The following is a 541,636-nucleotide window of genomic DNA, read 5'->3' on the forward strand; positions in this document are numbered from 1 at the left end:
GCATTGCTGTGGCTGTGGTGGAGGCTGGAAGCTCCAGCTCCAGTTCGACTCCTACCCTGCGAATTTCTGTAGGCCGTGCATATGGCTCTAAAAAGACCAAAAAAAAAAAAAAAGTTTGTTTCAAAATAATGATGAAATGAGATAGTGCAGAGAGGGCCTGTGAGTCCTTTACCCGATTTGCCCCGCGCCTACGTCTTTCCTAACTATCCTACAGTATCAAACTCAGGAAATTTATACCATGCGTGCAGCAGCTCCTGCTGTGGCGCACTGGGTTAATGACCTGGCTGGTCTCTGAGCGGGTGCCATCCCCAGCCTGGTGCCGTGGGTTAAGGATCCAGCATTGCTTCCATTGGGGTGTAGCTCACGGCTCCAGCTTGGATTCCATCTCCGGCCCAGGAGTTTCCACCCGCCCTGGGGGCCATGGAAAAAGAAATCACATGAAATAAAATAGATAAATAAAACTAAATAGTGTCTATTTCTAAGTCCTTTTAGCACGTGTCTGAAGTCACAAGCAGTCGCTTCTCGTGTCCAGGGTTTTCCCCTCCATGGCAGCCCCAGCGGTCCTAACGTCGGGACTGGAAGGCTGCAGGGAGAAACAAGGCATGGTTTCACGTGGCCTGTCGCTCTGAGCGCCACAGAGAAGTCTCGCGCCATCTCGCCCGGGGCCATGAATGATCCGTTTGTCTGGCTCCGTCCACCTGTTCGGGACCGAGTTGCCCTGTCTGTTATCAGATCAGCTGTGACAGCGTTGCAGAGCTTGTGCTCAAGGGACCCCTGTTCTGCTGAATAAGTGTCCGAAGGTGCAGGCGCTGTGGCGCGGGCAGTGGGGACTTGCCAGGGGGGAGACCGGCAGGGCTGCCTTTAAGCAAGAAGGGGAACGTTCTCCCCTTGGTATGGAAAGAGACGAGGTGTGTGCTGACGTGGCTGAGACCTAAGGTAAGAAGGACCCTTTCAAGTGAGCTTCAGTGGACGTACAATGTTGCAGGTTTCGGGGTACCTGGGAGTGATCCACGATTTTTACAGGTTATACTGCACTTACAGTTATTATAAAATACTGGTTATATTCCTGTGCTGTACAATATATCCTTTACAGCTGATGTATTTTATACATAGCAGGTTGTATCTCTTAACGCCCTACCCTTCCCTCTTCTCACTAGTTTCTCCTTTGTATCTATCAGTCCCCCCCTTTATTTTTTTTGCTTTTTAGGGCTGCACCTGTGGCCTATGGAGGTTCCCAGGCTAGGGGTTGAATCAGAGCTACACCTGACAGCCTACACCACAGACCCAGCAATGCAGGATCCAAGCCACATCTGCGACCTACCCCACAGTTCGCAGCAACGCCGGATTGTTAACCCACTGAGCGAGGCCAGGGATGGAACTCTCCATCTCATTGTTCCTAGTCGGATTCGCCTCCGCTGAGCCACGACGGGCACTCCTCCTGTTGAATTTTATGTCATCTTGATGTGAGCACTTTTTCAGACACACGGTTTGCAAATATGTTCTCCTGCTGTGTAGCTTTACCTCTTCATCCTCTTAACAGTCTCGAATAAAGTAAATCTGGGTTGCCCTCCCCTTCCTCACAAGTCTGGGCCCTGTGCTGCTCGTGTCAAGTCTGCAAGGAGCTCTTGGATAAGGTTGTTTTTGTTTTGCTGATTTTTTTTTTGGCTTTTTAGGATCGCAGCATATGGATGTTCCCAGGCTAGGGGATGGATTGGCACGACAGCTGCTGGCCTGTGCCATAGCCACAGCAATGCCACCCCCAAGCTGCGTCTGTGACCGACACCGCAGCTCATGCCAACGCTGGATCCTTAACCCACTGAGCGAGGCCAGGGATCGAACCCACAACCTCATGGTTCCTGGTCGGGTGCCTTTCTGCTGCGCCCCCACAGGAACCCCTCTTGGATAAGTTTTGCCCAGTTTCTTGGTTGTTTATCTGGGAAGGTTAAGTCCAGTCTGTCATCCGCCTGGAAGAGGATGCCTGCTTTGTATCTTTAACACACTTTTACATGGCAACACAGGAAGTGATAACAGTGGCGTTTCAAGTTCCTTTTTTTTTTTTTTTTTTTTAAAGTATTGCTGACTAGGGAAGAAAGAGAGGCAGAGGCAGAGGCAGCCTGATGGCAGGGATGACAGAGCGGATGGGGCTCCAGCTGTCTGTCCACCTCCCTGCTCCCGCCCTCCCTGGAGAAATCAGAGCTGTGAGGCGGCTGTGACCCTCGCTCAGGCAGGTTCCTTGTCCCCCTCGGGCAGAGTCAGTGGGTCTCTTCTCTGCCACCCCCCCACCCCACCCAAGGATTTGTCTCTCCTTCTCCCCTCTCTGTGACACTTCCCCCAGAGGGTCAGCTCGGCCTGGGAGTGGACGAGCTGGTCCCGGGGAATGTGGGGGAGAACGACGGCCATGGATGGTGTGTCTGGAGAGCCCAATACCTGGAGGAAGGCAGAGGACGAGTGAGCAGGGCTCAAAGTGGACACGAGAAGAGCTCAGAGAGGTCGAGCGACTTATTCAGGGCTGCCCAGCACATTCACTTCGCATACCTCTGCGTGCCTTTGTGGCAGAATCAACCAACTGGTTTGCCGTCCTCGTTTGCCCCTGACCCGTGTGCCTCTTCTAATGGGTTAGCACCCGCCCCCCCACATGTGGTCACGTGGGGAGCATAGCAGCCGTGGGCCAGGGAGTATTTCAGCCTCCTCACCCCGTATTGGCTGCAGCTGCATCTCCCCCTCCCTCTACAGTCGCAGGAAGAGGTGGCAGAGCAACAGGCAGAGAGAAGAAAGGTGTTGGTCCCTGAGAGTGGAGCCGCTAGGAAGCTCTTCACAGAACAGATGGTCTGAGTGGCGGAGGAGGGGCCCTGGGGTGACAGGGCCTTCCTTTCCTTGAGGTTCATCGGAGAAAGGACCTGGGTGAGCCGATGGCTTCCCACCCGCCCCGCCCCACCCAAGGCTCTAGAATGAGAGACTCTGGGGGTTCCCTGAAGGCTTAGCAGGGAAGGATCCGGTGTTGTCTCTGCTGTGGCTCAGGTCACTGCTGTGGCCTCGGCTCAGTCCCTGGCCCAGGAACTTCCACATGCTGTGTGCGTGGCCAAAAAGTAAATAAAATCAGAGATTTTTAGGAGGAGCAGGAGGTGGTCTAGAAGGGAAGGAGCAGGACGCCCATTCTCCTGGAAGGGCTCTGCTTCCTGCGCTGCAGGGCTGGCCGGGCCGGGGAGGGACACGTAGAGGCCCCAGGTGGCTCTGGCCAGGCTGGGAGTGGAGAGGGCTGTGCTGGGAAAGGCAGTCCCATGTGCTGACACAGCCTGGTGGGGCACCGAGGGGGGCACGGGGAGACGGGCATCACAAAGCCCAGCAGGGTGGTGGGAGGGTGCAGAATGGACACGGCTGAACACCCCCGGGCCCAAGGTCACGGCTGCCAGGGACATGTGCAGAAGTGGGCACAGGCCCCTCACCCACCCACGCCCGGGCAGCGCGGAACCCTTGGACTTAGACCCAGCGCCCGGAGCAGTGGAGGAGGCTGCGGCTGACTGAGGCCCAGCTCCAAACCCTCAGCGAGGCGAGCCTTAACCTGAAGTCGGCATCAAACAAAGCTAAGGCCATGTCTCTGCCCCCGTGTTTGCCGTCGGAGATCCTCCCACACCGCCCAACCCCAACATCATCAGATGGCACTTCCTCCGCCCCCGACAATGGAGCGCCAGGCTCCAGGGCGGCTGCGGCGTTTCCACCCAGGGCCGTGCAGCCGGCCGGGCTCCTGAGACACGCCCGACTTGGAATCCGGTCTCCATCCCAGCAGCTGTGACTGTGGGTTGTCTGAGTCGCCACATCTTCATCTGTAAGTGAACCTAGTGATACATCTTCTTGGGGAAACAGGACTTAAAACACAACCTCCTGGGAGTTCCCTTCATGGCTCAGTGCTTAACGACCCCAACCAGGATCCGTGAGAATGAGAGTTTGATCCCTGGCCTTGTTCAGTGGGTCGAGGATCCGGCGTTGCCGTGAGCTGTGGTGTAGACATGGCTTAGATCCCGCGTTGCTGTGGCTGTGGTATAGGCTGGCGGCTGCAGCTGCAATTGGACTCCTGTGCTGCCAGTGCAACCCTAAAAAGCAAAAAAAAAAAAAAAAAAAAACACCTCCTCCCAGCCCAGAAACTCCACCAAGGTAACAAAGAAAACTCTAAACTAGAATGTGACATGCATCACAGGCCATCCCTTATGAGACGGCAAAGACAGAAACGAGGAGTTCCCTGGTGGCTCAGCGAGTTAAGAATCCAGCCTTGACACTGCTGTGGCTTGGGTCACTGCTGTGGGAAAAGTTTGATCCCTGGCCCAGGAACTTCCTCCTGCCTCAGCTCAGGGGCAGCCTAAAACCCAGCAAGGAAAGCAGCCCTTACACAGCCACGCACATTCTCCTTTAACACAGGCTCTCCCCCCCTTTTTTTCCTCCCCGATTTTTGGCTACCTCGTGGCATATGGAGTTCCCAGGCCAGCGATCAGACACCAGCCACAGCTGCAGCAACATTGGATCGTTTTACCCACTGTGCCGGGCTGGGGATCGAACTCACGTCCTAGTGCTGCCGCGATGCCACCAATCCCACTGTGTCACAGCGGGATCTCCTTCACACGGGCTCGTGAGATACATAAAAACTAAGAGGACTCACCTGGTACCATTCATCACACATGTAATTCATCCTAATTTTACCTGATGAGTGGGGAGGTTATCTGTGAGATGATCAGAGTGTTGCAGGAGAACAGGTGAGAAGGAGGATGCTCAGGTCCCAGACCTTGGGCGAGTTCCTGGGTCGGGCCGCCCAGTGAGGTTCCTTGGCGGGAAAGAATTCAAGGGCGAGTCACAGTGAAGTGAGAGAAGGTGAGGCTGGCCCGGGGTTGTGTGGTTGTTAGTTCTTATGGGCTGGGTAACTATTTGGGGGACGGGGCAGGGATTTCCAGGAATTGGGCTCCTGCCCACTTTTTGTGGTTAGCCTCAGACCTGCTAGGGCACCTGTGGGTGTCATTTAGCGAATGTATTACAGTGAGCGTATGATGAGGCTCAGGTGTACTGGTGGGCCAACTCTCTGCCACCTTGGGCTTAACTGGCTTTCATCAATTTTGTTGTATCCTTAAAGGCTGTGTCATTATTATTATTATTGTTATTGCCACACTCTTGCCAGGGATCGAATCAGCTACACCACAGCTGTGGCGAAGCTGGATCCTTAAGTGACTGCACCGCAGTGGGAACTCCCTGTGTCTTTCTTTTTCTTTTTTTTTTTTTTGGTCTTTTTTTTAGGGCTGCACCCTTGGTACTTGGAGGTTCCCAGGCTAGGGGTTGAATTGGCGCTGTAGCCACTGGTCTACACCACAGCCACAACAATGCCAGATCCAAGCCGTATCTACGACCTACACCACAGCTCACAGCAAAGCCAGATCCCTGACCCACTGAGTAAGGCCAGGGATCGAACCTGTGTCCTCATGGATCCTAGTCATGTTCGTTCACTGCTGAGCCACAACGGGAACTCCCAGCCCCTTATTTTAAGTCTGTGCTTGTCCTTACAACCTGCCACTTGCTGTTCTAAATTCAAGGTTGGGGGCAGAGACTATTTCAGCAGCTGTAAGGACTGCTGCAGAATCTTGCAGTTGGAGAGAGACTGGGCTCAACTCTGAATATAGCAGGGGCGGTGGGATTTATAGCCAAGGAGCAGAGTGGGGTTGGCGGATGGAAAAATTACTAATAGGAAACATCAGGGGTCAGGGAGTCCTGGCTAAATCAACCAGGCCAGGGTGATTAGACACCCCTGAGCCTGGTAGAGGATAAGGCATCCGATCAGATAGGGAGAATAGCTTTCAACTGACTTAGCAGGATTCTTGCTAAAATCCAACAACACGGACAACAGAGGAGTCCAAAGGCAGGATCCTGTCAGTGAGAGAAGCTTTGTCCGCTCTTTCCCTATACAGCCCACCTGCGGTTTTATTGTCTTAACAGTGGCTGACATTGATTGAGCTTATTATATTTCAGGCACAGTATAAAACATTTTATTTATTATTATTATTTTGGGTCCGGCCCGGCATGTGGAAGTTCCTGGGCCAGGGATGGAATCTGAGCCACAGCAGTGACAATGCCGGGTCCGTAACCCACTTGGCTACCAGGGAACGCCATCCCTGAGCATTTTAGATATGTCTCTGAATCCTCTTAAACCGCCCTGCCAGATAGATATAATCGGCTCCAACTCAAAAATGAGAAATATGACAGTCACAAAGTGAAATGACAGGTCTAACATTCTGTGTGTTGCAGGGCAATAAAGTCGGCTTTGGAACCCACGTTTGACTTATTTAAATGACCACTGAGCTAACCTGTACGTAGGACAATGCAAAAGTTAAGTACAAGCAACAGAACTCAGCCCCAAGCCTGCGTCTTCCCGGAAACGCCCGCCCCCTGGCCTGCAGCCCCAGCCGCCGGCCCCAGGTCCTCTGGCCCAGGTGAGCAGGTGCGCCACCAGGCAGCGCTGGACGGAGTCCAGCCCGCCCACCGCCCCGCAGCAGCCAGTAGTGCGAGCGCCTCCGGGGGCGGGCTCTCCCGTTCCGTGCTCTGATTGGACGCCCCGGGGGCGGGGCTCGCCGAAACACGCGTCCTGATTGGCGCCCCCCGGGCGGGGCCGGGCCGGAGTGGTGCGCGCCAGGTTCGGGTCCTGGCCTCGCGCGCGGGTCACGTGGCGGCGAGCGCTGGGCGGCGGGTCCGGACTCCCGCGTCGCCCACAGGACCTAGCGGTGCGGTGTCCCGGGCTGTGCCTCCCTGTGGCTCCGAGAAGTGGGATCGGGTGAGTGCGGAGCGCCTTGCTGGCGCCTGGGAGCGCAGCCCTGGTCCCCGCCGGTGCAGGCGGGCGGCCGCGTTCCTCGCTGAGCATTTTGGGTTTCCGTGCGGGGAGTCACTTCGTTACAGCGTCCTCACGGCCGAGCTGCGGTCGAGCGCTGTCCTGAAGCCCATTTCGCAGACGAGGAAGGTGAGGCCCAGAGAGGGGAGCACACCCTGCGGGACCGGGCCTCCGCTGTCCCTCACCCTGGCCTTGGAGACAGGCGTTAGCCGGGGTTCTCGGCCTGGGGCCCTGTGCGTCGAGGTCCGGGAAGCGGAGCGACCCTTGGCTAGCTGAGGCCAGCGCATACGTGTGCCTCAGTCAGGCAAGGTTGGCGGACTGGATCCACCAGTTCAGGTTCTTACGGACTAATAACTATGTTACTTGAAGGAACATGCACTGGAGGTGGGCGATTGTGCTTTTTTGGGTCCAGTGTTACGGGAAAGGAAGGGTTTTGGAAGGAAAGTTAAACCTGAGTTCAAATTATGGCTCTCACAGTTACATGACCACTTAGCTTCTGAGCCTGGTTCCTGCTCCACAAAGTAGGGAAGAACCAGATCTGTGTGTGAGACAAACGACAGTTCCCTCAGGAGACTCCTGGCCGTTCCCGCTTGTGTCATGAGATACCTGAAATAGTCAGACTCATAGGAACTAGAATGGTTGTTCCCCGAGGCTGGAAGAGAGGGGATGGAGTGTGTTTACTGGACAGGGTTTCAGTCTGGGGAGATGAGGACGCTCGGGGGGTGGGGTGGTGGTGGTTGCACAACAGCGTGAATGTGTCTGATGCACGTATATGAGCTTGTTTTGGTTTCAAGTGAGAGAAATTGACGGTGTTTTCTAGCTAACCTCTGACTTGAAGAATAGATGCTAAGTATGTCTTCCCTAGATACAGCAGTATCTAAAAATTATGATCTTAAAAAAAAAAAAAAGACAGTTTCAGGATTGGCGTCTTACCTGCCAGCTATCCAGGCATCCCCAAGCCCTGTCAGGCCAATGCAGAAATTAACCAACACTTTCAGGATCTTTGCCTCCCTCCCTCCCTTCCTTTCTTTTTCCCCTCTTTTTAGGGCCGCATCCTCTGCCAAGTCTGCAACCTACACCACGGTTCACAGCAACGCCAGATCCTTAACCCACTGAGCGAGGCCAGGGATCGAACCTGTGTCCTCATGGCTGCTAGTCAGATTCATTTCCCCTGCGTCACGACAGGAACTCCATCTTTGCCCTTCTAACTGTAATTTAGAATGCCCCAGGACCTAATAGGTTATATCTGTAATAGATATCATTGGTTTTATTGACACAAGTCAAAGAATCTTGCAGTCTTTGTTTGAGTAAAGAATTCAGACTACTTTGGGGTTTTATAAGAAAGCTTAAGTGTAACTGAAGTTGGGTATGGATTTGACAAGGTTGTGGACTAAGCACTCCATCCGAGGTGACTTGATCTGAGTGGTGACTGGATCCAGGGTAGAAAGGGTCGCAGCTAGCATAGGAGGGGCAGCCGGCCACACAGACAGCCCTCGCCCCGGGGTAAGAAGGGACTGACTCAGAGTTGGCATCCTAGGTAAGGAAGAGGTTTGCAGTGGGGACAAAGAGTGGCAGGTGGTTGGGCTGAGTGAGAACCCAGGTGGGGGCAGACTTGGGTTTTTCCTGAGCAGAGGGCCTCTCAGCCTGTGGATCTGCTATCGCGGGGGCGGGGGCGCGGTGGGGAGAAGGTCCAGATGGACTTCAGTTATTTGGTGGTTGAGAAAGAGCTGCTGCGTGTTGCTTGTCACCTTTGGATCCTTTTTAACCTTGAACAGTCAGTATTTAAAAGAAGCTTTTGTTTGGAGATTCCAGGACCAGAGGGCTGGTTTTATCTCTTGTGCTTTTTCTGTGGTGTGCCACCTGCCGAGGGCACATGTGAAGCCGTTTTTCAGTTCGGGGAAGCCACGGGCAGGGTGCCCAAACCACATTCACGTCTCTCCTCCCCCAGCAGAATGTGGACGAGGCTGCGGCACAGTGGCCGGTGCTGTTCCCGCCGCAGGAGCATTCGTGGCCCTGAAGCGCCAGCAGTCACTGCTGCTCTGTGTTTTGCTGGAGGGGCCTGTTTCTAATCCAGTTGTGCTGTGTTAGGGCAGCAGCCACCGCAGTTCCCGTCGGGGCTCAGCGGTTAACAACCCCGACTAGCATCCATGAGGACTCGGGTTTGATCCCTGGCCTTGCTCAGTGGGTTAAGGACCCGGAGTTGCCATGAGCTGTGGGGTAGGTCCCAGACACGGCTCGGATCCTGCGTTGCTGTGGCTGCGGTGGAGACCGGTGGCTGCAACTCCAATTGACCCCTAGCCTGGGAACCTCCATATGCCTCAGGTGCGGCCCTAAAAAGACAGAAAAAAAAAAAAAAAATAGCAGCCGCTTGGAAAGCTCCAGCTAGGAGTTTCCCCGTCGAAGGTGACTGGCGGCTCCTTTTCACTGGCTCTCCGGAGAGTAAGGAGGACAGCTCAGGTCTGGGACCAGCAGGCCGTGCTGCTTAACGGACAGATCGTCTAGCACGTTGTGCCGCACGTGCCCGTCCAGGGACTGCGAGCCTCCTGCTGCTTCCCCTTCCCTCTCTTGACCGCCACGCAGGGCACTTCCCCCCACCAGCTGCCGGGTTCCCTCCCCCAGCAATCCTGTGACACCGGCTGGGTGCCCTACAATCCAGTTGTGATGCGAAGCAGAGTTATTGCTAGTGTCCAGTCCCACCAGACAGCTCCCCAGCTTCAGATGCCAGTATGGGGTCCCCGGGTGACCCACCGCTTCTGTCTGACCTGGCTACAAATCCGAGGTCCCCAGGACCCCCTTCTTGGCTTCGAGCCTCCGCTGCAGCAGCTCCCAGAGCTCAGGGGGACACTTAGGTTTATTAAAGGAGGTGACAGAGGACACAGACGAGCTGCCAGGTGGGGGGCAGGGCAAGGTCTGGGGGGCTTCTGTTGGGGTTGGGGTGCATCACCCAGTGTGGAATAGTCCCCGTGCTGCTGGGACTGTGTGGGGGCCCCTCAGAGAGGCACGAGGGGTCATTAGCTGCAGTTCCAGCCCCCCCACAAGGATCGGGGGAGGGTGTGGCGTGCGAAAACCCCAAGCTTCTTCTCAGGCCTGGCCTCTCTGGTGACCAGCCCCCACCTGCGAGCCCTGGCGTTGCCTCGTTGGAGTAAGAGGCACTGCCACCACCCAGGAAGTCACGGGGTCTTAGGGCAGAGACCCTCGGCCTGGGTGTCTGGGCGAGCCCGGCCCCAGCTCTTGCCCGCGTGGCACCGCCCTCCTTAGCCATCTGCCCGGAGCGCTTGCCCTGATTCCTGCTCGTCCCCCAGGAGCCCCACGGAGGCCCCGCCTGCTGGTCGCCCCTGGGTCCCCATGGGGGAGGGCCTGGAAAAGCCCCCCTCGAGGGAGCACATCTGCGATGGAAACTTAGCCAGTTCGTGGAAAGTACTGAAGAGCTGCCGGTTGTCGGTTTGAGGCGGTCCGGTGCTGGAACCGTCTGAGCTCGGACTCCTCTGTGGAAACGGTTTTGAGAAACATGCATGGAGTTCCCAGTGTGGCTCAGTGGGTGAAGCACCGGACTCATCTCTGCGAGGATGCGGGTTTGATCCCTAGCCTCACTCAGTGGGTTGAGGATCTGGTGTGGCCGCCAGCCGTGGCGTGGGTTGCAGATCCAGCTCCGATTCAACCCCTGGCCCGGGACTTCCATATGCCGCAGGTGTGGCCACAAAAAGAAAAAAACCCCACCTTTCGAGGCCACCACACTCTAGAGATGACAGACGTGTGCCTCCGGCTGGGGGCCTCGTGTGTTGGGGGTCCGAGTCCATGCAGCCCTCAGCTAAGCTGCTTCTCTTCTGAGCCTCGTTTTCATAACTTGGAAAATGGGAAGCGTCAGACACAAGCCAGCAGGTCGCTGTTTCCCTGGCGAATGGTAGCTCCCCCGTGCCTGTGCCAGCTACCGTGGACCTTAGAGTGACCCTGAGCCCTTGCCTTCGAGGAGCCTGGCTGGGCTGGGGAGCGGGGGCGCCGGGCTCCCCGAGGCTGGGGCGAGGGGCCCGTTGTCCTGACGCGCAGGGAGCCAGCAGGCCGTCCCACGGGTGTTCCTGCAGCGGAGCCCTGGGCCTCCAAGCGGTTCCGAGGGCAAGGCCCACAGCGAGTGACCTGGCGCTGCGGGAACGGACAGGTGGCCGCGCGCGGTGACTGAGTTTAACGTCGGACGTTTTCCCGTTGCTAGGCGACACAGAAGCGGTGTGATGGCGACTCCCGCCGGCGGGGCCCCCTGGGACGCTGACCTGTGGTCCTCACATGGCAAGATGCTGGTGCAGCCCCTGAAGGACAGTGACCTGGAGGTGAGGCTGCGGGGCTTCTCGGGTGTTCTGAGGCTCTGCTTCTCATCGCAAAGCAGCCGTTCTCAGGCCAGCCTTGTGGGCAGGGGTGAGGGGCTGACCAAGCGGCTGCGAGTCCTTCGAGGGTGAACTTAAATGTCTGAGCTTTGCAAAGTGCACGGCACTGAGCCCGCGGCGCCGGGAGAGGGGGAGGGGCTGGGGTCCCCGAAATCTGACCCTCTCCTCACCCTTCCGAGGAGTGTTTCCAGAAGCTCTTTTTTATTCATGTATTTTTATAACAACTTTATGCCTGAGAGAAGGGAATACAAGCAACCCATTTGAAGTACACAGTTCAGGGGTTTTTCATGTCCTCCCAAGCGCTTCTAGAACATTTCAGTCCTTCCAACATGAAACCTCAAACCCATCAGCAGTCACTCCCGCCCATCCCCCAAACTCTCAGCTCTAGGCAACCAGCGGTCCATTTTCTGTTTCTGAATTTGTCCAAGCGTCTTGTATTGTAAGGACGAGGAGCAAGGAGCAAGGTTCAGGAAGGGAAACTTGGTGAGAGGAAGGGATGAAAGTAACTAGATGGTGTGGAGTTAAAATCCGGCGGGATCCAGGTTTTTGCTTTGTTTTGTTTTGGTCTGTTTGCCTTTTCGAGGGCCGCTTCTGCAGCATATGGAGGTTCCCAGGCCAGGGGTCTAATCGGAGCGGTAGCCACCAGCCTCCACCACAGCCACGGCCACGCCAGATCCGAGCCGCATCTGCGACCCACACCACAGCTCACGGCAAGGCCGGATCTTTAACCCACTGAGCGAGGCCAGGGATCGAACCCACAACCCCACGGTTCCTAGTCGGATTCGTGAACCACTGCGCCACGACGGGAACTCCAGGATCCAGGTTTTAAAGGTCGTCCTTCTCTTAGGTGGTTCTGTTGTTCTTAATTCATGCTCTGAGTTCCTTCCCAGATGCTAAAATCCTTGAGAGAGGCCTCCTCCGGCCCTTGGGCGCCGTGGGCGCCCGCTCTGCTCGGCTGCTGAGGACGGATCGGGACTCGGCAGCAGCGTCTCTTCTCTTTGCTCGGTCGTCGCTCGAATCTGAGCTCGTGCGAGGCGAAAACCTTGGGGCTGCTCAGCGCCTGTGTTCCGCTCATCAGGTTTACAATATCATCAAGAAGGAGAGCCACCGGCAGCGGGTGGGGCTGGAGCTCATTGCCTCGGAGAACTTCGCCAGCCGAGCTGTCCTGGAGGCCCTGGGCTCCTGCTTGAATAACAAGTACTCCGAGGGGTACCCAGGCCAGAGGTGCGTGAAGGGGGTGCAGGGCCGCCTCTGACGTCGTGGAGGGAGGCGCTGAATCGGAGTCTAAAATGCGGGGATTTCAGAAAGCAGCCGGGTTCTCGGTCTCCGGACCTTCTGTCTGCGGCCGTGCTGTCGACGGCAGACAGGGGGTGAGAGCCACCGGCCGTCCACTGACGGGCGAAGGGATGAACAAGCTGCTCCCTGCAGCAGAAGGTCCTCGGGCCTCGAAGAAGAAGGCAGAAGGCAGTCCTGACGGAGGCGCCAGGGGCCCTAGGCCACACGAACGGAACTCTCCGGAAAGACTAACACTCTGATTCCAGTTCTTCGAGGTCCCTGGAGTCAGCAAAACGGAAAGGAGAGTTGGGGGAGGGGAGTTGTTCAGTGGAGACAAGAGTTTCTGTTTTCTTCTTCTTTCCCGTTCTTTTTTCTTCTTCTTCTCTTTTTAGAGCCAAACCTGCGGCACATGGAGGTTCCCAGGCCAGGGATTGAATCGGAGCTACAGCCACTGGCCTACACCGCAGCCCCAGCAGTGCGGGAGCCGAGCCACGTCTTCGACCTACACCACAGCTCACGGCCGCGCTGGGTCCTTAACCCACTGAGCGAGGCCAGGGGTGGAACCTGCATCCTTATGGATCCTGCTCAGGTTTGTTACCACGGAGCCACAGTGGGAAGTCCGAGGTTCAGTTTTGCAAGATGCAAGTTAAGTTCTGGAGATCAGTTAGGCAGCAGTGAGAACGCACTCGTCAATGTAACATCGCAGAACTGTGGGCTTAAAGATGGCAAAGATGGCAGCTGTTACGTTTGCTGCCTTCAAAAAATACATACACACCTAACTTAAAATGTTAAAAGCTTTTTGTGACCACAAGGCCTCGGCGTTAAAAATATTTCTTCTGGATTGGGATAAATTTTGACTATTAAACAAAAATTAAAGTTTTATTAGAAATGCAAAAAAAGGAGTTCCCGTTGTGGCGCAGTGGTTAACGAGTCCGACCGGAACCATGAGGTTGCAGGTTCGATCCCTGGCCTCGCTCAGTGGGTGAAGGATCCAGTGTTGCTGTGAGCTGTGGTGTGGGTCGCAGATGCAGGTCAGATCCCGGGTTGCTGTGGCTGTGGCACAGGCCGGCGGCTACAGCTCCAATTAGATCCCTAGCCTGGGAACCTCCGTATGCCGCAGAAGCGGCCCAAGAAATGGCAAAAAAAACAAACAAACAAAAAAAAGAAATGCAAAAAAAAGCCCCAGCAACTCTCTTGCCCCTTCCCCAGCCCCTGGCAAGCACCATTGCACCCCTGTCCCTGTGAACTGACCGCTGAGCACCTTATAGGAAGGGGTCACTGCGTGGCTTGCCTCACTGGTGCAGTGGCCATGCCCTCACGGTCCATCCATGGAGCAGAGCAGATGGGGCGGTCCAGCCCCGCGGCTCCCCCAGGGTCAAAGTTTACCTTGGTCCCACCTGGAGCTCGCCTCCGTCCTAAGCGCAGGGTCGGGCTGGCGGCCCACGTGTGCTGCCTCCTGCAGGTACTACGGCGGGACCGAGTTCATTGACGAGCTGGAGCTCCTCTGCCAGAGGCGAGCGCTGGAGGTCTACGGCCTGGACCCCCAGTGCTGGGGCGTCAACGTCCAGCCCTACTCAGGTAACCCACGATGGGCTCTGCGCGGAGCCCCCGGGGCGACTGCCCTTAGCGATAGCTTAAGCAGCAGGGCCAAGCTCCTCCTGCATCACCTGGGCTGCCCACCCACCTCCCGGCAGCCCCGTCCCTGAATGCCCTCTCCAGTTACTCAAGGGGTCTGCTGTGGGGGCAGCTGGGGGCTAGGCCTGCTCTGGCCACTCCTGGTCAACGGCCTCATGGGCAGAGCAGTGGCGCCTCCTCTGGTCTGCCCGCCCCAGGCTCCCCTGCAAACTTCGCGGTGTACACCGCCCTGGTGGAACCCCACGGCCGCATCATGGGCCTGGACCTGCCCGATGGGGGCCACCTGACCCATGGGTTCATGACGGAGAAGAAGAAAATCTCGGCCACGTCCATCTTCTTCGAGTCCATGCCCTACAAGGTAAGCACGCGCCCACAGCCCTGCAGCACACGTGGGGGACCTCAGTGCTGGCACCCCCAGGACCAGCAGTTTGGTTCCTGGGGTGGCTCAGGAAGCATCCCCTTCACTGTCCGCCCCCCCCCCCGACCTGGGGACCCTCAGGGACGCAGCTCTAGGGGCTGAGCTGAGGGAGATGGATGGGGAGGCAGCTGCCCAGGAGTTTCCGCTGCAGCAGGGGGCTGGCTGGTCTAGACCGAGCAGCCCTGCCCGGGACCCCGCAGGCCAGCAGCTGCCGCCCTGGCTCGGGCCGGAATGCCAGCAGCCCCGCCATCTGCGCACAGCTGTCAGAGCCAGCGCTGCCCGGCCACCTCGCCTGTCATAGTGGCTGTTGGGTGAGCAGCTGGCGTCTGCGCCCCACTTCCTGCACAGCCCTGTCCTCAGCCAGTGTCAACCCACGGCCAGCAGGGACTGGCCCTCGTCATCATAGACAGTTTGGTCAGAAACGCGTGGAGGATCCGTGGGCTCATGGAGACGGCTTCCCCCATAGAGACGACGGCCGTCCTAGCTGGTGGTGCCCTCGTGCACGGGGTGCGTCGGCTTCGTGCCCAGGAACCGTCTCCTGGGTGGTTCTTGTCACGCATCCCACGGGCCCTGGCCGCCATGCAGCTTTACCCTCTACCCCTGGCGGTATTTCAGACACATAGTTTTTTCTTTTAAGAAAATCCAGCCAGCGTTCCCTCTGGGCATCCCTCTGTTGCATGCCCTGTTCTGAGGCTCTGTCGCCATCCTGGTTGCCACGATGTGCTCTGTGTGCAAGTGACCGCTAGTTTCTTTCCCTGGGACGCCTGGGCGTTTCCAGGCGCAGGTACCCCCAGTGGCCAGTGCTGACCTTGACGGTGGGGTCTGCACAGGACACTCGTTTCCCAAGGCTCTATCTGTGCCCTTGGCACACAGAAGCCGCTTTTCTAGTTGCTTTCACTGCGGCGAGGACGGCGGCGGAGGAGCCACTGGCTTGCGTCTGGCCGCAGCGAGGCCGGCTGCCTTGGGCGTTTCGCTCCGTGCCCGTGTTACCAAAGAGCGCCCCCGGCGTTAGCGAGCCGGGAGGAGCTGGACCGTCTGTTTTCGGGGCGGGTGGAGCCCCGCTTTGTGGGCCGCTGGCCAAATTCGGGTGGGGACGGGGCTGTGGAAGCCGCCTGAGCCGCCCTCTGCCCGGCCTTGCCAGGTGGACCCGGACACGGGCTACATCGACTACGACCGGCTGGCGGAGAACGCTCGCCTCTTCCACCCGAAGCTGATCATCGCAGGTGGGCGGCTGGGCGGGAGGCAGGCCCCGGGCCTCTTGCAGACCAGGACGGGACCCTGTCCCCGCCCATCCTCGCGCCCTGCGGGTCCAGACGAGCCCCCGTTGGTCCCTGTGGTCCAGTCCGCAAGCTCTGGACGTGGCGACCCCTGACTGGGTGGGGGTGGGAACAGCCGGGGGGGGGGCCGCTCCCCGCGGACCTGACTCTGTCGCCTCGGCCGGCCCAGGGACCAGCTGCTACTCCCGGAACCTGGACTACGCCCGGCTGCGCAGGATCGCCGACGACAACGGGGCCTACCTCATGGCCGACATGGCGCACATCAGCGGGCTGGTGGCGGCCGGCGTGGTGCCCTCCCCCTTCGAGCACTGCCACGTGGTGTCCACCACCACGCACAAGACGCTGCGGGGCTGCCGAGCCGGCATGATCTTCTACCGGAAGGGTGCGCGGGGCCCGACGGGTCCCTCTGCTCAGGGCTCCCGCTGGGGGGAGGGAGACTCCCCCACGGGCCCGCAGGAGGGGCGGCCACAGGCTTCAGGGGAGGGAGCGCCCGGAACCCTCAACACCGCTGTCGGGTCCTGGGGAAGGGGAACGTGCTGGCGGCCAGCGTCCTGTGGCTCAACTCCCCCTGGCGAGGGGCAGGCGCGGGGGTGACGGGGGCCTCGGGGGGCAGCGTCGTCTCGGTGAGCTTAACTGCAGCATGTTTCTCCCCAGGAAAGACTCACCGTAGTCGAGCCGTAGGTGCTGATGGATAAAGCAGCTTGTCCTCTGAGAGGCGTGTCCCAGTCCTGGAGCCCGTGTGGCTGTCCCGTTGGGATGCGCATTTCTCTCTGCCCGCTGCCGGGCACCTGCGCCCCCCTGGGCTCCTGTGAGGCCCTCCCTCACACCTTTGCACCTGCTTGGGACACGACTGTTTTCCCGGCTCTGTGTCGGTGATGTGTGTTTGACCAGGCCAGCCGGGGCTGTCCTGGCACTGTGGGATGTGCTGTGTGATCCCGGGCTGGTTGTGCGGCCTCTCTGTTCCTCATTTCCTCCCCTCCAGAGCAGGGACCATGGTAACTGCCCCCATCCCTTTGGGCGGCTGCTGTGAGGGCGGAACGAATGCCCTCGGGACGTGCCCAGAGCAGCCCTTGGCATTGCTCTCACCCAAAAGTTAGGGATCAGCTTGGCTCAGAAAGGAGGCCTCTTCCCGGATTCTGGCCAGATGAGCCTCGCCCTCTGCGAGGGCGCCCCCTTGGAAGGCTGCTCTCTGGGGCACTCCCCTGAGGAAGGACGCCCCCTATCTGTGACACTCCTTTCATCCCCTCCGGGGTGGCCCCCCACCCCTGCCCAGGAGCAGGCACCCTCTCTGGTCCTCAGCGCCCTGGCCTCCGTCTCGCCTCTTGGCCTGGAGGCCAGGCTGCGTCTGAGACCAGGTTCCCAACGCTGTTTCTTCCGTGATCCAGGAGTGCGCAGCGTGGACCCCAAGACGGGCAGAGAGACGCGGTACAACCTGGAGTCACTCATCAACTCCGCTGTGTTCCCAGGGCTGCAGGGGGGCCCCCACAACCACGCCATTGCCGGTAACCAGAGCCCGCCCAGCCCTGAGCCCTGGGGTTCCCGCACGGTTGGGTGGCTCCCCCCAGGACCGACTCCCCCACCCCCGCTTGTCCGTCCCCCCTTGTGTGCGCTGGGCCTTCCCCGATGTCGGGAGGGAGAAGGCGAGCAGTGCGTAGTATCCGCGGGTGCAGGGGGACGGCCACTTCACTGAGTCAGCCCAGGCCCTGTGTCAGGCCCCCTGAGAAACCATGGGGGAAGGGGCTTGACGACAGACAAAGCCACAGCCAAGGAGTGTATGTGAGCAGGGCGGTGGGCTCCCCTGCCCCTCACCTCCTCGGGGGGGGGGGGGTGCACCTGCGTCTGACCCTTAGCCTTGACGGTGAGGCTGCGCTCACGGGTGGAGCCTAAAAAGGCAGTGAAATCCGTCTTCCTGGCAACAGCTCTGCGGAGCGACCTCACCAGCAGGAAACCTTGTGCCAGGCAGGGGGGGTACCTCAGAAGAGAGGGCGTCTGGAGGGTTGGCTGGGTCACTGTGGGGTTAAAACGGGTCGTCTTGGGAGGCATGGGCCGCCCCCCTGGGTGACGCTGAGAGGCCAGAAGGCTGAGGGGAGGCCAGCGTTTCTCTGATCCTGGTCTGTCCCTGACACCTGTCTCTCCCTGGCAGGGGTCGCGGTGGCTCTGAAGCAGGCCATGACCCCGGAGTTCAGAGTCTACCAGTGCCAGGTGGTGGCCAACTGCAGAGCCCTGGCCAGGACCTTGATGGGGCTGGGCTACAAGGTAGTCACAGGTAGGACAGGCCCGGCCCGGGAGGATTGTCCCGTCCCATCGGGAGTGGCGGGGCCCCGGCCCCTCGTGTGCTCGAGGCATCCTCAGCAGAGCCACAGATGTGTCACAGTTGCCATCCCCGCGGGAGACCCCCGGTCCTCCAGGCAGTTTTCTGCAAGGAGCCCGAGGCTCCCAGAGGGGCCGGGCACCGGCCGTCACACTGCTGGGGGCTGGCGGGGGGCAGAGGGGGGCCTTGGCCTCGCCATCCCGGGGCGTCCGCACCCAGCCGCGTGTTCCTGGTCAGCACGCTTGTCCTCTCTGGCTGCCAGCAGGGCTGCCTGGCCGCGTCTCTGTGGTGGCCTGCGAACACGTGCCCGCTGCCCTTCTCGGGTCCCAGGCGCCCCCAACCCTCAGCAGTCCTGCGTCCACCTCTGCCCCGCTTTGTGCCACCTCTTTTGTGTGCTTCCTCTACGTCCTCCACATCTTCGGCAAGAAAGCCCCAGGTGGACCGGGGCCTCCATGGTCACAAACCAGTTTCTCGGGTCCACAGGCGCTGCCCAGCTCTGACCCGTGGGTGGCCGGGGCCTGTGTCTCTGACCAGCTCCGGGCGATGCTGGTCTGGGGAGCAGGCGCGCATCGCGGACGCAGGCCAGCTCCCTCTGGCTCTGGGCATCCGGCCTGCTCCTCCGACCGCCCCCGTTCCTGAGCTCCCAGGCTGGTCCCCCCAACAGGTCCTCTCTGCTCTGAGCAGGCGGCGGGGCAGGCGATGGCAGATCCCCGCCTCGTGCCTGGCTCTGGCCCAGGTGCTTCATGCCCTCCTCCAAACCTCGAGATGGCCTTGCCAATTACTGGTCTCCTGTGGGCGGCTGAGCTTCCCAAAGGTGCCACTGCCTGCCTGAGGCCGCGTGGCCGCTGAGGGGGCCCTGGGTCCAGAGCAGGACCGGGGACGGGAGGTGCGATGTGCAGGCCACGTCTGCGCTCCAGCAACACGGCGGCTGCCCCGTGGCCGGCCAGAGGGCGCCCACTGCCTGCTTCTCCAACGCCTCCTTAGACGCAGCCACAGAGACCGATTCAGGACACATGGGACACCCCAAATGGTGCCGTTATCCCAGCAGGCCTCCAGGTGCTGCCCGGCACCTGGCGCTTTGGGACAAAGACTTGGGCGCCCGGGCCGGCCCCTCCCTCAGCCCCTCCACAGGCCCAGGGCCCTTCTCAGACCACTCGGAGGCCCCGGGGCAGGTGGTCTCGAGCAAGTGACGAAAGCCTTGCAGGCACATGGGGTCCCCTCCCCCACCCCTCTGCTCGGCCCCGGGGCGCCTTCTGCGGCCTCACACCGCCCTGTTCCAGGTGGCTCTGACAACCACCTGATCCTCGTGGACCTCCGATCCAAAGGCACGGATGGCGGCAGGGCCGAGAAGGTGCTGGAAGCCTGTAACATTGCCTGCAACAAGAACACCTGCCCAGGTGCGTGTCTTCTGGTTTCGTTTTTTTTTTTTGGCCGCCCCGAGGCACACGGAGTTCCCGGGCCAGGGATCAGATCTGAGGCACAGTCTCGACCTAAGCTGCGCCAGGTTCTCAACCCACTGTGCCAGGCCAGGGATGGAACCTGTGTCCCCCTAGTCCCAAGACGCCATCGGTCCTGCTGTGCCACAGCGGGAGCTCCCAGGTGAGCGCAGGTCCTCTGCTAACCCCGCTCCTCCTGGCTCACCGTGACTTGGCTCTGAGGACGGCCACCAGAGACGCGCTGTGCTGGCCGGGCCCAGGCCGGGGCTCCGACCAGGACGAGAGGGAGAGCGAGGCCAGGGCCTGAGACGGGGGCGATGCACCTCAAACCCAGACAGATGCCGGCCTCCCTTTGGGCCAAGGACCGTGTCTCAGAGGGGACTCCCGTACTGTTTAAAGTCGAGCGGCCGTGACGCCCCCGGCCCCCGCACCCCTGCTTCTAGCTCCAGCCTGAGACCAGCTGTCCCCTCCGGCCAGTGTCTGCGGTTCTGCTCCCCTGGCCCACGTGTCCCTGTCCAGTGCAGGGCGCTCCGTGCTGAGACGTGTGGCCCAGGGTCAGAGCCTGTCTCTCTCAAAGGTGACAAGAGCGCCCTGCGGCCCAGTGGACTGCGACTGGGGACCCCGGCACTGACGTCCCGAGGACTCTTGGAAGAAGATTTCCAAGAAGTCGCCCGCTTTATTCACAGAGGTGAGGGCAGACGCGGGGCTGGCCGGGCTGACCAAGGGGTTAGGAGGCAGGCGGGCCCCCCTTGGTGGTGGGCGTGGGCCGAGCTGGGAGCATGCGGGGCAGCGGCGGCAGCGACACTCACCTGTCTCTTGCCGGCGCAGGGATAGAGCTGACCCTGCAGATCCAGGACGCCGTGGGTGCGAAGGCCACCCTGAAGGAGTTCACGGAGACGCTGGCGGGGGCCGGGGAGCACCAGCAGGCCGTGGCGGCGCTCAGGGCGGAGGTGGAGAGCTTCGCCGCCCTCTTCCCGCTGCCCGGCCTGCCCGACTTCTAGGCGCGCCCGCCAGCCCTTGGCCCCAGCCCAGCCCGATGGCTTCCCTGTGCCTCCCAGGGGCGTCTCTCTGGACTTCGCTACGTTGCCTTCCTCACAAGCTAACATCTGTTAGAAGCTCAGTGTCAGTAATTCTGGGACAAGCTACTAAGGAGTTTAAGCTTGAACCTCAGTGTCTCACAGCTACACATATAGTTATTCCGCAAAAATAAACTACGATTTCACCATTTAGCCATTATTTTCTCCGTTGGTGTAGGGCAGGGCTACGAGGAAGATGCCAATTTTCCTCTCTGCTCTTAAAAGTCCTTGGGCTTAAGATAGGAAACACCCAAGTCTGGAGTCCCCGCTGTGGCTCAGTGGTAATGAGCCCAACTAGTACCCATGCGGACGCAGGTTCGATCCCTGGCCTCGCTCAGTTGATTAAGGATCCGACATTGCCATGAGCTGTGGCGAAGGTCGCAGGCGCGGCTGTGGCTGTGGCTGGCAGCTGCATTTCTGATTTTACCTCCAGCCTGGGAACTTTCATATCCCTCAGGCGCAGCCCTAAAAAGGCAAAAAAAAAAAAAAAAAAGCAAAAGGAGCATCCAAGGCGGGAGTTCCTCTGTGGCTCAGCAGGTTGGGGACCCAGTATCATTCCTGCAGCAGCTCGGGTTCCATCCCTGGCCCAGGTACTTAGGTGCAGCCAAAAAGAGAAGAAAAAGAGACCTGAGTTCTGGCCATTGTGCTCTGCTCCCTGGCGGGACACCCGCCCTAGGAGGACGGCTGCTGCCGAGGGGAGTGTCCGACGCTCCTGCGGCGCTCCCGTCAGAGCTGCAAGTTAGACACGTCTGTTCAGGTGCCGCCCAGCTCCGTGGGCTCCGACTCGCGGCACCCGGGGACCTGGTCCCCCCCCCCCACCCGGGGCAGAGGAGCGCCTACCTCCCCCCCCCCCGCCCCGTCATCAGGAAACCAGATGCCACCTTCCCACGGACGCTTTATTTTTCACAAATCGCAAGTGCAAAACATAGATGACCATTTTTAATGAGCACAGTCAAATTTTTAACCACGGATCTACAAGAATGATAGCTTTAAAAATACAACCAATTTTTATATTTCAAAAATATCTCAACTGAAATAAATTAATTTTTTAAAAAGTACGCTTCTCATACTATTTGTCTGGCATGACTCTGGTTAAACTTGGGGCGGCCCCACCGGGAGACAGCTGGCCTGGTGGGACCCCACACACACGACAGGGGACGTGCAGTGACACAACGGCTTTTCACAAAAGGATGCTTGGCCCCTCACACTCCGCTGCTCCGTGTAGCCTCCACGGCGGCAGCTGTCATGGGCAGTCCTTGTGCTGCTTGGCCTCACACTCAGGGCCTCGGCTCTCCCCAGGGAGACAAAGGGGCACCCCCCAAGCCACATCGCAGCCTGCAGCCACCACCCTGCCTCGCTGCTTCCCGCTGAACAGGTGAGGCCAGATCCGGTCGGGTCGGTGCTCACGGGGGTGGGGGAACCAGCGCGGCCCCTGGGCTCCAAGCTTGGCTGAGACTGGTCTTGCTTCCGACCAGCGGCGGGTGTGCTGCTTTCCTCTTCTGCAGGCTGATAACAGCATCTCTGACTCCAGTGGGATCCGTTTCTATCACAGTATGAGGGAGAAGCCAGGAAGCGAGCTGGTTTGCCTCAAAGCAGGAACCAAGGCACTTTCTTGAGCCTCTGGGGAGATGGGAGGTGACACCTGACGCTGGCTTGGGGACGGATGGATCCCCATCGGCGAGGGCTCCCGCCTGCGCAGATGAGGTGGCGGTGGCAGCAGCGTCGTGGACACGTGGAGAAGCTGATGGGCCAGGCGCCGTCAGGCCGGGGAGGTGGGTGCGTGCATCCGGCACTGGCGGGAGCGCGTGCAGGACCCTCAGCAGCCCTGGCGCTCGGGCTGGACTCTGCGGGCCTTCCTACAGTTTTTGAGATAGGATTTGTTACTTGTTTGGGGGTGAAATCTGTCATCCCTTGCACACAGAGCTGATGTCCTCTTTTAAGAAGCCGAGGGCTGGGTGGGCCACTTCCGCCACCGCAGCGACCACAGCAAGACCGTCTTTCAGACCCAGATTCCACCGAGGAGCAAGCTCCCCGGAGCCACTGGTGCCCTAAAAGGCACAGTGTCCACACAGGCTGCGAGCCTGGGCCGTGCTTCTTAACCCGGGCGGCCTGAACAAAGCGGGGCGGGAAAGGGACTGGAAGTGGAGTTCCGACAAGCCCCAGGTTCGGTGGCCGGGCCTTGGAACCGTCACAGGCCCCGATAGTCTGCTCCTCAGAGCATCTCTCAGAGTTTAGACTCCTGCTGACCTATCGCCAGGGGTTCACCCTCAAGAGCCCTTGAAGGAGAAACACGCTCGGCGTGAAGCAACCCTTCGAAGCCGCCACGCTGCAGTCAGATTTTAACCAAAAATTTTTTTTTTTTTGTCTTTTTGCTATTTCTTTGGGCCGCTCCCGCGGCATATGGAGATTCCCAGGCTAGGGGTCGAATCGGAGCTGTAGCCGCCGGCCTACGCCAGAGCCACAGCAACGCGGGATCCGAGCCGCGTCTGCAACCTACACCACAGCTCACAGCAACGCCGGATCCTTCACCCACTGAGCAAGGCCAGGGACCGAACCCGCAACCCCATGGTTCCCAGTCGGATTCGTTAACCACTGCGCCACGACGGGAACTCCTGGCCAGGATTTAAACACTGGAGTCCAACCGCCAGTCAGTGGAGCCAACTCCACTTCTTAGTGAAGCAGCAGCTCGGGGGAGGGCTCCCCGCGCCCCCTGGGGCCGCTGGCTCACACCCGCCAGGCTCTCCTGACCTCCCAAGGCGCGGCTTCCACAGAAAGGACTCCTGCTTCTAGAGGCCAGCAGGACTGACCGCGGCTCCTCCAGCGTCCCAGGGGACGGGCCATCTGCACCGTCGGTGGTGGAGCCAGTGGCCGCTTCCCACCAGTCATGTGAGCCCCAAGGAGCACTCTTCCCTTGGGAGGTTTAATGTCCCCAGCTCACGTCCCTGAGGCCCAAGGAGACGGCTCTGAACCAGCTACCGAGAAGGACACGCGGGGAGGCGGGGAGGGTAGCCCTCCCGCCAGCGCTGCTGCAGCTGGACGCAGGCAACAGCATGGGTCCCAAGAGCCAAGGCAGCACCACGGCCACGAGGGGCCCTGCCACGGAGTCCAGAGAACCACAGCCGGACAGGAAGCCTGGGCAGGATGGGACAGCGGGTCAGGACCGCGAAGCCCCCGGTCTCAGCCATGGGACCTGACGACTTGGAACACGGCCCCAGCGGACACAGACACACCCGCTCGGGAGCACCCGCTGTGGCTGCCTCGGGTCTGTCTCACCACGATTTGGGGAACGAATGGAAAAGCAGAAATACCAAGAGTTCTCCCTACTCGGGGAAAAAAACAGCTTAAGAAAAAAGGTGTGAAATCTTCGAGGCTGCAAGAAACCATGCCTCTCCGGGCCAGTGGTGACTCGTCAAGGGCCTCAGGGGTCCCGGTGGGTGGAGGGGACCTGGGGACGGAACGAGGTGCACGGAGCCCCACCCCGGCCGCCCCGGCCCAGGACACCCAGCGAGGTAGTGAAGTGCAAAGGTCTGCTGTGGGCGAGGGGACCGGGGGACTCAGTTGGATCCAGCACGTCTGCAGGCCTCCCCAGGACAGTGTAACCTGCCCGCAGCACAGCTGGTGGACGGGGCCCGGAGCCTGCTGGCTCTTCTCGCCGCACAGTGGGAAGCCGGTGACACAGGGGCCCCGTCTCCTGGGCTTCTACCCCAGAGCAGTTCCGACGACAGGGGACCAGTGCCTCCTGTCAGTCACTCCTGCTGATCCCGGGAGCAACTTCCCAGGGCCCGCCACAGGCGCCTCCGTGCCCGGAGAGGAGGTGAGGATGGGACAGGGCTCCGCATGCTTCCCGCGGCCGGGGGCCGGGCTGTGCTGTCTCCAGGGACAGTGGCTCCGTGAGGCAGAGTAAAAGGGCCTCGGCTGGGCCTGAATGAGGCAATGCATGGGCCGTGCTGCTTTCCAGCAAACACTCCAGGTAACGGCTGCTCCCGTTGACTTTGCTGCGTGCCTGAGAGTTTGGAGGCGCGGCCCGAGGCTGGTGTGGTCCTTGCACGCGGGCGCCCTCCGTTCCCTCCCGGCACCCAGAGGCCTTCCTCTGGCCTGGCCCCAGCCCTTGGGAAGCCCGACGGGGGCCTGAGCTGTTACTGAACTTCCAGACGCCTCCAGAGGGCCAGCCCTGCCCCCACCCTCGCCCGCAGGCCCCTGGAACACCTGCCACCGCGGTTCGCTTCCCGTCGTCGATGCCAGCAGTCTAAACGGCTCAGGGGCCCGCACGGCCATCCCCTCCCCCCCATCACAGGTCGTGGTCTCCGTGGCCAGGACTGACCTCAGATCTTGTACAGAAAGCTGGGGACGTAGTCGAACCTGAGCGCAGGCTGGCTGGTGCCGGAGGGCTCCCGCGTGTAGTGCAGCCTCAGCAGCTCGGCCAGGTGCCGGACCACCTTGGCGTCTTCATTCACCAGCCCCAGGTTAAACTGCAAGAAGCTGGCCTGGCGGCTGGCGGCCTGCTCTATGGCCTCCCTGTCGTGGGCGGGCAGGTGCAGGTGGTGGCAGAAGGCGAAGAGGAAGGCCTTGGCGCACAGCTGCGTGAGCAGGCTCTGCACGTGCAGGTAGTAGGTGCCGCCCCGCCTGATGTGGGTGCGGTGGTCCGCCAGCCGTGGCAGCAGGGCGCCCCTGTACAGGGGGCAGCGCAGCGTCTTCCGGTCCAGGTCCAGGATGCTCGTGTAGCGGCTGTAGCGGCTCAGGGCGTGGAGGGTGCCGGCGCCGGCAGGGGACGCCACCCTGAAACACACAGGCCGAGGTCAGCAGGTGGGGGGGTGACAGCTGGGGCTGGAGGGAGGGCGGCCCTTGTGGGGCGCAGCACGGCTGACGGACCCCCGCCCCCGGGCCGGGCACAGTGCTGGCACTTTACAGCCCTCGGGAAACACCTGGCAAACGACTGTCCAGTGACGCAATGCTCTTACCTCCCCAGGAGGGAAGGAGGGCACTGCCCGGGTGCCCACCGCCAGGGAGCCGGCCCCCGCAACGGGGGTCCTGTCCACAGTGCACCTTGGGCAGGTGCCAGGCCTGAGCTGGTGCGAAGGCTGCCCCCCTCGCCATCGGGCACTTTCTAAGGAGGCTCAGGGGAAGCCAATGGGAAGGGCAAGACATCCTGAGCCTGGTCCTGGATAAGTCGACTCACACCCACGAACTGACCAACGTGTGTTTTCTTTCTCTTTTTAAAATCTTTTCTAGGGTCGCACCCACAGCGTAAGGAGGGTCCCAGGCTAAGGATCTAATCGGAGCTGTAGCCACCGGCCTACGCCACAGCCACAGCCACGCCAGATCCGAGCCTCATCTACGACCTACACCCCAGCTCACGGCAACGCCGGATCCTTAACCCCCTGAGCGAGGCCAGGGACCGAACCCGCAACCTCATGGTTCCCGGTCAGATTCGTTAACCACTGAGCCGTGACGGGAACTCAGGACGTGTGTTTTCGATTCTCCGCCTTTTGAGGTGAAAAAGTCTAACGTTGAGGGTTGGGCAAGGGGTGTGAGCGGAGGAGGGAGGCGTGTGTCCTTCCATCCAGGACAGCAGCCAAACACAGGCCCGCCACGCAAAGGCTAGTAACCCCCTGGCAGGAAGGACCAAGTCCGGGAGGACCCGAGTGTTGGCACCTGGGCCCCTCGTCCACATCCAGCGCCCAGACGAGGGCTGCGGCCCGCAGGCCAGACAGGCAGCACGTGAAAGGCCCCAAAGAATCCGCTCAGCACACGTGGGGGATGAACAAGAAAGCTTCCGGAAGGACGAGGAATGAGACGGGGGTGGGGGCAGGGGCAGGACGGTGGCCTCTCCCGGCACGGCCACCGCCGCCGCCCCTCACCTCGGTCACTGACACGGTGGTGCGACCCGGAGAATCAGCAGCAGCCTGAGGGCTCCAGGTCCGTCCACACCAGGCTGACTCAATCAGGATCTCTGCGGACGGGGCCCAGGAACCCGTGATTTAAAAGGAAGCTCCCAGACAATTCTGCCACAGGGGGAGCAGGGCAGGGCTGGCCACCCCTCAGGAACTAGAGCCCCTCCTGGGACAGGCGGCCAGAGGCGGGGAGGCCTGGCCCAAAGCGACGCTGCAGTCGGCCCCGCCCCCGGCCGGCAGCCAGGCCTCCTGATGCTGGGCCCAGCACATCGGCCTGGGAACCTCCCTGGGGAGCGGCCCCTGACGCCTCACCTCTAACCGGCCAGGGCCCGTCCCTGTCCCTGCCCCCTGTAACCCGTTACCTCTGCAGGCCGATCAGCTTCCACTTCTGAAAATCCGTGATGTGCAGAGGAGAGGAGACCCAGTGCTTCACAGGTTTGGCACAGCGGCCGTAGTTGGGGACAAAGATGGACAGCGCTGTCACAAGCTTCCTGACTGTGGCTTCGTCCTCCCCCAGGACCACGAGCGTCCTCCCGCTGAGCAGGGAGTAGATGGCTGGGTGGGCAAAGGGGTACTGGCGGATGAACTTTAAGGCATTCTGGCCAGCCCTCTTCTTATGCCTCTCGGAAGACGGGCCGGTGGCATGAGCCGAGGGAGTCCTGTCCGAGCTGGCGGAGGCCACGCTGCTCACGTAGCTGGTGGCATCAGAGCAGTCGTCCAGGCTGGTCTTGCTGCCATCCCGGCTGGCCAGCAGGTGGCTCGGGTCCAGCTCGTAAGCCGGGAAGCCTTCGGAGCTGTTGTCTTGGGAGGAAGGGCTGGCGTTTTCCACCGCAAAGTCCACGTGAAAGCTCTGGTCCTTCTGCCTGTAGCGCTGCGGCGGGACGCTCACCACCTCGTCCTCGTCGGACAGCGCGGAGACGGGTGTGGAGAGTGGCACCTGCAGCCCGCCGCTCTCCTTCCCGATGCAGCAGGCGTCTGTCTGTAACAGCGTGTCTTCCGAGCTGCCCTCCTCGGCCTCTCCCAGCTCCGGCGGGCTGGCGCCTGCCTGGAAGCGGATGGCTCCCTCGCCGTCGTCTGCACACGACTCTTCTTCGTTAATGGCACTTGGGTAGCTGGCCTTAAAGTCGTCGGGGATGAGGGCCTCCGAGGGGCAGGTGCTCAGGACTTCAATGCTGTCCTCGCTGATGGTCCTATGGCTGACCGCCTTGCTCCGGACCACCCGGGGGCTCAAGGGCACCGTGAGGCTGGCCTGGCTGTCAGACGTGGACAGCACAGAGCCGGGCTTCTCCGCGCCCAGGACCTCAATGCTCTCCCCGCTGCTGACGCTCCCTTTCATGTCCAGATCCAGGTAGTCCAAGTTCTCCTGGGGGTCAAAACTGCTCGATTCTGCCGCCTCCGCCTCCCTGTACTCCTCCGCGAGCTCCTGCTCCATCTTGATCAGCACAGACTCCACGCTGGACCTGTAGGAGCCCACGGTAACTAACACTTGAGGAACGGGACACTCTTCCAGAGCCCTGGAGGGCGGCCTGTCCTGACTGGGCTTCGGGGGGGTGCTCTCCTGCTCCTCTACTGCCCTGCCATCGACCTCCACGAAGTCTTCAAAGAGGAAGTTTGTGATGCGCTGCTGCTTCAGGAGCGCTCTGTCGATCTGGCTGGTCAGGAGGTAGCAGAGGTCTCCTCTGAACATGTGCTCGACGTGGCTGAGCTGAGCCAGGGTCTGGGTGAAGTATTCGGTGTCACAGAGCTCTTCCAGGGTCTTCAGCTTCTTGTCAAAACACTTGGTAGACTTTGCTTTGATGAGTTTCGGGGTGTAGGCGGGTCTGCAGGCGAAATGGTTTGCGTCGGCGGGCTCGTCAGGGTCAGAGGGAGTGGCTGCCTGGCTGGGCTGACCCTGGGTGTGCCCCGTCTCCCCAGGACTCGAATCGGAGCCCTTCAACTTCCGACGAGGGTACGAGCGGATCTGCTCCAGCAGGTCTTGGTGCTCAATGATGGACTTCTCCACGCTGGCCAGCTCGTTGGCTTTCTCAATGGCCTGCGATGAGTAAAAGCCTTTGTCGTTGGCTTTCTTCTGGACCTCCGTCTCGGTGTGCAGCACGGTCCGGGTGTAATCCAAGTCTTTCAGTTTTTTTTCAAGTTCCCCAGCAAATGCCTTCCTGTTACCTGTTTTCAAGCACTCTGAAGCTTTGGAAAACTCAGCTGAAAGCTCCTGGAACTGCTGCATGATCTTGTGCTGGTCGGCTGAGATGTAAGCCATGCAGAAGGGCCGCACAAAGCCACGGGCCTCCAGGTCATACAGGGTAAGGTGGTGCACATAGGCAAAGGCTCCCTCCTTGGAGTCTCCCAGCACGACCTTGGAGTCCTCTACGAAGTTCAGCTTGGGGTAGGCAGAACCAGGGGGGTGGCCCACGAAGGAGGCCTGGTAATCCACAGACATGATCCGCAACGAGAAGTAATTGAGATCAAAAGTACCAAAAACTTTGCTGTCATTGGGGATGGTCAGTAAGGGCTGGGGTCCCACCTGTTCAGAGAACTCGGAAATAAGGATGAAGTCTCGAGAGAACTTGGCCCCGGACAGTCTGGACCATGGATTGGCTCCTTGGCTGGCGAAGGGGTAGAGGGGCACCGAGTACTCCTCGGGTAGGGCTGGCTCATTGTAAGGCTCCTCCTCGTACTCGTCCTCTCTGGTGAAGGCCACCACGTCAGGGGCGCTGATCATATTTCCAGATGTATGGCGAGAACATTGAAAGGAAGTGGGAGACAATGCGGGAGTAGCCAACGCGTGGAAGCCAGGCCTCTGGAAGAGGAAGTAAAGTCCCTGCGGTCTTCTTTGCGCCCTCAGGGGTCCGAGGCTGCCTGTCACACACCTGAAGCCTCGAACGCCTGCAGCCCTTCAGAGCTGTGGCTCCTCGAGGGCCCTCGGAGGCCTCATGAACTCCGCGGGTCGGGAAGACCCAGGGGGACGGCTGCTCTTCTCCTCCGGCGACGGCGGCCGGCGCAGGGCACCTGCAGCGAGGTCACGGGCGCTCCCAAGAACCCAACCGCGATGGCAGCGCCCCCCGCCCGGAACGGGTGCCCGACGCGGGGCTACAGGCAGCCGCACGGACCAGCCCAGCGTGGCGGCCCCTACGGCCCGAGGGTAGAAACCGTCGCGGCTCTTCGGACACCACAACCCGGAGCAAACGACCGCGGCGCCGCCATCTTGGCGTCACATGACTCTCGGCGTCGCGCGCCGCGTGACCCGGAAGCGTGCGCGTCGACTTCCGCTGTGCCGAGCGGCGTCTCCCGAGGGCGGAGCGGAAAGGGAGGGAAGAGAGGGTTGCGGCAGGGACGCCGCCGCGCGCGCGCGGCAGCCTGGGACTTGTATTGAGCGGCGCGGCGCGGTGGCGCCCGCGGAAGCGCCCGAGAAGGCGGGAGGAAGCCGGCTGCGGGCTGCGCGCGGGGCGGCGGGGCGGCGCGAAGCCAGGTCTCGGGGCTGGGCCCGCAGCATGCGCGCGGCCTGGGAATGAACTTCGCGGCCGGCCGCCGCGCGCTCCGCTGGCTGCCGCGGCCTGGGACCCGGCCGCTGACCCGCGCCGCCATGGAGGTGGCCCTCCGGGGCGCGCGGAAGATCCTCTGTGTGGCCGAGAAGAACGACGCTGCCAAGGGCATCGCCGACCTGCTGGCCGGCGGCCGCGTGCGGCGGGTGAGGAGGCCCGGGGCGGGAGGGACGGGGACGTGCGCCGCTGCTCCCGCCGGCGGCCCCCCGACCGGCGTGCGGAAAGGGCCTTAGCGTCTCAGCCGTTTGCTTGGAAACCGCGGGCCCGCCTTGCGCGGCGGCGGGCGCGGGGCTCGTCTGGCCCTCGGAGCCGCCCGGGCAGGTCTGGAGCCTCACGTTCTGAGGCTCGGTCTGGTCGGGAACGCTGGCCGGCCTCCCGCGACGTGCTCTCGAGCCCAGGACCCCTCCGCTCACCCGCCCTCAGCGTCCGGGGGTCGGAGGCGGCGTCGGCAGGAATTCGGGGAGACGGCTGCTGGGGCACAGAGGAGAGGGCCGGTGGGAAAGATTTGGGAAGGAGGTGGCACGGAGAGCTGTTCGGGACAGTGTCTCAGTAGCACAGGTGCATCCTGAAAAGCACCTTTTCTGGATGTTTCCGAGAGCACGGAGTGGAAGTCCCCAGCTCTTTTTACTTGGAAACCCCGGGGCTGTCAGGCCTGTGTCGCCAGGGTGTGGACTGTGAGAACAGGAGCCGAGGTTGTGCGGGTCCCGGCTGAGAGCGTCGCCTCTTTTCCGGAGCTGAGAATCTTGGCCAACTTGACGGTGTTCTGGGCTGCTTGAGACGGGCCCACCTGCACAGAGCTGAAGTCTGTATCCTTCAGGGAACCTTTTCCTCCCATTCGTCCCCCAGCCTGGGTGAGGGCAGCTCATGAGAAGCTGTCTCGAGGTTCCAGGAAGGCAGCGACAACGGCAGAGAGAGCAGAGAGAGGGCGCGGTGTGCGGGTTGCTTCTCCGAACGCCTGCCACCCGGCCCTGGACTCCAAGCTCCGGGCGAGAGGGCTGTGGCTGCTTGGTCAAGTTGCTGGGTTCCCAGTGCCTGGCACCTGTCTGGAACACAAGAGACTCTCAGGAGATACTTGCTGGAGGAACATCTGGGCTCAGTCTTGAAAGTTTTAGCCGGCAGTGGAGCGGGCCTGTTCAAAAGCTGAGACGTTGGGGGTGTGGGTTGCTGGTTGGAGGAGCCAGGGAACACAGCCAGAGGGGTGCGTCTTGAGATGAGAGCGCCGCGGTTGCTGTGTGAGGGCACGCAGTTCGGCCACGTCTCCTACGTTCCCCAGGTCGTGCATCCGTCACGCTAGTGAGTCCCCGGTTTCTCACCCCGGAGGAAACCCCACCCCACTCCTCCCAGCTGCTGGCAGTTACTTGTCTGCTTTCTGTCCCCAGAAATTTGTCTCTTCTGGGTATTTCATATACAAAAAAGTTTGCGCAACACCTGGCCTCTTGTGTTGGGCTTCTTTCACTTGGCATTTTTGGAATCCGTTTACCCTGCGGCGTGTGTTAGCGCGTCACTCCCGCCCGGGAGATGGATCCGCCGTGTTTATCAGTGGGCGGGTGAGCGGGGTGGTTTTGGCTGTTGGGAGTGGAGCTGCTGTAAACAAACATGCGCAAGTTCTCCTTTGAAAACCTGTTTTCAGTTCTTTGGGGGACATTCCCAGGAGCCGCTTGTTGGGTCACAAGTTAACTCTACGTTTAACTTTTGAGGAAGTGCCAGACTTTTCCACGGTGGCCAAAACACTGCACACTCTGTCAGTGTTCCAGTTTCTCCACATTTCGTCAACACTTTCTTCCCCTCTTTCTTTTTTTCTTTCTGTTTGTGTCTGTGTGTGTGTGTCTTTGTAGGGCCGAACCCTCGGCATGTGGAAGTTCCCAGGTTAGGGGTCAAATCAGAGCCATAGCCGCCAGCTTACACCACAGCCATAGCAATTCGGGATCCGAGCCGCGTCTTCTTCGACCTACACTACAGTTCATGGCAACGCCGGATCCTTAACCCACTGGGCAAGGCCAGGGATCGAACCCGCGTCCTCATGGTTCCTAGTCGGGTTTGTTAACCACTGAGCCACGACAGGAACTCCGTTTTGTTTTTTTTCTTGGTCTCGGCCTGCAGGGGCTTATTGCCTGTGGATCTTGGCTCTCAGACCAGGCGTTGAACCTGGGGTGGAAGTGCCGAGTCCTCACCACTAGACCCTCTCCTTTTCTTTAATTTTCACCATTCTCATATGTGTGAGATATTCGTCATGGTTTTAATTTGCACTTCCCAAATGCTAATGACACTGAGCATCTTTTCATGCGCACGTTGGCCGCTGTGGCTCCATCTGCTTTGGAGACGTGTCTGTCCTTGTCTTTCGCCCATGTTTGAATTGCCTTTTTGTTGTTGAGCTGTAGGAGTTCTTTATCTGTTCAGGATACTAGGTTCTTGTTAGATACTTAACTTGCAGATACTCTCATTCATTCTGTGGGTTGTCTTTGGCTGCAGTGTGGGGAAGTTCCTGGGCCAGGGATCGAACTCAAGCCACAGCAATGACCATGCTGAGTCCTTAACCGCTAGGCCACCAGGGAACTCGTGTCTTCACTTTCTTGATGGTGTTCTTTGACGAAGCCGGCTTATCTGTTTTTCCTTCGTTCGTTGATGGTACTTGCATTGTCTAAGAAACCATTGCCAAACCACGAAGGCCGTGAGGAGCTGTTCCTGTGTTTCCTTCTTTAGAGTTTAAGCTCTTCTATTTAGGTCGTTGATCCATTTTGAGTTACTTTTCTATGTGGTATAAAGTGGGCATTGACCACTGTTCTTTTACACGTGGACGTGCAGTTTTGCCCAGCACCATTGGTTGAAAAGACTGTCCTTTTCCCGCCATGTGGCTGTGGCGTCCTTGTCAAAATTCACTTGGCCGTGGATGTTTCTTTCGGGAGTGTCTCTTCTGTCCCTTCTTCTGTATGTCTGTGCTCGCGCCGGTGCCACGCTTTTTCATTACTGTAGGTTGGGGGTAGGTCTTGAAACTGGGCAGCATGAGTCCTACTTTGTGCTTCTCTTTCACGATGTTTTTTGGTGACTCGAGGCCCTTGCTGTTCCCTACGAACGTGCCGTCTTAATACCGAGTTCTCGAATCTGCGAACGTGGCTTGTCTCTGCATTGGTTGAGGCTTCTGTGATGTTCTCTAAGCGTGTGCTGTGGTTTTCGGGGTGCTTTTGGGTGTCGGGGATGGAATTGTTTTCTCACTGTCCTTTCACGTTGTTCATGGCATTGGTTTGGGGCTGTGGTCTCGTGCCCTGCAGCTTTGCTGGCTTTGTTTATTGACACTGATCGTTTCATTGTGGCTTCTTTAGGGTTGTCTCTCTAAGGTCGTGTTGACTACACATAGTTCTGCTTCTTCCTTTACAATTTGAATGTCTTGTGTTTCGTTTTCCTGTCCAGCTACTCTGGCTAGAACTTCTAGTAATTTGGGGTAACAGTGGCAAAAACAGGCATTCTTGTTTCATTCTGATCTTAGAGGAAGAGCTTTCAGTCCTGCACTGTTGAGCAGGCTGGTGTGTGTGGGTTTTCTGTAAATGCCGCACTTCACTTTATCAGGAAGGGTGTTGCATTGTTATCAAATGCTTTTTCTGCGTTCCTTGAGCAGAGCGGTGTGGGTGTCGGGGGGGGGGGGTGCTGGGGTCGTGTTTGTGTTTTATTAGGTGATTGGGGCACAGAGGACTTGACGGGTGAAGGGCTAGCGTCGGGGAGGCAGCTGTCGGGGTGCTCCCTGTGGGGTCGCAGGGAGCCAAGAGGGAGGAAGCGCAGATGAGAGCAGTCAGAGAGGTCAGAGTTCACCGTGCTTTCACGCAGTTTGGTCCTTCTTCCTGAAACGACGGCCATCTTTCCCCTTTCCTCCTGAGGAACTCCTACCTTTTAAAAGAAAACCGGAAGAGACAGCTGAAAAGCAACCTGCTCTGGGAAGTCTTTCCTCGGCGCCTGTGGCCCGGCCTTCTCTGTTTGCTGATGCGTCTGAGTCGCGGGGGGTGCTGGCGGTTGTCGTGGGTCGCGTTCTCGGTGGCTGGGCCCTCTCTCCCATGGTGTGTCACTCCCCAAGACAGCGACAGGTCTGTTCCTTTATTGACCTCATGCAGCCTGCCTCGGATGGCGTGGTCCCTGCCTTTGTGGGCCTTAAATTCTGCCGGGGGAGCGAAGTCCTCCGCACGCCCAGCTCGTGGGGGACTCAGACGCCGGGCCTTGCAGCTTTGTGACGGCAGGACCTAGCGATGGCTGTGAGCCACACGGCAAGCTGTACTTTCTTTGTTTTTCTTTTTTTTTTCTTTTTTTCTAGGGCCGCACCTGCGGCATATGGAGATTCCCAGGCGAGGGGTCGAATCGGAGCTGTAGCCACCAGCCTACACCACAGCCACAGCCACGCCAGATCCGAGCCTCGTCTGCGACCTACCCCACAGCTCAGAGCCATGCCACTGAGCAAGGCCAGGGCTCGAACCCGCAGCTTCATGGCTCCTAGTCGCATTCATTAAACACTGAACCATGACAGGAACTCCAAGCTGTACTTTCTGATGGCACTTAGACGTCTGTTTGGAAAAGGCTTTCAAACGGATATCCTGATCTGTATACATCTGAGAGAAATTCGCCAAAAGGTGCACATTTTTTCCTTCGCAGTGGTGACTGTTGCCGGCAGTTCACGTAAACCATCCCCCCCACCCGCCCCCAGCGACCACTGCTAATTGAGGAGCGCTCCAGAGGACCTCTCTGCGGCCGCCCGCTTTTTTCATGGCTCTGTTTTGGTGTCAGAAGGCGAGGTCTCGAGCCCCGTAGGTGCCACAGTAGCCGCGTGCTCCATCCCTGCCCAAGCCGGGACTACCCTGGGTCTTGTTTTCGTTTCCATGACGTGGGTGGCCCTGCTGGAGAGATCACAGAAGCGACGTCCGCGGTCTGTCTGCTAGATGTTCGACTTCTCGGCTCCAAAACTGCTGTAATTTGGGAGCAACGCGTTGCCCTGCGCAGCCCCCGGAGGTGGAGGCCCGCGCCGCTGAGTGCGGGCCCCAGCCGGGGAGGCGGGCTCTCCGTGCCGGGAAAACGCTCGACCTCCCCGAGACCGACCTCTGGTGGCAGAGGCTGCCAGGGAGAGCCCCGGACCCGGCTCGCACATGTGCGGTGAGGTCCCTGCCGGGAGCGGGTCAGAACCGCAGCTCCAGACGGTTCCCAGGCGACCACCGAGGTGCGCCTCGGGAGCCTCGGGGCTGGAAGGAGAGGCTGGGAGCCAGACCCGGCCTGGTTGCAGCCAGAGTCCTTGGACCGGTCCTGGGTCAAGTCCACGCGACTGTTCGGGGTGGCTTCGGAGCTTTTTTAAGAAGAGGTGGAGGGGTTCCCATTGTGACTCAGTGGTAACGAACCCGACTAGGATCCGTGAGGAGGCGGGTAAGGATCCGGCATCGCACAGGCGGCAGTGGAGGTCGCAGATGTGGTTGGGGTCCTGTGTGGCCGTGGCTGTGGCTGTGGCCAGCAGCTGTCGTTCTTATTTGACCCCTAGCCTGGGAACCTCCATATGCCACAGGCAGGCCTAGAACAAGCCAAAAAAACGGGGTGGGGGGTAGAAGCACCATCGATTGGACGTTTCTCTTCTCGGGTACCAAAGGCTTAGCGAGCAGTTGGAGTTTGGGCTGAGGTTCTTTTCTTGGCAGCACTCGATCTGGGAACTCTGGAGTATCCGGTACTGAAACCAGAGCCTCCTTTAAATGTGCGTTTTCTCTGAAAAGACAGTGTCCCGCACAGGAAACCTGATCTTCTCTACCAGGTCCTTGGCCCTCGGAGGGTCCCCAGGTCCCACTTGGCCTGTGTCTTCTGTGCCGTGTTGGGGAAGCTTCACGAAGGATACCTCGAGGTTCCCAGGGGTGAGCAGCTGGCCTGGTACCGCCAGTGTCTTGGTGCAGCTCTGTGGCCGGAAGTGTGCAGGGAACGGGGAAAACTGGCGAGAGATGAGTGTCCTCCTCCCTGCGGCAGTTTGTCCTGTGGCCTCGGACAAGCCCGTTCTCAGCTGTGCACAGCTGTCACGTGGTCACCTGCCAGCAGGGAAACTCTGTGGGCTCCCCCAGAACATTCGAGGGACCACTTCATCAACGGTCTTAGTAATTCAGGAGGCGCCGTGCGGTTTTCATACCCCTGCTTATCAGGGTTTTGCTGGACCTCTGTGTGTGGAATCCTCTGCTTTGGGGTGATGTGTGTGGAATCCTCTGCTTTGGGGTGATGTGTGTATTTTCTTTACTTTTGTTCTGTCTTACAGAGGGAAGGACTTTCTAGATTCAACAAGATCTATGAATTTGATTACCATCTGCTGGGTCAGGTAGGTGCTGGAGTGTTTCTGTCATAGCTGAAGTGACTTTTCAGAGCCATGTGCCGTTTTGGTGGTCATTCCTTGGGTTTTAAGTTGTGGCTGTAAGAAGAGCAGCTGCTTACTACAAGCCCTCCTTAATTATTTAAGCCAGAAGAACCAGCTGGGTCGTTGTACAACATGTATCTTTTAGGAAGAGCTATTGTTACAGCAAAGGAAAGATGGCGTTTCCGCTGTGGCTCAGCGCTAACGAACCCGACTAGCATCCATGAGGACTTGGGTTTGATCCCTGGCCTCGCTCAGTGGGTGGTGGATCCGGTGTTGCTGTGAGCCGTGGTGTGGGTCGCAGACGCGGCTTGGGTCCCGCGTTGCTGTGACTGTGGTCAGGCCGGCAGCTACAGCTCCAATTCGACCCCTCGCCTGGGGACTTCCTTATGCTGAGGGTGCGGCCCGAAAAAAGAGAAAAAGAAAAGAAAAAGAAAAATTATTGTTATGACCGGTGGTCACTTTACGCTTTATAAGGAAGTCCCTTTTTTTTACTGAGACGTAGTCCTGATCTCAACTCTGTAACAAGGAAGACGCTGACACGCAGTGGTTCACGGTTAAAGTTCACACGAGCAACACGAGCACCGTGATTGTGTCACTGGGGCTTTTGGCTTTGAAGAGCTGTATTTGTTTGCTTCTTCCCAATCAGCTGGGTTGTTCTGGTTTGTTGTATTTTCTTCTTGGCCACACTCAGAGCATGTGGAAGTTCCTGGGGCAGGGCTTGAACTCTGTGCCGCAGTGGTGACCTGGGCCGCTGCAGTGACAACACTGGACCCTTAACCCGCTGCACCGTGGCAGAACTCCTATTTTTCTGTTTTTTTTTTGTTTTTTGTCTTTTGTCTTTTTTGTTGTTGTTGTTGCTATTTCTTGGGCCGCTCCCGCGGTATATGGAGGTTCCCAGGCCAGGGGTTGAATCGGAGCTGTAGCCACCGGCCTACGCCAGAGCCACAGCAACGCGGGATCCGAGCCGAGTCTGCAACCTACACCACAGCTCACGGCAACACCGGATCGTTAACCCACTGAGCAAGGGCAGGGACCGAACCTGCAACCTCATGGTTCCTAGTCGGATTCGTGAACCACTGCGCCACGACGGGAACTCCTAAAAGACTTTTTCAAGAGCGATTTTAGGTTCATAGAAAAATCGAGAGGGGAGCTCCCGTTGTGGCTCAGTGGTAATGGACCCAACTAGCATCCACGAGGATGCAGGTTTGATCCCTGGCCCCACGCAGTGGGTTAAGGATCCAGTGTTGCCTTGAGCTGTGGCGTAAGTCACAGATGTGGCTCAGATCTGACGTTGCTGTGACTGCGGTGGAGGCCGGCAGCTGCAGCTCCGATTCGACCCCCTAGCCTGGGAACCTCCATGTGCCACAGCTGTGGCCCTAGGAAGAAACTGAGAGGAAGGTACCGGTATTTCTAGCCTATCCCACCCCTACGCGTGCACGGCTGCCCCTTAGCAGCCGCCGCCAGCAGCTGGTGTGTTTGGTGGGAGGGAGGAACCTCGGGCCGTCATCTTCCCCGGAGCCACGAGCTTCCGCTGTGGCTTTGGACGCACGTACCACGGCGTCGTGCTCCCGTCATTGCAACGCGCCGAGCGTTGCCACCGCACTCAGAACCCTGTGTGCTCCGCCTGCCTCCACTCACCCAGCCACCCCCTGCTTTTCCTGGGGTGGAAGGTCCCCCTTTTCTCTGAACGATTGGGCGAAATTGAGGTGCTTCGAGACTGACTGGGATTTGTTGTCTCTCAGGACGTTACTATGATAATGACGTCGGTTTCGGGACACTTGCTGGCTCACGATTTCCAGATGCAGTTTCGCAAATGGTCAGTACAGGTCCTGGGGGCGGTGGTGTCTCGGGAGGCTGGGGCTGTGGGTGTTCCTGAGCGACTTAGAGCAGTCGGTGACGGCCTCCTTGCTCTCGTGAGGGGTCTCCCCACACCCCGGGCGGCGTGCAAACAGGAATTTCTCCCGGTGATGAAGGCTGGACGTGGGAGGACAGAGCACCTGCCCGGTCCCCTGAGGGCCTTTTCCGGGCTGTAGGCCACTGCTCTCCGCGTGTCCTCAGGTGGGGAGGGTCTAGGGAGCTGGCTGGGTCCCCCCAAGGGCACGAATCCCCTTCAAGAGGCTCCACCCTCACGACCTAGTCTGGGGGGGCCTCTGACACCGTCACGTTGCTGTCAGGATTCCGAACCAGAGACTGCAGCAGTGACCTAGGCTAACTGCTTCCTTGCGAGTCTTCACCACGTGGTTAGAATAAACAGTCGCTTCAGGTGTGTCCCCAAATGCCCAGACCTTTCTCAGGCCACCACCGTAGCTTGTTGCAGGTGTGCAGGGAGGTCCCGGCGTCCCCCCTTAGCAGCTGTCGTTGATCGTCCTGGGCGTGCATTGTGCCTTGCTTGGAACACCCCAGCGCCTCCACGGGGGACATGGTGGGGACAGGTCCGTGAGGGCCCTGGAGCCGCTTTCTCCCGTTAAAACGGAGGACTTTGCATCAGGTGCCGCAGGAGGATTTTTTGTGTTTTCATTTCTTTTCCAGGCAGAGCTGCAATCCTCTGGTGCTCTTTGAAGCAGACATTGAAAAGTACTGCCCAGAGAATTTTGTGGACATCAAGGTAGGATCTTTTGCAGTTATGTGGCGCTGGCGTGGAACAGCCCCCACATAATCAAACCCCGTGATTGCTGGGTTTTGAATGCATTGGGATGGAGGGATGAGGTTTTCCACCAAGTACCACAACTTAAAGGATTCCCACCTGCTGTATAAGTGAGGCTGTTTAAGTGGATTGGGGAGTTCCCGTCGTGGCGCAGTGGTTCACGAATCCGACTAGGAACCATGAGGTTGCTGGTTCGGTCCCTGCCCTTGCTCAGTGGGTTAAGGATCCGGTGTTGCCGTGAGCTGTGGTGTAGGTCGCAGATGCAGCTTGGATCCCACGTTGCTGTGGCTCTGGCGTAGGCCGGTGGCTACAGCTCCGATTCGACCCCTAGTCTGGGAACCTCCATATGCCCCGGAGCGGCCCAAAGAAATAGCAAAGAGACAAATAAATAAATAAATAAGTGAATTGGCTCAGGGACTGAGTGGCCCTTGGTCTGAGGAGGAGCCGCTCGCCGAAGCCCCGGGAAGGAGTGCTGTGAGCTGCTCGGTCCCCCCGCCCCGGGTGAGGGTGCGGGCCGTGGGCCCCGTCCCTCGCTCACTGCCAGAGCGGGGCTGAACCCCGGCGGCGCTGTGGGCAGCTTCCTCCGTGCCTCCCTCTCGGGCTGGCGGCGTCCAGGCCCGCAGGAGCAGTGGGGCAGACCTGGGCAGAGCCATCGAGTGACCCTCTCCTCTCTCCCCCGCCCCGCTGGGCGCCAGAAAACTCTGGAGCGAGAGGTGCGGCAGTGCCAGGCCCTGGTGATTTGGACCGACTGTGACAGAGAAGGTGAAAACATCGGGTTCGAGATCATCCACGTGTGCCGGGCTGGTGAGCGTCCGCGGCGGGGGGCGGCGGGGCGTGGCGGGGCGCGGCGGGGGCGGTCCTGCTGGCTGCACGTGCGAGGCGCGGTGCCTGAGGCCCCCCCCACCCCCGCTCCCCCATTGTATGTCGAGGAGTTCCTGTTGTGGCTCAGTAGCAAGGAACCCAGCTGATGTCCATGAGGCTGCGGGGTCGATCCCTGGCCTCGCTCACTGCGTTAGGGATCCAGCATCGCCCTGAGCTCTGGTGCAGGTCACAGTTGCTGCTCGGATCTGGCGTGGCGGTGGCGGTGGCTGGGCCGGTAGCAGTAGCTCCCACTCGACCCCTGGTCTGGGAACGTCCATGTGCCCCGAGTACAGCCCCGAAAGAGAAAAAAAATGTCGCGTGTTCACGAGGAATGTGGACAGCATGTGTAAGGTGCAGAGACGAATTCCAGAATGTTCTGTGCAGTCTTGGTTTTTAGTGTTCTGTATTTGTGCGATGCCTTTCATTAATAAAATGTTGAGGAGTTCCCGTCGTGGCGCAGTGGTTAACGAATCCGACTAGGAACCATGAGGGTGCGGGTTCGGTCCCTGCCCTTGCTCAGTGGGTTAACGATCCGGTGTTGCCGTGAGCTGTGGTGTAGGTTGCAGACGCGGCTCGGATCCCGCATTGCTGTGGCTCTGGCGTAGGCCGGTGGCTACAGCTCCGATTCGACCCCTAGCCTGGGAACCTCCATATGCCGCGGGAGCGGCCCAAGAAATAGCAAAAAGACAAAAAAAATAAATAAGTAAAAGTAAAAAATAAAATGTTGAAATGCGCGTGATGACTTCTGGGACTTGGCGGGCGTGCAGCCTCCCAGACTGCAGAGAGTGCAGGTCGCCTTGCGCTCCAGCTGTTGCGCTCGCAGCTGCAGTGATGCCGTCTTCCAGGCACGGTGCAGCCCCGGATTGATTCCCACAACGGGGCAGCCCCCGGACCTTCCTGTCAGCGACATCATCCTTTCCGCTGACGGTCTGAGCGCTGGTGAGGGTGGGGTCTCCAAGGGCCGCAGAGAGGCTCCAGCTCGGGCGAAGCTGCTCTCCGCCGTGGCTGCGGACGGCTCGGCCCTGTCGTCGCTTCCAGGGTTCCCTCTGAGGCCGCCTGTGGCTGATGGAAGCGAAGCAGCTTCTCGAACGGGTCCGTCCCTCGTTGCGTGCGGCCCGGGGGTGGGGGAGCTGACTGCCCTTGGACCCGCCGCCTCTCTTTCCGCAGTGAAGCCCGACCTGCCGGTGCTGCGAGCCCGTTTCTCCGAGATCACCTCCCGGGCCGTCCAGGCGGCCTGTGAGAACCTCACGGAGCCTGACCAGCGAGTGAGCGACGCCGTGGACGTGAGGCAGGAGCTGGACCTGCGCATCGGTGAGGGGCAGTGGGCTGGCGGGGCGCGAGGGCTGGGGCGTGGACCGTGTCGCTGGGTGTGACCGCACTGCCCGCCCCCCTCCCAGGAGCCGCCTTCACCAGGTTCCAGACGCTGCGGCTGCAGAAGGTCTTTCCCGAGGTGCTGGCAGAGCAGCTCGTCAGCTACGGCAGCTGCCAGTTCCCGACGCTGGGGTTCGTGGTGGAGAGGTTCAAAGCCATTCAGGCCTTTGTGCCCGAGGTCTTCCACAAGATCCGAGGTGAGGCGGCCCTCTGCGCAGGGCGTGGGGGCCGGGGCATCCCGGGGGCTGATTCAGAGGGCGGCTTGAGTCTCGCTGGCTCTCGGCCCCTCGTGGAGGGGGGGGGGCCCCCCGGGTCGCAGTCACTGGCTCTGACCCTGCCGGACTTCCTCGTCCCCCCGCAGTGACACACGACCACAGGGACGGCGTGGTGGAGTTCAGCTGGAAGCGGCACCGTCTCTTTAGCCACACGGCTTGTCTCGTCCTCTACCAGCTGTGCATGGAGGTAGGAGGGCTCGGGGCCCACCCCCCGAGTCCGCAGCCTCGCCCTCGCTGGCGGCGGGGGGGACCCGTCCCGTCTCTGAACTGAGCTTTCAGTTTCATCATAGCTCGTCCCTTGGGCACCAGTCAGACTAGAGCCCCAGGAAAACAGCACTGAAAACGGGGAAGAAAGGCCTCTAGGACTTCAGGCAAAACCAGAAACGCTAGGAAACGTGTAGCTAAGATCCTGCCAGAGCAGCAGCACACGCAGCCCACCGGAGGTGGAGAAGGGCCCGCCAGGCTCTTCTAGACCCGGGCGGGCTCGGAGCTGGAGGGAGGCTAGACTCCTTCTCCCGCTGGGCAGATGTCGGCTCCGGCCACGTGGACGACTTCCTGCAGCGGCTGTGTCTGGAAAGGAGGCTGAGGGAGCCGAGGGGCGGGGGCGGGGTGGGCCTGCTCAAGGGCAGGGGGGCGCAGAAGGGCGCCCCAGCTGACCTGGCAGAGCCCAGCAGGAGGTGGCCACGGAAGGACGAAGGCCTTCGGCCACAGGCCAGCATCTGGTTTCCCCGCAGGCGGCCTGCTTTGCGGTGCTGGTCCGTTACTTTGCATGTCGCAGCCTGTTTGACGCAGGGCTGTGCACGGCGGGTCCTGACGCACTCAAAGGTGTGTCGTTAGGAGCCCTGGCGGGTCCACTGTGGATCTAGGGGTGGGCATTGAGCGCCTGCTCCATGCTGTGCACTGTGTGTTCTGTCTCATCTGCCCCAGGTCGGGGGTGGGGGGGGCGACCCATTTTACAGGTGGGGACGCTGGAGACGGTGGCGTGCAGAGTGAGCACAGACACACCGGAGCTCGTGGGGGGCCTCTGGGGAGGCACCCTGTCTCCCCCGCTCTGCCCTGTAACCTGGAGGGCCACACAGCCTGCCTGTTGGTGACCCTGCAGGAGCTGTCTGTCCTGGAACCAGGCCCGCCCTTCGTGTCCTTTGCTGGGATGCGGTGCAGGAGGCCGTGGCTGGGGGACACCTGGAGCTCCGGGCCGGGGCTCCGTCCCCAGGCTGCTCGTGGGGGGAGATGAGGGTTCTGGTGGATAAACCCCTCCGTGAGGACATCACCTAAGCTGAGTCCCGTCCAAGATGTGAGGCGCTTGGTCTTTTTTCTTTCGCTTTCTAGGGGTCCACCTGCAGCCCATGGAGGTTCCCAGGCTAGGGGTCCAATGAGAGCTACTGCTGCCGGCCTCCACCACAGCCACAGCAATGCAGGATCTGAGCACATCTGCGACCTGCACCACAGCTCACAGCCACGCCGGATCCTTAACCCACTAAGGGAGGCCAGGGATTGAACCCACAACCTCATGGTTCCTCGTCTGATTCATTTCTACTGTGCCATGATGGGAACTCCTGAGGCTGGTCTTAAGATTAGGGTTCTTCAGTTGTATTATGTAACTTCTGTTTCTAACCCTGTATTATTGGATTTAAAACGAAAAATCAGGAGCTCCCATTGTAGCTCAGTGGTAACAAACCCAACTACTATCCATGAGAACTCGGGTTCAATCCTTGGCTTTGCTCAGTGGGTTAAGAATCCGGTGTTGGGAGTTCCCGTCGTGGCGCAGTGGTTCACGAATCCGACTAGGAACCATGAGGTTGCAGGTTCGGTCCCTGCCCTTGCTCAGTGGGTTAATGATCCGGCATTGCCGTGAGCTGTGGTGTAGGTTGCAGACGCGGCTCGGATCCCGCGTTGCTGTGGCTCTGGCGTAGGCCGGTGGCTACAGCTCCGATTCGACCCCTAACCTGGGAACCTCCGTATGCCGCGGGAGTGGCCCAAGAAACAGCAACAACAACAAAAAAGACAAAAGACAAAAAAAAAGAATCTGGTGTTGCCCTGAGCTGTGGTGTAGGTCGCAGATGTGGCTCAGATCCTACATTGCTGTGGCTGTGGTGTAGGCTGGCAGCTCCAGCCCTGATTTCACCCATAGCCTGGGAACCTCCATATGCCACAAGTACGGCCCTGAAATAAATAAACGAATGAATGAAAAAACAAACAAAGCTGTGACAGTGAGCAGGTGTAGGTGGGAAACCACACTCAAGGGGCGCCTGGCTCCAGACAAGGAGCTTTGGGGCTTTTGTGAACTCGCTTTGAGCGGGAAGGCAGCACTGGCGTCCAACACCCACCGGGCTCGAGGCCGTCACCCTGGGTGGGAGCAGGGCCTCTGGGGCGGTGCTGGGCGCAGGGCCCCTGCAGGCCATGTCGGGGGCGGTTGCAAGCAAGCCGGGGAGGTGCTCCAGCAGGTCCCAGCGGCGCCTGCGTGTTTGGCTTTTCCAGGACCCCAGGGCGACCGTGGTGGAGGTCAGGTCCAAGGCAAGGAGCAAGTGGAGGCCTCAGGCTTTGGACACTGTGGTACGTTCGGGGCCGCGAGGCCGGGGCTGACGTCGTGGTTGGGACTGGCTTTCCGGGTGTCAGGAGGCGTCACTTCTCAGTGCGACACGAGAACGCTCTTGGGAAAGAGAGATGCCGAAGCCCAGGCTGCTGGCCTCTTAGTTACCTCACGACTTGGGGAAATGCGGAGACAAAGCAGCCGTCACTTGCTGTCCTTAGGTCATTGCTGATGGGGTGGGTGGCTCCCCGGGGTTCTTGTTTTTACAGCATTATAATTGGAATGGCTGGTTCTTCCCACCCAGGCATCTCTTTAAAATGTTTTTGTTAGAGGTCCCCTCGTGGTTCAGGGGTTAACAATCTGACCAGGAACCATGGGGTTTCGGGTTCGATCCCTGGCCTCGCTCAGTGGGTTAAGGATCCGATGTTGCCGTGAGCTGGGGTGTAGGTCACAGACGTGGCTCGGATCGGGTGTTGCTGTGACTGGTGTAGGCCGGCAGCTACAGCTCTGATTTGACCCCTAGCCTGGGAACCTCCACATGCCGCGGCAGCGGGCCAAGAAATGGCAAAAAGACAAAAAAAAAAAGTTTTTGTGTAATTTACATAAATATCACTTAAACAGCCACGATGTGAGCCTCCCCTAGAACAGGGCTGCTCAAATTTTTTGACCCCGAGAGGAGCCACCCCTGGGACACAAGTCTGAGTAAGCCATGTTGGGGGTGCCCTTTCCCGTCTCCACCTGGCAGGGAAATTCGGGGTACTTTGGGGCCCAGTTCCAGAGGATGAAGTGCCAAACGTGCAGGGTGTCCCAGGGTTCGCGTGGTGTTCCCCGAGCAAGTTCCCAGGCGGCCGGGTTACAGATGCACGCCCGCAGCCTCGGTCCCGGCCGCCTCTGCCGGGGGCCCTCGTGCCCAGGGCCCAGGAATCTGGCCGCTCCCCGGCTGATTCCTGTCCTGCGCAGCAGAGTCTGAAGACCCCCGGGCTGGGGGCTGGCCCTGCCTGCAGGCCCAGAAACCCTTCTTCAGCTCAGCCTGTCGCAAGGATGTGTGACAGTGGCTGGAGGGCCGGGGCCGACGCTCTGACGATGAGGCGTGTGGCCGCCGCGCCTCTGGCTGTGCCCTCACCCGCCCGCCACATGCCAACAGGAGCTGGAGAAGCTGGCCTCGCGGAAGTTGAGAATAAACGCCAGGGAAACCATGAGGATCGCGGAGAAGCTCTACACTCAAGGGTGCGTGTCCGTCCCCGTTTGGGGACAGGCCTCGCCGCGACTTCCTTGAGGCGAGATGGTTTAGAAGGCGAGCCGGGGAGACACAGCATCTGAGGGCCCCCGGAGTCGCGGGGTGGAAGGCTGGGGATAAACCGTCCTGCGGGCGCCCCGGCAGCGGCTGCCGTGTCCTGGGAGAGCCCACGCCTGCGCAGCCGCCGAGGCCCTTGGCTGCACCCGGAAGCCCACCTGACCCGGCCCGCCACCCGTCCCTCAGCAGAGCAGACCTTACGTCGCGTGTTGGCCTCGACTCCTCTTCTCGGACGCGGACAAGCCGTGTCACAGTCCCTTAACCTTCTAAGAGGGGAGCCCGCAGATCCCCTCTGGACCCTCAGCGGGCAGGGCCTGGGGTCCTGCCACCCTTAGGGGCTGTCGCTGCCGGCAGACCCTCCCGCCTCGGGTCACGGGCACCCGTGTCGTCCAGGGACCGCATGGTCCTCACTGGCTGGAGCAGCCGCCACGCGCCAGAGCTGGCTGTCGAGCGCGTGAGATCTGGGTTGTCAGGGTTGAGAAGTGCAGCGCCTGTGACCGTCCGCCAGTTTCGAAGGCCTGTGGGAGAGGGAGGACGCCGGGGTCCCAGTGCTCCGCTGAGCGCCGCGCGTGGGGTCCACGGCGCAGCCTGGCGGCGTCGCTCTTCCTCTGCTCTAAGGAAAGGGCGGGACTCACCCTGGGGCCCTGCCCCGTGCTGCCTGCGCTCGTCCCCGACCCCAGGGCGTGTCCCTGCTGCCCACGGGGGAGCCCCACCGCAGGGCGTTCGCCGTGTGGGTCTCGGTGGGTCACCGGGCTGCTGTGGGTGGCACCGTGTTCTCCGGCCAGTTGAGCCGTTTCTCGACCAGTTTCGCCATTTTCTGTTCCGTGCGTTTGGCTCATTTTAGGTACATCAGTTATCCGAGGACGGAAACAAACATCTTCCCCAAAGGCTTGAACCTGACGGCCCTGGTGGAGCAGCAGACCTCAGACCCGCGCTGGGGGGCCTTTGCCCGGAGCATCCTAGAGCAGGGCGGCCCCACCCCACGCAACGGGAACCAGTCCGACCAAGCCCACCCCCCGATCCACCCCACCAAGTACACTGACAGCCTGCAGGTTGGTTTCCCAGCCGTGCTGCCCGCTGGCCCCCGCAGGGAGCTGCCGGGTCTGAAGTGGGTTTGGACCCTCCGTGGGCATTTTGGGCCTAAGAGATTTTGAGGTGCGCCCTCCCCTTGGGAAAAGAGGCGTCTGGGTAAGGACTTGCTCTCCCACGAGCTCAGCCTGGCCTCCCTGGAGACTGCACGGCGGGCTCTGCCCCCCCCCCGCCCCCCGAGCCCCCGACCCTCCACACGCCTCCCAAAGTACAGGAGGAGGCTGTCGGGAAGGAAACAGTTGTCTGCAGTCCACCGGCTCCTGCCGAGACCCTCAGCTTTCAGTTAAACCTTAGCGGTAAATAGGTTTCTGAACGCATCTTTCCACGTGAGCATTTCCCCATGTGCTAAAATATTTTAAAGCCTGGTATTGAATGATTGCATAGATGGACTGTAATTTATTTTGCCAAATCTGGTTTTGAAAGATTAAGTTGTTTCCAGCTCATTGATACGTAACGTACTAGGGGGGTCTCACATTGAATACGTGGTACTGTTCGTGTGGCTCCGTTTCCTCTGAAGACGCTTTCAGCGAGTTCCCGTTGTGGCTCAGCGGTCAACAAACCTGACTGGCATCCATGAGGTTGCAGGTTCGATCCCTGGCCTCGCTTCGTGGGTTAAGGATCTGGCGTGGCCGTGAGCTGTGGTGGAGGTCACAGACCCAGCTTGGATCCCGCGTTGCTGTGGCTCTGGCGTAGGCCGGCGGCTACAGCTCCGATTGGACCCCTAGCCTGGGACCCTCCATATGCTGTGGGTGCGGCCGTAAAAAGAAAGAAACAAACAAATAAAACACTCTTAGAAAGAGAGTCACTGGACGTGAGCCTCCACCCCTCAGCGGTTTTGACAGACGGAGCCGCCGGAGCTCCTCGGTCACCACATCCGTGGAAAGTCACTGGGAGCCCCGTGCCGCGGGCTTGGTCTGAGGCTGCCGCCCGCGTCCTCGCCCTGCATCTCTAGCGTGAGGGGTGTCTCGGTGGCCTCTGAGCTCTCAGCCCGCCTTCTGCTTAGACGGGGTCACGTCAGGACTCCCTTCACAGGCGTGAGGGCAGGTGGCCCTGCCGGTCTTTGCCTGGTCGCAGCTGGGAAGGCCGTCAGCCCGCGCCGTGAGCAGCAGAGGGTCCCCGACGACCGCCAGGCCGAGCTGCCGGCGGCGCCGAGGCCCTGGCGGGGCGTCCAGGGGCTCAGGCGCCTCTTCTCTGGCAGGGGGACGAGCAGCGGCTCTACGAGCTCATCGTGCGCCACTTCCTGGCCTGCTGCTCGCGGGACGCGCAGGGCCAGGAGACCACCGTGGAGATAGACATCGCGCAGGAGCGCTTCGTGGCCCATGGCCTGGTGATTCTGGCCCGGAACTACCTGGACGTGTACCCCTACGACCACTGGAGCGACAAGGTGAGGCGCCGCAGGGCCCTGGGCCGGGGCGGGGGCCGGGCGGGCTCTGACCGACGTCGGCTGCCCCCCCCCCCCCCGCAGATCCTCCCCAGCTACGAGCGAGGCTCCCGCTTTCAGCCCAGCACCGTGGAGATGGTGGACGGGGAGACCAGCCCGCCGCAGCTGCTCACCGAGGCCGACCTCATCGCCCTCATGGAGAAGCACGGCATCGGTCAGTGGCTTGTCGGCGTGGGGCCTGGCGGCTCTGGCGCCTTCCCCGCAGCCGTGACGCGGGCGCTGGGTTCTCCCCCCCCCCCCCCCGCCCTGCCCCGGAGCTGCAGGGAGGCTTGGAGCAGTTGGGAGCTCGGGCAGGGTGAGAGCCTGTGAGAGGAAAAGCACGGTCCAGGTCGCCCGGTCCCTCCTGCCCCGAGCCACTGCCCTGCGGCGTCCCCGCGTGGGCTCCGTGCCTCCTGCCCCTCGGGGTCTCAGCGGGGCCGCCCTGCCCAGGTCCTGTCCAGAGACGCGTATTTCGGGCCCACACGGGATGTGCTGTTCGTCGTGTTCTCAGGAGAGTCTCAACATTGTGCACGGCAGGGGTTCACACACCCTTTGCAGCACCAGGGCGCCTGGCGGCCAGAGCCCTCGCTCCCCGGGCACAGCGGCTGGGCTTTGAGGGCGGCCCGTCTCTGTCGCTCAGGCCTGCCTCGCTCACCTCTCGGCACGTGCCAGGCCCTGTGGAGTCTGCTTCCTGCTCTTCGCCCTGGGCGGCCACGCGCCCTTGTCGAAGCGTTTCCCTGATGGGTTACGAGTCAGAAGTCGGGGTTGAGGAGTTTCTGCTGGGGCCCAGGGGTCATGAATCCGACTTGACCTCAGGGGCTCAGGTTGCTGCGGAGATGCAGTCTCTCACCTGAGAGCTTCTGTGCTTTGGGTGTGGCCCTAAAAAGACCAAAGAAAGGAAAAAGGAATGGGGTTAAAAAAAACAACCGGGCCAGGAGTTCCCGTCGTGGCGCAGTGGTTAACAAATCTGGCTAGGAACCGTGAGGTTGTGGGTTCGATCCCTGTCCTTGCTCAGTGGGTTAAGGATCCGGCATTGCCGTGAGCTGTGGTGTAGCTTGCAGACGTGGCTTGGATCCCGCATTGCTGTGGCTGTGGTGTAGGCCGGTGGCTACAGCTCCGATTCAACCCCTAGCCTGGGAACCTCCATATGCCGCCAGAGAGGCCCTAGAAAAGGCAAAAAGACCAAAAAAAAAAAAAAAAAGAAAAAGAAAAAAAAACCAGGCCAGCATTGTTTTGCCCCTAAATCCTGTGGCCCAAGCGTCACAAGTGGGACTCGTGACTGAGGTGCCCCCGCCAGTGTCCACCACAGCTCTAGGGTCGCCCCTGGCGCTCTGTCCGTCCCTTCAGGGGTTCGTCCAGCAGGAGGAACAAACCGCGCCAGCACGTTAGACGTGGCAGGAGGGCGTCTGCAGGGACGGCAGACTCCCCGGGGGCTGGGGAGTCCAGCGGAGGAGGGGCCGCTGAGTGACGCGGGGGCCCGCAGGTACCGACGCCACGCATGCCGAGCACATCGAGACCATCAAGGCCCGGATGTACGTCGGCCTCACGCCGGACAAGCGCTTTCTCCCCGGGCACCTGGGCATGGGGCTCGTGGAAGGTGAGGAGGCGGGCCGGCCGGGGGAGGGGGGTGCCGGGCCCCCCCCGCGGGCTCGTCCAGGCCGCAGCGGACGCGCTCTGCCCGCAGGCTACGACGCCATGGGCTACGAGATGTCCAAGCCTGACCTGCGGGCCGAGCTGGAGGCCGACCTGAAGCTCATCTGCGAGGGGAAGAAGGACAAGCTGCTGGTCCTGCGGCAGCAGGTGCAGAAGTACAAGCAGGTCTTCGTCGAGGCCGTGGCCAAGGCCGAGAAGTGAGTGCGGGCCCGCCGCCCCCGCCCCGCCGGGCGCTCCTGGGGCCACGCCTGGATGCCAGCCCCCTGGGTGCTTCTCGGGCCCCGGTGCCCACGGGCGGGCGGGCGGGCTGCGGCTCCGCACCCGAGTGGGCTGCTCCTTGGCACGGAGCCGTCCGTCTAGGAACAGTAACGAGAGACCCGGCCCAGTCGTTCTGGGCCATCGGCTCTGGAAGCCGTTCTCTTCGTTACAGTTCTGCCTGCACCAGCCGGTGTGGAGTGTGGGGACACCCGGGTGCTGGCGCGTGACCTTCGTCCTCTGCAGATTTGGAGGTGGCCGGAGCACACAGCCTGTGTGTGGTCCGTTAGAAATAACACGTGTTCTGCCCTGAGCCAGTTTCGAAGAGCAGTGCATGCGCTTGTGTAAACTTGAATCCAGGCAGACTCTCTGGAGCGTGTGTGGTTTTATCCGACGTGGGGCTGCTGACAGCGCAGAAGGGCCTGCCCGTGCTGGGTCGCTGCCGGGTCAGAGGCGCAGGGCTGCTCAGCCAGCACGGCTCCCCGTCGTGCCCGGGGCCGGCTGCTCCCCACGTGTTGACACGCGTGATGTGTGCATGTCCGTGTGTTCAAGACACTGTGTTCTTCCTTCAGGTTGGACGAGGCCCTGTCCCAGTACTTCGGGGCAGGGGCAGAGGTGGCCCAGCCGGAAGCCCTCTACCCAGCCGTGTCAGAGCCCATCAGGAAGTGCCCGCAGTGCGGCAAGGACATGGTCCTCAAGACCAAGAAGGGCGGCGGGTCAGTGCCCACTGTGCCCCCCCAGTCCCGCACCACACAAGGCTGGGCACTGCGGGGTGGTTCTCCAAGGCAGGCCTGCTGTCACCACCCCTGGCTCAGGTCTGGGTGACGTAGCGGTGGCCTTGGAGGCGTGAGGCGCTGTGGGAGTCCCGAGGTGGCGGGGGAGCCGTGCCCCCAGGGATAGATGTCACTCACCCAGAGTGGAGGGGGCGCAGACCTCACTGGTGGCACACACAGGCTGTGTGCCCTGAAGCGGCTTACAGACCCACGCTGAGCCCGAGATTCTCAGCAGCGTGGGAGCCTCAGAGTATCTAGGCTGGCACAGGCCTGGGCCCCTCTGTGGTCAGGGCAGTGCTGGTGGCTTGGTTGCTTGGTAAGAAGAGAGCGGGGGAGTTCCCTGGTGGCCTAGCAGCTAAAGACTGGTAGGTAGTGTCACTGCTGTAGCTTGGGTTGCTCCTGAGGCTCAGGTTTGATCCCTGGCCTGGGAACTCTTGCCCGCCGCGGGCCCGGCCAACAGAAAAGCAGAGTCCGCAGTAACCTTTTGTTCAGGGAGGTGGGAAACAATTGCAGGTTAGTTTTCCTGTCGCTTGGTGGCTGTGGCTGTGTCCTCCAGGGACACGAGTGTCTCCTAGGGTCAGCTGGAGAGAAGGTGCCTGGCCAGACAGCGACCTCTCCCGTGAGTCTCACGGTCCAGGGGCTCTTGCCTGACCCAGGCCCCTGCTCCCCAGGTTCTTCCTTAGCTGCACGGGGTTCCCGGAATGCCGGTCAGCCGTGTGGTTCCCCAACACGGTGCTGGAGGCCAGCAGGGACGGGAGCGTGTGTCCAGTGTGCCAGCCGCACCCTGTTTACAGGTGAGCTTCCCCGGGCACCCTGGTTCCTCGGCCCCGGCATCCTTCACCTCCCGTCCCTGCCTTTGTCCACCTGAAAGCCAGCCCCCGCCTGTCCTGCCTTCCCTCTCTCTGCCGGGCGGCTGCTCTGGAGGCCGAGGAAGGTGCCCCTCCCCGCCCCCTCCCGAAAGCCCGGAGCCCACGTGGCCTGGTCCGCCTGGTCCTCCGGCTGTGCTCCCGGGGCCCCGTACGCACTCAGGTATCGTCAACGAGCCCAGAGAGCTTCATCGTGGGTCGTGTTTATGGAGACTTAACCATGTTCTGAATCAGACCGCAGGCGTCTTTTAAGACGTCTGTTTATAGGGAACACGTCGCACACGAAGGCAAGCATGTTCTTAGGATGGGTTGTGCCTACTTCCAAAGCAAAAAAACCCGAGAAGACTCTGCCTCCTGTTTCTGCCAGTCTGACACCAGGCTTGACAGGAGGCGTTAGGAGTCTTGGCTCGACACCTGCAGTCGGTCTGCCGGGCTCGCTGGGTGTTGGAGGCTTTGGAAAGCTCCAGGCCTGCGCACGGGACAGTGAGCGCGGAGCAGAGTGCTTCTCGCTGTTCCCACGCAGCTTGCCTCATGCTGCGAGGCCCTCAGCCACACAGATCGGCGGGGACTGCTCCTGGGCTCCCTCTGTGGACGATGACGGGTCTCAGGAGCTCGCATGGGGTCTCCTGGGCAAGGGGCTGGGCTGGACCCGACGCTCCAGACGAGGGAGCCGACGTGCGCCCAGCAGGTGACATACTCCCCCCCCCCCCCGCGGCCTCACCAGGTTGAAGTTGAAGTTGAAGCGCGGCAGCCTCCCCCCCACCATGCCCCTGGAGTTCGTTGGCTGCGTCGGCGGATGTGATGAGACCCTGCGGGAGGTCTTGGACCTGAGGTTTTCCCGAGGGCCCCCCGGGCCTTCCCAGCCCGCCCACCAGCCCTCTGGCTACCTGCAGGCCAGCCAGGCCCTGAACAGGATGGACAGCCGTCAGCACGGCCACCCCCGGCCTCCTGACACCAGGCAGGCCAGGCCCTCGAAGGCGCTGGCCGGCGGCCTGCCCCCACCCGCAGCGGACGAGCAAGGCAACTCGGTGACCTGCAACTGCGGCCAGGAGGCCCTGCTGCTCACCGTGCGGAAGGAGGGCCCCAACCAGGGCCGCCAGTTCTACAAGTGTGGCGGCGGTGGCTGCAGCTTCTTCCTGTGGGCCGACAGCAGCCGCCCAGCAGAAGGGGCGTCGCCTCCCTCGGCGTCCAGACCCCTGGGACGCCCGCCGGGCTCGGGGAACCCCCCCGGTGGGTCTGGCAGCCCCGGTGATGCCAGCAGTGGCAGCGCGTCCTGCCTGTGCAGCCAGCCTGCGGTCACGCGCACTGTGCAGAAGGACGGGCCCAACAAGGGGCGCCAGTTCCACACGTGCGCCAAGCCCAGGGAGCAGCAGTGCGGCTTCTTCCAGTGGGTAGACGAGAACGTGGCCCCAGGTGAGAGTACGCAGGGCCTGCCACTTGTGCAGGAGCAGGGGCGGTGGGACGGGGGGCGCTGGCTGCCTTGCTCCTCATGCCCAACTGTCACGGTCCGTGAGGTCACGGCGGCTTTGCCGCGGGCCCTTTGTGAACCTGGAGCCTCGTTCTGCAAGATCAGGCCCTGCCCTCGCGTCTGGGCCTGCCTGCAGTGCGCAGCCTGGGTCCCGTGCCCCTCAAATGGGCATGGGAACCGCCCGGACGCAGGGCTAACGTAGAGGATGTCCCGCGGTCACCTGCCCGCTCCGGGCACCGCAGAAGCCTGCTTGCCTCTCTTGAGGGTGACCAAAAGGCCTGACGGGAGCTTTGCTGTGGGACGGAGCTGGTTCAAGGCCCAGCCGTGTGACCTTGAACCGCCCGCACCCCCTGGAGCAGCTTCTCATCCGTTTCCTCAGTAGGCAGGGCGCCTGCCTGCCTGTTTCTCAGGCTCCTGTTTACTTAGACTTGCTGGGATTCTGGCACCCGTGTGCCCGCGCCGCACGCGGGAGGAACTGGGGCTGGGGCTGGGGAGGTGCGTGTGTGGGCTCATCCCGCAAGCATCAGGGCCTCATGGGCTCCCCCGGGGGATGGGCCCGCTGGCCGTTGGGTAACAGGGCGGTCTGCACTGCGAGGCCTGTGTAAGGACTGGAAGGATCCAGGGCTCAGGCTTCCTGCGTGGAGGGTGGAGCAGATGCAGGTCACGGCCTGCTGCTCTTGCCGCCTCCGCACACGCTCAGGCAGCTGCTTGCTTTGTCCCCACCTGCGCCTGTGAAGTGACACTGTGCCCCCTCACCAGGGCCAGTGGTGGGACCAGCGGGGCCTGGGGTTCTGCCTGGAGCGGCCGCCTGAGGCAGGGGGGCGGGCCTGCCTTCTACGCTCAGCTCCCCGCCCTCTTCCCGCAGGGACTTTTGGAGGCCCCCCCTGGCCAGGAGGCAGCGGAGGAAGGCAGGGTCCCGAGCCCAGAAGCAAAAGAGCCCGGGCTGGGTCCTCGGACAGCGGGTCCGCGGCCAAGAAACCTCGGAAGTGCAGCCTCTGCCACCAGCCTGGACACACCCGTCCCTTCTGTCCTCAGAACAGATGAGGACGGATGCAGTCGAGAGGGCCCCTCCCCCGCTGCTCGTCTCGGGACACACGTTTCTCTGGGGCCAGAGGGTCCATCGCTGCCCCGGAGGCTTCAAGGAAAGTGGCAGCTCTTGGAGTCTGGCCTGTGTGTAGGCGTCCGGATCCAGACCGCTCTCGAGTAGGCCACCTCTGTCGGACCGTGGCTCTCTGTCTGGGGCTCAGGAACAGCCACGGCCGCTGCTGAGAAGCTGTGGAAGTGGCCCTGCACCGATCCTACGGTGGCAGTGGTGTTAGTGCATTGGCAGGAGTCGGGGGCCCTGCAGCTGAGCCTCTAGCGCAGGCCCTGGACTGCGCTGGAAAGGGTGGGAGGCCAGGGAGTGGCTCCTGTTCTGAAGCGGTGTCTGTAGAAAGCGCTTTTCTTTATCCAGAAGCTGCTGCAGCCGGGCCCGCCCACAGCTCACGTGCCTTAATAAAGATCGCTGCTCCGGACCCTGGTGGCGGATGGCGTGGCATCTGGCGGATGCTGGCGGGAGGGATGGGTACAGACGCCAGCGCCAGCCTCATCCCTTCCTCCCAGCCCCCGTGAGCTGGCCCACCCAGCCCCACACTGTCTGCCGAGGTTGCCACACGTCTCATCTGGCGTCGCAGGAACCCCCAGGGTCGACGGAGAGCTGTGCGGGCTGCTCCGTGGTTTAGTGGGCAAGCGGGCATGGGCTGTGAGTGGCCCAGCATCGCGTTGCTCATGGAGGCGAGAGAACTGTCCTCAGCCCTCGGGACTCCTGGCTGGACGGCAGGATGCTGGAAGTGTGGGGGCGTCGGGTCCATGGCTGTGGCCGTGGCCCTGCCACCCGGTGGCCTGCTCTCTGCGGTTCTACCTGTTCTGAACGCTGCATGTAAAGGGGCCACGCTGCCCGTGTCTGCCTCTCTCCCTGAGCGTTGCGTCTTCCGAGTCACCCTCGTGCCTTGTTCTGGCTGAGCTCGTGCCCCTGTGTGGGTGGCCCTGCTGTGTCACAGTTTGTCAGCTGGCGGACCCCTGGGTCCTTTCCACCTGCTGGCTCTTGGGAGCAGTGTTGCTCTAAACCTTTGTGTTCAGGGATTTGGTGGTGGCGGTGGTGGTGATTCTTGGGCATCTGCCGCCAGGGGCGGAGGCGCTGGGTCGCTGTGATTCTGCATTTGCCCTTTCGAGGACCCACTAAGCCGTTTTCCACCACAGCCGCGCCATCGTGCGTCCTCCCCTGCGGTCTGTGAGGGCCCCTGCGTCTCCACGTCCTCGCAAGCACTTGCTCTCCCGCTTAGCTCGTGGCCATCCTCGGGGTGTGAGGCCGTGGCTCGCGGCTCTGCGTTTTCCTAGCCACCACCCACGGCAGGCATCGTTTCAGTGCTTGCCGGGCCTTTCGTGCCTCTTTCGAGAAATGCCTTTTCAGTCCTTCGCCTGGTTCCAGTGGGCTGTTGGTGCTTTTGTGTTGAGTTGTCGGATGCTAGCACGTTCGTGGATCTCCGTCTACCCAGGCCAGCAGCGTTCGGAGTAGTGAGAACTTGATCCCTGCCCTGCAGACCAGACTGTGCAGCGACTAGGAGAGCCCGTCTGGCCCCCACGCGCCCCTGGGCACCGCCCAGCTTCCCTGCCAGGTGGCGCCCAACCCCCGTGGGAAGCCGGAGGCGAAGGCAGCCCCTGTCCACCCCCCCCCCCCCCGGGAAAGGGGGCCCTGCTGACTCTGAGTGCCAGGCCTGCTGTGCCCGCGTCAGATGCCGGCTGTCAGGACACTGAGCAGGGGCCCACGCTGCCCTTGGGGTGAACCAGCCGTCTCCCTTCAGGCCTTCAGACTCGGGGGTCCTTGCAGGGTCTGAGCTCAGCTGGCGGCAGGAGGGGCTGTAACGCCTGGCAGCCGTTTCTGCAGAGGGCAGTGTTCGTGTGGTGGGGGAAGGGATGCTGGGTCAGTCTGGAAAGTTCGCTGGCTGTCAACACACAGGCATGTGAGCCTGAGGCCTCGGGGCGCTGACCTGCTGTCTCAGGAAATGGGCAGCATCACAGAGGACCTGTGCTGGCCTTGGGGACACCCTGGGATCCTGTCACCCCAGTTCCAGTGTCCTGTCCTTGATAAACTAAGTGCAACCAAACCCTGATAATGCTGGACTTTTTCAAAAGACTGTATTTTTCTGATTATAAGAGAAAAATGTACTTAGGGAAAATGCCAGAGTTCCCATTGTAGCACAGTGAGAACCAATCTGACTAGTATCCATGAGGATTCGGATTCAATCCCTGGCCTCGCTTAGTGGGTTAAGGATGCCGTGAGCTGTGGTGTAGGTCGCAAACATGGCTCGGACCCCACGTTGCTGTTGCTGTGGCTGTGGTGTAGGCTGGCAACTGCAGCCCCAATTCAACCTCTAGCCTGGGAACCTCCATATGCCGCGGGTGTAGCCCTAAAAAGCAAAAAAAAGACAGAAAACGCTAATGAGCGAGATATCTGCAACCTGGCAGGGTGAAGAAGCCCGCTGGTTTCCAGGTGGGCAGTGGCTCTGGCACTTGACCCAGGGACTCCTGGTCCCCAGAGGAGGCGCTTGAGGGCCCCCCAGGCTGGGGGGGGAAGGGACCTTTATGGGCCCAAAAGTCAGTAAGTGTCTGCCTCGCGGGTCTTGTTGGGGTCAGTTCTCGAGGCAGGTTTTGGCCCATTGAGGCCTCGGCACCAGGTGGCTCCTCAGCTGACCCTGAACAAACTCCGCCTTTTCATGCCTCCCAGCAGACGGGGCCCTGCCTGGAGGTGAACGTGGCACACGCAGCACCTACTCAAAGTAACACACCTCCCCCAGGGCGGGGGCTGCCCGGGTGCTCCGAGGGCTTCTCCCCACCCTCCCAGCCGAGGCCCCGCGCTTTGGGGCTGGGTGCCAGCCTGCTGACCACGGCCCCACCAGATTTGGGTCCTTGGCCTGAGCCACGTGCAGGCCCCGCCTGCTGTCCCAGCCTCTGATGAGCCAGCTCACACACAGACTTCCCTGGGGGCTACTGCTCTTCTCTGAGAGCACAGCCTGAAGCCACCGCCACGCAGCACATGCAGGCCCCAGGGGGTGGCGTGCCCAGCTCTGTGCCAGACACCAGCCTGTCGTGAAGTCACCAGGAGCACCTCGTTTCTCCCTTTTAGTTCGTCCTGGCTTTTCCTGTGGTTTTGGCCGTGGTGTGCAGTGGCTTGAGGTGGGATCTCAGTTCCCAGACTAGGGATGGAGCCCAGGCTGCAGCGGTGAAGCCACTGAGTCCTAACCACTGGGCCACCAGGGAGCTCCCTGTCCTGGCTTTTTCTCACTGAAGTGAGGTGAGAGGAGCAGACCTGCAAAGCACGAGGCTGCAGAGGGTACACGTGTGAGGTCGGGTCATCCAGGAGGGCCCCTGACCCCACTGGTGTCCCAACTGCTCCCCGGAGGCGTCCAGCCAGCGCTCCACCAGTTGGTGCCCAAGACCCCAAAGTGCTTGGCCTTGGTCGGATGCAGGCCTGTAGGGGAGCTGGGCGAGATGCTAAGTCTGTGGTGACAAGGAAGTGAGCCACAGCCATGGCTCCCATGGGGACAGAGACGCACTGGCCTCCCTGTCTCCACAAGGTGGGGAGCTGGCCCTCCCTCTGCAGTGACGGGCCTGGCCCAAGGGCTCCCGGGCGGCCCCCCTCCCGGGAAGCTCCAGGGCTCCGGCGTCGGATGGTAAACAAAGTCCTGCCTAGTGGGTTCCCGTCGACTCTGTCCAGCATCTCGTGGCGCTCTCCCTCCCCGCCACCTACTTTCCCATCAAGGCCACCACTTCGGTTTGGTCCCAAGCCCCTCTGGCCGGGCTCAAAAACCTGCATGTCAGGCCAGCGTGAGCCCCACAGACATGGGCTTCTCCTTTATTCTCCTTCAGTCCTTGAGGCAGAGAGCTTTGCTTCAGCAGGAAGGAGACCAGAGACAGGTGAGACCCCCTCCCCAGCCCCGCCAGTTTCAGGAGGGCACAGCTGGTGCAGGCACCCCAGGAGCTGGGTGCAGCGGCAGCCAGAGGACACCCTCGGCTCTGGGCCAGGCGGGCGCCACAGAGGACCTCGGCTCCCCCAGTGAGGACAGGGTTCTCCTGGGGCCTCCACTCACCCGGCTGGCGGGGAACAGGAAACAGCCTCTCCTGAAGCGTGAACTGGGCCCCACTCCAGGCTAGAGCCAGACGAGCAGAGCGGGCACGGCGTTGAAAACGCTGGCCTTTAAGTCAGCGGAGAGCTGTGTGCCACAGGTGACTCCAGCCACCGGGAGTGAAACAGACACAGTGGCCACAGCCCAGCAGCTTTGCGATGCCCACAGCTGGCACTAAAGAAATTGCGACTCACTCTTGGGACAGGAAAGCCGAGCAGCCTCGCCCCTAGAGGGACAGCAAGAGCCCGGCTCTGTCTGTAACTCGCTGCTTGTGACTGGGGGTCGGGGCGGCCCCGGGCCGAAGAGCCAAGTGCGAGTGCAGGCGGCCCAGGGCTCCAGCGCTGTCGCCCAGCCCGTGCCAACCCGCACCCTCGTGTTCTGGCTCAAGCAAGAGAAAGGGGCTCTCCAAGCACCAGGGGCAGCGTGCGAGGCTCACCCGCGTGAGGGGCCGCCGCTGCCGCCCGCCTAGAGCAGCTGTTCAGGGGCCTGCAGCCCACGGAAGAGCGCGCAGCCCAGGTCATCAATGTCCTCGTCCCGCAGGCCACCCAGGAGGTCCACGCGGTGGTTGAAATGGCAGGGCAGACTGGCCCGCTCCAGGCTGCCGATGAGAGACTCCAGGGCCTGCAGGAAGCGCTCCCCCAGGGCCGCCTCGGCCCAGTCGGCCGCCTCCTCCCCAAGGCGCAGGACCACCTGGGTCAGGTGGCTGCGGCCCAGCCGCCCCAGCACCGGGTGGCGGTGGCAGACACCGCAGAGCAGCAGCAGCAGCCTCCGGCGGGTCCCAGCATCGCCCTCATCCAGGGCCCGCAGCCTGGCGGCCTCTGCAGAATACAAGTCCTGCAGCCAGAGGTTCCCTGCCAGCCCCTCCAAGGGCCAGGCCAGCAGGAGGCGATCTCCAGCCGGGGCGCCGGCGACAGCCAGGAGCACAGCCACGGTGAGCTCCAGACGCTCGTGCTGGACCTCGAGCAGCAGCTCCTCCGAGGCCACGCGTGGCCGGATCAGACACCCGAGGAGGCTGCCGATGGCCGGCCAGTTGACGGAGGCGGTCAGGGCCTTGCGGAGCAGCTCCAGCAGGACGCGGGAGGAGAGGTAGCCGCCCACCAGGAAGCGGTCCCATGGGCTACTCCCGCGAGGGCGGAACTCAAGCTGAGTTCTGCGCACGGCCCAGCAGCGAGGGTCCTGAGCCACGGTGTCCTCACCGGGCACCAGGCTCCACAGGCCCGGCTCCAGTGCCAAGGGCACCAGGAGACGCACGGGGTCGGTGGCTCCTGCCTGCAGCCCATCGTAGAGCGGCCCGCCAGGCACCAGTGCCCCAAAGGGCAGCTCTGGGAACTTGTTCCGCAAGTAGGCCTGCAGCTCCAGGGCAATATCACCGGCCAGCTGCTTGGCCAGAGCCACGTGAGCCACCGGGACGGTCACGTAGTCCCGCTCGAATGCCAGCAGCTTCTCCTGGAACGTCAGGCACAAGGATGGCGCTGGGGAGCTGAGCTGAGGCGCCTTCTGGGGATCTGCGCCTGCGGGCACCTCTGCAGAGTGAAGGGGCGGGGGGGTGTCAGTGGGACCCTGCCCAGCCAGCAGCTGACTCTGCGAAGGCCCCGGGCCTTGCTCCCCTCGCCTGGGATGGGACCTCCTGAGAAAGCACTGCGCTCGGGCTCTCGTGCACAGCGAGCTCGGTGACAAATTCCCCAAGGTCCCCAGCACCCTGAGGCTAACTAAAACAGCTTCACACAGGGTGGGACACGGGCCTGGTGCTCAGCTTCCCCATCAGAGGGCCCCCACTGTCGCAACGCTGCCACCTCGCTCCAGCGCCACCCCTGGGGTCCCCACGTCCTGATGGCTGGAGCCTCAGTTCCCCCAGGAGGAGGAAGGGCAGAGAAACACGTCACTAAAATTCAGGGAGCCCAAGGCCTGGAGGGAGCCAGAACCCTCGTGGGTCATACGGTGAGTCAGTGGCAGAGCCTGGGCTGCATCTCCAGAACACGACCACCAGATAAGGGGCCCGCCCAGGTCACATGGGAGGGGTCAGCTCACCTGGGGCAGAGGGTGAGGGGGCCCGGAGTGGCACCGACTGGCTGAGGGCGGCGGGTGGGGGCCGACGCTGGAGGCATGGCGTGGCCTTGAGCAGGCTCAGCTCCTTCCAGCTCTCCTCCAGGCACGTGGTGTCCCCCTTGGCAGCATCCTCATCCTGAGGGCTGGTGGCCCTGTCGATGAGCTGCAGGCAGAGTGACACGGATGAGGGCATCTGAAGCCCAGGCAGCCGCAGCAGAGCCAAGGGCAAAGCGATCCAGGCTGGTGGGGCAGAGGCAGGTGTAGCCTCGGGCACTCCCACCACCCCTGGCCCACTCTGGCCAGCCCCACCGTACCCGCTTCACAGCCAGCGTGGCAATGCCCAGCACGGCAGCCCCGCCCACACCCAGCACCAGGCGGGCATTGGCCAGGAGAAAGTCCACAGCGCTGCCCAGCGCCTCGCCGTCACGCCGCTTGCCCCGATTCTGGGAGAACTCTGCCATGGTGGGTCCACCTGTAAGAGAGCCAGGGCACAGTGACTGCTCAGCTGGGGGGGGGCATGGCCAGCCTGTCAGCAGGACAGCAGGGTGACATCATGCCAGGGCCACTGAGTCAGGGGGCTTCCTGAGAACTTCTGAGAATGGGGCCACTTGCGGGGTTTCTTGGGAGGCCTCCCTGCCCAAGTGCCCCACCCAAACCTGCAAACAACCAGCCCCCCGGGTCTCAGAGGGAAGGCCCCGAGGCCCAGGGCAGGGCAGGGCAGGGAGGCCACATCCATCCCACCCGCAGGACCCCCGACGTCGCCAGAGACCATGAATGAGGTGGGTCTCGCTGCCACCACCCACCCCCACTTCGCAGAGAATCAGGTGGCTGACCCACATGGTGAGTGCAAAGCCTCTAGACCCTCACCCTCCCCACGGTCAGGTCCCAGGGGTGGCCTCGTCCTGGTTCCTGACCAGGGCTGGCAAAGCTGGAGGAAACCAAGGCCCAGAGAAGGCTACAGCTTGGGGTCCTAGCAGCCTGCCCTGAACCCCTCTCAGACCTTTGGGGTCACCTCGGTGAAACTCAGGGGGCCTCAGCTATAACCCCCCCACCCCGCCAGTCTCAGCAGGGCAGACCCCAGAGGCAGAACTGTCGAGTCTGAGAAAGCGAGGTCGCTGCCCCGGGGGTGGGGGGCAGGAGCTACCTGCAACAGGTATGTGCCAGAGGAGGTTAAAGGCCCCACTGTGAGGGCAGCTAGCAAGGTGACTCAAGACTCCAAGCAGGGCTGGACAGGGGCCTCCCGGGTTTGGGACAATGCTGGGTTGGGAGGCCTGGGCTGCTGGGAGGCCAAGCCATGGAAGGTAGCTGCGGATCCGAGGCCCTGCGTTTGCTCATCTGCAAAGTGGTGCAGGTGCGCTAGGAAGGGTTTAAAGTAAGTGGCCTGGAAGGGCTGAGCTGGGGTGGGACCAAGTGAAGAGGGTGTGACCAAGGGACAAGCCCAGGACACCAGTCAGATGGCCCGGCACGACAGCTAAGGACGCCTGAGCAGATGACTCTGAGCTCAGAGCCAACTCAACTCCAAGGACTCTGGCCGCCCTGCTTTGGGCGGGTGCCCGGCCCAGCTGCCAGGTAGGGCCTGCAGCCCCACACCCACGCCTCGCTCCCAAGCTAAAAATAGGAAAGACGGCCGGGGTTGACCCAGCATGGCCCTTGGAAGGCTTCCTCGTCGGAGATCAGTACTGCCACCGCCCCCCTGCCTGACCTGGGTCACCGCCCAGCTCCTGAAGGGGTTGCGCACACCCCAACCAGCGAAGGGGAGAGGGCGCAGCCGGGCCTCCCCTCCTCCTCCAAGCCCCGGCTGGCGTGGGCACCGAGGCCCTGGGGACGCCAGGATGGACCCAGGATAGGACCCATCCAGAACAGGACCCGAGCTCGGAGGCCAGCCCCAGCCCTTCACCAGTGGCCCTTTCCCGGCCGGAGAGCGCACCCAGGGAGGCCACGCCCCCACGCTCTGGCCGTACCTGCGTCGCGGCTTCGGCACACCTGCCGGCGGACACAGGGGGCCTGCTCGGGCCGCGCACCCCGGGGCCGTCCGGGAGTGGAACGTGAAAGACCCGGGAACCGAACGCCGAGGCCCGGGGGGCGGGCGCGTGTCCGGCGAGCAGACCGGCAGGCTCTGGCTCCAATCGGAGCGCTCGAAGCCTGCGCCCACGTGCCGCCCTGAGGCGCGCTCAGCCAATGGCGACCGCGCGCTCCTCGGGGCGGGGCTTCCCGGCGCGCTGCTTCTTAAAGGCACAGGGCCGCGCTCCCAACGGCGACGGGGGAGAAGGCGAGCTTCCCCCTAGCTGGCACGCACCCTGCGGGTCTCTGCGTCTCTATGGTCTGCTGCTGCCTTTCTCGTGAAGGGCACAGCGGCCTTGTCGCCTACTGGGGCTGCCATGTGCCAGCCAGGGGACGCCTCCCTCGGGGGACGAATGAGAATGTAACTGCACTCGGAGTCGCCTCCAAGCGCGGGCGCCGCGCCCCAGGGAGCGCTTCACGGGAGGCAGGCCCGCGGCTCTGGCTGAGGACCCTAGCATCCAACTCCCGCTGCCCCGTGCGCCCGGGCCTGGGTCCCGAGCCACCGGGGACCCGGGAGCCGGCAAGCGCCGGCTGTTGAGCCTCGGGCGCCCAGGCCGAGTCCGGAGCAGAGGGACCCGTCGGCGGCGGCGGCGGCGGCGGCGGCGGCGGCGGCGGCAGGCCGAGGGGCGGGGCCGACGCCCTGCCCGCCCCCGCGGCGCCCCGCCCAGCGCCGCCGGCCGCCCGCGCCCGCGCCCCGCAGCCTGCCGAGCTGCGCCGCCATGGAGGCCACCGGGGTGCTGCCGTTCGTGCGCGGCGTGGACCTCAGCGGCAACGACTTCAAGGTGAGCCTCCGGGCGGCGGCCAGGCCTCCCCCAGCCCGCCCCTCCGCTTCCTGCGCGCCCCGGACCCGCGGACCAGCTCGCTGGGCCTGGGCCCCGTCCCGAGCCGACCGCCGCGCCTCCGTCCCGCGCCCGCGGCGGGCACCCAGGCAGAGCGCCGCGGGCGCCCGCGGAGAGCCCCCACCGGGCTCCGTCCGGGCGCCGGGCCCCACCCAGCCGGCCGGGGTCGGGAGCTTGTGCCCCCGCCTCCCCAGCCCTCCCTCCCCGCCCCTGTGAGGTCACACGCCCGAGCGGAGCCCTGACTCACGGCCGCGCCGCCGTCACTGCCCTGCCCCCTCCTGCCACCCCCATCCTGTGTGGTCTTGGGCAAGTCACTTCCCTTCTCCGAGCCTCGCTTTCTCATTCGAGGAAGGCACTTGAGATTAGTCTCCGAAGGCAGGGATTCGTTTTCGTGGCGAGTGCGTCTGGCAGGTGTGCGAGACCCAGGCGGCAGTTGTTTGAGCAGCTGCTGAACTGAATAACCTGGGCCTCAAGGACCAGGCATTGGGGATGAGGGAGGCTGTTTTGGAGACCGGGAACCAGGCGGGCAGGGCTGGGCACCGGAGAGGAGGCGGGGCAGCAGCAGAGGCGAGAGTCGGCCTGGCTCCAAGAGGGTCATCCCCTCGGCAGGATGGGCCAGTGGGCAGACTCCGGCTGGGGTCGGTGTAGTGTCAGTCCGGGTGTGCAGGGCCCAGCGGCCCAGGCTTTGGCTGGGACCCCGGGGTCGGGCCAGGGCTGAGGAGGCAGGCTTTTCTTCCTGCCTTGTTGCCTGTGTGCACCCTTGACCCTGTGCCCAGGCAGCCACACCACTTATCCTCTGCCCCCTGTCCACCATCCTGTCTGGGGGTCCCCACATGTCCTGCACAGAGTGGGAGAGTCTGAGTCACCAGCTGGGAGTTGTAGCCATAGGGGGAAGGGGACACCAGCCAAGGGCAGTGAAGGCACACGCTGCCTAGGCCCCATGCCACAGGGGTGGGGGTACTGAGTGGGCATTTGGTTGTGGGAAGAGCTGTGAATGAGTGAACCAACCAACGGGGCTGAGGCTGGGCGGCTGGCAGGGGCTGGGGAGCTGTGTGCCGACGGCAGGGTGGGAGCACAGGTGGGACCTTGGAGAAGCTGAGGGGTACCCCTAACCCAGGTGCCACAGCAGGTTCGGGATGCCGGGCAAAGGCATGGAGCCCATTTAACCACGTAGTTGGGTGTGGCTGTGTCATCTGGAACAAGGCTTCCTGGGGCTTGAGGTTTCAACAAGAGAGACGGGTCTCAGGGCAGCAGGCGTCTTGGATGTTAATTGGTGGTCGTGACACTTTTCATCCAGTGGCGGGGGTTTTATGGATCCTGTGGGTGGGAAATTAAAGCACAGGGTGGCAAAGTGACGTGTCCAGGGTCACACAACCAGTCAGAGATGACTCTTGCTCCGCAAGAGCCCCCCATGGGCAGTGGAGGCCACAGGGGGTGGTAGAGCAGGGGCACCCCGTTTCCGGACCAGCGTCATCATGACGTACCGCCTAGGGTGGCTACTTCCCTGAGAATGTCAAGGCCATGACCAGTCTGCGATGGCTGAAGCTCAACCGCACTGGCCTGTGCTACCTGCCGGAGGAGTTGGCCGCCCTGCAGAAGCTGGTAGGAATCTCTGGGCCAGCAGGGAGGGTCCCTGCGGGTGGGGCTGGCCGGGCGGGCAGAGCCTGGGCGGACGACGCAGAGGATGCTGACGGCCACAGGCAGAGCTAGTGGGGAGGGAGTGAGCATCCCGTCCCCGGAGGAGTGCAAGAAGAGTCTGGGTCTGGGAGGGAGGGAGGCTGCGGCGTGGACTGGGCCCCTGTGGCCATGGGGGGGGGAGGTCTTGGGGCAGGGAGGGACACAGGGACAGCCCTGCACCCCCTGCTAAACCTCTGCTCCCCTGTCCCTGCCCAGGAGCACCTGTCAGTAAGCCACAACAACCTGACCACGCTTCACTGGGGATCTGTCTAGCCTGCCGTCGCTGCGGGTGAGTGCTGCCCAGGGGCGGGGGTGAGGGCAGGACCAGCGCCTCTGTCCACCCCGCGTCAGGCTCAGGGACCCCCTCCTAAAGTGGGGGAAAGGAGGCTTCCTTGGGTTAAGTAACCCGTGAGGGAAAAGGTAAAAATTCAAAATGCCACCTGTTGTAAACAACTAGCGTAACAGCTGATGCTGGTTAAGCCCCTTGCCACCCCTCCCGGAAGGGCTCTTTCACACAATCCCCGCGCGCAGCGAGTTCACAGCTGAGGATGCTTGGCCGTGGAGGCAGGTCCCTGGCCCAGAATCAGCCCTGCCGGGCAGCGGGAGAGCTGGGCAGGCTGGGGGTTGGGCTGGGAGGGGAGGTGCTCATGATGGCTCAAGGGTCATCCCTGTCCAAGACTGGCCCCTGCGCTGCTCGTAACCTGGGCTGTCCCGGTTCGCGGCTGCGTTCTGTCTTTTCTCGGCTAGGTGGCCTTGGACAGGTCCCTGCCGCTTTTCGAGGTGGTCTAGTGGTGACTGCTATGAGTGGCCCCGCATGGGCTTTAGGGCGGAGCGGGCAGCAGCGGTGGCCGCTCTTACTCCTCCTGTCACTTGAGTCCTGGTCCCCCCCGTTCAGCCATCCTGCACTGACCTCACATCTGAAGCGTGAGGCGGTTGCAGGTCTGAGAGGAGAGGAAAGCAGACGTGCTCCCAGGCTGCACTCTGACCTGGTTTGGGTCGAGTCCTCCTGTTTGGTACCAGAAGCCCCGATTCAGAGCTGCATCCCTCTCTTGCTCTTTGGAGTTGGGACGAAGAGGGGCTTTTCCATCAGCAAAGTTTCCTGAGGTGCCCTGTGCTGGGCTCTGGGGTACATTTGGGTTGGGTTTTGAGGTGTGAATAGGAGCTTATTGGTGGGCTAGGAAGGGCTCGCCAAGCCTGGGAGTGGGAGCAAAGGCCAGCCTGGGCCAGCCCTCAGGCCTGGCCTCCGGAGCCTCCTGAGAAGCTGTCCCTCTGTGGTCTCTGCTTCTCCTGAGAGTGGCAGCCAGGAAGCATGGACTCTCATGGTTTATCCCCAGGCCATCGTGGCTCGAGCCAACAGCCTGAAGAATTCTGGAGTCCCTGACGACATCTTCAAGCTGGATGATCTCTCAGTCCTGGTCAGTGGTTACCCACCACCAGGCCCTTGTGCCAGCCTGCCATTCAGTCCCCAACTGCCACTGTGGTTCCGGGGGCCACTCGCCTCCTCTTAGTGGATGGACGAACTCGAGACTTACAGCAGGCACTGCCTTGCCCAAGGTCCCTTGGGGAGCCAGTTGGCTCCCCTGGGCCCCTTCCTCCCAGGGCCTCCCTTTGGCCCTGAAACCCCCTCCCGGCTCCCCTCTTGGTGCCCATCCTGGTCCTCGAGCTGGCAGAGGCCTGGCGGGTGGGGCCAGCCCTGACACCCCTGACCCAGCCTCACCCCGACCCAGGACCTGAGCTACAACCAGCTGACGGAGTGCCCGCGCGAGCTGGAGAATGCCAAGAACATGCTGGTGCTGAACCTCAGCCACAACAGGTGCGGGGCGGGCGGGCAGGGCCGGGGATGGCGCGGCGGTCCCGGAGGCGGGCGTGTGGCCCTGACCCAGCAGCCCTCCTGCCCGCAGCATTGAGAGCATCCCCAACCAGCTCTTCATCAACCTGACGGACCTGCTGTACCTGGACCTCGGCGAGAACCGCCTGGAGAGCCTGCCCCCGCAGATGCGACGCCTGGTGCACCTGCAGACGCTTGTGCTCAACGGCAACCCGCTGCTGCACGCCCAGCTCCGGTGGGCGCCCGCCCGGCCTCCCCCCCCACCCCCGAGCCTCCTTCCTAGGCGTCCCGGCCCCCTGGCCTCCTGTCCGGCCCGGGGCCGCCCTTGGCCTCATCCCTCAGGCCCGCTCGGTCCCGGCCCTGGCCTGACGCCCGGTCTCCCCACAGGCAGCTCCCGGCCCTGATGGCCCTGCAGACCCTGCACCTGCGGAACACGCAGCGCACCCAGAGCAACCTGCCCACCAGCCTGGAGGGCCTGAGCAACCTCGCAGGTTGGCCGTCCCTGGGGGACCTTCTCGGCCCCTCTTCTTGACAGAGGAAGGGAGCCGCCTGCTCCTCTGAGCGCCTCCAGAGGGAAGAGGGTGCGCCTGTGTCCCCCCGGCCACTCTCGGGACCCCTAGTGGCACTGGCCTACACAGACGAAGCCTGCTGGGAGACCCTGAGGGTCAGAGGGCTTAAGTCACTGGCCCGAGGCCCCAGAGCGTGGAGGTCGGGGAGCAAGCCCACTGCCTGGGCCCGGCTGATGCCCCCCGCCCTGCACCCCAGATGTGGACCTGTCCTGCAACGACCTGACGCGGGTGCCTGAGTGCCTGTACACCCTCCCCAGCCTGCGCCGCCTCAACCTCAGCAGCAACCAGATCACGGAGCTGTCCCTGTGCATCGATCAGTGGGTGCACGTGGAGACCTTGAACCTGTCCCGCAACCAGCTGACCTCACTGCCCGTGCGTTGGGGACCGGCAGGGAGGGGGGGGCCCGCGGGCTGCCGCTCCCGCCCCTGACCCGGCCCCTGCCTGCGCCCTCTGCAGTCGGCCGTCTGCAAGCTGACCAAGCTCAAGAGGTTGTACCTGAACTCCAACAAGCTGGACTTCGACGGGCTGCCCTCGGGCATCGGCAAGCTGGCCAGCCTGGAGGAGTTTATGGCCGCCAGCAACAACCTGGAGCTGATCCCCGAGAGCCTGTGCAGGTGCTGGGGCAAGGCCGGGCGGGGGGGCAGCACGGAAACCCCAGGGTCCCAGCCGGGGCCCCCCAGATCAGGCTCCCCGGAGCACCCCTGGAGGGCACCCCGGTAGGCACAAGGCCAGAGCGCCCCCAGCACTTGGGACACGGTGCCACCTCCCATCCTGGAGCTCCCAGTGTCCACTAGCTTGGTCCCTGGCAGCTGCCAAGCCGACACGAGGGTGGGTGTGTTTCCGACACCCTCTCGTGCGTATCCCCGGCCTTGGGTCCTCAGACGGCCCCTCGGGACAGGGCTGCCCTGTGGGCGTCGCAGAACCTCCTGGTCACCGAGCCGCGTTCTCCCAGGTGCACGAAGCTGAGGAAGCTCGTCCTGAACAAGAACCGGCTGGTGACCCTCCCAGAGGCCGTCCACTTCCTGACGGAGATCGAGGTCGGGCGGGCAGCCGCCCCTGGGTGGGGGGTGGCGCGCTGCGGGCAGACCCTCGGGAGAGACAGGAGCGGCATCTTGGGGGCGGCCACAGAGGCTCCCGAGGGGTGGCAGTGCCAGGGAGGGGGCCGCATCCTGTGTCCACATCACGCTCGGCAGCACCACCTACCTCACGAGCTACCCGCGAGGTCGCCCTTGCCAGCCGGGGAAGCCCGCACCCGGGAGGGCCGTCGCGGAGCCAGCTGAGAGCTGAGCCCCGTGGCCCTGGTGGCGGCAAAGAGCAAGAAATGGGGCTGCTGCGGCCGGGAGGAAGGACTCGGGCTCAGCACCCGCTCCGCTCGCCCCACGAGGCAGGTCCTGGACGTGCGGGAGAACCCCAGCCTGGTCATGCCCCCCAAGCCCGCCGACCGCGCCGCCGAGTGGTACAACATTGACTTCTCGCTGCAAAACCAGCTGCGGCTGGCAGGCGCCTCCCCCGCCACGGTGGCCGCGGCAGCGGCGGGTGAGCCTGGGGAGGGGGCGGCTCCTCTCCGGGCCTCAGCCCCGACCTGTGCCTCGGGCGGGGCGGCCCGGGTGGCGGGGCATGGGGTCCCCCGCCCCCCCGTGTGCGGCTGGGAGCCCCCGGGGCCGGGCCCAGCCAGGTTCAGCCGTCTGCCCCGCCCTTCAGCAGGGAGTGGGCCCAAGGACCCCCTGGCCCGCAAGATGCGGCTGCGGCGGCGCAAGGACTCGGCGCAGGACGACCAGGCCAAGCAGGTGCTGAAGGGCATGTCGGACGTGGCCCAGGAGAAGAACAGGAAGCAGGAGGTGAGCGGGCGCCCGGGCAGGAGCAGCGGCGCAAAGGCCCTGAGCCGGGCCGCGGGGGGCCAGCCCGAGGGGGGCCCCCCAGTCAAGCCCGCTCTCTCTGTGCCCGCGAGCCCAGGAGGGCGCGGACGCCCGGGCGCCCGGGGCCAAGGTGCGGCGCTGGGACCAGGGCCTGGAGAAGCCGCGCCTCGACTACTCCGAGTTCTTCACGGAGGACGTGGGCCAGCTGCCCGGCCTGACCATCTGGCAGATCGAGAACTTCGTGCCCGTGCTGGTGGAGGAAGCCCTCCACGGCAAGTTCTACGAGGCCGACTGCTACATCGTGCTCAAGGTGCGGCTGCGGGGCGCCCGCCATCACTGCTCCCGGCCGTGTCCTCGGGGCGGTGGGAGGGGAGGGCTCTGCCGAGGCGGCGGGCGGAGACGGCCCAGCAGAGGCGGGCCGGCGGGTGGGCAGGGGAGCCTGGAGCCCGAGGGCCGGCGCCCGCTGACCCGGCTGCGCCCTGGCCTCCAGACCTTCCTGGACGACAGCGGGTCTCTGAGCTGGGCCATCTACTACTGGATCGGCGGGGAGGCCACGCTCGACAAGAAGGCTTGCTCTGCCATCCACGCCGTCAACCTGCGCAACTACCTGGGCGCCGAGTGCCGCACTGTGCGGGAGGAGATGGGGGACGAGAGCGAGGAGTTCCTGCAGGTGCAACGGGCGCGCTCGGGCTGCGTCCCGGCGGGGTGGCGAGCCGAGCAGAGAGGGCGAGGTCGGGCCCGGGAGACGGGCCAGTGGAGGCGAGGCCTGGGGCGGGCGGAAGGAGGGGCGGAGGACGAGGCGGCAGGCGAGCTGGGGCGCGGGAAGCCGAGTGGGCGGCGGGGGGGGCGGGGGGGGGGTACCGAGGGCGTGGGGCCGGGGCAGAGCCCGAGTCCAGTGAGCTGCGTCATGAGAGGTGCTGGCCTGCCCGTCTCCTGGTGCCGTATAGGCGTCTACACGACGCAAGACTCGAGGGAGGTGTCCCCCAAGCTGCCCCTTTTCCATGAAGCTGCTGGCTCCTGGCCCCGACACACACTCATCTGAATCGGCTGTGTCCTTGCTCACGAGCCCACTGGAGACACAGGTCTTCACGTGGTTTTGAAGATCATGGACTTGCAGCCTCTGCCTCCCTGGTCCACAGCTCTGCCCCTCCCGACGGGTGGTATCTGGGGGGGCAGGAACAGCTCAGTGACGCTGCCCCCGCCCCTGCCCAGGTGTTTGACAGCGACATCTCGTACGTGGAGGGCGGAACAGCCAGTGGCTTCTACACCGTGGAGGACACGCACTACGTCACCAGGTGAGGGGCCCGGGAGGGGGTGGCAGCGACCTGGACTCTGCTGGGAAGGGTGGGGGTTGGGTGCTGGGGTAAATCCACCCCGCGTGGCCCCTGCCAAGCCCCTCCTGCACTGGCCCCCAGGATGTACCGCGTGTACGGGAAAAAGAACATCAAGTTGGAGCCTGTGCCTCTCAAGGGGGCCTCCCTGGACCCAAGGTGAGCCCCATGGTGCAGGGTGGGCCCCAGGGAGAAGGGAGAGCCCCATGGTGCAGGGTGGGCCCCAGGGAGAAGGGAGAGCCCCATGGTGCAGGGTGGGCCCCAGGGAGAAGGGAGAGCCCCATGGTGCAGGGTGGGCTCCAGGGAGCAGGGAGAGCCCCATGGAGCAGGGAGAGCCCCGTGGTGCAGGGTGGGCCCCAGGGAGAAGGGAGAGCCCCATGGTGCAGGGTGGGCCCCAGGGAGAAGGGAGAGCCCCATGGTGCAGGGTGGGCCCCAGGGAGAAGGGAGAGCCCCATGGTGCAGGGTGGGCTCCAGGGAGCAGGGAGAGCCCCATGGAGCAGGGAGAGCCCCGTGGTGCAGGGTGGCCCCAGGGAGAAGGGAGAGCCCCGTGGTGCAGGGTGGGCCCCAGGGAGAAGGGAGAGCCCCATGGAGCAGGGTGGGCCCCATGGTGCAGGGTCGGCCCCGTGGTGCAGGGTAGGCCCCATGGTGCAGGGTCACCCCCATGGAGACGGGAGAGCCCCGTGGTGCAGGGTGGGCCCCAGGGAGAAGGGAGAGCCCCATGGAGCAGGGAGAGCCCCATGGGAAGGGAGAGCCCCATGGAGCAGGGTGGGCCCTTGACCCTGAGCCATTTCCCCATCAGTGGAGGACAGGATTAGGCTCTAGAGAAAGGCCTTCCAGCCCCTGTTGCGTAGCCCTTGGGGGCAGTCGTTGCCCATGACCCGTCACAGCCTCTCTCGTCCTCCCTGCGCAGGTTTGTTTTCCTCCTGGACCGAGGGCTGGACATCGACGTGTGGCGGGGGGCCCAGGCCACGCTGAGTAGCACTACCAAGGCCAGGTAACAGGACTGCACCCTGCCCACGTGCCGTGGGTCTTTTGTGGAAGGAAGGTTGTCACCTGGGAACAAGGGACGGGCCTCTCTGAGGCTTTGCACCCGCCCTCAGGCTCTTTGCAGAGAAAATCAACAAGAACGAGAGGAAAGGGAAGGCAGAGATCTCGCTGCTGGTCCAAGGCCAGGAACCCCCAGAGTTTTGGGAGGTGCTGGGTGGGGAACCGGCCGAGATCAAGAAGCACGTGCCTGACGACTTCTGGCCCCCCCAGCCCAAGCTGTATAAGGTGAGCTGCGGCCTGGTTGGCCTGACTTCACCGGCGGTCAGGTCCGGCTGGGGGACGGGCCTTACCCTGCTGGAGGCTGTGGGCTCCCTCTGGACTTTGGTGGGGAGAGGGTGCCACCTTCTGGGCAGGAGAGAGCCTGGGCAAAGGTCTGAGTGGGACCTTGGCAACTGGCGTTTCCAGGAGGGCGGGCTTGGAGAGGGAGGCCGAGAAGTGCCTGGGCGCCAGGTGTGAGGAGCTGGCCTTCAGCCTGGGTGACGGGAAGGTGGGGTCGTTGGAGCGAGAAGACAGGCTGGGGAATTGGGACCCGGGAGGGAGGGCAGGGAAGGCACCGCGGAAGAGCCCTTCCACCAATCGGATGCGCCGAAAAGGACCTTGGGTGGAGGGCGGAGACCCGTCCCGAGAGGAGCAGGCAGCGGACCTGAGCGCACAGCACGGGCCGGGCCGGGCCTGGACTGAACCAGGGCTGCTGTGGGTGAGGCTCATGTTCCCCAGACCTGCCCTGCTTAAGCCCACCTCTCGTCCCTGCCAGGTGGGCCTGGGCCTGGGCTACTTGGAGCTGCCACAGATCAACTACAAGCTCTCTGTGGAACATAAGACGCGGCCCAAGGTGGAGCTGATGCCCAGGATGCGGCTGGTGAGATGCACAGGGAGGAGGGCGCGGGCTGGGGTCCCTCCTCCATGGCGAGCCCTGGCCTTGACCTCCCCCCCTCGCGGCCCCACAGCTGCAGAGCCTGCTGGACACGCGCTGTGTGTACATCCTGGACTGTTGGTCCGACGTGTTCATCTGGCTCGGCCGCAAGTCCCCACGCCTGGTGCGCGCCGCTGCCCTCAAGCTGGGCCAGGAGCTGTGCGGGATGCTGCACCGGCCACGCCACGCCACGGTCAGCCGCAGCCTCGAGGGCACAGAGGCGCAGGTGCGCATGCGGGCGCCCTCCTCCCGGGATCCTGGGGCGGTGGCTCTGCCTCACCGGATGGCCACTGGGGCCCCAGCCCGCAGCCTCTGTGACCTGCTCCCTAGAGGCCCCCCCCCCCCCCCCCCCCCCCCCCCCGTCTCCCAGGCCACGCCCCCATGTACCGCACCGCCCACTCCTGGGCCCCGCCTCCCTGCGCCACGCCCCCGTGGCTAGGCCACGCCCTCCTTCCCCGGCCTCGTCTCCACCCCCACTCCAGCTGTGCCTCCTCAGGTGTTCAAGGCCAAGTTCAAGAACTGGGACGATGTGTTGACCGTGGACTACACACGCAACGCAGAGGCCGTGCTGCAGGGCCCAGGGCTCGCGGGGAAGGTGAAGCGCGACGCCGAGAAGAAAGACCAGATGAAGGCCGACCTCACGGCGCTCTTCCTGCCGCGGCAGCCGCCCATGGCTCTGGCCGAGGTGGGCGCGGACCTGTGGCACAGGGTGGGCGCCGACGCGGGGCCCCATCGTGGGAGGGCTGGGCCTGCCGTGACACGCGGGGGTCGCACGCAGGCCGAGCAGCTGATGGAGGAGTGGAACGAGGACCTCGACGGCATGGAGGGCTTCGTGCTCGAGGGCAAGAAGTTCGCCCGGCTGCCCGAGGAGGAGTTCGGCCACTTCTACACGCAGGACTGCTACGTCTTCCTCTGCAGGTGCCCCACCAGCGCCCTCGCCTGGCCCTCCCCCGGTGCCGCGGGCCGCCCAGCCCTGCCCAACACCCTCTCTGACCCCGCAGGTACTGGGTCCCCGTGGAGTACGAGGAGGAGGAGGAGAGGAAAGAGGAGAACGAGGACGAGAAGGCCGGGGCTGAGGGCGAGGACGGCGAGGCGGCGGCGGCCAAGCAGCCGGAGGAGGACTTCCAGTGCGTCGTGTACTTCTGGCAGGGCCGCGAAGCCTCCACCATGGGCTGGCTCACTTTCACCTTCAGCCTGCAGAAGAAGTTCGAGAGTCTCTTCCCGGGCAAGCTGGAGGTGGGTGCCCACCGCACTCCCGGGTGGGGACTCCGGCCGGGCGCGGGGCGGGGCCCCGGGAGCCGCTGCTGCCCCCCCCCCCGACGCTCCCACGCCGCCGCAGGTGGTGCGCATGACGCAGCAGCAGGAGAACCCCAAGTTCCTGTCCCACTTCAAGAGGAAGTTCGTCATCCACAGGGGCAGGAGGAGGGCGGCCCAGGGCGCCCCGCAGCCCAGCCTGTACCAGATTCGCACCAACGGCAGCGCCCTCTGCACCAGGTGCCCGGCTGCAGGGCGGGGCGGGGCGGGCGCCCAGGGCCTGGCCGCCTGCTGACCGCCCTCTCCCCGCCTCAGGTGCATCCAGATCAACACCGACTCCGGCCTCCTCAACTCCGAGTTCTGCTTCATCCTCAAGGTGGGGTCTGGCGTGGCCGGGACCGTGGAGGGGGCGGGTGCCGGCCGGCCTGACCGGAGCCCCTGCGCCCTCCCAGGTTCCCTTCGAGAGCGAGGACAACCAGGGCATCGTGTATGCCTGGGTGGGCCGGGCGTCAGACCCGGACGAGGCCAAGCTGGCCGAGGACATCCTCAACAGCATGTTCGAGGCCTCCTACAGCAAGCAGGTGCCCGGGACGGCCGGCCAGCGGGTGGGCGGGCGGCGGGCGGGCGGGCGAGGGTAGCGGGGCCGGGGCCGACCAGCCCTTTCCCAGGTCATCAACGAGGGCGAGGAGCCAGAGAACTTCTTCTGGGTGGGCATCGGGGCACAGAAGCCCTACGACGACGACGCAGAGTACATGAAGCACACGCGGCTCTTCCGGTGAGGCTGCCCTGTGCCCGCCCCCTCGCCCCCTCGCGTGCCTGCCGCTCGCCATGACCCGTGGCCTCTCCCTGCCCCTTGACCCCCCCCAGGTGCTCCAACGAGAAGGGCTACTTCGCGGTGACGGAGAAGTGCTCAGACTTTTGCCAGGATGACCTGGCGGATGATGACATCATGCTCTTGGACAACGGCCAAGAGGTGAGACCCCCGCCAACCCCCGAAGGAGTCCCGAGGCCCCGAGACAGGGGTGTTCCTGAGCCCCCACGGGCCACCTCCCTGCTGTCCCCACAGGTCTACATGTGGGTGGGGACCCAGACGAGCCAGGTGGAGATCAAGCTGAGTCTGAAGGCCTGCCAGGTGAGCGGGGAGGGGCTGGGGCTGGGCCAGGGGTGAGGGGGGGCCCCGAGGCTGTGGGGGCTCACCTGCCCGCCCCCCCTGCCGCCAGGTGTACATCCAGCACCTGCGCTCCAAGGAGCACGAGCGTCCCCGCCGCCTGCGCCTCGTGCGCAAGGGCAACGAGCAGCACGCCTTCACCCGCTGCTTCCACGCCTGGAGCACCTTCCGCAAGGCCCTGGCCTAGGGGGGCCGCCCGCTTCCCCCATCGAGACCCCAGCCCTCCGCGGAGGGAGAGGAAGGGCCGGCCGGTCAGGGCCCTGCGGCCGCGGAGGCGTAGGCGGGTCGGCCCAGGTCTGCAGCGTGAGCTCTCTGCCTGGGATAAAGCAGTGAAATCTCCCTCTAAGAGATATTAAATGCTTTTATTTTCCATATTAAAAATCAGTATTTTTAATATTAAAACCACTAATTTTAACAAAAGGCCAAAAAAAACCCAGGGTACAATCTACAGGGAAACCCATCCTGACCACCCCTCCCCCACTGAAACACACACACACACACACACACCCCCACACACACACCCCTACCCCTGCACCGGGCTGGGCCCCAGTCCTGGGGACCCAGTGGAACGCTCCGTCTCTCATACACACGCACGTGCATACACACACTTGCACAGGCTGGGGGGGAGGGGGCAGCTGGCCCAGGAGCAAGTACCAAAATAGTTTTAGAAATGACTGCAGCGCCCAGCACAGGCATTAGAAAAATACTCTGCAAGAGAGGGGGGGTGGGGGCGGGGGCGCTGCCCTCCCGAGTCGCCGCCACCTGCAGGAAGGGCCGGTCTGAATGGCCCTGAAGCTCAGGCCAGGCTGGGCAGGTCCTGCCGGAACCCAAGGTTGCAGGTGCAGGTCTGGAAGGCCCGGGGTCCCGGCCTCCAGCGCTGAGCAGCGCAGGGGGTGGGTGGCCTGGCGGCCCTGGCCGTCCTGGTGGAGGAAGGGGAGGGTCACAGGAGCCGCCCACACAGGACGAGGCCCTGGGGGCGCCCGGGAGCAGACAGGCTGGGCAAGGGGGCCCGTCAGCCTCGGGCAGTGCCCAAAGCAGAGCCTGGGTGCAGTTGCCCGGGGCCAAACACGCCTGATCCCAAGCTGCTGCCACCCCCCCCACCACCACCAGGGTGGCTGGCTGGCCTCATTCCAGACACCAGCCGTGACACCTGGGGGTGACAGGCAGGCCCTGACCTAACACCGAGCTGTGAGAACCGGTCTCTGCGGGTTCCTGAAGTCCCCACCAGGACCGTCCCAGGAGGCCGCCAGGCCAGGCAGCACCACCACCACGGCCTGCCGGGGTGGCAGGGGCAGACGCGGGCAGGGCGGGTACCTGCAGCACTTCACTTGATCAGGATGGCGCAGGCCCGAGCCTCGTCTTCCGACAGGTTCCGCAGATTCTTCTCGGACTCCTCCGGAGAGCTGGGGGCGGGGGCAGTGAGCAGAGGGTCCGGGGGCCGCCCTCCTGGCTCCTCCCGGCCGCCGGGGGTGGAAGGTTGGCTGAAGGGTGGGGGAGGGAGGCTGGGGAGTGGCGACAGCCCTGCCCTGGACCCAGCCGCCCGCCTCACCCCAGAAAATCCTTCACGTCCTCCACCGTGACGTCCCCCGTCGTGTCCAACGTGGTGTCGGCGCTGGTGGCCGAGTCGACAGACGTGGGCGAGAGCGCGGCCTCGGGCGGCTCGGGGGTGTCTGCAGGGAGGACGTCATCAGGGCCCCGGGGCGCCCACCACACCTGGGGACCTGGCTCCAAGCGCGGCCCGCGGCGGAACACGACACTGACCCGCGGGCCGACCCCGGCCCGGCCCTGCTGGCCCGCGTCTCCCCAGCCTCCCGCAGAGGCCAGCCGAGGCCGCTGCCGCCCCCGATGCTCGCCCACAGCCCTCACCAGCTCCCTTGCTTCGCGCGGGGTCGGGGCTCCCGTCACAGCTCTGGGGGGCCAGGACGAGGCCCGGGGTCCCGTTGGCCTGGTTCAGCTTGGGTGACTCTCGGAGCCTGTGGCTGCAGAGACAGGACCGCTGGGGACGCGGGCGGGCGTCTCCCGGCTGGAGGACCAGACGCCACCGTCCCCTTCATTCCCGAGCCCTGGGACCAGGGGGAGGTGGCACTAGGGAAAGCCGACCAGTTCGGCTGAATCGGGGGGTGGGGACGAGCCGAGCGGAGCCTCGCCAGGGCCAGGGGCGTACCCTTCCACGTACCTGGCAGGCGTGGCATCGCGGGGCCGGCTGATATCCAGAGAGCAGAGCGGCTCGGTGACGTTGCGGGCGCTCAGGGAGAAGCGCTCAAACTCCGACGGGGAAATGAGGTAAAACCCTGGGCGGCGGAGAGGGGAGCAGAGGGCGCGGTGAGGGGCCACGAGGACCACAGGGTCCCCGGCCTGCCCAGCCCGGCCCGGCCCGGGAGCCGCCGCCTCACCCTGGCCGTGGCGTGTGAAGACGCAAGAGGCGATGCCGCTGATGTCCTCCTTGCGGATGCAGGAGTAGTGCACCTGGGGCCGCAGGCCGGGCACAGAGAACACGTGCACGTCGCCCAGGTTGGTCAGGCAGGCCAGGCAGGTCTCCGCGTAGTCCTCGCAGGCGGCGCTGGCGAACGTGACCAAGGCCACCTTGCGTACGCGGCAGCCCTCGTGGGCCGTCAGCTTGAACTTGGTCTTGGCGCTCACCTTGGGCAGCGTGAACACCTGGAGACAGGTGGTGGCCACTGAGCAGGGCCCGGGCCCAGCCCCGCCACCTCCTCAGCCAGGGCACCGCCCGCCCCGAGCTGCCACCCCAACTAGAGCAGGCTTCCCCGCCCCGAAACCTCCCAGGCCGCTCCATCCAGGGCAGAGCCCATCCCGCTGGGCGGCAGAGCCCATCCCGCTGGGCAGCAGGGTCCAGGGTCCAGGGTCCCCAACCCTGCGAGTTCCTGCCCGACAGCCCAGGGGAACGGTCAAGGAGCCTGGGCGGGGGGGTGGGGGGGGCACGGGAGCTCCCCAGGGCGCCTCAGCAAGAAGGGGTGGAGCCGGGAGCCTGGAAGGGTCGCCCTGCGACTCACCTTGAACTGCTCCTCGGATGCGATGAGCACGGCGTGGCCGCCCTGCATGTCGGGCGCCTGTGCCAGGTCCCGCGAGGCCTCATAGGGCTCCGGCAGCGGGCGGCCGCGTCCGTCCAGCACGGCAATGGCCACCACGGGGGCCCGGTGCATCAGCTGCACCTCCTTGCCCAGCACGGCCTCCACTGCCCGCTCGGGCCGCTTCTCGGTGCCCGCTGCTGCCGTTGGCACCTCCAGCGCGTAGGCGAACACGGAGCCCGAGTTGGTGCCCGCCCACATGGTGGGGCCATGGTGGGCCGCTGCGGGCGACAGGCTGGTGAGAGGGGCATGCCTCCTCTCCCCTCCCCTCCCCTCCCAATGCCCCAGGACCCTGGACTGGCTCCCTCCCACCCACCACCCCTGGTGACCTTGGCCAGCCCTCCTCAGGGGCAGGGGTGACCTCTAAGGCACCTCTGGGAGACGCCCAGGGGCCCTCAAACTGGACCTCGACCTCAGACCTGCTCCGCCGCCCAGCAACGCAGCCATTGCAGGGCCCAACCCGCCACCCCAACACGGGTTCCACTGCACCTGGACCAGCCCCCGCAGCAGGTGCGCTCCAACCAGGGGGCACCCCCCCACCCCCGCATCAGGGCTCCCACCACTTGGGGTCAGAGCAGCTCAGTGCGAGGCGGCCGGCGCCCGTGACCCCCCAGGGCCTGGCCCCCATCCAGCCCTGGCCGTCTCTCCGCCCTGCCCGCCTCAGCCTTGGTGCTACCGCCCTGCGCTCTCCCCTCAGGCCTAAGGCCCACCTGAGCGGCTCGCCGCCCCTCCCCACTGGCCGGGGGCAGGGGGGGCTGTTGTGCAGGCAGCAGTAAGGACACGGGCCCACCCCCTCTCCCACCCAGCCGGCACCCCCGCCGCCCCTCCCCGGCCTCACCGTCTCGGAGGAAGGTGTCGGCGAAGTACAGGCAGCGCACGACGCCCGAGAGGGAGTCGTCGGCCGAGCGGGGCTCGATACGGCGCTGCACGGGCGTCACCTCCACGTCGTGGGGGCCGGCCTGCTCCGCCAGCTGTGCGTTGGCCTCCTGCAACTGGAGGGGCATGAGGCCCAGAGCGCGGCCTTGCCGCCGCCGCCCCCTCCTGGCGCCCGGCCGCCCGGCCCACCTTGCTGCCCGCGGCAACGGCGCGCTTCTTGCCCGAGACCCGGCTCTTGCGGATGCGCCGGAAGGACTGGCGCAGCGACTTCTTGAGCGACTTCACCCGGGACAACGGCCCCTCCATGGCCAGAGAGTCACTGGGGTGCAGGGTGCACCTGGGGGCCGGACGGGGCGACCGTGAGGGCGGCCCGGGCCCCTCCTGCCTCACCTCCCGCAGGCGTGCAAGTGCCCCCCGCCCGCCCGCCTGCACGCACCTGGCCAGCACGGGGCTCAAGCGCCGGTAGTCGAACAGGCCAAAGCCGTGACTGGTGCCGAAGGCCACCAGGCCCCACTCGGCGTGGAGCGTGACGGCCGTGACGGCGGCCGGTGGCAGGCACTGCACCAGCACGCGGGGCTGGAAGCCGGCCGGCCAGGGCAGCGGCCCCGCACGGGGGATCAGCCGCTCGTGGCCCTTCCACGTGAAGCCCTCGCGGTCCTGGAGGAGGTCCACGCTGGCCACACCGACCGCCTGCTCCGATGGCACGTCGCTTAACTCCAGCACTAGCACCTGAGCCCAGAGCCAGGGTGGCATAAGCGGGCAGCTTGGAGGGAGACCGAGTCCACGAAGCCCCTGCCAGAGTGGTCCTGGGACAGGCTCCACTGAATGCGCACTTGCTGACCGGCCACTGAATACCAGGGCCCTCACTGGGCGACAGGGAGAGCCAGCCGCCACCACCCCACCCAGGGTCCCCCTAACACCTGTGCTCCCGCCCCTGCCCCAACCCTCCCAGGGTCCCCAGAGCCATCAGGCCCCCCCCCCCCGGCTCAGGCCCTCCCCCCTGGGGACGCCCTACCTGGCCTGCTGTGCCAGCCACCGCCATCTGGGCCGTGTATTTACAGAGCGCCACCTTCTGCACGCCGAGCCGGGGATCGTCGCTGTAGGGGTCGAAGCAGCCCACCTATGGGGTGGGAAGGCGTGGTGACACAGGGCAGCACCCGAACCAGGCTCCCCGGTGCCAGGGGAGGGGCCCACCTTGCGGAAGGGCGGCCAGTCGTCCTCGGCGGCCTGGGCCAGGCTGTCGGCGTGCTCACAGTCCGTCTGGAAGAGGCCGGCTGTACTCAGCCTGTAGAGGGGCCGCAGGGCCACGCCGGAGGCGTCCCAGAACCGCACAGTGCCATCCTCGTGGCTGCAGGGAGGGCGGGGTCAGGCCCACCCCGGGCCCCTGTGCCCCCTCCACCCGCCTGTCTGGTGACCACTGGCAGGGGACCAGGCGGGCGCCTGCGCCAAATGCTGACAGCCTCCTGCTGCATCCGGCCGACAGCAGGCGCCCACTGCAGGCCGGGCCACAGCGCCTGGGCCCTTCCCCACACATGGGGTGGGAAGGCGGGGGGACCAGCCAGCACAGGGAGCAGCGGTGCAAGTGACCCACGGGGACATCCAGAAAAGCTGACCAGGTCAGGCAGTCAGCAGAGGGAGCCCGGGGGCGGTGGGGGAGGGGGAGACGCACAGCGCAGCCTCGGGGGGTGGGGGGGGGGACGACTCAGCAGCAGAGCCCAGGCCAGGGCCGCTGGGCGGTGCTGGGAGCCCAGAGCCAGGACTGGCTGGGACACCTCCAGAGGCTCTGAAAGCCACGCTTAGGAGCTCTCAAACTCTTAGCCGGGAGGGGACATGGGCGTCAGAGGCCCGAGGGTCCTGCACAGGCAAACGGCAGGGGCCAGGCAGGAAGCTGGGGCCTGAGTCACCAAGCACGTCAGCGCCCGCCGGGCCCAGGCCGGGCTCCCCAGCACCTGCCCTGGGCAGCCTGGCGGGGGCCAGCCCAGATTTTCCGGTCCCAGGGCAAGCGGAGTGGGTGGAGCCCGGTTTCAGGCCAGAAGGAGGACCGGGCCTTAAACCAGAGTCTAGGGAGGCTTCTCCCGGCCGCGCCCGTGGGAAGCGGCGACCTGTGCCACCAGAAGCCGGGCCTGACTCAGCGGGCAGGTCGGCACCCGCCAGGCCCGGAAAGGGCCCTCCTGCACCTGCGGGGGCTGCACCAGGCCCTGCTCACCCACATACGCACGCACAGACGCCCTTCGTGACCGGGCCGGGCCAGGGGACACGCGCTCGCCTACCCGGTCAGCAGCAGCCCTCGCTGCGACGGCTCCTGGGCCAGGTTGCGGCCCCCGGTGATAGGCCAGCTCTGAGAGGAGGAGACGGAGACGCACGTGAAAGGGCGGGACGCACGTCTACCCCTCGCCCCGGACATAGCACCCCGGGGCTCAGAGTCGTACACCTGCCCATCCCTGCCTCCCCGCGGCGGGGGGCGCCCTCCCCTGGGACACCCTCCCTCCCCAGGGCCTGCAGAGGGGACGCCCAGGCACACACCGAGACGGCGGAGGCCGGCTGGGGGCTCTGCTGCTCGCCGGCGCTCACCAGGCGGGCCCAGAGCTTAGCGGGGACGTTGGCGACGTGGGCCGAGCAGGTGATGGCGGACGAGTGCAGAGGGGCCAGGTAGGGGGCGGGCACGGCCGGCCAGCCGGGCGTCTGCAGGTCCAGCACCACCAGCTCCTCCTCCAGCAGCACGGCCAGGGCCTGCGGCTCGTCGAAATCTGCGGGACCGGGGCAGGGGGCGGGGGGTAAGCTGGGCCCCGGCCGCGCGGGCGCAGGCGGGAGGGCAGCTACGCACCGTCCTCGGGCCGCGCGCTGTGCACCGTGAAGAAGTCGATGACGCGGGAGGTGAAGTCCAGCGTGACCAGGCTCGCGGCCTGCAGCACGCTCACGCAGTGGCGGTCGCCGTAGCTGGCGCGGGGCATGCCGCCGCTGAAGACGACAAGGGGCTCGCTGCTCGGGGCAGGGCGGCCGCGTGAGCCACTCGCCTCCGGGCCCCGGGAGAGCCGCCCCACCCGCCGGGCGCCCCACCTACCCAGAGGCACAGTTCCGCCAGAGGATCTTGTTGATGGCTTTGCAGGGGAAGGGGCCTGGGGGGGGGGGACGGGAGACACAGCATCAGGCTCCCCCCCCCAAGCGCCCCCGAAGCCCCCTACCCAGGCCAGGCCGCGTGAGCCGGAGCTCAGGGTCAGCACCGAGCCCCCTCGGGCCTCCCACCCTCACCGTAGGGCGTGGTGGCCGCGGTGGGCTGTGCCGTCGGGGAGCTGCCGGCGTCCACAGACCAGATGGCGTAGCTGCCGTCACTGTGCGAGCTGACGAGTGTGCGGCCGCTGCGCTCCCAGCACACGCTCTCCAGCTGCTGCGGGGGTCGGGGCACGGCGTGAGCACGGCGACCGAGAGCCGAGGCTCCGCGCCGCCTCCGGCCTCAGCCACGCACCTGGTTCCCCAGGAAGACGCGGTCGGCACACCGCGCGGCCTGGTTCCAGACGACCAGCAGGCCGCGGCTGTAGCCAATGACGATCTTGCTGGGGGCCCGCGGGTGACCCTGGAGTGACTCCACAGGGCCCAGCGCCTTCCCGCACCGGTAGTCGTCGGGCACACTGCGGGGAGCCGGGTAAGTGGGAGCAGGGGCACAGCGTGCCCCAGGGAGGTGGGGAGCGGGACGGGCGCTCACCTTCGCAGAACCTCGTCCGGACCAAGGGTCTGCCCCTCAAGCAGCGTCAGGGTGGGAACATCCAAGAAGAAGACACTTCCGCCCTCGGTGCCCAGGGCCGCCACGTCCCCAGCACCCACCAGCAGGACCACTGTGATGCGGGCAAGGCTGGGGGGGCCACTGTGGGGGCCGAGGGGAGGTGCGTGAGGCTGGGAGCCCGGCCACCCGACGAGCAGGGCGCGGAGGGGGCTGGGCCGCTACTGTCAGCTCACGGCGGCCCCTGTGCACTTGCCAGCCAGGCCGACTGTCGAGTGGGCTGGCGCACCGGGCAGGCAGCAGTGGCGGCTGCGGGCACCGCAATTAGCTCGCTCAATTATCCATCAGGACGTCGGCGGGTGGAGAGGGATAAAGATAGGTCCCAAGCCTGGAGCCAGGCCGAGCGCCTCCCACCCGCCAGAGGGGAAGGCGGGGCTCAGTCCCAGGACCAGAGGCTGCAGCACTCCGGCCCCCAGCCCATCGCCATCTCCCTGACCTTGCAGGAGGCCTCTGGGTTGCTCCCCCGCGGAGGCCCGGAGGCCCCAGGAGTCCCCCACCCTGCATTTGGGCTGGACGCTGGGGTGTCACCCAGCACCAGCAGGACAAGTCTCTCACTGAGCCAGACAAGACTTGCGACCTGAAGGTCTCACCCACTCTGGCCACTTCAGCGAGAACAGGCTGGCCAGCAGCAGAGGCCTCTAGTCTGTCCCCAGGGGGCCAAGCCCACTGTCCCCCGGCGCCCCAGTGGTGCCCCAGCACCGACCCTCCCTGCTCACCGGGCGCCCAGCCAGAGCCCCCATCTAACACCGCAAAGTCCACAGAGCACAGGCCCCGGGGGCAGCCTCCTGTCCCCACTGCATCCTTTCGGGCTGCCTCCCACAGCCTCCTCCAGGCTCCCCCCAGGCCCGGTGGCTGTCGCCGGCCAAGTCCTCCCGTACCTGGCACCGTCAAAGCCCGGCCGAGTGGGCGGCTGGAAGCTGAGGGCTTCCTCCAGGTGGGCGCAGCCGTTACGGTGAACGATCTCCCAGAGGTGCAGGCTGCTGTCGTCCAGCAGGGTGAGGAGGCGGCCCTGGTGAGGGAGCAAGGCCAAGACCGGGCTGGACCAGGGCGGGGACGCAGGGACGCGGGGGCCGGGGGGACGCGGGGCCGGGGCACGGGGAGAGGCTCACCTGGCCAGGCAGGAAGTGCATCTGGGTGACCGTGGCCGCGTCTCGGTGCAGGCCTGTGAACTCCACGCCGGGGGCTCCATAGCTGAGGGTTCGGGTCAAGGCCAGGGAGCAGACAGGGGACACCCCACAGGCCCCATCCACTGGGCCTGGCTACCCAGGAGCCCTCCCAGGTCCAGAGGCCTCTGGAAGGAGCCCGACCCGCACTGCCACGCTCAGGGCGGGTGACGCTGCTGTATCAAAGTGGGCCTGCAGCTCAGGGTCTCATGGGCAGGGAAGGGGGCAGGAGGGTCCCAGCTGCCCCTCTTGCAGCTCCAGGCCATCACCAGCAGTGGGCAAGGACACTCACCTCCTTCTGGGGAGGTGGCCACAGCCCTGACCTGGAGCAGGAGTGGCCAGGGAGGCCTGGGGGCGGTGACCTGCTCCAAGTGACAGGCATCAGTGCCAGAGTCCCAGCAACCCCAGGCTTCACAGGGGAGGGCAGGCAGGCCGAGGGGCCCCGGGACGGGGGCCTGGGGAGGGGTCAGTGACGTTGCCCGGAGACAACGCAGGAGCCGTTGCCTGGAGCTGGAGTTGGGAGTCCCTGCAGGAGCCGGAGAGCACAGAGAACGGGACAAAAGCGGGGGCAGGAGCGCTGGGAGGGAAGCAGGGTCGCCAAGGAGACGGGCCAGCCTCAGTTTCCCAGCCCAGGGTAGGGGTCCGGGGGGAGGGGAGGGCCTCACCCCCCGCCCACCAAGGCCGCCTGCCCGCCTGCTCTTTGTGAGCACGAGGAGCCAGCGCACAGAAAGGCCAGACCCCCGGCAGACTCCACTGTGACGGCGAGGAACAGACTGCAGGACCACAGCACGCCTGGGGCAGGGCTGCACCGCTAGAGGCAGGAGCAGCAGGCCAGGAAGGGGGGCTGTGGGCAGGTGGGGGCTTGGGGGCAGGGGGCCAGGCCACCGTGCCCTCCCTGCCCCATTCCCTGCACACCGATGCCCCAGGGCCCGTGGGACAGGAGGAGGCACCCAGGCCCAGCCACGCTCCCTAGTATCCGCAAACTCACAAGCTGCCTGGCCCATGCCCCAGCCCCGAGGTGGGGAGACCCCCGTCCCGCCACGCAGCCACCCACCAGAGCCCAGGCTCTCCACCTGAGGGCTCACCATGGAGGCGGGCGAGGCAGCTCCACGCAGGAAGGGGGCCTCCAGCTGCCGGCCCCCCTCCGCCTGCAGGAAAACGCCCCTTTGTGTGGTTCACAAGGCCCATTGTGTGGAGCCAGCATCCAGGTGGGGGCCGCGCTGCGCTCACCACGCCGAGCCTGGCACTGCCCCCGGCCCCTCGGCTAGACACCCGTGTCTTCACACGGGCACACGGGTGTGCCCAGTCACCAGGGCGAGGCCTGCTGTGGCCCTGGCCCACCCACCACCCTTGCTGGGGACCGAGCGCAGCCAGCCCCCGGCCCAGCCTCTCCAGTCTCAATTGCCGGGACCATGGCAGGGTCGCCTAGGTAACTGGCTGGCTGAACTGCAGCAAGGGGCAGCTGTGGCCACTGCAAGCGCACCCGCACGGTCTCGGGGCAGCAGGACCCGGGCAGCTAGCAGGCCCTCCCCTAGAAGCCAGGCACACAGACACGCTCACAGCGCCACGGCCCCGGCTGCAAAGGATACATCTTGACGGCCCCAGACCTGGTGCCAATGGCCATGATGCGGAGCTCTGGATCGAAGGCCAGGGCGCTGGGCTGGTTGGGGAAGCCATGCTCCACGGTCTGCGGGGGAGGCGAGGGCATGGGCGCAGGCACGGGGCCGCCCGAGGCAGCCTGCAGGCTCTGCCCCTGCCGCACCGTGGGGCTGGAGCCAGGTCCCTGGGCTCCGTGCCTGGGTGTCCCCAACTGAGAAAAGCGCGGTCACACCTCCGGTGGGCAGGGAAGGGCCTGAGCCCCCTGGCTGCAACCACAAGGCCTTCCTCGGCCAAGGCCCCGGCCCCCCAACACTCACGCCCACCCCGCTGTGCGCTCGGCGAGGAAGTATGGGCACAGAAGTGAACCCCGTGCCCATGGGCTCCGCTCCCCAGGCAGACCAGGGAATCCAAGGCGCTGCCCAACACAGGCTCTGCGTACAGGCCAGAGGCCCCTGACCCTCCCCCAAGGGCCGCTCCCCACTCCTAGAGACAAGGAGCTTCCAGCCCAGTCCCCGAAGGCGTCATCAGCACACCCCCCCCCCCCGCCCCCCGACACGGGCTCCCACCTGGAAACTGGGAGGCAGGATTCTCACCCCACCATGGTGGGCATGGTGGGCAGGGGGCTTATGCACTGAGGACTGGCTCCGCAGTGGGTGCACCCCCCACCCCTCCCACCCAAGGAAGCCCTACTCAACCCCGAGGCCTGCCAGGGGGCCCTCCCCAGAAAGCCTGCACCCCTGGGCCCCCAGCCCCTGACCTCTACAGCGAGGTGGGGACACATCTGCTCGCAGTCCTTCACCGCCTCCGCAAGCCCCCTGGGTGGGTCACTGCCCGGTCCAAGCCTCAGCTTCCTTCTGGGCACTAGGGGCCACAAGCCCACCTGAGGACAGTGGCCCACTTGCCGGGGCAGGGATGTGTGGCACTGCCACGCCCACACTGGACCCGGCCGGCCGTGTCTGGCGGCCGCTCCTCCGCTCAGGACCCCCCCGGGGCTCCCAGCTCACTCCCAGTCAAAGCCAAGTCCTGGCCCTCGGGCCCCTCCCTGCCCCACGGCTCACTTGGTGGCCATGCACTCCCAGCCCCCGCATCCGCGGGCCTCTGCCTGGATGCCCTCCACCCAGCGTCCCTGTCGCCCCCCCAACCACGCCCTCACCTGCCTGAGCTCACCCTTGGAGCCACCCCCGAAGCTCGCTGCCTAGTTCCCTCTCTCCTCCCGGCTTCCCACCGTCTTCGCCGGAGTGAGAAGTTGTTAAAGTGGCAAACACGTGGACATGCCACATGCAACGGGGGGCAGGGCCGGGATGTGCACCCAAGTCTGGGTCCCAAGTCCGGGCTCACTCCTGCCCCCCATTCCCTGCTTCCCCGACCCCTCGGGAATCTGGGGCCTATGTTCTTTCTTTTTTGTTTCCTTCTTTAGCCTCCCTGGGGTCCACGGAGCTCCTGGGCCAGTGATCAGAGCCAAGCGGCAGCTGCAACCTTTGCCACAGCTGTGGCAACGCCAGACCCTTAAGCCACGGTGCTGAGCCGGGGCCTGAACCTGCACGCTGGTGCTGCAGAGGCGCTGCCCCTCTGATTGCGCCAAAGCAGGAACTCCTGGAGCCCATCTTCTAGGCATCAGCCGCCACGCCCTCTAGTGACCAAGCCCCCTGCCCAAGATCATGCCCCTCCCACCACTGCTGCCCAGTCAAAATGGGGCCTCACCCTCCTTAGCAGGGAGACCGCAGCTTCTGCCAACCAGGGGCCCAGCCAGGGGGAGCAAGCCTTCCCCCTCCCCGCAGCTGCCTCAGGTCCCCACTTCACACCCCGCCTCACGTGCCGGAGGAAGTGACACCTTAGCACAACGCCTGCCCAAACGCCATCCCTGTCCACACACCCGCACGGCCACTCAGCAAGGGAAGGGGGCCATCCAGGAGCCCCTGGGCACCAGCCCCCGCTCTGGACCCCTGGACCCTGAAGTCTGAGGGTCCTGGCGCCCGCTTCCACCACCTGGGAAACCCTGCCTGGCCCAGAGACATTCTGCCCCGGCCGCTCCAGGACCAGCCATCCCAGAGCGTCACCTGGACAGGAGTCTCCTCGAAGCTGGCTCAGGACCACAGGAGACCCTCCAAAAGTCCCCGTCCCTCAAGGCTACGTCAAGTCCCACTGACGAGGCCAGGCAAGGACTGAGTGCCTCCGCTTACTCTGACTTGGGGCAGGTGGCCGGCCCTCTCTCAGCCTCAGTTGTCTCACCTGTGTGTTACCAGCCCCAAGAGCCTGGGTAAGGGGCTGGGCGACCAGAGGGCTTGGGTGTAATACCCAGGCCACAAGTCACAGCCCTGGGGGAGTTGGCCACGGGCAGGCCTCTCTCCACCACACACCAGCGCAGGGGAGGCGGGGCCGAAGGCAGCCCCTTTCGGCGGCCCCTCTTGCCCTACCCAGGAAAGAAAGGAAGGAGCGGCCCGGCCCTCCCCCCCCCCTTTGCCTGGGCTCCAGGAGAAGCGGTGGGCCGGCTGGCCCGTGTGACTCGGAGCCCACAGCAGGGAAGACAGGGGCTCTATCTCCGAGCAAGGGAAACTGAGGCCCCACGAGTTGAACTGCACTTGGCTACACGGCCAGGCATCCCCCCCCCGGGAGCCCCCGGCGGGGCAGGGCTGGGGGCAGAGCCCAGGGCGGTGGGGGAAGGGAGGAGAGGAACCGGGAAGGGATTTCCCAGCCCCACCCCCCAGCATCTGCCTCCACTCCGCGCCCCTCCCCACCGGCCTGGGGGCGAAAGCAAAACAAACTGGCCCGAGGGCTAACTAAGCAGGGGCGCCGAGGGGCCCCCAGAGAAAGAGATAGACAGTAAGTGGAGCCGGAGCCAGAGTTGAGAGCCGCCAGGAGACGCACGGAGGCGGAGAGGCCCGCAGGAAGAGGCCGGCGGAGTTCGAGACGCGGAGACAGAATCAGGGGGGCGGAGGGCAGGGATGGAGGGAGGCTGGCGCGCGGTTCAAGCGGAGCCGGGCGGCCCGGCCGGCGTGCGCCCCCTCCCCCGGCCCGACGTGGCTCCGGCCCGGCCCCCACCCCCGGCCCCCACCCCCGGCCCGCCGTCGCACCTTGTGGAAGGCGAAGAGCTCCTGCTTGAGCTTCTCGCGCTGCGGGTCGGCGCCCTGCCTGCGGAACCGAAACTTCATCATCTTGCGCCCGGCCGCCCGCCGCCGCCCGCAGGATGCGCCGCGCGGCCCCGCCGGTCCTGAGGCGCGGGCGGGCGGGCGCCAGGCGCGGGCGCGGCGGGGCGGGGCCTGCCCGGGGGCGGGCCCGCCCGACGGACGCGCTGTCCGGCCAATGGGCGGCGCGCGGCCCGCCCGGCCCGCCCCTGCCGGTCGCCCAGTGGGCGCCCGCGAGCATGCCCACCGCGCGTGCGCCGCGGGAGTGGGGCCTGCCGGGACTCGTAGTCCGTGAGCGGGGCTCCAGCGTGGGCGGCTGGGGAAAAGCCTTGGAAAGGCGAGGCGTCTTCCCCCCGCCCCCGGCTCACTGGAGGCCAGTCTCTTCCTGCGACGAGCAAACAACGCGCACACTCAGGTCATGAGGCATCTCCATCCCCAAAGCCAGGAGAGTTCTGACCGGAGCGAACACAGTGATTGCATAGTCGTATTACGTTTGGCCACTTTCGCAGGACACCCCTTGGCCCATCCCCCAGTGTGCCAGAGCACCGTCCACGCCATGCTCCCGGTCGGCTGGGTGGTTGGGTCGGAAATGCCCTCCTCTGCCCCCAGCCTCTGGGGCACTGCTACACATCCTTCAGGACCCAAAGTAAAAAGCTCTAGTGGCCACACGGAGGATTCTTAGCGCCATCAGCTCAAGAGACAGAGATGCGGTGGAGAAGAGAACCCCTTCCTCAGGAGCTGGCACTTGGGACGCTCCTGAGATGGCATCTCGGCTTCTCCGACGAGCAGGGAGAGCCTCCTCGGCTGTGTAGAGAAAGCTGCACTGCCTCCACTCAGAATGACGATCGGGCTGTTCCCACCCAACGTCCAGGCCTCCTTGTCTCATCTGGACGGTGGCCTGGAGACTGAACCTTTCTTCCCAAGGCTGAGAATAGGCTGCCCGAGGCTCAGGGTCCCAGAAGCTTAGGTGGGGCCTGTAGACCAGGCCCAGAGCCCCCTAGCTGTGTGAAGGGCGGAGTGCCTGGCTTGTGACCCCAGGCAGCTGCCAAGCCATGGGCTTGGCTGCACCCCTCCACCCACGCCAGCCCTGCTCAGCCCTTCCCTGGGGTTGGAGCTGGATCTGGAAGAGGGGCAAGTGGGGAGCAGGGGGGCGAGAGGAGCAAAGATGTTAACAGGGCTCAAGAGTGTCTGCGAGTGGCAGGCGCCATTCAAAACCCTTTCCTGGTTTCAGCTGAGGAAGGCGTCTCAGTGGTTCTGTGAGGAGGAAGCTAAGACAGGTGGGTACAGGCAGCGGGCAGAGCTGGCTGCCCTGAGAGGGGTCAGGCCCCTCGGGCCATGGCCCACTGCACACCCAGCACCGGAGGCCCAGGAAGCTCTTGAGCCCTGGGTTCTGGTCCCTGCCCTGCCCTGCCCCCCCATGGCTGAGCGGCAGGGACTGAGCCCAGGGCCTCCTTTGCCAAACGAAGGCCTCACACAGGGAAGTGTTAGGAAGTTGTTGCTTCGCCTCGACTTTAGCGGCTGTGCAGCCTGGAGCAAGGTCCTTGAGCTCTCTGTGCCTCAGTGTCCTCCTCTGTAAACATGTGGTTGACACCGGTACCTGCCTCCAAGGGTCGCTGTGAAGGTGAAATAAATTAGTCAGTAAATTAGTACTTATAAAGCCCTCAGACCAGGCAGCCAGGAAGTGCCACATTCGAGTCAACTCTTGTGAGTTCTGGCTAATTGCGGCTTGAACTCTGCGCCTCCATCACCCTGGCAAGTCCCTGCCCTTGCTCAGTCTCCATTTCTGTCTTTGAAAGGGGACCAAGGGACCAGGCAGGAAGCAGCCCTGCCTCCCCCACAGCACATCCCCAGCTCACAACCTAGGGGGCCCCGGGCCTGTGATCACCTCGGGCAGCAGGGCCTGCTCGTCGTTCGCAGCAAGGAACGGGCTCAGAGAGCCCAGGCAAGGGCACGAACACGAGGTCTGGGTAATCTCGGGCCCACACCTAGCCTAGAGGTGAGGGGGCAGGAGGGCGCCCGAGTCAGCAGCGCCCTTGGGAAGGGAAAGCCATCTCCACCGTGGCCGCCCAGCCTCAGATCAGCCTCAGGCCAGGGACAGGCTGCTGCGGTCTCTGCATTTCCTGGGTGGGGTGGCCTCCCCCAAGCCCTCCTCCCCCTCTTGGCTACCCCCAGGCCCTAGGCCAGCTCTGAGTGGTGCCCAGTTCTGGCTTCCCGTCCTAAGCTATCCCCTTGCTAGCTGGGTAACCTCAGGCAAGGCACTTGTCCACCTGGGGCCTGTTTCCCCATCTGGAAAATGTAATGAGGACTAAATGGGATGATTGGAAACAGCAGTGGAGCCCAGGACCTGTAGGGCCTGTTTTCCTAGGACTCTGGCTCAGAACTAGCTGCCACACCAGCTGCACCCAAGGCATATGGAGGTTCCGGGACCAGGGGTGGAATCTAAGCGGCTGCTGTGACCTACACCCCAGCAACACCGGATCCTTCTTCACCCACTGTGCCAGGCTGGGGATCAAACCCGCATCGCTACAGAGACAATGTCAGATCATTAACACACTGCACCACAGGGGGAACTCCTGCCCCACCATTCTTCAAACGTACCAGTCAGGTGTCTGTCTCAGGACCTTTGCACCTGCTGTTTCCTTGCTGGGAAGCTTTGCCCCCAGGTTTTCACTTAGCCAAACCCTCCCTCCTTTGGTCTTGTTTTTTTTTTTTTTTTTTGTCTTTTCTAGGGCTGCAGCCGCAGCACATGGAAGTTCCCAGGCTAGCGGTCAAATCGGAGCTATAGCCACTGGCCCACACCACAACCACAGCAACGCGAGATCCGAGCCACGGGTCCAAGCCATGTCTGCGACCTACACCACAGTTCATGGCAATACTATATCCTTAACCCACTGAGTGAGGCCAGGGATCGAAGCCGCAACCTCACGGTTCCTAGTTGGATTCGTTAACCACTGAGCCACGACAGGAACTCCTGGTCTTGACACTCTTGCTCAAGGAAGCATCCCCCCCACCTCAATTCCTGGTGCCTCCCCTCCCCGTTCCGTTCCTCTCCCCCCACTCCCATCCCCGTCTCTCTGACACTTGTGTGCATATTGTTTCCCAGCTTGAGAAAGAGCTCCCCAGGGGCTTGGTTTTTAATGCTGCTCTTCACCCCAGTGCAGGTCAGGCACCCAGTAGGTACTCAGCACATCTAAAAATGACATGAGAGTTCCTGCTGTGGCTCAGTGGGTGAAGGATCCAGTATTGCCACAAGTTGCGGCGTAGCCCAAAGGTGGGGCTCAGATCCAGTGTTGCCATGGCTGTGGCGTAGGCAGCAGCCGCGGCTCCGGTTTGATCCCTGGCCCCGGCAACTTCCATATGCTGTGGGTGTGGCCTTAAAAAAAAGGGAGGGGGGATAATATACGAACTAATTTTAAAAGGTCAAAAGCAAATATGAGAAATGGTTAACACGTGTGGGTGGTAGTACGGCTTCTCTGTTGTTTGAAGTATTTTTCAGTGTGTTTGAAACATTGAAAGCTGTAAAATGCTGGTAATAAGCATCCGCAGTGTTTGGGAGTCCAAGGTCACGGGAAAGGGTGGTTGCTGGATGCGGGGAGGCAGGTGGAGAGCACGGGTGCCTCCCAGCCAGGCTGGCGTGCATCTGGGGGTCCCCAGGGTTGCTGTATCTGTGCTTTATCTGCTTGGATCTGGGCCATGACACTGAAGTAAGTATGGGGACAGCCCACTTTCAGACCGGAAACAGGAGCCAGGGCCTAAGGCCATCTGCAGAAAGGAGGGAAGCAGGGGTGACGGGAAGCCCCACAGGGAGGCAGGGAAGGGCGGCTGGAGGAGTGGGGGAGGCTGGGAGAGCCTGGCCACGGGAGGCGGGCCCAGCCTTGCAGGAGCTGGCCCAGATCCCGGTGAGGCCGCGACCCTCCTCTGCTGCCCACACCACACAAGTAGCTTCTTCCTGGCAGGTCCCAGGATTCCTGGAGTGGAATCTGGGCTGGGGGCAGGGCGGGCAGGCGGCGGGGCTCACACGGGAGCCCTCACCCGGCACATGGCGTGCAAAACGCAGCAGGCTCTCGGGGCGCTTTTCGGGCCCACAGGGGTGAGCAGTGTGCTGGGCCTCGGGGAAACAAAGGCCAGACCCAGCCCGCCCTCCTTTCAGAGGGGGGCACCTGCCCAGGGTGGCAGGGGGCTTTGGACCTCCAGCCCCAGCTCCCTCTCCAGGCGCAGGCGGTCGGCCCTGAGCAAGCCTGGGTCTGAGCCGTGCTTCTCCTGGCTCACAGATCTGGAGATCTGAGTGCACTGCCTCCTGCAGGCGTGTCAGGTTGGAGGCTAGGCAGGTGGGCACTGCCCTAGGCCTGCTGGAAGGTGGGGTTCTGTGCTGCATTCGGCTCTGTGGCTCCAAGTTCTGATCCTGCTCCCTCACCATGAGTCCAGAGAGGGTGGGAGTTAGGACCTGGTCTCTCAGCACCCAGTACTCTGGGCTGTGCAGAGGGAGGGCACTGGCAGCACGAAGGCCCCGGCGAGTTGGGCCAGCAGCGGGGAGCCCAAGTTCTGCCCTCGGGGCCTCCCTCAGTTCCTCACCCAAACCCAGGGAAGGCGGTCCCCTGGCCGCCCTGAGGCACCGTTGCTGGGCCTCTGCTGCCCCACCATGGACGTAGGGGTAAGTGCGCCAAGGAGCACCAGGCACCCAGGCGGAGGACCCAGCCCGGCCCCTCCCCTCCGTTCTGGGCCCCTTCCATACTGGTCGCATTGCACCTGCGGAGTCCCAAGTCTGAACACCTCCTTCTCTGCTCAGAACCCTCCACGGGAAGCCACCTGCAATAGCCAGTTGTCACATTTGCAGAATTTTTGTGAGTCAGCCATTATTAAAAATTAAATTAGGAGTTCCCATCGTGGCGCACTGGTTAACGAATCCGACTAGGAACCATGAGGTTGCGGGTTCGGTCCCTGCCCTTGCTCAGCGGGTTAACGACCCGGCGTTGCCGTGAGCTGTGGTGTAGGTCGCAGACGCGGCTCGGATCCCGCGCTGCTGTGGCTCTGGTGTAGGCCTGTGGCTACAGCTCCGATTCGACCCTTAGCCTGGGAACCTCCCTCCATATGCCGCAGAAACGGCCCAAAGAAATAGCAAAGAAAAAAAAATTAAATTAAAAACAAAGGTCAAGTTCAGAACTAGGCACCTCCTATTTCACTACATTTCACCGTCTGTTCTCCGTAATTCCACAGATTGTGTGGTGGAAACGCTGCACAGCCAGATCAGGCGGAAGGGAGTGTTTACACCGTGGAAACTGGCAACCACCACAAATCAGGCTGGGTTAATTGGTCATTTTCTAGACCAGTGCCATCCAACAGAAACACAATGCAAGCCACACGTGTGGTTTTAAACTCCCTGGTAGCCAGACCTAAAACAGCAGCAGGAAATGGGTACAGTGAAATAGCCTATTTACCCAGGTATGTCCAAAATATCATTTCAATGTAATCAATATAATATTTTCTACATTCTTTTTTTTTATACTAACTTCAAACTCTAGGGTGTATCTTATACCTAAAGGACATTTCAAACCAGCTGTGTTTCAGGTGCAGCTGTCCAGTGGCTGCTCTCCTGGACAGCCCAGGTCTAGACTCAGGAAATCGATGGAGAAAATAACGATGCAGATTAAACTGAAAAGTCGTGTTGAGGCCAAAAGGTTTCAATTCAATGAACATAATTTGTTGGATGATGAGAAGAAGTCAGTGCGATTGTGTCTCAAATTTAACGATAAACTTACTGACGCAAGAGCAGTGTAGTGGGCTCAACAGCGCCCCCCAGTGTAGCCGGTCCTCGGCCCAGGAAGGTAAATAGTTTCACATTTTTAAGTCTTTTCACTCTGCAGGCGTGAGCGGAGATCTTTACACGCGGCGGCCGTGAGGGGTTGGGGAGGGAGAGGCCGTCACGTGACCATGGAGGCAGAGACTGGGGTCGTGGGGCCACCAGCCTGGGCATGTCAGCCACCACCGGGAGCTGGAGAGGGAGCAGGGGCCCGCTGACGCCTCGACTGCAGCCCAGTGAGCAGGATCTGGGGTTTCCCACCTCCAGACTGTGCAAAGATCAAGTTTGGTTGTTTTAAGCCACCAGGTCTGTCGGAGTTTGTTACAGCCGCCCTAAGAAACTAACCCTAGCAGACGGGACGCAACTCCGTTTGCCGTATTTGTGGCTGAGGCACAAACCACAGGGAAGCTGCAGATGCAACAATTCGGCAACACAGTCGATGCAAATCATTCTGCGAGAAACTGGCTAGAGCTCCTCAGTTTTCTGCATTTTATTACTGGGTGTCTGCTGCACGTCTGTCAGCATGGCCTTGTGTGTACGGGACACACACCAGGTAGTCTGGCACCCTCAGGGGAGCTCGGCGGCCCAGCGACCCCGTCTCTTTCCTTAGTGGATGACTCTGACTTTGGGCCTCGTTTTCCCACCACACAACAGGGCTGTAGGGATGGGAAGGGCTGGAGCCAGGCGTGGTGAGAGCACCCCCTGCGTCCAAGACTGGGCTGGGGCAGAGAGGGATGGGACTCCGCACCCGGCCCAAACAGCTGGTGCCCCGCAGGTGGCTGGGGACAGTCAGCTTCAGGAGACCAGATGCGGGCCCCTGGGAGCCTGGGGACGGCTCAGAGGACCGTTCCGCTTCCAGAGATGGGGTGCCACAGAGCCGCCACACAGGTACAGAAACCAGAGCCGAGAGAGACCTCTGGGGCTCAGCAGGTCCTCTAGCCCTCCTGTCCCTCAGTCCGCTCTGGGACACGGAAGAACCAGGGTCTGGCTTTGCTGCAGCTGCCGTAGGGGCCCCCCTGCTCCCCAGCCCTCATCCCATGGCCCCAGAGTCAGGTGACCTTTCCCTCACCTCCAAAGTCTCTGCGGGGCACCCAGGGCCCCGGGCGCCCACCCCTGACTGCAGGCCCGCGAGCCCTGGCCGCTTGCCTGCTTTCAGACTCTCCTCCCTGTTCGGTGGGGGTTCACTGACATGCCAGGCTTCCAGAGCAAAAGAACCTGGCCAAGCAGACTGGTCCTGGGCACGGGAAGTGGGCGAGGGAGACTCCGGACCAAAGCTCTCGACCAGAACCGGGGAGCCGGTCCAGGATCTGGAGGGACCACCATCCCTGGGCCCCGCCCCACCCATCTGCTCCCCCCCGCCGCCCCCGTGTCCCCCAGCCCCCTGGCACGCACCTGGAAACGAGGCCCAGGAGACTTCTGCTCACCAAGCAGCTGCGGTGAGGGCTTGGATGGCGCACAGTGCAAACCCAAGGATTTTTCTAAAGGGCAAAACCACGTGCACGTCTTCTACGAAGGCCTTTGCCCGCACAGCAACCCTTCCACCAGCGCAGCCTCTCCGACCACCCCCGGAAGGGCTTCTGGAACGCAGCAGGGCAAGGTTCTGGCTCCTGTGGGCCCCCAGGGCCCCGGGCACCTGGACCCAATCTTTACCAAGTCCACGTTCCTCGCGGTGAAGAAACGGCAGGGGGGCAAGTCTGCCCTCAGCCCTCTGGGGCCCTGGTGGGCAACGAACTCCCCTCCCAACCCCCATCAGAGTTTCAGGGCAAAACAAAGGGATGAAAGAAGAAGGAAAGGCAAGTCCTCTCTTATGACGGCATCAGACAACTGTTTCAAAATATATTAGATTTGGTTTTTATTGTAGAGCACACATATCAGGGCAAAGTGCTGCACACACAACTACAAATCATTTTTGGGAAAAAAGCTGTAAAAAAAATAAAACTGCAACTGCTTTAGTTACGCAGTCCTGACTTGAGGAATCCACGCTGGCAAAGGAGCTCCGGCCCCCGAGAGGCCTTCTTGGAGGTGGCTGCCCCAGCTTTCTTCTGCAGCCCCCTCTCTAAGACGAGGCCCCTGCATGACGGCAGCCGGGGGACTGGGAGGGCCTCTGGTCTCAGTGGGCCCGGGGCTTGGCCCTGGCTGGCAAGGACATTCCTAATGAACCCAGACCAGCAAAACCTTGCGGCCTTCGAAGATGTGAGCGGGTGGAAACTGCAAATGACTTCACTTGTTTCCTTTCATTTATGTTTCTTAAAGCCCCTTCCCCAGTTCCCACGCCCCTGAGCCAGAGGCGGCACCAACCCAGTCCACAGGCTGCAGGCGGACAGAGGGGTGGCGTCTCCAGGGGGGACGACAGGGAGAAGGCCCCAGCTGGCCGACGGAAGAGAAAGGAAAGGGCAGGGGAAAGCCAGGAGGCCTAAGGAAAAAAATGAAAGCTCAGAACAAAAGAAACAAAACCCCTACCACACACCACAACAATTTTCCATACCCCAAAACCTCCATACTTGGAAGGACACCAGTCCCTCCAGCTAGAAACAACTGCTAAAACTGCCCCAACACGGCAAGCCTAACTGCTCCGCACAATCGCACACGTGTGTTTGAAAGGAGCAACCCAGAGGCGGCTCCTGGCAAGAGGTCAGGACCACTGCAGCCAGCCCCAGAGCAGGCCAGAGCAGGCGCCGGAAGCCCGGGGTCTCGGCCAACAGCAGCTCTGGGGCAGCAGGGCCGGCACTGTTTGGGCCTCTGCCTCGTCACCACTAACAACTTGTGCCGGAGCAGGGGTGTCTGCGTGAGCTGCTGGGGCCTGGAGAGCAGGTGAGTGGTGGGAGGGCCCCTGCAGAGCCAGCAAGACCTCAACCCACAGAGGACGAGGGAGGAGACTCAACTTCATTTACAACACGGAGAAGATTTACATTTAAAGCAAAGTAAGAATTTCCTTAACCAAAACATTTTGCTGCTTTTAAATAAATTCAGCCTGACACAGCCCCAATTGAGAATGGCTGCCCCGCACGCCTCTACTGGCCACTCCAGCACGAGCTTCTGTCCCTACAGAGGCCAAGAGCCTTTCCACCCAGGAGGAACCACAAACCGGAGAACCAGGCCCTGGCCAATTCTGTTCTTCAGCCTGAACAGGCAACAAACAAAGGGAAAAATATACAAGAAGCATTAAAAAAAAAAAAAAAAGAAAGAAAGGAAGAAAAAAAGAAGAAAAAACAAAAAACGAAAAAAATCTCAAAATGAAACGAAAGGAGGGGCAGCTAGTGGATGGAGCCGAGTCCCGGGAGGCCAGGCCTCAGTGCCGCCGCATTTTCACCTTGCGGGCAGGGCTGCCCGCCGCCTCCGAGCAGTCCTCCCCGGGCTCGTAGGACTTGCGCCAGTGGTCCTGGGAGCTGAGGCTGCCCCCTCGCCGGTGCGCAGGCAGCAGCCCCGAGCGCCGGTTCTCCTCCTTGTCCATCTCCAGGATCCGGGGCCTGCGGGGGAAGCAGGCGTTATCAGGGCCAGCCCGGCTCGCCGGTTCGCCACAAGGGGCGGCACTGGCACCGTGTCCCTGGCCACCTGGTGCCAGCAGCCACTCCGCGTCTCTGGGACTACGGGCTTTCCGGCCCCCAGGACACTGCTGGGGCTGTCACGCAGAAGGCGGCCTTCCTATCACAGCCTCGAGGCCCCACCTGGGTCTGCTGCCCTCCTCCCCTGCCCCCCGCTGCCCCCGACACCACCAAACGCTTCCTACCTCAGGGCAGCCCGCACCTCCTGGCCAGACTGGCCTCCCACCTTCTTCCCTATCCTGCTCTCACCTTAAACAGCCTCCTCAGACACGGCCCCCAGCCCCTCTCAAACAGGTCCTGCTGCCCTGCAGCTCCCACGTGACCCTCCTAGCCCTCAGTAGAGCCCACGAGAGCCCTGGTCTGGGTGCCACGAACAAGGGAAGGCTGCGAAGCACTCCCGCTTGGCAGAGTCTCGGCACGATCCCCTCCCCCTGCGAGGCAGGCAGGTGGCCAAGGCTTAGCTGGAAATGCCACCAACCCCGGGGAACCAAGCTCAGGAAAGGTGGGCGACGTCAGGCTCCTAACCACCCACCCCGCCCTGCAGCCAGGCCCTGGCGCTGCTTTGCTGGCCTTTGCCAAGGGACCACAGTCAAGTACCTGTGGGCAGCATCAGGGTCTGCCTTGCGGTGGGACCGCTTGGGTTTCAGCGCGGGGTCCCTGCTGTTTCCCGACAGACGATCCGACGCGTAGCTGGGGGCTACCACGGAGCTGCTCAGGGACTTGGTTTCCAACCGAGGCGCATCTAACCTTGTCCTGCAAAGGAGAACACAGCAGGGGTCACCAGCGGGCCTCTGGGAAGCGGGGGGGGGGGGGGGGGTGTCGCATCGCACCAACTCTCTCTGGCCAGGCCACGTAGGGGCCAGAGGTCTCTGCTCAGCACTTCTGTCCCCGCATGGTTCAACGAGGGGCTGGCCTGGCTGACTTGCCAAGGACTTCTGCTGACCTGCTGCCCCAGGGGAAAAGAGCCCAGGCTCTCTGAGCTGGAAGAAGCAGCCCCTCCTCAGGCCCAGAGAGTCTCCAGGGATGTCTACTGCACCTGCCAGAGGATGGAGAGCCCCGCTGGCGGGCACCAACACACACCCCAGACGCCTCCCCCCTGCCCGATGTGCCAGGCCAGGCTGTGGAAGGGCTGGAAGGGGACAGAGCAAGACCGTCCCTCCTCACACGCAGGGACACTGAGTCTGTGGCAGAGCCAAGAGGAGCACCCGGCAGCTTCTGCTGGTTCCGGGATGCTGACCAAGCCAAAGCCGGAAGGCTTCTGAAAGCAAAGCCACCACCCAGCACCAGAACGCACCACCTAGCAAAGGAAAAACACGCCAGGACGGACGGGAAGAAAGGACGGAGAAGCCGGGCGGCAGGGAGCCTAGAGAAGCGATCCAAGTCCCTGCTGACGTCAGCCCGGGAGGAGGCTGGCCTGGGAAAGCTCTAAGGAGACCCGAGGCTTCTTGTGGACAAGGAGGAGGCAGGCAGTCAGGTCCCTGGCAGTAGGGGCAGGAGAGAGGCCTGGGGTGAGCTGGGAGAAGGCCCAAAAGGTACCTTTCCCATGGGCTGCTCTGGGCACAAAGTAGCAACTGGGTCCCGAGGAAGAAGGTGCCACGGCCAGGCCAGACTCAAAGGACCCCTCAAGAGAACGCTGGAGGCAGCAGGGCAGACACCCAAGAGCTGGCTTGGGTTCTTCTTTGTTTTGTTTTGGGTTTTTTTTTTTGGTATTTTTGCCTTTTCTAGGGCTGCTCCCTCGGCATATGGAGGTTCCCAGGCCAGGGGTCGAATCGGAGCTGTAGCCACCGGCCTACACCAGAGCCACAGCAGCACGGGATCAGAGCCGTGCCCGCAACCTACACCACAGCTCACGGCAACGCCGGATCCTCAAACCACTGAGCAAGGGCAGAGACCGAATCTGCAACCTCATGGTTCCTAGTCGGATTCGTTAACCACTGAGCCACCACGGGAACTCCTTCTTTGTTTTTCTTTGTGTCTTTCTAGGGCCACGCCCGCAGCACACGGAGGTTCCCAGGCTAGGGGTTGAGTCGGAGCTGTAGTTGCGGGCCTACACCACAGCAACGCCAGCTCCAAGCCATGTCTGCGACCTTCACCACAGCTCACGGCAACTCCGGGTCCTTAACCCACTGAGTGAGGCCAGGGATCGCACCTGCATCTTCATGGTTACTAGTCAGGTTCATGACCCCTGAGCCACAATGGGAACCCCTGCTCTGGATTCTTGGGAACGACTGTGTCTGGTCCTCACAGCTCCCCCTTCCCTCTACCGGCCAGGCTTGCCGTGAACAGACAGGAAAACTGGGTCAGTAGGAAGGAAGTCATGTGACCCGGAAGTCCTGGGAAAAAGGTCTGGTCCTGGTGAGAATCCAAGCCTGGCAGGCAGGAGCCATGGCTCTGAACCTGGGCGGGGGTGCTCCTTGGGCGGCCAGCAGGGGGCTCCTTCCCAGCTGGGAACCAGTATCTGACCTCCTCAGGCCCAAACTGGCAACTGCCCCCCCTTTGCTTTGGCCTCTTAGATAGGGAAGCAGAGGGCCTGGCGCATGGGTCTCAGCCTCCACGCTGGCACGGGTTCCAGAAAGCAGGACCCAGCAGCAGAAGGCACATCAGCCCTGATACTGCTTCTCAGAGTCCAGGCCGGTCACCACCCCTGTCCGGGCCTGTTACCCCGCCGAGCAGAGGCCTCTTCCAGTTCTGAGGGTCTAGAGACCCAAGACAAGCCAGCACCCTCAAGGTCAGGATTCGTTCCAGGGGCCCTGGGCAGACCAAGGGTGGAAGCCAGAAGCACTGGAGCCCGTGGACCCCGTGGGCCAGGCCAGGCCTCAGATCCCTGCGCTGAGAGCTCACACCAGACGCGACGTCAGCCAAGAAGCTCCACTCAGGGGCTTCGGGGTCTGAAGCTGCAGGGAGCACTGCCGAGCCAGGTCTACACTAAGAGCCCTCGGGTGCCGGGAGCACACGCCCAGGGCAAAGCCCGTTTGGGCAGCCCCTAGGGGCCCAGGACCATGGCGTGGTTTCCTCAGGTGAGTAGCGGGCGGCCGGAGAAGAGCAGATCTTAGAGGAGGGCCTGGCCCACAGACCTCCGGGGCTGGAAAGCACGAGCATGTCCCGCCACGCGGGCGCGGCTGGGCCCTGTGGGTTGCGCACTGCTGGGGAGACAGGCGGGACCAGCTGAGACGGGAGAGAAGGCCGGGCACATGGACTATAGCTCTGCTCCCCACCCGGGCCGGCCCTCCGGGAAGGGATCTTCAGAGGTGGCGCCACCAGAAACCCAGCCTCCTATACCCACTCTGGGCACGGCAGGGACTCTGGGGCCCGAAACGGCTCCGGACACATCCCCTGGTGCTATGTCTCTCCACGGCTTGGAGGAGCTCCTGCCCACCTCCATGTCCCAAAAGCCGCCGAGCCGCAGAAGCCAGGCCTGAGCCAGGTCCCCAGCCCAGAGCCGCATTTGTTCAGGGCACACCCTCTTACAGGGCAGCCAACTCCCAGGGAGCAGGCCAGGGCTCAGTGGTCAGAGCCCCAAGTATGGAGGCAGGAAGCCGAGTTCTAACAGGAAGGCCCGGGAATGGGCTTCCTCGGGTGGCAAGAGGTAGGAAGATCTTCCGAACGGATCGGAGCCAACACCCAGGGTCACGACAACGAGCCCGGGTATGTCAGGACACCCTCGGGACAAACCAGGGACTGGGCCTAGGTACCAGGAAAGCCAGAACTTAGGGAGATGCCCAAGCACTCCTGTGACACAGTAACACGTGACCTGAGCGGACAGGAGGGAGCGGAAGCTGCTGGGGACACGGGGAACAACGCGACCTAACGGAGACCCAGTCGCTGGCCTCGGGCACAGGGCTGCTACCCCAGGACGGCCCCTGAAAGCCCAGGGGGTTTCTTACGGCAGCAGAGCTGAGAGCTGAGACCAGGGTTTCTGGGCGTCAGGAAACCCGCCGCCAACCACCCTAACACCTGGCTCTCCCCGCAGCAAGCACCCTCGTGCTGCCAAGCCGTCCCGTCCGAGCAAGGAGGCAGACCCGCGTTCCCCTTCACCGAGCAAGCTGAGCTCCAGCCGCTCTAAGCATCAGACGCTGGCACAGCCCAGAGCCCCCTCCCGGCCCCCATCTTCCACCACCCTCCCTCCAACACTGCTTCTCTCCAGCTCGAACCTGCTCTCTCCTCACGCAGCACTTGACAAGGGCAGAAACCTGCTCTGAAGCCTACACTGAGGTGGCAGCCCCCGAGGAGCGAGCCCCCGAGCGCATGGTCCTGGGCTCCAGCAGACCACACCCCCAACTCGGGCCAACCAAACACCAGGCCCCAAGGGGCACCTCTCCAAATCGCCTACCTGGTTGGCAGCACGTCACCCCATACTGCAGGAGGCAGGGCTCTAGGCGCCCACGGGGCCGGGATCACAGGTCCTCAGGGATCCCCCAGCTCAGGCCTTGGTCAGGGCTCACTGTCCTCCAGGACACTAGGCGGCCAGACACCAAGCCAGCTTTCCCACACCTCGGCTCAGGGCTCCCCTTTCCTCCTGCCTCACACACCTCTGCTCACTGTACCCCAACAGAGCACAGCCCCCCTAGTCCCTACCTCTGAGCCACCAAGTCGGAGGGGGTGACGGGAGAACACACAGCACCCTGGAATCTGACCAACTTACAGATGAGAACACAGGGCTCAGGTAACCAACCTGTAGTCCATAAAGGAGGGACAGAGCCAGGGCCGGGCCAGCCCAGGTGCCCAAGCCAGTCACGTCCCCGGGGGTCTCACCGCCTCCTTACCCCTCGGGCAGGCTCTGGACTCACCAGACCGGTCAGGCTGCCAAACGGGCAGGGGGGATGCACGTGGACACACACTCCCTGGATTCACAGGGTGTCGGTGGCGCCGTGTCTCCGGCTGGGCCGGGACCAGGGAAACGGAGAGCGGAGGAACCGGCGCAGGGCACGCGCCCTCTGCTCGGCCGCACTCAGCCTCGGCTGCTCGGCTTCCCCTTTCGGACCCCAGGGGCCCCGGGCCTGAGGGACCAACGAGGCCACTCAGCTCGGCCTCCCAAGGCAACCGCTCCTAAGCAAGACTCCCCAGCACGGACCAGGTCCTCTGATCGGACCCAGCCCCGCCGCGCCTCTCGCCTGCGATCCAGGATGGGCCGCTTCGGGGTCCTCACGCTCCCGGCCTTGGCAAAGAGCAGCTCCTCCAAGCCTGCCCGAGGCCCAGCCCCCGTAACTGCCTCAGGTGGCCCGTCTTCTCTGGAAGCCTTGCCTGACCAGTCCCTGGTGAGGTGCTCGCATCTCTCCTCCCCCAAGGCTGAGGACGAGACGAGGCCACACGCAGCACGTGCCTGGCACCAGCACAGAGCCCAGCACGCACCAGCTTTGCCTAACATCTGGTAAATGAACCTCTAGCTGCTCCTCCCAACTTAGGACCACTGAGAGCCGAGCTCCACTCGGCCAACAGCAAAGAAATGAGCTACTTACGCTGTCTTGAGCCGTCTCACGTGGGTAAACTGCAGAGGCCAACCACGCAGGAACACAAGCCTTACAGGCCGGCGGGATGCAGGTCTGGGGGCCTCCCCAACACCAAGAGACTGGCTGCCTGGCCACCCACCAGAAGGCCCCGAGGGCCCACAAGCCACCTCCTGTGCCAAGTTCTGATCCGGGGCCTCCACCCGCTGCCTTCCCGCCTTCAAGCTTACCATTTCTGCCTGGCCAGCAGTTTCCAGGCCAAGAGCGGTCTCCCCAGCTTGGCCCAACCACCCCCAAAGTTGCTGGGCCCCAGAGGACAGCGCTCTTAGGACAGTGCTCACTGTGCCTGTGCTGCACCTGCATGCAGAGTGCCGACCGATCACCAACCCGGTACCAAGGGAGCACTGGGTCTGCGTGCCTGCCTGGGTGCCTCATGTGCGGCAGACTGCCAGCTCCAGGCCAGGGATCCCTGCCCAGGGAGCCCTCCGAACTAGCCAGGCGAGCTGAGGCAGCTCACTTCCTGCCTGACCCCTTTCCGAACAGGGTGAGCGTGTGGGCAGCACTCTCCCCAGTGCCTGGCACGAGCAGTAAGGAACCCAGCATGGACCGCACACGAGGTCCTTAGAAGGCTGCACATCAGGCAACTGCGGAAAAACAGAACACTCCCCCCCCAACGGCTGCTACAGCCCAGAAGCCGGCCAGCCTCCGGGTTCTCTAACTGGCTGTTTAAAACCAACCACGCTAAGAATCCGGTGTTGCTGCAAGCTGTGGTGTAGGTCACAGACGCGGCTCGGATCCCGCGTTGCTTGGCTGTGGTGCAGGCCAGCAGCTACAGTTCCAACTGGATCCTGAGCCTGGGAACCTCCATGTGCCGCGGGTATGGCCCTAAAAGACAAAAAGACCAAAAAAATAAATAAATAAAACTTTAACCACCCTTTCGAAAAACAGGTCCAGCTTCTCTGCCAGGGGTAGCAACGACTGACAAAGATGATACTGGGCAGCATGCTTTGGGGAGGGGGGGTATCGCTGAAGACCTGACCAACCTCAGCCGCCAGCTCCCCCCACGCCCTGGGAGCAGCCGCCTCGCCACCTAGAACCCTCTCGGCAATCAGCTCTCTACTTGCACAGCAAAGGCAAGAAAGCCCTTCTGCACATGAGGCTCCAGGTTCTTCAACTCAAAGCACCTGCCCTGTGACACACTGAGGCAGGGGCAGGACTCGGTGGCTCCGCTGCGCAAACCGCCCAGGGGCCCCAAGACCCAGCACCAGGAGACCCAAGTTCAAAGCCTCGCTCTGCTGGCTGTGACCTCAGCCTGAGGACTGCACCCTGGGGAGGCTCTCCGAAGGTCACTCCCGGCCTCCCGGCAGGAAACCATGGCACCAGCACATCAAGACTCCGAATCACCCTTGTTCAAAGGAGCCATGTCTTGGTGCACCTGAAAGCGCCTGGCAGCCGCCCACCTATCTCCCCCCCAAGAGGCCCCTAGAAGGACCACCCCAGTGCTGAGCAACCTGAGGTGGTGGCACAGCTCCCGGGCCCGTCCTCAGCAGCCTACACAGACTTTATCCAAACTGAAGAGAAGGGAGTGCTGGCTCCGCCAGATCCCACCCGTCTGGGTGCTGCCTCACCCGAAGACAAGGAGTCCGCCAGGCGCCCACCCAGGCCACGTCCCTGATGTCTGGGCGGCGCCTGAGCCAGGGTACTGCCCCTTTCCTCCAGCCCCAGCCCATCCTCTCCTACCTGGCGCAGCTCCTCATGGGCCTCCGCGGTCCTCCCCCGATGCCTCCTCCAGACCGGCCTTCCTGCTGGGTTCCAGAAGCACAGGGCTCCCCCTGCCCCAATAACAGCAAGTCTATGGGCCGTCCCGGTCTGAAAGGGTGGCGGTGTGCCGAGAGGAATACCGGTGTGCAGACGGTGCTTCCTGCAGGATGGCTCGGGCGACTAACTTTGGGTGTGGATATATGGGTCACTTGGGGGTGGGTGTCAGAGGGGAACGCTCCCAACAGAGGCCGCGCTGCTGCAAGAGCCTGGGACACGAGTCTGCTGGCCACACAAGGAGCTGCAGGTACTTTATTCGTTTAGACTTTTTAAAGCCGCGCTCATAGCACATGGAGGTGCCCAGCCTAGGGGTCAAATCGGAGTTGCAGCTGCTGGCCTACACCACCACAGCCACAGCAATGCCGGGTCCTTAACCCACTGAGCAAGGCCAGGGATTGAACCCTCATCCTCAAGATACCGATCCGGTGCATAACCCCCTGAGCCACGACAGGAACTCCCTGCAGGTACGTAAGGTAAGAGGCGCAGAAGACAACGGGAGACACCGAGAGGAAGCCAGAAGACGAGCAAGGCCCGAGAAGGACCCGGGTTTTATTCTGCCGGCAACAGAGCTGCCTCTGCCTGTGGTTCCCCAGGGCTGGCTCCCTACAGCTGGGCCCCTCACCAGCTCAGCAGCACACGGAGGCTGGGGAGATGCCCGCCCACTCCTCCCCAGTGCCCTTAGTTGTATGTCCCTGGCCGGCTCCTGGGCCCGAAGAACAAAGAGCCCCAGCCGTTCTCCAAGGTGAGAACACTGCCAGCCGCTCAGTTGGCCAAAGAGCTTCCCAGCAGGGCTGGTTAACAGTGAAGACTCCCAGTTCCACCACGGAGCATCCAGGTGTGGGAGCCGCCACTCCAGAGGAAGGGGACAGCCAGAAAAGCAACCTGACACTCCGGCTCGGCCACTTTCATCGGCACCTCCAGGATGCTTTTCCTGGGACGATCTCCCGTGAGAGGCTGGGAGGACCCCTTGGAGCTGCTGCTCTGGCTCATCGCCACCCTGGCTCCCAACCTGGGGGGCGGGGGCGAGGTCTCTGGCTGCAACTAGAGGCACCAAGTACAGTCTGAGAAGAAATGACCAGAGGGAGCTCCACTTTGGGCTCCATCACTTCTGGGCTGTGGGTTCTAGACGGTGTGGGGAACCACAGGAAGAGAAAGCGGCAAGCCAGGTAAAGCCCTTCTCCTCCCAGGTTCTGGAAACATTCTCATGCTAGAGGGGAGAGGCTGCCAGCCACCAAGCTCAGCCACATCTGGTGTTCCCCTATGTGCCCAGTGCTCTGCCCGCACACAGGGCTGTCCCCCAGATCTGGGTCATTCTCATTCTACAGAAAATAAAACCGAGACTCAACATTTTGACTTGGCAAAGTGGCAGAGCCATGCCAAAGAGCCTTCATGACAGTATTATGGAATTCTGGAACTGAAGACCCAAGATGCCAAAGTTACTGACTCAAGTTAAAAAGATGCCAAGTCAGAAAGAAAGGAGGTACGTAAAAAGAGCTCCCAATGGCCAAAGCTGGGACAAAGTGACGCTAAGGCAGACGCCGTGCATCCACACCGCCAGCAAGGGGGACAGCAAACAGTCACCTGAGCAGAAGGAGTCCCAGCATCCCATCCAGGAGGCGACTCCACCCCCGAGGAGGTGGCGCTGACTCCCCACCCCTCCCGCGTGGAGGACAGTGGGGACGGGGACACCCCTGGAGGGAAGCCCGACGAACACACCTGAGCCAGGCGCCCGAGGTCAGCGCCAAGGGGGACGGGCCTGCTCCCTGGCCGAACCCCCACCCAGTGTAACCCTGAGGAGGGCCCCGGCCCCCCACTGAGTCCGGTGCGTCTGAGCGAGAGGAGCTGGGGGGACAGGACAGCGAAACGGCCTGCGGGTGCCGGCCCGGACCCGGACGGAGGGCACAGGGAGAGCTGAGCGGAGGGCGGCCTCTAGTGACCTGCTGCGGGTCAGCCTGTGGCGGACACAGCACGCCCGGCAGGAGGGCAGCACCGGGGGACACGGAGAGCTCCGCGCTCCTCACGGCGTCCCGGGAATCTAAAACTGTTCTAAAAAATAAAGTTTACTGAAATCAAAAAAATAAACAAATAGGAGTTCCCGTCATGGCACAGCAGAAATGAATCTGACTAGGAACCATGAGGTTGCAGGTTTGATCCCTGGCCTTGCTCAGGGGGTTAAGGATCTGGCGTTGCCATGGGTTGTGGTGTAGGTTGCAGATGCGGCTTGGATCCCGCGTTGCCGTGGCTGTGGTGCAGGCAGGCAGCTGTAGCTCTGACTGGACCCCTAGCCTGGGAACCTCCATGTGCTGCAGGTGTGGCCCTAAAAAGACAGAAGACCAAAAATAAATAAATAAAAAACAAATAAAGCCAAGCAAGAGGACATCCATCTTCCTCCAGGCTGGGTCTAGGCACCTGCCCCGCCCTGCTCACTGGCATCTACACGACCCAGGCAAGCAGCTGGCCTCTTAGGACTCCAGCCTCAAGGCAGGATTGTCTTGACCTGGCAGGGGCCTGGCTCAGTCCATTCACTCTGTGGGCAGAAAGGAAGCGCTGGAGAGGCCGGGAGGGGCGACGCTGGCCAGCACGTCCCTGCCTCCCTGGCCAAAGAGGAGGGACCGCGACAAGCCCTGCGCCTGCTGAACACATGGCCTAACCTCCCACCTTCGCCTCCTCTCCTCACCCCCCCGCTCCTCCCAGAAGTGAAAACCCAGGCATTTCCAAAGCAAGCTGCTAAGGCACAATCTAAAAATACTCAGTGAGAAGCACATGTGACAGATCAGAATCAAGGAAGCGGGGTGGGGGGGCCCAGGGTCTGGAAGAGGACTCCCCAAATCTTGTCTCAAGTCTGTGTTCACAGACACTGGGGGTGAGTGCTTCTGCTCAGCCCGCAACTCCTGAAAGAGAACTACTTTTTTTTTTCTTATTTTCTTTTCAGGGCCGTACCCACAGCGTATGCAGTTCCCAGGCTAGGGGTCGAATTGGAACGACAGCTGCCGGCCTCCACCACAGCTCACAGCAACGCCAGATCCTCAACCCACTGAGCAAGGCCAGGGATCGAACCTGCATCCTCATGGATACTAGTCAGGTTCATTAACCACTGAGCCATGACAAGAACTACGAGAATGAATTTTCTGATAAAGAGAAAACAAAACAGCTTTATCCTCACATAATTCCAATCAGAAAGCACGAGGCCTTTAACAGCCTTTTCCTCTCCCAGGCTTCAGGGTGCCAGGCTACCAACAGAGGAGCCCAAGCCTCCATCTCCAGTGGGGCCAGCAGGTGCCAGACGCCAGGGCACTTACTTCCTGAGGATGATGACAGCTCTGCGCTCCTTGATGTCCTGAGGCCGTATGCAGTGAGTGATTTCATCAGCAGCATATCCACTGAAAAGAAATGGAGCACGTGAGCACGGAGGGTGGACCTGCAGCCTGAGCTGGGGGCGGGGGTGGGGATGGGGGTTCAGGGAGGAAACAGACAGAAATAGGGCCCCAGTCCTACAGCCACCCTCAGCCCCATCATTTGGGAGGTTCAAGGATTCACACACAAGGAAATAACATGTTAAGTTCCAGGATGTTTTTGGAGTTCCCGTCGTGGTTCAGCGGTAACAACCCTCACTGGTATCCATGAGGACGCAGGTTCAATCCCTGGCCTCGCTCAGTGGGGTAAGGATCCGGCGTTGCCTCGAGCTGTGGAGTAGGTCGCAGACGCGGCCCAGATCCTGTGTTGCAGTGGCTGTGATGAAGGCCAGCGGGTATAGCTCAGCTTAGAGCCCTAACCTGGGACCGTCCTTGTGCTGTGGGTGTGGCCTTAAAAAAAAAAAGGTCCAGGATGTTTCTGCCCAGAAACCACTCAAGGGGGAATCTGGGATGAGGTAAAGACAGGTCCTAAAACAGAAGCCAAAGCAGGAATCTCCTTGCACAGGGCAGCTGCCCTTTTTCCAAAGGGCCCTCAAGAGGGCACACCCTTAGTGGCTTTGGAGGCAGATGGAGTGACTCAGGCCAGACCCTGGTGAGAAGACAAGACCCTCCCCAACCCCCAGCCCCGGCTGGCAGAGGAGGCCAAGGCAGACGCTGACAGCACTGAGTCACCAAAAGGCTGCAACGTTCAAAAAGAAAATTTATCTACTTGGATAAAAGCTTTCCAAAACCTCATTTTAAGGGATCCAAAATCTTGGAAACAGCTGTGTTTGGAATATTTTAAGAATTTCCATCACATTCAAACACCTATTTATCTTCCTCAAGTTACAGGATTTTTAAAACTGCTCAGACCAATGAATGTGGGAAGACGACTCTTCTCTCCACGGCTAACGTCCTCCCAATTTCAAACTCTGGAAGCCAGCTCAGCCTCCGGAGCCTCTCACATGCCCGCCCCGAGAGCACAGCACCCAGAGGCACTCCAGCCCGAGCCGCCGGAGCCCGGGCAGCTCCGCAGCCAGCGACACTCTCAGTCGCAGGCCTGGGGAAGGGGGCACCTTCTCGGCCTTCTCCTGCTGGGAGTCCCTGACACCCCCCACCCCTGCCCCCGATCTTCTACTCGGCTGCGCAGCTGCGAAGACAGGGAGTGACTGTTAAAAACTTCGAAAGCCTGGGCAGGACTCCTCCAAATGGCCAGGCTACCCCAGTGTGGGCAAGAGCTGGATCCAAGAGCAAGTAAAAAAACAATAAAAAGTCCAAGGGAGAAGCACCTCTGACTCAGAAATCTGACTTGAGGCCATGTGGGGGGAGGAAAAAAGACACTTAATTTAGGGATTTCCCCTCCAAGCTGTTCCTAAACCAGGGTTTTCAATTTTCTCTATAAACACCAGTCCCACATGATCCTACGAATATTCACAGTCAAGTCAATCTATAGAAAGAAAAAACGCCGATATGTATGGGTGTGCTACATACATACGTATATATACACACACATATATATTTTCGAACTGCACCTGCGACATACGTAGGTTCTCGGCTAGAGATCAAATCAGAGCTTCAGCTGCCACAGCCATATGGGATCTGAGCAGCGTCTGTGACCTAAACCACAGCTCACGGCAACGTCAGATCCTTAACCCACTGAGCAAGGACAGGGATCGAACCTGCATCCTCATGGATACTAGTTGGGTTCATTACTGCTGACCATGACAGGAACTCCTAGAAAATGTTGATGAGCTTTTAAGAAAAGCACTCGCACATGTTCCCCGGTGGCTCAGTGAGTTAAGGATCCAGCACTGTCACTGCTGTGGCTCGGGTTCAAGCCCGGACTCGGGAACTTCCATGTGCCGCCAGTGCAGCCCCTCCTTGTTAAAGGACTGAGAGCTACTACAGCAAAAGAACCCGCAAACTTCCTTTAAGCGAGCACTGACTCAAGAACTTTCTTTCAAACAACACCTATTAATACCTGCAGGCCCACACAGAACTGCCATGTAAAGACGGAGGCTCTGAAGAGATCTGGGTCAGAACCCGAGCCCTGACACCTTAGCTGAGTCACGTGCTGCACTGAGCCCTCAGCTCCCCCACCTGTAGGGATGGAGGTAGGTTCCTGGGTGTCCAGTGGTTATGCTCTGTCACTAAGGACATTCCTTTGTGGCGACTAATGGCTAAGATCTGAGAAAAGGGGTGAGTGCGCTCTCTTCTAGGCAGCATCACATTTCTCCGTCTTCATGGCCGGCACCCCAGACAGCAGCAGTGGGCGGCCCCCTACAGGACTGCTGTTAGGTTACCCAGGGTGCCTGGCGCCCTGGGACCACCTGGATCCAGGACACCCTGCCGCAGAGGGCCCCTGGGCCCCCTCCCTGAGCTAAGGGCTCTAGATCTCATCCTATGCCCCTCCTGTCCTTCACATCGGGACAGGCCTGGGCTGCAAGACTGTCCCACACAAACAGAGGACTTTCCCAAAGAGTCCAGTTCCAAAGGCCACCCAAGGCACATTTCTAAGGCCTGGATCTGCACTACTGCTGCAGGCAAGCCTGCCTACCGTCAACAAGTGTCACCAATCTGTTTGACTTGGCCATAGGACCGCCAAGGGCCCTGACTTCCCATCTCCAACGAGGAAGTGCACCCCGTCATGTAGAAGCCAACCCAGACATTGGTCAAATTTTAACTGCCCTCACCTTCCCAAGGCTCGACAAAGAACAAGCCAAGCCAGGTTCCTGCCACCCAGCCCAGGCCTCAGAAGAACTGGGGCAGAGACAGAGCCGCACAGGCCCAGAAGGATGAACACAGCACCCGCTGACTCCCCACCTCAACAGCTCCCTAGCTTTCTAGACCCTCCAGCAGCTGTGCAGAGCCTACCCACCCCTCCTCAGACCACCAGGCTCCAGGGGGAGCAGGAGGTGCATCGTCCAAACTGCAGCACGAAGTGTCCAGCAGAGACCACAGAGGGTTATCTACTGCTAAGGAATCTACCTGCTAATAAGAGAACTGTTCAAAAGTCCCGGTCTGCCAGCTGGAAACTTAATATGCCTGGGGTCCAGCCCTCCCGCTGGCATGAAGACAAGTTCCAGCGCCTCCTGCTCTTTTTGCTCTTCTGTTTTCACAGGGAAGGTAGCAGAGGAAATAGCTCATGCTGGCAGTGGCCTGGACTCAGCCCCTCGAGTCCCCGCGCCGCCCCCTCCCGCAGCAGTGACTAGTATGCCACAGGCATCCAGAGCAAGAGAGGCAGGCTGTCACCCGCTACACCAGGCTTGAGGCGACTCGTGAAGAGTGAACCCTCCCACAGGGAGCTTTGCTCAGCGCCCCTCGGCTGGTTCCCCCCACCCTGCCCGCCCAAGCTTCTCTACGACTGCTGTTCGGCCTCGTGGAAACCGTGTCCTCCCTAAGAGCCTTGCTCATCTCTGCACACGGCGGATGCTACATGAGCCGGGTGCTGAGCTCAACACGTCTACTGCTTTCAAGACTGAGGCTCCACATGTGCACAACAGACGGCAGCCAGTCCTTGCTCGAGGACTAGGTGCCGGAGGACGAGAAGTCCGGAAGACTCTCTAAGGGAGTGTGCAGGGCTGCACACGTCTCCTCCAGGGGACAGCCTTGGGGACAGGACTGTTCAGGCACAGCTCCAGGGCGGCCGCCAGTCCCCATCTACTCTGTGCCCTGCCCAGGGCAGAAGACAGCCAGAGACGGAGGGACTGGCCAAGATCACCAGGGCTGCCTGGTGACAGCCTCCCTCCAGCTGGGGCGACCTGCTCCGGCGGCCTCCCCTCCCCCAGCCTGCCTCCCCACTGCTGGGCCTGCAGGACCTCACTTACGCTTTGAGGGCAGCGGACCAGCCACCTGGGCACAGGGGCGGCACTGTGAGCACAGACTCAAGTTATAACCACAAACCTGAACCTCCTCGAGGACACACGGCCTCCCCCGATGAAAAGTCCTGGGACTTTCTGAACCCGGAAGAAAGAAGGCCGACCAGCTCCAAGGCCCAACTCTGGATACTGCCAGGCATCAACAGAGGCAGCTCACCTCCAGACAGTTCCCCTCAACCTCAAGCCTTCAGCAGTGAGAGGGTCAATGCGGGATAACAACCCTAGGACACCAGCAGCTCCATTCTGCAGAGGCACACCGGGAGTCAATCAGCTCAACCAGCAGCACGAACTCTAACCCAACGCCTGGCTTCAGTGAGGAGCCACACCGGGTTTCGTTTCTTGACTCGTGATGGGAGTGGGGGTGGACGGCGAGACAACGAGGAGCAGGAAGAAAAGCCTGTTTCCAGTGACAAGGCCCAACCTGTCCAGGGCCTCACTGACCTCAGCAAGGACACAGGCACACCTGCCACCCATGGAAGCAGCCCACCAAGACACAGGCACACTTCCAGGGGGCAAGCATCACCCCAGGGAGGGCCGCACACCCCCTGCCCTGCCCGAAACGGTCAGCCAGCCAGCCCCGATGTTCTCATGGCTGCTTATTCTCTGCTTCCTCTGAGCTTCGTGACGAAGACCGCCACTCGCCTTCCCTTCCTTTGCTGCCCTCTGCCTTCTTGTCGGGCCTGGCAGAACTCGAGCCAGCCAACGCCCTCCTGGCCCAGAGCCCCTCCTGAGAATAAGCAGTCTTGACTTCACCCTGAGCTTCTCCCCCTCCCACGGAATCGGAAGATTCCACACAAGAGATGTGGCCCTACGTTCCCAATTACTTTAAGCCAGAAAGCTAAATTTTGCCTTCAACCAGCTGAGCAAGAGCAGCCCCTTGCTCAGGACCAACAGGGGTGCCCGCTCTACCCCATGTCAACTGTTAACTGGAAGTCACAGGCTGTGCAACACAGTCGTGTCCAAAGAGGCGGCTAAGGCCTGGGTCTTTGGGCAAGGGGACGCCACAACCAGACCGTGCAGCAGTGATTAAAAATAGCGACAGACAGGAGTTCCTCTCATGGCTCAGCCAAACTGAACCCGACTACTGTTCATGAGGACGTGGGTTCAATCCCTGGCCTTGCTCAGTGGCTTAAGAACTGGCATTGCCTTGAGCTGCGGTGCAGATCACAGCTACGGCTCAGATCCTGCATTGCTGTGGCTGTGGTGTAGGCTGGCAGCTGCAGCTCCAATGAGACCCCTGGCCTGGAAACATCCACGTGTGACAGGTTCGGCCCCAAAATGCAAAAATAAATGAATGAACAAATAAATACAGCAGCAAGTAAGCAATTAGCCTTGAGATAACTATCCTAATTAATCCAGATGAAATCTGCTTTTATCTGTGGTTCACTATACAAGAAACAAGCGGAGAAATATGGGATGAAGTGATGTGAAAAAGATAAAAGATAGTTATTTCTCTAAAAAACAGCATTGAAAGAGGACCCATCCAGGCCCAACGTGGAAAGGTTACCAAAAAACAGCTGCCAACTGGGTTTGGAAAGAAGTCAACCACTTCCAGAAGGGTCTGTGAGGCCTTGCTCTAAGTGCCCACGTCTGGACACTTCTGAGGCAATGAGTGCCACACACTAAAATCCACGCTGACACCTCTAAATGTAAAAGTGTATTGGAAGTTCCTGTCGTGGCTCAGTGGTTAATGAATCCAACGAGGAACCATGAGGTGGCGGGTTCGATCCCTGGCCTTGCTCAGTGGGTTAAGGATCTGGCGTTGCCGTGAGCTGTGGTGTGTAGGTCACAGACATGGCTCGGATCCCGCGCTGCTGGGTGGCTACAGCTCCGATTTGGCCCCTAGCCTGGGAACCTCCATGTGCCGCGGGAGCAGCCCTAGAAAAGGCAAAAAGCCCCCCCCAAAATTAAATAAATAAACAAAACTGTATTCCTGCCATGTTGCCTTGGACGGGTACAGACACCACCGCCACCGACAGCACAAGTCTGAACTGGAGGACAATTACTAGAACCCCACCCCTTAGCCCCCATCTGTAGGGAACCACTGTTTTCATTGGCCCCTTCTAATCTGCAGCTTCCCAGCTCATCACCTCTGGGCTGGCTGGGATACACACCAGGAAGTGAAAAGAAAGCATCCCCTCTCCCCAGCTGGGGGAGAGCCAAGCAGGGCCTGAGGGGAGGCACCTGCACATCAAGTAAGCAGAGGGCTAAGCCAGCAGGTGCAAGAAGGTTTAAATCAGAGAGGGTGTCCAGTCCCGTCCCCCCGCCCCCCCGAGAGCAGGGACTCTCCGTTTTAGGATGAGCTTACCACCTGGACACATCCGGCAACATCTAGAGACGACTGTGGTTGTCAGAGAAGATGCTACTGGCATTTAGTGCACAGACGTCAGAGATAATATTAAACAGCCCCCAACAAGGAATGAGCCAGGCCCAAATGTTAACAGTACTGCTGCTGAGAAGCTCTGACCCAGAGCTTCACCCTGGCGTGGGGCACCAAAATCCCACTTCAGGTCCAGGTTGGACCCAGGGACTAGCAACGACCTCCATCTGCTTCTAGTCAACATGCACCCCCTAAGGCTGCTTCCTCGCTGCCGCCGCCAAAGCCTCGTGCCCTCGAGCCCTCCACCCACACCTTCTCTGCCTGGCTAATTCCTAGTGGTCTCCCAGTCACCCCACAAGTTCAGCTGACTTCCTCCTGAAAACGACCAAACTCCAGAGTGGATTAACATGTGCCCACGCAGTGTACTCCGGCAGTCACGTTCCCGGGCTGGACCCGTCTGTGGTTTCCACTGGGCTGTGGACTCCGTAAAGAGCTACGTGGAAGGCTCCCCCAGCTCCCTGCCCCTTCCCCAGGGAGACAGCAAGGGAACATCACGCGGTTGTGTGCGAAAGCTCCCATCTCAGAGTCTACCCTGTGCCAGGCTCTCTGTCAGACACCAAATCGCCATGCTCAGTCCTGACAGGCCTTGGAAGTTGGCATCACCCCCATTTACAGATGAACACCCACAAGATCCCAAAGCAAATCAGGGGAGAGCTGGATTCAAAGCCTGGGCCCGCACTTTTCAGGACGTGGCCGAGCCTCCCACACTCCACAGCCAAGTCAGAATCCAGGACGAAGGGACTGGGAAAGCTTAACTTGACTATTTTAAGGTAAAGAAGAAGAGAATTTTCCTGATGATGCAATCCTGTTGTGGATCAGTAACTGAGCTGCAGCTAAAAACTTGAAACTCGGAGTTCCCGTCGTGGCTCGGTGGTTAACGAATCCGACTAGGAACCATGAGGTTGCGGGTTCGGTCCCTGCCCTTGCTCAGTGGGTTAAGGATCCGGCGTTGCCGTGAGCTGTGGTGTAGGTTGCAGACGCGGCTCGGATCCCGCGTTGCTGTGGCTCTGGCGTAGGCCGGTGGCTACAGCTCCGATTGGACCCCTAGCCTGGGAACCTCCATATGCCGCGGGAGCAGCCCAAAGAAATAGCAAAAAAAAAAAAAAAACTCCTCTTCAATACAGGGTGTGCATGCACTGAAGGGAGAGGGACTCTCGAAGTCACCAACTGCCTCCTGTGGTCCCCCCCTTTCACAGGGGGCCACTGCCACATCTCCTGCTGGCAACCCTGAGGACCTGTGATTACGTGGGAGACGAACATCCCTCGGAGAGGCCAAATGGCCCTCGTCTGAGATCCTTTTAACACGGAGAGCCCTTCAATGAAGTCAGACAGCAAACTGCCTTCCACGGCAGGCCACTTGGGAGAGTCTGCCCTGGAAATCCCATTTTAAAGGGATCTGCTAGGACATCTGGAAGCACCGTGTAGAGCTGAGGAGCCGGGAAGCCCAGATGACAACGGGGCCCCCAAGAGCTAAGGGGTCCTCTAACTTTCGATGCTCAAGGAATCCGAAGTACTGCTTCTGCTGCCGCTGACTTGCCCGTGGACTTGCCCATCAGGAGACCTTCCCTATCGCAAGGCTCTGCTGCCATGGGCAAGTACGGAGGCAGCCTCAGCCATTCCACTCAAATGCGAAAGATGTGCCTCGTGATGCTAAGAGGGCTCCAGGGACCCTGCTTCTCTCCATGACCGTGACCGTGACCCATGGCACTGACTGAACTTCAGAGGTTAAGCTGCTCACGACAAAATCTCAGTGGGTCTTGATCCTGTACTAGAATCTGGTGGTCGACCAAGCTGCTCTGAACAGCTGCAGTCTAGATCTCCTAAGAGGTTTGGGGGATTACTGAACTACACGGCTAGATTTACTTGTTTCAGGGCTGGAAGGAGACAGCTTCCAACTAAATGTTCTGCTTCACACAAACAGCAGAGGTGTTCCAGCCGGCAATTCTCTCCGGGGGCCAGGGCCCTGGGCTAATTCGCAGCAGAACCTAGGACTGAAAACAGGCCAGGAGCCTAATTTCTGCTGACACAACTACAAGGCCTAATACCTGGTAAAGAGACAAGCTTGCTTGTTTCACACGGCCCGGATGATAGGGAACACCTTCTTACAAAGGACCAATGGGCGCTCGTGCAGCCAACAGGGGCTGAATTTTAAGTCTGCTCCACTCCACTCCCGGACCAAGGGCTCATCTGCTCAACTTCCCTAGAGTCACTCCCCGGCCAGGAATGGAGAACCTTTAACAATTAAACACTCTCCGGGACCTCGCTCTGTGGGGATCTTTTTCCGTTGAGGAATCCGTGAACACTGTTCTCCGTTAAAGAAACCAGGGAGGACAGACTGGGAAAAGACGTTGGGGTCATAACTGCAACCAGTTTTTTTAAAAAGCAGACTTGAAAATGGGACTCAGAATGGAAAGCGCACTTGCTAAAATCACAAAGGTAAAGAGACTCCTAAAACTAGCCTTCTGGAAAGACGCCCTGAGGGTGGCTGTCGGTCAAGTCCGCGATCTCGTCTAACCCGCCCTCGGGGATAGAGAATTCCAGAGCTGCTTCCCGCTGTCTTCATGCACGTGTTTTAAACGCAGACCCCCTTCCTCCGCCCCCAGAACAGAACGGGTCACAGGCGGAAAACGCGGGCTCCTACCGGCCGCCCCCTCCTCCCAGGCAGGTGGTTACCTGAGCACAGTCACGCTCCCCCTGCGCACGGGCAGGGAAAGCACGGGTTCCGACACCCGGATAGGCTTGAACTGGAACTTGCAGCCGAAGCAGAGCGCGGAGTCGCTGAAGAAGGACACGGACACGATGGGGCGCTCGAAGATGTGGATGGGGTCCACGTGAGACACGATGCAGCCGCCGGGCTGGTAGTCGTTGATGACGGCGCTGTTGACGAAGCCCTCGGGGATGACGCGGTGCTCCACCAGCTTCTGGATCACCAGCTGGTGCACCCACTCGGGGATCTCGTCCACGTCGCCCGGCGGGTAGAGGCGCTCCTGGCCGGGCCCGCGCTTCTGCAGCTGGGCGCCGTACGTGTAGCCCTCGCCGAAGAAGTACTTGTTGCGCAGCGGGGCCCGGTCCACCGTGTGCTCGTTGTACAGGCCCTTCTCGGCGCGGGACACCACCTCGTCGATGCGGGCCTCGATCTTGGCGCACTCGTCCTGGCTGAACAGGCGCATCTGGCGGATGCCGCTCTTCACCTTGCGCGCCTCCTCCTCCTTCTGCAGCTGCTGCTCCTCGAAGTCGCTGCGCTCGGGGTCCGAGTCCTCCTGGTACTTGCGCTTGGCCCCGGGCGCCGCGTAGGGCTCGGCCGCGGCGGCGGCGGCGGCGGCGGCGGCCACGGCGGCGGCGGCGGCGGCCGCGGCCTCTCGGCTGCCGGCCTTGTAGTTGTCCCGGGACGTCATGGACTTGAGCTTCTCACGCAGGTCGGTGTAGCCGCTGGCGGCCGCCATGGCCCCCGCGCCGCTGCTCTAGGGCGCTCCGCGGCGGGCGGGGCGGCCGGGCATGGCTCTGGGGGACGCGCCCGGGCCCCGGGCCGCAGGGGCCGCACCGCCCGGCGGGGGAGTCGAGGGTCAGCGCCCGCGGCCTCAGGGGCGGCGGGTCAGGCGGCGACGACGGGGCTTCCTCCTCCACCTCGTCCGCGTCCCGGGGGGCAGGGGCGCCAGCAAGGCCTCATGCCGCGCGGGGCGGCCGCGGAGGCTCGGCCCGACTCCCGGCCAGACCCTCGGACGCCGGGCCCGGCCCGCACTTTAAAGCGCTCCTCACGACGTCACCGCCGCCCGCCCGCCCGACGTCCGCCAGCGCCGCTCCTCAGCGGGCTGCTCCGCGCGCAGGCGCAGTGCGGCCGGCCACCGCGGCTCCGCGCGCAGCGAGCATGCGCGCGCGTGCGGCTGGGTCAGCGGAGGTGCCGGCGCACGCGCAGACAGGCGCCGCTCGCCGTCCGCCGCCCCTCCCCCACCCACTGAGGGGCTCCGTGAGCACCCCGAGCGGCAGCCTGCCTCCTCTCCGCGCCACCCCGCGGCTGAAGGGCTCCCTCCACAGGGGTGCGCTCACGCCGTCGACGCTGTCGCCACGCTGCGTCACGGCATCGCCCGAATGCCCCAAATCGCCTCAGTCCCCAGCGCGCAATCACCAGGGAACCGCCACAACCCAGGCTGCCCCGTCACCGCCCCTTTGGGGCCTCCACTTTGTCATTGGGCCGCGGGCCACGAGCCGGGCGGGCCCAGACGGCAGCTTCCGAAAGCTGGTTGGCACTCCTGCCTGTCAATCCGGCGGTCGCCTTGGCTACTGCGTCCGTCACCTAATCAGCGGCGGGCGGGCGGGCGGCGAGGACCTCCGAAGGCTGACCAGGTGGCTAAGTGAGTGCCTGAGTGGAGGCCCTACCGGAGGGCAGCCCTCAACGCGCAAGGAGACGCTCAGATTGCGGGGCTCAGAGCCCCGCCCCGCCCCCGCCCCCGCCCCGTCGGCCGCAGACTCCGCCCCCTCGCCGCCGCCCGGCGTGGACGTTGCCCGAGTCACGTCCCGGCGGGGCGGCGCGTGCGCGGCCCTCCGCAGCCGGGGCCCCCAGGACGCCGGGGGAGCCCCGGGACTGGAGCGCTGGCGGCGGCGCTGCCCGGCGCCCAGGCCTTTGTTCAGACCCTTGCGGCCCCGCCTGACCGCCGGGCCTGCACGCGTGGTCGCCCTCGCCCCTCCTGGGCCTTCCGCCCGGGATGCCCGTCCCTCCCGCCCTCTCCTTCACTGTGGCTCTTTGAGGCTCAGCTCACCCCTGTCTAGCAGCCTCCCCAGGTTGGCACTGAGATGCAGCGCTTCTTGGGTTTCCTGGCCTCGCCTCCCTGGCCGCTGTGCTCCCGGCCAGCTGCCTCTGCGCCCTGTCCACCCACCGCCCCCAGCTTGTCGCGGAGCCTGAGCTCCAGCTCCTGCAACCTGGCAGATGGGTGTTTGGGTCTGGACCTCCTGACCGGCTGTAGGACCCTGGGCGCGTGGCTTCCTCACTCGAGCCTCGCTCTTGTGGGTCTGTGAAACGAGAATGACATCAGTGCAGGGCCCACGTGTATGGTGCTCGTGAGGATGAAGTCCCGTTCCTTGAGCAGATGGACCGCTGCCCTCAAGTCTCAGCTTGTTTCCTCGCCCTAAGCTGACAGGCCTTCAAGTCCCGTTGGGAGCTGGGGATTTGGCAAGGACAGGCCAGCAAGGCCTGTGGGAGGGGGATGCCTGGAACCCTGGCCACTGTCCCGAAGCCCCCCACCCAAGGGACCCCCCAAGCAGCAGCAGTAGGTGGCACCGCTGGTGGTGGGGTAGGAGGGCAGCTGCAGGTGGTTAGAAGGTGGCCAGGGGGTCTGGGCCATTCTGTGTGATCGACCCCCCAGCACAGGGGCCCACAGTCTGCACCTTGGGGGTTTGGCTGTGAAGCCTCAGGCCCTTCCGGAGCCCAGTGTCCGTCCACCTCTAAACTGACCTCCAACAGGGGGCATCGGGCCCTGCTCACGCCTCCTGGCACGGAGCTCACTACCTCAGTAATCAGAAAGTCCTCCCAAAGAGCCTGGTAGAGCCCAGTTCGGCTCACACAGGCAAACCTGGGCCCTACCTCCTCCCCAGGGCTCCCCCACCCTGGGGCGCTCCTCCCTGACTCCGACCATTTGCAGCCAGGGACCCTCCTCGCCAAGCCAGCCTGTGTCACAGGCAGCACAGCTCTGGAGCCCCCCTACCTGCATCTGCATCCTAACTGGGCCTGTTAACTGTTAGTTGCTTCACTTCGGTGCCCCTGCTCCCCTCCCGCGTCGTTCTCACCCCGCACCAGGCTGGGAACCCTGGGGCTTGGCGACTCCTGCTCTGGCTCTCCCCATGGCCGCTCAGACTTCCTGTCTTTCTGGGTCGGGGGGGGGACGCAGCAAGGACTGACTCTCCTGTCACCCCTGAGTCTTCCTGCTCTGCCTTTCGGGGGATCCTTACCTCTGGTGGGGTGAGGGTGGGGCTCAGCCTGCTGAAGCTGCCACTGAGGCCACCAGAGCAGCTGTTAAAGCCTGAGTCCTGAAATCCAAAAGCCCCGGGGTCGCGGTTATCCGCTGCTTGTGGACCAGCCTCCCCAAACTCCACCCTCAGTCATCATCCTGCTCGGGAATCTGCAGTAGGAGGGGGTTGGCCTGTCCCATCTGGTTCCACTGGCACCTCGCTCACATGGCCCACGTGCAGTCTGAAACCTGGAAGGCCTCGCCCCGGGGCAGAGGCAGTCAGCAGGGGTAACTTGCTGGGCCCTGCACTCCGGCTCCTCCTCCACTTCCCTCGCCTCCCGGGTCCTCTCAAGGCTGCTTCCAGGGAAGCCAGCCTACAGTGGTGATGGTGGGACAGCCCTGTGCCTACACACAGAGGGATCTTCCTTGACCTCCCCGTCTCAGGAGGATCTGAGGGATCCCCCAGCCCTGCCCCTTGGACCTCCTAACTCTCCCAAGGTACCACCTTCTCCCCTCCCCGCCAGCACCACCAGCATCATGTGCCATAGTTTCCCACTGCCGTTGCCCAGCCTCCCCTCTGGCCTCTCTGCTCTGTGGCCGGAATGACCTTTTCAGAGCACAGTCTGCGCAGATTCCCCCGCACTCCCCCCATCAAAAAACCTTTGAAGACCCTTCATGGCTCCTGGGACGAAATCCTAGATCCTTAGTGTGTCCTGCACGGCCCTACCCAGCCCACCCTGGGTGGCCTCCTCCGTCGCAAGTAGGAATGCCACAGTAACGTCCACGCCAGGGTTCCTGCGCATGCCGTTCCTTCTGTCTGGAATGCTGTTCCCTCCCCCATCACCGAGCTCACTCTTAGTCACAGGTCTTACCCTGGTTTATAGTTATTTAGCTGTGAGCAACTCCCAGTGCCTGGCATTTGCCTAGTACACCATAGGTGCTTCATAAGTACTGAATGCATCAATAAATCCTGCCTCTGACACAGTTGCTCCTGCCAATTGTGCCCCCACATACCTGTCCAGCCGTCCTCTGCTAGGCTTAGGGCTCCTTTCCCTCAATCCCCCACACGCTCCCCAAGGCACCAGCACTTGGCATCAACTTTCATTTCTCCTTTCAAGTGACAAGTATTTTTTATGCACCTACTCTGTTAGGCATTGTCCTAGGCTCTGGGGGATACAGTAGGGAATAAACGCTATTTTCTCTATTTAGAATGTTCCCTCCCCTCCCCTCCATTTATTCCCAGAAAACTCCTCTTCGTCCTTCAAAACCCAACCCCAATGTCTCATCCTCTGAGAAGCCCTTTCCCAGATTGCTCCCTCCCCAGCCACTGACATGAAACATCTCTCTCTCAACTACAGCACTCTCTAAACCTTGCGTGGCCCATCCAGTGACAGGGGCCTGGGGTGGGGGGACAGGGATCTCTGCTGGAAGCTCTGTTCAGTGGTCAACTGGGCCTCCAACTCTGCCTCCTCACTCAAGCTCAACAACTGCATGGAGAGTATGCTGCCAGGCGTACCTTTTATTTGTACAGTAATGACCAAGAGCCATGGATGCAAGCTCAGCGGCAGTGCCAGGGGGCACCCGGGGGAGCACAGGTGAGGAGCTGGGACCTGGGGATGGAGCAGACCTGAACATCAGAGCCAGGCTAGGCTGGTGGTGTGGGCCTTCCCTGCCGCAGCAGGGAGGCAGGGCAGGGCCACCATGGTGGGTGGCAGGAGGCCCCTGGTCAGTCTCCACGAGGCCCCCCTGCTCTCTGCCCAAGTCTGCACGCCGTGATGCCATCCCCGCTCTGGACGGGTCTTCCCAGGTTCCTAGCCCGGCCCGCTGCGCCGGCTGCCTCTCGATTTCCCCTCAGCTGCTGGCCCAGTCACTCCCCTGAGGCCACACAGCAAGCCTCCTGGCAGCGGGGCTGGGTCAGAGCAGCGTGATCTCGCTGGGGGGCAGCGTGAGCCGCTTCTCCCGGGCGCTGAGCAAGTTCTCCACGTGCACGGCCACCACACGACACAGCTCCAGGCCCTGCAGGAGACATGAGCATTACCTGGCGGAGGCCGGGCTCCACCAGGACTAGCGGGGCCCACCTCCCTCCCTCTCTGAGCCCTTTTCCAGGGCCTGCCTTGCAGGGCTGTATTTTGCTACACATAAGCTCTTCAGGTTTAAAAACTATCTGTCCCAGCAATAAATGGTTTCTAACTATGTGTTGCTGTTGAAGCGGAGAGTGAATTATCAGCGAGGAGGGGCAGGTAGGCTCTAGAAAGAGGTGTTTTTTTTTTTTTTCTTTTTAGGGCCGCACCCGAGGCACATGGAGGTTCCCAGGCTAGGGGTCTACGTATAGCTACAGATGCCGGCCTCCACCACAGCCACAGCAACGCGGGATCCTTAACCCACGGAGTGAGGCCGGGGATCGAACCCGCATCCTCATGGATCCTAGTCAGGTTCATTTCCGCTGAGCCACGATGGGAACTCCCAGGAGGTGGTATTTGTGCTGGAACCCGAATAAGGGCAGAGGGATCCTGGTGGTGTCAGGACGTCCCAGGTGGAGGGGACAGTGAGTGCTCAGGTCCGGTGCCAGGAGGAGGCAGGAGAGCAGAGGAGAGGGGTGACCGTGGAGGCCACAGAGGGAGAGGGAGCGGGGGGCAGGGGTGAGAAGGGGTCCTGGGTTGGGGGCCCGAGGGTTGGAGGTGAGAGCAGAGGTTTTGGGTCTCCAAGCGTCAGGCCTGGGGTGGGGGCAAGAGACAGAAATAAGGGGGCTTCTTGGCAGAGCTGGGTTTGAAGCCTCAAGGCCAGAGGGGGTGCTGGGTGAGACAACCAGACGCAGCAAGAGTTAGAGGTCATCCAGGGAGGAGGCTCCAGAAAAGGAGCCCAAGCAGCAGTGGACAGGCAGGTTTGAGGAGGTGGGTTTGCTGTGGTGGGCGCTCAGATGGGGGGTCCTGGGAAGCAGGTTGAGCCGCAGGTAGGGCCTGGGGTGGGGTGGCCACAGGAGCAGGCCCGGGATGCTGTAGGAAGTGGACTGGTCCCCAGCGCAGGCTTTCCAGGGAGCAAGGGGACTGCAGGTGCCCTATTCCAGCCTTGTCCCTCAGAGGCAGGGCTGGGGCAGTGGAGCCCCTCCCTGTTGCAGCTCCACCCAGGCAGGTCCAGACCCCTGGCTCGGGCAGACGCGCGGGCCCAGCCCTGATTTGGCCCCTTCTCTGGACCTCAAACCCCTCTCTCCAATGGGGTGAGAACTCTGGCCCTGCCCCCATCCACAGGGGCGGTGAATGGGGCGGATTGACCTCTTGGCTCTTTTTACTTGGCAGTACCCGAGGCATGTGGAAGTTCCTGGGCCAGGGATCAAACCTGCGCCATGGTTTCGGTCTGCCCCACAGCTGCATCAATCCAGGTCCCTAACCCATTGTGCCAAGGGAATTTCCCTTTTATTTTTATTTTTAATTTTTTTGGCGTTTTTAGGGCCACACCTGCAGCGCATGGAAGTTACCAGACTAGGGGTCCAATCAGAGCTACAGCTGCTGGCCTACACCAGAGCCACAGCAACTCGGGATCCGAGCTGCGTCTGTGACCTACACCACAGCTCACAGCCACACTGGATCACAGCCTCACTGGATCCACTGAGCAAGGCCAGGGATTGAACCCACAACCTCATGGTTCCTAGTCAGATTCATTTCTGCTGCACCACGACGGGAACTCCCAGGAATTTTCTTTTTTAAAAAATTTAAAGAGATTTTTTTAGCCCCCCCTTTTTTTGGGGGGGGTCTTTTCTAGGGCGCTCCTGCAGCACATGGAGATTCCCAGACGGGGTCGAATCGCAGCTGTAGCCACGGGCCTACGCCAGAGCCACAGCAACACGGGATCTGAGCCACGTCTGCCACCTACACCACAGCTCATGGCAGTGCCGGATCCTCAATGCACTGAGCAAGGCCAGGGATCGAACCCACAACCTCATGGTTCCTAGTCGGATTCATTCACCACTGTGCTACGACGGGAACTCCTGGCCCTGATTTTGAAGCAGCAGCCACAGTTGCTGCACCTCTGAGAAGGTGGAGAGGGGGAGTTCCCGTCGTGGTGCAATGGTTAACGAATCCAACTAGGAACCATGAGGTTGTGGGTTCGGTCCCTGCCCTTGCTCAGTGGGTTAACGATCCGGCGTTGCCGTGAGCTGTGGTGTAGGTCGCAGACGTGGCTCGGATCCCGCGTTGCTGTGGCTCTGGCGTAGGCCGGTGGCTACAGCTCCGATTCAACCCCTAGCCTGGGAACCTCCATATGCCGCGGGAGCGGCCCAAGAAATAGCAACAACAACAACAAAAAAGACAAAAGACAAAAAAAAAAAAAAAGGTGGAGAGGGCCCTGGTCTCCCTGTCGCCGGGGAACCTCAGTCCCCACACCCTCAGCCCCAGGCCCCCCCAGTCCATCCTCCAAGCCTCAGCCACAAACCTCCTATGTCCTCCTCTCTCCACCGGAGGGCGCCCCAGATCCAAGGATCCTCACGACCGCCCCTGGCCTGCCTGAGCCGCCCCAGGGCCCCGTCCAACTCCTCGCCGCTCTGCAAAGGACCTGGGCCCTCCCTCTCCCAGGAGCCTCATCCACGTGCCTCTCCAGGGGACCACCCGAATCACGGGCAGTTCTGGGCGGTGCTGGGTTAGTTCTGTCCCCTGCGCTGGGCTGCACGCTCCCTGGGGCACGGCCAGGACCGTGGAGAAGAGCCTGGGGGGCAGGATGAGGGAGTGGGGGCTGTGACCAGCCGGGCTGCCCGGCGGGGCGCACCTGCTCCAGCTGCAGCTGCACGGTGCGCTGGGCCGCCACATCCCCCAGCGCGATCTCCACGTACGGGCAGCTGGAGCTGGCCGTGGGCCGCTGGGTCCGCGTGGACTGGATCTCCTTCAGGGGAAACTGTACCATCAGCTCCTGGGGGGAGGGGGGTGGACGGGCTGTGGTGGGGGGGACCAGTCTCACCCACCCCTACCCCTCCTCTGGGGGTCAGATCAGCAAGAGGCGCAAACACTCGTTCCCTAGGGACTTGCTATGTGACCCAGAGTGAGCCCCTCCACCTCTGGACCTTGCTGCTCACCTGCGAAGTCGACTCGAGTGCCCAGCGTGCCAGGCACTATTCTAAATGTCTGGGGTCCAGGGGTGCCCTGACCTTCAGCTCAAAGGGGCCTCCTCACTGCCCCCCCGCCACGCCACCTGGAGCTTTCTTTCTGGCCCCAGGAACAAAGGCAGAGCACAGGCAGGGAAGGCCAGAGCGAGGCGGGGACCCAGCTTCCCGCCCACAGGATGGAGCATCCCAGAACCAGTGGCACCTGCTTGCTCACACATTCTGGGACCCTGGGGAACAACCCCTCCCGGTCTCACTCTTTCCCTCCAGTGTCCCCACATAAGCCCTGGAGCCCTCCCTTCAGTGCCCCCCCAGTGGGGGGGGGAGGACTCAGAATGGGGGGGGCGGTCCTTTTTGTCGTAGACCCCCGTCCCCACGTCGAAGGCCCCACCCAGCTCCCAGAAGGCGACTGCAGAGCAGGCCTTTGCCGAGGTGCCTGGCTGGAACCAGGGCTCATGCCAAGAGGGGCTGCGGGAGCACGGACCCCAGGGACGTGCACGTGGAGACAGGGCCGGTGAGGACGGCAGGGCGGCTGTCTGCGAGCCCGGAGCCACGACCCTAATCCAGGGCATCCGGCCTCCAGGACCGGGACAAACGAGTCCTGTCGCTGAAGTCCCCGCCCCGCCCCGCAGCCAGGGCCAACGAGGACCACCTTGAGAGTTGAGCGTTTTACCTCCTTTCACCTGAATACCAGCCCCACCTGGCAGGTGAGGACGGGGGAGGGGCCGCGCCCAGAGTCCTGCAGGGGTAAGCGCTGTCTCCTGGGGTGGGGGGGAGGCAGGGCCACGTGAGGCCACTCACGTGGGTCTCCATGCTGAGGAAGCTGAGGCCGTTCTGGTTGACGGCCAGGATGCAGGGGGCCGGCACCGCCACGTTGCTGCAGCTCTGGACGAAGAAGAAGGAGGAGCCGAACAAGGGCGAGGCGCTGAGGAGGCCTGGGGGCGCGAGAGCCGTGGTCAGGGACACCCTCAGCCTGGGCGCCCAGCCCTGGCCGCCTGGGGCCTTCCTCCATCCCCCCACCCAGCCCTCCTCCCCCCAGAGCCCAGATGGGGCCGTGGTGAGAACTTGGGAAGCAACACCATAGACGCCTTTGTACCAGCGAAAGGTGCCTGCATCCCACCCCCCCAGCCAAGCCCCCGCCCCCCCCCGGCTCCTCTCCCCGGTTGGGTTGGCGTCTTTCTCACCCAGGAACTGGGCGCGCGCCTGGTGGGGGCTGAGCGCCTGCGTCTGCGGCCGGTGCTGGCTGACCAGGTCGAGCCACGAGTCGCCGGCCACCGCGCGGTAGAGCTGGGCCGGGATGTACTCCTGAACCTCCCGCCTGGGTGAGGACAGAAACGCCGCCCTGAGCGCAGGCGGGGGCTCTGCCAACCTCCTGGACCACTACGCGCTGGGCGCGGGCCGGGTGCAGGACGGGCGGCGTGCTGGGCACCCAGTGGGCGCTCAATACTGCTGGCCGGTACCCTAGGCTCCCTGTCTGCAGACACGGGAACAGAGGCTCTGAGAAGTTCACGACCCGTCCGAGGTCACACAGTGACTGAGAGAGTGGGGCCGAGGCCTGAACCCCAGGTGGCTTTGTCTCTCATAGCCCCCACCCCTGGGGAGAAGCCCAGGGTGGGAAAACATCAGAGTGGCAAAGCGACCACCAGCGGCTGGCAGAGCAGGGCGGAGAAGGCTGGGCTCCGGGCAGTCCCAGGGCCATCAGCCCCCACCCATCCAGGCCACCCTGACATGTGCTGGCTCCCTCGGGACAGCCCCTGTGCCTCAGGACATCTGAAAATACCAACCACTGCCGGTCTGGCTGTCCTGGGCTGGGGAACGAGGCAGGAGCGGGTTCAAGGAACCCCACCCCGGCAAAGGCCCTCCAGGCAGCATCTTTCCTTCTTCGCACTGCTGGGGTAGGAGCCGGGCACGGGGACCAGCCTCCCAGGCCTAGAGCCCACCTACTAGCCGGGCCACCAACCCTCAGCCCTTCTCTGGGCCTCCGTTCCTCATCTGTGAAATAAAGAGCAGCTGGGAGGAGGAGCTAAGCCAAGGCGCGCAGAGCGCCTGCAAAGAGCTGGGAACTCCTCGACTGTCTTAACCCAGGACTAGGCCCTGCACCCTTCACCTAAAATTATAGCAAGAGACGTTTCCGTTGTGGCTCAGCGGAAACGAAGCCAGCCAGTATCCCTGAGGTTGCAGGTTCGATCCCTGGCCCCGCTCAGTGGGTTAAGGATCCGTCGTTACCATGAGCTGTGGTGTAGGTCATAGATTCGGCTCAGAGCCAGCACTGCTGTGGCTGCGGTGTAGGCCAGCAGCTGCAGCTCCAATGTGACCCCTAGCCTGGGAACCTCCTGTGGCCCTAAAAAAAAAAAAATTATAACATCAAACGAGCTGTAGACGTTGAATCCTCACAGCATAACAGGCCCCAGGGCACACGCTGCCTCGTTCACACCAGGGGTTTGCAAGGTGTGGCCCAGGGTCTGGGAGGTCAAAGCCACCTCTGTGATAACCTGAGCTGTCACGGCCCCCCCCCCGCCTCGTTCCCTCACAAGTGCACGGTGGAGTCTGCCAGTGGCTGCAAGACGTGGCACCCCAGCAGACTGAGAAGCAGGGATGGGCCGCCAGCTGTCGTCTATTAAGGCAGATGGTGCAGAGGTTTGCAAAATGTGAAAGAGGGCCACTCTTCTCACTGGAGTTTTTGGGAAAATAGCTCTTTTTTCACGAATGATTTATATTAACTTGTAATGTTAACTAACATTATTTATACGGTAATTATCACAGAGGCACGTACGTCCACATGCAGTGCCCTTATTTTTAATTACTTAAGAAGTCAATATTTTAAGTTGTTTCTCAGTTCTAATTCTGAAGAACATAAATAGATCCACAGATGTGACCCACAGAAACTGAAGCTCTTTGGGGCCGATTTTTTTTTTTTTTTTTTTTTTGGCCATGCCTGCGACACACAGAAGTTCCAGGCCAGGAATACTAGAGTCCTTTTTTTTTTTTTTTTGGCTTTTTAGGGCCGCACCCAGGACATATGGAGGTTTCCAGGCTAGGGGTCAAATGAAAACTACGGCTGCCGGCCTACACCACAGCCACAGCAATGCGGGATCTGAGCCGCATCTGCAACCTACACCACAGCTCAAGGCAACTCTGGATCCTTAACCCACTGAGCGAGGCCAGGGATCGAACCCGCAACCTCATGGTTCCTAGTTGGATTTGTTTCTGCTGCGCCACGATGGGAACTCCCTGGAGTCTGGGGCTGGAGAGTCTGAGGAGCTTCCACACCTCACGTCTCTGAGAACAGTTTAAATGCTGCCTGGCAAGTGTTTTAAGGAACCCCCCCATCGTTGGAAACACAGAAATGTTGCCAGCACAGAAACGTCCACCCCGATGCAGGTGACATTGAGGTGAACACGTCTGTGTCCAGATCTCTGCGTGGCCGAGTGTATTTCCTGGACCCCGGGGTGTGTGTCCTGAAAGCTTTTTTTTTTTTTTGTCTTTTTGTTGTTGTTGTTGTTGCTATTTCTTGGGCCGCTCCCGCGGCATATGGAGGTTCCCAGGCTAGGGGTTGAATCGGAGTTGTAGCCACCGGCCTACGCCAGGGCCACAGCAACGCGGGATCCGAGCCGCGTCTGCAACCTACACCACAGCTCACGGCAACGCCGGATCCTTAACCCACTGAGCAAGGGCAGGGACCGAACCCACGACCTCATGGTTCCTAGTCGGATTCGTTAACCACTGCGCCACGACGGGAACTCCCCCGAAAGCTTTTTAACACTCAGTTTGCTCTGGGCCATTAGCGGAAGCGGCCTGCTGTGCCAGGAGCGGGGTCTCCGCGCGCACGGCCAGGCCTTCAGAACAGCTTGGCAGCCGGGGTGCTGCCCTGGGCAAGTCAGGGCGGGGGCGGCCGGTGCTCACACGCTGGGCAGGTAGAAGTGGTCCTTGGCCCGGTGCTGCAGTGCCGCCAGCTTGGACACCTGCTGGAGCTGCTGCTCGCTGGGCCGGCCGGGCGGCGCGCTGCTGAAGAGGCCTTTCAGGTAGTCGGGCAGCACCTGCAGGGGGCACGCGGGGGAAGGGCAGCAGGCTGGGGGCACAGACACAAACCCCAAACACTTCCGGCCCCGCTCGCTTCTGGGGGTGGTGGCCTACCACTTCTCTGGGCTTCGGGGAACAATGACAGAGGCACATGAGGGTGACCGGGATGGCTGTGGCCCAGAAGCCACGCGGGAGGCCCCACGGTCCCGGGGGGTGCCGCTGGCCCACAGGCCACAAGAGCCAAGTATCTGTACTCGGGGTCGCCGAAGCTTCGGCCCCAGCTTCAGAGACACACGTGCTCTCTCCGAGCACGTCCATCGGTGTCAGCACAGGAGGGAGAAGCAGATTTGGGCAGCTCCTGATGGGCAGGACCAAGTCTCAAAGCAGTGACAGCAAGACAAAACGGACAGGGCCAGGCCAAGGCTTGGGGCGAGGGCCAGGCCAAGCGCTCAGAGCCGGAGGAAGGAAGTCAGGGCAGCTTCCTGCAGCCGTGCCCAGGGTGACCTCCCTGGGAGGACTCAGATAAGCAGAGCCAGGACCGGCGGTGGCGAGACGGCAAGTGCAAAGCCCTGTGCGTCAGGGAGCGAGGCGGAGGGGAGGGCGCGCTGGCTCGGGGAGGCCAGGCAGGGAGCAGTGGCCTCGGGGCAGCCATGTGAGCGGGGCCTGATCACAGCGGAGGCCCCAAAGGAGTCTGAGCTCACAGCCCTGGGGAGCCCAGGAGATCCCCGGCCTCGGAGTAGCCCCCGGGCTGACCTGGTTGTAGTGCAAGGTCACATAGAGCTCGTTCTCAAACTTGAGCGGCTGATCCCAAAGCAGGCGCCGGAACCACAGCATGTAGCCGCCTTCCACCTGCTCCATCTCCGAGGCCACGTCCAGGATGTAGGCGCGGCGGCTGAGCGGGCACACGTGCTGGCCTGCAGGGAGCCGGGACGGCTGGGTGGGCACACGCTGCAAGCCCCCACCCCATGCCAGGCGCAGGAGAGCACAACTGAGGGATCAGGTGACGCTGGAGACCACAGGTGGCAAGAGCTCCAGCTCCGCGGCAGCCCAGCTGGGCCTGGGGAGGGGCCTAGTTATGCTCAGGGAGCCCGGCCCTCTCCGCGGGCGCCCGGGGCAGGGAGAGGCCAGGAGGACTCAGGTCCTGTGTGCCAGCCACCACCGCCGCCTTTCTGCAGAACTTCAGGGCAGCCCTGCCAGGCCTCTGAGGTGGGCGTGGGGCGGCGGGGCCGTGGCGCTCCTGGGCTGAGACCTGTACAGAGGCTTAGCTCTGTACTGTCGGAACTGCCGTTCTGCCCCCTGCCACGCCTCCCGCACAACTGCACCAAAGAGAGGGGCTGAGGTGCGGTGCCAGAATCCAGACTGCCTGGGTTCAAATCCCGGCTGTGGGACGTCGCCTAAGTCCCTTCACTCTGGCAGGCTGCGTGATGGCCCGGCCTCGGTCACGTCCTAATCCCCCCACCCGAGACTGTGTACCTTCACAGCAAAGGGGACCCTGAGACATGATGGGGCCAAAGGTCCTGGGGCGGGGAGACCATGCTGGGTCACCCACGGGGACCCCAGGTTGTCTCAAGGGCCCTGTGTGGAGGAGGCAGGAGGGTCAAAGAAAGCCACCCTGGGGGGGCTGCCCCGCTGGCCTTGAAGGTGGAGGAGGGGCCATGGGCCAAGGGGTGCGAGCAGCCTCCAGCAGCTGGAAAGGCCAGGAGACTCCCTCCTACAGCCCCCGGAAGGAGCCGCCCCAAGGACGCTCCGACGTCAGCACTGCTGCCTGCAGGACCATAACGTAATAAACGTGTGTCTTTTTAAGGCATGTAGGTGATTTTCTGCGGCACCAACAGGAGGCCTCCCTGGGCCTCGGTCTTCCCATCTGTAAATGGGATTCCCGTTAAAGCAACTTCGGAGATGAAACGCTTTCAGCTGTGCCTGGGCCTGCACACCCGCTCCAGGAATCCCGCTCCGGGGCCATTTCCTCACGGCCTTCCCCTCCCCCCACGCCCTGGCTGGAGGCGGGTGACAGGGCTGAGGTCGCGGTTCAGGCCCAGGCGGCAGGGGACAGCCGGTCAGAGGTGCACGGAACTGACCGGCAGGTGGCAGGAGGCGAAACCCGTCCCTGGTGGGGGGCCACAGGCAGAAGGGGTTTGGCTGCACCGAGAAGGTTCTGGAAAGACCAGGGTGGGCTTTTGCGGCTATCAAGGCGTGAGAGGCAGGAAAACGTTCTTGGCTTGTGGGATCCAGGGGCCGAGTCCTATTGCGGGGAGCGCCTAGAGGCAGGGCCCCCTGAGCGGACCCCAAGGGGCAGAGGGGGGCACTCGAGGCCCCGTCTTTCACGAACCGGCAGCCCAGACACACGCGCACACAACCACACCAAGGAGCACAGACGCAGGGCTGGGAGCCCCGTGCTGAGGTGGGCTCCCTGGGGGGCAGTGGCATCGGAGGTGGGCCTTCCCGGTGGGGTGGGGGGTGGGAGCCCAGCGAGCCTCCTCCCCCGGACACTCACCTCGGTGGGTGACGGCGAAGACGACGTACTCACTGACGGCCTCGGGGCGCGCCAGGGCCATCTCGGCACAGATTTCCTCCACCACGTCCAGGGCCACCTGCGGGGGGGGACGAGCGGGGCTGCGATGGCCCGGCCGACCCCTGTCCCCAGCCCCCGGGGCCAGGGGAGGCCCAAGGCCGCGGGGAGTCGGCCTCAGGCGGGGAGGCTCAGCGTCTGGAGCCTTTCCGACCCAGCTCCCTGAGGCTCGGCCTGCTCCTCAGCGCTGCCGTGTGGGGCAGGCTGCTGGGCGCAGCACCCTCAGCGCCCATGCTGGAGGCGGGGGTCCCTGCCCGCCGGAGAGGCCCCCTCACTCACGGTGCACGTTTTGATTTTGAGATGGCGTTCGAGGCCTCCAGGGAGAAGAAAGAGCTGCCTCTTGGAACTGCGGCCCGCCTGGGACAGGAGGGTGGGACAAGGGAGAGGCCGGGTCCCCTCCACGGGAGGCCCGGCCGGCGGCGGCAGGCTTGCAGGGGCACCTGTGCCGACCGGGCAGGGTCTCTGGGCCAGGCCGCCTCCCTCCGCCCGGCCCCCGGCCCCCACTCACCAGCAAGGCCCGGAGCTCCATGCTGCTGGGGAGCTCCAGCCGGCCGCCGAAGCGCAGCGTTTTCTGCAGGTTCTGCTCACAGGCCTTGGCAATCCCTGCAGAGATGGGAGTCAGGGCCCGGCCCGGGAGGGCAGGGAGCGGGGGCTGCCCTGGCCCCGGCCCCTGAGCCTCTTCAGCGGCTGCGGGGACGGTTCAGAGGGCAGTGATTTACCCCAGCCAGAGCCAGAGTGTGAGAGCTGGATTCAAACCCACACCCCTGTGGCTAAGGGCCTCCCGCCTTGGCTCTCCAGGAGCCCCGGAAATAGCTCTGCTCGGGGGCGCTGTGTGGCTATGGGGGCGCATGCAGCTGTGCCCACCGTCCCACACCCAGCGTCCCGGGGCAGAAGATCCCGTTGCGTCTCCGCATCTCTGGGTTCAGCGATGCCCTGGCCCTGCTCCCGGGAGGCGGGAAGGCAGGCGTCCTGGGTGCATTCTGCTCCCTCCCTGGAGCAGAGTCCATAGACCGCTGAGCCCCAGGGGGATGCAGAGGCAGCGTGGGCTCCCCTGGCCTCTTTCTTAGGGGCCGTTCTGAAGACAAGGCTGGGGGTGAGGTTGAGGAGGGCCCCTTCCTCCAAACGCCAAGGGGAAAAGGCCCAGACCCTGCCACCAGCCGTGGGCGCTGTCGCCCTGGCCCCACTCAAGACCCTGGTTGATTCTCAAAGATCAGGGAAACAGGGCCTGGCCCCCTGCTTCTCGTCTCCCCGCACATGTCACACATCTCCACCTCCAGGCCTTTACTCCCGCCCAGCCCACCTAGAAATCCCTCCCGTGTGCTCACTACCTAGAGCAACGCTTCCTCCGGGAAGCCTTCCCTGATCACATCCTCCCCATTAGATCCCGCCACCCGCTGGGTGGATCCGCTCTGTGGAGCCCCCACAAACGTTTGGCAGGGAGACTGACGTCAGCCGACGTTGCCGGGCGCCTGGGAAGGGCCAGGCCCTCCTGCCGGCTGTCCGGCCAGTCCTCCTGCAGACAAGCCCTTGACCCTGGGTCCCCACTGGCCAGCCCCTCACCCTGGAAGGGCAGGCCCGGGGTCCGGCCCACATCTTGGAGGAAGCGAACGAGGTGCGGCTGGAGGACCTCGGAGCAGCTGTGGTAGGCAGCCACGATGTACAGCAGCCTCCAGCCTCGCTGGCAGCTGTCCCTGCAAGGACACACATGGGGCGCCATTTAGGGGCCACCGCGCTGCCGTGCCCTGCCAGGAGCCTCCCCGGCTCAGGCTACTCCCGTCTTCTAAGGGTGCTCCTCCCCATGCAGGAGGGGTGTCCCATGGGGGACCCAGTTGGGACGGAGGGAAGGAACGGGACGAGGCCCCCGACGTGCACGATGAACAAGCCTTCCCCAGCAGCATCTCTGGAGAGGGTGCTGCTGGGTGAAGGGGGGCCGCACCCTTTGCAGAGGTGGGGGCAGGTGAGGCTGGGTGGTCCCAAACTTCCTGGGGCAAGTGGAAAGGAGGGTGGCCCGGTGGTAACAGGTGCAGCACATGCTTTGGGCCCCTGCTGTGTGCCGGGAGTGTGCGGGCCACAGAGGCACCTTCACTGCCCTGGCTGAGGGTTTCACTCGTGGGAATCACCTGGGCTTCCTTTGGGAAACCACCCACTCCTCCCCAGGTCCCTGCGGTTTGCAGATGGGTAGACCCACGGCTGGGCTAGAATCAGAATAGTGCCGCCCCTGGCCACAGTGATTGGTGTAGAGATGGGCATGGGAGCCAATCAGAATTCAGTCTCCCGGAGTTCCCATCATGGCTCAGGGGAAACGGATTCCAGCATCCACGAGGACGCTGGTTCGATCCCTGGCCTCACTCAGTGGGTTAAGGATCCAGAGTTGCCGTGAGCTGTGGTGTAGGTCGCAGAAGCGGCTCAGATCCCGCGTTGCTGTGGCTCTGGTGTAGGCCAGCAGCTGTAGCTCCGATTAGACCCCTAGCCTGGGAACCTCCATATGCCGTCGGTGTGGCGCCCCCCCCCCAAAAAAAGAAAGAAAGAAAAGGAAAGAATTCAGTCTCCCTCTGGCTGTGGTGATTGGCTAGGGGTTGAGAACATGACCCAGGCCTAGCCAATCCAGGCTCTGTATCCTCGAGTCATGGGGCAGCCAGGCCAATAAGACTGGATTTAGGATTGTTTGCTGCAAGTATTGGGTCAATCTTGCTTTCCATGGGAAACGTCTCCCCAGAGCTCAGTTATGGAATATGCTCCTTGGGAAAGACATCAACACAGAGGATCCTGCCAGACGAGGAAAGGGAAAAACTGCTTCCAAATAACCGCTGGATCCAACTATGCCTGAAGCCAGCCCTTCTGCCAAACTTTTCAGTTCCCGGAACCCTCTTTTGCTTAAACTAGATTAAATTGGGTTTCTGCCACTCGGAACCAAGAACCTGGCCCCATGCGTTATCACTGCGTTTTACAGATGAGGTAACTGAAGCTCAGAGGCCAGAAAAGGATTGCCCCAGACCAAGCAATTTCAGGCGTGCCCTGCCTATTGCGTGAGGAAGAGGATGAGGGAGAGCGAATCGGAGGGGTGGGCGGTGGGGGGCGGGCTGGGAGGTGGGAGGCTGACCCGGCCCCACCTGGAGCATGGACGTGGCAGGGGAGGGGCAGACAGGGGCAAAGGTCCAGCCCACTCACTGCTTGGTGCTGCTGTTGTCTGTGATCTGCTTCACGACTTGGCAGTAACACTCGTCCCGCATGACCTCATGGTCCCTGCACAGCTGGAGGAGAGCAGGCCAGGCCACGGGTCACCCGCCCAGCTCGGAGGTATAGGGTGGGCACTCGGAGACAGGCCTGGTGCCCTTACCAGACCCTCCCCACCCGTGGGGCGCTCTCCTCTTTGGCCCCAAGGTCCTGCGGCTCTGGCTGACAGATGGGGAAGCGGGCCCAGGGCAGAGCTGCAAGGGGCTGGACTGACCTTCAGGAGGGTGCAGAGCACGTCCAGCTCGCTCTGGCCCTTCAGCGGGGCATCGCCCATGAACCGCATCACAGCTGGAGGAGACACCCAGTCCACTCAGGCCACCAGACCCCCAGCTGCCCGCCCACCTCCGGGGACCCCAGGGTTGGGCCCCTCCCGGAGGCTGTGGCCAGGGGTCGGGTCGCGGGGGGGGGGGCTCCTCCTCTCTTTAGGGGCCCCACATCTGAGTTGAGGGAAGGGGTGGTGGTGGGCAGGGGTCGCCATGCAAGGTCCCACCTGGCCGCCGTCCCAACCCCCACACCTAGAAACATGTCCGTGGCCATCTTGTTCAGGCTGCTGTCGCTGAGCTCAATGAGGGAGTCCTGGAGGGGGGTCTGGGGGGAGAGGTGGGGTCAGGAGGGGCAGGGTCTGTGGGGGGGGGGCGGTGTGGGGGGGGAGGGGCAGGGTCTGTGGGGGAGGGGAGGGTCCGTGGGGCGGGGAGGGTCTGTGGGGGGTCTGTGGGGGAGGGGAAGATCTGGGGGAGGGTTAGGGTCTGTGGGGGGGAGGGTCTGTGGGGGAGGGGGAGGGGAGGTCTGTGAGGGGTGGGGTCTGTGGGGCAGGGGAGGGTCTGTGGGGGGGTCTGTGGGGGAGGGGAGGGTCTGGGGGAGGGGCAGGGTCTGTGGGGGAGGGGAGGGTCTGTGGGGCAGGGGAGGGTCTGTGGGGGGTCTGTGGGGGAGGGGAGGGTCTGGGGGAGAGTCAGGGTCTGTGGGGGGGGAGGGTCTGTGGGGGGGAGGGTCTGGGGGAGGGTCAGGGTCTGTGGGGGGGAAGGTCTGTGGGGGAGGGGAGGTCTGTGAGGGGTGGGGTCTGTGGGGCAGGGGAGGGTCTGTGGGGGGGTCTGTGGGGGATTGGAGGGTCTGGGGGAGGGTCAGGGTCTGTGGGGGGGAGGGTCTGGGGGAGGGGAGGGTCTGGGGGAGGGTCAGGGTCTGTGGGGGGGGTCTGGGGGGGAGAGGTGGCGTCAGGAGGGAAGGGCAGGCCCTCGGTGCGGGGGCGGAGCTGGCATCCCTGAAGGGCGGGGTCTGCGAGGTGGGGTGGGGTCAGGAGGGTCTGCCGTGACTCCTGTCTTACAACGGGAGGGTCTACACCCCAAAAAGGCAGCTGGCCAACAATGGGGAGAAGCTGCCTCTAGGGGGAGTAGAGGCCCTCGGGGTGCTGGGTACTGGGGTCCCCTGAAGACAAGGCTGCTCGGCCCTCAGGCCTTGGGGGGGCTCTTGCGCCACCACTTTACAGAGGGGAAAGGGCCTGGGCTGGACACCTTGGTGAAGCAAAGCATGTCCTCCAGGGTTCCCGACTCGCGGCCCTCCTTGGACTTGAGCCTGAGGCCGTCCCTGCAACAGGACGGGGCTGTGACGGTCTCGTCTCCAAGCCCTCCCCACACGGGGGCGGGGCCTGAGCAGAAGGGGCGCAGGCAGGCCCCACCCCCGGGCCCTTCTCACTGCCCGCCCCCTCCCCGCCAGAAGGGGGCCTCCCCGCTCGCTCGGGCAGCTGCAAGAGGTCCCGGAAGGTCCCCACTACTCACTGGGGTCTCCTCTGAGGCTCTCGGAAATACTTCTGGGCAAACTCGAGCATTGCGCACGGTGGGAGAGCCAGGCCGTCCTCCCCACGGTCAGCGGAGCCAGCCCTGACTGGGGGGCCCTGCAAGACCGCGGGGGGGGGCAACCCCGCAGGGTCGGGTCAGGCTGCCCCCCCGGACCCCCGTGGGGCCCCGCCTCCCCAACGGCCTGATCCAGAAGACCTCACCCCTCAGTATTTTGCCTCCCTCCACCCCTGGGCAAGCTTGCAGGCCCAGGCCTGAGTCTGCTCACCTGCCCCGCTGGCCCCGCCCACCTGGCCCCACCTGGCCAAGGTGGACTTTACCTGCTGGCTGGTCACAGCCCTTCTGCTGGACACCCCCCACCACCGCCCACACCTCCAGCCACCTCTGCTCACATTCCCGGGGTCACACGCCTGGCTAGCCCCACCAGGTGGCCGGCTCCCAGGGTGGCATGCCCTTGGCTGACCCTGCTCCCTCAGCCTGGCCTCGCACTCTCACCTCCCTCCGGCGGCCCACCTCCCGTGCAGCAGCGGTTGAGGCCACAGCGGCAGCCACCGCAGCGGCACGGCACCGGCCCGGCTCAGTGGGCAGCTGCAGGAAGTCGGGGGCGGCTGCGGGCTGCACCAGCTCCGAAGGGAAGCGGCCCACGCGCCCGTGGATGGTCCCGAACCTCCAACCTAAGGGACAGGAAGGGCTCTGGGCAGCGGGAGGGCCTCACCGGGGGAGTAAGGGGGCCTCAGGAATAAAGAGTGTGGGCGACGTGCCTCGCAGCCCTTTACAGAAGAGGACACGGGCTCGGGGCGGGGAGGCGGCGCTGAGGAGGGCGCCACACGTGGGGACCTTTGGGCCACAAACAGGGGGACCCTGCTGTCCAGAGAAACCCTGCAGCCCGATATGCGGGCAGGGGGCTGGGCTGCAGCCAGGCCGGACCCTTCCTGGCACCGGAGCTGCTCCGTGGGGGGGGGTCCCCACTCTGGCAGCTGGATGAGGGTCCCGGGGTGCCCACCGAAGTCGGGGCCTCGGCGCCGCAGCTCCTCCAGGTACACGACCTTCTTGCCCACCACGCAGCCGGCGCTGTAGCCTGCGGGGGGGGGGGGGGGGCTCGTGTCAGCCCCGCCGGGAGGCCCCTGCCCCACCTCCCCCGCTGCCGGGCCCGCCCCTCCCCGGGGCGCTGACCCGCTCGCGGGGGCTCCAGGGGCTGCAGGTGGATGATGTCACCCTTGTGGAAAGACAGCAGCGCCGGGTCCTCGGGCAGGAAGTTCCTCACGGCCACCACGAAGTCTGAGTCCTGGGTCAGCAGAGGCCGGCTGAGAGCTGTGGGCCCATCCCCCGCCAGAGCCAGGGCCGCCCGCCCCGGGAGGGGGACAGTGTGAGGGGACAGCCGGGCACAGGCCGGGCCCCTCCACCCGCCACCAAAGCCTCCGCACAGGGGCCGGGTGCTGGGCCTGGGGGAGCGTGGGGCCGGACGGCCACTGCGGTGGGCAACGTGGCCCCTGCAGGAGGTGCCCAGAGGCCTCCGTGGAGGTTCCTGCAGGAGTGGGGGGGGGTGAGGCGGCGCAGCCTGGGCCCAGCCACTGCCACACACGGGCCTTGCGCCCCCCAGGCGGGCCTGGCCGGCACACGCCAGGTGCGGGTGCGGGAGCCCTGCTCGGGCGCTGCTGCGGGCACCCGTGGGCGGGCCCTGACCTTCTTCAGCTCCAGGATGAAGTCGTCCACCAGCGTCTTGACCTGGTGAGCTCGGGCGGAGAAGAGGATGAGCTTCTCGCTGGCCAGGTTGAACTCCAGCATGTTCTGGGAGGGAATGGCCACAAACAGGATGTCCGCCAAGCTGGGGGATGGCCAGGGGGCATGAGGGCAGGACCCAGCGGCCAGGGGTGGCCCTCCGCCGCCCAGCGGGCCCCTCCCCGCCGGCCTGCGGCCCCCTGGGAGCCCACGACGGGCCCCCCCGCCCCCCCACTCAGCCTTCGATTTATTTTTACGACTGTTGATGGACCTCCCAGGTTCTACCGACACGCATCTCTCACTCACTGAGCAAACGCTCCATCTTTCAAAGCAAGGAGGTCTCACCTGGCCGGCAGGCAAGGCCCTGTGCCCTGCTCTTTATCTAGGACAAATGAGCCGCTGGCAGGGAGGGGTCTGGGAACTCAGGAAGGTCTCAGCTGAGGCATTCCCCCCCCCCGCCCCCGTCCCCGATTCTGAGCTGCAGCTGAACTTGGCTGTTCCCAGCAGAGTCCACCCCGCGGCTCAGGGAGCCTGGTGGGGGCAGGGCCCCCGGAGTGGGGGAGGGGGAGGGGGCTCCAGGCGCTCCGCTTCCTGGCTGTGTGACCCCAGACAGGTAAGGTCTCTCTCTGAGCTTGTCCCCCCATCTCTAAGGCGGGCTTGGTTAGAGGGCTTGGCAGGTGCAGGCGTGCCTCTGTAGCCGCAGGGACTGTTTCCGTGGCCCTTAGAGGGCATCAGAGTCCACGGGGCTCGAGTCCCTTGAGTAAGAGGCCTGGTATCTGCATATATGCTCCGCGCGTGCCCTGCATGCTTGAAACCACCTCTGGATGATTTATATCTAATCCAACGTAAACGCGACGTGAATAGTTATAAAACCAACGTGGACGCCGTGCGACTAACTGCCAGTGAGGGGCAAATTCAAGTTTTGCTTTTTGGAACTTTCTGGAATTTTTTTCTGAACATCTTCCATCCAGGGTGGGGAGATCCCGTGGGCATGGGGCCTGCGGATACGAGGGCCGACTGGGCTCAGTCATCGGCTGTGAAAAGAGTCGGCGAGGAAAGCCTGGCGCCCAGCCGAGCCCGGCGTCCGGCCGCCCCGTTCCCGCCCGCTGCCAGTCACCTGTACGAGCGAAGGACCCGCAGCTGCCCGCCGGCCTCGCGGCTGCCCTTGGCCATCCGGAGAAGCTTGATACCCGTGTGGGACACAGCCAGGATCTGCACCCCGGTGCCCACGCTGCCCTGGGGAGGGGATAAGGGGCAGGTGAGGCCCCCCCCCAGCCCCACCCCTCGAGCCCCTGGTGGGCAGGGGGCGGGAGGGGGCCCGCACCGTGGCCGGGAAGAGGCGGGAGAAGTAGACCTCCCAGCTGTCGCGTGCGGTGCTGACCGCGGCCCGCTTCACGCTCTCCGTCACCAGGGGCCGCTGTGTGTCCAGCTGGTTCTGGGCTAAGGGACGCAGGTCGGGTCAGGACCCTCTCCCGGCCCCCTGCCCTCCCGCACTGCAGGGAGGGAGGCGACCCTCCACACAGAGCCATTGCACCATCCTGTCCCCCGTGCCCAATGCTGGGAGACCGACGTCCAAACACAGGTTGGCCGGAGTCACAGCCCGTCAGACAGAGCCCAACGCAGAGGCCGAGGGCAGGCCGGGGGCCCCGGCTGGCTGCCCCTCCCTCCCCACCCCCCAACCCCGTGGTACCAAAGAGGGCTTTCATCTGGAGCCTCTCCTCCTCGGAGATGCGCGGGCAGGCCTCGGAGAGCGTGTCATGCAGGATCTGCGGGGCGAGTGCGCCGTGGGCGGCCCGGGGACACCCCCACTGGGAGCCCAGGCTGGACTGCTCCGGGGGGACTGGGAACGGGGTTGGCTTTTTTTGTCTTTGCACCCGCGGCACAGGGAGGCTCCCAGGCTAGGGCTCAATTCCGGGCTACAGCTGCCGGCCTGCACCACAGCCACAGCAATGTGGGATCTGAGCCGCATCTGCGACCTACACCACAGCTCATGGCAACACCAGATCCTTAAGCCCCTGAGCGAGGCCAGGGATGGAACTCACATCCGCAGGAATAGTCGTCAGATTCGTTACCCCTGTGCCGCGATGGGAACTCCTCAGGGGGTCCCCTCCATGCAGGGTGAGTCATGGGTGCAAATCAGGCCTCCCTCACAAGGACCCTCTCCCTTCTCATCTCCGCCCTCCCCAGCCTGGGTTTCCTCGTCTATTAGATGGGGCTCAGGGTGAACCCCTGGGCCTTGTCCAGCTCAGACCAGCTATGACTCTGGTCGATGGAGATGCGGGCCCCCCGACCCTGTCCTCGGTGAGGCCATAGCAGAACAGCCCCCCTCTTCATGTGGTCGAGGTCCCCGACCCGAGAGTGCAGTGCAGGAGCTGCAGCTGGACAGCCTCTGTGCCCACAGCCTCTGAGACCCTCACCTGGCGGAACAGGAGGTCCAGCTGCACAGGGTGGCTGTAGCTGTCCTTGGGGTAGAACACCTGAGGGGGCAGAGCTCAGCCAGGACCTTCTGGAGGCCCCGCCCCACCCACAGCCCCCCTCACCCCACCCTGGCTCAGCCCTGCCCGGCCCCCTGGGGCCCTCTGCCCCCCCACCCCCCAACCCGGCACCTCCTTCCGCAGGAAGATCCGCCAGGGGGCGTCCTGGTAGCCGTAGAAGTCGGGGTTAAGCAGGCGGTGCAGCTGGGTCTGCACGGGGTCCTTGGCCAGCTCCGGCTCCAGCGACCGTGAGGGCAGCGCTAGGGACGCAGATGGCGGCGGGAGCAGGCTGGGGGAGCGGGCCTCCTCACCCCTGGTGTAGACACACCTGCTCACGCGGGCACACGTGCACATTCACACAGCCCAGCCCTTCATCCCACCCCGAGCCTCGCGTGCGCAGCCCGAGCCCGGGGCTGGGGAGACAAGGCGCCGCCCAGAGCAGAGACCCCGGCAGGTGTGGGCGGAACAGGCAGTTCAGAGAAGACGGAGCTCTCAGTGCTGGGGGCTGCGGTAAAGAAAACTGGGTGACTTAGGAACGTCTCGGGGGCTCCAGTCTGGGTGGCGGGCAGACCTCTCTGTGTGGAGGTGACATTTGCGACGTGAATGATGGATGAGAAAGATCTTCCAGGAAGAGCATTCTAGGCAGAGGGAACAGCCAAGGCAAAGGCCCTGAGGCAGGCGTGAGCTTGGGCCCTGGGCAGGCGAGGAGCAGAGTGGGGGTGGGTGGGGGCTCAGGAGGAGACAAGGCTGGGGACGTGAACGGATCAGGCCATGTCACGGGGGCCACAGTAGGGAGCCCGGAGTTTGTGTCAGGAGCCCCTAGAGCCTTGTGGCAGGGCATCACGTGAGCTATTTATCTGTTAAGATCACTGGGGCTCCCTCTGGGGGGTGGGGAACATAGAGGCTGGGGCTCCAAGCGTGAGGCCAGGAGGCCTGGGCTTGTTTCCCTGGTTCAGTGCTCTTGAGCTGTGTGATCTTGGGCAAGTCACTTCACCTCTCTGTGCCTCTCTTCCCATCTGTAATGTCTACAGGCACAAACGATGCTGCGTTGAAGGGTCTTAGGAGGGTGTGGTGAAGCCAGGCTGGGCCTGGCCCGAAATCAGTGCTGATACAATCACACAAAGATCTACGCAGAGGCCCACGAGACCCCAGAGGTGTGGACACACACGCCACCCTCACACAGACCAAGCGTCAGCTGCGCTCACACACACTTGCTCGGACACGCGCACACCTGCCCTCCCGTCCCCGCCCCCACCTGGCCCTCACCTGGCATGGGCCCTGTGGACGGCCTCACCGTGCTGGTCACTGGCTTCACCAGGGCCACGGCCTCTCTGGGGACCTGTCCCGCCCCAAAGAGAGTGCTCAGGGGCCGCTGCCTCCTGAGGCTCCCCGGGGCCCCGCTTTGCTTCTGTCCCGCCCTGGCCCAGCCAGACCCCGCCCTTCACCTGCGTGCCAGGTGCTGCTGCCGGGTGGCTCATCTGGCCCTGCAGGATCATCAGGGCCTCCTCGTGGGGGTCGGGCCGCTTCACGAACACTCTCCCGCCGTCCTTCCTGGTGGGCTGGACACTGAGTCTCCTCTTCCCAAGCACAGACGCCCACCACAGGGAACTTCCTCCTCCACCCCCGTCGCGAGAGCCCAGAGAGGAGCAGACGCGGGCGCGGGGTCACAGCACCACCCAGAGGGCGGTCTGGGTCCCCCTGTGCCCGAAGGCTCCTCTGGACCAGCTGTGGGCACAGACTCCCTCCCCAAAGGGGGCTGGGGGCGGGCATCCGCCAGGCCAGCAGACGGCACACCGGGGTGCGCAGGCCCGCCAGGAGGCCGCGTGTGCAGGGCGGCTGACCTGAGGGCCTCGGGCCGGGCTCCCCGGGGCGGCTGCTGGTACTGCCTGACAATGTCTTTGATCTGCTGCGTGGGCTGCGGGAAGCGCTCCGAGTTGAGCGTGGAGGACCGGGCCGGCTCTGGGCAGCGCGAGGCTGTGGCAGGCGGGCGGGCGGGCGGGGGCCAGGGTGAGACCACACTCCCAGCCCTGGCCTGGGAAGCCCCCGGCTGGGATGGGGCACTCACTGGTTTCTGGAGAAGCCCAGCCCTGCGCTAGAATGGGGGCAGCCACGGGCTTGGTGGGGGGCCTCAGGGCCTTGGCCGGAGGGGCAGGGGCCAAGGGCTTTGGAGCGCAGCGCAGGAGCACGGGCTTGGCCGGGGGTCCGGTGCCTACGAACTTCGGCAGAGCCTCTGGCGCTAGGGGTTTCTGTGGAGAGCAGGGGTGTGAGGCGGGCTTCCCGGGACCCTTCAGGCTGCTCTCAGGGACACTGGGTCGTCAGGAGGGGCTCGGAGAGGCACAGGGGTGCCCTGGGGGCAGGCTCACCTCTGGGGGCAGGGGCCTGGGGGCGGGACTCAGGGGCTGCTGCTGGAGCGCCATGGCCTGCAGGGTCATCTCGCGGGCCTGGGGAGAGGTGGTGGCAGTGACCAGGCAGGCCTGCCCAGGCTCCCCAGCCGCGGCCCGTCCAGACTCACCAGCAGCATCGCCTGCTTGTGGATGAAGGCTTGCTGCAGAGCCAACGTGGAGGCATCCAGGCCTGGAACTGGAGCAGGGGAGGCGGGGGAGGCGGGGGGGGGGGCATGTCAGGAGGCGCCGATCCTCAGGCGCAGGACATGGGGGTGAGGACACCCTACCGTGTCCCCACCGGCGCCACCCCCCCACACCTGCGGCTGCTCTGTCCTAGGTCCAAAGGAGCCCTGAGAACCATGGGACCCCACCTTGCCCAACCCCGGACCCGACCAGGGCAGCCACTGACTTGGCTTTGGCTCTGGCTCTGGACGTCTCCCCGGGGCGCCTCCGGTGCTGTTTCCGCCACCTCTGCCCGGCTGGCCTCCCCCTTTCATGCGGCAGGCAATGGCTGTTGGCTTCTCCAGGTCCTGGGGCAGCAGGTGGCTCAAGTGAGTGACCGCCTCAAGGCCGTACTCCCAGGCTCCCCAGGCTCCAAGGCAACGGGCACCTGACACCGCCACTGCCCCCGTCCCGGGGCCTCCCGCGGGCCAGCGTCTGATGAGTGCCCTGACTCTGCCACATGGCACCCAGTCGTCCCCCGCACCCTCACGAGCCTCAGCCCCCCCCCCCCCCTCCAGAGGTGTAAACAGAAGCTCACGGGGGCCATGCCCCCCTCAGGGCTGCGTGTCACACCTGGGGAGTTGCTCCCAGGAGTTTCCAGAGTGAGCAAGGGTGACCCAGATGGGACATGCCACCTGGCTGTGAGTGGCTCCTGTGTCCCCCCACCCCCGCATGTGGCCCGGCGTGCACACGCCCCGATGCACCCCTACCGCGTCTCCGCAGGACAGCACGGGGTCAAAGAGGCTGTCCAGGTAGCAGTCCAGTCCCTGGCGGGGCCCAGCCAGCTCTCCAAGGCTGCCCAAGTCTGGACGGGCAGGGACACAGAGCTCAAGTCCTTTCCTCCCGCTGACCACCCCCCCCAGGCCCCCTCCCACCAGACAGCGGCCACTGCTGGTTGACCTTGGCGCGTCGCTGTCCCTCTCTGGGCCTCTGCCTCCCCATCTGTACCGTCCTCATCGTGGCTGCAGTAGCCGTCAGAGTCAGGCACGACAGGCACGTGACCTTGGGGCTGGGGCCGAGCAGGTGTGTCCTCGTCTGAGTCCCAGCTGTTCCCAAATACCCTGTGGGGGCAGAGAGCGCTGAGCGGTTGACCCCCAGAGACCCACGGCCCTCCCAGAAGCCTGGAGGTGGCGCCCTCTCCCTTTAAAGGCAGGATCCTTCGGGGAGCCCGTCCATGAAAACCGGAAGCGTAAGTTCAGTGCTCAGCCCCCCCAGCACGTGGGATGGGGGCCTCGGGCCGGGAGAGGCCTCTGCCTGAGGGCCGGGCGGCACCTACGCTCTGGGGCCTGCCCTGCCGGCCACCGGCCCCTCTGTGCCCACGATGAAGTAGGCCTTCTGTCGCGGGAAGTCCCGGAGCAGCTCGAGGTCCGACACCAGGTCCAGCACGTAGTCGTGGCCGGCCAGCTCTGCCCACTGGACCCCGTTCTTCAGGGCCACCGTCCAGCCCCGCCAGCCGTCGGCCAGCCCCCTGGGGACAGCACGCGGAGGAGTGGGGACGAGGCACAGAGCCAAGAGAGACCGCCTGGGGCGACCCTGGGATGGGAGCCAGACACCACGCACGAGCGGCGTGGACCACGCGGGCGCTGGGGGACCCGGCCTCCCGCCCCTCCCTTCCTCCTCCGGGTGGACAGGGGCGCGCCGGGCGAGGCACTCCAGGAGCCAACCTGTGCCTCAGAATGTCCGCAGCCACCTCCTCCCCCGTGCTCCAAGGGTGCACCGGGCAGGAAAACTGGTCACCTGGGCGGCGGCAGGGGCGGGGCTCAGGCCGGAGAGTCCCCCCCACTCTCGGCCTGGACCCTGAACTTGGACACTGACTGCCCCCCCCGAGGTCCAGCTCCCACAGCCACACGCCAAGCTCGCAGGGCGACCCCCAGCTTCAGAACGCCCCCTGCCCCGCTTCTCCCAGTCCCCGGCTACTGGAACCTGCCGACTCCAGCAGCCCGAGGCCGGGAGAGGGCAGCTCACCGTTGAAGCAGCCCACATCCAGCGCCATCCCGGCCCGCTCCCGGGCTGCTGTCCACTCCAGCTGGGTCGGAGGGAAGGTGCGGGCGGCCGCGGAGCCCTGCTGTCGGGCCTGGCCCATGGCCTGCATGAGGCGATGTTGACACACGGCCTGGAAACCGTTCTGCCCGTGGTCAGACACGAACCTGGCGGGGAGGGATTGGTGCCAGGATGAAGGGGGGCTGAGGCTGGCCAGCGTGGGGGAGACCCAGGCTAGTCCGGGAGGCCCAGGCCAGCCCAGCGGGAGCTCTGAGGTTGGACTGAAAACAATCGGCAGCCTGGAGCTCCAGGGCCAAGCTGGGAGGGTCCGGGCAGCCCAGAGGGTCTCAGGCCAGCAGAGGGTCCAGGCTGGCCCACTAATGCTTCTTGGAGCAGAACCTCACAGCCAGGGTGCAGCCTGCAGCAGGTGTGGGCAAAGGCCTGGCCCGGGGGCACCGTGCCCCTGGCCTGTCACCAGGCAACCCTGGGGGGGCACTGGCCCTCTCTGAGCTGCCTCCAACTTCTCGGCCCCACAGAGATGGCTATGAGGGTTCATCCTGACCCATGAACAGCCAGCCTGGCTCCCTGCCCCCTCCCAGCTGCTGGGGGCCCGGCCAGGGCAGCCACGGAGCAAACCCCAGCAGCTATGGGAGGGTCGCCCACAGTCAGGGAGTGTCCCCCCCACTGGCAGACTCACAGGACTGCCAAGGAGCTGCACCTGCTGCAGGCGGCCTGTGGGGAGCTCACAGCCCCCCCATGAGGTGAGTCCTATTACCACCCCTGACGTGCAGGTCAGGAAAGAGGCTCAGAGAGGGGCAGGCACCTGCCCCAGGCCACACAGCAGCTGAGCTAGGATTCGCACCCAGGGCCTGTCTGAGCGCCTCCCCTTGCAAATCATCCTTGTCTCGCCGCAGGTGACCCCACGTTCACCGCCATCGTCATCTTGAGGTAACAGGACGGAGATGGTGGCTACGCTTGCTGGAGCGCCGGCCACCCGTCTGCTGTTCTCAGCACGTCACACGTGTTAGCACATGAACCCTCATACAGCCTGACGACCCCGTTTGAGGGGTGAGGAAACGGGCTCAGAAAGGCTACAGAACTTGCCCAAGTCACACAGCTCCCAGGAGGTTGAGCTGGGATTTGAACACAGACTGTCCCCGGCTACACACCTCACCAGCCCCTTGACCCAGGCTCGCCAGACTCCCACCCCCGCAGTGAAGCCCTGGGGCCTCCGAGCACAGAGTCCGCCCAGCCCACCGGGTCCCACTCACTTGAGCAGGTACTTGCTGAGGCGCGAGGAAGGGGCGAAGCTGCCGAGACAGGCGGCCAGCAGGAGCCAGCCCCGCTCGGCATTGTGGACGCTGGGGTTGCGCCACACCTGGTTGGCCAGCTGTGCCAGGATCTCGTCCCGCAGCTCGGGTGTTGCCAGCCCTTTCTGAACAATGTAGCTGCCGAAGGTATGGTCCCGGGCCCCGTGCAGCTGCGGGTCGCCCATGAAGCGCAGGATCTGGCCGCAGAGGGATTCTGCTGGGCCTCTGGGAGGGCCGTTCCCGCCAGGTCCCCACCCATTTCCTTCCCATGTCCCCCTGCCCGTATAAAAGCCCCCGTGTTACGATCTAATAGCCAGGGCCTCTGGGAAAAGTCTGCTGTCCTGTTCATAGACCTTCTATGGCTCCCACACAGCCACTCCCGACCCCTGGACTCCAGCAGGCCCCCGGCCTCCGGCTCCATCCTGGCCCAGAGGCTCTTTCAAACATGCACATCCGGCCACTCCCTGCAGAGGGAGCAGCTTCCTTGGCTCCCTGGCCCCTGGATGAAACCCGAGCCCTGGGTCTGCCCTCTGGCCCTTGATCTCCTGAGCCTCCTGGGCCTCTGTTCTGACCACCTCTTCTCTCTGGAGCCCCGGACACCTCCTTCCCCTCCAGCTCAAATGCCCCCTCCTGCGGGAAGCCCTCCTGACCCCTCTCAGGGCTGGCTTAGGGGCCCTGCCTGGACTCCCCAACTTCAGTGCCTCCCTCCGTCCTTGTGGGAGTCACTAGTCAGGTCCGCTCGGCCTCCCCTTTCAGACGGGGACGTCCTGCAGGGGAGGGCCTGGCCCTCCCCTAGGTGCCCTCGAAGCTCCAGGGAGGCTCAGAGGCAGCCTTTATGCCAGGAAGGTGGCCGGGAGAAGAGAGGCCCCCGTCCCCAGGCCCCACGGAAGACTCTCATCCAAGGAAGAGGCTGGCCCATGACTGGGGCTGGTGGAGGGTCCAGAGGCCAGGGCTGGGCAGGTGTGGGCTGGGCGGGCTCGTCGTCTGGCTGCAGGGCCAGGGGCTGTGAACTGGGGGAAGGCAGGCTGGGCGGTCATACCAGCTTGAAGATGCCCACGGCCTCTGCGTGGTACTCCGCGGGCAGCCGTGTGAGAGGCGTCCTCAGGGGCACTGCGAGCATCCCAAAGGCAGGTTCCTGGGGGCACAAGGCGGGTATATGGGGGCAGAGCCAGGCCTGAGGGGCCCTCCGGACCCACCACTCTGGGTCAGGTGGCCACAAGAGTCCGGGGAAACAAGGCCCCCAACACGAAGATGGGGAAACAGGCTCAGAGAGGGGCAGACAGCAGCCAGGCCTGGAGGCAGGAAATCAGAGCAGGAAGGATGCTGGGGAGCAGCTGGGCTGTCTCCAGCCTGATCCGCAGCCACTGCCAAGGCACCAGGGCCTCCCCCGCCACGCAGGCCCCTGGAGCCCCCAGCACCTCATGATCCAGCAACAAAGAGCTCGCAGCTGATGCCAGGAGGCACGGCCAGGAGCCCACCCCAAGCCCGGGACAGTGGCCACTCTCCCTGGTCAGTGCCCACTGGCCAGGGTCCCGGGGCCCATGCAGACCTTACCTTGAAGTGGCACCGGACGAACTTGGCCATGGGGTAGCTGTTGATATCCAAGGGCAGCGTGACCCGGGGCTCAGCCTGAAGCCGGGGAGTCCGCACGGGGGCCACCCGGGGCACCTGGGCCGTCCTGAGGCCTGTGGGTGGAGGAGGCCGTGAGGGGCCGGGCCCCGCCCCCCTGCCCGCACCTCACCGTCCAGGCTCGCGCACCTGCTACTGCTCGCAGGAGCCCGGCCAGCTCTGCAGGGACCTCCAGGTGCCCCACGGCCACCACCTGCCGCTTGCTCAGCTCCTGGGGGGACAGCATGAGGTGAGCAGGTGGGCCTGCCACAGCCCCACCTGCTGGCCTCCCCCCCCACCCCCGCCGTCCCTTGCGGCCACCCAGACCCCCGCACCCACCTCCTGCTCCCGTAGCCGCGCCTCCTCCACCCGGAGCCTCCGCTCAGCTCTCAGCTGCAGGGAGGCAGACGGTCAAGGCGGGTGGGGCGCGGCGGGCAGAGGCGACGGCAGCCCCAGGCGGGACGGGCCTTGCCGAGCACGGCAGCGGGAGGAGCTGGGGGCGGCTGGCCTGTGGCCTGGAGGTGACCGCCCCACCTCACAGGTCAGGGAGCCAGAGGGGCGGCCAGAGAAATAGGGGCGGGGGGGAAGACAGCAGGAGGCAAAGGGCAGAGGGGTGACCCTGGGGGCGTAGCAGCGAGCTTCCTGATGGCCCCTTCTGTGGCCCCACAAAACCTCCAAAAAGGCACGCAGCTCCTCCGGGCTCCGGGTTATGGTTTTCTTTCTGGTGGCCAGTTATGTGACAACGGGCCACGACGGGCACCAAGGGGAGAGCAAAACTGTACCCGGGCTGCTCAGGCCACCTAGTCCTACCCGGGCCCAGTTACTGAAGCCCCTGCTGTGAACCCACGCCCTTCCCGTGGGGCCTCACGTTCACCCTTTCCGCTACAGAGGGCCAAGCTCACACAGCTGGGGAGTGGCCAGCAGGGACTCGAACCCAAGGCCAACAGTCTCCTCCTGAGGGCTAAGTGCCCCTCCCCACCCCTGGTGCCCCTGGACCCAGATGGGGCAGGCCTGGCTCCCGGGAGAAGGGCTGGGGCAGGTCTACACCTTCAGGTGACGCCGGTGGCTTGAGTACGCGTGCACCAGGGCCCGGAACTTCACCAGACGCCGCCTCATCTGCTGATACCGCTGCCTGGGTGGGGAGGAAGGAGGGAGGTGGCAGGGGCTTGCGGGGGAGGGGGGGTCATGGGAGACCAAGGGACAGAGACGCCCACACCTGCCTTGCTGGGTGTCAGTACCCACACCTCACTCCGGGGCCCCTCGCACTAAAGGAAACGAGCTCAGAGAGAGCAGTGACCGGGCCGAGGCCACACAGCAAACTGAGTGGCAGGGCCGGGATGAAACCGCCTGGACCGCGTACCGTCCATCAGGTTGTAGGTATGGCAGATGCAGGGTGGGGCCCCTTTGGCTGGAGGGTCTCCCCGCCACCCGTCGCAAGGGCCAAGGAGGGGAGCGGAGGACGTCCAAAAGCAGAGACACAGAATCGGATCTTCCTCCCTGCAGAGGCCCCCCGCTCTCAGCTTGCATGCCCCTAGGCACAGGGAGCTCCCCACCCAAGTTCAGGCCTGGCCTCCCCTGAGCCTAGCCGTGGGACTCCAAGGAGTCCTGCCCTCTCCGGGCCACACCTGGCCAGGTAGCCGCGGGCCCGACTCTGCAGCAGGATGATCTTGCGGCGCAGGGAGCGGAAACGCCGCTGCACGAAGAAGCCGCGGAGGCAGCGCTGCAGCGTGAGGGCCGCCAGGTCCAGGACGTACCCCCGCATGCTCTCCAGCAGCTGGTGGAGATGTTCCTTAAGGAAGAGCTGAGGACAGGAGGCAAGGGCCGAGGCCGGGAAGGGCAGGTGACTGACCCGGGCCCCTCCCTCTCCGCAGTCCCCGGAGCCAGGACAGGGCAGCCCCTGGAGCCGGCGGAGGAGGGCTGGTTTTGCAGAGGTGGGAGGCCTGACGGTGAACAGGGCAGTGGGAACAGCCTGGGCAAAGGTCTGGAGGTGGGGTCAGTGCCCATTTTCCAACTCCATGGGTGGCCTCCGGGACAGGAGCCTTCCGCCGGGGGTCCAGGGCCAGCGTGGACGGGACTCACCTTGCTGACGCCGACGCGGTACATACTTGGCACGACTGTGCACAGACGGTTCAGCACCGACACACACGTGTCCCCGCTGGCCGGCAGGTTGTGCTGGAGAGCCACCAGACAGCGGTACCTGCAGGGCCCAAACCCAGTGGGGGGCTGGGGGCCCACTCAGTTGCCTGCAAGACCTTGGGGTCACCGCCTCAACCCCCGTCTCCCAGGGGCCCGGGTCCTAGCAGTGTCTCTGCTCTGTGTCTTTTAAACAGAAAAGGCCACTATGCTCAAGCCCAACCTCTGGGGCCAGAAAACGCGAAATACATGGTTTTCAGTAAAACACGACGCTTTACTGCCACCTGCTGGAAACCTCCCATGATGACCACTGAAATTACTTTGGAATCAACACCCGAATAATAAAACTAGGAACAATTTTATGTACAATATCTACTGTGCATAACAGTGGACACATCTGCCGTCCCACGGCCAGCATGTGGTGGTCGAGTGTAGCGCCCAACCTCAGCCACTGTGCATGGCAAGCCCCGTTCACCTGGGTCGTGTCTTCCTGGCGTCGTGGGGGGCGGGGCAGGGGTCTGCGGAGCTCAGGGACCCCAGAGGTACCTGTCGATGAACGCCTGGAAGGGCAGCCGCACCGGAAAGCCCTCCTTGCGGATCCGCACGGTGTCCAGCACCCCCGAATAGCGTAGCTGTGCCATCACCACGTCTGGCTCGAAGAGGCCCGGCTCCTGGGGGAGGGCCCAGAGAGGGAGCCTGCCCACGGGCCCCAACAGTGGGCAGGGCCGATGGGGGTCCAGAGAGGCAAAGCCACTTGCCCAAGGTCACACAGCACACGGGGAGAGGATACGGTGCTTCTAAGGACCTGAGCCGTCACGTACCTTCTTGTGGTTGGGCTTCAGGCACCTCACAAACAAGGGGTTGCACCTGGGCCGCGGAGAGGAGGGCAGTGTGAGGCCCCAGAGAAGCGGGCGCTTGCCGCTGGGGGCCCGAGGGGGGCCAGAGCGGAGACGGGGCCCACGCGCTGCCATGCCCACCTCTCCATCTTCTCCACCAGATCCAGGAGCGACTGCTGGAACTTGGCGGCCACGGTGTGTGCCTTGTAGAGCCGGGTGACAGAACTGCTCTTGCCCAGGCGCTGAGGGGTGGCCTGCAGGGCGTGGCTGGAGAAGAGGTGTGCCACCACCTGGGCAGGGGCAGCAGCAGGCCGGGGCAGCGGGAAACGCGTCCAGACACAGGAGACGGGAGGGCCGGGGGCCCAGAGACAGAAGCGAGGAGCGAGCCGGATGGGAAAAGGGCAGGAATGGAAGCGGTCAGTCTCTGGACCAGAGGGGGCAGCGGAGTGGCCCACCGGACCCCGCCCTCTCTGCGGGCCCCGCCTGTGTCCTCCTGGCTGGCACGCCCCTCAGGTCGGGGTGCTCAGCACTTTCCAGGAGGCCCGCCCATGGCTGGGCTGCTTTCCTTCAGGCTGACTCGGTGCCTGGCCCCAGGGGGCCTGTTACACACCTGGCTTAACCTCGGGCATCGAGCTGGGCAGGGGGAGGTGGCCCGTTGCGCAGAGGGGGACGTGGAGGCCGCGGGGAGGGTGGAGAACCGCTCAGGGGGGGATGGGCTGGGGTGAGCGGAGGCAGCGCGGCAACGGTACCTCCCGCCCCCAGGAGTGGGAGAGGGGCCTGGGGGGCATCCAGAGAGGCGAGGGGAAGCTTGCTCACCCGAGTCCGGCTGCGTACGAACAGGTCCAGCACATCCTGGCGCACCTGGTCGTGGTTCTTGTCCAGGAATTTGTGCACCTGCAGAGGAGGAGGGGCGGGGGCGGCTCAGGCTGGCGGGGAGACAGACCGGGCGCGGGGGGCAGGGGCACGGAGAACGCACCCAAGGGCGCGGCGGCCTGCCTGCTCCCCACCCTCCTCTTTGCGGTGGGGCAGAGGCTCTGGGTCCCATCTGTCCTGGGAGGGACTGGGCCCTCCCCCACTGCGGTTCCTCCCCTCCTCCCCCATCCCCTCACTCCTGGGGGGGGGCACTAGCCCCCGCTTCACGTGGCGGATCCCCGCCTCGGACCCCATCCTCCGTAGAGCACGGGGACTCCGTCCCACTCATTCCACAGACGAGGACAACGAGGCTCAGGTGGGGACGGAGGCTCAGAATCCCGGCCTGAGACACCCCTGAGGGCAGGCGTGTGCTTGAGGGGACAGTGATGTCACGACGGGTGGTAGCCAGGCGTCATCAAATGCGCCCAGCCTGGCCTTCGCACACGCACGCCCCTCTCCCGAAGAGGCGACCGAGGCGCAGACAGGGCCTGGACGAGGAAGGGCGCGTGTGTCCTGCAGCAGGGCCTGCCCTGGGCCTCACCTGGTAGGTGACTTTGCCCGCGTAGTGCTTGATGGTGAACTCGGGCAGTGGCATCTTGGGTTTGGAGTAGAGCGGGTTGGCGCCGTGGTGGTAATGACACTTCTGCAGAAACGTGTGGTCTGTGGCCTGGGGGCAGGCGGGGCCGGTGGGTGGGCAGGGGCCTGGGCACCGTCCCTGCCCTAGTGGCAAATACTCCGGCCCTTTCCGATCCCCAGGGAGCACAGTGGAGAAGGAACAAGTGCCAGCTTCCCCTGGCCGCCCACTGCTCAGGCTGGGACGGCCCAAGGGCACCCCTGCAGATGGGCTGCCTGACCAGCTCCCAGCTGCCTCCCCCACCAGCTGTTTATTTTTTTTAATTTATTTTATTTTTTTGTCTTTTCACCTTTTTCTAGGGCTGCTTCCCGCGGCATAGGGAGGTTCCCAGGCGAAGGGTCTAATTGGAGCTGTAGCTGCCAGCCTACGCCAGGGCCACAGCAACGTGGGATCCAAGCCAGGTTGGTGACCTACACCACAGCTCATGGCAACGCTGGATCCTTAACCCACTGAGCAAGGGCAGGGATTGAACCCGCGACCTCACGGTTCCTAGTCGGATTCGTCAACCACTGAGCCATGACGGGAACTCCCTCCACCAGCTGTTTAGACCCTCTCAAGTCCCACAACCCGGAGCACCCATCCCACCCCTGTGGTTTCCAGTCAGAACCTGAGGTCCAACCCCAAGGTCATCTCCTCCGGGAAGCCTTCTGTGACTTCCCGGGCAGGTGCAGCCCCTCCTCAGGAGCCCCGATCCGGCCCTGATCACCCCAGGTGGGTGTCCTGAGCCCCAGCCCCAGGCCAGAGCGGAGAGGAAGGCCGGCCTTGGCCCTGAGGAGGACGCGAGGTGCAGGGATGCTGCTCAGCTGGACCAGGCTCACCTGGGGGAAGCAGCACTGGTCGTCAAGGATACGCAGGACGCCGTAGGGCTTCAGCGAGATGAGGTTGATGCAGGGCTGGTTGTCGGCGAAGGCCATCTCCCGCCAGTCGATCTGTTCGCGGATGTACTCCTCCTGCGGGCAGCCGGCCTTGGCCTCCTCGCCCTGCCCGGCCCCTCCCGCCCCGTCCCCCAGGCTGACTCCCTCCCCAGGGGCCTGCTCGGGGCACTGCCGCGTGCACGCCCCCGGCACAGGGAGCTCACACCCCAGCAGGGCACCAGGAACCCTCTGTGGGCCCTGCTCCCCCCGTCCCTGGCACAGCCTGCAGAGGGGAGAAGGATCCCCCCGCCCCATGAGGGCTCTTCCAGAACACAGGGCTTCACAGGTGCTGGTCCGCAGCACAGAAGGCCTTTCCTGCCACTGGGTCAGTGGACCACCTCTGACTTGCCCTTAAAGAACCAGCACCACCCATCTGCTTCCCAGGACGGGAGCCGGGCTGAGTGGGCGGCGGCCTCTCACCTGCTCCTCCTGTAGGACAATCTTGTTGAAGAGATACTGCAGGGTCTCGTTTGCATAGTTGATGCACAGCTGCTCGAAGCTGTTGAAGCTCAGGTCCTGCCGGGAGTGGGTGGCGAGGCTGGGCCAGCAGCCCACCTGTGCCGGCCCAGGGCCCTCCCTGCCCCCTCCAGTGTCAGCCGGCGCCCCTGCTGCGCACGGGCGGGCGAGAGCCTGAGGGTCCCAAGCGGCACAGGGAGCGGCTGAAGGCCACTGCCTGGGCTCCAGTGCCGCTCTGCCACTCTCAAACTCTGTGGCCTTGGCAACCCCTCTGAGCCTCACTTGCCCCATCTGCAAAATGGGGATGAGCACAGTGGGGGGGGGGGGGCGGCGGCAGTTGCAGGGTTAAGTGAATGAGTAAACAGAGCGCTTAGAACAGCAGCTGGCAGCCTCAGCCCCCACTGCTGCTCTGATGTTGCCCATTTCTCTTTGTTTCCACACCGTGCACCACCCCGACCCTGCCACATGGCCCCGATGCCATCACCAGTGCTTAGGGAGGAGGCTCAGGACGTCTCCCCCCGTCCAGAAAGCCTTCCCTTTCCCTGCCCAGCTAGGAGTCTTGTCTGGGCTCGCCCAGTGCCAGGCTGCCCGTCAGCTCTGACCACGTGCGTTTGTCACTATCCGTCCCCACCCCTCCCAGTCCCTCTGGGAAGCTCCCCAAGGGCAGGGCCCGGTCCTTTCTGGAGTCCCTGATGTTGCCCACACGGCCTGGCACCTGGGGGCCCCGTGGGCGCTTGCGGGCGAGCAGAGGGGACGACAGGAGACAAGGGAGGTGAGGCCGAGGGAGCCCCGAGCCCCACCTCGAAGCCGTAGATGTCCAGGACAGCGATGGATGGCGCGTCCTGCTGTGGGGACACCAGCGCGTTGACCCTGGCGATGAGCCAGCCGAACAGTAGCGCATACAGGACCTTGGCGATGGCATCCCTGGGCAGAGACGGTGTCGGGGTGGGCATGGGGCGGGGGGCGGGGGCCGGGGACTCGAGCGGAGGGGCGGCCTCACCTTGCGTCCACGGCGCTCTCCACGGTCAGGGGGGTGAAGATCTTCTCCCGCATCGTCTCCTGAGGGGACGTGGGCCCTGAGTGACAGCAGGAGGGCCACCACCTCTAGGAAGTCCCCAGAGGGCCGGCGGGCGGGGGCATGGGCAGGGGAGCTGGGGAGACTGGTCTCAGGCACAGGGTCAGCCTGGGGCAGAACAGGACACCCTCGCTGCCCCTCCTGTCCAGCTTGCTGGTGGGGGGGGACAGAGCCACACGCAGACATGGCACAGTGAGAGCAGCCTTGGGAGAGCAGAAAGGGCGGGGGCTGCGGGAGGTGCTGGCCCAGCCGGGGCTTGGGGACGCCTCCCTGGAGCAGAGGACGCCTGTGCTGGCTCTTGAAGGACAAGCAGGTGTGAAAAAAGGAAGCGCTTTCCAGGCAGCGGGACCACCTGGGCAGAGGCTGGAGACTGGGCACCTCACGCCCTTGGGGTCTGAGGTCACCCGCCTCTGTGCCCTCGCAGGAGAGGGACAGGAAGGGGGTGGGGGAGGGAGGGCCACACAGGAAGAGGCACACGGCAGCGCTTCCCGGGCCGGGGGCTGGCAGGAGGCTTGGCCAGAACCCGGCACCCAGGGACTCACGGTCACTTTGAAGGTGATGGCTTTTTGCAGGCCCTCGGGGGAGACCTGAAGCAGCTCGGCCACAGCCTGGATCTCCCGCGCACTCACCACCGAGGCCACCTCCTGCGCATCTGTCTGCAAAACGGCGACAGCTCTCTGTTACGAGCTAGATAGGCTGACTGTGACACTCGCATTAAAAATCAACAAGCTAGAAGAGTCAGGGAAACTCTGAAATAGAAGAGTAGGGGGGGTGGTTCCCGTCGTGGCGCAGTGGTTCATGAATCCGACTAGGAACCATGAGGTTGCGGGTTCGGTCCCTGCCCTTGCTCAGTGGGTTAACGATCCGGCGTTGCCGTGAGCTGTGGTGTAGGTTGCAGACGCGGCTCGGATCCCACGTTGCTGTGGCTCTGGCATAGGCCGGTGGCTCCAGCTCCGATTCAACCCCTAGCCTGGGAACCTCCATATGCCGCGGGAGCGGCCCAAGAAATAGCAACAACAACAACAACAACAAAAAAAAAGACAAAAAAAAAATCAACAAGCTAGAAGAGTCAGGGAAACTCTGAAATAGAAGAGTAGGGGGGGTGGTTCCCGTCGTGGCGCAGTGGTTAATGAATCCGACGAGGAACCATGAGGTGGCGGGTTCGATCCCTGGCCTTGCTCAGTGGGTTAAGGATCCGGCGTTGCCACGAACTGTGGTGTAGGTCGCAGACGCAGCTCAGATCCCGGGTTGCTGTGGCTCTGGCGTAGGCAGGCGGCTATGGCTCTGATTTGACCCCCTAGCTTGGGAACTTCCATATGCTGTGGGTGCAGCCCTAATAAGACCAAAAAAAAAAAAAAAGTCTGGGTGTTCCCTTGTGGCACACCAGGTTAAGGATCCAGCATTGTCAGTCACTGCAGTGGCTTGTGTGGCTGCTGTGGCGCAGGTTCAATCCCTGGCCCAGGAGCTTTCACATGCTGTAGGTGCTGCAAAAAAAAAAAAAAAAAAAGGAGTTCCTGTTGTGGCGCAGTGGTTAACGAATCCGACTAGGAACCATGAGGTTGCGGGTTCGGTCCCTGCCCTTGCTCAGTGGGTTAAGGATCCGGCGTTGCCGTGAGCTGTGGTGTAGGTTGCAGACGTGGCTCGGATCCCGCGTTGCTGTGGCTCTGGCGTAGGCTGGTGGCTACAGCTCCAATTGGACCCTTAGCCTGGGAACCTCCATATGCCGCGGGAGCGGCCCAAGAAATAGCAAAAAGACAAAAAAAAAAAGTCTGGAATTAGACAACCACACAGGAATTTAGGATGGGGTAAACTTGTATTTTCTCATGCTGAGAGAATGAATGACCTTCTCAAGAAAAAAAAAACAAAACAACAGGATCCCTACCTTTTACTTTGCTAGAATAACTTCCTGATGAACCAGAAACTGAAAAATGTTTCTGTTCTTATGTCTTTATTATTATTTTTGCTTTTTAGGGCCGCACCTGCGGCATATGGAAGTTCCCAGGTTCGGAGTCAAATTGGATCCACAGCTGCCGGCCTACACCACAGCCACAGCCACGCAGGCCCCAAGCCGTGTCTGCAACCTACACCACAGCTCACGGCAACACCAGATCCTTGACCCACTGAGCAAGGGCAGAGATCGAACCCGCATCCTCACGGATACTAGCTGGGTTCATTACTGCTGACCACGACAGGAACTCCTAGAAAATGTTGATGAGTTTTTAAAAAAAGCATTAGCAAGGGTTCCCCGGGGGCTCAGTGAGTTAAGGATCCAGCACTATCCCTCTGAGCGAGGCCAGGGATCAAACCCGAGTCTTCATGGATACTAGCCAGGTTTGTAACCCGCTCAGCCACAAGAAGAACTCCTGAAAATAATTTTTAAAATCTGTGTGGCACCCCCCAAAACCCTGAACATCCAAACACCTGTAAACAAATTCAAAATGTAAATAACTCAGAAGATGTACTTGCAATAGCCGTCAGAGACAGAGAGCTGATTTCCGTAATGTACGAAAAAGACGAAGCCCATGACGCTGCATGAACACAAACGATCCGTGCTTTTGCTTGTGACCTGGGGGTGCTCCAGCCCCTCGGGAAAGACGCCTGCGTCCCCAGGGAGCGGGGCCGTGCGGGCCGGGGCCTCCTCTCACCTCGTACTTCTCAAAGTAGACGTTGCCCAGGTGCAGGATGGAGGCCAGGATGCGGAAGATGCTGTCCTGGTCCTCGGCGCCGAAGCCCAGCACCTCCATGGCAGCCCGCAGCCGGCGGAAGTCGTCCGCGTCGCTCTTGCCCGGGATCTCACAGTTCCCACCCTGGGCCAGGGCAGGGAGGGGTCGGGGACCCTGCTCTCAGCTCCTGTTCCACTCCTGAGCGCTGGGCGGCTGCGATCGGGCGCCCCACGCCAGGCCCGGAGCCGAAGGCTTCGCCCATCCCAGCAGAGCAGGACTGCAAGGCCCCCGTTTGACAGATAATGAAACCAAGGCACGGGGGTGGGGGTGGGGGGGGGAGTGCAGTAGCTCCAGGCTGCTTAGTTCTGCTCTGGGCTCCAGGAAAACAAAGAACCAGATAGTCCCCACCCCCCAACAGCCTGGCTTTCAGATGCCAAAGACATCTGTGCCCTTTGCCATGATGAAACTCGCCCTCCCAAATCTCCATACCTTCGCTGGCCAGGGGGAGGCCACGACCTGGCTCCCTCGGCCTACCTGGCTTGGCACAGCAAGGGACAGGCCAGGGCCCTCCGACACCTGCCAGCACTCACCTGGTTCAGGTAGTAGTAGGTCTCGGCCTCCTGCAGGCTGAAGGCCTGCCGAAGCTGGGCGGGCAGCCCCGCCAGCAGCTCGTAGAAGATGTGATAGTTCCTCTCGTTTTTGGCCTGTGGAGTTGGGGGTGGGTACAGAGGGGAGCTGCCCACCTCGGTGGCCCCAGACACACATACAAGCCCAGATGTGCCCACGATATAAATAAGTCCACACACAGGCCTCAGCTGAGCCGGCGTCTCTGGGATAAGCAAGCTCCAGCCTGGCCCTGGCACGGCGGGGGGTGGGGTGGGGGGAGCCCTGGTGCAGTGGGATGGGATCGGATGGGGCGGGGTGGGGTGCAGCCCTGGCGTGACAGTGGGGAGGGCTCCAGGCAGGACTTAGTTTTGTTTAGAGAAATAAGAGAAAGGTGACCTGCCTCGCATGCATATTGGCTGCACACACCCACACGCACATGCGTCCAGGGACCAGATGTGCAGCGGAGGGCCAGCCCGGGCGGGAGCACAGACTGTGCCAGGCCCTGGGCTAGGCCCTCGGGCACAGTGGGAACAACCAGACAGAAGCCCGAGGCCTCGTGGAGCCCACCTGCCAGCTGGGAGACAGACCCCCAGCAAATCACTGGTGCTGAAAGGCGCTCTGGTGGGAAAGACAGCAGCAGTGGGGGGGGCAGTTCTGGGGGGGGGGACAGCAGCGGCGGGGTGGCAGTTCTCGGGGGGAGGACAGCTTCCCAAGCGGGTGACATTTCGGGGGAGACTCAGAGGAGGCGAGGGGTTTGGCCACATGGGTGTCTGGGGAGGAGAGCTCCAGGCAGAAGGAACAGTCGTGCAAAGGCCCTGGGGCACGACCGCACCTGCTGTGCTTCAGGGACAAGGACAAGCCGCTGCAGGCACTGGGGGGAGGGGAAGGAGACTGGGCCACAAGCTCACACACGGTGCTCGTGAACTGTCTGAGGATTCAGCCAGGCGGCAGGCTCAGCGGGTGTGCACGCCCCGGCCCCCACCGACCCCATCCCCACACTTGGGGACCCGGGGGCCTGCCCACCTGAAACACGATCCTGGATTTCTCCAGCAGGTACTGGGAGGTTATGGCACCAGAGATCGCGCCCCTGCGGGAGTGGAGAGAGCACTCAGTGGGGCAGGGGCTGCGCCCGGGGAACGGAGGGCACCCAGGGCCCTCGGGGGCTCCACCATGGTCACTCACCCTTCCAGAAAGATCTCCACAAACTTCCCAAAGCGGCTGGAGTTGTCGTTCCTAACGGTTTTGGCATTGCCGAACGACTCCAGGAGAGGTGTGGCCTCCAGGATCTGGGCCCCAGAAGGAGATGCAGGGACGGTGGGGATCACGGGGGGTGGGGGAGTCACGGCAGAAGGGGGGGGATCCCCCCATCCCCCACCCACCCTGAGGCTTCCCCTTGGTGCGGAAGGCGGGCTCCCTCAGAACCTCAGGGCCTCCCCATCCCCAGCGCCCCCCTCATGCTGCTCCTCCTGCACCGCACACACGTGCACACCCACACACGCGCTCCCAGTACCTTTATCTTCAGGAGCCGCCAGGACGGAGGAGCAGAGAAAAGCCAGAACAGAACAGTCACCCGCAGGACCCGACAGCTCTCCCCGCAGGACACCAGGGGCCCCAACCCACAGAAGGACAGGCTGAGCCCTCTGGCCCACGGTGGACAGGAGAGACGCCGGATGAGGGCAAAGCCCTGGGCCGCAGTATGGCCCCAGGTATGGGGTCTATTGGGTCCACCTGCCTAAGGGCCGGGGGGGGGGTCCTCTTCCTGCCCCCTTCTTGCTCCCTGGGCTCCTCTGCCACCCTCGTCAGGTCCCTGCCCCCCACCCTGCCCCCCATGGCTCCCACCCCACTCGGGCTCCAGGGCCTCATCTCCTTCTTGGGTCCATTCTGCCCAGTGCGCAGTCCCGACCATGCCCTTGACCCCCAGGCACGCCTGCCTCTGGGGCCCCGGGCTCTTCCTCCGCAGCCCCGGGCTCCGAGCCAAGGTCTCTCCTCATTCTATGCTGCCATGCCGCCCACACAGGGATCCACAGCTGCCAGGGCGTCCAGCGTCCACACAGGACCTGGCCCATGGGAGGCCCTCAAAAAGCACCTGCATTTAGAGCGAAACAGCTGCCAGGGTGCAGCTGATCACAGCTCCCGCTTATTAAGCACCTACTGCACGCCCGGCCCTTTGCCCCAGTTACGTCGTTCTGAACAGTCCCATGAGGTGCTGCTAACGTTGCCTTGTTTACAGAAGAGGAAACAGGCTGGCGAGGTGAGGCAAGGAGCTCAGGGCATCAGCCAGAGCGCGGGCACAGCGGGCGGGCAGGACCTTCTCTGGCCGCATCACCTCCTCGGGTAAACTCTTCGGGGAGGAGCACGGAAGCCCGGTGTCCACGGAAATAATATCTGTTACCTGTGACCGGAGCCCCTTCCACCTACCTGCTCACTCCCCCGTCTCCCTCAGCCCAGAGACACCATGCGCATTAACCAGAGGAGCAGACTGAGGCCCCGAGAGGCATGGGGGCCAGCCCGGGGTTGCTGGGGCAGTCAGCATTACTGGGGTTCGCGGGTACTGCCCCCTGGCATGGATGAGTGGGGAGGGCACAGGCCCCACCCCAGGAACCCTTGTCACGGTCCCAGCCCAGAGGTAGAAACTGTGGCCCAGATCTTGGCCGACTGGGTCCAGTGAGGACACATGGCCAAAACCAGTCCCCCAGAAGGACCCCTGAGACTCCCTGGGCCGATGGGCGGGGCGGGTGGGGCGGGGCTCCATCTTGCTGACCAATGGGAGATGGGTGAGGGTGGGTCCAGACAAGGGGTGTTATTTGCGACCCTGGACCCCGCCCAGCCCGTTAAAGGAGCAGGCAGGAACACCCTCTGGCTCCAGGCTCCCAGACGCAGCGTCTGCCTCCTCCCGGACCCCGCCACCCCTTCACATTGGGAGACTGTGCAGGTCACTGCCCTTCCGGGCCCCAGGTTCCCGGACAGAGTGAACCGAGCCGGTCCTTACAGCGCCTAACCTGAGAGGTCTGACCCCTGCCTGGAGCAAAGGACAGTCCGCTTGGCCTCCCGGAGAACCCGGCTGGGATGGGAGGGGCTGGCAGGCCAACGTGGGCATCAGAAGGGACCTGCCAGGATGCAGCCCCTCCTGAGAGCGAAGCCTGGGCCAACCCACTCCCCACTGAGCCCAGCAGTCCTCACCCCGTGCCCCCAGGGTCACCCACAGAGGTCGCCCTTGGCTGGGACATGGTGGCCACTTCGAACTGTCATGGGAGTCTGAGAGTCAGGTTCCGGAGTCTGAGCTGGGGGGCCTTGGTGTGCAGCCCACCTACCCTGTGGTCCAGGCCCCTGGTGTATCTGCCACCATCTCCACATGGATGCCCAGCAGACACCCCAAGGGCACCCGTGTCTTTGTGCTCTGCCTGTGGCTCAGGTCAGATGCCTGGGGTCACCTTGGCCTGCCCTTCTTACATCCCGGGCTGGTCCCTCAGCTAATCTGAGCAGCACCTGGTCCAGCTGTGCTCACCACCCCCACTGTCGCCCCCTGGTGCGAGCCACTGTCCTCCCTTGCCTGGGCTGCATGCTGCCCCTCTGCTGACCCCAGCACACCAGACCTGCTGGACACCAGGGCCTTGGCACCTGCTCTTCTCCAGACGTCCTCCGGGCCCATGGCGCCACCTGCCTTCTCAGCAGGGCCTACCCTGACCACCACACCTCGGGTCACAGTCCCAAAGGGCCCCACCCCCCGCCGACACTTCCCTACGGCTCACCCCCGTTCACGGACTCCCCCGTCCACCCGTGTGTTAGTGGCCTTTCTGTCTCCCCACGAGGATGAGCCCCATGAGGCGGGAAGCTCCCTACACTACCGTGCTGCTCCGGGAGCCGGGCCTGGCTCGCGGCAGGGCCCTGGGACCCTTTAATGAGGGTTTAATGAGGGCCCTGGGACCCTTTAATTGGGCTGAGAACGTAGGCCCCTCGGCAGACCTCCAACCCTGCAGACACCGGCCCGGCCCTCTCTCAGCCCAGCGTCTCCTGCCCCCAGCCCCCAAGGTTACGGCTCGGGTTCTGCCTCTTTCACGACCTGAGCCATAAGTTTGAAGGCAAGGCCGGGTCGGACAAGCGGAGGGACCCCTCGCCCAAGCGGCCCCTGCTCTGGCGGGCCCTGCAGGGCTGGAACCCAGGGCCTCAGGCGAGGGCCGCGGGAGGGCGCCCAGGAGGGGAGCAGGACGAGCCCCGAGGCCGAGGAGCAGCCCTGGCGCAGCCGCCCCCTCCCGGACGGAGGGCCCCGGGAAGACACAGGCCGTAAGGCACTCACCTGCCGTGTACTGCCCCGCTTCTGGTTCCTGGCGGCCAGGTAGCGAAGGACCAGCTTCGTGGCCTCGGTTTTCCCGGAACCGCTCTCCCCGCTGGCCCGGCAAAGGGCAGAGTGGGTGTCACCCTGTCCCCAGCATCTCCTGCGCTCCCCTGACCCCACCACGACGCAAGAGGACATGGGCAGGCAGGCCGCCCAGAGAGGCCGAGCGACCTCCCAGATGCAGAGCAAGTCTGGCCCCAAGATCCCCCAGACAGCCCCCCTGAGGTCCCCAACCCCTCTGCGGCTCACCTGATGATAATGCACTGGTTCTGTTTGGCATCGAGCATTTTGGCGTAGGCGAGATTCGCAATGGCAAACAGGTGCCTGGAGGAACAAGCCACAGGTGTCCCTGGGCCAGATCATGGCTTTGGGCTCCCAAATCCCCCAGGGGCGGGCAGAGGCTGTCTGTGCCCAGCAGAGCACCCAATCCTGCCCCCCCACCCAGGGAAACGCTCCCTGCGCGGCTCCCGAGTCTGAGCCACAGGGGCCTCCAGCCCCGAGGGGCAGTGACCAGGCTTGGGGAGAGTCGCCCACACCATCCGCCCTGAACATGGCTGGGAGGCCACCAGGGACGTGCCAGGCTCAGACAGGGACCCGAGAGACCCCGGGCGGCCCCTTCCCCAGCCCCAGAGACACTCACGGAGGATTCTCCACCAGGGCTCTCCCGCTGTACTGCTGCACCTGCTCCGGCCCGTAGATTCCGAACATCCGGTACGGGTTCACCGACACCAGGATGCTACCGATGTAGGTCTGCTGGGCACACGGGGCCTCAGGGCCTGTCTGCGGGCTCCCTCCCCACCGAGGGGGCCCCGGTTTTTTTGTTTGTTTTGTTTTTCTTGCTGTGGCTGATGGTGCGGCATGTGGAGGTTTCCAGGCTAGGGGCTGAATCAGAGCTGCAGCTGCTGGCCTGCCCCACAGCCACAGCAATTCAGGATCCAAGCCACCCCTGAAACCTATGCTGGAGCTTGCAGCAATGCCAGGTTCTTAACCCGCTGAGTGAGGTCAGGGATCAAACCCAAGTCCTCTCAGATACTAGCAGGGTCCTTAACCCGCTGAGCCCAAACAGGAACTCCCCGGGGCCCTATTTCATGGGGACAGGTGTCCAGCTGTCTGGCCCTGGCGCCTGCGCCTTGGGAATGTGGACTGCTTGATGGGCCAGCTGCTCTGCCGGTGCTGGCCACTGAACCAGGCTGAGGCTGGGAGTCTGCAGGGGACCAAGGCTCTACAGCCCCAGTCCTGCAGGGCTGGCATGATGGCTGCTCCCCGTTTCCTTTGTCCACAGGGCGGGGTACCAGGAGCTCTGCCTCAGTGACACCAAACCCCCAGTGCGCGGCACCTCGAGAGCCCAGGGTGCTAGGTGGCCCTGCCTCGGCCCCACGGTCCAGGCCCCCTTCCGCCCTCCTGGGATCCAGGTCCATGGCTCCTAGGTGGGGGTGACACACTTCTGGGTTCCCTGTCCCCAGGTCCCTGCCCCTGCACCCCCAAGACTCTTCTGCTGCAGAACTCGGATCTTAGAACCCCACGCTCTAGCATGTTATGCTCAAGTGGCAGAAACCTCAAATCAGAGGCCACAAGTCTGGGGCCAGCAGGAGAAAGCCACGCTTCCCACTGCGGCCCGGGGGGTGGGGGGCAGCCGCCTTCAGATCTGAGCCCAGGGAGGGGCCGGGCCCAAGCCTTACGTAGATAAGGTTCCGCTCAAATCTGGTCTTGAGGTTGGACAGCACGGAGGACTCCTGGAGGTCTCTGGGCGGGCACGGAGAAGGGCAGTTAGGTGCAGGCCTTGCTCAGAAAGGGGTCCCTGACACCACCCATGAGGCCCTGGGCAAGTCACTTCATCTCTGTGCGCCTGTTTCCCCATCTGTCCCACGGGTATGATGACTGAGGTGGCAGATGCTCTCAGGTGGTGGACCAGAGGGCTGTCACCGTGACCAGATGGTGACACTGACCAGCATGGCCCTCATGCCTGGGGCACCAGCAATGGGCCAGCACAGCCCACAGCACCCTGCACATGAGACGCTGAGGCAGAGAGGCTGAGTGTCTGCCCAGGCCCCAGCTGGTAAGGGGTGGGGCGGGGGTCTGGACCCAGCGCCTCCGAGTTACTGGGCTCTGGCGATGCAGCCTGTCCCTCGCTTTGCAGAGAAGAAAAACAGGCTCTGCCAACGTTCCCGCGGGTGGGGGGCAGCCAGGCGGGAGCAGGGGCTCCGGCTGGAGTGGGACGACCCTGAGCGGACCCCTCGCTGACCCTGCCGCCCCCACTCACTCCAGCTGCGTCATGTCCTCCACGCCGTCCTCCCGGTGCTGCTCGCGGAACCGCGTGGGCGGCAGGTTGCGGATGGAGTGCATCTGGAGAGAGAGCCAGGGGTCGGCCGGGTGGAGGGCGGGCGCCGCCACCGGGACCCGCTCCCTTTGGGGAGGAAGGAGCCCTGAGACCCGGCCGGTGGGCCCCGCGGGCCACCTCACCTCGGAACGCAGCCCTCACTCACGGGGACACAGCTGGGCCTCAGGGCCCCTGCCCGCTCCCCAGGTCCTGCCCGGGGGACGTGCCCACGCCCATGGGCTCTGCTCCCCGACCCGCCAGAGGCCCTGTGACCTCACGTCCTCCCCGCCCTGACACCCTCCTGCTTGTGTGACAATGAGGAACATCCACAGCTTGGTGCCTGGGGCCTCCGGAAGGACAGGACTTTCCCGTGTGGTGCCACTCCCTGTGCCCGGGGCAAACGCAGACCCACACGCAACAGCACCCGCAGTCCGGCACCCGCTCACGGGCTCGCCGATGCCCGTGGATGTGCCGCACCCTCCCGGGCACACTCTCCACGGCTGTTTGACAGGTTCTCCTGTGCAGGGACAGCTTGGGCTGTCCCCGCACTTGGGGGGGGGCTCAAGACGAAAGCTCTGATGCCACCTTGGGGCGGTCCGTCTAGGTGTGCACTCACGACCCCACAGACGCCACCTCTGCTTGGGCCTTGGCACACGCGTGACACATTTTCCTTGTTTGGCTGCGTTTGCCCGAGCACGTGTCCCAGGCCTGCGTGTGACCTGCGTGGCCGCGAGCACACGTGTGCACCCCACTTGCCCAGCCTCTCGGATCCAGCCCACACCCCTCCCTGGGCGGTGAGGAAAGGGGCCACCAGCAGGGAGCCCTCGTGCTAAGTAGGACACAGAGTATCATCTAGACGCCCTGGCCTCCCGCCCACCCGTCTGCCCTCTGCGCCAGTGGCGGCGGACCCTGAATAATTCAGCCACTCACGTATTCCAGGGTGAGGAGGGCCCATGCGTCCTTGCCCCTCACCCCCAGGCGCCTGACGCCCCGCTCCCGCAACGCTGCGGCCCACACGGCCCGGGGCACCCGCCGCCGGGGCCAGGGCCCCCCCAGTAGCCAGGCCGCCCCAGTCGCCATTGCCCGGCCCGCTGGCTGCCCGCTCCACGGGGCACCGTCTGCAGAGGCTGAGAAATGCCGCTGGCCCTGCGTGCCCCGCCCACCCCAGGCGTCCCGGGGGAGGCTCCGGTGACACCCTCTCCTCCAAGGGCCACCCAGCACCAGGCTCGCGTTCCACTGCGAGCAGGGCAGCCAGGCACGGGCTTGGCACCCCTCAGACGGCTGCCTGCCCGACGGCCCACAGGGGCCCAGACAGGCTCCTGGCTCAGCCTGGACCCGCCATGTGACCGGAAGTTCGGTTCCTGAGCCCCGCCCCTTCGACGGTCTGGAACCACCGCCCTTAAGCAGGAGCCCCAAAGAAAGAGAGAGGACTCCAGTCTGGGGGGGGGGGGGTCGGGGGAGGGACAGCACGGCCGTGAACGTGGCGGTGGGAGACGGTGGCCAGGCAAGGGCTGCAGTTGTTCAGACTGGATGAGGACAGGGCTGCCTGGAGCTCAGGCTGCGGCGAGACCCCTTCCTGGAGGCGACCTCGGGGGGGCGTTTCTGGCAGGCGTCCCCTTGCTCAGAGCTCCCGAAATGCTGGGAGGCTCCTCTCCCCAAGCTACAGATGGGAAGGCTGAGGCCCACACAGGTAGCAGCTCACCCAGGCCCTGTCTTCCCGGAGGGAACCCCACGCCTTCTCTCTGACCTGTGTCCCCGTACCTTGTTCCAGCAGCCTTCGTGGCCAACCTCTTCCCAGGGGCCCCCGGGGGGCGGGCTGGCAGCTCCGGGGCCCAGGCGGCAGGATGAGGGCTGGGCCAGCACTCGGGGCCTGGGGTGGTAGGCCTCCGCCGGCAGCCAGAGGCAGGACCAGAGCTGACTCCAGGCTCTCGGCTTGGGGCCAGGCTCTGGCTCCCGGGTCAGCTGGTTGGGGGGCTGCAGGGGGGCAGGACAAGCTTTCTGGAGAGAGGTCAGCTTTTGCACGCGAGGCAGAACCACAGCAAAACGCCCGGGGGTTGCTAGGCGCCGTTCGCCTGCCTTGGGCAGGGGCCCTAGGGCCCCAGTGGACGCCAAGGGGGCTGGGGTACCGGGCAGCGTCCCCCAGCGGCGCCACAGTGGCCATGTGGCTCGCCTCTGGTCAGACACAGCCAGTGGGTGGGAGCGGCTGAGCTTCAGTGCTTTCCGCTCTGAGGGGCAATCCTTGGGGGATGGCCGAGTCGGGGGCTCAGGCTCTGCTGGTCGCTGGGGGTCCCCCATGCAGACTTCTTCCGGCTCCTTGGGGCTCGGGCTGGCCGATGTGGTCAGCTGTCCAGGCCCTGGGTCATGGTGTCTACCCAGGAAGACACCAGGAGAGCCACAGGCCGGGTCCTTGGGCTGGGGGGCAGGGGAAGGCACTGGGCCCACATGCTGGAGGAAGGGGTTTGGCGCAACTGAGGGGGGCCTGGAGAAGCCGCGGAGGCTGCTGGGGCCTCCCGGCCAGGGCGAGGGTGGCCGCTGGGTGGGAGTCATGTCCACGTCCCAGCTGGGGGCCAGCGGGGGCACTATCCAGGGTGTCTCTGAGTCCTCGGGCTCACGCCGGCTCTCCGGGGGCTCCGGGGCAGGGGCGGCCACGCACCAGGACGCAGAGCCCGCGGGCAGGGGGAAGGACGGCGGAGGCTGGGGCTTCACGGCCCTGCTGGGGGGCTCGCTGAGACGGCGCCACGTGCGCGGGAGGCGCCAGGGGAGGTTGAGCGAGCGGCGCCTCGGGCTGTGGCCCAGCAGAGGGGGCGACGAGGACGGCCGCGGGGAGCCCAGCGCGGGAGAGCGGGGCGGCCTGGGGCGCCGGGAGGCTCGGAGCGAAGACGGGGGCTCCTGCCCCGAGCGGCGACGGCGGGGCGGCGGCGACAAGGGCGGCTGGAAGGGGCTGGTGCGGAGGGAGGGCTGAGGGGACAGGGGCCCCCGGGGCGAGCGGTAGCCCAGGCCAGGCGGGCTCCTCAGCGAGGGCCAGGGCGACGGCCCCGCGTAGCCGAGGGCCGCCCGCCGCCGACTCGAGCCCCAGGGTCCGGGGAAGGCCAGCAGGTCAGGGGGCCCCTCGGCGCTCACGGGCGGGGGCTCCGCCGAGGCCCACCAGCGGGCCTGGGGCGCGAGGGGCACGTGAGCCGGGGCGGCCCAGGGCGGCGGGTGCCGGCGGAGCGAGCCGTAGGGCGAGGCGGGCGGAGGCAGGCGCGGGCTGGGGCGGGGGGCGCGGGCCGGGGCGGGCGGTGGCCCGGGGGCGCGGGGCGCGACGGGCGGCCGGTGGGAGTTGTTGTTGTTGCGCGCGCGCGCCTGCGCCCTGCGCAGCACGATGGGCGTGCCAGGACGGTCCGGGTCCATGCCCGCCAGCTTGTAGCCGAAGCGCTTGTAGGCCGCTTCCCTGACCGGCGGGCCTCCTGGCCGGGCCGTCTGGCTTCCCCGGAGCCGAGGGATGGGCTCCTTCTCGGAGAGCGTCTTTTTGAGGAACCGTGCCAGCGAGGTGGCCGGGCGCGGCGCGGGGCGGCCAAAGTCCGGGCCGAAGCCCATGCCCCGGGGGGCGCCGAAGGCCGAAAGGGCCCGCTGGAGGCGGCGCTGGCGCGGCGTGAGGAAGCCCCAGAAGGGGCGGCCATAGGGCACCGGGGGCAGCGGCGGCACGTCCTCCTCTTCCTCGTCTTCGTCGGCATCGGCCAAGGGCAGAGGGATGTCCAGGGAGGGCGGCAGGGGCACCTCCAACTTCTCCTTCCCGAACAGCTTCACTTGGGGCCGCGGGAAGAGACGGAACCTGCGGATGAGCGACAGCTTGGACCTGGCGGGCTTGTCCATGCCCTGCTGCTCGAAGAAGGCGGCGCTGGGCAGGCGAAAGGAGGTGCCCTGACGCTCGCCGCCCGCCTCCTCGGGCTCCTCCAGCTCTGCGATGTCATCCATGGGGTGGGCGTATGGGTTGTGGGGCGACAGGATGGGCGGCGGCACCCACGGGTATGCGAAGCCCGACTGCTCTGGCGGCGGCGGAAGATAGGGCCCCTCGGGGGGGTAGATGGCCTGGTCTCCTCCACCATAGACGCCTGCGGCGTAAGGGACATGCTGGGAGGCGCCGTAGGGGGCGCCGTAAGGGACACCGTAGGGCGCCGCGTAGGCATCCAGGGAGGGCGCCGCGTAGGCATCCAGGGAGGGCGCCGCGTAGGCATCCAGGGAGGGCGCCGCGTAGGCATCCAGGCAGGGCGCCGCGTAGGCATCCAGGGAGGGCGCCGCGTAGGCAGCCCCGTAGGGCCCGGCGTAGGCGAGGTCGTAAGGTGGGTAGGGCGGGTAGAGCGCCTCGGGAGGGCCGTAGGGGTCCAGGTAGTAGCCGAGCCCGTGGGCCTCGCCAGCGTACACGTCGTAGTAGCCGTAGGGAGACGCGAGCCCTGACGGGGGCGCGTAAGGAGGCTCATAGTCTTCGTAGCCGTAGCCGTAGCCGTAGGTGTAGTCAGGGTAGTGGTAGTCGTGGGGGTCCTCGGGCGGGTACGCGTGCAGGAGGTCCCCGTAGGGCGGCCAGGCCGGACCGTGGGGGCCGTGGGCCCCCAGGTAGGGCTCTTGCTCCTCCTCGTACTGGTACAGGGACTGCCGGTCGTAGTAGTCGTCGCCTTCGCGGTGGTAGTCGTAGTACTCGCCCAGGTCCTGGAAGCCTTCGAGCCCATACAGCGACCTGCGAGAGCCCGAGTGCCGGAACGGGGCCTCGTCCTCGAAGGGCAGGAAGCCCACGGGCTCTCCCGACGCGTAGATGCTGTGGGCGCGCGGGAACCTGCGCAGGCGGCCTCCGGGCCGCAGGATCTCAGCGCCCGACGGGAAGGGCAGCTTGCGCGAGCCCACGCGGGAGCCCGAGCGGTCCAGCCAGGCGTCCAGCGTGGCCTGCGCGCTGCCCGACTCCTCGGCCTTCTTGATGAGGAACTTCTTGGTGAGCCAGTTGATGGCCGTGGACGCCTTGCTGAGCGACCGGGCGCGCGGGCGCAGGCGGCCGTAGCCGCGCCGGCCGGGGAAGCGGATCACCATGAAAGAAGGCTTCTTGCCCTTCATGGCGCGCTTCTTCTTGCCCACGCGCATCTGCGTCATGAGCTTCGACGTGGACTTGAGCACCGTGCGCGCCTTCTTCTTGCGTTTGGTTTTCTGCGGGCCGGTGTGGAGGCCCCAGAAGAAGGCCGACGCGCTGCGGAACTGGCCCTTCTTGGAGATCTTGGGCGTGCGGTCGCGGAAGCCCATGAACAGCCGCGACGTCCCCTTCAGGCTCCGCTTGGGCTTCTCCGGCTCCGGGGCCTTTTTCCCCTTCTTCCCTTTCTTGGCTTTCTTCTCATCCTCCTCTTCCTTCGCCATGGTGGCCTCCTGCTCCCTGCGGGGCGGGCGGCGATCACGAGCTCAGGGCCTTGGGCACACAGGGACCTGCTGGGTCTCCTGCCTGCAGCTGGACAAGCAGCCGCCTCGAGCTCAGAGCAGCTGGGACTGGCCTGGTGGCCTGGAGAGGGACAGCCCAGCTCCTTCTGGCCGGGACCAGGACTTCGAGAGGGCAGATCCATAATTCATCTGCTCCAGACGCCGCCTAGAGTTTCACCCTGAAGCGTGATGGAAAGTGCGTGGGTGTCATTTACCGAAGAAGCGGGGGAGCCTGGCAGGCCTCTGCTGGGGGGATCATCCTGGCTGTAGAGTCTCCATGAGGACAACGGTGCTGACCCCAGTCGAGCCCCCCTGAGCCTCCACCAGCTCACCCACCTGAGTGAGTGCTTAGGTCACTGGGCCGGGGAGAGGGGAAGCCACCTGCTCTGAACCACCCAGCACGTCTGTACTGGGCCACGAATGGAGCCACATCTCCTGAGCTGCGCTGGAATGTCCAGAGCCCATGCGATCACCCTGGAAAGGAACTTGGGACCCTCTAGGTCCTGGGAAAAGGAGGAAGGGGTGGGCAGGGCAGGTGGGCAGGGCAGGTGCCCGGGGCTGCAGTCAGTGTAACTAGAGCTGGCTGGCCCTCAGGGACGTGAATAATTTATTAGGGAGAACTGGGCTGCAGGCTCAGAAGGCAGGGCAAGAAGAGGGGTGTCTCAGTGGAATTCCAGCAGGGCCTTGTAAGGCTGCATGCCTGCCTGGGCGAGGGGTGCAGAGGAGCAGAGACAGAGGGCGAGTCAGGTCTGGCTCTCATCTCCAGCTCTGCCGACTGGCTGTGTGGCCTCAGGAAAGCCCTTTGCCCTCTCTGGACCTCTGTTTCCTCATCTTTAGAACGGGAGTAATAACGCTGCCCTCATCCTTCACAAGCTGGAGGCGAGATGTGTTGGAACTGCTGGGCAGCTATGTGGCTGGAGGTGCCACATGTGTGGCTTGTATCTGAGGCCCCCAGAGATGGCCCTGTGGTTGGTCTCTGCCCTCCAGGGTGGATACCTGACCCAAGGCCCTGTGCCCACTGTCTGACCACTTTTAAAAATCCGCACTCTAGCAGTTCCCTGGTGGCTCAATGGGTTAAGGATCCAGCATTGCCACTGCTTCAGCACAGGTTCAATCCCTGGCTGGAGCTACCACTCTGTAAGAAGTAGGGGCTGTGTGGAGCTCCCATTGCAGTGCAGTAGAAACAAATCCGACTGGGAACCCTGAGGTTGCGGGTTGGATCCCTGGCCTCAGTGGCTTAAGAATTTGGCATTGCTGTGAGCTGTAGTGTAGGTCCCAGAAGCGGCTCAGATCTGGCATGGCTGTGGCTGTGGCCGTAGGCAGGCAGCTACAGCTCTGATTAGCCCCCTAGCCTGGGAACCTCCATGTGCCATGGGTGCGGCCCTGAAACACAAAAGTGAGAAAAGAGAGGTAGGGGCCGTGGCTTGTTGGGGGGTGGGGGGGGCAATTGGCCAGCAGCTCTGGGACCTGAGGCCTCTGACCTCTTGGTCTTCCCAGGATCACCGCCGCCCCCCCTCCACTCCCTGGCTGCTGCAGGAGGGACGGCGGGACGGCAGAGGCTGAGGGCAAGTGGTGGCCGGGCGAGTGGCACCGGGCAGTGGTGGGTGCAGTGGTGGGTCTGGCGTCCAGGGCCCTGGGGGCACTGCACAGATCAGGCTGACATCACCTGTCGGGGAGTCCGCAGCTGTTCTCCTGGACAAACCCAGGCTGCCCCGGCCCCCAAGCTGGGGCAGCCAGAGGAGCGGCTCCCGAGTCAGCCTCATCCCTGCCCCGCCCGTTTCCTCGAAGTCTCTGAGCGGGGACCCCCTCCTCCAGGGGCCAGGGTCCCCGGCCTCTGCGTCAGGCAGAGCGGCTGTCAGGGAACAAGCCTCTCATTTGTTCCCCCAGAGTGGCTGTCATTTGCCACATGCCAGGCACTGTGCTGGGCTCGGGGGGCCAGAAAGTCAAGCAGAACCAGGCATGGCTTCTGCTTTTGCAGAGCTCCCAGTCTTGGGGCACGCAGGCTTTGAGCAGAAAGCCACAGCAACACGGGGGAACTGCAGCCTGAGGCCAGCCGTGAAGGCCAGGCCGCAACGCAGCTGGGTGGACGCTGCATGGGGAGGCCGGGAAGGTCCGCGGGGTTGCTGACCCTCAACCGAGATCCGAGGGATGAGGGGAGCGAATCAGACGGAAGAGGGGCCTGTTCCAGGTAGGTGGAACGGCATGTGCAAAGGCCAGGTGGTGAGGAGGCCCAGCGATGTGGGGTGCACGGAGAAGTGGCCAGGATGGCAGGAGGGCGCGGCCGCGTGAGGCCACGGGGCCGGGTGGGACTTTGGTGTCCGTCGGTTTTAAACTGTTGGTGTGACCGGATTTGCCTTCTCAGATAAAAATAACTGGCGCTGCGGCGTTTTTACCGCAGGCTGGGTCAGGGTGGACGCCTCGCTAGATCCTCACAATACATCGGGAAGGCGCTGTTCTTCGCCTTGTAGCCAGAGTCTGTGAGGTGGGTCTCGGGAGGTAGATGGCTTGGCTGGGACCCGGGCAGTGTGGCCACAGGGGGTCCTGCCCTCCGCCTCTGCCTCATGCTGCTCCTGGGTAAAGCTTTGGGGCCCGTGTGTGGAGGGTGGGCAGTGAGGACAGTGGCTGCAGTGCGATGGCCAAGCGGGCAGCCCCGGTGAGGGCCCTTCAGGGCATCATGCTGCGAGGCGAGGGGTGGTGCAAGACACAGAGGGTCTGGGGCGACTGCGGGCCCCAGGTCGGGAGAGAGCTGGGGGTGGTGGGGAGGGCTGCCTAGGAGAGGGACAGAGTGAGAACGAGTGCCCCCACTCTGCCCCTTGGGCATTGTGTGGCGGGGGAGGGGGCTGCCACCAGCTGTGCCCAGCAGCCGTCAGGCCACAGTGAGGGGGCAGCCGTCTGCACACCCAGGAGCGAGGCCTCAGGAGAAACCAGCCCTGCGACATCTGATCTCTGACTTCCAGCCTCTAGAACCCTAAGGGCCTGATGTCTGCTGTTGAAGCCACGAGCCTGGCACTGTTATGGTGGCCACAGCCGGCAAGTCGAGCGGACAGAGCTGAGCGGGAGAGGCCGAATTGTCCGTGGGGAGTGAAGGCCCTGAGGTGGCCTCTGCATCGTGGGGGGGGGGGGGGTCATAGATGAGCATGGGGTGCTGGGAGCTTCCCAGCTGGGGGTTGAGGGGGGCAGCTGGTTCAGAGGCAGGCGTGCCGCAGGGAGGCGCCCGTCCAGGTAGTGCAAGCCCCCAGCAGCAGCGGCCCTGGAGCCCAGCTGGACGGGATCAGAAGGGCTGAGCTCAGGGAATTTTGCCACAGGTTTTGAGATGGTGAAGTGCAGTCTAAGGCTGCGGGCCGCAGGGAGGTGTGGGGGCCGCCGACCTTCACCAAGTCAGGCCGTCTGAGCAGGAAGAGGCCCCTGCCCAGCGAGGGTGAGTGGCAGGACCAGGGTGGCTCCTGGGGCAGGGCCCCATCCCGGGGGTTGGGGGGCGGGCAGTCCGGCAGGATGGGGCAGGCGCATCGGGGAGGTGTCGAGGGGCTTCTCCAGCTCTAGGGAGGCCTCCCCCCAGCACAAGTCGACACGAGGGTTCCACGCACAACAGCCTGGACTGTATAACCACAGTGAGCGCAGATCCAGAGGCCCAAGGGCCCACAGACGCACGGACGGCCCCAGGAGCACGCCCACCCTGGGAGGGACAGGCCCTCGTTTTGCACACTGCCCCCCCAAGCCGACTGGCCACAGACTCCCAGCCTTCTGGCCTCGGCTCCATGCTTCCCCAGTGCACGTGGGGGACAGAAAAGGCCTGGCTCTGACTCTGTGCACCCAGGACCCGCCTCTACCTGCAGGCAGGATGAGACAGTGGTCAGCACCTCCTCGTCGCCAGGAGGGGGCTGCCCTGGATGCCCATCGCCCCGCTCGTTTTACAGATGAGAACTCGGGTGAGTTGGGGACAAGGCCCCGGCTCTGCCGCTGCCCCCTCCCACTGCAGCCTGGGGATGCTGCAGGCTGACCCCTAGGGCCCAGGGCCGGGTCACCTCACCTGGGTCCCGTGGCCTGCTCCCTGCCTGCATGCCGCCCGAGGGGGTCCCGCAGCCCAGGACCGCACCGCCTCCAGGTGAAGTGCTGTGGGAGGGAGGCCCAGCCCCCCACGCTGGCCGCCTGGGGCTCCATGAATATTTAATGAAGTCTATTATTCCTGTTTTGTCACCGCAAAGGAGGCTGAGCAGCTGACAGAGGAGCCAGGAACAGCCGGGAGAGCTGGGCAGTGGGCCTGCTCCACTTTCCAGCCAGGCCCCAGACCCGCCCCCCCTTGTGGGGTGCTCTCTGCCCCTCGTGCTGGCCTGGGTGGCCTCATACAACCGCTACCTGCAGCCCAGAAAGCACCCCCCCCCCAGGAGGAAGCAGCCTCAGCCCGGGCTTCCAGTCCCAGCTCTGGGCTTAAGTTGTGTGGCCCAGGGCTGCCACTGCCCTGGGAGCACAGGCTGTCACTCCCTGGTGGCAGGCCCAGGCCCCTCCACTCCAGCCTCTGGAGGCCACAGAAGGTGCACCCTGCTCTCGTCTTGGCAGGTGGGCCTGGCCTCAGCAGGTGCCACACCTGGCCGGCAGCCCCTGCCCTAAGACCCTGTTCTGCCCTGTATCCCAGGCTTGGGCTTGCTCCCCAAGGCCCAGGCTCCCCCAGCTCCGGTCACCAGGCTCATGGCTGCCCCCTGACCCATCTTGGCAACGGAGTTCAGGGAACTTAGAAAACTGTCCTCAGTGAAGAGGAATCGCCATCTTTTATTTCGGGAGGAGACCGAGACTGGGGGCGGGGGGCTCCGAGAGAAGATGCAGAGCCCAGACCCCGAAGTCCCCGCCCCAGGTGGGGGGGGGTGTCTGCACAGGCTGGGTCCTGGGTGTTGTACTGGGCAGGGGCTGCCCCAGGAAGGGGGGCCCTTCAGGACCTGTCAGGCTGTGGAGGGTGTGAGGGGGGCCTTTAAAGCCCCAGACCTCTGCTTCCCATCAGGGGTGGCCCTGGGAAGGGGGTGGATAGAGGGGCGTGTCCTAGGCCGCCCCGTCCTGAGAGCCAGAGAAGCTGGCAGGAGATGCCCCAACAGCACACCAGCTCCAGGGACCCAGGCCGGCCTGGCTCCCGCCCACACCAAGCCAGCCATCTGCACCAGGCTCCAGCTGGGCGGACGTGGGCAACTCGCTCCCACAGTGCCCGAAGGAGCAGGGGGAGGGTGCGGGCCCAGGGGTCCAACCTCAGGACCCTTCCAGGGGCCAGTGTCGTGGAAACATGACCGGCCCAGCCCGTCCCGCCTTGTCCTTCTGCCCCCGCGTGCTCTCCACCGCCTGCCCACCGAAGGAGCTTCTGCCACTGGCAGAGATGCCAGCCTCTTCCTGGTGTGCGCTTGTACTGGCTGTTTGGGCTTCGGTGTGGCCTCCGGGGGCGGCGCGGGGCGGGGGGCTACTTCTTCACGATCTGGATGACGTCCTCGTGCTCCATGGTGTGGGTCAGCCCCACCCGCTGGGGACTGTACTTGGTGCTGGTGCCCTGGGGACAGTAGGAGCAGACCCCATCAGCCTGCGTGCCCCCCCGGCCAGGGCTGCCAGAGCTCCAGGGGAGGAGGGTGGGGGTCCCAGCGCCAGCAAACCCCGCAGCCTCAGCAGGACTCCCCACCGTCTGACCACCCTGGATCCAGCCTGGGTCACCTGCAGGCCACATGCCCCGAGGACAGATGGACACCTGGCCCCCACATGGAAGGACAGGCCCCAGCCTGACCCCAGGGCTGCCCTGGGCAACCCTGCCCATGTCCTGCCCGAGACTCACCCACACCAGCGCGTACTTGAACTGGCTGGCGAGCGAGCGGTGGATGCGGTGGCACTGGGGACAAGAGAGTCAGACAGTGAGAAGAGGCTGCGTCCAAGCCCCGGGCACGTTCCAGGAAGCACCGCTCCCCAGCAGGTGGGCTGACGGCTCAAGCTTGGGCCCCGCAAGGCCTGGTGCTCACGGCTGCGGCCCACTCCCCTCCCACAGGCCGCAGCCACCAGAGGAAGGTCTGGGACCTGGTGGGCAGTGGCCCTCCATCCGCCTGGCCAGAGCAGCAGCCCCACAGACACTCCCTCTGGGCAGGGCGGGTTTTCCGGCCCCCCACCCTACCTGGAGCCCCTGCACCCCGACTCAGGACAGCCCCACCCTAAGAGGCTGTGGCCCAGGGAGGGCAGAGGTCACAGGAGTCTATTGGGAGGCGGGAGGGAGGAGACCGTGGAGGGGCAGCCACTCCCCTCCTGAGGATGTGTCCCGCCCTGGTGTTTGCGGGAGGTCACGCCCCCCCCCCCACGCCAAACTCACCACGTGCTCCACCGAGGCCCCTTTCCGGAGGATGATGGCGTCTGTGAAGTCCGGCCGCTCTGCACGGGTGGACAGGGTGGGGGCGGCACATCAGGGCGCACAGCCCGCAGCCTGACCCGACCCCCTGCCCGCTGGCACACCCTCACCAAGGCCCCCAGCAGCTTTTACAGCCCTGACTCAACCAGAAAACCAAAGGACACCCAAGTGTGGGGGCAAACGGCCTGCAACCCCATCAGACAGCAGGGGAGCCGCAGGAAAACTGAGCCAGACCACCTCTGGCCGGGCAGCCTCATCTCCCTCTGCCAACGAGGCCAAGGTCCAGGCAAACCGCCCGGACGCAGCCGTAGGCCCGGGGTGTGAGGTGCACAGGGGAGCGGACGGTGGGGAGGCCTGCGTATCCAGCTCCTATAGCCCTGGGCAGCCTCTATCCCCCTGACCCCCAGCCCAGGACTGGGCCTTCTTTGCCTTAAGGGCTCAGGCCGGGGTCTGCAGGCGGGGGTGGAGAGCTGCCGGGAGGCTAGCGGGCCGGGGCTGGCGGGGCCGGGGCTCAGCGCCCCTCTGACTCACGTCCTCTCTTCTTGGTGTAGATGCAGGTCAGGGCCAGGTACTCCCAGAGCACCTCCAGCAGGTAGTCCAGGTTGAGCTTCATGCCACAGCTGCCGGGGGGGAAGGCGGAGTCAGACACACCCCGGCTCCAGAGGACACCCCCCAACCGGCCAGGCAGGGCACCCAGGCCAGGGCGGCCCGCCCTCCGGACGGGCTTCCTCTGCCCGTCATCGCTGTCATGATCTGCCCAACAGCCCGGCCCTTGCAGCTGCATCGCCCCGAGTGGGAGCCGCCCTCCCCGAGATGCGAGTGTGAGCGGCTACAGTGGCGCGAGGTGCGCTGGTGCCCTGGGGACAGGGACGGGGGAGGGGGCGGGGGAAGGGATGGGCCACAGCGGGCGGAGGACAGGAACAGAGCTGTCTGGCGGGAAGGACGCCCATGCTCTGCGGCTCTCTGTGGCTGGTGGCAATGTTCTGGAAACAATCCTGGTGCCTGGGCCCAAATCTGGTGCTAGGGGCAGGGGTGCGGGGCAGGGGCCAAGGACAGTCCCCTTCCCCTCCTGGCAGAGGGGACAGAAGCCACATCTTCCATGGCCAGGAGCAGTGGGTGGGAGCCCAGGGCTCTCTAGGGTCCACAGTTAACTCCTAAGTCCCTGGCCATTCTCATCCGTGTACCTTGGTGGGTAAAAATCCTTCTGCTTTTTAATTTTTTTTTTCTGTCTTTTTAGGGCCGCACCCGTGGCAATATGGAGGTTCCCAGGCTAAGGGTTGAATCGGAGCTGTAGCTGCTGCTCTACGCCTCAGCCACAGCCACGTGGGATTCAAGCTGCGTCTGTGACCTACACCACAGCTCGTGGCCACGATGGATCCGTAACCCACTGAGCGAGGCCAGGGATCGAACCTGCGTCCTCGTGGATGCTAGTCAGACTCATTCCTGCTGAGCCACGGAGGGAACTCCCCCTTCTGCTTTCTTAGCTAGAGCTCACCCCTTGTCACCCACCAGCCCAGCCAGTTCCGGGCAGGACCCAGCCAAGGTCCCCAGCAGCTCCCGGAGAGGCCTCCTCTGCTGCAAGGAGGCAGGCCGGCCGCGGTCCCGCCCAGCAAGGGCAGCGGGGAGCCTCACCTGATGACCACGCTGTCAGGCTGCCGGGCCAGGCGGTCCACTTCCTCCATGGAGATCTGGTCAATCTTGTTATAAACCTGGGGGGGGGGGAGAGGGTGCGCGGGAAGCGCAGGGACAGAGCAGTGCAGGCCGGGCCCTGCCCGCTGCCTCACGGACGGGAGAGGCCGGGCAGCCCCTGGGCCAAGGCGCGGGCGCCTCGCTCGGCCCGGCAGCCTGGGAGGGGCGCCCCTCGCTGGGCACAGGGCCTGGGGGCCGGCGCCACTTACATACAAGCAGGGCATGTACACGCGGTTGCCCACAATCACGTCGATGAACTCGTCCGGGGAGCAGTCTTCTCGGAAGAGCACCTCCGCGTTGAAGATCTCTGAGGGGCTCGGGTTAAGGGCAACCTGCGCCAGCAGCCCCTCCCCGACACCCCCGCAGGGGCCCCAAACAACCCATCGGGAGATACGCTGCCGAACGGGACCCCAAGCTTATCTGCTTCTGAGGGCGGACAAGATTTTAAGATGTGAGGCACCCCCCGAGCTCCTGCTGTGGCTCAGCAGATACAAATCTACCTAGCATCCATGAGGACGCAGGTTCGAACCCTGGCCTTGCTCAGTGGGTTAAGGGTCCTGCGCTGCTGTGGCTGTGGGGTAGGCCGGCAGCTACGGCTCTGATTCGACCCCTATGCTGGCAACTTCCACATGCTGCGAGTATGGCCCTAAAAAGGCAAAAAAAAAAAGAAAAGAAAAAGAAAAGAAAAGAAAAAAAGAAAGAAGGCACTCCAGCATTTTTTTTTCTCAAAGAAACATTGGGAACTTGGGCTCATCAGACACAACTTAGAATAGATTTACAAGGAGATCCTGCTGAATAGAATTGAGAACTTTGTTTAGATACTCATGTTGCAACAGAACAAAGGGTGGGGAAAAAAAAATGTAATTGTAATGTATACATGTAAGGATAACTTGATCCCCTTGCTGTACAGTGGGGAAAAAAAAAAAAAAACCACATGTGAGAGTTTCAATCAATACATAAACCTTTCAGATGAGAAGAAAACCAAGGCAGCTTAGTGGCAGCCCCAGCTCCTAGTCCAATCCAGCGCCCCGGGGCAGAGGGCTTCTCTGGGGCTGCCCTGCCTCCGAGTGCATCACTTGCCACCAGCCTGTCCCGCCAGGAGCTCTCTCTGTACTGAGCCTGGGACTCACCCCCAGACGTTTCAGGGGTGCCCACAGGCCCTGGTTCTCCCCGGGGCTCCTCCAGCCCAGGAGACCCTGTTCTCAGGGGCTGTTTCCTCGCCTGCTTGTCTTCCTTGCAGACGTGACTGTCCTTGAACCTGGCCAGGAGCCAGGAGGCCACCGTCGAGGGCATGGCTTGCAGCCCAGCCAGCCTGGAGCTTGGGGAGCCCGGGGCAGAGGGGACAGAAGGGCCTCGTGGGAGCCGGCTGCAGCTTCCCCGCAGCCCGCGCCCAGCCCCGCCCCAGAAGGATGCTGTACTCGTGCAGGATCAGCTGCACCAGCTTCTCCGAGCACTGGGTCAGCGTGACCGTCGAGTTAAAGGAGATGCCGCCTCCTTTCTTGGGCTGGAGGAGAGAGAGGGGACACGCTGACGGGGCCTCGCCACGCTCGCAGCCCCCTTGCCCGTGACCCAGGGGACAGGGGCCTCACCTTGAAGTAGATGTTGGGCTTGTGCTTGTTGAGGCGGATCCCCACCGACTCCAGCTCCTTCTCCAGCAGGGACCTGGGAGCAGCCCCCAAGGCCTTCACAGGTGCCCAGGGAGGGCCAGCCCCCCCTCTCAGACAAGGCGCAGCCCTCCTCCACCTGCTGCAGGCCGCGGGTGAGCACGGTTCTGCTGCCTGGGGCTGGGCAGCCCCAGGGCACCCAGGCCTCCGCAGGCAGGAGCCAGAGCCAGGATGGCACAGCCCCGGCCTCCAGACACAAGCGCCTCAGGGATGAGGCCCCCCGGCCACCTGTACTGGGCTCGGCCTGTGCACCATCTTGCCTCTGCTCCCACGGGTGGTAGGGCCACAAGCCCCTGGACCACTGATGCACTGTGGCCACGGTGCCCCCCCCCGCCCCCAGGGCCTCGGGCTGGCAGTCGCGCCGGCTCCGCCACCGACCTCTGCGCCTCTCCCTTGGTGGCGTCCAGCATCATGATGACCACGTCTGCCGTGCGAGCCACTGCGATCACCTGTCGGCCTCGGCCTTTCCCTGGTCGGGGGGGGGGGGGACACGTGGTCATGCAGTGACACGGGCAGGACGGTGTGGCGCCCAGACGCCTGCCCTTATAGACCTGCCATGGACTCTGCCCCATGCCACCCCTGGCTGGCATGTGTCTCGAACCCCGTGCTGTCTCACTCATGGAGACGTGCTGCAGGAGGAAACTGGCCTCACCACCCAGGGAGGAACGGTGTGCACCCCCCCCACCCCCGAGAGCAGGAGGGGAGCATCCCCCCACCAGCGCCCCCTCAACCCGCCAAGCTGTGCCGCGCAGTTGGTGTGGTCCGCCCGCTGCACATGAGAGACACTCAGGCTTTGCCCAGACGCACAGAGCTGTGTCGTCCCAGCACGTGACCCGTCTGCCCCTTGAAATAAGTTACAGAAAGGAGCCCAGCAGTCAGCACAGGAGGCGGGGTCGCAGGCGTTGCCACTGGATGAGGATGAAGCAGGCCCCAGCCGTGGGGACACAGCAACCCGGGGACCGAGGAGGCGGCCCGGACCCAGGCAGCCTGGGCTTCCACCACGACCTGCCTCCCGCTTCAGACGACGCGGGGCTGGGATGTGCCGACCACCGGGGCCAGCGGCCTCCTGGCCCCGTGCCGCTAGGTGGGCAGGGGCCTAGGGGACCACCACTCCCCTGCCCAATTCAAGCCGCAGCACCTCATCCCGATGAGGGTGGCGGGCAGGGGCCCTGCAGAGGGGACACAGCACTGGGCCCCCAAGGAGGAGGCCGTGGCCCCAGCCAGGGCGGCTGTACAGCCAGAGGCAGGTCCAACCCCAGCTCTGACTCAATAGGCAGTGGTCGTTTAGGGCAGACACTTACTGAGGGTCCCCCCGCCTTGAGCAGGAACCAGCACGCCTCCCTAGGCCACAGGGAGGCTCGTGCGAGGGCCGAGGGAGACCACAGCAAGTGCGGCCTCACCCCCCGCCAGCAGCCATCTCCTGCCATCACTGTGGACAGCCACCTGCCACCAGAAGCCCTGCGTGAGTCCCACCTCCCAAAGCAGGGGACAGGGTTCTAGGATAGAGGCCGTCTGAGCCAGCCACTAACACGCATCCATCCCTGGCAAGGTCCGCCACAGACGGGGCATGGGAACTCGATCCTGCCTGGGGAGCACCCGGTCCCCTGGGCTCTGAGGCCAGAGGCCCTCGGAACAGAGCACTGGGCACCAGGAGGGGCTGTGAGCCCATCCCATCAGCTGTCCACAGCCACTCATTCTCACAGCGAGGCCAACGCGCCCGACACCCCGTCCCCTGCCCCGCTGCTCCAACACTGACCTTGTGCGGCGCCCTCGATGATGCCAGGAAGGTCCAGGAGCTGGATGTTGGCGCCTTTGTACTGGGAGACACGAGAGAAGGTGAGGTCGCCGGTCAGCTTCCAGAGGGAGTCTGAGCTCTGTCCCCACCCCCGCCGGGTGCAGAGCGCATCCCCCGCGAGCTGAGGGGCCCCCGGGGGGCTCTCCCCGTTTCTACAAGCGCACAACAGCTGCTGCTGACGGCAAGAGCTGCCCACAAACAAACCACTTCACGGCGGGAGGCCCAAGGCCCCAGGACTCTGCTGCCCAGGGCTCCAAAGCTTCACGGCAACAGAAGGACCCGGGCAACCAGCTGTGGGGGACCGAGGGGCACCGCCGAGGAGAGCCAGCCGTGCTGGCTGGACTCGGAACCAGCCAGGATTGCAGGACAGGCCATGCATCTTGGGGGCCCCGGCAGCCCAGCTGAGAGCCGTCCCCGCCCCCCCCCCCCCCCCCCCGGTCCCCATGACACACGCACTCACACACACGCTCACCCGGCCTCCCCGGAGCCGGCAAACCCCGACTTACTTCAATGACCCCCGGGATGCAGGTCAGGGTGGTGAACTCGTAGGACGCAGCCTCGCTGGCGGTGGAGGTCATCAGACTCAGGAAGGTGGACTGGGGGGAAGGAGGGCGTGGCAAGGCCCGGCCCCGCCCCCCGGAAGCAGCAGGGCCGTCCCTCCTCAGCCCCCCACTGGAGTCCCCTCCGGCCCCACCCGGGTGGCCTCAGGCCTGTCTCCGGAGGACACAGGGACCAGGAGCTTCCCCAGCTGTGTCAGGCCCAGTCCTCGCCACGTAAAGATTAGACGTGGGCTTTACACGAAACCAAGAAAGGTCTCGAAAGACTCCGCAGGGGAGCTGGCGTCAGTCTCCAAAGCCCAAGCACGCGCCCCTCCCTGCCGGCCTCCTGGCAATTCTGCTCACTGGGCCCGGCCTCAAGGCCCTGGCCTGGGGCTCTGCTCAGATACCTGCCCGCGGAGCAGCCCCCCCTCCGCCCCTCCTGTCCAGGGCACAGAGCTCCCCAGCGAGCAGGGGCAGAGCACCCCAGCCCCCGCATCCCAGCTCCCAGCAGGCACCGGGGGCACGTGGGCACAAGGGCATGCGGGCAAAGTTTGTGCCCTGCGACGAGGCAGAGGCCGGGAGCCACTCTGCAGGAGAGGCAGCCAAGGGGTGCGGGGCCCCAGGGGGCTGGGTCTCCCCTGGCGCTGGCACCCCCCAAGGCCCAGGCTGCCCATCACTGACCTTACCCACGGAGGGAAAGCCAATCAGCGCCACCCGGGCGTCGCCGGACTTCATGACGTCGAAGCCCTCGCCTTTGGAGGAGGCCGACTTGGAGGGCTCCAGCAGCTGGGCCCGATACTTGGCCAGCTTCGCCTTCAGCAGGCCCAGGTGGTACTCGGTGGCTGAGGACACAAGCCAGACGGAGCTGAGTGTCTGGGCTGGGGCTGCGCGGGGCCCTCGGGCACCTGCGGGCTGGCCGCGGCCCCGCTGCCGAGGCGCTCAGGAGGTGCCCTTGGCTTTCACTTCATTTGGAACAACGGCCAGGGTCCTTGCTGAGCCCTCTCAACACCGTGTCACGGTGGCAGTGGGGGAGAGGGGCATGGCACTCCTGGGGTGTCTTCTGAGGTCGCTGAAGGCATTTCTCGGGCAGGGCAAGGAGACCAGCTGCCCAAAGAGGTGACCCGTGTGGCCCAGGCTCAGGGGGAAGCTGGGTCAGGATCTCTGGGCACAGAGCCTCTGCTCTGTAGACACAGGGTGGATCTTGTGTGTGTGTTAAAAGCACGGCCTGGGGGAGTTCCCGTCGTGGCGCAGCCGAAACAAATCTGACTAGGAACCATGAGGTGGCGGGTTCGATCCCTGGCCTTGCTCAGTGGGTGAAGGCTCCCGCGTGGCTGTGGCTGTGGCTGTGGTGAAGGCCGGTGGCTGTTCCCTTAGCCCGGGAACCTCCATATGCCGCAGGTGCAGCCCTCAAAAGAAAATGAAATAAATAAAAGTACGGCCTGTTTTGTTTGAAACTTAGGTAGAGGCTCCCCAACGAGGGATCCCAGGCTGCCAATGAGGCCTCTTGGAGGGGACACAAGTGACCAACATCGGTCTGCGTTGTAGCTGCCACATGCCCAGTGATTCTGCTCAGAGGCGCAAACATCTCACTGCGCTCTTAAAACGTCACTGTATCTTGGCTAGGCTCCACCATTTGCTTTTTGAAATATAAAAGGTGATGATTATATTTATCATATAATTACACTGATCATGTAGCATATTTATTATATTTAATTATATTTAATTACAGGTTATTTTCCTTTTTCTCCTTCCTTGTATCACTACTAGGGCACTATATTGACTCCCCCCCCAAACTCCTGTGTACAGAAGTCGCACTGCAGATGCAGGGCTGCATTTCAGGGCAGCAGGGTGGGGTGGGCACAGAACCGTGGCCAGGGGACCAGCCCAGCTGCCTCTCCAACTCCCGCCACTCTCCCTTCCATTCGCTGCAGTCCAGCTACTTGGAATATAACATTTCTTCCTGTTTTGTTTTCTTTCTTTCTTTTTTTTCCTTTTTTTGCTTTTTAGGGCCACAACTGCAGCACATGGAGGTTCCCAGGTGAGGGGTCGAATCGGAGCTACAGCTACCAGCCTACACCACAGCCACAGCAACACAGGATCCGAGCTGCGTTTGCGACCTACACCACAGCCCACGGCCACGCCGGATCCTTAACCCGCTGAGCGAGGCCAGGGATCGAACCTGCGTCCTCCTGGATGCCGGTGGGGTTCACTAACTGCAGCACCACACCGGGAACTCTCTGGTTTTGTTTTCTTTTTTTGGCCGCCCTGCAGCACATGGAGCTCCTGGGCCAGGGATCAGATCTGAGTCGCAGTCTCGACTTACGCCGCAGCTGCACCAACGCTGGATCCTTTGACCCACTGTGCTGGGCCAGGGACAGAACTTGCGTCCTGGTGCTGCAGGGACACCGCCAGTACCCTTGCGCCACAGCGGGAACTCCAGTAATGCTTCTTTCTGTTTCCTCATCTTCCCAAGGCTATTCCTTCTCACCAGCCCTGGGGTGGGGGTGGGCTGGGCTGGCCAATAGCATGCAGAGATTAAGAGCCTGGGCTGGAACCCACCCTGAAATTCCCCACTGGACTTTGGAAAAGTGACTTAATCAATCTTCGAGGGCTTCAGTTTAACTGCAAAGTAGGCATGTTAAAGTAATACCTACTGTGGCCGACTTCCGACTTCCGCAATCAAAGACTGCGCTGGGAACAATGACCAGCTCAGAGAAGCACTCAGGGACAGCTGCTATTACTGCGGTCCGCAGCAAGCCCACCCCTCTCCAGGCCCCTGGCCACCTCCTGGGCCAGCTTACTGTCCTCATGGCTATTTGGCTTTGAGTGGAGTCCACTTAGAGGATTTTTCCAATACACGCTACAGTCCGACAGGATCCGAGGTCGGCTCAGTCTGTGGCTGCCGCGCCCCTCTGCCTCCTCGAGCCCTGAGATGATACTCCACAGCGTGGCCAAAGCGAACTTTCTTTTTCTTTCTTTCTTTTTTTTTTTTTTTTAAGAGCCGCACCTGCAGCATATGGAGGTTCCCAGGCTAGGGGTCAAATCGGAGCTGTAGCTGCTGGTCTATGTCAGAGCCACAGCAACACGGGAGCCGAGCTGTGTCTCCGAGCTACACCACCACTCACAGGAACACCAGATCCTTAGTCCACTGAGCAAGGCCAGGGATCGATCAAACCTGTGGCCTCATGGATGCTAGTCAGATTCGTTTCTGCTGAGCCAAGACAGGAACTCCCAGAGGGAACGTTCAACACAGAAATCAGACCACATCTCTGCTTGACACCCTCCTCAAGCTTCCACTGCCCTCCGAACACAACTCAGACTCTTCCCCTGATCCACACGGCCCCATGTGATGGGCCCTCTCCTTCCCATCCTGCACTCCAGCCCCAGACCTTCAGCTGCTTGGACAAGCCAAGCTCATTCACTCTTGCTCAGGGCATCTACACCAGCTGCTCCCTCTGCCAGGAACAGTCTTGCCTTTGCAACACTGGTTCCTTCCTCTCGTTCTGGTCTCAGCTCATGGTGGTCTTCGGGGATCGTCCCACCCTAGCAGGCCCAGGCCCACCCCCAACACGCTTGCTACAACACTGTGCTTAGTCTCCACAGCGCTTATTACTGGCTGAAATTCCCGTGTTTATTGGGTTTCTAGTTTACACACTGTCCTCTGCAAGGTCAGCTCCATGCGGGCAGGGATGTGTTCCCCACCTTAACCGCAATGCCTGGCACAAGGTAAGGGCCCCAACTTCTCAGCCTTCAGAACCGAATGCAACCAACCACGGGCAGACACTGCAGCCAACCAACCGGAGCTCCTTGCTTCCTGCCCTGGCGAGCCAGGCACGGCCTCAGCCACTGTGGCCAAGGGCCTCTCCCATTCCTCCACACCCTCCTTCTGATGGAGACCACTTTCCTCGCTCTCCAGAGAACACACCGCGCTCGCCTTTGCCTTAGCAGCGCCCCTGATCTGGAATACCCACCCTCAACCAGTGAAAGTTCCACCTCCTCCTGGAAGCCTTCCTGGGTGTCACCATTCTTCCCGAGGCTCCTCTCTTCGGAGCTCCTCTAGCCCTTAGGATCTGAAGCCCAGATTGAATGCTTCATTATGTGCTGCCTACGCTGGGCAGTTTACTTTACATCGAGTGCCCACCATCCTGTGCTATGTTATCCTCGTACACAGACGAGAACACTGTCGCTCAAAGAGGTTCAGTGGCTCTCCAAGCTTCCACAGCAGGTACGCGGTGGAGCGGGGTCCAAACCCAGATCTGCCAGACTCAGGTCTGACCCACCCACCGAGGGGCTCAGGGCGAGGTTGTCGTGTGTGTGGGTTTCGGGGGGCGCGGGGGGGGGGTGTGTGGACAGGGTTTCCTCCTGGACCTCCCTGTACAAAGGGTCAGAGCATCAGCTCCCCAGGCCCGGCCGGCCGCCAGGAGACCCGGGCTCCCTGTCTGGGTCAGACGCTGGCTCCACGAGTGGGCATTTCTCTCCTCGGACCCCTGGTCTGACGCTGATCCGCTTTCTGGGGGTCGCTGCAACAAGGCCGGGCGCGGAGCTCGGATCCCGCCGGGCCCCGCCGGCTCTCGGCCGCCCCCCGCCCGCCGCAGCCCTGGCCGGCCCTCACCCTTGTTCTTCTGCGTGCGCGCAATCTCCTTCTCGATCTCGGAGATCTTCTCCAGGATCCCCATGGCGGCGGCGGAGCCGGGGGCACCCGCGACAGAGTCCGCGGCGGCACAGCGACCAACGTGCGCCGGAAGCCCACGGAGAACGGCGTCCCCGTGCGTCCGGCGCGCCGGGATTCAGAGTCCGGGCGGGCGACGTCGAGCGGAGTGCCAGGCGTTATTGGTTCCGGCCGGGGCCGGGGCGGGGCCAGGCCGGCGGGGCGGGGCCGGGGCGAAGATGCGCAGGAGCGGGCGGTGGAAGACCAAGGGGGACTCTCTGGTCACGGACGTTGAACGGCTGGTCTCCAGGGCAGGCGACTCTGCTGGTGTCAAGAGAAGGCGCTGAGCTGAGAGCCAGGTGCCTTGCTCTGTGTCGAGCTTAAAAGCGGGTCCCTAACTTAGCTTTACTGCCTACCATCAGCTGCCTCCCGATAGGACGCAGTGTAGACAGCATCTCCCATGTGGAATTCTTGACCAAAAACACTGTTTCTGGAGTTCCCTTCGTGGCTCAGCGGTTAGCGAAACTGACTAGGATCCATGAGGATGGGGGTTCGATCCCTGCCCTCGCTCAGTGGGTTAGGGATCTGGCGTTGCCATGAGCTGTGGTGTAGGTCAGAGATGTGGCTTGGATCTCGCGGTGCTGAGGCTGTGGTGTAGGCCAGCGGCTACAGCTCGGATTGGACCCCTAGCCGGGGAACCTCCATGTGCTGCCAGTGCAGCCCCAAAATAGCAAAACAAAAACAAAAACATCAAAAAAGCACTGTTTCTGCGTTTAGACTTGAAGAAACATCAGACATCTAGAAAGTGGTACTTTTGGGGGGGGGGGCGCTGAACCCACAGCATGTGGAAATTCCCAGGCTAGGGGTCAAATCTGAGCTGCAGCTGCCAGACGACACCACAGCCGCGACAATCCAGGATCCAAGTGGCATCTTCATCCTACACCACAGCTCACGGCCACGCTGGCTCCTTAACCCACTGGCGTCCTCACGGACACGAGTCGGGTTCGTTACTGCTGAGCCACAACGGAAACTCCAGAGAGTGAAGCATTTGAGAGACAAGGGACCTCCTCAGGACTGTCAATGACGCAGGTGGAGGTGTGGGGGCAGGAGGGTTGTTCCAGATTAAAGGATGTTAAATATAACGTCTGGATCTTGCCTGGATTCTGCTTAAAAATTCAAAAAGCAGTTATAAGAAGACGTTCTCAGGACACTTGAGGAAAGTTGACTTTGGATACAGAATTAGACATTCCAGTTTTGCCGGTTTTCTTGGGTGCAACGATGTACATTTTGTTATCCTTAGCAGGTACACACAGTGTATTTCGGTGGTCTCTGTCGGCTCGGGCTGCCGTAACAACACACTGTACACTGGGGGTCTTAAAAGAATTTCCTCATAGTCTTGGAGGCTGCAGGTCCACGATCAGCACAGCTGGGCTCTGGTGAGAGCCCTGTTCCTGCCTGGCAGGCTGCTGCCTCCGTGCTGTGTCCTCACACGGTCTTTCCTTGGGGAGCTGCGCAGGGAGAGAGGGAGACGGAGCGCTCTCTGGTCTCGTCTTGTAAGGGCTCTGATCCCATTATGACGACCCATCTTGGGGCTGCATCTGAGCCCAGGAACTTCCCAAAGACCCTCACGTGGGGGCGAGGGCATCAACATATGAACCAGGAGGGCACGCAAGCATTCAGTCCACAGCAGGGGTAAAAGGTCGTGATTCCTCTCTTTTTGACTGAGCCTGCGGCACGTGGAAGGTCCCGAGCCAGGGATCAAACCCGTGCCACAGCAGCAATGGGACCCGCTGCACTGGCGCCATAGCCTTGACCACCGAGGCTCAAGGGAACTGCTCTACCTCTGCTGCGGACAGGGCTCTGAGAACTGGGGTAGGAAGGAGGGTGGTGCAGGCGCTGGGACCAGAAAACGCCAAGCCCCATTCCCTTTGGGACTGTCCCCCTCGAGGGCGGGGAGCATGGCTTGTTCCTGCATCCCCCCAGCCCCCAGGGTGGCCCTCTCGGGGTGGGGGTGGGTGGAGGTACAGGGGTCCCTCCCACTTTCCAGGTGCATTTGCAGGGTGCACAGGCCGCGTTAGGCGTGCAGGTAGACGGGCACCGCGACCCCACGGCGTCCCCGCTATACAACCACCCGCCAAGGGCTTTTCGGCAACAGGAGCCAGCGCTGTCCAGCCTGTTCCTCTGACACCACAGCTGGGGGGGACGGCCACCCAACTGTCCAGACACCATGAGATGGGCTGGTTTTTACTCACACGGGAACGCTGCCCCGGCAGTGATGTGAGATTCCCTCAGCATTTCCACTTGCTTGAAATTTAATCCTTTTTGACACTGGAAACAGTTCCTCAAAAACTTGGATGAGGTTTCCAGCTGTGTCCTCTAGAGTGGGCCCCGAACCCAGCGCTGCGGTCAAAGCCAAGCTGTCGTGTGCGCCAGTCAGGCGCCGCAGCCGCGGCCCCGGGGGCAGAGACGCCGAGAGCCAGAACGTGCCGCTGCCCACCCAGCTCCAGGGCTCTGCTGGAGCAGCCGCTCAGGGCCCAGGGTGCTCTGCGGTTCACCGGTCCCCGAGGACCAGCCCACGTCCACGGCGCCTGGGCCCAGGCCTGACAGCAGAGCCGTGAGCAGACTCGCGTGTTCTGTGTGGCACATCAAAGTATGACTCCCGCAGACCTGCAAGAAGCATGCTTCTACGTTTCTGAAGAAAAACAGCAAACGAGAAACGGGAGCTCAAGTCTAAGGGCCGAGCAGGTGTCAGGAGGGTGAGGCTGGGCAGGGACTCACTGCAGCCCATGGGGCCATGGGGCCACGGGGCCAGGAAGGGGGCTGCTTTCTTCCAACAGAACAGCTTTGGCTCAGAAATAGGACAGATTCACTGCTTAAATACCTTTATTATTTTTTAAAAATTATTTGGACATTGATAGCTCTGCAAAATATTTCTCCCAGCCCAAACCCTCAAAACCCTTTTCACACGTCCTCCCTGAAGAAACAAAAAACCCATCTTTTTCGTCCACTCCAATCTAATTTTTAAAAACACATAAGATTCAAAATCAAATATTATTTTTCTTTCGCAGAACTTGTTAGTAATTTTAAACCACAATGCACATCCTCAATGGCATTTCTTTTTAAAAATTAGCTTATCTGACTACTTTATGAGGAAAAAAAAATCAATTCAAGGCCTTAGAATATAAATTCCCTGTTTCTGAAAGCAAAAGACATTGAAAAGCCCCTCTGCTCCCTGGAGTCTGTGATGCCTCACACCACGGACGGATCCAGCAGCCAAGGGGCCGTCTGCCTCACACAAGGCGTTGCTTGGTTGCTTTGGGACCACACCTGAGACGCTGTCAGGTGAGAAGGGGCGGGGGGGCGGGGATGCCCACTGCAGGCGGGTGGCGAGGCTGGGGCTGCGGGTGGAAGCCTTCTGAGCAGAGGGGGAGCTGGGCCCTCAGGACGGGGTGGGGGAGGGCGGCTGGAAACCTGCCGTTTGCACCCGTTTCTAACGGGGAACAGGTCCAGGACAGAAGCAGCAGATGGGGACAGCCGCCAGACTCTCTGGAACCGGCACCGGGGGAGGGCAGGGCAGGGGCTGCTCTGTGAGCTGCTATGGGGACACGATGCCATCTCTTCGGCATCCTCAACAGACAGGGTGGCACGAAAACCAGTCCTCAGCAGAGACGTGTCCCCCAAGGGCCAGCAGAGGTACCTGGCTCAGTCCCCACGCGCAGCCTGGCCCACTAGGCGGCAGCGTGGCAGCCATGAGTGCAGACACCCTGCCCGCCGACTGCCCACTAGAGGGCCCAGCCAGCTCCAGGGTGACCTCACCCCCACCTGAGTCCTTCAAGGACCGGGTACAACGCAGGTGGCCGTCCCTGAACTGAGGTGGCAGGAGGTCTCTTTGCTGCACCAACTGGCTCTGACCAGAGCTGGCCACTCTGCTGCCCTTCAGGGCTTTAAATCAGGAAAACATGGGACTCGCCTCTGGAGATGCACCACATGCACATCCTTCCACGGGAGCCACCCGGCTATGTTCCCGGTCCCCAGGCCCTGGCCTTTCTGGTGGGCTGGCTGCAGCTCTGCAGGGGGCCTCAGGACCACACAGCCCAGGGGTCCCGACGCCCACCCACGCCATCCCCGATACCTCTCCTTTAAGGCTTCGCCTGACACGCACGCTCAGGACCATGCAGTACGGTCGCTGATCCAGGAAGTCACTTCTGAGAATCCGAACGCCCCCCGCACCCCCCACCCAGGCGCAGGGCTGTGCCTTCTCCCTCGACCACGGACACAACCCACGGACACAACGCTCGCTTGTCTTGCTCCCTGGGTCACGCATGACGCTGCCTCGCTGTCACAAGCTTCCCCTCTCGTGTTCCGAGCGAGTCTTGTAAACCCCACACAATGCCAATCCCCTGGGCCCTGCCCGCACCTGCAGAGGTGGCTGATGCCACCTTAAGCTTTCCACACATTTAAATAAAACAAAACCACCTTGCACACACGCGCACACACACACTTTGGCACGAGAGCCTCGCGTTCTCCGGGGGTGCGCGTGCGCGTGCTCCCGCCCCGCCCCCGCCGAGCTGATGGTTTAGGGGCGCCCCTCCTGCCGGATGGAGAAGGTTGCACGAAGCCCCGCTGTCTGCAGCAGAGGAGGAGGTACAAGCGCTAAACTGGCCCCAGAACGGTGCCCGTGTTTAGCGCTTTGATTTACGCCGCGCTGCAAAACTTCTGTACCAGGACGACCAGTTGCGAACTGCTGGTTGATTAAATATACACTTACATATAGATATAAGTATAAAAATTACTAGGTCAACATTTGCTGTTTTCAATGTGAAAACGCTAAAATGTAATTCTGAATAATTGTGCATTTGTCACAGGGTCCTTGTTAAAGGGACCATAAAAATAATTTTGTAATAAAAAAACCTCTTTTTTCTTTTTTTAAAGGTTAGTATTGCCCTCAAGTTCAAAAGTTTGGAGCAAACGTGCTGAGTAAGCAGGACTGGAAGCTGTTCCTGCCAGGGGTCGGGAAGCCTTAAACCCGGGGACCCCACGCAGGCCCGAGGAACCCGCCGGCCACCGCCCGCCTTGGCGCCAACATCACAGGGCTGGGCAGCGCCCTGACCCCACTGGCGATCCCCTACGCCCTGCGCAGCTCTTGGGGGGCACATGCGCTGGGGCCCTGCCTTCTCTTGAGCTACCAGACTAAGGAACGGGGGGCAGGGTCCTGGGTGGGGGCCGCTGAGCACCAAGGCTGGGGGAGGAGGGAGGGCCGTCTCGGTGACAGAGAAGCAGCTACGCGGGGAGGAAAGTGCTCGAAAGGTCGCTTAAACACAGCCTAAGACCACACTGCCCGGCCAGGGACGGGCCGAGGCCGCGTCTGCCTGCCCGGCCGGCCGCCCGCTGCCCGGGTCTGTGGGTGCACAGTCACGCTTTCTGACGCCAGTCTGCTCGCGGGGAGACAGGACACACCTCCTGGCTCTGGCAGGTACACAATCTTGGTGGCGAAGTGCTTTTCTGCCAAAGGTCAGTTTACTCGGCTGCTGTCCCGCTGCTGTCACCGGAACTCGTAGATGGGCGCGCTGTGTTCGGGGACGTGCGTGAGGTTGAGCGACTGGTACCTGCGGGCAGAAGGGTAGACGCTTGGGCGAGCTCCCCACCCGCGTTGCGCGCCCGCCTCGACCGAAACGCCAGCTCATCTCAGGCGTCAGGCCCCCGGCTCCTTGCTTGACCCCCGAACTGCACAGGGCCCTGCTCCCGTCCTCATGCGGCGACAGGCTGTCTCGGGAAACGGGGCAGGGGGACAAAGACGGAGCTCTGCCCTCCACACGCCCCGCTTCTCCCCGAAGCTGCGAGACCCTCAGAGCGCCCTGGGGGCTCCGGCGCAGCCCCTTCGCTTTCCTTCTGCCTCCCCGGACACAGGTGCTGGACCTCGGGGGCACCAGGGGCTCTCAGGGGTGTGTTCCCCCCAACAGGCGCACCAAGGAAGCAAGAAATTGGAGGAGACACAGGCTGGCCAGTCCCCAGACGGGGCGAGAACAAGGCCACCAGTGTGGTCCACAGAGGAGAGGAGGGAGGAGCAGCAGCGGGCACAGCAGCCCCCTCTTCCAGCCAAGAGGGCTGTGTGGTGGCTGCGGAAGCCACAGCCCCCAAGGCGCCAGGCTGGGGGGAGGACGGGGAGACAAGAGGCAGATGGGGCCTCTGAGCGTCCCTGCTGGGAATGGAACAGGCGCAGCTGCTGGGGCAGCAGGCGCTCACGATTTCAGCAGGGCCACCCGCGGCCCCGCAGTTCCACCCCAGCCGCGTGGCGCAGAAAGCGGGGACGCAGACACTTCACAGCCACGTCCACGGCAGCACATTCACAGCAGCCCCAAGGGGGGACAAGCCCCACGTCCAGCCACTGAGGAATGGATAATAAGACGCGGCTGACCAACACAATGGGAGATTGCTCAGCAACAAAAGTGAAGTTGAGGGAGTTCCCGGGTGGCCAGTGGCGAGGACTTGGCGCTCTTACCACTGCGGCCTGGGTTCAATCCCTGGTCTGGGACCTGAGATCCCACATCAAGCCACGGCATGCCACGGCCAAAGTCAAAACATCAAAAAGAAGTGCCAAGGCCTGCGACTGGACTGGAACCTGCACAGCGTGACGAGGAATGAGAAGGCAGACCCGGGGGCTGCCTGGGGCGGGGGCCCCGTGTGTGAAATGCCCTGAACGGGCACATCTATGCAGAGAGTAGGACTGTGGTGGCGGGGCTGGGAGGGGACCCGGAGCTGGGGTGACGGCCATGGGCACGGGTTTCCTCGCTGCTGGGGACACGCTCTGACACTGACTGGGGGGGCGGCTGCGCCGCTGTTCACAGAGAAGCCCACTGGCCCGAACCCTGCACTTCAGGGAGCTGCGTGGTCTGCCAATTATAGCTCAACAATCCTTAAAAGAGATCTGAAAAGTTGTAAAGGCTCATTTGAAAACGAAAAGCTGCTGGAACCCCAGTGCTTGCTGCTCTCCCAGGGGTGGGGGCTGCACCGAGTCCACAGGCACTCGGCTGCCGAGCAGGAAGGGGGGTGAGTCGGCCCCGGCGGCGTCACTCTGGAGCCACGTGAGCAGGAAAGGGTTGCGAAGAGATAAAGTGCTTCTGCGTCGAGAGAGGACATCAGGTGTTTCACGACACGGTTCGCCCTGTGGGTATAATGGGCACAGCCAGGAGCCAGAAGAGTCCCCAAAAAGGTGGGAAAAAAACGCCAGCCCTTGTGGCGCACGGCCGTCACCCTGGGTGGCCGTCACCCAGGGCAGGACGACAAGGCCCACGGGCTCGGTCACCAGGCCGATGTCAGAGGGAATGTGAGCGAGAAAATAAAAAGGCTGCTGGCAGCAAAGGTCCCCGTCCAGAGCGGGACCTTCCGCTGCAGGTGCTGACTGAACTTGGGAGAAATACACACAAGCCCCGCGGAGTAACTGCGGCTGGAGGCACCGGGCGCTTGAAAGCACGGAGCTACCAGCCCCTTCGCCTGCACCTCGGCGGGTTCACCTCCTGCTCCGCGCTGGGCCTGAGGGAGCCGCCCTGGGGATGCATCGGGGCGGGGGGGGGGGGGGTCCTCACCATTCCGAGCTCCGGTGGTAATAGTAGCCCTCTATGGAGGCCGCCGACTTCTGGAAGCAGATGTAGTAGAAGCCGGCGAAGGAAGCACCGCTGATGTCTTTGATCGTGTGGTCTGGGACCAGGAACTGCTCCTGCCGCGGGTGCGGGCGCAGGCTCAGTGCGGGTGGCCCTGGGCTCTGCCGTCCCAGCGTCCACCCGGCCGCGCTGCTCTGGATACACTTTTCTTTTTTTTTTTTTTGCACAGACCCAGGCTAAGGGTCTAATTGGAGCTGCACCTGCCAGCCTACACCTTAACCCACTGAACGAGGCCAGGGATAGAAGCTACGTTCTCATGGACACGAGTCAGGATCTTAGCCTGCTGACCCACAGCGGGAACTCTGCAGGCTCGCATCACCTCCTGTGGACAGTCTGGCCTGGGGGTTCGCTTCTGCTCCACCCCGGCACTGTCTCTAGGCTGCGGGTCACCTTCAGAGCCCAAGGTCCCTTCTGCAGCCCGTGCCTTGCAGAGCCAGCCCTTGGGGAGGTGGGGGGCAAGGTCAGGGCCCCAGAGATTAAGGCAGCCCACACGGGAGTCACCCTGAGAAACCCCTGCCTTTCCTCAGTCTCTGAGGTTACTTTCCAAGCAGGAGTGTCCTAGACACGGCCCCCCTCCTGTGGCCTGTTTAGCCGCCAGGCTTCCCACCAACACGCACGCTCCCCAGGGGATGGGGGAGGGGTCGGGGGGGGGCCCACAAAGGGATGGAAGAGACCTGCCTCCCCCGCTCGGGCCCTGCGGCTCCGACCCAGGAAATGCCACACTGTCAGGCAGGGAGCCCCCAGGTGGACGCAGCAAGCCAGCCAGATGGAGCAACCCCACATTCGGTTCCCAGCCCCTTCTTTCCCCAGCTGGAGGCGGGAGTCCCGGCGCAGGGACCGTACCTTCCACCTCATGAAGACATAGTCCCCACTCTTCAGCTCTTCGTAATCAAAGTCGTCTGAATTAAATGACTTTGCATACTGATAAAAAGCCAGAAACTTGCCCTGAAAACAAAAACAGAGCATGAGAGGGGCGTGGGAGAGCGAGGCCGTGTCCTGGCTGGTGCCGGGGCCTTTCTAGGGTGTGGCGGCTGGTGGCACAGGAGCACCGGGAAGGGAGCCTCCTGTCACCTCGGCCGTCAGGGCCGTGGACCCCATGGCAGACGGCTGGACCACATGCCAAGGAGTGGAATGCCTTTGAAATGGAAAACGAAGCTGCGTGGAGGACAGGCTGGTTCTCACTGGGGCTGTGCCAGGGAGGAAGGAGAGCAAGGAGCTGGCTTGAGAGGGGAGCTGGACCCTCCCGCACTGGCCACAGCACCGGGCTCTGTGGCCTTCCGGATGCTCCGCTGGTACAGCGACAAGACTGCCTTTTTTTTTTTTTTTTCACTTTTTTGCCCATCCCGTGGCATATGGAGTTCCCAAGCCAGGGATCAGGTCCGAGCCATTGAGACCTAAGCACAGCTTCGGCAACGCCAGATCCTTAACGCACTGTGCGGGGCCAGGGTGGAAACCACGTCCCGGGGTCCCATGACGCCGCCCGTCCCGTCACACACGGCAGGAGCGCCGAGACACAGGCGACGTCCACCTCTCAGCGTCTGTCTGCTACAAGTCAAAACACATAGCTGTTGGAGTTCCCTTGTGCCCTAGTGGTTGAGGCTCTGGCATTGTCACTGCAGTGGCTTGGGTCACTGCCGTGGTGCAGGTTCAACCCCTGGCCTGGGAACTTCCACATGTTGTGGGTACAGCCAAAAAACAAACAAAAATGTAGCAGAGTTCCCACTGTGGCTCAGAGGGTTATGAACGTGACTAGTATCCATGACAACGCGGGTTCGATCCCTGGCCCTGCTCAGTGGGTTAAGGATCTGGCGTTTGCCAAGAGCTGTGGGGTAGGTAAATGACACAGCTTGGATCCTGCGTTGCTGCGGCTGTGGTACAGGCGGAGCCTGGGAACTTCCAAATGCTATCGGTGGGGCCCTAAAAAGCAACAAAGCGAAACAAAAACAAAAACGTAGCTTTCAAAACGTTCTTCAAAGGTCAAGTTTAAATTCAGGTGAAACAGCATTTGAGAGATGCTCCTTTCCTAACTCGACTAGAAAACATGAGTAAGAAAGCAGCTGACGCGCAGCGAGGCCAGCTCGGAGCGCCCCCAGGAGGAGCCCCGTGAGAGCCGGCGGCCAGAACCGGGAGCAGCGTCAACAGGCAGGTGCCACCCAGGTGGCAGGGATGGAGGTGGGGGTGGCAGGAGGCAATACGTTTTTCCAGAATCTTCACCCTGAAACGGCATCTGGCTAGAGGTGAGCACACGGACTTCCTTGGTGTGAAACCCAAACTCCTCATCGCCACGGTCAACTAAGCCACAAGGAAGGCGGCGGTGACGACGGGCTGGAAAATGGGTGAATTTCAAAGGCACAAGACTTGCGTGGCCCTGATGCAAAGGCTCTGGGAGGTAACCCGGAGTGGTCTTGATGAGCTCGCTCAGAGCGAGCCCCGGCCGCCCTGGGGCGCCCCCGTGCAGGGCACCGCGCCTCCATCCATCCCAGGCCACCCCGCAGGTTCCCCGGCCAGGCGGATGGCTCCCGAGCAGCAGCGCAGGCGAGGGAGGAGCAGGGGCACGGAACGGCTCGGGCGGGGCACCGGGGCGGGGCAGGCGGAACGGGGGCGGGGCGGGGCGGGGCTCACCCAGTGCTTGCGGTCGACGTCCTCGTCCGCGTCCCACTTGCGGGTTAAGAACGGGTGCTTTCGGCTGATGATCTCTCCTTCAAAGAAGGTCGTGAGGGTTGGATACTCCTGCGGGAGAACCCAGATAGCAAAGCATGATGTGCTTTCCCGAAGCGACACCAACCTCGAGGGACCTCCCTCCCCGCGCTTTGAAAAGCGATCACACTGCTGAGCGACCGCCCGGACCAGAGTCTGGCCCGGCGACACCGACGGGCTTCTTGGACCCTGGGGAACTGCAGGAAGCAGACGCCCCCTCTTTGACGCCCTGGTTAGGCGTTGATGGCTCAGCGAAGAATCTGGACATGTTATTTCTTTTCTCTTCTTTTTATGGCCGAGGTTGTGGCACACGGACGTTCCCAGGCTGGGAGTCGCATTGGAGCTGCAGCTGCGGGCCTACACCACAGCCATGGCCACGCCGGATCCTTAACGACTGGGCAAGGCCAGGGATCAAACCCGCATCCTCATGGACACCGTGTTGGGTTCTTAACCCCGAGCCACAGCAAGAGCTCTGGACAAGGTGTTTCTGAATATTCTGTACCAAGCAGAGCGTAACCTGATACGGAATCACGGCTCCATGCGCCTCACACCACAGCCTGGCCACTGTTTCTCAGCTGGCTCAGTGGTCTACACTGTGGCACAGGCTGCAACTGTGGCTAGGATCTGATCCCTGGCCTGGGAACTCCATATGCTGTGGGTCCCCCCCCCCAAAAAAAAATACCCTACCAGGAGGCCCCTCAGTCACTGTCCCCTGGGACCAGAAGAGAGGCCCTGCTTTCTTCTTCACACCCTCTGTAAGCCCCTCTTGTTTGACCTCAAACACCTGCCCGTTTGAAATAAACTGTTCCCACGGCTCAGCCCCACCCCGGCCCGACCTGGTGGGGAGCTTGGGATCTCCGGGCTGTGCGGCCACGCTGGAGGGGCCGCTTCACTGCACACGCCGGGCCGGCCTGCCCTCCAGCAGGGAGCCCTTAAACACTGCCGCCTGGCCGTTCCCCTAGAGCACAAGCCTCACCCAACACTGGTGCTGAATTCCTCAGATACACAGACAGAGGGAAGAAATTAAAGAGGAGGTTTCCCAAGTGGAAACTTGATTTTAAAGGTAGAAACCAGACCACACTCACGGGCCTTAGGAAGGACCGCTGCGGAGAAAGCGCCGGGGGAGGTACCACCTGACCTGAGAGGTGAGCGTGCAGGCTACACGGTGAGTGAGCTTTGAACCTTCAGTGTTTTGAGATGTCCCCGTGAGAGAATAAACGATCAGGTGGTCCTATTACAGCACAAAGGACGTGCTTAGGTTCACGTCACAAGTTCTCCTAATGAGGGACTTTGCACTGACTTCCCTCTGGGATGTTTTAGGCAATCAGTCTGTCGGGGTGACCCCAAGGCCCCCCAAACTCTGAGAATTAACGAACGAGAGTTAACATGCAGGGAAGCTACCAAGAAGACAGCCCCCGCCCCGGGCAGACCCTGACCTTCAAGCCCTGATGGGACCAGGATGGGGGGGGCGTGGCCAGCGTCAACCGGTGCAGCCGCCCCCCGCCCCCTCCCCTCCAGGCTCACCAAAAACTGGCTGAAAGCGGGTCTAGGTCTCCATGAGGATCCGCCTTCCGCTGGCCGATGAGTGGGAGAGCGCCGCGGAGCACTCAGGGAGCTTACTCGCCCGTGACCACCCGTGCCCCCCCCCCCGCCCCGTTCTGAGCAAAACCAGTGCGGCCACAGGAGCCCCAAGACTGCGCAGCGAGAGTTCAGTGGGCCCAGGGGGCTTCCAGGGACAACCCTCTCCTTCCCGGCAGCCGCTCGGAGATGATACCCACTCTTCACAATTCTGGGTTTTTTTTTTTTTTTTTTTTGCTGTTTAGGGCCACACCTCTGGCATATGGAGTTTCCCAGGCCAAGGGTGGAATCAGAGCTACAGCTGCCGGCCTGCGCCACAGTCATAGCCACGGCAGATCCGAGCCGCATCTGTGACCTACACCACAGCTCACGGCAATCCGGATCCTTAACCCACTGAGCGAGGCCAGGAATTGAACCTGCAGCTTCATGGTTCCTAGTCGGATGCGTTTCCGCTGAGCCACACTGGGAACGCCCACAATTCTGGGACTTAATTTCCAGAAGGCACGCGAACTTCAGAAACTGAGTTGTTCGCGAATGTGAGGCAGACAAGGGGCAGGTCTCTCCAGAGTGACAGTCCTTCTCCCCGTGTCCACACGCACGGGCGAGCCCACTAAGACCGAAACCCTTCGTTACATTAAAGCAAAGCACTTGTTTGCTATTTTAACTCTAAATGAAACAGAACAAAAGTTAACTGTGTTTGAGAGCAGGTGTTAAAACCATTCAAAGAACCATCCCTGTTTTCTGCGGCCTCCTGAGTATCCCCTGCGACCACGTGTCAGATGTGTGACATTCTAAAACTGCATTCATGCTGCTGCGCACAACGCCGTGACTCGGCCGAAGGCCACGAATGACACCTTTTCAGTGGCTGAGCCGCACGCGCTGCGAGCTGCATCTCAGGAGAGGTACCAAGAAAAGCTGTCAGAAAAGACGCCTTCAGACGGTGCGGCTTGGGCAGGACAGGGCCTCAGGAAACCCCGCTTCCTCTAACCGAAGGTGGCCTGGCCGCGGGCGGGGAGGGCCGGCCCCCTTGCCCGACAGGTCTGCGGCAAGTCCTCGCCATGTGGGGATTTGAAGGTCGCCTCACCCTTTCCAGGCAGCTTCCCACGACCACTGGGAACCGGTGACAAGAGCCCACGTTTTGCTGGTTTCCCTCTGAAGTTATACAGTTTACATTCTGCACTCGATTAATGCATACGTCTGGCTGCAGTGGGCTGAACATAGTCTGCTGACTCAGACTTCTGGTTTCCTTTGTTTAAATTTTTAAAACACACTGTTGGAGTATGTCGAGTCACGTGAGCTGCAGGTGCACAGCTGAACACCGCGTATGTTCTGCCGCCGCAAATCCACGGCGGGAGGCCTTGCTCCGTGTCAGTTTCTACGCTGACCCGACAGGATGTTTCTAGGCAGGGGAAGAGATACCTGTCGTCTCAACAGCAAACTGGAGATTCTGGCTTCAGGTGGAGATGTGGGGGACCAGGTGGCACGGAGGGGGCAGAAGGCAGCGTCTCCAGGCCGAGGACCACAGGCCGTGGTCAGCATTCACCAGCCGGCTGCCACCGAGTGCTCCCCGCGCGGGAGGCAGAGCGGGCGGCTCCCTCATTTCACGGATGAGAAAACCGAAACAAGGAGGCAGCAGGTCGTGGGGGCCCCTCCTGCGTCCTCGCAGCTGGAGAAGAAAGGGCGGCCCCTCTGGCCTCCGAGCTCCGCAGGGGTCCCGAGGTCTGGGGATGGGGACGCCTATGTCTTCACAGCGGCTCCTCCACTCGGAGGGGCTGCCAGGACCTGGGCTTCCGTAGGCTGGACGCTCGGCTCAGAAACGCAAATCGGAGTCCCCTTCGTGGCTCAGGGGTTAACGAACCCGACTAGGATCCATGAGGCCGCAGGTTCGATCCCTGGCCTCGCTCAGTGGCTTAAGGATCCGGCGTTGCTGTGAGCTGTGGTGGAGGCCGGCAGCTACAGCTCCCACTGCACCCCTAGCCTGGGAACCTCTCTATGCCCCAGGCGTGGCCCTGAAAACACAAAAGACGAAAAAAAAGAGAAAAAGAAACGCAACCCCCCCATGAGGGCGGGGGCCGTGTTCTCTCCGCATTTCTTTTCCACCAAAAGCATTAAAGTAAAATCAGTAGCGATGGTCACACGTGACTTACTCGGAAACCGGAAAGATGTGTGAACCTGTCCTCTTTCCAAGAGGACACAAGGCAGCCGCACGCCCTGCGCCCCCCACGAGCACCGCGCTCGGACACAGCCTGGCGCCAGCGGTTGAGGAGCAGAGCTGCTGGCCCTCCGCCCTCTGCCCCTGAGGCCCTGACCACCCCCACACCCTGGGACAGGACAGCTTACCTCGGTGAGGCCCTTGATCTTCAGATACCCGCAGAGGTACGAGTTCCCCGTGTCCACGTGCTGAAAAGAAAGGACATGCAGCCTCGTGACCAATGAGGGTCCACGCGGGGCGGGGGGCTTGTGGCCTAAGACCTTCGAAACCCCCACCCCAGCCCCAGTGAGCCCATCCAGGGGAAGAATGAGACCCCAGGCCCCTCCAACTCCTTCGGGCTGGACATCCGGGGAGCTGGTGCCTTCAGGACGGCGAGGCCTGGCCTCAGCTGGCACCGCGTCCACACGGCAAGTCTCCTCCCCTGGACTCACACCAAGACCAAGCGTGCTCCTCCTGATCCAACGGACAGAACACTCGGGGAAGGAAGACTTGGGTGGGAGACGCTTTGTGTGAACCAAGCGCCCCCGTCACATGCAGACATGTCCCTGGAGCCTCAGATCAAACAACGAGGGTGACAGACACGGGAGATGTGGAGTCAGCGGTCACCCGTGACTGGTGGCTGAGACACTGCCGGATGCCCACCCAACGACCACGGTGGCAGGGCCAGATCCTGCTGGGCAAGATGCCCTGCCCCGATGGGTCCGGGCGAACAGGTGCCCCGATCCCTCGCAGGTCAGGGTTGTAGGCGCCAGAGAAGTCCTGGCCAATGGGACGTGTTCATAAGCCTCCGGGGGCTTCTGGCAAAGAGTGGGCGCCTTCTTGGCCGCCCCGCAGCCCGGCCCGGGGGCCTCTGGCGATGAGGACGAGGCACAGGCGGGAAAACTCCAAGGATGGCAGCACAGACGGAAGGAATGAACCGCCTGGAAGCGAGTCGCCTCCGACTCTCGTGGCCCAAGACAAGCCCCTTTGGTCTTCAAGCTCCTGTGAGCCAGTGGTTCATCTTTAAGCCATTGAGACATTTGCTCACTGCCGGCTGCCCGCACACTAACTAGCACGCCTCCGCCAAACGCACACGACCCACCCTAAACAGCCAGACACTCAGATGTCCTGACACCTAGGTTCACTTACGAACCCTGGGAAGCAAAGGAGGATGCATTCAGCGGCCCTGCAGCAGGCCAGGCGTCAACAGACACCGGGCCAGTCCCAGGGGCCGCCCGAGCTCAACCGGCCAGACGAGCTCAGCACCAAAGCAAGGGGGCTGCAAGGAAGCCAAAGGGGTGCCCCGGACTTGCTGGGGACCAGAGCTCCACGAGAAAAATCACCAAAGCCTGCGAAGGGCCTCACCTGCGGACCCGGGCATCGGGTGGCATCTAGTGGCTGACCCGTCCTTACGGGGGTCGGCAAGGAACTTGCTAAGGACACCCAGCTCTGACCTGAGGCCCTGAGGCTCACGCACACACCCGTCCCTGCATGCGGTACCGTCTGGGGCTCACGGCTGCGGGAAAGGGTATCGGGTGGCCGGGACACTTGCTAATAGGATTAGACCCTGAACTGTAAATCGACTAAGATTTTGCACGGATTATCACACGCTCAAGATCGGAACTGCAGTCTGGCCCCCATCCAGCCGAGAGTCCGCTTCTGCCCCAGCTGCTCTGGGTGCCGGCTGGTGAAGTCCACACAGCGCAGCAGAGAGCTTCGCCCACGGGCGCCCACGTCCCCATGAGGAAGAGGACACGGCGGCGCTCAGCAGGGAGGCCTCCAGCAGCCGCCCCGCTGGCTCCTCCTTCCACAGGGGCCTGGATGGCAGAGGAGAGTCAGAGCAGGCCCAGGAACCAAAAAACAGGCCCGCTCAGCATCTCGGAGGCTTGGGGAACTCTCTAAACCGCAATTTCAGAAACAGAGAAAGCGCCCCCCAAACACATGAAAAGGGGTCTGACAGCCTTGGGTGTCAGGGAACCTCAAACCAAAACCACACCGAGGCACCGACTCACAGCCACCCCGACGGCCACCGTCAGTCAGAAGGCGGGGCGATAAGAAGCACCGAGGGGCCGTGGAGAAGGTGGGACCGGGGCGTCATGCTGGGGACGCAAAATCGGAACCACCAAGGGACCGGGAACCTCCCCCAGGGAGACGCCCGGAGGAGGAAGAGCTACACCGGACGGAACCTGAACCTGAACCTGAACGTGAACGGCAGCGAGCGCAGCGAGCGCGTAACGGCCCCCGAGCAAAGCCAAACGCCCGTCTCCTGATGCACGACAAGCAAGAGGCCACGCGAGCCACCGGGCGGTGGCGGGAAGGGCGGGCGCCGACTCCGGCTATGCTGAGGGGGAACCTGAGACACCGCCCTGCCGCCGCCGAGGGAAGGGGCTCCGCAAAAGGTCACATTTTCCGGCTCCGTTTCCGGGAAAAGTCCACAGTGAGCAAACCTTGGGGAAGAAAACCAGAGGCGGCTGAGGGGCGGAGGGTGTGACAGCTCAAGGTTCTTCTGGGACAATGAAAATGTTCTAAAATCAGCTTGCAGCGATGGTTACCCAACTTTGTGCCTCTGCTGAAAACTACTGAATTGTTACCTTAAATGGATGAAGCGGATGATACGTGAATTCTATGTCCAGAAAACTGCCAGGAAACACAGAAGGAAAGCAGGAAAGAGGTCGCGTTACAAGAGGCAGAAGGCGTCTAAGGAGACGGAGTCCCAGAACCCGGTCCTGGCTGAAAAACCAGATGACGGGGCAATTCACATGCCACCTGCTGTCTCCACGGGACAAGCCGCTCTCCGATCCAGATGCAGGGCGGTGCTCCCGGCCTGCCTGCCACCCCACCAGCAGGCAGCCGGCTCAGCACGGCCTCCAGCCACTGGCAGGTTCTCCACTCTGGCTGCCCTGAGGCCTGCTGGTTGGGCACAAGGAAGTTGGCACCTGACAGGAATTCAGAAACAATGCTCTCGTGACAGGAGAGGAGCTGCCGAGGTAACCAAAGCCAGCTTTTCTTTGACACCTGGCTCCCCGACCAGGGGCCCCCGACCACAGCACAAACCATCAGAGTCAAAGATGCGCACAAATTCATGACCTTTCCAGCCCTGCTCCACGCCGGGGGGGGGGGGGGGGGGGGGGGTGTCTCACCTCCAGAACCTGACGGTTAATTGCAAAGAGTACAAACAGCTGTACCTTCCTATCACATTCTCACTTGAAGCAGAAGAGAGTGCAAATCACCACTCTAGGTGTGTCACAAAGACTGAAATAACGGAGCCCAACGCGTGCACAACTACAGCAAACATTGGGGCTTATGACAGACGTGCCGGCTTATAGACCAGAGAGACGATGAACGTGGCGGCAGGGTTTTCCCAATCACAAGGAGTTACTTATTCCCACAACGCAGCAAGAGAACAGAGGCTGAGGAACGCTCCGGGAGCAACCACCACAACAAAAAGGTCTTTTGGGTGTGAGTCCCACTGGCTCCAAAGAGAGGCCGTTTTAAGATTCAAATTTATCCGAGGGCAAAGGACAAGGGGAAGGAAAAGACACATCCTGCGTTCTGTGCTCACTCGTGGGAGCGGAAGGCAGCACCCAGGACTCGAAGCTGCTGGAAGGCCTTTCAAGGGGACAGACTTCAGGGGGCTTTTGGAAGCAGCCTAGGGGGTGGGGTACCAGGCCACAGACAAAGGGGCAGAGGCAGAGGGTAGGCGGGTCCTGATGCAGGCCAGGGGGGCTGAAGAGGAGGGACGATTTTCTAGGAAAAGAGATAAAAAGCGGCTTTAACCACTGCTATCAAGTGTGCTCCCACTTGCAGGAGAGGGTGCGGTGCAGGAAAGGGCCAGGACCAGTGAAGCTGCAGTTCCAAAGCCACTGGGGGCCGGCCCCAGGTGCTCTGCGATCCAGGTCACATGGGGGAGGGGGTGGACACCCTCTCCCCGCAGGTCCGAATTTCCGTTTGGCCTCCAACTGGAAGGATCCGGGGATCCAGGTCAACACGGGGAAGGAAACAGCGTATAAGTAAAACTGGGTGAGTAACGTCTCCCAGTACTTGGGTATCAGAGACCTGGAGGAGGTTCTGGCTGTGAAGATAAAGGCGAAGAAGACAGAAAGCAGGTCTGCTGGAACCAGGAACGAGGAGACCATAGATACCGGACGGGGAGGTCTGGGCAGACAGGCCAGAGAGACTGGGAGTGGACTGGAAGTGGCCAGGGAACCGGGGAAGGGACTCTGAGAAGCCTGGGCAGGAGGCCTGGCCAGGAAGAGGCTCCCAGGCCAGCTCCCAACAGACTCAGAGGGCCCGGCCTTAGGGGTGGGGCAGGAATCAGGGTGGGCTTGGGGGGGGGGGGGGGTCTCGGGTTCAGGGGACAACGGAGGGAGGCGGCTGACTAAGCTCTGACAAGGAGGAAATCCCAGCAGGAGGAGGCGGGCCCCAGGGCCTGAGGCTTCCCGAGGGGACGAGGAAAGCGTGGCGAGGAGGCACGCCTCGGGTCTGGGAGGGTCCCGAATCAGGGAAAGCCACTGGAGAGCTCGACGGGGTCGGAGAGGGGCTGGAGGAAGAGCTGGTCCTGGGGCGACAGGCCACAGGGAAGAAGGGCCGGGTCTGAGGCGGCCGATTGCCGGCTTGGGCCCGGTGGGGCTCCGGGCAGGCCGGGGCGGGGGGAGGCCGACCGAAGGCCTGTCGGCGGCCGCGGGCTCGAGGCGGCGGCAGCGAGGCCCGGCCCGTGGGCGCCGCGAGAGGCCCGGCCCCGGCACTCACCTGCAGCACCACCTCCACGTCGTACGAGTTCCCCTTGCTCTTCTGGTGGCCGCGGAACTTGGAGCCGCTGTAGAGCAGACTAGTAGCCACGCCGGGCTGCTGGGTGTTGATGGGCGGCGGCGGGATGAGCGAGGCGGCCGAAGCGGCCGAGGCACCGGCCGGCGGGGGACACTCGGTGCGGACCGGCATCGCGGGGTCCCCCGGAGCCAGGGTTGGGGGAGGGGGAGGAACGGCCGCCGCCGCCGCGCGGGAGCCAAGGAGGGCGGCCGGGGGCAGGCCGGCGCGCGCGTGGGGCGGGAGGGGCCCACCTGCCCGCCGCCTGCGGACCGAGCGCTCCGGCCGCCACCGGGACCCCGGGACCTGCGAGCGGGGCCTCCGGGTCCTGAGCGAGCCCCCTCCCCGCCTGCGCTCGCACACACACCCCTTCCGATTGGCTTGGGCGCGCCGTGGGGCGGGAGCAGGCTGGCACTGCGCTTCCGCCCATTGGCGGGCGGAGACAGCACGTGGCAGGCGCCGAGGCTCTCTGGGACTTGTAGTCTTCTTCCAGAGGTGCGGTGCGGGGGCGGGGCCGAGGCGTTTGTGATGCTGATTGGCTGCGGCGTGCGGGGGAGCGCGGCGACGGCGCGCCGCGAGTGTCGTGCACAACATGGCGGCGCCCAGGGATGCTGAGGACGCCGGCGGCCGGTGAGAAGCTGCGTGTGTCCCGAGTGCGCGGCGAGGTCGCTACGTCCCGTGTGTCCTGCGCTCAGATCTTGCGCGGTCGTCCTCCCAGGTCCCCGCGCGATGTGGAGGACCTGCCTCCGGCTGCGGGACGGGGGACGCCGCCTCCTGAACCGGCCCCGGGGTGGCCTCATCGCCTCCGAGGGGCTGGGGCCCAGTCCCCCGACCCCCGCCCGGGCGTACGCGCCCCCGGCAGGTGAGGGAGGCCAGGTCCGAGCCAGGCTGAAGGGTGGGGAGTGCAGGGCGGTGTGGCAGAGCAGGGTCATAGGTCGGGAGGAAAGTCCCCCGCCCCAAGGGCAGGGACCGCCCCAGGGCACACTCGCGTCGCGGCTGGAGACAGTCGTTTGCTTTTGCACTGCGGCTTTCGTCCCTTCTCTTAGGGAAGCACATGTCATTCCTGTTTTCCGACAGGGGATATTAGGATTCTCGGTCAGGATCGCGCCAAGGTCACAGAGCAGACTCTCTGAGAGGTTTGTGAGGCAAGGGCCGGGTCTGCCGGGCTTTCTGTGTCCCTGCGACCCTGGCACTGAAGGAGCCCAGAGCCCAGGCTTTCAGTCGTCCATCCCGGCCACTTTGTCCGCAGATGTCTGGCCCTTCCTCCTCCTGCCCTCCCACAACCCCTGCCATCTCTGCTAAGGAGTTGACACTCCGTGCCTTCTTCCTACACTTGCGAGTCTGAAGCTTAAAAGGTAGTGGCTCTTTCATTGCTTCTGGGGAGAGGGTTTTAGGGTAAGAGCAGGAGTGATTTCCTTTAGCTTTTGTGGTAAAGCTGGTTTAGTGGTGCTGAATTCTCTTAGCTTTTGCTTATCTGTAGGGCTTTTGATTTCTCCTTCAAACCTGAATGAAAGCCTTGCTGGGTAAAGTAATCTTGGTTGGAGGTTTTTTCCTTTCATCACTTTAAGTATATCGTGCCACTCCCTTCTGGCCTGCAGAGTTTCTGCTGAAAAATCTGCTAATAACCTTATCGGGGTTCCCTTATATGTTATTTGTTTCTTTTCCTTAGCTGCTTTCAGTATTTTTTCTTTGGCTTTAATTTTAGTCAGTTTGAGGAGTACATGTCTTGGGGTGTTCCTCCTTGGGTTTATTTTATATGGTACTCCTTGTGCTTCCTGGATTTGAGGGAGTGGTTCCTTTCCCATATTAGGAAAGTTTTTGGCTATTATATCTTCAAATATTTTTTCTGTTCCTTTTTCTTTTCCTTCTGGCAACTCTATAATATGGATGTTGGTGTGTTTAACATTGTCCCAGAGTTCTCTTAGACTGTCTTCATTTCTTTTCGATATTTTTTCTCTTTTCTGTTCCACATCAGTGATTTCCACTAGTCTGCCCTCCGTCTCATTTATTTGTTCTTCTGCCTCCTGCATTCTGCTGTTGGTTGCTTCTAATGAATCTTTTATTTCAGTTATTGTATTTTGCATGTCTGCTTGCTTAAGTTTTAAATCTTGTCCTTTTTGCTCAATGTTTGCTGTAAATTATCAATCTTTCCCTCCAGTTTATTCCCAATGTCTTGCATCATCTTCAGCATCATCAGTCTAAAGAATTTTTCCTAGAGGCTGATAATCTCCAGATCACTTAGCTGTTTTTCTGGAGTTTTTTCTTTCTCTCTTATCTGAATTATAATTCTCTGCCTTTTCATTTTTATAGGTTTTTGGTGTGGTGTCTTTTTTTACTGTAGCCTCTCTTACTTCTGATGTCTGCCCCCCCCCCCCCTTGTGGCTGAAGTTGGTTCTGGGGCTTGCCTTGCGCTTCCTGAGGGGAGGGACTGGTGCCTGCCCACTGGTAGGTGGGGCTGATTCTTTTCCCTTTGGTGGGTGGGGCTTTGCCTCTGGGCAAGATTAGAGGTGGCTGTGTGCCTGGGGGGTCTTTATGGTTGGGGCTGTGATCCCACCTGGATTATTGTTTGGCCTGGGGCTGATGGGTGAGGCCAGATTTTCCCCAAGTGGCCACATCTAGAGGAACAAATGCCGTTGAATATTCTGGAGACCTTTGCCTGCAATGTCCTTCCCCCACCGCGAACCACAGTCACCCTCTGTTTTCCCAGGAGATCCTCCAAGAACTGCAGCCAGGTCCCATCCGGATTCCTATGGAGCCTTTGCATTGCCCTGGGACCCAGTACACATGAAAGCCCATGTGCGCCTTTCAAGAACGGGGTCTCTGTTTCCCCCGGTCCTGGGCACAAGCCCCACTGGCCTTCAATGCCAGATGCTCCAGGGGCTCTTTCTCCCAGTGCCAGATCCCCAGGCGTGGGGACCTGATGCGGGGGTCAGAACTCACCCCCATAGGTGAGTCTCTGTGACACAGTTACTTTCCAGTCCGTGGAGCTTCCCACCCGGGAGGGATGGGGTTGCTTATATGATGTAACCGCCCCTCCTGCCCCTCGACGTGGCCTCTTCTTTGTCTTCTGAAGGAGGGTATCTTTTTGAGAGGTTCCAGTTCGTTTGGTTGAAGGTTGTTCAGCGTTTGGCTGTCATTTTGGTTTCATGAGAGAAGGGGCGCTCCAGTCCTTCCCCGGGAGCCACTCCCTGGAGTGAGAGACACATTCTTCTTCCCTTGGCTTAGTGTTTCCGTGCTGAGGGCGGGAGGCACCCTGGAGGCACCGAGGCCTTCCGGAGAGAGGCGGCCTCCACCTGGAGGGTGTTCACTGTCAAGTGCGGAAGGTCGTAACAAACTGCTGGGACCAGAGCCTCTCCGGGCCTGTGAAGAGGAGAGTACAGAGAACACCTGCTCCCTTCTCATGGTGTCGAGGGTCCAGAAAGGGTCGCGGGTGAGAGGAGATCAAGCTCAGTCTCGACAGATGGGCAGGGGTTCAGCAGGGAGGAGGAGGGCGAGTGCTGGGCACCTAGAACCCGCCCATAGGTGACAGCGGGGCACGAGGGGCCTTGCTGTGACACTGTCTCCCGTGGGAGGTCTGGAACGCCACAGGCATCGCGGCAGAAGCACACGTCGGGCCCTGATGCTGGCTGAGCCAGGCCCTGTGTGGCCTGGGCCCGTGGCTTTGTCTACTCGGGACCTCACTTCCCTCTGAGAGGGACGGCTAGGCTGCCTCTGAAAGTCCCATAACAAGCCCCTCTCAACCACACCTGCGTTTATGTTCATAAGGTGACTTCCGGCAAGCCCCCCAGGATGGGGGCGGCTCGCCAGGGGAAGCAGCCCAGGATTAGAGGGTTGGAGCGCTCGGCCTCACCCCCGACCTCTGGGGGAGGCGAGGGCCTGGAGCGCGTTCCAGCCACAGGGGATTTCATCAGCGATGCCTGTGTGAAGGAGCCGCCCTGAGACCCCCAGGTCACGGAGGAGTCGACAAGGTTAGCGAACACCTGCAGAGGCGGGGCGGGGGGCACAGGAGCTGCCCTCGCTTTCTGCCAAACCTCGCCCCACGCGGCTGCCCCGTTCGGCTCTTCCTGAGTTGTGCCCGTTGTGGTAAAGGGGTCGTCTTGTAAGTCAGCTGTCGCCTGAGCTCCGCCAGCTGCTCTTGTGGGAAACGTCTCGTGGGCCGAGGCCTCCTCCTGTGGGACCGATTGCCGTCTCCAGGTGGTCGGTGGCAGGACCCAGGGGATTGTAGGACCCCCAGCTGGTGTCGCGGAGTCGACGGGTGGGAACACCCACACGCATGTGGAGCGTGGTGTCTGCGAGAGCCTGCGAAGGAAGACAAGAGTGTCGTTTAGCCTCCAGCCTCCCAGGGAGGCAGCACACGAGCAAGGGGACAGATCCAGGATCTCCCTGGAGTGGGCGCAGGCAGAGAGCCCACCTGCTTGGTTGGTGCTACGCGCAGTGGTGGTGCCCTGGCCTGCCCCATCCCTTTCTACTGCAGACGTGCTGGCTTAGGCTCTTGGAAGCACCTGGCCGGGGGGAGGTAGTCAGCTGGGGAAGACAAGGATGGTGAGAAAGGGGAGCGCGGGGAGGGAGGCTGGGGCGCTGGCCCGTGAGCTCTGAGGGCTTCCCTGGTCCAGGGGTCTGTCTCTGAGTCGGAGGAGGGACGTTTAAATGCAAGTGGTGCCTCCTCCACAAAGACTTGAAGAGGCAAGCGGATTGAACTTGCCTTCGTAGGAAGGCCTGTGCCGTCGAAGCTTGTCGGAAGGCGAGGGGGGTTGGGAGAGGGTCCCTGGGGTGTCGGAGATGTGGCAGGGACCCCCGTGTGGCGGTCCTTCCTGTACCAGCTGCTTAGAGAGGAGCTCTTGGGAGAGAATGACACCCGGTGACATCAAGGCTGCGAGTCCCCTCTCTTTACGGGGTGTCTGGACAGCTGGTTTAGCTTCTCAGTCTCTGCCTGCCCTGCTTGTGTTGGGCCGAAAGAGACGCCCTAGATAAGGAGTTCAGCCTGCCACCTGTTTTTGTAAATAAAGTTTTATTGGAACCCAGCCCTGTTCATTCGTTGACAGGCGCCTAGGGCTGCTCTTTCGCTGGGCTGCAGAGGTGGCAGGTCGCAACCGAGACTGGATGGCCTGCCAAGCCTAAAAGACCTTTTTTCTTCTTTTTCTTTTGTTTTGGCTGCACCCACGACATAGGGAAGTTTTGGGCGAGAGATGGAATCCGAGTCACAGCTGCAATCTGCACCACAGCTACCACAGTGCCAGGCCCTTAACCCGCTGCATCCCCGCGGGAGCTCCCAAGCCTAACATACTTCATCTGGCTCTTTGTAGACCAAGCTTGCCAACCCCTGCTCTGGATGCTGGAGCAATTGGAAGCAGGTGTGTTTAGTCATTGAACCCATTCGTGTTCATTGCTGTGGTAGATACATTTGGCCTGAAGAATTTTTAAAAAGCTTTATTGAGAGATGATTCACCTACTGCTCACTCATTTAAAGAGTACAAATCAGAGTTCCTGGTAGCCTAGTGGGTTAAGGATGCAGCATGGTGACTGCTATGGCGCAGCTTCAATCCCTGATCTGGGAACTTCCGCATGCCATGGGCACAGCCAAAAAAAGCGTACAAGTCAGTGGTTTTTAGTGAACCCCCAGAGTTGTGCAGCCATCAAATCCGGAACATTCTTATAACCTCAGAGAATCCTGTACCCTTCAGCCCTCACCTTCCGAGTAGCCCCTCTGTCCCTCCAGCCCTCCGCAACTGCTGCTATACTTTCTGTCTCTAGATGCCCCGAGTTGGCATGTTTCAGAGAAATGGAACGTGGTCTTTTTCGGACTGGCTTTTTGTCATTTAGCCTGTTTTCAAGGCTTATCTCAGTGCCAGTGTATTTTTCATGGCTGAATAGTATTCCATTGTGTGGCCTGTCCAGGTCTTCTTGTCCATTCACCCGTTGGTGAACGCCTGGGTGGTTTCCTTCTGTGGCTGTCGGGGATGCCGCTGTAAACCAAGTAGATTTTCACCTGGGCCCACGTTTTCATCTCTCACAGGGATTTATCTAAGTGGAGATTTGCTGGGTCAAATGCTAAGTTCTTGAGGAACTGCCACACCGCTTTCCAGCGTGGCTGCACCACTTTGCATCTCCACCAGCAACGTATGAAGGTCCCAGCTTCTCTGCGGCCTCCCCAACACCTGCCTATCTTTTTGGTAGTAGCTACCCAGTGTGTGTCGAGTGGTGTCTCCGGGATTTGAGTTGCATTTCACAGATAATGATTTCAGACAACTCGGATGTGCTTTTTGGACATTTGGACATTTTCCTTGGAGAAATGTGTATTCCCGTCCTTGGGCCATCTCTTACTTGGGTTATTTGCCTTTTGGTTATTGTGTTGCAAGCGCTCTTTACATAGTCAGCCTGAAACCTCTTGCCGCTTGGGAACAGCTAGCTGGTCAGAGCGTCCGCCTGAGCGGAGGGTACAAGGTCAGCATTTGACTGTGAAGCCCAAGGCCCACCAGGTGGCACTGTTTAAAAAGAGACGGTGGCCGGGCAGCTCCGAGAAGGCCCTTCCTCTGTCTCTGGTGCACTGTGGGCGCTGCAGTGCTGAGCCTTGGCGTCTTTCCAAAGCCAAGGCCAGCCCGGAAATTGAGGCCGGTAGAAAGATGGCTCACTGGTCCATGAAGCCTGGGATGGGGGGGGGCGGGGGGGGGCAGTGACAGAAGACCGACTGGATTGAGGCAGGCTCACAGGAAAGGGACCTGGTGGAGGTTCGTTTCCTGCTCACACTCTTCCCAGCAGCGGGGTTTAATGTTCTTTGTTTACATATGGCCAGCTTTGAAATTGAGTGCTTTTGGAGTTCCTGTCGTGGCTCTGTGGTTAACGAACCCGACTAGGATCCATGGGTTGCAGGTTCGATTCCAGGCCTTGCTCAGTGGGTTAAGGATCCAGTATTGCCGTGAGCTGTGGCGGAGGTCGCAGGCGAGGCTCGGATCTGGCGTGGCTGTGGCTGTGGCTGTGTAGCCGGCGGCTGCAGCTCCGATTCCACCCTGAGCCTGGGGACTGACACGTGCCGCGGGTGCGGCCCTAAAGAAACCCTCCCAGATGCAGTGCTTTTTCACAGACTCACTTCTTCGTGTCGTCTAAATAGTCCTTAAAAGAGTCACTTAAAAGGCAGTGGGGGTGTTTTCGGCGTCGGAACAGATGTTCTGTGACGGGAGCGGTTCGTAGTCCCAAGGGACCTGTTCACCTGTTCCGTGTGACCCTGCAAAAGACTGGCTGCCTCTTTCGTCCTCCAGGACGGGCCTCCGGTGCCGTCAGCAGCCTGCGTTCGCTGAGGAATGGGTGCCTCGCAGGCTTCTGGTCCCCTGTTGTCTTGTGTGACCCTTTGACGGTGATGGGGAGGGGGGACCCTGCCGACTGCATTCCCAGGTCTTGCTCTTGTGGCCTCTGTGAGCCCCTCGCCTGGCTCCCTCCGCCCTCGCTGGGGGCCTCGGGCTCCTTCTCCCCCTCTGTGGGCCTCTAAGGTGGGAGAGAATCACTGTTCCAATTCCAGACAAAGGGGTTAAGTTTTGCAGGTCAGATCCCTTTTTTTCCTTCCCTTTTGTTTCCGGCCACACCCGCACCGTATGGAAGTTCCCAGGCCAAGGCTCGAACCTGTGCCGAGGTTGCACCCGACACTGTTGTTGCAGCAACGCCGGATCCTTAACCTGCTGTGCCACAAGGGAACTTCCAGAACTAAGGAAATTTTATCTTAAGCTTGACCTTTTTTTTTTTTTCCAATTGTTAAGAGACAATAAAAAGGCATTAAAAACCAATGAATCTTCTCTTTCCTCATCACGTGCCCCGTCGTTTCCGAAAAGTATCTTCGGGCAGAGACGGTAAAGGTTTTTAGTGTCCGGTGGACGTGCGAGAGAACAAGCGACCGCACGAGGGAATGAGCGGCCGAGGGAGCGGGTGTGCGTCCATCCCAGTTGGTGGAGGCCGGGCTGTGGCTTGTAGCTTCCAGAATGTGGCCTGTGCGTGATTAGTTGAAGGGACGTGCGTGGTTCTGCACAAGGCGCTCTTGGCTTTAACCCCTCCAGGTAGGAGCGGGGGCACGGTTCCATTTTCACATGTGATTTTATGCTATTTTTTATGGCCCAGGGGCTTTTCTTCGGTTTATAGGTGACCAGTGACCATCACAACCCGGTTACGGCGTTTCCCTCCCAAACCCGCAGCCCACCCCCCCACCCCCAAGCTGTCTCTGTTGGAAACCTGAGGTTTTTCAAAGTCTCTGAGTCAGTATCTGTTCTGCAGAGAAGTTCACGGTGTCCTTTTTTATTTTGTTTGTTTATTTTTGTCTTTTGGGGGCCGCAAATGGCGGTTCCCAGGCTAGGGGTCTAATCAGAGCCGTTGCCGCCAGCCTCCACCACAGCCACAGCCACACCAGATCCAAGCCGTGTCTGCGACCCACACCACAGCTCACGGCAACACCGGATCCTTTACCCCCTGAGCGAGGCCAGGGATCGAACCCGCAGCCTCATGGTTCCCAGTCGGATTCGTTTCCACTGCGCCACGACGGGAGCGCCATCATTGTGTCCTTTTTCAGATCCCACGTGTAAGTGATGACATTTGATGTTGGCGTCTCCCTGTCTGACCGACTTCATTTAGCTTGGTGATTTCTCAGTCCACTCATGTTGCTGTGGACGCCCCTTCCTTCTTTCCTTTTAATGGCTGAGTGATACTCCACTGTGTGTATGTACCACCCCTTCTGGATCCTCTCCTCAGTCGAAGGGCATTTAGGTTGTTTCCAGGTCTTGGCTATTGCAAATGGTGCTGCAGGGAACATTGGAGTACGTGTGTCTTTTCAAGTTGTGGTTCCCTCTGGATACATGCCCAAGAGTGGGATTGCTGGGTCAAACGGTAAATAAATGATTTTATTCAAGTTATTTTCGGAAGAAAACACAGGACACGGATTTTCCCCTTCTAAAAGGACATGTGGGAAGTTCCCGTTGCTCCCCAGGCCAGCTGGTTCATTCGGTAACTAGTTGGCTGAAGGAATGGAAAACGCTCCTGGGAGTCCTCCTTACTGCCTCTGCACACACGTGTGAACATGCACGCACACGCACGCTCACACTGGCTTTCCACAAGTGCCTGAGAGGTGGCAGCTTCCTGCCTGAAGCGAGTCTCCTGCTGTACAGCGTTCAGGTGCCACCTGCAGATTCGAGCATCTTGCGCTGGGGTCGGGGAAGGAGGCAAAGCCCGGGGCGGGCGCGCCTGTGGGGACAGGCAGTCTGCAGCTTCGTGCTGCCGTGTGTGGCGCTGTCCCCGGGCTTGGGGACCGGTGCGGCCGCCCCCTCGGCTGCTTCACGCACAGGCCGTCGATGCTGCGTGGAGCCGGGCAGGCCACGGCGGGATGTGGGAAGCGGGGTACCAGCCGCTCCTGGCGCTCCCCGCGCCGTCTCCACAATGTTTTAAGTTGCCTTTTTGAAAACTCTTTCCCACAGAGAGAAAGCGGTTTTATCAGAATGTCAGCATCACACAAGGGGAAGGTGAGTGCCCGCGATGGTCACGGCCGCGTTTCTCACCCTGTGAATGGGTGGGGGCACTTTTCACGTCCAGTCAGCTCCTGGCTGAGCTTGTCCCTGGCGCTTCTGGCGGGGGCGGCCCCTCAGCTCCACGGAGTAGCCCCTGAGAGGCTTTCGTCTCATCTTTCAAGGTGGCTTTGAGATCAACCTGGACCGCAGGAAGCTGAAGACGCCCCAGGCCAAGCTCTTCACCGTCCCCAGCGAGGCCCTGGCTGTCGCGGTGGCCACGGAGTGGGACTCCCAGCAGGACGCCATCAAGCCCTACACCATGCACCTGGTAACGACAGGCCCCCGGCCCGTCCCCGAGCACGCAAAGGCCGGCCCGGGGGAGGCGGGCACCCGCCCGAGGTGCCAGCCCTGTCCGCCGCCGGCGGCTCCCTGAGGGGCGGCTGAACTCTTGAGGCTGGGCTCGGTCTCCTGGGCAAGTCGCTGCCCCTTCCCAGCCCGTGGTCCCCACCCCCACCTGCTGGGCGGTGGTCAGGGGGGGACGAGACGGCGCGTAGACGGCCCGTGGTCCCTGGTGTGGACTGGCACGTGGACCCAGCCGGGCTGCCTCTGCCTCCCCCCGGCCCTGCCAGTGCCGAGCGCCCGGCTCGGAGAGGCCCGTTGGGAGAAGAGTCCTGCACCGGGTCTGGCCACTCGTACCCAGCTGGTCCACCGCGGGTCAGGCTGGTTCTAGCTTCCACATCCTCTGCTGAGCCCGGCGTCCCGCGGCCTCGTGCACGGCTCTGAGATGGTTAGAGGTGCGGTACTTGCTGGAATGCGGTACCTGCCAGAAGGCACCTGCAGAGCCTGGTAGCAGAGGGCCTGAGGCCGTGGGGACCTCGTCCCTCCCGCGGCTGGGTGTCCGGGGCCCCGGGGCCCAGCACCAGGCGTGGAGCCCAGGCGGGCGGGCGGGCGGGCTGGGCAGCCCTCGGGCGCGGCCTTCCGCCCCGGCCGCGGTGCTGAGGGCCCTATGCCTCCGATTCAGACCACGCTGTGCAACACCGCCCTGGACAACCCGACCCAGCGAGACAAGGGCCAGCTGATCCGGGCGGCACTCAAGTTCCTGGACACCGACACCGTCTGGTAATGGGCGTGTGGGCGGCTTCCCGGGGCCCTTCACCCTGGACCTTCTCAGTGGAGGAAGAGGCAGGCCCTTTACCGCCTGGACACGGAGGAGCCCGGCAGCAGTCCCTGGCCTGGGGGCGCATGTGGCTCCTGCAGGCTTGAGGACCTGGGGGGGGGGGTCCTTGCCCAGTGGGGCCTCTGACCCTGGCGGCCTCCTCGTCACTTGTCAGCCGGAGCAGGTGGGCTGAGCCAGCCTCCCCCACGTCTGCCACTCCCCTCGCGCTGTGGCCTTTAGCCAGCTGGTCAGTGGTGTTGACAGTGAGCGGAGGACTTAGCCGAGCAGCTCCGGGTGCCACCTGAACGCCCGGGGGTCCCGAATTACCTCCCAGGTGGCTCCTGAAAGCCACACTGGGCAGGGCAGAGGTCCTCCTGGAGAGGCTGCCGGCCCTCAGTGACTTGGGAAAGCCGGCTCCATTTGTACTGGGGACCTTTTTTTTTTTTTTTTTTTTAGGGCCACACCCGCAGCATACGGAGGTTCCCAGGCTAGGGGTTCAATCGGAGCTGTAGCTGCCGGCCTACGCCACAGCCTTAGCCACGCTAGATCCGAGCCTTGTCTGCGACCCACACCACAGCTCACGACAGTGCTGGATCCTTAACCCACTGAGCGAGGCCAGGGATTGAACCCGCAACCTCATGGTTCCTAGTTGGATTTGTTTCCGCTGTGCCACGACGGGAACTCTGCGTACTGGGGACCTTTTGATTACAGGGAACGGAACCCTCCCAGCCTTACTCAGGAAAGCACTTTTCTGGGGAACGGTTCCGGCGCCCTGCTGGCACTGGAGGGTGGGAGCGCCTCCCTCTGCCCTGGAGGCCACCTCTCTGCCCCCTTCTACTCACGCCAGCCTGGCCTCCCCTGCGCCCATGCAGGTTCCTGTTCCGGGAGGCCTTGCCCGCGGCTCCCTCGGCTCACCCTGCCTCCCGTTGTGCAGCCTGGCATCAGGTGGCATCTGTAGCTGGGAGGCGGGTGGGCTCGTGAGGGGCGGGCAGCGCAGTCTGGCCAGGGCACTGCCTCTCAGAAGGGGAGGGTCAGCAGGGACATGGGGACGGAGCTCTGGGACCAGGGGCAGTGCCGCAGGCCTTGGCCTGCAGGGAACTGGTGACATTCGGGGCAGCTTACGGCAGAAGCCCCAAGGGCTTGTGCACATGTGGCGCTGCTCTCCACACCAGTGGCATCTCCATTGAGGTCCCCGGTGAGCCCAGGCTACACCTGCAGAACCACTGCCCTGGGGGCAGACCTGGGGGCGGGGGCTGGGGCCGGTTTATGCTGCCGCTAGATGAAGGTCATGCTTTTTTGTGAACGGGGTACCCTTTGCACTGAATTAGCTACAGGGTGGAAGAGCCGGAGACGCTGGTGGAGCTTCAGAGGAACGAGTGGGACCCGGTGATCGACTGGGCCGAGAGGAGGTGAGCCACTTGGCAGGCCCAGGGGACTTGGGGACAGGGCTGCGCCACCTTGGGGAGAGGGCTGCGCCGTGCTTCTGCCGCTGTTGGCTGTGTGACCTTGGGCTGGTGACTGGATCTCTCTGAGCTTCCTTGTCAGTGCGGGGCGGGGGGGCTCACAGCCCCTGCCTCCCAGGGTGTCGTCAGGAGTAACCACAGCACGCCTCCTTCCGGCACGCGGCGGGCGCCCACACCGCCAGCTGCCGTCCTGATCCACGTCGCAGCTGCTGTTCGCCTGAATCTCGGAGCAGCGTGTGTGACGTAGACACGCAGAGAGGAGCCCGGCGGCGAGACCGACTGCGTGGGGTCTGGGGCTCACGCTGCCCTGGCCTTTTCCTCAGCAGGAGACGCTTTTTTTTTAAGGCTGCGGGTTTCCCAGACTAGGGGTCGAATGGGAGCTGTAACTGCCAGCCTACACCACAGCCACAGCAAGTGGGGATCCAAGCGGCAGCTGCAGCCTGCACCACGGCTCACAACAGCACCAGATGCTCAACCCACTGGGCAAGGCCAGGAACGGGGCCTGCAGCCTCCGGGATGCGAGTCAGCTACCCCACGAGCCGGGGTGGGAACCCCCCAGCGGGAGACGCTTGTGCCAGGCGCAAGAGCTTGTTGGTGTGGTGGCAAAGCTAACTCCGTTTCGTTTTGCTCCAGGGGTGGGGACAGGCCCCACCCTGTCTCTCTGCCACGGGGAGTGGTTCGCGGAGTGTTTCTGACCTGTGCACACTTCCCGAGTGCCCACGACGTGTCAGTGCCCTTGGCTCTGTGGCAAGAGGCGGAGCCAGTGCGGCCAAGGATCAGAGAAAACCTGGCGCCAGACCCCTCGCCAGACCGTGAGGGCCTGACAGCAGCCACGAGCCTTTGCTGCGTTCTCGGCAGAGGGCTTTTTCTGGCACTTGAGATTTCTTATCCTTAGCAAGCAAAACATGGCCACTTCCTGTGTTCCTTTTGTGCTGTTAGAAATTTCAGGAAGAATGTTTCTGAACCAATGGAAAAAATCTATGATATGTGTAGAAAAATTATAAAAGTTGCTTTTATTCTGTTACGTTTTTCTTGTTTTATAAAAGCGTGTTAGAGCATTCTTGAAACCAGTTCACATCCCAGACCAAAAGCCATGCCTTGCATGTAGCAGAGGCTAAATAAGTACATGAAAAAGTGATTGGCAGAGAACAGGTACACATGCTTTTGTAAGGAATATAATATTTAAAAGAAGTCATGGAGCTCCCATCGTGGCTCAGCAGTTAAAAAGCCAAGACTAGGATCCATGAGGACACGGGTTCGATCCCTGGCCTCGCTCAGTGGGTTAAGGATCTGGCGTTGCTGTGAGCTGGGGTGTAGGTCGCAGACGCAACTCGGATCCAGCATTGCTATGGCTGTGGACTGTGCCGGTGGCTCCAGCTCTGATTGGACCCCTAGCCTAGGAACGTTTATATGCCGTGGGTGAGGCCCTCAAAAGACCAAAAAAAAAAAAAGTTGCTTATGGAGCGTCCGCTCTTGAGCGCGAGCGCTGGGACACGGGTTCCATCCCCAGCTGGGCACAGTGGGTAAGGATCCAGCACAGCCACGGCCGCAGCGTGGGTCCTGACTGTGGCTCAGATCTGACCCCTGGCCCAGCAACTCCACATGCTTCAGGCTGGCCAGAAACGGAAGACAAAGTCCTTTATAGCTCCAAGGTGAAAAACTTTCTTAAAAGCTTAGGAAGCGGGTAGGCCAGGGTTCCGATGGGCATTCGGGCAAATGAGTGAGGTCCTCAGGCGGCTCGGCGTGAGCCCTGCTCCCTTGCGTGCCAGCCCTGTATCTTCCAGGGCCATGTCTCCTCCTCTGGCTTTGTTCTTGGGAGACAGGAAATTACTGGGTCAGGGGGCCACCCCCTGCCAGGCCAGCTGCTCCCAGAATCCCCGACGGGGCCCTGGACCAGCTGTGCCGCAGGCCAGGACTTTGCGCCCAGGCGGGAGCCGGCTTCCCAGTGGGACAGGGACACGCGACGCCTCTCCCTTTCAGGTACGGCGTGGAGATCAGCTCCTCCACCAGCATCCTGGGGCCCAGCATCCCCGCCCGGACTCGAGAGGCGCTGGTCAGCCACTTGGCGTCTTATAACATGTGGGCCCTACAAGGTACGTGGTGCTGGGGTCTTGGGGGTGGGGCAGACGCCCCTGAAGAAGTGTGGGGAAGCGTCCCACACACCCCCCCCTCACTGGGGCTCAGGGACTCGCAGGGAGCGATGTGGTGACGCCGTCTGCAGGATGAGGCGCCCCATGTCCTGACCTGGCCTGTGTCCCTGAAGGGATCGAGTTTGTGGTGACCCAGCTCAAGTCCATGGTGCTGACGTTGGGCCTGATCGACCTGTACCTGACGGTGGAGCGGGCCGTGCTGCTGTCGCGCCTGGAGGAGGAGTACCAGGTGGGTGCGGGACTTGGGTGCCCCCGTTCAGACGCACTGAAGCGCGTTGCTGTAAAGCTGCCCCACGCGCTTCCGAGCTCGCGTGGAAACCGAACCCTAAGGGCTGAGAGAGGCATTGTCCGTCATGCACCACGGCAGGGAGCTCGGCCTCCCTCCTGGCCTCACCGCCTCCTCTCAGCACCTGGCCGCCTGGGGGCTCCTGTTTGCCTGCCTCACACGGGAGGAGCCGGAGGCCCCGCTCGCACCCCATAAGTCGGTGGAGGCTGGCTTGGCGCCCCCTCTGCAAAGGAGGAGGAATGTGGTCCCTAAAATGACCAGGAGCCCCATCCGTGCTTGTGGAGGCTGAGCCTGGGTGCCGGCCGTGTGCACAGGGCCACCTGCAGGCTGGGCAGGTGGCTGCCGTCGTCCCAGGTTTGGTTTTGTGGGCTCTGCTGCGCTGAGCTTGCAGTTTCTGACCCGGAATCTGGACGGCGTTGTCTGCGGTCCCCTTGTCCCCTCTCCAGCTTCCCAAGGCTAATTGCAATTCCACGTGGCTCCTAGTGGGGGGAAAACCCTTTCATGATGACAGTATTTCCCAAGCTGGTCCCATCATTTGCTCAGAGAAATGCCAGGGGAAGAAGCCGTTTCTGTGTCGCGAGTGAGGCTAGCTGCTCCCCAGATGTCAGGGAGGTTGGTGGGAAGAGGGCGAGCTGGGGTCGACGACTGTGGGAGGTGGGGGGTGGGGGTGTCAGGAACCCTGGCTCCTGTCCAGGCCCAGTGTTCGGCTGCGAGTCCCAAGCCAGGCTTTCGTTCTCTGAGCCTCAGGCTCCATCCCACAAAACACTTCTCTGAGAGTGTAAGGTGCTGCTCTGGGCCGCCCAGGATGCAGGCAAGGCAGATCCTGAGTTCCCTGTCCGGGCCTCTGAGTCCTAGGGAGAGTCTGCAGCCCTCAGCGTGCAGGCCGGGGGGCCTCTGCAGGATCGGCTTCCCCAGGAGTCAGGGCCGAAGCGACGGCGTGGCCCTGGCTGGCTTATTTATCACACCCACTCGGGTGGCCCGACCGGGGGAGGCAGTGCGTGAGTGAAGCAGCCCCCTGCGGGAGGGGCCGCCCTTCAGGGAGATGCACCTGCAGTGGGCGCCTGGCCCACCCAGCAGTGGGTCCCCCCGGTCCCCGCCCGCACCCGTGCCCCAGTGCGGTGCCGGCTCTGCCCCCCTGCTGTGCCCGCCCGACGGCCGCTCCCCCGTGTCTCGTGTGTTGGGGTGAGGTCGGAGCCTCCACCCTCAGCCCAGCCATGAGGGAATGCAGCTCTGGCCCGTCACCCAGCGGCCTGACCCGTCCTCCCCTCAGATGCAGAAGTGGGGCAGCATCGAGTGGGCCCACGACTATGAGCTGCGGGAGCTGCGGGCGCGCACGGCCGCGGGCGCCCTCTTCGTCCACCTCTGCTCCGAGAGCACGACGGTCAAGCACAAGCTCCTGCAGGGGTGAGGCTGCGAGCTCGAGAGACGCCTGTCCTTACATGTCAGTCCCCTGGAAGCGCTGGGGCCCAGAGTCCGCGCCCCTCGTCCCGCCTCCCCGCAGGGCTCACTGCGCAGCCCTCAGCCCCAAGGCTTTTCTTTTTTCTTGGTTTTTAATCAAACGATCTTTCCAACGTGAGTCCTTCTTGGTCCAACCTGCTTGTTTGTGTCCCCAGTCTTAGCAAAAATGATGAACCCTGGAAGTAGGCAATCTTGTTTCTGGGTGAAAAGCCTAAGCGAGGCCGCCTGACCTGCACGTGTCCTGTTCAGGGAGCCCTGAGGCCCTCCCCGCACGGCCGCCTTGCAGGCCCCAAGGGTGGGCGGGAAGCAGGGTCCGTCTGCGAGCTTCAGGCGCAGAGGCTCTTGGAACCGCACCCCCGCCCGTGCTCGGGGGGGGGGGGGGGGGGGGGGTGACGCTGGAGCGGCACCAGTGGCGGGGGGGCGGGGGGGGGGGGGGATGTGACAGCCTCCCCCAGAGCGGCGGCGGCGGCGGCGGCAGCCTGGCCTGGGAGTCCCTCTCAGCAGACACCCACTGCTCGACGGGGGCACGGAGGCGGGGAGAGTAGCCGCAGAGTCCTTTATTCTTCCCTCGGTCTGGAGAGGGCGCGGGGCTGCTGCCCTAGTCCAGGAGCTCGGCGCACTCCAGGGCGTCCAGCTCCGTCTGCGCGTGGTCCGCATACTGGCTGATCTCCTTCACGCGCTTGCGGTTCCTCGTGATCTCGTCCCTGTGGATCTGCGGGGAGGCCACGGGTCCCTGACCTCGCAGCCCCCCCCCCCCCGCCCCGCCCCAGCCCCCAGGGTGCACCCCGCGGGTGGTCACTCACTCGGTCCAGCAGGTGTGTGCACCAGGCGTGGACCTTGGTCACCAGCTCATCCTCCCGACTGTCGATCTTGAGGAGGTGGACGTCGTGCGACGCCCCGACCGCGTTGACCAGCGTGTCTTTGTCGACAAAGAGCTGGGGAGGAGCGGGAAAGGGCGCGAGAGTCGGTCTGGCTGCCGCTGCCTGGGTCAGAGGCCGCCGGAGCCAGAGGGAAAGGGGCCCCCACCAGGGGAAGCGGCGCCCACCCTGCGTTCCCACTTCCTCTGGCTCATTTCTGGTGCCCACGCCAGGAAAGGGCCCAGGGGGACCTCCCCGAGGTTCTCAAGCCCGACACGCCCGAGACCCGCCCACCAGGTGGGCCGCATGAGGCTGGTGGAGGGACTGAGGCTGCTCTGAGGATGGAGGGCCCCCAAACGGATGGAGTCACCCCTGTCAGACCTGGGCCCCCCTGGGCTCCTGCCTTCTTGCTCCCCCCGAGTCCTACACCTCGTGGGACACTGCGGGGAGCGACCCCCCGCCAGGCCTGGCCGGTCCGGGTGTTCATGTGCTGTGCACAGGCTACCTGCCCCGACAGCCCAGAGTCCAGAGCAGGGAGCGCTGCCGGAGCCTTTGCCAGCGGCCGCTTCCGCTGTGCAGGGAGGGGACAGCGAAGCACCTGCCAGCTTATACTTGCAGGAGAGCGGGGCAGGGGTGCAGGCGGGCTTGCCGGAGTGGCCACCCTAACAGTCTCCAAAATACGGGCGGTGGATCTCGAGGGTTAGTTTCTCCGCCGGCAAAGTACGCCATGCTTGGCTGCACCTGGGCGAGCCGCACCCCCCAGGACCCTTCCGATGGGATGTTCTTGGCTCAGAGTGTTTTTCCAGAGAAGGTTCTGGGAACTCGCGTGGAAAACAGGCTTTCAACCTCGTCTCGCAGTTGCCCACTTTCCTGGCCACAGACTTCTTTCCAGGGGAAGGCCTGTCTGCATCGCGCGCGGAAGCCAGGCATGTTGGCCGGCACAGCCCACGGGAGGAGCAGCGGGTGACCTGGCTGCTGGCCCAGTCCCACTCTGTCACTCGAGTGCACCCTCCTGGACCCGCAGGTCTCCTGTTGCCCGGACCCCGTGTGGCAGCTAGTGGATGTTGAGGGCACCTGGGGAGCGAGGCTGGCTGGGCGCCTTGGTCCCCCGAACCCTCCCAGAGCACCGCAGGACTTGAGAGGGCAGGAGTGCCCGGGTTTGAAGCCAGGTCCTCAAGCAGCATCATCTCTGAGGCCCCCTCCCCAGCGTCCTGTCTGCAGACCAGAGTGCGTAACAGAGCTACCCCCCAAGGGTCCTTTGGGAGTTAACTTGTTTGCACGAGCCCCCAGAGAGTGGGCTTCTGTTGCTAGCCCCAGCCAGCCAGCAGCCTGAGTGTCCCAGGGCCACATGAACAGGTGTCAGGTGGCGCGGGGCAGAGCCGTCCTGGCAGGGGGAGGTGGCCCCTTTGTGTGTGACCCAGACCCAGGAGCAGAGTCCCAAAGAACTCATGGCCTGTGGACCGTCCGTTGGGGGCTCCAGCATGGCTCTTGGGGGCTGCCCGGGATGATGGCGCTTCCCGGTGTCTGGCGGACACAGTGTCTGCTGGTGTTTGGGAAGGAAGGAGGTGACACGGGGCCCCCTGACCGCATGAGTCTGCCAGGAGCTCAGACACTGGGCGTGCGTGGTGGTGAGACGTGTCCTTGGCTTCCAGGGTTGCCCAGGCAAGTCACGGGGCTGCGATAGAGACGGTGGGTGTCTCCACGGAGCTGACAGGGAGCTGAGGTCTGAGCGAGGAGGGCCACACACAGGTGGCCTGGGGACAAGTGCGCCTGGGGGATGGCAGCTGAGAGAAAGCCCCAAGGGCAGGTTGTGCACAAGCCCACGATGGCCGGGTTTGGCCTTTCAGAGGGTCTGGGGCCGCTGCCTGGAGGGCGGGAAGGCCAGTGGTGCCGCCAGGGGCGGTGGGGCTTGACCCAGTGGCCCTGGGGGTGTCAGCGGCGAAGGAAGGAAAGTGGCGCCCTTCCCAGAACATGGCACACCTGCTGCTGGACCTCAGCGCAGGAGACCCGGGGGCCCTGAGCGCTCCTCCCTGGGGTGCTGGGCCAGAGACCCCAGCAGTGCTTCTGACCGCTGAGTGCCGCCGCCCCCCGCGCGCCTCTGCCCCCGCGCTCACCGCCCGCACGTCGTCGGGCAGGTCCTCGTCCAGCTCGCCCTTGACCGTCTTCTCCAGGGTGTTGATGGCGGCCTCCAGGAGCTTCTCGTGGTGGTGGTTCTCCAGGTCCCGGCACTGAGCCATCGTGCGGCGCGAGTTAAGCCGGGGCGGGACAAGCAGCACCCACCCCCCCACCCCCCGGGCAGGGCCATCCCTTTGGCCCCCGGTCCCGCTCGTCCCTCGTCTCCATCCCCACCGCCTCCCTCCGCTCCAGCCCTTTCTAACGCAGCTCCAGAGCTCCCGCCGGGTCGGAACCTAGAGGCCTCTTGGAAGGCACCTGTCCTGCAGGCCTTTGCACAGGCCGCCTCCTGGGCCTGGAAGGTCCTCCCCAGCTTCCCAGCCGGCCCTGCGGCCCACCCTGAGGCCCTCAATTGGTGGAGGCTGCCTCCAGAGCTCTGTGCCCCCGCAGGACCTTGGACCCAGGAGGACAGGACAGGGTGACTTCTGGGGTGAACCTCTGAGCCCCAAATGTCCGCTCCTAACCTAACCTAACCTTTCTCCTGACCATCTCATCACGGATGAGCAGGCAGCATCCTCGGCACCGAGGCTGCCCCGCCCCGAGGGCATGCGCAGGGCAGGGTGTCCCGGAGTGAGGCCTCCTGGCGAGGTCAGGCAGCACCTGGGCTGCGAGCAGCAGCCTGCCAGGCAGCCCCCGATGGGGGGCCTTCCAAACTCTAACCAGGCGCCACTGTGCCGGGAGGTCAGAAAACATCCCTGGAACTTTCCAGGTGGTTGCCAGGTTTCTATCCTTTGAAGGTGGGCTTTTCTCCTCAGTGAAAAAACGGGAGGTTTTACACTCTAATTTCAAAGCTGCAGATTCCCACTAAATAGGGTCCTGTTTAGTCTCATGTTGGTGGAGAAAGAGACCTTTTTTTTTTTGGCTTCTTAGGGCCGCCCCCTCGGCATATGGAGGTTCCCAGGCTAGGGGTCCAATCAGAGCTACAGCCGCCGGCCTACACCACAGCCACAGCAACGCGGGATCTGAGCCGTGTCTGCGGCCTCCACCACAGCTCACAGCAATGCCGGATCCTTCACCCACTGAGCGAGGCCAGGGATTGAACCGTCAACCTCATGGGTCCTAGTCGGATTTGTTTCCGCTGCGCCACGATGGGGCCCCCGAGACAGACATCTTTCTGTAAACCAAACGGGGCGTAGGCATTTCCGGTAAGAGTGGAAGTCTGATTACAAGAGCGCTGATTTTTAACTATCCCTGCAACGCGTCTGAGGCACTGGTGGCAGTGGGAGGGGCAGGCATGTGACCCCACAGTTGCCACCTGGGAGGGGACCCCACTTCTTTTGGTTAAAAAGGCAGGTCCCTGCGCCCAGCCCCCTAGAGGCCAGGAGCGCTGGCGCAGGCCAGGTGACCCCCAGCACGGCCCGCACGCCCCCCACGGAAGGTCCTCAGGAAAGGATATAGGCTTTGGACGTTTTCAACGAACAGTCCCACCAGGTCGGCGATGTTCCTTTCAAACAGGCTTATGGTCTCCTGAAAACGACAAGGAGGCCGCCACCGCGCTCATTTAGGCTTGGACGCCCCGGGCCGTGCGCCGGCGGAAGGCGCTCCTTAGGCTGGAGTGGCGCCTCCGACCAACCGCGGAGCTTCCCGGGCGACACCCTGCCGCGACCCTGCCCGCTCTCCCTCCCAGCCGCTCCCCGGCAGCCACTCGGAGGTTCGTGGCCTTCTCCGGGCCTCTGCCCCAGCCCTGGCTGGCCCCTCAGCATGCGCACGCAGCCACCACCTTCCTTGGGGCTTCTCCGTGGCACCTGCCTCCACTTCCAGAGAAGCAGGGAGGGAGTCGCTAAGAGCCAGGCTGCCTGCCAGCCCCACCACCCTGTGTAACCCCGGGGCTTTAACTCCCCGGCGCCGCCTCAACCTCCCCATCTGTGCAGTGGGCTTCCTCCGCATAGTGACACATCTCCCGAGATGGCAGTGACGCATCAGTGGGTTTCTTCACACCGAATGCCTTGCGGGGTGTCTGGCAGAGAGGAAACCCTGGCCACTGTGCCTCTTACCCAGGTTTCTCGCTCTCAGGGCATCTGCCTGCAGGCCTCTCGGCCCCACCCCCACCCCCGGGGCCTCCCCGCACGGCTGCGCCCCACTGCTCTGCAAGGCATCCGGCCTCGCCCAGGTGCCAAGGTGAGAGCTGCTCCCTGTGAGCCAGAAGGACGGGCCATGCCCCTGACCTGCCGCAGGGCAGTGGCACGGGAGTCTGAGGCTGCAGGCTGAGCCAATTAAACATTTTCGAACGTGTGAACTCTTGTAATGAACAAAAGCAGGGTCACTGTAAAGCCCGACTCCGCCCTGGAGCTTCGGGTCCCTGGGACCCAGCTGCGACGCCAGCACGCAGGTTCTGGAGAATCCGGGGACGGTGAAAAGGGCTCCCCCTGCTCGAAGGTTGCAAGCCACTGCCTGAGCCCCCACCCCCCGCCGGGGCTCTCGGTTGCTTTCTGCAGCGCTGGAGCCTGCTGGCGGGTGGGGGTGGGACAAGCACCCCCGCTGCGGTGCGGCACCTCTCCTGTGTGACACGACACTTGACAAGTGAGGCCCTGCTGAGACGCCGTCTCCGGCCAGCGCAGCTTGCACCAAGGTCCCTGTCATCTGTGCCCTTCAGCCCCCGGCCCCCACGGTCTCGTAAACGCACGGGTCCGCCTGGCTGCCCAGGACCTTAGGAAGCTAAACCGCAGGCTCCTCGCGTGGCCCTGAGATGCCGCGACTGCAGGCTGTGCCGCTGGAGCCTTGGTTTCCTCCGGGGTCGGGGGGTGGGCAGCACCTGGACGGCTCCTGGGCTCTGCTTGCGTTAGGATGCGCATTAAGAGGTTCCTTCGGACGGGTCAGCGTTCCAGAGGAACGAGTGCTGCACGAGGACCCCTCATAACCGCAACGAAACGCAGTAGAAGCAGAGAAGGCCCCCGTCGCCACCACGCCACGTCGCTGGGACGCCTCCCTCCGGCAGGGGCGAGGCGCTCCCAGGAAGGCCCCGCTCACCTCCAGCTGCTCCGCCAGCTGCATCTCCAGCGTCATGAGTGCGTTGAACAGCTCGGCGACGCGCTCTCTGCACGCCACTAGCCTCGTCTCCAAGGTGGTCAGTTCAGACGCGTCTCGGATGGCGCTCAGGCTCTGGAAACAAAGCCTGCGCTTTAGGAACCCAGCGCTGAGCGTGGCCGTAGCTACCAAGACGGGAGGCGGCCCTGTGGCTCGTGGGGAGGAACGTGGAGCCCGGGGCCGCGCCGCCCGAGCCCGGCCGAGGCTGTCAGGGCAGGGCCTCTGCCAGCTGCTGCGTCCTTAGCTCATGGGGGAGGAGCAGTGGCCTCAGAGTCACAAGGACTCTGTGGCTCTCCCTGGGTCACCGTGCCACCTTCGGGCTCTGAACCTCGTCTCCTCAGGTCCAGGCTCGCAAGGCCCAGGGGTGAGGCGGCGTCTGTGAGGTCCCGGCTCCCACAGGGGCTCGGCTCCCAGCGCTGCCAGACTCTGGTAAGAAGCCCTTGGAGTTCCCACTGTTGGCACAATGGGACTGGCAGCGTCTCTGCAGGATCAGGACGCAGGTTCCGTCCCCAGCCTGGCAGAGTGGGCAAAGGATCTGGTGTAGGTTGCAGCTGTGGTTCAGGCCTGATCCCTGGCCTGGGAAATGCATGTGCCACAAGGCAGCCGAAAACAGAGACCCGCAGCAGGAACGCACGCAGGCCGAGCCGGAGGGAGCCGGCTGGGCCCGCACACGCCCCACGAAGGAGCAGAGGCAGGTCCGTCGGCAAGGTGGGCGCTCGTGAGCTGCAGAGCACGTGCATCCCAGCCTGCACCCAGTGCCAGCCCGTCTCCAGCGACGGACACGATGCCCTCAGAGTCACGGGCGTGACTGGGGCCACGGCTGCCTCGTCTGGAGAAGACCAGCCCCCTCGCTGGCTCAGACTGACCCGCAGACATTCCTGCCGGGGCCCAGACGAAAGGTAAAAATAAAGCCACAAAAGCACGTGAGGAAAAAGTGGGGGACCTTCCCTAAACAACCCGAGTGCAGAAGCCCTTTCTACCCGTCCCCAGGAGAAGAGCAGCAATTCTGCTACATAAAATGTTTTAAAATTGTGAGTATCAAAAGCACCATCGACAAAATGACAAACTGGGAAAATATTTGCTCCCCGAACATTTCACTGACAGAGCTAATGCCTCACTCTATAAAGAGCCTACAAAGAAAATTCTTTCTGCTGTTTTGGGGGCGGGGCACGCCCACGGCATATGGAAGTTCCCAGGCCGGGGATCCAAGCTGAGCTGCAGCTTCAACCTTCACCATGGCTATGGCAACGCCAGATCCTTAACCCACTGTGCAGGGCCGGGGATCAAACCCAACCTCTGTAGAGACAACACTGGATCCTTAACTGCTGTGCCACAGTGGGAACTCTGTAAATTTTTTTTTAATAGAGATACAGAGATAGAAACCAAAAACCAAATGGAAAAATGGGTAAGGGCCTGTTACAAGGGCAAAGAGTTTACAGAGTAAGAAATATAAGTGGAGCTCCCTGGTGGCTCATTGGGTTAAGGACCTGGCCTTATTGCTGCTATGGCTGGAAACAGGGACAACGACCGTGGGTCAGGGGTCGTCGAGCAGGAAAGGGGGGGAGGGCGGGGCCCACCAGCAGGTGCGTCTCCTCAAACTTGGCGATCCTTTGCCTGCCCTGCTCCTGGTTCTCCTGGATGGCCTCCTGGACACACTGGCTGAAGGTGTCCAGCTCCGCCTTGCGCTTCTCCTGCTGCTTCAGGCCGCACTCAAATAGGTTCAGGCAGACGATGACGAACTTGTCCCTGTAGGTGAGCGGCCGTTAAGGAGGCGTGCGGCGGCTGGGGAGGGGCGCAGAGCTGGGGGCCCGGGGGATTCGGGAAGGAGTTCTGCGTGGAGGAGGAGGCGCAGAGGTAAGTCTCTGGGGGACCTGAGGGGGCAGCCTGCACCTGGGCCTCCGAGCTGCTGATGTCCAGGCCGCAGTGGACACAGCGGCTGCGGAGGTCACCTCGCTGCTCTGGGCTGGGGTCAGGCGGGCAGCAGAGGGAGGGGTGGGGGATGCGCGCCCCCTCACCCCGGTGTGTGCGGGGCATTTGTTTGAGAGCAAGTCTCTGCCTCACGGCCACCCCCCTCGCCGCCTCTGCTCAGCGCTCAGCCCATCCTGCATCCCTCACTCAGCGTTTAAGCTGCGATGACAAAGGCCCAGGCTCGGCCCGTGACCCCTCACTGTGCGACCTGCACAAGGCCCATCTCCAAGCTTAGCTTCCCCAGCGACAAAGTGGGATCCAGAAGGACCCCCGTCCATTGGCAAGGGACAGACTAAGATACCGGGTGCAGAGCCCCGGGGCGGGTGATGAGGGCCAGAGCCCCGGACGTGCTGCAGTGCCTCAGCTCTGGTCCTCGCTGCCCTGAGGCCTGCAGAGTGGAAGGGCTCTCCCCAGGACACCCGGGCCCTGTGGGGTGGCTGTGGATGGAAGGATATGTCTCCAGGAGCTCGCCCACGCCAGGCAGGCAGGCCAGCTTGCTGCCCTCCACGTCCTCGGCGTACATGCTCTCAAAGAGGAAGGGGCCGTTCAGATTCTCCACGAAGGCAGCCTGCGGGCAGAGACACAGCGGGGCTCCTGGGCACGGTGCCCAACGCTCAGGAAGGCAGGGCGCTGATGGACATGCACAGGGCCTGGTGCGGGCGGAGGACCAGAGGCCGAAGACAGAGGTTGCCCGCTCCGTCTGGCTGGAGGGCCTGCCCGGGACGTGCCAAGGCGTGGAGGGGCAGGGCTGCTCTGAGGGACTGTTTCTGCAGAGTCCCGGCCCTTGTGCAGCAGCGGGACCTGGGGCCGAGGGGGCGGGGACAGGACAGCCCGACGGCCCTGCTGTGACGGCCCTGGCAGACCAGGCGGCCCTGGGCACCAGCTGTCTTCAATCAGGAGACAGGCTTGGGGGTCTGGGCCCTGCGGACCTTCGCGAACTGGCCTCCTGGCCGGGGCAGGCGCACCTTGTGCTCTTCCAGCTCCTCCCGCCGGGCCTGCTCATCTTCCTGCTGGGCCTGAAGCAGGTTCTCGCGGTGCTTCAGCTCGTCGAGGCTGTACTGGTGCTTCACCTCCGCCAGCTCCTTCTGTGGGAGGAGCAGGAAGGGGCATCAGGGCACGGCCTCCTGCCACTGCTCCAGTCTGGGCGGCACGGGCGTCCTTCCTCGCCAGCCTCCCCAGTGCCTGAGTCTACGGCCGCGGACAGGAGGGATCCGCAGGGCAGCCTGCGGGCGGGGCCCTCAGAGGGATGCCCGCGGGGAGAGAGGGGCGGTGGGTGCCCCAGCCGCAGGCCTGCACCCCATCCCCCGCCAGCACTGGGGGCTGCGGGGGCCCCAGCGGCCTTCGCTGGGCTAAGGCTTCAGGTGCAAGCCCCGCCCTCCGTTCCCACGGCCCCGCCTCTCCCAGGACCACGGCCCCGCCCCCTCTGCTCCCAACACCAGCCCCTGCTGAAACCTGCAGGGTCCTCTGCCGGCAGCAGGCCAAGACCTGAACCCCAGCACCGCCCTCCTGCCTGTCCCCAGCCTCTCCCCACACAAAGCCCCCCCAAGCTCACAGCCCCGCCTATCCTGAGTGCTTTGCTGGGACTGACCACTGGGCCTCAGGGCCAGGCTTCAGGCAGAACCCAGGGCCTCGACTTAAAAGTGGCCTGTTAGAAACAGGGGGAGCCCACAGCCTGCCCCCAGCCCTCGCCGGCCTTGCCTGGGCCTGGCTGCCTGGTGGCCTGAGCCTGGCGGCGTTAGCGGGTGAGGGACAGGCAGCCACGCGGATGAGGGAGTATCAGGGGAGCTGCTCTGCGGAACTGTGCTCCTAAAACCATTTCCTTGGTGCTAATCTTGGTGCTTCCAGACAGAGCCTCTGAGTCAGAAGGAGGCAGACTGTGCTGTCTGCCTTCTGGAAACTTCCGAGGACCAAGGAGAGAATGCTTGGGGAGGGGCCGGGAACCTGCAGTGTCAGGCCCTGCACAGTTTTATGATGAGCAAGCATCAAGCCTTTCAAAGTATCGTCCGAATGAGAAAACCCAGACCTGAGAGACCTGGGGTTCAAAATCCGATTCTTGTAACGGCTCTGGGACCAGAGCCACCGCGCTCCTTTCAAGACGCCCGGGGCCCGGGGGCGCACGCAGGGCCGGGAGACCCGGAGGGAGACACTCGCCGTGTGGTCGTCGATGCGCCGGAAGTCCAGGTACACGAGGTCCGGGAGGTAGGCACACACGAACATCTTGTAGTCGTCCTGCTCGGCCACGGGGTTCCCGGCGAGGCTGAGCGTCCGCAGGCCCTTGAATCGCCGCAGGTAGATGACCTGGGAGAAGGGGGAGAAAGGCCCGTGTCCTGCCCACGCTGCCAGCTCCGCGAGCAGGGTCAGGATGGGGGGATGGGGGGCCCGGGCCACAGGCACTGGAAGGACTCCGAGGAGGTGGGGAAAGCTGCTTAACAGCTGTGGGTTGCAGTCTCCTCATCTGCAACGTGGGAATGGGAACGAGCTGTGTAGGTGGAGAGAGGCCCGATGCCACACGCCATGAGCAGCACTGGCAATAGTGGGCCTGGCTGTTCTCACCACTGCCAGATGCAGAACGGGCAGCATATTCCAACCAGTAAGTGCTGAGGGCTTTTCTAACCATAAGCCTAGACCTAACCCTAACCCAACCATAAGCCTAGACCTAACCCTAGGCCTAATCCTAACACTAAGCCCAAAACTGACTTTAAACCTAGGCCTAACCTAAGCCTAGGCCTAACCCTAAGACGAACCCTGATCCTAACACTAGCCCTAAGGCTAAGCCTAACCCTGACCCTGACCCTAGCTTTAAGCCTAACCCTGGCCTTGGCCCTAACCCGAAGCCCAAAGCTTTACAGTAAATGGAGCCTCACTCATAGTTATGCTGGACCAGCTGGATGGCAGCTGGCGGGCTGTCCACTAACTTTATTCTCTCTCTGCTCTGTCTTTGGTAAAGTCAACAAACAAGTCATCACGTAAGCCAGCACTTCATCGATAGCAGCTACTGCGCTGTGCGGAAGAAGAAACCTAGGTGCTTTTAGGAAGGAATTTGTCTTTTTGTTTGTTTGTGTTTGTCTTTGTAGGGCTGCACTCATGGTGTATGGAAGTCCCCAGGCTAGGGGCTGAATCAGAGCTGCAGCTGCCGGCCTACAGCACAGCTCACAGCAACGCCGGATCCTTAGCCCACTGAGCGAGGCCAGGGATCGAACCCACATCGTCATGGACCCCAGTCGGGTTCGTTACTGCTGAGCCATGATGGGAACTCCTTTTGTCATGAGTTTATTCATTCAACAAATATCCTCAAGCACCTGCCAGGCTTCAGGCCTATTCTAAACCTTGGGGACACAGTGGGAGCAGAGCCCTCAAAGCAGGAGCTGACATTCTAGGGGCAGGGAACAAGTAGAGGAGTTCCCACTGTGGCCTGATGGGATTATCGGTATCAGTGGAACCCAGGGACACAGGTTCGATCCCTGGCCGGGCACAGTGGGTTAATGACCCTGTGTTGCCTCAGCTGTGGTGTAGGTCACAACGGCAGCTCAGATCCAATCTCTGTCCCGGACCTCCATATGCCTCAGGGTGGCCCAAAAAGAAAAAGTAAGAGAGTTCCTGCTGTGGCACAGTGGGTTAAGAACCTGACTCCAGCGGCCTGAGGCACTGTGGAGGTGTGGGTTTGGTCCCTGGCCCAGCACCGTGGACTAAAGGAGCTTGCGTTGCTGCAGCTGTAGCTCGCATTCAATCCCCGGTCCAGGAACTTCCACAGGCTGCATCTGGCCATTAAAAAAAAAGTTAAAAAGTCGTCATTACTGTTTGGCGGCAATACTCTAAGAACTCAAGGGGGGGGGGGCAAAACCAGCAGAAGCCAAGGCCCCAAGGCAAGAAAGAGTGGGCCCTGTACCAGATCCCAGCGAGGCCAGGAGGCTGCAGCGCGCTGGGGAGGGGCTGCCTAGGTCTTGAGGCCGGAGTGTTGACAAGGCAGCGTCGATTCACCTGTGACCTCGGGGCTGCGGGCGGGAGTGTGAATTTTGTTCGAAGGGAAGGGGAGCCAGTGGAGCTTTAAGTGTATGTGGGTGGGGAGTTAGGATCTGACTTAGTTTTTAACGAATCCAACAAGTATCCACGGGGACGTGCGTTCGATCCCTGACCTCGTTCAGTGGGTGAAGGATCTGGCGTTGCCCTGAGCTGTGGCGTAGGTCACAGATGTGGCTTGGATCCCTCGTGGCTGTGGCTGTGGTGTAGGCTGGCAGCTGTAGCTCCGATTGGACCCCTAGCTTCCATAGGCTGCAGGTGCGGCCCTGAAAAAAAAATCACCCAAGAGAGAAAGGCTGGGTACCAGCATGTTGTGGGTGGTGAGCGGGACCGGCCTTCTCAGAACTGCTGCTGGGTTCGTACCCGGTCCCACTTCTACAGATGGCGGTTTGGCAAAATACATCAAAAGGTAAAAGCCCACGTGCCCTCAGACCCAGCAGCTCCGCCTCCAGGCACCTGTCCAGGTGCAAAGTCGGCCGTGGTCAAGGACGTCCCGTGTGGCCTGCGTGTGACAGCAGGAGGCGAGAAACAACTGGAGTGTCCACCCGTGGGGGCTGGAAAAAGCCATCCCACCCAGCAGGGGAGGGCTGATGTCCCCAAGCTGCTCAGCCCCCCTTCCTCAGCGCCGCCACACCCTCTAGTCCGGCCTCAGCTGCCGCTGTGACGCACTGAGGCTGCATCGCCCGCCTCAGCCTGCTCTCTGCCCGCTCGACAGCCCAGCCCCCAGCCAGGGTGGGAGGGGTGAATGCCTCGGGGGCAGGGCTGGGGGGGATGCCGCGTCTGGACAGTGGCCCCACCACGCACGGCGCCACCTCAGTGACCCCTGCAGGCTGGCTCCTGCTGTCCCAGGCTCAGCCAGTTTCCTGAGGTCGCCGCGTGGCTCCCAGGGCCTTGCCCCCGCCCGGGGGTGGGGTGTTGAGCCTCTCCACTCTGCAGGCAAAGCAGAACCCCACCTCGCTCGCCTGAGGGGCCCTCACCTCCGCAGGTGCTTGAGAGAGTGGGGGGGCAGGGCAGGGCCCCCCAGGAGAGGCCCACACGGGCACCCAGACGGGCCCCCGCGGGCTACGAGGGCATCTCCATGTCCTCGGCGCTGGGGGTCCACGTTTCTAGGCGCTGGGAAGGGTCTAGAGGCCTGCCCGCCCGCCCGCCCGGTGCCCAGGCTCACGTTGGTCAGGTTCGCGATCCGGTTGTTGCCCAGCGACAGCACCTGCAGCCTGACCAGGGCGTCCAGCGAGTCCACCTTGGAGATGCGGTTGTTGAACAGGCTCAGGTCCTCCAGGCTCTCCAGCGAGTCCAGCCCCTCGATGGCCTCGATGTTGTTGAAGGACAGGTCTGGAGGACGAGGGCCGCGGGGCCCGGGCCTGGCTCAGGGCAACTGTCCCAAAACAGACCCACGGCCTCTCCGGCCAGGCCGCCCACCCTCCTGACCGGGGACAGAGGCTCTCGGCTCTGCGGCCCCCGATCTGGGATGGAAGACGCAGGTCAGGACGCGCGTCTTGGGGTGGGGCCCCCGCCAGCCCGCGTCGCATCTTTGGGGACAAAAGCGCTTTTCCCCACTGCAGGCGCGGGGGTCTGGCTCAACCCTGCCTTGGAGCACCGACGGCCCGGAGACCCAGGCTGGACCCTCCGTGAGCTTTCAGCTAAAGCCACCTGGTCAAAGGGGGTGTCTAAGTTTGGTTGCCTCGCTGGGGACCGTCACCTCTGACGGTTGAGACAGAGAACCATCCCCACCTCACCAGGCTGTCCCAGGGCGTTTCGTGGTTTAATTGTCAGGGGTGACAAAGCCAAGATTCAAAGGGGCTGGTGGCAAAGTGCCCGGGAGCGAGAGCGCGGAAAGAAAGCGAGGCTAGCGGCTCCCGTCGTGGCGCAGCAGCAATGGACCTGGCCAGGAACCATGAGGACGCAGGTTTGATCCCTGGCCTCGCCCAGTGGGTTAAGGATGCGGCATTGCCGTGAGCTGTGGAGCAGGTCTAAGATGCGGCTCGGATCCCGCGTTGCTGTGGCTGTGGTGGAGGCCGGCGGCTACAGCTCTGAGTGGACCCCTAGCCTGGGAGCCTCCATATGCTGGGGGTGCAGCCCTAAAACAAACAAACAAAAAACCACAAAAAACCCTGATGTTCCAGAGGCTGAAGTAACTAGTACAAAATGGGTCAGGACGCTGGCAGAGCTGGGATCCGGCAGAGCCGGTCCGCCAGCACCACGCGGGCCGCTTCCTGTCCTGCTCTGCAGCCACAGGCAGCCGTTTAGCAGTGGGGGTGGGCGGGGCGGACCTGATACGCCGCGTTCCCCGAGATCTCTGCCGATTTCAAGCTACCGGCAGGACGTCCCTGAGGGTGAAGTGGGGTGGGATGTGGCCATCAGCTTTTGGGGGCCAGTTCTGGCGACTCCAGCTCATCCTCGGCGGTGGAAGAGCAGATGGGGCCCCCAGCAGGGCCTGTGCGGGCAGGTGGGGGCTGTGCAGAACCTCAAACCCCCTCTCCTCACCCCCTCCCCTGCACCCCAGGGACCCAGCTCTTCCTGGTGGTGGTTCCATCCCTGGTGACTAGCGCTTGGCTGGACAAAGGCGGACTTCCGATTCTGAGGGGTAGCCTGACCTCTTACCAGAACCTTCCCCGGGACTCTCTCATCCCCGTGCCACAAGCCACGGAACCCGGGGTGCTAGCGGGGGCGTGGCTCGGGCCTGGGCTGCCCCTCCCTCTCCCCCTCCACCTGCTGCACGGACAGATGTCTCCTGGCCGTGCAGGTCGCCCAGCCCGGGAGCAGCGTTACAGGTGCTGGGCTGCTGGGAGGGGCCGTCTGGGGCCAGAGACCGGGCCTAGCGGCCAGGAGACCTGGCTCTAACTTGTTTCTGCTGCCCGTCCTCTCGGCCTCCACACCTGAACCGGCGGCGTGATCCTGCCTGCGGGGTTGCTGTGGGCTGGCAGCCGGCAGCACACGCAGCTGAGCGTGTTCTGCCAAGTGGGAGGGGCCCAGGCCCGGGCTGCCCGTGCGGGAGGGCGGGATGGAGGCGCGTGGCTCTGGGGTCAGACAGGCTTGGGTCTGGGTCCCAGCGCTGCTGTGCCTTGGCCGCGGCACTCTGGGCAAGTGCCTGGGCCTCTGGGAGCCTCCCAGGATGGCCACCCGGGCTCAGGACGGCCCCGGCCAGCCCTGCCCCCACCAGCCATGACGGTGCCTCCCTGGGCCAGCACGTGGGCACCGTTCGGCAGGGCCCTGGCGCCTCGGAGTCAGACGGGGGCCTCGCTCACCCAGCCAGACCAGGCGCGTGAGGCGCTCCAGGCCCTCGATCTTCTCGATGACGTTGTTATCCAGCTGCAGCTTCCGCAGGTTCTCAAAGGGCCAGAGGTTGTCTATGCGGAGAATGTCTGAAACGAGGACGGCCTGGGCTGCTCCCAGCCTGCGCCAGGGTTGGGATGCAGTGCCAGCGTCCCGGGGGCTGGATGACCGGCGGTGACCATGGGGGAGACCAGGACCCCGCCCCTCGGAGCTCGGCGTCCCGAGGAGGGCTGCTGCCCCGGGGCCCCTGAGGACTGGCAGGGGCCGAGGGTGGGGTGGGGGTGCAGGGCGGAGGTGGGCAGCCCCCAGGGCAGGGACGCGCTGCACTGGCCCTCGGATGGCCTGGGCTCAAGACCCAGGGCACAGGCAGCCCCCCACTCCGTCCTCAGGTGACAAACAAGAGCAAAGCTGCAGGGACGGCCAGTCACCTGGGGCGGCCGTCGGGAGGGTGCTTCGGCTGTGTGGACAGAAACGCTTCATGTCCGTGCCCTCCGACCCTGTCTCTACTTGCAGTCTGTGGGCAGAGACACGCTGGGCGGGTGCAGGCCCAAGAGGGCGGAAAGACGGGCCTGTGCCCCCGCACGGGCTGAAGGGCCTGACCCGCAGCCGACCCGTCCCCTGGCTCCTGAGACGGGCAGAGCTCGGTCCCGTCACGGCCACCAAGAGCTCCGAGCAAAGCTCAGTGTGACAGGCACACACTGTGGGTGCAAGATTCTAGAGGCGGGACCTCGTCCCCAGCATTCCTAGAAGCCACAGAGCGCTGCTGTTCACGCCGCTTTTTCCTGTTTGCTTTTGTGAGCACTTCCAGAACTTAGCGAGTTAGAATGTGCTCATTAAAAGAATGTCCTCGGACCCATCTCCACGGGGCTGTTGCCATCGCCCCCTATTCTCTCCTTAACTCTCACCTCCTGGGCGAGGCCCCTGACCCGACCCGTACGGAGCCCCGCGCACTGCGCCCCTCCGCTCCTCCAAGCGCACCAGCTCCGGACACACCGCTGGACTTCTTAGGTTTCTGTGTCCCCCTCCCTTGAAGGTGAGCTCCCCGGAGACGGGGTTTTTTTTATCTTTTTTGTTCCCAGTTGAGTCCCTGGTGCCCAGAGCAGCCCCCGGCCTGGAAGAGGCACGTGGTAAACAGTGGGGGGGGGGAAGGGGCAGCGGGAGGCAGTCTAAAGCCCCCCTGACACCCTCCCTGCCATCCCTTGAAGCCTGCTGCTCTGGGCAGCCCAAGGGCTTCGTGAGGCTGGGCCCGGCCTGCCCGGCGCAGCACCCCGTCCTCGGGTATGTCTCGGTAGCCCCCTGTTGTCGACTGATGAGCGCAGGCCAGCGCGGAGGCCGGGGCAGAGCAGAGACGAGAATCACTGTGCCCTCTGCCGAGGCCCGCCAGCACCGGGCCGGGGGGGGGGTCGCAGGGCCCGTGCCTACCTCTCCTGCCCCCTGTGCCGCCTCACTGGCTCCCTGAGTGAGCCCGGCAGCAGGCTTGTTGTCTCACCTTGTCCCCCAACTCGTGCGGGAGACAGGGCCTGCCGTCACCTGGGCTCGCAGATGGGACACAGGATCTGCCAGGTCGCAGGCACGTCTCCCACCAGGCTGCCCTGGCTCCTGCGGGCCCTGCCCTCCTGCTTCGGGCCCTTCCTCTGAAGCTTCTCCCCAGCGCGGCACCCCTCCCTGCCTTCCTGACCACGTGGGCCCACCTTCCTAAGCTCCCCCCGCCCTTGGGAACTTGCACAAGTGGTCCACGAGTGGGAGAGTGGGAGAATGTCCCCTTTCCTGCTCGTATTCAGAGTCGGGGGGCTCTGGGTGCTCAAGGGCTAAGGGCACCCAGCGCTTTACAGCCCCTGGTGCTGGTCCTGGGCCTCCTGCCCCGGCAGGACCACGGACTGGGCAGGAACTCGGGGCTGCCCGGCGCCCGCCCCGCCAGGATACGCACTCTGGAAGTCCAGCTGCAGGGACAGGACGTCCTTGAAGAGGACACCCTCCTGCTTGGCCAGCTGCCCAGCCTCCTCCTGGGGGCCCTGCTCCCCCACGGCCTGCTTGAGCATGTGGTCGTCAATCACCCTGGGCTCCACGTCCCCCAGGCGGCTCATCCTCCCTGGAAAACACCACGTCTCTTCCCCAGGCTGCTTCCCAGCCTCCCTTGGCGGTCGGGCTGGGGTCCCTTCACAGTGCCCTGGGGCGTCATGGTGGCCACGGACACTCTGAGGTCGGTCCCCTCCCACCCTTGGCTGCCGCACCTGGGCTGCTCCAGGGCCCCACGGGCACCCAGCCTGCCTGGCACCCACCAGCAAGGCTGCATCTCTTGGCCCCACAACCACAGTTGTGACCTCGCCACGGCCCTGGTGCCCACAGTGTTCTGTGTAGCCTCTGCAGCTCAGCTGCGGGGAGTTTATAATCTACCACCCATCAAGGGTCCTTGGTGACTTGCCTGACAATGGTGTCGTTGTAGGTGGGGGAAGTCGCAGAGAGTTTTACCCCACTGTCACCACAGTCGCCTCCTCACACAGAACCAGATCCAGAATTGTCCTGCAAAACAATTGTCCAACTGGACCTGAAAAATAGAGCCCCTGTTGGCCATGAATCAGAAAGAGAAAACGCACCATTTACCCTGTGTCACTGGGTGCCAGTGCACACTTGGTGTTAAATGACAGGCCAGCTCCAGGAGCCATGAGAGAGGGGAGCCCTAAAGCCCTAATTTCCCAGAGAAGGGAAACTAAGGCTGGGGAAGGGACAGACATGGACTCGGCATCCACATCCAAAGCCACAAGTCTTTACCAAGAGGAAGATTAGGTCTAACTAAGCAAGAGGAACAAGTTAGCGGCAGTGGAGAGGTGGGAGCGAGGGTCCGTGATGCCCTCTTGAAGAGGTATCGCTAGGCCAGGGTACCTCTCTCTGGGTTGGAGGCCTGTGTGTATTTGGGGCCTGTGCCCAGAGGGAACGTTTCCCCAGGTCCTTTTCCAACGAGGCCGGGAGGAGGCTGCCAGGGGGCCTGGGCCCTCCTCCAGGTGGGGCGGCCGGCGGGCTCCTCCGGGAAAAGGTCAGGTCCTCCCGCAGCCTTTGAGTTTCAGCCCCAGATTCTCAGCTTCTGCGCAGTTCCCCGCGGGCTCCCTTCCTCAGCGCCCGGTTGCTAGGGGAACCAGGAGCCGCACTCCGTTGCTAGGGAGAGTCTGGGGCTAGACATCCTGGGTGAAAGTTGACGGCCACGTGATCACATTTCTGGGCGGGGAAAGCCTCCCGGCACCAATCCGCTGTAGAGAAAACAAATACTTGTCCAATCAGCGGTTTCTATGGGCGGGGAACTTGGTATCCCCGCCCCCTACCTACGTGACTGACTCGTCTTTTGCCCAATAACAGTAAGGACTCCTTCGATTGACCAATATACAGGTGAATCAACATACACAGACTTTCGTTCGGAGGCGGGCCAGGGGAGGTGACGGAGATTCCTGTGACCTAGCTCGCGACCCCGCCCAATCGGACGCGGCAGGGTGGGCGGGGATTCGCTGAGGGAGGTGTAGGGGCCAATCGGAAGAGGGCAGGGCAGCCGTCGCCCAATAGAAACGCGGCGGGGTGGGGCTGGGACGGGCGCCGGCGTTCCGGAGGGTGGGGCGGGGGCAAGTGTCAGTCTGGCCGGGAGCGCGGCGGGGGACGCGGAGACCCGGCGGCTGACTCGCTCCGGCCCCTGCCGAGCCGTCCGCCCAAGATGGAGTTCCTCCTGGGGAACCCGTTCAGCACCCCGGTGGGGCAGTGCCTCGGTAAGGCCCCCACAGCGGCGCCCGGAGGCCTGGGCGAGGCTCCGCGCGTCCCTGCGCGGCAGGGCCCAGCAGCCCCCCCCCCCCCCCCCGCCGCGACAGCACCGGCCGGGGTCGAGCAGCCCTCGGGGGAGCGGGAGGCCGGCGCGCTCTTGAGGACACGGTGGGGGGCAACCTGCCCCACCTCGGGAAAGGGGGCGGCCTGCTCGCGGGGCGCCCGCGGGGCCTGGCCGCCGACCCCCTGTGACCTTGTGCGAGTCACTGCCCGGTCCGGTCTGAGGTGCCCCGTCTGTCAGAGGCGGGAGCTGATGTCCCCTGTGCTCGTCTCTGCCCCCGGCTGTTGCTTCCGCGCGTTCTTACATTTGCCAACGCGGAAATCTTCGGGGACAGATAGAGGGGTGCTCGCCGGCCTGATCCTGTGTGGGCGCCGGGATGACCAGCATCCCCGGGGGAGCGCCCGAGGTGTGGGTGAGGACCACCAGAGGGCCGGCGGCCACTGGACTCTGCTTACTGCAAAAAGCAACTTGCCTTTCCAGCCGAGGCTGGAGCTTAGGCCGAGTGCCCTCGGTCAAGCGTGTTGATTGGTTTCTTTGAAAACTGGGTCCTCCTGGTTGGAGGAAGGTCTGGAACAACGTCTTTGGTGAGCAGGGACCTTTGGCGTCCTCGCCAGCCTGGCTGGGTCAGGCCGTGGTGACGTGGTTCTTTTCTGCCTTGCTGGGGCCTGGGAAAGCCCTGAGGCATCTCGGGTGGGCCGGCAGGCGTTTGGGAGCCTTTCTCGTGTCCATGGTGTGGGGGCTCTGACGTGGTGACGGACTGGGCGCTGGATGAGTCTCTTCTGGCCCTTGCCCACTGCTGCCCCTTCCTTCTTCCTCAGCTGCTCCCCCGCTGCATCCTGATTCCAGAAACTCATTTCTCAGTTGGGAAGCGAACTCCCGGCGGCTGTCGGAGGGACCCGTGGACTTGGGGGAAGTTTTTTCCCTTTTTCTGGCTCCTGTGCAGTAAGAAGCTCTGCACCTTTGAAGTGCCGAGGTCGTTGACGGGGTGTGTACGTTAAAGAGGATTTAAAACATGCAGATGTGAGGGGTGTGCAGGTGCAGAGAGCGTGAGGCTTCCCTCGGGAAGACCTGAGTTGGCGCCACGCCCAGTTCAGCCCTGGACCCCCAAACCCTGGGCACCCCGCTGAGCCTGGGTCTGCTCCAGAGGGAAGGGGAGGCAGGGTGCTCTGTGTTCAGGTGGTGCGGGTTTCGGTGAGATGATGGGTGAGCCTGGAACACAGTCGAGGCTCAGTTCGTCGGAGCTGCCGCAGTTGTTCTCAGGATGACTCAGGCAGGGTGAGTTTTCTATCTGGAGTGTGGGACAGCCAGCCCACCTCTGGACAGGCCCCCGGGTCTGCCGGCCCTCGAACGAGACCCTGGACCATGAAGAGAGTGGGCCCTCCTCCCCGCCAGTGAGCCACGGGCAAGGCCGCGGCGTGTCACACTTCCGTTGGGGTAGATGCCCAGAGGCCGCAAGGAGGTTCTGGGTATGTTCTGCGTTGTTGTGACTGAGTGTAGAATTGACTCTCGTGACGCGTCGTGTGGGTAGTGTTCCTTTAAAAGCACGTGCCAGGGGCCCGTTCGCAGGGCAGCGCAGAAGGAAAACAGCAGCCATGCCGGCATCGGGTAACGGCCGAATCCCCCAGCAGTTGTGCAGCTGCTCCGTGAAGTGGGTTTTATTGTCCTTCCCGCTTTAGGGATGGGGAAACTGAGGCTCAGCCAGCGAGCGGGACCCAGATTTCACAGCTGGGCTTGCTGGTGTCGGGGAGGGAACACACATGCATGGGACAGTGATGACAGAAGGAAGGCCGCCTTAGCTGTGCTCAGGGGACAGAAGTGCTGCCAGGGGGTCCGGAGGAGTGGGCCCTGTGCCCTTGAGACTGAGGGCTGTTTGTGAGGGTGGGAACCGCCCCGGCAGAGAAGAGGCCCCTGCGCCTGGGGCAGGTTGGGGGGGTGTGGGCACCTCCCGGTGGAACAGAGGCAGCTGCGGGGTTTGGGCCCAGGATGAAGTCTGTCCTGGGTGGGCGGCTTTGAAGGCCACACAGCTGACTCCCGCTTTGAGCCTGTCAGGCCCTCGCGCTCCTCACTCAGCAGCCCCGGGCCGTGAACCTGAATGACCCATCAGGCCATCAGCCGGTGATCTGAGCGTGTGTTGGCTGCCAGGCTCTGCGGTACAGGTATTACAGAGCTGCTCCGAGGGAGCTGGCAGTAGCTGTCCCAAGCCACCTAGGTGTCCCCAGCCCCACGCATCAGGCTCGAGGTCCGGGGTCGGTAGACCAGCGGTCACTCTGGCTTCCGCCCCCGCCTCACACCCGCTTCCCGGGCGCTGTTTGACCTAACATGTGGGCTGCCCATGGCGAGCTGGCAGCTCAGCCCAGCGTGACGAGTCCCTGGGCCTTCCTGCATCCAGGCCGCCCGCTGTCCTGGAAGGGAGTCAGGCTCAGAGCGAGGACCGGCCACCTTGTGAAGGGCCGACCGGTGCTCTGCGGCCAGATCCCCTTCTGGAACAGCTTTGAAAACAGTGCCACCCGTGTAGGGAGTCCCCCAGCCATGTCCACGGTGCCGGGGCTCGGCTCTCCTTGTGGTGGCTGGAAAATGGTTTCACCTCATCCTTTTCCAGGAGTGAAGTTTGGATTCATTGAGATGAAAGATCCGTGAGTCGTTAGTGAGTTCTGACCAGAACCCCGGGGGCCACCTCTCTGCTGCGGAGTTGGGCCCGGGCCGGGTGGTGCGGGGCCTGAACTGCCCCCTGGAGCTCCCCACGCCTGTCACTGCCACCTGCTGACTGGCCTGGCTCTTTGCTCCAAGGGCAGGCGGTTAACGTGTGGCCCCTCGGCTTGCTCCGGTGGGTCACCCCCTTTGCCGCAGTTCCCAGCCCTGTGAGACCGACAGGGAGAGAAGGCGAGGAACCTGTAATTATTAAGCGCCCTTGCATGCAGACTCTGTCCTCAGGACATCTTCGAACCCACACAACATTTAAGGAGGACCTGTGGATGATTCCTGCCCTGAGGTGCTTCAGAGAGGCTCCAAGAGGTTAAGAGGCCTTGCACGGTCAAGGCCAGGGTCAAGCCGAGAGTCCACTGCTGACACGGGGCTCTTTCTGGGCTGCCGTGTTGCTTCCTGCTCTGCAGAGCCCGTGAGTCAGGCTCACGGGCATCCTGGGGAGCTGGCGGAGCAGACGGCGGGGAGGGTGCGGGCTGGGGCCTCTGCACGTCTGGCACAGCCCAAGGCTGCTGCTGCTGCTGATCCAGACACCACTCGGCGAGAACGAACGCTCCAGATGAGAAGTGCTGCTTCTTCAGTCTCTCCTTAGCAGGTCCCATTGTGGCTCAGGAGGTTATGCTCCCAACTAGTGTCCATGAGGATGCGGGTTCGATCCCTGCCCTCGCTCCGTGGGTTGAGGATCCAGTTGCCGTGGCTGTGGTGTAGGTTGCAGGCGCGGCTCGGATCTGGTGTTGCGGTGGGCTGTGGGTAGGCCAGCCGCTGTATTCAGCTCCATTCAGCCCCTAGTCCAGGAGCGTCCACATGCTGCAGGTGCGGCCCTACAAAGACAACAAAAAATCTCCTTGATCTCTCCGCCAACTTTCAGTGTGCGTTTCTCATGGCGGATTATCCGTGAGAGTATTCGGAAGTCACTTATCCCCTCAGTGGCTCTGTGCGGCCTCTCGGAGAGACCAAGCTAAACGCTCGCCAGAGGTTCGCTCTGGTGGGAGTGAAGGGAGCGGAGACAGGAGCCTAAAGCAGCGAGGTCGGAAATGCTGGCACAGACTCGACAGATACGTGGAGTGACAAGGCGGACGACAGAGGGGTTACCTCCAGCAGCAGTAGCAGTGGTTACCAGGCTTTGCTTTCTGAAAGCTCGGCGCTGTGTCGTTCTGCGCCAGCGGCGGAGGTCGTGTTTCTGGGTCTCGCAGTCCTTGATTCCGGCAGCGCTGTGAGCGGGTACTGGGGGTCCTGCCAGCATCTCCACTTTGCAGAGCAGGACCTTAAGGTACTGAGAGGGTCCCAGAACTGGGAGTTCCCGTTGTGGCACAGTGGTTAATGAAGCCAACTAGGAACCATGAGGTTTCAGGTTCCATCCCTGGCCTTGCACAGTGGGTGAAGGATCCGGCATTGCCATGAGCTGTGGTGTAGGTCACGGAGGCAGCTCGGATCTGGCATTGCTGTGGCTGTGGTGTAGGCTGGTGGCTACGGTTCCAATTAATATATATATATTTTTTTGACTTTCTGACTTTTTGCCTTTTTGCCTTTTCTAGGGCCACACCCGTGGCATATGGAGATTCCCACGCTAGGGGTTGAATCAGAGCTGTAGCCGCCGGCCTACACCACAGCCACAGCAACGCGGGATCTGAGCCGCATCCTCAACCTACACCACAGCTCACGGCAACGCCGGATCCTCAACCCACTGAGTAAGGCCAGGAATCAGACCCGCAACCTCATGGTTCCTAGTCGGATTCGTTAAGCACTGCGCCACGACGGGAACTCCTACAGCTCCAATTAGACCCCTAGCCCTGGAACCTCCATGTGCCATGGGTGCAGCCCTAGAAAAGACAAAAAAAAAAAAAAAAAAGAAACGAAAAGAGGGCCCTAGAACTAGCAGTGAAGGAGCCGGACTTGGGACCCAGCGGGCAGAGGGTGAGGAGGAGCTCCTGGGGGCAGGAGGACCCAGGCCTCGGGGACGGCCGCCCAGCAGGGCCGTGAAGACAGGTGGGCTTTGGTGGAGGTGAATGAGGAGGCCTGGCCGGCTCCCTGGGCAGAGAGAGCAGCGACGGGGGAGGGTGACAGTGGCTGGGGGCCGTGGGAGCCCAGATGGACAGGTGTCAGGCCTGATGGGCAGGGCTTCAAATGCTGGCCGAGGGCTCTGGACGCTCTCCTTGGTGGCACTGGGAGCCGTGAGAGGCGTCTCAGGAGGGGAGTGGCATGGCTGTCCTTACAGAGGCAGGTCCCAAAAGGCTCTTCTCTCTCACCATCAAAGCCCCCTCCGTGCCGAACGGGGGTCCCCGAGGCGCAGGGAAGGGCCTTCCTGGGGAGCCCCCAGCAGAGACGATCCTTAACCCACTGAGCGAGGCCGGGGATCGAACCCATGTCCTCATGGATCCTAGTCGGGTTTGTTAACCGCTGCGCCGTGACGGGAACCCCTGTTTCTGATGTCTTGAGGCAGAACCAGAACTGCCGTGCTGTTCTCCGCAGGGGCTGGGCCATCTCACCTTCTCACTAGCAGGTGTCTCCGCATTCCCGCCCAGACCTGTCGTTTGTCTGTCACAGTGGCCGTCCTAGTGAGCGTGGCGTGATGCTCGCTGTCGTGTGGTCGTGTCTCTTCAAATCCTTTGCGCATTTTCCCTCGGGATGTTTCGTTGTTGTTGAGCGTTAGTTCTGTCTCCGTTGGGGTAGAGCATCAGGTTTGCTGACATTTTCCCCCCGGGTCCTGCCTCTTTAGTGTTGGTCGGGTCCTTTGATGAAGCTGGTGGGTCTGATCTCCTTTTGTCGCCTGTGCCTTTGGGGTCCTGCCCTTATTCTCAGTCTAACGCATGCCCTAAAGACGAGAAGGGTGATGCCAGCGGTGCCAGGTCAGCCTGACTCAGTCTCCAGGGGCCAGTTAAGTGCATTTCCTCCCAGGCCCACGCAGCCCCGCGAGGCAGGCGTTGTCACCCACGATTGACAGAGCAGGAAACAGAGGCTTCTCAGGCTGGTCTCCGGGCAGAGCGGGGACTTGAACGCGTCTGTGGGGTGAGCACTCAGTACTGATCCATGGAACTGAGAGAATGAGCTGGTGGCTGATGGCCGGTTTGGCTCTCTCAAGCTCAGGGCTGCGGCAGCATTAGCCGCCCTTCCTGTCATCCCAGGTTTTGAAGCGTTTGGGGAGAGGCTGTGCTTTCTGACTGTGCACGGAAGCGCCTCTCGCTCAAGGCGGCCCCGGGCTCCCTTGCGGTCTGGACGTGCCTGGGTCTGCGGCGCTGGAGGAGGCAGGGCTGTAAACACGCTCCGAGGTCTCCGAGGGGCTGGTTTGCCTTCCAGACATTACCAGCTCCTGTTTTAATCATTAACGAGGCACGGCAGCAACTCCTGTATTGGTTTAAATTGGGGCGTGCTGGGGAGCCACTGATCCCATCTCAGGAGCTGGGCCTCGAGCCTGGCAGAGCTGGGGACAGGGACAGGCCGTGGGACAGGGCACGATCGAGTTCTTTGCTGCTCCTCAAAGGAGAGACACACAGCTCTGCTCGTCCTCGTCCATCAAGGTGGGAAGTGTGGCCTGAGGGGCGATGCTGCCTGGTGGCTTCTGGGGGCGGGGGGCGGTGTCCCCACACGTTAACTCTGCAAACTCTGAAAGCAGGAGTCACCAGCTTCTGGTGGGAGGGCCTTCTCGGCTGTCGGTCCACCCTCAGTGACAGACGAGGCCCCCGAGCCCAGAGAGGTCAGGTCGGTGCGGCTTTTACCCCAACAATGCTTCGGACACCAAGTGTGTGGGTGTTTCTGGCCACCAGCCGATGTGACACCAAGCTGTGTCCTGCCTTTCGGTTCCGGTTCATTCTGACCTGCTACCCAGGTCTCCGCAGAGCGCACAGGGGAGGGCTCGGACCATGATGCGGTCAGACCCCCACTGCAGACCCCAGGACCTCCGGCCACCTGCTTCGTCGGGGGCTCCCTCGAGCCCGCCTCAGGTTCGAGACGTCACCAGACCCAGGCAGAAGCTCCTGTGCCGTCTACGGGCTCTCAGTGTCCAGCCCCACGTTGAGCCGCCCAGGGCCCAGCCCCGTGATCAGCTGGGCCCGCCGGGCACATGTGGCTCGGAGGCCCCGGGGTTTTGTGAGCACGGGCTGGGAACCGTCTGACCGCTTCGTGGTGGGCACCTTGCCGGGGTCCCACGGTGAGTCCTGGTGAAACTTTCTGCTTACCTGGGGTCCTGCCAGTCACGAGGTGCTTGTGTCGCAGGGGCTGAGGGAGGCTGAGGGGGGCTGCCGTGCCATGAAGATAAATGCTTTTTGTCTTTGGGTCTTTGTTTGTTTGTTTGTTTGTTTGCCTTTTCTAGGGCTGCTCCCGTGGCATATGGAGGTTCCCAGGCTAGGGGTCGAATCGGAGCTGTAGCTGCCGGCCTACACCACAGCCCCAGCAACGCGGGATCCAAGCCGCGTCTGCGACCCACACCACAGCTCACAGCAACACCGGATCCTTAACCCACTGAGCGAGGCCAGGGATCGGACTTGCCACCTCATGGATGCTAGTCGGATTTGTTTCTACTGAGCCACGACAGGAACTCCCGATAAATGCTTTTTATTGTTTGAAAGCAAATCACAATTAGTCCAATCACACTGGGCGGTTTAGCTCCAGGTTGGGTGGTTGGTAAAGTCCGTTGGCAAACCCGCCTTTGGTTGGTCGTCTGTTTCACCTGCATTTTCTGGCTTCTGTCCGGAGCAGCACAGCTGCTCCCAGGCAGGACTCCCGAGGCCCGGGGCTGTGGCTCTGGGTAGGTCCTGGGACCAGCGTGGTTGGAACCCAGCGTCTCAAGGCCATTTCCACACCTAAAGCTAAAGGCTGGCTTCAGAGTGGCTTTTAGTTTTTCTTTAGACCTTGAGCTCCGTAATTCACCCTCAAGAGCAGTGAACAACTTTCTGCAAACGTTTGAAACATTTTTGGTGAAACATACGTAGCGCGAAGCCCACCATCCTCACCGCGTTTAAGTGAGCAGTTCAGTGGCACTAAGAACATTCGTGTCGGAGTTCCCGGCGTGGCGCAGTGGTTAACAGCTCCGACTAGGAACCATGAGGTTGCGGGTTCGGTCCCTGCCCTTGCTCAGTGGGTTAACGATCCGGCGTTGCCGTGAGCTGTGGTGTAGGTTGCAGCCGCGGCTCGGATCCCGCGTTGCTGTGGCTCTGGCGTAGGCCGGTGGCTACAGCTCCGATTCGACCCCTAGCCTGGGAACCTCCATATGCCGCGGGAGCGGCCCAAGAAATAGCAGCAACAAGAACAACAAAGACAAAAGACAAAAAAATAAAATAAAAAAAAATAAAAAATAAAAAAAATTTTAAAAAAAGATTGCTCCTCTGAGGATGGTGGTGGTGAATGCAAAGAGGAAATTGGAAAGGTGAATGTTTTGTATAGTCAAGACAGTGTTTTTTCTAGGCGGTCCAATGAATTGGTAGCAAGAAACAAAGAAAGTGATGGAGAGAGATTCTGAAGAGAGAGAGGGGGGCTGATGAGGGGAGTTCCCGTCGTGGCGCAGTGGTTAACGAATCTGACTGGGAACCATGAGGTTGCGGGTTCCATCCCTGGCCTCGCTCAGTGGGTTAAGGATCCCGCGTTGCTGGGGCCCTGGTGCAGGCCGGCAGCTACAGCTCCAATTCCACCCCTAGCCTGGGAACCTCCACATGCCACAGGTGTGGCCCAAGAAATGGCAAAAAAAAAAAAAGAAAAAAAAATTCATGTTGTTGTGGGTCCATCCACGGCCTCCGCCTCCAGAAGGCTCTTCCTCCCGTAAAACCCAGAGGCTGTCCGGTGAAACGGTAACTCCCACCCCCAGCCCCCTGCAACCGTGCTCCTGCTTTCTGTCTATGAATTTGTGTCTCCGTGGACCTTGTGTTAGTGGAAAGGTACAGCACTTGTCTTTTGTGACTGGCGAGTTTCACGTGGTAACCCTGCCTTTAAGGTGCACCTCTGACGGAGCCTGTGTCAGAATCGCCTTCCTTTTTCAGGCTGCATAGTGCTCCACTGTCCGCGTAAACCGGGTTTTGTTTAGTCCATCCATCCGCCCAGCTTTGGACAGTTGAGCTGCTTCCACCTTTTGGCTTCTGTGAATAAGGCTGCTGTGGGGAGTTCCCACCGTGGCGCAGCAGGTGAAGGTCTGGCGTTGTCTCTGTGGTGACGTGGAGCCAACCCCAGGCCTGATCCACAGCCCGACACAGTGGGTTAAGGATCTGGTGTTGCTGCAGCTGCAGTGCAGGTCAGAGCTGCGGCTCAGGTTTCATCCCTGTCCCGGAAACTTCCATGTGCCGCAGGTGTGGCCAAAAAAAAGCCCGCGGTGGACATGGATGTACAGGTTGCTCTTTGAGGCCCTGCTTTCCAAGTGAAATTGTTGCATCACATGGTCATGTGTACATCTATCTTTTTTTTTTTTTGCCTTTTTTTAGGGCCGTACGTGCGGCCTGTAGACGTTCCAGGCTAGGGGTCTAATCAGAGCTGCAGCCGCTGGCCTACACCAGAGCCACAGCAGCGCAGGATCCGGGCTGCCTCTGCAACCTACACCCCAGCTCACGGCAATGCCGGACCCTTAACCCACGGCGTGAGGCCAGGGCTCGAACCCGTGTCCTCATGGATGCTGGTCAGGTTCATTTCCGCTGCGCCGCTACGGGGACGCCTGTGGTTCCATTTTTAATGTGTTGAGGCACCTCCGTACGTGGTGGCTGCTCCGTCTTCCCTTCCCTCCGACAGGGCTCAGGGGCCCCGTTTCTCCACATCCTCACAGCACTTGTCATCGTCTGGGTTTTGGTAGCAGCATCCTCCCACGTGTGAGGTGGCTGCGCACTTCTGGGGGCGTGTGACGCAGCCCCGTGGATTCCGGGTTGTTCGGACCCTCGGGGCAGGACGCGTGGGGGAGGAGGGCAGCGCCTGTGCTCAGCGTGTGTCTTCCTTGCCGGGTGGTTGTCGCAGTTGCGCAGCTGCTTTCCTGGAGGGGCGGCGGCGGATTAGGGCAGCGATAGAACAGGGGGCTTGCGGGTAACCGGATGAGTGACAGTAGAACCACAGCCCTGAGTTGGGTGGGTAGCCCCATCCTGGCCCTGTCGTGGGGACACGGGCTGCCAGGGGCCCCACCCTGCTTGGTGCCAGGCTGTTGCACAGATCGGGGGGCGGGGGGGGGGGGAACGATCTGTTGGTGCCAGGGTCACGTCCTGAGACGGGGGGGGGCAGCCCCAAAAGCTCAGCAGAGAGCAGAGGGGGTTCCTGAGAGGCGCCCCTGGACTGGTTTTGAAGGACGAGTGGGAGCTGGCAGGAGGAGAGCGGGAGTTGGCGGGGACCAGCCTTGCGGCTTGAACTCCGTCAAGTGTGAGAGCTGGTTCGAGAGAGCATCCCAAGGGGTGTTCAGTTTCAGACCGCGACAGGCTTGGCCAGGAGGGTCTCGGAGCCCCCCCCAGGACGGGGCGGAGGGGGAGGGGCCGAGCCCCCAGTCGGGCCCTCCTCCGCCCCGGCCCCCTTCTCTGGGGTCTTTTGCGCCACCGGTCTGTTTGCCTTTCGACGGAGGAGTGTTGACGCGTGTCCCCCTTCTCGTGTGAAATCAGACACTCGGAAGGGTATAAAGTGAAAGCCGCGCCGTCCACAGCCTCGTTTAAGCCGCTGGACGGCACCGACGGCAGCCCGGCTTGTCTGAAAGCGGGAGCCCCCGTCAGCGGCTGAGTGTGGCTCTCACTGCGACACTTCTTTCCTGTCCCGGGGGCCGGCTGCAGGTGTCGGTTCCAGCCGCCGCCCGGTGGGGTGCTGCCTGGGGCCGTTCTCCTCTGGGGAGCGGAGGGGCTTTATCTCAAAAACAGTGCCGTCGCAGCGCGGGCTGGTGCCTGCACCCCTTTCTGTGGTTCGAGTCCTGGCGGTCAGGCTGGGAGTGCTTGAAACGGATAGAGACGCCAGGCGCCCTGCAAAAGGGCGCTCCTCGCGGGCCTCTGCCCAGCGGAGCCCAGAGCACGTGCTCCCTCCACCCGGCCGGGCCTCTGCGGCGGGAGAGGGCGCTGGGCCTTCGGGGTCCTCGCTCCCTAACGGAGACTGTCTCGGAGCCTCGGAGCCCGGGCCCTGGCCTGCAGTTTCCGAGGGGTCACCGTCGCCGTCCAGCCTGGGGACCCCCCCTTCATGACCTGCCTTGTCCCTGAGGCCGGATGCTATTATTTATAGAACATTGTCTTTATACAGACTGACCTCTCCTTACACAAATGAGCCTTATAGGACCTGTGTCACCTCTTCCCAGGGCGGGTGTGGCAGAGCGGGCCGCCAGCTAGGAGGGCCCGGCTCCCAGCGGCGCTTCCCGCCCCCCGGGTCTGCAGGTGGGAGGGCACCGTGCAGGGGCCCCCAGGCTGCAGCGTGCCCCTGCCCTCAGCCCGGAGGCTCACTCCACAGTCGGAGCCATGCCGGGATGGACACGTGAGCAGCGTTCCCCGGGAGTGGTTGGGGCACACGGGGCGAGGACAGTGGTGGCTCTGGGCAGAGGAGGTGTCTGAGTGAGGTGGCCTTGAAGCCGCGCCTCTCGGGCCGGGCAGGCGAGGGCAGAAACAGAGGCCCCAAGGCGGGCGGTGCCCAGCAGCTGGGGGCCTCCCTGGGGAGTGGGCCACGGACCCCAGCAGAATGGGCTGCAGGGAATGGGGGCAGTTGCACTGATTCGGGCTGTGGGGTCTCCAGCCTCTGCCCCTGTTCAGCTGCTGCAATGCTGCAGACGCCCGGCCACGATCTTGGGACGGAGCAGGATCCAGAGTCCAGGGAGCAGACTCTTGTTTGCATTTCCTTGCGTTTATTTTCATTATTATTATTAGTAGTAGTAGTGGTATTTGTCTTTTTGCCATCTCTAGGGCCGCTCCTGCGGCATGTGGAGGTTCCCAGGCTAGGGGTCCAATTGGAGCTGTAGTCACCAGTCTACGCCAGAGCCACAGCAACACGGGATCCAAGCCGAGTCTGCAACCTACACCACAGCTCGTGGCAACGCCGGATCCTCAACCCACTGAGCGAGGCCAGGGATCGAACTCATAACCTCATAGTTCCCAGTCAGATTCGTTAGCTACTGCGCCACGACGGGAACTCATTATTATTATTATTATTATTATTATTATTATTAGTCTTTTTAAGGCCATACTCACAGCACATGGAGGTTCCCAGGCTAAGAGTTGAATCAGATCTGTAGCTGCCGGCCTACACCACAGCCACAGCCACAGCCACGCCAGATCCGATCCGCGTCTGCAGCCTACACCACAGCTCACAGCAACACTGGATCCTTAACCCACTGAGCGAGGCCAGGGATCGAACCTGTGTCCTCCTGGATGCTAGTCAGGTTCGTTACCGCTGAGCCGTGACAGGAACTTCCTGTTTGTATTACTTTGGATTAATGCCAGGTGACATTTGCGTGGGGGAGGGGTGCTTTGTGTCCCTGGTTCCATGACTCCCCCAAGAGCCCCTGGGGGCGCTACCTGTGGGCTGGCTGGAGAGCCCCCTCCCAAGGTGGGGGCTGGGGGCGTCCATCCTGGTGTCCAGTGCCCGCACTACTGGTCTCAGTGGGAGGCGAGGCCTGGAGTGTGGTTCTGAGGGACCTGGAATGAGCCAGGACGCTCTGGCCCCGGTCGTGACGGCCACGCGCCACTTAGGCTTGTTTACAGCTGAAAAGAAGAGCCTGGAATGGACAGTGGGGGCAGAGTGCTCAACTCGGTGCCTGTTCTGTCCTCCCTCAAAAAAGTTTCTGAAATCGCACTTCCCGTTGTGACTCAGTGGTTAGCAAACCCGACTCGCATCCGTGAGGACTTGGGTTTGATCCCTGGCCTCGCTCCGTGGGTTAAGGATCCGGTGTTGCAGGGAACTGTGGTGAAGGTCGCAGACACGGCTCAGATCTGGCGTTGCTGTGGTGTAGGCCAGTGGCTGCTGTTCCAATTCGACCCCTAGCCTGGGAACTTCCACATGCTGCAGGTGTGGCCCTAAAAAAGAAAAAAAAAAATTTTAATAAAAAAGATAAATTAAAACATGTATGCTTTCTGGAAAGAACAAAAATTTTGAAACCAGGTGTTCCTGTCGTGGCACAGAAGAAACGAATCCAACTGGGAACCATGAGGATGCTGGTTCGAACCCTGGCCTCACTTAGTGGGTTAAGGGTCTGGCGTTGCCGTGAGCTGTGGTGTAGGTCTCAGACCTGGCTTGGATCTGGCGTTGCTATGGCTGTGGTGGAGGCCAGCTGCTGTAGCTTCTATTCGGCCCCTCGCCTGGGAACTTCCATACGCTGCAGATGTGGCCCTGAAAAAGCAAAAAAAAAAAAAAAAAAAAACCCACAAAAAACCTCTGAAACCAGACAAACCTCAGTTTGAGCCTGAGCTTCCTCCTCTGTAAAAAGAGGCTGGTAGTCCTACTTTCTAGTGTGTGTCGGGGCATCCCTGGTGGTGCAGTGGGTGAAATAGCTGGTGGTGTCACGGCAGTGGCCCAGGTCACTGCTGTGGCACAGGGTCAGTGCCTGGCTCAGGAACTTCCGCTTGCTGGGGGTACAGCCCCCCAAATAATAAACAGATAAATGAACGAAGTCGATGTTGGAGCAGGAAACGAGCTATTTCACAGTCAGTCCCACAGGCCGGTGCCTTCAAACAGCGTTTACCTTCTGGCGGTCCTGGAGGCTGGCCGTCCAAGGTCAAGGGTCGGCAGGGTCGGTTCCTCCTGGGGCCTCTCCTTGGCCTGCAGTGTCCTCTGTGTGTCCACATCGCCCCTTCGAACACCGGGCGGTCTGCACTGGGGCCACCTCGCCAAGAGCCTGTCCCCAGATAGCGTCCCCTTCAGCCTAGCACACCCTTGAGTCCCCACCATTTGCCAGGCGGAGCTCAGCGGATGCCCGCCTTCCCCTTTAACTCTGCCTCTCGAGGGCGCCCTTGGGCGGGTCGTCCGCCGTGTGCGTGGTTGTCCTGGGGGCTGGAGGTGCTGCGCCGTGTCCTCGTGGCCCCCAGGCCCTCCCTGTTACCGTCAGGCCCACGACAGGCTCTGCCCTGGAGGACACAGGCCTCCGGCAGCTCGGAGCCCTGTCCCAACGACGGGTCAGTGCCGCGTGCTTGCTCCATGACGTGGCGAAGGGCCGCGGTTCCAATGTCTGAGAACGCAGGTGGCAAGGCGGCCTGACCAAGCGCCAGGGAGGAGGGGGGACGGGGAGAAGCCAGCGCCCTGTGAACGAGGCCAGGCACGAGTGCCCGTGGTGGCCCGTCAGGCCAAGCAGGTGCAGGGGAAGTGGGTGGTGGGCCAGCGGGAACAGGTTTTTTCCGGGAGGGTTGTGAGGTCAGATGGCAGTGACGGTACCCGAGCCCCCCGAGCCGTCCGCTTCCAAAGGGTGAATTCTGCGGGATGTTTGTTCTCCCGCAGGGAACTGGGCACGCGGGTCGGGGCGGCGCACCTCCGTGAGCGCGGTCACTTCTCGCCTCTGTCCTCCTCCGAGTTGCCCGCATTGCTGTTTTCAGGCGGGAAGCCCCGGAGGCCTCCGTTTCAGGAAGATTATACGGGATCTCATTTTGTGTGGCGCTGAATTAGAGCAGGTGAAGAAAATCTCCATGGGCTGTGAAGGGGTCGCTTTTGCTCCTGAACCAACGTTAAGATTTACAGGCCAGGGAGTTCCCGTCGTGGCGCAGCGGAAACGACTCCGACTAGGAACCATGAGGTTGCGGGTTCGATCCCTGGCCTCGCTCCGCGGGTTGCGGATCCGGCGTTGCCGTGAGCTGTGGTGTAGGTCGCAGACATGGCTCGGATCCTGCGTTGCTGCGGCTCTGGTGTAGGCCAGCAGCTGTAGCTCCGATTGGACCCCTAGCCTGGGAACCACCATGTGCTGCGGCCCTAAAAAGGAAAGAAAAAAAAAAAATGTACAGGCCAGAAACAGAGGCAGTGGGCACGTGATGAAGCTTCTAACGAGTCTGCTGCGCCGCGGTGCGGGCTCCTGCGAGCCGGCCTGTCCCCGCAGCAGCGCAGACCGTGGTTTGTGGCAGAAGCGGGGCTTTGTTGTCTGATGGACGGGGTCCGAACGTGCCTCACGCGTGTGTTCGTTCCCGGCTTGACACTGTTTCGTGCCCCACGCCAGGCGATGTCTGAGCCGTATGTATTTTTCATGCATGTTAAATAATTCCCCTCGGAGCGTGCGTGTGCCGCACCGGTGCCGGCCGCCTCGTCCCCAGCTCCACGCTTGCCACCCCGTTTTTCACGGCGTTCATCCCGTGGGCACAGTTTCTTGGCCGATGACATCAAGCTGCCTCCACGGGGAGCCGAAGCCTGGCACTAACTACCCTTTTCTGCTTCGGATCCACCCTTTGGTATTTGCAAAGGTCAGACCAGCTCTTCTGGCGTCCACGGCCCTGACTCACGGGGCTTGTCCGTCGGCGTGGGCCCCGCGGGGGCGGGAGCGCAGGGCTGGACGCACAAGAGCAGCAGCCCCGGAAGGCGGGGGCAGGTGGCCGCTCCGCTTGCTGGCGTCTCCCGCCCGGATCTGGTTCTCCGTTACACCTTGTCGCTGGAATCGGATCCGGGCGCCCATGCCCTTGGCCCGGGAGGCCGCGTCCCGCCTGTCTGTGCCCGGCGTTCGCCCCTAGTGGGGGGGCATCGGTTCTCTTCTAAGTCAATAACAATCCTTGCGTCGGCGCCTGGGTTTTCGGGGAGAAGCAGGTGCTGTGCGTTGGGAGAATAACGAGCCGGCGTCTCTCCCCACCAGGAGCAGATGGTCTGCGCCGGTTTATTCTGTGACCTTTCTCTGCTTCTAAGACACCACGTCTCTGGTCCCTCGGATCATAAATATTCTTTAGGTTGCGGGCACGGAGGTAAGGGGGCGTCAAGCTGTCGCTGTCACTCTCCGTTTGTTTGGAACCTTTGGAAGGAAGCCGGTACAGCGTTCCTAGGTGTTCCGTGAGCCTGCTGCGGCCGCAGCTTTAGAGACGCGTGAAGGGCACCACAGCCAGGCCGCCCGCCCAGGTCCTGCTGTTGCTGCCTGTCCATGGCTGGCTGGCACTGCGGTGGCGGGCGCCTGCGCGCCCAGGGGCCTGTCTTTAAAGTGGTGATGGCCGCCTCGTACAGGCCGCCCGTTGTGTTGATGGGGAGCTGACGGCGGGGGCCGTGCCCTGGCCTGGAGCCCAGTCCCCCTGGGATTCAGGCCAGAGAGGAGAGCCGTGGGGTGTCCTGATAATGGGGGTCCGCTGTGCCGGGCAGAGCGAGGAGGTGCCCGAGCGGGTCTCCTGTGGGACTCTGCGGGGGGACAGGGCGGGCTGGGAAGGAAAGACGCAATTCTGGGGTCTGCGGCGGGGACCACGTGGCCAGGCTTCTCTTTGGGGAAGAGCGTCCTGGGTGGCGTGGCAGGTGGGCTGAGGAAGTGACACCCCTGCCCCCCCTCCTTCCTTTCTCCTTCCTCCGGCCCTTCCCGGCCCCCAGAGCCTCTCCACAGCCCAGTCCTGCTTCCCTCCCCAGCCCGCCCGGGCCTCCCGCAGCCCGGCTGCTGCCATGCGGCCCTCAGTGCAGGCGCTTCCCAGGGCGGGCGATGCCAGTCCCCCGGGGGCTGCACCCGGGGTGGGAGGGGTGCGGAGGGTGCTTTCGAGCGATTGTCACAGCGGCTGCAGGGACTCAGACATGCCAGGAGAGCACCCCTCAGCTTGAGGCCCTCCCCTGCCTTCGGTCCTCCGGGAGGTGAGGCGCTGTGGCTGTTTTGGTTTCACTCTTCACCGTGGAGAGTTGCAGACGCACAGAAGTAGAGGGAGTAGTATAACGCGCTTCCACCTTCCCCGACTCAGCTCGGGCGGGTCTCAGCACTCGGCACCGGCCCGTCCAGCCCTGCTGCACGGAATCGCCCTGGCCTCATCACTTTGGCAGATTCCGGCCCCGGGCAGTCTGAGTGCTTGTCTCTGAGAGCCAAGGGCTTTTGTTGAGCTGCGGCAGCCCGGGCCCCTGAGCCCCACCTCTGCACCTGTGCAGGGCACGAGGGCTTCAGCCCAAGGCTGCTGTGAGCAGGGCTTGCGGGGCCTTTGCCAGAATCCCGGCTGCTGCCTTTTCTTTATGGCCTGCCATGCACCAGGCACTGTAATGGCACCAAGAGCCCAGCTGGGCAGACCCAGGCTCCCCCTCGGCCCCCACTCAGTACTCTTTGGGTCAGTGACTTGGCCGGGCCTCAGTGTTCGGGGGCAGTAATTGCTCCCTTGTAGCGGGTTTAAAGTTTGAGTGAGACAGCGCGTGTGCCTGTAGGCTCAGTACGTGGTAGCTTTTATTCTAAACCACCTCTCAGTATTTATACTATTGCTGATTCTCGTTCCCATCGTGGCGCAGCGGAAACAAATCTGACTGGGAACCATGAGGTTGTGGGTTCAATCCCTGGCCTTGCTCAGTGGGTTAAGGATCCAGCGTTGCCGTGAGCTGTGGTGTAGGTCACAGATGCGGTTCGGATCCCACGTTGCTGTGGCTCTGGCGTAGGCCGGTGGCTGCAGCTCCGATTGGACCCCTAGCCTGGGAACCTCCATAGGCCCCGGGTGCGGCCCTAAAAAGCAACAAACAAACAAACAAAAACCCAAGATGAAATAATGCGCCTGACTCTTGGGAAGACACGTCGCAAAGCCGGGGCCTGAGCCCGGGTCCGACCCCACCCCACGGCCCCCACCCTCCCAAGGCTCCCGCTACTGAGCCGTGCTCTGTGGCCTCGAGAAAAGAACACGCTGGTCCTGGGTCGGCCGACCGAGGTCACGAGGTCCTACCTCTGCCTGATGTTCCAGCCAGGGCCGCCTCCCGGAGGCCGATGGCCCTGGGCGGGTCCCCCGCCTTCTCTGCGCTTCTCCCATGCTCCATCCTGGCCAGCCCGGCGAGACGGGCAGGCCGCGGGCAGCTCACGTACACCTCGGTCTGCCAGCCCGCTTGTGTTGATTGCAGTGGAAGGAAGCGGATTCTAAGACACAGCAAGGGTCACGCTCGCCTGCGGCCGTCTGCTCTGCGGGGCGCACAGCCTGGTTGATCCGTTGCCACCGGGGAAGCGCCAGGAACGGCCCGTGGGACGTTAGTGTGGCAGAGCCAGAAATCACACCCAGCCCGGCCTGGCCCGTCGGTCCACGCCGCCTCAGGCCGGGCCTGGTGAGCTGTGGCAGGTCAGCCACCGGCCCGGAGCCCTCTTCTGAAAGGTCTGTCCAGCTCCAGCTTCTTGGGGGTCGCATCACCACACCAGGACCCAGCTTTCTGTCTGGCTCTTCGCACCTGCTCAGGTCGCTTCTCTGTCCCTAGCTTCGTGAACGAGGAAGCCAAGCAGGTGAACTCTTGTCTGTGGCCGTCGGAGGGCAGAGCAGAGACTCCAAGGGCATGGCCAGCCCTCTGCCCGCGCCTCCTCTGAGGCCTCTGACCCGCTGTCGGGGAGCTGCAGAGTTGCCAGGGGCCCGTGGCTCCTCCCTGGGTGCTCAGCCCACCCCGGGGGAGACGTGCAGGTGAGCAAAGCCGGAAGGCCTTTTCCTGCGCGGTGGGCGCCTCTGTGAGTGTGCGCACGTTCTGGGTGTCACGTCTGGGCAGCTGTCTGCAGCCGCGTCGTTTCCCGGTAAGACCCCAGAGCAGACTCTGGGGGCAGGTGGAGCCTCCGGGGGTATCGACCTGACAGGTGCGTGACCTGCTGGCTGTGCGAGGCCCGCCCTTTGCGCAGGAGCGCAGGCCCCGTCACCTCCTTGCTGAACCGCAGCCTGGCTGTCTGGAGATCCAGCCAAGCAAACAATTTACGACGCTGACCCACGCACTTAACCAGCCCAGGCTTTGGGCTGTAATCCAGAATCCTTATTGTGGGAAGCGGAGTTAAAATTGTTCCCTCCGAAACCCTGCGGCTGTTGATGGGAGTGAGTGAGGTCGCCCCAAGGACGGCTGTGCAGCCCAGGCTCTAATTAGGAGAAGGATTTGTTCTGACCTTCACGTGAATGGCATCTCTGAGGCCCTCGAGGGTTTCCTTCCTGGCTTTTTTCAGCCTTAGCCCCCGTCTCCACTCAGGGTCAGAGCCCGTTTCTTCCCGGACACCCCCTCCCACACCCCTCGGCAGACCGGCCCCTGCCTGCGTGAGCTCGGGCTGCCCCTGGGCCCGGGATGCTCTTGGGTCTGGGCTGCTGCTGGGCTCAGGGCTGCTCCTGGGCCTGGGCTGCTCCCGGGCCCGGGCTCTGTGCATTTTTTTGCCCAGTGTTGGGTAAAGCAGCCTTGTCGGGGGTACTTCGGCTGCAGGCCAGGTGCTGCTCAAAGCGCTCGATGTGTAAAGTGTGGCTCAGCTCCGGGCTGGCCGCAGGAAGCCGAATTCTTAGCATCCCCGTTTGACAGGTGAGGAGGCTGAGGCGTGGAGATGACACTTCTGGTTAACGAAGCGCCTCTGCAGAGCCCGCACAAAATACCTCCTCGCCTAACGGTCTGTGACGTTGATCAGCTGTGCCCTGTTTTAACTTTTCTCTGCGAATATGGAATGGGTCAATCCTATCTTCAAATCTGGGTTTCCTTTTTTTTTTGGCTGTATCCTGGAGGTTCCCAGGCCGGGGATTGAACCTGTGCAATAGCGGATCCTTAACCTGCTACACCACAGTGGGAACTCCTGGGTTTACTTTTTAAACTTTATGTTACAGAAAATTTTAAACAGAGTCAAAAAATAAAAAAAGAGAGAGGCTAGTGTCATGAACCTCCACTTAAGCCTTTACGTAACTTCAACTAGGAAGTCCTGGCCTATGCTGTTTTCTCGGCATGCCTGCCTTTTCCGTCTTCTGGCCTGTGTTATTCTGAAATAAATTCCCCAAATCGTATTATCTCAGCTGTGCATTTCAGTGTGAGTCTCTAAAAGAAAATGGGCTCTTTTGCAACAACGTAACACCATTATCGTACTTCAGGAATGAGCTAGTAATGCCCTACTTCCCACCGTGTCTCAGTGAGGACGTGGGTTCAATCCCTGGCCTCGCTCAGCGGGTTGAGGATCCAGTGTTGCTGTGAGCTACGGCACAGGTTGTGGATGTGGCTCGGATCTCGCATTGCCGTGGCCTCAGCTGCAGCTCTGTTTTGACCCCTCACCTGGGAACTTCCCTATGCTGCAGGTGCGGCCCTAAAAAGGAAAGCAAAAGCAGAGGCCAAAAGCACAGTGGTTCCCTAATACTGCATATTCGGTTGTCGTTCAGGTTTCTAGGTGTGTCCTAGTGTCGTAGGTCATTTTAAAGCTTGTTTGAATAGGCTCTGATAAGGTCTGCACTATGGCTGATGGATGTGTGCTTATGTCTTTTGCGCTACAGGCGTCTCCTCCCCATCTCCTTCGTTGCCCTTTACTTGAAGAAACCAGGTCACTTGTCCGGCTGAGCTTCCCCGTCTGGCCTGTGCTGGTCGTAGCTCATTTCACGTGTTCACATGGCCCTCCGTTCCCCGTGTGTCATGTCAACTAGAGTCTGATCTTATTCAGTTTGGATTTCTGCCAGGATGGCCCAAGAGGCGCTGTGTCTCTCTTGGGGGGCGATGTCTGCGCTTTCTGTCTCTGATGCTCACAGCCCTTGATCTCAGACCAGAGCTCAGATCCACTGGTTCCTCAGAGACCATAAGCGGTTTCCAAGCTGGGTTTCCTTACCTGGAGGGCCTGTCCCTCATGGAGCCCATCCCCTCTGGGCGCCAAGACCGGCAGAATCTGTGCTGCCCTGGAACTGTCACCTTTCTCTCGTTCTTTTTTTTTTTTTTGGTCTTTTTGGGGCCTCACCCACAGCATATGGAAGTTCCCAGGCTAAGGTTCTAATTGGAGCTGCAGCTGCCAGCCTACACCACAGCCACAGCAGCGCAGGATCTGAGCCGCATCTGTGACCTACACCACAGCTCACGGCAATGCCAGATCCTTATCCCAGGGAGTGAGGCCTGGGATTGAACCTGTGTCCTCGTGGATGCTAGTCGGGTTCATTACTGCTAAGCCGTGACGGGAACCTCACATTCTTGCTCACTGAAGGGCTGGTAGGAATCAGCCCTCCCTGGTGAGGGATGAGTGTCCCTTTCACCCAGAGGCCCCACCTGGGCCCCTGTCCCCTGTGTTTTTTCCTTCAGCAGTGGAGGGTGCTGGGGTGGCACGGGGCAGCTGGCCTCATGTGGGGTTCCCTCGCAGGTGTCGGGACAAGGGGCTCCAGTTCTTTTCGGCCCTGAAGGCCGCTGCCCACCTTTCACCTGGCTAGTCTCGATGCCAGGAGGCTGGCAGCATCTGGGAGCAGAGGCTGCTCTGACTTTGCTCCCCTGGGGGAGGCTCAGCTCAGCTGCGGGACCCACCTGAGGGGCCCACTGGTCCCTGGGAGGCAGAGCCCTGGCCCAGGTGGGAGACAGTGTTCCGCCCGGCTGGTGGCTGCCAGCCCACCTGCTCAGACCCTGGCCTCAAACGCACACCCGTGAAGCCCCTGATTTCCAGCTGGTTCTGCGTTGGGAATGTTGCCATTTCCTTGTCACCTGACCCCAGGAAAGATGAAGAGAACCGTTGGCACCCTGGGAGGGGCGGAGCAGGACGTCTGCCGACAGGGGTCGGGAGGCTTTGGCTCCATTTCTGGGCGGGCTGGGCAGTGGCTTGCAGGTGCCAGGTTGCTCTGGGACAGGGATCACAGAGGGGACAGGCCGCCCAGCTTCGCGCGCCTCACATTCGGGGTGCAGGGCCAGGTGGCCCCAGCCCTTCTCTCTGCTCCCCGACACCTGTCACCATGAGCCGTGGGTCCGGGGACCCAGAGTGGAAGGGTCTCGGGAGGCCTGCCTGCCCTGCCTGACCCTGTGTGAACCAGGCACCCTGAGAGCCGGGGCAGGACCTCAAGGGGCGAGTGTCAGCGCTGAAGCATTTGCTCCCCGCCCCCCCGAATTTCAAGACAGGAAGAAATGTAGGGAAAAACCGTCATCCCTGCTGTCAGGGTTTTGGCCTGTTTCCTTTCTGTATTGTTAACGCATTTTTCGTTCTAGAGATGATGCTGCAACAAATACAATTTTGGGTTCTGTGTTTTTTTTTCTTTTACTTAATAAGCATTGCAAATTAAAACCAGCATCTAGAGCCACGTTTAAATGACTACGTGGTGTTCCGCCACGTAGAGAGCATTTACCTTGCCCTCCCTTAGGTAGGATGCTCAGCTGCTTTCTTGGATTTTTTCTTGCTGTTATAACTAATGCAGCTGTAAGCCCTGGCGGGCTTAAATCTGGCTTGAGGTCATGATAACGCATTCCTGTCGTGGGAACCACCACGTCAAGGGTGGGCTCCTTCGCAAGCTCCCCCCAAAAACTCTTTGCTGCCATCTCTTTGCACAGCCTTGACCGGGGCACAGCCTGGGCCCGGCTGGAGGCGCAGGTGTGTGGACTGGGCCAGGGAGGCTCCCTTGACAGGTCTTCAGGCCACGTTCTGAGCCTGGGCGGAAGCAGAGGGCCGGTGGGGCGAGGCTGTCCCGGGGGCCCAGGCAGAGGTGGGGGTGCGGGTGCCCGGAGCTACCACGCAGTGTGGACGCGCCCGTGATGGGAGGGCTTTAAGCAGGCAGGTGCCATGCGAGGACGCCAGGTGGAGGGAGCGGCCCTGGAGGTCACTTCTCTGCCATCAGGTTTGAGGACGAGGCTCGGGGTGCGGTGGGGAGGGGGACAGCTTTGTTTGAGAGCAAGCCCAGCCCTAGCTGCTTCTTGCCAGAGGCCAAGCAGGTGGGTGAGAGCAGCCCTGGCCTTGCTCAGTGAGTTAAGGATCTGGCGTGGTGTGGCTGTGGTGCAGGCCGGCAGCTGTCGCTCCAGTTAGACCCCTAGCCTGGGAACCTCCATATGCTGTGGGAGCGGCCCTAAAAAGACAAAAAAGAAAAATTTGGGAAGTTACTCTCCTCCCCGACCAGCCAAAGCAGACTCAGACACCATTGCTCTCCCCACAGGTGCGTTTCCCCAGGAGGGTCCTGGGCCGGCGGCCTGGCTCTCCAGGCCTTTCTCCTTTACCGTGATGTAAAGCTCTTTTTTCTTTTTTTTTTTTTTTGGCTGTACCCATGGCACGTAGCAGTTCCCGGGGCTGGGATTGAACCCGTGCCCAACAGTGACAACCCTGGATCCTTAAAGGCTCAGCCGCCAGGGAGCTCCCGATGTGTGCTCTTCGTACGTGGGTGTTTTCCCACTTGCTCAGTGTCCCGTGTCCTGGTCCTCCTGACCCTGTAGCCTTGAGTGCCCGGCGGGGGCCGGTGGGGGAAGCAGACCTTTCCAGGTGGTGAGTCCTCCTGTGTGGTGGCGCTGTCATCTCAGTCTGGGCCTCGCGGCTTCAGCCAGGTTTGGGGCCGCAGACACATTCTTTTTTTTGTTGTAGTTGTTTTTGTCTTTTTGCCTTTTTCTAGGGCCGCTTCCCACGGCATATGGAGGTTCCCAGGCTAGGGGTCCAATCGGAGCTGTAGCCACCGGCCTACGCCAGAGCCACAGCAACGCGGGATCCGAGCCGCGTCTGCAACCTACACCACAGCTCACGGCAACGCCGGATCCTTAACCCGCTGAGCAAGGGCAGGGACCGAACCCACAACCTCATGGTTCCTAGTCGGCTTCGTTAACCACTGCGCCACGACGGGAACTCCCGCAGTCACATTCTTTGATGCTGCGTGATCACCCTTTGAAGGGTGGCTCTGATTCGTAGAATGAGTCCATGATTTTCTGCTCCCCAGGATCCTCTGCTGGGCGAGGCTGAACCTGAGAGAGGCCGGGACAGAGGAGACCGGGTTTTTCTGGGTCTGGGGGCAGGAGGGTGGGGGGGATGAGAGGAAACGTTCACTGGGCTGAGGTGCCCCCCGGCTCAGCCCGGGCGTGAGCTTCAGAAGGGCAGCGGCGCCCACCAACCTTGGCGCCTCAGAGGGTCTGAGGAGCCCAGCAAAACGCCCACGAGGCCGGCTGGACGGGGCTGGGGGCAGAGGGACTCTGGGGTGGCTCGGGGGAGGGCACCCTCCTTGGAGAGCAGGCCGAGCCCTCGGGCCCTGGGCCTTCTGCCTGCGTTTCACAGGCTCTGCCCGCGAGCAGCGGCCGCCTTGCCGGCACAGGGCCGGGCGCCCCAGGCCAGTGCTGGCGGAGCAGGAAGAGGACCAGCTCCCGGTCCCCCCGAGGCCCCGGGCGGTGGCTCCCGGAGTCCTTGTTCCCTCAGAAGAGTCACCCCCGTCTGTTGAGGCGGCTGTGAGGTTTTTAATTGCTTGCAGCTGAATGCAATCATAACTGATAAGGTAGCGCTGTAATATTTTTCAAGGGGAGATGTATTTACATATTGTGTAATTAAAAATGAAAAATAATTTAAATCCCCACAGATTTCTAGGCCCACATCAGACGCACGCCAGCAGAATCCACGGGGATGGGACTCACGTATCTGTATCTATTTTTTATTTTTTTGGTCTTTTTAGGGTTGCACCTGCGGCATATGGAGGGTCCCAGGCTAGGGGTCGAATCGGAGCTGCAGCCACCGGCCTACGCCACAGCCACAGCAGCACCAGATCGCAGCTGCGTCTGCGACCTACACCCCAGCTCACGGCCACACCGGATCCTGAACCCGCTGAGTGAGGCCAGGGATCGAACCCGCGTCCTCAAGGATCCTAGTCAGGTTCCTTAACCCCTGAGCCATGAAGGGAACACCACGTATCTGTGTTTTAACGAACTGCACGCGAGTGTGATGCACACCAAAACCATTTCCCTGGCGTCAGTACTGCTGTCCCCACGGGGTACGTGAGAACACTAAGGCGCACAGAGGCCCACAGCCTGACGGGATGCCTAGGTGAGCCTGGCACCCAGCGCTGCCCGGGTCCAGAGCGCACCCCACTCCACCCCCGCCGGCTCCGGGGCCCGGCTGCCCCGCCACCACACAGGCACAGTCTCCCCATTTCGGGCAGGGTCTTCCGGTGGGGGGGGGGTGGTTCAGAGCCGCACAGGACCCAGTTTGCTGCCATCCAGGGTCAGCGTCCCCTCAGTACACGGGTCCCCAGGAGAGGGCGGGGGCTCTGGCTTCTGGTGTGTCGGCTGAAAAGGGACTCAGATTCTTGGTCTGTCTTCTGTCTTTGAAATCAGTTTTTTCCATAGACGTGTTAGGGTTGAGTCACCTAAGAATGGCCAGAACCTCTGACCCGTGAGAGGTGAGGATGGTGGTTTTGTGCGCGTGGAAGTCGCACGTGTGCGGGGGTCGCCCCCCGTGAGGGGTTGGAACTCTCAGGATCGTGTGACACGGGCTCATGAACTTGGCCTGTAGCCCATCGGGGCCTGGTCAGTGCTGTACCTCCACAACAATTAAATAGACACCGGCTGCCCTGGAATAGGGTCTGGGGAAGGCGGCCCCCAGGTCTGCGAGGGGATGCGGAGACCTCAGGGCGAGCGTGGCTCTCACGGGCCGGGGCAGGCAGGGGCCCGGAGCCACTGGGGCCGGCAGCCTCGCTGGACTGGGCGCTGCCGCTGGCTGGACGGGCTCCGAGATGGCCCTGTCACTGAGTCCAGGGTGTGCGTGTTCCAGGCGACCCCGGCCCAGTGTCTCCAGGGCCCGGCCACGGCCCCACCTTCCCCCGAGGGCTGCTGGTGCCCGGCCTGGCCACGCGCGCATGGTCAGCTGGCATAACGCCCTGCATGGCCTGTGTACCACTCTTCCCACTCCATCCAGAGACGCAGAGCCTGGGGCCCGCCGGCTGCTCCGGGGCCCGCCGCCTGGAAAGAGCGGAGGCTCAGCGGTCCTGCCTCCGAGGTGCTGGTGGGTGGCTGAGGTGCGGGGAGCATGGCGGGAGGACGCCACTTCTGGCGGGGAATCGGGGAACCTTTTGTTCAAGAGGCAGGGTCTAAGGAGTGTGGGGTGGGCAGAGGAAAGCTCGGGAAGGTCGGGTGTCCCGGAGTCAGGAGGAGCCCAGCTGGACGGCAGTGCCATCTCCTAAAGAAGGGCCTGAGGCTGGGGAGGTGTCGGGGACAAGTCGGGGAGAGCGCAGTGCCGGGAAGTTGGGGGAAGGTTGATTCGTGCTTCCTGTGAACCTGTTTTCAAGATGCCTACCTCATGCTGCCGTATCATACCTTCCTGTAGGAGTGACTGCGCCAAGCTCATCTCAAGTTCACCTCCTTAGCATCAGGAGAGAAATCCCTCCCCTCCTAGTGGGAGGTCCCTTCCTCTGCCTTGATCGGGAGTGAGGGCTGTGAAGGCAGTCTTTACCTTTTCGCCCAGGCTGCCAGGAAGCTCAGGCCCGAGTTAGTTGTGATGACTGAGCTCTCTGGTTCTTGGTAAAAAGCGTCATCTTTTGTTCCATGTGATTTCTAGTCTTCATTTCATTTTATTTGCCTTGAGTATAAATTCTTGTTAAAAGCTACTGTAAGTTCCTTTTGGGAGCAGGCAGGACGTATCCTTTAAGCGCAGTTTAATGCTCAGGAAGAGGAAACTGAGGCTGACTTCCTCACAGCAAAGGGCTGGCCCGGGGCAGTGCTGGACAGAGTTCTTGCGTTTTGACCAACTGCTGACAGGAGCCTGTGGGGAAGGGCATTTTACCTCGTGGACGGGAGGGACTGAGCCAGTCTGTGGGCCCCCGGGAGTCTCTGGGCACCGGGAGGGGGCCGCAGCCTCCTCGCCTCTGCCTTTTCTCGTTTTCTAGAACTGCCTGGGCCAGGCTTTGGCTCCACTGGGAGGGTGGACTCGATCTGGGTAACCACGCTGGGCGGCGTGTAAGGAGCCCTCGGTGAGATGACGCTGCCCGCCGAGTGGAGCGCCCGCATCCTGGTCCCGCGAACGAGGCTGCGTCTTGGCCCCATGGCCTCAAAGGTGTCGGGCGAGGTGGTCTCAGCTGCCGGCCCAGAGCGGGGTCCGCGTGCTCGGGGCCCTGTGCATCTCGCACGGGCCCTGTTGTTGTGGAATCCCACCGACTCTTGGGACCTCAGGTGTTCTTACCGCGGCGGCTGAAGCACCTGAGCTGGGGCCGGGCCGCCAAGAGCCTGTTGCAGGTGTGTGCACTTGCACAGGTGTGTGTACCTTTCTGGAGGGGTCTTCCTGGGCACTCACAGGGAATATATTATATATATATATTTTTTTTTTTGGCTTTTTTTTTAAGGCCGCACCCTCAGCGTGTGGAGGTTCCCAGGCTAGGGGTCGAATCGGAGCTGTGGCTGCTGGCTTTCACCACAGTCACAGCAACACCAGATCTGAGCCGTGTCTGCAACCCACACCACAGCTCACGGCAACGCTGGCTCCTTACCCCACCAAGCGAGCCCAGGGATGGATCCCGCAACCTCGTGGTTCCTAGTCGGATTCGTTTCCGCTGCGCCACCACAGGGCATACATTCTTCCTTTAAGGTTTTATTCGAAAAGAGTTAAGAACCACTGCTCTGAAAAAGGACCTCCTCTGGGTTTCTTCCTGGTGTTTTGAATATTCACATCAAACCATGTCCCCAAAGCCTGCTGCTCAAGGCAGTTGGAAGCAGAAGGGTGGGGGGCCATCCAGTCTGCAAGGGGCCAGACGGGGGACGCGGTGCTGGCTGTGCAGCTGCCTGCCGGAGCCCTTCAAGGTCAAGTGCGGTCTGGAGGGCAGTGTGCATCCTTCAGCCCAGCTGCCACCTGCGCCCTGCACGCTGCCTGGGGGACGTGTGTGGGGAGCACAGCAGGGAGACCCAGGCGGGCTCTGCCCCTGGTCCAGCGAGGATCTGGGGCGGAAGCCACGGGGCTTTGGCCTGCGCTGGGCTGTGGCCACTTCGTGAATCAGGGGTGGAAGCCTTGTTCCCTGGGGGGCCCTGAGGCGGCCTCCTGAACGTCACTGCAGGGGGGTCTGCAGAACCAGACCAGACCCAAGACCCACCGCAGCTGTTTGGGTCTTTTCTCGCCTGGGTGGGGTCTTTCTCTGCTGCGTCCCTGCTGTGGCCACACACCCTGGTCTCTCAGGAGGGGGTCCTTGAGGAGCTACCACGCGGCCTCGGGGCTGCAGGGAGCCGGCAGAGGAGGCCGCAGGCTCCGAGCGCCAGCAGGTCAGCAGGTGCGCTGGTGACGCCCGGGGTGCCCGGCCTCACTGGGAGGGTCCGGCCTCCGCGGCCTTTCTGATGTGAGTTTTTACCTCGTGCTGATTGTGTGCAGGCGACACTTCAAGCTGCCCACTTTCCACCTCACACTGCTGCACTGGTTTCCACCTGTCCGTGAGGCTGTTTTATCATTTTTAAAAGCCGCCTGTGGAGTTCCCGCTGTGACTCGGGAGGTTAAGAATCCACCTGCAGCAGCTCCGGTCACCACGGGGCCTCGGGACTGATCCCTACCCGGCGCGGTGAGTTAAAGGGTCCGGTGTTGCCGAAGCTGCAGCTCGGATCCACTCCCTGGCCCGGGGCCGTCCCCTGCCGCAGGTGCAGCCGTTTAAAACAGAAGCCCCCTGGGTTTTTGCCCTCCGGCCGGACCCTCCCACCCAGGGCGAACCCTTGGGAGCAGCAGAGGTCAGGCCTCTGCGGGTCAGCGCTCCCTCGGCTCCGTCCCCTCGAGCTGGGGGGATTGCCCGGCCAGAGTTATGAATGGCTTTATGCCTTTCCTATGGAAGGTTTTTCTTATGGAACATTCCAAACACATAAAAAGATAAAAGACTATTGTGATGACAGCCCCGCTGCACCCCATGGCTGTAGGGGTGCGTTGCAGCCGGTATGCAGTCTGGGCAGCTCCGGTTCAGCTACAGCCCCCCGCACTTCTGTCCTGGATTGTTTTGCAGTAAATCCCAGGCATCAGATATCTCCGTCTCCAAATACCTAAGTGCGTGTTTCCAAAGGGTAGGAATCCTTTTGAAAGTGTAACCGCAGCTTCATGATCACGTCTTAAAAAAGTAAATGTAGACTCTAAACAGCTAGTCCTCCAGCTGAAAGTTACAGCTTTCTCAGTGTTTTCCGTGGCCACCGCCGTGAGGCCAGGCAGGGGCCCTTCTCTAGGGAAGGGCTCCCTGGCCGTGTCCTGGGGGCTGTTGGCCGTCACTGAGGAGGGGCCTCTGCCACTTGCCAGGGTGGTGGTGGGCACCATCTGCCTGTGACGTGGGCTGTCTGGGCCCGGTGTGCCAGCCTGGCATGGTGCCGTGTACAGACACGCGTGGGCATGTCTCCCAAGCTCCCCGCCTCCACAGGGGACACCTGGGGACATGGCACCTCCGGCTGAGGACACTGGTAGAGGCGGTCTCTTCTTGTGCAGTAGCAGTTCCGAGGTGCCAGGAAATGCCTGTTCCTGTGGGTTTTCAGCGCCTTCTGGGCATGTTTCCCTGTTCCTGGGGCCGAGCCGCTTCTAGTGCTGGGGGGTCCCAGGGGCATTGATGGCCTCGTGCCAAGCCTGTGTGCTCAGACCCCTGCCCAGGCATGAGTGCATCTGCTGTGGGATCTGAACTCGGCTGCCTCTCAGGTCGCCTCCCTGTTTGCCGCACGGTCGGTGTCCTGATTTGTGGTGTAGACAGGTAGGAGTGACCTGAGAACGCTGTGGCCTCTGGCTCTGGGACGCAGATCACACGTGCATCTGGTCTGTCCCCCGAGCCAGCCTGGACTGGCTCTCCGTCTAGTCCTGGACCCTGGGTGCCCCACCAGGTGGCAACAAAGCCCAGTCACGGGTGCCCTGGCCGGGCCCAGGGGCGTGGGGGGAGCCCTTTCGGGATGAAAACACCTCTTGAGAGACCCTGAGGCTTCCAGCCTTTGGGAGAACAGCCTGAGAGTCAAGGGAGTGGCTTGTCGGGTCCAGGGCAGGCTTGTGCTCTGGGCAGAGCTGTCGTTGGCAGAAGAACTAAATAGCTGGGTTTTCACTCTGGTCACGCGTTTGCCATTCCTTTTGCAGATACAGTCCCTCTCTGTACGAAACAGCAGTAACCGAAAAACATTTTAAAGATTTGCCTCTAAGCCAAAGGCTTCAATACACTGATTATTTTCGCGTTTTTTCTTTTGGGGCCACACCCAGGGCATGTGGGGGTTCCCGGGCCAGGGATCTAACGCTCCCACCGCAGCGACCCGAGCCGCAGCAGTGGCAACGCCAGATTCTTAACCCGCTAAGCCACAAGGGAACTCCTGCTTCCCCTTTTCTCATTTCGCGTCTAGGCGCGGTCCGTGTGCACCTCTTAACACAACCCCCAGTTCTGTGTCTTGCGTTCCTCACACCCTTTCAGTGTGTTTCTGTACGATCTTGGTCACGATTCCTGTGACAGCCGTGTGACACGTCCCAGCTTCCGCACCCTCACTTACTGGGGCGCCGCTTTGCTCCTCTGCAGTGCAGAGCTAAGCGCTTGGAGCGGCGCTGCGTGGAGCGGGCCCTGGCGGCTTTCGCCGTCCTCGGCAGCCCTCTCGAGCCGGGGTCCGAGTCCCCTTCCGTCCGCCGCGTGCACCTGCGGTCCCGCGGCTCTTAGGACACCGGCCCGTGGAGCGGCTGAGCCTCCGCTGTCTGCACCTTTGCCTCTTCTGGGCCTTTGGGGTAGAGGCACTCTTCCCACATGGGGGCTCCTGTTCTCACGGGAAAAATTGTGAAAAACGCCAAATAACATAAAATTTGCCACTTTACCCATTGTAGGTGTACAGCTCAGTGCATTAAGGCCACTCACACTGTGTCCCACCGTCGCCACTGTCATCTCCAGGAGTCATTTCCCGAATTGAAACTCTGTCCCCGTCACACACTCCCCGTTCCCCTCCCGGGCCCCCCGCCTCCCTGCTGCTCCCCGTCCCCGTGGACCCCTCCCTCCAACCCCCCCCCCCCCCCCCCCCCCCCCGCGCAGCAGTGTTTCTCCTGGACAGTGTCCTCGAGCCCCACCCACGTGCTCGAACATTCCGGCCTCTCTTTCCTTTTCATCGCCAAGTATCGGTCCCTCCTGTGGACGCACCGTGTTTAGTTTATTGGTCAGTCGATTGTGGCGGGGTTGTTTCAGCTCTTTGGCTGTTGTGAACCAGGCGGCCGAGACGATCAGGTGCAGGATTTGCCTGGAAAGTCGTCCTCCTGTCTTGGGTGCGCCCAGGAGTGGAATCGATGGGCTGTGCAGCTTTTTTCTTCGAATCGTTCCTTCCGGGTTCCCTCTGTGGCTCAGTGGTTGGCGACCCCCACTAGGATCCATGCCAGTGTGGGTTGTATCCCTGGCCTCGGTCAGTGGGTCAAGGATCCGGTGTGGCCGGGAGCTGTGGCGTAGGTCGCAGATGTGACTCGGATCCTGCATGGCTGTGGCCGTGGCGGAGGCCGGCAGCTGCGACGCCGAGTCGACCCCTGGCCTGGGAACCTCCATATGTAGCGGGTGGGGCCCTAAAAACCAAAAAAAAAAAAAAGAGAGAGAGAGAGAGAGAGAGAGAGAGAGAGATTTCTTTAAGCTGTGAGTCTGAAAGAGATCCATAGGTCAAAGGACAGGACTCTTCGAGAGCACGTATCCTGGTATTTACCGGTTTTCCAAAGTTTCTTATACATGTGACCTTTGATGACACGGTGCAACCTCCCCAGCAGTAGCCGTCATTCGTTTAAAAGTGTGTTGATTTAAGAGCAAGAATTTAGCTTTGTCGTTTTAACACCGATAGTTTTCCGTGTCAGCGGCTGTTCCTCCTAAGGCGAGACCTCCAGGTGGGGAAAGCAGCCACCCCGAGGTGGTTTTTGCCTGCTCCCCACAAATGCCTTTGCAAACCGCAGGGACTGTGATGGGACGGGAGCCCGTGCTCCGCGCTGCTCTGGAGGCAGCTCCCTGCAGGAGCCTGCGGGGGGCGCCCTGGGAGCTGAGGGAGCCTCCCTCCAGGCCTGGAGCTTTGTGGTCACCCCTCAGGCGGAAGGGAGCCTCCGTCCTGGTGCCGCCTGCGGCCCCTGGCTCCTCGTGGGCTGGGCTGGGGCCCGCCTGCCGGGTGCAGCCCGTCCTGGTCCTGTCCGCCCGCACACGGGGAGGGGCTCCGAGGGGTTGCTCGCTCTGCCAGGAGGTGCCCAACAGGCCTCGGAGACAGCGCCCTGCCCACGGGGTCTGTCCGCGCCGCCTGCATGCACCTGCCGTGTGGCTCCCTGTGTCGTCCACATCGCGGTGCCCTGTGGGGAGGGGGGACCGTTGCCCCCGAGTCAGGATGACGAAGCTGCAGTTGAGTGCGTTGGAGACACGTGCTCAGGGTCAGATGACCAGGCAGAGCCCATCCCTGCCCCGCGCGCGCACGCGCCCCTCGGGCGCCGTTAGGATGGCCTGCCCCGCTCAGGGCTGCAGCCCCCACGCTCTAACCCGGGCTCTCTCCCTGCTGGCCGCCCCTCCTCGCGCAGCCCCCGGCCCCTCCAGGCGGTCGCCTCGCTCCCCGGGCCTCCCCCAGCCCCGCCTGACGGGGGCGCAGGAACAAGGGTCCGGCAGATGCTCCCTGAGCACGGCCGCCCTGTCACCAAGAGCAGCGTCCCTGCCCCTCCTCCCGCTGCAGTGGCCCCGGTGGCTCAGCGCCAGCCTGGGTGCCCTCCCGCACCCTCCCTCACCCCGCACGTGACAGCTGCCCTTGAGGACAAGCAGGGGCTGCCACTCCCCGCAGCTGTGCCGGCAGGGACACACCCGCGTGCATGTGAAACCCGGGGTCCCCGGGGGGCGCCGGTAAAGAACGTGGATGAGCCGCTGAACTCGGGCTGCTGCCTGAGGCGCCTTCGGTTGGGGAGTGTGGGGGGGTCCCTATTAGGTGGGTGTTAGGAATTAGAAGCTGGGGCGCAGGCGGGTGCTCCTGGGAACTGAGCTCCCCAGGTTGGGGGGGGGGGTTAGTCCGTGATTCGTCTTTAAAGAAAACAGAAGGTTCAAAAGAGGAGGAGACTCACAAGCAGGGTGCCGTGTCCAGACCGGATCCTCGACGGAAAGGGCATTAGTGGGAAAAACGGGGACGTCGGAATAAAGCCTGGGGTTTGGGTAATCGTTCTGTGCCAGTGCTGAGTTTTGCCTTGCAGCTTCTCAGGGAGTATACCAGCATGCGGGCATTCAGCGTTGATTGATGAAAGAACTGCAGCAAGGGGAGCGGGTTGGACTTGACCCTTGCCCTCTGCTCGCTTCACGTGTCTCAGCCCAGGCCTCCTTCGTCTCACCTGCGACCCGGAGCCTGGGCTGCTCTCGAGGCCAGGGTCCCCTTCGCTCCAGCCCGGTTGGGGGCGTTGTGCCAGGGTGGCCTTGGTCACACAACCCAGTGTCGGTGAGGAGCCTGGCCCAGCGGAAGGCAGCTCGCTGGACACTGGTTTTCATTCCCTTTTCCACTGGGGTGAGAAGGGACTCGGCGCCGTTGCCTTGAGGACGCAGGGTCACTGTGCAGGGGGCCACATTCAGAGCAGGACGTGGCAGCCCCCCCCTCCAGGCCCCTTCGCCAGAGGCTGGGGGATGTGATGTTTGCCGTGAGAGGGTCTCGAGGGCCGTCCGGCCCGCCGGCCGCTGAGACCAGGGCTCCCGCGATTGCTTCCCCGTGGAAACGCGGCCTCTTCTCCCCCCTTGCAGGCGCGCCCAGCCGCGGGGCGGGGGCCGGGCTTCTTTCTGGAAGGGGCGCCCCTTGCGGCTCAGAAACCCAGAGGTCGGAAAGCCTGAATCCAAGGGCCTTGAGTCAGCGGGGGTCTTGCGCTGGCAGCAGTGGTGACATGGGAATGTGGAGGCCCGGGCCGTGGGGACGGGGTCACCGTCTCGGGGGCTCTGCAAGGCTTTCTGTTTCCTGCTCACTGGCTGCACCATCGCATCTCACAGATGCCGGAAGCCTTGAAGGAGTCGCGCTTCTGGGGTCGCACTGTAATTGGCCCAAGTGAGGTTCGAACTTTCTGCTCAGACTCCACTCTGATACCTGGTTCTCCTGCTTCTGTGTCCGGGGGGGAGGCTGTGGGAGGCCTCGAGGATCCCCCGTCACCACTTCCCAGCAGCGCAGGCCGGGCCCTTCTGCAGATGCCGTCACATGGCCTCAGGTTTCCACAGGGAGCCGAGGGCGCCCTCCTGGCTCCTTAGGGCCATGGGACTGGAAGAACCGCTCAGGAGAGAGTGAGGTCAGCCTCGGAAGCCCGGCCACTGCACGGACTGTACCCTCAGGAGCCCGATGGATGGCGTCCGAGCTGGGGAAGGCCGGGAGCGGTGCCCAGCGTGGGCAGGGAGGACCCGGACCCCCCTGCTTGTGGGTCCCGCCTTCACACGTTCTCTCCCGTTGTTCTCACCTGTATGACGGGGTTTGTCAAGTTACCTGTGGGCCCAAGGGTGCTCACCTTTCCTCTTCTGCTCAACATAACGCTGGGAGCGCGAGTCAGAACAGTCACAGAGGAAGAGAAGTGAAAGGCGTCCAAATGGGAAAGAAAGAAGTAAAATTCTGTCCATAGATGACATAACCGAATATGTAGAAAACCCTAAAAACTGCATGGGAAAAGATGGTTAGAATTAATCAAGAGATTCAGCAAAGCTGCAGGATACAAAATCAGCACTCAAAAATCAGCTGTGTGGAGGTCCCGTCGTGGCTCAGTGGTTAACGAATCCGACTAGGAACCATGAGGTTGCGGGTTCGATCCCTGGCCTTTCTCATTGGGTTAAGGATCTGGCATCGCCATGAGCTGTGGTGTAGGTCGCAGATGCAGCTCAGATCCTGCGTTGCTATGGCCCTGGCGTAGACTGGCGGCTGTAGCTCTGATTGGACCCCTAGCCTGGAAACTTCCATATGCTGCAGGTGTGGCCCTAGAAAAGGCAAAAATACCCCCCCCCCAAAAAAAAGAAAAATCAGCTGTGGGGCATTTCCGTCGTGGCTCAGCGGAAACGAATCTGACTAGTACCCATGAGAGACACAGGTTTGATCCCTGGCCTTGCTCAGTGCGTTAAGGATCTGGCATTGCTGTGGCTCTGGTGCAGGCTGGCAGCTGTAGCTCCAATTTGACCCCTCACCTGGGAACCTCCATATGCCTCGGGTGCGGCCCTAAAAACCAAAAGAAAAAAAAAAAGAGTTTTAGGAGAAAGCGGGTGGAAGCTTCATCACATTGGATTTAGCAGTGATTTCTTGGATATGACACCAAAAGTTAGGCAACAAAAGAAAAAATAGATAAATTGGGCTTAATCAAAATTAGAAACTTTTGTGCATCAAAGGACATTATCAAGAGTGAAAAAACAGCCCACAGAATGAGGAAAAATTATTTGCAGAGGACGTGTCTGATAGAGAATTATGTCTGTATTATATAAGACATATAAATATCTTCCGCAGCAGAACAACAAAAATATAAACCACTCCATTAGAACATGGACTCGAGGAGTTCCCTTGTAGCTCGGCAGGCTAAGGATCCCACGTTGTCACGCTGTGGCTCGGGTCACCACTGTGGTACAGGCTCGATCCCTGGCCCCAGAACCTTCTCATGCCACGGGCACAGCCACACACACACACACACACACACACACACACACACACACACACACACACACACAAAACCCAAATAAACATTTATGCAAAGACACCCGAGTCGCCCGATGAGCAAGTGCAAAGGTGCTCAGCGTCCCTGCGTCCGGACGCGCGGATCAAAGCGCGAGGAGGCAGCGGAGGAACCAGAGCTCCGTCCACTGCATCACTCGTAGGCGCTTACGCCAAAGGATGGAAACCAGGGACCCAGATATTTGCACACCCCGTCACAGCAGCCCTGTTCACAGGCGCCAAAAGGCGAAGCACCCCCTCTGCCCATGCGCAGATGAAGCAGCAAGGCGCAGTGAAGTGTGTTTGGCCTCCCAGAGGAAGGAGATCCTGCCTCCTGCTGCAGCACGGCTGGACCTCGAGGCCGTCAGGCTGCATGAAATAAGCCAGTCACACGGGGACCAGCGCCGTGAGGTGCTCAGAGGGGTCGCATTCCAGGAGACAGAGAAGAGAAGGGTGGGCGCCGAGGCCGGGGGAGGGGCGAGCGTGTCGATGGGGGCGGGCACGGTCGCACAACCGCATGAGCCTGCTTAATGCCGCTGTGGCCTTGCCCTTAAAGATGGTTAAGATAGGGAGTTCCCGTCGTGGCGCAGTGGGTAACGAATCCGACTAGGAACCATGAGGGTGCGGGTTCCGTCCCTGCCCTTGCTCAGTGGGTTAAGGATCCGGCGTTGCCGTGAGCTGTGGTGTAGGTTGCAGACGCGGCTCGGATCCCGCGTTGCTGTGGCTCTGGCTTAGGCCAGTGGCTACAGCTCCAATTCGACCCCTGGCCTGGGAACCTCCATGTGCCGCGGGAGCGGCCCAAGAAATAGCAACAACGACAACAACAACAAAAAAGCCAAAAAAAAGACAAGATGGTTAAGCTGGTCCATTTTTTCAGTCTAGCTTGTGTTTTGTGTTGGCGAACAGTTGATGTACAACGCCGTGTTAGTTTCAGATGTATGAATAAGGTAGACTTTGTGGTGCGTCTGTTTGCCTCAGCAAGAGAAACCACCAGGAAAGAAGGCCAGCGGACAGTCAGGGCGGGGCGGGGGCCTGGAGGGGGTCCCAGACGGCGGGGACCTGTCACCTCACCTGGAGGAAACGGTGCCCAGGGAAGGAACGAGGGGAGGAAAGGGAGCCAGTGGTGCGGGGCTCGGGGTGAACCCCAGGGCCCGGTGGCCCTCAGCTGGGTCACCTCCCTTCCTGGGGGCAGGGCCTGACCCACCTGCCGCTGGGGGAGCCCATCACACCCAGGCTCTGACTGGGAGGCCGCAGGCTCTGACTGGGAGGTGGCGGGACCCAGGCAGGGCAGCTCACCGCAGCCAAGCTTGGGGAGCACGTGCTCCGCCCTGTCCCCTCGCCCCGTCACAGGTGGGGGAGCCGCTCACTTCCACCCGCATGGCCCCCCAGCCGTGGGTCATGGCTGGCTGCCTCCCTCTCCCAGTGCTCGGGCCGGCGACAGCGCAGGGCGCATTCCGGGGAACATGGGGCCGCGGGGTTTTCTTTGGCCTGAAGGTTGCAGAGGACGCTGTCTCGGCCGCCTGCCGCAGGGCAGAATGGTCCAGGAAAGCAGGGCTGGGCGGGGTCCTGTCCCTGCAGCGGGCAAGGAGTCCTCAGGGCGAGGGGTGGCGCTGCCATGAGTTGCGTCCGCCTCACCCGCCGTCGTGACCCGCCCGGGGCTCACCCTGCCCAGGGGAGCCTCCACGCCGCCTCCGAAGTCCCGATGTTTTACCATCGGAGCGTACAACAGAGTAGCCCTGCAACCAGGGCGCTGCACGGCGAGGCTCCTCCGGCAGGACCGCCCCGATTGCCCGCGGCCTGGGAGAGGGTGGGGCTGGGCCGGAGGGCGGTCAGGGCATCCTGGCCCCCAGGCTGCACCAGGCAGGGACGGCCTTTCCTGAACGGAGGGGACGCCTCGGCACCAGCATCAGGTGGCACCTCTTCTATGCTGAAGGCGTGATGGGGCCGGGGGGTCGGGGGGGAGGTCGGGGACTGCCCCGCCCCAGCCATTAGCTTGTCACCAGAGACCTCTGAAAGGTCGGCCCTCTGCAGCCGGGGTCGTGAACCCGCGCCCCCACCCCAGTCCCCAGGACTGGCGGCTGGAATGACCTCCCCGCTGCCCCTGCCACCGGGTATTTCTGCCCTCGCACCGGGATGTGTCTTAGGTTTACCATTGACAACATCCAGGAAACGAGGCTGACCTTGGCGTCCTCCAGCCGGGGGGCTGGATCGAGGGAGCCCGCCGGAGTGGCCGCAGTGGCCGGGCACCAGGTCCGGCCTGGTTCCGCCGCGGGAGCGCTTGTGTGGGGAGAGGGGATGGGAACTGCTTTGAGCGCCTTCGTGGGCCTCAGCTCCCCGGCCGGGCCAGCTGCCAGCTGTGTTTGTGTGGCATTGCCAGCCAAATGGAAAGAAGGAAGCATTCTTGGGGGGCTGGTTCTTTATAATCAAGAAGAGTGTGTATCTTCCAGCTCGAAACCTGGGGATCCCAGGGACGGAGGGGGACGCGCGGAGCCTGCGGATGAGTCCCGCGGCCTCTGGGCCCCTTCGCGGAGCTGTGGGGGGGGCGCGGCTGAGCATAAAGCTGGTGGATTCGGCTGCTAGGCCCACCTTGGAGATGAGCTGTCAGTGCCTGGGCCTTTCCTCTGTCAAGCCTCCCAGACCATGTCCCCGAGGCCCTGCCACGGCGCCACCGCACTTCCCACTTCCCGAGTCTGTGCCGCCGCCCGGGCTGGGCAGACAGAGCTGGCCTGGCTGCTCGCTGGCTCCAAGGGTCGCGGGCGGGGCGGCTTTATCAGGAGGCTGCTGGGTTGGTGGCCGCAGATGGGCCCTGTCGTGTGTGTTTCCCCGGGCGGGAGCCGCTTCCTCTGGGAGGGGACACCTTGAAGGGGGGGGCCCTTCAGAGGGTGAGGTGGGGGGAGCAGGAGCTGGAGGCGGGGTCCTGTCACCCACTGCCTCCGCCCTCAGTCGCTGCTTCTCTAGACTGACCGGTGTTTTGGGCGTCTCCCTGGGGGCCTGCCCTGTCCCCCAGCCCCCACCCACACGCCGTGGCCCTGTCCTTACCCTCTGACTCTGACCGCCCCCGTGGGCCTGGGGGTGCCACTTCTGGTTTGGTGACGGGACTTGCCTCCCGGGCCAGCAGATTCTGGGCATCTCCCGGCTCTGAGCATGAGGCTGGGTCACCACTGGGGGCCCCCCACCCTCCTCCTGGGACAGACCCCACATTCTTGCACACCTGCACTGCACCTGGTGAGGGGCTCCCAGCCCCCGCGGAGCTCCCCTAGGCAGGCTTCCGCCACCTGGGGGCGCGTTTGCTCTCTCAGGGGCAGCGTCTTCAGGTGCCAAGGGTGACGGACGAGTAGACAGTGGAAAACTGGTGACGGTGACGCCCCCGAGGCTGTCAAATGCAGACGGAGACGTCGCACAGACGTTCGTCAGGAGCAGCAGCTGCACTCCGGGAGTGTGTTGTCAGTGCTGGAAATACAGCCGGTTTGGTCGTGTGAGTTCAGGGGTGTTGCGTGCAGAACAAGCGTCTCTTCTTGTAGCTGCACCCAGTAAGCAAGGCCGCTCCCAGCACGTGGATGTCGCGGGTTTTACGTCTGGATGTCAGTGGAAGTGTGGGGTCTACGAAGCTTTTGTTAAAAGGGTGGTGACGGGGAGTTCCCTGGTGGTGCAGCCGGTTAAGGATCCAGCGTTGTCACTGCTGTGGCTCAGGTTCAATCCCTGGCCCCTGAACTTCTGCAGGTGCAGCCACAGTGCAGGATTCGTTTAAGGTACAATGTGGGATCCGAACCCACCTGTGCCAACAGGTGGGGCTATGTCCGCAAATGCCCAGGCTTTAGGGACAAATGGACAGACCTGAGACCAGATGTTGGAGCCACCAACACAACTCTGTGATCCTGGCCAAGGACCCCCCCTTTCTGAGCCTTGCATCCTTCTTTCTAAATGTGGGAGAGAATAACGCCCCCCTTAGGGGGATTTTTAAAACGTTTTAGTGGTGATGAAATACGCATAACAAAATCTGCCGTCCTAAGCGTTTTTAAATGTCCAGTAATCACACTGTCTTGCGCTCACTCTCTGGCCTCCCTCATCTTGCAGAATTGCAGCTCTGTCCTCACTCTGTCCCCAGCCACCCCTCCCGGGGTGGGGGGGCTTCCCCTTTCTGTGACTGTAACACCGGTAGGAATATCAAATAAGTGGCCTAACACAGCATTTGTCTTTCTGTGTCTGGCTTCGTCCACTCCGCACAATGCCCTCAACATTCATCCGTGTTGTAGCAGGTGTCAAAATTTCCTACCTTCCTTCGTTTTTTTTTCAACCTGCGATGTATGGAGTTCCCAGGCTAGGGGTCGAATCGGAGCTGTAGCCACTGGCCACAGCCACAGCAACGCCAGATCTGAGCAGCGTCTGCGACCCACACCACAGCTCACGGCAGTGCTGGATCCTTAACCCACGGAGCAAGGCCAGGGTTCGAACCCGCCTCCTCATGGATGCTAGCAACCCACGGAGCCCTAACGAGAGCTCCCTTAAGTTGCTGTTGTCGTTGTGTTGAGTTGCGTTGTAAGGGCTCTTCACTTCATCTGAAGGGTACCAGCTCCTTCTCAGCTCCGGAAATACTTCCTAACGCTCCGGAGGTGGCCTTTTCCCGCTTTTTGGCTGCCCCACGGCATGTGGAGTTCCCAGGCCAGGGATCAGATCAGAGCCGCAGTTACAACCTAAGCCTCAGCTATGGCAGTGCCAGATCCTCAGCCCACTGTGCTTGGCTGGGGATCGAACCCGTGTCCCAGAGCTCCCAAGATTCCACCGATCCTGTCGTGCCGCAGCCGGAACTCCTCGGTGGCCTTTTACTCTGTCGATTGTGTCCTTTGATGCTCAGAAGGTTTTCGGTTTTGGCGCGGTCCAGTTTGTCTATTTTTCCTTCCGCCGCCTGGGCTTTCGCTGTCATGGCCATGAAGTCATTGTCACACCCGACGTGAGGCAGCGTTTCCGCCTCTTCTCCTCAGAGTCCTGGCTGGTGGGAGTCGGGCGAGGGGAGAGCGGGGTTGTGCGCCGGCCCTCGGGCTCCCTCCCCGTGTCCTCCAGAAGCAGGGCGCGGCCCGGGGTGGGTCCGGGTGCCCCCTCTTGCCTGCTAGGGCCCCCGTTCCCTGGGAGATGTAACTCGGTCTTCTTCCTGAATTGACAGAAAAGGCGACAGACGGCTCCCTGCAGAGCGAGGACTGGACCTTGAACATGGAGATCTGCGACATCATCAACGAGACGGAGGAGGGGTGCGTCCCGGCCCCCACCCCACCCGCACCCCCGTCCTCCTGCCGCAGACCGGGGCTGTCCCTGCGCCTCTGTGGACACGGGGGGCCTGCGAGGTCGGGGGCTGACCCCGGGCCCTCGCCCCACCCCACCCTGGGTTGTGTCTTTGCCCTGCTTCCTGAGACTCTCTTCTCTGCCTCACAGCTACTCTGCTTCCGCTTCTGCCAGAGCCTTCGGGGCCTGGCCCTCTGTCCACACCATCAGGAGGGAATTCACTGTAGCCTCGCCTCTTTTCTTTTCTTTTTTTTTTTTTTAGGGCACCCCCCCCCCCGCGGCATATGGAGGTTCCCGGGCTAGGGGTCTCGTTGGAGCTACACCTGCCGGCCTACACCCCAGCCACAGCAACGCGGGATCCGAGCCGTGTCTGCGACCTGCCCCACAGCTCACAGCAACACCGGATCCTTAACCCACTGAACGAGGCCGGGGATCGAACCCGCAACCTCTTGGTTCCTTGTCGGACTCGTTAACCACTGCGCCACGACGGGAACTCCTGACGCCCGTTTTGATGTGGAGGGAGCTGAGGCCCAGAGTGGCCGGGTCACTTGCTGTGGCCCCAGAAGTTAGGAGGCAGTGCAGAGTGTCAGCACAGCCCCACCGGGCCGCAGCCGCCGAAGCTCTGTCTGCACGCGCGTCGGTCTTTTATCCCGGCTGTGACCTCTGGGAGGCCGCGGCCCCGCGGGCAGGCTTGGTGGCTGTTCCACAGGCCCCTCCCCGGGCTCGAGGTCCCCGCCCTCCCCCCCATCCGCAGCCTCATCTGCCACTGCCGCTGGAAGCTGTGCCGTCCTGACGTGGCCCCGACCCTGTCCCTGAAGCGTCTCCCCGGGGAGTGATAAACCCTTGCTTTTGTGCTCACCGAGGGCCACTCTCACCTGCGCCCCCGGCAGATGGCTTTTCATGTAAACTGCAAGCCCGGAGCCGCGGCTTCTCCAAGGTCCCCCTGCACACATGCACACGCTGCGCCCTGCGAGCTGAGTGGGTGCAGCCCGCAAGGCTCCCCCGCCCTTCCTGCTCCCGGCAAGTTCAAGAGGAGCAGGATGGGGCTGCATCAGAGGGACCAGGGACCAATCCAGGACCCTGGCCAGCGGCCGCAGAACCTTGCCCGCTCGAGCCCACAAAATCCGCAAAGCTGAGCCTGCCAAGCCCCGTATTTGCAGAAATCGCTGTCCCCGTTGGGAAACTGCAGACACACCAGGCAGGCCCCCCCCCCCCAACCTGGGAGCCGAGTCCCTGCTTAAAGTCAGGGCTGGGAACTGGGTGCCCCCAGGTCTTTTTCTTTCCTCCGGAAGCCTTGAGCCTGGGCCTTTCTGTCCAAACTGGGCTGAGGAGCAGAGCTGCCCCCTCCTCCTCCTCCCCCGCTGCTTGAGAGGCCCTGTCTGGTAAATAGATAATATTTCAGGACTGCGGGGACAGGAGAGACCCAGACTTCATGGACACGTCCCCAGGTGGCAGGGGGCTCCCCGGAGCAGGTGCCGGGGTGTCAGAGAAGGGCCCCACAACTTTGTCCAATCCGGGATTAAAAGCAATAACATGAGGAGTTCCCGTCGTGGCACAGCGGAAGCAAATCCGAGTAGGAACCACAAGCTGGAGGGTTCCATCCCTGACCTCGCTCAGCGGGTTAAGGATCCAGTGTTGCTACGGGCTGCGGTGTAGATCACAGATGCGGCTTGGATCCCGCTTTGCTGTGGCTGTGGTGTAGGCTGGCGGCTACAACTCTGATTGGACCCCTAGCCTGAAAACCTCCATGTGCCGTGGGTGCAGCCCTAAAAAGCAAAAGGAATAAAATAAAATAAGAGAAAGAACATGAGAGGCGCAGGGCGGGCCGGGGAAGCGGGAGGCTCTGCAGGGGGTATGACAGGCCGGTGTCAGCTGCAGCCTCGGTCCGGTCCGTCTGCCTGCCAGGCCCTCTGGAGGCCGGGTCAGATCCCTTAGCGGAAAACACACCTCCTGAGGTATCGAGGAGACCTACCTTAGTTTTCTTGGGGGAAAAGGAGTCCGTGGAGCCAGGGGCTGAGCAGCCAGGCTGTGCGGGGCGCTGGCCGAGTCCCCGCACACGGGGAAATATGCTTGGATGTGGCCCAGACCTCAGAAGGACGTGGACGGCCCAGAGCCCTCCCTGGGCAGCGTACCGGCTCCCTGCCCGTCTCCTCCCTGGGCTGGTGCTCCTGTCCCCGGTAACTGCCACTCTGCAGACCGTGCCAGCCGTGCCTCTGGCGGGAGGAGCATCTTTCTTCCGTGGCTGCTCGGGGCTCTGCTTCATGGATCAACGTGATTCGTGATTCCTCTGCCTGGATGCCTTGTGCGCTTCCCATCCTTTGCGGTTACAAACATGGGGCCTTACCCAGCCTGGGGACCCGCTAGTGGACACAAGTGGCAGCAGTTTTGTCGGCTCGTGCCCGGTGGGATTTGCAAGGACCTGAGTCTGTCCTCTTCCCCAGGCCCAAGGATGCCATCCGAGCACTAAAGAAGCGGCTCAACGGGAACCGGAACTACCGGGAGGTGATGCTGGCGCTGACCGTGAGTGCGGCCCCCTCGGGGCGGGAGGGGGTGCCTGGGGAAACCCCTGCTCCTGGCACAGCCCTGGGGGCCCGCCTGGGACAGCCAGTGCCCTCTGCCTGTGCCCTCGGGCTCTCCTACCCTCTGAGTCATGGAAGCTTGGATCGGGGGAATGGGCGGCATTGCCCAGCATCACAGGCTGGGCGTGGGTCCCTTTCGGCCACCAGCCCACCGCCCGCAGCTTCTCCAGGGTCCGCGTCTTCCCTGTGAAAATGCAAGCTTCCCCCGACCCCTGTGCCGAGCTTCTCAGGTGTTAACACAAATGCTCCCAGCCACCTTCCAGGGCGGCTTTCGTCACCACCCCCTTTTGCAGATGAACAAACTGAGGCTCAGAGGGGCCCAGAGGTGTGCCCAGACGGCACAGCCCGTGAGGGGCCCGGCCGTGGCTTCCGGGGTAAAAGCTGACCATCGCTGCGGGGCTGCTGGGGCAGTCAGCCCAGGGATTCCTTTCGGGAAGGAATAGACCAGGGTTTGGCCCGCCTCAAGGTGTCAGAAATCCAGAAGGGCGGCCTCAGGTGCTACTTCTGTCTTAAAAGCTGACATTTTTCCAGATGTGGCAGAAGCGGGGCCGCAGCCAGAAACTCCAGCAGGTCAGACCTTCTCTGCAGGTTCGGACAGCGAGGCATTTGTCCAAAACAGCCTTAGCACGTTCCTTTTAAAGCAAGAGAGACTGCTGGGATTTCTTGCCCAAGTGAAAACCCAAGACTTATTAGGAGAGCCCGCCAGCAGGGAATTGGGATTTGAATAAGGAGAAAAAGGCCAGTTGAGAAACACAGAGCTGAACGCTTTGAGGTTTTTCCTCCGAATTTGAACTGCAGCCTTCGCTCGACCCAGAGTCATTCTCCAAATGAATTGTTTTCAGGAGCAGAAACAGCCGGGAATGAACTCAGGCGCCAGGCCGTTTTCTGGTTTCTGCAGCCCCTCCGTCGGGGCCCAGCCTCAGGGTCCTGTGCCAGCTGCCCGTCTTTCTGGTGTGGGCTGTGCCTTAAGTCCTTCCCAGCAGGGCACTGATGGCGGCACCATCCCCGAGCCTGGCTGAGACGTTAGGGACACCCAGCGTCTGTAAGCTTAGGGTGCCCAGTGCCATGACCCCGTACCCGTGTGTGTGTGTGTGTCACAAGTGACTGGGTCAGTTAGCACATCCATCCCCTTACGTTGTGTGTGGTGATAATCAGTTAAGATTTTCCCTCTAGGAGTTCCCGTCGTGGCGCAGTGGTTAACGAATCCGACTAGGAACCATGAGGTTGTGGGTTTGATCCCTGCCCTTGCCCAGTGGGTTAAGGATCCGGCGTTGCCGTGAGCTGGGGTGTGGGTTGAAGATGCGGCTCGGGTCTGGGTGGCTGTGGCTGCGGTGTAGGCTGGCGGCTGTCGCTCTGATTCAGCCCCTGGCCTGGGAACCTCCATATGCTGCGGGTGCGGCCCTGAAAGGAAGGGAGAAAGAGGTTTACTCTCTAAGTGACCTTCAAGTCTGTGTCCTTCGGTGCGGTCGGTCGCTGCAGATCCGAGCACAGGCCTCACCCTGGAGCTGAGTTTCCTCCACCCCCAGGCCCTGGGAGCCCGTCCAAGGCTCTGCTCTGCTGTTTGGCTGTGTCGCCTTCTGCGCATAAGGCAGGCCACACAGTGTGTGTCTTTTTCCTTCTTATTTCACTTGGCACGGTACCCTCAAGGCTCATCCTGGTTGTCGCAAACGGCAGGATTTCCTGCTCTTTATGGCCAAGTAGTATTCCTTTGTGTCTGTGTGTGAGTGTGTGTGTGCATCGTGTGAGTATGTGTGAGTGTGTGCAGTTGTGTGTGTGTTTGCATTGTGTATGTGTGATTGTGTCTGTGTGTGTGTGTGTTGTGTCTGTGTGTGTGGTGTGAGTGTGCCTTGTGTGTGTGTATGAGTGTGTGTTGTGTATGCGTCTGTGTGTGTTGTGTGGTGTGTGTGGTGTGTCTGTGTGACTATGTGTCTGTGGGTGTGTGGCGTGGATGTGTGTGTATGTGGTGTGTATGTGTGTGTGGTGTGGATGCGTGAGTGTGTGGTGTGTGTGAGTGTGTGTGGTGTGGATGTGTGAGTGTGTGTGTGGTGTGTGAGTGTGTGTCTGTGTGACTATGTGTCTGTGGGTGTGTGGCGTGTGTGTGTGTGTGGTGTGTGTGGTGTGTGAATGTGTCTGTGAGCGAGTGTGTGGTGTGGATGTGTGAGTGTGTGTGTGGTGTGTGAGTGTGTGTCTGTGTGACTATGTGTCTGTGGGTGTGTGGCGTGGGTGTGTGTGGTGTGTGAATGTGTCTGTGAGTGAGTGTGGTGTGTGTGTGTGAGTGTGTGTGTGGTGTGTGTGTGTGAGTGTGTGTGTGGTGTGTGTGTGTCTGTGGGTGTGTGGCGTGTGTGTGTGTGTATGTGGTGTGTGTGTATGGTGTGTGAATGTGTCTGAGTGTGTGGTGTGTGTGTGAGTGAGTGTGTGACTGTGGGTGTGTGGCGTGTGTGTGGTGTGTGTGGTGTGTATGTGTGTGTGGTGTGTGAATGTGTCTGTGAGTGAGTGTGTGGTGCGGATGCGTGAGTGGTGTGTGTGAGTGAGTGTGTGTGGCGTGTATGTGTGAGTGTGTGTGTGAGCGTGTGTCTGTGACTATGTGTCTGTGGGTGTGTGGCGTGTATGTGTGTGTATGTGTGTGTGGTGTGTGAATGTGTCTGTGAGTGAGTGTGTGGTGTGTGTATGTGTGGTGTGTGAATGTGTGAGTGTGTGTGGTGCGGATGCGTGAGTGTGGTGTGTGTGTGTGAGTGTGTGTGGCGTGGATGCGTGAGTGTGTGTGGTGTGGATGTGTGAGTGTGTGTGTGGTGTGTGAGTGTGTGTGTGGGTGTGTGGCGTGTGTGTGTGTGTGTGTGTGTGTGGTGTGTGTGGTGTGTGAATGTGTCTGTGAGTGAGTGGTGTGGATGCGTGAGTGTGTGTGTGTGGTGTGTGTGTGTGAGTGAGTGTGCGTGAGTGTGCGTGAGTGTCCCGTCCCCCTGTCTTCGCCCACTCACCTGCAGTGGCCACTGCGCTTGTCTCCACGTCTGGCCTCCCGGGGGCCGGGTCCCGCTCAGGGTTGGGGAGCAGAGGGCCTCTGACATCCTGATTTCGCTGCCTTGGCTCTCGTCCCTGCCGGGGGTTTGGCGGGCGAGGGCGTTGGCTGCACCCGCGGCGTGTGGAAGCGCCCGGGCCAGTGGTTGCAGTGGCAGCGCTGGATCCGCAACCTGCTCGCGGCAGCACAGGGCGTTCCTCGTTTCCTCGGAATCGGTACCCGGGAGCGGGACTGCTGGGTCACAGGTAGTTCCAGTTCTGGTTTTTAAGGAACCTCCAGAAGTTCCCGTCGTGGCGCAGGGGAAACAGATCCGACTAGGACCCATGAGGTGGCAGGTTCGATCCCTGGCCTCGCTCAGTGGGTTAAGGGTCTGGGGTGACCGTGAGCTGCAGTGTGGGTCTCGGATCTGGCGTGGCTGCGGCGGAGGCCGGCAGCCGCAGCTCTGACTGGACCCCTAGCCTGGGAACCTCCACATGCCAGGGGCGTGGCCCTAAAAAGCGAAAAAATAAAAAAAGTTTACAAAAGGAACCTCCGTACTGTTTTGCCTCATGGCCGTACCAACTTACATTCCCACCAGCAGTGCGGGGGGCGGGGGGGGCCCTTCTCTGCCCCCTCCCGACACCTGACTCTTGTCTTTTTTTCCCAACATGACTCAAAGTTTTATTAGATTTCAGCTTTTTCTTAAGCTCTTTTCCAAGGTAAAACAAATCAAACAGCAACAAAAAATGCAGTGTTAAGAACCACTTAATGGGAGTGCCCGTCGTGGTGCAGCCGAAACGGATCGACTAGGAACCATGAGGTGGCGGGTTCGATCCCTGGCCTCGCTCAGTGGGTTAAGGATCCCGCGTTGCTGTGAGCCGTGGTGTGCGTTGGCAGCTGTAGCTCCGATTCGACCCCTAGCCTGGGAACCTCCATGTGCCGAGGGTGTGGCCCTAGAAAGACACACACAAAAGAGAAAAGGAAAGACATCAGGAAATGCGATGCCTTCCGCTTTGCTCTTCTTCTGGGGCTTGTCGCTTCCGGCACGCGTGTGTCTCTGTCTGCTTGGCGGTACCCTTCACACCCTCTTCAGGCCTGGGCTGCTTTCTGGACAGTTCCCCGTGTTGCAGGCCCTACCGCCCACAGGGACAGATTGGCCTCTGTGGCAGCGCACCTGCCGGGGGCCCTGCTGGCCAGGGCCCCCTCCGCAGCGCCTGCTCTGCTGGGCTCGGGCACCCCTGCGGCCCGGCCACCTCCGTCCAGGGCACTTTAATGCCCGAGGAGGAAACGACAGTCCAGCAGAGGTGGCTGCTCCTGCAGGAGGCGGGTGGAGCCCAGGGCGCAGAGGGGCCGCAGGGGTCCCTGTCCTACTTCCTATGCCGCCTTCTTCGCCTTCCTAAGCCGCTTCGCTCTGAGGAAAGTGGGGAGCCAACCTCCCTAAAGGGGACGAACGAGTCCTGAGAAGGGAGTGAAAACGTGCCTCGTTGTCCGACCCCAGCCCCGTGGAGTGGCCTCCCGGGGCCACCAGTGGTCAGTTCGTTTGGGCAACTGCGGGTGCTGAGGCCGGCAGCAGTGTCCCCTGTTGCCGGTGACACAGTTCAAGGAGGCAGTGCCCGCCGTCATCAGTGGCATGGGCGGAGCTGGCATGCGGGGCCGGTTGTCACGAGGGTGGGTTTGCAGAGCGCTGCCTTCGAGGCCGGCTCGAGGGACCCTCCAGTGGGTGCGCGTGAATCGCAGGCCCCTCCCCGGGCCGTGGGGTCTGGGCAGGTAACCCTGTGACACAGTCGGCTGTGCTCCAGACCCCGCTCCCCCCGATGCGTGAGCCCACTTTGCAGGTGGGGAAGCTGAGCTCAGGCGGAGTGACCCCGGGCCCTCCGGGGAGAAAGTGGTGGCGCCTGAGATTCAGCCGCGGGCTGCCCACTTGGCCAGAACCCACAGGTGCCCTGTCGTGAGTGGCTGAGGCCCGCGTCACGTATTTTTCCAGACGAGGAAGGAGGGACAAGGCTCGGTTTGAAGGTGGCCCCAAGGCCGGAATGGAGGGGACGAGCCTCGGGCGCGGCTGGTCTCGGCTGCAGAGTGGCCCGCTGGTCAGGCCGCCGCAGCAGCCTCCTCCTGCCAGGCGCCTGTCCGCTGGCTGACGCCTCACATCCGGGGCCACCAGGGACGCCTGGCCACTTGGGCCCCCTTGAGACACCAGCTGGTGCCTCAGTCCCCAACCGGCTGCTTGACGTGGGGACGGGGGTTCCGGTCAGCAAGGGGTCCCCGTCTCCCGGGGACCAGGCGTGTGTGGAGACGCCCAGGACGAGCTGGGGGGCGGCGGCGGGGCCCGGCCGCTCCCGGTCCCGGTGACCTGTCTGCCCGCCCACGCTAGGTGCTGGAGACGTGCGTGAAGAACTGCGGCCACCGCTTCCACGTGCTGGTGGCCAACCGGGACTTCGTCGACAGCGTCCTGGTCAAGGTCATCTCCCCCAAGAACAGCCCCCCCGCCATCGTGCAGGACAAGGTGCTGGCTCTCATCCAGGTGGGTCCCCCCAGCCCCCGCGCGTCGGGCAGAGCAGGAAGGGCCCCTGGCAGCGTGCCTCTCGCACCCCCATCGTCCGGAGCCAGGAACGGATGCTGCTGGGCGCAAATGTTTGTTGAGAAACATCCGTTTTCCCCTCATCCCGTGGGGAGGACGCCCTCCACGGCGGCTGTCCAGCCAGGTGACAGGCCGTCGCGGGCGTTTTCTGGGTGCCTGGCCCTCTGCTGCCCATGGGGGGTGGGCCTCGAGCCGTACAGGGCCCTGTGCCCGGACTCGCTGGGGACCTGACACCCCGCTGGACCCTACGGGAGGGCAGGCCGGCTGGGAAGGACAGAGGGCAGGGAGCAGCGTGGGCCGAGGCCTGGGGCATCGGGAGCGAGGGGACTCCTTGGGACGTTATTAATTGCTCCCGTGACAAGTTGTCCCAAAGGGAGCCACTTAAGACGGCAGACATTTATTATCTGTGGTTTCTGTGGGTCGGGGACCCAGGAGCAGCCCAGCCGGGTGGCGGCCGGTGCTGGAGGGGCCGCCTCGGGTGCCCCCACCTGGCTGTTGGCAGGAGGCCTGAGCGTCCCCGCGGGGCCCTCTCGTGTGTCCCCATGACGAGGCAGCGAGTGCTCCACGCGGAAGAGGAGGAGGCTCGGTGCCTTCCGGTTTTAGGACCGAGTCTGGGCGGGGGCGGGGGCGCCGTCCCTTCTGTCCTGGTGCATTTGTTAGGGGGTCACAGAGCAGAGCGCGATGGCCACCGTCGGGCCAGGCCCAGGGGGCAGGGTGGGGATGCAGGCAGGATACAAGGCCCAAGGAGGTCAGGGGCCCACGGCCACACGAGCTGGAGAGCTGGGCTTCGTCCTGCGGGGGGCAGGCGGGGGGCCGCGTGCCGATCCCGCCAGCTCCTTCCGTGCAGCCCGTCTGATGGGTGCATAGGGCATTTTTCAAGCCGTCTCAGAAGTTGGTTCTCTTTCCATATTGAATATACTTTCAAGTTTAAGTCTTAAGATCTGATAAGCCCCTGGGCATGCACATGCTGCTCACTCCTGAGACGAGAGTCACGTCTCAGGCCGCGTGGGGCTGGAGCCTGTGCGGCTTCGCCCTCCCCGCCCGCTGTCAGGACCGACGGTGCTCCCGGGAGGCCAGCTGCGCCGAAGCGGGCGCTCAGTCCCTGTGTCGGGGTCCTGCAGTTTAGTGGGGAGACGGGGCCCTGGGCAGCTGCGAGGCGGCCACAGTGGCTGCGCAGAAGGGTGCCCCGAGGCGTGCTCCTCTGTGCAGTGTTTCTGCCCTCGCTGTGCCTGAGGGCACGTGGATGGTGGAGCCACCATCCCTCCTGAGCCCTCCCTGGAAGGCTGATCCCAGGGGCACAGCTGCCAGCCTCAGGGCGGCTGCCAAGTCAAGAGGCCTTTCCCCCACCCTGTCACCACGCTCACAGGCCGGCTGTGCCCCAAAGCAAGAGACCCCAATAGGCTGATGAGCTCCGGGGGGCCTGCCCTTCGGGACGCTGGCGTGCCGGCTGCAGTCCTTCTGGAAGGGAGCCGGGCTCCCTGGTGGCCGGGAGGAGGGGCCTATGCAGAGAGCGGGCTGGTGGCGGCTGGCTGGCCTTCGGGCTGGGTTGCCCTCTGCCCCTTGAGTGTTAAGGAGGTCGAGGGGTCTGGCCTCTCCCTGGAGCTGCTTCAGAGACAGGAAGGATGTCGCCCTAGGGGGAGCCTCCTCCAGGCCACCTCCCTGCCGCCTTGCCCTGCCCCCCACCCTCGGTAGACTCTAAAAACACTCTTCCTGAAATTCCCGTGGCGGTGCAGCAGAAAGGAATCCAACTAGGAACCATGAGGTTGCAGGTTCCATCCCTGGCCTCGCTCAGTGAGTTGGGGATCTGGCATTGCCTTGCAGCTCAGATCCCGCTGTGGCTGTGGCTGTGGTGGAGGCCGGCAGCTGTAGCTCTGATTCGACCCCTAGCCTGGGAACCTCCATATGCCGTGGGGGCGGCCCTAAAAAAAATACAAATAAAAATATTCTTCCTGGAGTTTCCTGGTCACACAGTGGGTTAAGGACCTGGCTTTGTCACGGAGGTGGCTCAGGTCCCTGCTGTGGTGCCGATTCCACCCCTGGCCCCGACCTTCCACAGCCACGAGCCAAACCAAAAGAAAAAAGAGCCGCAAAACTACTTTCTTTGCCCTGAAGAGCTGAGCTGGTGGGGTGGGTGGGGCCGGGGGAGCTGGTGGCACGTCGTGTGGTGGCAGCTGCCGCCAACCCCGCTCCTGGGAACAAGAGCTCTGATCCGGAGCACGAGCAGGACAGGACGCAGCTGCCCTTTCTCCACAGTTCAAGGCAGCCGTGTTTATTGACTGGACCTCAGGGTCTGGAAGGAGGCTCAGGGCTGCGTGGGGTCTCCGTCCTGTTTGGGAAAAGGACACAGAGCTTGCGTCTCTCCTCACTGGAACCTTCCAGCCCCAGCCCTGGGCTCAGAGCAGAGGGGTGACGGCTCCTCTCTGTAGGCGGCTGGTCAGCATCCCCCTCCACCGTGGGCTTCGGGTCAGGACCCAGGGAGGAGCAGGCCTCCTGAGGCCCCAGCCCCCCGGGCGGAGTCCCAGTGCTCAGGGGGCCGCGGTCTGCTGGCCGGCCGCCCGAGGCCTGTCTTCCTCCGTCCCGGGAGTGGAAGGAGCCTCGTTCCTGTGAGGACGTGTTTGGTCTGACCTGCCATGTGCCCTCTCTGTGTGCCCGTGGGGGTGGGCGTTGCCAGACAGGGGCGGAGCTCAGGTGGGGGCCCATCCCTGAAGGTGCCAGGGCTCATGGCATCTCTGCGCTCCTCCCAAGGGCCTGCCAGTCCCCCAGAACCCTGGGGGTGACGCCCTGGGGAGGGCCCAGACCTTCTCCTGAGTCCACACCTTCCCGGCAGGCAGCAGACCCGCTTCCTGGTCCAGGCTGGCACGTGGCTGCCTCCTAGGGCCACCTCCCCAGGGCCAGCTGCCCAGCCCCCCAGGCCCAGGGCCAAGGTCACGGAACATGGAAGCGTTTCCCTCCCGCTGCCATGGAAGGGGGCCTGTCGGTTGCTCTGGGCAGATGCCCCAGGAAGGGTCCCTGACTGGAGAGAGCCGTCGTGGTCTTAGGTCAGGGTGGCTGGGATGGGAGGCAGAGACATCAGAGGGGTCCCCTGGAGCTGTCGTCCTGCCATAGCAATAAAGGCAAGAAGCGGCACCAAGAGAAGCTCGGCGTCATGCTTTTCCTCGGCCGCGCCCCGACGCACAGTGCGGCTGCTCTTAGATGCGCAAGTTGAGACCCTGAGTTAAATGCTGGCACCTTTTGAAGCTGGAGTCACAGGACTCAGCTGAGTTTGGGATCCAGTGGCACAGCCAGAGCAGCTGGTGGGGCCGGGCCTCGGGCAGTGCTGCTCTCCCGTGGGGGCCACTCCCTCTGCCACCTCCCTGCCCCCCAACCCTCTCCAGTCCAGGAGGAAGCGTGGCCACGAGGAGCTGCCCTCCTTCGGGGCCTTGCAGGTCGGGTGAGTGGACCTGGGGAGGCCTGGTGGTCGGTGAGATGCAGCAGGCGAGGTGAACCAGGTCTTTGGAGGCTGACCCGGTTTGCCTGGTCTGCGGGCTGAAGACAGGGCTTCTGTCTTGGGAACGGTCCGAGCCACTGCTGGAGTCGGGGGGGCTGCCCAACCCTGTGACAGCCGCAGAATTGGCTCTACCTCCTCCTCTGGGCCCGTTTCGGGGGTCCCTTTGGGTGTACTTCTTCTTTGATATATTATGTGGCTTCTGAAAAACCTTTTTTTGTCTTTTTTTTTAAGGGGGCACTCGCGGCACATGGAGGTTCCCAGGCTAAGGGTAAAATCAGAACTGTTGCTGCCGGCCTCCACCACAGCCGCAGCAACGTCAGATCCGAGCCACGTCTGCGACCCTACACCGCAGCTCATGGCAACGCCGGATCCTTGACCTGCTAAGCGAGGCCAGGGATCGAACCCGCAACCTCACGGATACCAGTCGGGTTTGTTACCATTGAGCCACGACGGGAACTCCTAAAGAACAGAGTTTAAAAAAACCATTTCACAGTTCCACGAATCAGTGACAAGCGGCAGCTTATTGAAATACTTGTTCCTCGCTCTCCGTGTCGTGTCTCATTTAACGGAGCCCGTGGACTTTTCCACCTGAGCGCGTGTCAGCTGATGCTGTGGCAGCACCAGGCCCCCCGCCGGCCTCAGTCCCCTTGCCCATCAGAGGGCACGCGGGCAGTTTGGGCTCTGGCTCCCTGACCTACTCGGGAAACCTCGGCTCAGCTTTGACTTCCTGTCGCCCATGGGCTTCTCCTCTGGTTCTGCTCAGTCTGCACACGCAGAGACCGCGGCCGTGTCCCCTGCAGGGAACACACTGGCCGCCGAGATGCTCCCGAGCTTGGGCGTCATTCCGCCTCCCCGCTCAAGGCGCTGCCCCACGCGGGACGCTGCGTGTTTTCGTTGCGCTGACCCCGGCGGCCCTGCCAGGGGACCGTCAGGAGGCTGGGCCCAGGGTCTGTCCCCTGACAGGCCCCGTCCCCCTGCAGGCCTGGGCAGATGCCTTTCGGAGCAGCCCCGACCTCACGGGCGTGGTGCACACCTACGAGGAGCTGAAGCGGAAGGGGGTGGAGTTCCCCACGGCCGACCTGGACGCCCTGTCCCCCATCCACACGCCGCAGCGGGTAAGCCTCCGGCTGGCTTCCCATTCGCCGCTTGCAGAGCCCCCTCCGATGCTCCGCTGGCATCATGCAGCTTGGCACCCGCTCTCCTGCGCTCCGGGCACTTCTCGTTACTAACACGGGGCCCTGGGAGTGAGATGGCTGGCTCCTGACTCAGTGGCAGCCAGGCCCCCAGTTTCCACCCCGACTATGGAAGAATGTCACGTCGTGGAAGTGGCTTTTGGGTGGAGCCGTCCTGGGGGGGTCTTAGCACAGAGCCCGGGGATCTGGCTGGAGACTTGCATGCCCACACAAGGACCCTCGAGCCCTCCCCCGCCCCGTGTGGACAGGCTTCCCATCCACGCGACCCATGGGTCTGAAACGCACCTTGAGCTGCGAGCGCAGCGCCCACCTGCCAGCCCCGCCTCCCGTCAGCCTCGGGTCCCCAGCCCAGGGAGCCCGCTCACACGCAGCAGCTCTGTGCTCCTGGGGAGGCGCCAGGGCAACAGCGCCCACGGGGGGAGCAGGAAGCCCGGGGTCTGGGAGGGGCACCCAGCCCAGCACCCTGCCTCGGGCCATCTCTGACGTGGGGCCAGGAGGCCGGTGCCGGCGGCCTCCTCTGTGGGCACAGCCCACCGTCCCGAGGTCGGGAGGCCCGGGGGGAGTTGGCCATCCCAAGCGCTCCCCCCCCACACCCCCGCCCCAGCCGTGCTCTGCGGGCGGGGGGAGGAGGTAGACACACCTGTTTAAGCTTCGAACGATGGCACAGCCCAGCATTGTTCCCACAGTTACAAAGAGCATTCGGTGACTCGCATAATTACTGTTTATATCAGTCTCCTTAGAAAGGCCAAAAGCAATGGCACCAGCAGTGGTACCAAGCAAGGATTCCCGATGAGCCAAACTCAATAGCAGAGCCCTGTGCTGGGGCCCAAGCTGGTCCTAACCTTGGGAGCGGGGCCAGGGCCCTCACAGACCACGCTGGGCGCCACCCTCTGGGTTGCCGTGGGGGCGCTGAGGCCAGTGGATGGTGGCGCCGCGGCCCCAGGCAGGGGCGGGGGGTTGGAGGGCCAGGCTGGCTGCTCTGGGCAGACGGAGGCTCTGTTGTGGCCCTGCCAGAGCGTCCCGGAGGTGGACCCAGCCGCCACCATGCCGAGGCCCCAGGCACAGCCGAAGACGAGCAGCAGCCCCTACTCCGCGCCTCCTGCCTCCTACTCCGCGCCGCAGGCCCCGGCTCTGAGCGCCACGGGCCCCATCACGGCCAATTCAGAGCAGGTATGTGCACACTCATGGGCCACGAGGGCTCGCTGTCGGGTGCTGGTGTGGTCACGCCAAGGTGGCAGGGGGACCGGCCCGTCCACTCTTGGGACGGCAGGTGGTTGGTTTGGAGGACAGGGCGGCGCTGGAGGTGAGGCCCCAAGCCTGGCGGGGGTGTCAGGCGGGGAGGCTGGGCTTTGTGTGCAGAAGTGGCCCAGGCTGCAGAGGCTGGAGGCCGAGGAGAAAGTCCTGCTTCGTCCCACGTTCCGCCCCCAGCGTGACCCCCAGGAGCCAACGCCACCTCGGCCCCAAACTGGATTCGTTTACATGAGTCTGGAGCCTGGGCTTTAGATGACTCTAAAGAATTCCCGTTAGTTAAAAGTTGAGAATTGGTCAGACTTGAATAGAAATCTATCCAGTGTTTATATTTGGGAAAAAAAAGGTCTTTGTTTTCATTTTTGGCTGCCCTGTGGCATATGGAGCTCCCGGGCCAGGGATCAGATCCGAGCCACCACTGCCCCCTTAGCCACAGCTTCAGCAACTCGGGATATTTAACGGGCTGTGCGGGGCCGGGGATCGAACCTGCATCCCAGCACGCCCAAGACGCCGCTGATCCCATTGCACCACAGCGGGAACTCCTAGATTTGAAAGTTCTTTATTCACCATTTGTGACAAGGTCACTCTTACGGAACCTCCTTTCAGCAGAGGGTCAGGCGGTAGTGTCTGGTCAGAGGAGCAGGTGCCCGTTTCCCCTCTGCCGGCTCCAAGGGGCCTGGCCGGGCAGGAGGGGAGCCAGGTCCCTGAACCTCCGTCTCCTTCACTCCCACCCACGGGGCAGTTGTGGGCTGGACGGCAGCCTCAGGGGGGGCCTCCCGAGAGCCCCCGGTCCTGCTGAAGAGAGGAAGTCAGAGGTCGAAGCCCAAAGCCGCCCATCCTGGGGAGAGCGTGTCCGCCCCAGGTGCTCCGCTCCTCCCAGCAGCCAGAGGGTCGGGGACCAGGCTGGGAAAGGGAGGCAGAGATGGCCCAGGAGGACCCGGGACCTCAGAGCCCATGTGGTCTCTGCTGCTGCGTCCCTGGCCTCCTGGGCGGTATCCTCTTCTCAGCCAAGACTTGGGAGGAGGGCCCCCTGGGCACCCCTGAGTGGCACCAGAGGGAGGAAAGACCCTCTGAGGGCCTAGCCCGTTGCCCAGTTGACTGTTGGTCCATCTGTCCAGCCAGTGAACATGTATCGAGGCAGGGGCCGAAATTGCAGACCTCAGCCCAGCAGAGCACCTGCCCCCCGGGAGTGTGCAGGGTGGGGGTTGGGGGGCGCTGGGGAAGCGATGGTGCTTGGGGCTGCCCCAGACAGGGGCAGGACAAGGGGCCCGCAGGCAGGGAAGAGTGAAAGCAAGCCTCAGCTAGCCAGGGCTGGGTGTGCCCCGAGCGGCCGTCACAGGTGCGGCCATGGCTCAGGAGTCCCTGCAGCGGGAGGGGGCCCAGGCCCTGTGGTGGGTGCAGGCGAGGCGTCTCCTGCCAGGAAAGGGTGGTTTCCACCAGCCGGCCTGGGGGAGGCCACGTGAAGTCCCCGTTTCCCAGGCCGGGGTCTGCACCTGTGAGCTTCTGGACGAGGGTCCCAGCCCTGCAGGACCTTGGGGGCCACCCTGGACCCCACGTGAACAGGCTAAAGCAGGGCCCGAGAGGTTCACCTCCTCCTGCAGGCCCCATGCAGCCCCCGTCTCCGGCGACCAGAGCTTGTCACCACGTGTGCTGTCAGCCACCCCCGCAGGTGGCGAGGCTGCGTCCCGCCAGGCGCCCTAACCTCGCCCGCCTCCTCCCCGGCCCGCACAGATCGCCAGGCTGCGCAGCGAGCTGGCCGTCGTTCGAGGGAACTCAAAGGTCTTGTCCGAGATGCTGACGGAGATGGTCCCCGGGCAGGAGGCCCCGTCCGACCTGGAGCTGCTGCAGGTGAGGGCCCGGCCGCAGAGGGGCCAGGCCAGGGCGTACAGTGCCGGCGGCCAAAGGAAAGGAAGCCTGAAGAAGAGAGTACTTCTCTCTCTCTCTCTTTTTTTTTTTTTGTCTTGTCTTTTTGCCTTTTCTAGGGCCGTTCCCGCGGCATATGGAGATTCCCAGGCTAGGGGTCGAATCGGGGCTGTAGCCGCCGGCCTACGCCAGAGCCACAGCAATGCGGGATCCGAGCCGTGTCTGCGACCTACACCACAGCTCACGGCCACGCCGGATCCTTAACCCACTGAGCAAGGCCAGGGATCGAACCCGCCACCTCATGGCTCCTGGTTGGAATCATTATCCACTGAGTCACGACGGGAACTCGGTGACGTATTTTCTTTCAGAGGTTTTTCCAGGTTTTTTGTGAATGTGGTTGAGATGATATTACGGGTATGATTCGCTGTGTCGCTTTGTTCGCCCAGTGTTACGTCCGCAGCGAGCAAGGGCTGTCTGCCTTCGTGCCCGTGGGCCCGCTGGGCCTTGGGGCACCTGAGGCTCTGTGCCAGCTGACCACCCTGGGAGCCGGGAGCCTGGCAGAAAGGGGGTCAGGAGCAGGGCTGGCCTGAGGGCTCCTGCCCCAGGCCCATTCCCAGGTCAGTTGGGCCCAGACATGGAGCCCAGCTCCCCACTGTCTCAGACGACTCTGGCCCTTTTGGAAAGTGGCAGCAGCCCTGCTGTTGGGCACAGCGCCCCCTAGAGGGGTGGGAAAAGGGTGCGCGGACGGCGTGGCGAGTGGGAGCACCTCATGCACTTCCCCAGAGGGCGAGCACCTCCGAGTGCTCGGGCTGGATCCCAGGTGGCTGCTCATCCTGCCCCCGTCCCACGCCTGAAGGGTGAGGGCTGGCAGACGCCAGCTCAGGGCCTGACACAAAGCCCAGAGGTGTGTGAGCCGTGGTCCCCGCTCTGGGGGCGCTCCTGGTGCGGCGGCCCATCCGCGAGGACCCAGGGCCTCCGCTGCTCCCACTCACTGCCGACGCCCGCGGCAGGTCCACACTCCCGGGCACCCGGCCCCAGGCCCGGCCTTGGCCTCCGTCCCCAGCCTGTAGGTTCTTCCAGGCCCAGGAGTCCAAAATCAGTCCGGAAACAGTCCAGGACCAGAGGGGGCCTCCTGGGGCAGCTTTGTGCTGGGTCAGCGTCAGAATTCCTGCTGACAGGGGTTTGGCAGCAGGAACAGCAGAGCAAAGCCAGCGGCTGCAGACGGCCAGGGTCGAGCCAGACTGTAAGCACCTCAGCCTGTGTGTGTGTGCCTGTGTGTGTGTGTGTTCAAACAAGACAGCCAGGACACCCAGACAGCCAGTACCTCCGTGTGTGTGTGTGTGTGTGTGCGCGTGCGCGCACGCTCACGGGTGTGTTCAAACAAGCCCATCAGCCAAGACAAACAGAACCCAAGCTGCCGGCATCAGCTCACAGTTTTCAAAAATAGGTCGCTTCCCATGACGTCTCCCCTCCCCTCTGTCCTGTTCCAAGCCTGAGCCTGCCAGCCTCGCCGCTGGTATCAATCAGAGGAGGAGCACAGCCTGGGTGCCCGGGAGGCTGTCCTTTCCGCCCGGAGACTCAGGAACCGGCAGCCCCGTGCACAGACACGGCTCCCGGGCCGACCGACACCCCTGCTCCTTCCACCGGCGGCTGGGAGCCAGCGGGGCAGGGCCTCCCAGGGGTCGGGGCTGCACAAACAACAAGGCTCCCGCGTGGGAAAAGGGATGGGCTCAGATTGTGCCCCAGGACCCTCCACTGAGCCAGAGGGCAGCCTGGTTGCTCGGGACAGAAGCTGTCCAGGGCTCACACTGCTGGCCGGGGCCGGGGAAATAAATGCATTTGTCACCAGCCCAAGTGTTCACGCCAAGAGGGGCTGCTCCAGATTTGAGGGAAATTCTCCGGGCAGGCGGTGGAGAGAACAGGAAGAGGGGAAACAGGAGGGGTCGGCCACCAGCATCCTGGCGGGTTCTGTCCGCGTGGTTCCGGGGCTTCGCCAGGAGCATTCAGCTGTGATGTCAGAGCCACTTGCCGAGCCCCCAGAAGGAAGGCAGGATGCCCCGAGGGGCTGCGCAGCCTCCCCCGGGCGGGTCCGGCCCAGCCTGTGCTGGTTCCCTGCGGCAGCACGCCCGGCACCGCTCGCCTCCCAAACCTCCTCCGTGACAGACCGTCGGCCGGGAACGTGGGAGGAACCGTGGCTCCAGACTCCTGGGTGCAGATGTGCTGGGTAGCGTTAGGCAGGTCGGCCACCCTGGAGCCTGGCGTCCGTGTCCCCTGGGGGGACTAGGACGCTCTGAGTGAGGTGCCAGCACAGGGCAGGCACAGCCGGGTGGCGCCTCGGGACTGAGCAGAGAACAACGCCCAAGGCTCGTAGACGGGGCAGGTCCCTAAACGCAGGCAGGCCGCCGCCGGCCCCTCCCGCGGCCAGTCTCTGCGTGGGGCCGCTGGCCAGGCATTCCCAGCGGCAGGCAGCTTGCATCAGCTGAGAACCCCGCGCCTTCCCGGCCTGGTGTGTGGGTGTGTGTGTCCTGTCAACAGGAGCTCGTGCCCTGGGCCGCATCTGGGGCCGTAAAGGTCCTGAGGCTGCCGCCTGCCGTGCCCAGATTTGCCTCCCCAGCTTTGTCTTCAGCTAATAATGGTTTTAATTAATCCAGCACTGCCCTCAGTGGTCACCCCTTCTCCGCCACCCCTCGGGTACCGAAGGAAGCCCTGCCTTGCGTCGTTTCTGCAGGTGGCCAGTGGTTTAGCCCCTCTTGCTTCTTGGGTCTCGTCTTCTCCAGAGAAATCTGGTTTCTCGCACAGGCCCAGCCTCCTGACCCCTGCTGTCCTCTGCAACCGTAGAAAGCAGGTCTTCAGGACCTCAGCCCCTGCTCCTGGGACCGTGGAGGAGGCTCAGGGAAACCCAGAAAGATGAAACCGAGAGACTGTTTTGCAAGGTGGGGACGAGCATGTCCCTGGAACAAAAGATGAAGGCACTGGGACTAATTAGACCGAAGGATGTTTTGTCAGGCGCGTGGAGGGTGCTTGCCTGTAGGGAGTTCCTGTTCCAGAAGAAGGTGCCTGCCCGGGTGGTTTGGAGGAGGCGGGAGGCAGGCAGGGTCTCTCGGAGGCTGCCGTGCCCTGGCTGTGGGTGACCTCGTGGAGGCCACGTGGGGGCGGCTGGCGTGGGTTTGTGGTCCTCTGCTCTGGGTTCGTGTTGTTCCCTTTTTCTTTTCCTCCCCCGCCTCTTTTTTAAGGCCCGCAGCATATGGAGGTTTCCAGGCTAGGGATCGAATTGGAGTCGTGGCTGCCGGTCTACACCACAGCCGCAGCAACGCCACATCCAAGCCGCATCTGTGACCCACACCACACCTTGCGGCAACGCCGGAGCCTTAACCCACTGAGCGAGGCCAGGGATCGAACCTGCATCCTCGTGAATACTAGTCGGGTTCTTAAGCCCCTGAGCCACAAAGGAAACTCCTTCCTCCCTTTTCTTCTTCCTGTGATTGTCTTGTTCTTTTGGCCGTGCCCACAGCATGTGGAAATTCCGTGGCAGGGATCGAACCGTGACACAGCAGGGACCCCAGCCACCGCCAGAGACAACGCCAGATACAGCTAGGCCGCCAGAGAACTCCTGTGTAATCTTTTTTGAGACAGTAACCTAAAAGGTTGAAGCAAGGAGAGCATAAAACTTTCTGCAGAAGCCCCTGGAGCCCCTCGGGCCTGGCTCTGGGGGTAGCTGCGCGGGGGCCCTGGGTGCTGGCCCCGCCCCTCCGCCTCGGTACCCCTGGGCTGGTGCTTTGTGCTTGAGGTGCCCCCGCGGAGCCTGTTGCGGGTCTGCTCCAGTTCTGCTCAGTTCTGCTGGGCTGCGGTGGAGCCCCCCCGGAAGGCTCCTCTGGCAGCGTGTGCTGTCTGGCGGGATGGGGGGTGGAGGCAGTGCCGAGGAGCTCTGCATGGTCAGGGGGTGCTGAGAGCCCGCAGGGACGGGCCGCCTGTCCCAGGCAACGGGCGTCGTGATGAGGCAGAGGCCCCTGCAGGGAACCCTGCTCTGCGGTGTTGCGGGCGAGTCGTGCAAACGCGCGCTCTGCGCTGGGGAGGGCCCCTTTCACGGCTTTCGTGCCCGCGGTAGCCAGGCCCGTGTCCCCAGGAGCTGCACAGGACCTGCCGCGCCATGCAGCAGCGCGTCGTGGAGCTCATTTCCCGCGTGTCCAACGAGGAGGTCACGGAGGAGCTGCTGCGCGTCAACGACGACCTCAACAACGTCTTCCTCCGATACGAGAGGTGGGGCCCGCGGGGCAGGGGAGGCCGAGAGTTCGTCCCTCTCCGGGAACCGGGCCCTGCCCTTTGCCAGCCCGGGAGGGCGGAGGGGCATGGCTCCTGCTCGGGGAGCCTCTGAGTGGAGAAGGATGGAAAGGCACAAGCCTCTGCCAAGGAAAAACAGGTTTCCTCTTTCCCATTTAAAAAAAAGGAGAAAGCTGTTTCCCTTGCTTTGCAAACGTCCGTGTCGGGAGCGCTGGGAGGCAGGCGGGTGTCGGTGCCCGGCTGCGGCTGCTGCGGCTGCCGCGGGAAACACGTTCCTTTAGATCTTCCGGCAGCCGGATCGTTTCGGGGTTTGAGGGAACCCGCGTGTTCTTCTCCCTTCCCAGAGCCTCCCCTTGGGGAAAAGGCAGCACGCGAGATCCAGGCTGCGCCCGGTAGGCGGGGTGAAGGCGAGCGGGTTCCATCCACCGTCGCTCTGCCGGGCACCTGAGGATGCCTGGGTCCACGGCCTCACAGTCACTCAGGGTCCAAGCGACAGATGCTGGCATCTGGGACCCCAGGGGTGAACTCGCTGTGGTCGCCACAACCCTGGGCTTTGTTTCAGGCTCAGCTGTGGCAGTAGCGGTGCCACCGTGTCCCCCCTCCGCCATAGGAATGCAGGTCCTCCGCCCCGCCCCCCATGCCCTGGGAGAGCAGGAGCAGGGCAGGTCCCTCAGCACCCGGCCCGGAGCCCCTGGGCTTGCCCTGTGCCCGGTGTCTCCACCTGAAATGCGCTTAGCTTTTCGTCGGTCCCACCCATTTCAGGATGCCAGGAGCTGCTGCGGGCATTTTCGTGCCAGTGACAGCGATTCAGAGGCCAGGCCCAGGGCCAGCAGCCCCGAGGTGCCTTCTGGCCAGAGAGCCTTTCATAAGCCTCGTTGTCAGAGGGCGTGGGCGCTGTGCTCCAGCAAGAGAAACTCCTCTTTCCCCCGCAGGCCACTGAGCAGTGACCGCAGGCCCGCATGGCCTGACCAGGTTGTCCCTCCTGGGGACACTGCTCACCGGGCCCTGACCCCAGCGAGCCAGGAGGCCAGGGTGCAGCGGGAATCCCAGCAAAGCCCAGGCTGCATGCTCCCTTAGCTGCCTCTGCCCTTAACGCAGGGGCTGCCCTGTCAGCGGCGAATCCCGCTCCCCACTCTGTGAGAATGGCCTGGGCTGGGCGGGGGCACTGGCTGGTGACCTGACCCTCAGCAGCTGCTGGGGCCTGTGCCCACCTGCCAGCCCCCGGGCACCCCACCCTTTCCCCCAGCCAGTGGGCACCTGACTCCCCAGCTGAGTCATGAACCAGGGAGGGGTGGCAGTTCCTGCCTGGCTCTGCAGAAGGGCACCCAAGGTGTCCCCAGGGAACATGGGCCACCCCGCCTCCCCTCCAGGGGCCAGAGGAGTTGGTAATGGCCTCTTGGACATGCCAGACAAGGCCCTCCTCACCTGCCGGTGCCCGTGGGTAGGCTGGGCGCTCTGTGCAGAGCAAGGCGTGGCGAAGTTGCGTGGCAGCTGTCCCCTCCCCAGATGGTGGGTCTCTGCTGGCCTCCCTGCCCTCGGTCCCCGGGAGCTTCCCAGGCCAGTGTCGGTGTCGCCACCCAGGCCACCCCCTCACTCTGCTTTCTCTTCCTTGTTAGGTTCGAACGATACAGGTCGGGCCGCTCCGTTCAAAACGCCAGTAACGGGGTGAGTGTCCCTTGGAAAACTGCGGGTCTCTGGAGGCCACGGGCCCACCCGTCGGGGCCTCCCCTCTGGTTTTTCTTTTCTTTTTTTGCTTTTTAGGGCCGCACCTGTGGCATATGGAGTTTCCCAGGCTAGGGGTCCAATCGGAGCTGTAGCTGCCGGTCTGTACCACAGCAGTGCAGGATCTGAGCTGTGTCTGCGACCTACACCACAGCTCACCGCAATGCGGGATCCTTAGCCCACTGAGCGAGGCCAGGGATCGAACCCGCATCCTCAAGGATCCTAGTCGGATTCGTTTCTGCTGCGCCACGACGCCACGGTTTTTCTCACTGGGGCAGGAGGGCGGCCCTGCTGGGTGGGTCTGAGGAGGTGCTGGCAGGAGGGTGTGCGAGGAAGGCCCGAGTGCCAGCTCCCGGGACCCCACTGTCCTGTGCGTGACTGATACGGGGCCGAGGCAGCCTCGGCCCGGGGCTCAGCCCACCTCCTGCCGGCAGGTGCTGAGCGACGTGACGGAAGACAACCTCATAGACCTGGGGCCCGGCTCGCCCGCCGTGGTGAGCCCGACCGTGGGCGGAGTGGCGCCCCCCTCCTCCCTCTCCTCCCAGCTGGCCGGCTTGGGTGAGTGTCCCCGGCCTCTCCCCCCAGCCCCCACGTCCCCTGGTCCCTCCCTCAGCTCAGAGCGCCCCCTAACCTTGGAGTCTGGACCTGTGCTGGGCAGCGGGGTGGCTGCTGTGCTGGGTGTGGGACGTCCTCCACCCCAGCCGGGCCAAGGTGGCAGATAAGTGTCAGCGCCTTGGGTGCCTGAGATGCGGGCCTTGGCCGCCAAGGCCGCGAGGGGCTTGGAGGACGGGCGACCTGCCCGAGCTCCTGCGAACAAGGTCCGCGAACCGCCCTGCCCTCTGAGAGCGCAAACCAAAGCGCCACCTTCCCGCAGTTCCTTTAGCCTGAAGTGGGTCCGTGACCCCAGATGCCACTCGCACGCCAGATGGCCCCGCCAGGCCAGAGGAGGTCTCCTGTGTGTAGCCCGTTTCAGGGGCCGAGGTCAGATCCACACGTGTCGCTCCTACCCCCTGTGTCCTGTCGCACAGACCTGGGGACAGAGAGCGTCAGTGGAGCCCTGAGTTCCCTCCAGCAGTGCGACCCCCGGGACAGCTTCGACATGTTTGCCCAGACCAGGGGGAGCAACTCCGAGCCACGCAAGACGTACGCGGGGACCCTTGGGTGGCGCTGGGAAGAGGGCGGGGGAGGATTGACCCAGACCTGTTCCACGCCTCTGGCTGCCGGGGCTTGGCAGTGGGCACGGATCCGGGGTGAAGACCTTGGGGCGGCGGGGTGGGGTCGCGGCCATTGGCCCGAGGGCGCACCCTGCTGTCCTCAGGAGAGCTGGCTGGCAGGGGGTGTGGCAGGCAGCGACCGACCCCAGCAGCGGCTCTGGCCACGACGAGCCCTGTGGATTCCAAACTGCACGGCCCCCCACATCTCCCTATAGCTGCTTTGAGCTTCCTGTTCAGCTGCTGACCCACCCCTGGGGGACCCCCACACCTTGAGTCCCATGCTCAGGACTCAGCAGGTTGACCAGAAGCCCTTCAGCAAGAGCCACTTTCAAAATGGACACAGCATTGGAGTTCCCGTCGTGGCGCAGTGGTTAACGAATCTGACTAGGAACCATGAGGTTGCTGGTTCGGTCCCTGGCCTCGCTCAGTGGGTTAAGGATCCGGCGTTGCCGTGAGCTGTGGTGTAGGTCGCAGACGCCGCTCAGATCCTGCATTGCTGTGGCTCTGGCGTAGGCCGGTGGCTACAGCTCCGATTCGACCCCTAGCCTGGGAACCTCCATATGTCGTGGGAGCGGCCCAAGAAATAGCAAAAAAAAAAAAAAAGACAAAATGGACACAGCAGAAGACGACAGCCCCCAGCGGACGACAGACGCTGACCCCTGCCAGGGAGGCCACCGTCCTTGTCAGATGCCACTGAGGCTGCTGCTTTTAAAATGATAATTACTGTCACTTTGCCTCTATCTAGCCCCTCCCTCTGAGCCGTTTTTAAGGCCGCACCCGTGGCATATGAAGGTTCCAGGCTGGGGGTCTAATCAGAGCTGTGGCTGCCGGCCTCCACCACAGCCCCAGCCACGCAGGATCCGAGCTGCCTCTGCAACCTACACCCCAGCTCAGGCAATGCCGGATCCTTACCCCACTGAGCAAGGCCACGGATCGAACCTGTGTCCTCGTGGATGCTGGTCAGGGTCCTTAACTGCTGAGTCATGACGGGAACTCCCAGTTTCAGGGTACTTTTGACATCCTGTCATTGACCTTTGGGGACGCCCCGTATTCTTACCTAAAAGAGGGCTGTTGAGTTGCAGGGTGTCTAAGTGCCAAGGCCACTGAGTCTTTTGAGGAAGGTGCCATAGACAGAAAGTGATGACAGGCCAGCGCCCTGGCACCCCCTGACACCCTGCTGGTGCTGCTTCCTCCCCAGGGCCACCTTGGAGGACCCCCCGGCCACGGGAGTGCTTTCTTCTGCCCTGGACGGTCAGAAGCCCGGCTCCGAAGTGGTAGGTCTTTAACTCTGTCTTTCTGCCTGGAGGGAAAGGGGGCCGTTGGGTGAAGCTGGTAGGATAGTTAGGCAGAAGCTAGCGGCTCGAGGGCCGACCAGGAGGAGAGCTCAGAGTCCCCGCCCCACTGTGTGGGGCCGCCCGTCAGCTTCCCCACGGCAGCCAGGAGACACGCCGGGGGGCACCCCGTGAGCAGGCGGCTGGCAGGGCTGCACCCCTCTCTGCACGGACAGAGAGGGTCTGTCCCCAAAGGCGGGCAGCGCCCTGACAGGCGAGGACCCTTACACACAAGGCCAGCGGGGGCCCCAGCCTGTGCCCGCCGGTCGCCAGGCTCAGGAGCGGCCAGCCCAGGGGAAGGCAGCTGGTGGTCGGGTGGTTTGGGGAGCTGGAGGCGTCGGGAGAGCAGCGCTGCCGCGGCGCCATCAGAGGTGGAGGGTGTTGCTGACTGGGTCCCCACGGGCAGCCACGATCTGTTAAGACCACGGGTCTTAGGCAAAGGTTTGTGCCCTGATGCTGCTCCTGAGACAGCTCTCTTTTTGCACAACTGAGAAACGTGTGTGGCTGCAAGTGAATGAATGTATGGGGGGGGACACACGTAGTGGCCCCAGAACAACTGCCCCCGCCCCCTAGAAAGGGGCAGCGCCTATCTGTCCACGGGGTGAGGTCGGCTTCCCAGATGCAGGTTCTCGGCCTCCTGCAGGCCCTGTCCACATGACCGGGGCGCGCGGCAGTGCCGTGGCCTGGTATCTGCCAGAAAGCTTGCCCTGGGGAGGGTGTCTTTGCCCCCCTTTTGCGGCCAGTTTGGTGAGGGCCACGCGCCCCTCTGCACTGGCCACCAGGGGGCGTCGAAGAGCCAGTCTGGCGGCGGCGCCCCGCCCCGAGCCCCGCCCCCGAGGCCGGACCGCCCCGAGGCCCCGCCCCTAGCTCCGCCCCCGAGGCCGGGACCGCCCACGGTGCTGCACCTCCCGCAAGTGAGGACGCCCTCTGCCCAACTCAGGGCCCCAGGGAGCCGGGGGAGGCCCGCCCCTCCTCCTGGCCCACCCCGGCCGGCCTGCCGGGCCGGCCTGGTCTGCTTCCCACTCTGCCTGCAGGGCCGGCCCCGCCCAGGCCAGGTGTGTTTGTTGCCTTTGCGGCCGCCAGGCAGGGCCGGCAGAGGCCAAGTGCAGGAATGGGGCCAGCTTCCCGCCCTTCACCGTGGGTGCCTGGACTGACCTGCCTCCCTGACCTTTCCACCTGCCGGGAGGCGGGCTGCTCCTCATGTGTCCTGCTGGTCCCTGGGGCTGTGCGAGGGGCAGGGTTTCTGTGGGCCGTGTGTCTGTCTGTCTGTCTGAGGGGTGGGTGTTTATCTGTGTGGGGCCTGTGTGTGTGTGTGTGTGTGTGTGTGTGCGCGTGCGGTGTGTCTGGTCTACGAGGGGTGTGTCTTTGTGCCTGTGTGCACACACTCACGTGCATTCTCGGGCCTGTACTTCAGGTGGTGGTTCCGTGGCCTAAACGGTGCTGACCTAGAAACGAAAACGGCCAAGAGAGAAGCTAAGGACACAGTGAAGGAGGGACGTCCTGTAGCCACAGCTCCCCAGTGCAACCACGTAGGCCGTCTTAGCCTCACATACATCCACCACTTAAAAAGACAATATCTCAGAGCTGCCGTCGTGGCTCAGCGGTTAGCGAACCCGACTAGCGTCCATGAGGACTCGGCTTTGGTCCCTGGCCTTGCTCAGTGGGTTAAGGATCTGGTGTTGCCACGGGCTGTGGTGTAGGTCGCAGACGCAGCTTGGATCTGGCATTGCTGTGGCTGTGGTGTAGGCCAGCGGCTACAGCTCCGATTCAACCCCTAGGCTGGGAGCCTCCATATGCCACGGGTGTGGCCCTAAAAAAGACACAAGAAAAAAAGACAATATCCCCAAAGTCAGCATTCAAATTAAGAGTTTGGGGCAAGAAAGAACAGGCAGGTAACTGAGGAGGAGGAGGAGGAGCAGAAAGTAGAACTGGGTTTTGTAAAAGCTAGTTCTTTGAAGCCCCGGTCGGAGCAGCAGACCTGCTCAGCTTCCTGGGGCCTCACCGCGATTTTCCAGGAGCGTGGGGACCTTGGCTTGGGAGTGCGTTCCCGGTGGGATTCCTTTTCCTAAACCCTTTCTTTTATGCAGGAGGTAAGGGGCGTGCTAGGGGCGGGCACTGGGTCGCCTCTCCTCCCGCCCGCAAGGGACCAGCTCTGATGGTAGCTTTTCTGTCTCCGCCACACGTGTCGCGTCTCCGCACCTTCTGTACCGTGGGTCTCGCTGGGACTTTTCTTTCTGGGACTCCTCTGTCCTCGGCCCCGAAGAGAGGTAAAGCTGGGCCCTCTGACCTGGAGCCCATAGACAGCTGGCTCATAGCCCAAGGAATGGTGAGGCCACCAGCTGCGCTGAGCCCCTTGTCCACCCCCGGCGCTCCCCTCTGTCGCCTCTTGAGCCCAGTGAGCCAGACAGTACAAGGCCACGCCCCCCCGCCCAGGGTCCAGCCTTCCCCTTTCTGTCCCCTTAAGCCACAGACTTCTAGCCCCAGAAACACCTTCTGGGTTTTCTGCTGAGTTCCGGGGGGCTGGCGGGAGTGAGCAGAGGGCCTCTCAGCCCTTTTACTGTCTCTGGAGCTCTGGGCAGTATTCCCTTTTCCAGGATGAGCACAAGCTACTGTGGCCTTTGTCAGGGAGGGCGTGTTTCTAAGGGGACAGATTCAGCCTCTGAGTGGTCGGGAAGGTCCCCGCCAGCCTGCGAACTTGGCTGTCCTAGGCTGTGGGGTCATGTAGCATGATTATCTGTGCCTGCTACGTCCCCGGAAGGATTCGCGATTTCTCCAAGAAACCCCCGAACATGTAGGAAGTGTAGGCGGCGACCAGGCAGCGAGCTGGGCATCAGTAGAGCCCGGGAGGGCCTCTCCCGCCTCCAGGGCAGTGGCTCTGAGTGCGAGTCGTCCTCCCTGCCGGCCGTGCAGAGGTTGGTTACCTCAGAGGAAGCCACAGCCTCGCTGCGTGCCTCTGAGTAGGGACCAGAGGGGCAAGCGTGGTGCGGCCAGGGCGGGAGAGGGCTCAGGAAGGAAAGATGTTGGGCCAGCATGTCAGGGACTGCAGGCAGCGCAGGGTCACCTAGAAAGCGGGCTGTGCGCAGCACCGGCGCACACGGTCACACGGCCATCAGAACCAGGAGGCCAGGGGCTCTGCCTGCCCAGCCTGGAGCTGGCGGCTTTGCACAGCCAGGCTGTGTCCCTCCAGGGGCCAGCAGCAGGCAGCCCGTCCTGCTCTGGCTGTTCCCGACCCCAAGGCTGTTCTCAGGGGCAAAGGCTGGCCCGGCCCCTCCAGTGCTGCTTTGGGGGACGGGCGGGGGCTCTGGCCCACACGTGTGGGTGGCCCTAGAGCAGGTCCCCTGAAGACCACGAGTGCTCCACCGTCGAGTTGGGGGATCCAGCTGTGTGTCCTTGTGCCTGTCGATCCTGCAAAAGAGGATACTGCCCACATGGCCACCTCGCTCTGTCCCACCTGGAGCGGAGGTCCCACTAACAGCTAACCCAGCGTCTCACCTGACTGTGGTGTTTCTTCTTCTAAACAATGTGTATTAATTGCTTTGCCTTATTTCCCGTAGTCTAGAAACCCTGAGTCTCTCCAAACCTTCCCAGTACAAATTCTTCACTTGGAAACTTTTTGTACTACAGAGACTACGGCTCACCTGGGGAGGCAGGTGGGGGGCTGTGGGGGGCTCCCCCCACCCTGGAAGTAGCCCGGAGCTCAGCACCCGCTCCCGCTGAGCTGGAGATGGGCAGCTGGGTCTCCCGTGGGAGGAGGGGCGCTGAGCGTGCAGATGCAGCACCAGGCCCGCCGCCCGGTGTGCAGACCCGCTCCTGCTCCTGCTCCTGGGCGCCTGGTCTGCCGGCTGGTGCCCAGGGGCCGGAGGGCCGTCTCCCACACGCCGTGCAGCCAGGAAGACACCCCGATGTGAGCGAGCATCGGTCACGGCAGCCGCAGACGTGGTCAGTCAGCGGTGTGCGGTTGCCAGGGCCCGCGGTGGAGGTGGGGGCGTCCCTGCTCAGACCCGGAGCAGCCCCAGCACAGCAAGACCCAGGCCACCGAGGGCTCCGGCTGCGGCTGAGCCCAGCGCAGCCCCTGTCCCCTTTGGGCCCAAAGCCCCCTGCCCCCTGAGCAGGTCCCCCACTGTCCTCCGACGTGCATGGCCCACTTCCCTTTGGGCTCGCACAGCGCCCGGCACCCTCCCGTCTAGTCCAGCCTCTCCCCGCACGCTTCCCGTGGCTGCTGTCGGCGGGCAGGGTCTCGGGTCTGTGTGCGATGCCCCGGCTGCCCCGGGAATTTTGTCCTGCTGTGCTCCTCACACATCAGTTCCCAGGCAGGCAGCCTGTGAAGCCAGGCGCTGGGGCCGCCAGGCAGCCCCATCCAGGCGCCATGTGAGCGTTCCTGTGACCCACACAGACTCCCTGTGACCCACGTCTGAGGCCAGGGCCTCTCGGTCAGGGATCAGCCCCGGAGCCCTGGGTTTCTGCGCTAGAAAACGGGAGCGCCAGCCTGGTCCTGAAGGGATTTGGAGTCGTGAGCGGGGGAAGCCGCTGGCCTCTGTTGCAGATGGGGACACTGAGGCCCCGCCCTTCCGGCCGCAAGCACCTGCTCCCCGGAGTGGCCCCGGGGCAGCGAGGGAGAGTGCTGCCACCACACTCACTGGGACGTTGTTTGGAAGGCGAGGGGCTTCTCAGACGCCAGCGTTTGTCTTCGGAGCGTGCTGGCTCTCAGGATTCTTGCAGAGTTCAGCATGGGCTCGGTCCCTGGGGGCCAGTTCCAAGCAGTAACAAAAAGCTGTGAGCAGAAGCCGGAGCTAAGGCCCTTAACGTCTTTTTTCAAGCTTTGCAAGCGCAGAGCCTCTGGTCTTCCGGGGCGCGAGATTGCCCCAGCAGCTGCTGTTGGCCAGTTTCCCCCGAGATGCTCGGACGTGGCACGCTTGGTTCTGGGAACTTGGCGGCGCAGCCCGCGTCCTCCCAGAGGGCAAGAGTTCTGTGTGGAAGCATCAGGATAGGGAAGGCTGCCCTCTCCGGAGGAGAGTGTGTCGGGCAGAAGCCCCGCCAGCCCCCATAGCCCTGCGTGCCTGCCACCTTCCGCTCAGGAGCCGCCAGCTTGCCGGTCGGTGTCCCCCCCCAGGGCACCAGGTGTCCTTGTCCCCAGGAGTCCCTTCAGGTGGTCTGAAGCCTTGATACGTATATGTTTATGGCCACACCTGCAGCACACGGAAGTTCATGGGCCAGGGATTGAATCCAGGCCACATCTGCAACCTACACCACAGCTGTGGCAACACCAGATCCTTTAACCCACTGCGCCAGGCTGGGGATTAAACCCGCACCTCCACAGCGACCCAAGCCGCTGCAGTTGGCTGCCGCCTGCTGGCCCTGCTTATCAGCATTAACCCACGGCACCACGGCGGGAACTACGTGAATCTGCTCTTTTTAAGCATTTAAACGCCCTTAGGTCCCCAGTAGGCAAACTAAAAACATAAACATAGACAGAACCTCCCCAACCTGACGGAGGCTGGCTTGAGCCTCTGAAACCCCTGGGTGGGGTGGACGCGAGCGTGGAAGCCAGAGGAGGGGTCTGCAGGCCTGTGACCGCAGGGCTCCGCTGCTCTCCGCGCTGAGGTCCCGTTGCGGACGCTGAGGCCAGCCCCTCACTGCCTGTTTTTTACCTTGATTCCTCCCCTAGATTGTGAGCCGGGGCTGGCAGTGTTTTGTCAAGTGAGCTTGGAAGTGAGTCCGAGTCCCCAGGGACTTCCCAGAGCCCACGCCTCAATTAAGGGCCATCGGCTCCTTCTCTGGGGGGGAGCTGACATTTCCTTAATGGGGCTCCAGGGGGTGAAAGGTTACTTTTCACTTATCGCAGTATTATCTGACCTCATCTGACAGCAGCTTAACTCTTTCTGGCCAGAGACAGTTTCAGGCCCTTGGCACTGGTAGCCCAGGCACTGCGAGGGTCCCTCCTTGGCTCGGGAGCCCGGTCCCCCTGCCCACCGCTCCCCCACCACCTCTGCCCGGCTCTCCGTGGAGCTTTTCTCTGATGCTGGGGCTCAGACAGCTCTGAAGGCGGGAGGAAAGGGCGGCCTGAGAGGAGGCCGCTGCGCTCTGGCTGCCTCGGGATTTTTCCCCTAACCCGACAAAAAGACAGCCAAAGCCCCTCGGTCCACTTGGCCATCAGAGCCCTTGCTTTGGGCCTATTTGTGGCAGGAAAGCTCTGGCCTTCCGTCGGCCGGCCTCCCAGAAATGCCCCGGACGCCTTGCGCAACATTCCACCCAGCAGCGCCCTGACCACCGCACCCCGCCCGGGCCTGCGGCCACGTGGCCTCCCCGTCCTGTCCGACCGGGACGGGCACAAAAAGTTATCCAGTTAAGAACACGTACTGTGCCCCCGCCCTGCCACCCGCTGCCCTGCTGCTTAGAGCCGCCGCTTCCGCCCTCCCCTTTCGCACGGGCTGCTGCGCGCCCCGCCTGCTGTGCCAGCGTGTTCTGCTCCATGTCTGTTTTGGTTTTGGTTGCGTTGGGGTTGCTTTGACCATTGACGTGTCCGGTGTTCTGTCTCCCCCGCCTGGCTGCCGGGCGACCGCCCCCCCGCTTGCCGCCTCCATAGATCCCGGTGGCGCAGCCCTCTGTCATGGACGACATTGAGGTGTGGCTCAGGACCGATCTGGTGAGACTCGACTTTTCTTTCTCGTGTGGGGAGTGGCGAGGCAGAGGCCCTCCGAGGAAGGGCCTGGGGGGGCCGCCGCGGGGGCCGCTCTCCCCGGGAGGCAGGCGGAGGGAGGCCGGGCAGGCGCCTCCCCCACGTCCGCACCTGCTCCGGGCGCAGAGCCGGGCTTCCAGCCTCACCCCCCTGCCTCCGAAAGGCACACCCACGAGTCCCGCTTCCTCTTCAGGTGCAGCTGCGTGTGTGTGCTTGGGCTCTTTCGGGGTTTGAGTTTGGGCTTTTTTGATTTTTTTAATTTATATGTGTTTTTCGTTTTTCTTTTTTTTTTTCTTTTAATTGTGCAATATACACAGAGAGGAGTGGGTGTTTGTTTTTCAATTCACTGCCCCCCCCCTTCCCCGGAATCTCCTGGTGTCTTGGATTTAGTCGCCCCCGAGCCCATCGGGTTTATCCCCGGGGATGGGCAGGAAGGCTAGGATGTCGCACGTCTGCCAGTGGCCGGTCCCCCCGCTCCCGCTGCGGGCCGGCCCCCCGCTGGCCCCTGCAGCCCACTCCCTCCCAGCGCCCCGTGCAGGAGGCCGGGCTGCTGAAGAAATGCACTTGGGGAGGGATGTGCTCATCCAGAGTCACGGCTGGCTGGTTGGACTTTCCCCCAGACCTGGGGACAGCGGCCTCCTCCCAGGGCCCCTTCCCGGGAGCAGAGCAGCTCTGTAACCCCAGGGGCGCCGGCCGGGCTGGCCCTGCTGCTGACCGCCCCTCCCCGCACCAGGACCCGGAGGGCAGACCTCCGGGGGCCTTTCTGAAGACACTGCCCTGCTTGCGAGCAGTGCCCGTGTCGTGCCTGGGAGGAGGCCAGGGGCCCCACGGTCAAGGGGCAGGGACCCCCAGCTGGCTGCACAGGGGGTCGGTGGCAGAGCTGCGAAGGAAGCCTGGCCTCCCAGCCCTGAGCAGGGCCGTGTCCACTCCCCCTCGGCTCCCTTCCCCATCGGTGTCCCTGCCGGCTTCTCAGCGACCCTCGCGGTCCCCAAACAGAATCCGGTCTGATCCTCTCCCATGGTTCAGGGCACCCAGAGCCTCTTTGGGGACGGGAATGGGGCCACAGGACGAGGCTGGCACGGCTCCCGGGAGGCCTCCCCTCCCCTGCTAGAGCGCCTCGAGCTCCAGGGCTCTGGCGCTTCCAGGCCTCACGTGGCTCCCAGCTGCCTGTGTGGACCTGACCTCCCAGCCCCCTGTGGCCGCCTGGGGCGGGGACAAGGACGCAGAGTGGAGGAGCGCCTGGGGGCCCTGGCTAGCATCTGCTTAGCGTTTTGTTTTTGACTTTTTAAGAACGAGTGCCCTCAGAGCCCTGGGGGACAGGCCGCCCCGGGTGGCTGCTGGCGGGGCGGGGCCCGGCGGCAGTCCTAACGTGCCGTCTCTGCTCTCCCGCAGAAGGGTGATGACCTGGACGAGGGCGTCACCAGCGAAGGTAGGCCTGGCCCCTCCGCCCCAGGCTCTGGGGCCACACCCCCTCTCCCTGGGGCCCGACCTCCACGCCCCCACCCCCGCCTCCCTCAGTGTGTCACGGCGGCGGCACAGGGCTGGTGAACAGTAGTGCAGGCTGCAGCCGCTGTCCCTGGTCCACGTGCCCACACCTGCACTTTGTGCCCGCCCCGAAGGCCCAGGGCAGCCGGGCAAGACGCCCGCCACCAGTCAGAGCCTCTGGGGCCTTGACATCCTGCGGCCCCACCTCTGGGGGCCAGTTGGGTCAGGTGGGAAGTTCCTGTCCTGCCGCCCAACTCACCTCTCCCCCCTCTCCCCCCCATCTCCCCTGCCCCTCCCTCCGCAGGCACAGAGCCCAGCCTGCCAAGGTTAAGGAGCCACGCCCCCCTCCAGCCCCACTGCCCTGCCTGCAGTGCTGATCCGGACAGTGGAAAAACGGGGGTGGGGGCGTGGGGGGGTGGCCAGGAATCACAACAGCCCCGCCCCCGCCCCAGGGTGGCAGCTGGCTTCCCACCTACCCTGGTGGTGGCGGAAGAGGAGGAAGCCGAGGAAGCGGCTGACTCCACCGTGGGGAGCAGGGGGCAAGGCGGTCGCAGCCTCTGTGCCACTGAGCCCCCCACCAATCCCGGCCTGGCCTTGTGTTGTGTTGCAGAGTTCGACAAATTCCTGGAAGAAAGGGCCAAAGCCGCCGAAATGGTTCCCAGCCTCCCCTCTCCCCCAGCGGAGGCCCCGGCCTCCAACCCCTCGGGCCGGAAGAAGCCAGAGCGGTCAGAGGATGCGCTCTTCGCCCTGTGAGCTGCCCTGTGGTTGGGCTGCCAGGTGGCAGGTCACTGCTCGCTCCCCGTCCACACCAGGCACTGGCCACTCCTGCCATCCCCAGCCCCTGCTTGGTCCTGTGCTGCTCTGTCTCCATGGAAACACCACTGCATTTGCTCCCAGGCCTCCCACTAGTCCCGACCAGCTGCAGCCACCTCCTCCGTGGGCGGTGGGACAGCCCCGCACCCCCTGCCCTAGAAGAGCCTCCCTGGGGCTGATCCTGAGCCGTTCCTCTGGTCACCTGCCCACACAGACGGCCCCTCTCCCGCACGCCCGTCCCGAGCTCGGCCCGTGCCCAGCCCGTCTTCTACCCTCGGTGCCCCCGTCCCACCGCATTCCCCCCCCCCCTCCCCCCGCCGAAGAGCAGGCTCACACCCTCGAGCCCCACCCCTCCCTGGACCGCTGCTCCCTGACGCGTCGGCACTTTAGAAGGCTCTGTGGTGCCCTGGGTGGGTGTCTCGTGCTGGACCCCTCTCTTCATACTCAGCTGCAAGCCCAGGCCCATGGCCAGGCCTGCCTGCTCTTGGTGTGGGGGGCGCCACACGGCCCTGCTGGTGGCCCCTGGCTGGCGGGCTCCTGCAGGGATAACACTCCTGGAACCAGGCCACCCCGCGCACACACAGGCCAAGCACAGGGAGGGCTGGCTCTGGCCGCCGGGGAGAGCTCTGTGCAGTCCCGAACGTGCTTCGGCCTGGCCCAGGGCAGCCTCCGCGCTTCCACATCCAGGGCCCGGCCACAGGCGGTTTGGCACCTCGGCCGAGATCGCAGTGACTAAGCAGTTAGCGTGGAGCAGAGGCCCCCGCGGGCTCCTGGGCCTGGGCCTCGGCCTCAGCCTCAGCCTCAGCCTCCCCCCACAGACTGTCCTGACAGCCCGACCTCCTCCCAGCCCCACACCCTCCAAGCCAACCTAGGAGGGGCTAGTGGCACCTGCTCTCCCCCTGGGTCCTCACTGGGGTCCCCGGCCTGGGCAGGGCACTTGCAGCTCGCTCAAGCCCAGTTCAGCCCGCTCCACCTGGTCCTGTGGCCCCAGAAGAGCAGAAACGCTGCAGCTGCTCCACAGCAGCCTGAGAGCATCGCGCCAACCATGCTGCCCAGGCCTAGGGGTAAAGCTTGGCCGGGCCACCTCGTGTTCCTCAGGCGGTCGGCCCTTCCCGCCTGGCAGCCCGTGCAGGGAGCAGAGGCTGGGCCTGACTCCAGCTCCGGGGCAAGCATCCAGGATGGGGCCGGGGGGCTGTGTGGGCGCCAGAAGGTTGTGCAGAAACACTGCCCACCCCAGGACCGGCATGCAGCCTGGCCCCTCCCGGTTCCTTGGAGGGCGCCCAGCATGCCCTGCGCGGAGCTCAGCCAGCCCGCCTCCAGTCCTGCCCCCTCCCACCCCACCCTTGGGCAGCAGCGCCTCCCTCCTCAGCGTTTCCAGGCCCGGGGCCCCAAGGACAGCTTGTTTGATGCTGAGGTGTCTAAAGTCAGCTGACTTGACGTGGGCTGCAGAGATGGGGCTAGGGCGCCGGCGACCCCTGCCCGCATCCGGAATCCCCAGCCCTCCGATGCAGTCTGGGGGGGCGGTGGTGGCTGAGGACACCCACCTTGCCAGCCCACGGGCAGGCAGCTGGGCCTCGGGGTCAGTCCTGAGAGAGCTGCAGCGCCACAGCAGCCAGGCCCAGAGTCCACTGAGGGAGGAGCCGGCCTCCCTCCCTGCAAAGGGCAAGACCCCACGGCCGGAGGGGCCGGGGGAGAGCATCTCCCTGGGGAGGCCCCAGCAGAGCCGCCCCCCAGCGCCAGCTGGTCAGCCAGACCCGGCTTGGAGAGGCCTGGCTGCCGGGGCAGCAGGTGGTGGTGGAGCCGCTGGCCACCCGTCTGGAGCTACGGCCTGCCCTACCTGGGCCCCTCTCGCTGGCTCCCTTCCGTCTGGGCAGCATGGCCCTCGGGCAGCCCTCCTAGCGGGGGAAGCTGGCCAGAGCCCTCTGCCCAGCCCACTGGGACCCTCCAAGCCACTAGCCTTCCACCAGTGTTAGAGATCACAGATACAGTATGTACTTAATTACACTAAATTATTGCTGGGATTCCCTATAAGCACTAATTATACCTGATTATAGGTTAAAATATTTATTTTGTCAAAATATTTTCTTGGGGATGTGTTTAACCTTTTCTGTGTTCTTTGTGTGCTGAGCTGTGAAAACTAACCGTATCCTGCCTGCCTTTGGGCCAGCGGACAGCAGCAAATGGGAGTAAGTGCCATCTGACTCGGGCACTGGTGGGCCTTTGGCCAACCTGCCCCGGAGTGGCCGCCCAGGACCCCCAGGCACCGCGCAGGCAGACACGTGCCTGGCTTAGCTGCGCGCACAGAACAAGGGTCAGCGGCTGCAGTGGCCCGTCGCTGGCCTGGGCCAGAGGGAAAGGTGGTCGTCTTGTCTGTCCCGTCTGTCCGTCAGCCCCTGGGTGTGCGTGACTGCTGTCTGTCCTGACCTTGCCTTGGCTCACCGCCTTCACAGCACCCAGGGGCCCAGCGGGGTGGGGGTGGCGAGGGCTCAGGCCCTGGGCAGCAGTGGGTGGACTCCTGGGACATCCCGGGGCAGATGGCTGCTCGCGCCCACGCTCCCGCTCCTCCTATTCCTTCCTGCTGCCACGGCTCCACTTTGCCCCCACACGCTTCTAACTCGGTCCAGGGGCCCTGGGCCAGCGAGGGAGAAGCACCCGCTGCCCGCACCAGCCTCTGCACCACGCACCCTCTGGACCCTGGGCCCCACCCTGTCCTCCCCCGGGGCAGATCCACTTCACCCCGCGGGCTAGGTGTGTGCCCAGTGCCAGCCCTTCCTGCCCCTCGTGCCCCCGGAGCAGCTGTCAACCCCGGAGTCTCACTGCGTCACTCCAGGTGCTCCTGGAGGAAGGGGCGGATATTTATCTCCTCGAGTTTGCACTTCATGCGTGAGGGGCTCTCAGGTTTGGTGTCCGGCCATCCCCCAGCCTGGCGTTCTGTCACTGTCGTGTGTCTCTGCCAGCAGTGGGTCTGGAGGGCGGTCAGCGGCAGCGCGTCCACCCACCCACTGGCTCCCCTTCCAGAGGTCGTCTCTCTAGTTTGGGATCTTGCATGTGACATACTCCCCAATAAACAGACAAACACTCCGTCCTGTGTGATCTCTGTCCAGAGGGCCTGCCGCCCGGACCACCTTTCTCTGAGCACGGCCCCCACCACATGCGCACCTGTCCCCTTTGGTCACCCTGGGGCACAGCCTGCTTGGGGACGCTGGTCCGAGCTGCCATCAACCCGCCACAGCCGGCCTGATTGCTCAGACCAGGGGCTGTGGTTCTTCCTGTCTCTCCCGTGCCCAGGAGTGTCCAGGCCTGAGCCACCTCGTCGCGCCCTTGAGGCCCTGGGACAGGGCTCAGGTGCCCCTGGCTGGGAAGTGTCCTTGATGCTGGGGCCCGAGCCTCTGCCCAGGGCAGGACCCGAGCAGCCCCTCCTTGCCGACCTGACCAGTCATCCTGCAGGCTCTCAGGGCTGAAGCCCAGGGGAGTCCTGGACAGTCACCTCCCCCCACCACCCTAGGCAGGGACACAGCACAGGCCTCTTTCGGGCCTGGAGTGTCTGACACGGGGCTGGCGGCTCAGGACCCACGCTCCCCATTCACGAGGACGGGGGACCCCCACGCTTCGGGGGCCTCTGTCTCACTCCACCTGCCACCCACCTGGGCTGGGGGAGGTCCCAACACGGCCCCTAGTCATGGGCCCACCTGCCTCCCATCCGCCGCCCTCCCAGAAGAACAGGTGGTTCAGGTGGGCCTCCGTGCCCATTGATCGCTGGTCATTCTTCCAGGGCCTGCAGGGCAGGGAGACCCTGAGGGAGCAGCCAGGGGGCACAGCACTGGAGCTGCACGCTGCTTGCAGCTGGAGGATGGGGGGGAGGGGCTGGGCAGCCCCCAGGGAGACCTCAGAGTCTCTGGTGGGCACGTGCCACGATGCATTTACTTCCTTACCACAGTAACAACTGTTCTGTGAAAGGAAAGGTTCTGTGGAGAAAGAAGTTTGGAAAACAGTGGAGTAAAGGCAGGCAGCATCAAGATAAGGATAGTTGGCAGCCCAAACTCCTCACTTGGAGATGGCACCTTGGAACTTTCTTGGTTGGTTGATTTAATCAGAAAAGAAATTTATTGACCTTATTCAAGTTCGGGTATTTCAGCTTCAGGCACAGCTGGATCCAGGTGCTTAGAGCTTTGGTCAGGAATTTGCCTCTCTCCGTGTCCTGGCTCTGCTTTCTCTGGGTTGGTTCTTCCACCTGGCTGACTGGAGGCTGCTGGCAGCTCCAGGCTGACATCCTACATGCAGAGAGAGGTGCCTCATTCCCAGTGGTTCCAGAAGTCCCAGAACCCGCCCTAAAAACCAGGCTGCTCACAGAGGGAAGGTGAAATCTGGGGAGGTACAAGCAATGGCTGGCCACTGCGGTGTGGATGGAGAGGGCCAGAGGCAGGAAGGACACACCTAGGGGCGCAGAGGCAGGCTTCTAGAATCCCTTCAGTAAGTACTCTCTCCCCAGGACTGGAGCCCTGGGGAGAGCTGCTTTCCAGAGACGGGGAGGGGGCAGTGTGGGACATCGTGGGTCTTCTCGGGGCTCAGGACTTCCTGCCTGCCAGTCCCCCACTAAAACACCCAAGGTGGCGTTTTTCTACAACCTGCTTCTTTTCCAAGGACAGGGTCTCTGGGGTCCTGAGGAGCCGGGGGTGGCAGGCAGGAGGCTTTGAACAGACATGACTCACCCAGAAATGCCATCTGCTGCAAAGGAGCCCCGGCCAGCTCTTGCCGGGTGGCCTTAGAGGGTGTGTCTGCACAGGGGCTCCAGGCCCTCGGCAGCCCAGGAGGCACACTGCACACAGCTGCAGGGAGTCAGTGGCCCTGCTGTTCCTTCCCCATCCGGCCTGGGGCTGCAGATCCCTGAACTCCCGGGGTGTGAAACAGGGTCATGGGTAGTGAGCCCGATGCCTCCAGGGCCCAGGGCTGGACGAAGCTCACTGGCCATGCTGTATAGCCTGCTGTTGCTCAACTGCCCCGGTTTTCAGGAAAAGCAAGGAATCCAGCCTTTGGGGGAAATCTCCATTTGACAGTGAACTCAAAGTCAGAATCTGTGTACACCTGGTCCAGGCTGGATGGTGTCAGATGATGGCTGCTCTTCTTGTCTCTAAGCTGCACCCCTCCACCGTGCAGCCAACCTTGGGGCTCAAGCAGCTCTCTGTGGAGAGTTCAGAGAGGGCTAGAAACCACTTGCCCAGCACGCAGCAAGGGCCAAGTGGAATGTGAATTCAGGGTCATCTAGGACCAGAATCATCCATGTCAATGGCCACAAGGTTCCATTACATCCAGGTGGAGGAGTGAGGGGAACCCAGGGTCCCCTGCTGGGTCTGCACTGCCACAAGCTGGGCAGGTGCCAGCTTAGCTACTGCAGAATGAAGGACAAACGCGCAGGTGGGTGGCAGGGGGGCTCCAGGAGTGGAGCGGGGTTTCAGCAGCCTGCTAGGCAATGCCAGTGCCTGCCCTGCCACGCATCCTTGAGCCTGACCGCCGAGGACATGGCTCGGCCCTGACGGAGCTGGACACCTGCCCCCAAAGGCTCTGAACCACAGAAGTGGCTCCTGCGCCTCTCAGACGCCCACGGCAGGAAGGGCAGATGCGAACCCAGCCTCACAGCTGGCACTTGGGGCCCGGCGGTCGGTCGGGGGCCGGGAGGAAGTCCGGCTCCCGGCCGGAGAGCGGGGTGGGGCGGGGCGCCGGGTCGGTCTCGCGGCGCACGTGACCCGGCCGCCGGGAGCTGGGCGCTGACGCCGCGTCACCCCACTCGGGGCCGCGCGCCCATTGGCTGCGCCGCGGGCCGGGGCGGGGCTCGCCCGGCCGACGCCCGGACCCCGCGCGCCCGCCTCTCGCAGCCCCCGCGGCCTCGCTCTGCTCACCTGTGAAATGGGGCTGCTGCCCCCCCCCCGGGGAGGAAGGGGTTAACGCGGAAGCGCCGGCCCGGGGCGCGCGCTGCGGCGCGAGCGCGGAGCTCCCGGGCGGGGCCGGGGGAGGGGCCACCCAGGGACAAGTGCCCTGAGGGAGCGCGGCCCCCACACGGCTTTCCGCACCCTCCCCGAGCCCCGTCCCCCGCTGGTCTCAGCCCGTGCCGCCCAGTGAGTGTCTCTGGCTGCACACATCCCTACCCGCTCCCAGGACTGTGCGCCGCCGGGGGCTTTCACTGCAACTGGCGGTTCCGGTCTAGGCTGCAAGTCTCCCTTGGCCTGGCCTCCCCCTCTCCCGAACTCCTGCATTTATACACGCTTATTGACTGCGCTTGCTCTTTACATATGCGGTAAATTCAGCTAAAAGCCAGTGAGGCAGGTCTATGGGGACCATGACTCCAACACCCCTTTTCACAGAGACTCAGAAAGGTGAAGTAAGTGGTTCCAGCTCACACAGCAAGCAGCTGAAAACCCGGACCGGCTTCCTGACTCTGAAGAAGGTGCTCTTTAGGCTTGACTCGCACGGGGAAAGATTTTCAGGAGAGTCACCAGATTCACAAGAGTTCTGAGTGCTTGGCATCTACTTGGGGTGGTGGGGCCAGGGGCGGCAGGATGCAGGGGGCCGAGGAGGGGGATCCCCCCGTTCCCCAGCATTAATTCATCTGGAGTGCCATGCTGGGAGATCCTTGAGCAGGGCCACTTGGGGGACAGATGTGGTTTGGATATCCCGGCCCTGGCCACCTCGGTTCTGGGTAATTTTCCACAGCAGCTACTTCTGGGAGGGGCACAAAGAGCCCTGCGTGTCTAGGCTGAACCCCCGGGACTTGGACCTCCAAGGCCTCTCGTGGCCCGAGCACCCCGCCCCTCCAGGCCAAAGTGTTCCACTCCTTTTACCCCCTCGGAGGGTGTGCCGTCTGAGCGAAGCAGGACTCAGGATGGCTGCACTCCCCCGAGGCGGGGGTGGGGTGGGGTGGGGGTCGTCTCCGTGGCTGCCCTCTCCCACAGGCAGCCTTCCCACTTCCAGAACCTGAATGTTAGTTCTGGCTTACTCAGACCCCCTCCCCCGCCGCCCACCTCCGCCCCCAATCCACAGGACCTCCCTCCCCAGCCGCGCTGCCTCCTCTGACCTGGCCCCCCACGTGTCATGACCTAGGGCAAGGTGGCCCGGGTCTAAAGCAGTCTGCCCCTTCCTCATCCCGACTGCTCCTGGGGACAGATACCAAGATGGGGGTCAGATAGCCCCAGGCCCCAGCCCTGTTGCTGCCCTGAGTGGCTGTGACCTTGTGCAGGTGTCATCAAGGCAGTCACAGCTGAGGAAACCGAGGCACACAGTGCTGACATAACGGGCCCCGAGGCCACACAGCGGGTCTTAGAGCTTGAACTTGGGTGGTCTGTCTTCTAAAGAGCCAGACCACGGAAGTGAGTTTTGTAGGGTCACCTCCCTCCCTTCCCAGGTCCGGAGATCTCTGGGAGGGACCCAGTCCTGCGGCTTCCACTCGGCCCCCTTGCTTGGTGCTTGCGAGGCCGGGGTCTGCCCCAGCCCCGCAGGAGTCGGCACCCCACTTGGATGGAGGGGCCGGCGCGGCGGGTGTGCCGGACAGACGCGGACGGGATCTCGGCTTTCCCCAGGTGGGGCGGGCCCGTCCGCTGGAGGCGGAGCCTCCCCGCAAGTCCAGGCCCCGCCCCGCCCCGCCCGCAGAGCCGCCGCGGGGGAACCCAGTTTCCGAGGAACTTTTCTCGGGCGCCGGGCCCCACAGAGGCCAGGGCGTGACGCGAACGCGCAGAGCGGCTGCGGCGGTCCCGGCGGGCCGCCGGGAGGAGGCGACTGCGCCATGGACGAGCCGCCCTTCACAGAGGCAGCCTTGGAGCAGGCGCTGGCCGAGCCATGCGAGCTGGACGCGGCGCTGCTGACCGACATCGAAGGTGCGTCAGGGACCACGGGGCTCCGCGCAGGTGCGGCGCGCAGGCTGCGTTCGCCTTTGTCTCTTGGGTGGCGGGGGACGCGGGCGCCGGGGGCGCGGGGTGCGGGCGCGGAGCGGGGGGCCGGGGCGCTGACTCCTTGCGGGGCGCTCGGGGCGCTCCGCGTCCCTGGGCCGAGCGCCGCCGGCCTCGCTGTCCTGTCCGCGCGGAGCCTCCCGCGCCCGCCCTGGCGTCTCGGGCCGCGCCGGGTCCTTGGAGGCCCGGCACCGGGCACGTGCGCCTCGGACCGTCCCGGGCCGCGCCCCGCGACCTGTGAAGCCTCAGCCCAGAGGCGGCCTCGGCGGGAGCCTGGGATCCGGGCGTCGCCGAGACCCCGCCCCCGCTCAGCCGTGACGTCAGCGGGAGGTTACTCTCGGTCATTCCCTCCGGCCCGAGAGTTCAGCTCGGCGCTGGAGCCCTCGCGCATGCGCGCGGGCGTCCTCCCGCCCCTGCCCGCCCGCGTCCGGTTCTCGCAGCCGGCGTGGGCACGCATTTATCGAGCCTCCGCGGACTATCAGGCCCCGTCCCAGGCACCAGGGGTTCACAGACAAACCTGGGCCCCCCCTTTTCTTGGGAGCACAAAAATCCCCAGGGAAACCCATATGTGGATGTTTAGTTACACCTTGTGGTAGCTCAGGGGCTGGGCAGCATCTTCGTGGGGCTCGGTGGGGTGAGACCTGTGAGTCATCCCGGACCAGCCAGGAAGGATGTCGTCCGGCAAGCATGGCGAGGACTTAGAGATGCCCGGGAGGTGAGGCTAGGCAGGTTGGCCGAGGGAGGTCGGCCAAGGAGAGGAGGGGGCAGCTGCGCCGCTCACTTAGCTGTGGAAGCACCGCTCTGGTTGTTCTGCAGAGAAGGCGCAGCAGGGACAGTCGGGAGGCTGTTGCCTGGCTGTGCAGCACGCAGTCCCAGGCCCTAGCGAGTTGCCTCCGTGGTTGCTGGGCAGTTTCGGCCATGCTGGCTTCCTTGCTGTCGGTTGATGAGGAAACAGGGCAAGAGCACAGGACTCAAACCTCCCACAACCTGGATGCACGTGTCCTTGGAGCCTGTGGCCCCCCCGGGTATCACATGCCCGCTTCTCTCCCTGGTCCCACCAAGCACGGGCCCGCCTGAGAAACCACAGCTCAAGCCTGCTTACAGCCCCGGGGGTTAGCAAAATGGACACAGCTAAGCCCCCACTTCTGCCCTCCTGCAGCCTTGCGGAATGCAGAGCTGGCAGCACCCGAGAGTCTCCAGGTCCCCAGGAATGAGGGTTGAGAGGAGGACCAGGCGGGCCTGGAGTCTAGGATGGAGAGCTGGACTGCATCCCGAAGGCAGTGGGGAGTCTGGGGCTGGGGCGAGGCAGGACAGTGCCAGGCTCGGGTGGTGTGCCCAAAGGCCCCCCGGCTGTTGGGGCGGACGATCACACCGTGCGCAGGGCACACGGAGCACTTCTTGTGTGCTGGGTGCTGTGCTGACTACTGAGTCCTCCAACAGCCCCATGTAGGTAGCCTGGAGGCACAGAGAGGTTAAGTGATTTGCCCCAGGTCACACAGCCAGAACTTGGCAGAGCCATACTTCAAACCCAGGCTGTGGGCTCCGGGCTCACGCTTTTAACTGCTAGGCTCCTAAAAGTTTATGTGTGTTGGCACTGGGCGGTTGAGGGGGGTGCACCACAGAGCAGGGAACCCGGGAGGCTGCTCCACGGTGGGGGTATGCTGGGGGCCTGGGAGGGGTCAGAGGTCACATGGCCACCTCTCCGTCCCATCCCAGAGCCTTTGAGTCATGAGACCGAGGGCCGGCATCAGGGAGCCAGCCTGTGGTCTCGGGTCCCACCCGGCCCAGGCGTCTGCTTCGGCCAAACCCTGTGTCCTGTTCTTAGGGTGGAACTTTCATCAGGAGTCCCAGCTCTATGCTGAAGGCACTGGCCTGGCTGCAGTGCACCGGGCGTCTGGGGGCTCTGACTCCACCCAGCCTCCTTTCTTGCTCTTGCTCTGGGCTCCCCGTGGCTGTGGCCCCGGGGTGCGTGGGAGTATCATGAGAGAACTGGGCTTGTCGCTGCTTCTGTGCTCGTCCTCACCTCCCTGCTAGGTGATTCATTAGAGCTCGCCCGAGCTTCTCAGCACAGGGAAGGCGTGATGCCCAGGTCCTTACATCTCCTGCGGGGCCGGCCTGGCAGAGGGGTGGCCACTGTCTTCACGTCCCAGGTATCTGCCGAGGGAGGGCAGCCTTCTGGCATCTCCCCTGCTCTTCTCCCCTGGCACCAGTCAGCCGCTGGGGCCATCCCCACGCCTCTCCCCATGGTATCACATGCCCGCTTCTCTCCGTGGTCCCACCAAGCACGGGCCCGCCTGAGAAACCACAGCTCACGCCTGCTTACAGCCCAGCATCCCTAACCACTGTGGCTCCCCATTGCCCAAGACAAGTTCCCTCCGTGATGTCCTGTCCCTCCAGGCCCCACCCAGGTCACATTCTGCCCTGGTGTGCAGCCTACTCCTCGTTGCCATGTCCAGAGTCTGCAAGAGGCCTCTCCCACCACATACATCCCCTTTCTTGGCCTTTGGTACCCGGCCTGCCTGAGCCAGGGCAGCAGAAGGCCCAGTGTGGCCGCGCAGCACCCCCTCTGAACTGCCGCCCGCTCCCGGGAACAAGCTGGGGGCGAGGCCGCAAGACTGGCCACCCTTGAGCCCCAGGGGCTGCAGCCCTCACACCTCCCAGGGGCCGGAGAGCAGCGGCAGGGAGCGCGCCAGGGTGGCAGGCGGCTCGGAGCTACCACCTGCCCGATGGTCACCTCCAGACACAAACATCCCGAGTGCCCTGGTCAGCCCCAGGCAAGGGTCACCACCGGGCAGAGGCCCGGGACCTGGACTTCGCCCAGCTGATAAGTGCAGCCAGGTGGGAATGGCTGTGCCTGCCAGAGGAAGTGCCTCTGCCCTTGTGTCCTGCCAGCCACGGGTCCAGTGGAAGTGCCCTTTGACCCGGGGCCTGCCGGGGACTTTCCTCTGTGAGCCCCACGTCTCACGTGGCCCCACACAGGGGGTTGTATCGGCAGGGGTGGGGGAGCCTTACAAATGCCGTGGTCACCTCCTCGCCCAGCATACACCGGGGAGGGGATGTCTCCGCTGCCCGCCTGCGTGGCAGCTGAGGGGTGAGGCGCAGCAGGGGGCGGGCCCAGGCCAGGAACCTGCTGATGGAGGGTCTGAGCACAGCAGGCGGCTCCGAGTCTGTGGCCCTCGTTGATGGGTTGCTGCCCTTGGGGATGCAAATTAAAGCACGCGTGAGGTTCCCGTCCCACAGCTGTGGGCCTGAGGAAAGCCACCCAAAGTAAAGCTAAATGACCAAACTCAGCGCTGGCCAAGCGCCGAGGAAATGGGACACTTCGCAGGGAAGGTTGTAAAGGGGTTTGTCTTTCCCAGAGAGCAGCCTGCGGCGCTGCAGGAACAGCTGCCGCCTTTGCACCGACACACCCGCTGCAGGTTTCAAACAGCTGCAGGGCCTCTGCCCCCAGGCGGGAAGTAGGCAGAGTTTCGACAGAGAATTTCAACCCCCTGAGTGTTGCGGGCGGGAGGGGACCACTAGTTCCCCCCCCCACCCCCCCCCCCCGGCTGCCCCTGCCCGGAGGTGGCTTTTCAGCCAGCAGCGGCTTGCGTGTGTGCCCCGAGCCCACAGCTAGGAAAGCCGCCGGAGCTGGCGCTGGCCAGCATTTTGTCTAAGGGCCACGTTCAGGGTCACTCGGCCCGTGTGACCGGAGGCCGGTGTGTGCAGTGGCAAAAGGGAAGAAAGCGAGAAGGTGACACGGGAGCAAGTTCTGAGAGAGGAACAGGCGTTTGCAGGGGGACAGAGGGTAGTGGGAAGGGCCTTCCTGGGAGAGGGGACAGCGGTTGTGGACACACAGGGGCCTTCGGTGCCACAGCGTTCTGAAAGTAGACAGCGGAAGCGAGGCTCGACGGACGTGGCTGGCCGGTGCCGTCAGGCGTGGTGCTGGCTGTCCGCACAGCCCGCGGTCTGGTCCCCTATGCTCAGCCCTGTGTTGAGGGATTGGGGGGTCGCTGGGGGGCTCTTGTCATGGTGGTTAGGAGGGCCTCCGAGAGGAGGAGGTGCTGGTGCCGAGTCTTAGAGCTTTGTGCTTGCCTGAGTGGTGGCCGTGAGTTGGGGCAGAGCCAGGCTGGTGTTGGGGCCGAGGGGTGTGGGCTGGGGGGCTGGCAGGCCTGGGTCGAGTCCCAGGTCCTCCACCTGATTGCTAAGGGACCTGGGCCTTGCAGCCTCCCTCGGAGCCTTGGTGCCCTCATCCTGCCCAGGTGCGCCCAGGGCGCCAGCCTGGGGCCATCCTGTTCTAGGAAGAGCAGGTGCACTCGTACCCCTGGGCAGCCCTGCGCACACAAAGCACAGCCTGTGCCCCTTGCCACATGACCAGCTGAGGACATGCGAACCTGCCGACCCGGTCCTTGGGGGCTCGAGGAGGTACTGCGGGGATGGCTGGCCGGCAGGTGCAGCCCTGCTTCCTTCCCTGCCCGTGCCCTCCCTCCAGCGGGCAGAGCTGCAGCGGGGCGGCTGCTTCATTCCCTCACATGTCTTCACAGCTCCGTGGACGTGGAGACCCGCTTGCGGATCCCTGAGAACTGGTGTGCTTGGCCCTAGCGACAGACAGCCACGGGTGGAAGCCACACTGGCCTCCTCCCACCTCAGGGCCTGTGCGCTTGCTGTCTCTACTCAGATGTCCCCTCCTCAGAGAGGCCTGCCCTGACTGCCTCAGTTTCCCCACGGTGCTTGGCAGCACCTGTGCCTCCACTCCTCCGTGTATCTGCAGACTGTCGGTGTCCCTTTGCTAGAACGTAAAAGGCCCACAAGGGAGGTCTTTAGGCTGTGTCCCTGCACCCCAGGGCTCAGCACAGGCTGGCATGCAGTAGACACTTCGGAATTGACAGTCGATATTGTCAGTGAAACAGATCTGGGCTTCATGGACCAGGCCATGTGGGGAAGGTGGTGAGCTCCCTGTCCCGGGAGGCATGCAAGCACAGTTTGGGGTTCAGGGTCTCATGCAGGTTGGATGGGCCATGGGCTCCTGTGATGGTCAGAGCAGGGCTCGTGCAGGCTCGTGGTGTGGGGTGTTCCCAGGATTTGCAGCATGGCGCTCCCAGAATAAACAGGCCTTTAGAGGGAGGTTTGAAGGCAGAGCTAGGGAGGGCGGGAGGGGGCTCAGGTTTCCTGTTGGGTCCTGATGGAATCCGGGCAGGAGAGGAGGAAGGAGAGGAAAAGGAGGGTCAGGCTTGGGGAGGGCGGGAAGGTGAGGAGGGGGGCAGGTGGGCCCACCTGTGCCTCTCTTCCCTGCGTTAAGGGCACGCGGGCGGCCCCTCCTGCCGGCAGCTGAGCCTGGGCTCACTGGAGGTTGGGCCCCACTTGGGGGGAACCCTGGCCAGCCTTTCTCCCGGGAACTGGGGTGAGACAGCGGGGAGCTTCCTTAAACAGTGTGCCCTGGGCGCCTTTCTCGCCTCCCCGAACCCCCTCCTCCGAGATCAGGGGTGAGGGACTCCCCTGGGACTACACAGCAAGGGAGGGCTGGGGGGCAGGTCCAGCCCCTCTTGGCCCTGGCACCCGGCTGCTGCAGAAATTGGCTCTGTGTGTGTGTGTGTGTGTGTCGCGGGGGTGGGAAGTCCAGTCAGGCCATGAGTTCAGGGGGTGGCTGGCCCTCCGCATGCCACCAGGTGCCTGTTCCTCACCGCATCTTAGCTTAGATTGCGTCTCCCGGCCTGCCTGGGGTGGGCCCCAGGAGGTGGTGGCAGGGCCGCTGGGAGCCTCTCCTTCTGCCTCCTTGGTCTGGATGCGTTGGGGCAGGGCATGGCCAGGTGAGAAATGGGAAGCACCACAGTGTGGAGAAGGGCAGAGGCAGGTGGCTCAGGCGGGGCGGCCGGCCATGGCCCTGCTGGTCCACCTGCCAGGTCCTGGGCTCACATACGGGAGCACAGTGAGGACAGGACCTGCCGTGACTTTGAATTCAGACCTCCGTGTCTTCTGGTCTCAGTCAGGTGAGGTCAGAGCCTTCCCAACAGCAATGTCTTGTGTGATTTTTGGGGTGAGGGCCTGGCAGAGGAGAGAGGGAAGTGGAGGTGCTGGAGAATTCTGCTGCCCTCGTTACCCTCCCGCACGGCCGTGGCCATGGCAGGAGCCGGGCAAAGGGGGGAGCGGGTGTGTGTGGGAGAGGCAGCCTCCTGGAGAGGGAGAGCATCCGGCTGGGGCTCTCCGGCCCCCACCCGCCACCGTCGGCTCAGTCGGCCCCCCTCTAAGGCTGCAGGAGACCAGGAGAGGGAGCAGGGCTGGGCCCAGCTGTGGCTGGAGGCAGGCTTGAGCCCTGGGGTCTGTTTGGCCGCAAAAGCCCAAGCTGGCAGCCTGGGCTGCTGGCCAGGCTCTGTCCCTCTGAGTGTGTGGAGCTCTGACCTTAGAAGCCGAGAGGGGCCCAGGTGGCCCCCCAGCGACCCCGAGCCTGTCACCCTCCGCCCCAAGGCCTGCCCCACCCCACAGCGAGTGAGTCAGGCTCCCCCCTGAGACTGCTGGGGGTGTGTGGGGGTGGGTGTCGCCTTCCCGGACCCCCCACCCCAGACCCTGGCCCCTCTGCAGAGGGCGTCAGCTCTGGCTGTGCACTTGCAGTGGGGCTGTCCCTTCCGCACTCGCTCGTCCTCAGGTTCCAGGCAGTGGCCCGGCCCACGGGGTGGGGTGGGGACTCACGCTGGGGCTGCCGTGAGGGGGAGGTCCCCGCCCCCACGGCCAGACGGCCCTTCGCCTCACTTGAGCCTGCACCCATTACTTGTCCCCGTCGATGCAGGGAAACGTGCTCGTCCCATTTTCCCGGAGCGCACTGCGACTTAGCGCGGTTGAGACCCGCGGCGGAGGGCTGGGCCATCCCTGGCCCACCCCCGGCCCCGCGCCTCTCAGCCCCCGCAGCCCCTTCGGCCGCACTCTCGGAGATGGCGGGACGTGACCGCCAGTAACCCCTGCGGACGTCGGCGCGGGGCGGGTTAAGGGCCGGCGTCCGCGAGTAACCCCGGCCCTATGCGGCCCCGCGGGGCGCAACCCGAACCGCGCGGTGGGGGTGGGGCGGGGCCGGGGCGGGGCCCCAGGAGGCGGTGGCGCGGCCGCTGATTGGCCGCGCGCGCTCACCCCATGCCCGGCCCGCGGCCCCGGGGGCGGGGCCGGCCGGCGGGGCGGGGCCCGGGCGGGGCCGGCGAGGGGCGTGGCCGGCGGCGGGCGCTCGGGGCTTTCGCTGCTTTAAAGCGCGGCGGGCCGGCGGGACTTGGCCGGTGGAGTCCGCGCGCGGAGACCGGCAGGCCAGCCGCCTGGACGCCCCGAGGGGCGGCGGGCGCGGGCCGCGGAACCATGGACTGCACGTTCGAAGGTATTTTTTGAGGACCCCCACCCCTTTATAGCAGAGCTTCCGTCTCCGCTGTGGGGTCCGTACCCCCGTGCGCAGGGGGGCGGCCTGGAGCTCCGAGTAAGAGCCCGTTCCTGAGGGGAGGTGCACCCGCTCCCGGCTCTCAGGGGACCTGGCGTGCCCTTCCCACCTCAGCAGTCACCCCCACCCCAAGCTCCGAAGTGAGAGGGTCGCTCTCCCACATCCTCTGCCGCCCAGGGAGAAGGGCCGCTCGGGCCCCCCCTTTGGGGGCACATGGTGGGCTTGCCAGACAGACAGGGGAGCCCTGGGTTCGGGCGCTTTTTCTTTCTGGGCCTCAGTTTCCCCATCCGTGGAAGGGGCTCATGAAGCCTGGGCGAGGGGCTCCAGCAGGTGGAAGCAGCCTGTGCCAGTAGGCTAAGGGGTCTCCGAGGGCCCAGGAGGGCTCAGCCTGGCACCCCCCCTGCCCTGCTCTACCGGAGGTGTCGCAAGGCCCCCTGCGCAGTCTCTTTCCCGCCGGAGCACCTGTCCGGCAGTGTCGAGGCCCCTCTCCTGCCGCTGGCTGCCTGCGGAACCTCTGGCTGCCCTGCCACAAGGGCTTTCACCTTGTTGTTGTGCAGATGAGGAAACCAAGGCCCAGGAAGCAGAAGCCACTGGCCCACACCCCACCGCCCGTCGGTGGTGGGCAGAGCTGGAGGCTCAGGCTGGGGATCTTGGGCACACTTGGGGTTCCCACAGTTTGCTCATGGGCCTGCAGAGCACTTCGACCCAGTGGGTGGCTCCCCCAGTGGGTTAAAGGGCCCTGGGCTGACCCAGCCAGGCTGCTACTTGCCTTCTGGGGGAGAGGGCCCGTGGCCAGGCTGGGGCTGTGGGAGGGAGGGTGTGCCAGGCTGCACGAGGGGGAAGGGGAACAGACAGCCAGACAGCGATTGCTTCTGTGGAGCGGAAGCCGAAGCCCAAATGGCCGGTTCCGAGGCAGCCTGGCTGCAGACGGGGCTTGGGCTTGTGCCCAGAACACGCAGGGATGCACTGGTTGGCGCACGCGGGGCAGTGGCTGGCTGGGGCTCCCCAGACGGCTGGGTTGGTGAGGCAGCTCTGGAGTTGGTAGTCGGGGGCCCAGGCCTCGGAGGGCCTAGCCTGCATGGCACTGGCTCGTCCAGTGTCGCAAGGCTGTTTGATGCACCAGGCAGAGCTCCAGATGTCACAGGGGCCAGGGAACATCTGTGTCCTCGAGCATGGGCGCCCGTGTGTGGCTTTCTGTCTTGGTGGCGTCGCTCCCACGTGTTACCACGGTGTGGACAAGGGCCGCGCAGATCCGTGACGCCGCCCCGCCCGTGCTCATGTCGCCTCTCCTCCCCTCAGACATGCTTCAGCTCATCAACAACCAAGACAGCGACTTCCCCGGCCTGTTCGACGCGCCCTACGCTGGCGTTGCAGGAGGCACGGACCCCACCAGTCCTGATGCCAGCTCCCCAGGCAGCCCGACGCCACCTCCTTCCACGATGAGCTCCCCGCTTGAAGGCTTCCTGGGGGGGGCCAGGACGCCACCGCCCCCTCCCGTGTCCCCAACCCAGCCTGCACCCACCCCGCTGCAGATGTACCCCTCGGTGCCTGCCTTCTCGCCTGGGCCGGGCATCAAGGAGGAGCCAGGGCCACTGACCATCCTGCAGCCCCCCACCCCACAGCCCCTGTCCGGGGCTCTCCTGCCCCAGAGCCTTCCAGCCCCCGCCCCTCCGCAGTTGAGCCCTGCCCCCGTGTTGGGCTACCCCAGCCCTCCTGGAAGCTTCTCCTCAGGTAAGGGGGCGTGGGGAGGGAGGGGGCAGCGGAGCATAGGGTCAGGGGGCTGCTGTGGTCTGACTGGAGGTTCCACTTGGTGGCCTTTGGGAACAGGGTCCCTGCTCTGCTGCTTGAGGCGCCCCCGTCCCTAGCAGCACCCGGGCTCCTGTTGCCGGCGCACTGCCCCTGCTCTCCTGGTGTCTGCAGCAGCGCTGCCCTTGCGCAGATAAATGCGTGGCTGGGAAGCCAGCACACTTGCATCAGAGCCCCAGGCAGGGGCTGTCCAGATAGGCCTGAGGCCACAGGGGTGGTGACTCATCCAGGGTCACACGGTGATGAGGACGGGGCGGGACGGGGCGGGTTGAAGGTGGGTCAGGGGGGCCTGTGTCCACAGCCCCAGCCTTTGTCTCTGCAGCGACCCCTCCAGGGAGCACCTCACAGACGCTGCCTGGCCTGCCGCTGGCCTCTCTGCCCGGGGTCCCGCCCGTCTCCGTGCACACCCAGGTCCAAAGTGCGGCCCCCCAGCAGCTGTTGACAGCCACGGCCACCCCCGTGGTGTCCCCTGGAACTACCACTGTGACCTCGCAGATCCAGCAGGTCCCGGTGAGGAGGTCTGGCCGGGCACCAGGGAGGTGGCAGTCCCGGCCAGCCCCTGAGCCCCCAGCTGAGCCCTCTGCCTTCCTCAGGTCCTGCTGCAGCCCCACTTCATCAAGGCGGACTCTCTGCTCCTGACGACCATGAAAACAGACATGGGGACCCCTGTGAAGGCGGCGGGCATCGGCTCCCTGGCCCCTGGCACAGCCGTGCAGGCAGCACCTTTGCAGGTGGGCAGCTCGGGCCAGGCAGGGGGCATGGGGTCTGCATGCATGCCTGCCTGCCCTAACCGTGCCTGGGCCCGCAGACCCTGGTGAGCGGCGGGACCATCCTGGCGACGGTGCCTCTGGTGGTGGACACTGACAAGCTGCCCATCAACCGCCTGGCAGCTGGGGGCAAAGCCCTGAGCTCAGGCCAGAGCCGTGGTGAGAAGCGGACGGCTCACAACGCCATCGAGAAACGCTACCGCTCCTCCATCAACGACAAGATCGTCGAGCTCAAGGACCTGGTGGTGGGCACGGAGGCGAAGGTGCGGGCAGAGGCCCTGGCAGGGCGGCCCTGGGGAGGGCCGCCTGGAAGGCAGAGGAGGGTGGGGCCGAGCCTGGACAGCCAGGGCCCAGGGGCTCCGTCTGCCGAGCTAGGCTTCATGGAGGCGCGGTGTGCTGCGGGCTCTCCTAGGCGCTGGGGACTCAGCAGGAGCAGACAGGCACCCCGCTGTCAAGCACCTGTGCTCCTAGCAGCGTGCCAGGGGCGCCAGCAAAGAGGACAGATGGCCTGAGTGCCGTGCCAGAAAGAACGAAGCAGGAAGAGGGGTGGTGGGAGTTTCACATCTGAATCGGGGTCAGGGAAGGCCTCACGACGGTGACGTGGTCTGACGGAGGCTCGGGAGCGAGGCGTGAAGGTGGTGATGGCCGTGACAACAGTTGGTCAGTCACTGCTGTCTGCATTTTACCTGTTAACCCCGAGGCCCAGCCTGGGAGGTAGGTTCTACCAGGGCAGGAACATTCTGTGCAGAAGGAACAGCAGGTACAAAGGTCCTGAGGCCGCTGTGTTGCGGAGCAGCGCCGCTCCCTCTGGCTCAGGTGCCCGCTCGTCTGGCCTGACCAGCCACCTGTGCTGTCCCCCTCCTACCCCTGCAGCTGAATAAATCCGCCGTCCTACGCAAGGCCATCGACTACATCCGCTTCCTTCAGCAGAGCAACCAGAAGCTCAAGCAGGAGAACCTGAGTCTGCGGACTGCTGCCCACAAAAGCAGTGAGTCCTGGCCTCTCTGGCCCCGCCTGCAGCCCTGTCCCCACCCTGGCCTCACCTTAGGCTCTGGCCCTGCCAGGGCCCTTAGCCCCTTCCTTGGGCTTCGCCTGGCCCTCCGCTCAGATCTGGGGCGAGGGGGGCGTGGCGCTGTCACTCAGCCCTGCTCCTTTCCGGCCTGCAGAGTCTCTGAAGGACCTGGTGTCCTGCAGCAGCGGAGGCCGCACCGACGTGCCCATGGAGGGTGTGAAGCCAGAGGTGGTAGACACCCTGAGCCCGCCCCCCTCCGATGCCGGCTCGCCCTCCCAGAGCAGCCCCTTGTCCCTCGGCAGCAGGGGCAGCAGCAGTGGTGGCAGTGGCAGTGACTCAGAGCCCGACAGCCCGGTTTTTGAGGACAGCCAGGTCAGGCCCCGCAAGGTCGCCCCTCCCCGTCATCTGGCAGTGTCCTCTGCGCCACGGGACTGGCTCAGGCCCGGGCACGTCCCGCCTCGCGTTTCGCAGACAGAGCCCTGTGGGGCCCCATGGTGGCGCACGGTGCACTGACTCCTCCGCCCCAGCCCAGCTTTCTGGCCACTCCCGCCCCGTCCTCACCCCTCCCGCCCCGTCTTGCCCCCAGATGAAGCCAGAGCAGCTGCCGGCCCCCCATGGCCGGGGCATGCTGGACCGCTCCCGCCTTGCCCTGTGTGTGCTCGTCTTCCTCTGTCTCTCCTGCAACCCCTTGGCCTCACTGCTGGGCAGCTGGGCTCTCCCTGGCCCCTCCGATGCCACCAGCGCCTACCACGGGCCCTGGCGCAGCGTCCTGGGCGCTGAGGGCAGAGGTAGGCAGGCCGGCCGTGGCCGTGGGAAGGAGGCTCCTGCGGATCTGGGCTTGGGGCTCTGGATTTCCTGGGAGCTGTGTCCTCAGGCTCTGTCTGCCCTCAGATGGCCCTGGCTGGGCCCTGTGGCTGCTGCCCCCGCTGGTCTGGCTGACGAATGGGCTGCTGGCGCTGCTCTTCTTGGCGCTTCTCTTTGTCTATGGAGAGCCGGTCACGCGGCCCCACTCGGATCCAGCTGTGCGCTTCTGGAGGCATAGCAAGCAGGCCGACCTGGACCTGGCCCGGGTGAGGGGCTGGACCCCGGGCTGTGGGGGTGGCAGGGCAGGGAAGGTACAGGGCCCACCAGGCATCGCCCCGCCCTCCCACTCCTGTCCACCCCGCAGCCCTCCACCGACCCCCTAGCACCGACCCTTCTCACCTGGACCCCTCGTCCCCAGGGGGACTTCGCCCAGGCTGCCCAGCAGCTGTGGCTGGCCCTGCGGGCGCTGGGCCGGCCCCTGCCCACCTCCCACTTGGACCTGGCCTGCAGCCTGCTCTGGAACCTCATCCGCCACCTGCTGCAGCGTCTCTGGGTGGGCCGCTGGCTGGCGGGCCGGGCCGGGGGCCTGCGGAGGGACAGCGCCCTGGAGGCGGATGCCCGCACCAGCGCCTGTGACGCGGCCCTCGTCTACCACAAGCTGCACCAGCTGCACACCATGGGTAAGGTGGGTGGGGCCAGGCCCCAAGGGTGCCCCCCTCCCCTGCCCCCCACCCAGCCTCACGCCCTCCTGTGTTCCAGGGAAGTACCCAGGCGGGCACCTCGATGCCGCCAACCTGGCGCTGAGTGCCCTGAACCTGGCGGAGTGTGCGGGTGGTGCCCTGTCCGTGGCCGTGCTGGCAGAGGTCTATGTGGCCGCCGCCCTGCGAGTCAAGACCAGTCTTCCCCGGGCCTTGCACTTTCTGACCGTGAGTGGGCGGTGGGCCGGCGGGGCCAGGGCTGCCCAGGAGGGGCCATTGGTTGTGGGGCGGCGGTGGGGTGGGGCGGGGGCGCGCCTCTGGCCCTGCCTGGGTCCAGCGTGACGGCTGCCCACCCCCCCACAGCGCTTCTTCCTGAGTAGCGCCCGCCAGGCCTGCCTGGCACAGAGCGGCTCGGTGCCTGTTGCCATGCAGTGGCTCTGCCACCCTGTGGGCCACCGTTTCTTCGTGGATGGGGACTGGGCCGTGTGCGGTGCCCCCCGGGACAGCTTGTACAGCGTGGCTGGGAACCCAGGTGCCTTCTCACCCTGTGCCTGTCGCCTCCCCTCCGCCTCACCCCAGCCTCATCCTCCGTCGTCCTTCCTGCCCAGGCCCTGCTTCCCACGTCTCTGCTGCCCTGCTCACCCCGGCCCGGGCCCCGCCATGTGTTGTGGTTGGGGGGAGGCCCGTCTGGCTCTGGCTCAGTTGGGGCTCAAACAGGGAGACAGGGGAGTTTCCTTTGTGGCTCAGGGGTCAGTGAACCCGACTAGCATCCAGTGGGTTAAGGATCCAGTGGATTAAGGAGCTTAGTGGGTTAAGGATCCAGTGTTGCTGTGAGCGGTGGTGTAGGTCGAAGATTCGGCTCAGATCCTGCGTTGCTGTGGCTGTGGTGGAGGCCAGCAGCTGTAGCTCCGATTCAACCCCTGGCCTGGGAACTTCCATATGCTGAGGATGCGGCCCTAAAGAGGAAAAAAAAAAAAAAAAGCAAAAGCCAAACAGAAAGACGGGCTTGGGGGCCGGTAGCTGATTTGGGAGGTGCTCTCAGGCCACCCCCATGTGCAGCGAGGGGGTCAGGGGAGGGCGTGCGAACAGGTAGGACATCTGCTGGCGGTGGGGGCGGGGTGCTTGGCCACCAGCTTTCATCTGGCTCAGAGCCAAGCCCACCTGTGCCCAGGGAAAGAGCCCTAGGTGTGGGGGCGCTGCCTGCGGACGGGAGAGGTGGGGCCTCACCCACCGCCCCCCTCGCCCTCTCCTCCCCGCAGTGGACCCCCTGGCCCAGGTGACTCAGTTGTTCCGTGAACACCTCTTGGAGCAAGCCCTGCATTGCGTGGCCCAGCCCAGCCCCGGCCCTGGATCAGCTGATGGGGACAGGTGAGTGGCCCCTGTGCTCCTCACCAGGCCAGAGCCCCCCACGGTGGAGCCTGGGGAGGGCCTTGTCCGTGGGGCCCACGTCCAGGCCCACGTCCAGGCCGGGAGTCCGGGGCTCAGCTGCCCCAGCAGCCCGGCAGGAGGGCGGCGGCAGTTGGGAGCCAGGCAGCCAGGCTGTGCTGTGCGGGGAGGTGTGACAGGCCAGGCCCTGTGAGGACCCCTGTCCCCTGTCCCAATGGCCGCTCCTCTCCTGCCACAGGGAATTCTCAGAGGCCCTCGGGTTCCTGCAGCTGCTCAACAGCTGTTGTGACACAGCCGGGGCTCCTGCCTGCAGCTTCTCCATTGCCTCCAGCACAGCTGCCACGGCCGGTGAGCCCCCAGGCCCCCCCACCCCCGTGACTCCTCGCCTCGAGTGCAGTGTGACTGGGTTTCAAAGACCCCTCCGTCCCCTGCTTCCTGCAGGCACAGACCCGGTCGCCAAGTGGTGGGCCTCGCTGACGGCTGTGGTGACCCACTGGCTGGGGCGGGACGAGGAGGCGGCTGAGCGGCTGTACCCGCTGGTGGAGCACCTGCCCCGCGCCCTGCAGGAGTCCGAGTGAGCGCGGGCCCCGCCCTCTGCCCCCCACCTCTGTTCTGGGTGGTTGGGGTCCCCACCATTTCTACCCCGAGAAGCGAGAACCAGGGCAGGGGGGGCTCGGGGAGGCCAGAGGCCTGGTCTGACCATCATACCTCTGCCTTGGCCCCCATAGGAGACCCCTGCCCAGGGCAGCTCTGCACTCCTTCAAGGCCGCCCGGGCCCTGCTGGGCCGCGGGAAGGCAGAGTCTGGCTCAGCCAGCCTGGCCATGTGTGAGAAGGCCAGTGGGTACCTGCAGGACAGCCTGGCCACCACGCCAGCCGGCAGCTCCATTGACAAGGTGAGGGGTGGGGCTGGGGGTCCGGCAGGTCTCGGGGCGGGGGGGTGTCGAGGCCTTTCCATTCCCTGGATGGTCCCTTGGGGCTGCAGAAGACTGCAGGGGTCGGCCCAGCAGCACAGAGCTGGGGGGCTAGTGGGCCTTGCTTTCTGGCTGAGGCTTGGGTCCAGGGGAGAGAGGCTGCCCCCTCTGGTCTCAGTGTCCCCACCCCAGGAGCAGGGGCGGGGCAAGCAGTGTGGCAGGGCCCTCTTGGAAGGCTGCTGCAGAGGCAGGTGGTGGCATGGTGGCCTGGAGAGCGGGCGGCCCCGTGGTGCATTGCTGTTGCATTGCACGTGTGAGGCGGGTGCAGTGCCTCGGCAGTGCAGCCCGGAGCCGGCCCCTGGCACCGAGGGCCCCCACTCCTCCGTCCCCCGAGCCGACGCCCCCTGACCCCTGCCCTGCCCTGCCCACCACCCCCAGGCCATGCAGCTGCTCCTGTGTGACCTGCTCCTTGTGGCGCGCACCAGCCTGTGGCAGCGGCAGAAGCCGCCCCCACCCTCCCAGGCCTCGCAGGGCTCGAGCAGCGGGGCCCAGGCCTCTGCGCTCGAGCTGCGCGGCTTCCAGAGGGACCTGAGTGGCCTGAGGCGTCTGGCGCAGAGCTTCCGGCCTGCCATGCGGAGGGTGAGTGGCCCTGGGCCCCCGTGGGGACGGGCGGTGCGGGGAGGGCGTGGCGGCCTGGCCCGAACCTCCCCTGGCCCCTCCTGCCCAGGTGTTCCTCCATGAGGCCACCGCCAGGCTGATGGCCGGGGCCAGCCCCGCGCGGACGCACCAGCTCCTGGACCGCAGTCTGAGGAGGAGGGCGGGCCCCTGCGGCAGAGGAGGTGAGGGGCGCGGGGGGTGTGTGCGTGCGTGAGTGTGAGTGAAGCAGGTGAAGGGGCGGGGGGTGGCCGTGAGACGGACGGGACCGGGGGCCTTGGCGGCGGCGTCCTGATGGGGAGACCCCCCCCCCCCCCTGCGAAGGCCAGTGCGGATGACGGTCCTTGGCGGAACCCGCGGCCGCACGCGCCGCCGGGTCTCAGGAGGGCGGGGCCGGGAGAGGGGCGGGGCCCGGGCCCCGCCCCCGGCGCGACCCCGCCCCTGACGCGCCCCTGTGCGCGTGCGCAGGCGCGGCGGCGGCGGCGGCGGAGCTGGAACCGCGGCCCACGCGGCGGGAGCAGGCCGAGGCCCTCCTGCTCGCCTCCTGCTACCTGCCGCCCGGCTTCCTGTCGGCGCCGGGGCAGCGCGTGGGCATGCTGGCCGAGGCGGCGCGCACGCTCGAGAAGCTCGGCGACCGCCGGCTGCTGCACGACTGCCAGCAGATGCTCATGCGCCTGGGCGGCGGGACCACCGTGACCTCCAGCTAGACCCCCTGCGGGCGGCCCAGCCCCAGCGACCCCGTCTCAGTCTCGACGGCCGAGGGCAGCTCTGGAGCCCCCGGCCCCCGGCTCGCCGGCGGAGTGTCCGGTCCCTGGGGGTATGGAGACGCGGGGCCCGGCGTTGACGGGGCCGTCCAGCCCGCACCCCGGGTGGACGAGCGGCCGCCAGGGTGGTGCTGGCCTCTGGTGGCCGGCCGAGGGATTGCCGGGGCCTGGCGGCCGCCAGGTGCCTCCCATTCCACCCACTGGCAGCCACTCCGCGGCTTTCCCTCTCTGTCCAGGGGGAGGAAAGGGGTGCGTTTCACTGGGCCGAGGGGCCGGCTTGGCCTTCCTTGCCGCCGGGCGCCTCCTTCCCTCTGGGGAGGCCTGTGCGTAGTGTAGATGGGGTGCACCAGCCTCCCGGCCTCTGAGGCTCGAGTGTTCCTTAGCCTTTTGCAGACTTTATTTTCATAGGTTGAGAAGTTTTGTACAGAGAATAAAAAAGGAAATTATTTATAATCTGGGCTTTGCTCCTTTGGGGAGGAAGTGCTTGCTGACCAGAGAGAATCCTTTGGGCCTTCCGTTTGTTCCCCAGCACCCAGGCAAAGGCCGAACAAAATTTCCTCTTCCCCGTGTTACGGGAGGTCCGGCCCCAGGGCCTCCAGCTGATCTGGATCCCACTGATGGTGTTTGGGCTCCATCCCTCTTAACTTAAGGGCCCTTGTGGTCTCAGCTGTTCCTGCTTGCCTGGCCTCCCAGCTCCGACCCCCTCCAGGTCCCAGGGTGAGGTGGGACGCCGGCTCCGAGTTCTTGGGGATCTCTTGTGACATGAGCTACAATCTAGGTCTTCCTGTGTGTCAGTCTCGTCCCCCTGGGCAGCTGTCTCACCCGAGGCTGTGTGGCTGTGGGCTCCCGAAGCCGTAAGGGCCAGAACCCCCCCTCCCCCCCCACCCCCCACCCCACGCCTGGCCCCTCTCCCAACAGAATCTGGTCGGAATCCACAGGCCACAGAATTCCAAAACAATCGTTGTATCTTTATTGACTTTTTTTTTTTTCTGAATGCAATGACTGGTTTGTTTTTTTTTTTTACTCTTAAGGAAAATAAACATCTTTTAGAAACAGCTCGATACACACAATCTTCAGTGTGAAGCAATATACTAATAAGAACACTAATCGTCTTACCATTTACAGTCTTCATATATATTATATATATGTATATGTATACATATATATACACTATATAACGAGGCCAGATATGATACACACGCTCACCATTTTACAGTCATATGTACAAGAAGTTGCTAGGGCGGCCCCGGGTTGGGGCTGCGTCAGGCCTATCGAAGCGTGGACATTGCCGAGGACACGGACGGACAGGCAGACGAACTGGCGGGCGCAGGCCCGGGCGGTGGTGGCTGCGTGGGGGAGGGGGCATCGTCGGAGCCCCCTTTCCCGCAAGGGCCCCGTGCTGAGGAGCGCACGACGCACGGCGGCGACACAAGGGAGAAGCGAGCATGTTCCCAACATATATACATTCTATGTGACATATATATAGAGGGGCGCACGGGTGTGCACGTGGATCGAGCGCTGTCTCCGCTCCCCGTGCTCGTGGCACTGCGGCCCCCGGAGACGGGCGGTCTCGTCGAGTGCGGTCTGTCCCGGCTCTTCCTTTTGCGTTCCCGGGATGGACTCCGGGGATGGGGCGGACTGGTAGGGGGAACGAACACAAGCAGCGAGGGCTGGTGCTGCCCACGCCCGGGGAAGCCCGCATCCCCTGAGCGCGGGCCCCAGTCTCCCAGCCCTGCCCGACCCGCACGAAGGTTTTGGCCAAGGCTGAGCGGGAAGGGCGCACAGCCTCCGGCCTGTCCTGCGCCCCAGAGGCTTCGGCTTCCCCAGCCCCAGCCTCGTTCAAGGAGGGACGCTCTTGAGGGGAGCCGCCCTCGGCCTCTGGGATCCCAGCCCGGCCCACCCCCGGGGTGCTCAGCTGTGTGCCACCACCGACCCACGTGGAATGTGTGCCAGGTCATACTGGAACTTCCAGGGAAGAGGCGCGTCCCCAGGCTCAAGGCCCTCCACCCCCGCCGGAACCTGGCTGCCCCCAGGAGTCTGGCCACTCCGCGGGCTCCCCTTCTCCAAGCCTGGCTGGAGGATGGGGGCGAGAAGGCCCTGTGCCGTCAGGTTCCGGGAGCAAAGGGCCCCGGAACGTGTTTTCTTCCCAACCCGGGACCACCAGCTTCCGCCCGAGGCGGCCAGATCCAAGATCCGGGGTCTGGATCGGGGATCGGCTCGGGACTGGCGCCGGGAGCAGCGCAAAGGCCCGGGGGCTGTGCAGGCGAATCCTCTCCCTCGGCGGCTGGCAGGCAGGCGGGCTCCGGGGCTTCGGCCGAGGGCGGATTACAACGGCAGCCTCTGCGGGGAAGAGACGCGCGGCGCCCAGGGTGGGTGGCGGTGCGCGAGGGGTTAACTCCCCCAGACCCGCCCCCGCACGAGCCCCGCCCCCCCGTGCGCCCGCCCCCAGCACGTGCCCGCGAGCGAGCGGTCCCGGGACGCCGAGCGCCGACCCGCCCCGGCCGCCTCTCCAGCCGGGGCCCCTTCGGGGAAGGCTCGCGCTCACCCACCTTATGTTTGGGGCATTTCAAAGAAAAGTTCTCTTCGACGAAGACGCAACCTGCGAGCAAAGAGACGTTCGAGCGGTCAGGACGCCGGCGCGTCAGGCCGGGAGGGGGTCGCGCCGCCCCGGAGGCCGCAGGCGGCGGGGCAGTTTGCGGAGTAAGTCAGACCCTGCTTGAAATGCGACAGAACCCGAACGCCACCTGCTGAACCTCAGCCCGCTGGCCTGTCTGCCCTTCACGGTCGTCCCCCTCGCGCCTGGGACGCCCCCGCTTGTCAGGGGAGGCCTTCCCTGCGCTCAGGCAGGCCGGGCGAGTGCGGGACTGAGCTCCCACTTTCCCAGCTGCACTGGGTGGAGGGCGGGGAGGGTGTCACTTCCAGAACCAACTTGCCCAGCCGCCCACCGGCGTCCACTCTGGGGGTGGGGGTGGGGAGCCCTCTCCCCGTGTCTGCGGCTGCGGAACCCCGACCCAGCCGACAAAGTGGGCCCTGGTGCCGGCTCGCAGCGAGGCGCAGGGGTCGTGCTCCGCGGTTGAGAGCCCGGCCCAGACACCTGCGGAGCCCCAGGGACCCGGCGTCCAGACCCAGGCTTGCGCAGGCGCTGATAGGGGACAGGTGCCTGGGCTCCCGCCGGCTGGGTTCTCCCACCTTCTCTGGCTGCTGTGCCCCCGCCACGGCTGCTCCCCACCGGCCCTTCCAAACCTCCGCTCCTTGCTGCTCAGGCAGTCACCTCGTGCTGGAACCCCGCCCCCCAAGTGGCTCTGCAACCCCTCCTGTGAGGGAGGAGGTGCTTTGCCTTCCCCATGCTGCCAGCCTGAGCCTGGTATGGTCAGCGGCGTGGCCAGTCCTGGGCCTGCTGGAGGGGGAGGGGGTGTCTCAGCAGCACTGACCTTGGCCCCCTGAGGGAACTCAGCCAGGCCAGGCCGGCAGCACCTGCGTGAGACCTAATGGAGGCTGAGGGTGAAGCCGTGAGGTTGGGCCTGGAAGGGCCAGTAGCTGCCAGGCTGTGGGACGGCCTGCTCGGCCCCCGCCCTGTTCCCCCAGCACAGCTCCGCTCCTCCGCCCAGCCTCCAGCCCTCTTCCTCACGGCCCCTGCGGCTCTACCAAGACCCCACTCCAGGGAAGTTCCATGGGTGAGAGACCTCACTGGAGACAGCTTGTGTTGCTCCAAGCCTGGGCGGGTCCCCCCACAAACCAGCTGCTGCCCACCTTCCCTGAACTCTTGAGGACTGGCTCCCATGTCACCTCCTCTTAGAAGTCCTCCAGGATTCCCTCCTAACTCAGGACGGGCCTCTCCCGCAGCACAGGCTCTTTTGTCTTTGTCTGGTGGCCTCTACAGCTTTGTGCAAGGACCATGGACTGCCTGTCTGCTCCACTCAGAGACGAGTCCCCTGGCAGCCCGGGCGCTACTGGGAGGTATACAGAGCCCAGGATGTGGAACCAGCCAGGCGGGGAGGCACACTCTGGTTGTGTCCCTGTGGTGCCATGGTCACGGGTCGGGCAGCCTGTCTGTAAACATGAGGCTGGAGACAGCGCAGGGCCGGCAGGGTGTGTGCCAACGGGGTCACCGCGGGAGGACGGCTGCGGTGCGTGGCAGCTCTTACGGGAGTTGGGCTGTGTGTCTGGCAAAGGGGCCGCGTCCAGGTTAAGATCTGCTCACAGTGGGAGGCAGGAGGCCGGGGCCAGAGCATGCCCTCTCCCTGCCGGGCACAGTGGCTTGGCCCTCACCAAGGAACCGCCGTCACTCAGAGTCCCGAGTGGTCCTGGGAGCAGCTCCGTTGGGGCCAGGGGTCCCTTCTGCCCAGCGGGCTCGGGTGGGGGAAGGGTCCCTGGGCCATGGGAGCGGGGAGGGTCCCGCTGGGGGATGCCTCTGCTCTGTCTTCAGGCCTAGAGTCACTATACGGCCGGCCCCCCTATGGGCCAGAGGAGAGCGGGTGCGGGTGGCGGGGGCCCAGCGGCCGTGGGGGCTGCCCCCCCAAGAGCACTGGGGCCGTCTGTTCTGGGGCGTGGTGACCTCACTCCTGCTGCCCACGGCGGCAGGAAGGAGGAGTCCGAATACCCTCCATTGTAGGGATGGGGACCCAGTGCGGGAGACGGTGGTGGGCCTGCCCGGTCCACGCACCGAGAGGGTGCCCGGGACGCGGGCAGCTGCGTTCTCTGCGGGACACACGCCCGCGGAGCAGGCGTGTGAGTGAGGGGAGAATGGGGCAGACGCGGGGGCGCCGCTCCTGCCTCCAGACCGCGCCGCCCTGCGGGAAACCGGCCGCAGCTCTGCCCGCAGCCGGCGCGCGTCTGGCTCGAACCTCATCTCCTTGCCTCTCGGCTTTCGTCACTGAAGTGTCTCGTTTCCTTTCTTTCTCCAACCCAGTGAGCTCCCGTTCAGACTTCGAGGCCCAGCCCTGGCGGCCCTGCGCTTTGAGGCCCGAGGTCCCGCCCACCTCTAGGTGCCCCTTGGCAGTGACAGCCCCCTCCTTCCGGGCACTGCTCCGGCACGTGGCCGAGGAGACACAGGAGGTAGAACTGCGGGGGCAGAGTTGTCATTGCGGCTCAGCAAGTTAGCAACCTGATGTTGTCTCTGTGAGGACGCGGGTTCGATCCCTGGCCTCGCTCAGTGGGTTAAGGATCCGGCGTTGCCATGAGCTGCGGCGTGGGTCGCAGAGGCGGCTCGGATCTGGCGTGGCTGTGGCTGCTGTGTAGGCCGGCAGCTGTGGTTCTGATTAGACGCCCAGCCTGCGAACTTCATGTGCTGCAGGTGTGGCCGTAAAAACACAGGAAAGCAAAAGCATTGCCGCGCAGGAGAGGGAAGCCGAGGGCTCGGGCAGGGCTGGTGCAGGGAGCCGTGCCCGTTCCCCCGACCTCCCGTGCTGGCGTCTGGCTCTTACCCGCGTCGCTGGCACACGGGTAATGATAGGCGTGGAGGCATCCTTCGTGACAGCACCCGATGGTGGCCCCGGCTTCTTGGCAGCTGGAACAAGTCTGGTGAGGAGAGAGGGAAGTGGGTGAGTCTGGGGCTGGAGACCTGTCACGGCCCCTGCCCCCGAGGGTCTGGGAGAAGCAGCTGGAGGGAGGCTCAGGATGGGGTGCGGCCGTCCGCAGGGCTGGTTCTGTGCCAGCTCCTGGGCTGGTGTCTTGGGTGAAGGGCGCTCGCTGGGCAGAAGTACTATTTCACAGCCAAGTGTAGGGGTTCTTGGCATCTCCCAGGCCTGGGCACGTCCCCGCTCGGCTACTGTGCACTGCGGGACTTCAGCCAAGCGGCTCAACTCTTCCGCCTCGTGTGCACAGCGGGCATGGTGCCAAGAACTCATGGGCTGTTGTCACCCTCACCCACCAGCTCTGCCCCCCACCCCCAAGTGGGGGGCTCTCACGAGCTCTGCTGTATAGGTGTGACGCGGGGGTCCCAGTCCCGGCGGCAGCTCAGGCACTGAACCAAGTGGGACACCCCCTGCCCAGGTAGCAGCTGGTCTACTCTGCCCTCTGCTGAGCTCAGGGGCTGGCCCAGTGGCCTGTCAGGGTGTGACCGGGCCAGGATGGTGATGCTAGGAGGGCCCTTGGCGGACTGAAGCAAAACCTCTGGCTTGGGGAGGGACAAGCCGGTTCTCAGATGCTGCAGGCGCGGGCACTGCCGCCTCCCTGTGCAGTTGGGGCGGGGGGGGGGGGGGTGACGTGGGCAGGCCCTCGCCTGGAGGCTAAGCCACTGAGAGGAGTGACCACAGCAGGTGCTGTGCTAGGCGTGCGTGGAGGCCTCTCGCAACATCCCTGTGGCCCTGGCCTTACTGTTCATTCTACCCAGGTGAGCAGCCAGGGCTCAGAGAAGCTGAGTAACTCGCCTGGGGGCACCACAGCTCCTGATGAGCTGGTCTAGACTTTGAACCGAGCCACCACCGGTGGAGCCCAGGCTGTGCCCCTGCCCCCAGCAGTGGGGAAGGGCAGGGCTTCCCCACCCTCCCTGGGCTGAGGCTGAGAAGTGCTTGGAAGGTGCCCTCTGGCACCAAACTGGGGGGCAGTGTGCTGGGGGCCATCCTGGCTCAGCTGGTGTTCGCTTGGGCCTTCCAGGTAGCAGTTTCCTCCAGGTCTGGGCTGGGCCTCCAAGGGCTCTGGGGCCAGATGGCCCCACTTCCTGGCCCACAAAGGGGTGATGAGGCAGGAGTGGCCCCCAGACCAGGCCCCTGTGACCTGCTGCCCAGCGCAGGTGTTCTGACGGTTGTGGGGCCCCTCTGGCTGATGGCTTCTCACCACCCTGCCTGCACCAAGGCCCCCAAACTCCTCAGGCAGGCACTTCAGGCTGGAGAAATGGGGTGCAGAGGGCTCAGGCCAGCACCTGCATTTGGAACCCCTGCTCCCCCAGCGACTCGGGGGGAGCCAGACCCTAGGCTGACTAGGAAACAGGACCCGGGAGGTAGGCGTGCAGGGCTCCAGGGAGGGGACAGAACAAAGGCACTGAGGGGCCTGAAGGCAGAGAAAGGTCCTACTGTGTGTGGCGTCAGGCCCTCAGGGCAGCCACCTGCTGATGGGCTCAGTGCTGACCCTGAGGGCAGGGGTGCTGGGTCACGGGGTCAGCCCTCAGAGGAGCTGGGGTTGGCACTGGGGTCTGCATGACCAAGGCTGGAGCAGGAAGGGCCGTGGTGGGGACAGGTGGCCAGAGGAGGCCTGGACTGTCAGAGGGGAGGGGGCCGGACCATGACCCGGGTGTCCTCCAGCTGGGGGAGCTGCCTTGGTGACCCCCCCCCCCACTCTAGTGCACAGGCTTCCCGTGAAGGGGGATGGGGGCGTGGCGGCCCCGAAGCCACAAGCGCGCCCACCCCCACTCTGACCTCTCCAGGGGCACTTGCAGTGGTGAGGCCACCAGGCCGGCTTAGAGGATGGCAACCCAGCCAAATCCAAGCTCCAGCACCTCCGCACAGCCAGCCGCATGTGACCGACCCCCGTTTTGTCCAGTCCGACAGGACGCTGGTGCAGTGAAGTGAGACCAGAGCGTCCAGAATGGGACTCAGGAAAGACCAGGCAAGGTACAGAGCCCGGCAGGGTGTGCGTGTAGGGCCAGGGCAGCGCGGAGGGCAGCTTCGGGAGCTCCTGAATGGTAGCAGGTGATGGGAAGCTGAGATGGTGGTGTGAGCCTTAGGATTCTTTCTTGTTTTTCTGTCTTTTTAGGGCCACACCCACAGCACATGGAGGTTCCCAGGCTAGGGGTCCAAACGGAGCTGTAGCCGCCGGCCTACACCACAGCCACAGCCATGCAGGATCCTTAACCCACTGAAGCAAGGCCAGGGATCGAACCCGCAACCTCCTGGTTCCTAGTTGGATTCATTAACCACTGCGCCACAACAGGAGCTTCCACAGGATTCATTTTTAGCGACAGCAGAGACCTGGACCCATCTCAGGGCAGCTGGGAAGGAAGGGAATGAGGCAGGCAGGGCGGGGGCTCCAGGCGCGGGGCCACTGTCAGGCCTGGAAGTGGCAGAGGCCAGGGAGGGATAGCTGGGCCCTGGAGGGGCCCCCAGCCACATCTTGGCCACAGAGGGACAGGTGCAGGACACAGGGCACGGGCAGCACGGGGGCCCCGTTTGACAGTCAGGGCTGCTCAACAGGTGTGGGGCAGGTGAGGCCAGGGGCCGCGTGGCTCCCAGAGGCACTTCCTGGAGAGAAAGGCGACTCACGCCCGCAGGTCCTGCGGCCGCCAGGCTTAGCGTGGCCTCCCGGCTGCCTGCTCACTCCTGTGCCACTGTGGCCAGGAGCGAGGGGAGCAGAGTCCTGTGCAGTCGGGGTGACAGCCCCATTGGTGAGGACACAGCCAGTGTCACCTGCCTAGCTGTCCCCATCCCTGCTCCCAGCAGAGGCCTGCAGAGCACCTGGATGGGGCAGTCAGGGAGCGGGCACGGCTGTTACACGGCTGGACTGGCCCTAGTCCTCAGGGCTTCTCCACAGGGAGCAGGGCACTGTGAGGGCGGGGCAGTGCTGGGATCTGAACCCAGAGCCCTCTGGGGCATTTTAGGGCCTCGCCCTGGGGAAGGCTCCGGGAGCAACTGCCGGCTGGGGAAGGCCTGCTGCGCCACAGCCTCTTCCCCTGTGTTCCCGGCTCCAGGCACCAGAGCTGGGGCACCTGCTTGGGTGGGCTGCCCTGGTCTTCGGTTCTGGGGCCTCAGCTGCATATAGGAGCGGGGGCGGGGGTGGGGTGGGGTGGGGTGGCTGGAGCCGGAAGGGGCAAGGTGAGTGCGTGGTGAGCCGTGGACTGGGCAGGCCCTGCGGTGGCAGGTCGGGGCCAGGGGCGGGTGAGTGTGTCCTGCCTGGGGGAGGGGTGGGCACCCCTCCCCCGCTCAGCCTCCCAGAGGACGCCCTGGGATGGCGGCATGTGGGGCCCACACTGCAGCCCTGGAGAGAAAGCTGGACTTCTGGACGGACTGCCTGCCTGCAGAGCCCGAGGTCCCCACCCGGCTAAGCTGGCCTCTTACCCTGTCCACGGCCACCTTCATGGCCTCCTGCAGCCCAAAGAGCTTCCCGGCCACCAGGTAAACCCCGCCTGTCCACACAGCACAGGCCTCGTGCACCCAGTGCTCCTGGGTGTCCCCGCCAGCCTCCGCGGGAGGCTCCTTGCTGCACTCGTGCCTGCGGCTCTTGTCGGCCGGGGCGGCCTCCTCGCCGCCGTCCCCCCGACCGTCACAGCAGTAGCAACTCTGCAGCCGCCGGGACAGGCCCCGGGCGCTGGTGCGCAGGGAGCCCTGCTTGGCTGGGTCAGCTGGGCCGCCGTCAGGCCTGGGGGGCTTCCCGGTGGCGGCAGCGGTGGTGGCAGAGGTGGCGGCTGGGCACTCGAGGCCTTTGAGTGTCCTCTCCAGAGGCAGCGCGGCCTCCTCACAGGTGCCCTCTGGCCGCACCTTCTCCTTGAGTTTTGGCTTCTTTTTGGGGAGGCAGTGTTCGGGGTAGTAGGGCCCGCAGAGGTCCCCGAGGTCCTTGAAGTTGGCTGGGTTTTGGCAGAGGCAGCAAACAAGGCAAGAGGTACTCAGGGCCTTGGAGACCACGGGCCCCAGATGCATGGTGGAGGAGAGGGGCAGGCAGGGCCGCGGCTGCAGGCCGGAGCCGCCAGGGAGCGTGGGGAGGGAGGCCCCGGTGGTCGCGTCCAAGGAGAAGGAGCAGGAGGAGGAGGAGGAGGTGGAGGAGGAAGGCTTCCGGTGGGGCTGGGGCTCCTCGCCCGGGGAGTTGATGACAGTGCACACGGTGGTGAACGCGTCCCGCTTCTCCACCCGCACGAAGGGCGAGAAGGCGGGGGAGCGGCTGTCGGCCCGCAGCCGCTTGCAGGAGGAAATGTACTTGAGGCGGATTTCAGGCTCTGCGGGATCCAGGGGCAGCACCTGCTGCTGCTGCCGCCGCCGCTTGGCACGCCCCTTACAGGGCGAGGAGGAGGCGGCGGCGGCGTTCTTGGCCCGGCCCCGCGTGAGGCGCTTCCGCTTAGAATAGCTGCTGTAGTTGGCGTGGCCCGGCTGCTTCTGCGCCCTGGTCTGGGGCTGGCAGGGCCGGCCCTCGGGGGGCTGGGAGGCCAGGCCCAGCTCCTCTGTCTTTGGCTTCTTGCCGCCTCCGCCGGAGCTGTCCTCGCTGCCCCCCTGCGTGCCGTTGGCCCTGTCTCGGGGAGCCAGGAGCAGAGCCGGGCCGAGATGGGGCTGCTTCTCCAGGGAGCCTTTGGGGAGGCCCGGGGCTCCCGCCCTGCCTTTCCGGCTCCTCTTCTTGGGCGCCAGGGCAGCGCCCCCGGGCAGCAGGGCCTCTGGGGACGGGAAGGCCTCCGTTTTGAAACAGTCCGTCGAGGACAGGTGCTTACTGTTCACGAGTTTGCCTTTTAAGGATCTGTTGGTCGGATTTCTGCACAACGGCTCGGCCCCCGGCGCTGCTGGGAACTTCTGCCCGGGGCTCAGGGTCAGGAGCCCCTCCTCGGCCGCCAGGGGGCTGCCCCCCGCGCTCTTGAGCGCCCGGTCCTTCTCGGGGGGCGCCGGGCTCAGAGGAGTCCCCGGAGGGCCCCCCGCTGCCTTGCACGCGAACTTCTTCAGGCTGGGGGAGGTGATCTTCTGCACGATGGCCTCGAGCTTGAGGCCCCGGCCCTTCCGGGGCGGCAGCACCTTGGTCTTCGGGGCCCCCTGGAAGGACGCCCGTGAGGCCAGCTTCAGGCAGGCGTCAGGGGTCTCGGGGGGCAGCGGCTTCCCCGAGGGCTCCCCGTTGCCCTTGGGGGGCTTGGCCTTCTTGGGGGAAGCCACCCTCTTGAAGAGAGGTGGGGACCCCTCGGCCCCCGCCTCCTTGGCGTCCCCGGCTCCGCCACGTAAGGCCAGGCTGCGCTTCTTGGTGGGCACGGGTGCCATGAAGGCCGACTTCCGCTTGAGGGCGTGGAGCGGCCGATCAGAGGGCTTGCCGCCGGCGCCCGGCTTGGGGACCCGGGCCCGCTGGCTGGCCCTGGCCTCCTTCTGGGGGCTGCCGGCGGCCTTGAACGCGGCGGGCAGGTGGTGGTTGGCCAGCAGCTTCTTGGCGGCGCGGCAGTTGGGGAGCCGGCTCTCCGAGGGCCGCCGCCGCTTGGAGTGGAAGGCCTCCTGGGTCCTGGTGCGGGACCGGAGCGTCATGGAGCGCTGGTCTGTGCCCGGCGCGTCCGGCGAGTCTGTCTCCTTGGTCTTGGAGCCCATGGGGCTGCTGTCGGAGGCCACGGGCAGGGCGGCGGGGTTACTGGGGCTGGACGCGGCCTTGGGCGAGGGCTTCCCCACCCGCTTGCCCGACTTGAAGGCGGCTCGCTGCTTGCCCCCGAGCTTGTCTGGGGGGGCGGGGGTGGTGGGCAGGCCTGGGGGGCCAGGCGTGCGGGGCTCGCTCAGGGCCGTGAAGGAGCGGGTGCACATCCTGGGGAGCCCTTCCGAGGCCCCCCGGCCCGGGGCCCCTGCCCCGTCCGTCTGGCCCTGGGGGGGCCCCGTGCACGACTCGGGGAGCAGCAGGTCTTTGGGCAGCGCCGGCGCCCGGCACGGGGAGTCCTCGGCCTCGGGCAGCCCCCGCTGCACCCGCCGGCTCCGTAAGCTCTTGCCACGGGGCACGGGCTCCTTCTTGGCGATGGGCGCCTCGGGCCCAGCAGGCTTGTTGGGCATCTGGGCCAGAGGGGCGTCGGGGGCCAGGGAGGAGGGATCCCCTGGAGCCAGCGCCCCCTCGGGCCCCTCCTCCCCTGGCTTCATGTGGGACAGGGAGGCCTCAAACCAGCTCTGGACCTTGGACTCGGCACCCACGGTGGGGCCCAGCAGGATGACGGACTCCCCAGAGAGGGGGCAGGGGGAGCCCCAGCCGGCCTTGGGGTCCAGCACCTCCTCCACCTCCTCCTTGCCGCACAGCAGCGAGGCCTTCGGCGACAGCGGGTCCTGCACGCCCGGCCTCTGCTCAGGGCTGCCCAGGAGCTGGCACAGGGAGGAGTACTCCTCGGCCTCCAGGTCCTCCTTCCTGCCCGGCGGCGGCGGCGGCAGCAGCGGGAGGTCCCCGAAGTCGGCGGCGGAGCAGCAGTGCCGGCCGTCGTCCAGCCACCGGTCGGCCTTGCCCCCCTCGGGGCACTGCAGCAGCCCGCCCGCCTCCTCCTTCACCCCGCCCGCCTCCTCCTGCTTAGAGCCCCGCGGCCCCACGGCCTTCTCCCCCGGGGGCTCCTCCTCCGGGAAGCCCAGGCAGGCCGAGGCCTCGCGGGTGCTCTCCTGGCCGACACTGTCCACGGCCTTCCCGCCCTGCTCCAGCCCCCTGCTGAGCTCGCCGGGGTGCAGCCCCCAGCGGGGACAGGCGTCCCCCAGGTTCTCCTCGGGCCAGGCGAAGGGATTGGCGCCGTCGGCCGAGCTGGCGGCCGTCGCGTCGGGGAAGCAGTCGAAGGCGGCCGCGGTGGGGTCCGAGGCGCCAGCCCCGAGGGTGGGCTTGGCGCCAAAAGAGAGGGGGCCCGCGGTCTTCTTGGGGTCAGTGGTGGCGAAGGCCACAGGGGCGTTTTCAAACAGCCCCGGGCTGAAGTCCTTGGCGCTGCCAGCCTTGTCCAGTTGCAGGGGCTCGGGCAGGGCCTCCGGCTCCCCTGGCCGCGGCCACGTGCCCTTGGCCACGGGGTCCAGACAGGCGCTGTGGTTCTCCAGCGAGAAGGCCGCCTTGCCGGCGTCCGTGGCCAGGCCGGGCGCCTCGGCCCAGGCCTTGTCAGCCTTCTCGCCGATGGCCTCCTGCAGCCCCAGGATCTCGGAGGCCAGGTCTTCCTGCGCCAGGGCGCTGAGCAGCAGCCGCGGGCAGTCCCGCTCGCCGGCCACCAGCTTGGAGAAGCTGTCGAGCGGCAGGCTGCTGTGCAGGCTCTGGAAGGAGTCGTCGGACTTGGTGGACATGTCGTCAGGGGAGGTCACGGAGCAGGTGGACACGGACTCGGGCGTGGCCTTGGAGCCGCTGCGGACCCGGGCGGGGCTGCCGCGGGCCTGGCTGCAGTAGAGGAAGCCGCGCTCCAGCGGGTCCTCAGAGCCGCTCAGGTAGTCGGCCTCGGGCGGCTCGGCGTGCGTGGACTGCGGGGTGCTGCTCAGCGGCTCCGAGAGCGGCGTGCCCACCGGCTCGGCCGCGTAGCCGCCGCCCTCGGGGCTGCAGTGCTGGCTCTTGAGCGGCTCCGGGGCCCGGGACGCCAGGCCCTTGACGCCCTTCTTCTGGGGCCCGGCCGCCTTGGACAGCAGCAGCTGCTGGACCGTGTTGGAGATGTTCTCCACCTGCGAGGTCAGCGCCGTGAGGCTCTGCAGGCTGAGGTCCGACAGCAGGGCGTCGGGCAGCTTGTCCTTCTGCAGGGCCTTGCAGGTGGCCGCCTGGGCGTCCACGGAGCCGGCGGCGTCTGTGGGGGAGGGGTTGAGCAGGGGCATGAAGTGGCTGTGGTCGGGGAGGCCGGCGGGGAAGGCGCCGCTGCCCAGCGGCTGCTGGCTGTAGGGGAAGGTCTCCAGGTTGGGCATCAGCGGCGACGGGGTGGAGCTGTACGAAGGGGAGCGGCCCACGGAGCGCGCGGGCGAGTGGCCGGAGCCGGGGCTGAAGGTCTGGTAGTACTGCTCCGGGGTCCTGACGGCCGCGTCCGGCGGGCAGTAGCCCGGGCCCTGCTGCCCGTAGTGTTGGTACTTGGCCAGGTTCGGGTAGTGCAGCGTTTCCTGGGCGTGGTGGCGGCTCTGAAGGGCCGCCTGCTGCTGCTGCTGCTGCTGCTGCTGCTGCTTCTGCGGCTCGTAGCTGAGGCGGCTGGACGGGTAAGCGTGGAGGCTCTGGACCCGCTGGCCGGGGCCCAGGCTGGCGCTGGCGGTCAGGGGCCGGTCGTGGGGCTGCGCGGACGGCGCCGTGCAGCCCTTGTAGGAGTGGGCCCCCTGCCCGGCGGAGGAGTAGGTGGAGGCGGCTGGGAAGGACTGGGAGTGCTGGGGGAAGGGGCCGCCCCGGGGAAAGGGCAGAGGCGAGGCCATGTCGTTCTGTGGCTTCTGCCTTTGGAGCTTGGGGTACGCGGGGGGCTGCGGGGGCTGCGGCAGCTGCGGCTGCTGGACGTGGAGCGGGTGAGTCCGAAAGGGCAGCTGGGCGCCCTGCTCCGCGTACTGCCGGCCAGGGGGCACCGCCGTCTTTTTCATCAGGTTCTCATCATATTTGCCCACCCCCCCGGGCAGGGGCTGCAGCTGGGGGGGCGGCGGCTGGGGGGTCCCCCAGGCCTGCAGGCTCTCCTCGCCCGAGTAGCGGCCCGGGTATGGGCCGCTGTCCTGGACGGCGTAGCCCGCGAAGGCCGGCCTCCCCTGCAGGGCCTGCTGCGAGGAGAGGCCCTTGCCGGCGCGCGCGGCGCTGGCGGGCGTCGGGGCGCCGCCCTCGTAGCCCGGGTACGGCTGCGGGTTGTAATAGTCCTTGGCCAGCAGGCGCTGCCGGTCGCAGCTCAGCCCGGCCTGGCTCGGCTGCCTGTAGTTCTCCAGGCGAGACGTCGGCTGTGAGGTCTGCGGGTAGCTCTGTTGTTTGCCATGGAAACCACACCTTTCTCGAAAAGACTGCATGACTCGGGCTGGTTATCTAGGCGAAGAGAAAGGGCAGAGGGAGAACGTTCAGATGGCCGCTTCCTTGCCGTGGAAAGCCCGCCTCCCCAGCCCTGCTGCCCTTCCCCGCAGCTCTCTCCACGGCCTCCGCGCGGCCTGAGCCTCCCTCCCCGCCAGCTGTGCCCTTAGCGACCACCTCTGTGTGTCCGTGTCCGGGAGGCGTGCGACGACGGGGCGGTAGGCTGTAGAGGAGGGAGGGGCCGCCCGGCTCCCCAGCGCCAGCTCCCCGGGGAGTCTGCCCCCCCCTTCCCTGACGGCTCAGCATCACTCATCAGGGCACTTCCTGCTCCCCTGTCCCCTGGGGCTGCTGGATCCTGTCATCTAGTCCCAGAACAGCCGTGTTCAAGCGTGACCCAGCGTGCGGGGGACTGGGGAGGGCTCGCCCCTGTCCCGGGAGCCACTCGCCGAGGCCTGGAACGCACGCGCCCTCGCGTGTGTGCGCGTACACACACACACACACACACACACATACACACACACTCGCGTGCACACCTCTTCCATCACTGCCATGCCATCTGGAATCTGTTCCTTCCAGCAGACGATTAGGGCCGCTGAGCCTCTGGAGGCATAAAACGTCCCCTTCTCTGACTCCCAGGAACACACAACGGCAGCACCTGCCTCCTGTTTTTGATACCGTAGGTGCCTGAACAGGTTACGAGGCCCAGAGTGAGGCGGCGGGAGCTGCAGGCCCTCTGAGCCTGAAGCCGCCCTGGCCCTCTTGGTCGGCCCCTCCTGCCTCCACCGGGTCAAAGTGAGGCTGAGAGCCCATCTGCTTATGATTTTAAGGGCTGGGGCGGGCACGTGGGGTCCAACCTCGCCAAAGCAGGGTCCTGGGTCAGGCAGTGACCCTGGGGTGGGGTGGGGGCCCTTCAGGGCAGAGCAACCGGCTTCACATCAGAGGCGGCTGCAGCATCCGGGCTGTGTTTCCCCCAAGACCCTCCCAGCGGAGAACAGAGCAAGGAGGCTCCAGGCTCGGGCATCAGAGCCAGGGCTGGGCGCCGGCTCTCCCCACAGCTGCTTGCCGCCGCTGCTAGGCTCCGCTCGGCCTGCACAGCCCAGGCCCTCACCCTCCAGTGCCTGGTCCCGACCCAGAAGCGGAACGGGAGTTACCTGGTGGTGCCGTGGGTTAAGGACCTGGAGTTGCCACTGCTGTGGCTCAGGTTCGGCCCTCGGGCTGCAACTTTACATGTGGTGGGGGAAGGGGTGGCTTGCCACCGCTAGGAGCTTCTAGAGCAATGGGAAGGGCCGAAAACAAACAAGGGAGCCCAAAGGAGAGGGAGCAGGCACAGCAGCGAGCAGGGAGGGGCCTCTCCAGCAGGTCCAGCTCAGCCCCTTCACCCTGAGATACCACCTCGACGACATGGGGTTGGGGGAGGGTGGCTGACGAGGGAGGGGACCCGAGCGGAGAGCCTCCCTCTGCCCCCAGTGGTCAGCTGGCCCAGCCTCAGGGCCCGAAGCACGGTGGCCCTGGAGAGGGACCAGTGTCCCCCCAGGAGGGCCCAGGGCCCAGTTCGACGCAGGCACCCAGTCCGACGCAGGCACCCAGTCCGAGGCGCCCCACCCTCTGACCCCCTTCAGTCCATCCCGGACTTGGACCAAACACCAGAGAAGGTGCCCGCTGTGACCCAGAGGCCCCAGAGGTGCCTCCTGACTCCACCTCCAGTCCGGGCTCCCCTGTGCCCTTGGCAGCGCCACGCTGCCCAGCCCCGGGCTGGCGAGCCGAGGCCACCTCCACTCAGGGCCGCTCCTGCTTCAGGAGGCGCCGCCGCGGCCTCGGACCTGGAAGACCTGTTCCAGGCGGAGGGCACCGCGCCCTGCCCTGCCCTGCCCTCCCCGCCCGGGCCGTGTTTATGAGCCCGGAATTCGCAAACCCAGGCCCGCTCTGAAGGCTGCGCCTCGTATATCTGCACAAATTACATTTCGGCTTTTATTAGTCCCAGACCGCGCTCATTTCCTGCCGAGTGTCCTGTGGATGTCATTACCATTTCTACGGCTTTTTAAATTTTTTTTCGCATCCTCCAAAACGCATTACCAGAAACATTATTTAAAAACAGGGAGCGCTGCTACGACCCGTGCCCCTCTCTGTTGAAGCGGCCCAGCTGCCGCATCTTTTAATTTCGCGAGCGGGGTACGGCGGGTTTTCCGACACGGGAGCAGCTGGACGCGGGGAGCATCCATCGCGGAGACAAGACGGTGCCGTTGAGAGACGCAAGCCCCGTGCCCGCTGGAGGCGGCAAAAATGCTCACGGCGGCACCACCCTCCAACCCAGACGTGGGGGGAGGGAGCCGGCGCAAAGATACAGCATCAAAGGCCACTGCTCCGGCCCACAGCTCGCCAGCTCTGCCAGGAGAAGATGGGGCTCTGCCACCTGAAGAGCTGCCTCAGGCTCTCTCCTTATGATTTCTTTGCAGAAGGACAGGAGGAGAGACACTGACAAGGGGGCTGGGGTGGGGGTGGGAAGAGGCCCCTTCTGTAGAGGAACGGTGACCTCTGAAGCTGGGGGGGGGGGGCAGAGGGCACAGGCTGAGGGTTTGGCTGGCTCTGCTGCAGGGAGAAGGGTCGGGCTCAGGGGAGGGTGCACAGGAGCCCACCTTCCTGGGACTCCTGGTCCAGCCCAGGGTCCCACCCCTCCTCCCCCTGGACTTGTTCAAGGCCACAGCTGTCAAGCTCTCGCCAAGCCAGGAGAGACCCCGGAAGGAAGCCAGGAGAAAGTCAGGCCCACGCACCAGACCGTCCACACTCGCCTGGGGGGGCTCCTGCAGGCTGGCCGACGCAGGCCGCAGGACCAGGGAGAAACCGCACAAAGCAGGGCCAGGCCCCATCCGTCCGGCACCCCCAGCAGCCACCGCGTCAGTGCCCCCGGCTCATCGCTGGCAGCCCCCAAAGGCCTTCTTCTCAGGGCCCAGAGTAGGGGGGCAGCTTGAGCCTCGGCACCTCCCTGCCTTGACTGTTACGGAGAAAGGTGGGGGGAGCCCAATGGGCCAGGACCTGGTGTGAGGCCACCCACAGGGAAGGGCTGCCAGCAAAGGTGGGTTGTAGGCCCCCCGCTGCAACTCCCGAGGCCCCACACAGAAGCCGGGTCAGGCCCTGCCTTTATTCTAGGAGCCAGGCACGCTTAGGACACCCACACACAGGCGACCGCAGAGGACACGCACTGGGCCCAGAGCCACTCATTCCCCAGGGGCTCCGGTCCCCGCCCCCCGACTCCCCGGGGGGGGCTGCGGCAGGGAGCTGTTCCCAGAGGGAGGGGTGAGAAGGTGGGCGCTCCCAGCAGCAGCTCTGGGGCCCAGCCCTGGTTCCATCCCACCCACTTACCCAAGGATGTGTGATGACCTGGTTTCCTCGTTTGTAGACGCAGGGGAAAAAAAATGTAGAGCCCAACAAGGAAGGAGGGGAAAGTCACCCGGCTCAGGTGCTGGGGATGGGGGTGTCCCGGGGGGAGAGGGGAGATGAGGAGTAAATATGAGACCGGGAGTAAGACGAGAACGTGTTTCTCAAATCATCGGCTGCTCTGTGGGGTCCACGGGCTTCCCTGCCCCTCAGCCTCTGGGCCCTGCGCCAGGACGGCCTGCTTGGGACAGAGGGGGGCCATCCTGGGGCATAAGGAAGAATAAGGAAATAAGACAGCCCCGCCCCCCCAGGATGGCCGCTCTACATGGGCGACACCACCACACACTTAGCAGCAGCCCCCTCCCTCCTGGGGCCACGGGAGAACCTCTAAAGGCCTCCCCAGCCCTTCCGCAGGGCCTGGGGGGGGCGGTCTCAGGGCCCTTTGGAGGATGCTAGGGGATGGGGGCGCAGAAGTGTCTGGACGCTTCAGACGTTTGCAAAGCCTTCCCTCCACGTCCACCAACGCGGCCCCCCCGCCCCCAAGGGCCAAGGGCCGAGACACAGTCGAGCCCCTGCCCCCCCAGGCCCCGCCCCCTGACCACACTTCCGGCGGGAGTGGCGTCACGTGCCGGATCCCACAGCTGAGCCAAGCTCTCCGCTCGGTCCGACCCTAAAGCTATGCCCGCCCGCCCCGTCTCTGCGCAGTTTGCGGGACGCGAGCACCAACGGGTCCAGGGGGCGCCAGGAGCCAGGGCTGAGGGGCAGACGGACAGCCAGAGCCCCTCCGCGCTGGGAAGGGTGGGTGGCAAGAAGGGACATGGCAGCAGCCGGCGGCTGGCATTGAAGAGCCTCCTGGTGCGGGGGGGGGGGGGGGGTGGTCGCTGGGCAGGGGCTCGCTTATTACCAGCTCCATGCTCATCAGTCTGTGTGGACAGTAATTGCTTTTCCATCATTTGACTCACCACTCAGCAAAAAGCACCGCCACCCTGTCAAAACGAGAGAAAGAAGGCGGGCTGCGGCTGCTGTGCAGAACAAGGGGCTGCCCAGAGGCGGGCATGGGGGCCTGTGGGGACCCATGGGGGGGCCCCCAGTGTGCTCTAGAGGAGATGGTACAGTGGGGACAACGAAGGATCTGTCTTCTGGCTGCAGCGGGAGGCAAAGAACACCCAGCCCAGCCTGGTCCCCAGGACTTCCCCAGGTGCCAAGCTGGTGGTCTGCCCGGCCCCTCTCTGAGCCCCAGGGCCTTTGCACTGCCTTTCCTCTGCTGGGACTACCCTTTCAGACACCTGCAGGGCTGGCTCCCTGGCCTCCAGGTCTTTGTTCGTGTCACCCAGGGAGCAGACCCTAACCACTGAGTTTGAAACCCATGTGTCTCCCACCTCCTAACTCCGCCTCCGAGGTAATAGGCCCCATGGCTGGCTGACTGGATTTTTCGTTTTGGCCAAGCCCATGGCATGCGTAAGTTCCTTGGCAGAGGAGTCGAACCTGTGCCACAGCAGTGACACTGCCAGATCCTTAACCCACTGAGCCACAAGGGAACTCCTGGTTGGCTTTATTACTGCCTCGCCCCTTAGAGAAAGTAAGGTCCACGAGAGTAGGCATTTCTTGCCTGCTTTGTTCACAGCCATGCATCCCCCCAAGTCCCATATGTGCTGTTTGCTGCATGTCGTTGTTTAAAATGTCACATTAACCTACTACGAAAACAGATACTGATTTCTCGAGGATTGGGACAGGATGGTGGCGTAGGACTTGAGCTCGCTTCCTCTCAAGAAAACACCAAAATTACACCTAACTGCTGAACAACCATCAATCAAACAGACTGTAACTACCAAAAAGTATATCCTACACCCAAAGACAAAGAAGCCACATCTTGATGGTAGGAGGGGGCGCTTCTGTGATAGAAGCAATCGCATCCCCGCTGGGGGGCGGGGGGGGGGAGGGGCGACCCGCAGACTGGAAAGGAACTGTCACAGAGACGCTCCTCCAGGAGGGAGCGCTCCGAGCCCCACGTCAGGTTCCCCAGCCCAGGGGCCTGGCACGGGGAGGAGGAGCCCCGGAGCACCTGGCGTTGAGGGCCAGCGGGCGTGTGCACAGGAGCTCCACGGGGGCAGGGGGCAGACTCCACTCTTGCAGGGCCCACACAGGACTGCATGTGCCCTGGGTCCCAGGGCACAGCAGGGGCTCCATTTCTGGTCAGACTTACTGCGGGTCTTGGGAAAGCAGGGGGCGGCTGTGGCTCCCTGTGGGGACAGGACCCTGGAGGCGGAGGTCCCAGGAATAGTCATTGGCCTGAGCTGCCCTGGAGGTGGCCGTTCTGGAGAAACCTGGCACCGCCCATCAGGGCTGAGATGCCCCAGGCGAGACAGCCAGACCCATCAGCAAAAAGGGCGCCTACAGTCCTCCCAGGCACACAGCCACCCTCCGGTCACACCCAGAGACAAAAACCCCACCCACCAGAGGGACGAGACTCAGCTCCACCTTCCAGTGGGCCGGCACCCGTCCCTCCCACCAAGAAGCCGGCTGCAAACCCCTGTACTCACTTCACTCACCAGGGGGGGCAGGCACCAGAAGCAAGACAGGCTACCACCCTCCAGCCTGCAAAAAGGAGACCAGATGACAAGCTATGCAAAATGAGAAGGCAGAGGAATATAAGCCAGGTGAGAGAACTAGAAAAAAACCCAGCAAAACAGCTAAGGGACCTGAGATGAGCCGCCTCCATGGAGAAAGAATTCAGAATAATGAGAGCAAAGATGACCCAAGATCTTGGGGAAAACGCTGGAGGCAAAAGGACTGATAAATTAGAAGAAAATGTGAATAAAGACACGGGGACTTAATGACCAAACAGGCAGAGATCCCAAACTCAGTAGCCGAAATTAAAAATTCACTAGAAGGAGCCAACAGCAGATGACAGGAGACAGAGGAACGAGTAAGCTGGTGGAAACTGCTGATGCAGAAAAGCAAGCAGAATGACATGAGAGTCTCGGAGAACCCTGGGCAACCTTAAACACACCGCCGCTCGCAGTACAGCAGCGCCGCAGGAGGACAGAGAGAAAGGCCAGCGAAGACACTTGAGGCCCTGAGAGCGGACGACGTCCCCAACACGGGAAAGGCATCACCTTCTCAACCGAACCATCAAAGTAAACCCAAGCGGGAACACTCCGCGACACCTATTATTAACCAAATCGACCGAAATCAAAGCCAAAGAGAAAACACGGAAAGCAGCCAGAGAAAAGCAACAGATACCACACAAGGGAACCCCAGTCGGTTTGCCCGCTGATTTTCCGCAGAAGCTACGAGTCAGAAGAGAGGGCTGGACACACTTGAAGCGAGGAAAGGAAAAAACCTCCAGCCAAGATGACTCTCATTCACATTTGAAGGAGAAATCCAGAGCTTCACAGACAACCCAAAGCACCACTAAAGCAGCTTCACAACAGCTACGGAAAGGACGTAATAGCTGGACGGGAAAAAAAGGCCACAACCAGCAACGAGAGAATTACGGGAGTTCCCCTTGTGGCTCCATGGGAATGAATCCGGCCAGTGTCCATGAGGCTGTGGGTTCAGTCCCTGGCCTCGCTCAGTGGCTTAAGGATCCGGCGTTGCTGTGAAGGTCGCAGACGAGGCTCAGATCGCGAGCAGCTGAGCTCCGATTCGACCCCTAGCCCCGCAGCCTCCATGTGCCTCAGGTGCAGCCCTAAAAAACAAGCAAGCAAGCAAGCAAATTACAAATGAGAAAGCTCACCAGTAAAGGCAGGAAATCATGCACATGCAGATACAGCATCGAAGCCCAGCGATACGAGACGAGACGAGGGGACGAATGCACTACTGGAAACGCATTTGCCGCTGAAAGACCAGCAACTTCAAACAATCGTGTATATACACAGGCTCCAATCATGGAAACCCTACGGGAACGCCCAGAACGCAGTCGCCTGGAGGTACAGAGCACACGTGGGTGAGGGCGAGGGGCTGGTGGCCACGACTCTTCCTGTTCACTAGACACAGAGGCACTCCCTTGGGCCTGGCTGCTGGGCACCTATCCAGGGGGTAGGAAACTGCTCCGGCGGACTGCCGCCTGTGGGCCCCGAGGCCCGGGGCCTCTAAGTGCCTTACAGAAAGAGGCCTCTCTCGTTTTAAAAAAGTTATCCACCAGAGTTCCTGTCGTGGCGCAGTGGAATCGAATCTGACTGGAAATCACGAGGTTGTGGGTTCGATCCCTGGTTTCACTCGGTGGGTGAAGGATCCGGCGTTGCCGTGAACTGTGGTGTGGGTTGCAGACACGGCTCGGATCCCGCGCTGCTGTGGCTCGGGTGTAGGCCGGCAGCTACAGCTCCGATTTGACCCCTGGCCTGGGACCCTCCATATGCCGCGGGAGCAGCCCTAGAAAAGGCAAAAAGACCAAAAAAACTAAAATAAAAATAAAAATTTTAAATGAAAAATAAAAGAAGTTATCCATGAAGAGTTTAACACCCCACAGTTCCAGGTAACGGCTGTGTGGGCTACACTTGAGCCAAGCTCCCTGGTGTCCCACGCACGTGGAATGTGGCCTGTGTGCGGCGGGGCCTTGCCAGGCACCTGCTGCGAAGGAGGGAAGGCAGGAGCCCCGAGAACCTTCCCTGGCCTCTGGGAGAAGAGGCCTGGATGAACAGCGAGGCTGTGGGGGGCGGGGAGGATGAGCCCTGCGGAACGGGGGAGCAGAGACGAGAGACGCACGGGTTAGGGTTGGGTGGCCTGAGGCCCAGAGGGGCTCACAGCCCTCCTTAGAGCCTCCGTGCGGAAGGTGGCGACTCTGCCACCTCCTCCCCAAGCCGCTGGGTCCCTGCAGGGCTCCCTGGTGGCAGTCATCACAGTGCTAATTACATAATTAATGGTCTAATGAGCTGCCTCACCAGGATGTTGCCTGGGGGGAGGCAGGGGCTTCATCTCTTGGGTCTTAGGCACTAAGCCTAGAAACCACCCCAGGAGGTGCCCTTTTGGAGCTGCCTGGAAGGAAGGCCGGGATGGGCAAGGGTGTGCACCCCAGCCCGAGGGATGCTTAGAGGCCCGGAGGCCAGGGCAGCGCAGCAGCCAACCAACCAGGAAGAGAAGACAAAGCCTCTCTGTCTGCTCTGGCCCACAGCGCCTTGGGTCACAGCCCTTCGGTCCCGAGCCCGGCTCACGCGTCAAACCGGCTTCTCCTTCGAGTCCAGTCTGCGCAGCAGCCGACACAGCGGCAAGAGCAGCGCAGCTCCTGCACCCACAGACACGCCGGCAGCCGCTGGGGTCTCGGCAGGTGGGGCGAGGAGGTGGTCTGGGCAGGTTGCAAAGAGGAGGCCCTCCCTCTCCGAGGAGGGGGGCCCACCGGACGGGGGCGCCGCCCCTCCCCCACCTCTGCTGGCCCGGCTGCTGCTGCTGCTGCCACCGGTCCGACGCCCTCTGTCCTCAGGGCGCCCAGCCCTGGCAGCCCTGCACAGTCACCCCCCACTCGTTAGCTGCCTGGCCTCACTGCTCCTGGGCAAGGGCCACTCCCCCCCACTCTGCGGGGCCCCCCGGTCCGTGGCCCGAGCTGGAGTGGGGTCTCTGACTTGTTTCTGACCTTCGGGGTGGCCGCACCCCCCCCCCACCTCGACGTGGCCAATCAGGCCGGCGGCTGTGGGCCAGGAGCCGCCAGAAGTCACTGTCTGCAGGCCGTCTTGGGGGTCAAACCTCGTCCTCCTCCTCCTTTGGCGGCCGGTTAAGAGAAGCCCGGACAGGGACAGGGACTTGTCTGGGAGGTGCAGCAGGACTGCGAACCCCCCACAGCTCCGGGCCCCAGAAGGCCCCTCTGCCAACCAGCAAATACACTCACAGCTCGGGGCCAAAACGGGGGCAGATCCTCGCTCCTGACACCCGGCCTCCCCCGGAGCCTCCCCTCCCGTCGTCGTCGCCGCCTCGGACACCCCGGCCCAGCCCCGCTCCATCCGGTGGGAGCCGCGGACCCGGCGCCCCCGCCCAGGGGAGGAAGCCGCCTGTCAGGCCGCCACGGCGTGTCAAATCCTCTCGCTGCCTAATTGTGAGACGGCGGCGTTTAAAGCAACGCTTTGCTGGCCGCCTGCCACACCGCAAACGGCTCGGTATAATTTTATTATTAAGGGGAGAGAAAAGGGGGGGGGCCGGGCCGGGGGGCAGTCGCGGGTCCGAGTCAGCCGGGGGGGCGGGGGGCGGGGGGGGGGGGATGCGGCTCCGGGCGAGCGCGGCCGGCTCTCTCGGGTTGGCCCGCCGACTCCGTTCATTGCGCATTCTGTCTACTCAGGGTAACCGAAACCGAGCGCGCCCGGGTCCGACGACTAGGGTCCGCGACTGGGCCATAAACCCTTCTGCCCCCGCCCGCCCCCGCGGATCCCACGCCCACGCCGCCCCGGGCGCGGTGCGGGACCGGGGCGGGGGGGGGGGGCCGCGAGAGCTGGGCGCCGGCCGAGGGGGGGATGGGGAGCGGCGCGGGGCGTGCGGGGGTGTTTTGCGGCCCCGCCGCCCCCCCGCAACAGATGTCTCAGCCGTGTAAGACAAAGGCAGTGCGCCTGCCGCTGCCGGCAGAAAATCCGCAGGACTCCCTCAGGGGCAGGTAAAATTTCACCTTCTATTTGGGGCCCCCCCCGCCCGCCCGGTTTCCCGGCCGCTGCGCCAATCCGGAACGCGCCACCAAAGACGCCGCGGCGGCGCCGCCCAACCCGCTGACCCCAGCAAGGTCGCGGCGACCTCGGGCTCCTCCAGCCGCGATCCCGCCCTCGGAGGCGCCGGGAGCGAGAAAGGGGCGCTCTTCTCGCCACGAGGCGGCGGCGGCGCCGGACGCTGCGCGCCTCCCTCCTGCCCGCGGTGGGACCCCGGGGGCTGCGCCCCCCCCGCCCCCATCATTCATCTCCCCGATTCCCGCTGAAGCCGCCCTCGGAAGTCAGCCGAGTGAAGCAGCTGTTCCTTGCACACTCCACTTGACCAAAGATGATGATAAATGAGGCCCGGGCTGCGTCGGGGACGCGGCGGCGGCGGCGGCGGCCGCGAGGGGCGCGCAGGGCGGGGCGGGCGGCCCGCACCCCCTCCCCGCGCCTCGGGAAGGGCGAGGACGCGGAGGACGGAGGCCGACGGGCAGAATCAAAGGCCCGCGCGGCCCCGGCGCGGGCGGAGAGGTGTGCCCGGAGCCCCAGGGCGCGGGCAGCCGCCCCCCCGCCGCGGAGCCGCCGCCCTGCGCGCCCCGGCCCCCGGTGCCTCGGTCCCCACCGCGCCCTTGCCCCCACCCGCGCGCCCCAAACCCATTAACGCTCGTAAATAATGCAGAACGGAGCGCTTCCCTCCGCCGCGGGAGGCTGCGGGCGGGGCCGTCGCCAGCTGCGCCGGGTCCCGCGGAGGGGGCGCCCCGGCCGGGCGCGGGGGCTCGGGGCGCGCGGCCCCGCACACGTGCCGCCGCGGCGCGCAGGCGGGCGGGCAGCCCGCCCGCCGAGGAGGGGGAATCCCGCTCTGCCCTCCCCAACGCCACCTCCCCTGGAGTCCTCTGGCACCGAACGAGGCGAGAGAGCGCGCGCGAGCTTCCCAGCCGGAGAGGGTTATTTTTAACCTGCCCCCCTTTCCCTACCCGCCTCTCGGGTTTGCGCGCCCGCCCCAGCCGCCGAGGACGCGGGCTCCTCACCTCGTTCGGCGGCTCCGGACTCCAAGCGCCTCCCCCGGCCCGCGGCCCCCGCCCCTGCGCGGGCATCGCGCGTTTAAATCTCCGCCTGGAAAGGCCCGATTAGGAGCCGCGTGCCTCTCGGCGAATATTGGAACCGGGTGTGGTGGGGGCGGGGAGCCCGCGCACTCTTCCCGCGCCTCCCTCCGCACACCGAGGGCGGCCGGGCCGGGCCGGGCGCCGAGCCCCCCTTCGGCCTTCGCCCTGCTCGCCTCCACGCCCGCCCCTCCTCAGTCGGAGACGAAGCGGGAGCTTCTAACGCACGGACCCTCCGGCAGCGGCGGCGCCAAGTGGGGCGCTGCCTCCCCCAGCAGCCTCTCCAAACAAACACGCCATTTAAACCGGCGACTTCAAGGCAGCCCGCCGCGCGCGCCGGGGGGGGGGGGGGGGGGGGGCCTCTCCCCCAGCCGCCCCTCCCCCTGCAGGCCCGGCCGCTCGGACCCCCGCCCCCACCCCCCCCGCCCCCGGCCTGAAGTTCACGTCCACTCCCGCCTGCGACCCTGCTCTCCGAGAGGCCACCCACCCAAACCCCAGCCTGCCCTTCCCCGAAAAGGAGGCGGCGGCTGAGCCCAGGAACCCTCGGGGGCTTCGACCGGCTCAGTCACTTGACATTTTCCAGAGTCTGCTCAGACCCAGCCCTGGAGACCCACGGGCCTAGATGCCCTGACCCCCTCCCTCCTGAATGAGGTGGGGGGCCCTAGGACCCCTGCAGCCCAGAGCAGTGGCTGGAGGAAGCTGGGGAGAGGGGAGAGGGCCTTCTGGCGCCAGGCCTGGTGGTGGAAGAGCCCGGCCCCAGCTCAGCTGAAGGGCCGGGGAGGGCTGGGCCCCCACCCCAAGGAAGCAGCCTCTGGCCAGGTCGCAGGCGCAGAGGTAAGAAGCCCCCCCCCCCCGCCGGGGGGGGAGCGTGGCTGCTACACGTGTGAGGACAGCTGGTCTGGTGACACTCTGGCCAGAGTGGGGAGGCCAGCCTGGCCTAGAGAGGAAACAGTTTGAGCCCCCCTGAGCCCACGCAGGGCCTGGGGGGTAGAGGGCTTCTCCCCCAAACCGGCCTGGGCCTCCCTCAGATCTTGAGCTCTCGCTGGCCCTCGGACCGTGGAAGGGAGTGGGTGTCACAGTAGCAGCATGTGCCAGCACGTTTGGGTCCCTCCTGTGGCCAGAGGGCCTGGGCAGGGTGGGGGGTTCACTTCCTGCCCTCCGTTGGCCCCGCTAGGACCTGATGTCACCACCCCTCGTGTCACAGAGCGGGGAAGGGGCCATCATGGGGCCCCTCTCGGCTCCCACCCACCCTGCCCCCCCTGTGCGTGGGCCTCTCCCTGCTAGAGGTGGCCTTGGGCTCCCGGGTGCGAGGCTGGCAGTGAGGCCCAGGTCTGCCCCTTTGGAAATTTCAGAAAATTGGGTGAAAAGAAGGGCGGGGGTGGGGGATGGAAACGCTATAAAATCCGCTTGTGATGATCCACTGTACAAGTAGAACTGTGACAAAATTCTAAAAATAAAGACGAATAAATAAAAAATTTTTAAAAGGGCAGGGGCTTGGCGGGGTGGGGAGCTGGAGAGAAATCACCCACCCACCACCACCGACTCCCCCCGACCCACCACCCAAGGCACCAGGCCTCTACCGAGGGTCCTAGGGGAGGCCTCACCTGTCGCCCAAATAAATTGTGACGAATAAACGGCAACCTCACTCAGGGCCTGGCGGCTCTGGGCAGCTACATCCCCCACCCCAACCAACAGCCAGCTCCTGTTGTGATCTCCCCCCCCCCCCCCCCCCGTCTCAAGACCAGGTTCTGGGGGGGGGGCTGCCAGATAACAGCTGGGGCCAACTGGTCCTCCTGCCCCCCCATTTCCAGGCATGGCTTAGATGGACGGCCTGCTGCCCCCCAGCTCTCCCCTGTGGGGGTGGGTCCCGGCTAGTCCCCTAAACCTGGAGACTGGTGACCAGAAGCACTGGCCTTTGGGGGCAGTAAACCACCAGCCCCCGGGCAGAGGCTGATCTGGAGGCGGCCCAGGGCCACTCTTCCGGGACGGAAAACATTTGCCTTTGGTTGTCGGCCGCCACCTCCTCCTGGCGGGCTGGGTCCCCTCCACGCAGCCCGGGACGTGGAGGTAGGTGCTTGAGCGTAAAATCAAGGGGAGGGCAGCTGAGTCCAGCGTCCCGCCACTCTCAACAGCCCTGTTTCTCTCCCAGGGCGAACAGCAGATGCCCGTCTGTGTTCTGGGCACTGGTTTTCCTGCGGCTGGAGGTGGCGTCCCTGTTCCCAGGCCCAGCCCCTTGGGCCTCGCCTCCAACTAAACAGACCCTTCCAGATGCATCCCTCCACCCCTGGCCTCCAGCTCGCAGCGTCTCCCAGCTGTACACAGTTAACCCGGCTGGACCCAGCCTTGTTCTGGAATGTTGCAGCCCCCCGTGCCCCCCAGGCTGGCCTGCGTGCCATGACCAGCACTTTCCTTCCAAGACGGGGGCTCTCGCACCCTGGCGGCGTCACACCACCAGGCCAGCGAATGCGCCCCATGTGGCGTTGGGCTCCCCAAGGCTGTGGCCTGCCCGCACTCCGTCCCCACCCTGACTGTGAATTCCCAGGGCCCAGGGCACCTGCCAGCTCTGTGCACAGTCTGCTGGGCAGCCTTGGGCGGTGCACTGCCCCTCTCTGAGGCGAACATTCCTCAGCTGTGACCTGCTCTGACACCACCCGGCAGGTACCAGCGAGGCTGAGAACCACGCGGTGCTTGGGGCCTGGTGGGAGGCTCACGAAGGGCAACAGCTTCCAGAGCCCTGGCACCGTTCACACCCCCTTGGCCGATCAAGTTCACCTGCACGCCAGGTCCCTGGGCTGGCCCCACAACTGCCCATTTCACAGCTGATGGCACTGAAAGCAGATGCCACGCCTCTGAGGCAGGGCCGGGGCTCCGCCCTAAAACCCGCGCGCCACCCCCAGAGCTGCCCCACTTCTGAGCCTTCCCTTCAGGGACACACCCCCCTCCCCCGTGCCCTGCAGCGCCCGGGCTCTCTGGAGAGTTCTCTGGCGATATGGACCCACATGAAAACTAGAAGTGCCTTCTGACCCAGCAGCCCTACCCCTGCCAGGCCCAGCGTTCTCTGCGCCAGGAGCTGAACTGCAGTGTCATGCCCAGGAGCCAAAGACCAGAGGGCCCCTAAATGTCCGCCTGGGGCGGGGGCGGGAAACACAGGTTTCTTTTCTTTTTTTTGCTTTTTTGGGCCGCACCTGCAGCATATGGAAGTTCCTAGGCTAAGGGGTGCATCGGAGCTGCAGCTGCCCGTGTACGCCACTGCCACAGCCACGCCAGATTCCTAACCCGCTGCTGGAGGCCTGGGGTCGAACCCACATCTTCATGCACACTAGTCAGGTTCATAAGCCGCAGAGCCACAACAGGAACTCCGTGGATGGGGGGACACGTTAGAGGAATTCCATGTCGTGGGGTGGGGGCGAGAGAGGGCTTCGTGTGTGACCGGGTGCAGCCTTCAAGCTGGGCCAGAGAAACCCAGGGCAGAAAGTTTGCAAAGATGCCCCCCTTGTTTAAGCGAAGGATATACAGTCCTTTTTTTTCTTTAACCATCGCGTGTGACACCTACTTAAGGTTCTAAAACACATCCCATGGATAAACACCACCCTCGGGGCTGCGTAGGCGGCTGAAGGGTGTGCCTGGCATGGGGCTCTGGGCTGGCGTGGGCACTTTCCAGCTGATGGACTGAAGAAGGCCAGTGGCCGTGAGTAGGAGTGGGCAGCGCAGGGGGTTACCCCCCACTTCACAGATGAGAAAACTGAGGCCCCAGGTCGGGGGGGCATCATGTACCCCATGTAAGCCGGGTCCTTGCTTCCAGGTGCACAGTCTGGAGGACACACAAGCCAGGACCGGGTTAAATTTGTTTTTTGCTTTTTTGGTGGTTTTGTTTGTTTGTTTTGCTTTTTAGGGCCACACCCACAGCATATGGAGGTTCCCAGGCTAGGGGTCCAATCAGAGCTACAGCTGGCAGCCTACACCACAGCTGCAGCACCTGGGGTTACGAGCCGAGTCTGCGACCTACACCACAGCTCACGACAATGCTGGATCCTTAACCCACTGAGTGAAGCCAGGGATCAAACCCACAACCTCATGATTCCCAGTCAGATTCGTTTCCACTGCACCACGATGGGAACTCCAGACCGGGTGAAATGTGAACAGTGGGGCAGCTCCAGGGGCTGCTCCTGGACTGTGGGGCACCAAACCTCCCTCTGTTTCTACCAGCACCGCGGCATCCAGACAAAGGCCACACGTCACAAGGCTTCAAGGCAGAGGCCACCCTGGGCTGGGCTGTGAGGGCGCTACCCCGGGGTGGGGCCCGGGGCCGGCAGCTCAGCCGTGAGCAGGAGCGGGGGCCGGTCCCTCAGAGGGCGGTGCCTTCAGGGACAGTGCCTGGCAGAGAAGGGCCCAGTAAGCAAGCTGTTATTTCTCCAAGATAAATATTTATATAATTCTTTGTAACAGAGGCAAGGTTCAGGAAAATCCCTGACTGGTTCTAGAGCTGGCTGCAGAGCTGGGCCAGGGAGGTGCGGGGGGGGCCCCTTGGAGAGACAGCAGCCTGGCTGCGGCCTGCGGAGCAGCTGGTGCCTGCCCAGGTGGCGGACACACTGTCCTGGCACAGAGGCCCACGGGCAGTGGCCAGAGCAGGGCCCAGGTGACTGTGTGCCCTCGCTGGTGTGCTGGGCCACTGGAGGCCCCGGGCCCGTGGAGAGAGGGCGCAGGCTGGGCTCTGCCACAACAGCCTCCCCGCGTCTCTGCAAAGAGCGTCGCACTCCCGAGGTCGTGGCTGACGTGCTGTGTGACCTCAGGCGAGTCACCCCACGTCTTGGGGCCACCATGTCCTCCCCCATCAAGCAAGGGGAGCGCTAGGTGGCTGCGCCACGAGGCTGAGCAGGGAGCCGGGGGGAGACAGACGTGAAACTGCCCTGTCACCGTCATCTTCACGGCCGTGCGGCGCGGGCTACGCGAGCCGGGCTCGAAGAAGCCGGCCACGCACTTGAACTCCTCTTACAGCAACAGGGTTGCAAGTGCGTTGGGGCTCCCGTCCGGCGCCACGCGGCTTGCGAGAGGCAGAAGCACCACGACAGGCGGACAGCGGGAGGCCTCCTGTTGTCGCTCCAGGTCCCGGCTGTGGGTCAATCCGAGGATGGGCAGCTTCAAAGCCGGCAGGGGCAGCTCGGGCCCGTCCGGGAGGGCGCGCACGGGGCGAGGCGCTCCCCCAGGCGCTGGGATGTCAATTCCTCATCTCCCGGGTGCCCCCTCGTGCGGGGCCTGTCTTTCCTGTCACCTCTCGTCAATCCCCAGAGCAACAGTCAGGCGCACAGGCGCCCCTGACACCCACGACCAAGGCCTGGTGGCAACGGGAGAGGCATCAATTATCGGACCTCAGCTCCCCGCTCCGAGGCTGTGCCTCAGGGCCAGGACCCTGGCCACCTGCCCCCTCTGAGGGCTGCAGGGCCTCCGGGGAAGGCGGCCTGGCCTGCACTGTCCCTGGAGCACCTGCTGGGCTGCCTCCAGGCCTCCGCCTCCCCCGACGGGCGCTGGGCAGGCCATCTCAGACAGAGTAACTGAGGCCCGCTGAGGCGTGGGGACCTGGCCTGGGTTCAGAACCCGGCTTCCTGGTGCCTCTGGGCTCTGCTCACAGACCACAGGTCCCCCCACCTGCCTTGGGCCGCCTGCCCATCCTCCGCCCTCCGGCCAGTCATTCAGCAGCACTGGCACCACACACGCGCCCGGGGCTGAGCAGCCAGAGGCCACCTTGGGCTTCAGGGCCTCGCGCAGGCAGAGTGGAGCCGGAGCAGAGGCAGGGCCCTCGGCTGCTCCTGAACAGGACCTGGGGCTGGGACCTTGGGAGGAATGCCCCCAGGGAGCCCTCGGGGACATGAGGTCGGAGGAGAGGCCCCGGAGGCAGTGCAGGCGGGCCGTGGCTCAGGAGCGGAACTGAGGGGTGAGAGAGGGGGCAGGGCCAGGAGGCCTGAGGTCAAGGAACCGGTGCCAAAGACAGTGAGGAGCCACAGAAGCCAAGCAAGGGACACAGCGTGCAGTCACGGAGCACGGACTGGTGAGGGGCCAGGGCGGATGCAGAGGCCGGGAGCAGGGCTCGGCGGCCAACCCCAAATGCCAGTGGGAGAAGGGGGGCGGCCCTGGGGGCACCAGAGCCATGTGCCCGAGCCACCAGGCAGCGCCACCCTTTTGGGGCCCGAGGGGCTGCTTCTGCCATGCCCCCCACCCCCTCGGCCGGCCTCCGCTCCCACCCACAGGCTCCGCCAGCCCCCTTCTCGCTCCCTGTCTCGCTGCGGGGCCAGGGTGACAAGGAGGCCAGGTAGTGGTGGCCTCCCTACCCCAGCAGAGGCCTCCCTGGCATTGCTGTCTGGGTGCGGGCGGGACGCAGGGGACCAGGGAGGGCGTGAGATTCCCGTGGGAAAGGGTGCCTCCAGCAGCGGCTCCTCCAGCGGCTCTGACAGTGGCTAAGCTCCGGGCGGCTCAGCGGGCACCCCCGCCAGCCCCAGACACAAAGGCTGCTGGCAGTGGCCGGGCCCTGCAGACAGTGAGGGAGCCCCAGGCGGCCAAGCCGGGCCGCCTTCCGCGGCGGCTCCGCCTCTATTCCAGTGGCCCCTTCGCAGGCGGACTTGACCCTTAGCAAGGGCACAGGCCCTCGGATCCACGCAACATCCCGCACGGCTCCCGGAACCCCACTGTCGCCTCCCTCCGCCCCAAAGATTTTGTCTCCCAAACAAGCGGCGTCTAGAGATCACCCCACATTCTCTCTCAGGGGTGCAGGAGAGCAGCCGATGGGGCCTTTGATGGGTGTGAGTGAGCCAGGGGTCGGGGCCTCGTGTTTCTCGACCGAGTGAGCGAATGAATGGCCGGGGGGATGGAACTGCAGCCCCAAGCAGAGCCACGGCTGCTTTTTTTTAGCCTGAGCAAAGGACATCTCCCCAAGGCTTTGAAGAACATGGCTCGTAATTCCCAGGGTCCCCTCTGTGACCACCCTTCAAGATGCCTGGGCTGTGAAACCGAGGTGCCCGGGACCCTGGGCTCCTGCCTCCCCATGCTGGCCATCCCAGGGCCTCCTGAGCTCACCCTGAAGCCCCCTTTCCTGGCCCTGGCCCTGCCTAGGGGCTCCCAGAGACCCCCAGGAGTTCCCCTGACCCGTCAGTGTCCCTAGGCCCAGGGTCCCGGGGAGCCTCCTGCTGGGGGTCGGAAGGGCACGCGAGGAGAGAGGGTACGTGCTCGAGGAACCCGCCCGGTGGCTTTGCAGAGCCAGAGAGCAGGACGCGTGTCATCGGTGAGGACAGCGGGGATGGCTTGAGGTGAAACGCGCACTCGCTCGTGACATCAGCACCAAGGGCGAAAATGAAGACGGCAGGGTGTGTGAGCGCCCACAAACCGTCGGGGCAGGCGCCGCCCCCGCCCTCGGGCCTGGCTCGGGCCCCTCGGCCAGCCTGGACACCCCGTCCCCCGCTGCAGGGTCGGTGTGCGGCTGGGGCCGTGGCTGGGGCCTGGGAGCAGAACCGGCAGGGAGCCCGGGCGTGGAGGCAGCATCTTCTTAATCTCTCTCCTTTTATAACGTCTGTCTCTTCTGTGCTCGTGCAAGGATCCCAGCTCAGCCGCCAGCGTCTCTTCCCCGGGCTGAGCCGTCTCCTTGCAGCTAATGCCTGACAGCTCTGTTTATGTCTCCCCATAATTCTCCAGTTTTATGTTTTTTTTTTTTTTCGGGGCCATTAAGCTCCGAGCCACGAGCTCCTTCCCCTGCCCCCGCCCGCCTTTGTCCTTGAGGCCTGGCCGCCCCGCCGCCCTCTGGGAGAAGGGCTGTCCTCCCCAGCAGGTGGACAAGGACCCGGGCTGGAGCCCTTCCTCAGGGCAGCCCCTAACACCAGGCCCCTGTCCTCTCATCACAGGTCTCAGCCCACTTGTCCCCAGGGAGGCAAGAGGCACCAGAGCCTGGAGGGCTGGGCAAGGCCACTCTGGCTGGCGCCTAGAGTCCGGCTTCTCTTCCCGGGTGATGGCTGCTCCCCCAGGCCACTCCCCAGGACAAAGACCCCCTGCCCCTCGCCCCGCAGCTCCAGAACCCCCAGCTCCAGCATATCCATGGCCTGCTGAGACCACCCCCCTCTCCACGGACCCTGGCCTCTGCCCCTGTCTCCCCGCAGCCCGGCTCTGCGGAGGCCCCCACGTCCTCAGGGTCCCCCCACCACCGACAACCACAGCCTGGAGGTGGCCTCGTGTCACCTCCAGGCTGGTTTCCCAGTTCCCAGCCTCTGCTCCGTGCGACGGCTCACAAGTGCTGCCCTGGGTGGCCCCTTGCTGTAGGACCTTCAATGGCTCCCCATTACTGTCAGCTACTCGAGTCCCTGGCCCAGGGAGGCGCCCAGGACCCTGCAGCCCCTGCTGCAGACCTCAGTGTCCCCGGGCAGCGGCGGCCCCAGCGCCAGGCCGGCTCACAACCCTGGGTGACCTCCCCCTTTGCCTCTGCAGGTCAAACCAAGGCTGCGGGGGCCTCCGCGGGCCTGCCCTGACCACCCCAGCGAGGGCAGAGCCGCCCTGGCCTCTGGATGCCCGGGAACCTCTCTCTGGGTGCCCTAACCCTCTCTATGCAGCCCCTGGTCGCCCCAGACCTGACGCCCGCCTTTCTGTGTGCCCTGGGTGGACAGGTGTGCCTCTCAGAGCCCCAGTGTCCCCCCCCCGCAGCATGGAACAGTGGTCCCCGTCCTGTGGGCCCAGCGGGGGCCACCCCAGGCCAGAGTCACCCAGCCACGGCCGACCTGGGATCTTGGAAGGGAGAGCATCCCTCCGACGCCCCTCTCTTCCTGGGGACGTGGCTCTCCAGGGGTGACGCAGCAGGAGGGGTGCCCCCAAGTCCTGCCCCTCCGGGAGCCCCTCACCTCCTGAGGCAGCGTCATTCCTCCTCTGCCTTCTCGAACCTCCGCTCTTGCCTTCTGCTGAGCTGCCTCTGCAGCCAGAGGCCCCCGGCCCGCCCGCCCTGGATGCCCTTCCCTGCACGTGCAGGTGGCCGGGCCACACTCCTGCATTGTCACCAGGCTCTGGACAGGTGGCCCGCATCCCCAAGGAGAAGGAGGGAAGCCGGCCACGGCGCCGAGGTCTGCCCTCTCCTGCACAGGGCCTCGGCTTCAGTCAATTCCAGCCCAGGGGTCCCGCGTCTCCCTCGTGTCCGGCCGCAGCGCGGCAGGGCCCCAGCCCCCAGCCAGACTCCCTGCCCTTGACAGATGTCGCTGCCGCACAGGCAGCCCCTGGCCTGAGCCTCCATCTGACCCCGGCTGCGTTCTCGTCCAAGCTGGGGGCAGCCTGGCCCCCTGCCCCTCACAGACAGCCCTATGTGGGGACAGCCAGGCCACCCTCTTGTCAAGAGCAGTGCAAGCTTCCTAACTTGAGGGGCCCAGTGCAGAAAGAAAGAGGGACCCTGCTCCGAAAGCTGTCTCAGGACGGTGACAGAGCAGCCTAGACCAAGCCCGGGGCTTTCGGAGCTCGGGCCCATGCAGCCGGCACCGGCCGAGGAGGTCTGCAGGCCAGCTGTCCCACCCTGCACTGTTCCCGGGTCGCAGGCTCTGCTACAACCTGCAGGAAGATCAGAATGCGGTCCACGAGTCACACCCAGGAGGTGAGAGATGCGACGACAGCTGTGCTGACCCAGCACTTCCTAGGTGCGAAGCATCCTGCACGGACTCAGTCGCAGACCGTCCGCAGCCACCAGCCCTGTGCTTCCGAGGGCTTCCACCAGGCAACTGGGTGGGAGCACTGGAGGCAGGTTGGGAGCAGTGGAGGCAGGATAAGCGTGACTGCAGGGCTGAGGCTCCCAAATGAACCACGCGCCAGGTGAGAGCCCCCGAGATCCGTCTGAACGGAGCCAGAGAAGCCACCCTAACCTCTTCCCCCAGAGATGCAGAAACCAAGGCTCAGAGAGGGTGCCCAGCCCCGTGAGATCACACAGCACAGCAGGGCCCCCCACAAAGCAGCCCTGTTTCCAATGACCCAGGCAAATGAGCGTGATTTGGCAATTTGGCACCTAAGGAAAAGGGCAGGAAGCAAAAGCCAGTGGACGGACACACACACACACACACACACACACACACACACACACTTTGGTGACTTCTCATCAGAGGGCCTGGCGGTGACTTCTCTTCTCTACGTTTTCAGTTATTTCCTGTATCTTTTCCGGTAAGCTGATGTTTTTAAAAAGACCAATAGTGGAATTCCCGTCGTGATGCAGCGGAAACGAATCCGACTAGGAACCATGAGGTTGAGGGTTTGATCCCTGACCTCACTCAGTGGGTTAAGGATCTGGTGTTGCCGTGAGCTGTGGTGTAGGTGGCAGATGTGGCTCAGATCCCATGTTGCTGTGGCTGTGGTGGAGGCCAGCAGCTGTAGCTCCGATTGGACCCCTAGCCTGAGAACCTCCATGTGCTGCAGGGGTGGCCCGGAAAAAGCCAAGGAAAAAAAAAAAGAGAGAGAGAAAAAAAAGACCCATAGTTGGGAGTTTGCGGAATGACTGAGGATGGGGTCTGTGGAATTGAGTCCTGCTTGGTAGCGTCTCCACAGATCCGGAGCAGAAGTTACAGGCTTCCCAAGCCCCAGAGTGTCACCAGGCCCCCCCACCCCTCACCTCCAGGGGTTCGGGGCCCTGGGGCCCCCTGGACATCCCTGCCTGGCTTTGAAGTCTGAGTGCTTGGACAGCGTGGGCCCGGCTGCACGTGCTTGCAGGGGCTCGTGGGTCAGGAAGCAGGTGCCAGCGAGGGCCGGCGCCCTCCTGCTGGACCCTCTCTGGTCCCCACCGGTCCCCACCTCTGTCTGTCCCTCCCACATCCCAGAGGCCTCCCTGGAACTCCACCACCTCCCCTCTCCTGCCCACAGCCTGCGGACCCCCACCGCCCACCACCCACAGGCTCCACCCCCTCTGCGAGGCCACCCTGCTACCCTCGGTGGCCTCGGGGGGGGCAGGGCCAGTCGCCCGCCTCCAAGCCTCTGCAGGCCCTGTGGCACCTCCCACCCCCCCAGCCCAGAGCGTGAGCTCTGTTCCCGGCCACACACGGCTGCTGGGCCGTGATCGGCACCATGTCACCCTGGGTCACCCCCCCCGCCAGCCCCTGGGCCTAGGCAGTGCCCAGGGGACCCCCGACACCGCTCTGCCCGCGGAGGTGGGGCTGGTTGAGACCCCCCACAGCCCCCGCGGATGCCGACAGCGCCGAGCCTCCTGCCCCCAGAGCCCCCTGGGTCTCTGGCCCGAGAAGAGCTGACAGCTCCTTAATAAAAGCCGGCCACAGGCGCGCCTGAGTGACACCGCCTGGCCGGCGAGAGGCGGCGGCTCACATCAAAGCCTCGTTTTTCTCCTTCCTGTAAAGGCACTGAAGCAATTTACATAAAGAGCCCCACATGCGTCTGCGACAAAGATGCGTTTCTTTTCACGCCTGGCCTCGCCCCCCCCCCCGTCTTCCCCAGATGCCCCCACGGGCGCCTGGCCCACGTCCCTGAGCGGGGGGGGGCTCAGGGCCCACCCCGTGCCCAGGTCACCCAGACATGGGACCAGGGGATGCCAGCGAAAGGACAACTGAGCCGCGTCTATGGGAACGGAAAACTGAGACCCACCGACCCTGAAGGGCTGGGGGGGAGCTGAGGGTCTCGGCAGAGCCCTGCTCTGGCCACCAATAAATAGAGGGGTCTCGGCAAGGGGGCTTTACGGCTAAGCGCCCAGGTGCGAGGCGCCACCAGGCCAGTCACCTGGCAGCACTGCAGCCCTCATGGCTCTCCTGAGAGAGGGTGGCCCCTCCAGGTGAAGCCCCCATCTTCCCACAGTCCAGAGCCTGGCCCCCTGTTCTCCTGCCTCACTTTGGGCAACAAATCACCTTCTCCAGGCCCCACTATTAAGTAAGGCCACCCGAGGGAGTTCCCGTCGTGGCGCAGCGGAAACGACTCCGACTAGGAATCACGAGGTTGTGGGTTCGATCCCTGGCCTCGCTCCGTGGATTAATGATCCGGCGTTGCCGTGAGCTGTGGTGTAGGTGGCAGACGTGGCTCGGACCCCAGTTGCTGTGGCTGTGGTGTAGGCTGGTAGCTTCAGCTCCAATTGGACCCCGAGCCTGGGAACCTCCCCATGCCGTGGGTGTGGCCCTAAAAAACAAAAAAGCAAAGAAAGAGATGCCACCCGAGAGGGGACCCCGTGAGCCTGGACCTTCGCCCACACCCCCAGGTCGGGGAGCAGGGTGGGGCTCAGCCGGGCCCAGCTGCCCCAGAAGCCCCCATGCCGACCCCCGAGGGGCCTCGGTCTACCCAGGTGTCAGCCGGGCTCGGGGTGCTCCCCGCATGTGCGCCTGGCACATGTGACCCGGGCCTCAGGCCACACGGCCGCCCCTGCCTGCGCACGAGCACACCCTGTCACGGTCGCCCACGGAACACGTGCCCCGCAGCTCTGGGCCCTGCTTCAGGACTGACTCTACGTGACCTTCGAACTCCAGGTCCCAGGGGAGGCCAGACGGCAGGGGATGTTTCTGGATCCCAGGCTGAGGGGGCCCAGGGCCCTGCCTCGCCTGGCTCGAATCACTGCCTGGGTCCCCCCATCCCGTGTCCAGGGGTCCTTCTTAAACACCCTGAGACCACGGTGATTCCGCCTCTAGACACACAGCCACGCCCGTGCCCCGCCCGGCACCACGGCCCGTGCACCTGACCCGCCGGGCTTAGTCACAGGACCGCGAGCTGCCCGGGGTTCTGGGAGGACCGGCCCGCGGCGAGGAAGGCACCACGCTGGCCGCGCGCCCCGGCGAGTCCCAGAGCTGGACCCCCGAGGCTGCTCGGAAGGAGGTCACACGCTGCCACGCGGATCCTGGGGGGCGGCGACCCGGGACACGGGGACGTGGGACACGGGGTGGGGGAGGCTTTCTCCAGCTGTGCCAGCGACTGGTTTTACCCTTCGCTTGCAATCCGTGCCCGTCTCTGCTCGTGATCAGGGACCAGAAAGCAGAACCGACTCGGCCCCCCACGCAAGGCCTCTGGACACACTCACGGTGCCAGGCAGGGGTGAGCCACCTAAATGGGATGATCTTGGGGGGGGGGTGCTTGTCACGCGGCAACCCTGCCCATGCTGACTCGCACACCAGGCTTTCCGGGCCCTCCGTGGCCAGTCCCTGCGAGCTCTCTGGCTCTGTGACATGGAAAACACTCTGGCCACGCGTCTCTGCCCCAGGCGTGCCGGGACCTTGGGTGCCTCCGTGTCCTGGCCCCCGGAGGCTGTGGCGCCCCCCGCCCCAGCCGAGCTCAGGACCCTCCCAGACCTGCCGGCTGGTCACCATGCTCAGCACACGGCATGTCTTAAACCCGCCTCCCTCCCCCTGCTTCTAAGGGCAGCCTCGCCCCCCGCGGGCCTGGCTGGCTGGGGAGCAGGGGGTGCGAGGAAGGACCTGGAGGTGCTCGGGGGCCACGGTGCTGCCAGTTAGCCCCTTGGATGACAGGGCGTGGAGTCCCGGGGGAAAACTTCTTTCCAGAAAGGCCTCCGTCTGAGACCACGTGTGAGATGACTCAGCTCAGCACGGCCTCGGGTTCCTGGCTACGAACTCCCAGCGTGGCAGGGACCCTCCTGGAGCAGCGGGGTTCCGGAGCGGCCCACCCCGGGGGGCGGGATGGGGGGGCCTCAGCTCCAGTCCCGTTGACAGCAGAGAGCCAAAGGGGGGCAGGAGTCTGGGGCATCAAGGAGCGAATCAGCCACCCTGTGCCCAGGGGCTCTTTAGTTCCACTGAGTCGTCCCACCTGCCCCTTCCGAGCCCCCATCCAGAGCAGGGGTCAGGGGGAACAAAGGTCACAGCAGTGTCCACAGCTGGGAGGGCTCTGAGCAGGCATCTTGTCCCGTGTGCATCGCACAGGAGTGCCCAGAAGTTCAGAGAGGGTGGGCGACTTGCTCAAGGTCACTCAGGGAAGCTAGTGCTGGGGGCATGCTCACCTGCCCGGGTGGGGCCTCGCTGGCAGGGGGAAGACCGCTCCCGTGGATCCGCCTGGCACCTGAGTTCAGCCCACACTGCCCTACACGGGGCACCACCCTCTCCCTCACGGTCTCCAGCCACCGTGGCGCCCTGACCCCCAGGCCTTTGCACACGCCAATCCCTCTCCCTGGATCACCATCCTCCTGGGTCTTCTCATTGCCAAAAGCCACCACCTCCAGGAGGCCCTCCCTGACTGCTGGCCTCACTCTCATCACCCTCTGAAATCATCTCCCTGGTGTATTTGTTGACTCACTTCTGTCTGCCCCACGGACGGTGAGCTCTGAGACCGCAGGGTCCCTCTGTCTGGCAGGCGCCCGCCTGCTGAATGGCCAGGCTGAGGCTGCTTCCAGGTCCCAGGCTGCCCTCACACTCAGAAAGTCCTGATTCAGCCTGCGGGCCCCCAGCCGCCACGGGGCTCCCTGTCCTCACTCTGCACGGCCAGCCCTCCTCCCAGAAGCCACTCCACCCCTCCTGCCGCCCCCCCCTCATTCCCTACCCTGTGCCCTGCTAGGACCCCTCCTGGCCTGTCTCCCCAGCCTGGCACTCAAGAGTGCCCTCCACCCACCTTCCCAGCTCCCAAACCTCACGCCCAGCAGCCCTAGAGCACGGGAGCTACCTGTACCCACCAGGTCTCTGGTGCCCCCTCTTGCACGATTTTAGGGTGGTGCCTCCTTGGGGTCACCAGGAAAATGCGCAAGGTCACCTCCTCTTGGACGGGGTCCCCCCCACCCCACCTACTGTACCATCAGTCCGCCCACGAGGATTCGTAGCGTCTGCCTCCCGGGGAGCCCCCAGCACCTGTCGCGTGGGAGGTGCTCCGAGAACGCCAGTGGTGTGGCCGGTGAGCGACCAGGGCCAAGCGGTTCCAGAGGCTGAAGCTGGCAGCTGACCACAAGCCAGGGACCTAAGTGACGCCGAGGACTCTGCCATGGGTCCCCTGGGCACCAGGACGCCAGCAGCAGCTTTCGTCTGCTCCCGGCGCGCCAGGCACTCACGTGGGGGTCACCTCTCCCAGCCCTCAGGGCAGAACCAGAGCCGCTATTATCCTCAAAGTAGAGACGAGGACGCCGAGCACAGAGAGGGCCAGGAACCAGCCCAAGGTCACACAGCCAGGACACGGAGGGGCTGTGACTCACACCCGCGTCTATTCGACTCCAAAACACATGGCTTCAGCCTCGAGGAGCTGTGGTGGTCCCCAGAGCTCTGGGGGCTGCGGGGAGGGGGCCTCTGCTGGTTCCCTGCCACACTCCCAGCACCGTCCAGCTGCAGCTCTGCCTTGGTGCCGGGCTGCCCCTGCATGAAGGCACCCCAACCCCTTTGGCTGGGGGGTGGGGACCCTCACGGGAGCCTCTGTCGACTTGGCTTGGGTGGGCGCGGCAGGCTGTGCCACCACTGACAGCGGAGGAAAGCCAGGCCTGGCCAGGTCAGCGACATCCCCTGCTCAGCTGGGTTCCAGCCCTGTCCCTGAGAAGCTGCGTGACTTCTGGGTGACAGCTGGGGCCCATGTTGGTATGGGACTCTGGAAGGGTCATCCAGGAGCTCCTGGAAGGCCAAGGGACCTGGACTGGGTCAAACTCTGGGGGGACGGACGGTCTGGTGCCTTTGGGCCGGACGCTAAGCCCGCCCTGGGTCCCTGGACCCTCCCCGTCCACACTTCCACCGTTGCAGTGCAGAACAGACACCCACATCCTGGGCACGGACCTGTCTCTCCCAAGCCTGGCAGCCTGTCCACGCAGCGCTGACCGGGAGGCCCCCAGCAGCCACGTCAGATGAGCGAACAGATCGCTAGGCGCTCCTTCCCGCCATAATGTTCCGCGGTCCACCTCCTCCAGGAAGCCCTCCCTGAGCAGTCTCTCCGTCTCCCATGGCCACCGGGTACCCTTAGGACGTCACCCAAAACTCAGCTTAACTCCAGATCCAGGTCACAGCATCCCTGTGGGCTCCCCCCAACCTCTGCTCCCTCACCGTTGGGGACAGAGCACACACTCCCCACAGCTCTTCACGCAGCAGCAGGACAGCCACAGCCTCTGACATTCTAGGGTCAGCTGGGCCCCCTCTGGCGGCTCAGCTCTTGGCAAACTCCCCCCGGGAACGTGGGGGTACAGGCAGCTACCCCCAACGCACTCAGCGAGAAAAGCAGGTCACCAGGGGGGCCGGCACAGGGTGCGGTTTCTAAAAACACACAACCATGCCCAGTTCTGGGGCAGCTGCGCCCAAGATGTGGCCAGGTTGCTGGTGGGTGGTGAGATCCCGGGGGGCCTGACTTTCCCGGGAAGGCTGTCTGCTTGTCACGTTTTCCACAATGAACGGATGTCACCTGTCACCGGGGGGCGAGGGGGGGGGGGCAAGTCTGCCAGCCAAGGCCTACACTGGGCTGGGCCGAGGTCTGTGTCCTGGTCTGCGCCCCGCTTTCCAGGTCAGCAGAGAGCGAGCGACACGATGCCTCCTGGGTGGGCCCTGGGGTCTGGGGGCTTCTCCAGACCCTCGGCGGCCCCAGGCGCCTCCCCCACCCCCACCCCCGCGCTGGTCCCCGTGGGGCTGCACTGGTCTGGAGATGGCACGGTCCCCACGCAGGGGCCACAGGCCCAACGGGGGCTGAGCACGCAGCAAATGCAGAATAAGAGCTGGTGGAAAGTAGCCGCCTCCCCCAACCGGGGCAGGGGTCCTCCCCTCTCCCGGCCGACGAGGGCTGATTCCCATGCTTGTGGGTGTTCGCCGACCCCCAGCTCAGGGTCCCTAAACCCCGTGACCAGAGACAGTATCTGTGGCTCTTCTGCAAACCTGCCGGCACAAACCCAGTTTAAGACCTTCCACGGCCCCCAGCTGAGCATCCAAGGTCTTGCGCCGGCGGCCCCTCCGTGTTTACCCCTCCCCCACCAGAGCGGGTCCGTCGAGAACCACCTGCCAACGGGGCGCCTCACCTCCTGGGCCTTTGCACATGCTAGTCCTGCTCCAGAACAGGCCGACCTGCCCCGAGGCATCTCCCACAACCCTGCCAGGCGCCGGCCCCGCCGGGAGAGGGCTTGCGGCCCGCCGGCCCGCCCCCCTCCCGAGCCCTCTTGTGCCCACGTGGGTGACCACCGTCAACGCGATGAGAGCCCCGCGCGCCTGTCTCCTACCAGATCGGCCGCGTGATGGGGACGGGGCCTCTTGTCTTTGCTTTTCCTCCCTGGTGCCCAGATCCCGCCTGCAGACAAACAGGCACAGAGCATCTAGCTGACAGGTGGGCGAGTCAGTAAACAACACCTGCACGACGCTTTCCAGTTTCCGAGGCCTCTTCCTGTCCCCCGGCTCCCTGGGCTCCCGCACCAGCGCAGCGGGGAGCAGAGGCCCGGAGCCCACTGCTGCCCACGGGCACCGCCCCCGAAGGGCCTGGGCCGGAGCTGGTCTGGCGGGAGCCTCCAGCAGGCTCCCCACGAGCAGCCGGGACCCCCTCTCCGCCGGACGCCAACTGTCCCCTCTGCCAGCAGGGCTCCCTCCCACCCAAGCCCAGGGAGGGTCAGGCAGGTGCCCCGGGGGCAGCCCGGCCGGGTCCAGGCTCGGAGGTGGCCGCCATCCCGCCCAGAGCCGTGGGATGTGCCCGCCGGAGCTGCAGCCCCACCAGCCACTCTTGGTAACAGTTGCTAAGTAAAACGCTCGGAGGGGGAATTTACTGTCAGCGTTAATAATAGATGAAGGTTTCAGAATTTTTGATGCCTTACGTTCTAAGCCGTTTGATTTATAATGTCTCTGGAAAGGGAGAGATGGGGGGGGCGGAGGAGGCCTGGGCTCGGCTCATCCCCCGCCCCCGGCCAGGCACCAGGGCCCCGGGGCTCCAGAGCGCCAGGGCCCCGGGGCCTGTGGATGCCCCGCGCTGCCCCGGCCCGCTGCCCGAGGAGAGACGAGGTGCCGGCCCCCCGCCCGCCCGCCCGCTCGTCTGGATGGATTCCCGCTGCTCCTTTTAGCGCGAGCAGGTGGATCTCAAGTCGGCTCCGGAAGCGGCCCTGATGAGCGCCCGCGGCGGGGGCTGCGAGGGGCTGATTTCCAGGCCCCACGGAGGCAAAACGCAAGCCCAACGCCCCTTCTGCTGCAAGTGGCCGCTGGTGTCGGGTTGGGGGAGAGCCTCCGTGGACAGCAGGCCGTCCGAGGGGCTGCGGCGGAGGAGCGGGCCGAGGGCCGGGGGTGGGTGCTCGTGGGAGGCCAGCGGGACAGGCCACCGCTGGGGCCAGGTCACCCCCAGCCTGCCGATCTGCCGTTCTGGAGGCGGGTGCCGGCCCCTGACGCTCCTCCCACGTGGCCCCTCGGTCCAGGCCAGGAAATCTTCCAGATTCTACAGCCAGACAGGCGCTCTCCTCTCCAGGTGCCCAAGACCCGTCCTTGGGCCGGGCACCCCAATGCCCAGACTGCAGCCCCTCCCCTCAACAGCTGTCCCCAGAGTCACGTCATCTCCCACCCCTGTGCCCCACTGCCAACACCTTCTGGGGCTGCACGTGGGGCCCACAAACTCTAAAGGGCTGTGGGCACAGTGCTAAGGGCGATGGCAGTAGCACCGACCTGGTGGGCGACTGCAGCCTGGGGCGGGGGGAAGCCCCTCTCAGAGGCCTGCTCCCACCTCCACCGCAGCCCCCGCCACCTGCTTCGTCACCAGGTCACCGCCCTGCCCCAGCACACAGTAGGTGCTCAAGGGGTGTTTGCAGAAGGCTTCGTGGACAACGGGATGAGGCAGGGAACCCAGCCTGTGGGTGCTACTGTGGCTCCCCGACCCCCGGCTGCTGCGTCCATGCTCTGGCACCCCCAAATCCCTACGCCGGGCCCGAGCGGACACTTGAGGGGCCAGACACAGACCCACCTGCGCCCAGAGGGTGGGCTGCCCCAGCGAGGACTGCAACATCAAGGCTGCTCCCGAGGACAGCGGAGCCCCTGCCTGTGCTGCCAGGCCCTGCACCTGCATCGAGAAACAGGCCCCTGGAGGGGAGCCCTCTGCCCTGCCCGCAGGGTCAGTGCTCCCCCACGTCAGCCCTGCAGGCATTCCTGAGCATCACCCATTCACGCATCCACTCCGTCCCCAGGAGCGGAGCTGGCTCTGTGGGGACGTGCTGGGGTCACCCCAGGAGACACACTAATTATTATCTAACCCGAGCCTGGGGAGGGCCGGGGGAGCAGGTGCAGAGCCCAGGCTGGGAGGGCGGGGCGGGGGAGGAGGGTCCGGGGACGCCCCCGCTCCCGGCTCAGGTGAGGGGGGCCCTGCTTACTGGGGCCTGAGGACGCTGCCCAGGGAGGGGGCTTACAAGTCATGGACCGCCAGTGTTTCCAGGGTCCCCGTTTCCCAGGGGGCAGGGGCTGCGCAGGAGCCCCTGTCCAGCCTGGGGGTGGGAAGGACATTGCTCCTTTGAGGGTCTGAAGGTCTCCAGAAGAGAGAGACCCTGGGTGGCAAGCTCTGCCCTGGCGCCCAGGCCCTGCTGCCCTTCAGTCAGGCTGAGCCGGGACGGGCAGTCAATGAGGGTGGCCAGCAGGCCGGGCCTTGGCAAACAGGAAATGCCAACTCACCCCTGAGCCAGCTCCAGGGCCGACTCCCCTTGGCTCCTCTGTCCACCCAGGTCCACTGTCTGCTCCGCAGCGCCCCCCGCCCTCCTCCTCGACCCCAGTTCGGGTCTCCGCCTGTGGTGGTCTAGGAGCAAAGGTACCCACCCAAGCAGCCATTCATCACCCATTCATCCAATGCTGTATTTCACACCCTGTGCCCGGCTCCATGTCTAGGACTCGCGGTCCAGCGCTGGGTGCCACCAGGCTGAGGGGAGATGGTACATCCATAGCCCTGCCGAACAAGGGGGCAGCACTGTGACAGGAAAGCCCAGAGGCCACTAACCTGCCCAAAGGTCAGGTGGGGGGGGCACTTCCCCGAGGCAGTGACATGATGTGAGGGGCGTGGGGTACGGCTGGGCTACTTCCGCCCCATCGTCGGCCTTCTCTGGATCCCACCCACAGCCCACAGCTCCTGTTCAGCAAGTCCCCAGACAGGTGGGCCTTCTCCACTCTACATGACCCCCTCTCAGAGCCTCAGTTTTCCTGCTCTATAAAATGGCCCGATGAATTACGCACATCAACTGGATAAACACGGCCCAGCGTCATGGACCACGTTCTTGTCCCAAGTGAGACCTGTGGGCAGCCCCCAACCACTGCCCAACATAAGCCCAGGACTCTGGGAGCACCAGGAAACAAGTGTTAGCGGAAGAAGGCTGCCAGGTCATTCCTCATGCCTTTAATAATGGAATTTACGGGAGGCCAGCTCATCAGTGATAACGCACATCATTTCTCTAACTTCATTAGTGCTGCCAAGCTGAGTGACCATGAGAAGCGGGAGGGCAGGCGAAGAAAGGGGGTGAGGGCATGCCATAGGATGCCTACGCATAAGATAGGAAAAGACTCCCCAGATGCCAAGCTGCACAGCTTGTCCAGTGGAATGTAGGCTGAATTTCTGCCAGGAACCCTTGTGCAGTGTACAACCTAAACAACTGTACACTGTGCCCTAGGTTCAGGTGAGTGTCAGCATGGAGGCCTTTCAGACCACCCAGGCTAGGTGCGAGAACTTCCTAAAATCAAATGCAAAGTGTGTGTGTGTGTGTGTGTGTGTGTACACACAAGCACATTTTTCTAACGAGAGTGCAAAGGTTTTTTTCCAGTTCGCGTGGGGTACAGAGTCTCCCCAGTCTAGACCTGGGTCTGGGCACCAGGTCTGGGATGGAGAGTGGTAGAGGAGTCAGTACAATCTGGGGACACAAACATTTGTCATTTGGTTTCTCAAAAATGAGACTTAAGGTTTTGAGTATCTGAAACCACAGGCTTGAAAAAGGGCAGATGCCTGGTTGCACTTCTGAACACCTGTGCTTTCGGGGTGGCCTGAGCTTAGAAATCTGCTGGAACCAACTCCAGGGCGGTTTATCCAGCCCACTAAGCTCGCGAAGCTGCGATTTGATACATCCTTACTATGGGCTTTGCCAGGCGTTGTACTTTTTCTTTCGGTGTTGGTGGGAAACAATGTATGTGTCCCAGAGCTACCTAAACCCCAAAAGGGTTACCAGAGGCTAAGAAGTTCTGTCACCTCCACCCCCTCAAGCCAAGGAGGGCACAGTGAGCCGATGGCACAGCCTCCCAGGGTCTCTGTCTGCAAGGCACGCTCTGAAGTCCACGCCAGCCCGTTTCTGCATCATGCCTGCCTCCGGAGGCAGGGCTAGCCCCACGGCTCCCCATTTGGCCAGAACAGTGGGCCATTCACCACCGGCACACACCAAACCAGGCTCCTCTGGCCTGGGGTCCAGGCCAGATGCTCACCCCACGGCCTGGCCTTGGACATAAACACTTCTGTGTCTGACAGTGAAGGGGCATCTGTCTTTTTCTCCCAAGGTCCAGCGTCCAGCACTTGGCCTGCCAAGGAGGCCTTGGGGGCAGCCAGATGAATGGATTCATTCACCAACACAAACTGAGCACCTACTGTGTGCCGGGTCACAGGCAGGTCCCTGATGGTGTCTGGTGTGGGAAGATGCACAAACAAAGGTATGAGTGCAGGGGAGACAAGGCCTAAGCAGAGCGGGAACACGTTCTGTGCGGGAAGCGCCCCAACGAGGGGTGAGGAACTGGCCCGCAAAAGGGACTCAGGAACGGAGGTACGAAGGCCCTGTGGCGGGGAGGACCCAAGGGCTGACCACCAAGCGTGTGCACCAAGATTAGGAGGCCCGGCCAGTGGGGCCTCGCACTGCCAGACCCGGATACCCGAAGAAACTACCAAAGGCAGAGCGGCCGACGCGGCCTTTGTTGGGGGGGGGGGAAATCCATCCGCTTTCAACCCCAACCACGCCCCCAAGCGGCCGTTCCGGAAGCCCAGGCCCTTCCAGCCGCGCGCGCCCGAGGGGCGACACGCACCGCCCACTTCCGGGCGGATTACCCACCCGCCCCCCCACCGGGTACTGGCCAATCAGGGGCGGCGGCTGAGCGGGGCGGGGCCTGCGCGAACACAAAAGGCCGGAAGCCCACGCAGGCTCTGCCGCCGTAACCATGACTACCCGCGCCCTCGCGCCGCCCCTGCGCGCAGACGGGGACGCGCCCGCGGCCTGGAGGACGGGGGCGTGGGCCGGTGAAGGACCCGACGCGGCGCCCCGCCCCCACCCTCGACTGAGCAATGGGGTCAAGGGCTGAATTCGCCCATTAATTCAACATTTATTGAGCGCCTACTGTGTTCAGGGGCCAAAGATCCGCCACCGAGCAGGCCGGACGCAAGACAAAATCCGCCGCGGGTGGCTCATCTGGGAGGGAGGGTGCAGAAGCGGGAGAGCCAATGCGCACAAGCTAATACATCCCACAGGACGTTACAGGTGACCGAGCGCTGCTTTGGGGAAGACAGACTGGAGTCAGGAGAGTGGGGAATGTCAGGGTCTGTCGCTGTACACGGGGTGATCCGGCGCATCAGCAAGAAGTGACACTTGAGCGAAGGCCCTGAGCACATGAGCCATCCGGAGAGTAGAGGGACCAGGCCTGGGAGGGGAGAGCGCGGGGCCTCCGCAAGGGCTCAGCCCATCAGTAGCCACGCCTTCCGCCTTTTTCTTTTCCGCTCCTTCCTCCTTTCTCTGGCCTCCTCTCCTCCGCCACTGGGAGACGCTCCTTCAACTCAGAGTTGCAAGGACCTGGGTCACTGGTCTGGGCAACAGACTTGATTCTGGGGCTGAGGCAGAGGCAGGAGTGGGCAGCCAGGCTCTCCCAGCCTTTGCCCAAGCTGTGGCTTCTGACTGGAGTGCCGTGCCCTGCCCACCTCTCAATCTGACAGACTCTCTTCTTAGCCTTCGAGGCCCAATCAAATGTCACCTCCGCCTCCGGGAAGGCCAGGATACCTGGCTTGAGGAAGCACCCCTCCCTGGAGCAACCCTCCAGAGGCCCTGTCACAGCTGATACCTTCCTGCAAGCTTGCCCTCCAGGGGCCCGTCCTTTCTCTGCACCGGCTGAGAGGCAGGGCCAACTGCCAAGAAGAAAGGCCAGCGCAAAAGCCCACCTCAGTCACAGGGGCAGGGAAGACAAAACCCGTGGTACCCTCCCCCCCCCCACCGCCCCCATGAGTCCTACCTTAATCTCCAGGCACAGGAGTCCCCCAAGGGGCCCAGAGCTGGTGATACAGAAAGGAACAGAAGCCCTACACAGACAGACCTGCTTCTAGGTGAGGATAGACCCTCAGGCAAAGGGGAAGCCAGACCCGTGGCTCAGCCTGTCTCTCAGTGCCCATGTGCCCGATATGCAAGAATGACAGGTGGCGTTTAGGAAGCAGGGCGGGGCAGCACTTGACAACATGGGTTTTCAGGGTCCACTCTGGCCCTACCAGGCATCGGTGCCTCAGCTGGCTCATGTAAACCGACAGTGACACCTGTCTTCTGGGGCTGCTGTGAAACCTCCAGTGATGAAAGCCACTCCATGAAATCAACAAAACCTGCATCCTCTCCAGCCAGGGGGGGGGTCACATGACCGAGTTGTAACCAGTGGCGTGCGAGTGCAGGCGAGGTGCCCCTTCCAGGCCGGGGACCAAGCCCAGGCCACGGGGAACGCAAAGCCACATCACCATGTGGGAGACGTCACCTACGGGCCAAAAACGCCTGCCGCCCACCCATGAAGAACGAACTTCTGGAAATGTTAGGGTTAGTCTGTTCCTGCAACCAGCCCTACCCCAGCCAGCTCAGGGACTGCTCACCCTGTATGTGCTCAGGGCAGGGGGCTGGGGCAGGAAGGCGCCCCTGATGTGCCACCCAAAAGAGAAGGGAGAGAAGTGGGAGACAGCATGGCTGCGGGTCCTGGGGCCTGTGGGGACCCACAGGGGAAGCCAGACTGGTCTGTCTTCACCACCTGCCCTTTTTCATCTTTTTAAAATGGGGGCAATGCTCACAGCACCCTCTCCTGGGGCCCTTCTGGATCTCAGGGGCAAGAGCAGCACCCGCGGTGCTCCTGGCTGCTCTTGCATCCTGATACTCCCGGGGGGGCAGGCATGCCCTCTGCCAGCCACCTGTGTGGGCGGGGGACCCGGGCTCAGGGTGGAGAGGCAGAGCTGCTGCTGTCAAGGCTCCTGCCACAAAGGCTAACATCGAGGACCATGTCCAGTCGGGAGAGCTCTCAGGCTGCGGCGGAAGTGCAGGCTCTCCGGGGAGGCAGGCAGGACTGTCCCTGGAGGCAGCTCAGGGAGCTGGTGCTAAGAGCAGGAACTCTGTGCTGACGGGCAGCTGCTGGCCGCCATTCAGCCTCCTCCCTTCTGGACAGAGAAACACACGGGCAGTGGGGGATTGGGGGGGGGGTCCCTGGGGCTGGTGTGCTGAGCATTTATTTCCCTGACGCTCCACGCCAGCTTGGCTGCTGCCTCCCGAGACAGGGAGCAGGAGACGCAGTCTGGGCGGCGTGCCTGCCACCAGGGAGGCAGGGGGTGCTGGCAGGGGCTGAGCCCCCGGTGACGTGCAGCGGGACCCCCCCCCTCCCTCCCACACCTGCCTTGGCTCCCTAGCTCTCTGCTGCCGGCATTCAAGGCCCTCCACGACCCCCGGCCCGCCTCTACACCGCGGCTGCTCCCACTGCCATGCTTTGCATTCACTGTTCCTTCTGCCAGGCGTGCCAGACTCACCTCCCGTCCCCTTAGATCGCTTCTGTCACCTTTTCAAGGGCCGCTTGGAGTTCTAAACCTGGCTGAGTGCGCTGGCCAAGCAACCTCCCCTCGGATTCTAGCTTACTCATTGAGAACACGTGGAAGCTATTTCTCACCCCACAGGGATGTTGGTGCCAGTTAAACACGACAACGTATGGGAAAAGCACCTGACGGCATATGGCACAAAGTCGTTATTTAAAAAATGCACCTCCTCCCCCCCAAACACCAACCAATCTTCTCGCGGTAGCACCTCCTACTCCAGGAAGCCTTCCGTGACCACGCCCCTTGGTGTGGCTTAAGCACCTTCTTGTTGGCCCCTCACTTGCTGTGCAACCCCTGGCGTGACACCACGTGGGACAGCAATGACTCATCTGGGTAACGGCCCAGCCCCCTGGGCTGTGACTTTCCCGGGGCGGGGGGTTGGGTGCCAGGCTACACGGTCAACGTCAGATAAAGAAACGGAAAGCAGGGTGGAGGGCACAGGCCCGGCCTCGGCCTCCTCACCTGTCTCACCCCTGGGAGGTGAGGGGACAAGTCTCCAACGCCCGGGACCCCAGGCGCCTCAGCCACCGTGCCCAGGACCAGCCTGCCAGGCTGTCCTCCGTCAGCTGCCCTCCAGCTCTGCCCGGAGCAGGGGGGACCGCAGCCCAGGCCCCGCACGGATGGCAGCTTCCAGGGAGGGGACAGCCCCCTCCCTCACCCTCTGCCAAGCCACCGGTCAGCCAGTGACCGAGCGCCAGGCGGCCGGCCTGAGCTCAGGGCTGGCTGGATAGGCGGTGATAAAACATCCCAGTGGCCTCCGGAGCTTAGGGAGGTGGGGGGTGGGGGTCCCCAAATGGGTGGGGCTCTCTAGTTCTTCTGAAAACCCAGGGGTATTGTGCCTTTACCCAAACGGGGCCAAACCGACCTAAACCCAGCAGGGCCCCGCTCTGGGCCAGAAGGCTGCCAGCTCGAGGCCCCGGGGTCGGGCTCCCGCACCCGAAGCCCAGGCAGGCAGTTGTGGACGGCTTTGATTAATAAGAAATGGGGGCAATGAATTAATCATTGCGGAGTAAATGCAGCTTGTTTGGCAGCCGTAGCTTTCAAAAACACGGCTCCTGTGTGTGCGAGAACTCGGGGGGGGGGGGCGTCCCTCAATGAACACATATGGAGCTCTGGGGGAGGCTGGAGTGTCAGCTCCAGGGGCCCCTGTGCTTGGGGGGGCGGGGGGCCGCAGAGGGACAGCGCGGGCGGCGGCGGCGGGCGGGGGAGGCGGGCAGAGACGGCGGGGCTGGGGGGGGGGGGGCTCCGGCTCTGCTGCCCGCCCCCCTCTGAAAGGAGCGGCAGGAACAGATGTTTCCTTGAATCAGGAAAATAACGTCGGCGCCCAGATGGGCTGCGTCACGGAAGCGCATCCTCTCCCTCCCTCCCTTTGTGACAAGGTCTTTCTTTCTGGGGAGCAGCAGAGGGTGGTGGGTGGGGCGGTGGCACCAGAGGGGCACCTCGGGAGGAGGGGGGGGCACGCAGGTCCCGCCCATTGCTGTCCGGGTACCAGGTGGTGGTGAGGGCATCTGCCTGGGGCGGGGGCAAGTCCCGGGGGAAGGCCTGGCAGGCTGGGCCTCCCTGCCCCGGGACCACAGCACCTGCAGCTATGCCACAGGGCAGCTCTCACCCAGCTTGGTGCCCTCGAGCCCCCTCAGCACAGAGCACTCCAGGCTTCCCGGGACCCGCTGCTCCCGAAGGCTTGCAGGTGCCTGGGAAGCCCCCGCCCTCCTGAACCCCTGTCTCCCAGCTCGCCCCTTGCCCTTGACCTGCCCCCATCAGCCCCCCAGCCAGTCTCCCCAGCAGGGCGAGGGCACCTCCTAAAGGCAGGGCCCAGGCCGCGTCACCCACACACAGTAGGTGCTCGATGGGGGGGGGGGGTTGTGCAAATACAAAAATTAAAAAAGAATCAAAAGGCCCACAGTAAACGTAGTGATTGTGGGGAAGCCTGGGAGGGACTTGATGTGCCTCTGTTGCTTTTCCTTCCCCCCCCCTTTTTTTTCTTTTTATCTTTTAGGGCCGGACCCGCAGCATATGGAGGTTCCCAGGCTAGGGGTCTAATCGGAGCTGTAGCCACCGGCCCACACCAGAGCCACAGCAACGCTGGATCCTTAACCCACTGAGCAAGGCCAGGGATCGAACCCCCGACCTCATGGTTCCCAGTTGGATTTGTTTCCGCTGCACAATGACGGGAACTCCCTCCTTTTTTCTCTTTTTAAGGCTGCACCTGCGGCATATGGCGGTTCCCAGGCCTAATCGGAGCTGTAGCTTCCGGCCTACACCACAGCCACAGCAACACGGGATCCGAGCCACATCTGCGACCCACACCACAGCTCACGGCAATGCCAGATCCTTAACCCACTGAGCGAGGCCAGGGATCGAACCCGTGTCCTCATGGACACCATGTCGGGTTCTTAACCGGCTGAGCCCCACAGGAACCCTGCCTTTCCTCTTTCTATTCACAACCAGCTTTCTTCTCCCTAAAAAAATACAAATACATGTAATATACATATAATACACACAGTGAATCCGCTAAATATCTGTAATATAGTCAGTATATATTTATATAAATATATGTAAATATATTAAATGTATGTTTCACATATTAAAATGTGTATATATAATATACATGTGTATATATGTATATATTTTCTTAATGTAAAGCGCACTGCAGCCTCCCCATGGGAGATCACCTGTTCTGGGCAGGGCCTCGTCCCCTCGTCCCCTGCCGCCCTTCTCACAGCCGCCCTGGGTGTGTGGGCAGCTCGGCCCACTTCACAGAGCAGATGGGCCGGCATCTGCACCCCCACGAAGCCCAGCCCATGCCACCCCAGACGGCCTCGGGCCTCACCCAGCCGGGCTGGCGTCAATGAGAAAGGGGCCAGTCCTGGGAGCACGTGGAAGCCAGGCGGGCGTGCGTCCACGGGCCGCCCTCTGCATGGCCACACATCTCGGTGAGCTGTGTCTTAGGCACCCCGTGCCCGGCACCATGCAGGGGACACAGTGACGGGCCCCACTGCCCGTTCCCACTCCCGACTCCCCTCCCCGCCCAGCTGGGGCGCTGCCCAGAGGAGTCCTAAGGACCAACGAGGGGCACCGTGGTTCAGGCGGGCTGAGGACTGGGGCGGTGTGCCGGGCATTTCTGGGTGTCTCTGCCCGAGTGCCCAGCCACACGAGCCCCAGGCTGCTCCCAAGTGTGCTGGCTGAAGAGCAGCAGCCCGGCACCTGAGCGGGCCGTGGGGCAGGGGACAGCCCCGGGGAGAGCCCTGAGCGGGAGATGTGCCACCCACCCACATGCCCCGGCATTGCCAGCGCCCTGAGCCAGTCTGACAGCATCTGGGCACCAGCAGTGATGAGCCGCCAGGGCTGCGGGCGCCGCGGAGCTCCTGGATGTCCCTCCAGGGCCTCCTCGCCCCTCTGGCATCGTGGTGGGATCGCTGGGCCTGGCAGCCTGGCACACACAGAAGGGACACGAGAAACCTTCGGGGCACGCAACTGAGTAACATCCCCTCCAAATCGCACAGCCTGCCATTTATCAAGGGCTCTGCCTACAGGCCCGAGTTTAAAACTGGGACCGGAATGAAACCTGTAACAGCGGACAAGCTGTCCACGTGTCCACAAGCTGTCCTGTGCCTGCACAGACGGGGCACTTACATCAACGCCTCCCGTGCGCCTCCTGTGCCCCTGGCTGGAGCCCCTCGAGGGCTACAAGCAGGCGGCATGGAAGGGCGCGGTGCAGCTAAACCCCAAGCAGACGAGAAACACCCAGATGTCCCAGGGACGGGAGGAAGCGCCAAGGATGCCCCCGCCCCGGGCGTCGGGGGCGGGGGTTACTATGGGAGCAGGAACTTCCAACTCAGCTTCCCGCTGTGGCTCAGTGGTAACGAACCTGAACCTGACTAGGAACCAAGAGGACGTGGATTCGATCCCCGGCCTCGCTCAGTGGGTTAAGGGTCTGGCGTTGCCATGAGCTGTGGTGGAGGTCACAGACACGGCTCGGATCTGGTGTTGCTGTGGCTGTGGTATAGACCGCCAGCTGTAGCTGTGATTCAACCCCTAGCCTGGGAACTTCCATGTGCCTTGGGTGCGGCCCTAAAGAGACAAAAAAAAAATATCTTCCAACTTCACACGCTTCTGTTGGGTCTTTTGTGTGTGTGTCTTTTTCTTTTTTTGCTTTTTAGGGCCACACCCGCAGCATATGGAGGTTCCCAGCCTAGGGGTCCAATCGGAGCTGTCGCTGCTGGCCTCCACCACAGCCTCAGCCACGCCAGATCCAAGCCTGCATCTGGGAGCTACACCACAGCTCACGGCAACGCCAGGTCCTTTAACCCCCTGAGCGAGGCCCGGGATCAAACCCGCAAGCTCAAGGTTCCCGGTCGGATTCGTTTCCACTGCGCCACGACGGGAACTCCTACTATGTCTTTTTTAAAAAACAATGAATGCATGTTGTTTTTTTAAGGGTATGATTTTTGGCAAAGTTTCTGGTGAGTCAGTGCCAGGGGTTTGGGGGATGCGGGGCTGGCAAGGCCCTCCAGGTAGGTGACTTCAGACTCAAGGGAGCACGTGTGCACATGTGCACCATTTCAGGCAACAAAGATCTGACCCTCTGAGCAGCCTGCCAGCTACCCCGGGGCCTCAGCGAAGAGCATCCGTCCCTTCCTTCCTTCATTCCAGCAGAAGAGTCACCAAACATCCGCCTGAGTCTCAGGGCCCCTGCCAGCCTGGACTGCAGCCGAGGCTGGGCCAGGGTACACGGGCACTGTCTGCCCTCTGCCGTGTGCCCCAGCGCCCCTGCCCCCCATGGCCCTGGACAGCGCCACATGGGGTCGCTGGAGCCCACCGCCCGCCCCCCAGGCTGGCAGGCGCCCCAGACGGGAACTGTGGTCTCTGGGAGAGACAGGGACGGGAGCGAGCTCCTGCCTTTTCAGCAAACGTGATTCCTTTTTATTAGAAAATTAAAGGCTGGGACCAGCTTGCCAAAAGCCAGAAGAGCTGAAATGTGCTTTCCTAAGATATGCAGCGTCGGAGGAAACGGATTTGCTCGTCTGCCTCCTTTGCCGCCGCCATCTCCCTCTGGCCAGCCCGCCCCGGGCACCGGGCACAGGCTTGGCCAAGGCGGCAGGCCCAGCACCTGGATGGGGGAGCGGGCCTCTGCTCCCTGGCCCAGGGCAGGAACCGGGGACTCTGTGGGTTTCAGCCTTTCCAGCATTCCCCCGAGGATGCTCTAGCTCCCCTGAGAGGCAGAGGCACCCGTGGCCTCTGCTAAGCTGAGGGCGTCAGGAGAGAAAGGCAGCAAAAATAAAGGACTGGGCTCCCAACGAACAAGCACATCCACCGGGGGACGCGGGGACCCGGGGGCCCAGGAGCGGCGGTGGCTCCAGGCAAGAGGCGGTGGCCAGGGGGAGCGGGTGGAGTCACCAGCCCCTCGCCGCCACCGCCGCCTGCCACACAAAAAGCAACTCCTCAGAGCCACCCAGGGAGTTCTCGCCTATTGAAAAGTCCTTGAATCTTCCCTTTCTGCCGCAGAACTCGGAACAAGGGCCCCGGCTTGTTAATGGGGTGACGGAGGGGCCGGGAGGGAGGGTCCTCAGGACAGGAAGGGGGCCGTGCCCGCCCCGCGAGTCCTCAGCGCGCCCGTAACTACGGTAACTACGGTAACTCGGAATGGGCTTTGCGCCCTCTCTCTCCTTTCCTTTCTTTTTTCTCTGGTCAGAGGCTCCCTTCCTGGTACACAGGGAACCTCGGAGGGCGGTGGAGGAAGACAGGAGTGACATGTGTGAGCATGTGTGTGTGTGTGCGCGCGTGTGCGTGCGCGTGTGCGCAGGCGTGTGCCGAATGCTAAGATGGTGACCAGGCGCTGGATGCGCCAGCGGGTGGGGGAGGGGTGGCTGTCGCAGGTACGTCGCCCCGGCCCCCTCCCCGCGGTCCTCGCCCTCCCCGCTGCCTCTCTCCCCGTTCAAGGGCGAATCCAGCCCCTGACTCCCTCCGGCAGCAACAAAAGGCAGATGGAGTTCCCTTCCACCTGCTCTGATTGAAGCCTCTGCGGCGGCCAGTCTGGCAGAGCCGGCTTTGTTCTGGGGACAACCAAGGTGGGGGGCTGCCCGGGGCCTGCGGAGTGGGTCACACATAAAGACAAAAGCAGCTCTGTCCCACAGGCCCGGGCTCCCCGGGTCTCTCACCTGGGAAGCACGGCCCGGGAGGCGCAGCCAAAGGTCTGCCGGGTCCGGTCATTCCCGGCCCTGCGGCCACGTGGCCAGGGGGCCCGGGGCAAGGTCTTTCGCGCCTGCGTCCGGCCTGGTGGCCTCACTCGACAACCCGTGGGACAACGTATAACCCAAAGGAAGCCCCTGGCACAGGTCAGCCTCTTCCCTACCTGGCCAGCGCCACGGCCGACAGGCAGGAGCCGCTTTTCCACAGGGGCGGGGGGCAACGACAATGACGACGGTGACACCAGCTCTCCAGGGGCGGCTCTGCAGGGCCCAAGACCTCTGGGGGGCTTCGGAGGAAGAGGGCACATCTTTGACCCTGGGACGCAGGGTTTCTCTGGATGGAGGAGGAGCTGGGAGCCCTGGCCAGGCGCCTCCCAGAAGGAGGCCATGGAGCAGCTGGGGCAGGCAGGGCCCTGGCACGGACGCCAAAGATCACTTGTGGCCACGGGAGCCCACGGGCCCAGTGTGGAGGTCCCATCGCGAACGACGGACCCCCAAGCCTGAGCCCACAGCCCGTAGAAGAACAGGGCCCAGGTCCTCTGGACACTGATGCCTGCATCCCTGGCCACCCCCTCAGAAGGGGGCTCAGCCTGGCCTGTGAGTCCCGGGGAAGGAGGGGCTGCGGCACTGGGTGGCAGCGCTCCCCCTCAGTGGTGAGGGGACTCAGCTCAGCCGGCTCCGCGTTCGGGGGAGGGGCTGCCCTGTCTGCACCCAAGGTGAGGTGGTGGCTGGGCAGGCTGGCTGGGCTGGCGCCTGGGACCCACGGGGACCAGAGCCCTGCTCAGGGTGGGTGGGCTTAAGGCCTCAAAATCCCCAGGCAGGGGGAGGCTGGTGGGAGGCAGTGGAGGTCACGGGAAGAGGGCAGGGGCAGCGCCCCCAGCTGTGCAGGTGGACAGGCCACAGCCCAGCCAGCAGCCCGCTGTCCCAGCGGGATCAGGCCCAGGCCCCCTGCTCCAATGGCCTTTCTAGGGAGCACTTCCCGCATGTGCGAGCCCGTGTGCGTGTGCGGGGATGTATGTGTGTGCATGTGTGTGGGTGTGTGCGTGGGTGTGTGCGTGGGTGTGTGTGCGCACGCGTGTGTAGGATGCAGTAGCCTCCAGGGCCCTCTCCGTCCCCACTCTAAAGGGCTGCACGCTCTCTTGTCACAACCTGGCTTCTCGGACTGAGGAGACCTGCACAGGCATTTCGGGGGGCCGGGAAAGACCCCCCAGCCACACCCCAACCCCAGCTGCCGCCACTCCCCTGCAGTGGGGAGGGCGCCCCTGCACCCCGCCCCCAAGGATGCCCACAAACCCCACTTTCTGGAGGGGAGACTGAGACCCATGGGCCCCCAGATGCCAGGGGCCAGGTCGGCCTGCATCGCATCTGGACAGATGTGCTCAGAAGCTCCGAGATGCGGGCCCATGGGAGCCCTCGGCCTTTGCCTGCTTCCTACTGGCCTGGGGCCCTCTGTGTCCACCAGCAGACGGGCCACAGGAGGCGGCAGGGACCACCCAGGCGGAGAGAGGGGGAGTGTGTGTGCGTGTGTGTGTGTGCGCGCGCGCGCGCACTGACCCAGCCCAGACGCTCCGCCCAGCTGACCGCAGCTGGGCAAACACGCTCCTCAGCGGCCCCCCAGCCACAGCCCACCCTGCCCAGCCAGCACCTCACCCGGTCCAGGGCCCGGGGCCACCCCTCAGACCCCGCCAGATGCGGAGGCTGTGCTTCTCCAGGCTGCCCACTGCCCTGCTACCCCAGGCACAGAAGCCCCCTCGTGCAGGCACCCCTCCAGCATCCAGCCTTTCCCCCAGATGGTCAGAGGTGAGGGGGCCGCTTCCTAAAGGCTGAGACCCCGACTCTCTGAACGGCAGCCCCCCACCAGCACCAGGGTGCCCCCCGCCCGCCGGCTTGGACGCTCCCTCCTCCTGGGGGGCGGCTCCCTGCCCTCTCCCACCGCAGCCAGGCCCAGGCGAGGGTCCTAGGCCCGCTGGGCACTCCTGAGGCAGGATCCCTGAGGCTGAAGTTCAATGAAGGAAGAGGAGCAATTACTCTGGGGCGCCAGGCCAGCTCAAGCGGTGACACATCCTCCAACTTTGCTTCCCTGGAGTTGGGGGAGGTGGCTGGGGGACCCCGGAGGTCTGCCTGGGCTGGGCAGGGACCGGCCTTCCCCCATTTTTAACCTCACACCCCGCAACCCTCCTGCTGAAACAAGGCCGGCCTTGGAGCTGCTCCCCGACGGGCAGGTGTGGGGCTGGGGGCGGCGAGGGGGCTGAGGGCAGGCCTTGGACGGCTCCCAGGAAGCCGAGTCAGCTCGGAGGGTGCCATTTAGCTACAGCCTGTGCCTGCAGCAAGCCTGGGGGCTGCGGGACCCCACAGCAGGGCCAGTAGCCCGCAGCCTCCCTCAGGGCAGGGTGGGCCTGGGCAGGAGGCCGTTCGCCCAAAACCAGGGTCACAGGTGGGGACGTCCCTTCCCGCCCCCGAGACCCTTCGTCCCTTCCTCCAGCGGTAGCCTCGACCACGCCACTCTCATCCCCAGAACACACCCCTGCTCCGAGAATGACCCGTTTCCTCTCCAGAAATCCTGCCTTTCATCCAGCACAGTTCCATCTCCTTTCCAGAAATACTCCCTCTCGTCTTCAAATATAAGCTCCAGAAAGGCCAGCACCCTCTCCGCTCTATAAAGGCTCCATCTTCGCTCCCAAAATGCTCCATTTCCAGAAATATCACATCCTCTCTCCAGAGAGGTTCCATTTCAGCTCCCAAAATACCTCCGATCCAGAAGCGCCCTATTTTATGTCCAGAAATACTCTAGCACCATCTTCAAAAACATTCCACTTCCAGAAGGGCTACAGTTTATCTCTAGGAGTGGTCTGTCTCCAGAAACGTCTCACCTCGACCAATGCCTGGAATCCAGAAAGGCCTCATCAGTGCTCCAAAAATGCCCCGGTTTCATCTCCAAAAAAGCCGCTCCTCCAGAAAACTCCCCCTCTTGTCTCTAGAAACACCCTCGCACCGTCTCCAGAAAAGGAATAGCTTGTTTCTTTCTTTTTCTTTTTTTTTTTTTTTGCTTTTTAGGGCCGCTCCCGTGGCATAGGGAGGTCCCCAGGCTAGAGGTCTAATCGGAGCTGTAGCCGCCAGTCTATGCCACGGCCACAGCCACGCCAGATCCGAGCCGCGTCTGCGACCTACACCACAGCTCGTGGCAATGCTGACTCCTTAACCCCCTGAGCGAGGCCAAGGATCGAACCCGCAACCTCATGGTTCCTAGTCGGATCCGTTTCCACTGAGCCACAGAGGGAGCTCCCAGAACAGCTCATTTCGAAAGACACTCCGTCTCTGGAAACCTTGCATCTCATGTCTAGTGATGCCCACGGTGTGTCCGCAGAGACGTGTTCATCTGGCCCAGACGCCGCAGAAACGTGGGAACCCACCTCGTGTGGGATTTCTCAGGGAGAAGCTGAGCAGTGGCCAGGCGGGCTCCTCTCCCGCCTCTTCCCTTGTCCCTACGGTCCCCTGGGACCTCCGGCTATCAGCGGGGCCCACTCTTGTCCCAGGAGCAAGGATGAACTAAGACCTGGGCTGGCAGGGGTCGAGGTCCCTGGAAGGGGAAACGGATGGCTGGCATTGGGGTGATGGGCACCTCTGGGGTCCGAGCCAGGGCCAGGGGCAGTGGGAGGCCTGGGCGGGGAGGCCTGGCCCAGGAAGGTTGGGCAGAGCCAAGGTGTGGCCCCCAGACATGCCCACACCACAAACACGTCCACCGGGCCCGGGTCCCACCCTCCATTGGGGCGGACGCAGGGCACAGAATCACCCCCTCCCCACCTCCCCCCAGAGCCACACATGCACGGCGTCCAGGCCACCCCAGCGCCCGCAGCTCCGCAGCCGCCTGCCTGCACGGGAACACACGCTCTCACCCTCCTCCACACTCCCCGACTCTGAGCCGGGTCCGGGGACACCGAGGGGCGGCCTCCTAAGCGCCCTGTGTCCCCTGGGGAAATCCCCGGGCCCAGGGCTCTGGGGACCACGGAGGGGCCCACGGCATAGAGGAGCGCACACAGGGCGACCGGCTGGCACACCCACGGAGCTGGGCGCTCCCTCCCTCGGGAGCGGCCCTGGCTCTTCTGGGTCCTCTCGCAACGACAGAAAGCTCCTCGCGGGGTGGAGCTGCAACTTGGCAAAGTCGCCTCCGTCCACACAGGTCGGCGCTGCTCTCTGGAGAGGGTGTGGCATTTGGGCACGTGCCCACGCATGCCCCCACATGCAGACACACAGGCAGGCAGGTAACACGCTTCCAGGCCCTCGACTGGCCACAGGCAGGGAGGAGGCGGCCCTGGGACCCGGGCGGGCGTTGTCAGAGCCTCGAGGCGGGCGGGGCGGGGGGATAATTACCCTTTATTAAGCCTCCCGATTTAGACTCAGCCTCAATTAACTGGAACCTCCCAAGCCCCCTTTTCTGATCCTTCGGGGCCAAGGGCAGACGGGCCCAGAGCTTGATCACGCCCTCCAACCCCCCCCCCCCCCCCCGACCCCGCACAGGCCAGCTCCTGCCCAGAAAAGGTGCCCCAGCCCTTGTCCCGGAGACTCTAGGTACCCCTCCCCAGCAGCGCACGAGGGGCGGGGACCCCAGGGCTCCCAGCTTTCTGGAGACGCCCTGCATTGGTATTCTTGTCCCTCGCAGCCCAAATTACACGGCCTCTCCTGGGACCCTTTCATTGCACGCTGTCGCTCCAGCAAAAGGTTATGCACGAGAACATCGAAATCCCTCCCGCATATTAACGAAAAGGCGTCTTTTAAATGCGCAGGGAACAGCGGCCAATTTTACAGTATCTGAGATGCGGACGGGCGCTGGGCCCTGGGCGGGGCGTGGAGGGCAGGGGGCTGTGGCATGTCCTGTCTCCTCTCCCTGGGCCCCTGACCGCGGGGCGGCTGCCCGGCACCTCTCCTCCTCCCCAGGCGGGTCCCCACCTGTGCACCCCTCCTTTCATTTTATTTTTGGGGGCGTCTGGAACATGGCTGGAAAACACCTTCAAAACCCAGTGTGAATCAGCTTCTCAGTTCCGACAGCTTCCAGATGCGTTTCAAAGATATTTCAAATCTGCCCAAGATCAATGCAAGCTGGGGTGCCGGGATGGGAACCCCGGTGCGAGTGGGGGTGCCAGGGGACAAACTGGACAGAGCGGGGACCGCAGAGACACAGGCGGCTCCGTCTCAGCTCCACCTGCGGGGGCTGACGGGCCTGCGGGCGGCACTACGACCCACCAGCTAGAAGAGAAGCCCGAAGTGGGATGTTTATGCGAAATCCCATGTTATTTTTTAAACCCTGTGCTGGCCAAACAGCGCCCATCTGAGGGCCTCAGCCAGCGACAGCCCCTCGCGGGAGCTCAGAGGAGAGCAGTCTGCTCAGAGGCGGTGGGGGCTGGGGGTGGGGGCAGGACGTCGGAAGCGGAGACCGCTGGGGTGCTCCTCTGTCAGCTGGGGGTGACAGCCAGAACCCCCAACAGGAGAGACTCAGCGGGACCACAGGATGAAGGGGGGGGGGGAAGGGAGGACGAGGTCCCCCAGGTCGGCCCCCTCCTGGGTCAGGCCAGGCCCGAGATGATGTGAGCCCCGCGCAGCTGCCCAGGTGCCCAAGGAAGGCGCCCCTGCCTCCCATCAGAGCCGCTCCCTCCGGTCACCGCAACGGAACCCCCGATGCGGGGAACCCTGTGGGGAAGCCCGTCCTGCCAGGCCCACGGTCATCCCAGCCTGGCTTCTTACGGGTCCTAGCGGCCTTGACCCACAGGGGCCTGCTTCCTCCAAGCCTCGGCTTCTTCATCCGTAAAGTGCACATGACAGGAAATACCTAAGTGCTCGGGGCCCAGTGGCAGGAGGCTTGCAGAGGAAGCTCAACAGCAGGTTCTGGGCATCCTCCCCGCATCTCCTGCCCTCCCCACCCCTTCCCCTGCTCGGTGCTGGGCTTGCTTTCAGGGGATTAGCATCTTCTGGGCTTTCTCCTTCCTTTTGGGCCACACCCACGGCACATGGAAGTTCCCGGGCCAGGGATGGACGAGCCATCTGAGCCGCAGCTGCAACCTGCACCCCAACTGCGGCTACTCAGAGTCTTAACCCACTGCCACGGGCTGGGGATCGAACTCCTGCCTCTGCAGAGACAACGTGGGATCTTTAACCTGCTGGCCACAGCAGGAACTCCCTGCTGAGCTATAATCACTGGTCCCAGGACCACCCTCCCCCCAGGAGGGAGTGAAGTCCGAGGGCCCTGCTCCCTCTGGAGTGCCAGGCAGCTTGGAGGGGCGGGAGGGGCGGGGTGCTGTCCAGTCCACGCAGCACGAGTAAGGATCAGCAGAGTCAGAGTTCTCGGCAGGGGCAGAGGGCTACTCCCTGATGGGTCTCACTGCCCCAGGAGATCCCGGCTGGTCCCTGCCTCTTCCTGCGTCGACCCCAGCGTCGCCACCTCCAAGCCTTGGCGCCAGCCGTGCGCCTGGTGCTGAGCAGCCACCTTCAGAATAAACCCTTCACAGCAGTCAAGGCCCAGGGTCTTTCGGCCTCTGTGTCGCCTCCGCCACCTGCCCTGCAGAGCCTCTGGTCCCTTCCTGCTCCAGGCCTGCTTCGGGGTATGCCCGCGCCCCTCCTCCTCCTCCAGGAGGCCCACCTTGACTCTTCTGGGGCAGGGCCTGGGTGTGCTATCAGCCGCGTGGGAAGGAAATGAGCCTGACCTGTGACCCCCGGTGCCCATCAGATGCCCACCCAGCCCAGCAGCGGGGGCAGCCGGGAACACGGCTGTTCGTGCCGGAAGACAGGCAGGCTGACCGTTCCGTCGGGGCCCAGCAGCCCCGTGGGTGAGCCTTCTGCTCCCACACCACCCTCACCTCTAAGCGAACAAGGCCAGGCGGGTGCAGACATGCACGAGGCTGGCACCAGGCACAGACCGAGGGTCAAGGCCGGACACAGAGGCCAGTTGCTATGACCTCTGGGTTACAGCTTTCGAGCCGAGAGGCTGCACACTGGGGCCTGGGGTCTGGATCTGACCACTGGTGAGTTGCTGAATTAGGGGACAGCATACCCAAACCTGGAGATGTCACGTAAGCACCCAGGTCCTGGGTCCCTAGGTGGCGGGAGAGGACACCTGACTGTGTCCCCCGTCCCACCTGGTGGAGCTGAGCTGCCGCCCCCAAGGGCCTCACCCTCATTAGCTTTGCCCACTGCCGTGCAGGAGCCAGTGCCCTGCAGACACCAGCTCCCCTCCAGTCCCTCCTCCAAGGCCACCCACGTGCGTGTAAGGGGCCCCAGCACGGTGACCCTCGGCGGCACCTAAGGCCCCGGGAAATTTCGGGAAGGCAGACCCCACACGGGTCAAGATGCCCCTGGGCAGTGCAGCCAGCAGGACAGCCGGGGCGGGCAGGTTCCCAGATGCCCTCACTCTGCTGCGAGGGGCTCCCCAGGGAGCAGCGGGCTCCGGCCTTCCTCTCTGCTGGCACTGCCCCCGGGAACAGACAGAGCCCCTTTCTGGTCCCCTCACCCCCTCGAATTCCTCACGACACCCTTTCTGGCCTCAGAACCCTCTCCTCAGTCAAGCTCCTGCTAAGAACGTGGGACCCAGTCAAGCAGGAAGATCCCCTCCCTTTTTCCGGACACTCTACCTTTGATAATGTAGCCTCAGGTGGGCCCAGTAAACTTCTTTGTCCCCCGGAGGCTCCTCCCGAGACTCGGACATTGGTCCCCTCCACCCCAGAGCGTCTCCTAGAAAGCAGTGTCGGTGGCAGTGCGTCTGCCGCCCAACCCAGCAAACCTGGGCCCCTGCCATGGCAACGCATAGGTGCCCTGGACAGACAACTGGACAGACAATGACTCGCTGTGCGTCGGATGCCACCGGGCATTTGCACCAACTTGCCCCCGTCTCCCTCACCTTCCAGACAGTCCAGTCGGGAAAAAGTTACGTCCCCCACCGCACAGAGGGGAAACTGAGGAAGCGCGAAAGGCCCGTGATGGTGGCCAGGGTCGGCGGAGCGCGCGGTGGGGCGGCGGGCCCTCTTCTCGACGGTCGGGTCCCCACAAGTGCGAGGTGAACCGTTCGCCCGAGCATCGCCCACTGGGTGAACCTTGACACGTGACTCGACTGCGGGCTGTGGGGCACCTGGTTGTCGCTTGTTCCACGACTGCTGGGCTTGCGGGGTGACTGGGGGCGAGCCAACCAGGCCGGGCAGAGTGTGACGTGGCGCGGACGTTTCCACAAAGGTCTCAGCAGCCTAGGTCCACGAATGTGGGTACACGGTGGCCAGCAGGGCCCAGGGGCCCAGGGAGCTGAGGGGGAGCAGGCCCTGCCCATGCTTCAGACCAGAGCTGCCCAGGGCTGTCGAGTCATCTGCCACCCCCGGGACGGACATGAGCTGGACCCGTGCGGCCGGACCTCAGAACCGAAGGGTCTCAGGATGCCGCGAGAAGGACGAGGCCGCCCATGGGCACCCAGCTACCCAGGGGGCCTGCAGAAGGCGAAGCCCCCAGCGGGGGCGTCTGGGGGGCAGCTGGGAACTAGGAAGAGGGGTCTGGGCCTTGGGGTGAGAGGACTGGGTCCCAACCCCCTGGTTCTATGACCTCAAGCACGTCTCTTCTCTGTAAAACCCAAACCACAAACACAGCATCTGTGCAAACAGGCCCAGGCCCTGGCACATGAGCGGGGCGCATGGGCGCCATCCAGACACCAGACACCAGACACGCACACACACACAAGCACAAAGACACAGCACAGAAACGCCCACATGCCCACACTCACGAGGACTGCTCTTAACCTTGACCTTCTGGACGGGGCTCCTTGGACCTCAGGGAACATACCCGGGGGTGGGGGGGGGAGGCGTCTGCAGAATTCAAAGGAGAAGCCCAAACCCGCGCGGGCACAACCCCCAGCACCTCGCCACCTGCTCCCGCGGTGCGCTCCCCTCCGAGGCGGGGTCTGGCGCTGGCTCCGGCCGGCGTGGGACCCGGGCCCCACCCTCCATCCCCTGCCCTCAGCCCCGGCCTTCCCTGGCGGGGGGATGTGAGCAGGAATGGCTCAATCAGGATATAATCGTTTTTAATTAACGTGCGGATCATTTCACAGGCTGGTCTCCTTGGAGACCAGAGGAAAGACCGTCTTTTAAGATTTTCCCTTCCCTCCCCGCCCCCCTGCCCCCCCCCCCGTTGAAGGCCGCCCCCCACCCCCACCAGACCCAACCTTGAAAGCAGCACAAAAGCCTGCCGCCTGGATCCCTCTGGGGGCCATTAGGAGGAAAGGGTGCGTTCACACGCAGATAAACACGCACGTGCTCAAGCGCGGGGGCACGCGGCCCGTCCCCGGAAGGGCACAAGTGGGACCAGAGACCCAGGGACACGGCCCACACAGGGACACTCACACAAATTTATGCGCACACAGGGGCTCGAGAAAAGCACACACACAGTGCGGGCCCGCAGACGTGGACACACGCATCTAGGCCGGCAGGCACGCAGACCCCCCCCCCCCCGAAGACACGAACAGGAGCGGACACACAGACACACGCACACGCAGGCGCACACACAAAGGGGTCCAAGCCCCCAGACCCCACAGAAATGCCCAGATGCCCACCCGCAGGAGGGCTGCTCAGAGAGCAGGACAGAGCTCCCTGTCCCCTGGGGGGGAGTCAGAACCACATCCCTGCCCCCACACACGCCCCCAGGCCCTGGCTTCTGTCCTCAGGTGGCCCTGCCACCTAGCCCACGGGAACCCATGAACAGAGAAGTCACCTCCCAGGTCTTGTGTCCTTGCCACCCACCTGATGGAGCCCCCTGATCCCCAGAGCCCCCCAAACAGCTGTTCCACGCAGCCCTGCCCTAGCCCACCCCCAGGACACACACTGGGGGGGACCCCACCACCACCACCACGCCTCTGGGTGCCCGAGGAGGCTGGGGAGCTTCCTGTCTCGTTTTCATTTTAAAAGGGTCCTTTCCTACCGCCCCCCCCCGCCGCTTTTCCAGCCCCATCTTTCCTTCTCTCCCCTCCTCTCCCCCTCCCTCTCGGCCCCTCTCACCAGGGGCCGCCTGGGGTCCAGCTGAGCCAGAGGCAGAGCAGGAGAGGAGCTGGTCCTGCCCCCGCCCCCCGAACAGCCCGGAGCTCACGCCAGGGGCACAAGCTGGGGTCCCCTGACATGCGCAGTCCTGCACCTGCTCTGGGTCCTCGGCTTTTCCTCCAGGAAAATGGGTCGGCCGAGAGGCAGGGGGGGATCGTGAGGCGGGGCATCAGGGAATCCGCTGGCCCAGCGCAGGCTGGCATCCTGGGCGGCCCCAGACGCAGTGGACATCACGGACGCAGCCAGCGTATGTGACACGCAGGCGCCGAGAAGCCCATCTGGCTGCTCCAGCCGGCGACACCGGGCGCACGGGGCCGGGGGCTTCTCCTCTCAGTGCCCCCGTCTGTGAAGTGGGCAAGGTCAGCCTACAAGACCCCAAGGGACTCCTCCCGGATGCGGAGACCAAGAGGTCCTTGGCTCTATGAGGCCCAGCGGCTGCTGTGTGACCCTGGGACTCACTTCCCTCTCTGGGCTCCCGTTTCCTCCTCTGTCAAAGGCGGGGGGGGGGGGTCAGACAAGCGATGTATCGCCAAGGGGCTTTCAGTTCTGAAAGAAGGTTCTAGATCGTGGGGAGGAAGGAGAACAGCGTCCCACTTATCAGGGAAAACAACGAGGCGCCCGTTTCCTCCACTGCAGGCAGGAGCAGCGTCTTAGGAGGACCTCGGCTCAGACGCCAGAAAAGCTTTCGACGCAAATAAACCCAGCGCCTCCCTCATCAGGGGCATCCAGAACATGGAACAAAGGGGGACTATTACGCGAATGGTGGCGCATCCACCCAATTGGAAAAGCCTGAAGACCTGAACTGCCGTGTTTGGGGAGAGTTGGTTACAAAACAGGAAAGAGAAAGGGGGGGGGGCCGTCAGCGCCAGCGAGGAGAGCAGGATCCAGTCTGAATACAGAGAGTATGCCCACAACTGTGCAAAAACCAACCCACCCCCCCAGCCCCGGTGGAAAAAGACGGCGGGGAAAGGCGTCAAAATAGTCCCACTGTCACAGCCCAGACTGTCAGGACCTTGGGCATTTCCCCCGCCTTTCAGATTTTCTATTCAACCTCTCCTAAGACATACATGTTATAAAAGTCTTTTTTTTGTTGTTTAAAGGAAAACAAGGACTACATGCCTCCAATTGAGAAACTTTCTCTTTTCATTCATTTCATTCATTCATGACGGATTCATTCACGCCCGTCTGTCCGGCCGAAGCCAAGGGCCCAGCGTGTGCCAGGCCCCGGGCTGTCACCTGCAGGAAACCGGTGGGGAAGGGAGGACGGCCCCTCCAGGAACTGCACCACGAGGCTTGTGCCATAAAGAGCGGAGCGCAATCCTGCCCCAGCTGCCAGGGTCTAACGCCCCTTAACTGCCGCCTCCAGCTGGGAGTGGGGAGTGGGACCAAGTGGCCACCCCACCCCCAGGGCGATTTCGCACCGGGGCGCTGGCATATGCAACCTCTCCTCCCTTGGGGCCACACGGCCACTGTCTGGCTTCATCACCTTCTCTGGGCTCGGATTTCCACCCCCCCAGGGTCCCCGGAAGAGGCACCACCCCTCCAGGTCTGAGCGCAGGGTTGGGAATGCGCCCGTGACCAGTGTCCAAGTGTCCACACTGCGTCCTGCTGTGTAGGGGCTGACAGGTTTCTGGGAGGGTTAACTCTTTCTACGCCTGGGCCCAGCCACAGAACAGCTTCCCCTCTCCCCCAGGAACCTGTTCCATCAGGAGAAGGATTCCCATCTCCTGACCAGGCTGGCGGGGGCCCTAGGGCCCTGGGCCAGGCTCCCGGCCCCAGGAGGACAGAGGGGGGAGCCTCCTTTAGCCCGCTAGGCTGCTGCCCAGAGCCCAACTAAGGCTGATGGCCACCGACTCTCCTCCAGCCCCACCGGCCTTGACCCCTTCCACCTCGCCCCCTCCTCCTGCCGAAGGAGCAGGGGATGGCGCGCTGCAGGCTGACAGCCTCTGACCCCGCGGCCCCCACGGTGACTTGAGCCCCCCCCCACCCAGGACTGCGGTCCCCAGAAATTCTCCGGGCTAGCCCTCCCTTTGCAGGGCCCAGGCGGGAAACGAGAAGTTCCCACCCCCTCCTCCCCTCCCCCAGCCCCGAGGGGAGGGGCGAGGGTCCGGATCTCCGGGTCAGGGAGCAGCGTCTGCTGTGGATCGCAGGAGACAAACACGCCGTCACACACACACACATCACCCTCGGGATCACCTCTGAAGCCCGCATTGTACCGGAGGGGAGGCGGCGGGTGGGGGGCCTCTACGTGCCTGGAGTCACCAGCCAATCACCAAGCCGGAGAGAGGCTGGAACCCACGACCCGGGCCCCCGACCCAAGCCTCTGGCCTCCACCGCACACCCCGCCCCGCCTAGCCCTTCCGACGTCAACATCTCTAACCCAAACAAGGCCCTCCCCCGAAGGAGTTCCCCTCCCCCTCCCCCTGGCCGGGGTCCGCAGCCCCCGGAGGGACCGAGTCGCGACCCCAACCACCACCACCCCCACCACCCCCCCGCCGCCAACCGCACAGGCGCGAGGTTTCATTGTCAGCCTGGCCACTGGGGCGCGCGCGAGGCGGGGGTGCAGGGCAGGGGGACTGTCTCGACCGGTGGGGAGGGGTCTCCAGGGGAAGTGTTTGCAGCAGCTCCTCCCGCTCGGTCCAGATCCGGAAGCCGCAGGGAGAGGAGGAAGGCGGGGGTGGGGAGAGCGCGACCTCGGCGCCCGCGGGCGATGAGGAGGGGCCGCGGCGGCCGGAGGAAGCGCCCGAGGCGTCGAGGGCGCCGAGTCCCCCGGGAGGCTGCGCTCTCGGGAAGTTTCCCACCGGTTGCCCGGAGCAGGACAGGGCGCGCGCGCGGCCCTCCCCGCCTGACCAGCTCCGGGGCGCAGACTGCGAACTTGAGCAAAACTCCTTCCTTCTCTGCGTCCCTCCCCTCGGTCCGCGGCCACCAACCCCGCCATCTCGACCCCCAGCCTTCAAGCCAGTGCCACGGTCGCCAAGACCCCTCGCCAATGTGTCGTGGAGGAAACGGGGGGGGGGGGCGGAATCCCCAGCACAACCAAACTGCGGTCAAAAAAAAAAAGGGAAAGAAAGAAATTCCTCCTCCTGAGACCGATTCCCTCAACCGGTGTGGAAAACCCCAAACAAGCAGATCTGCAACTCCAGCCAAGATCGCGGCGGCGCACGGCGGGAGGGGTGCCGGTGGCGGGCGGCGACCCCCGCCGGCAGCCCCGGGAGCCCTCGCGCCCAGATCGGCCCCCCGAAGACACAAAGCTCCGCCGCCAACAATACCTGCGGGCTCCTCCTGGGTCTCCCGGGCGCCGGCGCTGCGCGTCTCGCCGCCTCCCTTCCCCGCGCCGCCTCTCCTCCTCCGCTCGCGCGCGCTCTCCCCTCGTCTCTTCCAGAACGCGGCGGCCGGATGAGATCCTTGGGAGAAAAAAATGTGAGCGCTAGCACGATTCCTTTCTCTCCGCCCGCCGCTCTCGGCGGCCCGGGGCTCGCTCCTTTCTCCCCCGCGCTCCCGCGCGCGCCGCGCCTCTCGCGCCCCGCGTTTCCTTCTCAGCAGCCCCTGCGAGCGCCCTCAGTAGCCATTATTCACGGGCCACCGGGGGACAGGAGGAAGAGACCGCCCCGTGGCCGCATCCACTCGGCGAGCGCGATGCGGGCGCGGGGCGCGCGCGGGGAGGGGCGCGCGATGAGGGGGCTTGGCTGCGCGCAGCCCGCGCCCCAGACGCGGGGGAGGGGAGGAGGAGGAGGGGGGAGAGAGGGAGGAGGCGGGGGAGGAGTGGGAGCTGGCGAAGGGGGCGGGAGGAGGGGGCGCCGGGGAGACGCTCCCGCGGCTGTCGCCGCGGGGGCCGGGGTCACCGGCTGCGAGGCTCCGAGGCGCTTAGGAACTGGAGTGGGGGGGGGGGGTGCGTGTCTCCGTGCGCGCGCCCGCGCGCGCGCCACAGATGGCTGGAGAGGGAAGGAACGTTTTAATATTTTCCCAGTGACTTACGAGCCCGTGGGTGAGCTCCTGGATGCGCGTTTTAGTCCGTGTGTGTATCCGTGTGGCTGTGTATTTTCTGATCCGCCTTCCGTGCGAATGTCACGGGGTTTGGGGGTCTGCCGAGAGCTTGTGAATGTGCTGAGTCTCGGGGGGACCGAGTGATGCGGTGCCTGCGTGGGGTTGTTTGTGTGCAATTGTTTATAGGGGGTTGTGGGACTGCGCCTGTGTGGGCCGTGTCTGCATGAGATTGTGCGCGTATGGGGTTGTGACTGCGGGGGCCCGAGTGTGTCTGCGGGGTGTCGGGGGCTTGTTGGCATGGGGCTGCAGGGGCAGTGAGCCCGCGCAGGGCTGTGGTGCGACTGCAGGCGGTCTCGTGTGCGGCTGGTGGGGCTGTGTTCTGCCTGCGGGGCCGAGGCCTGGCGGGGGGGGTGGTCCGCGTGGCGTCAGGGGCCGCACCGCCGCGGAAGAGCCGCTTGAGGCGCGAACAGGCCGCGCTGGGGTCGGGGCGCAGCGCGACGAGTAGAGGCGGAGGAGAGAAGGCGGGGATCAGAGGAGAGAAGGCGGGGATCAGAGGACCTGCATCCCGCGCCCCCTCCGCACCGGAGGCGCAGCTTGGGAGTACCCGGCACTGGCCCGCCCCGCGGTCCTAGAGGCACCGGGTTTGGAGGCCCTGCCGGGCCAGGGAGACGCCTGCGGGCTGGGGGCCGCGAGAACCGAGGCCCGGAGATCCGGAAGCAGGCCAGAAGCGCGCAGCGAGGGCCGCCCGCAGAGGCGGGTCGCGGTCCGGAGACAGCGGAGGACCCGGCGCAGACAAAGAGAAGCGGGGCCGGGGCCTCGAGGCGGGACCGTACCTCGGGTTCCCCCGCGGCCGAGGGGCGGCCCCTCCTCGCCCCAGTCCCGAGGCCGCCGGAACGGCTCGGGAGCCCCAGGGACGCGGAATTACGCGCCCCGGGCGGGGCCTCGGTGGCGGGGCGGGTGAGCGTAGCCGGCGGGCGCCGCGCCCCGGGGCTGTGATTGAGCGCCCCGCAGGCCCGCCCCTCTCCAGGCGGCTCACCGCCCACGCTGCCATTCATTCATTCATCCGTCCTCTCTCCATCCGCCCACCTTCTCCCCATACACGTGTCCGGCCTGTCGTCCGTCCACGCGATTATCGCGCCAGCTGGCTCTCTCCTGCTCGCCAGTCTGTCCTTGTCGCCCTCCTCGCCTGCCCCACGATCTCGATGACTGCCCGACCCGTCCCCACTCCCCACTACCGGCTTCCCACTTCTGTGCCCACCCCGCCTTCCCTGAGACCTGGTGACTCCTGAGTGGGCAGTGGCCAGAACTGCTGGGGGCCTGCTCAGCCCAGCCTCCGCCGCGCTCGGTGGAGGGGGTTAGGAAAGGGTTGCTTTGGTCCTGGGCTGAAAGCAGTGCAGGTCCTGGAGACACAGCAGCCACCAGAACCCCAGGGGCCAAAGCAGTCACTCCCAAGCCTGCCACTGGTAGGGTGTCAACAGGGGACCTAAGAAACAGGTTCCCTGGCCTCTAGCCCAGACCTCATCACTCTGAGTGCCCAGAGCCTTCGCCCACGTTGTGCCCTCCGGGAATCAGCATCTCATAGCCAGGCTCGGGAACCTCTTAACAGCCTACCCAGTCCTGAGTGTGGCCACCTGGGGCCTCCAGCAGGCCTCTTGCCCCAAAATGGACCCTAAACCTGCTCTCTGGCTGCCCAGGCTCACCCGGTAAGGCTGCAGCAAAAACAGGCTACCAGCAGGCCCTGAGCAGCAGACACCTCTCTGGTCTCTAACTTCCCATCTTTAAAATGCAGACTGACTCGTGTCCTTCTATTGCCTGGGCCTGGGAACTGGGGCCGCTCCATGGCGAGGCAGCCGAACAAACCAGAAGTATGCACCATTAGGCAAAGTGCCCCAATCCTGCTGGGACCTCCAACCCAGCCACAGCACCACCTGACCCTCCGCCTCAGACCATCCTTGTCACATCCTGACTCAGCCAGCTCCTCCAGGCAGCCACCCATAGGCCAGGCGGGAGGACGAGGACAGGAGTGGATGCCCCTTCCCCCCGGGGTAGGCGCAGGCTCCCTCCCTGGTTCTGAGTGATCCAAAGAAGCGGCCCTCCCAGCAGCAAGACTCCCACTCAGCTCCCCCCATCTCACCACCGTCCCCTTGCCGTCCCTTGTTCACCAAGCGTATTCTCACCCCAGGGCCTTTGCACTTGCTGGTCCCTCTGCCTGGAATGCCCCCGCCTTTCGCACGTACCATCTGATTCACTGATTTAGGTATTCTGCAGGCATTTTTGTCTTTTTGCTCACTAGCGTCCGCAGGAATGGTAGCTGGTACACATTCAGTAAGCATTTGCTGAGTGAGCGTGACCCGGCCCAGGGCTTTCTCCACAGTCCCTGGGTCCCTCTGGAGAACAATGGGGCGGGGTGAAGAATATCAGAGCAAGGACAGGTCACATGACCCATCCAAGGTCACTCCACAAGGGCCTTTCAGGGAGCACCTGTTCTGAGGGTCTGGAGGGAGGGGATGGTGGAGGCGCGGCTCAACCCAACGAAGGACAGAAACCCCCTACCAGCGGGGGCCCCTCCAGCGGTGACGCATGCAGGGTCGTGAGGACAGCCCCCAGGGCAGGGGTCTGCCCTCCTCTGCAGATCCGAGCCATCCGAGGACTTGTCAAGAACACACAGCAGGACAGTCTGGTCCCCACCTGACGGAAGCTTCGAGACCCTGGCTCAGTGCCAGGCCCAGAGGAGGCACTCGATACGCTTTTCCCAAAGGAAAGAATGAAGCGGCAGCACCAGAACGCACACCTAGGCCTGCGTGGCCCCCAACCCCTGGCTGGGTCCCCCGGGTCCTACCGGCAGGATTCCGCAGGATGGCGGTGGCAGCGGGTGGCACAGGGCGGGTCTCCGTCCACATAGAGCGAACAGCCGCTCCCTGCCCCAGCTGGGGTCTGACTCCATGCCCACCGTGAGTCCTGCTCCCCTCACTTGGCTGGCGGAGAGCCCTGTGAGCCAGGGCCGGGGGCATTCGGTCTCAAAGGGCCAATGCCTCCTGGGGATGTGGGGCTGGTTCAGAGCCCGGGCTGCACTGCGCCCCTTGGCTTGGCCAGCACTATCCGAATAGCCGCTTTCCTGCCAAGCAGGTGTCCACACGCCTTCTAGGGGCCAAGGAAGGGGCGCCAGGCCACCAATGCAGTCAGCGGGGCTGCCAGGTGCTGCGCTCACGTGAACACTGGGCCAGGGGCCATGCTGGCACGAGGCAGAGAAGAGGGTGGGGGATGCCTCCCGCTAGGCTCGGTGGGTTCTACCGAGACTCAGAGGTCACGTTCAAGTTCAGCCCTGGTCTGGTGACCCCCAAGCCCTCCTGGCCTTGGGGGGCTCTGATCCCCTACGAAAGGATAGGATGCCAGGCCCCTGGCCGGCAGGTGTACAGGCCAGAGGTCAGAGCAGGGCCAGCAAGTTTGAATCTGCATCTTTCCCTCCCATCGGTTCCTCCCACCGCCCCATTTCAGAGACGGGGGTCCCTGAGGCCCAGCGGGCTGACCAGCCCACCATCACACGACTGGAATGGAGCAGAGATTGTCACCCAACCGCTTGGCCAACACTCCCTGAGCACCTGCTATGTTCCAGGTGACAGGAGGCGGGGCTGAGAACAAGACAAGGCCTCCCTCCCCACGAGTCCCAACACAGTCACGAAACTGAATGCAAGTTACATGGGCCATGACGTCAGGCGACCCGTGCTGTGATGGACGGAGGGGGTGGGGGGCGCTGGGAGCATCGGGGGTGCCTTCCCCATCAGATGGCCTGGGAACCGGCCCTTGAAACAGGGGAGAACAGACCTAGACTCAGAAGTGAGGCAAGCAGCTCCCTGGGGGCAAAGCTGCAGAGGCCCGGAGCCCGAGCAGGCCAGCATTTTCCAGGGACGCCAAGGCCGGCAGCCGGCATGGAGTAAGAGAGGCGGGAACCGAGAGGTGACAGAGGGCCACCCACCGGCCCTGGTGCAGCTCTGTAAGGACTGGCTCTCCCAGGTCGTGGGAAGAGGAGTCTGCAGGGCTCGGAGCAGGGGCGGCAGGGACCCCATCGGGCTCCCCCAGGGGTGGGGCCGGGGCAGGAGCAGGTTCGAGGTGGAGGCCTGGCCAGGGCAGGAACCAGGGAGAGCTGCCGGGACGGGGACTGCGCGTTTATCTGGGGGACAGGGCTGACAAGATCAGCCGATGCGTCGGGCCGAGCAGCGAAGAGGGCTGAGCTGCTGCGGTCAGCCACTCGTCTGCCACTCGTGCCAGTGGGTGCCTCCTGCCCCGGTGACGGGCCCATGACAGCTGCGGAAGGGGCCCGTTGTCAGCGGGCGTGCAGGAGCCAAGCCTGCCTGGATCAGCACTGGCCTCACTTCTCCCTTTGCACGTGGGTCCCTCCCCACCACGGCCCCGTCCTTGTGTTTCAGGAGCGCCCACCACGTGCCAGGCCTCGTCCGGGTGCCAGGGAGACAGCAGGACAAGACAGTCCTGGGCCCGGCCCCCATGGGCCCGCGTGGCCTCCGAACAGCACCAGCCCTCAAAGCCACCCACGCCCAGCACCCCGAGCCTGGCGCACAGCGTGGGCTGAGGGCAAAAACCCACAAGAAGTGTTTTTCTTTGAAAGGAAGGAACTTGATGGCTGGCGGGGGACAAAGCGGGCAGCATTATAAACAGCCGAGTTCCCTGAAGTTTTTGGCACATTTTGTTTGTACACCCCTCCCCCATCCCAGGGGCCAGCTGGCGAGGTCACAGGGCATCGCATCTGGGGCCTCCTGAAGGGGGTGCCACCGCGTCAGGGCAGCGGCCCGCCTCCCTGGGGGCTGTTCACCAGAGCCTGCTGGAGGCCAGGCCCAGCCCATTTCTTGTTCCACCTGCCTCTGACCTGTGTGACTCTTTCTTTTTTTTTTTTTTTTTTTGCTTTTTTAGGGCCTCACCCCCCGCGGCTTATGGAGATTCCCGGGCTAGGGGTCGAATCAGAGCTGCAGCTGCCGGCCTGCACCACAGCCACAGCAACGCCAAATCTGAGCCGTGTCTGCGACCCACACCACAGCTCACAGCAATGCTGGATCTTTCACCCACTGAGCAAGGCCAGGGATCGAACCCGCATCATCATGGATCCTAGTCAGATTCGTTTCTGCTGAGCCTCGACGGGAACTCCCTGTGTGACCTTTAATCTCTGCTGTCTGTGGCTTTCTCTGCCATCTGTCTGTCTGTCCGTCCTTCCTTTCTAGACTGTGGGAGGCCACGTGACGAGATCACACAGCTCCAGACTCAGGCAGGGCAAAAGCACCTGCTAGGGCGCCCTCTTCCCTGGGTGGGTGACCTCACCTGGACGTGCCTGACCTCTGGCTCTCACGCACCTGCCGGCAGCCCACGCACGCCTCTGACCTTCCTCTCTCAGCTCCTGAAGATATTGAGCCGGGTCCCTGAACTTGGAGGGCAGGGCCTGGTGGCTGAGGGCAGAGGCTGGTGGCTGCAGGCAGGGCTCGGGCAAATGAGTGGCACAAGGAAGAGGGAAGGAAGACAGAGACGAGGAAGTGGGGACAGGGGACAGAGGGCGGGGAAGGGAGCAGGGTGAGTGAGAGAGGGAGCAGAATGAAGGGCCGAGGGGTGGTGAGCACGGAGGCCGGCGGCAGGGGTCTCCCAGCGCCTCACCTGCTCTGCGTTCCCTCGAAAGGTCCTGGGTCCAGAGGGCAGCCTGGTCCTGGCTATGACCAAGGCCACCTGCTCTTGGCACTTCTGGTCTGGCCATGGGAGCAGCTCCTGGCAGCCCCTTGCCTTGGCTGGCACCTGGCACGGCCCCACCCAGGGGCAGGGGGGCCACACTGGGGCTGAGGCCTCACCCGTGCTCTGCACCAGTGGCTCTAGACAGACTGACCCTTGACCCCAGGCACAGTGCAAGCACCCCGACCCAACCCCGCCAGAGACGGACACTCGCCCTCGGCCAAGAATGGACCTCTGACCCCAGCCCCAGCCTCAGCCTGAACCCTGAGGCTCACAGTGGTGACCATTTCGTGGACACGTCCCTCTGGGGACCGTGTGAGAAGCAGGGCCGTTCACCTGCGGGTAAGAAGCTCCATCGACGCCGCCGTGGCGCACACGGAGACCTCGGGGCCTGCGGTGACCGGCGAGGGCCCAGGGCGCTTGTGTGCAGGCTGGACGTACACATGCAGCCAGGCCCGGGGTGCAGCCCCAACAGGGGCAAATGGGCACGCGGAGCCCCACAGGTGTGCTGAGACGCACAGGCCAAGCAGGCCCACGCGTGCACACACACACACACATGCACACACACGCCCTGCCCTTCTCCCTGGACCACAGCCCCTCCAGCCCAGCCCAGAGGCTCCCCAGGCACCAGGAATGACAAGAGGGTTCCCAAGGGAAGACCAGCAGGAGGGCGAGTGCTGCCCCCTCCCCCAAACCCACTGCAGATCGGAGGCAGCCAGGACACGCAGGAACACAAAGTGCCCCCGTCAGACACACTCGTGTGCTTCTATGTGTGCAGGGAGGTGTGTACGGGGCGTGTGCACACATGCAAGGCCACAGAGCAAGGCCACGCAGAGACCCCTCTGCAAGAGAGCGGTGCACCGCTGCACACCCGCCACCACGCCACTGTCCGGAGTCGGGAGTGTGCGGCTGTCTACACCAGGTGGCTAACCACTCCTCGGGTGACCCTCCAGCCTCTTCCCAGCTCAGCCCCCCTCAACTTAGTGGCTCCAGGATTCTGGCCCAGGGGCCCTCCTGGCCCCCAGCCCCCAGCCCCCAGCCTCAGGCATGGAGGCCCACCAGGGTCCTGCTGACCACGTCCCGCAAGGACCCGGGCTGGCTGTGCACCCGTGGGCTTCGGCACGACTCGGCCATCCCTCCGGAGGGAGAGAGCCCCCTGCTCCAGCTTCTCCTGGGGACACGCAACTCGGAAGCAAGAATCCAGGAGGGCCTGAGTCTGCAGACATGGCCTCTGGAAGGGTGAGAGGATGGAGAAGAAACTGCTGATCAGAAAGGAAAGGGGGCAGTTCCCGTCATGGTGCAGTGGTGCAGTGGTTAACGAATGTGCCTAGGAACCATGAGGTTGCGGGTTCGATCCCTGGCCTTGCTCCGTGGGTTAAGGATCTGACATTGCCGTGAGCTGTGGTGTAGGTCGCAGTCGCAGCTCGGATCCCGCGTGGCTGTGGCTGTGGTGGAGGCCGGCAGCTGTAGCTCTGATTCGACCCCTAGCCTGGGAACCTCCATATGCCACAGGGGCGGCCCTAGAAAAAGGGAAAAAAAAGAAAGAAAGAAAGGAGACTGGGGATGGGAGGGGGGTCTGTGGAGGGGGCTGTGGAGACTGTTCTGGTGCTTCTCCTTCTGGTTTGGCTGCACCCCAAACTCCCCCGTGTGGGCAGGGGGCTGCCGTGCTGTACTTGCCAGCACTCCCCTGGAGTGGCCCCACAGCCTTGAGGCAGGTGTTCTTGGCCCATCTTAGAGGCACAAGGAGTGGGACCAGCTGGTACCACCCCAGTGTCCCCAGCACATCCCAAGGAGCTGTCTTGGTCCCCCGTTCTGCCCAGGACCCAACTCAGAGCAGTTCACCAGCCGGACCCCGGCTGCCGACGCCCGCTGGGCTCTCCAGGAATTGCTGGCGCTGAAGTCATGATCCCAGCCTCCCAGACACCCTGAGCCAGTGCAAGTTCAGCTCTGGGACACCCCAGCTGTGCGTCCCCAGGCAGCTCCGCACCCTCTCTGGGCCTGCTCTCCAAGCTGGGAAAAAGGATGGGGCTCCTGCTTATCTCATGGGGCAGGGGGCTGGGCGGCAGACTTCTAAGCGGCAAATCTCTCTCCCTAAACTTAGCAAAAAGCTCACCGTGGAAACCAGGAGACCCCACCCCACCCGGCGCGAGAACCTTCACGGGACAGGCTGACGCGGCCCGGAGTCAAGGCGCCCCCAGCCCACGGGTGTTTCCAGCTGCTGCCCCGCACTCCCCGGGGGCTACTGCCCTTCAGCTTGCTGCGAGGCCCGCACCCCCCCCCCCAACACCGGTGGGGGACTGCGCTGCTCGGCCGCGGTCTTTCCACCTTTAAAACAGGACCAACCGGACCCGGCATCTGAAGTCACTGCGGGACTCGCCCGCCTCACGCGCTCAGGGCTCTTCCCTCCAGACGCCGAGCTTTCACTGTCTGGGGCAAGGATCCAAGTCCAGCTCCACGGCTGAGCTCCTGGGGCGAAGGCCCACCCACACTCCGGCCCCGATCCGCGTGGCCACCGACGCCCGCTCCGGGCGGCCAACCCCCCACGGCCAGTCCCAGCCTCCCAAGGGCCAAGCGCCGGGCAGGGAGGAGGCTGGGAGCCCCAAGCCACAGACCCTGAAACTGGGGCGCAGAGAGGGAGCTGAGGGGGGTAGAAGCAACGGGAAGCCAGATTTCACCTCCATATAAGGAAGAGCCAGCCCACAGCAGAGCGGCCCAGGAATGGAATGAGCGGCCGCCTTGGGAGGTGGTGAGCAGCCTGTGGCCGAAGGCATGCAAGCAGGAGAAGGGGTCTGGGGGCAGGAGCTCATACAGGCGCTCGGACGCAGGCCAGGGCGGGGCCGAGGGGTCTCTGGTCCTGCGACTTGACCAAGGCCATGTGAGCAAGCGTGGACTTCCAGAAGGTCGGAGCTGGGGGCCAGAGCTGCCACGTGAAAGCCTTCAGACCGAGGACAGCCCCCGACAGGCTGGAGCGAGGGCCCAGCCCCCCAACCCATCCCCTACTCCCCCATCACAAAGCACTTAATTTTTTTTTTTTTTTTTGGTCCTTTTAGAGCCGCACCTGCAGCATATGGAGGTTCCCAGGCTCGGGGTTGAATCGGAGCTGCAGCCGCCGGGCCTACACCACAGCCACAGCAACGTGGGATCTGAGCCGTGTCTGTGACCTTCACCACAGCTCACGGCAACGCCGGATCCTGAATGCACTGAGCAAGGCCAGGGATCGAACCTATGTCCTCATGGATACTAGCTGGGTTCCTTACTGCGGTGCCACCACGGGAACTTCCGAAGCACTTAATTTCTACAAGACAATTCCTGCTTTTAGTTTTAGGAGTTGGAAAGAATACAAAAGAAGAAAGAAAAAAAGACCCAGGGTCCCTTTTGCCCTGGACCCGTCGCCACTAACACTTCTTCCCAATCTTCTCCATGTGCGTCGTTTTCGGCTAGAAATCCCAGCATGCGCTAAACTTCCTCAAAATGGAAATACAATTTACCCTTGCAATCTTTTTTTTTTGGTCTTTTTGCCATTTCTTGGGCAGCTCCTGCAGCATATGGAGGTTCCCAGGCTAGGGGTCCAATCGGAACTGTAGCCGCTGGCCTACGCCAGAGCCACAGCAACACGGGATATGAGCCGCGTCTGCAACCTACACCTCAGCTCACAGCAACGCTAGATCCTCAACCCAACCCACTGAGCGAGGCCAGGGATCGAACCCACAACCTCATGGTTCCTAGTCGGATTCGTTAACCACTGAGCCACGACGGGAATTCCTACCCTTGCAAATTTTTTAAAAATTGTTTTTTGGCCACACCTGAGATATGCAGAAGTTCCCAGGCCAGGGATGGACCCCGCACTATGGCAGCGACCTGAGCCCCAGCAGTGACATCAGGTCCTTAACCTGCTGAGCCACCAAGGAACTCCAAACATGCACCCTTTTCAAGAAGTTTTTGTAAATGCACAGACCTGTGCCAGCAGCCCTATTTTCAGAGCCTTTTCATCAAAAAGAAACCAGTACTCGTCGTTCCCACTGCAGCTCAGCAGGTTATGAGCCGGACTAGTGCCCATGACGGTGTGGGTTCAGTTCCTGGCCTCACTCAATGCTGGGTTAAGGATCCAGCACGGCTGTGGCTGTGGCGCAGGCCCGCAGCTGCAGCTCGGATCCCACCCCCCGCCCAGGAACTTCCATATGCCACGGGTGCAGCCCTAAAAAGAAAAAAGAATCCAGCACCCATTAGCAGTGACCCCCACTCTCGCCCACACCGCAGCCCATCAACCCCTGGTCTGCCCCCCACCTTCACGGACCCGTGTGTCATCGTCAGCTCCTCCTGGCCTCCTCGAACCCACCCCAGCCACCTCCAGCCCTGCGGGAGCCAGAAGGAGCCTACAAAAGCCAAGTCAGGCCACGTCCCACCCGCCCTCGGCATGCTCCATCCTTGGCTCTCGGCGCACACGAGTCTCAACCACACTTGTCCGGGGAGCCCAGTCCCCTGGGCCATCAGCCATCTACCGCGCTCCAGTTCCTCTTGCACCATCCTCCTGGCTCCCTCTGTGCCAGCCACACTGGCCTCATCAGGCAGGTCCTGCCTCAGGGCCTTTGCACCGCCTGCTCCTCCCACCAGGACCACGCTTCTCCCACGCTTCTCTCCAGCTCTGCTTTCTTCGTCCTCAGAACACGTCACCTGACAGCCCTTTGGTCTCCGCTTCTCCTCCGCTCAAGAGGCAGCTCGCACCTTGCACGGGGCTGCAGCTCCGGAGCATCTGGGCCGTTTCCAATAAGACGAGCGACGTAAAAGGAGCCCAGGCGGAGCGCGAGCAGCCCCGGAGCGGACGCCGTGACCCGGTGGCCCTCGCCTGCGGGTCCTCGCCCTGCAAACCGCTCGGTGCCAGGAGAGCTCACTCACACATCCACATCCCAGCTCCTCTTGCAAACACAGCTCCGCTCATCCAGGGCCACGCGGCCAGGGCCGCGCACAGACACGGAGGCCGGCCAGGCCCTGCCGCCCTGGGGCGCTGTCTGAGCAGCAGCCCAACCCCCCCCGCCCCCCCAGCCCCCCACCCCCTGCTCTCACATGTGGCCCTACATCCGCTAAGAGGCTCCGCCCTACCCGCCCCCTTGGGACCCCCACCCCTCTCCACCTGACCCGAGGGAACCGGGGGGCGGCCTCCCCACCCTCCTCCCTGCCCTTGACCGTATCCGGCACAGCACGCTGGGCCATAGGAGGCTTCCTTAGCGGGCCCACCCTGGGGGATCTACGCCAAGGCGGGGCCTGGAAGGGTCCGGTTGGGGTCACATCAGCACCCACATTTAGCCACCACTTGCTGTGCTCCAGGGCGCAGGGAAGCACGGCCTGGGGAAGGCCCGGGGGGCGGGGGGGGCCAGAGAAGAGGTGGGAGGGCTGCAGCCTGGACCTGTGCTGCAGTTAGGCCCATGTTCGAGCATGCGTGGGCGTGTGTGCACGTGTGTGTGTGTGTGTGTGTGTGTGTGTGTGTGTGTGATCACACAGAGGATGCCGGGTTCTACCGTGGGCAGTGCCCAGTCCCCCCAGGGCCTCAGTGTCCCCGCCTGCACACAGGGTCCCCCTGATGGCCAGCCCCTCTGGCCCAACTCCGGCCCCCCTCCCCACCCTGAGAGGTTTTCCGGGTACTGCGGCCCTGCCTTCTCATCCATCAGGATTTTGCTGCATTCCTGTGAGTCATTCTCCAAACAAACCCGCGTGAGAGAAGGAGGGGGAGGGAGGGGAGGCTGGATGCAAAGGGCGCCCTGCCTGTCCCCCTCCGCCTGTCCCCCTCTGCCGCCCTCCGCGCCGCAGGGGTGCGCTGGCATAAAAGGCTGGTCAGCCGTGCCGTGGACTTGCTGTGTGACCCTGGACAAGGCCCTTGCCCTCTCCAGACCTCTGGACAAAACGGGCCTGAAGGTCCCCGCCGACAGGACGCACAGGCTTCCGAGGAGCCTGTGGGTCTCAAAAGACGCAGGGCCTGGGGCTGTGTGCCTGGGTCCTGGAGGTAGCCCCTTCCCACTTCCTGTCTGTGTGCCCCCCCAGGAAGTGGGGAGGGGGCTGAGGCGCAGGGCCGGGCCGGGAGGAGGGTCTCTGGGCAGACCCCAGCGCCGAGGCTCGCCTCGGCCCGTGGACCTCTGGCCGTGTCTGTGTGCACGCGTGTGTCTGTGTCGCCTGTGCCTGCCCATGTGTGTGCACGTGTGTGAGCAGAGCGGCTTACCCCCAAGAGTCGGCGGCCCCTGAGTCACCGTCACTGCGACCGCCCGGTGGCGCATCCAGTGGCCCAAGTGCCTTTGCACATGTGTCTCCAGGGCTCCAGGGTCTGCAGAGCCCCCGTGACCTGTATGTGGTCACGTGGCCAAGCTGCTGACGTGTGTGTGTGTGTGTGTGAGAGAGAGAGAGAGAGAGAGAGAGAAACACAGGTTCTAGAGGGTGTGAGAAGAGTGCCCACGAGTGTGAGCGGCGGCTCTGCCACAGCGGGCTGCCGTGCGGTGAGTGTGCCCAGGATCTCCAGCTCCTGGAACTGCCCGGCCTCCTCCACACGCAGGTGCCCACCCCTTAGCTGCACCCGCCCCTGTGCCCCAGGCCCAGGGCTCGCCTCCGGGACCCCTGAGATTCGGAGCCAAGCGCCGGCCATCGACCCAGCAAAGCACAGACACGCAGCTCTTTGGACCTGGAGCCTGGGCAGGTCCCACCTCCCCAAGGCCCACAGGTGAGGCCTGGCCACCCCCATCTGGCCCAGAGGAAGGGAGGTCAGGGGAGGCCGGGGGCCTGGAAGGGCATGGGGGGCAGAGCCGGGGCTGGGCAGGACGGAGACCCTGCGGACAGTTGGGTGGTGCTCAGCCAGGACTCCAGGATGCTTACAGCTGGAGGGAGCGGGGCGACCAGAGCCCCTGGAGGCCTGGGTGGCGAGGAGAGTGGGGCAGAGAAGGGGCTCTGAGCGTGCAGGACACTGAAGCAGGGGGAGACGGAGAGGAACGGCCCCACGGGACAGCCCCCGCCCCGCAGCCCCCAGCTCCGCGGCCACCCGAGCTGGGACAGAGTCCTCCCAGGTGGGGGTGAGGGGCTGGCGCCAAGGGCCGTCTGTAAGGGTCACCCCAACAGGGGGATGGTCCCGGCTGCTGCCCCCGCTGCTCATGCAGCCCCTTCCCCCGTCGCAGTGTGCTCACCTGTGAAGGGGGCCCCCAGCCCAAGCCGCACCTGAGGGGGGGAGGCCCATGGGGCTCTGTGCCTGCAGCGGGGGGGCGAGGGGGGTTCACCTCTACACCCACGGCTGCCACGCTGGGCCGCTTGGGTGCTTCCGCACGGGCCGAAGGATCCAGCGCAGACAGCACGGGCTCCGGGAGCGCTGGCCCCCAGCGGGGACAGGACACCGTCCCCAGCCTCGGGGCCCTTGCCTGGACCTCTCACCTGGTCCGGAGCCTCTCAGTTACTGGAAGGGGGGTGCGGGTGGGGAGGGCCGCCGCTGAAGGAGGACATGGGGACGCGGAGCCCCCCGGAGGCTCTACGGCGACAAGCCGTGAGCTGCTGGGGACATCACAGCAGCAGGCACGCAGGAGGTGGAAGAGAAGGACCCACCTATCCCACGCGGGGGCTCCGGATTCCACCAGGTCCCCCAGCCAGAGCGGTGGCAGAACATGTGACAGCCGAGCCCTTCAACGCAGGAGCACCCACAGGCGTGCTCATCAAGGGGCCCCCCCACCTGGGCTGCAGGTCATATACCCTAGGAGAGGACCCGGAGCCACAGGCCGAGCAGTCCTGGGGGGATGGGGCCAAGGGAGCCGAGAGGAGGGTGCAGGGAAGCTGGGGCGGGGGGGGACGAGGGGGGAGCCTGAGAGGACGAGCACCCAGGGCTCTATTCCTGGGCGATGGGGCGAAACGTGTCCCTGCCTCCGGGCCTTGGCACGGCCCTTTCCTCGGCGCGCGGTGCCCAGACGTCCTCAAGGCTCCCCCACCTCCGTCGGGTCCCCTGCTCAGGGAGCCTTTCTCAACCCCCCAGTTGAAAGCCGTGAACGTCTCCCTGCCTCCTGAGCCGCAGCCCCGCGCGATTTTTTCTCACTGTCATTTCCCACCTTCTTCCCTCGAGCAGCAGCAGTGCCGGCTCCCCCAGAAGAGAGGCTCCACCAGGGCAGGGCTCTGCCTGCTTCATCGACCTTGTTCGTCGACCCAGAACAGCTCCCGGCATGCAGCAGGGGCCCCCAGAAATGCATGTGGAGTGAGTGAAGCACCCCGCTTTCTGAGACAGGAAAGCCTCCATTCCAATGGGGAAACCTTGGAGTTCCCGTCGTGGCGCAGTGGTTAACAAATCCGACTGGGAACCATGAGGTTGTGGGTTCGATCCCTGGCCTTGCTTAGTGGGTTCAGGATCTGGCGTTGCTGTGAGCTGTGGTGTAGGCTGCAGATGAGGCTCGGATCCCATGTTGCTGTGGCTCTGGTGTAGGCCGGTAGCTACAGTTCCGATTCGACCCCTCACCTGGGAACCTCCATATGCTGCGGGAGCGGCCCCAGAAATGGCAAAAAGACAAAAAAAGAAAAAAAAAAGGGAAATCTTTAAAAACGTTTCAAGTTTCTTTCCTCCTGAGACGGCGCTGGAAAGAAAGCCACGCCGCCTCCCAGCTCAGACTCACCCCCAAAGCCAAGGTTTGACCTGGGGCGCGAGGGGTGGTCGTCCTTCTCCTTCCATCATGACCAGCCTGCACGCTAGACGTCGCAAGGGCACGGCCCGCACTGATCCCCCACGCTCCCTGTCACCGTGCAGGGCGCCCCCATCCGCCCACGGCTCCCCGGGACCCCGTGTGGCCCTCGCCCACCTCGGCCCTCGTCCTGGCCCCCTACCTGCTCTCCCCCTCCAACTGGCCTCAACCTGCGGCCCAGAGCGCTGGGCCAAAGGCCCAAGTCTCCCTCCAGCCTGGCCCTTATCTGCGTAGGCCTGCGACTGGAGCAGGACCAATGCCCATGCCCGAATCCCGGCTCCGAGCCCAGCAGGGGAGGGGCCCAGTCCCCTCCGAGGGCCAATTCCAGCTCCCCCTGCTCTGAGGCCTCCCTCGGGCCAATGAGACAGGTGCTCCAGGGACACCTGCTGCAGGAATGAACGAGGTGAACCACTCAGCAGAAGGAGAATGCATGGGTGAGAGTCTGAGGGCAGCGACCCGGGCACCGCGCATGGCATCGGTAATGCTCTTCCCTCTGCCGCACCTCCTCCACAGCTCCTGGGCCTCCCCACGCACTCCTGGGGGTCACATGGGACCATGACAATGACGCTGCTGTCACAAAACCCCTAAAACAACAGAGGTTTACGCTCATTCTCAACACAGGTTGGCGGGGAGCCTCCTGCTCCGGGAGTCACACCTGGGCCGAGGGAAAGAGGCTGGCAGGTGGCCCTGGCAGCAAGGCCCAGCCAGGCGGACAGTCTCATTGGCCAGAACCAGTCACATGACACCCCCAACCACACCTGTCCAGGCAGCTCCCCGCAGGCCCTTGGGGGGCAAGGAACTAAAGTCCGGACCCCAAGCGCTAATGACCCCCAGCTGCTGCGGGTGGGGGCGGGAGGAACCTTCCACCACCACGAACCCTGTGCACAGCTCACAGCCCCAGTCATCAGGCGGCCGCATCCATGAAGCACCGGCTACACGTCGCCCACCTTGCAAAGGACCCCACCCCCACCCCCGGTGGGCACAGTCCAGTGGAAACGCCACTGCCCTGGGGGTGCAGCCCTGCCCTGCGGGATCCCAGTTGGCAGCGACGCACAGACCCACCTCCCAGCGAGGGACTAGCCCGCGACATCACTCCAGCGCCTCCAGCTGTGCCACGAGGTGGGAGCAGACCCACCGCGTGGGCCGTCCCAAGAGCTTCACGCAGAGCCCGGCGCACAGGAGGCACTCCGCCCGTGTGAGCAGAACCCCGGGCGTGCCGGCAGACCTCCTCCAGTTTCCACCACCTGCGGGGCTGGGACGCCTCCTGACGCCCCTGGCAGCCTGCCCGCACCCCCTCCATCCGGTCAGCAAGGACCTCTGGGCCAGGATGGAGCAGGTCAGGTGTGCTGGGACCCCAGGAAACCAGAAGAGGCCCACCCGGCAGGCCCAACCGCCCCCGAGCCACACAGGGTCACGGCCAAGGCCCACCACCGCCACCTCCGTGCGCACACACAGCGGGCCCACGATAAACACCAAGGGGTGTGCTGGCAGATGGGCCAGGCTGAGGCCTGAGACAGGTGCGCTGAGTGCAGAGGGACTGGCTCTGGCCCTCTAGGCTGCACGGCGCCACTCAAGCTGCTGGGTGGCAAAGGGACCTCTGCCCGGGCCTCCAGGCTCAGGCCTCACCACTGGCGGTGAGCTCACGCCTTCTGTGGCTGTCCCCGGCCCCAGCTCAGGCGGTGCTCTGCCCCAGGCCGAGCTGAGGCCCCTCCTGACCTTCCTGGGCTCGGCCCAAAGAGCCTCTCTGCTTCCTCTCAACTGGTCCTTTCATTTACTTTTTTACTTTATGGATTTTTGGTCTTTTTGTCTTTTTACGGCCACACCTGTGGCACATGGAGGTTCCCAGGCTAGGGGTTGAATCAGAGCTACAACCGCCAGCCTACGCCACAGTCACAGCCACGCGGGATCCAAGCCATGTCTGCCACCTACACCACAGCACAAGGCAACATCAGACCCTTAACCCGCTGAGCGAGGCCAGGGATGGAACCCGCGTCCTCGTGGACGCTAGTCAGGTTCACCAACCGCTGCGCCATGACGGGAACTCAATTAGTCCTTTTACACGAGAGCATAATATTCTTGGCACGGCAGAGCCCCAACCTGACCCCCTTGACGCTGGGCGGTGGGGAGCCTCTGCCCCTGAGATGGCATGGAGTGCGGAGGCGGGAGACCCGGGGTGGTGTAGACCAGACGGGGGCTGGAGGGCAGAGCGGAGCGGCTGTGGAGCCAGGGAGGGGCAGGGGAGGGCACCTTGGGGAAACTGCTGGCCGGTCCCTCTCTCTCCTTCCCTCTGAGAGGGAGAGGAGAGGATGGAGGGAGGGACCCCTGGCCTGAGGCCCCTCCCCCAGGCCCGGGCCATCCCCAGGGGGCCTCGAGGAACTTGGGGGGGGCAGGACACACCCAGACTCTGCTCACCCTGGGTGGCCCTGCCCCCAACACAGGGACCAGACCATGGGGGTGGGGGGAACGGAGAACAAAGAAGCTCGCCCAGGAGGGGCAGGGAGGGGTTTTTTTTTGGGGGGAAACAGCTTCCAAAAGGCAAGGAGGGAGGCCTCGGCCTCGCAGAGGCAACATGGACCACCGTCCAGCACCTGGCGCGCATCACTGCTCGCGCGGAGAGATGCCCGGGCAGGGCAGCAGCAGGCCCCGCGGGGCCTTGAGTGCCGAGCGCACTGGAATCAGTTACGGGAACCTGCAAGCCGGACACACCCAGCAGCTCAGCGTGGTACCCCGCCTCCGTCCAGCCCCACAGCGCCCTTTCTGAGTCAGTGGTCTCTCGGACACAGGCCCAACTGGCCCCTGCCAGGCAGGTGCGATTAAACTCACATGGCCATGAAGCATAAAGGCAGCTCATTTGCATGAGAACAAGAAACCGCTGGTGGGCGCGGGGGGGGGGGGGGCGGGGACGGCCGCGGAGTCCCAACAAGAGCCAGGTTGGCAGGCCAGCCTGAGTGTGGGACCCCACTGACAAGCCCCAGCCACAGGGCCCCCCGCCTGGGATAAGGGTGGGTCTGGACCTGACCCCGGGGCCCAGTCCAGGTCCCAAGCCTCGGTCTTCGGATGGCGAGGGAGGAAGTGGAAAAGAGAAGGCAGGTGCCTCTACCCCAAAGCCACGGCTGGGGACACAGGCCTGGAGGCGGGTGTGACCCACGGGGTCCCCAGCGAGGGCGCCAGAACCCAGGCCGCCGCCTGCAGGTGGCTCGTTTACTCAACAACAGCAGCAGCCAACGCGCGAGCACCTAAAATTCTCCCGCTGAATCCCCCCGGCGCATCCAGGAGCTGGTGGGTCCTTACCATCGCTTTTATTTGGTTTGATTTGGTTTTTTAAATTTATTTACTTTTGTAGTTTTAGGGCCGCACCCGCGCATATGGAGGTTCCCAGGCTGGGGGCTGAACTGGAGCTACAGCTGCAGGCCTGCACCTCGGCCACGCCGGGTCCCTACCCCACTGAGTGAGGCCAGGGATCAAACCCGTGTCCTCACGGGTCCCAGTCGTTGCCTGTGAGCCTCGATGGGACGTCCAGGTCCTTGCGACTGTGACGCCCCTTCTGCAGAGAAGGAAACTGAGGCTTGGACGGGAGCGGGACTCGCCCGGCAGTCTGGCTCCGGGGCTGGGCTCACAACCAGGAAGCCACACCACCAAGTGCGACACGGCCAGGAGGACACGCGGGGTGGGGGCGGGTGCTGTGGCTACGAGGAGCTGTGCCATGCCACCCCTGCCAGCTGGTCGAGCTGTAGCCAGCGCCACCATCGTGGCCTTGAGGGAAGCAGACACAATAAGCCAGGTGAGCTGTGAATGAGAACTGGGGGTGGAATCTCACCTCCCCGGCAGTTCGTTTGCCCCCCACCCCCAAACACGGGTGGGCTCTCAAGATGACCCGCGGGTCAGACGTGGCAGGATCACAGCCAGTTTGGCCTGCGGTCTAAGGCGCAGCACGGTGCCTGGCAATAAATAGGCATCCGGGACCCTCGGGGGCACGTGCACCAACGAACAGATGCTCCCTCTGCTGCGGACGCAGTGGGGCCTGAGAGCAGACAGACTAAGGCAGAAAGACAGGTGGGGCCCGAGGCAGTGCAGAGCGAGGCTCCCGGCGTCCCCCGGGGCAGTGCCCCTGGCATTCCAAAGTCAAGGCTGTTGCCAACAGATGTCTCGAGGGCCCTGGCGGCAGGGGTGGGGGGGCAAAGAACTCGGGAAGAGGTGACACACACTGGCCTGAGTTCCATGCAGAGGTGACAGAGCTGGAAGGAAACGTCCAGTCCTGGGGAGCCCAGAGAAGGTGGGCGGTGGCCGGGGCCTCAGAGCAAGGATCTGGCTCTCCTGACTCACTCTTGTCCTAGCTGAGCCTGTCCGGCGCCCAGAGCAGCCGCCGGCCGAGGCCCAGGCCTCCCGCTCCGTCCAGGGGAGAAACCGCAAGCCTGCGCTCTGCCCTCTAAGCGCGTGACAGGCAGGCCTGCCCTTCGGGGATGCGTGTGAGGCCGGAAACTTATTTATTCCTGTCCTTCCCGGGCCCCAGCTCCCCAGGGCAGGGCTCAGGAACGCTCGGATCACGGCTGATTTCACTCCTGGCACAAGAGGCCGCGAACACACCTATGGGCCCGAGGTATTACAGCTGCCAACAGCAACGCCAAAGAAAGCGGTGTGCCAGGGCGGCCCCGCGCCCCCAGCCCACCCAGCAGGCTCAGGGGCCTGGATGGACCGGGCAGCAGGAGAGTGGCGCCCCCTGCCCAGCCTGACACCACCCCCGCAGCCGCAAAGGTCTCTGTCCCTCGGGCCTGGGCAGCCACATTAGAACCACAGTGACAGACACACGAGCTGCTAGGGGGCGGCAGGGGGTTTGAGGAAAACCCAACACCCCTGGGTGGTGTCTGGGCTGTGGGGGGGGGGTGCTTCTAGAGGAGGGACAGAGACGCCCCCAGAGCAGCCTCGACCCCTCATTCCTCACCGTCTTGCTGCCACCTCTGGGCTGGATCAACATGCGTGACCCCTGCCTCCTCCGTGCCAGGGCCTCTGTGCAGGCGCACGGCTGGGCCCAGAGCCTGGCACAGAAGGGCAAGCTGAGGCCCAGGCAGGGGCTGCGGAGCAGAGGGCTGGGGCCCGGCTTGGTCGCCACAGGCTGTGTGCCCTGGGCCTCAGTTTCCCATCCGGGCGTCGCGGACCGGGGCCACCTTGACCCGAGTTCCCTCCGGGCTGAGCCGCCGGGCAGGGAAGGTCAGGTCCCACCGGACGCAGTGGGGGGTTGTCAGCGGGCCTTCAGTCCCCGAAGCCAGGCCTCCCTGGCGTGAGGCCCGGCCACGCAGGGGCACAGGACTCGGTGCCCAGGGCGAGGGAAGGGCAGATGCCAACAACTCAGCCAGCGGCCACCGCCTGGGCCACGGATGTGAAGCCCTGCAGCCACTCCCCGTGTGTGCAGAGACAGGCCTCCCACACAGGACTTACACACGAGCCCGACACACTCAGCCGCACACGGGTCCCACCCACAAACACAGCCCCCACCACGCCGGGGATCCCACCACCCACGAGCACCCAGGACATGCTCACAAAACCCACGCCCTCCACCCCGCCTCCCAGCCGAGACGCGCGCACACACGGGCGCCCACCCAGACACAGAGTCAGACGCGTGCCTGGATGCAGTGACCACGAAGAACCACCACCCTCCATGCACAGAAGCCCCCAAAGACAGACAAACCCACGCCGCGCACACGCAGGCCTGGGACAACACACAGACACACCCTCGTCTTGCCACCAGATTCAACTCCACACGGCGGGCGGTGCCCAGCCAGGACGAGCGACTCCAGATGAATAAATCATGTTCAGAGCATCAATCTCAGCCCCAACCTGGCTGCCTCCTGCTACAGGTAAAGCGAAACGGGTCTTAAATATTTTATAACTGAGTAAACCTGCTAAGAGAACACAATTTACAGGGCCGTTGGCTACAGGTGCACAGCACCCCCCCCCCCGCCCCCAGGCCTACCCCAGGCTCTTTTCATCTCAGGAGCACAAGCTGGTGACAGCAGGTGGTGGCCAGTAGGCTCTCTGGTCCCCCTCCCCCCCGCCGCCCCCAGGCCTACCCCAGGCTGTTACTCCCGGGGAGAGGGGCACCTGTGATTCTTCCACGCTAAATCCAGCCGCTACTCAGGGGCCAGGCCCTGTGCTTTCTTGGAGGCCTTTTTTTTTTTTTTTTTTGGCTTTTTAGGGCTTTACCCACAGCATAGAGAGATTCCGAAGTTAGGGGCTGAATCAGAGCTACAGCTGCCAGTCTACACCACAGCCACAGCAACGCAGGATCCGAGTCCCATCTGCAACCTACACCACGGTTCACGGCAACACCAGATCCTTAACCCACTGAGTGAGGCCAGGGATCGAACCTGCGTCCTCATGGATCCTGGTCGGGTTCATTAACCACTGTGCCAGGACGGGGACTCCTCGGATGCCTTTTAAAAGCCCATCCATCCCTGGCAACGGTAATTTCCAAGGTCTGTTTCACGCAAGGCTGGGGTGTGTCAAAGTCGAACCACTCCGGAGTGGCAAAGAGAGGCAGCTGGGACAATGGGGGCAAGGGCGGCTTTAGCGAGGCTTGAGAGGCAGTGGGGCAGAGAGGTGGAGGGACTAGGGAGCCCAGGGAAGCAGAAATCTGCTCCCAGGAGGTGGAGAGGGAGCAGAAATCGGGTCCCAGGACTGACGGGGGCTTTGAGTCTGAGCATGGCTGGGCCAAGGAGGCCCTGGATGAGGCTGAGGTCTGGGACTTCAGTGCAGCCTTGCTGCTGGAGCCGGGATCTCACCGGGGCCACAAGCCTCCAATGTCCCCACAGAGGCGGGTGGCCCCGGCCCCAGCTGCTGATCCGAGTGAGCGTTAGAGGCGAAGGACAGGATGAGCACGGCCAGGAAGCAACCGTCCAGAAGCTCTCCCAAGACGGTTCGAGCTCTCTGCAGACTCAGAGACTGAAGGACAAGGAGCAGGTCACACAACACCAAGGGAGAAAGGCAGGACATCGAGTGGCAGGCTCAGGACCGCTCCAAACTTAAAGCAAAGACCCCATGAACGGGAGGCAAAGAAAACTCAAATGTGCTGCCTTTGGAGACTGGGAGTCTGGGTGAACTGCTTTCAATTTGCTGTATTTTCCGAAAGTCTATTATAAGCCTGCCCTCCTTTTATAGTGAGAAAAATAGCTATTAAAACCACAAAGAGGGAGTTCCCGTCGTGGCGCAGTGGAAACGAATCCGACTAGGAACCATCAGGTTGCAGGTTCGATCCCTGGCCTCACTCAGTGGGTTAAGGAACCAGCATTGCCGTGAGCGGTGGCATAGGTCGCAGATGCGGCTCCGATCCGGCGTTGCTGTGGCTGTGGTGTAGGCCGGCAGCTGTAGCTCCGATTTGACCCTTAGCCTGGGAACCTCCATATGCTGCAGGTACAGCCGTAAAAAGACAAAAAAAAAAAAACCCAACCCACAAGAGGAGCTCCTGTCGAGGTGCATTGGAAAGAAGTCTGACTAGGAACCAGGAGGTGGCAGGTTCGATCCCTAGCCTCGCTCAGTGGGTTAACCATCCGGTGTGGCTGTGGTGTAGGCTGGCAGCTGTAGCTCGGATCGGATCCCTAGCCTGGCAACCTCCACGTGCTGATGGTGTGGCCCTAAAAAGCAAAAAAAGAAAAAACCCAAAGGGCCTTACACAAACCAGATGACTCCATATCTTATATTATTACATCTGTCCTATGTTGTTTATCAAACGTCTAGAGAAAAACCATTACCCTGGTAGTGGATTTTCAAGGGGGGGGTTTACTTGTCTTCCCGCAGTGTTAGCCTTTCCTAAAAACATTTACGGCCTGGTGATTTCGCTGAAAACAGGAGGCTCGGGGCTGAGGAGTTCCTGTGGGTATCAAGCCGGAGTCTCCCTCCCGTGCCGCTGAAGCCCGTTCTCACCCTGGGATCCCAGCGAGCGTGCCCCGGGCAAGGGCAGCCGCCCCACGGACGGCGCAGGGCCCCCTTCCGGCCTGCTCCGTCCAGGTAGGAGCAGGCGGAGGTCAGCTGAGTGCAGGAGGGACTGGGGGGAGGAGGGGGCCGGCGGAGGACGGAAGGGGCGCAAAGCAGGGGGACGGGGGAGGGGCGGAGCCGAGCCCAGGCCTGGCCCGAGAGCAACGCGGCAGGAACGGTCGCAGCCTCCCGGCCCCGACACGGGCGCGGAGCCCCGCCCCGCGCCCCGCTTCCCGGAAGCCGCGGGCCCTGGGGGCGTGGCCTAGAATCCCCGCCCAGAGCCCCGGTTCCCAGAAGCCGCCGGCTGGCCCACCGAGGGGCGGGGCCTGGGAGGCTCGCTCCGCGGTCGCGCGGGGCACGCCGGGACGGGCGCTGCCATGGCGACGCAGCGGCCGCCCCGCCCCCGCCCCCGCCCCGCGGCCCCAGCGAGTCGCGGTCGCGGCCCCCGCCGGGCTCGTCCGGTTGCCTGCGCTGAGGCCCCGGCGCGGCGGCGGTGGGGTCGCCGCCGGGGAGCGGGAGGGAGCCAGGAAACGCGAGCGTTTGCCCTCCCGAGGTCGGGGAGGAGAGGAAATGGCTCCGGAGGTGATCCTGCAGCTGCCTCCACGTCTGGCCTGCTGGCTCTTACCAAGCCCTCCCCGCGGCGGGGCTGCCGCGCCTGAACAAGCAGGTCGGCTGAGGCTGCCCCGCTAGCACCCGGGACTTGACCCCCCCAAAACGGTCTCTCCACTCCAGTACCATGCACCCCGGCCTCTACATAGCCAGGCATCTGCTCCTGGACAGTGCGAACCCTTCAGCTCGGCTGCCGTCCAGGCCCCCCGCAGTGCCCTCCTAGGAGACCCAGGCAAGCTGGCAGCTCCCCGCACAGACCCTGACCCCCTTCTTGGCCTGCGTCCCCCCAAAGGGTGAGGGCTCACACCGACAGGCCAGTCCTAGATGTGAGTGGCTCTGCCCTGCCCGGCTAGGGGGCAAACAAGCCCAGATCTGTTAAGGACTGAAGAGGCAGGGCTGGGATTTGGCCAGACTGGCTCCAGACGCCTGTCCACACACAGTGGCACTCCTTCCTTGCTTTCTGACCACCCAGACTGGGCTGGTCCAGCCGCCTACCTCTGCCTAGAGCACTGGCCTGGCCTCCGTCGCTGCCTCCTCCTCCCCCCTCGCCACCAGCCGTCTTCTCTTCCCAGCCGCCAATCTGCAGACACACAAAGCCCTGTTTGTTTGCTTTCTCTGCTGCTCCCCTGGATCTGATGTCGTTCTCTGCTACCTGCCGGCCTGGCTTCCTCTCCAAGCCGCCTGCTCAGCCTGCTCAAGGGAAGGAGGGGCGGCCATACAGCAAGCCCTGCCTCTAGGCCACCCTGTCTTTCCTAGAATCCACCTCCTTAGCGCTGGGGGCACCCAGCCAGGGCATCGGAACTGACGACAGCTTTGCAGCCCCCTCACGGCATCTTAGAATATAGGGTGCCTTCTGGGTAGAGCAGGGAGGATGTCTGTGGCCAGCGGCTTGGGACAGGGACCGGGGAGGGGAGCCAGAGAGGTCCAGCCAAACGCCGCCCCCTTTTGTGAGCAAGGCTTGTTTTGTCTGTCAATCAGCAAGGCTGCCCCCACTTCCCCGCAAGCCAAGGGCCGCCAGAAGATAAGGCAATGAATGGGACCAGGAAGGCCCAATTCAAGAGGCAGAGGGACACCCCCGTTTCATGGCCTTCACCCACCATGCCTCTTTCTGAGCCAGGGACACCAGGGGCTGGGACGCGGGCTCCGGCTGGGAGCCTCACTTGGCAGGCCTCAGGCAGACCTCTGCACCGCAAGCACACACGGCTGTGTCTTGGGAAGCCCGCTCGGCCCGAGCCGAAACGGGCAAAGAAAAATAAACACCCGCATTCCACAGCAGCTTCTCTACCTGCAGAGTGGGGGCCGCCCGCTCTGCCCGTTCAAATAAAGAAACCCAACACTGATACTGCACAGAGATACCGCGTCTTGCCTGCTTCCTCCTACCCAGGGCTCTTTTATGGCGCCCTGCCTCGCTGGGTGGCCCGGGGCAGGTCCTGCCCGGGCCTCCCTCCTCCCCTTCCTGTCCCTTTCCACAGAGAGCTTAACCCTTCCAGTAACTCCAGGATAAAGGTGTGGCTAGACCCACCTGACAGATGAAAGGAGAAAGCGACAGAGGCTAAAACTGCGCCAGTCAGAACTCAAGCCCACGTCTGACCCCCGGCCCTAAAAACTTTCCACCAGGTCACCGTATGACGTCACGGCCAGAGACCTTCTGCTGAAGGGTGAGTGACCACCACGAGGAGGTGGGTGATGACAAGGCAGGGCCTGGCTTTGGTGCCCAACCGATGCGGTTTCCAGTCTCGGCTCTGCACTCGGTTGCTGTGTGACCTCGAGCAGGTCACTTAATGTCTCTGTGCTCGGTTTCCTTGAGAATCTGAATGGGACAATTAATAAGGCTTACAGAGGACTCCCCAGTGCCCAGCACGATCGCCGGCACTCATTAAGCGAGGGCTCTTCTCCGTGATCCCCTTCAGCATTCAGAGCCAAGCGGTCACCCATTAGAGGGACCAGGCCGCCGCCGCCGCTGCTTTCGTGCATCTGGCCCTGCGGCCAGCACCCCCAGTCACCACCTCAAGCCCTCTGGAACGCTCAGGCAGAGGCCCAGGGCTCCAGGGCTGGGCTCCCCAGGTTCCTGGTCTGCCTGGGAGACCAGGACCTCTCTGTTTAATTAGCCAGGGCGAGGGCCCCAGGGGTCAGTGTCACCCCAAGGGAACAAAGCCAGCTCCGTCCACATCCTGCTGGACTCGAGAAGCGAGAGCCACTCAACGAGTCTGATTTGGCAAAACGTCTGTTTTTGTAAGATGCTATTTCAGGCCGCGGTGGGGATTTCTGTGCTCGTCTCCAAGGCGCCCTAAAGCCAATTCCTTCCACCTCCTCATCCCAGTCGGTCGGTGCTTGAAACGAAAACAGGGTTCTTCGCTCTTCGCGTTTCTTCCTGCTTCTCTTCCCACCTATCAGCCGCGTGCAGAGGAGGGAAGGGGAGCAGGGCCGGGGCCCCTCGGAGGGGCAGCCCTCCCCCCGCCCCCAGGCCTCCGCAGGGCCCCCCAGAACTCGGTGGCAGAGAGGGCCTGGGCCTTAGGTGCCGGAAGCCCCTGAGGCCAGGTCACCGTCTGCAGAGGCGCAAGGGTGGCTGCCCTTCCCACCACGCCCCTGGCCCTTCTGCTTCTGAGCCCAGCTGGGGCTCTGCACCCCTCCCCCCCCGCCTGGAAGCCCCCCCCCCCGACCCCGCCCCAGGCCTCCCCTTGGAGCCTGAGCCCCGGCTGGGGCTCAACACAGCACCTTCCCAGCTGCAACACAGTCACAACTAAGTTAAGTCCACAGCTACGCGAGCCTTTCTTAAACGTCTGCTCAGCTGCCAGACTCGAACCTTCGAGGGGCAGGGGCGGTGGCCCCACAGGCAGCCCTGTTTCTCCAGAGCAAACTGGCTCAAGCCCTCAGCACTGTGGACGTTTGGGGCCAGACGATCTGTTGTGGGGGCGTCCTGTGCACCCCAGCGCCTAGAGCGGTACCCACTAGACGCCAGCACCTCCCCAGTGGATACAACCAAACATGTCTTCAGGCAGGGAGTTCCCATCGCAGCTCAGCCTTAACAAACCTGACTGGTATCCATGAGTAAGCAGGTTCGATTCCTGGCCCTGCTCAGTGGGTTAAAGGATCCGGCTTGGCCATAAGCTGTGGTGTGGCTCTCAGCTCGGACCCTGCGTTGCCATGGCTGTGGTGTAGGCCGGAGGCTGTAGCTCCGATTCGACCCCTAGCTGGGAACCTCCATATGACACAGGTGCAGCCCTTAAAAAAAAAAGTGGCCAGACACGGCCAGGGTCCCCTGAGGGACAGAATTACCCCCACTTGAACGCCACTGTTTTGAGGCCCCCCCCTCATGAATAAATGCCTAACTCTCCCTTTCTCCCCCAACAGAACAGGTGGTTTTTATTTTAATCTCTTTTCCTCTTATCATAATCATGTATACATTTCATTTTCCCTGTCAGACCAGAAGCTTCCAGAAGTCAAGCCCATTTGACCTCAGCTGTACAAGGGTGATGGCCTGGCACCATTCTCCGCAGAAATAATTTTCAAGGCAGCAAGAAGCACCTGACTAAACCCCGCCCCCATTCCCACTCACCACCACCCCCCGGGGGGGGGGGTCATGGTGTGACTTTGCCACAGTAGCTAAGCTGGTCTGGGCCTCAGTGTCTCTGTAGTCCAAATTGTAACAATGCTCCATCCTGCTGGGCTAGTGCAAGGCACACAGCTTCACATCTCTGAGAGGCTCCGGCCCCCACGAAGAACTCTTTCAGCTGGCTCTTACATTTTCTGGAGTTCCTGTCCCGTCGCATGGGAAACAAGTAAGACTAGGAACCATGAGGACACAGGTTCGATCCCTGGCCTTGCTCAGTGGGTGAAGGATCTGGCGTTGCCATGGGCTGTGGAGTGCGTCGCAGATGCGGCTCGGATCCTGCATGGCTGTGGCGCAGGCTGGCGGCTGTAGCTCCGATTTGACCCCTAGCCCAGGGAACTTCCATATGCTGCGATTGCAGCCCTAAAAAGAAAAAAAAAAAATGTACATTTTCTGAGAATTAGCATTACCAACAGGCACCATTTACTAAGCACTTTGCTATGTGCCAAGAACAGCTGATGCTTTGCAGGCATCATCTCATTCAATCCTCTTAAAAAGGAGGCACTTTTATTCTCACTGTCTGGTAAATGAGGAAAGAGGCTCAGAGAGCTGGAGGACCTGCCCAGGGACACCCAGAGACGGGCTGGTGGCTTCTGAAGACTGAGGATGGCCATCAGAAGACTTGCGGCTTCAATTCCTTTTTCTTACCTTTTTTTAAATTTTTCTGGCCCCACCCACGGCACATGGAAGTTCCCAGGCCAGGAACTGAATCTGAGCCGCAGCTGCCGCTGTGGCAGTGCTGGATCCTTTAACCCACTGTGGCCGGGGAGTGAACCCCAAAGCAACCTGAGCCACTGCAGTCAGAGGCTTAACCCACTGCACCTCGGCAGAAACTTCTAAATCCTTTTTTGTTGCTGTTGTTCTTTTTGCTTTCTGGGGCCGCACCCGCGGCACATGGAGGTTCCCAGGCCAGGGGTCCAATCGGAGCTACAGCAGCCGGCCTCCACCAGAGGCACAGCAACGGGGGACCCAAGCCATGTCTGCAACCTACACCGCAGCTCATGGCAACACCGGATCCTTGACCCGCTGCTTGGGGGATGGAGTCCGCATTTTCTCGGATACCAGTCAGGTTCATTTCCATGAGCCACAACGGGAACTCCAAAATTCCTCATTTCTCGATACGGAAATTCCTTTTTTGCCGCCCGAAGCCCGCCTGCCGCCAGGCAGTTAGACCTTCCCAGGTGGACAGGCCTCACCCACGTGGCTCCTGCGGGCAGAGACCCCCAGCCAGGGCTCCGCGGAAGGTCCGCCACTCCCTTCCCGGGTGTCACCCCTCTCCCCCAGGAAGGTCCTGGCTGCACAGGCCTAGGGACCTGCCCCAGCGCCGAGCGAGCCGGCGGTGACTCTCCCGGGCAGGAAGAAGGAGGACAGGAGGGGCCGTCCCCTGGCCCGTCCCGCTGCTTCTGGGTGGGCATGCAAACAGGCGCCGCCTACCTCGCTCAGAGGAACGACGCGAGTGCCAGAAGCAAGGTGGGAACTCCGGCAGGGGACCTCCGAGACACACACCGCCGCCGCATCCCCTCTGCTGTGTTAGAAACGGTGCCTGTCACCGCTGTGGGCCAGACCCTGGCGCGCGCAGTGGGGACTCCGGGCAGGATTTACGAACAAACGCACCAAGAAATGAGTGATTTCTCCTTATGCCAGCCCTCGAGTCCACCCACAACACCCTGGCAAAGCCCCTCTGGGGCAGAAACCCGGGCCAGAGAACGAATTCTTTTCTTTTTTTCTTTTGTCCTTTTGCCATGTCTTGGGCCACTCGTACAGCATGTGGAGGTTCCCAGGCCAGCGATCGCATCGGAGCCATAGCCGCCTGCCTACACCGCAGGCCACAGCAACGAAGGATCCGAGCCGCATCTGTGACCTACACCACAGCTCACGGCAACGCTGGATCCTGAACCCACTGAGTAAGGCCAGGGATCGAACCCGCCACCTCATGGTTCCTCGTCAGATTCGCTAACCACTGCGCCACATCGGGAACTCCCAGAGAACGAATTCTCACCTGCCCCCTGGGTAACCAAGCCCCACGAAATCCAGCACCTCCGCCTGGCTGGGCACGGAACAGGCCCCACGCGCCTTGCTGAGGCCGCTGGCATTGCAAGAAGGCTGGAGCGGAGTGGGAACAGCGACCTCCTCCTGCAACGTCCTTCGGCCTCGTCTGCGGAGCCCCCGCGCCGGCAGCCAGGAGGGGGCCGAGGCTGGGCCCACGCGAAAGGCACGGGGCCGGGGCCCTGAGAGGATGGCAGCACCCGGGTTTGATCGCGGGCCGGCCCGAGGTTCTGACGCCACGCTCAGGGCTTTCCAGATCCCGAGTCGCATTTCACAGCCACGACGGACCCCGTTCCGACGGGGCAGCGGTGGGGGGGGGGGGGGCGGATGACGTGCTCAAGGGGCAGAGCCTTTCCCAAGGCAGCGGGCTGCGCCTCAAACCCTGTCCTGACTCCAAACCCAGGGCTGCTTCACTGCTCCCCGTCCCGCCCGGACCGAGGCCCAGCCTCCAGGAAGGGGACCCCGGAGGAAAAGCAGCCCGTGCGGTGGAGGGAACCCCCCAGCGCCCCCACTGGGCCCCTTCCCCGCAGGACATCCCGGTCCCCCGGCTCCCAGCATCTCATCCATCGCTGGGCCCCACGAGCCCAGGGCCGGGAGGGGAGCCTGGTGGAGAGTGTCTGCTGGGGGAGGGAGGCCTGGGGCTGCTGCTGCCCACCGCCCCCATCCTTCCCTTCCCACGCCCTTTCCCGCGTCCCTCTCTCCTCCCGCCTCCCTCTGCCCCCACCCCGGGTCCCCTCACACACACACACACGCACGCATGCTATTCACACGGATTCTAGAACCAGCAGAGCAAAAGCTCTCTGGCAGCAGAGCCCGCCTGCGCCGCCAGCCCCTGGCACCCACTCTGGTGTCACATTCCAGTCTCAGATCCCAGCGACCCGCCCAGGCGCAGGGCACACAGGTCTGCCTCAATCCGTGGGGAAACAGGACCAGCCAGTTTCTCCTCGGCCCCCACAGGGAGAAGCCTGGGGCCACGGACGGACACGGCCCCCTGAGGGCGCCCCCAGAATCGCCAAGACCCGACAGGGGCCCCACAAGCCGCGCCCGCCCCATCTCCTCCTCCTCGTCTGGCCCTTCCTGCCAGGAAGACCAGGGGGCACCCCGAGGCCCCGGCCTTGCCCTTGGAGCAGGGGCTGCAGGGAGGAGGCTCTGGCCTCCCGGGGAGAACAGACGCTGTCGGAATTTGGTGACAAACGCCGAGCCTCAGCCTAGACAGAGGGGGATGACTCAATTCTACCGTGGAGGTCAGAGGAGGAGACAGGACGTCTGTCTCGGTCTCGGGAGGCAGCCCAGGTGGAAGGGGCTGCGCGGGCAAAGGCACCGAGGCAGGCACCCCGGGGCTCTGCTGCAGCAGGAGGGGAAAGGGCCTGGCTGGGGGCAGAACAGGCCCCGGCGGCCGGACCTCCCTTCAGAGGGCAGCGGGGGCCCTGGGGGGGGGTCGCTGGGGGCCTGAGAAACATCCCTCTGCAGTGTGACCCACACAGGGAGGGGGCAGCACGGAGGCAGGGAGGCCAGGAGGAGGCCCTGGCCTCAGCCTGCCTCTCCCGCCACCGCCACCATTCTTCCGGAGCCCACGCCTCCCTCTTGGCCGAGGGACACAGGCCATGTCCTTCATCGCCGCTTCCCTCGGCCAGGCAGGCCCCTCGTTCTCACCTACCTGTGCTGCCAGCCCCGCACCACGAAGCCCCGCCTCCACAGAGCCCCAACCCAGGCCAAGAACGGGCACACACACCCCTGGATCCTAAAGCTCAGGCCACGTGTCCCACCCATTCCAGAACTGACCCGCGAGGTCCCCTCTGCTCCTCTTTGGGTGGCCAGGTCCCCACCGCATAGCCGCCAGCACTTCCACAGGAGGACCTGCTTCCTGCCAAGACCTGGCACGAGCTCCCACTCGTCCCCTCGGTGCCATCTGGGTCTCAGTCCCCTGCTGGGCTGTGACCTTGCAGGCAGGTGCATTAAGCACCGGACTCCAAAACGGTGGCCCTTGCAAACGACCTGGGGGGCCAGCGAGCCCAGGTACCCCTCCTGCGGAAACGCTGCCCTGCATGCAGGGCTCCCCCTGCCCCTGCCTGCACAGCCCGGCGCCAGGCCGCTATTAAAGCAACGAGGTGCCAACATGGACTGCCATGGAAAGACAGTGGCAAGAATAATGGTGACAGCGGCAGCTGGCACTAATTGGGACAAACGCTTTCTTTTTTGCTTTTTAGGGCCGCAACACCGGATCCTTAACCCACTGAGGGATCAAAGCCACAACCTCATGGTTCCTGGTCAGATGCGCTGCGGCGGCAGCGGCGCCACAACGGGGACTCCAGCGACAAAGACTTCTCTCGGCTTCGTAGGTTTCCGTGGCTGGACCCGCTGAAGCCTCACTCCAGCCCCGTGAGGCCCAGACGGTCAGCCCCCGCCCCGGTGTACACACGGCACACGCAGGCCCAGGGAGGGAGTAACTCATTCAGTGGCCCAGCCAGGAGTCCCCAGTGGCCTCCCCAAGACGACAGGAGAGGAGAAGGGGGGCTGAGGCCTGAGAGCCCCGGGTGTGGTGTCACCTGGGACAAAAAGGAACCATGTCTTTGGATGTGTGATGCACGGACACACAAAGGCCCAGCAAGCCGGCTCACAGCATTGCCCTGTGCTTTTATTCCATGTGCTTCTGGGTTGTTTTCATTTTTCACAATGAGAACAAATCCATGTGTTACCTGAGTAACTGAAAAACAGAAACCGTCAGGGCCTCAGTGAACGTTTACTGAAAGAACGAAAGGCAGGGTCATTTTCTTTCTTTTTCTTGCTTTTAAGGCTGCACCTGCGGCGTGCGGAGGTTCCCAGGCTAGGGGTCCCATCGGAGCTACAGTTACCAGCCTCCACCACCGCTCACGGCAACGCTGGATCCTTGACCCACTGAGCAAGGCCGGGGATGGAACCCACAACCTCACGGATCCTAGTCGGATGCGTTTCCGCTGCGCCACAACAGGAACTCCCAGGCAGGGTCATTTTCTAGGCCTGTTTTTTTTCAAACCCTCTGTAGGACCTATCAGTGGCTGGTGAAATCAATTTAGTGGGTCGCAGCAAGCAATTTTTGAAAAAAATCTAATAGACCAGAACAGAAAGGACCAGAGCAGGGGACAAGACAGGGTAGACGGGTTCGCTAAACCTGTGTTTCAGTTACACACAGCGGATGCAAATGAAAGTGTCACCTAAAACCCATTTCTCACTCTAGGTCACAGGTGACTTTGGAAGCCACGGTCTCATCATGCTGAGTGTCCTTGTGGCTCTACAGGTTAAGGCCCTGCATTGTCACTGCCGTGGCTCGGGTTTGATGGCTGGCCCAGTGAGTTCCCCATGCCATGGGTGCCACCAAAAAAAAAAAAAAAAAAGAGTCTAAGGAGAATTAAGCAGGGGCCCTGCCTACGGGGCCCTCCTGGTCCCCAGGGAGGGAAAGACGCTTGCCAGGAAGGTGACCTCCTTCTGTTTAGAAGCTAGACAGGCGCCTGGCTGTGGGCTTCTGGGCCTCCACCACCCCTGGCACACTCGCCCTCCTTCCAAGCCTTCTGGCTGTGAGAGCCCTTGCCAGAGGTTTGGGGTCGAGCCTCCCCCAAACCAGAATGTCTGTGTCTTCTCCTCTGAGTCACCCAGAAGGCCACTTCTCCTAAGGATTCCCTGCTGGAAGCTCCGGGGGCCCTCAGACCCCCCGGCTGTCATGGGGGAGGGGTGGGAAACGAAGATTGCGTTCCAGCTTCCAGATCCTGAGGCCACGTCCCAGGGAAGCCTCTGGAAATGCAGCTGTGTGGTCAGTCGGGAGGGGCCTCCGCTGAGTCTGCATCGAGGGCTGCCCCCACCCAGGGTGCGCCCGACCCTGGGCAGAGCCAGGTCTGAACAGAGCCTGGGGCGGGAGAGGAGCAGAGCCCCGGCCTGGGGCGCCCACGGCGCTGGCGCCTCCACATCCGAGCTCGCCTACCCACCCACCCCCCCGCCCCGCTCCCCTCCCAGGGCAGCAGACGACTGAGAGAAGATAAAATAAAAAGTAATTCCCCTGCTCTGACGTCAGCGCGAGGTCTTAACAGCCCAGCAGCGGCATGAAACTGGATTGCAACCAGATGCAATGCCCTTGAATCCCCACCACGCCGCTGCGTTGCGCGACAGACGGGGCGCGGGGGGCGGGGGGGGGGCGGATGCGGGGAACCGCACGGGTCCCGCGTGGGTCCCGCGTGGGTCCGCATCGGCGCCTGCCGAGGCCCCGGGCGGCTCGGGGCCCGGGTCGCCGTTCCGGCGCTGCCTCCCCTCCCCCAGCCCCCCAAGAGCGCATTGTTACACTCGGCGGCCTCGGTTCAGGGCAGAGACCCCGGCGCCCGCGCCTCGGGGGCTCCCTGGAGGCGGGCACGGCTCGGGCCGCGCTCCGGCCCCGGCCCCCGGCGTGGATTGGGGGCGGACCGAGAGCCCAAGAAGGGAAACCGCTCGCTGGGAAAACAGGCGCCCAGGAAGCTGGGGCCGCCGCGGCCTCGGGCCTGCCTGGTGTTTCGCTTCCCCTCCGCCCCTCCGCGGCGGGCCCTGGCGACCAAGTCTCCAAATGTCACCCCCGCGTCCTGCCATCCCGTCGCCCCCGCTCGACGCCGCCGCCCGGCGCCCGGCCCCCGCGTCCTCCCCCCCCCCCCCGGGTCCCCTGCCTCCCGGGCGCGGGTCATGCCCTCGGCCGGCGCGCCGCCGTCCGGGGACGCGGGACTCGCGTGGCCGGAGCCCCCACCGTGACGTCACCCCTGAAAGGCCCGCGCGCCCGGGGCCTGGCCGCGTCCGGGCTCCCCGGCCTCCGGGGCCTCTTCCTGCCAGGTCGCGCGGCCTGCGCACAGGCCGCGGGCGCCGCTGCCCATTTGGGGGTCCGGCCGAGAACCCCGCGCGCCGCACCTCCCGGCACGGCCCTCGAGGCGCGGGCTCCCACGCCGTGGCCCCGCCAGGCCCCGAGTCCCCCCCGGAGAAGTCGGCTCCCCGCCCCCACCCGGACGCACTCACAAAGCTCGCCTCCGGCCCCCGCGCCGTGCGACTGCCCGGTCCCCACCCCGCGCTCGGCGGACCCCCCGCGCCACCGTGCGCGCACTGCCCCCGCACGCCCGACCCTCGCTCCTCGCGCCCCACGCCACGCACCGGCCCCGGCCCCGGCCCCGGCCCGCGGCGCCCCCACCCGCAGCTCCCGGGACGGCCCTCCGGTGACCTGGCGCCCCCCGCACACAAAGCGACTTCCTCGCGGCCCCCCGCGCGCCCGCCCCGGCGCTGGGTGCTCACCTCGGCGCGCGCTCACTCGGGGGCCCGGGCTCTGGAGCTGTGACTTCGCGGCCCGGAGGCCCGGGCGGCCATGGGGGTCGGGGCGCGGCGGCCCGGCCGGCCCGCGGCCAGGCAGGAAGGAGGGTGGGCCGCGGCGCCCCCTCCTCGCGCCCGCGCTCGGGCGGCGGGCAGGGCGGCCTGCTCGGCGCGCTCTCGCCCGGGCCGCGCCTCGCTCCGCACCTCGCCTTCCGAGCGCAGCCGCGGGCGGGGGCGGCGCCCGGGGCGCGGGGAGCGAGCCCTGGCCGCGCACCGCCGGGCCTGCTGGCGTCGCAGGGCCGCGGGGAAATGCGGTCCCCTCCGCGCAGGAAGAGCGGGCGGCGGGCGGCGGGCGGCGCGCGGGGGGAGAAGGCGGCGAGAGCGCGGGGAGAAAAGTTCCCGGCCGCCTGGCTGCGCTCGCTCGCCGCCCGGGCGCCAGGTGGGCCTCGCGCCCCGACAGCGCCCCCTGGCGGCGCGCGCCCGCCCGCGGGCCTGGGGGGAGGGGGCTCGGCGGGGGACCCCGCGGAGGCCTCAAGGTCTCGGCGGCCTGGGGTCGGGGCTGGAACCTCCGGCGGAGGCGGCGGCGCTGCCCCGGCTGGCCGGCCGGCCGTCCAGCGCTCCCGCCCTCCGGCCGGGTCCGCGGCCCTCCGTGTGCCCTCCGCTTTGCAGTCTGGGAAGCACTGCGACCTCTAAACTCAAGAGGCTGCGAACAGATTTCCTCGCTTGCTGGCACCTTGCTGGGCGCAGACGCAGCAGAGACAAGCGGTCCCTGCCATCACGGAGCTGGCATCCTGGCTGGAGGAGATAGACAGCATACAAATGCTTGCACACATCACGATGGTAATTCCAGGGAGTGATGCGTGCTAGGAAGAAAAGAAGCAGGTGAAGGGAGGAATAGGGGCTACCGAGCTGCGTGGGCGGGGAGGAGGCCCCGGGGAACTGACTGGCAGGAAGGAACCCTCCTGGCAGAGCCAGGAACAGCATTCCCGGCAGAAGGAAGCGCAAGTGCAAAGGCTCTGAGGCAGGAGAGAGCTTATTGGCAACCAGAGGACCGGCAGTGGGCACGCTGAGGGCAGGCCACGCGAAGGACCAAGGTTTTCAAGTCTACCCCAGGGCCCGGGGAGGAATCTAGACGCAGTTCTAGTGCCCCTGGCTCAGCTTAAGGGGAGGATTGTTGAATGAATGAGTGAACTTCCGGGCACATGACAGTCCCCCTCCAAGGCCTCGCTCAGCCAGCTCAGGCAGAAGACCCTCCACCCCACCCACCACCCCCAGGGCGCATTGGGTCCTATGAGTGGGGGAGGGGTGTCAAGGCATCGGTGCTCCCAGGGGACCTGGGGCTGGCCGTGAGGTCCCCTGGACATCAGCCTCCTCCCCTTAAGGTAAGACGACATGTGGCCACGGTGGCTTTACTCTGTGACAGGGACTGTCCCCTGCTACAGGTTACTGCCTCTGGTCCTGGAACCCCTCACAATTTAGTTATGGGGAGACTGAGGCACAGGTGCCGAAGTCATCTGCTCAGGGTCTCAGGCTAAAGCGACCCAGCCAAGACCTGCCTCCAGAGCGCTTCCCCCCAGCTCGGCCACCCACCTCCGAGGGCAGGTCAAGAGCCGACGGAAGCAGGGTCAGGGTGGACGGCGCTCTTTCAGTCTAGTTCGAAACACCTGCTGTGGGGGAGACAGACCCGGTTTCTAAGTCTGGCTCCTCTGTGCCAGCTGGGAGGCTTTGGAAAAACTAGCTACCCTGCTGAGATTCCGTTTCCTCATCTGCAAAATGGGGATAATAGTAGCACCTACTTCCTGGGTTCCTGGGAGGCCCAGAGGAGGCAGGAGTTTCACCTGGAGGCAGGGACCGCTGTTTGTGCTTTAGACCACAGGCTGGAGGAGAGGGACTGGCCCTTTCATTCCCCCAGGCTCTCTGTCCCTTTCCACCCCCTGCTGTCTCCACTCTCCTGCCCTACCTGCCTCCCCCCTCACCCCTCATCCCTGGAGAATCCAGGGAAGGCCTGGCACCAGAAGCCGATTTGACCCCTAGCCTGGAAACCTCCATATACTGCGGGTGCGGCCCTAAAAAAAAGAGAAAGAAAGAAAAGAAAGATTTTGAAGTTGAAATACCTGCAAGGGGAGTTCCCATCTTGGTGCAGTGGAAAAAATCCAACTAGGAACCACGAGGTTTTGGATTCGATCCCTGGCCTCGATCAGTGGGTTAAGGATCCGGCGTTGCTATGAGCTATGGTGTAGGTCACAGAGGCACAGAGGAGCCAGACTTAGAAACCGGGTCTGTCTTCGCCCACAGCAGGTGTTTCGAACTAGACTGAAAGAGCGCCGTCCACCCTGACCCTGCTTCCGTCGGCTCTTGGCCTGCCCTGGGAGGTGGGTGGCTAAGCTGGTGGGAATCAGATCAGCGTGGCTGGGGCTGTGGTGTAGGCTGGGCGGCTGCTACTCTGATTCAACCCCTAGCCTTGGAACCTCCCCGTGCCCCAGGTGTGGCCCCCAAAAAGACAAAAGAAAAAAAGAAATACCTTCAAGGAATCTCAATTCTTGCGGCCCTTCCACTACCCACACCTGTACTGAAGTCCCTGACTGCCCCCAAAGGCATTGAGTCTGAGGCTCAGCCCTGCAGCCCTGGCCTTGGCCTTGCACCCCATCTGTTTTCTCACAGGTCCTGCCTGGGGGGGGACAGAGATTCCCGGGGGCTGGAAGACAGGGAAGGGATGGCTCTACCTCGGGACGCAGTCCTGTCCCCTGAGGGACAGCCAGGCCATGGCTTGCCCACCAGAAGGCGACACCCCCGGTTCAGGACCCCCGGTGCTCACACGGGAGGCGCGAGACTGGGCTGCAAGGACCGCGGGGGTGTGCCAGGGCCCAGCCTGCCTCCCACAGCGGGACCGCAGGTGGCTCCCAGGCCATCCTGAGTCTCCGTTTCTGCCAGGAGCACAGTCTCGCGCACCTTAGGGCCCTTGGGGCTCCCCTCACCCTGTGAATGAGGCCCATCAGGCACCCCCAGCCCCACAAGGAAGGTGGAAAGGGGTGACTCACCCATCTGCGTGGGTCTCCAGGATGGAGGGCACGGCCACGAGGCCACCTTGGGCCTCCGACCTTCCCCAGAGAGAGAAGGAGGAGACCACAGCCCTGCCCAGCTCTGCGGGGTTGGGGGCTTCCTCCTGAGCCAGGGGCTCCCCCACCCCAGGGGGTCCCAGACCAGCCAGTCCACGCCACACTAGCATCGCTCATTCGAGGCACAGGAATTGAGCCACAGCCATTCCAGACGCTTCTCCATCACTGATGTGAGCCAGGCTCCCACCCAGTACCCGTCGTGGGATCAAGACAGACTCTGGACCCATGCTGGTGGCCTCATGATTCCAAAAAAAAAGCTGCTGTGGCCACAGAGCCCCTTGCAACTGGGAATCAGCCTTTCTTAGTGACTGAAGAAAAACGTTTAGTGGCAATTTCATTTTCGGTTTTTGTTTTGTTTTGTTTTAGGGCGGCGTATGGAAGTTCCCAGGCTAGGGGTCCTTTCGGAGCTGCAGCTGCCAGGCTGCACCACAGCGCACAGCAACACTGGATCCTTAACCCACGGAGCGGGGCCAGGCATGGAACCCGACTCCTCCTGGATATTAGTCGGGTTTGTAACCTGCTGAGCCACCGTGGGAGCTCTGGAATTTCATTTTGAAACAAATGAAGCTGAGGCTGCAAAAATATCTACGTTTTATCTCCCATGCATCAAAGTTTAGGTGACTGCGCTAATTCTTAGACTAAGGTGCTAATACTGGGAACGCAGAGAAACCGACTGCGCCAGGCGGGGTTTTGCCACAGGAACGCACTGTGCCCACGAGCCCCAGCCGCCCCAAGGCTTCGTCCCTGTGCTCCTCTGGCCGCTGACATCTGGGACGTTAAATCACTTTGGGGTGTTTGGTTTTTGTTTTGTTTTTGCGTTTGTTGGTTTGTTTTTGGCCATGCCCATGACCCATGACATGTGGAAGTTCCCCGGGCCAAGGATCGAACCCAAGCCACAGCAGTGACAGCGCCAGATCCTTAACCCGCAGAGTCACTGAGGAACTCCAGGGAAATTTTTTTTTTTTTTTGGTCTTTTTTGTCTTTTAGGGCCGCACCCACGGCACATGGAGGTTCCCAGGCTAGGGGTCGAATCGGAGCTGTAGCCACCGGCCTCCACCACAGCCACAGCCACGCCGGATCTGAGCCGCATCTGCGGCCTCCACCACAGCTCACGGCAACACCGGATCCTTAACCCACCAAGCCATGCCAGGGATTGAACCCGTGTCCTCATGGATGCTCTTTGGGTTCGTTAACGAAGGGAACTCCAGGAAATTTACTTTTAAAACTAATATTTAAATTGAAGTAGAGCGCACGTACTGAAACGAACACAAAGCCTAAAGTGTGTGGTCTTATTATGAGTCGCACTGGGGGACAAAGTTCACCACCGTGGAGCTCTGTTACAGAACCTTTGCTCCCCGTCACACACCTGGTCTTTTTTTTTTTTTTTTGTCTTTTTGTCTTTTCTAGGGCTACTCCCACGGCGTGTGGAGGTTCCCAAGCTAAGGGTCGAATCAGAGCTGTAGCCACCGGCCTACGCCACAGCCACTGCCACATGGGATCCGAGCCGCGTCTGCCACCTACACCACAGCTCACGGCAACGCCGGATCCTTAACCCACAGAGCCCCGCCAGGGATCGAACCCACAACCTCGTGGTTCCTAGTCAGATTCATTAACCACTGTGCCACAACAGGAACTCCTCACCTGGTCTTTTGGTGGTAATAAGACCTTGATTTTCCTGGTGGGAACATTGCTTCCCCATGTGGTTCAGCCTGGGCCAACTACCTCTGGGATGCAGAGATGTTCATGTGACTCTGGTTTAAGCAATCAAAGTGCCCCGTTTACCAGGCCATGGTGACTGGTTCAGGGGTGGCCGCGAGACCTAAGGCCATGGCAGCTTTTGCAAGAAACTTGGAGCTTTGCCGAAACCTCCAGGGACTGTTAAGCAAGCCGGTTGTGGGCCTGAGAAGAAAGCCATTGTGTAGGAGAGCAGCGTCAAAACACACACAGAGCTGTTCCCATTGTGGCTTAGTTAGTTACGGACCGGACTCGCATCCAGGAGGACTCGGGTTCAATCAGTGGGTTAAGGATACGACGTGGCCGTGAGCTGTCATGTAGGTCACAGACGAAGCTCAGATCCCATGTTGCTGTGGCTGTGCTGTAGGCTGGCACCTGCAGCTCTGATTCAACCCCTGGCCTGGGAACTTCCATACGCTCTGGGTGCAACCCTAAAAAGACAAAACAAACAAGCACAAAAACATGGAGACACCCGCTGGGCACCTGGATCCAGCTATGTCTGAAGCTCAGTTACACACAAGACAATAAGTTTACCCGTTTGCATAAGCCAGCTGAAGTTTTCTCTGTCATGTGTCACAAAGAGAACTGGAGCTGTTTTACTTGAAGAAGAAAAATCAGGGTGAAGAGGGCAGGACTGCGGGTTCCTCAGAGATCTGAAGGGCTGCCCTGGCCTGTGGAGTCACCTGCAGACGGTGTGTTTCCACTGGGTGGAAGGACCTGGAGCAGCATTTTGACCCCGTGTGAGCAAGACCTTTCCCACAATAGAGCTGTGCACCATACACTGCCTCGGGGGAGAGGAGGGTCCCTTCCCGGGGGCGTGCAAACAGGCCGGTCGAGTTGAGGGGACTTGGGCTGGCCTCAGGACCATGAGCCTGTCCTCCAGGGCCTCATATCAGCTTTAGTGGGAAGCTTCAGATTATCAGGGACTCCCAACTCTTTTCTTTGTTTGGTGGTCCCCGCGGCACGTGAAATTTCCCTGGCCAGGAATCGAACCTGTGCCACGGCAGTGAGGACACTGGATCTTGCTAGGCCACCAGGGAACTCCCTCTCCCTTCCTTTCCTTTCTTTCTTTCTTTCTTTTTTTTTTTTTTTGTCTTTTTGCCATTTCTTGGGCCGCTCCCGTGGCATATGGAGGTTCCCAGGCTAGGGGTCAAATCGGAGCTGTAGACGCCAGCCTACGCCACAGCCACAGCCACGCGGGATCCAAGCCGCGTCTGTGACCCACACCATGGCTCAAGGCAACGCCAGATCCTTAACCCACTGAGCAAGGGCAGGGATCGAACCTGCCACCTCATGGTTCCTAGTCGGATTTGTTAACCACTGCACCGCGATGGGAACTCCTCCTTTCCTTTCTCTTAGTAAATAAAAAAGAATCCCAGGAGTTCTCTTGTGGCTCAGCAGCCTAAGGACCCAACATTGTCATCGCTGTGGCTCAGGTAACTGCTGTGGCACAGGTTCGATCCCTTGCCCAGGAACTTCTCTATGCTTCAGGTGCAGCCGAAAAGAAAAAAAAGCAGTACAAAAGCAGTCCCCAAAGAGTTTTTCTCTTGTTTATATAAAAGCTCTTCCATTCCCTCCGGTCCGGCCCCCAGGCCCCAGCCGCCTCCCTCCCCTGTTCCCGGTCCAGTCCCTCTGTCTGCACAGTGAGAAGCAGTGTCAGGCTGTGAGGACCGAGGGGAGATAAGGCACTTCAAGCAGTCAGCACGTCGCCTGGCAGGGGTGAGAGCTCTTGCTAGCGCTAGTGACAGTCGTTGTCATTGAGGGGTTGCCCTGAGCTCCCCCCGCCCCGCTCACCCACCTCATCCAGGCTGGCATGAAATCCTGGCAGCTCCACCCTCTGTCCCGCCCTTGGTCACAGCCTCTGGAACTGGTCTCCTTGCCCCGTCCACCCTCTGCAGAGTGGCCCTTTTGGCATGCCCCTCCCAGCTTGCACCCCCACGTGCACCCCCAGGCTGGCCTGGCCTGTGCCCATCCTCTCCTGCTTGGCCCTGCAGGATGGCTCCCACATCCCTCAGTGGCCTTGTCCCTTGTTTTCTGAGCATCCGACACACGCTTAGCTGTGCTGGGACACCCTTCCCTCCTTCCCCTGTCTAGCTACTCCGTCCGCGCCTTTCCAGGCCTGACTCGAGAGTGGCCTCTTCCAGGAAGCCCTCCCAGACCACCTCTGGTGACCCGAGGCCCTGGTTCCCTCTCTCCCAGGGCCATTCTTCGTCTTGCTCCAGGGCAGGATCTTCAAGGCTCAGCAGGTTGTTTTTGCGCGTCATTGCTAAGACAATACCGCTTAAATCGCCAAGCTTTTGGCACCTGCCCCCGGGCTTAAGCCTCCCAAGGGCCCTGGGAGGGAGGGGGAGGGCTGTGCATTTCCTGTGGCCGCCCGGACAAGGCCACGCACCTGCCATCTCAAGGCTCCTCCCTAGGGTCCTGGAGGTCAGGAGTCCCACGCAGCCTCCCTGGGTGACACCCATGATGTGCTGGCCGGCCGCTCCTTCTGAGGCTCAGAGGACAGTCGTGTCCTGCCTTTTTCCGGCTCCAGAGGCCGTCCGGTCCCTTGGCTTGCGGCCCCTCCTGAGTCCCTGCTGCCTCCTGCCCCCGCAGCCACCTCCCCTCCTCTTCTGTGGCGGCACTCCCCTGCCTCTCTCTTCAGAGGACGCTGGTGATGACACCTAAGGCCACCTGGAGGAGCCAGGGTCACCTCCTCGTCCCAGGAGCTTTACCTTAATCACAGCTGCGAAGCCCCTTCTGCCATCCGAGGTCCCATTCACAGGGGCTGGGGTTGGGGTGCGGCTACTTTGAAGCTGTTACTCAGTGGCAGAGCTGGGACTCACCCCAGGTGCCCTGCCTCCCGCCCTGGCGGTTTGTGGCCTGGCTGACCGCGTGGGCCGGGGCGCCCGAGGTGGAAGAGGAAGGCGGGAGGAGAGTCCATGTGGCTCAGTGGGGTGGGGGCAGAGCGCAGGTTCCGGGGACCCACAGGGCATCCCGGTCCACCACCCACGGGGCATCCCTGTCCGTGAACCCAAGGGGCATCTCTGTCCACGACCCGCAGGGCATCCCTGTCCACGACCCACGGGGCATCCCGGTCCATGACAGGCCACATGGAGCCACAGCCGGGCAGCCTCCGCAGAGAGCGGGCCACGGCTGCCTCCACCCCACAGCTGGTACAGGCGGTCCTGGACGAGGGTCCTTGCAGAGAACGTGCCCAGCATCTCAGACCCGATGGTTCCCCGTCTCTCGTGGGGCCTTTACAGCCACAGCCGTGCGTGGCCCCTCTCTGTGGATGGGCAGGTTGAGGCGCATCAACACGGCTGGCATTCCTTGGCCGCGCCCTACTGTGCAGCCTCATGTGCGGCTCGCAGAGGCCCGGGGAAAGGGACAGGACCCCCCCCCCCCGACTGGTATAATGGTCACAGACACTGCAGGCAGTCCTGGCACCGGGACAGGGCCCAAGCTGGCCTCCAGAACTGCCCTCGGGTGCGGAAGCAGAGGGCCCCAAGGTCAGGGGTGGGTGGAGCGAAGAGCCCCCGGCCCCGCCCTCGCCGGCCTGCAACCTGGCGGCACGGCGGCCTCAGGCAGCAGAATGCGAGTCCTGAGCTGAGGGAAGGGGACAAGGGAGTGGGGGGCCCTGGGGGGGCGGGGCGGAGGGCGGGCCGGGAGGGGAGGGGGAGGTCCGGTCGCCATAGCAACGGAGCAGGCTTGGCGCTCAGGCCCGGCTGCCCCTGGGGAAGGAGATAAAACGTTTTCTATCGATTTCTGTCTGGAAAGTCATCGGTGGTGAGCTCCTTCAGCCAAGATGGGGCTGGGGGCCCGGCTGGTGGGAGCAAGCCCGCGGGGCCCGCTCTGGGGCCCAGAGGGCTCAGGTCGGATGGGGAGGCGACAGGCGCATCAGGGGCGGGGCTGGGCAGGAGCCACATCCTCGCTTGGACCTCCCACCTCGGTGTCCCCTTCTGCTCCCCCAGTGGAGCCCACGTGCCTGGGCTGCCTGCTCGCTTCCCCGGGCCCCGTGGCAGGAGGCGCGGGGCCAGGTCTGGCTGGCGTGCCCACAACAGAGCTGCTGTCCTCTGGGTCTTGTCCTTTCTCTCCCAGGCACTTGGCTGGAAGCCAAGGGCCCCACACCTGGCACCCACGTAGCCTGGAACGGCGACGCGTGTCCTGCTGACGGGTCCAGGGTCACCAGAGCCAGTTTCTGCCAGTTCCTGCCAGGCCGGGGGGCTGCGGGGAGAGGGGAGGAGGCCCCGTGTGCCTTCCTCAAGCTCATTCCTTTCTCCCCGAACCCAGGCCCCTCGCCCCTCGCCCCTGCGTCTGGGGGGCTCCCACCAGCCGGTGACCACAGGCCCACGAGGCTGTGACATCGGCCCCCGAGGGCATCTGCATATTAATGCCATGGAGATTCAATGCCCCACTCGGCTACTGACACCCGTTCCGAGCAGGCACCTCTAGGGCTGTAGGCGAACATGGTTCAATCTTGCTTTTGTCCCAGCCATGCACACGCGTGTGGACACAGCCCTGCCTGTGGGCGTTCTCCTCCCAAGCTCCCAGAAAGCGTGGGGTAATGACCTCCTGTGCCCTCCGGTCTGAGGCCAGGAGGGAATTTTCTGCAGGGAAGACCTTGGCTCGATGTTGGCTCCACCCCGACCTGCAGAGGGGCTGTGGGGAGGTCAGGTCCCCCCAGGCAGCCTTGGGGTCCTCTAAGCCTGTAAGATGTAAATCTGGTGCTCTGGGGGCCACCCAGGCCCGGGAAGGCTGAGAATAAAGGAAACCTGGCCAAAGAGGAAACCCAGGGAGTTGCTGGTTGTGGCTCAGTGATAACGAACCCCACTAGGATCCACCAGGACACGGGTTCCATCCCTGGCCTTGATCTGTGGGTTAAGGATCTGGGGTTGCCGTGAGCTGTGGTGTAGGTTGCACAGATGCGGCTCGGATCCCATGTTGCTGTGGCTGTGGTGTAGGCAGGCAGCTGCAGCTCCGATTCGACCCCTCGCCTGGGCACCTCCATATGTGTGGCCCTAAAAAGCGGGGGGTGGGGGGGTGATGACAAGGAAACCCAGAGGAAAGCTCCCAGTGATGTTGAGAGCTGGATCCAGCTGCTCCTGAGGCTAGTGTCTGCCCAGCTATGTCCAATAATTTTTTGTTCATTTGAATTCAAAGACTAATGAGAGGCCATCTCATTGGACCCATTGCCCCCCATGCTCGGTTCTTTTCTGTAGCCACTCTGACGGCTTCTGTTTGAATGCCACTCCTGACGGGGATCTCACTACCCCCCATGGGAGCTCCACAAGGGCAGAACCAACCCTGGCACTAGCGAGAGCTGATAATGGATTGCTCCTTCTGGAAGGACGCGCACAGAAAGATGAGATAAGGGTGGCCAAGCTGCTGCCGGAGAGGCTGTGCTGGCTGAGATGGAGCCCGGGGCGGTGGTCCAACTTTCAGTCCTGCTGGCAGCCTGCTTTGTCACCCTGAGAAAGAGACTTTCCCTCCCTCAGCCTCAGTGTGCCACCTGCGGGATGGGTTCCCTGGCAGCACTGATCCAGGGAGGACACTGAGACTTGGGAGAAAGGGCTGGGCCCATGCCACGCCCACACAGACCCTGGGGAGCCTGGACCCGCTGCACATAAGGAAGCACAGGTTCCAGGCACGTCTGAGAGGTCAGCTGGCGACCTGGAAGGGCTGGCACCAGGGGCCTGCGAGGAGGCCTGGCCACCCCTGCTCCAGGAAGCCGTGGTGGTGACACGCAGCTTCTCGGATGCTGCTGTCACAGTAGCGCAGGCCCGCTGGCGTCCTGGGCGGGCACATGGGCCTGCGTTTGGGGATGCGGGCGTGCGTGGTTTGTGTTTCTGCGTGTGCACGGAATCCCTGGGTGTGCCTGGCCGAGCGCCTGTGTGGGTGCGTGTGGGTGGGATTCCTGCGCACGGCTGTGCTGCGTGACCCTGCGGGCGGCGTGTGCGCATCGCGTCGCTGGGCCGCTGGCCCTGGGGCAGGTGTCTGACCACAGCCCTGGGCGGGCGCCCCTTCCTCAGGCGCGGCTTCCTCCTCCATGAGCACAGCCGGTTGTGAAAGGCAGTCACACTGCTGCTTCACATAATCCTGACAGGAGTCCCGGAATGGCAGTTGCTCACTGCACACGTGTTTACTGAGGGCTGACCGTGTGTGTGTCAGGCCCTGGGGACACAACGGCGATCAAAGTCCTTCCCTCTGGCAAAATCTCCAGTCTGGCGGGAGACCGACGGTACACAGGTCGGCCAGTAATTCTTTTCTGATGGCCGCCCCCTGGGCCGGGGATTGAATCCGAGCTGCTGCGGTAGCAACACTGGATCCTTTACCCCACTGAGCTGGGTCAGGGACGGAATCCACAGCAACCTGAGCTGCTGCCATCAGAGTCTTAACCCACGGTGCCACAGCGGAAACTCCACAGGTCAGCCAATAAGAGCACAGTGACACCAGGGCACCGTGGCATGGCAGGTGGTCAGGGAGGGGCCTGTGAGCAGAGGCCAGAGGAAGGAGGGACAGTCGTGAGAAGAATATGCAAGTGCAAAGGCCCTGGGGTTCGAGGGCCAGGGGCCAACGTGCTGGAGCGTGCGTGGGCTCCACAGCAAGGGGGCGGCCAGGTCACAAGCGGCGGGAGGGAGGGCAGGGGCAGGGGCTGTCCACAGGGCCAGGCCGTCCAGGGTTGGATGCCAGGCCGGGGAGAGGGGTAGTTAAGGCCAAGGAAGCCCAGACAGTTCTTCAACGTGGAAAGGCCCAGGGGGCCTGGGACTGGTGTGCAAGATGCCCGGGGGGGTGGGGTGGCCGAGAGATGGGTGGCAAAGGGTACTGATGGTCAATAGCACCCCACCCCCGCCTCCAGCTCTTGTCCCAAGGGACGCTGCTCTGGCCCCCTCTGCACGCTCTGCTCAGTGACACAAACAGAAAACACTGACCCCTCGCTTGGTAAGAGAACAAACAACGCAATGAAGATGAGCTGCCGTCGGAAGAGATGCTTCCCCGAAGAGGCACAGAGGGGCAGCCAGCACAGGAAACGGGGGCCAGCCACGGCCACCAGGTCGGGCACGAGGAACAAACGGTACCACCCGATTCTGGGGAGGATCCGGGACACGGGACGCCGCGGACGCTCACGGGAGGCCCTGGGAGTGTACGATGCACCGTCACTTCGGCAAACAGTCTGGCTGGCAGTTTCTTATACAGTTAAATATACACTTTCCATACGATCCAGCCTCTCCGCGGCTAGGTGTTTACCCGAGAGAAACGAAAACATATGTCTGCCCATATGCTTGCGGCAGTTGTACTTGCAATCGCCCCAAACTGAAAACAACCCAAATGTTCGTCAACTGATGCGCCGAGACGCAGCACGTGACAGCCGCACAATGAAATATTACTCAGCAATAAAAAGGAAAGCCTCGCAGGCACAGCCGGGACGCTCGGACTCTCAGGTGCATCGTCCTGAGACGGAGGAGCCAGATCGCCAGGCGGCAACTGCGTGATTCTACTTGGGTGGCCTGCTGGGGACCTCGAAATCACAGGGACGGAACGGGGACTGGCCGGTGGCTGCCAGGGACTGGGGGTGGGGAAGGGCTGACCCCAGGGGGCCCGCAGGAAGTTTCGGGGCTGAGGTAAAGGTGCTGTGTCGTGACCGTGTGGTGGTTCCACGGTCTTATAGATTTGCCAAAACTCATAGAAGGGGACACTAAAAACAGATGCATTTGACTGTATGCAAATGATACTGCACTTATGCGGCCACAAAGCTTGGGGCTGACACAGGGCCACCCTTCGCTAGAGCTCCGCAGGGAGCTCGGGCCGCACCTCGGGGCCTGGGCTTTGGTCGGGCTCTGTGCAGACGGGGTCCGCAGGAAAACGTCTGAGTGACCAGTTTGGGAACCATCCCCTCCCCGGATCGAGGGCCCTTGTTCTCCGCGGCTGAGGAACCACAGGGCACGGATCTCAGGGACGCGCCGAGGAGGCGCGCGCGCGTGCGTGTGCGTGTGGATCTCTGCAGCGTGTGGCTTCTGGGGCCATCAAGGGGTGCTGTGGTCCCCCTCCCAGCACCAGCCAGGGTGGCAGAGATGCTCTCTTTGCTTTGAAGTCAGGGTGACAGGTCACTTGCTCTGGCCAATGAAATGTCAGCGCAAGTAAGGACACCACCTCCAGGAAGCAGCTTCAAGAACAGGATTGCAGCTCTCTCCTTTCTCTTTGCCCAGACCTGCCCACCCTCACCGAGGCCGAGCTTCCGTGGGTCAGCCTGGGCCCCGGGGTGATGGACGAGGGGCGTCTCCCAGTCCCCGGGGCCAGATGCGCAGCAAGAGCAAGACGTTTCCTCTTTCCGTTTCCTCCTCTCTCCTGCTCTCATCCTCTCGACAGCAGCTTTCACAGCAGAGGTTTTAGAGTCTAATGAGGTCCAGCTCATCCAGTCTTTCTTGGATGGATCCTGACTTGCTGCTGCAGCTAAAAAGTCCTCGCTCTTGGAGTTCCTGTCGTGGCTCGGTGGTAATGAACCTGACTATTATCCATGAGGACGTGGGTTCGATCCCTGGCTTTGCTCAGTGGGTTAAGGATCCGGCGTTGCTGTGAGCTCTGGTGTAGGTCGCAGACGAGGCTTGGGTCCCGTGTTGCCGTGGCTGTGGCAAAGGCTGGTGGCTACAGCTCTGATTGGACCCCTAGCCTGGGAACCTCCATATGCTGCCGGTGTGGCCCTAAAATCACACACACAAAAAGTCATTGCTCAACTTCTGTTCTTTTAAGGCTTAAAAGCCACTGAGACTTTGCACCCTTTGCCACTGCAGCATAACCTCAGATGGAATTGTCGTTTGGCCTGAAGAATCTGGCTCCAGGATGGGCGTCCATGTCTGCTACAACCCAGACAGTGGGGGAACCAGGGAACCCCCCAAAACCAGTCAGGACACGGCTGCTTCCTCAGCAGCCTCTTAACACTCACAGACCTGGAGCCTGGGCAGCCCCAGCAGCAGCCCCCACCCCCACCGACCAGGGAAGGAGGAGCCCCTCCCTCGTGGTGGCCTTTCTGGTCTGGGGTCAGCACATCGGAGGGGCCAGAGCAACTGGGAATCCAGCCTGGCTGCAAGAGCACCGCGGGGTCATGGGCTCACTGTCCAGGGAGGCAGAGGAGGTGGGCCTGCATTGGCCTGTGGTCACACTATGGCAGGGGGAGGGGGACACCCCTGTAGAACAGAAGAGGCAGAGAGTGAGGCTGGGGGGCGCTGGCGGGAGGGGAGAGGAGGCTGCTTGGGGGCAGGGGGTGGGGCAACGTAAGAGGGAGCTGACGGGGAGGGCAGGGTGACAGCTGGCACTGGAGGGGGGGCAGGGACGTGGATTATTGTTTGATCCTGGCTATGGTGGGTTGACGCGTGTCCCCCAAATTCACGTCTGCCTGGCCCCTCAGAATGTGACTGCATTTGGAGTCAGGTCTCCGCAGGTGCAATTAGGTAAGGACCTCACGCTGAAATCATTGCGGATCTAAGATGAGCCCTAAACCCAGGTGTGGCTGGGACACAGGGACACCTGGAAGGCCCTCACTCCCGGTCACAGCCCGGTCAGTGACCCTGGGAGCAGGGGCCACCTGCCTGCGTGGCTGAATTGAGGGCAACTGGAGGGAACTGATCAATTCTTCCAGAATCCTAGCTTCTGAGGCCCAGGAATTCCTATAAGGGAACAGAATCGAGTCCAAGTGAGGCTTAAGCGCTTCGGCAGGGGCCCGGCAGTGGGGGGACACAGTGTGGCCTGCAGAGCTCGCTGGCCCTTTACAGAGGTTTGCGACCCCCGCTGTGACTGGCCATCCTCACCGGGCTCCTCCTGAGGGGAAAGGGGCCAGGACAGAGGGCATCAACAGGGCCACCGCAGGAAAGACGGGCGCGGCTGCTCTGGGCCACTCACCGAGGCGGGGGAGGGGACTGCGTGGGACTCATGGGTCAGAGGCGCCTCTGGGCTCCGGGTCTGTCCAGACTGGGACTGAACCCTGGGGACCTAGAGGTGGCCGCGTTGGAAGAAGGTCCCGGAAGCCCCCCTGGAAGGAAGAAAAGAGGAACCAGCCGCCAGAATCGTGGCCCAAGTGGGGTGGGGGGGGCGCGGGGGAGGCGGTGCCCCGGGGCGGGGCCGGCGGCGGGAAATGCGCGTCGTGCCTCTGCCTCCCGCCAGGTGGCGCTGCTCCCCCAGCCTTGACGCCCTCGCGCCCTTTCTAAAGCTCTGGCGACAGGAGGAGACCCCAGGCGCGCCAAGTCCTAGCCGACCTGCATCCCAGCAAGAGCCACCTCCTCTTCCACGTCTCCGACGGACCCTATGGGAAACCAGGCTTCTGGAAAAAGTACTGCTTCGTCCCCTCAGGGTTTGCCTTCCTTACTTGTTCTATGGGTAAAATAGAGATGCTTCAGTCTCTCCAAAGCAGCAAGTGTAGGGCATGAAGCCTTCATCCAAACAGAGCATTTCCACCATGACCATGACTGCCAGGCATCCCTGTGCAGGTTGCGCACCGCCTCAAGGACAGCAGACACGTCCAAGACTGTGCAAATGTACCCCTGCTGGGTTGCACAGTGCTCACCCTGTGCAACTGTGCATGGCGGCCCTGAGCCTCGGAAACATCTCCACTAGGTACTCAGGTGAGTGTACGCAAGGTGAGTGGTCCCCTGAAGCTGAGCGTGGGCAGGTGTGCTTACCTTCTCGTTGATATACACCCCACAAAAAGGACCTGGAGCCGCCCCTCCCCCCACGCCCCAGCATTGTGCGTGACCTCCTCCTCCCAGCCATAGAGGTGGGTTGTGGCTCAGTGGGTTGAAGACCTGACATTGTCTCTGAGAATGCGGGTCAGACGCTGGCCTCTCTCAGTGGGTTAAGGATCCGCTGTTGCTGTGGTTGTGGCAAATGCCGCAGCTGCTGCTCAGATCCAACCCCTAGCCTCGGAGCTTCCATATGCTGCAGGTGCGGCTGTAAAAAGACAAAAAAAAAAAAAAAACACTTCTTTTGTTTCTCAGAGAAGGTCAGCCCAGAGCTGTGGCAGCTTCACACCTGGAGATGGTTTGGAAATGCGGGGTCAAAGGGCAGCTGGTACGAGGGGTGATAATGGCCTGGAAACGGCACATGCGGCTGAGAAACCAGCTTCTGGTGTTAGGCTCAGGCTTTTTAGGGACCATCTTATCACAACGACCCCCTGAGGACGGAAGCATTATCAGCATTTGACAGACCGAGGCTTGGAGGGGTTTACCCCAATCACAGAGGGCTGCCTGGGGCCGGCATCCTGCTGTGCTTCTTCCATGTGCTAATGTATGGAGCTTTCCCAGTGAGCCTCGGAGGAAGGAACGGCCGCCTTTCCCGTTCTATAGATGAGGAAACTGAGGCTCGACGAGGTCAAGTGCAGCCAGGGAACAACAAGCTGGGAGACGCAGCGCTCGCGTTCTGGGCTTCATTTGCTGGCATTGCCGTTACCCCCCAAAAGCCTCGGTGTCCCTGCCTGTGGCTGGGGGAGGTGCCAACTTCCTCGGGCTGGCTGGAGGCTCCGACAAGACCCGACCGGCATGCTGTGGCATGCTCTACTCGGGACCTGGTGCACAGCAGGGGCCTGGCCTGCGCTGGCTGTCCTCCCCCTGTTCCTAGTCCCTACAGACTCGTCCTCTGCTTCCCACATTTGGCTAAACCTCTGCCTGGGAACCCATCTTCCTGCCTCTGGCTATTTTTAGTGCCATTTCCTTGGAATTCTGGATTCCGGAGGCCCTGGTGGGGGGGGGGGAGAGCAGGGCTTCTCAGATGGGAGTCATTGGGAATCCTGTGTTTATTCTGCAGAAAGCACTGACCCAGCTGCTGCCTTTGCTGGGCCAGTGACTCATGGGTTCTCCTCCATCTCCTGGGGACAGAGGCCAGTGTTGCTGAGTGACTGGGATGGTTTCTGCTGGGAGAGGCCTCTGGACAGGGTGTAGTGGACAGGCCAAGGCTTCCTGGGAAAAGGCACCAGGATGGAGCTATGGGTGGGTGTGGCAGGGTGGGCAGAGGAGCCAGGAACTTTCCCGCAGTCGTATCCCCACAGAGCTCAGGCCCACGGAAGACCAGGCCTGGGGACCCTCTTTGCCCTAGGAGAAGGGGATTTCTGGCAACAGCCCCAGAAATAGGACTGGACATTGAGGCAGACAGGTGTTGGCCTCTTTTAATATCTATAAAACCTCAATCAGGAGTTCCCGTCGTGGCTCAGCGGTTAATGAACCTGACTAGGAACCATGAGGGTGCGGGTTCAATCCCTGGCCTGGCTCAGTGGGTTGAGGATCCAGCATTACCATGAGCTGTGGTGTAGGTCGTAGATGCGGCTCGGATCTGCCGTTGCTGTGGCTGTGGTGTAGGCCTACAGCAGTAGCTCCGATTCGACCCCTAGCCTGGGAACCTCCATGTGCCGGAGGTGCAGCCCTAGAAGAGACAAAACCAAAACCCAAACCAAAAACCTCAATCAATTTGTGGTATAGTGTTCTAAGCGAGTCATCAACATTTGGTTGTCAAATTTCCCGTGGCTCATACTGGTCGTGTGGTCTAGTCCTGGTCAATCAGTCCTCAAATGGGGGCATTTCGGGAAAGCTTTTGCTCTCCTGATGAAAAGAGGCAAGTGCAGCAGTGTGGCTCTGGCCCTTTCCCCTACTTTTGGCTTGTTTGGAACCCGGGTGTGATCACGAGAGCTATGGCAGCCACTTTGGGTCTATGAGGCCAAAGCATTAATGCTGGAAGATGAATTAAATTAGGGATGGTGAATTAGGGATCCTTGGTGCTAGGACCTGCCTACCTCTAGTTGTGTTATTTGGAAAAAAAGAACTTCCTATTGATTTATCCAAACCTCTGTTGGTAGCATTTTGTGGGGTTTTTTGCAGGTAAACATGTTTCTAACAAATACAGACATGAAGGCAGGGTGGGCGGCTGTGAGGATCACCCCTACTCAGAGGTCCACAAACAGCTCCTGGGACTCAGTGACATCCAGGGAATCAGGCCCAGACCCTCCCCTCAGGGGGTCCCAGTCCACCAATAAAGGTGACCAGTTGGGTAACTGCTATGAACTGTTGCCAGCTCCCAGGATGCAGGAAATCTCTTTTCCTTGAGAACCAGACCGAACCCTGCTTGCAGGCCCACGTGCCGGGGTTGGGAAACAGCACAGGCCTGGGTCGGGGGAGGTGGGGTTGCTCAGCGAAATTCCTGGCCTTGGGGCTTCAGCTGCGAACAGCCCAGGGGCCTGGCCCTGCGGGCGCGCCATCCCCGCAGATTGGGTCCGGGTCCCCGGGTGGGTCTGGCTCCCACCAGGCCTCTCCGGGCCTCCCGCAGACTCTGGGAGCAGGGGGTCTGCTCTGCGGGAGGGCGGCGCGGGGCGGGGCGGGGGGCGGGGCAGCGCCTCCGCTCGCTCATTGGCTGGGATGCGTCACGTGGCCGTGGCCCAAGCCCCAGGGTCTCCCAGCGGGCCCGCCCTCTCCCCACTCTCACCTGGGCCTCCGCCCAGCCTGGGGCCGTGGTTCCCGACCTCGGCACTGTCCCCTTTGGCGCGGCATGGTCTTGGCTGAGGGGCTAGCCTGCGCGGTGTGGGAGGCTGAACGGCCTCCCGGCTTCTCCACTCCCCCGTCAGTAGCAGCTCCCAGCTCTGACCACCCCAGAGGGCTCCGCACGATGCCCAGACCCTGGGGAGGTGGGTATGTGGCAAGATCTCGCCGGTTGAAAACCCTGGATTGGCGGAGGGGAGAGGGGGCGCTCGTTGTGTCCCGCAGAAAAGAACAGCAGGATGGCAACTCGTTTCCCAGTCAGGGAAGGTGATGACTGAATGACATGGACGGTGTGATGGGGTCCCCGTGGGGCTGGCGGTGTCTCAAAGGCAGGACCAATGAACGGATCGGCTCTGCCCAGAGGGTGGGGAGCTTGGCAAGGAGGAGACCCCTCCACGAGGTCCAGTCTTGAAGGCTGGGGGGGTTTGCCAAAGGGCACAGGGCTGGGGTCTGGGCGGGTTTGCAAGGATCACAGGTGCATTCTGGGAGCTGGAGGGATTGATGCAGTTGCAGTGAGAGTGGGTCCCGTGGGAAGCCGCCTGCACCGTGGGTCTGGTCCCCTTCTCTGTGCCCATTGTCTGCTGCTCGCCCACTATACTGCTGGTCACCCTGTGATGGCTTGAGTCCCCTCAGAGCCCTATCTTGTCCTCTGTATCCTCGTCCCTAGGATAGGAGGTGCTCAGAAAGAATGCGTGAATCAAGAAATGAAGGCGTTCCCGTCGTGGCGCAGTGGTTAACGAATCTGACTAGGAACCATGAGGTTGCAGGTTCGATCCCTGCCCTTGCTCGGTGGGTTAAGGATCCGGCATTGCTGTGAGCTTTGGTGTAGGTTGCAGACGTGGCTCGGATCCTGCGTTGCTGTGGCTCTGGTGTAGGCTGGCAACTACAGCTCCGATTCGACCCCTAGCCTGGGAACCTCCATATGCCGCAGGAGCGGCCCAAGTAATGGCAAAAAGACAAAAAAAAAAAAAAGAAAGAAAAAAAGAAATGAAAGAGCAGGAGTTCCTGTCATGGCTCAGCGGTTAACAAACCCGATTGGCATCCATGAGGACGTGGGTTCGATCCCTGGCCTCGCTCAGTGGGTTAAGGATCTGGCGTGGCTGTGGTGTAGGCCAGCGGCTGCAGCTCCGATTTGACCCCTAGCCCAGGAACCTCCATATGCTGCGGGTGTGGCCCTAAAAAGACAAAAAAAAAAAAAAAAAAAAAAGGAAAAAGAGATGAAGGAGCTGATTCCTGGAGGGTCTCCCCTGCCAGCCTGAGGGTAGGGCGTTGGGCCTGGACATTAGGAGCCATAGCAGGGCTCTGAGCAGGAGTCACCTGCTGCTGGGGGAGGACACTTTGGAAAGGGCGGCGGCGGGGAGGCCAGCTGCCTTGGTGGTTCAGGTGGGAGCTGATGGGGCCTGAGTAGAGCCACTTCACAGGGACAGTTATGAGAGCCCAGACGGTTAGTTGTGGCTGGGAGGGAGGGAGAGGGACAGAAGGAGAGGGAGGGCGGAGGGAAAGGGAGGGGTGCCCAAGGCAGGGTGCCTGGGAAGGAGTCTGGAAGAGAGGCCTCAGGAGAAACGGAAAATTAGGACTCATTCATGTGTAGTGATTGGCAGGAATAGCACGCACAGAAGTCTATTTTTGAGAAGCCGGCTGTAGCTATTTCTGCATCACATGAGCTAGCAGCAGCACGGATGCTTAGAGGAAGAGCAGCTCTTCTCTGGAAAAACACTTTCAAGAGCTCGTGATGGAGTGACAGGCCTTAGGTCTGCCTGGAAGGGGCCTCCCAGGGGAAGCAGAGCTGGCCTGCCTGGGGATGGGGGCTGGAAAGGCTGTGTGTGGGCCCCAACAGGGGCTCCTGGGCAGCAAGGCTGACAGTCCTGAGAACTGAGAGGTCCCACCTTCCATGTTAACGATTCCTCAGGGGTAATTACCCTTTATCTTTTTTTTTTTTTTCTTTTAAAGCCTGCACCCGTGGCATATGGAGGTTCCCAGGCTCGAGGTCACACTGGTGCTCTAGCCACTGGCCACAGCCATGGTACCATCACATCCGACCTGCACCATGGCGCACGGCAACGCTGGATCCTTAGCCCACTGAGCGAGGCTAGGGATGGAACCCGCGTCCTCATAGGTGCTTGTCAGATTCGTTTCCACGAGGCACGCCAGGAACTCCAACCCTTTATCTTAGAATGCAAAAATAAAAAGCAAGTAACCCAGTTAAAAACAGGCAAAGGATCTGAACAGACATTTCTGCCAAGGAGACATACAGATGGCGAGTAGCTCAGGCAGAGATGCTCAAAAGGGCTGGCAACAGGGAAATCTAATCGAAACCACAAGGAGACGCCGCCTCACACCTGTGACAACGGCTGTCATCAAAAAAAAAAAAAAAAAAAAAAAAAAACAGAAAAGGGAGTTCCCGTCGTGCGCAGTGGTTAACGAATCTGACTAGGAACCACGAGGTTGCCGGTTTGATCCCTGCCCTTGCTCAGTGGGTCAAGGATCCAGCGTTGCCGTGAGCTGTGGTGTAGGTCGCTCCGATTCAACCCCTAGCCTGGGAACCTCAGCCCAAGAAATGGCAAAAAGACAAAAACAAAACAAAAAACAAACAAAACAAAACAAAACAAAAAAAACAGGGAGTTCCTGTCCTGGCTCAGTGGTTCAAACCCAGCTAGCATCCATGCGGATTCGGGTTTGATCTCTGGCCTCTCTCAGGGTTAAGGATCCAGTGTTTCTGTGGCTGTGGTGCAGGCCGGCAGCTACAGCTCCGATGATTGCGCCCCTAGCCTGGGAACCTCCATATGCCGCAGGTGTGGCCCTAAAAACAACAACAACAAAACCCAGAAAGTAAAAAAACCAACAAAAAGCCCCCAAAGTAGGTATGGACGGTGTGGAGAGCCTGGAGCCCCGTGTGCTGCCGGCAGGGACCGGAAATGGTTCAGTCCCGTGGAATCCAGTCTGGAGGGCCCTCAAAAGGCCGAATACAGTTCCCACGTGACTCAGCAGTTTCGCTGCTAGAGACGCCCCAGGGGAGAGGAAAAGTGTGACGAAGAACAGTGACTGGACCTGAGGGCCCCCGCCCCCAGGAGGGAGGTGCCCCCGCGGTATCCGTGGGCACATGACCCGGGGGACAAGCGGGGTCCCGCCACAGGACGAGGCGTCTTCCCGGGAGACAAAGGACCGGTGTCCTGCCACCTACTGCAGGGTGGGAGCCTCGGGACACGGGACACGGAGGGTGTTGCTCAGAGAGGAGCCACATACAGCCGAGTGTCTCCTGATGCTTTCCCAGGAAGCTCCCAGGACACGCGCACCCGGGGAGGCAGAAGGGAGCGTGACAGTCGCCAGGGTCGGGGGCAGGATGGAGGGAGCGCTGGGCGGTCGGCGTGTCCCCGTGGACGCCGGGGCCGTTGGCCCGGATGGTGCCGATGGGGCGGGCGGACGCTGTCAACATATGCTAAACCCTCCGAACTGTAAAGTTTGGTGAAAATGGTGCATTTTATTCATTTCTTAATTTTGCTTTTGAGGGCCACCCCTGCGGCATAGGGAGGTTCCCAGGCCAGGGGTCGAATGAGAGCTGTAGCCGCCAGCCTGCGCCACAGCGACACGGGATCTGAGCCGCGTCTGTGACCCACACCACAGCTCACGGCAACGCTGGATCCTTACCCCACTGAGCGAGGCCAGGGATCGAACCTGCAACCTCATGGTTCCTGGTCAGATTTGCTAACCACGGAGCCCCGATGTTTTCTATCAACCTTAAAGTACCCTGGGAGGGTCTCTTGGGCACACCAAGGGGCTGGGCCCAGGGCGGGGCTGAAGGAGGGGCAGCCTGTTGGGAGGGGCTGGCTTTGGTTTCCTGAGGCCTGTGGGTCACTGTGACCAGGCAAGGCCAGGCCTCCCCCCTTCGGGTGCTACTGGATGATGTGGGATCGGGGAGGGGCAGCTCTGGGGTGCAACAGGGTGCTCCTGGGGGCCACCCCTTAGCTGAGGTGGAAACTCATCAACCTCTGAGAGTCCTCGAGAGCAGAGGCGTGCTGCAGTGGGGACAGCAGTGTTCTGTGTTTTTGTTTGTTGTCTTTTTAGGGCTGCATTGGTGGGTTTTGCTGCCAAAAAAAAAAAAAAAAAAAAACCAAAAAGAAGTTCAAGTGATTTTTCTAAGACTAAGGCTCACGGTCTTTTTGAAAGAAGGCCCAAGAGGCATACTGGTCAACCTTGCCAATAAAACACCATTCTGATGAAACAGAAAATCACAGGTGATGCGGAAAAACGAGGTAAATAAGGGATGATTACTGAACAATTAAAGTCTGAACAGCGTCTGGAACGGTGAGTCTGCAGCACAGGCCCCGTGGGCCGTGGGGCTGAGCTTCTGGACCCGATAAGGGAAGAGCCCTAAACAAGGCTGCACACCTGGAGCTGCCCCAGGGCCAAGTGCCTGCACCTGCTCCGGCCGCCCGCCCGCGGGGCAGCCTTCACTCGGCTTGAAGTCCTGCTGGTGATGCGCTGGCTCCTGGAGCTCAGGCCCGGGGCTGTGGGTGTCCCCAGGGGCTCAGCCCCTCCCAGTCCCCCGCAGCCCTCTGACCATCCAAGCTCCACCCAGCCCGCTCCTCCACTCCTGACACCTGGGGTTAGACCGGAAAGGCTGCGTCTCCGGGGGTCTCTTTGCCGCGCCCCCCGCCTCCAGCCAGCTGGGTCCATGGCCACCTGGCTCGGGTAGAAGCACCTGTTTCTTAGCTTAGTCCCAACGTGTTTGGAGAATAGAAAATGTCTCCGCCTCTGAAATCTGCTGAGGTTTGCTTTACAGCCGGCAGAGGGTGCGTTTTGGCAAATGCTCGGAGCGACCTCATGGGAATGGATGTCCTGCTGTCAGTGGAGGAGGTTTTGTGGGGATCGAATCCCAGGCAGGTTGCCCTCACTTTTCTCACAGCTACCAAGATACATATGTTAATCCCCCGAGATAGTTCCATGCTGCAAACGGCTAATGTTTGTCCAGCTTTTTCAGCGCCCTTCACCCCCGAGTGCCCAGGCTCGCCTCACAGGATCACCTTCCGCCAGCCCGGGGGTGGATTTGTTGTCTGAAAACACACGGCGTGTGCAAAGGTCCTGAGGTGAGTGTGTGTCCGAGCTACTCCGGGCACAGCCAAGAGGCCGGCGGGAGGTCCTGTGGATGGTGGGCGGGGGCAGGGAGACCTGTCACATCCGGGCACTTGCTGGCGCTTCCTGGGTCTGGACCGCTGTGCCAGGGAGTCACTTCTTCCAGAAACAGAGGACGCTGGAAAGGCCTCCCCACCAGCCCCCAGTTGATGGAGGGGTTTCCTCTTTGCCAGCAGCTCTGCCCTGCCCCAGCTCCCATGTGGCTCCCGCTGAACCTGCCCTGGGCAGGGTGGGGGCAGTTGGGCTGCCTGGAGGAGGGGCTGCTGGGCATCGTGGCCCTGGTTTTAAAGAACTCCCGACGACCTGGTTTCTCTGGCTGCCTAGCCCTCCCCCTGTGTCTGCCCAGGAACTCTGGTCCCTGAGCTACCACCCTGCTCTCCTGGGCCCCGCGCTGGGTGGGTCCTAAACCCAGGGTCCATGGGTGTCAGGTGTGGGACCCTCACAGGCGAGTCTCCCTAGGTGGGGGACCTCGTCAGGCAGCCGTCGGGAACCTGCAGCGTGCAGGGTATCTGGTGCACCTTGTAGCCTCACCGCAGCCTCACTCTGGAGATTCTGCACCTTTTATGAGAGTAGACTCAGAGGTAGGGAAAGTGTAGGTTTTCCCCAAGGCCACCCAATAATAAATGTTCATTTTTAGTAATAAAAGCCCTTTTGGTGATGGCTGGGAGCCAGGCAGCCAGATCCGGTGACACAGGGGAGGGAGGGCAGGAGCTGGAGAAGGCAAAGAAGAAATGGCTGCTGGCTTTGATCCTCCCTAGCAAAGGTCAAACTCCCGGCGGAGAGGTCACCTGGAGATGTTTGCCCTGGAGCCGACGGGAGACATTCTGATAAACGGCTCCGGGAATCTGAAGAGCTATGAGGCTGAGGCAGAGAGAGATAACCCTGTTTGTTAAAGCTTCGGGAAGGGGGACTTTGGGAGCAAACATCCCGCCCACCAGAGCAGCAGCTGCCTCAGAAGTGACTCTTCTGTTTGCTGGGGATGCCGCAGAGCACTCGCGGGAGAGAGGCTGGCTGGGTGGCGTCCCTGCAAGCTCAGGCCCGGCTGTGTTCAAAGCACCAGGCGAACACTTCTGCCCCCAAATATCTTGGGCGGCAGGTTTTTTGCTCACGCTGGAAGCGGGGTCTCGCTTTTGCGGTCAGCGTGTGCCCCTTGCGGAGGGCGCGGGATGGCAGTGGACTCTTCCGGTTGCATCAGCTCTGGTGACCTCTGACATTTACCTTTCTTCGTTCCCAGACAAACCACACACAAAACCCAATTTCTCTGGCTTAATAAAAGAACGGGCGTAGGTAGGGAGAAAACGGACCTGGGTGGGTGGTGCTGGCTGGGGGCCCTTCCCCCTTGGCAGGCCCCCCAGAATTGGCTCTGGTTCTGGCACGCCCTGCCTGGACTCCCTGAGCGGGAGCATGACGAGCGGTGGTCGGTGGGCACACCGGTCCTGTAGCGCCTGCCGTGCGCGCAGCCCAGTCATGCCCAGTGGTTGTTAAGCACTTCCCACTGGTCCGCGTGATGGGTTTTACCAACAGGTATTTCCTTTTCACTTTCGAGGACACGAAAGTTGTCTGCAGTCAGAGAGCTAGTGCTCGCACCCAGGCCAGTGTCCTTCCTGTCTCACCGTGGGCCTGCCTATCCTACGGATGCTGCGGAGGCCACCGAAGGGGCCCGCACACCGGGTCTGCTCACAAATGCTCCAGACCGGCTGGTGCTGAGGGCCAAGGGGTGAGAAGTGAGCTTGAATCAGGGAGAGCTGGCTTTACAGAGGGGCTGCCTGGGCTCCCATCCCAGACAAGGGAATCTCCGAGTCCATTTCCCCAGGTACATGGCACCTAGCTAAAAGGGGCTGTCTTGGGGCCAAACCATCCAAAATCCCACCTACTTTTCTTTTCCTTTTTTTTTTTTTGTTGTCTTTTTAGGGCTACACCCACGGCATGTGGAGGTTCTCAGGCTAGGGGTCCATTCGGAGCTGTACCGCCAGCCTATGGCAGAGCCACAGCATCGCGGGATCCAAGCCACGGCTGCAATCTACACCACAGCTCACTGCAACGCCGGATCCCTAACCCACTGAGCGAGGCCAGGGATCGAACCCGCAACCTCATAGTTCCTAGTCGGATTCGTTTCCACTGCGCCGCGGCGGGAACTCCCCACCTACTTTTCCGAACTCCGTCGTTCCCCCTATCTCCCGTCCACCACTACTCCAGCCTTTTCCGGATTCCAGAAGGACCCCTCCGGTCTCCAGGCACCTGCAACAGGTGGTCTCACTTCCTGCCCCTGCAGTTTGCATGTCTGGCACCTCCTGCGCTCGGGCCTCCCTCTGAGACCTTCCCGAAGCATTCCAGGGCGGGGGCCCCGGTGACCATCCGACCCAGCCCCCTCCCCCCAACACACCCCGCTTTTCCTGCTAGGCTCTCTTCCCCCAGGCGACACGAGGGCAGCCCCGGTGAGTGCTCGAGGGGGAATGGAGGAGGGTCGCCAACCGCGGGGCGGGAGCTGCGGGGAGTGCCCGCCCCCCTCCCCCGCCCCCAGGCACAGGCAGCCTCAGGAGGGGCGGGGGGCCGAGCCGGCCAAAGTCCAGGTCCGCAGGGGCTGCGCAGCGCGCTACTTAAACCTACAACCCGCCGCCGCCGGCCTCTAGCCTGCCGCCGGCCAAGGACAGGGACACCAGGTCAGTTGGCAGGACAGGTGGGGAGCCGGGGGCCGAGGAGACACCGAGCCCAGCGGCCTCGAGGCCGCCGCGGGACTGGCGGGCGCCGCAGCGCGCGGCCCTGGGATTTGTAGTAGGTCTCGGCTCCGCGAGAGGCTTGCGCGAGCCCGGGAGCGCGGCCCTGCGCGGAGACGGGGACTACATTTCCCAGAAGGCCGAGGAAGCGGGGGTCACCGGGAAAGCGCCCCGCCGGCGGCGCTTCATGGGCCGCCATGGGGGCCGGTTCTGCGGGCCGGGGGTCCCGCGAGGCCCGCGCAGCAACCCCTGCAAGGCGGCCCGCGGCCGGGAGCTCTGGCGAGCGAGGACCATGCGGGACCCGGGGGCGGCGCCCGACTGCTGCGGGGGCTTCGGCAACCTGGACCTCAGGCAGGTACCGACCGCGCCGGCCGCTGGGCGGGAGAGGGCTCGCCAGGCCCTCCAGGTCCGCGGCTGGCCTCGCTGCCTCCGACTCCTGGGGGCGGGGCTGCCGTTACCAGGCAACGGGGCGGGGCGGGCCGGGGGCGGGGCTGCGCGAGCCCTTGCGGGGAGGCGGCGCCCGGGGCCGCTGGAGCAGCCCCTTCTCTTCCGAGACCCGCACGAGAGGGGCGGGGGGAGCCGGTGCCGGGGGCCCGCCGCCCCCGCGCTGTCCCACCCGCGTCCTCCCGCCCTCGCAGCCGCCTCTGAGCCGCTTCCTTCACCTCTGTCAGCGTCAGCGTTCTCCGTGGAGTCCCCAGAGGTCTCAGCTCCAGTCCAGTCCCCAGCCCAGCGGGTCCCGATTTAGAGCCAGGTGTTCCTGGGAGAAAAACCTCAGAGTTGAGCTCTGTTTCACTTGGGGGCCTTACTGAGGACTGTAGCCCAGGAAGCAGCCCCTCAGCAGCTCTGAGGGACTGTCGGGAGAGGTAAGGGAGGGGCCGGGATCTCTAGGAGTTTTTGCTGGGACACCCCCCCCCCCCCAGGGCAATCCCACATCAGAAGATGACTGCTGGGAGTTCCTGTGGTGGCTTAGCGGGATAAAAACCGACACAGTGTTTGTGAAGATGTGGGTTGAACCCCTGGCCTCGCTCAGTGGGTTGAGGATCCAGCCTTGCCGCAAGTTGCAGCATAGGTCGCGGGTGTGGCTCCATCACACATTGCTGTGGTTGTGCGGTAGGCCAGCAGCTGCGTCTGAGATTAGACCCCTAGCCTGGGAACTTCCAGGTGCCATAGGAGCTGCTGCATAAAGAAAAAAAAGATGACTGCTAAGCACACAAAAAACCAGACACCTCACTCACGATTTGAGCGCTTTTCTTTGCATAGGAAAATGCAAGAGCCTGGGCTCCCTGAAATTATTGCTTAGATTTGCATCTTAACTGTCGAGGGCCAGTGTCCAGTTTTTCCTCCGTTCTGAGTCCCCTCGGGCCACGTGGCTGGATGGGGGCGACATTCTTTGTTTTCTGGAATGGGCAGGTGACATTCTTCGTCCATTTCAGTGTTGGAGGTGGGCTCTCACTGGCCTCTCACTCCAGGGAGCCTGGAAACAAAATTCTGTTGGAGATAACGCTGGTTCGAGTTTTCGGGAGTAGCTGGTGGGGAGGCGGGATTGAGATCCGGATACGCCGGTTCCCCTTCTGAGCAGGGGCCTCTTCTCTGAGATCTGATCCGATTGGGAAGGTGCGGGGTGGGGGTGGGGAGCAGCAGAGCAAAGCCTCGAAGGGGGGTATTTGTTGGAGAACCAGGTGAAGCCTCGCATCTGTCCAGAGTGCAGGCCTGTCCCGGGGCACAGGCGGGACAGAGAGAGGAAGAGGGCGTTATTTCAGTGAGCTGCTGAGGTGGAACTCAGAGGGCGCTGGGGCACAGCGCCCAGCTCAGCCGCCTTCAGAGGCGGCCGCCTGGCGGGTGTGGGCCCGGCGCCAGGGATCCATCCGCCCCAACCATTGAGCCTTAGCTCCTACACGTAAATGGCCATTAGCTCTCTGGCCGCGCGGGGTTGGTGACAGGAGCCACAGCAGGTCTCAGCTGAAGGGCGCTTAGGATGGCAAAGGGGACCCTCGGCGTTCCTGCCTGGGGGAGGGGTCCCTGTTCACTGGGGGTGGGCCCAGCTGCAGGGTTGGGGTCCTGCCCTCCGATCTGAAGGAGGCCTGTGCTCTGGAGCTGAAAGGTGGGGGTGGGCGTGGCTGGGGCCAGGGGACATTTCTTGGGTGTGGGGGAGGCCTTTGCTTTCTTTCTCCCTTCGCCTCCACCCCTGCCCGGGGTGGGGTGGGGTGGGGTGGCTGTGCACTTGGAGAGGGCTGGCATCCTGCTGGGGGACAGGTCAGGGTGACCCCAGCTAACATTCCATTTTTCCTTGCTGCCCTCGTGGGTACAGTTAAGCTTCTTGTTGCCAACAACATCCAGTGCTCTGGGGTGTACGTGGCAGCTCTCCTTCCTCCTCAGGCGCGGTCTCTGGGTTTGAAAGCTGTCCTTCCCAGCCTGACTGAGCGGGAAGCTTTCTCCCCCCCACCCCACCCCCAGGCGCCTGAGCCGGAGGACCGCCGGGCCGGCCCAGCGCTGTCTGTGTGATGGGGAGTAACCGGTCCCGTTTAGAACTTCCTTTACTGGCCGCGGTTTAAAAATAGGAAGTCAAGGAGTTCCCTGGTGGCTAAGCAGGTTAAGGCTCCGATATGGTCACTGCCTCGGCTCAGGTTGCTGCTGTGTCGCTGGTTTGAATCCTGGCCCAGGAACTTCAACATGCTGTGGCCAAAAACAAACAAAAGAAATTGGCGAAGTTACTTTTTTTTTTGTCATTTTAGGGCCACACCCACGGTACGTGGAGGTTCCCAGGCTAGGGGTTGAATTGGAGCTGTAGCTGCTGGCCTACACCACAGCCCCAGCCACGCTCGATCTGAGCCGTGTCTGTGACCTACACCACAGCTCACAGCAACGCCAGATCCTTAACCCACGGAGCCTGGCCAGGGATCGAACCCGCAACCTCATGGTTCCCAGTCGGATTCATTTCCACTGCGTCACGAGGGGAACTCCAGGTGAAGTTACTTTTAACAGTGTGTTTTATTTACCCCAATATGTAAAATGTCATTTTGTCACGTGGCACCACCTGTCCAGCAGCCACACGTGTGCTGACGTGTAGCGTGGGCCCGGTGCCCTTCACCAGCTTCTGGGCCCACTGCAGCTGGGAGAGAAGCTGGTTTTGTTTTTAGCTTAAATGTCCCTGCTGGGCGAGGAGCCCCCGACCAGGGCCCTCCTGCCCTGCTGTCCTCCTGCTGGGGGGCAGGGTGCTTGAACTTGGCGGCCATTTGGGAGGAAACCACCGGAGGCCAATCTCAGGGCCCGGGAGAGATGGGTCTGCACGAGCAGTTCTTTTTTTTGGCTGCATCTGTGGCGTGTGGAATCCCAGGCCAGGGACTGAGCCTGTGCTGCTGCAGCGCCCAAGCCGTTGCAGTGGCCATACTGGATCCTTCGTCTGCTGCGCCACAAGGAAACCAACAGAAGTTTTTAAAACTCTTGGTGTTTGCACGTGAGTTAATATAAACGTCAGGCCATTTCATTGGGTGACTTATTCTCTAGGACACAATTTTTTTTCCTCTCTTGGGCTGCGCCTGCAGCATGTGGACGTTTCTGGGCAAGGGATGGCATCAGAGCTGCAGGTGCAGCAATGCGAGGTCATTAACCTGCTGTGCTCCAGTGGGAACTCCCTCAAGGACGCAAGTCTTGTCTTCAGTGTTTGGGGTTAGAGTCCAGACTGGGGCAAATCACGTGAACTTGCTGAACCTCAGTTTCTTCTGCCTCTGTCGTGTGGTCGCGGGGCTTTTCCTCCTCTGGCTGGCAGTAGGGTGTTATGTTGACCTGTCAAACCAGCCCTGTCTTCCTGGGGTGACCCCCACTTGGTCCCCTTGCGCATCTTGCCGGATTTGATTTGCTGTCATTTTTTTTTTTTGTCTTTTTCCGGCCGCACCTGTGGCATAGGGAGGTTCCCGGGCGAGGGGTTGAATCAGAGCTGTAGCCGCCGGCCTCCACCACAGCCGCAGCAACATGGGATCCGAGCCGCATCTTCGACCGACACCCCAGCTCGCGGCCACGCTGGATTGGTCACCCACTGAGCGAGGCCCGGGATCGAACCTGCATCCTCATGGGTGTCAGCTGGGTTTGTTAACTGCTGAGCCACGACGGGAACTCCGTGGACCGTGCGTCCTCTCGAGTGAGTTTTGGTGGCTGCCTCTCCAGGCCTGGGCGGTTTCCTCTGAGCTGTGGGCCCGGGGGGTCGGCTCGTTCTCGGCGCTGCCTCCTGACGGTGGTGTCTGGGAGGCAGCGGGTCGGCCGGAGGCCTCTCCTCTTCCTGGCACTTTGTCGCCTCTCTCTTTTCCCTCGGACGGTGTGGTGAGGCGCTCATTGATTTTATGTTTTCCCAAAGAACAAACTTTGGGTTGGATTTTTTCCCCTTTATTTTTCCATTTTCAGTTTGATTGATTTTTACTCTTTCGCAGTTTCTCTCTGCTTGCTTTGGGTTCGTTTTCCTCTGTTCTCCGGTTTCACAAAAAGGCAAAGCTTCGATTACTGACCTGAGACTTTTTTCTTCATGAAGATAAGCCACACTTTCCTCCCAACCTTTGCCTTTACTGTTAGCTCCATTTTTTCATTTTCGTTCAGTTCAAAGTATTTCAGAATTTTCCTTCAAACTCCTTTGGCCTGTGGATTACTTGGAAGTGTTGTTTTTTCACAAATATCTTTTTCTGTAATTGATTTCTAGTTTGAGTCGGTTATGGTTCAAGAACTACATACTTTTTTTTTTTTCCATGGCATGTGGAGGTTCCCAGGCTAGGGGTTCAATCGGAGCTACAGCTGCTGGCCTCCACCACAGCCACAGCCACGCCAGATCGGAGCTGCATCTGCGACCGACACCACAGCTCACGGCGACGCCGATGGATGCTTAACCCACTGAGCGAGACCAGGGATCGAACCCGCATCCTCATGAATCCTAGTCGGGCTCATTAACCGCTGAGCCACAAAGGGACCTCTTCTCTTTTTTGGCCACATCTGCGGCATGCAGAAGTTCCTGGGCCAGGGATCGAACCTGTGCTGCAGCAGTGACAATGCCAGATCCTTAAGCCCGCTGAGCCACAAGAGAACTCCCAAGAACATACATAATTTTAAACTTTCTCTTATGGGCACTTGAGAGGGACCTGCCTATTGCTGTCGTGTGTGAGCCTCAGTTTTTTTTTTTTTTTTGTCTTTGCTATTTCTTTGGGCCGCTCCCGCGGCATATGGAGGTTCCCAGGCTAGAGGTCGAATCGGAGCTGGAGCCACCGGCCTACCTTGAGAGGGACCTGCCTATTGCTGTCGTGTGTGAGCCTCAGTTTTTTAATCTGAGGAATGGGCATGCCTCCCAGGGTTGCAGGTAGACTCAGCCGCAGAGTCAAAACAGCTGCCTCGCATCCCTCCCCTCATCCTCTGATGGTCAGGAGGGAGGCGCTGCCACCGTGGTTTGCACAGGACAGAGGGGGGCAGGCGAGGCCAGAGGGGGGCAGGCGAGGCCAGCATGGGGCGGCCCCTGCACAGCCCTGGGCCAGGGCGCTGCCGGCTGGCTCCCAGCATCTCACGCAGAAGGCGTCCTTGGAGGAACGGGCTCCAGCACCGGTTACTGGGACCCGGAGGGTGAATGCAGAAGGGTCTTGGGCTCACAGGCCCCCCGGGAAGGGCACACTTTGGTGGGAGGGGGGCACACAGCCCTCAGCCTCGTGCACGCTCCTTGAGGTGACGAGGGAAGTGCCAACATTGTCCCGGGCATGTCACGGATTTGGGGACAGCTGCCGGTTCTGTTCATTGTGGGAAAGCTGGGTTTTCTGTCCGCCGACTCTGCCTCCAGACCTTTCCGGGGCTGGCTCGCGCTCCCTCCCAGTGGGGGTCTGGTTTCCTCGCGTCTTTCCCGGGGGTCTGTCTGTGGACTTGGATTGAGACGCAGTGGGGGGCCCTCTGCCCCTGCTAGGGTCGCCTCTGCTGTCGCCTCCATCCCTGGCCAGTCCTCTCACCCGAGGGTGGGAGCACCCAGCCCACAGACTCTTCTGAGCCTGGAGCCCCCCCCTCCTTGAGGTCGTGGCGGCCTTAGTACAAAACTTCAAAAAAAGGGAGTTCCCGTCGTGGCGCAGCAGAAACCAACCTGACTAGGATCCATGAGGACGCGGGTTCGATCCCTGGCCTCGCTCAGTGGGGTAAGGATCTGGCGTGGCCGTGAGCTGTGGTGTGGGTCGCAGACGCGGCTCGGATCCCGAGTTGCTGGGGCTGTGGTGTAGGCCGGCGGCTACAGCTCCGATTTGACTCCTAGCTCGGGAACCTCCATGTGCTGCGGGAGCGGCCCTAAAAAGACCAACCCTCGCCCCCCCCCCAAAAAAAAACCCCAAAAACCTTCTTGGTGGCCAGTCCTTCTCGGGTCTGTGCCAGGCACACCACTCTCCCGAAGGTCCAGGGAAATGTGTCCTGAGTCCAGGGAGTGGCGGGGCCTCTGCGGAGCCACCCCCAGCCCCCGCCCGCTGCTGTTAGTGCTACGTGGCTCCCACTTGTGGTCGATGCGACTTTGACTCCCTGGGTCCCTGCTGTTTGTTTGGATGGCACAACGTGGCCCTGGCTGTGGCGAGGAGCCTGCAGCGTCCAGTCCCCCAGCGTGGTGGCCTCTGCGGGCCTCGGCAGCTGAGCCCCCTCGGGAGTGCGGTGCCCGGGCTGCAGTCGGCAGCGCCTGTCCTGTCCTGTTCTGTCGCTGGGCCTCGGAGGGGCTCTGGCCTTGGAATTTAATAAGGTGGGGGGCTCTCCCCAAAGTGGAGGTGTCCACAGGTGTGCAGGGTGGTGGGGGCACTGAGGTCCCCCTGCTCTGCTCTCCTGGGCGTTGGGTGGGGGCCCCTTTCCCGTGGGTTTTGGGGGTCAGCCCCCAGGAGGAGAGGACCTTCAGGCCTCGGCCACACCTGACCTGTTAGTCATTCTTTCCTGCTCGCAGGCCCTTCTCCAGGCAACACAAATCCCCTCAAGGTGATACTTCCAGGTTGACAGGCCGACCGAGGGCTCAGGGGCCCGGGATGGGGGGGGGGGCGGACTCTGGGGGCCGAGGGTCCAGTTTTGACCGGTTCAGCCCTAACTGGGAGATCTGGCTGCTGGCATCCTGAGCCACGGTTGCTGATTAAGCCTCCTGTGCCTCCGTTTCCCCTTGTCCCTGCGCTGCTGAAGGTGAAGGAGCGTGTTTCTCCCGGCTCGTTTGCCGGCCTCCCCGGGAGGGTTCAGGACTTAGCCTGGCCCCAGGCCTGAATCTGGAACGTGGAATCTGGAATCCAGAGGGGCCCCTGGCTCACTCAGCTCCCTGCAGACAGGGGTGCTCATCTTCGGGGCCATTGCCTGAGGCGAGGCCTGAGGACCTGAAGCAGATGCGCATGGCAAGGGCTCAGCTGCAGACCCCGCTGGAGTAGGGTCTCGGGGCGCTTGGGGTCCGAGTGGAGAGCTTAAGCGAGGTCAGTGTTCCCCCCGGGACCCTTTGGGGAAGTAGCGCCAGGCAGTCTCCAGTTCCCTGGCTGACTCTCTTTCCTGAGGGGCCGGGCCACCTGGACCCCAGCTGAGCAGGGACGGCCACCCCCAGCCCAGAAGGTCCTATGCCCTTGCTGGCTCCCTCCTCCTGCCCTGCCCCCCAGGGTCACCCAAGGGCAGCAGCCACAGCCCAGGGCACGTGCAGTTGGCCCGGGGCTGTGGGTTCCCGCCCTGCAGAGGCCCCTCCGCAGCCCATGGCTCCTGGTGAGAAGCGAGGGAGCGGGAGGCCGTGATCCGCCGGCCACCTCCGTGTGCCTCTCCACCACGGGGGGCCGCCAGGGTGACGACCTTGGGTTCACAGGGTTGGTGAGACGATTGCGGGACGGGATTACCTCTCTGCTCCGCACGTATAGGCCGCAGCCACCTGGTGCCCTGGCAGCTGGGGGCCTTGGCTTCCCCGGGGACGCACGCCGGCTGCGCCCGCCCCCCACCCCGAGGCGGGAGAATTCCAGTTCCCAGGAGCCACCCCTTGGCTGGAACGCTCCTTAAAAGGGAGTCTGGCTGACACTGAAACTCATGTCTGCAGAGAGGCCGTATACATTCTAGAGAACTGTCATTGTCGCAAAAGTCCGCAAGAGATGGGAAGCATGTTTTGTGTGCTGGCAAATGCAGGGGGCGCAGGCGGGAAGCGTGGTTTATGGAGGTGGTGAGGGGCTGGAATTCGGGGAGGCTCAGGCCGTGGGACTCCGTCGCCGGGGCTCTTCCCGGCACACAGCCGCCCCGGCCGCACACCCGGGGCCCCGGCCTGACCAGGGAGGCTGAGCTGCCTTGAGCGGACCCCACTCCCAGTTTCTAAGAGACTGAGGGGCCTCCCACCCCCCCCACCCCCTTCACCCCACCCCCGCTCCTGCCAGGGCTCGCGAACGTGCTTGACCTCTCAGCCTAAAAGGCGCCGGAAAAACAAATACTCCTGAAGCTCAGTGCCTGCACAGCTGGTGAGTCGCTGGCCTCAGAAGCAGAGGGACCTGCTGGCCTCCAGGCTGCTGCCTGCAGGACCCCACACGGCCACCTGCTCTGTGCTCTGCCACCCGCCTTGGTCAGGAGCCCAAGTGGATCAGGGTGCCAGGAGCCACATGTACCTTCAGCCGCACGTTTTGATGACACGAGGGCCCCCACTGGCCCCCAGACACTGATGATGACACGAGGGCCCCCACTGGCCCCCAGACACTGATGATGACACGAGGGCCCCCACTGGCCCCCAGACACTGATGATGACACGAGGGCCCCCACTGGCCCCCAGACACTGATGATGGCACGAGGGCCCCCACTGGCCCCCAGACACTGATGATGGCACGAGGGCCCCCACTGGCCCCCAGACACTGATGATGGCACGAGGGCCCCCACTGGCCCCCAGACACTGATGATGGCACGAGGGCCCCCATTGGCCCTCAGACGTTTGGTCTTTGTGCAGAAGAGGAGATGGGGAGCGGCTCCTGTCTGAGGAGGGACAGTTAGAAGACAGGGACAGGTAACCACGTACTTGTGGTGTGTCCTTGAGGTACGCGAAGGATGCAAGGGAGGGGGCCCTGGGTCTTGAGGAGTGAATAGGAGTTTGAGGGATAGGGTTTATTTCAGAAGCCCTCTGAAAGGGCGTTGAATGCCGTGTGGGTGATGGGTGGCAGGAAGGGTGGCGGGTGAGGTGGATGGAGGGGAAACCACCGCCTGCCCGTGAGTGCTGGCGAGGGTGAGGGGGACCTGCGGGGGCAGGGTGGGCAGGAAGCTCGGAAAACTGGCTCCATCATGAGGGGTGTGGACACCTGGAGCAGTTTCGCACGGGGGACCGTGGGGTGGCCGCCAGATTGGACTTGAGAGGAGCGAGGGGCTGGTGGCGAGGCAGGTTTCAGCTGGGAGCTGAGATGGCCCAGGGGGAAGGGCGGGGACCAGTGAGACGGAGCCGGCCGCCACCTGCCTTCACAGCGAGGCTGTCCTGGACCCCAGCCTGCTCCACAGGTGGCTGAGTAGGACCCAAGTGGGAGGCCGGTCACCCCTCATTCTCATTAGTGGATAGGGCTTAGCAGCCAGAGGTGCTTTAATCATTTCGGTGGATCCGCCCCCGTTCTGTAGGTTTTGGGGATGGGCCCGGGTCTCCCACAGGCCGGCAGCCAGTCCGTCCTCGGGGCTCCACTCTCCCGGCCGTAGCCTGAGCCTGGGCAGGTGCCACCTGGCGCAGATGGAGACAGGCTGGCGGGAGCACACAGGGTGACCTTGGCTGTGGTCCATGGGGCGAGGCCCTGCGTCCAGCCTCACTCTCCGCAGAGGTCACCGAGGGCTCTTCTTTGTGTCTGTCCATCGGTCCTGTGCCTGGGCCCGTTTGCCCAGCGTTCATGTAACTGCGCCTTTCTTCTGTCACATGCTGCCGTCCCCCAGCTCTGCCCTGGGCCCCGCAGAGGTGAAGCTTTGCCTCTGGGGAGAGCAGGCTGAGCGGGAGCGGGGGCCCACAGGCCAGGCATCCTCTGTGCTCTGCGACTTGCCGAATCTGCCGCGGCCACCTCGGGCAGGGGTCAGGCTGAGCCACGTGGGTAGCCGTCCCTTTGCAGGGACCCCAGGGCCGGGGGCCTGTGGGGCAGACCACCTGGGCACCGTCTCCTGAACTCTATCCCCAAAACAAACGAAACCCCAAACCCCAGCAGAGTGGACACCGTGGGAAAGACCAGAACTCTGATGACTTAGACTTGCCTTCCACTCGATTCTTTTTTTTGGTCATGTTGTAGCATTTCCTCATATATTTGAGGAAAAGAAAAGGAAAAAAATATAGAAAGCCTGACACACATAAGCGCATTTATTACTAAAGCATAGCCCAGTTTTAGTAACAATTTGTAAATGTACAATTCTGCTTACTCTAGAATTATCCCTTAAGGGTTTGTTGGGTTTTTTTTCTTTGTATTTTTTTTATTTCCCCAATACACTATTTTTTTTTTCTACTGTCCAGCATGGTGACCCAGTCACACATACATGTATACATTCCTCTCTCACATTGTCAGGCTCCATCCTAGGTGACTAGACCCAGTCACACATACATGTATACATTCCTCTCTCACATTGTCAGGCTCCATCCTAGGTGCTACACAGCAGGATCTCATTGCTCATCCATTCCAAAGGCAATAGTCTGCATCCATTAACCCCCAATTCCCAATCCACCCCACTCCTTCCCCCTTGGCAACCACAAGTCTGTTCTCTACGATTTTCTTTTCTGTGGAAAGGTGCCTTTGTGCCGTATATTAGATTCCAGATGTGAGTGATGTCACGTGGTATTTGTCTTTCTCTTTCTGACTTATTTCACCTAGTATGAGAGTCTCTAGTTCCATCCATGTTGCTGCAAATGGCATTGTTTTGCTCTTTTTTATGGCTGAGTAGTATTCCATCGTGTGTATATTACCACATCTTCCTAATCCAATCATCTGTTGATGGCCATTTGGGTTGATTCCGTGTCCTGGCTCTTGTGAGTAGAGCTGCAGGGAACATGCGGGTGCATGTGTCTTTTTCAAGGAAAGTTTCGTCTGGATAGGTGCCCAGGAGTGGCATTGCTGGGTCAGGTGGTAGTTCTGTGTATGATTTTCTAAGGTATCTCCAGACTGTTCTCCAGAGTGACTGTACCAGTTTCCATTCCCACCAGCAGTGCAGGAGGGCTCCCTTTTCTCCACCCTGGAGACCTATTTGTTAGGTGTGGACTTATTCATGACGGCCATTCTGACTGGTGTGAGGCGCTATCTCGTGGTGGTTTTGATTGGCATGTCTCTAATAATCAGGGATGCTGAGCATTTTTTCACGAGCTTGCTGGCCATGTCCACTCGGTTCTGAATTGCGGTCAGGCGCCTCGAGGCTCTAAAAAGAGCAAGAAAATACCAAGAGTGATGCGATTCTCTCTGTGAGCAAAGACTCACTGTGCGGAGAGTCGGAGGCACCTCATCTTCTTTAAAGAAAGGACAGCCTGGGAGGCGTCCAGCTGTTCCCTCCTCTTGTCCTTAGAGGTGGACGTCCCAGTTCTGTCCCCATGCACACCTGGGCCGTGTCTGGAGCTGGTTTGGGTTGTCACAACCGGGGTGGGCTCCAGCCTGGAGAGGATGGAGGCTGCAAATGGTGCCCGGCCTGAGGGTGCGTGGCACAGAGGCGGGGGTGAAGCAGGCCCTGTACGCGGGACGCTTGAGCCCATCCCCTGCACACAGGAGCGGCGCTCGGTGCCAAGCGACGGGTGTTGTTTCCTGCAGACACGCCAGGTGCTGGGCTTCTGCGGCTTCCTTCCTGGCCTGTTGGATGTGTGGGATGTGGCGAGTGGACACACGCCTAGTGTATTTAAATTCCGTCGTCGAGCTGCTTTGGGGACGGCGCATCTGCCTAACCCCGCTCCTGTAGCAGACCCCCGTTTCCTGTCTTTTCAAGGCACGCGTGCCAGGAGGGACAGCTTTGCACACGAGTGTGAATTCTCGGGCAGGTGTAGGGGCGGGGATGCTGGTGGTGGGACCCTCACCAGCACTCAGGACCAGTCTGGCAGGGGGCTGGAGGCCGTGGCTGCGCCTTGCTGGCTCTTTGAGGCTGAGCTGAGCAGTGTCCCCCAGATGTCGGCCCTCGGGTCTCCTCTGGGGCCTCTGAACACGCCTGCAGGGTCCTGTAACCCAGACCCAGGCCGCGGTGGGGTCCCTGCCCTGTCAGTGTGCTGGCCACTCACCCGCAGTCACAGGCCTCCTCGCGGTGCTTCCGCCGTGGGCCTGGCCGCCCTCCGACGGGAACGACACGGCCGGTTGGGTTTTGGCTTTGATCTTGGCTTTTGTGGGATTACACCGGAGTCACCTTCGCTGGACCTGGCTGTGCCCGAGCCGCCCGGCCTGTTCCCGGAGGGTAACTTTGTTTCTGAGCTCTGGGGGCTGCTGTCTCTTGGGCCCCGTGTCCGGGCCGGGCGGGTCTCGCGCTGACACCGGCCCTGTCCCCACAGGCAGACCTCTGCGTTATGACCAGGTTGCTGGGCTACGTGGACCCCTCTGATGCCCGCTTCGTGGCTGCAGTTCTCACCATCGCTTTCAATCCACTCTTCTGGAATGTGGTAAGTGCCCTCATGCCAACGCCGACGGCTGGACGCCTCTTCCCTCCCCTCCCCCGTCTCTGGTGGGAGCGCCGCCTCTGCTTCCCGGTCGGGGTCGGCACCCAGTTGGAGGACGCTGGCCGGGGGCCCCCCTCACCGTGAGGGTCCCACCACGTCTTGGCATCGGCAGATAGCCCTGGGCTTTGGTGGGGCTGCCCACGGGTGCCCGGCAGGGTCGCAGTGAGGTGGGCGGTCTTGGTTGGGGTTGGCTCCCCTCCTGCCACACAGCCAGGCTGCCTTCTTAGGACTCCCCGCCCCCCGCCCAGCCTGGTCGGCTCCCCTGGGCTGCGGTGTGCTGAGCAAGGGGGAGCCAACAGGAAGTGAAACAGGGGGCAGGGCGGCACCCAGGTCCTCTGTGGGTGCAGAGCCGGGCGGAGGATGGGGGGCTGGGGGGCCGGCCTGCTGGGGAGCACGGCATCCTTTCTGAGACACCCCTCCCCCGCCGAGACGTGGGGCAGTCCTCGGGGTCTGCGGCCTGCGGTCCACCGTGTGGCATCTCTGGGGGGTGGGGAGGGGCGCCCCCAGGCTCCTGCCCCGCCTGCCGACGCTGAGCGGAGGACGCCCTGCGAGCTCGGGCCGGGCTCGCCGTCAGCACACGCTGTTCCGAAGCGGTCGTGGGTGATCGCTTGCTCCCGGGCAGGACAGGACGTGTTTGCATCGTCGCTTCATCTGGGGACAGCAGGGTGGGGGCGGGGCGCTCCCGTCAAGGCGGCTGTGGTCGGCGCTGTCCCTCCCGACAGACTGCGCTCCTTTCGGGGCTGGACACGCCGCCTTTGCCGTGCGCTCCGCTGGTTTCCTGTGCTGCTGTCGCGAATCGCCGCGCCCTGGGCGTTTAGAACAGCAGGACCGTGTCCCACCCGGCTCTGGAGGCCAGAACCCGGAGTCGGCACCACGGGGCTGAAATCCAGGTGCCCCCAGCTCCAGGGGACCTGGCCCAGCTTCCGGTGGCAGCACCTTCCTTGGCTCCTGGCCGCGTCCCCCCATCTTCAAAGCCAGCGTCTTCGTACCCCCTCTGCCTCAGGGGGACAGGACAACTCCCCCGCTGAGCCCGGCCACCTCCCACGTCAAGACCCTGAACTCGGGCTGCTGGGCGTGGGCGGGTAAGCTCCACGGGTTCTGAGGTCAGGCGTGGACAGAGACCGATTCCAGCTGCACCCTCTCCTTTTCATCGTGTGGGGCTGGGGGAGGAGAAGGTGCCCCGGGGGGACACAGCTCTTGCCGGGCGCCAGGACGGCGCCCTGCCTGGGGCCTGCGTCTGCTTCGCTCTGACTGTGGTCAGCAGGACGCGGCTCGTGACGGTACTGGCCCCTCCATCTGTGACCGTTTGCCCGTCCTGACCCTGCAGAGAGGGACTTGCCTCTGGGCACAGACAGGCAGGAGCCGCCCCGGCCTGTCCAGCTCTCCCGTGTTCAGAGGACAGAGCTGTTCATGAGCTTCAGCGGCGCAGCCGTCAGAGGCAGCTTGCTTGTCACCGATGTCCAGGAGGATTGGGACACACCCGCAGATCGAGTGCCCAGGGTGGTAGCCAGCGTGACCGTGTGGTCAACCCTCCGCCCGGGGAGGGGCGCGATTGAAGGCCTGCATGGCCAGCAGGTGGACATGGGGCTTCCGGGCAGCTGGTGTCTTCTGCGTGGAGGGTTCCGCCCATCCGGGCCAGCCCAGCTCTCACGCCCGCACCCCTGCTCTTCAGCCCGAGGACTCCTCGGGAACCCCCACCCCCATCTGCAGGGAGCCTCCCAAGGGCGGCTCCTCCTGTCCAGGAAGTGGGGTGCCCCCCGTCCGTCTGGGGGCGCCCTGGCAGGGGTGTGTTTTGCCCTGGTGGCTGTGGGCCCTTGAGTGACGAGGCCAGTAGGTGGCACTGTGGGCCAGGCCAGGGGGCAGGGCAGGGGGCTCCCCCCCAACCCCAGCTTGTGTGCCCTTGTGCTCTGTGGCCTGAAGGTTGCCCATCTGGCTGCTCAGGCCCCTCCTGCCTACAGGGAATCACTGAGCACCTGAGGGAGGCCCGCCTGCCCTGTGCTCACCCCCAGGGCTTGGTTTCTGTGAGGGGAGGCCCTGCAGGCAGACTCTGAAATGCTGGCCCACCTGCCTGACCCAGGTGGCCCTGGGCAGCCGGGGGAGAGGACGGCTGGCTAGAGCCGGAGCCATCTGACTGCGGTCCAGACGTGGGCTCCGCTTAAGGAATCAGGCCGGGGCCCACAGGGGGTCTCGTGGTGCCAAGGCTCGGGGGCTGCACAGGGTCTGAGGTGCTGCTGGGCTTCTGGAGGAGCGGGGCTGGGGGATGAGGTGGCGGCCAGGCCGGCTGGTCCCTGAGGGAGGTCCAGCAGTGAGGGGTGTGTGAGAGGGGCACACGCGTGTGTACGGGCGTGTAGGGCACTTGGGCCGGGCTTAGACCAGGCTGTCTGACGCCCTGGGTCCTGTCTGGCTCGAAGGGCTTGGCTGCAAACCCCCACTGAGCTCTGAGCTGAGTTTCGGGACCAGCAATGTTCTCTGCAGGCAGGTGGGCTCGCCGGCCTCCCGTGGTGTTCCCAGCAGATCGGGCCTCCCGGCCCCGTCTTGCTGACCCTGTGGCCTTGAGGCTAGATGCGTGACCTGGGCCCACACACACCTCGCGGGGCGTCTGCTGTGACCCCTGGAGCTCTGGCGTCTAACCTCCGCCGTCCTCGTGCCATCTCCGCGTGCCCCGTGCCTTTGCTCCCTCCCTGCCTCCGCGACCCGCAGGTCTGTGGTCTGTTCTTTTTGAGTTTTTTTTTTTTTTTTGGTCTTTTTAGGGCTGAACCCGCAGCACATGGAAGTTCCCAGGCTAGGGGTCTAATCAGAACTACAGCCACAGCAATGAGGGATCCGACCCGTGTCTGCAACCTACGCCACAGCTCGAGGGCAACGCCAGATGCTTAACCCACTGAGCAAGGCCAGGGGTCAAACCCACATCTTTATGGGTACTAGTTCCTTAACCGCTGAGCCACCTCGGAAACTCCCTCCTTGTGAGTTTGTGTTTCACCTCCGGGATAAAACCAAGGGCCTAGGAGGTGAGGGCGGGCTGTGGGCAGGGCCTGGGGTGAGGGAGGTGCCTGGGGGTGGGGCCTGCGAGGGTGGGGGCCTGGGAGGTAGGGGCAGGGCCAGCCTGGTGTCATCATGGGTGAGCCCTGGGTGTCCTGGGGCGGGGTGTGTGCTGTAGTGGGGGTGGGTGCGGGCCAGGTAAGGGTGCCGCCCTTTCACCAGCCTGGCTCTGTTGTTGGCTTTGCCCATCCCTGGTCTTTTGAGAGCAGCCAAGATTCCATCGAAGACTTCCAAGGCTTGGGTTTTTGTCTCGTTTTACTGCTACCTTTGACCTGGGCCTCCCGCTGCCTCAGCTCAGGTGTGGAGGAATGGCCTTTACCTGCTTTCCCCAAGGGTGTGAAAGTGTCCAGGATGCCTGGGCCAGGAGGGGGCCGTGGGAGCTGCCTGGTTGCAGGCGCGTCCAGAGGGCTCGTGCATTCGCACAGAGGCCCGGGCCTTTTCTCTCCGGCCGCTTCCTGCGCTGTTGGCCGAGTGCTGGTCCCAGCATCGCAGCCCAGAAAAGGCCCGCGGCCTGGGGGTGCGCCTTGGAGCGTTTCTGTAGCTGCTTTCTCGCTTCCAGGAGTCAGGCATCAGCCAGGGAGAGGTTTTGAGGCACAGGAGGTGATGGCTGTGCTGGGGGTGGGTCTTGGGGGGGCCGTGCAGCACCTGGGCACGGTGTCGGCGCTCCAGGTCGCCAGGGCCCGTGCTGGTGGGTGTCAGTGCCGTGAGGGCCATTGCAGCACAACATTTGGGCTGACCCCAGCTGGCCGCGAGGGGGCCCGCAGCGCTGTGAGGTTCTCCCACCGTCCAGGGCCAGGTCCGCAGGCAGAGGGGCCGGCGGGGAGGGCCTGGCTCCTCGGCCGCCCTGACTGGACGGGCTCCCCTCCTTCAGGGGTTATCCTGCGGCCCAGATGGGAAAACAGCGTGGGAAGCTGTCCAGACCCGCTCTAGGCCCATGACCCCCAGGGCAGCCGGCAGGGGCTCTGCGCTGCGGGGCTCGGCTGCTTGATTCCTGATAAGGGCGTATCTTTCCTCAAACCCCGAAGGGCTGTGGTTGTCCGGGGAGGCGGGGGGGGCCGGATCCAATCCCTGCGTGCGGAGACCCCCAGGCTTTGGGAGCGTCCAGCTGGGCCGTCACCCGCGGAGCTGTGGGTCCCCGGTCTCGTCCCCCTGCTTGTTCCCCCGTTGGATGCTTTTGATGGGCTGGTGAGCTGCAGGGGGGCCTGTGCTCTGAGTTCTGCGAGCCCCTCCAGCAAGGTCACACCACCTGAGGAGGGTCCCGCAGCCCCGGGTGTACCGCCCGGTGATGACCTGGGCCTGCGACCGGGTCGGGGGCGGGGGCCTCTTGTGGGGCTGACGCCACCCCCAGGGGACCCGTGTTCATTGCTTGGTGGCGTTGGAGAAAGCACCCGTTACCGTCAGTTTCAGCTGCTCGTGAAGTTTTGGTCGCCTTTTAATGGCCCTTCTCCCCGGGAGGCCCTGCGCCTCTCCGTCCAGAATCCTGGGCTGTCCCGCGTTCTGGCGGCGAGCTTGGCGGGAAGTGGGACGGAGGCGATGCGGAGAGCGGGTTTGCTCTGCCCAGCAGGAGGCCGCCACCTGTGGACACCCACGAAATGCCCCATGGACTCAGGCCGGTCCAGGGGTCCCCCCTCCCGCCTGTGCGCGGCCTGGCCGCCCCCGAGCACCTGGTTGGGTTACCGGGGCCCCAGCAGCCGGGCGGGGTCTGTGCTGAGGGCGGCTCGGAGCCCCTGGGGCCCACAGAGGAAGGGCTGCCTTGGGAAGGCCTGAGCCGTGAGACGGGTTCCTGCGCGGAAGGCACGTCTGAGTTATGTCCCCCAGGGGCCTGTCCACGCCGCCTCTGGGACCCTCCCGCCTGCGTGCAGCCCCACCTCGCCCACCACGTTGCCACGGGGAAGGGTGGTGACCTTGGCGAGCTTGGGGAACCCCTAAGGGTGGGCTGTCTGACTGCCCGGCCTGGCTTTCCCTGTCGCCTCAGGAAAGGCGCTCGGCCTCAGTTGTCCCCATGGGGGACACGAGCGCCCTGTAGCGTCGGGGCGTGCGGGAGGAGGAAGGGCTCTGAGATGGTGCCGGCAGAGCTGCCCTGCGGGTCTTGGGCGGGGTGGCCGGGCGTGGGTGGCCCATCCAGGTCAGCCAGCTGATGGGTGTGGGGCCCCACCCTGTGTTTCTCCCGGCCTCTGGTGGACGGTGCATTGCGCTGCGGCAAGGGGGCAGCACGGCCCTGGTGCTGGGGCAGGGCATTCTTGACGACAACTGGCGGGGGCATCGTTGTCACCACCACCACTGAAGGGATTCGATGCCTAGGTTCCTGGGGCAGGGGTGGGGTGGGGTGAGCTGGGGGTGGGGGTGTCAACCCTAGGTTTTCCAGAAGCAGCAACTGCGGTCCAGAGAGGTGGCTTGAGAGCAGAGCTGGCCTGGCAGTGGGGGCTTCTGTGCACCACCCGCCCTCCACCCTACCCCTGAGGGCCTGCCTGGTGCAGACACAGCCCTAAGTGGCAGCCTGGACCTGGGCCCTTCCTGCTGGAGGAAGGGCCCCTCACAGCACTGGGCCCAGCCCTGCAGCCTGGTTCTGTGACCCGTGCTGGTGTCCTGGCTGGTGTGAACCCCGCCCCTCCTGTGTCAATATTATGACCGAGCATGGCCTTCCTGTAGGCGGGGATGCATGTGGCCCCTGCAAGGGGCAGCCACCTGGAATGGGTGCTTTGGGGCCGTGTGGCCCCTGGAGCCAGTGAAGCTGGCCTGGGCAGGATACACTTCTGAGCACACGAGCCTGGGCTGTTGCTGCTGTCACCTCCTGGCTGGGACCTGGGTGGGAGTTTTGGCTTCTCTGAGCCTCAGTTTTCTCATCTGCAAAACAGGCACAGGAGTCAGGGCCCCGAGGTTCAGGCGGAACCTTGCCTGGAGCCTCCTGTCTCCGGCGCCCTGGCCACTCCCTGTGGCCAGGCTGCCCAGGCGGTGATGCAGTCCTGCCATGGACAGGCTCCATTTGCCTGCCTAACTTGGGCCAGGCCTGCACCCTGCTGGCAGCACCCAACCTGCCGGAAGAGGTGCTGCATCGTTTGCTGTGCTCACATGCATGGCGGTGCCTCGGAAGCCCGTGGCGGTCGGCTGCAGCGGGGTGGGGGGGTACGTAGGTGTTGGTCCCACGGATTGTCAGGCTGCTCATGAAGGACAGAGGCCAGTTGGCACCTCAGCCGGTTGCGGAGGTGAAGGGTCCCCCAAGCCGTCTCCTTTTCCAACAGCCAAACCCCTGCATGAGCTTCCCCTGAGAAGCCACCAGGGATGAGGTAGGGGCGTGGGCAGAAGCTCCGGCTCTGTTGGCTGCAGGGCTGCGGCCCGAGGTCCTCCACGAGGCTGACTCGGTGGGAGGAGCCGGGCAGGGCCCTTCCTGGGAGCCCTGTGGGCGTGACGGGTATGGAATCCACAGCCCTGACTCACACGGTGCCCTTCTGGTTCCTTCAAGGGACCCGGAGAATCAACCACAGAGACCATCCGGGCCATCCTGGGTGAGGAGAAGGGGGCACCGCTCCCTGCCTTCCCATAGCCCAGCCCCCAGGCCACCCAGCTGCCGGGGGAGAGGGGGCCTGGCTGCGTGCTCTCTCTGGGGGCTGTTGGAGCCCTGACCCCGGATCTCTGGCCCGGGTCTGCATGTGACCCGCACAGAGGGCAGCTCTGGCTGCTTGGTCCCAAGGACGCGTGGGGACTCGAAGCCTTTCTAACCCCTGCCCTCCAGGCACCTTCACACTTAAATTTCTGGAAGTGGTGTGGGGGCTGGGACCCCGAAGGGACCTGGTGGCCGGGCAGGGGCTCCTCTGGCCACACAGGGTTGGAGCAGTGTGTTCAGAAGGCCCTGTTCCCTGAGTGCGGATTTGACACCTTCCCCGGCCGGTGCCCCCCCCGGCCCCCGCCCCCTACGGGGAGCTCGGAAAGTCAGGGGTGAGACCCAGTGCTCTAATTTTAGACCTTGGGTGTCTGTGTCAAAACAGCAGCAGGATAATGAAAAAGAAAGAGCGAGGACAGCCTGGCCTCCGCCCTCGTGAGCTGTGAGGCCAGCACGTTTCCCTGGGGAGGGTCACCCTGGGGGGAGGGCCGCCCGGCGGGGCCCCCAGACCCTCCGATGTCCGGGGTAGGGGCGGAGCTCAGCAGGCAGGTCTGACAGCAAGTCCCGGAGCGGGCTCTCCCAGCCCCTCCAGGGAGGAACTGCTTTGCACCAGTGAACCTGCCGGTTGTTAGGGAAGCTTTATCGTTGCTCAGGCCCCGCCTCCTGGGGGCCTTGGGGTGCCCTGTGCTTGTCCAGCGGCTCTGGCCACCCCCCCGGCGGCCATCGCGTCGCCTGCCCGCATCTGCCTCCCGACCGGCCCCTTACCTGCTCTTCCCTGCTGGGCAGGATGGTGGTCAGTGAGCCTCCGCCTGGGGCGAGGGCCACGGTTCCTACACGGCCTGGGGCCTCAGAGCAGCTGCTTGGCCCTCGTCACCTCACGAGCTCCCCCCGGGCCCCCGCCGTCTGCCCCGCCCCCGGCCGGGTCCCTCGATTGCAGCCGCTGCAGTTAGGACCCTCAAAGTTCAGATGTGGGCAGTGCCTGTGCCCGACACAGCTTGAGACGGGCCAGAGGTGGCCAGTGAGAGGGCCTCGCGGATGCCTCCCTGGGCCCCGGGCCCCGGGCCCCGGGCCATGCTCCGCCCGGGAGCTTCCCTGACCCCCTCCCGCTCCCACAGCCTTTCCTCGGCCGAAGCGAAGGCTGCTGCTTGGGGAGGAGCAGTGCCTGGCAGTGCAGGGGAGAGGGTCTCCTTGCTGCCCCTCCGAGTGGCTCGGTGGGCTCTGGAGACGGTTGACCCTTTGGCCTCGTGTGGACGTCCTGTCCCGCCCTCGGGGCTCAGTGGGGCCGAGCATCTCGTTTCAGACTTTGCCCCGTAAACAGCCCTAAAGCAAACGTGCTTGTCCAGCTTATCTGCTCGCAGGGCACGTCCCGGATCTGCTGGACCTGGCGCCTCCGGGTCACAGGACGGTGCGGCCGGGGTGGGGGTGGGCGGGGAGGCCAGCGGGGCGGCTCGTGCGTGACGTGTGGCCCAAGAGCCACGGGAATCCCTGGTGGGTCCCGGCTGGGTGTCTGCAAAGCAGCTGCTCAGGGAGCCGTGGGGTCCCTGGGGAGACAGCGCTGCCGGCAGGGAGCGTGCTGTTCTGTCTCCATCCTTGGGGGACAGAGAGCCACAGGCACCCCCCAGGTCCCCGCAGTGTTCCCGCGGGGGGTGATTAGCACAGAACACGGTATCTTGAGCCAGGCTGTACCCAGCGAGGAGAGACTGTTCCCAGCACGGCTCTGCCATGGGGTTGGGTTTCCATCAGGACGCAGCCCTTTGTGTTGCTGCTGCTGCTGGGGGGGTGGGGGGGGGCAGCTGCCTCCGGCCCCACGCTGCCCTCCGAGTTGTCACAGCCTCTGGGATGGCTCGGGCCACGGCTATGTGGCCGTGACCTGGACGTGCCTCCCTCCCAGTCCTCAGACCCGGAAGGACAGCACGGCTTCTGCCCAAGGAAGCGGGGGCTGGCCCAAGGCTCACGGGGACCCCTTGCTGTCTTCACAGCCTTGATGGGAACCTACCAGGGTTCAAAGTAAAAGGTAAAAGGTTATTTAAAAAAGGCCACAGCTGCTCTTGCTGTAGAGGGTTGGACCCGCCACCAGGTCAGGGAAACTTCTGGGCAATGCCACTGATTTGGCTGCATGTGGCCTGTGCCACCTCTGCATCCCATTGCCTGCCGGGCCTCCCGCCCATCTTCTGGGCCTGTGGCCCCCTTAGAGCCCTCAGGGACTCTCCCCCCTCCTCGCGGCCCCAGCCTCATACCTGCTGACCCCCTCCCCGGGCGCAGGCCCCTGAGTCTGGTCTGCGGGTGTCGGGGCTGCTCAGCTGGGTCCCTGTGGTTGGTGGGTGCTGGCTGCGTGGACGGAACCGCCGCCGTCTGCGCAGTGTGGCTGCCTCTGTCCGACGGCCCCTGGACTCGTGGCGTCCTTCCTTGCCTGGCTCCTCGGTTCCGCCTCCTCCCCCACCCCCACATGAGGCTTCCTTCATCCCAGCGACCACGCTGTCCCTCCGGCTGCCTCGGGCAGCCTCTGGCGGGCACAGCTTTCCTGCCGAATACCACGCCTGAGGTCCCGAAGGGAACCTGGCCTCCGGGGCCACACTCGGTCTGGCAAGACCGGTGCCCGGGGCCTTGCAGGTCACATGTTCCTGCTGGATGATCCACCTCTGTAGGGGCCTCCTCTGCAGCCCTCAGGGAGCCCACCCCGCGCCCCCAGTGCCCGTTCTCTGGCCATCCCATCCCCGGCACGGCCGGCCCACACTGGAGGCCCTGCGGGCAGAGGCTGTGCTGGTCCGGTCCCCTTGGTGCCCAGTGCAGCGCGGGGAGCCCGGCCTTGGCTGGTCTGTGCGTACTGCCACGGACCCTGGCAGCTGCGCTCGCCCCAAGGGCGTCGTGCCTGCCCTCAGCACCCGGAGCAGGAGGGCGCTCAGCCCTGGCCCTCAAAACCACCGCCCCTCAGCCTCAGTGCGGGGCCAGGCTCCATCCTGCTGATCACCCCGCCGCCCCTGGCCCCCTCATTTCTGTCCTTAAAACAGAGCCCGGGAGTTCCCGTCGTGGCGCAGTGGTTAACGAATCCGACTAGGAACGATGAGGTTGCGGGTTCGGTCCCTGCCCTTGCTCAGTGGGTTAACGATCCGGCGTTGCCAGTGAGCTGTGGTGTAGGTCGCAGACCCGGCTCGGATCCCGCGTTGCTGTGGCTCTGGCGTAGCCTGGTGGCTACAGCTCCGATTGGACCCCTAGCCTGGGAATCTCCAATATGCCGCGGGAGCGGCCCAAGAAATACCAAAAAAAAAAAAAAAAAAACAGAGCCTGGTGGATGGGCCGGGGTGGGGAAGCTGCAGAATGAAGAGTCAGCCTCACGACCCCAGCGGCTGCGAGGATGACAGGATGACGCGCGCCTCTGGGCGCAGCCTCGAGGCCGTTCCCCAAACTCACGGGGACTCAGGCCGGCCTCCAGGTTGTGAGCCGAGGGCCCCGGGCCAGCTCAGCACCCCCCAGAGTGGGAGCCCCTGACCCTCTTCCACACCGAGAGCCTGCTGCCAGTTCCCACCCTGTGCCCGCACCCCCCCCTCCCCCGGGATGCACAGCGGGGTGCCCTCCCCGCAGACCTCAGAGCCCCCCGGGGTTTAAATCTGTCAGCTCCCCGCCCCCAGCCTGGCCGTGTGCAAAGGGCCCCGCCTGCTTCTGTGCACAAGACCTCGGCACTCCCACGAGGCCTGGCCGTTGAAAGTGCGCCTGGCTGCTGGGCATGCCTGCCCCATGCTGTCACTCCCCTGCCCTGTGGACGTGGCTTCCCATGAGCCACGCGGGGGCAGGGGTGGCTGTGGGCCTGGGCGCTTAGCCGCTCTGGATTCAGCCCGTGTCCAAGTGCAGGTCGCCTAGGAGGTTCACGAGGACCCCCCCCTTGGTGTCCCTAGGCGGCTCGAGTGGGCGGCCTGAGTCCCACTGAGACCTTTCCAGGGCTCAGGAGATGCCACGGGGGGCAGAGCCCAGCCACGTGGCCCGGGGGCTTGGAGACCCCTGGGGACGGGAGGCTCTTGGCAGAGGGAATTTAATCGGCATACTGTAAGTATGAGGAACAGTGGCGAGAACGGCACCGTGTTACCTGGGCCCCAGGACACCCTGCACAGTTCCTGTCCCTGCAGCCCCGTGTTGTTGCGTCTCCAAAGCCGAGGACGTTTCCTGCCTCAGCACAGCCTCATTATCACCGGAGAACATTGAGAGCAAAAGTTTGGAGCAAGAGCAGGGCTTGCTCTGGGTTCTGGGTCGGAATGCGTGGGTGAGTCACTGGCTGCGGCCACCCCAGCGCCGCGGGGGCCGTCCCGGCCCTGCTGTCAGGAGTCTGGAGGACGTGAGGCCAGGACCCTGGACCCGGGGCGCGGGGGAGGGGCCGCCAGAGGCAGGCGAGGGGCAGAGGAGAGCCCCTCCAGGTGGCAGGAACATGCAGAAGCTGTGGCGTCCGGGTGGGTGGACGTGCTGGAGGTGTGAGGTGTGCGTGGGTCTGTGGGTGGCCTGGTCACGGTGGAACCTTATGGGGCGACCCGCGTGGCTGGGCTCCGTCTCAGTGGCCCCTGCCGACCTGTCCGCCGTGCCCAGGAGAGGTCAGGGACCCAGCGACGTGCAGCCCACGTGGGAAGCTGAGGACGCCCCGTGGCCCTGAGGACTGGGAAGTGCCCTGTGGGGCCGACGAGGGCTGGGGGCCCAGGCCCCCCAGGAGCAGCGCCTCCTTCCGCTGCCCACCCTGCAGGGGGCTGAAGGGTTCAAACTGCACTCCCGCCTTTCTTCCCCGAAAGACAGCCCCACCTAAGCGCGCGGCCTGGCCCTGGCCAGCTGTGTCCCGTTGTCCAGCCCGCGCCCAGAGGCTGGTGATGGCCAAGGGACAGGCCCCTCCCAGCTGCTGACGCACGACAGGCGCGTCATTGGAGGTGCGCTGGGGTGAGCGCCCTTGGTCACCTGAGCCGGCGACCTCTCCCGAGCCCGGCCCGGCGGACTGTCACCCCAGTCCATGGAGACGGGCCTCTTTCTGGATGACCTGCGAGGGAGCCCGATTAGGCGAAGCATACATCTCAGCGCAGCGCTGGCCGGCGGGGGACGGGGCAACCGCAGCCTGGCTCCGGCTCTGCCCATCCGATGGCCGCCGATGGGCCCCACGGCCCCGCGACACCTCGAGGCCGCACCGGCGCCTGGCCGTGCCCGCCCTTCTGTGCAGGGGTCCGCAGGAGCCCTGCAGCCCTGGGAGGTCCCGGCCCTGTCACTGTGCCTTGGGCAGGTCTGTCCCTCTCTGAACGTCAGGCGTTTCACCTGGAAAGCAGCTGCGGGAGTACTTCTCTGTCGCCTGCTGCTGCCTCCCTGATGCAGCCCAGGTCTCGGCTGACCTTTCCAGCCCAGTCAGCGGCCTCTTGGCAGTTGCCACCACCGTCTACCGTCCGGGACTGGGGACCAGACCCCAAGGGACGGAAGCTGGCCACACCTCACGGCTGCTGCGGTCTGGGGTCCCAGGGCCGGTGAGCAGACAGGTGGCGCAGTGGGTGACGGGACAGCCGCAGAGGCCCTGGCTCCTCGCTGTCAGCGCCGCGTCCTGCCGCGCCTTGACTCTGGGACATGTCCCCGAGGGTCCCCTGCCGTCTCCTGGTTTGTCTTTCCTGCCCACCCTCCTGGGGGTCGCACCGCAGGGTGGTGGGAGGGGTGGTCCTGGGCGCTCAGACCACTGAAGGCCTGTCTGTCTCCAGCCCAGCAGATGCGCATGCGCACGGCACCCCTCGGCTGGGGTGCAGGAACCAGCCAGGGTCCGTCCCTGCGCTGCCCACCCCGTCTGCTCTCGGGGTCTCCGTGCAGAGGCAGGGCGAAGCCGGCATGCTTGCCTGTGTACAGCCGGGGCGGAAACCAGGCTGGGGGCCTCGGGGGGGCTTCCATGGCAACGAGTGTGCTGTGTCTCGATGAGACAGCTGCCCCGTGACCGTGCGTGTGGTCAGAGCTCACTTTGCATTAAAACGGGTACATTTTCAGCACATGTGAATTTCGCTTTTACCTCTCAATCTGCCCGCACATCATCTCCCTGCTAACAGGAGCTCGTCTAACCTCAGAGGGAAAAAGGAGAAGAAGCTGGCGGCGGCGGTGCTGGTACTGAGTTGGTGTTGGGGGCGCGTCCCTGCCCGACCCCCCCCCCCCGCCCCCGCGCTGCCAGGGAAGGCCCGGCTGCGTACGGAACCCACATGTCCAGACAGCCGCCCAGCCCAGCACCAGCAGGTCCGAATTTCCTCTCTGAGGCTGAAGTTCACGTCAATATTGACCAAGAAGGCAGACCGCATTTTTTGCGCTATACTGGGTTATAGTTGAGGAGCCGCTCACTCCTGGGCTGTGGCTTCTTCAGGTGGCCTTGTTTTATTTAGAGCTTAGAGAAGATCCTGCAAAGCTGCGTGTAGCCCACACACTGTCGGTGCCGTAGGAAACCGCATTCAGGTCCGTCCTGAGCGGGTCTTCAGTGAAGAACCCGCTCTCCTTCCCCTGCAGTGACTCCTGACAAAAACCTGAGAACAGTGTCAGGTCTGCTTGGTGAGGCCGTGTCACTGGACACACCGGCCCGCTGAGAGGCCACGTGGCTTCCTTCAAGGTGGGCACGGCGCCCGCCTCGGCCACCGCACTGCCCCGTCCCGGGGCCAGGGAGAGAGAGCAGGTCACACTGGGCAGTCTGCGTGACGGGTCCTCCTGAGGGATGTGCCAGCTGAGAGCCCCTGGGCCTCTGCCCTGACTCCCGCAGGGGCAGGCTGCACCGGCTTCCACCCAAGCCCCTGCCTGACCAGCTTCTGAGTTGGCAAATGTGCCCGAGCCGCCTGTGAGGCTGGGGGCAGAAAGACCCTCCCCGGCCCCAGCCCCCTTTCGGGGCTCCCAGGGGTGGGGCCTGTTCCGAGGTCCCCGCTGCAGAGCCAGGGCTGCAGGGCTGTCTGTCTGCCCCCTGGGCGGCAGCTCCGTGGGGGCCGGGCCTCTGAGCCCCTTTCCTTCCCCCATCTTGTCTTTCCCCCACTGCCCCCAAAGGCAGGAGAGGGGGCCACCAGGCACAGCGTGACCAATGGACAGACGCGGTGTACAAACAGCGGGCCTGTTGGGGGCCAGCGCTGGGGCGGGGGGAGGGCACCCTGTGTGGGGGGGCAGCAGAGGGCGAGGAGGAGCGCGGGACCCAGGGGGCGGGAGTGGGATGGGCTGCCTGGCGCCCCCTCCGCTGGACCCCAAGCTTTGCCTCTCCTTCCTTATTTAACGTAGATGGTTTGTGGCTGCACGGGAGGCGTGTGGAGAGTCCCAGGGCTGGAGGTACCTTTGTGGCGCAGCGGAAACCCACCCAGCGAGCATCCATGAGGACTCAGTTCCACCTCTGGCCTCGCTCAGTGGGTGAAGGATCCCGCGTTGCCGTGAGCCGGGGTGTAGGTGGCAGGCGCGGCTCGGATCCGTGACGCTCCGGCTGTGGTGGAGGCCGGCAGCTGCAGCTGCGATGAGACCCCTAGCCTGGGACCCTCCATCTGCTGCTGGTGCGGCGGTAATTAAGACAGAAGGACAAAAAACGTCTGTGTGTATCTTAAAACTTCTTTATCGTGCTAAAATGTACACAACATTTGCCCTCTTAGCGTTTCTGTGACAGCAGGTCTTGGGCATGTTGCCTGCGCCCAGGCTCACGCTCCTGCCCGGCCCCACTCCAGCCAGCCGGTGGGTCTCAAGTTCCCCAAGCCCGCTGGGGGCCTCGGGGGGGGGGGCCGAGGGGCCGAGGGCGGTACCCCCTCCCCAGGAGGTGACCGCCGTCTTGGTCAGTCTGCTCTCTGGCGGTGCCCGTCACGGTGTATCTAAGACCGGGGCGCGTGACTCAGGGTCCCGCGGGCTCTCCAGCATGTTTCATAGCCGCGGGCTCATGATTAGATTTACAACCCGCCCGGGGTTCATGGTCGTGTGTGGTCTGAACTACCGGCTCTAACACGGGCTCTAGCAGCAGCTCACTATTATCTTGTGTGCGACCCCCGGTGCCATGATCCCCTTTGTCCTCTGAACAAGCTGCCGTTGCACTTGTCACAACCCGGGGCCCCGCCCACCCACGTGGGATGAGCTCTGGGCTCTGTCTGTCTGTCTGTCCGCAGTGCTGAGCTCTGGGCGGTGACACAGCCCCAGCCGTCGGCCCCCGCCTTGTTCTTCTTTTTCAGTTGTTTCCGTCATTCTAAGTTCTTGGCGTTTCCCTGCTCCTCTTACGCTGGCGACGGAAGGCCGGTTGGGGTCTTGGTTGGGGCGGCGCCGAGCCTACAGACCCATTGGGAGAAGGACGTCTGGATGAATTCTGAGTTTTCGGACCCGTGGGCCCCGGGCGTCTCTCTGTTTATCCTTGAGTCCTCAGCCCGTCTTCACCGTGAAAACCTCACTTGCTCGCGATTCTTTTCCTTTCAGCACGTTGTTGGATTCCATTCGCTCCTTTGTTAACGTGTTGTCTGAAGCTTTTGCATTTTGTTCGGAGGGAGCACTTCCCTCTCGTTTTCTTGTGATGTTTTCGTGGCGGCATCAGGGAACGCTGGCCTCCCTGAGCGAGCTGGGGAGTGCTCCCTTTCCACCTTCGGGAATCGTCTGCTCATGCTGGGCTTTACGTCTGTCTGCCTTCAACGTTCGTGCTGCCCTCTGGACTGGAGCTTTGTTTTTGCCAGTACGTTAAAATACGTTGAAGGATGTAGTGCCGGCCAGGCTCTCTGCTTGTTTTCCTGAGCGAGCTTTGGTGATTTGTGCTTTTTAGCTTTTTTTTTTTTGTCTTTTTGCCATTTCTGGGGCCGATCCCGTGGCACATGGAGGTTCCCAGGCTAGGGGTCCAATTGGAGCTGTAGCCACTGGCCTACACCACAGCCACAGCAACGCGGGATCCGAGCCGTATCTGCGACCTACACCACAGCTCACAGTAACGCCGGATCGTCAACCCACTGAGCAAGGGCAGGGACCGAACCTGCAACCTCATGGTTCCTAGTCGGATTCGTTAACCACTGCGCCACGACGGGAACTCCTCTTTCTTTTTTAACTGTGATAAAATACGACAGAAATGTTTCCCTCGCGACCATTTTTAAGCGTACGGTTCAGGGGTATGAAATGCATTCTCATTGTGTGCAACCCTTGCCACCGTCCACCCCCATAACTCCTGGTGTCTTACAGAACCGCACCTCCATAGCCATTAAACCCACCTCCCCAGCCCTTGGCAGACACCCTTCTGTTTCTGTCTTCGAGATTTTGACGACTCGGAGCGCCGCGCAGGAGTGGAATCACGCAGTGTTTGCCGTTCTGCGATTGGCTTGTTTCACTTAGCACGATGTCCTCAAGGCTCGTCCACACTGTATCTTGTGCGTTTTTTCTAAGCTACCAAATGCACGGGCACTTTTACCCTTCACCATCTCCAGACTCTGGTGATGCCATCTGGATGGTGAGAACCTGGGGCTTCTTCCTGAGCAGTCTGGCCAGAGGTTCAATCTGCTCGTCTGCCTTCACTGACTCTGCTCTGTTGCTCGCCTGTCCCCTGTCATTGATCGCGCGCCAGATGTTCCGCTGACACGGGTCTCCTTCTCTCTTCTTTGTCTAGTTTCTTGTGGGAGCTGAGCCCAGTGGCGGACCTTCCTTCTTTCTCTCCTGTGGGCGTTGACGGCCATAAGCCCCCAGCTCCGCCGCCGCAGCGGCAGCCCACACACGCGGGCACACACGCGGGTACGTTGTGCTTTCATTCTCATTCAATTCAGAGTCTCCCCCTCGTTTCCCTTTGACCTCTTCTTTCTCCCCTGAGTTGGCTTTTGGAAATGCGACACTTAGTTTCTAAATGTTTGGGGATTTCTGGTCAGATCTTTCTGGTATTAGTGGTCTGAGAATACACTTTGTGTCGCCTGCCATTCTCCTGACTTAGTTTTTGTGCGTCGTTCTGTCCCCTGCAGTGTGGTCTGTCTTGGTAAGTGCCCCATGTTACTTGAAACTAGCTCGTTTGGGGCTGTTTTTCCTTTATGGTTGTACCTGCCGCATATGGAAGTCCCCAGGCGTGGGATCAACATGAAGCCGCAGCTGCCGGCCTGCACCACAGCCACAGCAGTGCCAGTTCCAAGCCACATCTGCGGCAGCCCATGCTGCCGCCTGCAGCAGCACTGGATCCTTAACCCCCTGAGTGAGGCCAGGGATTGAACCTGCATCCTCAGGGAGATGAGTCAGGTTCTTAACCTGCTGAGCCACAGTGGGAACTCATTTTGTGCTGCTGTCGAGTGGAGTCCTTTACAGTGGTGTCAGTCGACCAAGTCGGTTGATAGTATTCAAATCTGGATCTTGTTCTATCCATGCTGAGAGAGGGGCATTGAAATACTGTTTCTCTTTTGCAGATGTATCCGTTTTATTTCGGATACCGTCAGATCGGGTATGGGGTGCGTGGGTATTTAGAATTGTCATGTCCTCTTAGTAAATTATAATCTTCTTTATTCTGGTAATAACACTTGCTCTGAAATCTGCTTGGTCTGAAATTCATACAACCCCTTGGCCTCCTTTGGACCCGTGTTGGCAGCATGTCGCTTTTAGCTGATGTGCATTCGTGTCAGTGAAGTGTCTCTCGCAGCCAGTGTGCCGTCGGATCCGGCTTTTTCAGTCCAGTCTGACGCTCTCCGTCTTTTACCTGAGCTGCTGGCCGTCAGCATTCAGTGATACCGACACGGTTATAGGGTTAAGTCCGCGTCCTTTACTCCTTCGTGCCCGTGTCTGGAAAGCGCTCATCCGGCTTCTGGTAGTCTCTGGTGAGGGGCTAAGCCCCATCCATCTTGGTAGCAGCAGAACAGACGAGAACCACACCCCTCCGTGCTCAGCCCGTGTTCAGCGTCGTCTGAAGTCTCAGAGGTGCCTTGTTACAGCTGGCGTGTTTGAATCGGGGGCCAGATAAGGTCCCCTCACTGCGCTGCGTTGACAAGGTGGCCGGACCCTCCTCACCCAGAGCTGCGTCCCGCCCCTTCTTTCCACGGCCCTTATTTATTGAGGAAAGGGAGTCGTTTGTCCCGTAGGAGTTTCCGCGTTCGAGCGAGTGTATCTTTGTGATGCTTTTTAAGACGTTCCCCTCGTTTCCTGAGCCTGAGTGTAAAGAACTCTTGGCGAGCGTCTGTGCAGGTGGCGTTGGTGGACTTGCCCATGTCTGCCTCTGTGCCCTGCACGACGGCTGGAGCTCCGCCTCTTACGCCCGTCCCAGCACGTCGGGAGGCGCTTCTCTGCGTGACCCTGAGAAGGGCCAGTGGAGTCGGGAGGTCAGCGTGACCCTCGAGGTCACGTCCTCTGTCCTGTCCTTGGTGATGGGGTCGCCTGGGCCCTTACTTCATTTGGGGGTGTTTCCATTTCGTTGTTCCTCCTGACTTGTCGGCCGTGGTTTGGTTCCCCTGAAGCACAGCGTGTTTAGCAATGGCAGGTAAGCGCTGCATTCCCCCCCTTTTAAAACTGCGCCCCTTTAAGTGTTGCTTTTGAGCCTGACGTTTTCCCTGGGGCGCTGACGTTTCCAGAGGCTTCTGTCATCGGGCTCAGCATCTTTCGTGTATCCTATTCTAGACCTGGACTTGGCCTCTGGACCAGGAGCTCTGGCGCCTTCAGTGGCAAATGATGTGTAGACACCACGGCCTGGGTGAACCTGGAGTGGCCCCTTCCTGGGGGGAAACATAGGCAAGACTGTCTTTGACAGATCACAGCCATGTCTCCTGGAGAAACGGAAATGAAAACAAAAATAAACAAATGGGACCTAATTGAACTTGAACGTTTTTGCACGGGAGTTCCCGTTGCGGCTCGGTGGTAATGAACCCAGCAGGTTTCCATGAGGACACAGGTTTGAATCCGGTGTTGCCATGACCTGTGGTGCAGGTCCCAGACATGGCTCGGATCCTGCGTGGCTGTGGCTGTGGTGTAGACTGGTAGCTGTAGCTCCAGTTCGACCCCTAGCCTGGGAACTTCCATGTGCTGCGGCTGTGGCCCTGAAAAGACAAAAAAAAGAAAAAGTTATTGCTCATAAACAAATGAAGGGACAGCTACAGATTGGGAGAAGACATGTGCAAGTGACAGCAGCAACAAGGGGTTAGTCTCTCAGACCTACAAATAGCTCATACAGCTCAACATCAAAAAGCAAACAACCAGGAGTTCCCTGGTGGCTCAGTAGGTTAAGGACCCAGCATTGTCACTGCTGTGGCTCGGTTTGGTACTGTGGTGCGAGTTGAACCCCTGCCCCAGGAACTTCCCACATGCTGTAGGTGTAGCAAAAAACCCCAAACAAAAACAGCTCAATCAAAAAAAAAAAAAGAGAGAAAACCCAAATAGATCTAAATATTCTAACGTTCTTCTAAATATTCTAAAGGGCCTCTGGAGGAAAGGCGTTCCACTCTCCCCAGAGAGAGAAGGGCCCAGCCCTGGAGTTCAGACACCTGAGTCCTCAGGTCGTTTCTGGGCTCGGCTTGGTCCCCACAGCTGCCCAGGCATGTCGTTGAGGTGGGAGGACCATGGGGTCTGGCCAGTTAGGGCCCTGGGCACACAGGGGATGGACTTGGCATGTCATGAGCAAAGCGTCAGCGAGGGTAGGTGAGGAAGCTCAGATACACCAGGGATTGCGTTTTGAAGAATCGGCTTTGTCCAGCTAGGGTGCGTCCGCGGTCGACCGCACAGGCCGTGATGCAGTTTGGGTCCTGACCAAGGCGTGTGCCTGCCACCGCCGCCCTCCCCAGCTCAGCAACCTCTGCTTGCCGCTGTGGGTGGGCCCTGCCGCCCAGGCCTCCTCCAGGATGGAGGTGGGCGGGCGGCTCCCTGCGCTCGGCCTGAAGGCCCTCTGGGTGGACGGCGCGGTGTCCGGGGGTCCCCTTCAGAGGGCGGCCCGCTGAGGCCGAAGGTGGAAGGCGCCTGCTCCCGCTGCGCCACGCTGGACGGCTGGACCACCGCTCCAGGGAGGAACCCTGCCCCCCCCCCCGCCCTCGCCCCCCCCTCCCCTCGCGGGACAGGCTGGGCACGCCTGAGGGGGGCTGGTGCTCCCAGGGGGCGTGAGGGCGTGAGGCCCTTGGTGACTCGATCAGATTGGAAAGCATCGTCTCGTTGGTTGGGAGGGAAGATCCGTGGTGATTCTGTAGAGCTGTCTTCAAGCCCCAGAAGCAAGGGGGGTGGAAGGAGGGCCAGCGGGCGGGGGGTGGGGGGGGGGGCTCTGGGCAGCAGGGCGAGCCGAGGGCCCGAGGGGCCTCCCGCTGCCCCTCTCTGGCCGAGACCCCGCCAGGCCCGGCCTCTCCACGCGCTCCTGGCCCCGGTCCCACCCGCTCCCTGGCTTGTTCTGCGCGTGGAGCTCGGGTGAAAGCACCTAGATCGGGAGCTGCCGCGTCGATGCTGTTGCATTGGTGGCATCGGCCTCTTCGGCCCGCCCCCTCCCCTGGCCCTGCGGCTTGAGTCCGGGGTGCACGTTTGCAGCCAGCTCGTTCCCCTGGCCCAGCACTTGGTCCACTTTGGCGCCACGGCCGGTCACCCTGCAAGAGCCCTTGGTCCAGCGGCCTGGAGGGGACGTCCCCCGGACCCCCGGAAGGGGTGCGTGTGATGCGCTTGTTGTGTTTGGTGGAAGAGGTTGCTTCTAGGAGGACCCTGTGGTCCATCCGCCCAGGCCCAGCCCGGGCGCTGGGCTGAGGCCGAGGATCCTCCCTCCCTCCCTGGGATGGGGGTTCGGGCCTCAAGGCAGAGGTGGACCTCCCGCCCCGCAGGCGTCTCACGGGGCTTCTCTCTGTGCAGGTCGCCAGATGGGAACACAAGACCCGCAAGCTGAGCAGGGCCTTCGGGTCACCCCGCCTGGCCTGCTACACCCTGGGCGGCGCCATCCTGCTCCTCAACTTACTGCGCTCCCACTGGTAAGGCCCTGGCAGGGGAGGGCCAGCCAGGTGGGTATCGGGTCTGAACACATGGGCTGCAGCGCCCCCCGCCCCCCCGCGCAGGGGCCAGGAGACTCCTGTTGGCAGAGGAGGCCCAGCCCCCGCGAGGGGTGCACAAGGCTTAGGTTGTGTGGGGGTCGGGCGTCAGGTAGCAGCTGGGATGTGGACGAGCAGGAGCCCTGAGGTGCTGGGGGGCCTCCACCCCCCAACCAATAGAGCTCCCCGGGAGCAGGCCTGCAGTGAGCTTGCTGGGCAGGGGCAGGGGTAGGGGCAGGGGGACCCAGGTGGGCCCTGAGGTGCTGCACACAAGCCCCGCCCAGTCGCCTGTGAAGACCTGGGTGGGGGTGGGGGTGGGGGCCCAGTCCCGGCCACCCGGTTCCCATGGGGTGGACCTGCGGCCAGTGGGGGCCTGGGGGCTGGAGGACGTCACCAGCCTCCAGCGTCTTCGAAGGGCCCCCAGGGTAACCTCGCTCCTTCGGGTGGTGACCCCGTGTTCACAGGGCAGCTCACCCCCAGGGTAGGGAAGACAGGGCTGTGCCGGGGTGGGTGCAGGGGGGGCGGTGCCTGGAAGGCGACGTGATCCTCGGACACGGTCAGTGCAGCGTCAGAGCCCTAAGTTCCAGGTGACTTTCCAGCGGGGTCACAGGAGAACTTAGGTACATGCTTACTTCAGTGGGTATTAGAGGAAGTTTCTGTGTGGTGCAGGGAGTTAAGGATCCAGCATTGCCGCAGCTGAGGCTCGGGTCCCAACTGGGGCACAGGTTCGATCCCTGGCCCAGAAACTTCACGTGCCAGAGGTGCAGCAAACCCCCCCCCCCACAAGTAAGCCCATTGGATGCCTACTGCTGTGGGTAGTTTTGCTTGGTGTGGGCTGAGGTGTGAAGAGGGAGGGGTCACCAAACTGAGACGGTGTGGCTGTGGCCGCATTGTCCCACCCCCACCCCCTGCATGGTCCATAATGCACTGACGGCCAAGAAGCCGGGGGCCTGCAGGTGAGCCCCACCTGGAGCAGGCAGTCAGCCTCTCCCTGCTGCCCGCGCACCCCGCCCCTTCCAGCATCTGCCAAAGCTTCCTGCTCCGTGGCCTCAGCTGCTGGGTCCCAGGGCTGCCCAGAGGCCAGGCCGGAGGCTTGGTAAGCTGGCACAACACTGGGTGTGCACGACCCTGAGCCAGTCCCGGCGGCTCAGCCTGGACTGCAGGTGACCCTGAGCCCAGGCAGCAGCGGGGCTGGGGTGGGGGGAGAGCCGGGGGTGTGGGCGGCGTGACCGGTGGCCAGGTGTGCCCTGACACACGTGTGCCCGTTTGACAGGTCACCATGCAGCGTCCTGTTTGCTGTTCACACAGACCCTTCCATCTTCCTCCTGTCGCCCTCCCTCACTTTGGGGGGGAGGGAGGGGGGGCTGCTCTTCCTCTGGTTGATGAATAGGCGCTGTACCCCATCCTGCCTGGCGCGTGCCGCTGCCAGGGAGATGCTGGGGGCGGGGGCGGGGGGCTCTGCTCTCCAAGGGCTGAACGGAGCTGGAGAGGCTTGCAGGGAGGCGGCTTTACAATCGTCTAGGTACCAGGGGGGGCGAATGAATGGTGCTTCTGCTGGGAGGAGCCTGGCAAGAGGCCGGAGGGCGGTGGGCGGCCAGCGGGCTGCGCCGCTGGGAAGTACCTGGCACAGGGCGAGTGCGGGTGGCTGCCCCACCTGACGGATCGGAGTGTCGGGGGTGTGGAGGGAGCGTGCTTCTGGAACATACGGGCACTTGCTCCTGCGCCCGCCTGCCCTGAGGCGTCCCCGCCGGTGCGGCCCCAGGCTCGAGGGCAGTTGGAGGGCCGGGCCGCTAAACCCTCAGGCCGCCTCCCCGCTCTCCTGCCGCGCACCGAGCTTGAGAGCCCGCGCTGGCTGCGCCGGGGGCCGGGGCCGGCGGCGGGAAGGGCAGGGGCCCCAGCGCGGTGCTGACGGGTCCCCGCGCCCCCTGCCGCGCAGCTTCACGCAGGCCATGCTGAGCCAGCCCCAGATGGAGAGCCTGGGCGGCCCCACGGGCTACCGCCTGGGCCTGGCGCTCCTGGGCGTGGGCAGCGTCTTCGTACTTTCCAGTTTCCTGGCGCTGGGCTTCACCGGGACCTTCCTAGGTAAGATCCCCGAGGCGGAGGGGGCGGAGGGACCCGAGGGGCCCGCCGGCTCAGGGACGGAGGGCACAGCGGCCACGTCCCTCCCACGAGTCACCCCACGGCAGGTTTCCGTGCCACCGCCTGCAGGTCCGCCGGGAAAAGACTCCCGCAGCCTCGCGCTCTGTCCCCAGGCGGCGGTGACGCCACTGCCCCTGCCCTACTTGAGCCTCAGGGCCCGAGCGACGTCCAGGCGGGGGCGGGCCCGGCCGTGGCCTCCGCCCGCACGCTGTGCCCGGGCGACGCTGTGGCCAGGCCTGCGCTGGCGCCTGCGTCGCTGGGCCTCTTGGGATGCGGGGGAAGGCGGGCTCTGACTGGAAGGGAGGCGGCCAAGGGGACAGGCCGTCTGTCCGAGCCGCAGGGCGGCAGCGGCGGCCGGGTTGGTGGGGCTCCCTCCGACCCCGGGTCCCGCCGCCTTGTCCACAGGCGACTACTTCGGGATCCTCATGGAGGCGAGAGTGACCCGGTTCCCGTTCAGCGTCCTGGACAACCCCATGTACTGGGGCAGCACGGCCGTCTACCTGGGCTGGGCCCTCATGTGAGTCCCCGCGTCGCCGGGGAGCCCAAGGACAGCGCCCTCCCTCAACCCCAGGGAACGGACGACACCCTCGGCCGGGTTGTTCCCTCTCCAGAGGGGGGCTCCCGGGGGCACGTGGGGCTCGAGACAGCAGGCCTGTGGGCCTGGCTGGGGCTCATGGGCACAGAAATTTGAGTTTCTTGAGATTTTCAGGAGTCACAAAATACTCTTTTGAATTTTTGTTGTTGTTGTTTTGCCTTTTCTGGGGCCGCTTTGGTGGCATATGGAGGTTCCCAGGCTAGGGGTCGAATCAGAGATGGAGCCTCTGGCTTACGCCAGAGCCACAGCCATGCAGGATCCGAGCTGTGTCTGCAACCTACACTGCAGCTCATGGCAACGCCAGACCCTTAACCCACTGAGCAAGGCCGGGGATCGAACCCGCAACCTCATGGTTCCTAGTCGGATTCGTTAACCACTGTGCCACGACGGGAACTCCTCTTTTGAACTATTTAAAAATGTGAAAACGACCCTTGGCGCTGGAGGCTGCTGGCCCTGGGCTGGAACGTCCGGCCAAAAGGCCCGAGGGCCAGCGGGGAGCTGCTCTGTGCGCCCAGCCAGGCCGCAGGGGTCCGTGCCCCACAGACCATGTGCCTGTGTCGCCGGGTAAATGGCCCCCGGGTCACTGAGGCCGGCACAGGGAGCAGCACGGGCTTCCCCGCGCCCTCCACAGCCGTCCCGTTTGTCCACTTTCTGCATCGGCTCCTCTTCCGTGGAAGGCGGGGCTTTGCTGCACCTGCGGCGCGAAGGAGTTCCCGGGCCAGGGACGGAACCCTCGCCAGCACAGTGACACCACCGGGCCCTTAACCCACCGAGCCACCAGAGAACTCCCCAGAGAACGTCCTTCCCTTCCGTAGAAAGTGTTCTTTTTTTAACGCTTGAAAACGTGCCTGGAAGGTTGCAGGTGCTCCCAGAGACCAGAAGGCGGCAGGACCCAAAGAACAAGTCTCCGTGGAGCCCCACCCAGAGCAAGAGTCCCCTCCAGGCAGCCCGGTATCCAGGCCTGGGCTTTGAGTGACACCTGTGGGTCTGGCTGGGACCCCAGCCCCACTTCGGACCCACCTGCCTTTCAGCCCAGCCCTTCACCTGGTCTCTGGCAGCGGCAGCCAGCAGTGGGGGGGGGGGGGCAGGCTCTGCGCCCCGACACACCCACTCCCGAGCAGCTCCCACCTGAGACTGGCAGGGTGGAGCCCATGCAGGTCCCCCCTGCAGCCCCTGCCAGCACACCCACTGTTCCCTCCCACCCACCTTCTGGACCCAACTTCAGGTGCCCCTCCAGGAAGCCCGCCCTGCACACACTCGCCGCCAGCACACACACGGGTACCTCCCCTCTGCTCAGACTGGGCTCCGGGCTGGAGGCCACCCGTGGGTCCTCTGTGGGCCCCAGCAGGGCCCGGCACCCGGGAGTGAGGGGCCAGCCCCTCAGGAACACGTGAGACCTCGGGCGGCGGGGCTCCCGCGAGCCCCTCAGTCATCAGCCCTGCGCCGATGAGGAGGGGTCAGCTGTGCTGGGGACGGAGCCCTTGGTCTGAGCCCTCATTAGAGGAGCCGTCACCCGGGCTGCCCGACGCTGGGCCAGCACGGCCGCCCCCGGGCCTCCACAGCCCATCTCTACCCCACCTGGGCCCTGATGGGGCTTCCTGCTGCCCAAGCAACCTGCCCTTGGGGGCCCCAGAGGCCCAGGGGCAGGGGGATTCCGGGGGGACACATTAGCCTGAGTGAGCCACCCCCTCCCCAAGATGTACGGCGGGGTCCCTAGGACCAGCTCGAGGCCAGTTCTGGGCGGTGGCATGCGCGTCACCCCAACCTCAGTTTCCTCATCTGCAGGTGGGCAGCCAGGGCCACACGGTGCTCAGGCGTGGCAGCACTTGGCTCTTCTAAGAGCCGGACCCGTGGCGTACGGAGGTTCCCAGGAGGCTAGGGGTCAATTGGTAGCCACAGCTGCTGCCTGCCTGCGCCACAGCCACGGGCCACGCCAGACCCAAGCTGCGCCTGCGACCTGGCCCTGCCGGATCTCCGACCCACAGAGCGAGGCCAAGGATCAAGCCCGCATCCCCATGGATGCTGGTCAGCTGTGTTTCCGCTGAGCCACGACGGGAACGCCTGGAGGCACTGTGCAAGGGGAGCCTTGGCATGGCCACAGCGCAGAGGCTGCCTGGCTCCGCCCCAGGCCCGTGCCGGGCTGACCAGGGCCTGGCCAGGTCGGCGGCAGCAGCTGGCCTCTGTGGCTCCAGGTTAACTTGGCTCCCCAGGGCCGGGGTCGTCAGCTTACGGGTACTGTGGCCATCGAGCCCCAGCCCTGGGGTCTCCCTGGCTACGGTGGGGAGGCTCTGGTCACTCCAGGAGGTAGGGAGCAGAGGCTCAGGAGGGCAGATGTCATTTCAGCCCCAAAGTGCCCATGGCCTTGGCATCGCCATATGGCAGTGCCAAGGGCCAGGTGGCTCACTCCAGCTTCGAGGTTGACTGAACGGAGCCCACGGAATGGGAAGTGGCGTTTGTCCCTGTCCCCGGATCCCCTAGACAGTGTGAGGCCCTGGGTGGAGGGAGGAGGCAGGACGGAAGGTCCCCGAAAGGTACGCGCCCCTCTGCCCAGGGCCCCTGGCCTGCTGCCTCATGAAGGAGGTGGTGCTGGGGGCACAGAGCCTCCTGGGCTCCTGTCCCTCCCCGACTGTCTGGACGCAGGGGACCAGCCCCTGCGGTGTCACTGCAGAGAGCCCGTGAAGGGTCCACTGGACACTCCACCTGGCTGGGGGGGCCCCGGGCCCACTTCTAGGAAACAGCCTGAGAAAAGGACGCTGGCCACGCGGGTGACTTGGGGAGGCTGGTTATTCCTTCCTCCCCTGTCACTCCTGCTCTGCCCTGAGCTCCCGGCCGGGCTGGAGCACCTGGGCCTCGGGTCAGGCCCGACCTGGGGACCCCCGTCCCAGAGAAGGCCGGGGAGGGGGCGGGGGGCGTCAGCGCTGGGCCTGCCCCTGACCGGGCGTCTCTCCGCAGGCACGCCAGCCCCGCCGGCCTGCTGCTGACGCTGGTGGTGGCTGCCACCTACAAGCTCGCCATCCTGTTCGAGGAGTGAGTAGGCGGCGTCCCGGGCCCGGGGCTGCGTCCGCTGTCAGAGTGACCCGCCGCCCGGCCACGCCCGACGGGAAGCCTAGAGCGGGCGCAGGGCGGCCCGAGGGCTGGGCGGGCAGCGCGGGACCCTCCTGGTCCCACACGGACCGCTCCCTCGGCCCGCCTCGGGTTAGGGGGCCCGGCTGTCAAGCTCGAGACCAGCTGACCAGAGCCCCTCCCGCCTGCAGGCCCTTCACCGCCGAGATCTACCGGCAGAGAGGCTCCCAGGCCCGCAAGAGGAGCTGACGGCGCCCCCGGCCCTGAGCACCCCGCCCTGCGAGAAGGAGAGGGCGCCGGGCACGGGCGTCCAGTGCTTTGGAAACGGCCTCGGGGGCCCTGGACGGGCGCCATGTGGTCCCCGAGCCCCCTGCCCTGCTGCCGCCACGTCCTGACTCGCCAATAAAGGCGCCTGACACCAAGCCCCTCCGTCTCTGTCTGTCCGGGTCGGCGAGGGGGGCCCTGAGCTGGGAGGGGCACCTCTATCCACACTGGACGGTGCCCTGCACAGGCCCTGCGGCCTCCCGTGCCATCCACCTCCCCCCACTTCTGCTCCTGGGAGCCAGCCCGGCCTCGGGGAGGTGACGTCCCAGCCCTGCATGCCAGGGGTTTCCCAGCCAGGGAAGATGACCACAGGGTGCCACATATGACGCCCAGGGTATTAGGAGCAATAAGAAAGTGCCCTGGTGGTCAGGGAGGGCCTCTCTAAGGAGGTGACATTGAGCTGAGACCCAGGGTCCAGAGGCACAGGAAGGGCCGGCGCAGAGGCCCTGGGGGGGTGGGGGCAGGGGCGGGCAGCCCCGAGGGCTGAGCTGGCCCCTCCGGGTCAGGCCACCAGGTCCAGCCCAGGTGAGCCGGTCTTGGAGACAGGTCACCTTTGTCGGGTGATCTGAGGGTTTTCAGCCAAGTCCAGGGTGCCTCCCGCCCCCAGGCTCCAGGCTCCAGGACCCTGCGCCCTGCACCCTGCGAGGGGACCCGGCGCATGCGCACACCCCAGAGGGTGTCGCCGGCCCCGGGGGGATGAAAGGCCTGCTGGTTTCTCAGTTGCCAGCAATGCTGACGCCCCCGCGCGAGGGGAAGGGGCTGCCCTGCCCTGGCTGCTTTGCCACCCCCGAGCCGGGTCACCCATAGGGTGGCAGCAGAGCCTGGGTGACACCTCTGTCCCAGCCTGAGCCCTTGCCTCCCTTTTCCCCCTCCGAGAGGGGTGGGGGCGGCTTCCTGGGAGGGAGGACCTGGCCCAAGCCCCTCCCCCCGCCTCCGCTCCCTGTGACTTTTCCCTCCAGAGCCCTGGTGGACCTTGAGGCCACAAGGAGCGGCCGTTGGACCATGCAGGGCAGGCTGAGCCCTGGGACTGAGCCAGCGCCTCGGCCCGGCCCCGCCCTCCCCGCCTCTCCACGGGAGACAGGTGGGCCCAGCCACACCTGTGCACGCGGCTTCCCAGCCCCCGGGTCCTTACCTGGGAGGTGGTGACCCAGGACTGGCCGCTTTGGGCACACGGAGCTGCAGGAAGTGCTGGCCACAGAGCCCCTCCAGGCTGCCCTCTGGTTTCTGGAATCCAGCGTGGCTCCGGGCGCAGGAGGCCACGGGAGACCTCGGGGCAGAGCTTGCCCAATGCCCCTCTGCGCACAGACCTCCAGGGGCAGGAGGCTGGCCCCGCCAGGCCCCTCTGCACACACACAGCTTTCCAGGACCTGCGGGCCCCCACAGCCCCAGCCACCCCTCTCTCAGGGCAGGACGGAGCACCTCCAGGCATCCGACCCACGGGTCACGCAGCCGCTGCCGCACGCAGCGCAGGAGGCGGGGCCGGTGGCGCAGCGGCCGCTGTGATGAGAACAGCTCGCAGCTGAGCAGGAAGCCGCCAAGAGGCTGGCTGAGGAAGGGAGCGGGTCAGAGGGCAAAGCCAGCTGTTTGGCCATGTCCTCTTCAGGCAGTGGCTGCGGGCCGGGGGAGCAGGGGCACAGGCCGTGTCCACAGGTCCCCTGATGGGGCCTGACCCACTTCCCAAACACAACTTCCACGGACCTTCCAAACCACCCTTTGCCTGCAGTCCAGGCGGTGGTGGACATTTCCCGCCCTGGGGCCAGTTGCCCAACGCCAACCAACCCCCAAACACTTGGCCGAATAGTTTAAGACCTTCTCATTCTGCTCGAAGCTGGAAGAGTGAGAGCTGCCGCACCGTGCGGCCGTGCTGTTTGCAGGCGGGTGCACCTCCTAGATGCCGTGTGTTGCCTGATGCCCCAGCACGGTGAGATCCTTGTAACATATAAACCCGGACAACCCAAAACAGCGGTGGAGGGAGGTCCAGGCGGCAGTGTTGGGAATTGGGGCACACGTCGCCCCTCCCCGGTGTGGGCCCTGGGTGTCCACAGCTGCCCCAGGGGGTTGCACGTTGTCCACCTGAGGCTGGCCTGGAGTTGGCAGGAAGGCCTCCTCAAAAAAGGACAAAGGGCTTCTGTTCACTGGGTCTCAGGCTGGGCCGGGGGCCCTGTGCGCTGGGTGGAGGCCTCCCCGGGAAAGCTCAGTCCCGTGGGCATGGGCGCGCCAGGGTCCTGCTTCCAGTCCCTTTCTGAACAGGTTCGGATGTTTAAAAACACGAGTGTGTTATTTTTTAAGAAAGGAAGCAAGGCACCCAGCTAGCAGCGGCCCCTCCTCCTGCTTCCTCCGAGTGAGGCCGGGCACATGGCAGCGGCAGGGCCGGGGGCGGGGGAGGGGGGGTTGGGGGGAGCAGGGAGGGCGTCACTGGGAGGAAGAACGAAGGACAGGTGTGCCCAGGGCTGAATGAACTTGGCTGACTTGGGAGAACCAGTCTGTGCAAGGGGACATGCCTACGTGCTGGGAATCAGGAATGGGAAGCCAGGCTGGGCTCAGGACCCGCTGCTGTCACCAGCTGGAAGGGGCCAAGGGGAGTGAGGTCAACCCAGCCTAGACATTTGACCTGCAGCAGGGAGGGAGGCTCTGAGGTAGGCTGCGTCTCTCCCCAGGGAAGCTGTTTGCACCCTCAGGCCTCTGCTGTCAAGGTGGGCCTCCTAGTGCACCCGGAGGAGGAGGGATTCCAAGTGGGACCCACCCGCCCCGTCCACAGGGCGCCTTCGTGAAAGGCTGAGAAAGGGCCCTTTATTGAATGCCCCGCAAGGGTCCTCAGCAGCCCTGAGCGGGGCACACACCGCCTCCCTGCTCCCCCACCCCCACCCCCTCCACCCCGACCCCCGCCAGGCAAAAGCCGCCTGGGACGCTTTGGGCTGCACGGGTGAGTTCTCAGAGCTGGTGAGAAGGCGCACGGCGCGCCAGTCCCTTGCTTGGCACCTGGCAAAGACCCGCCATCAGGCTGCCCAGTGTTTGGGAAGCTGCAGCCCAGAGAAAGTGCGTGTGCGCGGCGAGGGCAGGAGTGCCGCGGTCTGGGGGTGCTCCTCGCCCCAGGTCGGAGGTACAGCCAGAGCGGCGTCCCCGATGCCCTCGCAGCCGCTGAGCCCGCGCAGCCGAGAGGCGCAGAGTCCCGCGCGCTGGGTAGGCAGACCCTGGACCGTTCCCTTCCCGAGCCTGCGGGAAGGAGCGAGCGGCGGCCGGCGGACTGGAGGGAGGGCGCGGTGGGGACCCGCGGCCGTGACGCACGGAGGCGGGGCGGGGGCGGGCGCGGGGCGGGACGGGGCGGTCCTGCGGGCTGCATATAAGGGCAGCCGCCGGGCGGAGCGCGCCGGAGCCAGAGCCGGAGCCGGGGCTTTTGTCCAGGAGCTGGAGCCGAAGAGGCGCAGTCGCAGCCCGGAGCCCGGAGCCCGAGCCCAACCGCCCCAGCCACCGTCTGCGCGTCTTGCGGCCCCGAGCCCGACCCCGCGGTCCCTCTGCCCCATGAAACTGGCCGCGATGATCAAGAAGATGCGCCCGAGCGACTCGGAGCCGAGTATCCCGGCCAAGCACTGCTACCGCATGGTGGTCCTCGGCTCGCCCAAGGTGGGCAAGACGGCCATCGTGTCGCGCTTCCTCACGGGCCGCTTCGAGGACGCCTACACGCCCACCGTCGAGGACTTCCACCGCAAGTTCTACCGCATTCGCGGCGAAGTCTACCAGCTGGACATCCTCGACACGTCCGGCAACCACCCGTTCCCCGCCATGCGGCGCCTCTCCATCCTCACAGGTGGGCCCGGGCGCCCGGCAGCGGGCGGGGGCGGGAGCGCGCCGCCGGAGCGGCGGGGACTCTGGTCGGCGCCCCGGCCCGCGGCGGCCCCAAAGCGCGCCTAGGGGGCCCCCTGGCAGCCGCCCTCACCCTCCCCTTCTGCTTTGGCCCCCGCAGGAGACGTGTTCATCCTGGTGTTCAGTCTGGACAACCGCGACTCCTTCGAGGAGGTGCAGAGGCTCAAGCAGCAGATCCTCGACACCAAGTCCTGCCTCAAGAACAAGACCAAGAAGAACGTGGACGTGCCCCTGGTCATTTGCGGCAACAAAGGGGACCGGGACTTCCACCGCGAGGTGGAGCGGCGCGAGATCGAGCAGCTGGTGGGCGCCGACCCCCGGTGCTGCGCCTACTTCGAGATCTCGGCCAAGAGGAACAGCAGCCTGGACCAGATGTTCCGCGCGCTCTTCGCCATGGCCAAGCTGCCGTGCGAGATGAGCCCGGACCTGCACCGCCGCGTGTCGGTGCAGCACTGCGACGCGCTGCACAAGAAGGCGCTGCGGGGCAAGAGGCTGCGGGGGGCGGGCGGCGACCCGAGCGACGCGGTCGGCATCGTGGCGCCCTGGGCGCGCAGGCCGAGCGTGCACAGCGACCTCGTGTACATCCGCGAGAAGGCCGGCGGCGACGGCCCGGCCAAGGACAAGGAGCGCTGCGTCATCAGCTAGGAGCCGCCGCCCGCGCGCGGCCGCACAATCTTGGGAGGCCTTTCTGTCCAAGAGTCAAGGGTCCGGGCCGCCCGGGCCGTGGGCCAGAGCCGCCCGTGCGCGCAGGGGGGCGGCTCCCCTCCCCGCGCCCCAGGAAGACTCAGAGCAACCGAGAAGGGACCGTGGTCTGCTCGGGAGGGAAAGAGGGCGAGCTGGCTGAGGCGGGACTCCCCCCGCTTCGGACCCCCGTTGGCGCCGGCCGCCCCCACCACCCGGGGACACTTCCCCGGCACAGACCTAAACATGGGGGAGGGGGAGTCACGCCGCCACCGGGGGGCCTTTGGAAAGCGTCCCGCCTGGAGGAGCGGAGGCTGGGCACTAGCTGGCCTGTGATTGGCGGTTGCCATGACAGCCGGCGAAGCTGAGGGTGGGGGTCACATCCCAGTGACTCGTCTACGCGTGTGCCACGGCAGGAAGCAAAACAGAACACACAACCTGCACTTTAATGGTAGTTCTGGTGTCACTGTGGACAGGAACAGAATCTTCCCCAGGCGTCTGTACTGTTCGAGAGACAGTCTAAAGGTGTTCTTACTGGTTTTTTAATATGAAAAAATAAAACTTTAAAATGGAAAATCACGCTGCTTCTTTTAGAATGGCTGGAAGCGGGAGGGGTGAGAAGGGAGCGGCCAGTGAGCCTCTACTTCCGTGGAATTATGGAAAATTATCCCGGCCTCCTGAAAGTAGCTTCAGCCTCCCTAGGCAGAAGCTTCCCCCAAAGCTCCAGCTGACAGCAAGCCCTCCAGCTTGGGGGGGGGGGGGCTGTTCCTTAGGAAGCCAGGACAAGAACAGGGGATCTCAGGGTCCTTCTGGGGGCTGCATCTTTCTGGCCGTTTCCCCGCTTGCTTTTCCAGGGGCCCAGCCCCAAGGGCCTCTGCACCTGCCAGCGTGGTCCTACACTCAGCGCAGGCCCAGGGCAAAAAAAGGTCGCCGACCTGCACCTGGCCCTTTTCATGCAGAACCCTCGGCCTGAGTTGGCTGCAGGGTCTGCCACGCAGCATTCTGGACCGTCACAGTCAGTGGCCTGGCCACTCTAGCTCCAGCACCTTCTCGGGGTCGAGGGGACCCAGCTCCGTCTAGGACTGGCGCCCCTGAGAGTTTGGGGCAAGCCCCCGATTCTCTGATACAGAGAGCAGGTCACTGCTGCATGGGGACCCTGGGCGGGCCAGGAGTGATGTCTCAGTGGCCCTTTGGGTCACACAGTGACCCAAAGGCAACCACACTGTCCCGGGGAGGACTTCGACCCTGCTCTGGGAGACAGCTCCCTGCCAGACGGAACCCACCTCCGCCACGAGGGGCGGCCCAGGGGGCTGACTGCAGGCAGGACGACCCACCAGGCCAACGACACCCCTGGGGACAGGGGCCGCTCGGGGAAGGGGTCCCCCACGTTCAGGCTGGGGGAGGAGGTGCAGGTGGAGGTCCTCCCCACGCGTCTGTCTCCTCTGAGCGACATGAACCTTCTGGCCAACTGCCCAAAGGCACCGGCTCACCGTGAACCTCTGAGGACAAAACCCCAGACGTCCGACAACAGAGCACAGTTCTTTTAATCACATTCTTGAAAAGCGCCACAAGTCACACCACTGGGCCACAGGAGAGGCTCCATCCCCCTCCACACGCGGGGAGCCCGAGTCTCTGCAGCCTCAGGAAGACCGGGCCATCCAGCGTCGCTGGGCTTCGGGTCCCGGGGCATTTGATCAGAGCCTTAAAACCAGCCCCCCGCTGCTCTGAAACTCCAAGGAGCTAAGCGACTCCGTTAGTGACCGTCCCGCGCAGACCCGTCCACCAGGACCCGCCCGCTTCAACCGACACAGGGACCTCCTGTGCGCACGCCGCTCCCAGCGCGTCTGCCACCTGCGGACCCCGCCCCAAACTGCTTCAACCAACACTGCTGCCACCGAGGCCGATCAGCTGCATCTGCAAGCCCGCAGGTGGGTCGGCATGGGTTGGGGTTGAGCCCATCTCTCGATGTAGACGCTATCCGGGGCACTTCTCGGCTCTGCTTTGCAAGGCGGGAAGAGGCTGCTCGTGCGAACGCCACGGCCGCCTGCAAGGAACACAAGCTCACAGCCGCCTCGGCTGCACGACTCCAGGTCCGGCTCTCCCACCCAGGGACCCTCCGAACTGTCACTCAGAGCTGCCCTTCTCTAAAGGCGCAGCACGTCCACCTGTTTGCTGCAGTGAAGGCTCGTGGCTGCCTCCTCAGAGAGGAGGTCAGAGGGAAACTCGTTCCTAGACCAGGGGACAAGGACTCTGAGAGGCAGGAAGAGCGGGTGTGCCAGCCAGGAGACCACAGCCGAGGTGACCACGTGGGCTGAGGTGGCCTGCCGCTCTTGGGCATTAAATGGCTCAACGAGCGGACTGCAGGTGACACGGAACAAAGGAGCAAGGACGCGTGAGTGGCAGAGACCCCGGAGAGGGGGCCACCGTCCTACGGATAGTGACACCCAAGCCTCAGACAAAAGGAAACGACGATTCCAGGGCAGGAAGCTGCTGCCGAGTCTTTCGGGGCCTTCTAGCGTTTCAACCCTGGCGCCTGAGCGCAGGCCCAGCTGTCCAGGGAGTTCTGTGCAGGCTGCTGTTTCCAGAACGGGCTCCTGGAACAGCCACCGTCTCCGGGCAGGGCAGGAGGGCAGAGGGCTGCTGCCGCCTTCCTGCTGTGCCCTGCGGTCTGCCATCTGGGCCCGCAGGCACGGCAGAGGCCCCTGCCAGTACCCGGCCTGGGGAAGCTTGCTTCCTTCCAGCTGCAGGCACCCGGTCACTATGCGTCCGGACACATGGGACACGCCATCCAGGGACGCCAGGCTCCTTGGTCAGCGCAGGCGCAGCCCAGCAAGCCCACAGGAGCCCTCCCAGGGTGGAGACAGGAGGCCCCTTGGCTACTCCTTGGGGATCTCAAACATGCACAGGCTCTTGTACTTCTGCAGCAGCTGGCTCTTGGTGCGGACTTGCTCCCGGAGGCTCAGCAGCTGCTGCTGCTGCTGCTCGGGGCTCAGGTGGATGCCGGGCATGGCGCTGACGGCCTTGCGCATCTCCTGAAACTTGGTCTTGAGGGCGTTCAGGTCCTGGTGCACGTCAGGGCCGTCCTTGTCCATGCTGCCAGGGAGAGGGCAGAGGTTAGCACCGCAGCCTGGACGGCCCTCCGCACCACCCCCGCCCCCGGCCCCCGAGCGCAGGGCTCCCGCATCAGCCCATTGGGCTGTGTGCCCCAAGGGCAGAGGGCAGGGCAGGGCCTTGGCAGAGCAGCAGCTGCCCGGCCAGCCCCCCCCCCCCCGCTCCTGTGCCTGCAGTACGTGGAGCCCCCCTGCAGCACTGCACCCCCAGCCTGGGCCCGGCACGGAAGCAACATTCGCTCAAAGAGTGAACGCCCGGCAAACACGCGCCGAAGTGTCTGCCGAATGAAGAAAAAGCCATTACCAACAGTAGGTGACAAACGGCAAGCAAAATTTGCTGAAATACCATATTTCTTCTAATTTGAGACATTCTGGGCCCATCAGGAGACTTTATCGATGAGCCAGAGATAGTTTTAGCTCGTTTTCTGATGCTTGAACCTGTTTCCATAAAGGCTGATTTCCACAGAGCTGTTCATAAATTTTATTATTTTTTTCTTTTTTTTTTTTCTTTTTAGGGTCACAGAAGCAGCATATGGAAGTTCCCAGGCTGGAGGTCGAATCGGAGCTGCTGGAACTGCTGGCCTACACCACAGCCACACTGGATCCGAGCCGGGTCTGCAACCAACACCACAGCTCACGGCAACCCCAGATCCTTAACCCACCGAGTGAGGCCAGGGATCGAACCTGCGTCCTCACGGATACTAGTCAGGTTGGCTGCCGCTGAGCCACGACAGGAATGCCCATAAATTTTAAATTAGTTACAAGGTGCTGGAACTTTGCGGCAGCAGTGTGCTCTCCTGCACACTCGCACACACTCCTGGCCTTCACGTCATCTCGCCTTAAAGGCGGGTCACACGCTTCGCCTCACAGCCACTGCTCGCTGCCCAGAGCCCCGTGCCCCCGTCACCGCTAAATTCAAAGCAAACAAGAACCAACCCTTCCGCTAAGTTCAAGGGGACAGCCTGTCAGTGACTCGCACACATTTTTTAAAAGTGAGTCACTAGATGGATACGCTTTGAAAACAGGCAGTAGGGACAAAAATCCTAAAGCTGATTTGTAGGCTTTTTTTTTTTTTTTCTTTTTGACTTTTGTCCTTTCAGGGCCGCGGGTGCAGCATACGGAGGTTCCCAGACTAGGAGTCGAGTTGGAGCTGTTGCTGCCGGCCTACACCACAGTCACAGCCACGCCGGATCCTTAACCCACTGAGCGAGGCCAGGGATCGAACCCACAACCTCATGGTTCCGCGATGGACTCGTTTCCCCTGCGCCACGACGGGAACTCCTGTAGGCGGTTTTAAAAGTCACCCGCGGAGGTGTGAGGGGGGGAACTGTCAGGGATCGTGTCTTTCTTTCCATGAACGTTCTTCCCTGAGGGGACACCGCCGCCCAGATGGCGCAGCTCCACGTTAATCAGCCCCGCTTCTCCGCAGACGCGGACAGGACGGCCGCCTTTCCTGGTGACCCGCCGCTCGAGGCCCCTTCCTGGCAAACGAGATGCCTGCTCACTCTTTATCAAAAGCTGGAAGCAAGAGCTGGAGAGCCAGACATTTACTCCAGGGAGCGAACGGCCAGCCAAACATCTGCCATCTGAGGCCCTGGATGTACAGGCAGCACCCCTGGCACGGCTCCGGCACCTCACCCCCGCTTCCAGGGAACGGCTGATATTCTGAGTCTTAGGACTCAGCTGGGACCTGCGACTCTGGACAGACGCCATCTGGGCGTCTGCAGCTGGGCGGCACCGCGGGGCCTGGGGGCCGGCTGACCGGCCTTGACACCCTGTGTGGCACTGCCCATGTCTGAGGGAGGCCAAGGTGGCCGCACAGCTCAGATCCTAGGCGGGGAACGCCAGGCGGCGAGCTCCCCTGGTCCCCCTCGTTCCTCCCCGATTACAAGGCACTTCTTTCCATGATGCGGCTTCTGCAGGTACCGGGATGGGGAGCGCTTCTCCCAGGCACAAAACTGAGGTTTTTCTTTTCCCTGGTCTTTAAAAAGAACACAAATGTGTGGTTTTAATCACTAGTCAACCATGGGGAGGACACCAAAGGGGACAAGAGCGCTGTGGCCCTGGACACTGGGCAGCAGCAGCCCCCGCGAGGGCCACAGGACGGGGGGATCGCAGGGGTGGGGGGGGGACAGGGGGCGTCTTCCTGGGCCAAGGGGGGGGGGCAGCGGCAGAGGGACGACCCCACCCGCCAGGCCCATGGCCTTGAGTGAGGGCTGGAGGCCGGAGCTGGGGAACTCGGCACACAGGCTGGGGGTCAAGGAGCAGATGAGGCCGAAATGCTGGGCGCCCAACGCCTCTGGGCCAGGCTGCCAGGAAAGAGCCCGGCACAGCGAGCGCGTGCGGGCACGGGGGGCCGAGAGGGGGCGGGAGGGGGCCAGCCCACCGAGCTGCTGAAACGCCCGACTCCGGAGCTGGAGCTGCAGCAAGAGCCGAGCGGGGAAGGGGTCGAGGCCACGGAGCTCAGCGCGGCGGCGGTGGCGGGGGGCAGCCCAGGCTGCGGCAGAGCTGCCCTCACGCTCTCCGTCCGCGCAAATTCCCGAAGCATCGTGGAACTAAAAGTAAAGAGTGACCCCAAAAGGGTCTGAGGAAAAAGGGACCAGTTCCTACCATTTATTTATTTATTTATTTATTTATTTATTTATTTTTATTTCCTTTGGTCTTTTTGTCCTTTTAGGGCCTCACCCATGGCATGTGGAGGTTCCCAGGCTAGGGGTCTAATCAGAGCTGCATCCACCGGTCTACACCACAGCCACACATCTGAGTCCCGTCTCTTACCTACCCCACAGCTCACGCAGCACCAGATCCTTAACCCACTGAGCAAGGCCAGGGATCGAACCCGCCACCTCATGGATGCTGGGCGGGTTCACAAACCCCTGAGCCACGACAGGAACTCCAGTTTCTACCATGTATTAGAGTGGAAAGGCCCTTCTAACGAGGACCAGAACTCAGAAGCCATAAGGAAAAGCCTATCTGCCTACACAAAATGACACGCTTCTGAATGACCAAAAAAATCCACAAGAAGCTAAAAGAAAAAATACCAACAATCAGAAACAAAGTCAAGAGAAAAGCAACAACGGGGAAAAATTTCATTTACCTGAGAGATGCAGGCACACCCTCCTTACCGGACAAGGCGCTCTTGGAAAGCGGTGTGACCGAGTAGAAAAATGGGCAGTTTGCAGGGAAAAAATACAGGACATAGCAAGTTGCACACAAAGACACGCCTTCCCTGATGTGACAAAGGCCCGGATGAGTGCAGTTCATCACCGCTGACCCGCGGCATCAGCCCTCGGGGACAGGCGAGTGGTAACAGCAGGTGTGCGGGACACAGACTCCCCGCGCGGCTGGGGAAGCACGAACGGCTGTGGACGTGACCACACATCCATCCTACAGCCACCGCGAGAAGCGGGCTGGACGCGATTCTCAGGGTCATCAGACGGCACCGACGAAGAGGCTGACTGCGGCGGGACGGCAGGTGCCAAACGCCGAGACGGCGCCGACGGTGCCTTTAGGTAGGAAACGGTTTACCTAAAGGACCGCTCGGTCCTGAAAGAGAACGCGATGCGGTTTGGGGGTTTGGGGCCCCGGGCGGGGGCCGGAGAGGGGCTCCCTGGCCGTCTTGCCTCTTCAGGCTTGCGGGCTACATCCACGGCTGCAATTTTTTTTATTACTTTCTGGGGGGCTGATTTACGGCCTTTTCGGTTAGCCGAAGCCGTCCACCTACAGCGCGGTGTCTGGAGAGGGATGAAGGCTCGCGGCACCCTCGATTCAGCGAGAAGGATCACGACAAATGCGGCCTGGACTCCAGCAAGCCCTCTGCTGAGGATGCGCCTCGTCTAAACTCTCAGATACAAGGAGCTGACCCGGCACTGCTGCTAAAGGGAAAATGAGGAAAACCCACACACATTTACGCTGCAGCCGCCTTACTGGGGAGGTCCCACGTGCGAGCGTGGAAAAGAGTCCGGCACAGATCAGCATGTGACAAAAACAGTCGTGCCATGTGACCCCAATGGTCTAACGTTTGGCAAAGACGTTGCTTGTGTAAGTTACTAGAAAGGCACGTACAGTGTCACCAGCCTGACGGCAACTTGAGGGGACCGACTCCTCTTGGCATTTCACAAGGCTCGGAATCTGCAGCTGCTACTGCTTTTTTTTTTTTTGGCTCCTCAGGGGACGCAACTGCAGCACAAGGAAGTTCCCAGCCTCGGGGTCAAATTGGAGCCACAGCCACGGCAACACCGGATCCTTAACCCACTGAGTGAGGCCAGGGATCGAACCCACATCCTCACGGAGCCTAGTCGGGCTCGCTAACCTCTGAGCCACGCCGGGAACTCCCTGTTACTGTTTTTAAATTAACCACCATTCGATCATAATGATGCAGCACTGCGACTTCTTTAAGGAGGCCGTCAGGGCCTGGGGGACGGAGCCAGGCAGGTCCCGCTAGTCCCCGGCCCCGCCCGGCTGCTGAGAGGCCTCACAGCTCCAGGCACACCACCGGCATCAGCCCTCGGTGAGCCTCCTGCCCCCTGCAGGCTTCCGAGGCCTCTCCCCAGCACCACCCTGACGGTCAGCAGCGGAGCGCCGCCAACACATGGTCTTCCACCCGACCCCGGCCTTTCCTCGGGCCCCCTTCTCCCAGCGCACACTGGACTTCCGCTCTTCGGTTCCGGAGCCTCCTTTTTTTGGGGTCTTTTTTTGCCTTTTCTAGGGCCGCTCCCGTAGCATATGGAGATTCCCAGGCTAGGGGTCTAATCGGAGCATCTGCGACCGACACCACAGCTCACGGCAACGCCAGATCCTCAACCCACTGAGCAAGGCCAGGGATCGAACCCGCAACCTCACGGTTCCTAGTCGGGTTCGTTAACCACTGCGCCACGAGGGGAACCTCCTTTTCATTAGGAGTTTTCTTCATACGCCTGGTGGCCGTGGCTGTTCGGTCATCCATCTCAGAGTCCAACGCTCCTTGGGTTCCATGCACAAAGCACTGCTCTCACTGCGCTGGATGGAAGAGGAGAAAGACGAGGTCGAACGAACGAATGAGAAAACGCTGACTGTTATGATCTGGCTCAGACGAACGGCGAGAGAAGACACAATTACTTTATGCTCCATTAGCAAAACGCAGGCCATAAATAAATACTGGAGAATATATATTTTTTTTAAGTGAAAAGGCTGAGTGGACACTGCGTGAGTGTCCTTCACCGTCTTCTCAGGATGAACCAGCTTCTTTCCTGGGGAGCCCCCACGTCTCTGGGGTGTCAGATCAGACAGCCTGTCAATCAAAAAGCCGGGGCCGGGGCCGGGTCTCGGGTCTGTCTGAGGACTTGCTCTCAAGCCCTATTCTTAGGTTGGCCTCTCCCTCCAGCTCCCGAAATGGGCAAGTGTCCCCCCTCCAGAGACCTGTGCATTATTCTTTCCTAAAAACAAACCTTGGGACAGTGTGAGTCTTTAATTATCCACTGAGACAGAAGGGGGACCACCTGTGAGCTTGGGGTCTCGAGAGGACTCAGGGGATCCGCTCCTAAACAGCCGTCCAAGCAGCCCTCCCGTCCTCAGCCCTGTCACCCCTCAGTCACCCCTCACCGGAGGCCCTTGGCCCTGCCGCCTCCTGAGATCCGGAAGGGGCCGCAGCCAGAGGCAGCTGCTCCCGGCCGCTTCCTCGGGCTGGGAGGTGGCCTAGCCCCCGAGCCCTCCCTCTACGGCAATCATCCCCTCTCGTGTCCTTTTCAGTTTTACGCTTAAAAGACACTCCTCACTGTCCTCTCAGAGGGGACCGAGCAGGTCACACGCGGGACGGACACAACGTCTTTCACAGGAGAACGTTCTTGAGAACACCCCGCAACAGCCTTACGATTTCAGTGTTACTGCTCCCGGTTCACGAGAGAAAAAAGATCCAGAGAGACCGTTTGACCAAGGCCGCCCCACCAGCACACTACGAAGCTACCTCGGAAGCCTCCACCTGAGGTTCATTACCATTATTCACCCCTCAGCGATGAGAAAAAGTAAGGCCTAGAAAGGCTATGTATTTACCAAGATGACAAGGCGAGCAAGCACTAAGACTACCTCATCTCGGAGTTCCCACCGTGGCACAGCGGAAACGAATCCGACGAGAAACCATGAGGCTGTGGGTTCGACCCCTGGCCTCGCTCAGTGGGTTAAGGATCTGTACCGTGAGCTGCGGTGTAGGTTACAGATGCGGCTCAGATCCTGAGTTGCTGTGGCTGTGGTGTAGGCCGGCGGCTGTAACTCCGATTGGACACCTAGCCTGGGAACCTCCATATGCCACGGGTGCGGCCCTAAAAAAAGACAAAAAAAAAAGAGAGACCATCTCGCCTCGCAGCCCATGCTCTCTCTAGTGCACCTCAAGGACCCGTCTTTAAGGCCAGCCCAACCCGAGGGTCCTATCAGGACGCCAGAGTGTGTACACTTTCCAAAAACCAGGACAGATAAATCCGGGTTCATCTGGACAACGCCCTTCCAGCCCAGCACCGCCCTGGGACTGCAGGGTGTGCAGGTGGGTTGGGTTTCCTATGTCACTGCTGCCTACGAGTGCTACTTGCTGATCGCAGGCTCACGAGAAGAGTCGGCCTCACCAGATAAACAGTATGTTCACACCAAATGAAGCCAAGTTCTAATGTGAGAAAAAAAAGGCTTTGCAGTTGTCTGAAAAGTGGTGGAAGCGTCAGAGCGTCCCAGGCAGTGACTCTCTTCCACCTAAACTCAAAACAAGCTGGGCCACTGACAATACTTCGCTGTTGTGAGCGGCAATTTCATTTCAGCAAAACATCCAAGAGGACGCTGAGGTCCACCTGAGTGTTAGAGCAGAAGGAACATTGTTTTAATTCGCTTTGTTTTGGGTTTTAATGGCTAAACAGACGTGATAAGCTGAGGGGTTTACACCTTGTTACCATGGGGTCATAAATAACAGTAGAAACAATTTGGGCAAATGTGGGGACCCTGGCGATTTTGGTGGGGTTTTCCCCCCTCTTTAAGGGTCAGTCTGAAAAACTGGGTCCCCTGAAGACTGGCCTAAAGGAGACATCACCCCTGCGGCATCCTGTTGGGAACTGTGAGTGCGACCGGCTGTCTAGCGGCCATTCCCTGCCGTGGCCTTATCATCACCCCTAGAATCTCTTCGCGTTATGGGTTATTCCCGTTCACGACTTTGTTCCTTCTAACTGGTGAGCAACGTGGGCGTGAAACGTCTGCCCTTTCAAGTGTACATCCCCTGGCGCTTAGCAGTGTGCCACCCGCGAAACATGACCCACATCTGCTGGAAAAGACACCGAAGCGAGCATTCTGTCCTTCATTACGTGGGAGAAAACAGCCCCGAGAAGCCTGGCTGGCTCCGGCCACAGGGACGCTGCACCTGTGCACGTGGTGTCCAGGCCGGCTTCGTTTCCAGGACTCCGCCCGGCCAGCACGGGGCCTGGCAGCCCTGAGCTCAGAGTCCGCTCAACTCGGGGGGAGGCTCGCGGTGGTCTTCGCGAGGCCGCTCCCCCGGGACCGGCGGCGCCCCGGAGCTCGGCCCGCGACGGACAGCGGGGGCGCACTCGCGGGCACCCCGGGCTCTTACCACTTGATGACGTTGTGAACCAGCGGGAGGAAGGAGCAGTTCTCCTCCGCCTTCACGACGGCCGGGGACGGAGGCCTCGGCGCGGGCTGCGGCTGCGGCGCGGAGACCGGCGTCGGCAGCTGCGGCGTCGGCAGCGGTTTCGTTTCGGGCATCGGCGGCTCGGTTGGCGGCGGCAGGGCATCCTCGGCCTGCCGGCCGGCGGGCACCCCTACTGAAGCCATGGTGCCCCGCGTTTCCGCGGCGCGTCGGCGGGGCCGCGGCTCAGCGCGCCGGAAGCGTCGCGGACTCTGCACGTCACCACCGTGCGCCGCGGGGCGGGACCTAGAGGGAGGCTGGGAGCGCGCGCCCGGGGCCGCGGGGCGGGGCCTGGGCGTCCGTTACTAGGCAACGGGCGGCCGGCCGGGCTAGGGTGCCCTGCCTCGGGTTGTGCGTTGAGGCAGCTAAATTGTTAATAGAAATAGATGTATGTCAGAAATAACATTTTCTTCCTATTCACATTACAAAGAGGATCCAAAATCAACAAGTACGGAAGACTTGAGATAAATAAGGCCTCATGAAGAGCGGACGCCCCTGCCCAGCACCTGCTGGGGTCAGGCCCTGGGCCAGCGGGCGTGGAGAGAATCCCGGCGGAGGGACCCACGGTTCCCACCCGCGCGGAAGCCTTCAGGGGAGAGGCCCTGCGCCCGCCCTAAGGCCGCAGGAACAAAGAAGCTGCGAAGAACTAAGTCAATACTTAATATGCATCTTCTCCAGGACTTGCTGTACTGCCTGGGGGCAGGGGTGGGAGTTGCCCCAACTTCCACACCAGGCTGAAGGGGGTTAGTGCCAGGAATAAACATATCCTAGGAGAAGTCAGCGGCACGTACTCTCCTCCCCTGTGGGCCCAGCTCCTTAAGCCTCCAGGGCTCAGCATCCTCACCTCGAAAGCCTTCTATAGTTCAGGGGCCTGACCGTAGAAGCATAGGAGCCTAAACTGCTTCCCACCTTCCCACACGTGGCCCGCCTCCAAGCTCGCGTTTGCAGGGGCACTCACTTCCTGGGATCTCAGGCCAAAGCCAGGGGAACTCTGGTGGGTTTGTGGTTATGCTGCTCAAGACAAGTCCTCCCTGGCTGTGTAATAGATTCCTGGGCGATGAGGACACACGTTCTGAGCTTCGCTGGTGAGTGGAAGCCCTGCCCTTCCTCAGAGCTTTAGAGACACAAGGACACTGCAGTCAGGTGCCAAGATGAGAAGCAGCATTTAAGAGCAAGGCGGCCGTCCTAAGGAAAACGTCACTGCAAATGTTTCTAGATGCATCCAGAGGGGTCTGTGAAGGCAAGTCCTGGGGAGGCTTGGAGTGGGTGCTTTGGGCCTCAACACTGCTTTCTTGTAAGAACTACCCAGAGAACCCCCGAGGCAGCACATGGAGGGGGAGGTGAGGGCTGCTGCCCAGGGGCCTCTCCGCCCAAAGGAAGTGCCAGGGTCCTGGTGGAGAACCGGGAGGAGGACCAGATGTGCTGAAGGGGCTTCAGTGCCTGGAGTCCTCTGGGGAGGTACGGAGGCTGTACCGGAAAGAGGAATGACCACAGCTACTCTGCATCAAATAGATACAGGGAACGGAGCAGAGTCGTCTCATTTAATCGCCGCAGAAAGCTCTGGAAGGTGGATGTTCGTATCCCATTGTATCAGTGTGAAGACGCTGGCCCCAGGGTCACACAGCTGTCTGACCCCAAGCCTATGGTCTTCAGCAACGCAGGGGAGACCACGGGTCCCTCCCAGTTCTATGATTCTGAGAGTCAACATGTTAAAGAGAGGTTTTTATCCAGAATTTGAGAAGAATCCGAGGATCATCAGTAATATCCCCAAGGCGATGGCTCATCCCTCCCCCCCCCCGCCCCCCGGTGTGTTTATAGCTTCATCACCAGCCTCACCAGCCTCAGCTTTATCGTTGGCAGAATAATGAGGACATCTCTTTAAAAAAAAAAAAAGGGAGAGAGAGAAAAAAACACTTGAGGTATAAATAGATATGACTAAAGAAAATAAATTGAAAACATAGGAGGCATGAACCGGTAGGACGCATTGACGATCTGCCCTGAAAATAGTTCATACAATTAAGTAAAGAGTAAAGATGACCTCAGACCCTTGCAGGCGGATGTCAGAACAATCCTGCCTGTGCTGGCTTCATTAAAGCTGAAGTGACCACAAATGCGTGCCTGCTCAGAGCTGCTCCATGAAGTGTCAGAAGAAAAAAAAAAAAAAGGGCAGAAGCTCCACTGATGTGTAAGGACCGAGTGGTGCTGTCGTCTGCAGGGGAGGCTTTCTGCTGGCTGCGCTCCCGGGGGCTCTACCCACGTCTGGGAGCCGCCCACCCCACCTCCGGCCACTCAGCCTCTTGGAAGTTGCGTGACTTTGGACAACTACACATAAGTCACCTAGAAAAGTACCCAGGGGCAGTAGGTGCCACTTCTTACTACCCAGAATTCAGGCTCCTTCACCAGTGAACAAAACCCGGACTTGGGGCATCGAAGAGGAGCAGCTGTATCAGCATCTCCAGCAGAAGATAACTTGAGTCTTGCTTTCAGTGTTCTAGCAGCCGCTGACGTCATCCGGTTTACAAACCCGACTAGGATCCATGGGGACCGGGGTTCGATCCCTGGCCTCGCTCAGTGGGTTGGGGATCCAGCGTTGCCCTCAGCTGTAGTCCAATCAGAGCTGCAGCTGCTGGCCTACACTACAGCCACAGCAATGCCAGATCAGCGTCAGCAACCTACCCCACAGCTCATGGCAACGCCGCATCCTTAATCCACTGAGCGAGGCCAGGGATCGAACCTGCGTCCTCATAGGTACCAGTCAGATTCGTTTCTGCTGTGCCACAGTGGGAACTCCCTCCTGAGCAGATCATAAGAGGACTTGAAGCAAATAGGAGAAAGACCAACCGTTGCCAGGCAGGGGAGCCCAGGCTCCGTTCTCTCTGACTGTGGGACCTGGGGCAGCCCATTTAACCTTTCCTGCCTTGGTTTCCTCATCTGCGAAATGGAATTGTAGCAATACCTCCCTAAGGGGGCTGAGTTATTGTGGGGAGAGGGCTTCAACCTGCCTGACAGGTAGTAAGCTCTGAGGAAGCTTTACCTTCTGCTAACATTTTTTCCATTTCTCAAAAACAAACAAAACCAAACCCTCCTTCTGCAACGAATTGTTACTGTGAGAACACACAGAAGAACCAGGCTGCTCCCCCACTCGAACTTTCTGATGCTTTTAGGGGCCCTGCAGCACGAAGATCTAGCAACATGCTCCTGCTACGTTCCCTCTCTGTGACGTCCCAAGATAGTCGCTTCCCTGTCACCTAAACATGATGCTGGTTGCTAATCCGACCATGTCATTGAATGATGGGGCTTTTTCTTCAAAGCTGCTTCCTTCCACCTGATTCATCCTTTTCTTTCATTAACTGGAGCCTCAGGCGGGTCGGAAAAGCTACAGGATACTTTGACGGTAAAAAAAAAACAAAACAGGCAGCACTGACTGTTCCGGCCCAAGGTCTCGAGAGAAACAGGCTCCCTCAGCCACGACTCACGACTTGACCCTCCGCACAAAAGCCCGCCCCCGGATCCAGCCCAGCCTCGCCTTTCCTCTCTCCCAGCTCGCTTTGATTTTCTTCTTTTTATGGCTTTCAACCATCGGCCCCTTTGCCCTAAGACACTCCGTTCTCAAGTCTCTTATTTGAATGTTTCATTCTTCAGAAGCCCTCATTTGGGGGCGTTTCAGCTCACAAGTGTGACCACATTTCTGTCAGCCTCTTTTTTTGGTTCCAGACTCCTCCATCAGCTTTTTTTTTTTTTTTTTTTTGGCTATTTAGGGCCACACGCGCGGCATTTGGAGGTTCCCAGGCTAGGGGTTGAATTGAAGCTGTAGCTGCCGGCCTCCACCACAGCGACAACAAGGCCAGATCCGAGCCGCATCTGCGACCTACACCACAGCTCACAGCGACACTGGATCATTAACCCACTGAGCGGAGCCAGGGATCGAACCCGCATCCTCGTGGGTACGAGTCGGGTTTATAACCCGCTGAGCCACGACGGGAACTACCCCCATCAGCTCTGACAGCATAAAAAGGAGAGGCATGCATTCCAGGAGCCAGTTTTTGTCAAAATGGTTATTATTCTGGTGGCTTATATCATCTGATTGCTACACTAAATCATTTTTAATCAGATTACTTTAAGCCGGATTTTTTCTGTCAACCAGCTGCTTCTCAGCAGCCTCAGCCTTAACCCCTCCTGTTAACCCTTTCTCTCCCCTTCCTTCCTCCCCTCTTCTGGAATTTACTGTTTCCCTTATTGGATACATTGTAAGCCTTTGACTCATGAGTCCTAACTCCAGCCCCAGGATTAGAGCTAAAAATCAGTGTGCAACAGAGAGCTGGGAGCAGGGGCCACCGTGTGAGGCTGGCCCTCCTGCACTGGCCCCCCTGCTCTGGCCCCGGGGCTGGGTTTCCAGGCCTCTGGGGATGGGAGGAGGCGGCCGTAACTGCAGACATTGAGAATGTCCCCAAACTGTAGAGGCCAACAAGCCCCACCGGAACCCGGGGGGCCGCGCTGACAGGGACCAGCAGCATCTGTCCCACTTCTGTCCCCTCCTCACAAGTCCTGGCAAATGCGGTTCCGTGAACGCAAACATTTCCTGCGACTCTTTGGCTCAGACCCCGTGTGATCCTAGGAACCGTTACCACCCCCAGCCTGTCCACACACCGTGTTCTGGCACCAAGTCTGCCCCAGGATCGGCTCCAAGACGGGGTGCGAGGGGGACGCTCAGGGCCCAACCACAGAGGACAGCACCAGAGGGTCCAAGGCGGGTCCCCCAGGAAGGGACGCAGGGGCCTGGGGAGGCCTGTCGGTGCAGGACCTGGGGTTAGCAAGCAATGCGGACACGAGGAAGGAACCAGAACCCACAGGGGACAGGCCACTCGGTGGCAACGGGCCCTGCAGCCCATCCCAGATTCCTCCCCGGCATCTCGGCAGGACTCAAACCCACAGGCAGCCGAGTTGCTGTTTTTCCTGCCCCGGGGGAGATTCAGGGCTGGGTGCACGGTTGAGTGTGGCCGCGGCACAGACAGGAAAGAGCACACACAGGTGCCCCGTCTCTGGGAGCCAGCGCTGGTTTGGGTGAGTCGACTTTTCAGGTGGCCTTGGTGACACTTGACGAGGGGGACCTGTGTCACGGCCTGGCCAGGGAGAGGGGACAGGGTGGGAGACTGTCCCCTCCGAGAGGACCCAGGAGCTCCCTGCCCATCTTTTGATGGCAGCCACGCTTATGGAAAAGCCAGCAGCAGACTGAGGGCTCCTGGGGGACAGCACTGGCCTTGGACAGGGGGCTGGCACTGCCGGTTTCCTGGCGAAAGCCGGGCTTTCCTGTAGGGAGAATCGGCAGGCCAGGGAAAGGTGCAAAGTTACCATCAGGCAGCGAGAGGAGTCAAGGAGCCACAGGAGCCCCTGGTCGTGTGGCCTCAGCCCTCAGGGCCACCGCTGAACTGTGCCCCTAAGGGACAGGCCTGGAGAAGAGGCTCCAGTCCCACATCCACCATGTGCCAGCTCCGGGGCCTCGGGGCAGTAACTCCACCACCGCGTATGGGGCATCTGCCTGGTACCCGCCCCTCCAGACACCTGCAGGTGAGAGAACATCCTGGGGGGGTCGGGGTAGGGGCAGTATGATTCCTGCCCACTTCTGCAGGCGGTTTCCTGTTCTTGCGCTGTCTCCACTTACGCAACTTGGGAGCTGACCCTACATGGTGCAAATTAGCCAGCGGAGCAGGAAAAGCAAGTCAGAAATCAGAACAGATAGAAGCCCTTTCTTGCCTCCTCTTATCGGCACTTCCTGAGTCTCAGCTCTGTTTCTGGTGTCATAGCCAGGCTTCCCATCCCGTCATCAGGTCATCAGTGTAACACCGCCCTGGGGACCAGAGGGTAGGCGTCAGGCCAGGCACTCAAGGCAGGAGCTGAGAGCGAAAGGACTGGGGTTTGGCTCAGGAACTGATGAGTCTTGGGGACCGGGGAGGAACAAGGCTGTCTGGCCTTAGCCAAGAATTGATTTCCCCAGAGGGGACCCGGGTTTACCCTCCATCCACGCAGGCAGAGGCCACGACGTTGGGTCCGAATGACGTGGGCCCTGCCCGGGGTTGGGAGGTTAGGCCTCCCCTGCGGTTGGGGTGGGAGCTCCAGCTCTCTCCAAATGGCCTTGGCAGGAACATGAGCGAGAAGCAACGGGGCCATCCTCCACCACCCAGCTCTCCTGCAGGGACCATCTCCTCGAATCTGCAGGGGTGTCGTTAGGGTGAGAAGACCAGGCCATGCTCCTTGGGCCAGGAGGTGGCAGCGGGGGCGGGGGGGGGGGGGGACTGAGCAGGGGGGGACGAAGGCTGACGTAATCCAAAGTGCAATGTGCACATTTCTTGTAGAAACATTTTTTTAGGGCCGCACCCAGAGCATATTCAAGTTCCCAGACGAGGGGTCGAAGGAAGCTACAGCTGCCGGCCTGCACCACAGCCACAGCCACACCAGATCTGAGCCACATCTGTAACCCACGCCGCAGCTCACAGATCCCCGACCTACTGAGTGAGGCAAGGGATCGAACCCACATCCTCAGGGATACTAGTTGGGTTCCTTTCTGCTGTGCCCAAGCAGCAACTCCCCAAAACACTTTTGTTCTTTTTTGGCTCAGAAGTCATCTGTTGCCCACATAGATGCTGCCCAGGCTCCAGCCCTTGGGGGTGAAGCGTGACAGAGCTGAACTAGTCACTGTCACCAGTCCCTTGGCCGCTGACAGGCCTGGAGGTGGCCACGTGACCCATATCTGGTCACTGATATGCCAGCATAAGTCTGGTGAGTGGAGCTTGCAGGAAGACCTCCGTTCTTCTGGGAAAAGGGATCCTGAACGTGGCTGGGCTGCTAGTTCCTCCGTTCTTTCTCCTCCAAAGGCGACGTAATGCCTGGAGGTGTGTAGCCAGACTGAGATAAAGGCCACAACACACAAAGGCAACAAAATGCAGATAAAGAGCTCAGGTCCCTGAGAGCAGCCTTCCGCAGCTGCACAGGCCAACCCCGAGCCCCTAGATGCATCCTGAATAGAAATTTCCTTAAGGAATTTTTTAACTGATTAAAAACAATATTTTAAAGCCTATTAACCACCCCCCCCCGCCGCCCCATATTCTGTGAAGGAGCTTTTGGAAAGTGCAAAAAACACACAAAAGGAAAGAAAAACTCTCTTTAAACACCCAGATCTCCAAATTTAACATTTTATTGTCTGTCTTCTCCTACATTTTAAATGTGTACAGGGAGTTCTTGTTATGGGGCAGGGGAAACTAATCTGACTGCTATCTGTGAGGATGTGGGTTTGATCCCTGGCCTCGCTCGGTGGCTCAGGGATCCTGTGTTGCCGTGAGCTGTGGCGTAGGTCGCAGATGTGGCTCAGATCCCGTGTTGCTGTGGCTGTGGTGTAGGCTGACAGCTGTAGCTCTGATTTCAGCCCCTAGTCTGGGAACTTCCATATGTCACAGGTGTGGACCTAAAAAGCAAAATAAAGTAAAAATTTAATAAAGTGTATGTGTTCTTTTAAGCAAATTTGGGATCATCTTGCTTTGTAATCTGTTTTTTTCTCTTAACAATTTGTGGTGTGAGCTAGTATTTCTTCATAACTTGGTTTTTTTTGGGGGGGGCAAGAAATAGATTTATTCAGACAGGACACCTGTAAGAGGTGGAAGGAGACTCCGCCCCCAGGATGCAGTGGGCTACAGTTTTATCCACAGGGAGTGGGGGGTCAGAAAAGACCGCCTCTTCCCCCTTAGTATCTGGTAAGGTGTATATTCAAATCATCAGAAGGGCGGTCCTTGGTTTTTAATAAAAGGATGCCTGCAAAACAAGGAAACAAAAGCAAAACCGAAAAAATCCACCTAACCTAAGCCCAAGAGAGAAAGAGCCAGTTCCTACAAAAGGGCAATAATCGCTGAGATTATTTGTGGGGCTGGCACCCCGAGAAGCCTCGCGTGGATTCTGGAATCATGGTGATGGCGGAGAACCTTTGGGGACCTTTTTTTTTTTTTTGCTATTTCTTGGGCCGCTCCCACGGCATATGGAGGTTCCCAGGCTAGGGGTTGAATTGGAGCTGTAGCCACCGGCCTATGCCAGAGCCACAGCAACGCGGGATCCGAGCCACACCTGCAACCTACACCACAGCCGGATCGTTAACCCACTGAGCAGGGGCAGGGACCGAACCCACAACCTCATGGTTCCTAGTCGGATTCGTTAACCACTGCGCCATGACGGGAACTCCTGGGGACCATTTTTATTGAAATGAAGCAGTTTTCGCTTCTTCTGGGATCCCCATTTTCTAAGCTGATCTGGAATCTCATTTCAGTCTCTTTGTCATTTTTAAAAGGAACATTGTTTATTCTCGGCTCCGCCATCCCTTTCTGCCAGCGGGCAAAGGCACTAGGTTCAAAGGGTGACAATTTCTTTGTGCACCACGCCGGGCTCTCCCCTGAGCGGAGCCGTCCCGCTTGCACGCCTGGGAGCAGCGCCCAGCGAGCCAGCCCTGGGATGGTGCAGCCTCTTGCCTCTGCCCGAGGACCGGTGTTGCCTCCGAGTGGGGGGCAGACCTGTCCCTCCTGGCATGCTCTTCCCTCCCCGATGAAGCCTCATTGACTCCAACAGCCGGCAGGCAGCCTGGTGTTACCTAGAAGGTCACTGGAGAGGGACGAGGGACAGAGCCACCCCACGGCAGCAACATGCAGCCTCCCCTTCGGGTTCAGCCAACCCTGCGAAGGGCTTGAAGGGCACCGTGTACAAAACAAACGTGGAAACACAGCTCTGCCAGGTGAATTTGCGATCCAAACACACGCCCCCGTGGGAAAGGGAAGATTAGGACTTACGCTCAAGGGCAGGGTGTTTCTTTCTGGAATTAAAAACAAGCCATTGGGATTCCCGAATAGGCCACCGAGAGGTCGGTTACCAGGGTTACCAGATAAAACCCTGGGTTTTGAAACGGGAGCACGTGGTCCAGCAGGCAGGCGGGTCCTGCGCGAGCCGAGGGCGGGCTGGCCCATCTTCAGTGTGGTTGGCGGTGGCCAGGTGTCTGGATGCGGGGACGCCGCCGTAAACGCGACCGGTCCCTGTGCTCCTGGCGCTCGGTGGCCGGGCTGAAGCCACGGGCTACTTGGCTTCCACAGGTAAAATCTCTGATGGCTATTTTGACTGTGAGTATCGCGTACAAGCAGAAGGCTTGTGAGACATAAAAGGCCCAGCCCGATAGATTTTCACAAAGCAAACACACCTCGATCGGGACACAGAACTCGGCATCTGGGAAGCCACTAGCTGACCTTCCAGTCACAGCCCCACCCCAGAGTCACCGCCTTTGACACCCTCGTATCCGCTTGTCTGCTTTTGAACTTTCTTTCTTTTTTCTTTTTTAGCGCCACAGTGGCAGCATATGCAAGTTCCCAGGCCAGGGGCTGAATCGAGCTGCAGCTGCCGGCCTCCACCACAGCCACAGCCACGCCAGATCCTTAACCCACGGAGCGAGGCCAGGGATCAAACCTGCTTTCCTTATGGAGACTAGTCGGGCGCGTGTCTGCTGCACCACAACAGGAATTCCTGCTTTTGAACTTGTAATAAGTGAAATCCTAAAGCCGGTGTTTTGGGGTTTTTTTCCCCCTGGCTTTTCAGTTCCTTGTGTTTGTGAGACCCACCCGGATGGCGGCGAGGAGCTGTAATCAGCACTGGGGCAAAGTAACCTGCTGTGTGACAGTCCCTCTGTGGGTCCCTCCTAAAGAGGATGCTGGGGGTTGGGCTGTTGCAGACAGAGCTCCCGCGACCCCAGCTGCAGGCCTGGGCACACGGTCCCTGGGCCACAGGTGTGTCTCCGCAGACGCTGCCCAGCACCTTCCCAACCAGTTATTCCCACCACACCCTCATCAGCAGCTCCACCCTGTCGCCAGCCAGCCCTCGACGACGACAACGCCTGGGGTGCTGATGATGTAGCCACTGTAGGTGTTACCGGCTGGGGTAGGTCAGAGGAGCAGTTTGTGGTGTCCTGAACCAGCTGCCACTGTCGCCCCTGCCCCCCACGGCTTTCTTACTGTGACTTTGACCTTCTGCCCATCGAGACATGGGATCTGTGTTCTCTCCCTGGAGCCTGGGTGGGCTTCAGACTCCCTTGGGCCTGAGTATGGCTGAGTGACGCCACATAGCTTCTGAGGCCATCACGGAGATGATACATCCCAGAAATAAACCCAGATGACCCCCGACGGGGTGACAAGGCCAGTCACTGGTGTTGGGAACCTGAGTGTCTGCAGGCAAAAGAATGAAGCTGGACCCTCGTCTTTTATCACATAAAAAACACCTCCAGGAGTTCCCGTCGTGGCTCAGTGGTGAACGAATCTGACTAGGAACCATGAGGACGCAGGTTCGATCCCTGGCCTCGCTCCGTGGGTTAAGGATCCGGCGTTGCTGTGAGCTGTGGTCTAGGTCGCAGACGCGGTTCGAATCCTGTGTTGCTGCTTGCTGTGGCTGTGGTGCAGGCCGGCGGCTACAGCTCCGATTCAACCTGTAGCTCCTGGGAACCTCCAGATGCCGCGGGTGCGGCCCTAAACAAACAAATGAACAAAAAGCCCTCCAAATGGATGAAAGACCCAGACATAAGATCTAGAACTACAGAACCGCTAGGAAACATGGAGGGAAAGCGTCACAGCGCTGGATTTAGCAGCGGTTTCTCGGATCTGGCACCAAAATCCCAGGGAACAGAAGCAAAAATTGACAAAATCTACCTCGACCTCAACACCTGTGCACTCAAGGGCACAATCAACAGAACACCAGCAATCTCTCTGACGGGAGAAAATACTCGTGAAGCATATATCTGATGAAGGGTTACTACCCAGAGCATGCAAAGACTTCCTACACCTCGACGGCAAAAATCTAATAAGCTGATTAGAGACGGGCGAAGGGCTCCAGAGGCGACGTGCAGATGCCAACGAGCACGGAAGAGACGCTCAGCGTCACCAAGTATGGAGAACTCAAATCAAAGCACCCCCAGGGCGGCTGCTGTTTATTTAACCTGGAGAAGAAGCGCTGGCAACGATGCGGAGAACCCAGGACGCTTGCGCACTCTTGGTAGTGCTCTTGCAAAATCACGAGCCACTAAGGAAAACAGCACGGACGATCCTCCCAAAATGACACAGAGAACTACCTGATGACCTAGCGATTCCACTTCTGGTTAAATATCCAAAGGAATTGAAAACAAGGTCCTGAAGAAATATCTGCCTGCCCACGTGCCTAACACTATTATTCAAAATAGCCAAGGGGGAGTTCCCGCTGTGGCTTAGCAGTAAGGAACCTGACTGGTATCCGTGAGGACGCAGGTTCGATCCCTGGCCTTACTTCGTGGGTTAAGGATCCGGTGCTCCCTTGCGCTGTGGTGTAGGCCACAGACACAGCTCAGATCCTGTGTTGCTCTGGTTGTGGCCTAGGCTGGTGGCTACAGCTCTGAGTTGACCTCTAGCTTGGGAACCTCCTTATGCCGCAGGTGTGGCCCTAAAAGACAAACAAAACAAAACAGCCAAGGGGCAGAAGCAGCTCCAATGTCCGCCTGTGGATGAATGCATAGCACAAAACAGACATATGCCGTGGAACGTTCCTCAGCTTGAAAAGAAAGACGTCGCGGGGGAACTTAAACGTGTGTTTTTTTCTTTTTTCTTTTTTTTTGGGGGGGGCCCCACTTGCGGCACATGGAGTTTCCCGGGTTAGGGGTCTCATTGGAGCTGCAGCTGCCGGCCTCCACCACAGCCACAGCCATGCCGGATCCGAGCCACGTCTGCGACCTATACCACAGCTCACAGCAATGCTGAGTCCTTAACCCCCTGCGCGAGGCCAAGGATTGAACCCGCAACCTCGTGGTTCCTAGTTGGATTCGTTTCCACTGCGCCACACCACGACGGGAATTCCTTAAACGCGTATTTTTAAGGGAAAGAAATCAAGTCGAAAACACTGCATGTGGTCGGATCCTGACTCTGGGACATTCTGGAAGAGACAAATCTATGAAGACAGGAAAAGGCCGGCTGTGCCGGGGCGGGGGCGGGGGAGGAAGAGCTGGAGCAGAGGGGACTGCGGGCAGTGGGGATCCCTGTGTGACTCCGCAGGGGCGGCCCCGCGTCCTGATGCATTTGTCCACGCCCACAGAGTGAGCAGCAGCGGGAGCGAGCTGCGGCGCGGTTTGCGGTTTGGAGACCTCGAGGCGCTGGCACAGGGCCCTGGGTGGCGTGCACGTCCCAGTTCTGGCTGCTGGGCCCATCCCGCCGCCTGTCGCGGGGCCTGGCCTGGCCCACGGGGTCCAGGAGCACCCCTCAGCGATTATTTTCTGCTGCGGAGCTTTGTGGGGGTTTGTTTCCAGCCACAGTGGCTGGAACAGGTGTCTCAGAAATCACAGGTGCCCAGGGGGTGCCTCCCTCACTCTGTGCAGGGTTTTAGGAAAAGGCCACGAAGGCAGGTGGTGGGAGACGAGCCTGTCGCTTCTGTCTGTTCACAGTTTCCAAGGACAAATCCTGGGTCTGGGTATTAAGTTTTATTCCCTCCCGAGCCCCCGGGCCCCCGGGGCTCACAGCCTAGGAACTTACGCAAGCCATGGGCACAGCCAATAAAAGAACCCCAGGTCTTTCTCCCTCACACCTTTTCTTTTGGCCACACCTGCAGCACGTGGGAGTGCCCCGGCCAGGAATCAAACCCACCGTAGCGGGCCCAGGCCACAGCCCTGACAATGCCAGATCCTTGACCCACGGCACCATATACGGGTCAGGTTCCTTACCACTGAGCCCCAACCAGACTCTCCCCCCTCCACTTTTGAACATGGTTACAGCTGCACATCTTTTTAAATGTTTTGGCTAGGTCTGACTCTGAGTTTTTAGTTGATGCTTTGAATTTGCCAGGCAGTCCAGCACACGGCCAGCAAAGAATGATGGATTTGTCTTTTCTTCCTAATTCTTATCACACATGTACTAGTGTTTCTGGTCCTGCTGGTTGGCTGGGACCTCCTGAAAAATGATGGGTCATAGCTGCTGTAGCTATGGATTGTTTTTTTTTTTTTTAATTACTCAGTGAATTTTATGACATTGATGGTTGTACAACCATCACCACAATCCAATTTTACAGCCTTGTTCTTGACTCAGGGAGAATACGCTGAATAACTGTTCGGTGGGAGGTTTGCTGTAGGTTTTTGGCAAAAGCACTGGAAGTTAAGGACACGTCCATCTATTTTAAGTGATTATCTTGTTCGTGCTTTTCCAATGAGATTCGTTCATTGTCTGCAATTCGAGAGACCATCTCTTGACTAGAAATGACCCAGAGTCTACGGCTGCTGATCGGGTTGGGAAAGACAGGTGGCCACGCAACCAAATTCTGCCTGAGCTGGAATCCTCCGATGCCCGCGGAGCCTGAGGGGCGGCTGGGAGGCCCAGCGGGGAAACCCTTGGGGGCATTGCCTCTGCTCCCTCGAGTAAGTTCCCATCAGGGACCTCTGACCCGCAGCCTCTCCGTCTGCGAAGTGATGGACTGGGTTTCCGGCCACACAGTCCTTGGCTATGAACCTCTGAGCTGACACAGGGACCATGAACTGGAAGGCAATACGCATTCAACCCCCAAACGGTTGTGTTTTTTAGTGTCATTAACTGGCCTTTCCGTAAAGAGGGGCGCGTGCGGTGGGGCGTGTGTTTTCACCGCAAAAGCTCGGCACAGCCTTCTGGGTTCGGGCTGGGGAGGACAGACCTGGGGAAACTGGATTTGACGGACTGAGTCTGGGGGATCACTGACGTGCGTGTCTTCCGCTGACCTTCTGGGGCCCCGCTGGGATGTCTCTCCATCCTCTTTGGGGGCTTCGGTCAGTCTTTCCCCCTGGTCCAGCCGCCAGCAAAGGGCAGGGTCCCTCCCTGCCCCGCCCCCGCCCGGACGGCTTACAAGCCAGGGTCCACGGGACAGCCCGGGGCAGCAGAAAATTCTCCTGAAAACTCGATCAGGAAATATTTGCTCCAGTCCTCCAGCTGCCTCGCACAGCAAGGTCCTCCTGACCAAAGGCTCACAGACCCTGAAGGTGGGCAGACTGGGTTCCCAGCCCCGCTGGACCACTTACCAGCTGTGCGAGCATCTCCTCATGAAAGAACCTGGGATAGAAAAAACATACCTGCCTCCGAGGGCTTGTGAAGAACCGCTGAGTTACTCCGTGAAAGAGGCCGGCGCAGAGCTCAGTAAATGTCAGCAGAGGCGATGGTGAGATGGAGGAGGAGGGGGCAGTGATGGCGGCAGTGACGGTGACGCTGGCGATGGAGGTGGCGCTGGCGATGGAGGTGGCGCTTGCGATGGAGGTGGCGCTGGCGATGCAGGTGGCGCTGGCGGTTGTAGTGATTGTTTTGTGCGGGTCTCAGCCTATCCACAGCGACGCTCTGGGCGAGGAATGCCCGAGGCACTCACTTTGGCCCGTACTACTTGCAGGGAGCCCCCGGAAACGCTTCCCCTCTTGACAGTAATAATGTGGCTGGATCAGCCCTGTGGTTCTAATTATGATTGCAAGAACCTGAGCAAGAACCATCAGGGAACTTTGAGAAAACAATGTTTAGGAGTTCCCATTGTGGCGCAGTGGTTAACACATCCGACTAGGAACCCTGAGGTTGTGGGTTCGATCCCTGGCCTTGCTCAGTGGGTGAAGGATCCGGCGTTGCTGTGAGCTGTGGTGTAGGTCACAGACGCGGCTCAGATCCTGCGTTGCTGTGGCTGTGGTGTAGGCCGGCAGCTGCAGCTCCAATTAGGCCCCTACCTGGGAACCTCCGTATGCCACGGCAGCGGCCCTAGAAATGGCAAAAAGACAAAAAAAAAAAAAAAAAAGAAAGAAAGAAAGAAAAAACAGTGTTTCATACTGACAATCCTGGAAGGTAATGGCACATCCGGGGCCAGCCAGCGAGGTCAGAGGGCACAAGGGCAGGGACCTGGCGTTCTGCCTCTGCTGGGGTAGGCGGTGGGCTTCCTGGGATTTTGCTGGTTTGCTCTTTGTTGATGAATTTAAAACTCAAGAGCAAGAACTAGGGTGCTAGAAGGGAAGGCAGGATTACCAGTTAGCTATCTGGGTCACCTAGGGCTCCTAAAAAGGGACCTCATGGGTGGGTGGCCTGGCTCTTTCTCTGCATGTGGAGCGAGTAACTGTGTCACCCAGCTGGCAGCATGTTTATCGGAGACGGACGTCTCTGCAGTGAATGCCTGGCCGTCCGAAGCTTATTGTCAGGTGCTGACACGACAGCGACAGGGGTGGCCTCCTTCGAGGTTGTTTCTCATCCATCTCTGAGGCCCCGTCAGGAGGCCCTCTGTGAAATCTTCTATTATTCATAGAATCAGCCCAAAGATATTAGCAGCAGGATGTGTCAGCAGCACCCTGGGGTCCCCCTTCCAGGCGGAGTTTAGCTTTTGTGGCTCACTCGGGCGGCAGAGCGCGGCCAGGCCTGCGTTCTCCATGGCTTGCGGCCCCACGGGTGCTGGAATGAGCCGCTGTGTCACGATCGGGCAGGGTCACCTGCTCCTCTGGGCCGGAGACGTACAGAACCGTGACCCAGGGGCCCCTCCGTCTCTCCAAAGGTGGGTCCCCTCCGTGCACTCACGCCCCTAGTGAACCGGCAGGTTGACCCCCGGGGAAGCCCAGGTGCCATCGGCTTCAGAGGCAGGCACTTTGCTGTTTGCAGTCACACGGCTGCCGTCCGAGTGGCTTCCCTCCTCGCCAAAGGCCTGGCTCCTGGAAGCACCTGTGTGGTCGCATGCACTGGCCTACAGCTTGACTTTGTGGTCCTCGCGGGGGTGCTGTGAGCTGGGGCAGGGGCCGAGGGTCCGCGGGCTGAGCTGCAGCGACCCGAGTCCTGTGACGGCTAATGTTGGCCAGGCACGGCCCTTGCCACCCCTCCATCCTCTTTTCCCGTGTCCAGCCCTGTGGACGGCGCTACAGCTGGTTCCCACGTCGGCGCCAGTGCTGGGCTGCTGGAAACAGGCTGCTCCTCCTGCTGGTGTGCGCACTTCCCGGGACTCATGGCTCCCGCCCGGACGCCTGCTCCTCCAGGGCTTCCAGGTGCTTCTCCGCACCTGCTCCCAGTACGTAGATGATGTGCAACCCAGTAGCTGACCTGCTACCCAGTCACTGCCTCACTTGCTCCCCACGCCAACCACCCAAGCGGCCCATCAACACGTAAGTATCAGCACTAAGCGCTCAGGACTGTTCTAGACGCACGGAGGCCACTGAGAACAAGACAAATGGTCCAGCTCCTGGAGCTGCTTCTCTTGTGGGGCTGAGAGCCCAGGAGAACAGGGTGGCCCTGGACCAGGCTCTTCCCCACGCAGGGGGCTCTGCCCTTGGGCAGTGGCAGAGCTTGGATGGAGTGGGGGAGACGCACAGGGATGCTCGGGCAGCGGGCTGCTTCCCGCCCGCCGAGGGCCCACAGACAGTGGCGCGCGCAACAGCCCTGGGAGGAGGTGGGCGGAAGAGGGGATTCAGGAACTGACCTGAATCCACAGAAATGAGCCCTCCTGGCTGCCCCCTTCTGCGGAGAAAAAATGAGGACAAGTCTTTCTAAAGATTTGCCTCACTCTGCAAAATCCCGTGGAATTAGTATTGTCTGTAATTCGGGCACTTCCAGGCTCCGGGCTCAGCAATCATTCGCGTGTGAATAAGGCCCATTTAGCTGGGCCCCCCTAGCTTCGAGGTCCAGGTGAAACCGGGTTTCTGAGGCTGCGAGAAGCACCCAGGCGGACAGGCTCCTCCAGCCTGACCCAGTTAGCAGAGCGGGGCAGGTGCAGATCCGCCCCCCCCACCCCACGCCGGGAACCCCAGGGCACCCTGTGTGTGGGAACCCGTACCCACACAGGAAAGCCAAACGAGAGAAGGGGAGAGCCCCCCACC

General features: G+C 63.0%; 19 protein-coding genes and 1 long non-coding RNA gene across 48 annotated transcripts; 9 read left to right on the top strand and 11 right to left on the bottom strand.

The window, feature by feature from the left end:
• Window positions 1–3,409: 3,409 nt before the first annotated feature.
• On the top strand, window positions 3,410–21,127 carry SHMT1 (serine hydroxymethyltransferase 1). 6 transcript variants are annotated; one of them, XM_047757738.1, is made up of 14 exons: window positions 3,410–3,823; window positions 6,277–6,461; window positions 11,058–11,172; window positions 12,305–12,450; window positions 13,964–14,079; window positions 14,334–14,494; window positions 14,903–15,061; window positions 15,696–15,777; window positions 16,001–16,213; window positions 17,217–17,333; window positions 17,975–18,097; window positions 19,423–19,539; window positions 20,156–20,266; window positions 20,407–20,807. In XM_047757738.1, exons 3-14 carry the CDS (start codon window positions 11,077–11,079, stop codon window positions 20,577–20,579), a joined length of 1,614 nt encoding a protein of 537 aa, XP_047613694.1. In that variant the 5' UTR covers window positions 3,410–3,823; window positions 6,277–6,461; window positions 11,058–11,076; the 3' UTR covers window positions 20,580–20,807. The 6 variants fall into 6 exon arrangements, with proteins under 6 accessions (XP_047613694.1, XP_047613692.1, XP_047613696.1 ...); XM_047757736.1 differs by lacking the exons at window positions 3,410–3,823; window positions 6,277–6,461 and adding an exon at window positions 6,671–6,799; XM_047757737.1 differs by lacking the exons at window positions 3,410–3,823; window positions 6,277–6,461 and adding an exon at window positions 6,827–6,982.
• A 451-nt stretch (window positions 21,128–21,578) lies between these two features.
• SMCR8 (SMCR8-C9orf72 complex subunit) lies at window positions 21,579–29,810 on the bottom strand. The gene is made up of 3 exons (XM_047757745.1): window positions 26,908–29,810; window positions 24,976–25,430; window positions 21,579–22,510 (listed from the first exon to the last, which is right to left on the bottom strand). Exons 1-2 carry the CDS (start codon window positions 29,259–29,261, stop codon window positions 24,977–24,979), a joined length of 2,808 nt encoding a protein of 935 aa, XP_047613701.1. The 5' UTR covers window positions 29,262–29,810; the 3' UTR covers window positions 21,579–22,510; window position 24,976.
• A 94-nt stretch (window positions 29,811–29,904) lies between these two features.
• On the top strand, window positions 29,905–56,069 carry TOP3A (DNA topoisomerase III alpha). Of its 2 annotated transcripts, none has more exons than XM_047757744.1 (19): window positions 29,905–30,227; window positions 36,332–36,391; window positions 38,170–38,243; window positions 38,957–39,032; window positions 39,767–39,833; window positions 41,100–41,243; window positions 41,330–41,500; window positions 41,665–41,765; window positions 44,057–44,131; window positions 45,253–45,335; window positions 46,247–46,454; window positions 47,690–47,875; window positions 47,957–48,086; window positions 49,395–49,508; window positions 49,596–49,761; window positions 50,392–50,535; window positions 51,264–51,386; window positions 52,183–52,871; window positions 53,792–56,069. In XM_047757744.1, the coding sequence occupies exons 1-19, from the start codon at window positions 30,048–30,050 to the stop codon at window positions 53,968–53,970; spliced, it is 2,970 nt and encodes a 989-aa protein (XP_047613700.1). In that variant the 5' UTR covers window positions 29,905–30,047; the 3' UTR covers window positions 53,971–56,069. The 2 variants fall into 2 exon arrangements, with proteins under 2 accessions (XP_047613700.1, XP_047613699.1); XM_047757743.1 differs by having other exon boundaries at window positions 29,907–30,227; window positions 39,767–39,875.
• Window positions 56,070–57,785: 1,716 nt separating this feature from the next.
• On the bottom strand, window positions 57,786–62,768 carry MIEF2 (mitochondrial elongation factor 2). Of its 2 annotated transcripts, none has more exons than XM_047758150.1 (4): window positions 62,431–62,768; window positions 60,449–60,606; window positions 60,117–60,297; window positions 57,786–59,611 (listed from the first exon to the last, which is right to left on the bottom strand). In XM_047758150.1, exons 2-4 carry the CDS (start codon window positions 60,593–60,595, stop codon window positions 58,554–58,556), a joined length of 1,386 nt encoding a protein of 461 aa, XP_047614106.1. In that variant the 5' UTR covers window positions 60,596–60,606; window positions 62,431–62,768; the 3' UTR covers window positions 57,786–58,553. The 2 variants fall into 2 exon arrangements, with proteins under 2 accessions (XP_047614106.1, XP_047614105.1); XM_047758149.1 differs by having other exon boundaries at window positions 62,096–62,768.
• A 94-nt stretch (window positions 62,769–62,862) lies between these two features.
• FLII (FLII actin remodeling protein) lies at window positions 62,863–75,058 on the top strand. The gene is given in 31 exon segments (XM_047759314.1): window positions 62,863–62,977; window positions 64,526–64,636; window positions 64,928–64,969; window positions 64,971–65,000; window positions 66,046–66,126; window positions 66,439–66,524; window positions 66,613–66,774; window positions 66,927–67,030; window positions 67,305–67,480; window positions 67,565–67,722; window positions 68,061–68,145; window positions 68,497–68,644; window positions 68,810–68,946; window positions 69,062–69,274; window positions 69,455–69,634; window positions 70,177–70,259; window positions 70,380–70,454; window positions 71,206–71,289; window positions 71,396–71,567; window positions 72,097–72,201; window positions 72,290–72,481; window positions 72,752–72,940; window positions 73,034–73,173; window positions 73,257–73,491; window positions 73,595–73,749; window positions 73,825–73,885; window positions 73,962–74,090; window positions 74,178–74,284; window positions 74,377–74,482; window positions 74,576–74,641; window positions 74,730–75,058. Coding segments are annotated over 31 exon segments (3,810 nt in total). The 5' UTR covers window positions 62,863–62,914; the 3' UTR covers window positions 74,865–75,058.
• A 10-nt stretch (window positions 75,059–75,068) lies between these two features.
• On the bottom strand, window positions 75,069–88,386 carry LLGL1 (LLGL scribble cell polarity complex component 1). 4 transcript variants are annotated; one of them, XM_047759318.1, is made up of 23 exons: window positions 88,248–88,386; window positions 85,167–85,264; window positions 83,524–83,605; window positions 83,293–83,423; window positions 82,340–82,498; window positions 82,103–82,265; window positions 81,889–82,021; window positions 81,701–81,755; window positions 81,464–81,618; window positions 81,163–81,386; window positions 80,910–80,977; window positions 79,834–79,987; window positions 79,655–79,759; window positions 79,076–79,368; window positions 78,829–78,976; window positions 78,602–78,755; window positions 77,689–77,984; window positions 77,071–77,335; window positions 76,854–76,968; window positions 76,544–76,656; window positions 76,227–76,347; window positions 75,992–76,080; window positions 75,069–75,597 (listed from the first exon to the last, which is right to left on the bottom strand). In XM_047759318.1, exons 1-22 carry the CDS (start codon window positions 88,326–88,328, stop codon window positions 76,002–76,004), a joined length of 3,192 nt encoding a protein of 1,063 aa, XP_047615274.1. In that variant the 5' UTR covers window positions 88,329–88,386; the 3' UTR covers window positions 75,069–75,597; window positions 75,992–76,001. The 4 variants fall into 4 exon arrangements, with proteins under 4 accessions (XP_047615274.1, XP_047615275.1, XP_047615273.1 ...); XM_047759319.1 differs by having other exon boundaries at window positions 78,602–78,749; window positions 81,889–82,024; XM_047759317.1 differs by having other exon boundaries at window positions 81,889–82,024.
• A 7,536-nt stretch (window positions 88,387–95,922) lies between these two features.
• ALKBH5 (alkB homolog 5, RNA demethylase) lies at window positions 95,923–118,273 on the bottom strand. Its single transcript, XM_047757272.1, has 4 exons — window positions 117,223–118,273; window positions 108,199–108,279; window positions 98,235–98,390; window positions 95,923–97,562 (listed from the first exon to the last, which is right to left on the bottom strand). Exons 1-4 carry the CDS (start codon window positions 117,990–117,992, stop codon window positions 97,385–97,387), a joined length of 1,185 nt encoding a protein of 394 aa, XP_047613228.1. The 5' UTR covers window positions 117,993–118,273; the 3' UTR covers window positions 95,923–97,384.
• A 3,714-nt stretch (window positions 118,274–121,987) lies between these two features.
• Window positions 121,988–171,133, bottom strand: MYO15A (myosin XVA). Its single transcript, XM_047758339.1, has 65 exons — window positions 170,070–171,133; window positions 167,522–169,925; window positions 165,704–165,786; window positions 165,123–165,186; window positions 164,084–164,193; window positions 163,693–163,767; window positions 163,399–163,495; window positions 160,293–160,396; window positions 160,134–160,197; window positions 159,095–159,208; window positions 158,487–158,648; window positions 156,384–156,497; window positions 155,767–155,825; window positions 155,567–155,690; window positions 154,731–154,826; window positions 154,215–154,346; window positions 153,304–153,429; window positions 152,667–152,744; window positions 151,992–152,140; window positions 151,836–151,881; window positions 151,561–151,685; window positions 150,961–151,078; window positions 150,507–150,682; window positions 149,929–150,013; window positions 149,221–149,274; window positions 149,032–149,113; window positions 148,828–148,958; window positions 148,313–148,408; window positions 147,235–147,470; window positions 145,949–146,130; window positions 145,648–145,720; window positions 145,260–145,451; window positions 144,884–145,044; window positions 144,694–144,788; window positions 144,171–144,291; window positions 143,890–143,957; window positions 143,741–143,818; window positions 143,443–143,623; window positions 143,219–143,351; window positions 142,823–142,928; window positions 142,644–142,716; window positions 141,510–141,637; window positions 141,321–141,380; window positions 140,594–140,669; window positions 140,228–140,343; window positions 140,021–140,139; window positions 138,868–139,009; window positions 138,358–138,469; window positions 138,188–138,262; window positions 137,680–137,858; window positions 137,167–137,282; window positions 136,903–136,975; window positions 135,913–135,985; window positions 135,612–135,685; window positions 135,332–135,414; window positions 133,724–133,854; window positions 132,672–132,766; window positions 132,443–132,520; window positions 132,089–132,185; window positions 130,348–130,508; window positions 129,478–129,611; window positions 126,759–126,892; window positions 126,376–126,509; window positions 125,244–125,384; window positions 121,988–122,504 (listed from the first exon to the last, which is right to left on the bottom strand). The coding sequence occupies exons 1-65, from the start codon at window positions 171,131–171,133 to the stop codon at window positions 122,403–122,405; spliced, it is 10,464 nt and encodes a 3,487-aa protein (XP_047614295.1). The 3' UTR covers window positions 121,988–122,402.
• A 4,801-nt stretch (window positions 171,134–175,934) lies between these two features.
• On the bottom strand, window positions 175,935–188,002 carry DRG2 (developmentally regulated GTP binding protein 2). The gene is made up of 13 exons (XM_047757886.1): window positions 187,845–188,002; window positions 183,914–184,074; window positions 183,200–183,289; window positions 182,655–182,715; window positions 181,277–181,367; window positions 180,824–180,896; window positions 180,648–180,738; window positions 179,444–179,541; window positions 179,178–179,254; window positions 178,077–178,165; window positions 177,510–177,568; window positions 176,988–177,041; window positions 175,935–176,711 (listed from the first exon to the last, which is right to left on the bottom strand). Exons 1-13 carry the CDS (start codon window positions 187,906–187,908, stop codon window positions 176,625–176,627), a joined length of 1,095 nt encoding a protein of 364 aa, XP_047613842.1. The 5' UTR covers window positions 187,909–188,002; the 3' UTR covers window positions 175,935–176,624.
• Window positions 188,003–190,745: 2,743 nt separating this feature from the next.
• GID4 (GID complex subunit 4 homolog) lies at window positions 190,746–207,168 on the bottom strand. Its single transcript, XM_047757781.1, has 6 exons — window positions 206,754–207,168; window positions 202,154–202,213; window positions 198,161–198,268; window positions 196,382–196,483; window positions 195,464–195,594; window positions 190,746–193,486 (listed from the first exon to the last, which is right to left on the bottom strand). The coding sequence occupies exons 1-6, from the start codon at window positions 206,940–206,942 to the stop codon at window positions 193,423–193,425; spliced, it is 654 nt and encodes a 217-aa protein (XP_047613737.1). The 5' UTR covers window positions 206,943–207,168; the 3' UTR covers window positions 190,746–193,422.
• Window positions 207,169–207,363: 195 nt separating this feature from the next.
• Window positions 207,364–222,911, top strand: ATPAF2 (ATP synthase mitochondrial F1 complex assembly factor 2). 4 transcript variants are annotated; one of them, XM_047757853.1, is made up of 8 exons: window positions 207,364–207,437; window positions 216,251–216,295; window positions 216,463–216,608; window positions 217,302–217,399; window positions 218,765–218,845; window positions 220,880–220,992; window positions 221,163–221,278; window positions 222,606–222,911. In XM_047757853.1, the coding sequence occupies exons 1-8, from the start codon at window positions 207,416–207,418 to the stop codon at window positions 222,741–222,743; spliced, it is 759 nt and encodes a 252-aa protein (XP_047613809.1). In that variant the 5' UTR covers window positions 207,364–207,415; the 3' UTR covers window positions 222,744–222,911. The 4 variants fall into 4 exon arrangements, with proteins under 4 accessions (XP_047613809.1, XP_047613808.1, XP_047613810.1 ...); XM_047757852.1 differs by having other exon boundaries at window positions 207,378–207,669; XM_047757854.1 differs by lacking the exon at window positions 207,364–207,437 and adding an exon at window positions 212,122–212,158.
• Window positions 222,912–223,225: 314 nt separating this feature from the next.
• Window positions 223,226–241,290, bottom strand: DRC3 (dynein regulatory complex subunit 3). Its single transcript, XM_047757783.1, has 14 exons — window positions 240,985–241,290; window positions 240,527–240,624; window positions 240,032–240,193; window positions 238,077–238,193; window positions 235,997–236,163; window positions 232,966–233,112; window positions 231,780–231,899; window positions 231,270–231,382; window positions 230,424–230,598; window positions 228,790–228,921; window positions 227,219–227,289; window positions 225,765–225,888; window positions 223,597–223,728; window positions 223,226–223,505 (listed from the first exon to the last, which is right to left on the bottom strand). Exons 3-14 carry the CDS (start codon window positions 240,186–240,188, stop codon window positions 223,392–223,394), a joined length of 1,569 nt encoding a protein of 522 aa, XP_047613739.1. The 5' UTR covers window positions 240,189–240,193; window positions 240,527–240,624; window positions 240,985–241,290; the 3' UTR covers window positions 223,226–223,391.
• A 403-nt stretch (window positions 241,291–241,693) lies between these two features.
• TOM1L2 (target of myb1 like 2 membrane trafficking protein) lies at window positions 241,694–318,625 on the top strand. Of its 4 annotated transcripts, XM_047758285.1 has the most exons (16): window positions 241,694–241,850; window positions 281,970–282,054; window positions 284,527–284,605; window positions 290,028–290,177; window positions 294,702–294,836; window positions 295,929–296,084; window positions 297,894–298,010; window positions 302,149–302,282; window positions 303,920–303,968; window positions 304,460–304,583; window positions 305,054–305,168; window positions 306,438–306,513; window positions 308,834–308,896; window positions 313,154–313,213; window positions 314,639–314,675; window positions 315,342–318,625. In XM_047758285.1, the coding sequence occupies exons 1-16, from the start codon at window positions 241,799–241,801 to the stop codon at window positions 315,482–315,484; spliced, it is 1,575 nt and encodes a 524-aa protein (XP_047614241.1). In that variant the 5' UTR covers window positions 241,694–241,798; the 3' UTR covers window positions 315,485–318,625. The 4 variants fall into 4 exon arrangements, with proteins under 4 accessions (XP_047614241.1, XP_047614238.1, XP_047614239.1 ...); XM_047758282.1 differs by lacking the exon at window positions 308,834–308,896 and having other exon boundaries at window positions 241,701–241,850; XM_047758283.1 differs by lacking the exons at window positions 308,834–308,896; window positions 313,154–313,213 and having other exon boundaries at window positions 241,701–241,850.
• On the top strand, window positions 318,079–319,152 carry LOC125114790 (uncharacterized). The gene has a single exon (XM_047758286.1). It carries the CDS (start codon window positions 318,079–318,081, stop codon window positions 319,003–319,005), a length of 927 nt encoding a protein of 308 aa, XP_047614242.1. The 3' UTR covers window positions 319,006–319,152.
• A 4,022-nt stretch (window positions 319,153–323,174) lies between these two features.
• Window positions 323,175–340,121, top strand: SREBF1 (sterol regulatory element binding transcription factor 1). 4 transcript variants are annotated; one of them, XM_047758280.1, is made up of 21 exons: window positions 323,175–323,410; window positions 324,767–324,791; window positions 330,733–330,808; window positions 332,165–332,596; window positions 332,994–333,181; window positions 333,265–333,402; window positions 333,480–333,701; window positions 334,312–334,426; window positions 334,605–334,822; window positions 335,037–335,238; window positions 335,342–335,520; window positions 335,673–335,934; window positions 336,014–336,180; window positions 336,316–336,484; window positions 337,212–337,320; window positions 337,577–337,686; window positions 337,780–337,912; window positions 338,067–338,232; window positions 338,689–338,889; window positions 338,978–339,089; window positions 339,373–340,121. In XM_047758280.1, exons 1-21 carry the CDS (start codon window positions 323,316–323,318, stop codon window positions 339,609–339,611), a joined length of 3,558 nt encoding a protein of 1,185 aa, XP_047614236.1. In that variant the 5' UTR covers window positions 323,175–323,315; the 3' UTR covers window positions 339,612–340,121. The 4 variants fall into 4 exon arrangements, with proteins under 4 accessions (XP_047614236.1, XP_047614235.1, XP_047614234.1 ...); XM_047758279.1 differs by lacking the exons at window positions 324,767–324,791; window positions 330,733–330,808 and having other exon boundaries at window positions 323,175–323,406; XM_047758277.1 differs by lacking the exons at window positions 323,175–323,410; window positions 324,767–324,791 and having other exon boundaries at window positions 330,677–330,808.
• Window positions 340,122–340,649: 528 nt separating this feature from the next.
• Window positions 340,650–444,427, bottom strand: RAI1 (retinoic acid induced 1). Of its 5 annotated transcripts, none has more exons than XM_047758272.1 (6): window positions 444,041–444,426; window positions 409,426–409,560; window positions 348,656–354,215; window positions 345,092–345,185; window positions 342,218–342,267; window positions 340,650–342,008 (listed from the first exon to the last, which is right to left on the bottom strand). In XM_047758272.1, exons 3-6 carry the CDS (start codon window positions 354,197–354,199, stop codon window positions 341,994–341,996), a joined length of 5,703 nt encoding a protein of 1,900 aa, XP_047614228.1. In that variant the 5' UTR covers window positions 354,200–354,215; window positions 409,426–409,560; window positions 444,041–444,426; the 3' UTR covers window positions 340,650–341,993. The 5 variants fall into 5 exon arrangements, with proteins under 5 accessions (XP_047614228.1, XP_047614230.1, XP_047614229.1 ...); XM_047758274.1 differs by lacking the exon at window positions 444,041–444,426 and adding an exon at window positions 418,187–418,510; XM_047758273.1 differs by lacking the exon at window positions 444,041–444,426 and adding an exon at window positions 410,974–411,149.
• Window positions 444,428–470,065: 25,638 nt separating this feature from the next.
• Window positions 470,066–509,576, top strand: PEMT (phosphatidylethanolamine N-methyltransferase). Of its 6 annotated transcripts, none has more exons than XM_047757095.1 (7): window positions 470,066–470,182; window positions 482,661–482,768; window positions 503,185–503,300; window positions 505,294–505,439; window positions 505,902–506,013; window positions 509,044–509,118; window positions 509,346–509,576. In XM_047757095.1, exons 2-7 carry the CDS (start codon window positions 482,676–482,678, stop codon window positions 509,401–509,403), a joined length of 600 nt encoding a protein of 199 aa, XP_047613051.1. In that variant the 5' UTR covers window positions 470,066–470,182; window positions 482,661–482,675; the 3' UTR covers window positions 509,404–509,576. The 6 variants fall into 6 exon arrangements, with proteins under 6 accessions (XP_047613051.1, XP_047613049.1, XP_047613053.1 ...); XM_047757093.1 differs by lacking the exon at window positions 470,066–470,182 and adding an exon at window positions 470,398–470,591; XM_047757097.1 differs by lacking the exon at window positions 470,066–470,182 and adding an exon at window positions 470,398–470,591 and having other exon boundaries at window positions 482,665–482,768.
• LOC125114057 (uncharacterized) lies at window positions 486,102–490,848 on the bottom strand. Its single transcript, XR_007131683.1, has 2 exons — window positions 490,228–490,848; window positions 486,102–487,439 (listed from the first exon to the last, which is right to left on the bottom strand). It is a non-coding gene; the product is annotated as an uncharacterized LOC125114057 (long non-coding RNA).
• Window positions 509,577–512,852: 3,276 nt separating the features above from the next.
• RASD1 (ras related dexamethasone induced 1) lies at window positions 512,853–514,596 on the top strand. The gene is made up of 2 exons (XM_047757754.1): window positions 512,853–513,283; window positions 513,440–514,596. Exons 1-2 carry the CDS (start codon window positions 512,998–513,000, stop codon window positions 513,982–513,984), a joined length of 831 nt encoding a protein of 276 aa, XP_047613710.1. The 5' UTR covers window positions 512,853–512,997; the 3' UTR covers window positions 513,985–514,596.
• Window positions 514,597–515,546: 950 nt separating this feature from the next.
• MED9 (mediator complex subunit 9) lies at window positions 515,547–525,024 on the bottom strand. Its single transcript, XM_047757755.1, has 2 exons — window positions 524,704–525,024; window positions 515,547–517,113 (listed from the first exon to the last, which is right to left on the bottom strand). Exons 1-2 carry the CDS (start codon window positions 524,922–524,924, stop codon window positions 516,897–516,899), a joined length of 438 nt encoding a protein of 145 aa, XP_047613711.1. The 5' UTR covers window positions 524,925–525,024; the 3' UTR covers window positions 515,547–516,896.
• Between the last annotated feature and the right edge of the window lie 16,612 nt (window positions 525,025–541,636).

The sequence above is a fragment of the Phacochoerus africanus genome, chromosome 14 (genome assembly GCF_016906955.1).
Source record: "Phacochoerus africanus isolate WHEZ1 chromosome 14, ROS_Pafr_v1, whole genome shotgun sequence".
Classification (NCBI taxonomy): domain Eukaryota; kingdom Metazoa; phylum Chordata; class Mammalia; order Artiodactyla; family Suidae; genus Phacochoerus; species Phacochoerus africanus.

What these genes read in the sequence shown, in the direction of transcription:
- LLGL1 (XM_047759316.1), bottom strand. Translation starts at nt 88,328, where the DNA reads ATGATGAAGTTTCGGTTCCGCAGGCAGGGCGCCGACCCGCAGCGCGAG. An exon ending in AGCTCTTCGCCTTCCACAAG is followed by an intron (nt 85,265 to 88,247) that starts GTGCGACGGCGG and finishes CCTCCCCCGCAG; the next exon opens with ACCGTGGAGCATGGCTTCCC. An exon ending in ACTGGCCGCCCTTCCGCAAG is followed by an intron (nt 79,760 to 79,833) that starts GTGGGCCCCTCC and finishes CCCACCCCATAG; the next exon opens with GTGGGCTGCTTCGACCCCTA.
- ATPAF2 (XM_047757852.1), top strand. Translation starts at nt 207,537, where the DNA reads ATGTGGAGGACCTGCCTCCGGCTGCGGGACGGGGGACGCCGCCTCCTG. An exon ending in GGCGTACGCGCCCCCGGCAG is followed by an intron (nt 207,670 to 216,250) that starts GTGAGGGAGGCC and finishes TCTTTCCCACAG; the next exon opens with AGAGAAAGCGGTTTTATCAG. An exon ending in ATCGACTGGGCCGAGAGGAG is followed by an intron (nt 218,846 to 220,879) that starts GTGAGCCACTTG and finishes TCTCCCTTTCAG; the next exon opens with GTACGGCGTGGAGATCAGCT.
- TOM1L2 (XM_047758285.1), top strand. Translation starts at nt 241,799, where the DNA reads ATGGAGTTCCTCCTGGGGAACCCGTTCAGCACCCCGGTGGGGCAGTGC. An exon ending in ATCAACGAGACGGAGGAGGG is followed by an intron (nt 282,055 to 284,526) that starts GTGCGTCCCGGC and finishes CCTCTTCCCCAG; the next exon opens with GCCCAAGGATGCCATCCGAG. An exon ending in TTCAAAACGCCAGTAACGGG is followed by an intron (nt 303,969 to 304,459) that starts GTGAGTGTCCCT and finishes TCCTGCCGGCAG; the next exon opens with GTGCTGAGCGACGTGACGGA.
- DRG2 (XM_047757886.1), bottom strand. Translation starts at nt 187,908, where the DNA reads ATGGGGATCCTGGAGAAGATCTCCGAGATCGAGAAGGAGATTGCGCGC. An exon ending in CTACACCAAGAAGAGAGGAC is followed by an intron (nt 177,569 to 178,076) that starts GTGAGTCAGAGG and finishes CCACCCGTGCAG; the next exon opens with AGCGGCCGGACTTCACAGAC. An exon ending in TCAAGTACGCGCTGGTGTGG is followed by an intron (nt 176,712 to 176,987) that starts GTGAGTCTCGGG and finishes TACTGTCCCCAG; the next exon opens with GGCACCAGCACCAAGTACAG.
- MYO15A (XM_047758339.1), bottom strand. Translation starts at nt 171,133, where the DNA reads ATGGCGAAGGAAGAGGAGGATGAGAAGAAAGCCAAGAAAGGGAAGAAG. An exon ending in GCAGTACACGGCAGGTGAGT is followed by an intron (nt 160,397 to 163,398) that starts GCCTTACGGCCT and finishes TCTGGGGCCCAG; the next exon opens with ATCCTGGAGGCCACACCTCT. An exon ending in TCTACTTTGAGAAGTACGAG is followed by an intron (nt 156,498 to 158,486) that starts GTGAGAGGAGGC and finishes GCCGTTTTGCAG; the next exon opens with ACAGATGCGCAGGAGGTGGC.
- GID4 (XM_047757781.1), bottom strand. Translation starts at nt 206,942, where the DNA reads ATGCCGGTCCGCACCGAGTGTCCCCCGCCGGCCGGTGCCTCGGCCGCT. An exon ending in ACGTCGACCGCAAGCACTGG is followed by an intron (nt 196,484 to 198,160) that starts GTGAGCCCCGCC and finishes TTTTGTTTTCAG; the next exon opens with GGCAAGTTTCTGGCTTTTTA. An exon ending in TACCACCGGAGCTCGGAATG is followed by an intron (nt 193,487 to 195,463) that starts GTGAGGACCCCC and finishes TTCTGCCCGCAG; the next exon opens with GTACCAGTCGCTCAACCTCA.
- DRC3 (XM_047757783.1), bottom strand. Translation starts at nt 240,188, where the DNA reads ATGAGCCGCCTGGGGGACGTGGAGCCCAGGGTGATTGACGACCACATG. An exon ending in GGCGCATCGACGACCACACG is followed by an intron (nt 231,900 to 232,965) that starts GCGAGTGTCTCC and finishes CTCCTCCCACAG; the next exon opens with AAGGAGCTGGCGGAGGTGAA. An exon ending in TTGAGGAGACGCACCTGCTG is followed by an intron (nt 228,922 to 230,423) that starts GTGGGCCCCGCC and finishes CTTTGTTTCCAG; the next exon opens with AGCCTGAGCGCCATCCGAGA.
- MED9 (XM_047757755.1), bottom strand. Translation starts at nt 524,924, where the DNA reads ATGGCTTCAGTAGGGGTGCCCGCCGGCCGGCAGGCCGAGGATGCCCTG. An exon ending in GTTCACAACGTCATCAAGTG is followed by an intron (nt 517,114 to 524,703) that starts GTAAGAGCCCGG and finishes TCTCCCTGGCAG; the next exon opens with CATGGACAAGGACGGCCCTG.
- TOP3A (XM_047757743.1), top strand. Translation starts at nt 30,048, where the DNA reads ATGAACTTCGCGGCCGGCCGCCGCGCGCTCCGCTGGCTGCCGCGGCCT. An exon ending in GGTCTTCCACAAGATCCGAG is followed by an intron (nt 41,501 to 41,664) that starts GTGAGGCGGCCC and finishes GTCCCCCCGCAG; the next exon opens with TGACACACGACCACAGGGAC. An exon ending in GCCGTGGCCAAGGCCGAGAA is followed by an intron (nt 49,762 to 50,391) that starts GTGAGTGCGGGC and finishes TTCTTCCTTCAG; the next exon opens with GTTGGACGAGGCCCTGTCCC.
- ALKBH5 (XM_047757272.1), bottom strand. Translation starts at nt 117,992, where the DNA reads ATGGCGGCCGCCAGCGGCTACACCGACCTGCGTGAGAAGCTCAAGTCC. An exon ending in GGGAGCGTGACTGTGCTCAG is followed by an intron (nt 108,280 to 117,222) that starts GTAACCACCTGC and finishes ATTTCTTTTCAG; the next exon opens with TGGATATGCTGCTGATGAAA. An exon ending in GCTGTCATCATCCTCAGGAA is followed by an intron (nt 98,391 to 108,198) that starts GTAAGTGCCCTG and finishes TCTCCTTTGCAG; the next exon opens with GACAAGGTTAGATGCGCCTC.
- SHMT1 (XM_047757738.1), top strand. Translation starts at nt 11,077, where the DNA reads ATGGCGACTCCCGCCGGCGGGGCCCCCTGGGACGCTGACCTGTGGTCC. An exon ending in GGGCTACAAGGTAGTCACAG is followed by an intron (nt 18,098 to 19,422) that starts GTAGGACAGGCC and finishes GCCCTGTTCCAG; the next exon opens with GTGGCTCTGACAACCACCTG. An exon ending in CAACAAGAACACCTGCCCAG is followed by an intron (nt 19,540 to 20,155) that starts GTGCGTGTCTTC and finishes TCTCTCTCAAAG; the next exon opens with GTGACAAGAGCGCCCTGCGG.
- SREBF1 (XM_047758280.1), top strand. Translation starts at nt 323,316, where the DNA reads ATGGACGAGCCGCCCTTCACAGAGGCAGCCTTGGAGCAGGCGCTGGCC. An exon ending in CTGACCGACATCGAAGGTGC is followed by an intron (nt 323,411 to 324,766) that starts GTCAGGGACCAC and finishes GGCAGTGGGGAG; the next exon opens with TCTGGGGCTGGGGCGAGGCA. An exon ending in TGGTGGGCACGGAGGCGAAG is followed by an intron (nt 333,702 to 334,311) that starts GTGCGGGCAGAG and finishes CTACCCCTGCAG; the next exon opens with CTGAATAAATCCGCCGTCCT.
- RASD1 (XM_047757754.1), top strand. Translation starts at nt 512,998, where the DNA reads ATGAAACTGGCCGCGATGATCAAGAAGATGCGCCCGAGCGACTCGGAG. An exon ending in GCGCCTCTCCATCCTCACAG is followed by an intron (nt 513,284 to 513,439) that starts GTGGGCCCGGGC and finishes TGGCCCCCGCAG; the next exon opens with GAGACGTGTTCATCCTGGTG.
- LOC125114790 (XM_047758286.1), top strand. Translation starts at nt 318,079, where the DNA reads ATGGCTGCTCGCGCCCACGCTCCCGCTCCTCCTATTCCTTCCTGCTGC.
- SMCR8 (XM_047757745.1), bottom strand. Translation starts at nt 29,261, where the DNA reads ATGATCAGCGCCCCTGACGTGGTGGCCTTCACCAGAGAGGACGAGTAC. An exon ending in AAGCTGATCGGCCTGCAGAG is followed by an intron (nt 25,431 to 26,907) that starts GTAACGGGTTAC and finishes TGTGTGTTTCAG; the next exon opens with GGTGGCGTCCCCTGCCGGCG.
- PEMT (XM_047757092.1), top strand. Translation starts at nt 482,710, where the DNA reads ATGCCCGCTTCGTGGCTGCAGTTCTCACCATCGCTTTCAATCCACTCT. An exon ending in ATCCACTCTTCTGGAATGTG is followed by an intron (nt 482,769 to 499,018) that starts GTAAGTGCCCTC and finishes TTCTTTGTCTAG; the next exon opens with TTTCTTGTGGGAGCTGAGCC. An exon ending in TACCTGGGCTGGGCCCTCAT is followed by an intron (nt 506,014 to 509,043) that starts GTGAGTCCCCGC and finishes GTCTCTCCGCAG; the next exon opens with GCACGCCAGCCCCGCCGGCC.
- RAI1 (XM_047758276.1), bottom strand. Translation starts at nt 354,199, where the DNA reads ATGCAGTCTTTTCGAGAAAGGTGTGGTTTCCATGGCAAACAACAGAGC. An exon ending in TGAAGGTGGCCGTGGACAGG is followed by an intron (nt 345,186 to 348,655) that starts GTAAGAGGCCAG and finishes TCTCCTCACCAG; the next exon opens with ACTTGTTCCAGCTGCCAAGA. An exon ending in CCCGTGTGCCAGCGACGCGG is followed by an intron (nt 342,268 to 345,091) that starts GTAAGAGCCAGA and finishes CTTTGCTCGCAG; the next exon opens with GTTGCGTCTTCGTCGAAGAG.
- MIEF2 (XM_047758150.1), bottom strand. Translation starts at nt 60,595, where the DNA reads ATGGCAGAGTTCTCCCAGAATCGGGGCAAGCGGCGTGACGGCGAGGCG. An exon ending in CCACGCTGGCTGTGAAGCGG is followed by an intron (nt 60,298 to 60,448) that starts GTACGGTGGGGC and finishes CTCTGCCTGCAG; the next exon opens with CTCATCGACAGGGCCACCAG. An exon ending in CCCCTCACCCTCTGCCCCAG is followed by an intron (nt 59,612 to 60,116) that starts GTGAGCTGACCC and finishes TTCACTCTGCAG; the next exon opens with AGGTGCCCGCAGGCGCAGAT.